The sequence below is a fragment of the Carcharodon carcharias genome, chromosome 20, assembly GCF_017639515.1.
Source record: "Carcharodon carcharias isolate sCarCar2 chromosome 20, sCarCar2.pri, whole genome shotgun sequence".
Lineage (NCBI taxonomy): Eukaryota > Metazoa > Chordata > Chondrichthyes > Lamniformes > Lamnidae > Carcharodon > Carcharodon carcharias.
Genome location: NC_054486.1, coordinates 12,741,540 through 13,318,255, shown reverse-complemented (window position 1 = coordinate 13,318,255; position 576,716 = coordinate 12,741,540). Strand labels below are relative to the sequence as shown.

The 576,716-nt window shown below is 42.1% G+C and overlaps 1 protein-coding gene across 8 annotated transcripts; it reads left to right on the top strand.

Moving 5' to 3' along the window:
• The first annotated feature begins 124,049 nt into the window (after positions 1-124,049).
• Positions 124,050-556,984, top strand: gphnb (gephyrin b). Of its 8 annotated transcripts, none has more exons than XM_041214786.1 (24): positions 124,063-124,190; positions 171,234-171,334; positions 289,383-289,461; positions 339,124-339,181; positions 366,726-366,818; positions 382,047-382,141; positions 383,541-383,607; positions 385,624-385,896; positions 385,997-386,152; positions 388,033-388,167; positions 442,186-442,228; positions 480,135-480,272; positions 496,873-496,965; positions 497,068-497,123; positions 499,209-499,361; positions 500,111-500,169; positions 508,996-509,149; positions 513,980-514,101; positions 525,842-525,929; positions 537,156-537,229; positions 543,125-543,189; positions 551,173-551,276; positions 554,537-554,633; positions 556,032-556,984. In XM_041214786.1, coding segments are annotated over exons 2-24 (2,337 nt in total). In that variant the 5' UTR covers positions 124,063-124,190; positions 171,234-171,333; the 3' UTR covers positions 556,166-556,984. The 8 variants fall into 8 exon arrangements, with proteins under 8 accessions (XP_041070724.1, XP_041070719.1, XP_041070720.1 ...); XM_041214784.1 differs by lacking the exon at positions 171,234-171,334 and adding an exon at positions 216,605-216,867 and having other exon boundaries at positions 124,085-124,190; positions 499,242-499,361; XM_041214783.1 differs by lacking the exon at positions 171,234-171,334 and adding an exon at positions 216,605-216,867 and having other exon boundaries at positions 124,085-124,190.
• Positions 556,985-576,716: the final 19,732 nt, after the last annotated feature.

Below are 576,716 nucleotides of genomic sequence, written 5' to 3'. Positions count from 1 at the left end.
ATGTCGTGAAGAGAATATAAGGAGGTTGCAGACGGATATAGGTAGACTGAGTGAGTGGGCAAAAATATGGCAGATGGAGTTTGATGTGGGAAAATGTGAAGTGAAGTTGTTCACTTTGGCAGGGAAAATAAAAAAGCAGAGTATTACTTAAACGGAGAATGGCTGCAGAATTCCGAGGTACAGAGGGATCTAAGTGTTCTAGTGCATGAGTCACAAAAAGTTAGTATGTAGGTACAGCAAATAATTAAGAAGACTAATGGAATGCTATCCTTTATTATGAGAGGAATTGAACATAAAAGTAAGGATGTTATGCTTCAGTTATACAGGGCATTGCTGAGGCCACATCTTGAATACTGGGCGCAGTTTTGGTCCTTATTGAAGGAAGGAAGTAAATGCATTGAAGGTGGTTCAGAGGAGGTTTATTAGATTGATACCTGGAATGAGTGGGTTGTCTTATGAGGAAAGGTTAGACAGACTGACTTTATTCCACTGGAGTTTAGAAGAGCGAGGGGTGACTTGATTGAAGTATATAAGATCCTGAACGGTATTGACAAGGTGGACGTGGAAAGGATGTTTCCTCTTGTGTATGAGTCCAGAATTAGGGGGGGCAGTGTTTTAAAATTAGGAGTTGCCCTTTTAGGTCAGAGATGAGGAGAATTTTTTTCTCTCAGAGGGTTGTGTGACTTTGGAACTCTGCCTCAGAAGGCAGTGGAGACTGAATATTTTTAAGACAGAGATAAGATAGATTCTTGTTAGGCAAGGGAATCTGAGGGGGTAAATGGGAATGTGGAATTTGAAGCACAAACAGATCAGTCATGATCTTCGTGAATGGAAGAGCAAGCTCGAGGGGTCAAATGGCTTATTTCTGCTCCTATTTCGTAGGTTCGTATGTTCTTTCTATGATAGCTTGTAATGTTTTAAAATCCAAGCCATTTGGCTACTAATTTTTACCTTATCTCTTCTTTTTCTTTATACTTGCTAGACAAAAAAAAACCATAGCGTTATTTAAATGATTATTTGTTACATTACAGTTGGTGAGGGTCTCAATGTGTGCATAATATGCAAATGGTTACTTTGTTCCATAGGTGGACTATGTTTAATTCTTTGAAAATTACAGTTTAATAACTTTTAAGACATATCTTAATTAAAACATCAAGAAGATGAAGGATGTAGAATGGATAACACAGAGATAGGGACGTAAGTCTTCCACCTTGGCCATTGGGCTTCTATCCAATTCTGAATGGAGGGATGAGTCCCTACAAGAAGATGTTTTGAGTTCTCGAAGGTAGATGGGGCGAGCAGTGATTTGTGTATCAGTTCTGGTCATCGAGTAGAACTGCATGATGACCTGTATGTTGGCAATAAGGGGCATATGAAATGAGTTTGGAGAAGGCTGAACATGAGGATGCAAAGTAAACCACAGAACTAAAAATAATGCCACATCATTGCACAATAAATGGACATTCTTAAATCAGAGATGCTATAAAGATTACCAGTGCAGAAAGGAGATTGAAAATGACACACTAACGCAAAAGGAGGCATTCCTCAGCAGTTCAGGTTAAGGCATCATTTTAATCAGTGCAGGAAGATCTTTATCCTGTATTAAACATTATTATTATTATTTTCCACAACCTCCAACCATAAATACAAAATTCACCAAAATATTATGAAAAGGAGGCATAAACTGCATTTTAACTGCACATGTAAAATCTAATTCACCAGCCTCTAATTGTAGGAGAAAATATCCTTTTTTTTCTACTGTCTTGAGCTGTATTCCCACAGTGACATGTTTCTGCCCTCACAATTGATTCTGAATTACTTTCCTCATTGAACCATGTTGTGTATGCACCCATGCTCCACTGGCTATCACACTGATACAGCTAAAGAGGTTAACAAGATTAAAAATAGCCCTCCTCTGAGATTTAGCAACCTTTCGCATTCAAGTAGGAAGTTTGCGACCATGGGAAAACCGATAATGAATGAATTCAGTTCAATATTAAGGGACAAGCTGAATCTGATGAAATATCATGGGAAGAATTGAAAGTGATGTTTGCAATGGAAGTCCAATTTTCTTAGGCATTTTTCATTGAGGGCTTTCTCTGGCTGAAACACTCCCTCCTCCCTCTGCCGCCACTTCCCATTAAACGAGTTCTCTCCAGGACATATGGTATCCCTCTCTCCTTTGCGTCCCAATTTCCTACATCTTTGTGTGTGTAACATAACCCTCATTCCAATTAACTTAATTTTAAAAACGTTGCACAAGGCAGACAAAAAAAATGTCATGCCACTTTGATGCTCACCCCTTTCAGTCAAAATTTAAGTGCATCAAATGCTTTGCTTAATTTTTTTTCTCAAAAATAGTCCTCCCTAGCTTTTAAGTGAAATACAACGGGCATAGCATCATTGAGGTGAAAAATACGATCCTACACAGGAATCTGGCAGTCAGCAACAACAAAATTGCCGTTTCTATGTTAAAAGTTCTGTGCTTCGCTTGTGCAACCTGTAAGTGTCACATTGGCTTTCTGTAACACACCTCTCACCATGCTTTGTTGAAAACACCATCTCGTGTAACACTAGGTTTGTTCCTCGGACTGAAAAGCAAAAAAATTTTTAAGACAAGTGGGTGTGGTTGAATGAAAATGTACAAAAGAAGGACAAGAAAAGACTCATTAGTCCAACCAGTCTGCATATGTCTCATCATTCTGGCCTTAAATTCACTGTCCTTAAAAAAGAAAGCATCCTAACAACTTATTTCATTGGTTTCCCTTTGCTGAAATAAAACATGCTTACAGATATCAGTCTGTTGCTGCGTTGATCTAATGCCATTTGTCTTGTTCCTCACTTTGCTAAGAGGGTTTCTTTAAAAGTTAGCCCTTGTGTCATACTAAGGCTCAACCTCATCTCTGAATGTCTCTGCTGCCTTTTGGCACTAGCTGGCATACAAAATTAGAAAGACAGATTAAAAACAAAGTGACCTGTAATTTATAAATAGCTGTAACATCCATGCCTGCAATACAGAATAACATATAATTCAAGTTTTCTGGTTTCACCTCAGATAGTCACTGTCAAAAATGTCTTTGTTCCAGTCCTACTCCCTCATCTCTTAGATAAAAACAAAAAAACTGCGGATGCTGGAAATCCAAAACAAAAACAGAATTACCTAGAAAAACTCAGCAGGTCTGGCAGCATCGGCGGAGAAGAAAAGAGTTGACGTTTCGAGTCCTCATGACCCTTCAACAGAACTTGAGTTCGAGTCCAAGAAAGAGTTGAAATATAAGCTGGTTTAAGGTGTGTGTGGGGGGGGGGGGGGGGGGGGGGGGGGGGGGGGGAGCGGAGAGAGAGAGAGAGACCAGTACATTGACGATGGTATTGGTGCCATTTCCCGCTCTCAACCTGATTTCATGTTTGAAAATCTTACAAAGCAGTCACCATGACAAGCACTGGACCTAGCAACTATCCACGGATAGTAGCTGTAATTCTCATCAGTTATGTTGAAAATACTTTTACTGAAGTCACGTCATTCAGCTCATATCCTACAATGGACACTTGAGAACTTGTAGAACCGTAAAAAAAATGACCTGTCTCCCCCATCCCAGTACTCCTGTGTGTTCAGGAGGAGGGCCAATTCTGATCATTCTTTCATGGGATGTGGGCATCACTGTCAAGAACAGCATTTGTTGCCAATCCCTAATTTCCCTTGAACTGTGTAGCTTACTAGGTTATGTCAGAGGGCAGTTAAGAGTCAATCATATTATTATGGGTCTGGAGTCACATGTAGGCCAGACCAGGTAAGGATGACAGATTTCCATCTCTAAAGGGCATGAGTGAGAAATGGGTTTTTGCAATAACTGATGATAGCTTCCCAGTCACCGTTATTGAGACAAGCTTTCAATTCCGCACATGCAAACTGAAAACGAATTCCACCAGATGCTATGGCTGGATTTGAACCATTGTTCCCAAAGCGTTAGCTGGCTCTAAATTACTATTCCAACAACATTACCACTATGCCACCATCTCCCCAGTCTCAATAATAGTGACTGCAACAACTGTCATCAACTGTCGTAATAATCCATCCAGTTCACTGATCTGTCTAAAGGATAGAAAGAACAAGAACGACAAAGGAAATAGGGTTTTGGAGGGAACAAAAATGCAATCATGCAGAGCAATCTATGGGAGGCTTTTGAAGGTGGGGATAGAGAGGACAAGCCAAAGGTGTTGCGGAAGGGAGTTCCAAGGGGTGGGGATACAATGGTTAACTGACTGTCGATGGTGATGCAAAGTGAAAACTTGGCCAATGTTGGTGAAATGCAGCTCTATCAAAGGCACGGAGTGGGGGATGCTGGGTGGGGGGTGCAGTGAGTGGGGAGGGTGATGGCGGTTTGTGGATAATTAGCAGAACCTTAAAATGTCATTTTGGCACAACTTGCAGTGAAGAATGATGTGACACAGAAATCAACACAAAATATTCCTTAGCACACACAGCACCAGAGACAATTTGACTTATGAATACTAACAAAAGTATTTATAGTCACGCACACACGCACACACGCACACGCACACATGCACATGCATGCATGTACACGCACATGCGTGCACATGCACATGCACACGCACACACACGCACATGCACACACACACACGCACACATCTACATGCACGCACACACACGCACATGCACACACACGCACATGCACACACACACACGCACACATCTACATGCACGCACACACACGCACATGCACGCACACGCACGCACACGCACATGCACACACACACACGGAACCTGGAACAAAAGCAGAAAATTCAGGAAACACTCAAAAGGACAGACAACATCTGTGGAGAAAAAGGCAGGTTGATGTTTTAGGTGTGGATTCATCATCAAAATATGTCTATTCTCTGCATGGGTGCAACCTGACCTGCCGAGTATTTTTTGCATTTTCGTCTGAGGAACATACCTAGTTTTAGTTGCTTGGTAGTAAAACAGAACTTGAGCATTGCCGAGAAAAGACATTCTGTTGAAGCTTTTCATCATGCATTCATCAATCTCTCCAAATCCAGAGTCTGCTGCTCAAACTGGCTGAGAATGACTAACTGCGCCTGGCCACTGCCAGTCCTACACACTCTGCCGTATTATGAGCATTCTTCTCCTGAAAATGAGAGAAGAGCATTGACTTGTGTAAATTGCACATGGACTCTGTTCGCGCACAGCCCACCCCAACCAGAGTGGGACATTGCAGGGCTCCAGTGCCTCCTCACCCCACTGCTGCTGAACACTCACACAAAGATGCTGGACCTGCTCCCCACACGCCCCCACCCCCCCCCCCCCCCCCCACCCCCCCCCCCCCCCCCCCCCCCCCCCCCCCCCCCCCCCCCCCCCCCCCCCCCCCCCCCCCCACCCCGCAAAACCCGGAAACATCACATTAGGCACCACGCGGTATACCCTTCCATAGCAAGGAGGCGCAAGCATGTGGAGCGCAGAGGACGGCAGATGGTTTATTGCTACGCCACCTTGAAGCTCCCCTCCCAGCATCTCATCACCCTGACTTGGACATGTCCTGGAGTTCCAGCACTGCGCCCAGGTACAGCTCCTCCAGGTTGCCCCCAAACCAGTCATGTGGGTCTCAGTGTACCACATGCTGCGGGCGCAGAACCCATCTCTTCACCACCCTCTCAGGGTGACCTCGGCATGGGCAATATCTGCTGGCCCACCTAGCAAGGGACACAGGCCATCAATGATTCGATGCAGTCACTACACTCAGAATTGGGGTGGGGGGTGCAGCAGGGGGGGAAAGCTGACCTGCTGGGTTAAGTAACCTCACCCTTCCAGAGCGCAACAAGTCATTGAAGCGCTTGTGACACTGGATCCAGGTGCACCGCACCACATCGCAGAAGCTCAGCACCTCCACCGTCTCCTCCACCTCCTCCCAGGCATGTTTAGCTATGGGGGGGCGGGCGGCCTCCTCCTCCCGCCCTGGGGAACCAGCACCTCCCGCCGTGTTGCCAACTCCTCGAGGAAGGCAGCAAGGCAATCATCAGAAAAACAAGGGGCACAGTGCCCCCCCTGCCCTACCCTCCGGCCTGCCCTGCCCCAATGGCCTACCCTCCGTCCTGGCCCACCCTGATGGCCTACCCTCCGGCCTGGCCTGCCCCAATGGCCTACCCTCTGGACTTCCCTCTGCAGAGCCCTTCACCCAGCCACTGCGAGCAGCCTTTCTAAGACTGCCAGGCCTTCCTTTATACAGGCCGCCCAGCCGCCATTGGTACCGGCGAGCTGAGTGCGCCTACCCACTCCCACTTTGCACGGGAATTGTGAAGTACGCTGAGTGGGCCTTAATTAGCCCACCCGTGTAAAATGGCGGTGCAGACCCGATTGCCAGTGGCTGGGAGGAGGAGCAGCAGAGGCCCCCTCTCACACCTGAGGAGTCTGAAGTCTCACCAGCGTCACAGCATCTCTGCCAGGCAGGCACCAGCGCAAATACTAGCACCTCGGTGGGAGCTAGAACATCGGCTAGTGTCCCGGCGCACAACAGTGAGGGCACTTCACAGTTGCTGGAGGAGCTGGCAGATACAGAGAGTGCCCATGGTGCCAGCAGTTGGAGGACTGCATGGGACAAGGCACATGCTCAGTCGGTGCCTGATGATGTGCTCTGGAGTCGTTCGCAACACAGCAGGGGCATGAAATGCGGCCAGGTGTGTGGAAGCGTCTGGTGGAGATACATGAGGCTATACTTGGCTTGGTGTCCATGGTGGAGGAGTCTACGTGGACCATAACCAAAGCAGTGAGCCACATGTCCAAGTGCCATGCGTCCTCCATGGATAGAATGGCGACTCTTGTGGACAGGCTCCTCCAGGAGACCCGCCAGGGCTTCCTGGGGATGTGCTCGGACCAGCAAGACCTCACATCACTATTGACCTCAGCTGGTCAGTGCCAGTGTGGGAGATGGTGTGGCCACGAACTTTCCCAGCTCGGTGCCCATCCATCCATGGTGAGCAGGGAGGACGAAGCGACCTCATGTCGGTACAGCAGCTGCCTGTCATCTCTGCGGGCACCTCTCGGGCGCTCTAAATGAGGGCAGAAGCTCCTCCTCCCTTCACCCAGTGACCGTAGCATCTGGTGAGGCTGCGATGACTGGGGAGATGCCAGCTGTGGAACTGGCAGCTGTCTCCCAGGTGGGGCCAGCACAGGCTCCACGGGCCAGAGGACGTCCGCCAAGGTCATCAAGGCCAACAGGACAGCAGAGTGAGCAGGTTGTCTCAGATGCCACTCCCAGCGAGGGGTCAGCACCAAGACGTAGCACCTGGAAATGTAAACATAAGGCACCTTAGGCACACCACGGGTTTATCACTGGTGCTTTTGTGTTGGCCCGAGATGAGGTCTTTATGATTTGGTTTGAATTGGAACACCATTTTCATTTTGTTTCATTAAGTTTCTTTGCCTGTGATATTAAATTCAGACATGTGACCATGGCTGAGGGTGCCTCTTTTCTTCTGCATGTGCATGGTTTCCAAAAATGTTAGGAGTGCTTTGTTGGACATTCAGCTTTATTAACAAGGCCCTTAGTTACTGTTCCTAACCTGGAGGATTTGGCACTTAGGTATTGAGTATGGAGTCTACAGCCCAGGCTTGTCCTGGAGGTCGATCTGTGTTGTGCGAGCTGAAGATTCATTGGATTAAAGCCTCCCAGTCGTCCCTGCCTCCCTGGAGTATGCCCGGGTCAGTGTCTACCCCTCAGCATTTCCCTGTGTGTGCTCATCCTCGGACTCACTGCTGGACTCATCGTGTGCAGCCACAGGCACTGCATGGATGTCTTCATCGTCCACTGTGTCCCCCCTTTCCAGCGCAAGACTGTGCAGAGTGCAGTGTGCAACCACTAACAGCGACACATGATCTGGGGCATACTGGAGTGCGCCCCCTGAGCGGTCCGTGCATTGGAAGCGCTTCTTGAGAAGACCGATGGTTCTCTCCACCACAGCCCTTGTGGGGGCGCGGCTCCTATTGTACCGCTGCTCAGCTTCTGTTCTTGGATGGCGGAGAGGCATCATGAGCCACCTTCTGAGGGGATAGCCCTTGTCACCCAGCAGCCATCCATCCAGCCGGGCTGGAGCACTGAAGAGCCCCGGCACCTGGGAGTGTCTGAGGATGTAGGTGTCGTGGGAGCTGCCTGGGTACCCGGCACAGACTTGTAGAATCAGCATCCTGTGGTCACACACTATCTGCACATTCATGGAGTGGAAGCCCTTCCTGTTGGTGAAGGCACCGGGTTCACCTGCTGGCGCCTTGATGGCCACATGTGTACAGTCTATTGCACCCTGGACACGGGGGAAGTCAGCAATGGCCGTGAAGCCTCTGGTTCACTCTGTCTGGCTTGCCTGGTCCCAACAGAAGTGGATGAAGGTCAATGCCCGTCTGAACAGAGCATCTGTAACCTGCTTGACACAAGTGTGGACAGCTGATTGGGAGACACCGCAAAGATCACCCACCGAGCCCTGGAAGGAGCCAGAGGCATAGAAGTTGTGGGCAGCTGTGACCTTTAGAGCCACTGGCATGGGGTGTCCACCCATACAGTTTGCAGAGATCTCAGGGCCCATCATCTGACAAATATAGTTGATTGTCTCCCTTGAGAGATGGAGCCTCCTTCGGCACTGCATCTCAGACATATAGAGGTAGCTGCTTTGCCGCCTGTAAACCCTGGCAGCAGGATAGTGGCGTCTTCTGCCTTGTTCTACCTCTTGGCTCTGCGTCCCTTGTGCCTGCACCTGACCTCCCAAAGGTGGCTCCTGGAGGCTGAATGTGCGTTCCTGGCCTCCTCCCCCTTCTAGCCCTTCCTTCCTCCTCAGTGGAGCTGCCTCCAGTGGAGAGTTCAGCTCCCATTCCCAAGCTATGGGAAGGCTTCCTGAAATCTGCAGGCCCGAAAAAGATTCCGCACTGCAGAGTGCTGACCTGAAGGTTGAAAGTCCAGACAAAGCAGCTGGGATATGTTTTGAAGTATTGCAGATCACACAGGCAAGTTTCAAAAACTTTGAAAAATCAATACTTGAGAGAGCACACTCGTGACCCCACTGAGCCCTCTTATCCCGGCCATGGATGAGGTTTATACAAATATGTCCCACCCACCTGCCTGTTGTGCCCGTCCGCCAACCCGAAGATTGCACAGGCGCCGAAAAATCGGTTTTGATTGGTGAGTCAAGAGCCTTAAGTGGCCCGATAAGTAATGGCGGGTGCGCAGTGGATATCACCCCGTGCTCGCTGAATGAAATACCGCGATGTCGCGCAGTGACTTCGGAACGCTCGCCCAACGTCACCGTGTGTCACTTCACGGGTGGACATGCGGGGCCTGGCCCCGCATGCCACTGGGAAAATTCTGTCCATACCGTATGTGAAGAGACTGCTGATTAGTTGGCAAGTGGACTCTGGTGAAGGCATTGCCATGGAGAATGCACCAGTGCCACCAATCAGCGGTCTCTTCACAATGCAGTGTAGATTCTTGTTTTCCCCCTTATATTAGTATTCTTGTGAAGTGTCCTGATGAGTACAAGATGAAAAGCTTTGACGCCTCTCTTTTTTCAACAATATTATTGAATCGCCTCTCACCAGCGCAAAGTGCTAGATTTACTGTTTACATTGAGGCTGAAGGATCTTCCCAATTTAGATTAACCGCAAGCCTGTTTATTGGTTACTTATCCTACATTAAGGAATACTTTCAGCAATCTGAACAGCTCTGATTCTCATCCACACTGATGTTTCAAAACAGCAGCATCCAACAATACAGAAATAAATTATGTTGCCAACTAATCGCATAGCAAATCTAACTCACAACATTTAGCCAGTCCCCTGTGCACCTGTCTATTCAGCCCACAAAGCAAATGTCATTTCTAATATTTCAATCTCCCCAAAAAGTTATATCCATTAATCTGTAATTTTAAGGAACTGCTATTTTCTCTGCATACTTGTTGTGGAGAATTGGTTTCAGAATTATTAAGTATTGCTGCCATCTGCAGGGTTTATCTTTTGAAAGATAAATCCTTAGAACTTTGTGGCAAAACCTGGAAACCTCTCATAGGCAGGTTATGCATAAGTCACTCATTATTTTGATTCTCATCCTCAATTTCTGTCATTTGCACTTGTCACCACAGGTCATCTTCAGGCAAAGAGACAGGATGGGCTCGGGTTAATGGTGTCTCTGCAATTATCATCCCTGTTGCACTGTGATCATTCAGTAAAAGATGTGACTCAAGCACATTGATTTCGATCATACTAGCTTTCCCTTTCCACACATCCATCCTCTATTCTTTCCCATATGGATCTCTTGCAGCTCCATTAGTGAAATAATTCCCCAAGCTTAGGCAGGTGGGATTTAATAAGAGGCAGGCCTGTCACTCAAGCACACCGACTTCTGGTTAGAAGCCAAGTAAATCACCACTTGAGCAACTGGTGCAAGTCATAGTTGGGATCATTTTCAAATCCAGCTAGAAGAATCAATCGAAAACAGTAGGCACTTTCCATTACTGGTGTTCGTGCTGTCACTACATGTGTCCAACACTCAGAAAACTAAGACTTTCTTATTAAGAGGCATGGAGTGAAAGGAAGTTAGCAAGAAACATTATAAAAATTCACTGCACACTCCGAACTTTGATTGTAGGCATGATTACAGTAGACTTTTTAAGCAAAACTATCTGAAATAATACAATGGAAAGCAGCAATTTCATCATAATTTAAGGAACCACTGGAGGAAAACAAAATGATTTCCTGGTTTATGTAATCATGACTTCTTTAGAATATAACAATACAGTTCAGTAGTGGTTCATTCCTTTGAACAGGTAGTAAAGGCATATTGGAGACAAAGGAGGAAACCATTATCTAAACTAAAAGGTTCAGCTATTTGCATTTTCAAACATTAGAACAGAGTGAAAATCTATTATTTTGTGTTGTCTCTTAAGCTGGAACATAGAATTACTAAATCTGATAGCAGACAAGTAGAGATCAGATAGATGAAAGGCAGTCTTAAAGAATACCCTTGTACGTTAAGTACAGAGAACCATGAAATGTATGTTTATGTATGCTCAGTATTGTGAGATCTCACTGTTTTAATAAGCACATTATCACTGAATAAATAGTTTCTATTTTCCATTATCTAAACTCTTCTAGCCTCAGAAGTGACATGTGTTGAAAGAACAGCAGAGATTCAATAACTGTATGATGTATTTGTGCCTAAGATAGGATTGAAAACATTATCTGTCAGCACCATGTATCACTTCATAGATTATAGTATTTAAACATTTGAAGCATTTCTGTTTGACTTTTCTATATGACATTAGTGCAGGTGGACCAGCCTCTAAGCTCTCCAGGGCAAAGTTGTCTTATCCAATATGAAAGACACCATGCATTGAATTAATGGGAAGATCAAAGTCCATCAAATATGGTTCCTTTGATGCTGTTTCTATCCTCCTACCTAACTTCTCATTTAAACAGAACAAATACATGTTAAATCTTGGCGTCCCGTTTGACCATGGGTTGTCCTTTATACCCCAAACTCTCTCCATCACCAAAATTGTTTACATAGAATTATAGAATGATACACCTCAGAAGGAGGTCATTTGGCTCCTCATAAAAGAGCCATCGAATTAGTCCCACTGCCCTGCCCTTTCCCCATAACCTTGCAAATTAATCCCTTTCAAGTATTTATCCAATTTTCTTTTGAAAGTTATTATCAAACCTGCTTCCACCATCCTTTAAAGCAGCGTATTCCAGATCATAACAACTTGCTGTATTAAAGAAAATGGTTTCCTCATGTCATGCATGGTTCTTCTGCCAATTACCCTAAATTTACTCTTTTCTGTTGTCTATTGAACTGGAACTTACAGTTACCAAACAAGTAGAGCTCATATAGGTCGGATCCTCTGGTCACCAACTTTTCTGCCACTGAAAACAGTTTCTCTTTATTTACTCCATTAAAGCCGTTCATGATTTTGATTACCTCATTCAAATCTTTCCTTAACTCTAAGCAAACTGTGTTACAATCTAGGTTGAGTAAACCCTTATTTAAAAAATATATGAAATCTGAAAACCCAGTTATTTACTAAAAGAATAAAGCCATAAGATTCCATGGCTTAAAATAGAAAAATTTTTACTATACAAGAGTCAACAAAGCAAATACTAAATATTATCTATCCTATACACCAACATCCAGAAATTAACGTAAGTTAAATATGAATTAATAGGCAAATTGTTGTTGATTGGAACCTATAAATTGCACATTAAATGGCAGATACAATTAAGGCATATCTTATGAATTGACTCAACAGTTCACTCAAATTTTAGTGATCACAGTCAGTCACAAAATTCTGTCTTCCTCACAAAGAATTTCAGCCGCTCTCCTTCTAGGAGCTAGTCTGATCTCCAGCCAACAGCAGCGCACAGCCAACCCATGTTCCACAGCTACAGTCTTCATCACAAATCGCACACGTCTGCAATCCCTGCTGAACTCAGTCTGGATGGGATAGATCCCCCAATGTTTTCTTCAAGTAATAAAAACAGCTGCAGCAACTATATTTTTGCTTATTCTCAGCTTCTGGGTCTAGCCTCTGTCTTCTTCTGTCTGTTTCAGTTTGCTTGTACAGCACCAGTGGACACATCAGCTTCTACTGCTAAGCTTGGACTTATCTGTGTCCTTTTATATCTTTCAACAAGGATCAGTTTGCCCAGGAGTTTTGGTTTCTAAACCTTAGTTTCATTTAGTTTCCTTAGAAACTGGGATCATCAGTTTCTTTTCTATGTATACCTGTTCTGTTTCCCTTTCTGTTCCTTTTTCAGTTCAGTTTTCTGTTTTGGTCTGCATTAAAAATTCCAAATTAAATTTAAAGACACAGATTTCCTGACAAGTGTCATAGAGTCATAGAAGTCTACAGCACAGAAAAAGGCCCTTCAGCCCGTCGAGTCTGCGCTGGTCAAACAATTACCTAACTAACTGGAAATCTGAAATTAAAACAGAGAATGTTGGGAATACTCAGCAAGTCTGGGAGTATCTATTTTTTAATATGTTCTTGGGATATGAGCATCACTGACAAGACTAGCGTTTATTGCCCATCCCTAATTGCCCTTAAGAAGGCAGTGGTGAGCCACCTTCTTGAGCCACTGCAGGCCATGTGCCATAGATACACCCACAGTGCTGTGATGAAGGGAGTACCAGGATTTTGAACCAACGACAAGCAACAGCAATATGGTTCCAAGCCAAGGTACTGTGAGACTTACAGGTGGTGGTGTTCTGATGTGTTTGTTGCCCTTGTCCTGCTAGACGGTGCAGTTTTGGATGGTGCTGTGGAAGAAACCTTGGAAAGTTTTTGCTGTGCATCTTGTAAATGGTAAACACTGCTATCAATTGGCGCCAGTGGTGGGGGGAGTGAAAGTTTAAGGTAACGGATGGGATGCCGAGCAAGTCAAGTTTCTTAAGAGTTGTAATAATAGCTTCTAACATTTTCCCTACGGCAGATGTTAAACTAACTGGCCTGTAGTTTCCCGCTTTCTGTCTCAATCCCTTTTTGAATGATGGACTTACATTTGCTATCTTCCAATCTAATGGGGCCTTTCCCGAATCTAGGGAATTTTAGAAAATTAAAACCACTGCATCAACTATCTCACTAGCCACTTCTTTTAAGACTCCATGATGAAGTCCATCAGAACCCAAGCACTTGTCAGTCTGCAGCTCCAACAGTTTACTCAGTACCATTTCTCTGGTGATTGTAATCTTCCTGAGTACCTCCCTCCATTCCATTTTCTGATTTATAACTGCTTCTAGAATGTTACTTGCATTCTCTATAGTGAAAACTGATGCAAAATACCTGTTCAATTCATCTGCCATCTCCTTGATTTCCATTATCGATTCTGCAGACTCACTTTCTCTAGGACCAATGCTCACTTGGTTAACTTGTTTCTTTTTTAAATATTTATAGAAACTCTTACTATCTGCTTTTACATTTCTAGCTAGCTTTCTGTCATGCTCTAATTTTTCCCTCCTTATTAATATTTTAGTCATCCTTTGCTTTTCTTTATATCTTGTCTAACTTTCCACCTTGCTTTGCACAATTATATACTTTTTCTTTAAGTTTGATACTATCTTTAATTTTTCTAGTTAATCACAGATGGTGTGTCTGTCCTTTGGACTTTATCTTATTTGTTGGACTGTACCTATTCTGTGTATTCTGAAATATCCCCTTAAATGTTTGCCACTGCATCTCTATTGACATATCCCTCAACCTAATTTCCCAATTCACTTTAGTCAGTTCTGCTTTCATGCCCTCATAATTGCCCTTATTTAAATTTAAAAACATAGCCTCGGACCCACTCCTCTGTCCCTCAAACTGAATGTAAAATTCAAGCATATTATGGTCACTGCTACTTAGGCGGTCTTTCACTACAAGATCATTAATTAATCCCATCTCATTGCACAATAACAGGTCTAGTATAGTCTGCTCTCTGGTTGGCTCCAGAGCATGCTGTTCTAAGAAACTATCCTGGAAACATTCTATGATCTCCTCATCTAGGCTACTTTTGCCCATCTGACTTTTCCAGTCTCTTTGTAGATTAAAATCTCCCATGATTATTGCTGTGCCCTTTATTTCTTCCTTTATGCTCCATCCTACCATGTGGTCACTGTTAGGGAGCCTGTACACAACTCCCACAAGTGACTTCTTGCCTTTACCATTTCTCATCTCTACCCAAACCATTTCCATATTCTGGTTTCCTGAACTTAGATCTTCTCTCTTTCTTTATTGTGCTAAAACCGTCATTAACTAATAAGGCCAGCCCTCCACCTTTTCCTCGCTTCCTGTCTTTCCTAAATGTCCCTGACCCTTTAATATTCAGGCTCCAATCCATGTCCCCCTGCAGCCATGCCTCTATAATGGCTATCAACTCATACTTATTTATTTCTATGTGCACTCTCAGTTCATCAAGGGTGGACATGACATAGGTAGAGGGGAAATATAGGGGTGTAAAGATATGGAGGGGCATCCAATGGGCACAAGGAGCCCATAATGGAAGTACCACACCCTCTTGAACAGCCACCAGCCCAAGCAGTCGAACCTGCTGTGCTGCACACTTGGCATGGACCTATCCCAACATGAGTTAAATCCCAGCAGCAGCAGGAGGAGGCCCTTAAGATGCCATTAATTTGCCCACGGGTCTCAACTCCTCCATCATCCACTGGTAACATTGCAGGGTGTGGCGGGGGGGTGGGGGCAAGTATGTGTGAGGAACAGCACCCATGGCGTGGCATCCAATTTTACACTGCACAGCCCCCCACCCCCAACTCCACACCCACCACCCCGCCCCTGCCCGTCCACCCACGCCACCACCTTCCTTGCCTGCTGGGAGTCAGTAAAATCCAGCCCAAGGTTTCTGAGCACTGAAGAACTATTTATTTCCATTCCTCATTCTCTCTCCTATTCTTTTCATGGATATTTTTCTAAGTGTCTTATTTTTAACAATGATCAATTTGTTTTTTTTATATATATTATTATTATGTTCGATTGGCTCAGAGGATATAACAAAGACTTTGGACCTGTTCCTTGTTTTCAACAGGCGTGTCGGACAATAACCAACATGTTTGCCTACAGTTGGTGCATGATTGGATGCCCAATGAGGTTCCAAAAACTATTCACTGCAAGTTAATAGAGTGGAAATCAACAACTGATTACCTGGAATCAATGCATTCAGAACACATTGTAAAAATCCAACTCGGACTTGTCTTTCGATCTGCTCAACACTTAGAAAAGACTAGGTTGCAATCTTTCCCTTTCCTTAATTGATAATCTCTCCGAAGGGAATGAGGCTACTGCATAAATCATCCAAGAAAGCTGCAGAAATGAAGATAAATGAAAAAGCAATTAGGACAATTTATAACATATTTACCATATTATCTGTGCGTATTGAAGAAATTTACACATCTTTAGTTATTTAAATTAGGAGTCAATGTTGAGACTTCCCTTTGTAATTCACATTCGATTGAGACTCTCGTAGCACATTTCTGAAAGTAATACAAATGCAAAATATTGCAGATGTTGGAAATAAAAGCAGAGAATGCTGGAAGTACCCAGCTGGTCAAGCAGCATCTGTGAAGAGAGGAACAGAGTTAACGTTTCAGGTCAATGATCTTTTGTCAGAATTGGAAAATATAATAGGTTTTAAGCAAGCGAAATGAGGGAGGGTGGGATAAAGATCAAATGGAAATGTCAGTGATAGGGAGGAAGACAGGACAGATTAAAAGGAAAGGGGGTTGGTGGTGCCTAGCTAAAGGGACTGGTACTGGGACAAGAAAAGAAAAAAAAAGTCTAGAGGAGGTGCGAATGGCATTATAATGAACAGTTGTTGTCCAAAAGGGAAAAACAATCAAGAGAAAATTAGAGTTAAACCAAAACCTGCAAAGAAAATGAGGGCAGAGGTTATATTCCAAAGTTTCCTGCCATCAGACATCATGAACCTCATTGTAATACATCTGCATATCATTAAAAGGCCAGCCCACCAGAATCATACCCCCACCCACCACCCCCACCAGCTGGATCATCTACCCACTTCGGCATAATTGCACGCTGATGTGTTTCACAACAGCATATATAAGGTGTGCACTTGGCAGGCTGAAGTTTGAGGGGAACTCAGAAGTGAATGTATAGTAATGTCACGCAGCGAGCATCCAGGTCACCTGCTGAACTTCAAGGTTGAGGTGCGTTGGGGGGTGGTTGCAAGGGCTGCCCTGCTGTTGAAAGTAGTGCACAGGCACGTGCAGGGTTAGGGGAGGGAAACAGCCACGTGTAGGGAAACCTTGTATGAAGTGACCACTCTGCTACAACTGAGACAGTTCAGATGCAGGCACATTAACATGCGTGGAGTCGGGCCTCTAGCTTACCTGCCCACTCAAGCAACACAAAGGCATGAGAGTGCCACCAAGCGCTCCAGAGCTTTTCACTCCTTGGGCACAGACTGCAAACTAATGAGTGTTTTAGTGGACTACAGAGCAGTTGGACGACTGGATACATTGTACAATCTCCTTACTAAAGCTGGCCGTGGAGCAGTCACTGGTGGAGGCGCTCACAGCCCCTTGCAATGTCACCATCCCGGTTTGGACCAGTCTCCCCCATGGTTCAAGCTAACAGCGCAGCCTTGCAGTGTGGGTTAAGAGAATGTCTGCACCTGAGCTGAGAGCACAGCCTGCAGTCCAGTGGGTAAGACTGCCACCAATCAGTCAGGTGGAGTGAGACGGAGGTGGGTGGGGTTTCAGGCGGCCATGCAGCACGGCTAAACTCTGGCCATCCAAGTGGTGGCCAGCACCCTCTGGGATTCGTTAAGGGGCCTTAGTATATCCCAGCTAACTCATGCGTCGCTCTCTTTCATCCTGCAGGAGGGGTACATCAGGAGCATGGAGCCTGTTGAACTAGCTGTGTGCCTCATGGTGTACAGAGAGTGAAGACGATGGAGAAGAGAGTGACGGAGGTGCCTGGCTGCACAGAGGCAGGAGCAGCCCCCTCAGGAAGAAGTGGCAGCTGGGGTTCCTGCACATGCTGCTGAAGAGCCACAGTTACCTGTAGTTGGTCGTGCCTATCTAGACCCAGGGTCTATAGATCTCTCTTTTCATTCCTGCAGATGACCAACAGTCAGTGTCACTGAAGACTGCGAATGGTCCAGGGAATTGGTTGGTCACATCTGCCAGTTACTGCAGGATTTAGCACCACGGGGATACGGAGGGCATCCACTGCCAGTGGCCGTGGCACTCAATTTTTAAGCCAGTGGCTCATTTCTGGGCTCCACAGGCGATCTCTGTGGGATATCACAAGCCTCCACCCACAACTGCATTCATGAGGTCACAGATGCCATCTTTGCGAGGGCACACAGCTTTGTGCATTTCACCCACGACCAGGAGAGCCAGGATGCAAGAGCGATTTGGCATTGGCCAGATCTCAGGTTTCCCACAGGTGCAGGGTGCCATCGACCGCACTCATGTGGCGCTCAGGTCGCCGTCGCAACAAACGGTCAACTACATCAGCCGCAAGGACTTCCGTTCACTGAATGTGTAGCTGGTGTGTGACTACCACATACGCATCCTGCAGGTCTGCGCACGATTTCCAGGGATTGTCCAGGACTCCTACATTCTCAGTCGATCACAGATCCCTGACGTCTTCCAGGGTCCATACAGGCTGGAGGGTTGGCTCCTTGGGGACAAGGGCTACCCGCAGATGCCGTGGCTGATCACACCCCTGCGGCGGCCTCAGACTGCAGCAGAGCGACACTATCATGAGGCTCATGCTGCAGCTCGCAATTTGGTGGAGCAAACGGGATGCTAAAAATGAGGTTCCAGTACCTGGATCGGTCTGGTGAGCCCCTGCAATATAGTACCCAGCGAGTGTCACACATCTTCGTCACCTGCTGCACTCTTTACAACCTAGCGCTGGAACTGGGAGACAAAGTGGCTGAGGAGAAGAACTGGAGGTCTCGATGGACATCGAGGGCGATGAGGGTGAGGAGGTCCTGGAAAGTGGCAATGATGGGAAGAGGCCGTCACACTGGCCGGACAAGGCAGGTGCACTCAGGAGGCCCTCATAGCTGCTAGATTTGTGGAGGATGATGACAACATGCAATGAGGAGACACCATAGATCCTCACGTGCATCTATGAATGCTTTACTCCAGTCTGGCTTATGGAAGTGCACAAACCCTCTGAGAGAATGCTCCTCTCATGGAGACACATTGGAGGCCCTAATATTCGCTCGATTGCAGGAGAATGATGACAACATGCAGGGAGGACTCTCCATAGACTTTCACATAGACTCTGGGAATGTCTGACTCCTGTCTGGCTGGGAGCAGATTGCTTGCATTCTGTGATCAGGCTCATATCATGGAGAAGCAGCCATGAAACTTTAAAAGCACCTGATCCTTTGTCCACCTGCAGCACCTGAGCCCTTCAGGAGCTGGTGCACAGCGTCACTGATCACAGGTGATGAAGAGATGGGGGCCAGTCTCACCTTAAAGGTGCTGAGAGCACACAGAGAGAATGAGAGAACTCTATGGTGCCTTCCCACTACATCCTGGCAGCAATGACCAGCACCATCGATGTGCACGCATCACTAATGTTTCCAGGGAGTGTGAGGCTGGACCATCACTTTGGTCTGAAGGCTGCACAGACTATATTAGCATTTAACATCGTCACAACTTTGGAACATCCCAAAGCAATTTAAAGCCAATGAAATACTTTTGAAGTGTCATCACTGTTGTAATATAGGAAACATGGGAGCTAATAAGCACACAGCAAACTCCCACAAACAGCAATCTGATTGTTTTAGATAGTCCCGATGATCTGTGGACTCTTAGTGTTGTTCTTGGTTGTGGATTTATGTGACCTATCTTCCACAGACAGACTATAGCATTACTCTGGTACTTGCTTTAATCTAGTTTATTAACACTGTATCTAAACAGGTTGCAGCATAGATATGTTGCCCCTGATCACAGGTGTTCCATGAGAGTTTAGAACATGACTGACTGATGTCAATGGTACACCATCATCTACATCACTCAGTAGTATATCCATTCTATTAACTCATTACAGTACAGTGATGACGACCAAGTAATCTGTTTATGTGATTTTGATTGAAGATAAATACTGTTCAGGACACCAGGGATAACTCCCCTACTCTCCTCTAAAGTAATGTCACAGGACCCTTTAAGACCTCTTGGGAGGTGGTGGACTGGATGTTGGTTTAACAGCTGATCCAAAAGGCAGCAGCTCTGGCAGTGTCTGCCTTGATTTTGTACTCAACTCCCTGTAGCAGTTGTGAACCCAAAACCTGATGCGAGGCTGGGGTGCTACCCACTGCGCCGCAGTTGACACTAATCCACCGGCTAATCAGCATTTCCCTGCAGTTTCCTTTGATCCTGCAAATGTAGAGCGTAATTTGCAAATTTGCCCCTTTAACCCTATGCCCAAGTTATTGCTTGCAGAGAACAGAAGCTGGAACCTGGAACAACGCCCTGTATTGTTAGGCAGAAAAGGGCTATTAAACTGGAGCTGAGTGGTGAAATATTTTTCCGCGAGTAACAATGTGCTTATAATGGTTTTTGTGTTGTTGAATTCAAATGCAGACAAGTGCATTTATATGTAAATCATTCCAAGCATGTCGTAAAGAAATACTTACCATGACAACAACAGGAGGAATTTTAATTTATACAGTGTCTTTAATGTAGATAAACATGCCAAAGGGATTCATAAAGGGCTACAGAAAAAATGCATCCAACAAACCGAAGATAAATTAGGAAGGGTGACCAAAGACTTGCTGAAAGAAATTGTTTTTTAAGGAGCATCAGCAAATGATGCTGGATAATAGAGATTGAACAGTTGAAATCACAGCCACCAATGGTGGATAAAGCAAGAGTGAGGACAGAAGAAGCAGAATGGATAGTTCGGGAGTTGTAGCGATGAAGGACGTTACTCATTTAGGGAGGGTGAGACCACGAAGGGACCTCAATGCAACATTAAGGATTCTAATCTTGATAGGCTATGGAGAAAGTGCAGTGTAGTGGGACTAATTCGATAGGTCTTTCACAGGCCGGCACAGCCACAGTGGGCTGAAGAGCCTCCTTCTGTAATGTGTCATTCTGCGATCCCAAATTTGAAGAGTTGAACAACCAGGAGTCAACATAGCTCAGTGAGGTGATGATGTAGAGCAGAGAATACGGTGAACAAGGTTTAGGATGTGTGCGTGTTTAAGATGGCGGAAGATTGGGGGCTGGGGTGGGCTAACCAGGTGAGCATTGGAGTGATCGAGTCTGGAGGTGACAAAGGCATGAATGAAGATCTCAACAGTGAATGGGCTGAGCCGGGAATGAAGGCAGCTGATGTTATGAAGTGGGCAGACATTTTAATTGAAAATATATGGGGTCAGAAGCTTAGATGAGGTCACACAAGTCACTGAGGTTGCTAACCTTCTGGTTCAATCTGAGGCAGTGGCTGAGAAAGTGGTAAAGTTAAACATGGAGTTTGCACTAAGGGCTGAACTTGATGGTTTCAGACATCACAGAGATTTCCTGGAGGACTGCAGGTAATTTTGGTGTCAACTTGCACAATTGCCTTGAAGTAAAAGGATTGTGGGTTCAAGCCCTAGGCCTGTGTGTGAGGACATAGGACAACATTTTCTGAGACACTGCACTACCAGTGGGGCCTCAGATGTAATGGGATTCTTACTCGACAATAGTAGATGCATTAGCAGCAATTTTCAGCTGATTGATTCAGTGGACAAAAAATGCAAGGCAGTGCATCTGTACTTTTCCAATAAGCTGCCTGCTACATTTTGAGCCCTGCTAGTGCACAGAGTCCCAAACGGGTTTTTCTGCCCACGCTCGATTGCGCAAATATACATTGGCACTTGGTTGCTTTAATGAAGGTGCGAATGTAACCATTATGGAGTCCCGTATTGGTGAAGGGGCTATCTTTCAGATCAGAAAACAGAAGACCTGTTTGTTCGATGGATGTGGGAGAATCTATGGCACTACTTGAAGAGCAGGGTATGTCCTTTAGTTCCTAACAACATTTCTCCTACAATCAACACAAATTAACAAGTCATCTATCTTGTTTATATTGGTGGGATCCTGCTGATATTATAATAGCCGATACATTTGTCTGATTACAAATTATTAGTTATAAAAAGCTTCCTTGGGCATAAAGTGTTCTGAGAACTTACTTCATTATTTAAGAATTAGTTATAAAATAAGTTTTTTTTTTAATTATTTCTGTGATCCCTCTGGTTTCTGGCCTCAAACTTTTTTGGTTGAACAACACTTTTCGAATGGTTTTGTAATGACAAACCCCTAATCTAAATTATAATATTGTATCATATGAATTGCTTTATGTTAGGTGTGTTTGAATAATGCTTTTAGGGAAACAGGTCAGTACTTAGCTAAAACAGAAATACCTGGAAAAACTCAGCAGGTCTGGCAGCATCGGCGGAGAAGAACAAAGTTGACGTTTTGAGTCCTCATGACCTTTCAACAGAACTAAGTAAAAATAGGAGAGGGGTGAAATATAAGCTGGTTTAAGGGGGGGGGGGGGTAGTTGTAGGGACAAGCAAGCAGTGATAGGAGCAGATAATCAAAAGATGTCACTGACAAAAGAACAAAGAGGTGTTGAAGGTGGTGATATTATCTAAAAGATATTCTTTTTTTTATTCTTTTAGATAATAGCACCACCTTCAACACCTCTTTGTTCTTTTGTCTGTGACATGTTTTGATTATCTGCTCCTATCACTCCTTGCTTGTCCCTACAACCACCCAACCCCTCCACTTCTCTCCTTCCACCCCCCACCTTAAACCAGCTTATATTTCACCCCTCTTCTATTTTTACTTGGTTCTGTTGAAGGGTCATGAGGACTCGAAACGTCAACTTTGTTCTTCTCCGCCGATGCTGCCAGACCTGCTGAGTTTTTCCAGGTATTTCTGTTTTTGTTTTGGATTTCCAGCATCCGCAGCTTTTTGTTTTTAGGCCATTACTTAAACTAGCAGCTTGAGGATGATTTCACATGGTACTTAGTAAGGTTTCCCCTGTGCAACTGCAGAAGGGAAGATGTTAGTGATCACTGGTGCTTCGGCAACTCCGATCTTTGGAGATGGATCAATAGGACTCTGTGTCTTTTTCCTCTTACAGGTCCATACCTCAATGCTGCATGGCCAGTCTTCCACTAGGGAGTTTTCACAGGCGTGCTCAATGACTGCAGTTGATGGTCACATCCATTAAAAAAGTTCAACAGATTTTCCTTCAATTAATCCTTACAGGGCATGGAGATGAAGGATTGTGGGAGATTGTTCCGGTCTTTAATTGTTCTTGGGAAAAAAGGAGTTAGCAAAGGAAGTATGTTGGGCTGTATACAGTTGGAGCTGTTGGTTATTAGCTCTTTGAGTTTGGTTGCCTTTCGGCTTAATGTACTGCTGCACTGCTTAGAAATATATAATTGTTCATTCAAAATTTTATAGAGACGTGTCAAGCTGTGGGCTTTTCTTCAGTTCTGAAGACTGAGCCAGCCTAGTGACGTGACCAACTGGGAGGCGCTGACATCTCATGAGTAATAGTTTGTCATGAAACGAGCTGCCCATCATTGAACTTTCTCAAGGAAAGTAATGTTCTTAGCAGTACATGTTTCCCAAGTGGCTATGCCATACTATAAGTGTTGTCCAACCAATGTCTGGTACAGTATTTCTTATACTGTTGTTGAAGAGTGATAGGAGTTCTGTTTCACGAACCCAAGCATCTCGGATGCCTTGGGGGTTGCATATTAACTTTGTACACTCCACTTTAAATTATTTGGGGTGTGGATTCTCATGTAACAGCATTCTTTAGTAACTTCAAGGAAGGGATCATGCATTTTGTTGTTGGATACTGATGGACACCGAGGATTGCTGATTCACATGATATTACATTTCTCTACGCTGAATCTCATTCCCCACTTATTGGCCCATTTTACGAGATTATTTGGATCTTCTTGAAGGCTAACCTCATTTGCTGCTTCAGTTATGGCCCTGTAGACCAGGCAGTCATCCACAAAAGGTCTGATCTGTCTTGTCATTCTGTCCTGAATGTCATTTGAAAAGAGAAACAAATGTGAGCCCAGGCAGTACCACAGGCACACTGCTTAAGACGGGGAGTTTCCAGTTTGAGGCTTCCACATTCACTGTGACTCTTTGCTGCCGTTTGGCAAGAGATGTTCTTATCCATTGCTTAGTATTTCCTCAGACTCCACAATAATCTAGTTTGTCCAGTGGCTTCATGTGTAGTGCACAGCCGAAAGGCTCGGAAAAAATCAAAAATAGCTAGATCTGTGGTGATGCGATTATCAAGGTTATAGGTCAGGTCGTGAATTGTAAGGGTGAGCTGTGATTCTGCTGATCTGGCTTTATGAAAGGCGGTGCTGCTCATCAATAAGGATATTCTATCCTTCAAGTAGTTTGATTAGCAGACGATCAGTGGCGAGTTCTGGTCATTTACAGCAAAGACTGGCAAGTAGGGGGTCCTTTGTTGTAAACTGGAGAGAAGTTAGCTCACAGCCAGTCAACAGGTAGTTCTCCTGTGTTCATGGGTTGATGAAAAATGTGCTGTAACATTGGTGCCAGCTCACCTGCTAGTTTTAAGTGCATGGTTTGGGATGTCATCAGAACCACAAGATTTAGATGGATCGATGTCATGGAAGAGTTTCTCTAAACCCTTTGTTGTAATTACAACATCAAGCAAGTTTTTGTAAGGCTGCATAGACTACAGATTCGTATTCAGGTCTTACCTTGAGGACGCTCTGAAACTGCAAACTTAGAGATTCAGCTTTTTGCTTATCATCCGGTAGTAACTTATTCCCTCCATGCAGAGTTGGTATTCCAGCATTATTCTATTTTTGATTTAATATACCACCAAAATTTCATGCCTTTTTTGTGTCCTAGTCAGTTTCATTTTGTATTTACACTTGGTGCATTGAATCTCCCTATTAACTACAGTTTGGTCCTGTTCAAACTTATTCCAGGCTTTCTCTTTCTTCAAAGGGTCATTGTTCCACCAACAATGTTTAGCACGTGTATATAGTTTCTCCTTCTTGTAAACTTTCTTTCTGAGATAATCTGTAAACCTTGGAGTACTCCTATTTCCAGAGTAGATTTTGTGATTTATAAGATGATTTACATAAGAACATAAGAAATAGGAGTAAGAGTAGATCACATGGCTCATTGGGCCTGCTCCACCATTCAATATGATCATGGCTTCAACTCCATTTTCCCTCTCGCTCCCCATGTCCTTAATTTCCTGAGAGACCAAAAATCTGTCTATCCCAGCCTTAAATATATTCAGCGATGGAGCATCCACAATGCCCTGGGGTAGAGAATTCCAAAGATTCACATCCCTCATCTCAGCCTTAAATGGTCGACCCCATATCCTGAGACTACGCCCTTGTGGTTTAGGCTCCCCGACCAATGAGGCTCCACTAACATTCCTGTGAATGCCAAATCAACTGCTTCTAATGTGGTTAAAAATTACCTGTATAATTATCCAATCAGTTCACAGATCGTATTCAATACAAAGATCTATTGGCCCAAGCACCATCAACAGCAATCTCACCTGATTTAGATGTCTAGTGGACTTCAAAGCAGCTTAATATTTTGATTTTAAAAATAAAGAACTTTCCCTAAACATACAAGTATTCAATTGTGTTAGAGTATTCACTTTCACCTGACATTCTCAGGAGTATTTTACAGCTGCGTGCAAACCCAACTCCATTTCCCAGAGTTATTTAATCACGCAAGGGAGTTACATTATTGCAACATGGTGGAAGACTTAAATAAGTCAAACCGACAACTTTTTGATGATCCTCTCTCTCTCTCTCTCTCCCTTCAGGTATGATGCTCCAAGAGGGCATTGTCAACCATGGACCTCCATGTTAATCTTGCTCTAGAGGCATGGATCATCTTCATCAACATTCATCCAGTTCTCAAGACTTTTTAAAAAGATTGTTCTTTGTCAACCTCGATCTCTTTTCCCATCGACCTTTTCCATCAGCATCAGACTTTCTAAGTCTTGATTTCTTATTATCTACCCAAGAAATTCCAACTCTCTCTTCCTGATCTTGGTCAGCAGAGTTCTTTAAGTCTCAGGTTTTACTAGCACCTCTTCACTGGTAGTGCGATTTGTCCAAGATATCTTCATCATTCGCCTCAGAAACCACAAGGTTTTGTGGGACTAACGCTAACTTCCTTTAATTGATACAACGCGAGCAGCTTGAGTTTCGTTTCTTCCTTCAATTTCTCCCCCTTGTGTTTAACTTTCTTTCTCTTCCGGACCTTCTGGGAAAGTTCCTACGTATCCCCCAGTTAGCCCGCCGAGCTAAAAGTTTTGCTCGATGTGTTCCGCCCGAAAAGCATCTGCTGATCAACTCTAACTATAGTACCAACTCCACCACCACTTACAAGCAGCATGCAACGAGGATCCACGGGATCCAACAGTGGCCGAATTTCCTTCTGGGAATAATAAACAAGCACGGAATCTGCTAAGAACAGAAAGCAGCACCATCAGCAATAATAGGTCAACAAAAGGTTAATAGAGGAAGAAAATACAAAGCAGAAAAGAAAATGGAACAGAATTCGTCTTCAAGCATAGCAGCATAAGGGGACAGAACATCTCAGAAGTTTTCAAGGCTGCCTTCCAAAAAAAAAATAAAGCACCGGTAAAACTTTTTCAGCTGAAACACCTTAAATAGCATTTACCTTAGGGACCTGAAAACTTTAGGAAGGTATTAGGCTGTCAGCCAATGATTTCATAATAGCAGCAAGAAATGGAGGAGCAATTTAGAGTCTTTCTGAACTGACAGAGAGAGTTCAGAATTTAAAATGTTCATCTAATTGCAGGTGGCACATCCAAGTAATTCACAGTGGCAGATATTCAGGAGGGATTTTGAAAACTGCTAAGGCAAAAGGAGATGAAGATGCCTGCTGGGAAGCAGATGTGGAAGAAATTGACAGCTTTGCAAAAAAAAACATATAGAGTCAGACGGTAATTAATTAGTTTGGAAAAAAGAGTGAAATATTAATTAAAGAGCAAGACAGACAAACAGACAATATAAAACACAATTAAACAATAATGGTAGCACAGATCTTTGATAAGAGTGTGGAAAGGGAACAAATAGTTACATATTTCCCAGTACAAGAGACTCAAAAAGACAACCTCCAGTCCTGCTCTGGGTCATTAACCTAGAAATGTGCTTCTTTATAGTTCACTGTTTTAGGTCATCTTATTATTTTGCCTTTCAGTTTTAATTTGAAGCTATGTAATTTGCAAAATCCAATAAGATAATACAAGCTGCAAGCAAAGAAGATTAGCGCACTGGACATGAGGATGGGGTTTCCGGTAAAGCACACTGTCAAGCTGCAATTTGCTACTGTGGGATCTTTAACAGTCAACAAGAGAGAAGGCTAGACCTTTCTTGCACTTTGAGTTAAAGGAACAGCAGCTGAAAATGAAGTGACTGTCAACATTGGCAAGGGTATCATACACTATAAATATCCCTTGGCAGGTCTGGAACCCACTGTATTCAGTCCCAGAAGCTGTGAATCAAAAGATGTAAATCAATGAATGAAATTACTCCTTTCCAACCTCCAGTCTCTTGAGCTTTTACGATAGTGGCCAACTGTTAAAATCCTGCTAAGGCTCCAATGGTTTGCACTGAGGCCCAATTCTTCAATTCAATTCTGTCGCACATTATATAAATGCCAAACTGGGAAAGCACCTAACCCGGTACTTTTTTGTTCCCATTGGAAGCGCAGGAGCAAGCAATTGTGTTCTTCTGAAAGGAAGGATGATGGTTAACTATGGGGGAAAGGTGTTCACTTTTTGCAAGCAGGCCTGCAGTTTCCCTTCTCTGAGCATATGTACACCTATTTCCAGTCCTGTGCTTCAAGCTTTGTTGTTCTCTTTGCTTTCAGTCAGTAAAGCAAAATAATTTACAAATGGACTCCAGTCGACAGAGTGCAGTCAACATTCGAAAACAAATAACTCTCAAGTTTACAAACAGGGGGGAGTGGGGGTAGGTATTTTACTTGGATGTGTGCTGATTCTAACCTTCTTAGCACCTTGAAAATAGGGCAGTTTGTCCTATAACCTGGAAATGAGAACGTCTTTCTAAACAGCACTAGCTGATTTCCGATTGCATTGGTCAGGGTGAGTTGGAGGATGGGATGTTTTTTCACACCAAGTGTATTTATTGTCAGGTACAAAATAACAAGAGGGCTGCAGATTTATGGTGAATAATTGACATCATTTTTTCCCATGATTTTTATCGGTGCTCGCAGGTTTGAATCCCATAATATGATGCATTATCTTGAGAAAATTGTAAAGGAGTAGCAAGCGTGTAAACTGCATGTGTGACATATTCATCATGGGCAGAACATTGTGCTCGTTGGGCAGGCGTGCAGCCGACCTGAACAAGCATAGAATGACGAGCATCCCAACATCATCGCACACTCGCGCGATATTGGCTGGTGCACTCCCGGCCAATTTGTATTAGCCAATCTGCAGCAAGTTGCCACTCTTTAAATATGTCTAGGAATATATTTTGAAGCAACATTCAAAAAAATATTTCACCCCTTTCCTAAGATTCACTCAGTTCTGTTGAAGGGTCATGAGGACTCGAAACGTCAGCTCTTTTCTTATCCACCGATGCTGCCAGACCTGCTGAGTTTTTCCAGGTAATTCTGTTTTTGATTCAAAAAAAAATTGGGGTTTAAAACACTGCCCAAGTGTCCACGCTGCCTCGCGGGTTTGATTAGCCCGGTCAGCAAGCGAGTTTGAGCGGGAGCTCGTTTGAGGTCATTAAAGTGACAATTAAATGAAATTTTTGGCTGCCCGTCCGACCTTCCGGTTGGCAGGCGGGGGGGCAAGAAGGCCACACTGGGGCCCTGCGCCTCAGGGAGCTTTTGCTGCGCACACCCACATCCATGCGCAAACTTCAGCACTCGCGCTCCCATCCGTCCCCACCCCGGCAGCACTGCAGCGCGCGTTGCCCGCTGGCTGGCCGTTAATCGGCCGGCCAGCCTGAAATCGCGGTCGGAGCCCGATCGCGGGCGGCGATCGGCTTCCCGACCTCTCCCGGGCCCGACCGCCGAGCCCGCCTAATAACCGGAAAACCCTGGCCCATGAACATCCCTTCAGTGACATGCCGAATTTTTTTTTTATCCCCCCGTCATTTTATTAAAGTTGTAGCCACGTTGGAAGATTGTCCACAGGGCGCACCGATTGCAGTTCGATTTCTGGGAAGGGTAGAGTTCCTGCTTTGCAAGCGTTTTGTTTAAACGAGCTCCCGCTCAAACTCGCTTGCTGACCAGGCTAATCAAAACCAGCGAAGCAGCGTGGACACTCGGGCAGTAATTTAAACCCCAATTTATTTTTCTGAATGATGTTTCAAAATATATTCCTTGTTATATTCAAGAGTGGCAACTTGCTGCAGTTTGATTAATACAAATTGGATTTCATCACGAAAAGGAAGCATTTTCAATCACAGTCTCCACACGCCATATAAGAGGAACCCGATTTTAAATGACTTAAAATATATAGAGGACTGCTTGCCAGTTATGTTGACGTATAGTAGTCAGTTGCTTAGTATTTTTTTTCATCACATTCAAAAAATTTCACAATGTGCCCATCAGCATCCTAGCTCCCAGAAGGAGAAATCAGTTAAAACTGGGAAATAAAAGTACTGGTCCGAACTGGTCTTGTATACCGTAAAATGGAACACCAATAAAAACTGGGAAATAAGAGTACTGGTCCGAACTGGTCTCCTATACCTTAAAATGGAACACCAGTAAAAACTGGGAGATAAGAATACTGGTCCGAACTGGTCTCCTATACCTTAAAATGGAACACCAGTAAAAACTGGGAGATAAGAATACTGGTCCGAACTGGTCTCCTATACCTTAAAATTGAACACCAGTAAAAACTGGGAAATAAGAGTACTGGTCCGAACTGGACTTGTATACCTTAAAATGGAACACCAGGGGCAGGTTTTTCCCATCTGTGAGTGGGGGTGGGGGGGGGGGGGGGGTGGCGGCGGGACCCACTTGCCAACGTGTAAAATGATGCGTGATGTCGTCAGGCGGAACTCCCGCCGTCACCGCGCCCCATTTAAATTTTCAGGAAGACGGGGGTGCAGCAAAATCAGCTGCGCACCCACCGACCCATCGATGGCCAATTGAGGCCATTGACAGAGTAATTAAACTAGTTAGTGGACCTGCCCGTCCAAACTTAAGGTTGTCGGGCAGGCCGGGAACCCTGGCAGGCATTAGAAAAAGCATCAAACATCATCCACGGGGGCGGGATGAGGCTTCATATAGGTTTTTAAAAATTTTAATAAAGTTTTTGCAAAAATTATGGACATGTCCCAACTCATGTGACATTGTCACACGAAGGGACATGTTAGGGAAATTTTATTTTTCTATTTTTAGCTTTTTTACATTTAGAGCACTTAGCCTCAGGGAGGTGAGTGCGCTCTTTCGTGCGCTTGCGCGAGAGAGCACACTCTCGATTTTGGAATTCACCCCCGCCCCCACAGGGAGCGCATAGCGCTTCCGTGCAGACATCACACTGGGCGGGCCTTAATTGGCCCACCCACATAAAATGGCGCCACGCCCCCCAATCAGGGGCACCGATCGGAAGCACGCTTGTGCCCGCTCACCCCTCAACTTCGCCCCCAACGGGGGGGGAAATCCTGCCCCAGTAAAAACTGGGATATGAAAGTACTGGTCCAAACCGTTTCTTTCCTTCTGGGTCACAAGAAATAGTTATAGCTCTCTTGAAGGCCTGAAATGAACAGTAACTCCCATTGGCCTTGAGCTGTGTAGCCAGAGGATATGGCACAAATCTTGGAGCACTCTGAGTTAATCCAGCTTCATCTGAGCTGCTGTGCGTGGAATTGGGTCTCTGTTATAAAACATGGGGAGAGTGCAGTGGAAGATCACTAAACTGACAACTGGGATTAGGTACCTGAGTTTTGAGGAGATGCTTCAGAAACTAGGAATGTTTACATTGGATCAGAGAAGTTTCATTGCTGACCTTATTGCGGCATTCAGGATCTTAATGTGGATAGACAATATAAACAAGAAGGTGGCACCTCAAATTGTGAGGAGGGAGGGTGAGAATGCAGATTGAATAGTTTTTCAGGCAGAGGGTGATGACTGTTAGAAATTGAGGTAATCAACAGCGGCTGATTTATTAACAAATTTGAGAGTGTTGGATAAACTGGTGTTGGAAAATTTGACAGGGAGCAATGAGATGCATTATACAATGTATGTTTTAGACATTGGACAGTGGGATATGTGGGCCAGCATTTTATGTTCCCCCGCCAGCAGGTTTTTGGGCGGGGGGGTGGAGCGGGGAGTGAGAAATTGAAGGGACGGGATTCCCTGCAGGTTCCTGCCCCAACCACATGGCGATTTTACACTGGGCTGGCAGGGCCTCAGACGGCAAGCCTACCCTCGCATCAGTTGAAGCTCTTAAATGTCCAATTATTGGCCACTTAAAGGCCGTTTCCTGCCCAGCCTTATTTTTAGGCTGGTAGGAGGATTGGATTTGGCTGGGGCAAGGCCTAAAATCAACAGAGCTACATCTCGGGCGGGAATTTTTCGGATGGCGGGGTCTCGCTTCCTGCCAACCGAAGAGTTGGCGGAGGATACATCCCCACCAACTCCGAGTGCCCTGCAGCCATTTCACGCTCGAATGAGTGTTAAGTGGCGACAAGCGGGACTTCCGCCTCTCGCTCAGGAGGAAGTCCCGCCTTAGAAACTTCAAGAGGACTCAGGGCGGGGTGGGGTAGAAAGCCCTGGGGGGGTTGTGAAGGGCCCGATTGGAGTCTTGGGGCAGAGGCTGTGGGGGGAGGGTGGAGGTCTGGCGGTGGGGGTGGGTGGGGGGGGGGGGGGTGCGTCTGACTTCAGAAGGGGGCTTCCAATGATGGCCCTGCCCCCTTCCCACCCAAGAAGTAACTCTGTTGATGCTCAGTCTTCCCCCACATCAAGTTCAATCCTCCCACCAGCCCAAAAATTGAGGCTGGGTGGGAAAGAGCCTTTAAATGGCCAATAATTGGCAAGGTCCCTCTATATAAAATATTTCAGCCTGTTTCTGAAAATGATTTAAATACAAAATGGGTAATGAATTTGAATAGAACTTCAAAAGCCAATTTAAATGCTGTAGAAGTTAATCATTTTTTCCAGAATGCATTTCAAGCTGAGAAAGACGGTAAAAGATGTAGGGCAGGATTTTGCCCTTGGCCAGGGTGCTCAACGGGGGTGGGTGGGGGCACACGGGAAGGCGACTGCCGCCTGCGATCGGCTCCACGCCGTGATTTTACACGGGAGGGCCAATTAAGGCCCGCCCAGTGGGGAACGTGGGCAGCTCTCATTTCACTTTGGATCTTCCAAATGAATCGTTTGTTGGAAGCTTTTTAGGCAAATAGAGAGACCTTGATAACCTTCACCTGTGTTTTGCTGAAAGTTAGAAAATGCAAACTGGCTAATTACTGACATCTGTAAGAATGACAGTGCGGGTGAGAGAGATAGATAGATACACACACACACACACACACACACACACACACAAACACACAGAAAGAGGCTGAGACAGACAGAAGGAGATAAGATAAGATAGACCAACACAGACAAGTACATGTTCAGGAACTAAACACAAAAGCACTGATTTCAACATTCTATAAGGCTGTTTTAGCTAGACTAGGAGTTCTTCCCTGTAATAATGCCAAGCTCATTAATGAAAAGTTCCATGAAAGCACAAGGGAGCCAAACCCCATTTTACAAACATATAGAGTCATGATGATGTGACTTGTGCACGAGTGATATCAATCTGTAATTTCACTGGCTGACCAAACATATATTGAACTGTTAAAAAGGATTTTTTAAAGGCAAGAAAAGACACTGACTAAAATATGGCTGCCACAAGTCACCTGATGTCTGGTAATGCAAGTTGACCAGCTTCTGGAAAGTTCCAGTGTGAATTATAATTCAGCCAAGCCCAGATATCCTCATCAAACTTCACACCTGAGGATGTGAAGAGCCACTTCAGAAGGATTTACTAAAATGTACTGGGCACAATATTTGCATTTCTATAAAACAGTGGGGAGGCGATGGTGCAGTAGTATTGTCACTGGACTAGTAATCCAGAGACCCAGGGTAATGTTCTGGGGACCTGTGTATGAATCCCACCATGGCAGATGGTGGAATTTGAATTTAATAAAAATCTGGAATTAAAAGTCTAATGGTGACCAAGAAACCATTGTCGAATCTTGTAAAAACCCATCTGGTTCACTAATGTCCTTTATAGAAGGAAATCTGTCATCCTTATCTGGTCTGGTCTACATGTGTGATTGATTCTTAAATGCTCTCTGAACAAGGGCAATGAGGGATGGGTAATAAATGCTGGCCCGGCCAGCAATGCCCACATCCCATGAATGATTAAAAAAAAACTACCTCTCCAGCGGAGACAGAAGATCTGCTAGAACAATGGAAATTAGTACACAAATGGCTAAACACAGACCTTCAGTAAATACCTTCCTCCTTCTAAATCCTTCAAAAAAAAACCTGTAATGATCAGACTACAATAGGGGAGTCATATTTTACCCCTCCTCATGTGGCTCTTACAAGAGCAAGAATGGAAATTTTCAGGATCATGGCCTGAATTTTCGGATGGCAGGGTCTTGTTTCCCACCATCCGAAGAGTCGGCAGGGATATGCTCCCCGCTGACTCCAGGTTCCCTGCAGCCATTTCACGCTCCAATGAACGTTAGGTGACTGCAGAAAGGAAACCCACCCCTCACTCGGAGGATGTCCCGCCTTAGAGAGCTGGCTGCCAATCATATTTGCTGGAAGCTCTCCGGTCCCTGCAGCAATAGCACTGCAGTGGACAGAAGAAGAAATGCAGGAGGATGCCTGACATGAAGGGCAGATTCATCCCAGATTTGCACTAAGTTTGGTAGCTGGTGGGAAAATGGAAGTTTGACCCGTCAGCCCTAGTGGTGGGTTTTCGTGCCATAACATCCCACTCCCATCTCAATAATTATGCAGCCACAGGAAACACGCTGTCTCGCTGGTGGGCGGCTTCCAATTTGCCCAGCAAACTGTTACCTCACGCTTCCTCATGCTGGGCGCTATATTTAAACTGCAGCTGCACACACACTTCACAATGTTTGCAGCCCAGGAGGGTACCGGTGAAGACATTGTCCCAAAAGCCAAGAAGAGTGGAGCCCCCTGATTCAGTGACGCTTTCCTGGGGCACCTTCTAGACGCCCTGGGACACCTTCTGGATGCCGCGGAGGCCTGCTGTGATGTCCTCTGCCCCACTCTGGCTGCAGGAGGCCCATCAGTCTCACCATTCCAGCTTGGGAGGCAGTGGCAGTGGTGATCAGTGCCAATGCTGCACAGAAGAGGTCGGCCATCCAGTGTAGAAAACAGATGAATGATCTCATCCATCCTGCCAGGGTAAGGCAACCATCTCATCACTCTAAACTCACACGCTTACAAGCCCATCATACATTCACTGGCATCTCACTCACTGCCAGCTCAAAGGTCATCACCACTCACTCCCTCTCTCACACACCCTCACATCTCCATCTGGCCTCATCTGCTCTGGAGACTGCCTCCTCAGCCTTCACCATCTGGAGGCTACTTGCAGAGAGCAACATGTGCCCCCACACACACCCTGGCATGTTCCCCCCATCCCCACCTTGCAGCCTCTTCGCTTACCTGAGGCCATTTCTTCCCATTACCCAAGCAAGCCCTAGCCCTGCAGCCTTTGAAAAGCCACCCCCACCTTACGGTTGGTCTGGTCGGTAGAGACCCGCCCATGAGCCCCCCTAAAAGCCTGGCACTGATGACTGCGAGTGCTGCCTGAAGAAAGCTAGGCAAACAAACCACAAAGTCCCGATCGAAGTGCAGCTTGCCAGGTGCAAAGCGCTCATGTACAGTTCTGAAACAAGTTGGCATGAAATCACGCCAACATGCCTAAATGATCCAGCGTGGATGGGTGATTCCGGCAAGCAGGGCTTATAATGATATGAGGATGTATTAAAATGATGCTCCCAATGTCCGGCGGTGAGAAATGCAGCTCACCATTGATGGGTGGAGCAGACGATCGCAAACTGGTTTTGTGATGTCGTGAAACTGGGGGGGGGAGGGGGGTAGCGAAAGCCTGGGGGAGTGGCAATCAGGATCTCAGGGGAGAGGTCAGGTGGGGAGGGAGGTGCGATCAAACAGCCATCGAACCATTTGCAAGTCAAGTAAGCAGCCAAGGTAATAAAAAGCCAACCCTTGAAAGTTGAAGAAGGTCTCTCCCCAACCTGTTTCGATTTCAAGCTCACCTCAGAACCAACCTCCTTGAAATTCAACCACAGGGGGTTCGCAGCTTACTGAAATTCCTCTGCTTTACAAGGCCTTCACTTCAACTCATATAAGAATCCACAGACCTGCCACAAAAGAGACTGAGAAAATCATAAATTTTAATTGTATTTTGTTCTCTCGTCTGAACAAGACTATAAGGGGCATGGACAGGGTGGATAGGGAGCAGCTGTTCCCCTTCGTTGAAGGGTCAGTCACAAGGGGACATAAGTTCAAGGTGAGGGGCAGGAGGTTTAGGGGGGATGTGAGGAAAAACCTTTTTACTCAGAGGGTGGTGATGGTCTGGAATGCACTGCTTGGGAGGGTGGTGGAGGCAGGTTGCCTCACATCCTTTATAAAGTACCTGGATGAGCACTTGGCACGTCATAGCATTCAAGGCTATGGGCCAAGTGCTGGTAAATGGGATTAAGAAGGTAGGTCAGGTGTTTCTCACTTGTCGGTGCAGACTCGATGGGTCGAAGGGCCTCTTATGCACTGTGTGATTCTGAATCTAACCTTTGTGTGAGCGATAATGCTGGTGAGTCCAGTGAGTGAGACATCACATTTTTAAACCTCCGGGAGAAGTGTGTGATAATAAATAACTTTCTTTGTCTTTAATTTAACAAAAAGCTTGCTGCTAGAATTATTTAAATTGGGATAATCACTCTGAGGGTAAGGAGATACACATATCTCACATACAAACATACAGATGACGGGCAGTAAAAAATACTAACATTTTGAAATGATAAAAATAGTAGTAGAAAATCAAATGGTAAAGTGGAGGAAGGGACTTAAAAATATCATGATCACTGTAGAAAAAGTACTATGAAAATTAATGGGGCTAAAGGCTGACAAGTCCTCTGGACTGGATGAACTGCATCCTACAGAGTTAAAAGAAGTGGCCTTAGAGATATTGGACGCACTGGTTATAATCTTCCAAAATTCCCTAGATTCTGGACAGGTCCCAACGGATTGGAAAGCTACAAATGTAACACTACAATTTTATGCTGTGCTGAGGTCCCCACCTCCAGCAGCGTAAATGCAGGGGGTGGACCCGCCTCCTGTTGACAGACCATTAATTCACTCGAGCAGGTCCACCTGGATGTGAACTCCTGTCTCCAAGAGCTGCCGGCCAAATGAGCACCCCTGCAGGTCTCCGATTAGGCGGACTCCAGTGGACTAACTGCATTTATCCACGGATAAACCTAGCTAGGATTAAATATGTGACAGCATAATTCAGACCAAAATGCTTGAAACTTGTACTATTTCAAGAACCAACTCCCAGAGCTGCAGCTAGTCAGCAGCCACATGGCCTAGACAGGAAGTATCACTAGTGCATTGTGGAAAATTGGGACGAGGTCAGGGAGGCATTTTCTGCAGAAGCTGCACAGATTTATGTGAATTTGAGCTCTCTTATGCTGCAAACCTGATTGTACTGTGTCAATCGAATTAATTGGATAGAAAGGTCGAGGAGGCCAAACTCTGATGGAGAAAAATAAGGGACACTTTATTCCGGGGGTGCTGCTGACACTAGTGACCAGGGGGGCAGGATTTTCAGGGAACCAACCAGATGCCCGCACCCCATGGCCTGCATCCCAAGGCCCACCTGACCTCCCATGCCCATGGGCCTGTAGGATCCCCTCCCCCCCCACCCTCAAAGCCATCAGAGCCCCTGCACCCCCAGGCCTGCCAGACCTCCCAAACCCAAGGGCCCACCGGAGCCCCAGGACCATCAGGCTCACCAGAACACCCGCAAACCTGGGCCCACCAGAGACCCCACAGCACGATTAGGCCTGCTGGAGCCTCTGCATCCTCAGGCCTGCCAGACCTCCCACACCCCTGGGCCTGGCAGACAGCCAACACCCACTGGACTGCCCCATCCCCCACACCCCCATCCCGCATGGCCTCCGGAACCCCACAACCCCCAGATTCCGCCCCCCCCACCCCCACCCCTGTCCACTTGGGCCCGTGGGACTACCCACCCCCACCTGACACAACGCAACTTTTAGGATAATTGCGTGAAATACAGGATGGTTGGTCACTCTGGGTGGAGGCTAGAGAGCGTGCCTGGGCAAAACTGATAACGCAGAACTACCTGGCAAAATCTACTAACCAGCACCAACACATGGGCAAGGCTATACAAACTCTGTCCAATCTGACAACACTACAAGAATGGGGAACACTTGTCTGAGAACGTCATTCATAGACGATAATGTAAAACTATTGGCTCATCAGGCCAATATTATTGCAATTACAATGTTATTTCGCTTAACTGTTTCTTCAATATGTTTTTACTCAACTTATTTCTTAAATTGTTTCTCAATCACAAGCTCCCTGTAAATCTCTGCGAAGCAATTCAAAATGATCATCCTTTAAAAATATCATTAGCGGTTCTGTAATAAACTCTGTTCACTGAGCTTCAGATGTTTTTGTACATTTCGGGGCAGCCTATAAATAAATGACATTAAAGTTAACCCATCCAGAATGTCTTCCTCGATCGTCAGTATTCTTGCAGATTAATGGCTATTCTTGGCTTTAATGTTCATTAAAGTTTAACTCAATGCTTTTTGTAATCATTCACACGAGTAAGGGCTTGAAAACCGTGTGCCATTGTAATTTTTGCATAAATGACCACTGTTGTTATCTTGTGAGTTGAAGGCATCTCACATCTTAACCCATCCCAATAATTGAGTTAAATTTAAGACCCTGAAAGCAACATGTCTTTTCTGGTCAACTGTGGCCAATTATAGGTATCATAGCTGGGTTTCAATTACACGGCTGCGGCATTTTTAAAATATCCCGGCTAAATTTTGCTTCCTTTTCATCAAGAAAACTGCATGAAAGCTGCTGGGAATCACCAGGTTCCAATGAGTTGGGAAAACGTCAAAGGCAGGGGAGAGAGAAAGAGTGAGAAAAGAGTCTGACAATCAAGTTGGGACACAGGGACTTCCTAATTGTAGAATCAGACCCTTGAGACGTGATAATCTAAGATTTGCTGCCTATTTTTGTCGAATTGTGTATTGCTTTTCTTGGGGCTGAGTTTTCTGCCTGTTGGACAGGTGGGCCCAACCCAATCTCTGGCAGGCGGGGAGCCGATCCCCGCCAACGAAGTGGGTCGCACTGCCATTTTACATGGGTGGGGCAATTAAGGCTATGCCTTCCCTGTGCAGGCGTTGGGGGGGGGGGGGGGCGGGGGGGGGGGGATTCCCCAAAAGCAAGAATGCGCTCTTTTGCGCATGTGCACACTTGCCTGAGGCTAAGTGCAGCCTCAGGGAGATCGCTTCCACTTTGAAAAAGATTAAAAATAGAGAGAAAAAAAATCCCTAACATGTCCCCATCATGTGACAATGTCCATAATTTACATTATAACTTTATTAAACTTTTTAAAACCCTGCATGAAATCTTATCCCGCCGGTGGATGAGGCTTCATGTTTTTTTCCATTTGCCACCGGGGCTCCTGGCCTGTCCTCCAACCTTAATGTTGGATGGGCAGGTGCTTTAATTGTTTTAATGATCCTATAAATGCCCTCAATTGGCCATTGACAGGTTGGCGGGCCCACAGCTGATTTTTCTGCGCCCCCGCCTTTTTGAAAATTTAAATGGGGTGGGATGACGTTGGGGGTTCTGCCTGACATCAACCTACATCATTTTAAGCGACGGCAAGCGGGCCCCGCCCCCTGCTCACCAACGGCAAAATTCTGCCCTTGGAGTGGGATAACATTGCTCCTGACTCACAGTGGTCAGATGTGAGGCTCTCAAACACATACCCTAAAAAAAAGGTTGCAATGGTGACATGCTGTTAAAGAGCTGACAGCTTGATATGTTCCTTCCTGGTAGTATTTGTGGAATTGGGGTCACTGGGACTGAAAGCTATGCATTAAAATGTCACACACGCTGCCAAAAAATCACTTAAATCAAGGGCTTCTAACCTAAGAGTATTAAAAAAACATAAGAAATAGGAGCAGGAGTCAGCCATTCAGCCCCTCGAGCCTGTTCTGCCAGTCAATAAGATCTTGGCTTTAACTCCACTCTCCTGCCTGCCCCCCTTAACCCTTGACTCCCTCGTCAATTAAAAATCTATCTAACTCAGTCTTGAATATATTCAATGACCCGGCCTCCACTGGTCTCTGTGGAAGAGAATTCCAAAGACTAATGACCCTCTGAGAGAAGGAATTCTTGATCATCTCCGTCTTAAATGGGAGATCCCTTGTTTTTAAACTGTGCCCCCCAGTTTTAGATTCATCCATGAGGGGAAACATCTCCTCAGCATCTCCCTTGTCAATCCCCCTTAAAATCTTATGGGCAGGATCTTCCGGTCAACAAGCGGGGGCAGGGCTTGACGTGGGATGATGTCGGGCGGAACTCCTGACATCACCCCGCGTCATTTCCATTTTCAGGTCAGCTGGGACACAGCCAAGTCAGCTGTGTGCCCACCGACCTGTCAACAGCCTATTGAGGCCATTGAAAAAGTAATTAAAATCATTAACGGATCTGCCCATCCAACCTTAAGGTTAACGGGCAGGCCGGGAGCCTTGGCGGGCTTCAGAAAAAGCATGAAACCTCATCCATGGGCGGGATGAGGTTTCATGAGGCTATTTAAATTTTTAATAAAGGTTTCAGTTAAACTTATAGACATGTCCCAACTCATGTGACAGTGTCACGTGAGGGGACATGTCAGGGAAATGTTTCTATCATTTTTATTGCAAATTTTAATTCGGAGCCGATCTCCCTGAGGCAGCACTTAGCCTCAGGGAGATCAGTGGCTCTTTCATGCGCATGTGTGAAAGAACACGCTCCTGGCTGAGGGAATCCCCCCCTACCTCGCCTGCACAGGGAGTGCATAGCGCTTCCTGACAGACGTCACGTAATTGGGGGCGCCGATTGGAGGCGCACCCGCCTCTGCCCGCTCCCGTACTTCCCCCCCCCCCCAATGGGAGGAAAATTTTTCCCTACATGTTTCAATAAAATCACCTCTCATTCTTCTAAACTCCACTGAGTATAGGCCCAACCTTTCCTCATGAGGCAGGAACTTATCCCAGGAAACAGCCTAGTGAACCTTTTCTGAACAGCTTCCAATGCAAGTATATCCCTCCTTAAGTAAGGAGGGCAGGGCCCAGGTTTTTACACCTGAGGTGGGTGTGCTGAGTTGGGAAATTTCCCAACTTGCCGAACCTGCCTCGAGAGAAACTGTCCCAAATAATGGGATCATCATTCCGGGGGTTCGGGTTGGGATGCATGCCCACTATCCCTGGAAACAGTTCAGAGGCAACCATTGGGGCTGCAAAGTGCCAAGGCAGTCTTCTATTCGTCATCCTTATCCTCCCACAGCCATTATCCATGCCTTACCCATACCAATTCATGCCAACACATGCCCCACCCAAACCCCATGGCCCCTCATACCCTCCATGCCAACCCATGCTCCTCCACCTATCCCCATGGCCCCTCATGCTCTCCATGCCAACCATATCCACCTCTCACACCCACAGCTCCTTATAGCTTCTATGCCAACTTAGTGCCAACTTATGCTAACACATGCCCCTCCGCCCACCATCCTTTGACCTTACACCCTCCATGCCAACACATCCAGAGTCCACCCCGGGTAGACCTCGGGAGCCATAGTGAGATGAAATAAAATGAAGTTCTATTATGCACTTCAGTATATAGAAAAAAAACTTTCATTGGTAAAAGCCCTAGAATACATTTAAATTCCCTCAAATGCTTAATCGCTTACATAAACAAACAATATAGTGATGTGAGAAAAAACCTTTTCACACAGCAAGTGGTTCAAGTCTGGAATGCACTGCCTGGAAGTATGGTGGAGGTGGGTTCAATTGAGGCATTCAGGAGGGCATTAGATGATTATTTGAATAGAAACGAGGTGCAAGGGTACGAGGAAAAGTCAGGAGAGTGGTACTAAGTCATAATGCTCATTCGGAGAGCCAGTGCAGACATGATGGGCCGAATGACCTCCTTCTGTGCTGCAATATTCTCTGATTCTGTGATAGCCCTTCATCAAATCCAGCTAATCCCTTAAAAATCTCTTGGAGCTGTCAATCTAACTGTTAATTTACAGCCCTCCGCTCTATTAATGTTAGGATGTGGAAGCAGTCATGCAGTAATAATGCTATAGTGATAGCCCTGATGGTAATGTCAACTAGCAGCTATTGAAACTTTTGAAACAGCTATTTCAACTCCAAGACACAGCAGGCTGGTTTTCTTCAAAATTTATAGGGCAGGGGATTTAAATAACATGACAAATTGACAGTTCCACAGAACTTATCCAGCTTTTACAAGCATTCACACCTACTCTTAAAAATTGTAAGTCACAAATTGCAGAAAACAGACCTCACTTCAGCAAAAATGGGGTCTGTTTGAACCCAGCACTGAACTCAGCCCCCTTTCCCCTACCAGTGAAAACGGGATCTGTGGGAAATGGAGGCGAGACTTCCAGATACAGGATCCTAGCACCATTTTAGATAAGGGACCACGGCTTCATGAAAACCAAGGGGCAGAGCTGTACGCAGTGCTCCAGCTGAGTCTTACCAATGCCCTGTACAGTTGTTGGAAGACTTCCCTACTTTTATACTCCATCCCCTTTGCAATAAAGGCCAACATTCCATAAAACTTCCTAATTACTTGCTGTACTTACGCGCTAACTTTCTGTGGGCAGAATTGTTACGTTCCCCCACCGGCAGGGTTGTAGGCGGGTGATGACTGTGAAATTTCTTGGATGGCCTTCCCTTGGGTTCCTGCCCATCCTGACCTCTCTACAATTTTACTCTGGAACGGGCGAGGCCTAGGCCAACCCACCTACCCTTGCCCCAATTGAGGCCCTTAAGTGGCCAATTGTTGACCGCTTAAGGGCCATTTCCCACCCAGCCTGTTTTCAGGCTGGCGGGAGAAGTTCAGGGGAAGGGAGGGGGAGTACGAAAAGTAACCTTAGTCAGGCCTCAGTCAGGAGGGGGGGTGAACGCCTCCATCAGCAGCCTCGTTTTAACATCAGCCGCCCCTGCCCCCACCCCACAAAAGGACTAGCCCCTGCAGCTCCTCCCTGCCCTCCAACCTTCCTCCAAACCCCTTTCTTTCCACCACCCCCCTCCGCCCCCCCCTGCCGGGCCTCACCTCTCCAACCCGTCCTGAGACCCCCCAAAACTTACCTGGTCCTGGACTCCCAGGACTTAGGCAGTGGGGCCTTCTTGCAGTCCCAGCCCTGTCCACTGCAGCTTCTGGCACTGCAGAGACCAGAGAGCTGCCAGGCGATCAGGTTGGCCGGCAGCTCTCTGAGGCGGGACTTCCTCCTGAGTGATGGGGCAGAAGATCCGCCGCCAGTCAATTAACCCTTGTTGGAGCATTAAATGGCTGCAGGGCCATTAGTGGGGACATGTTTTCCGCTGACTCCTCTGAAGGTGGGAAGGCAAACTCCACCATCCCAAAATTCCTGGCATGTACAAGGACACCCAGATCCCTCTGTACTGCAGCATTCTGCACTATCTCTCCATTTAAATAATATTCTGCTTTTCTAATGTTCCTGCCAAAGTGGATAACCTCACATTTTCCCACTTTATTCTCCATCTGCCAAATTTTTTCCCACTCACTTAAACAGCAATATCCCTTCACAGGCTCTTTGTATCCTCCTCACAATTTAGTTTCCTACATGCCTTTGTATCGTCAGCAAATTTGGCTAAAATATATTCAGTCCTAAGTCATGAATATAGATTGTAAATAGTTGAGGCCCTAGAGCAGATCCCGGTGCCACTCCACTAAGTTACAGTTTGCCAAACTGAAAATGTCCCATTTATCCTGATTCTCTGTTCCCTATTAATTAGCCAATCCTCGAACCATGCTAATATATTACCCCCAATACCATGAGCTCTTATTTTGTGCAGTAAATCTTTTATGTTGCACCTTATTGAATGCCTTTTGAAGATCCAAATACACTAGATCTACTTGTTCCCCTTTGTCCACCCTGTTTGCTACATCCTTAGAGAACTCTAATAAACTTGTCAAACACAATTTCCCTTTCACAAAGCCATGTTGAACCTGCCTGAAGGTATAATGATTTTATAAATGCCCTGCTACTACCTCTTTAATAATGGATTCTACCATTTTCCCGATGACAGATGTTAGGCTAACTGAGCTATCATTCCCTGCTTTCTATCTCCCTCTTTTCTTGACTAGTGGTGTTATATATATTTTTCCAATCCACAGGATCCTTTCCAGAGTCTAGGGAATTTTGGAAGATTACAACTAGTGCATCCACTATCGTTGCAGCCCCCATCCTTTAAGACCCAAGGATGTAGGCCATCAGATTCAGGGGATTTGTTAGCGTTTAGCCCTATCAGTTTTCTAGTATTTTATCTCTCGTGATCATGATTGCTTTAAGCCCCTCCATCCCTTTTGGCCCCCTGCGTTTCTACTATTCTTGGGGATGATTTTCGTGTATCTACTGTGATTTTGTTGATCGACTGTGAGGACAGACACAAAATACTTGTTCAAAGTCTGTCAATTCCTTGCTTCCTATTAATAAATCCCCAGTTGCACCCTCTAAGCTCAATTTAGTTACTATATTCCTTTTTGTATACTTGTAAAGCTTTTAGCATCTTTTTTTTATATTTCTTACTAGATTTCTCTCATACTCCAGTTTCTCCCTCTTTTGTTTTAGTCATCATTTGCTGGTTTCGAAATTTTTTCTCAATCTACTGGCCTACCATTAGCCTTTGCAGTATTGAACATCTTTCTTTTCAATTTGATACCATCATTAACTTCCTTAGTTAGCCATGGATGGTGCATCTTTCTCATAGAGTCTTTCTTATGAATTATCTCCTTGAATGTCTGCCACAGCTTCTTTAATTTCATACCTGTTAACCTACTTTCCATTCCACTTTAGGCAACTCTAAGTTCATTTTTTTAATTAATTCATGGGATTTGGGCTTTGCTGGCTGGGCCAGCATTTATTGCCCATCCCTCACTACCCTTGAGAAGTTAGTGGTGAGCTGCCTTCTTGAACCACTGCAGTCCCTGTGGTGTGAGTACACCCACAGTGCTGTTAAGGAGGGAGTTCCAGGATTTTGACCCAGGAATAGTGAAGGAAAGGCTGATATATTTCCAAGTCAAGATGGTGAGTTGCTTGGAGGGGAATTTCCAGGTGGTCATGTTCCCATGTGTCTGCTGACCTTGTCCTTCTATATCGTAGTGGGCATGGGTTTGGAAGGTGCTATCTAAGGAGCTTTAGCGTGTTCCTGCAGTGCATCTTGTAGATGGTACACACTGCTGACACTGTGCTTCAGTGGTGGAGAAAGTGAATGTTTGTGGATGGGGTGCCAGTCAAGTGGGCTGCTTTGTCCTGGATGGTGTCAAGGTTTTTGAGTGTTGTTGGAGCTGCACTCATCCAAGTAAGTGGACAGTTTTCTATCCTGATTTGTGCCGAGTAGTTGGTGGACAGGCTTTGGGGAGTCAGCAGGTGAATTACTCACCACAGGATTCCTAGAATCTGACCTGCTCTTGCAGCCACAGTATTTATATGGCTGGTCCAGTTCAGTTTCTGGCCAATGGTGACTCCCAGGATGTTGATAGTGGGGGATTCAGTGATGGTAATGCCATTGAATGTCAAGGAGCGATAGTTAGATTCTGTCTTGTTGGAGATGGTCATTGCCTGGCACTTATGTGGTGCGAATGTCACTTGCCATTTGTCAGCCCAAGCCTGGATATTGTCCAGGTCTTGCTGCATTTGGGCATGGACTGCTTCAGTATCTGAGGAGTCGCGAATAGTGCTGAACATTGTGCAATCTTCTGCAAACATTCCCAAACTTCTGACCTTATGATGGAGAGAAGGTCATTGATGAAGCAGCTGAAGATGGTTGGGCCTAGGACACTACCCTGAGGAACTCCTGCAGTGATGTCCCAGAGCTGAGATGACTGACCTCCAACAACAACAACCATTTTCCATTGTGCTAGGCATGACTCCAACCAGCAGAGAGTTTTCCCCCTGATTCCCATTGACTCCAGTTTCTCCAGGGCTCTTTGATGCCACACTCGGTCAATTGCTGCCTGAATGTCAAGGACAGTCACTGTCATCTCAACTCTGGAGTTCAGCTCTTTTGTCCATGTTTGAACCAAAGCTGTAATGAGGTCAGGAGCAGGGTGACCCTGGTGGAACCCAAACTGAGCGTCAATGAGCAGGTTATTGCTAAGCAAGTGATGCTTGATAGCACTGCTGCTGACCCTTTCTATTCCTTTACTGATGATTGAGAGTAGATTGATGGGGGCGGTAATTGGCTGGGTTGGTTTTGTCCTGCTTTTTGTGTACAGAATATACCTGGGCAATTTTCCACATAGTCGGGTAGATGCCAGTGTTGTAGCTGTACTGGAACAGCTTGGCTACGGGTGTGGTAAATTCTGGATCACAAGTCTTCAGTACTATTGCTGGAATATTGTCAGGGCCCATAGCCTTTGCACTATCCAGTGCCTTTAGCTGTTTCTTGATATCAAATGGAATGAATCAAATTGGCTGAAGACTGGCATCTGTGATGCTGGGGACCTCTGGTGGAGGCCAAGATGGATCATCCACTCAGCACTTCTGGCAGAAGGTTGTTGCAAATGCTTCAGCCTTGTCTTTTGCACTGATGTACTGGGCTCCCTTATCATTGAGGATGGGGAAATTTATGGAGCCTCCTCCTCCAGTGAGTTATTTAATTGTCCACCACAATTTACAACTGGATGTGCAGGACTCTGCAAAGCTTAGATCTGATCAGTTGGCTGTGGAATCACTTAGCTCTGTCTGTCACTTGCTGCTTATGTTGCAGGGCATGCAAGTAGTCCTGTGTTATAGCTTCACCAGGTTGACACCTCATTTTTATTATGCCTGGTGCTGCTCCCAGCATGCCCTCCTGCACTCTTCATTGAACCAGGGTTGATCCCCTGGCTTGATGGTAATGGTAGAGTGGGGGATACGCTGGGCCATGAAGTTAAAGATTGTGTTCGAGTACAATTCTGCTGCTACTGATAGTCCACAGCACCTCGTGGTTGCCCAGTCCTGAGCTGCTAAATCCGTTCCAAATCTATCCCATTTAACATGGTGTTCGTGCCACACCACCCTTTTCATATCCTTTTAATTGTCTTTATTTAATTTTAAGGCACCATTTTGAGACCCAAATTTCCCACCCTCAGAATGTGAAATTCCATCATATTATTATCACTCGTGCCTAGTGAATTTTTACTATGAGGTCACTGCTTAATCCTACATTACCAGACCTAAAATAGCCTGTTCCTGGTTGGTTCCAGAAGATACTGTTTGAGGAAACCATACCAAATACATTCTATGGACTCATCTTCCAGGCCACTTTTGCCAATTTGATTCATCCAATGTGTATGAAGATTAAGATCTCCCACAATTATTGCAGCACCTTTCTTATAAGCCCTCATTATTTCTTGATCTATACTCTGTCCTACAGAGTAGCTCCTGCCAGGGGGATAATAAACCATTCCCATCAGTGATATATTTCCTTTGCTATTTCTTACTTCCACCCAAACTGATTCTACATTTTAATTCTCTGAACCAAGATCATTTCTCACTACTGATCTCATCCTTTATTAACAGAGCCACCCCACTTCCTTTTCCTTTCTTCCTGTCCTCACAAAATGTTGAATACCCTTGGCCTCAGCCTTGGTCACATTGCAACCATGACTCTGTAATGGCTATCATGTCATTCCCATTTCTTTCTACTGGTGCTATAAATTCACTATCTTGTTTCGAATGCTGCCAGCATTCAGATAAAGAGCTTTTAATTCTGTCTTTTTACCATTTTCCTTTACTTTTTCACTTGCTTTTCCTACTTTGCTTGCACACTCATCTGTTTGTATTCTCTGCCCCTTCTTGTCACATTCTGGTTATCATTACCTGTATCGCAACCATACACTATTGCCCTGTCCTTTCACTTTAACTTTCCAAGTCTCCCGTCACATGAAAGCCCTCTCTACACTTAAATGATTCACCAGGACACTGGTCCCACTGTGGTTCAGGTAAAGGCCATCCCAACGAAAGGCTCCCTTTTCCCACAGTACTGATGCCAGAGTCCCATGACTCAAAACCGATTTCCCCCATATCAATCTTTGAGCCATGCATTCAACTCTCCGCTCTTATTCACCCTATGCCATTTTGCTTGTGGCTCGAGTTGTAATCCAGAGATTATTAGCTTTGTGGTTGTGCTCTTTAATTTAGTCCCTAGCTGCTAATACACAAGAGACTCTTTCTCACCCCCACCTATGTAGTTGGTGCCCATCTGGACCACGGCAACTGGATCCTTCCCTTCCCACTCCAACCCAGAGGAGAAGTTCTTAATCCTGGCATTGGGCAGGCAACAAGACCTTCAGGACTCACGCACTCAGCTGCAGCGAACCATATATATCCCCCTAACTATGCTGTTCCCTTTTTATCTCCTCACTTGAATGCCGCCCTGTACCATAGTGCAATCAGTCAGTTGTCCATCCTCCCTGCAGCCCGTCTTCTTCAAACCACATGGCTTCCTTGAATACCTGTCACTATTGATGTGCGTATCACAGCCGAATGTCAGTGTTATTGGGAAACACTGAGTTGTGTCAATTTATGCTACTTCAAATAGAAAAGCCTACAAGGGGTCAAGCAGTATTAGACTGGTGCGCAGCAGTAAATCTCGTTTAATTGAATGCCAGGCATAACTCTGCTGCAGTTTAACTGGGTCCTAGGGAGATCAGAGTCAGAGCTTGGACCATTCAAATGGAGTCATTGGGAAGTTTCAAAGAATGCAAATCATCACGCAGCCTTTGAGATGCAGGTGGCCCCATTAAGCTAGTGACTGCATGTTGCTTTCTGATGAGGTGTTTTGTCCAGGAGCTGCAGAGGGCATTCTCATTTCAGAGCTGATGTGATCCACAGCTCCTGCGCTGGTGAGTTGCACTTCCAAAGAACAGAATTAATGCAAACATTTCCACTCCTTATATAAAAGGACAAAAAAGTTAAAGCTTCCTCAAGACATCTATTTTCAACACTTAAGGATGTGGTGGCACCATCACTGCAGCAGCAGTGTGACATAGTTTGACCAAGTACTACTGCTGCTTGAATGTGTATGTGACTGTCTTTTATTCCTTTTTTCCACAGTTTCAAATGGGATGTAAATTGGGAGCCAGAGACCAGGAGGTGAAATCAATAAATTAACAAATCAGCTACTTCCATCATTAATGTCCATTTCATTCTAAAAAAAACACTAGTTTAAAGAGCTTGATTTCACATTAAAGGTTATTTATTTCCCACCAGCGAAATTCAATGAGAAGTCCCAGAGTCTTTTTTTTCTCTTTGAAGAAAATTCCAAGGTACAATCTGAAAATGAACTGCTTCACATTATAAAGACAACAGCATTCAATTTGTTTACTTGCCTGCAAAAACATATTTTTTGAAAAAAATTAAGAACCGGGCACAACCAAAGACAACTGTGACCAAGTTCCGAGATTTCATGTTATTGATTCTGAAAACACAAAAAAAAACCCTAGAGAATTTGGGTCAGGTATCAAAGCTTCGCAGCATAATGGATGATCCAGCAAACTTGATTCACGAGGCAATCTTCCCCCCAACAAAAGTCCTTAGGGCGGTTTACCTTTCACGCAGCACTATTATTGTCATAGACATTAAGTGCAGGAGCACAGAAAGAACTTGCTTTTATATTATCACAATCTCAGGACATTGCAAAGTGCTTTGCAACCAACGAAGTACTCTGGAAAGCTTCCCTGTTCTTCTTTAAGACATCTGTTACTTCCACCTGAATGAACATAATGGTCTCAATATTAACCTCTCGATGAAGGGAGGGAGAGGGCCAGGGATGGGTCGTGTTAGAACATTAGGCAGCCCCTCAGGTTCGTGGATGATTTGCTTCCACTCCTGTTCCATGGGTTCTGAGATGGCTGATAATTCCAATACACAATCTGGCAGCTCTGCCACATGTGGGGCAAGTGGTGCTTCAAGGGTCGGGCAGATGAGTTGTTTGGAGGTTTGTGTGATCTCTCTGACACCTCGACTTCGCCTCTGCGTGTTCTCGATGAATTGTTCTGGAAACCACAGGCCACTAAGCTTAACATCCATTCTAGGGAAATTGTTAGAAGCTATTATTAAAGGCATTATAGCGGGGCACTTGGAAAAATTCAAGGTAATCAGGCATAGTCAATATGGTTTTGTAAAATGGAAATCATGTTTAACCAATTTATTGGAGTTTTTTGAAGAAATAACATGTGCTGCGAATAAAGGAGAACTGGTGGATGTACTATACTTAGATATCCAGAAGGCATTTGATAAGGTGCCACATCGAAGGTTATTGTTGAAATAAAAGCTCACGGTGTAGGGGGTAATATATTGGCATGAATGGAAGATTAGCTAGCTAACAGGAAGCAGAGAGTAGGCATAAATGGGTCATTTTCTGGTTGGCAGGATGTCACCTGTGGAGTGCCACAGGGACCAGCGCTGGGGCCTCAACTTTTTACATTTTATATCAATGACTTGGATGAAGGGAAGGAAGGTATGGTTGCTTAATTTGCTGATGACACAAAGATAGGTAGGAAAGTAAGTTGTGAAGAGGACATAAGGAAGTTACAAAGGGATACAGATAGGTTAAGTGAGTGGGCAAAGATCCAGGGCTGAATTTTACATCCCATGGGCGGGCGGCCGGGCGCCCAACCCTATCGGGCGTAAAATCATGCGAGAAGATGTTGGGCAAGCGCACAATATTTCGCTCGGCAGGCACACACAAAAGTCGGAAGCATGCCCGCCAACAATTAAGAGGGCCATTAAGCCCATTAACAGCGTAATTGTCTCTTATTTTTCATGGCCAGGGTGGGGGACTTTAGAACGGGGGGTGGTGGGGTGGGGGGTCACTGTTTAAAAATAAGGGGTCACCCATTTATTTGATGAGGAGGAATTTTTTCTCTCAGGGGTCATGAATCTTTGAAACTCTCTTCTTCAAACGGCAGTGGAAGCAGAGTCTTTGAATACTTTTAAAGCAGAGCTAGGTAGATTGTTGATTAACAAGGGAGCAAAAGTTTATTTGAGGTAGGCAGGAATGTGGGGTTGCGGTTACAATCAGATCAGCCATGATCTTATTGAATCACGGAGCAGGCTCGAGGGCCGAGTGGTCTACTCCTGCTCCTAATTTGTATGTTCGTATATTTGTTCAGATAGCCACAGCTGGGTGGGAAGCAAGTTTAAAAATGTTACTGAGTTTCTGACGTTAAGTTTGGCAGGACTACCACATCTGGTTCGATGGCTGTTTTTGGCTTCACCTGCACCCTCCTTGCCCTGTCTAAATAACAGGGCTAATAATTCAGCCACGCCACAGAGTTCCTATACTGACCGAGCCATCAAAGGAGCTGCACAAATTATTTTCCTGCACTCTGTGTGGCTATTTGCCCAGAAATAATTACAAACACACTGACCGCGAAACAGATTGCAAACTTGTTTAAATTACATTATTGATAATCAGCCAGGCTAGGAGATGACATTTCAGATTTCTTCTTTTTTATGTAAAAAGGGGCATATTCCTTGCCAGAACATATAGAAGTCCAAACTGAACTGCATTGCTGTCAAAGCCTAATATATTCAGCCTGCTGTGCATAACCACAAACACACAGTTCCATCATCCTCTATGCATCTTAATTGAAAAGTTGGAGGTATATTCCACTCCCTTTACAGGGGTTGATGATGTTGCTGTATGTGCCACATAACACCTTAATAAGAGTGAAATACAAAAAGTGCAACAAAATGGTGCAAGCTGATTATTGTGTTCGTTAGAGTAAATAGGCAAGTTAATACTAAACCGTAGTTGTAGCTGGTGTAAAAGATGCACATATATAATCAATAGGGAATTCGGTGAGGCAGTTAAAAACTGACTTTTCACCTCTGTGACCTCAAATAAAATTCATTTCTGACTGATAAGGTCAGAGAGACCACATGGGATGGCTGTTGGTGAAAATGGAAAAAAATGTCACACATCATCTGAAGGCAGGCAGGGCAGAGGAAGCTTTGACCTACAAGCTGTGTTAGACAAAATTGCTTCGTGCTGACCTGAAATGGAGAGAGTCCCATTCTTTCACTATTAGCATACTTAACCATGCTGAGCACAAAAAGGATCGTGAAATGAATATTTTGATCTTCCTCTCCTGCAAAAGCCGGAGACAGGATGTAAGTATAATCAGAAAGCCACCACATGGGAAAGTATTCTTAGTTTGAAGTCCTTTCCTCTTGAGTCGAAAGTTTTATGAAGCATTCTCAACCATTACCTACAACCATTTCACATCAGGTCAAAGTCCTGAGGCTTAGTCACAGTCAGTTCAAAAATCAGTGCCATTTCCTAATACAAATTTGCCGTTGTATGAATTCCTTCACATTCTTTGATGGAGCTCCAATATTTATAGGCTTTAACTCTAAATTTCAAATATTAGTTGAAGTGACACCTATGATTTGATTCAAGGAGGAGAGATTTCTCCTTATATTCAAAAGCAATGTCCAACCAATCAATAACAAGACCTCCGCAGCTTTCAGAATTCACCAGAACATTGCGTTAAACCTTCAAACTGCTTGTAATTTAAAATTGTTTGGTAACCCACAGAGGTCACTTTCAAAAGATAACATGGAGAAAGACCTGTTCTTTTCCAGAACGAGGACTGACAGGAGTGATTTGTGTAGCGTCTAGCCCTGGCTATCCACTTGATAGCACAGTGCGTTTTTGTGAATGAGTCTTTGAAATCATTGCTTTGTTTTATGATTAAATAGAACCCATGAAGCATGTTTCCTGTGCAAACTGCATAACAAAGACATCTGTGTACAGCCCTTCAAAGGACTCGTACTTGAGATGTTTGTCCAGGAGGGTGCTCCCCACATATCACATCAGCCTGAGACAAGCAGGTTTAATAAGGCAGTCCAATTTTATTGGAATGGTTTCTATTCCTGGGAGAGGTAACCAACAGGGGTCAACATCAAGCCAAGTGACTGTGGGAGCAGCTCAATTGGCTAGACCTTGGTACTGAAGGCTTGGGAAGTTCAAAAGTCACATCTCGACCTTTCTAAATGGTAGCCTTGGCCCAGTGGTAGCACTCTCACTTCTGAGTCAAAAGGGCTTGGTGCAAATCCCACTCCAAAAATCTTAAACATATAATTCTAGGCTGGTACTCCCATGCAATGCTGAGGGAAGTCTCAGAGGCCCTGTATCCCAAGATAGGTGAATACGTTTCATTCTCCCTTGCCAGAGATCAGCAGGTGGAGTGAGTATATGGTTTCATGCAGATTGTTGGCTTTCCCTATGGTACAGGCTGCCATTAAATGCTTACACATGTCAGAGCCGCATGCCAGTACAGGGATGTACAGTAACTGAAAGGGATTCCACACTCTCAATGTGCAGCTGGTGTGCAGCTATACACAACAAATTGTGCAAGTCAATCCAGTAACCTGACAGAGATCATGAAGTCTTAATTCTGCAGCAGTTCACTGTCCTATCTGTATGTGAGATGCCATAGCTCACCAAAGGGTGGTGATTGGACGATTAAGAGCTACCCGCTGACTACATGATTGAGGATTCCAGGGAACAACCCTCAGATATTGTGGGCAATATGTTGTTATGAAGATGCATTATATAAAATGTTCATTTATAATGCCATCAACAGACATGCATATGTATTGAACTTTTTTGAAAAGAATACTTTTTGCTAAGCAAAGGACTCTTGCTTACAGCAACTACTATGTTGCATTTGTGAAGGACATGAGCTGTTTTATGGAGACACAGCCAACAGAGCTCTCAGAGAGAGGTCACGTGATCCAGCTATTGGGTGAAAGGACACTGGATTTTGATATAGTCAGGGAGAGACTGCCACAAGGACAACAGCTGAGCTGTTTGTGATTTGAAAAACCCACCAGAAAACCTCATTGTTGCAAGCCGAGAGCCCTTAAAGGAGAATTTTGAATCAACCAGCAACAACTGCAGACCAACTGCTCTTTTGTGGAAAGGGACCCTTCAACTATGAACATGCCTCTGGACAATCAGTGATTTTTTTTTTTTCTGACTTTACTTGTTATTTGGCCTAGCTTTTTGAGATCTGCAAAACTTTGCATGCTTGGCGGGAATAGGAGGGGAGGAATGGGGGGAGCATTTTTTACATGTTGTTTTTGCATTAATGGGTCGTTGGATGTAATTGTACATTTTAAGCCTTTCATTAAGAATTTTTGCATCTTTACCTGGGTAAGTTGTGGCAATAAAACTAGTTCTTTACCTGTTAATTTAAGGAACCTGGCTGGCTTTTTTCTCCCACTGAGCTACATGCAGTTAAATATATATTATCGCCTCCCTTTTAAATTCAAACTCTGTTATGACCAATTAGCAGAACAAAAAGGGGAGTCAGTTCACCCCTGGTTGTAGGGTGTACTGGAACAATGGGGAGAACTTTCCCCATGTCGGGTGGGCCGGTCGGGAGTGGGCGCAGGCGGCCGCAGAGTCTGTCACCACCCACGATCAGCTCCACGCCGCCATTTTACATGGGCAGGCCAACTAAGGCCCGGCCAGCGTGACAAATGGCCGGTCGCGCTCAGCGCTACCTGTGTGGGCAGGGGGAAGAGGGAGAATCGGAGCCTGAATTCTTGCGCGCATGCGCACGAAAGAACGCAGAAATCTCCCTGAGGCACGGAGCTGCCTCAGGGAGATTAAATAAATGTTGAGAATTTTTAATAAAGAAAGTTAAAAATTATTTACACATGCCCCCACATGTGACAGTGTCACATGAGCTGGGACATGTTTACGAATTGAGCAACACTTATTTATTTATTTAATAAAAGCTTCAGGAATACTCATCCCGCCCGTGGTTGAGGCTTCCTGAACAACGCAAAGGCCGCTTGGGCTCTTCACCTGCCCCCCCCCGCCCAACCTTAAGGTTGGACGGGCAGCGATAATTACCTTAATGGTTTTTTTTAATGGCCTTAACAGGCCTTTGACAGTTCGGCAGGCATGCAGCCACCTTCGGCGGGCGCCCGCCAAGTGAAAGGCCTGAATGATGTGCGGTGATGTCAGGACGCACGCCCAACGTCACCGTGCGTCATTTTATGCGCCACCTGCTGGGCCCGGCCCCTGCACACCAACATTCCGGCCAATGTTCCTGTCGCCTGGGCTGATCCGGAAGAGCCCAGCATTACTCAGCAGAGCGTGTGCCAAGGGTTACAGTGGGCTGCTGTAAGGTGCACACACTTCACCATCATGAGCAGACAGTCAGCAGGTAGATGGCAAGCAGCAGGAGGAAGAGGGGGAGGAGGAAGAGGAAGGACAGCCTATACATCCCTTTCTAGCTGGGGTAATCTGTGAACAACTCATCTGACTGCAAAACCATTAACTCCAATTCCCCATTCGACAACAGCGCTATAACTTCCCTTCCCCGTGTAACCGATTATCACAGCGATCTCCTGGCCACAATGCAAACAAACACAATCCCACCCCGCCAGCCAAAGAGAACACATCCCCGCTGACCACAGCAGCCCCACAGTCATTTAACACTCTGAGGAACGTTAATTGGCTGGAGATGGGGCGCCCATCATTTGGGTGGAAGTCCCGCCTCAGAAAGCTGCTGGCCAATCTGATTGGAGCATGCACAGCCCCCCAGGGTAGGGAATTCCAAAGATTCACAAGCCTTTAATTGAAGGAATTTCTCCTCATCTCAATCGTAAATGATCAGCCCCTTGTCCTGAAACTGTGCCCCCACCCCCCTGCACCCCTCCGCTCCCCAGGCCCCCGCCCCCCCCACCACCCCCCTCCCCCCAACTCCCCCCTCCCCCATTTCCACAACTGCCCCCCCTCCCTCCATTTTAGATTCACCAGCATAGCAGGATTCAGTTATGGCATCAGCAGGGAATTCTCTTCATCGATTCCAATTGCCTGCTTTCCACCAGGCAGTCAGGGTGAAATCACACTGCATAAACAGCCCATTACTCCACTTACTTCCCCACTCCGCATCAGGGGCTGCCCAGCTCTTCTTTACGCAGCAGTGCCACCTGGGAGGCAGCACCAGCTGCCGGTACTGCACCCGCCCGAGACCTCAGATCGAGGAGGGTCCCAGGTACAGATGGTGAGGGGGTCAGCAGCAAGGGCAGGAGGATGGCATTCAGGTGGCCCGTCCCTTTCCAATGCTGGGTTACTCGACCAGTGACTGAGTGCCTTTGAACGAGCACCACCACCAACACCCCCCAGCCCCACCACCCACACCAGGAGATGGCAAGCTAACTCACCAAGGCTTCCGCGCATGGCAAGCTGCCCGCTCATGGAGGTGGAGCGAGGCCCTTGAGTGGGCATTAATTGGTCAGTTAAGGGCCTCAATTGGTGGTGGAGCAGGAAAGCTATCCATGGGCCCTCCCACCCCAGACTTAATTGGGGTGGAGGTGGGAAGGCCTTCCCACCCTTCTGCCCGATTAAATACCACCCGCCACCAAACCCGGCCCACATGTTTTGATATTTTTTACAACAGCAATGGATTATTCAGTTTTACAGATAACAGATGTTTGCTGATGAATGCACAATGTTCAACACTATTTGCAACTCCTCAGATCCTAAAGCAGCCCGTGTCCATTTGCAGCAAGGCCGGGACAACATTTAGACTTGGGCTGTTAAATAGCAAGTAACATTTATGCCACACAAGTGCCAGGCAATGATCATCTCCAACAAGAGAGAATCTAACCATGCCCCCTTTACATTCAATGGTATCACCAACGCTGAATCCCCACTATCAACATCCAGGTGATCACCATTGATGAGAAACTGAACTGGACCAGCCATATATAAACACTGTGGCTACAAGAGTAGGTCAGGGGTTGGGAATTTTGCAGCAAGTAACCCACCTCCTGATTCCCCAAAGCCTGTCCATCATCTACAAGGCACAAGTCAGTAGCGTGATGGAATACTCTCCATTTGCCTGGATGAGTGCAGCTCCAATGACATTCAAGACGTTTGACATCATCCAGGACAAAGCAGCCTACTTGATGGGCACCTCATCCAGCACCTTCAACATTCACTGTCTCCACCACTGATGCACGGTGGCAGCAGTGTGTACCATCTACAAGATACACTGCAGCAGCTCACCAAGGCTCTTTCGGCGGTACCATCCAAACCCACGATCTCTATCACCTAGAATGACAAGGGCAGCAGATGCATGGGAACACCACCACCTGGAAGTCCCCCTCCAAGTCACACACCATCCTGACTTGGAAATGTATCACCGTTCCTTCACTTGTCGCTGGGGCAAAATCCTGGAACTCCCTTCCTAACAGCACTGTGGGTGTACCTACACCATGTGGACTGCAGTGTTTCAAGAAGGCAGCTCACCACCACATTTGCAAGGACAATTAGGGATGGGCAATAAATGCTGGCTTAGCCAGCAGCACCCGTATCCTGTGAATGAGTGAGGAAAGGATAACGGAAGAAGCGTTGTCAAGCTTTCTGGCTGGGCCAATTCAGATGACTTTCCACATAAGATTTGACATGGGAAACAGTTTAAACAAAAACTGCTGCTGTAATTTTAATCATCGCAACAGATGCTTTTAAAAGCGGAGTATAAGAATGAATTTGAACATTGGCATACTTGAAAAGCACCAAATATTACATAATTGTTGACTTAAATAGATCCAATCAACTGTTATAACTTGGAAAAACTCAGCAGGTCTGGCAGCATCTGCGGAGAGGAACACAGTTAACGTTTCGAGTCCGTATGACTCTTCAACAGAACTAAGGAAAAATAGAAGAGAGGTGAAATATAAGCTGGTTTGGGGGGGGGGTGGTGGGACAAGTAGAGCTGGATAGAGGGCCAGTGATAGGTGGAGATAGCCAAAGGATGTCACCGACAAAAGGACAAAGAGGTGTTGAAGGTGGTGATATTATCTAAGGAATGTGCTAATTAAGGGTAGAAAGCAGGACAAGCAAGGTACAGATAGCCCTAGTGGGGGTGGGGTGGGGTGAAGGAATCGAGAAAGGGTAAAAGCTAGAGATAAAACAATGGATGGAAATACATTTAAAAATAATGGATATAGGTGGGAAAAGAAAAATCTATATAAATTATTGGGAAAAAAAGGGGGGATCGGAAAGGCGGTGGGGATGGAGGAGAGAGTTCATGATCTAAAATTGTTGAACTCAATATTCAGTCCGGAAGGCTGTAAAGTCCATAGCCCCCTTTTTTTCCCAATAATTTATACAGATTTTTCTTTTCCCACCTATTTCCATTATTTTTAGATGTGTTTCCATCCATTGTTTTATCTCTACCTTTTAGCCTTTTTCGATTCCTTCACCCCACCCCACCCCCACTAGGGCTATCTGTACCTTGCTTGTCCTACTTTCTACCCTTAATTAGCACATTCCTTAGATAATATCACCACCTTCAACACCTCTTTTTCCTTTTGTCTATGACATCTTTTGGTTATCTCCACCTATCACTGGCCCTCTATCCAGCTCTACTTGTCCCACCACCACCCCCCCCCGCCTCCTTAAAACCAGCTTATATTTCACCTTTCTTCTATTTTTACTTAGTTCTGTTGAAGAGTCATACGGACTCGAAAAGTTAACTGTGTTCCTCTCCGCAGATGCTGCCAGAACTGCTGAGTTTTTCCAGGTATTTTTATCTTTGTTTTGGATTTCCAGCATCAGTTTTTTGCTTTTACCTAATTGTTATTTGCCATGTAACTTATAATAAGCAATAAAACCTATTTGCCATGCTGTATTGATCACATGTGTTTATCAATTGCTTTTGGTGAATGTTTTCTTTTTTTGACTGACTTTTTTTAGGTATATTATCTCTAAGTCTAAACCTTAATGACATCCAGTGTTGATTATGTAGTCAGGAATTGTAGCACCTAAGCTTGTGGCTTGACAATTGCAACAATCACTGTCACAATTGTCGGATGATATGGATTTGATGCCCCACTCCATTAAGATAGCTATGACACTGGGAAGGTATTGAGTGACAGGCTAATGAATTGGCTGAGAAGGTCTCGATTACCAACTGACTCGATGTCTGGTAATTGGCTTAAGAAAGAAAGGTTGGGAGGGTAGACAATGGCAGGTCTCCATAATATCCCAAAGTTCAGTCCCATGCTAAGCAACAGCATTGTGTCAAAACAACTTCTGCGTGAGAGTTAACAAGTTTGAAAATGTGATACACAAGAAAAAGAAATGATGTTGTTCAACATAAAGAAGCTACGTATATTCATATGCAGGGACCTATCCTCTGCAGGTAAAAGGAATATGTCCAAACATTGCATTTTGTTTGAATAAACAAAAGCGTGGAGGAACAATAGCTCCCCCATGCATTCACCATGGCAATGTCTCAACCAATCAGTCAACTTGCCAACTAATCAGCACCCCTTTTCTCATGCAGTATAAATTGTTACTCCTTTGAAATTTGGCATTCGTGCATCTGTCCTGGTGAGTGCAAGATGAAGGGCTTTGACAGCTTGTCTCTTTTTTCAACAATACTCAAGAGATGTTCATGCCTGGAACAAGTTGCTAACTTGGGAAATAAGTATGGATTCACTACGGTATGTGGGAAGGAGCACCATTAGTCATGATGTTTGCTGCATTGACTGTTTGTGACAAACTTAATCTTGCAGCTAGTCTTCTCCTCTGTACCATGAAATTTTTAAAATATTTTTGGGAATATGGTGGTATTCTGTAAAGAAGGCTCTGTGTGTGGGTGTCCATGGGTAATTAAGCTGGGTGCAGCTTAGTAAACACAGCTTGTCTATGGGAACTGAGAGATGAAAGGTAAAGGTGTTAGATACATGCATTTGTATAGAAAGGCTATGGTAAAGTTGAAATTACAAGTAAATAAGTTGGGTTTTAAAATTTGCTTTAGGTGATAGGCAACGAGTTAACTTTTCAGCTGCTAAATTTCAAAGGGAGTTTAAAGGACTTTTACAAATTATAGATGTTTCATAAGTAAAGGTTATTAAATTTTATTTGACCTAAAAGTGGAGGGAATAAGATGACATGAAAGATCTTTATATTTTGGAAAAGCTGAGTTCAAAGAGGTGCTTAGGACAATGGAGTCTAGAAGGAAAGGGGAAAAATTATATTTAAGGGAGATGTTTAGTTGAGTTGAGAAGGCTATGTGGAGGTGGTGTCCTGAGACCAGCTCTGTGCTGAGAAAAGTTGTGAATTTGAAGCAACCATCCAGTTTCAAGACAGAAAAACCTTTGTTTTCAGAAAGCAGCCTGTTTCTGAACATCCTTAGGTTTTCCATAGCAGAGTGGTCTAGAAGTGAGAAGTCACGTGGTATACTTAATTAAAGTTGCAGCATTTTTGCCTTGGGTAATATTACTGGATTTCTATTGTTAAAAATTTATAAGGGAGCTGTTGCCAAGTAGTTTACTTATGTGTTCTGCCCAAGTGGGGTTTTTTTAGGGAATGTTTTGTAAGGCTATTTCAACTGTGTAATTTTAATCTTGTGTATTTAATTTTCTTTTTTCCTTGCTAATAAAAAGCTTTTCACTTCAAAATCCTGAAAGCATGTCTGGGATTCCATGCTTCTGGGATCAGTAGTTTTCCCCCCGTTTTCAAAATATAAAAAAAAGTTATGATCAGTAAGACAAGTTTCCATCTGGGATTTGTCTTGCTCAGTGAATAACATCAGCTGCAGTCATAACAGTATGTTTCATGTAAAATGTGTTGACTAATCCTAACCTTTAATTGAGAATTAAATGTGTACATCATGTAATCTAGAACTACTTAATTTTTTTGTCTGACTTCAAGAAACACTTAGTTAAAACATTATCCTCATGTTTGGACCTTGGATTGGAATCTAGCCCACACTGATAGGGTGAACGTCGGATAGCTGTAAGGGACTGAGCTATAATTAACTGTGGCTGTCTCAGTGTCGATTCTAGAGACCACTATTTTTCTTCAGCATTCCCCAGCACAGGGTTTGAGTTCTAATGATGGACACACAGATCAGGGCATATTTAAATTCCCTGCTCTGTGTCAGGAACGCTAAGGTGAAAATTTGCCCTCAACAGCTTAGCACATACCACTTCTAATTTGGCATTAATTGACAATCACATTCACAGGGCAGTATTTAGTTGTGGCAATGGGGGTCTCGGCTGTCAGCTGGAGAGCTGGCAAGACCCGTATCGCTTCCTTTGGGAAGACCCACCGTGTTAAGTGCCAAACAAGCAATTAAGTGGCCAGCACTGAGCCTTTCCCAGGATTAAGGATCCCATGGATGGAAATCCCACACCCCTGAGAGCTGCCAGTCCATCAGTTGCCAGCATCTGTACATTGCAGGCAGTGCCAGCAGGAGCAATGGCAGCTGCCGGTATGGCAGCCACCAGGGGCCCAGGATCGCTGAAGGACCTCAGGCCACTGGCGACAGAGAGTGGGATAGGGATTGTTGGGTGCGAAAGAGTTCAGCAACAAGGGTATGGGGGTGGCTTTCAGCAACCTCTACCCCCTTCCCTTGATTAAGCACTGAGTGCCTGACAATGAGGGACACCCACCTCACCTGGGAGCCTGCAGACAAACACGACAGGCAACTGTGTGACAACTGGCCAAACCTGGCACCAGTTGAATATCAGTGGCGATGGGATGCAGCCCATTAATTGCCCATTTAAGGGCCTCATTTGGCAGCGGGAGGGGAAGAAGTTCCATAAACCTTTCCCCCTACCCCGGATTCAATCTGTGCAGAGGAGGTTAGGTGGTGGGGTTCCCACCTGGCACCCTCCCACCTGATTAAAATGCTTCACCCCATCTCCCAACTCCTGTTGGGGGGAGACCATGAGGGCATTAGATTCCACCCACAGGGGCCAAATGGAACACTGACATAGGCGATGTCAATGTCTCAACGGTACAGTGTTGTTCTGTGACTGGGATCAAGATGGTCTATTGGGAGGTGCCAGAGTGACCGGAGATTTATATTGTATCTGGGTCATGTGATACCTGACACAGGTTAGCAAAAGCGGAAAACTGTTCCAATCCATTCCCCAGGACTGAAATCCCTGAACTTGATGAGTGTGAAAAAAAAATTAGAAGGAGGAAAAGCTGCTTATGTTCCCTTATCACAAAATTATATGATTTAGATTGTCATCCAGAAAAATTACCAGGTGCTAATAGTGGTACAATCAAACCCACAGTGACTTTCCCATTGATCAAAATGACGAAAATGCATCTAAAGCTTCCAGCAATGTGTTGCATTGTAGATAGCATTAAGTAATGTGTGACCTATAATGACGGATTACGGGCCCTCATTTGTTCTCAAGATATCTGTAGATAACACAACATGTATCTGCACATTCAGATTTTCATGGTAATTTAGTACAATTTGTTATTCCTGCTATGCCCTGGGGTTTGCATCTTCTGCTGCTTCATTACAAATTTTATTCACATGCTTCTGGACTCTGTCTGAATAATTGTAGGTATGGGAGGTACCTGTCAGCAAAATCAATTGTGATTCAGTCAGGAAATTCAAGAAACAAATACATTGCTAATTTGGCTCTAAAATGTTTCGCTTTCATTTGGTCCACATTCAAACTTATCGGGTAAACAGAAGGAATAGGAGAATGTTGACTGATTTAAATGTACAATGAAATGAATGTTTTACTTCTCCATTTTTATGCTCAAAGTCGTATCAGGAACTCTTTTATTTTCCAAGTGTTCAAGTGTTGGTGAAGGGCCAAGGGGGGATTTTTATGGAGGTGACATGGATCTCGGCTATCGGCTGGAGAGCCGGCGACAGACCCACTTTGCCTCCTTTGGGTAAGACAATCGGGCAATTAACAGGCCACCGGTGGGTCTTCCGCGGGATCAGGATCCTGGGAGGGAAGGAAGACCCCTGCTGAGAGCTGCTGGCCAATTAGAGGCGGGCAGGTCTTTTGCTCAGCAGCACCACCTGGAGGCGGTGGCTGCTGCTGGAATGACACCCACCGAAGGCCCAAGATCAAAGAGCGAACCAGGCAAAAGGTAAGTGATGGCGGGAGAGGTTTCATGGGGTGGGGTGTTGACAGGGGAAGGAAGTGTAGGGTGGTCAGCAACAAGGGCAGGGGGTGGCTCTCAGCGTGCCACCCCTTCCTGATCCTGGCACTGAGTGCCTTTGAATAAGGGATAACGCTGGGAGACCACAAGCAACTAGCACTGGTTTGCATGCCATGCTCCTCGTGTGGTGACAGGCCTGCCCACCACTGGGTTAACACCAGCGGCAATATGAAAAGACTCTTAGATGGGTATTAATTACCCCTTAAGGGCCTCAGTTAGCAATGGAGCAGGAAGGCCATTCATGGGCCTTCTGCCATTGACTTAATTGGGGCAAAAGCGGGAAATTGGCAGGATCCCTACCTGTCTCCCTCACGCCTGATTAAATGCGCCCCTGCCACCAAATGCGTCAAGGGGAGGGTATTAAATTCCACCCAATGTGACTACAAGTCTAATGAATGCCATCCTGCCTGGGGCAAGACTGATAATTATTTACTTCTCATACTCACATTATTTGTGAATACTTCTGAGATGTTTCTATAATGAATAATTTAATCTCAGTGATCGTTGGGTAAAATTAATCCTAATGGGCTAGCTGTATTCAGTTACATCTTACTTCCATTCATTATACCGGGAACACTGGACATCTGGGAGTGATTGTAGAACAGCAATGTTATGAGGAGTTCAGAACAGTAAGTGTGAAGGCATTTGAGTTGCTTATCATCAATACCTGAAAACAGAAATTACGTTGAGTCTCATTAGATTACTCTCATCCTGATTTGAAGTGCCAGGTGTGGCTCAGTTGGTTGCACTCTCATCTCTGAGTCATAAGCTTCAGGATTTAAGTCCCAATCCAAGACTTGAGCACAAAAATCAAGGCTGACACTTCAATGCAATAACGGCAGACTGCTGCACAGTTAGAGGTGTTATCTTGTAGGTGAGGTGTCAAATCAAAGCCCCCTCTGCCTTCTCAGGTGGATGCAAAAGATCCCATGGCTCTATTTCGAAGGTGAGTAGGTGGGGTTATCTCTGATGCGAGTGGTCAATATTTACCCCTCAATCAACATCACAAAAAACAGTTTATCTGATCATTGTCACCTTGCTGTTTGTCGGAGCTTACTGTGTTGTTATGGCCGCAGCTGGTGCTAATTGCTGCACAAACCAAGTTCCAGAGGGAAACTTGGCTTATGGGCTACAGCCATGTTTTTGTGTATTCTGCTAACGAGAAGGAGGCATACTGACCTCAGCAGTAAGAGGTCCTGTAACACTTTGGGGGTTTTAAAATTAAAAGTAAAAGTTTTATTAACAAAAAAAAAGAAAACTTAAGCACACAAAATTACAGTTACACAATTAATGTTAGCCTTACAGAGCATTCCCCTCAAAACTCTTTACTTGGTCAAACCCACAAGTAAAAACAGTCAAGGCAGCTCTCCCTTATAGATGTCTATTATGAAATCCAATAATATTAGCCAAAGCAAACTGTCGTAATTTCAATAAAGACATACCACTTGACCTCTACCCTCATTCATTCTGCAATGAATCCACTTCAGAATAAAACTGCTTGTTGCAGCCAAAGTCTTTTCTGGCTTGACTAGATGGGTGATTCAAACTGTATCCTCTCCCAGCCCAGCTCAAACAGCTCCAGCTATCTCCACCTGTCTCCATAGCTCCAGCTCAAAAGCAACTCTAAAATAACTTTTTTAACCCCCTTTCATCTCGGTTCCATTGTTCTCACACCTCTTTGGAACTCAAACCCTCCCAAATATAAGATCTTTCATGTTTCTACTTTGTCTTTGCTTTTGGGTCAATAAAATATAATATGCCCACTACTATTTACCAATGGAACTCCTGCAAGATGCAAACATGTTTCTTTACACCTCTGACTCCCCTTTGATTTTCAAACAAACCCTCAGCTTACCTAAAAATGTAAATGTTAGATTTAACCTACTTACTTGTACCTCAAACTTAACACCTCAGTACTTTTCATGTTTCCAACCCCTCAGACAACCATACTCCTAACAATCTCTTGCCCAGCTTAATTAAATATCACACACACACACACACACACACAAACAGACACACACACACATAAAGACACCCAACTTTCTTCATAGAATAATGCAATATTCCCCAAAATATTTAAAATAACATCCATTCTCATAGTGTGCAAATTGGTTTCAGTGCAACCTGCATTGTCAATGTTACTACACCCAAAAATATGGCATTGGCTATAAGGAGTTTTAGGATGTCCTGCAATCATGAAAGATACTATGTAAATGCAAATCTTTCTGTTTTGTTCATTCAAATTTCGGTTCCTGTCTGAATAGTTACATAGAAGGTACAGCGCAGAACCAGGCCATTTGGTCCATCAGATCCATGCCAGCTGTACTCCCTCTCTTGTTCTTTCCCCTGTGAATGATGAGCAGCTCAATGCAAAAACTCAATGGTATATCAAATCGCAGTTGTGGTAGAATATTCTCCAGACATTAAATAAGTGAGACTAAATAATTATATTTTTTAATAATATTTGGCTGTTGATTATTGGATGATAATTCAGCATTGTCAAGAAAAATGTTATTTGGTATAGAAAATTGACAATATTCTGCAGCACAAGTAGCAGCCACCTGACATTTGAGCGCTGCAGTGGAAACTCAGACTGCTGCCACCATGGGTGTGGATTATAGTGCGTGAAGGGGTTTGAAGGGTCTCACAGCAGCCTGGCAGTCAGTCCTCGAACATGTTACTGAACTGCCCAGGCACTGTACAGGGGAGTGCCAGTGGCCTCATGGAGCACGAACCTGCTGTCCTGTCTCTGGAAGAGAGCATTTGTCCTCCCACCATATGCCACTCCACTTGTACCACTGCTATCAACCAGTCAGCCCAGAAACCCGCCACCAATGGCAAGATGATGTACTCCAGCGCTTCCCAAAATACTAGACCAAAGTGACCCATTTTAATGCTTGAAATTTCTCATAACCCCAGACACCAAGAAAAACAAAATATCTGCATATTATCGAATGTTATTATTTTATTAATTACTAAAGTTTGCACATTAAAGGTAAATATATAACAATACCTCATATAAATAAAAAAAATCTGTGTTTTAAAGTACTTTGTAAAAATGTTATTTTATGTACTCACTGGGCCTAATGAGACACGTAGGTTTGCGAGTTGTGACACAATCTCTCAAGATCTGGCAATGTGGCTGATACTGCACATCAAATCCCCAATGTGACATCCAGGGTTGACTAATATCGAGATTCGATGCAGAATCCATGAAGAGTGTTGCATCCAGCTTCACACAAAATGAATGCTGGCAAATGGAACCATCACTCTCAAAGTGCACAATGAAATGTCAAGATAGTTAGTCTTCACACTGAACCAGAACTCTGACGGAGAAACTCAGGACCTTAAATTTCAATAAGCTGTGCAATTTCAGCTGCCATGTCATCAGACTGACATTGAAAGGGGTCCTGGACCCAATCAAATTTTGTCAGATCCAAATCGGGGAAAATGGATGCACCTCCAGGTGGCTGAGCTGTTTGGTCATCACGTGAATGGGACACATATTTCATTGCCAGGCAGAAATTTGGAAGTTACGGGAAAGAGTTCAGCATATTACTTTTCCAAAACACAATTTCCTTCATGAATACTGTGATTCAATCACTCCAGTTGAAAAATCCTTTCCTTGCATATTTGTATTCAGTTCATCTTGTTTCCCAACTATGTCTGTGACATAAGCAGTTGGAGGCAAATCTTGCTTTGGTCACGGAGAAAATCAAAAAATTCTAATTTTCTCCTTGGCAATCCATTACAAATGCATGCAGCTGATCCTTCAGTTCAAAAAGCTTTGGCAGTACTCTCCACAGCCAATGGACCTCAGTGTGAAACAATGACAAGTCATGATCAGGTGCCATGTCTTCACACAGTTTTGCAAATAGACACGCACAAAGTGGGTGAAGTTTAATATGATGTACGAATGATGTAACCTGCTGCAATACTCCACCTAGCTCTGTGCTCAGCTCTCTAGTTGCTCGTTGTTTCCTGTGAATCTTGCAGGAAGTCCAAACAATAGATGGAACAACTCCTTTCACCAAGGCACACAGGACCACCTTGTGATTTGCAATAAATGGAGCATCATCAGTACCAAATCTAACGAAGTGACCACTGGGAAAAATATTGTCATCCATGTACATCTGTAACACATTGAATATTCCCTGTGCTGTTCTGTGGTCAGGAAGTGGGAGACAGAACAGAATTTCTCCAAGACAAAAGAATGTCTGGTGCTCACATCAATTTGAAGGGAAAAAGTGGGTGTACGTTTCCACCAATGTGGTTTCCTGGTCAGCTGCCATTGGCTCAATTCATTGCTGCACAGTGTTGTTTGAGAGCCATATAGCTGCAAGTTTATTTGCTTCTGCTTCCCCAGACATTATTTTTAACTATATCTATTGCAGGAGTTAAATCAATGTTTCTGCAATCATGTGAGGGTTCTTTGCCTGTGAGATCTGATAGCTCACGTTAAAAGATGCTCTTTGAGTTTGTTCAGATGGATAATTAAGGCCCTCTTAAACTGAACGTGTTGCTGTGAAAGCTTCTCTTTTCAATGTTGGGAAAAAGAGTGTGGTTTTCCAACATCTTCCTTGTGAATGGTCTTTGTAGTGTTCAATTGTTTTGTGTTTGATTATGTCAGTCTGTTTACTATTCCGTAGGGATCGCTCCCTCTGGGACACCCTGGTCCACTCCTCCATCACCCCCTACTCCTCAACCCCCTCCTATGGCACCACCCCATGCCCACACAAAAGATGCAACACCTGCCCCTTCACTTCCTCTCTCCTCACCGTCCAAGGGCCCAAACACTCCTTTCAAGTGAAGCAGCATTTCACTTGCATTTCCCCCAACTTAGTCTACTGCATTCGTTGCTCCCAATGCGGTCTCCTCTACATTGGAGAGACCAAACGTAAACTGGGCGACCGCTTTGCAGAACACCTGCGGTCTGTCCACAAGAATGACCCAAACCTCCCTGTCGCTTGCCATTTTAACACTCCACCCTGCTCTCTTGCCCACATGTCTGTCCTTGGCTTGCTGCATTGTTCCAGTGAAGCCCAACGCAAACTGGAGGAACAAAACCTCATCTTCCGACTAGGCACTTTACAGCCTTCTGGACTGAATATTGAATTCAACAACTTTAGGTCTTGAGCTCCCTCCCCCATCCCCACCCCCTTTCTGCTTCCCCCTTCCTTTTGTTTTTTTCCAATAAATTATATAGATTTTTCTTTTCCCACCTATTTCCATTATTTTTAAATATTTTAAAATCTTTTATGCTCTCCCCACCCCCACTAGAGCTATACCTTGAGTGCCCTACCATCCATTCTTAATTAGCACATTCGTTTAGATAATATCACCAACTTTAACAGCTATGTGTTCTTTTGTTCTATTGTTGGTGACATCTTTTGATGATCTGCTTCTATCACTGCTTGTTTGTCCCTACAACCACACAAACCCCCTCCACTTCTCTCTCTCTCTCTCTCTCTCTCTCCGCCCCCCCACACACCTTAAACCAGCTTATATTTCAACTCTTTCTTGGACTCGAACTCAAGTTCTGTCGAAGGGTCATGAGGACTCGAAACGTCAACTCTTTTCTTCTCCGCCGATGCTGCCAGACCTGCTGAGTTTTTCCAGGTAATTCTGTTTTTGTTTTGGATTTCCAGCATCCGCAGTTTTTTTGTTTTTATTTATGTTTACTATTGATGTTCATTGTGCTTGATTGATTAAGCCTGGGTGTGGAGTGTGAACTTTATATTGTAGAGGTACATGTGCTAATGTTCAGAGGTGTAGATTCAGGATGGTGTTTTCCACTCTCCAGTAGAGTAAATGCAGCAAATTTCCAACAATGGGCATGATGTAGAAGCGATTGGTCATTCGCTTCCTTCAATGTACTGGGAGAGCACAGCTCCAATCATATTTCCTGACGCATGTTGTCACATATGTTTCCACATAGTTTCCGTGTGTGTAACAGTTTTATTCATTGTGTTTTAAAATGTCTGCTCCATGCTTCAGCTCTGGCCTCCAGCTCTTTCTACAGCTTTGTTTACTTGTCCCTGAACCCACACCCAGGCTTATCCAATCAAGCATAGTGAGCAGCAATAGTAAACAGAGTCACATAATCAAACGTGAACACTGGAACACCACAGTCTCCAAATGTCGCTTAAGATTATTTGGCTTCATGTTTTCGATAGACAGCAGCATGGAGATGAATGAGGCACTTTGGCTTTTCTTCAAATTTGACAAAAACACTTGTGAACGCCCAATCAAGGAAAGCCTTGTCGTATTTACAAACACGATTCTTACCTTCTTACTTCTCACTTGCAACAGAGTCAGAAGGCTTGCTGCTGGAGGTTGAAGCTCTTGCATAAATTTTATGTGTGACGTTAGAAGCAACTTGCTATTAATTGTCAAAATGACTCTCAGTTAGGCTGTTGAATGCAGATTAGAGAAATACAAGGCGAATCAGGAGCTCTGGAACTTTCTACACTGTCTCTTCCCAGGCCCCTCCCCCACCCCAACCCTCCAATCACAGCCTCACTTCACCCCATAACCCACCCCCCCCCCACCACCACCACTCACTGGTCTCCAATCACAGTTCCCATCTTTCCCATCGATCAAGTTCATTGACGTGTCCCTGTCACATCTAAGGGACTTAAGGCCCTTTAGTGTTCACTCGACGCTGATTTTTTGGTGCCAGTGCGATCTTCGGGGCGGCACAACGGGCAGGCGGTTAAGAGACTTTTCTATTAACCTCATACACAGGCTGGATAAGAGGGCTCAGTGGGGTCGTGAATCTGCTCTGTGAAGTATTTATTTTTGAAAGTTTTTCAAACTTGCCTGTGTGATCTGCAGCACCTCAGGGCACATCCCAGCTGCTTTGTCTGGACTCTTAACCTTCAGGTCAGCACTCTGCAGTGAGGAATCTTTTCCGGGCCTGCAGCTTTCAGGAAGCCTTCCCTGAGTCTGGTTATGGGATCTGATCTGTCCACTGGAGGCAGCTCCTCTGAGGAGGAAGGAAGGGCTAGAAGGAGGAGGAGGCCAGATCGTGTCTCGGTGATAGTGGTTGCATGCTGCGCTCTCCACAATCTTGCACTGGAAAGGGGGGACGCAGTGGACGAGGAAGATGTGGACACAGTGGCTGTAGCTGCACGCGATGAGCCCAGCAGTGAGTCCGAGGATGAGCACACACAGGGAAATGCTGAGGGGGTAGAAACTGACCCGGGCATACTCCAGGGAGGTGGGACACCGGGAGGCTTTAATCCAACAAACCTTCAGCTGGCACATCACACATTGATCACCAGGACAAGCCTGGGCTGGCACCTCAATCCTCGAAACCTAAGCACAAAATCTGTCACGTCATCAGCAGAAGCTAAGGGTCTGGTACATAAAGCTGAATGTTCAACAAATCACTCATGACACTTTTCTTAAACATACACATGCAGAAGAAGCGAGCCACCCTCAGCCACGGTCACACAAATGGGATTTAATGTGTGAATCAGAAATTCTCACAAATATTAAACACTAGTGTAAACAATCAAAAATAAATCATAAGGACCTAATCTCAGGCCAACACAAAAGCACCAGTGAAAAAACCGTGGTGTGCCTAAGGTGCCTTATGCTTTCGTTTGTAGGTGCTACGTCTTGGTGCTGCCCCATCGCTCGGAGTGGTATCTGAGCCAGCCTGCTGACTCTGCTGTCCTGTTGGCCTCGATGACCTTGGCAGTCGTCCTCTGGCCTGTGGAGCCTGTGCTGGCCCCGCCTGGGAGGGAGCTGCCAGTTCCGCAGCTGGCATCTCCCCAATCGTCACAGCCTCACAGGGATGATACAGTCATTGAGACAGGGGTAGAGCAGCTGCCGCCCTCTTCCGGAGCGCCCTGCGAGGTGACCACAGGGACGACAGGCAGCTGCTGTGCCAACATGACGTCACTAAGGACCTCCCTGCTCATCATGGATGGATGGGCACCGAGCTGGGAAAGTTGGTGCCCAGACCATCTCCCACACTAGCTAAGGTCAATGCCGATGTGAGGTCTTGCTGGTCAGACCATATTCCCAGAAAGCCCTGGCGGGTCTCCTGGAGGTGCCTCTCCACGAGAATCGTCACTTTCTCCATGGAGGACGCCTGGTGCTCGGACATGAGGCTCATTGCTTTGGCGAGCGTCCGCATAGACTCCTCCACTATGGAGACCAAGCCAAGCGTAGCCTCATGTATCTCCCCCAGATTCTTCCACACACCCAGCCGCATTTCCTGCAGCTGCTGCGTTGCGGACAAATCTAGAGGCACATCATCAGGCACCGACTGAACATGTGCCTGGTCCCCTGTAGTCCTCCAACTGCTGGTGCCATGGGCACTCTCTGTCTCTGCCAGCTCCTCCAGCAACTGTGAATTGCCCTCACCACTGTGCCCTGGGATACCAGCCAATGTACTAATTCCCACCGAGGTGCCAGTATCTGCGCTGGTGCCCACCTCGCAGAAATGGTGTGACGCTCATGAGGCTTCAGGTCCCTCTGGTGTGGGAGGGGGCCTCTGCTGCTCCTCCTCTCGGCCCTGCTCTGATGATGCTGAAAGGAAGAACAAGGGCAGTGGATCAGTTGGCGTGCACACACTGACAAACTTCATCCCTGTCCCCCTGGCTCATTATGCGCTCAACCTTCCATTACCAATTAACACAAAAATTGGTGGGGTGGTAAATAGTGAGGAGGATAGCCTTATATTACAGGAGGAGACAGTCTGGCCAGATGGGCTGATCAGTGGCAAATAGAATTTAATCCGGATAAGTGTGAGGTGATGCACTTGGCCAGGAAAAACAAGGCATGCAAATACACAATGAATGGTAGAGCCCTGGGAAGTAACAAGGATCAGAGGGACCTTGGTGTGCATGTCCACAGTCCCCCTTAAGGTAGCGGGACAGGTAGATAAGGTGGTTAAGAAAGCATATTGGATACTTGCCTTTATTAGCCGAGGCATAGGATATGAGAGCAGGGAGGTTATGCTGGAACTGTATAAAATGCTGGTTAGGCCACAGCTAGAGTATTGCATGCAGTTCTAGAATCCACATTATAGGAAGGATGTGATTGCACCAGAGAGAGTGCAGAGGAGATTTACCAGGATGTTGCCTGGGCTGGAGAGTTTTAGTTATAAAGAGAGATCCGATAGACTGGGGTTATTATCCCTGGAGCAGAAGAGATTGAGGGAGGACATAATTGAGGTGTATAAAATTATGAGGGGCATAGATAGCGTAGACAGAAAGAAACTTTCCCCTTGGTGGAGGGATCAATAACCAGGGGGCATAGCTTTAAGGTGAGGGGCAGGAGGTTTAGAGGGGATGTGAGGAAGAATTTTTTCACCCAGAGGGTGATGGGAATCTGGAACTCACTGCCTGAAAGGGTGGTAGAGGCAGAAACCCTCATAACATTAAAGAAGTATTTGGATGTGCACTTGCGATGCCATGGCATACAAGGCTATGGGCCTAGTGCTGGAAAATGGGAATAGAATAGTTAGGTACTTGTTTGACTAGCACAGACTCGATGGGCGGGAAGGACTTTTTCTGTGCTGTAGGCCTCTATGACTGTATGACTCTATGACCCAGCAATGTTGCAACAATAACTAATTTAACAATCTTCAGTGCTATGGCTGTTGGGAGGACAATGCGGACCTCACTGTTGGCCTTAAATACCTGACCATGGCACCCCAGCCTCACCGACACCAGTAGACCTGGGTGCATGGTGTCTCTCCAGCTCAAGGGCCTCCTGTTTGAAACGGTTTAATATGCAAAGCTGTGCCTGGCCGGCTCCAGTCCTCACACGCTCGGCCACGTTATGAGTATTCTTCTCCTGAAAACAAGAGAAGACCCTTCGCTAGGGCAAATTGCACATGGACTCTGCTCACGCACACCACACGCCAACCAGAGTAGGACGTGTCAGATCTCCAGTGCCTCCTCTCCCCACTGCTGCTGATCACTCAGACCAAGATGCTAGGCCTGCTCCCCACCCCCACCAATGCCCCCTTGGACACATGATGTGTACATCACATTAGGAACCACACGGTATTTCCTCCCACAGCTAGGAGGCGCAAGCACGTGCAGCGTCGAGGGCAGCAGATGGTTCGTTGCCACGCCAGCTTGAGGCTCCCCTTCCACCATCTCATCACCCTGAATAGGACATGTCCTGGAGCTCTGAGTCTGCACCGAGCTGCAGCTCCTCCAGGTTGCCCCCAAGCTGGTCGTGTAGGACTCAGATCAACAGATGCTGAGGGGGAAAAATCATCTCCTCGTGACCCACTCAGGCTGACCTCAGCATGGGCACTATCTGCTTGGCCCAGCAAAGGGAAAATGCGGGGAATGATTCAATGCAGCCACGACAGTAAGACTTGGGAGGGGGGCGGTGGGCAGAGGCTAAGGCTACCTGCTGGGTTAAATCCCCAATGCCAATATGGTACTCACCCTGCCAGAATGCGACAAATCGTTGAAGCACTTGTGACACTGGATCTTCCTTTAAACAGGATGCCAGGTCGCCATTGGACCCGGCAGTCTGTGCACGCCCCTCCCCCGCCACCCGCCCATTCCTGCTAACCACAGGAGTCGGCAAATACGCTGGATGGGCCTTAATTGGCCCGTCGGCGTAAAATGTCGGAGCGGACCCAATCGGGTCCATGCCCACTCCTGCTCCCCATCCCCGGACAAACGGAAAATCCTGGCCCTGTACTTCAGTGCATTCCAGCTGGTCTCCCACATTCTAACCTCTGTAAACTTGAGGTCATCCAAAACTCTGTCCCCCACGTCTTAACCCACAGCAAGTCCCATTCCTCCATCACCCCTGTGCTCCCGGTCAAGCACCGTCTTGAATTTAAAATTCTCATCCTTGTCGGCAAAAATATAGACGGGTTTGTTAATACAATGTACACATTTGCAAATTAGGAGAGCAGATCCTTTGTTGGTTCTACTCTGTAGCCTCTTCAGGTTTTGCCTGCCTCTTTGTAGGGTATGATTGTGAAGAATGCAGTGTGCATGAATGACCTTTGAAACCTTGGCTAAGCATGGCTTTCCCAGACCTATCTAAGCACCCGAACTGCTTCTGCCATACTCCAAAGGTAAACTCAACGATCACTCAGGAATCATTAAACCAGCTGGTTGGTATCCCAGGGAAACTGCAACGAGCATCAAGATCCATCAGTCCAGAAGGACTGTCCTCAAGCTGCTTGTGAAACGTACATTTTTGGGCCATTAACATTAACATGAAGACATTGTGACAATTGGCTGAAAAATGAGCATTTGACTGCATGATCCAGGCCTTACTGCCACAAACAAGCTGAACATTGAGAGAGAGAAGAATCCTTTCCTATTCATACATTAGGGGGCAGGTTCAGCCATGTGGGTGCAAGCTCAGGAATCATATAACTTAACGAAATTGAAAAACCCTGTCCTGTTAGTATCATAGAATCACAGAATGGTTACAGCACAGAAGGAGGCCATTCAGCCTGTCATGTCTGTGCCAGTACTCTGCAAGAACTAACTTGGTCCCCCTCCCCTGCCTTTCCCCCATCGCCCTGCAAATGTTTTCTCTTTGGATAATTATCAAATTCTCTTTTGAAGGCGTAGATTGAGCCTGCCTCCTCCACACTCCTGGGCAGAGCATTCCCAAATCTAACTATTTGCTGTATAAAGATGTTTTTGCTCATGTCATCGTTGCTTCTTTTGCCAGTAACCTTAATTTGGTGCCCTCTGGTTCTCGGTCCTTCCTGATTTTGAACACTCTATCAGACCTCCTCTCAACCTTCTCTTCTCCAAGGATTACTGCCCTCGCTTCTCCAACCTACCCAGTAACTGAAATTTCCCATCCCTCAAACCATTCTCAGGAATCCTTTGTGCACCCTCTCTATTGCCTTGACATCCTTCCTAAAGCGCAATGCCCAGAGCTGGACACAATACTCCATTCGAGGCCAAACCAGTGTTTCATACAGGTTCAACATAATTTCCTAGCTTTTGTATACTGTGGCCTTATTCATAAAGCCTCAGATCCTATATGCTTTATTGACAACATTCTCAACCTGTTCTGCCACTTTCAATGATTTGTGCACATGTACCCCCAGGTGTCTCTGCTCCTGCCGCCGGTTTAGAATGATACCCTTTATTTTATATTGTCTCTCTGTGTTGTTCTAACTTCACATTTCTCTGTATTAACTTTAGTCTGCCATGTATCTGCCAAACCAACAGCCTGACCATGTCCTTTTGAAGCCTATCACTATCCATTCTGGTCCCAGCACCACAGATTCGGCAGCACCCTTGCACCACCCAGCCCCCATTTTCAGTGGCTCCGCTTTAATGTCAGTCATCTAATGGGGCCGTATTCCCGTTTAGCGGTAGGAGTTTCATTTTTCATTTCATTTTATTCGCCAGACCTGATGTAAGGTCATATGGCTCAATCAACGCCATTTTGGAGTGGCCTCTGCCAATCCCTGATGTTCCCTCTCTCTGCCAACCCTCCCAATTTCTGCGGAGCCTTCCTCTCACCAACCCTCCACCTCACGGCCTCTGCCACTCCCTGATGTTCCCTCTTGCTGCCAACCCTCTGCTTGGCTGACATCCTCAGTATCTGCAGAGCCTTCCTCTTACTGAGGGGAGGTGCTGGCATTGTGGGTACTGTCTCTACACTAGTATTCTAGCGACCCAGGGTTATGCCTTAGGGGACTCTGGGTTCAAATCCCACTACAACAGATAGTGCAAACTGAATTCAATAAAAATCTGGAATTAAGAGCCTGATGATGACACTAAACCATTTTCGATTGCTGTAAAAACCCATCTGGTTCTCTAGGGAAGGAAATCTGCCACCCTTACCTGGTCTGGCCTACATGTGACTCCAGACCCAGTGGTTAACTCTTAAATTCCCTCTGAACAATGGGCAATTAGGGATGGGCAATAAATGCTGGCCTAGCCAGCGATGCCCACATCCCATGAACGAATTTTTAAAAACCTCCTGTTCACGGCCGCTGCCACTCCCTGACCCTCCCTCTTGCTGTCGACCCCCCCCAATTCTTGGCTTACCTCCAGCAAGGCCAAGCTGTTCTTCCTGCCTCTCGCGGCTCATTCCCTGAACCCTTGACCATACCAAGGATTCAGGGGAGGTTGAGCAGCGGGAGGTTTGGCAAGAGGAAGCATCTGCAGATACTGGGAGTAAGATGTGTGGTGAACAGGAGGATGGGCGAGCAGCATCAGCAGTGACCAGGAGAAGCAGCGAGCGGTAGGTAGGTAGAAATGTTAGCATATTTCTTTTATATTTTTAAATTTATTTTATTTTAAAAGTTATTTCATTTACCGATATAGGAATTTAGCAATGTACAGTTTTTCAACTTAGAATTTTTAATGCTTTATTTCTGATGAGAAAGGTCCTACATCTAACTACAGCTTTTACATTGGTTGTAATGGGAAACTCTGATTCACTTCAAGTTGTTTCACTTAAAGTTGCACTTTTCAGGATCAGAACTGCAACTACAAAGTGAGGACTTACTGTAGTAGTTGCAGTACTTTTAAAAATGAGACCCAAAGAGTTCCTTACTAATTTGTCTTGATCTTGCTGTCTGGAGGATAATCTCTTACATTTTTCTCCCTCTTCTATTTTGATAGGCCTCCTCATATTATACATTATCCCTAGGCTGAGTTTGAGCATGTCACCTGTTACCAGCTTCCTGTCAGTGCCAGTCTTTTCCAAACTGCTGGAAGATGTTATCCCATTTTCTGTTGCCTTGTTATCCCATTTTCTGACAGCATCTGTTGGGAGAGAGACAGAGATAACGTTTCGAGGCCAAATGACTCTTCAGATCTGAAGTAGAGTCATAGGCACTCAGAACGTTATCTCTGTCTTTCTCTCCACAGATGCTGTCAGACCTGTTGAGTTTTTCCAGCATTTTTTGTTTTCGTTTCAGATTTCCAGCATCTGCAGTATTTTGCCTTTATCCTATTTTCCCTCCGTTCCTTTGAGAGACAAAGGCCACCTGTTCATTGACTCCATACGACAGGACAAGTGGGGTTAGAAGCTCACTACATGTGAATTCACATGAGCCTGTGTTCTACCATAGGGTTGCCAACCCTCCAGAACAGACCTGGAGTCTCCAGGAATTGAACAACTATCTCCAGGACACTGCTGTGTGCAGCCCTGGAGAAAAATCATGCGGACGTTAAAAAAGATTGTTCTTTTTTGTCGTTTTCTTTGAACATTTTTCATTTCCCCACATACAATATTTTTTTTCCCAGTAAAAAGGCTGTTTTCAAGCAACATCCAGTTGGTTAATGAATCTATTTGCTTTCCAATTGGCATAGGAAGGCAGTGCATCACAAGGATGGATGTGTTGGCCGACTAATGGCCAGAGCCTGGGGGTAAGTCATGTGATGAAACCTCCAGAAATACATTTAATCACCGTTGGCAAGCCTATTCGACCAGTATGCCACTGTTACTGCTATGAGAAATATCCCTTTCTTAAAAATAATCTTTCAACAGAATGTAGGATGGTATTAACAGTTCGATAAGCCCATTTATATTTTGTGCAGTTTTCCTAAAATTAAACAGCTATTCTGTACTATCAATATATTCTCAAATTAATAAATCTCATGTTCTGTGTAAACCAACCAGCAGCATAAACCTTGTAATAACTTTGTCTGAAGATAAAAGGCTGCTGGGGGATCACCCAGAAGCACAATGCTAATATCAGGTGCACTTAAACCATAAGTTGAAAAGTTTGCTGAGTGGGTAGAATTATAGAAAGGCAGTCACAGTGCCACTGATCTTGGAAGATATCTTGTGTGCTCTGTTAGAGCCCAAGGCTATCTCCTCATTATTTAAATTTATCTCGACAAAATAAATGAATTGGCTGTGAAAAATTACAATGTTAAAAGCGCCTATTGTCTGATAATGGCAGGGAATTTTTATATGGAGGATAACGGAGTCCTGAAAGAAGCATTTGCATTTATATAGTGCCTTTTATGACCTTGGGGCATCTCGAGTGGATACAGCCCAAAATTAAGTCATTTTGAATTGTAAATGTTGGTGTAATGTAGGAAACACAGCTGTCAATTTGCACACAGCAAGCTCCCACAAACAGAAATGTGATAATGAGCAGACAATCTGTTTTATAAATGTTGGTTGAGGGATAGATATTGAACAAGATACTGAGGGAAACTACACTGCTCTTCCTAGAAAAGTGCCATGGAATATTTTATGTTCACCTGAGAAGACAGATGTGGCCTCATTTCAGCATCTCACCCCAAAAGGTAGAACCTCCGACAGTTGAGAACTCCCTTAGCACCACACCAGGAGGGTCAGCCTGGATTTTGTGACCAAGTCTCTGGTTGGTACTCAGACCCACAACCTTCTGTCTCAGATGCAAGGTCCTGGGACCGATTGCCAGTGAAGGTTTCATACTCTATTAGAAATCATGCATACCCTCCGTGGTTTACAATTATCAATTTATGGTCAAAGCACTGGAAATTACTTCAATCTGCCTATAATTTTTAGATTCAGTAGGATATTCCCTCTGTCAGTCTGCAATTTAAATGGTAGCACCTGGGCGAGCAGGGATATGACATTGAACAGCGCCCCCTCACAGCATTTTTGGAGCTACACCGGGATCACTTCCTGCAGAATTATTATGTCACAGAAGGAGGCCATTTGGCCCATCGTGTCTGTGCTGGTTCTCCGAATGAGCAACTCACCTAGTGCCATTCTCCCGTCTTCTCCCCCGACCATGCACATTCTCCCTTTTCAGATAGCAGCCTTACTCCCTTTTGAATGTTTCAATTGAACCTGCTTCCACTGTGCACTCGAGCAGAGCGCTCCACATCCTAACCAGTCACTGATATTAATTTTGCTTCTTTTACTGATTAATTTAAAACTGTGACCCCCCCCCCCCCCACCCCCCCCCCCCCCCCTCATTCTTGATCCTCCCATGAGCAGGAACAGTTTCTCCCTATCTACTCTGTCCAGGCCCCTCATGGTTTCAAATACCTCTATCAAATCTCCTCTCAGCCTTCTCTTCCCCAAGGAAAGCAGCTCTAATTTCTTCAATCTATCTTCATAACTGAAGTTCCTCATCCCCGGAGCTATTCTCATGCATAACGAGCAGATCAATGGGGCGATAATGAAAAAGTGGTATCGTTATCTCCTCAACAAATGTTGAGCACCAGGCAGGCCAAGGCACAGTGGGTACACGACACAGTTGAGAGAGCAATGGATGAAAAGCTTTAAAGGACAAATATCGGACCGGCAATTTTTGGATGTTCAAGTCTCACCCCAGGACTTGATGGCTAAGGAAGGTGCATTCATAATGCTGCCAAACAGTTTGAGTACAGTAAAGTCCCACCATTCGCAAGGGTTACGTTCCTGCAAAATCTCACAAACGGCAAAATCGCAAATGGGGATCATGCTTTTGAATGGGACTCAATTAAACAGGTTCCAGCCATGCGAGGGCAGTACTGGTCTGGGCAGGTACTCTCTGGCAAAATTGTGGTGCAGTACCTGTATAGGACAGACAGGGGAGCCTCTGAGCAACACATCGATGACGATTTAAAATTGAGTAGAGCCATTACTGCAGCTCTGGACCCAGCAATTCAGATATTTCCGGGTCAACCCCTTTGTTCAGGCTGCACTTCAGCTGAAACCATTCCAGTTTCTGCTCCATCATGGCTGCTGTCTCCCCGGGGAAAGAAGAGAAGGGGAGAAGAAACTGCGGATAAGCGAACATTGCTTGTTCAATGGGCGATGCTGTGTACAAAGTGCAATGCCTGGGGGATTGAAAACATGAATAAGGGAGTCGCAAATGGCGGGGCTTTATGGTATCAACCTGTAAATCCCTCCACCATTGGCCGCCAGAGCAGGAGAGATTCCTGGTCAGCCATGTGGTGGAAATAAAGTTCACTATCCATAGCTCCAGGCTATAATGTGCATGTAAAAGTGCATGTTCCACCATAACTCTGACTCCTTGGGGGTGCTGGTTGACTCAGTTGGCTGGACAGCTGGCAAGTGGGTCAGGGTGATGTCAACACCACGGGGGGGTGTTGATCCTCATTCCAGAGGGGGTGGATTCGAGACCTACTCCCTTGCCTACCCACGATGCAGTTTGCAGCATTGTGGTTTAGACCTGCCTTCAGGCAGAGAACAGGAGAATTGTTGGGCGGGAAAATGAATTGCATGCTCAGCGTCATTAATCATGTGGGTTTTCTAGGAGGATGCAATGCTTTTCCTCCTTTGCGACTGGTTGATCGCTTTAACTTTCTCCAGGCGTCTGAGCCTCGCTGCAGCAGAAGCCATTTTCCACTCTCGCACCTGTGACAAATTTCCAAACACAGGTTGGGAATCCCACCAGCGCCGCTCTGCAAAACATTAAGATAAGGTTGACCACGGAAACTTGGCCAAGGTCAGTCAGGCACACGAAAGTCCCAACCTGCCGTACTTCCTCCAAAGATCATGCCAGAGAGAAAAACCTGATTAAAGGCATACTGACAGGTCTCACACAGCTTGTTTATGGTAGGTTGAATTATAATCTGCTAACAATGAAAATGTAAGGATTTATGCCATGGAACACACAATGGATCATTTAGCTGCTAGTGTACAGCCGTGTTTAACCTGGCTTTTCGTTTGTGGCAACGCTGGCTGGCTGTTGTAACTAATAACATCGGATGTCAATTAGAGGTGAACGGCTTCTGGTCTAGGAGTTTGCTTGCAAATTTCTGACTTCAAGACAGAAGAAATCAATATGAAATGATTGTCTTTTTTTTAACACAGTTAAGTGTGATGGATGCATCCTCAAGGCAAGACTTTTTTTTAAGAAAAAAGACGACTCTCATTTACACTTTTCTCAACCATCACATGTCTCAAAGCGTTTTCCAAACAATGAAGTACTCTTTTGACATGTTAGTCACTGTTGTGGGAAATGCAGCAGCCAACATGTGCACAGCAAATTCCCACAATCAGCAACGTGATAATGACCAGATAATCCGTTCTTGCGATGTTGACTGAGGGATAAATATTGGCCAGGGCACCATGGATATCTCCCCTGCTCTTCTTCAAAATGGTGCCACAGGTGTTTTATGTCCTCCCAAGCAAGCAGGTGGAGCCTTGCTTTAGCATCTCATCTGAAAGACGGCACCTCCAACAGTGAATCTCTCCCTCAGTACTGCACTGGAGTGTCAGCATGGCTCCAGCCCTGAAATGAGACTGGAACTTGGAACCTTGTATCTCAGAGGCAAGAGTGCCACCAGCAGAGGCACAGCTAACACAATGCATGATGTCTACATTTTGTAGGCTAACTGGTGTCTTGCTGTGTTCCTCAAACAAATTGGAGGTTTTATCAGGCCACAGTTAAAAACTTATTACCTCCTGGTACTGGGAAGCAATAAGAAAGGGGAGACACAAGGTGGCAGTAGTGGGAGTGGGGCCCTGAGTTATTTGCAGACTTCAATTTTAAAGCATTGGCACAGTTTCTGATTGACTAGAATCACTGGGAGAGAGCTCTGAGTACAGGAGGTAGATCTGGAGGGGTAAGCACAGGGAGGGGAATCTTGGGACCTGGAAGTGTTGGGTGGAAGAAAAACCCTGGAAAAGGGAGCCTTAGGCCACCTGGACATCTATAGGAGCCACAGAGTGGCAGCATTCAGGATTTCTGGCTTCAGGCAATATTTGGCGTGCCTCGCCAATTTGATTTCCAGCTTGCTTTTGAAAAAGTAAAGAAACTGACAAATAGGATGAGGACAGGTGAATAACTTCTGCTTGAACCGAGGAAAACCAACTGACCCATTCTGGAAAATTCCACAAACTGTGGATTCTTAGAATGCAGAGATCCAGGAAACTTCCTTTAACTGTGCTTGTGAAGAAAATATCCAGTTTAAGCCTAAGCTGTCGAGACATTGAAATAGAATCTTTACTGAGGGGATTGAAAATATACAGTGACAAAGTGAAGAGAAACTAAATCATATGATTGAGAAATATGAAACGTGCTGATTTTTCGATTATTTGAAACCTTATTTTGGACATGAATATTTCAGTAACTGGAAAAAAGGAACATTAAGCTTTATTCAAAGAGGTATTTGGAGTGCTTCAATTGCCATCTTCTTTGGTTTATTGGTAACTCCTGCTTCGTCATTCAGGAGTGCAAGTTTTCACAAGTTATGTCTCACTGGCAGTCCCTATACTATTTTCCTCACTATTGACAGGTATCTTTCCTAACTCTGGTCCTCATTTGTTGTTCTTTTTTTTACTTTGAACTAATCACCAAAGTATGACAGGAAAAAGTAATTGCAAAAGCGTGAGAGTTACATGAAGCAATTGTTATAGCAAAGGTGCTTCATGCAGATACAATACTTCCACAGGGGGCAACTCCTGTATGTTCCAAAGAAACCCTAAGGAGACCAAGAAGGGATCTCGAGCTGAAATGCTCGTTTAGGGAAGATGCAATTTTGGTAAAAGATTTATAGCTTGTGCTAGGAAAGGCCTCCCAGCGGTTCATGAAGGGGTTGATTGCCACTTAGGTTGTCAGATCGTGCTTATGGATGAGGCTGCACAGCATCTCAGTGGTGAGTGCTTGACCCAGCGTTCTCTCCCATCAGCGACCAGCTGAACAGGAGTCAACAAGTCAGCGCTGGCCATTTCGAGCACCACTTAAAGGAACACTCACCTTTTCCTGTCCACTTGCTGCTGGAGGTTTGATGGGGAACTTTGAAACACACGGGGAAACATTTTAAGACACTTTGTCAAGGTTTCATCAAAACTCAATTACCATGAATTCCAAAAATTCTCCAAGAACCACATCAGCCAGTGCCATGCTTGTAATGAACATCAAGCTAAGCAAGCAAACAAGCTGCTCATCATCCATGACATACCAGAACAGACAAAATTGTGACAGACTATAAAGAACAAACAGTTCTTGGTTCAGGCATACTCATAAGTGTATGTGGGTATTTTGCAAATGATAGTGCACGTAATTCTTTTTCAGTTTTTTAAGTAAGGAGGATATTTGAAGAAATACCTTTGTACACAGTGGCTTGTCATACTCACTTGACTTCTGATATCATCTTTTGTAAATAAAAGTTTTGGGACAGTAGCCATTTTACACACCACATGGAACATCCTGTAAGTTAGGGCAACACAGCACTTACTCTTCTTAGGCCTTAGAGAAGAGTAAGTGCTGTGTTACCCTAACATACAGGATGTTCCATGTGGTGTGTAAAATGGCTACTGTCCCAAAACCTTTATTTACAAAAGGTGATATCAGAGGTCAAGTGAGTAGGACAAGCCACTGTGTACAAAGTTATTTCGCCAAATATCTCCCTTACTTAAAAAATTGGAAAAGAATTACGTGCACTATCATTTGCAAGCTACCCACATACACTTATGAGTATGCCTGAACCAAGAACTGTTTGTTCTTTATAGTCTGTCACAATTTTGTCTGTTCTGGGATGTCATGGATGATGAGCAGCTTGTTTTCTTGCTTAGCTTGATGTACATTACAAGCATGGCATTGGTTGATTTTGTCCTTAATCTCATTGTTCATGTTTGGCCAGTGGAGTACTTCTCTTGCCTTCATCAGAGTCAACTCTATTCCTTGATGGCTCTCATTGGCGCGCTTCATCTTTTGGGAAGAGTATCAAAGCAAACAGCATGAAATAGTCAATTATCTTCCAGGAGTGGAAGTGATCATGGATGATCTGCTAGTCTATAGATGTGGAGATATGATGGAGGAGGTCACCACAGACCAGTTGCTGCAGGTGAGAGGAGCAGCAGGGTGAGGTAGACTTCTTCTGACCCATGTATACAGGATATCCAGCTTCTTCTGGACTTCCTCCACCAGGATCTCCAGTCCTGCATCCAAGAACCTATGCACCCTCCTATGTGGTTCCTAGGCATCCTGAAACCTGCTGCTGTGTGTCAGCCAGCCCACTCCACATCATCAGTGGAAATGAGTGAGTGGAGCCCACATAGGCTGCTCCAGGTCAAGAGCCTCTGGCCAGCGCTTGAGGGCTAATCATCCGGGCGTTTCTGCTTTATCTCCCCTAGGCAAATGCAAACAATGGTAATTAGCAATTTGGACCAAAATTGTATGCAAAATAAGAACTTCACATGGGCATGTCTTATGAGAACAGCATCCATTTAGTGCCTGTTTTCACCCTTTCACCAAAATAACCACCCTTATGTATAATAGAAGCCCATCGAATTTTTTTATGGTTTTGCATACGGTGAGTCAAAACCAAATGAAATCTTCAGATTAAATGGGGTTATTGGGTGGGGATAATTGTAGCAAATATGCACTAGTAGTTTGGTCTCCTATTTTTAAAGACAGGCAATCTGTCATTTTTATGTTTCCTTTATCCAGTGTCCATATTTATAATGCCATCGTAAACTTGTCATGCTGTCCTTAAACTCTCTTGCTTACAATTACAATGTGGCAACTTCACATTGGCAGACCAAGAATTTATAATGGAAAAGTTGACAAGAAAGGCATACAGAGCTATGATATGCAAATATTATGAGTCCATCACTCGTGGTATTGAGAATGAGAAATCGTTTCCCTTCTGCCTGCAGCCCTGAGCCACCTTCCTGGGTTGGGGTTCATCATCTGGGCAGGGTGGGCTCCCAATGGGATCTCTGTCGCAAAGAGGGAGCCGGTCATTGCTGAGTGGAGGTGTGGCACAACAGCTCCTGTGGAACTAAAAGAGAAGAGGCTGATTAAAGTGAACTCCTGCCATCCTTCTGCTGAGGTTGGCACTGCCAGCGGTGAAAGACCAGGGAATTAGGCACTGTTGCTTCCTCACCATCAGGCAGCAAAGGGCTGGATATCAGCCTTCCTCACGCAAAGGGAAAACATCCGGAGGGACAAGGATGTGGGCAGGACCTTTTCCCAGTTTTCCATGGTTTCCTTTAGCTATGCCGCCCAATTTTGGAGGAAAATGCAGCCGCATACCTGTTTTAATAAAGACCAGAAGATTAGAGGGCACAATGGATACTGTTCAATTGTAGAGCAATATAGACAGAATTTTTAAATAAAAAAAGTAAAAATGAACATAAGCACCAGAAAATCGGGTTAAGATGGCATGTCAGATTTTTATACAATTGCAGTAAAAAATAAATGTGGAAGATATAAGTTATGTCATAAATGTATACATCAGTATCATTATATACAGTACATACACATATACACAGCCATGTGTAAAGGCTTGTAGCATGATAATGTGTATTGTTTTACATAGTATTTTCCATATAAATGAAACAACAGAAGTCGGAATAGAATTTTACGTTTGTGTCTGTTTTTTTTTCTGTTGTTTTCGATACCAGTGGGAAGTTGAAAAAGTGATGGCTGCAGGTGGGAGTTGGAGAGATCTGAAACAGGAAGGAAAGAGGATCTTTCCCGAGAGGTTGGTGGTAATGAATGGAAAAAAAAACTTTTGGTGGTGATTGGGTGGTAGCATTTGAAAGATGGGTGAGTGGTGACCATTAAAGTGGTGCATTAAGCCAGTCCCTGTGACTGCAGGTTGTTTAACAGGTGGATATCCATTTACTGACTCAGGTAGCAAAAGACGTTCTGGGAATCACAGCTGTTTCATTGTTAAACTATAGTTCAGACAAATACCCAGTTTCAACTCTTCCCTTCTGGATCCTTTCCCTGTCCAGAGGCAAAAGAAAAACCCTTACTAGGGCAAAATGTACCTCTTAAGTGCAGGCGTCGATGAGCATCACCTGCTCTCAACTCACTCTGACGCTTGCCCTGGTTTACTCTTAAAGGGACCTGCATTTCTAACATTGTCACAGGTGAACGGTTGGTTCCTTGCGAAATTCTTGCACAACTGTGATATGCTCATTTATATTTGTTCTATTTAATGATTCTTTCGGTGATTACAAGATAGCAAGACTAGCCAATAGTATGCCCAGTAGCATATTTGTAATTACAGCTAGCACTTACATTGTACCTTTAATGTAGGCAAGTGTTCTTTACAGCTTTTAAAATGTGTAGTTTTTCAGTCATTTAGCAGTTTCAAAAAGAATGTTGTTTTGCAAAAATACCATTCAGTGAATGGGGTGACGATTGAGACTTCTTTCATGTAAGGGGGGCGCAGGGGCTATAATATTGGTTTATTGCTCCCACATTGGTGACCTTCGGTTAAGTGATCGAAAGAAATTATGAGCACTATTCTACCAACCCTACTAAATATATTCAACCTCGTATTATATGAAGTAAACAAAATTTGGCACTTCTGTGAGAGAAAATGGACCCTGTTCCCAGTAATGTTAATCCTCCACTGCTGGGATGATTCCGGAATCCACAGTTATGGAATGTGACACGCAATTTCAAAGGAATTCTACAGGGCCAGATTTTGCTGAAATGTGTGAGCAACATATGCCACTATTAGTACACAAATTGGTCAGGAGCTTGCAGCAAGGAAACGATACCTCGTGAATTGCGAATCGGGGGTTGCTAGATGATTTGTGTCCCTCTGCCTTTAGCTTCACAAAAATGGCATTTTTTCCCCTCACCTCCCTGTGATTTTTATGAAGCCATTTCATTTGCACATTAATTGTCCATTAAACTCATCAGAGAAATGTAAGACTAATAATTAATAGCGTAATTACCCATTTAACTACATGATAACTGCTAATGACTGCCAATCAACTTCTCTTGCCCAGAAAGAACAGTGTGTCTCCTGCCAACACAAAATGACCGCACAGTGTCACTAGAGATTCCCGTCTGCACTTGTGCAGTGATATCACACAACACGTACCAGTACCCTCTGAGCATGCGTCAACGATGTCACAATGCGCAAACATCATCTGCCTGTTTGTGTGCCGTTTCTGGGAATAAAAAGTCTTTTACTCGTTCACAGGATGGGGATATGTTAGTTATTTCTCCTAATTAATTTTGCATAAGCTGTATTTACACGCAGCAATGCTCTTTTTTATGCTATTTAACCTGGATGGGCTTCACCCTTCCTTGAGGCAGCTACGTCCCGAATGGAAATGATCTACGCAGATCAGGAGCTGGTCCCTGCCAGCTATTCAAATCTTTAAGTCAAATCTGTAAATTGAATTAATTAATTCAGTTACAGAGATAGCCAGTGAAAAAAAAAGCAGGGCCGATGAGATATATCAAGCTGCCTAAAGCATGGCCGCGATGATTTGAACAGCCCCATCTTTGCACCTGGCCGCTGCCTACTCTATCGCTCGTAATGATGTAACAGAAAAAAAGAGGGCGAATTAAGCTGCGCATGCACGGCGTTGGCACCAAACACAGCCAAGAAAGAAAGCAACTGTAAGTGTGAAGTCTCATTCCTTCAAGCTGTGAATTGTATCTGAAGATTTTCAAAATGTTATGCATTTTCAGTTTCCCTTCTGTCTCTTTTTTCTCTCTATCTTAATCCAATCTGATTTTCACAAACATAGTTTCTCTTTCTGTGCCTAATTTAATTCACCTTCTTTCTCAATCCTTCCATGGCTCGTTTCTCAATCCTTAAATCTCTTTCGGTTGCTCACTCAGGTCCCAGATCCCATTCCAGCTTGTACTTCCAGCACCTTTGCGGGCAAGTGATTTTAAACCCTATACTTGCATGAATAAGTCTAACAGGGCAAACAACAATAATGATAATAATAATAATAATAATAATAAAAACAAAAAACTGCAGATGCTGGAAATCCAAAACAAAAACAGAATTACCTGGAAAAACTCAGCAGGTCTGGCAGCATCGGCGGAGAAGAAAAGAGTTGACGTTTCAACTCCTCATGACCCTTCGACAGAACTAAGTAGAAATAGGAAAGGAGTGAAATATAAGCTGGTTTAAGGTGTGTGTGTGTGTGGTTGGGGGGGGGGGGGGGCGATTTGGGTGGGGGGAGAGAAGTGGAGGGGGGTGTGGTTGTAGGGACAAGCAAGCAGTGATAGAAGCAGATCATCAAAAGATGTCACAGACAATAGAACAAAAGAACACCTGCGGTCTGTCCGCAAGAATGACCCAAACCTCCCTGTCGCTTGCCATTTCAACACTCCACCCTGCTCGCTTGCCCACATGTCTGTCCTTGGCTTGCTGCATTGTTCCAGTGAAGCCCAACGCAAACTGGAGGAACAACACCTCATCTTCCGACTAGGCACTTTACAGCCTTCCGGACTGAATATTGAATTCAACAACTTTAGGTCTTGACCTCCCTCCTCCATCCGCACCCCCTTTCTGTTTCTTCCCCCTTCCTTTTTTTTTCCCCAATAAATTATATAGATTTTTCTTTTTCCCACCTATTTCCGTTATTTGTAAATATTTTTAAATCTTTTATGCTCCCCCCACCCCCACTAGAGCTATACCTTGAGTGCCCTACCATCCATTCTTAATTAGCACATTCGTTTAGATATATATCACCAACTTCAACACCTCTGTGTTCTTTTGTTCTGTTGTCTGTGACATCTTTTGATGATCTGCTTCTATCACTGCTTGCTTGTTCCTGCAACCACACCCCCCCTCCACTTCTCTCCCCCCACCCAACCCATCCCCCCCTCCCCGCCCCCACCCCCACCCCCCCCGCCATACACACACGCACACCTTAAATGTCAACTCTTTTCTTCTCCGCCGATGCTGCCAGACCTGCTGCGTTTTTCCAGGGCAAACAACAAGATGGCTCATGCCAGTAAAACCTGACCCTGTAAATTCTTGGCATCGCAGAAGTTTCAGTAAAGTGCTATTTCTGATGGTTTTAGTGGGAATGTTTCAGGAATACTTTTCTCTCCAACAAGAGAAAATCTAACTGTCTGCCGTTGACAGTCAATGGCATGACTATTGCTGGATCCCCAACTATCAACATCCTGGTGGTTACCATTGACTAGAAAATGAACTGGACTAGCCATATAAATACTGGGGCTACAAGAGCAGGTCAAAGGCTGGGAATTCTACAGTGAGTCACCTCCTGACTCCCCAAAGCCTGTTCATCATCGACAGGGCACAAGTCAGGAGTGTGTTGGAAAACTCTCCACTTGCCTGGATGAGTGCACCTCAAACAACACTCTAGTAGCTGAACACCATCCAGGACAAAGCAGCCCACTTGCTTGGCACTCCATCCACCACTTTCAACATTCACTTCCTCCACCACCAATGCAGTGGCAGCAGTGTGTACCATCTACAAGATGCACTGGAGCAACTCACCAAGTCTTCCTTCCAATAGCACCTTCCAAACCCATGACTACAACCACCTAGAAGGGCGAGGGCAGCAGACACATGGGAACACCACCACCTGGAAGTTCCCCTCTAAGCCACACATCACCTTGACTTGGAACTTCACTGTCACTGGGTCAAAATCCTGGAACTCCCTCCCTAACAGCACTGTGGGTGTACCTACGCCACATGGACTGCAGCGGTTCAAGAAAGCAGCTCACCACCACCTTCTCAAGGGCAATTAGGGATGGGCAGCAAATGCTGGCCTAGCCAGCCATGCCCACCCCCATGAAAGAATTTTAAAAATTGCCCCTTTTTTGTTATAGATGTAACAAAACTGGCATTAACAGGGCATCAAGGGCCTAACAATGGAGTTAGTAGTTTTAGCGCTCTGTTAAACCTAATGTTCAGCCAGTTGTAACTTTCACAAGGGTGGTCTGCTAGGCAGCCAAAATAATACAAGGGCTGCACCTCTTTACGATGCAAATTGGGGTCCTAATGAGGTAGTTAGGGTGATATTTTAAGGGACATCTAGATGGAACTTTTTAGGTCAATATGTAGAGGGTCCAACAAGAGACAATGTATTGCTGGACCTAATTCTGGGGAATGAAGCCGGACAGGTGGCTGAGGTGGTGGTGGGGGAGCATTTTAGCTATAGCGACCACAACATGGTACAGTTTAAGATTGAGATTAAGAAATCGACAAGTTGCGAAAAAATGTTTTGGATTGGGGGTGAGTGGATTTTAGTAAAATAAGGCAGGATCTGGCCAAGGTAGACTGGGAACAGCAACTTGTGGGGAAATCTACAGAGGAACAGTGGGGGGTATTCAAAAAGGAAATGGGGAGGGTACAGGCTCAGCATGTTCCCTCTAGGGTGATAGGAAGGACTAATAAGCCCAGAGAACCATGGATGACCAGAGATATTCAGGTTATGATGAGAAGGAAAAGAGAGGCTTTTAGCAGGTACAAGGGCAGCAAAGCAGCAGAGGCATTAGTGGAGTACAGACAGTGCAGGGTGGAGCTTAAGAAAGCAATTAGGAGAGCAAAGAGGGGATATGAGAAGGCTCTGGCTGGTAAAAGTAGGGAAAATCCCAAGATATTCTATAAGTATATCAATGGGAAGAGGAAAACCAGGGAAAGAGTAGGGCCCATAAGGGACCAAGGGGGCAATCTATGGGTGGAGCCAGAGGACATCGCTAGAGTGGTGAATGAATACTTCATGTCCGTCTTCACCCAAGAGAATGAGGATGAAGGTATCAAACTTGGGGAGAGAGACTGCGAATTGATATCGGGAGTGACAAGGTATTGGAGGTGTTGGCAGGCTTAAAAGTGGACAAATCTCCAGGTCCGGATGATTTGTGTCCCAGACTGCTGAGGGAGGCAAGGGAGGAGATCGCAGGGGCTCTGAGCCAAATTTTTAATTCCTCTCTGGCCATGGGGGAGGTGCCAGAGAACTGGAGAGCAGCTAATGTGGTTCCGCTATTTAAGAAGGGTTGTAGAGATAAGCCAGGGAACTACAGGCCAGTGAGTTTCATGTCAGTGGTAGGGAAACGATTGCAGAAATTTCTGAAGGACAGTATCTGTCTCCACTTGGAGAGGCAAGTTTGATCAGGGATAGTCAGCATGGCTTTGTCAGAGGGAGGTCATACCTAACAAATTTGATTGAATTTTTTGAGGAGGAGACCAGGTGTGTGGATGAGGGTAGTGCAGTTGATGTAGTTTATATGGATTTCAGCAAAGCCTTTGACAAGGTCCCACATGTGAGACTTATAAAGAAAGCAAATGCACATGGGATACAGGGTAATTTGATAAGGTGGATTCAAAATTGACTTAGTTGTAGGAGACAGAGGGTGATGACAAAAGGATGCTTTAGTGACTGGAAGCCAGTGTCCAGTGGTGTACCACAGGGATCTGTGCTCAGTCCCCTATTATTTATCATTTATATAAATGACATAGATGACTATGTGGGGGGTCGAATTAGTAAGTTTGCGGATGACACAAAGATTGGCCAGGTGGTTAACAGTGAGGTTGAGTGTCTTGGGCTACAGGAAGATATAGACGGGATGGTCAAATGGGCAGATAAGTGGCAGATGGAATTTAACCCTGAAAAGTGTGAGGTGATACACTTTGGAAGGAGTAATTTGACAAGAAAGTATTCAATGAACGGCATGATATCAGGATGTTCTGAGGAACAAAGGGACCTTGGCGTGTGTGTCCATAGATGTTTGAAGGCAGAGGGGCATGTTATTGAGGTGGTGAAAAAGGCATATGGGACACTTGCCTTTATCAGTCAATCATAGATTACAAAAGTAGGGAAGTCATGTTGGATTTGTATAGAACCTTGGTGAGGCCACAGCTGGAGTACTGTGTGCAGTTCTGGTTGCCAAATTGTAGGAAGGATGTGATTACACTAGAGGGGGTGCAGACAAGATTCACCAGGATGTTGCCTGGGATTAAACATTTAAGTTATGAAGAGAGGTTGGATAGACTTGGGTTGTTTTCATTGGAGCAGAGAAGACTGAGGGGCGACCTGATCAAGGTATACAAGATTTTAAGGACATGGACAGGGTGGATAGGGAGCAGCTGTTCCCCTTAGTTGAAAGGTCAGTCACAAGGGGGCATAAATTCAAGGTGAGGCGCAGGAGGTTTAGGGGGGATGTGAAGAAAAGCTTTTTTACCCAGAGGGTGGTGACGGTCTGGAATGCAATGCTTGGGAGGGTGGTGGAAGTGGGTTACCTCACATCCTTTAAAAAGTACCTGGATGAGACTTGGCACGTCATAACATTCAAGGTTATGGGCCAAGTGCTGGTAAATGGGTTTAGGTTGGTAGGTCAGGTGTTTCCCACATGTCAATGCAGACTCGTTGGGCCGAAGGGCCTCTTCTGTTCTGTGATTCTGTGATTCTGGAGCCTGGGATGCAGAATCTCTATCCTTGTGCATCACTGTTCAAATCAGTCAGAATTCAGGCGTCACCTGGTCAAATAGTATAAAGTCTCGCCGGTGTTTCAACTACATGTCTGTTGTGAGAAGGGTTATGTTTTGCTTGTAACAGTGCAGTGCCAGTTGTGCCAGCCGATATGTTGTAGGCACGGTTTGCTCTCCAATAGATAGGACCAAAAAGGTCAACCTGAGTCTGCAGAAAATGGAAAACGCAAAAGTTTCTCTGTAGCTTCCTCAAATGCTTATCGGAAAGGTTAAGTATGAGAGTGTGACCAGAACGTGTCCAGTAGTGAGTAATCCTGGCTAGCATGATCAGGACTTCTTCCTTTATAAAAAATATCTTGTTCAGGAGCTCGTCCTGGTCAGGAGCTAAAGTCAGTTGCATAATACAAACAGAAAATGCTGGAGATACTCAGAAGGTCAGGCTGGCAGGCAGGCCAGGAGCCCCAAGGGGTTTCTGATAATACATGAAACCACATCGACTGGCAGGATGAGGTTTCATGTCTGTTTTAAAAAAAGTTTAATGAAGTTTTTGTAATATTTATTAACATGTCCCGTCTCGTGTGACATCGTCACATGAGGGGGAATTGTTAATAATTTTTTTATTATTCTATTTTTGAAGTTTGAAACACTGTCAGTGATCTCTCTGAGGCAGCACTTAGTCTCAGGGAGATGTGCGCTACACGCTTCCTGTCGGGCGGCCCGCCCACTTAAAATGGCGGCGGGGCCCGTTTCGGCGGCAGCGATCGGCTGCCCACTCACTGCCAAGCCAGTGGGGCCCGCCCGCCCATCAAGGGCAAAATTCTGCCCAATGTTTCAGGTTGATGACCTTTCATCAGAACTCGGAAAAGTTAGAGATGTGATAGGTTTTGAGCAAGGGGTGGGCGGGATGTGGATAAAAGAAGGTCTGTGATAGGGTGGAAGATAGGAGCGATCAAATGGCAAAGGAGTTATTCTTATAGGGCAAAGGGAGTGGAGATGGGGCAAGTACAGAAACAAAAGATGTGCCTAAAGCAGATATGCTATTGTCTGAAAGTGAAAATGAGAGAAATAACGAAAGATGCAAAAAGGAAACAAATTTGGTGGGACAGAGTTTACAGTCTGAAATTGTTGAATTTAGTGTTGCGTTTGGATAGCTGTAAAGTGCCGAAGCGAAGGATGAGGTGCTGTTCCTCAAGCTTATACGTTTGGTCTTCAGTGGAGTGCAACAGGCCAAGGACAGAGATGTCGGTCTGAGAACAAGATGGAGAATTAGAGATGTAATCAGAATCTTGGGGTCATGCTTCCAGACTGAATGGAGGTGTTCCACAAAGTGGTCACCCAATCTGCGTTTGGTCTCTCTAATGTAGAGAAAATCACTTTGTGAACAATGAAAACCGGAGACTAAATTGAAAGGTGTACTTGGAAATCACTGCTTCACCTGGAATGAGTGTCTGTGGCCTTGGACAGTGAGGAGGGAGAAGGTAAAAGGGCAGTTGTTACATCTTCTGCGTTTGCCAGAAAGGGACCATGGGAAAGGGACGGCGTGTTGGGGATGATTGGGGAACAGACCAGGCCATCACAGAGATAACAGTCCCTTCGGAATGCTGAAAGGAGAGGAGAAGATGGGTTTGGTGGTGGCATCGTGCTGCAAGTGGCAGAAATGGTAGAAAATGATCCATTGAATATGGAGGCTGATGGGGGTGGAAGGGGCACCCTATTGTGATTCTCGGAGGGAAGGGGAGGGCTGAGAGCAGGCGTGTGGGAAATGTGGCCGACACAGTCGAGGGTCCTTAAGCAAAGTGGGTGGGAGGTGTTGGGAGGTGGAATCCTCGGTTGGGGTGAAAAGAAGACATCTCAGAAACCATGGATCGGAGATGGAGGAACTGGGAGAATGGAATGGAGTCCTTACAGGGTGTAACATGTGAGGAAGTGTAGTTGAGGTAGCTGTGGGAGTCAGGGTGAGAAAGTATAGTTGAGGTAGCTGTGGGAGTCAGTTTATTTCTCTTTTTATTTGTTTTTCAGTCAGTCACCTAATGATATATGTGCTTGTGTGGGGGACAGGGGACTGATTCTATGACTATCCTCCCCTACGTGTGAATCCTTTTAACCGTTGCATTTATTGTTGTGCATATCAGAAAGAGTTTGACTGAACAAAGTAAATTTCTGAAGTAAAAACGTCCATTGCAGTACATTTATCTGCAAAATTCATCTATGTTTGTAATCAATAAAAGCCGGTAAAATAACTTTCTGTGGTTGCTTAAATAAAACTTACCAAACAGATGGATAAGGGCATGAGAAATGTCGGTGAAATTGCAATTTATTTTATTGTGTAAAAAAAATTAAATGTGTACTGTTTATGTAGAAAAGATGGATCATTCTTGTGCAACCTCCCACATCAAATAGATTTTGCTTCACTTCTGTGATTTGCAAGACCTATTGGCTCACAAGAGCCATTCGTTCACTGTCACTGGGTCAAAATTCTGGAATGACCTTCCTAACAACACTATGGGCGTATCCTCCCTTACAAATTCTCCAGTACTGGTAAAGGTTGTTGTAATTTCTATGAATTAAGATTTAATGTTCTATGTTAGATTTGAAATGGTATTCCCATAATACTGCCACTTAAATTTTACAGAATGCAATGAGTGTAACAGGACCAGTTTTTGACTTTTTTAATCCCATTTTTTAAAGCGTTCTTCTTCCAGAGCTATACAAGTTTACCTGCTAAGAGAACAAGACTTACATTACAGTGAAATACAAGTGAAGCCAAGCGAAATATTTCTGCTTATACAAGTTTGAGGCCATCTGAACTATTTCCTGATACTGCACAGAGAAGCAGCCGAGTTAATTAAAGGTGCCAATTCAACCTCACTCTTGTGAGCCAATAGGTCTTCCAAATCACAGAAGTGAAGCAAACTCTATTTGATGTGGGAGGTTGCACAAGAATGATCCATCTTTTCTACAAAAACAATACACATTGAACTTTTTTTACACAATAAAATAAATTGCAATTTCACCAACATTTCTCATGCCCTTATCCTTCTGTTTGTTAAGTTTTATTTAAGCAGCCACAGAAAGTTACTTTACCTGCTTTTATTGATTACAAACACAGATGAATGTAGCAGATAAAGGTACTGCAATGGACACTTTTCCTTCAGAAATTTACTTTGTTCAGTCAAACTCTTTCTGATATGCACAACAACAAATGCAACGTTCAAAAGGATTCACACTATGCCAGATACGGAACAGGCAGAATGATTAATTGAACCTAAATCATCGCAAATAGAAGTCAGTGTACATTATTTTCAAAATAAAGTCAGTGATGGGGATATTACAATACTCTGTTAAAACAGTCACTGTACAAGCATACTATTTTCTAAAGTTATTTTTGCTGCATGGCCCCACTCCAAATGGCATCACTCAATAATCGAGTTGACCTGCTCCCAAACCTGGACACTAAAATGTATTGATTTGCCCACCGCTCTTTTCCTCCACTCATTTCCACCCTTCAAGAGACCTTATGAGAGTTACAGGGTTGAACCTGTAACCTGTATCTCTACAACATAAACACTCTATATCATTCTGCCAAAAGAGCTTTTTCTCTTTGACCATAAAACATTGATTCTTAACTTCTAGGGTATTGACAGACATGAAGTTGGTTACAAATATGAGCCGTTAAATGGTACTCAAAAATATTTGTATTGATTAAATAAGATAACTCATCAAGGTCCAACTGTAAACTCCCAGGTCTGCTTGACACCAAAAGTCATGTTACCGCAACTCACCAAGGCTCCTTCAATAGCACCTTCCAAACTCTACCTCTACCGACCTCTACCACCCAGAAGGACAAAGGTAGCAGATGCATGGGAACACCAGCACTAGTATGTTCCCATCCAAGCCACACACCATCCTGACTTGGAAATATATCGCTGTTTCTTCACTGTCATTGGGTCAAAATCCTGGAATTCCCTTCCAAATAACACTATGGGTGTACCTACACCACATGGACTACAGCAGTTCAAGAAGACAGCTCACCACCACTTTTCAAGGGCAATTAGGGATGGGCAATAAATGTTGGCTTAGCCACTGATGCCCACATTCCATGAAATAATAAATAAATAAATATGTTACTCAGTTTTATGAAAAGTTGAGGAGTTTTCTTTGGAAACCAAGAATATAGAATAATGTTACATTTTTGACACCAAAGTCCCCAGGTTTTATCCCATAGTTCTTAGTTCAGTTTTAGTATGTTTAGTAGTTCTTGTAGTAGAGGTATAGAAGTACTGTGTATAGCATCTGGAGAAAGGTGGATCTAGTCAATCAGAAGTGTGTTTTCAACAAAAAAAGTTAAGATTATCAGGCTACACCAGTCACATATGGGTAGATGTCACTTAGATGACCAAGTTTTCTTGGGGTCGGAGATATATGCCAGCTCATCTAAATAGAGCTGCAAGTGCAGAAAGTGAACTTACTCAGATGCAGAGGACCCATCAGGGTAGAGATAGAACCACTAGGGATGAACGTTAATCACACTGATTTTTCAAAAAGCAAACATTAGCATCCTGGAAGAAGATGAACCAAATTTAAGCCTTATTAACTTCTTGACAAAGACTGGGTGGTAAATTCCTGACGGTTCCTTGATGGGTAGTTTGATGATTCTATACCTTTGATGAATATTTTTGTTGGGCTATCTATCCTAATGTTTGTGCACACCTTTAATGACATCCATAACTGCATAACAATGTCTCTCAGCTCCTCTGCTGCATTTAAAATGCTACCATGTAAGATGAATTTCATATTCCTGCTTTCGGAACATATTATGTCACATTTCTTTATACTTTGGCAGGCAAACCTTCTCCTCTTCCTTCCCAGGCTGATGTGCGAAGTCTGCCAAAGGCTACACTTGCTTTGGCAATTCTTACATGTGTATCAGCATCAATATAGACAGCTCAAGAGAGTGTACTGCTGAGATAAGTGAACTTTCCATTGACAGGTTCTGATCATGGACTAAAACCTTGGGCTCAAGATAGGGCTTTCCTGGGGCAGGCTGGTAAATTACTTCAGTTTTCTTCATGCTGAAGAAAGCCAAAGTTGTCGTATACATTAGAGTTTTGAAGAGGACATAAGGGGACTACAAAGGGATATAGATAGGTTAGGTGAGTGGGCAAAGACCTGGCAAATGGAGCATTATGTGGGAAAATGTGAAATTGTCCATTTTGGCAGGAAGAATAAAAAAAGAAGCATATTATCTAAATGGTGAGAGATTGCAGAGTTCTGAGATGCAGAGGGATCTGCATCTGAGTGCATGAATCGCAAAAGGTTAGTATGCAGGTACAGCAATTAATTAGGAAAGCTAATAGAATGTTATTGTTTATTGTGAGGGGAATTGAATACCAAAGTAAGGAGGTTATGCTTCAGTTGTACAGGGCATTGGTGAGACCACATCTGGAGTACTGTGCACAGTATTGGTCTCATTATTTATGGAAGGATGTAAATGCATTGAAAGTAGTTCAAAGAAAGTTTACTAGACTAATACCCGGAATGAACAGGTTGTCTTATGAGGAAATGTTGGCTTGTATCCACTGGAGTTTAGAAGAGTAAGAGGTGACTGAAACATTTAAGATCCTGAGGGGTCTTGACAGGGTGGATGTCGAAAGGATTTTTCCTCTTGTTGGAGAACATGGAAGTAGGGGTCACTGTTTAAAAATAAGGGGTTGACCATTTAAGACAGAGATGAGGAGAATTTTTTTTCTCTCAGAGGGTCATAAGTCCTCAGAACTCTCTTCCTCAAAAGCAGTGGAAGCAAAGCCTTTGAATATTTTTAAGGCAGCAGTAGATAGATTCTTGATAATCAAGGGGGTGAAAGGTTATCAGGGGTAAGCGGGACTGTGGAGTTGAGGTTACAATCAGATCACCCATGATCTTATTGAATGGTGGAGCAGGCTCAAGAGGCTGAATGGCCTACTCCAGCTCCTAATTGGTATGCTTGTATGTTCATATGACAGTACAAAGTCTAGGGGGACACAGATTTAAGGTTTTGGGCAAGAGGCGCAGGATGGATTTGAGCAAGAACGGTTTTATGCACCGAGTGATAATGACCTGGAACTCGATACCTGTGTGGGCGGTAGAGGCGGAGATGATGAATAATTTCAAAAAGAAATTGGTTGGGCATTTATTGGAAATAGATTTGCAGGCTATGGGTATAGATTTGGGCCATGAGATTGACTGATTTGCTCTACAGGGAGCTAGCATGGATCTGATGGGCCAAATGGCCTCCATAATGACTGGATGGTCTTACCTGTTGTGTAAAGTAAGACAAAATACTTCTTCAGTATCACTGCTATCTAGGCTCATTGGCACCTAGCTTTTTCATCCCATAGCAGCCTTCCCTTAACTTGACTCCTCTTTCCCCTAATGCCCTGATTGACATTTATGTTTTTTTTAAAATAAGCATTTCTCATTCTCTCATTTTGCCTTCCTATTCTGCTCTTTTGTAGCTTTTCTGCATTCTTCATTATGTTCTGTTTTTTTCTCACAATGTTCCCCAGCAGAGCCAATGTTTTGTTTTTGTTTCGTTTTACATGTATTCCCATCTCTATTTATCTGTGAGTTCCCGCAAACCTTGAATACACTTTAATTTTATCAATGACAGTATAACTGATGTGTACCTTTTCTATCTCCCGTTTAAATATTTATCATTGCTGATCAACAATGCAGGCTAGGATCCAATTTTCTCTGATGGTCAAGGTTGTCAATTGGGGAAGCAAATGACTCTTTATTGACCTTCCAGTCAAGGTTGGCAGCACAATTAATACGAACAGGAAAAATAAGAGCCAGGCTCAGGTGTCACAAACCTTTAATATTGCTGAAAGCTTTTCGTTGGTGAAGCTTTTCATCTTTGCACGCATCAGGACAAATGCAAGAATGCCAAATTTCAAATGATCACAACAATTTATGCCAGTGTAGGAAAGACCCTTTTCTCCTATAGTATAAATTGATGTGATCGTTTGAAATTTGGCATTCTTGTGTTTGTCCTGATGAGTGCAAAGATGAAAAGCTTCAGCAACATGTCTCTAATTTCAGCAATATTAAAATCCTGTACTACCAAGCCTTTGCTTGTGCACCCTAATTCTAGAGTCCTCACAGGCTCAGTGTGCTAGTATCTTCACTATTTCAAGGAGCTCCTCCAGAAAACAATTACCCACGTCAGGAAACAGCTAATTATTTCAGACCTTTACTGGAATGGGAACTCACTTGGCAGAAAAGGGATAATAATCAAAATACATTTTTTTTAAAAAATATAGCAATAATTGTTGAAACCCAGTGGCAAAAGGTTGAGTTTTGGCAAAGATAGAGCAAGGCAAATATTGTCAGTGGGATTACTGATCATTTCTGATCAATGTGAAGCTGTTGCCGAGCAAAAGAAGTCTTTGTGTATTGACATTGATGAGGGTATCAGATTGTGACACACTTACAGATTGTTAAATTTACATGAATCCTGTTGTAATTGCTCATTCCCAGACATTGAAATGGGCAGCTGTATACTGGCAAAGCCAAAGGTACATAGCCAAAGGAGCACCTTTCTATCTTATTGTGGAACAGCAGTGTTTAAGCAGGTGCCAGTATCCTTCAAACTACTGCCTACTCCTTTTTACAGCTGCTGGAAAACCAATTAAAAAAAACACTTTTCTTCTGCCCTTTCAGTTGGGTATTTTAATCTCTTTCACAATGATTTGCATGACTCCTGTACCGTGCAGTGGAATTTTTATTAAGTTTCATACATGTGCCACAGCGGTAGCTTACAGTACAGAATGAGGTTTGTATCATGCGTCTCATTCTGGGGCACATTCATGCCCATTTGTTAGGGTCATGAACGTTAACCTCAGCTGAGAGTATCCACTATTCAGTAGCCATTAGCTCAACTCCGCTTGGGGTTTCCTCTACTTGGATTCAGGTCCTCTTCTTTTGTGCTTGCAGCTGCCTGGTTATCATCCAGGGTCAGCTCTTGCCCCTGTTTTTTCTATAATTTGACTATGCAACTATTCTCTCTTTTATGTCACTTTTGACAGTGGGTGTAGTGGGTGATATTGATTTTTTAATTCTTTGAAGGGATGCGTCGCTGGCAAGGCCCATCCCTAGCTGCCCTTGAAATGAGTGGCTTGCTAGGACATTTCAGAGGGCGGTTAAGAGTCAACCACATTGCTGTGGATCTGGAATCACAGGTAGGCCAGACTGGGTAATGACAGCAGATTTCCTTTCCGAATGCACCACATGGGTTTTTACAACCATCGATAATAGTTAATTTCATGGTCGCCATAACTGAGACCAGCTTACAATTCCAGATTTTCTTTTTATTAATTGAATTCAAATTCCACTAGCTGCCATGGTGGGATTTGAACCCATGCCCCTGTAAGCATTAGCCTTGGTCCCTAGATTACTAGTCCAGTGACATTACCGTGACTCTGCCATCTCCTCCCAAAATGCAGCTGTTTGCCCTACTGCGGCCCTTCCAAAGGGTGGGGTGGCCAATGAAGTATTGAGTCCCTACTAGACAAAGGAAGAACCATCCTTTTTGTCCAACCTTTCAGGGCAAAGGGAAGGAATTGAGTGGCCTTCAGGAAGCGTTATCCCTTTGGTTGGTCAGTCATAAGCCTGTGACAATGTGAAGGGACTGTTCCCACCTAAACTTCTTAAGCTCCTTTCAAGGGTCGAGTCAACCAACTTGGGCTACTATCTTACATTCCCACTTTGTTCTCAGGCTACACATTCTAAAGGCCACATGGTAAGAAGAGAAGGGAGGCAGATGGGACCCGAAAATTACAAGGCTGACCAGCAGGTGGCAGCGTCCTGACCACACCCCCAAGGCTGGTCATTTTCGCTGACCAGGTCTCACAGGCAGGGAAGGCTGCCTGCTCCTACAAGGGAGGACAGGCAATCAGGCACATCAAGAGCCTTGTTAAAGGTAGGTAATGGAAGCTGACTGAGATTTTCCAGTTGGCCTCCAGTTTAATGCAATGCGGAGGGTAGATCAACTGCCTGGAGGTGGGTACCAAGGTGCAGGCTGGAGTACTGGCCCTCCTGCAGAATGCTCCTTTTACAGTTTTGCAAAGCTTGAAAAGTTTTTTGGTTATATGGGGCTGAATCTTTGCTTTGGAGGTGGGGAACAGGAGCCGGGACTGTTTCTGGGTCTCAGAAGGTGACGTAGGGGGCAGGGGTGGAAAACAGTCACTCTTTGCGATTTTCAGAGGCACCCTCCCAATTGGCATGCAGATAGGTTCTTTGTCCAAGTAAGGGTGGTGGAGAGGCTCTCAAAGCTAGAGGGCAAACAGAAGCCTTCCAGCTTGACAGGACCAGCGATGCTTATGTCCCAGTTTAATCACCCAAACCTGTCAGAATAACCTCCTATTCCTTTCTCCCTCATATACATATCTGGCTTTCCCTTAAATGCATCAATGCTACTCGCCCCAACCAATTATATGGTCATTTGCTTCACATTCTAACCACTCTCTGAATGGCTTGGCTCCAAAGCTCCCTGTTGTTGATGAGTTAGGAGTTCAACCTGCCCCTTTCCTGCCCAGTTCCTGGCTTAGTGTCTTCTATATATTGAGGGCAGTTATTGGCACCATTTTCAACACCAATGAGACTCCTGCTTTAGGTAGGGGGAAGGGAAATTGCTTTTTGGTTGGATGCTCATTCCAGCAGAAGATTTGGAAAAATTCAAATAAACTCCAATTTTTAAATTGTCACACTTTACAGGGCAGTCTCTGGTTGTATCCACCCAACCAGGCAGGCAGGAAGGGCTTATAGGCCTGCCAGGCGGGCAGACACCCAAGTCTGCACCTTGGTGCCCACCTCCAGGCAGTTGATCTACCACCCCCAACATTGCATCAGGAAACTGAAGGCCAACTGGAAAAATCTCAGTCAGCTTCCATTACCTACCTTTAACAAGGCTCTTGATGTGCCTGATTGCCTGTCCATCCTTGTGGGAGCAGGCAGCCTTCCCTGCCTGTGAACACTGGTCAGCCAAAATGACCAGACTCGGGGGTGTGGTCAGGACGCTGCCACCTACTGGCCAGCCTTGTAGTTTTTGGGTCCCATCTGCGCAACCCCCTTCTCACTGTCAGTGAGGCCAGAAGATTCAGCGCAGAGGGACATCTACTCAGAGAGGGGAGGAAGCCAAAAGGACAGTTTGTCTCTAGACAATTGTGCACTTCCTCATCATGGTGTGTTCATGGTGGGATTAGTCAAGGAGTAGGGAGCCACTTGCAGCCCTTTGAGCATAGATTATGCACAGCTCAAAGACAAAGGGGAACTTTGTGATAAACAAAGAGATTGGCCCTCTTCAAAGAAATAGATGGATTAACATTGAAATGAACAAAAGCAATAAATGTATTTCCTAAAATGAATCACTAAAATGGCACTTCTTTCTCATTATGAAGGTGGAAAAGTAAAGCAGCAAATTGGTATTGTATGAAAGCTAATGGCTTCCGGGGCCTAAACATCCCTGTATTATTTTTTTATAATCTTAATGTATGCTTTTTGCTTGCGCTCGACAACTGAACATTAAGTTACTTCAGTCAGGAATTCTGTGCACTGCTGCACCCACTTTTGTACGATCAGCTCAGGAATCTTTCACCCATATACATAAATATACTATATAAAAAGGATCTTCAACCTTCCAAAACGATATCTTTCAGAGCTCAGCACAAGCCCGAGGCATTTTTTGTGTTGATGTATATAGAGCATATCAGTATCATGGTTTCTACAGAAATTATGTACATAATCTTGCATGAATGCTGAAGTGTCAGACCATTTATGTATGTTTACACCCATGGCACAGGATATTACATTTCATTACAAGAGGATTCGAGTACAGGAGCAAGGATGTCTTATTATAGCTGCACAGGGCCCTGATGAGACCATACCTGGAGTATTGTGTGCAGTTTTGGTCTCCTTATCTAAGAAAGGATATACTTGCTATAGACGGACTGCAGCAAAGGTTCACCAGACTGATTCCTGGGATAACAAGATTGTCATTTGAGGAGAGGTTGGATCAACTAAGCCTATATTCACTGGAGTTCAGAAGAACAAGAGGGGATCTCATTGAAACATACAAAATTCTGACAGGGCTGGACAGAATCGATGCAGGTGTGATGTTTCCCCTGGCTGGAGGGTCTAGAACAAGGGGTCACAGTCTGAGGATATGGGATAGGGCAATTAAAGCTGAAATGTAGAGAAATTTCTTCACTCGGAGGATGGTGAACCTGTGGAATTCTCTACCACAGAAGGTTGTGGAGGCCAAGTCACTGAATATATTTAAGAAGGAAAAAGATTTCTAGACATTAAAAGCATCAAGGGGTCTGGGGAGAGAGCAGGAGCATGGCATTGAGATAGAGATCAGCCATGATCATATTGAATGGTGGAACAGACTCAAAGGGCCGAATGATCTATTCCAGTTTTTATTTTTTATGTTTCTGTTTAAAGCATTCAACCCATTCCAAAGCTTAGGAGAACTGGTACGCATATAATACTAATATTCCTAATATGCCAGGACAAGTTTATGCCCAATGTGGTGGAAAATGGAATGGTAGGACCAGTGTTTCTGCCGCTCATTCAGAATATGGTATGCAACCTTTGGTGCCCTTCTCGCCAGTAATACCTTCACTTTCTCCCATCATTGTTGATTCCTCCTGATTTTGCATCCAACCTCATTCCCACATGTCCAAGGCATACAGACTTAAGCATTCCCAACTGGTTAAGCCATTCACCACTCGACCTGGTTACATCACAGAGCTAATGGGCATCACTCTCCTCTGCCAAAACTGTTCACTATTATAAAAAAGAAAGGCTTGCATTTATATAACATTTTTCATAACCACCAGACGTCACAAAGCACTCAACAGTCAATATGATACAGTCACTGTTGTACAGTATCTTTGTGGAATGCAACAGCTCCAACTTATAATGCTCATTCTTGTATTTAAACCCCTTCCTGACATTACCTCTTCTAGTCACTGTAAACTCCTCCATCCCCAACAGCTCTATGTTTTACTCTGCCCTCTTGTACAACCGCAAACTCCACCAATACCACCTATTCCTTCATGGAATCCTCTTCACTCTCCTCAAAACCTAACTCTTTCACAAGCTTTTTGCTCGCCCTTCCTCATGTCTTCTTCTCTGCCTCAGCATCAATTTTCAGCTGATTATACTCTGTGAGATGCTTTGGGATTTTTTTGTTGCATTTTAGGCACTACAATATAAATGGATGTTATTGTTGTTGTTTGTTTATTAAAAGCTTGCTGAGCACAGCCATTGAGCTTGGATATTACCCGGAGCAAAGAGAGATGAAGGGAATTTGTGCTGAGCTTTCAAAAGTCAAGACACTTTTCTATAAGTTTAAAATTTCCGTAGGAACCGTGATACAACTAGGTTACAGTTAAATCTGTGTTTGAACTTCTGAAATGAGTGTTTGATAACATTGTTCTGCAATGTTGGTAGAGGAAGAACACAAGGAAACAAGAAATAGGAGCAGGAGTAGGCCATATGGCCTGTCTAGTCTGCTCCGCTATTCAATATGATCATGGCTGATCTTGGGCTTTAACCCCCACCTCCCTGCCTGTTCTCCATTTCCCTCAATTCCCTGAGAGACCAAAAGCCTATCTATCCCAGTGATGTTCAAACTCTGTGACTGGTATGTAAACTTCTTGAATGGATGCTGGCTGCAGGTGCAGAAACTCTGCCTTCATAGTATAAACATAAAGGACCAACTTAATGTACCATGGCATTCTATCCAAGAGATAGAGTCAGGAATGGACTAGGCTATACCCATTAAGGTATTTGGTATCAGTAGCTGTACTGATGTAAATGTTTCGGTTAATTGTATGGATTTAAAAAAAAAAATCTCCTCTGGCAAGAGCCAGATATTCAAGGAAACCCTTTGCTACAATTGACAGGTTCCAAACCTAATAGAGTTTGTTTGGCCAGTTTTGAATGTGTTTGCTCCCCCATCACACACACAGACATGCAGACACAGCCAAACAAAGACACAAACACACACACACACACACACACACAAGTTAGTGTGAGTGGACAAAGACCTGGCAAATGGAGTATAATGTAGGAAAATGTGAAACTGTCCATTTTGGCAGGAAGAATAAAAAATAAGCATATTATCTAAATGGTGAGAAGCTGCAGGCCTCTGAGATTCAGAGGGATCTGGGTGTCCTGGTGCATAAATCACAAAACGTTAGTATGCAGGTACAACAAATAATTAGGAAAGCTTATTGTTTATTGTGAGGAGAATTGAATAGAAAAAGTAAGGAGGTTATGCTTCAGTTGTACAGGACACTGGTGAGGCCACATCTGGAGTACTGTGTACAGTATTGGTCCCCTTATTTAAGGAAAGATCTAAATGTATTAGAACCAGTTCAGAGAGGGTTTGCTAGGCTAATATCAGAAATGGATGGGTTGTCTTATGAGGAAAGGCTGGTATCCACTGGAATTTAGAAGAGTAAGAGGCGATTTGATAGAAACCTTTAAGATCCTGATGGGTCTTGACAGATTGGATGTGGAGGGGATATTTCTTCTTGTGGGAGAATCTAGAGCTAGAAGTCACAGTTCCTCATTTCAGACGAGATGAGAAAAATTGTTTGCTCTTAGAGGGTCGTGAGCCTTTGGAATTCTCTTCCTCAAAAGGCAGTGGAAGCAGAATCTTTGGGTATTTTTAAGGCAGAGGTAGATAGGTTCTTGATAAACAAAAGGTCGAAAGGTTATCAGGGGTAGGCGGGAGGTTACAGTCAGATTGGCCATGATCTTTTTGAATGGCAGAGCAGGCTTGAAGGGCCGAGTGACTACTCCTGCAACTAGTTCATACGTTCGTATGTACAGACTCACACACAGACACACACACACACACATGAACTGAGCTCACTTATAGGTTGGCAAGGGCCAAGGCTTACGGACCCTTATATGTAACTGAACTGCTAGAGTTTAGCCCGCAAAACCTACACAGCATCTTAGGCAGAATACCAATGAGCTTCCTGCTCCTTGGCAGCCAGGGTCAACTTTACATTATGGTATTGGCTTGCAGAGTAATCCAGCCAAGTGGAACAATTTGAAGTGTGGATCTGTGCTCATGTTTGGCAGACTTACAACAATACAACGCTTTTGGAGATTCCACCCAAAACATGTTTAACCTATTGTTTTAGGATATTTTGGCCCATATCTTTTTCTTTCCATATGATCTTCCCATATTGCACAGTTCTCGCTGGACAAGGATGAGTGGAAAATCCTCTTCCAGACGTCCATCAGCACTGCCTCCATTCACTCACCAGGAGATCAACCACAAAGATAGTTCTCCTTCTGATTTCCTTTCCTCCCTGTGGAGAGGCTCCTGCCCTCTCTTTGCCACCTCCCTATAGCAATGTGGCTGAGATTGGTAAGTGGAGCTATCATATAAACAGAATACAGGCAGATTATGTTTTTCTTAATTCTGTCATGGGATGTGGGCATCACTGGCAAGGCCAGCATTTGTTGCCCATCCCTAATTACCCTTGAACTGAATGGCTTGCCTATAATGTTTGCGCACACGCAGATGGGTATCGGCCAGCCATATTGCGTTGGCAGGGGACACAGTCGACCATATTGCTATGTGTCTGGAGTCACATTTAGGCCAGGCTGGGTAAAGACAGCAGATTTCCTTCCCTAAAGGGCATTTGTGAACCAGATGTTAGGGTCACCATTACTGAGACTAGCTTTATATTCATTATTGATAGCTGCTATGGTGGGATTTGAGCCTGGGTTCCCAGGGCATTATCCTGGGCCTCTGCAGTATTAATCTAGTGACATTACCAGTACACCACCATCTCCCCAATATTCATGACATAAAGTTTGCATGCTAAGTAAATTCGACTGACACTTGTGAACATGCCATTCAACTGCATTAGCCATGGTGGGAGGAGCAATACAGATGAGCCCAAACCTAAGCTGCCCAATGTTAACACATGCTAACTTTCCAGCAATGTTCACTGGATGATGATCTAGGACTAGTTGGTGATATTTGTCCATCTCCTCTAATGCAGGGTTGAAGAGGCCAATTGTAATGTTTTTATCACTGGTCCAGCTGAAGTGACCTTACTCAACATCAATCTTATTTATTCCAAACATGCTAAATAACACAAAAATGACTTACCTCTCACATTTTTGATGCAATGTACATTCATATACCACTTTACAACTTTTTTAGCAATGTTCTCAACTGAACTTGGAGATAGGGCATGGCCAGGGACAGTAATTAGCCCAACTAGGTGTGGTAAATGAAAATATTAAGAGAAGAAAAGTTAGGTGGAACTGAACAATACCGCTCTGGGAGCACAAGGAGTATTGAAAATGTGCACTGGTGTACATTTAAGCAAAATCAAAGTCTTCTGAAGGCTAGTCATGGATGATTGGCGAGTCAAGGCATGAATAGTCACATACAAGAGCAAGATGGGAAATATTAAAGTGCTTTGAACTTTTATAACCCACAGCCAAAATTAAATTTAAAATTTTCATAACATTTGCACCACACAAAGGCCAGGCCATGACCATCTCTGAAAATAGATAATCTTACCAACCCACTCTGACTGTTGCTAAATCCTGCGCCATCAACACTGGGGGGTTTGGTGGTGGTGGTCGCCAGTGACCAACAAGCTTGATTCAGCAAGTGATAATTCACATCATATTAGGACTTCTGTGAATAGTTTAAGACTGAGTTGGAAATTGCTGATCTCCGTAGTGAAAATGTAATTTGTACTCTGTCTCCTGTTTGGGATCTATGCAGAATTAAGTAGAGTCAAGAGAAGGCACACTCATCATGGAGCCCAGTCTATTGTGGTGGCATTCAGTCAGAAATATGAGAAGTATAAATAGAAGGTTTTTTTCTGACTGATTACAGAGGCATAACTACATATAAAAGTATTGGTAAGAGACATGCACTTGCACTTGACCAGGCTGTCACTTCAATGGTATTAATAGTTCATGAAGCAGAACCAACAGGACATTCCATCCATTGCCATGCTTGAGGGACAGATGTTGCAAGCTGAAAAACATTTTGGTGGAGGATAACATGTCTATGGCTGAAAGTGCATGTGCAAGTAGTGATGCTTTCCAGCTGCAGTGCATTAGAGCCATTCTGGATATGTACAGAGACCAATCATGTGCATCGGACACAGCAATATAAACGGAAGTAATGCATTGCACCATACCCTCATCTCATAATGCAAGTTCAGCTAATTTGCATCTGAGTATGACACCACCACCACCCCCCCACACCCCCTGCCCCCCCACCACGCCCCCCACCCGCCCAACTCCAATACATTGTCCTTGAAGCCCTGGGAGTGCTGAGGACTTGGCGTGGAATATTGGGTTGTTCTTAAAGGTAGGTTTCCCTAAAAACTATGAGTTGTAGTTCATCTCCGCTGTATGGCAGTGATGCAGTGCACAGTCATGATATTAGAATTTTTTAGAAAAATGGTTTTGAAGGTCACGTTGACTAAGTTTAAAGATTGTTTCCAAAATGGATTCTGAGGCTCACCTGACTTTCTCCTTGTGGATTTTGGCTAGAACACCTTTAGCCAGACAGAGGAGAGACATCCTCAGACATACACAGTTAAAATCCAATGAGTCTTCTAATAGATTGACTTGATGGCTTTTCCTCTGAACACAAAGACACAAGCTGATAAGCCACTGTAAGGTACGAACAACCTTGACCTTTTTGATAACTACAGAGGGTAAGGAGACTTCGGATAACTGTAATGGAATTACTACTTGCCTTATATGGAAAGTGACTTGGCCTTCTTGTACAGGTCACATGACAACAGTAGCTATCTTGCCTTGCCTACAAAAAAATTTGAAAGGGGCAGGAAGCTGGCAAGTCCACAGAGAACCATGTTGAAGAAGTTCAACCCAGGAAGAGACAGAGAATGGCATTTAGAAACAGCCACAGATTCTGCTGTAAGTAACTAGGCAGTTTAAAAGTGCCATGCCTGCAGAACCAGAAGAAAGGAACCTTCAATCCCCCCTCTAAACTTGATTTCACCCACTAAGCTCACCTGTTAAAGCAACTTCTGGAAATTCGACAGTGGAAGCCATCACAACCACAAAGCCAAACTTCAAAACCTTCACTTCAGACAATGCAACATCTCGACTTCAAAACCAGACCTGCACTGAATGTGTACTAAACTGATCCAATTTTTATAAGTGTCATTTTATCTTCATTTGTAACTAATCTTAGTGCATATGTTAGTAACTTTAGCTTTTCTTAAGTAACTTCCAGAGTAATAGTGTGAAATAAACTAGGCTTTTCTTTTTTAAGTGAAAAGGCTTTGCTGCTGGGTTATTTTAAATTGATTTTCTCACTCCACAAATAAGAAAAGACACACACGCACATATGCACACACACATATATACACACACACACACACACACACACACACATACACACACACAAGTATATTGTTCATGGACGACTTTGAGGAAACACCTTTTAAAGCATCTGTTGCAACAGTGGCATTCCACTTGTTGTCTCATGTGCAGAACTGAGCAGCTGTGTGGATTCGTACTATCTTTCAGTGTCATTTCCCATTGTATATTTGTCCTTAGTTTTAAGCCTGCTAAATGGGGCACACAGAGGGCTTAAAATGGAGGCAGAGAATCTTCCTTTCTGGTCATTCTATGCTCCCGCCAGCCAACAGTTGAACATGAGGTACCAGGAGGCATAAGGGATGCTTGCTGCTGCGAGGCAAGAGACTCATAAGGTCCACATACAATTTTAATTTACTGTTGCGTGAATCTTGATCATTGCCAGAGCTGCCAGGGAAACCCGGCTGAAGTGTTCAATTGTTCTGTTTTCGATTTTGTGAGTCAGGTAAATGATCTACGCTCACTGCGCTTGATTGATAAAGCCTGGGTGTGGATTCAGAGCAAAGTAATCAGATATCACGGAAGCTACACAAAACTGGTTGCAGAGCTATTTTAAAACTCTTGCAAATAAACCTGCTGCACACTTAGAAACTAGTGTCATCTCTGCATTGCTGTGAGAGATATAAAATATACAACACTGGCAGCAAACATGATCAGGCCCAGGAAGGTGAGCAAGAAAGTGCCACTGTGCACCAAAAGGAAACACTGGAACTAAAACAGAGAATTCTGAAAGTACTCAGCAGATCCAGTAGCATCTGAAGAGGGAGAAGCAGAGTAAATGGGCAGAACCTTCTCCACTTAGTGTCTGTCGGAACAGCAGGACAATTTTCAGGTAGGGAACCTGACGAACTGATTTGTGCTTCTTCTGGTTGCTCTTTCCCAGGGCAATGGGCAATTGTCTTCAATCCCGTCTTCAGATTCCCGGCTCATCAGGGTGGGTGTGTGCGATGACACACCTAACGTGGAAATGGAGGATCTGTAAATAAGGGACCCTGGCAAGATTCAAATTGGCAGCAGTGATTGTGGGAAACAATCCCGAGTGAGGGAGCAAAGACCTGCAGCATGGATGGAAGATGTGGAAGGGCTATCTCCCCACCCCACCCCGGTTCACAGACTCATCCCTGGAGACGATGATACAAGCAACGAGGGCAGGGAGAGAAATCCTCTTCCTTGAGGATGGGGAGGAAGTCAGCCAGCCTCACCAAGCATGCATGGCTTCAAGTGGCTAAGGCTGCCAGTAGTCGCAGTGTGGTGCCCAGGGCTAGGAAACCCCAGGAGAGGTTCAGCAAGGTGAGCATCTTACAACAGTCAGCTGGTAGCTTTCTGAGCTTGACCGGCCTAACTCATCTCAAAGTCGTTATATTTGGAAGCCCTCACAAACAAAGCTTCAGTAACCTGGCTAATGCGGTAGTGGGTTGCGGATTGGGAATGCTGCAGAGTCACCAACAGGTGAGGACCTGGAAATCAGTGATTTTAGGCTGAAGGAACTATTTGGTCAGCACAAGGCTTTCACATGGCTGACCCTGGGCTTGCCATTTTCACCCTTTGTGATATTGATATCATGTCAGTTTCACTCCATGGGTTGCCATTGTACACTTTCCTTCTCTATCCAGGTGAGTTGTAGTCACAGTGTGCAAACGTACACTGGATTTCATGATTAAAAAGATTCTGATTTGCTTTTTTAAGTGCATCAATTGCTTTCCTACCAGACTCCTGGGATTCCCCATTGGGCTTGAAACTAACCTCAGGGAAAACCGAAAGAGGGTGGGATCACGTTGGGATCCTGACCTGACATCAATTCCCAGGGCTTTCCCACCCTGCACGCCCCAGAACCCATTTCCACCTGGCTCGGAAAATTCTACTCAATGTTCCAGGTCAGTGACCTTTCAATCTGAAGGAAATTCTGGACTTGGTATTACCCTGGGCTTCCTTCCTCACCCACCCTTCCTCCTGCCTTAGTGCTGGGGCCATTCGATGACGGTCTCTGACATCTGAAAGGCCACATCGCCCCAGATTCAGGCAGGAGCCTTGACTTCAAATGTGGAAATGAATTAAAATCTCTCCAGGCCTCATGTGGTGTCATAGTGCAATTTTCACCCTCAATCCCAGCCTCAATGCACCTCAGTTAAAATAGGGGTTTTAAAGTTCAGTAAAAACAGCAGTGATGCTTTTCTAAAAAGAGCTGTTATCTGTTAAGGAGGCGGGGTGAGGGGGGGGGTGTGGAATGACAGATTAGGTCTTCTTACTGCCAGCCTGACCCATGATATCATGGCCAGGACTATTGAAAGCTACAGGAGTGGTGACACTGGACCAGCCCAGCCAGCTTGGCGTGTTTAATGCTTTCCAATTGGCTTCAAGAAGTGAGGCAGCTTCAGGTCATCTCTTGGATTGGTCCAAAGTTGCAAACTCCATTGCACTGGCACACCCCTGGCCGAGACATTTGTGCAACCTAGCAGCTAGGTAGAGGCCATGTTGTAGGGTGGCCGTGTTGTGCTATTAATGATAGACTTGATCTGCAGACACATCTTGGGTGGAAACTTTAAGTTTATTTACAATATATATATTTTTTTGAAAAATATACTTTATTCATAAAATATCTGGACAAACATTCCAAAACATTTCAAAATCACAATCACAAAAGTACAATCGGATTCAACTTTTACACATAGATCACAAGGTGCATCAATACAATCAATAAATATTACAATCATTTCAATCTGGTCAATGCAGACAATCAGACAATGGTATTGGAGTTATCAACATACATAATGTTGCTCTCTGAGGTGCTTCAGTACAATTATAATACAATTAGTATTCACTGCAGACATTAATTTTGAGCTGTACAGCCCAAGGGGCTCTCAACAGTTCCCAGTCCCTCGGTGCGCTGTGGCAGAAAGGTCTTAGACAGCGACCTTTCCCCATTGTGCCTTTGCGGCAGCTGCCCCAAGCTTTAGTCCTGGACCTTGGAAAGTGCCAGTCTGCAACACTCGGTCGGGGACAACACTTTGCACTGGAAGACCAACAAGTTTCAGGCAGACCAAAGAGCATCTTTCACCGGGTTGATAATCCTCCAGCTGTTTATTTACAATATACTCAGCAGCAACTACATGTGTGCTTTCAACTCCAACTCCTTCTCTACACTGACTGCTGAGGTAGCCCATGCTACTCTCCTATCGGTTACTACAGATCATGTGATCTTGCCAAATAAGTATTATTCTTAAAGGCACACTACACGATAAATAAAAACATAATCACTACAGGCCTAATCTAGCAGGGCTCAATTCAGGTTAAGATATATGAGCCGCTTTTCTTGAACTATGCCCTCAGAGAAAGCCAATCAAATGCCTTTACCTCGTCCTAGGATATTTGAGCTTTACCAGAGGGACGGAGCACAAGAACTGTAAGCCCAATGTACTTGGATGAATGAGGAAGAGAACAATATCAACCATTTCCTTTTGTTTTGCTTGGCCACTAGGATTGCAAACTCAAGTTGGATGTGTAACTTGAGCTTTCATCACATGACCTCCTGCCTCCAACAACCCACGCCCACCCTTCCATCACTGATCACCCAACATACCGTCCTCACATGCCCTACTTTCCCATGCCAACTGGAGAAGGATAATCCTATTCATTACCTGATTGGATGATTCTTGACTCTCAGTCAAACAGCCTTTTCCCCATCTTCAATCATTTTATAATCAATAAGTGAAAGTGTTCAGAGAAAATAACTTTTATTCCTGGTTGCTCTCATCAGTGTCCTGGAGATTAACTTTCAATTCCTGGAATCTCCATGTCAATCCTGGAGGGTTGGTAACCCTCTAGGCCCTGAGAGGCAACAACGCACAATTAAATTAACAATAACGTTCTGCCCTTGGCTTCCTTGAAGTCTCTGAGGGGAAAAGCAGCAATGTCAGTGTATAACTCTTTTTGATTACAAACAGGGACAGAGTAAAAGGCGCCCCTTAAAGGGAAACTTCAAAAACAAAGACAAAATTAGGTGTACACCTTTTTCACAGGATAAGAATGGGTTTGGAGTTAAGAGGTTTGCTAATTGATTACTACCCTGCAGTTGCGTTCCTCTTTCTGCCCTTATTGGCAGCACTAAGTACTGCCAGGGTACAGGTCTGCTCTGGGATTGTGGACCTCAATCAAACATAAACCTTGGTCATGTTGCGTATGCTCAGTGCTGAGGAAGAAAAGGCTAAGGAGATCATTCTTTGATCATTTTGAAATAATATATTTTCTGAATATGGTTTCTCCATATAGAGTAGAAATTTATTTTGAATAGAAACCCTTAGGCTGTCCTTCCCTTTAAGTTCTGCTTTGGGAATTTTTAAACATAGTCACATCTGACAGCAAGATGGCAAATATTAACATACTTTTAAATTTTATAATCTTTAACTGAAATTAATTTAAAATTTAAGTAGCATTCACACCACACAAGTGCCAATAAGAGAGAATCTAATGATTTAATGGCATTACCATCAATGAATCCACCACCATCAGCATCCTGGGGTTCACCGATGGCCAGAAACTTAACTGAACTGGCCACATAAATACTGTGACTAAAAGAGCAGGTCAAAGGCTGGGAATTCTGTAGTGAATGACTCACCTTCTGACTTTCCAAAGCCTGTCAACCATCTACAAGGCACAAGTCAGAGTGTGTTGGAAAACCCTCCACTTGTCTGGATGAGTACAACTCCAACAACACCCAAGAAGCTCAACACTATCCCAGACAAAGCAACCTGCCTTACTGGCATCCATCCAACAAGTTATAAATTCCCTCCCTCCATCACAGGTGTACCATGCCAGTAGTGTGAACCATCTAAAAGACACACTATAACAACTCGTTAAGGCTCCTTCAGCAACACCTTCCAAACTCATGACATCTACGACCTAGAAGAACAAGAGCAGCAGGCACATGGGAACACCATCAACTGCAAGTTCCCCTCCTAGTTATACACCATCCTGACTTTTTCTTTTATTTATCCATGGGATGTGGGCATTGCTGGCTAGGCCAGCATTTATTGTCCATCCCTAATGGCCCTCGTTCAGAGGCCATTTTTTTGAGAGTCAACCACATTGCTCTGAGTTTGGAGTCGCATGTAGGCCAGATTTCCTTCCCTAAAGGACTTTATTGAACCAGATGGGTTTTTACAACAATCAGCAAAAACTAGGAACTATATAGCTGTTCTGTCACTGTCACTTGGTGAAAATCCTGGAACTCCCTTCCTAACAGCACTGTGGGTGTATCTAGAAAATTGGCACTGGTGCAGATCGAGAAGGCAGCTCACCACCACTTTTCAGGGGCAATAATGGATGGAAATAAATGCTGACTTTGCCAGTGACCCTCACACCCCATGAATGAATAAAAAAAATTTAAGTCAAGTCATAAATGATAATGATTTGTTGATTCTTTTTCATTTAGGTTTTTTACGATAAGAAGTGTACGCAGAGAACAAGTAGAGTGAGACTGGCAATGACACTCATGCTTTCATGACGAATCTAACACTTGGCAATGTTTCGTGTTTTCATTTAAAACAACACTCTCATTTGGTAAATTGTACTGCTCATAAATTAAAAAGCATGGGGAAAAGAATTTGCCATATGGATAACGTTGGTATAATTAGCAGCACAGTTTATGGAAATGGACATTTCATGGCAAAATGAAAATAAATCACATTGTGAAAATGACCGCACTACAATCTGTCTCACTGACATGATAAATAAGATTTAAACCATTTATTTTGATCCATTTCGTGGGTGTTGTTTGCCGGCGACAATCAGATAGGGATGCCCTGTTTCCCGGCTGCCCCATTCAAAATTCCGCACAGTGTCTCGGCCTCAGGATTGGAAGCTTTAGACACCGGCAAAGGATGACCAAACATTGATAAAGAGGGGAAAAAATAGAATACAAGTGAAAGTAAATGTGCATCCCTCAGAAGCCAGAACAGGAAAAACTATAATGGGGAATGAAGAAATGGCAGAGACATTAAACAAAAAATGGGCAGAAGTTTTGGGCCCCACTGGGGGCGGGAACAGAGATGGACCGGGCCCAAAGTTTCCAGCGGTGACTGGCATGTCAGTTAAACAATGCTATTTGGTGCTGGTCGTTTTAGCGGAACTGTGTTTCGGGCCAGGAGAGCTAGCCACCCCCCTGCCGTGGGTATTTGGCTAGGAACTTTGGCAAAGACAATTAAAGGAGGTGGCCGGGGATTTTCCAGATGGCCTCCAGCTTCCCACTCCAGAGGGAGCCAGTTTAGATGGAGGCAAGCGCCTGGCAACAGGCTAAGTGGCCGCATTCGGGGCAGTCCTAGAGGTCCGCCCTGTCTGCCTGGGTGCACGGGCAGCCATAGGTCGCTCTGTTGGGGGGCATTCGTCCATCACCCCACAGTGGTGGCCTGGCTGCTGTATCTGCTTTTTAAATTTAGGATTGAAGGCCAGTGATTGGCTCTCCAGCTTTGAGAGTCTGCCCACTGCACTTAATTGGACAGGGAACCTGTCTCCATCCCAATTAAGGGGGCACTTCCACGAAAATTCCAGTGTGTGACTGTTCGTCCGGGGATGGGTTTGAGAGCCGAAAACAGTCCTGACTTCTGTTCCCCGTCTTTAGGGAAAATCCAGCTCTTTGTGTCTATTATGATACAGGAGCAGAGGGAGTGCTTAAGCCATTGAAGGTGGCAGGACAGGTTGAGAGTTTGGTGAATAAAGCTTAATGTATCATAGCCTTTATTAATAGGGACATGGAGTAAAAGGGCAAGGAGGTTATGTTGAACTTGTATAAGTTGCTAATTCAGCCTCAGCTGGAGTATTGTGTCCAGTTCTGGGCACCTGACTTTAGGAAGGGTGTGAAGGCATTGCAGGAAGTGCAAAAAAGATTCACGAGAATGGTTCCAAGGATGAGGAACATCAGTTACCATGATAGATTGGAGAATTTAGAACTGTTTCCCTTGGAGAAGAGAAAGCTGAGAGAAGATTTGATAGAGGGTATTCAAAACCATGAAGGGTCTGGGAAGAGTAGTTAGGGAGAAACGGGTTCCCACTTGTGAAAGGATCGAGAACTGGGGGGCACAGATTTAAATTAATGAGTAAAAGAAGCAAAAGCAATATGAGAAAATGTTTTTTCACACAGCAAATGGTTGAGGTCTAGAATGCACTGTCCTGAGAGTCTGGTGGAGGCAGGTTCAATCAAGTAATTCAAAAGGGAATTAGACTTTTATCTGAAAAGGGAAAATGTGCAGGGTTATGGGGAGAAGGCAGGAGATTAACACTAAGTGTATTGCTCATTCGGAGAGCTAATGCAGACGCGATGTGACAAATTGTCTCTTGCACTGTAACAATTCTGTACAGGCACAGGTTGCCATGTGGAAAAAAAAATGATGGCATTTCTGCTTTCAAAGTTTTTATTTTTTTTTGAGTTAGCCCCATAACTGAAAACAGAAAATGAAAGGGGAAACAGAAAAGGGAAACTGAGAAAGGAAACTGACCCTCCCAGTTCCTAAGTAAACAAAAACACACTGAGATTTGGAAACTAAAACCTCTGAGCAGACTGAAACTGGTTGAGACCACATGAAGGGATGCAGAACCACCCAAAGTTGGTTGTAGAAGTTGTGTCCAGTGCTGCAGTATAAGCAGGCTGGAGAAGACAAGAGTCCAGATCTAGAAACTGAGAATATGTTTCTGCAGCTGTTTCTGTTACTTGAAGATAACATTGATGGATCTTTGCCATCCAGACTGGGTTGACAAAGTTCTGAAAACATGTAACATTTTTGATGAAAATCGTGTCCATGGAATTTGGGTTTGTTGTGTACCTCTGTCGGCTGGGGATCAGTCTAATTCCTAGAAGGAGAGCTGAAATTCTTTGTGAGGAAGACAGAGTTCTGAAGGACTTTGTGACTGAAATTGATGACTTATATGTTGTGTGGACTGCTGAGCCAATTCTTAAGATCTTTCATAGTTGTATCTGCCATTTAAAGTGTAATTTACAGTCTGTAATTGACTGTAATTTGTCAGTTAATTCATGTTCAAGTTATGTTTATTTTGAATGTTAGAGTATAGGAGGTGTATTTTTTTCTGATTTGAACTGTGGAATCTTGTGGATTTTAGATTTCTTCTTTTTTAAAAAAATGTTACTGGTCTCCACCAAGATCGTAACTCCATCTTCACAGTAGAAGGCATAAAAGGCATTACAGAAATAGTGGGGAATCAAAGGTTCAATGAGAATGTAGAATTAAAATAATTAATATAAGTAGCAATAAAGTACTGGAGAAATTAATGGGACTGAAAGCTGGCAAACCTCCTGGACCTCACAGCCTATTTCCTCAGATTCCAAAACAAATGATGACAGAGATAGTGGGTGTACTGGTTTCATTCTCCAAAAATTCCCTAAATTCTGGAATGGTCCCAGTTGATGAAATGGTAGTATTCAAGAAAGGAGGGAGAGAGGAAACAGGAAGCAACAGGTCAGTTAGCCTGACACAAGTCAATGGGAAAGTGCTAGAATCCATTAATAAGGGAGTGGTAACACAACACTTGGAAAATCATAATGGGCCGTAACTTCCTTAGAGTGGCAATCAGCATCGGATTGCCACTCCATGCCCACTTACCAACGCCAAATTACTTCCGTGTTGTCTCGCCCAACCTTCCAACTCAGGCCGAGCAAGATCAAGGCAGCGCAGTCCAGTGTTGAAGTTCAGCACCGTCGAACTGAAGGACACGGCCCCTTTTTTGCCACATTAGCTGCCATAAAACAAGTAAGTTTAAAGGTCACATTGAAATTGACAGGCCAGGGAGAAGGTAATTGCCTCAGGTGGGTGAAAAGGATTTAGGGGGGGTGGAGGTGTTTGGAGATCAGGTCCAGATGCGGGGTGGGGGGGGTTGGACATCGGGGTTGGTGTCGGGGGAGTCGGACATCGGGAGTGGGTGCAGTGGGCAGAGCACTCAGGGGGGTTGGGGTGTCGGACATTTGGCGTTTAGGGGGTCGGGGATTGGACATTGGAGGGAGGCTGGGGAGTGTCAGACATCGGGGGGGGCTGCAATGGGTTGGACATTCATTAAGGTGGGGGTGTCAGACATCGGGTGTGGGTGCAGTGGGTCTGACGTTCATGGGGGTCAGACATCAGGAAGGCTGGGGGTGTTGGACTTTGGGAGGTTTTGGGGATGTTGGACATTGGGATGGGGTAGGGGGATCGAACATTTTGGGGGGCTGAAGGGGTCAGACATCTAGAGGGGTTGGGGGGGTTGGAGGGCCATGGGGGTCGGACATCGGGGTGGTTGAGGACATTGTATATCCCAAGAGGGAGGAGGGTTGGACATTGGTGGGGCTGGGAGTTTTGGACATTGGGAGGGGGTGGAGTTGGCGGGATATTCAGGGGGCGGGGGACTGGGGGGTTGGTGATTAGGATGGGGTGAAGGGTCAGACATTTGGGGGACTGCAGGCATTGAAATTTTGGGAGGTGCGGGCCGGACATGTGGAGAGTAGGGAGTCGGATCGTGGGGTAAGAGTCTGGCCCATGAACTCCAAGGAGGGGTTCAGCGGATGGGGAATACAATGGGGTGGGGTTGTTAGTCATGGGTGGGGGAGTATCCTGGGAGAGGCTGGGGCTGTGGGGGGAGTCTCGTGAGAGGAGTTGGTTTGGGTCTTTACAATAGTTACCTAGAAGTTAGAAGAGGTTTTATTTCTTCTAACTTCTTCTGGGTAACTATTGGTATAACACTGGTGGTATCATTCGAAGTTTGTGATTTAAATTGCATTTTTGGATGGTTCCAGTGCTGCACAATTGTCCAGAGGAAGTGTGCACTTCTGGGTAATTGCCATGCAAACCTTTACCAGGGAACTTCCCAGAGGGGTTCCCCAGCGCATCTTTGGGGTACCCCCCAACCAAATCCAATGCTGGGGAGCTCAAAGTTTATGGTCCAATATGATTAGACAGAATCAATATGGTTTTATGAAAGGGAAACTGTGTTTGACAAATCTGAGTTTTTATGAGGATGTACCTAGTAGGGTAGATAAAGGGTAACCAGTAGATGTGGTATATTTGGATTTTCAAGATGGCTTTTGATAAGGTGCCATATAAAAGTTTATGCACAAGATAAGGGTTCATGATGTTCGTGACTATGTATTAGCATGGTTGAAAGATTGGTTAAAGGACTAAAATAGAACGTAGGAATGAGGGGACATTTTCAGATTGACAGGCTGTTACTAATGGAATGCCATAAAGATCAATCCTGAGACATCAGCTATTTACATTCTACATTAATGACTTAGATGAAGGGCAAACTGATGGAGTGCCACAGGAATCAGTATTTGGGCCTCAACTATTTAAAATCTATATTAATGATGTGGGATGAAAGGACTGAATGTATTGTAGCCAAATTTGCTCATGATACAAAAATAGATAGGAAAGCAAATTGTTATGAGGATGCAAAGAGCTTGCAAAGGGTTAAGTAAATGGGCAAACATTTGGCAAATGGAGTATAATGTGTGAAAATGTGAGATTGTCCACTTTGGCAGGAAGAATAGAAACAAAAGCAATCTGAGAGAAAACATTTTCACACAGTGAGTGGTTAAGGTCTGGAATGCACTGCCTGAGAGAGTGGTGGAGGCAGGTTCAATCGAGATGTTCAAAAGGGAATTAAACTGTTATCTGAAAAGAAAGAATGTGCAGCGTTACAGGGTGAAGGCGGAAGAATGGCGCTAAGGGAATTGTTCATTCAGAGAGCCAGTGCAGACATGATGGACTGAATGGCCTCCTTCTGCACCTTAACAATTCTGTGATTCTGAGTGGGTGTATTGTATCTAAATTTACCGACTGTGCAAAACTAGATGCAAAAGCAAGCTGTGAAGAGGACACAAGGAGTCTGTAAAGAATATAGGTAAGTTAAGCAAGTGGGTAAGAAGAAGGCAGATGGAATATAATAGGGAAATGTGAAATTATTCAGTTTGGTAATAAGAATAGAAAAACAAAATTATTTTCAAATGGTGGGAGACTATTAAATGTTGATGTTCAGAGGGATATGGGTGTCCTAGCACAAGAACCATTGAAAGTTAATATAGCAAGCAATTCAAAAGGCAAATGATGTGTTTGCCTTTATTGCAAGGGGTTAGAGTACAAGAATATGGAAAACTTGCTGCAATTGTTGAGGTCCTTGGAGTACAGTGTACAGTTTTCGTCACCATACCTAAGGAAGGATATAATTGCCTTAGAGGAGATGTAACAAAAATTCACTAGACTGATTCTTGAAATGAGAGCATTGTTCTATGAGGAGAGATTGAGTAGAATGGGCCTATACTATCTGCAGTTTAGAAGAATGAAGAGTGATTGCATTGAAACATATATATTCCTGAGAGAGCTTGACAGAATTGGTTCTGAGAGGCTGTTCTACTGGCTAGAGGGTCTAGAACTAAGGATAAAAATCTCTGAATAAGAGGTCGGTTATTTAGGTTTGAAATGAGAGATATTTCTTCACCCAAAGAGTTGTGAATCTTTGGAGCTCTCTTTCCCAGAAGGCAGTGGATACTCAGCAGTTGAGTAAGCTCAAGGCCGAGATCAATGGGTTCGTGGGTGTTAAGAGACTCAAGGGGTAATCGGATGAGATGGGAAAATGGAGTTGAGTTCAATGAACAGCCATGATCTTATCAAATGACAGAGTAGGCTCAAGGGGCATTATGGTCCACTGCAGTTCTTAGTTATTTTATTCTCATAAGCTGAAACGGAAATTAATTTATAGTTCAGTAAAATCATAACAGAATTGAGAAATAACAAATTGTCATGTAGAAAATGGCAGTGATGTTATATTTTTTAAATTATGTTTCCACTATAAAAGTGAACGTGGTGAACAAGTAAAATAATATGAGTTTGGCAATGGCTCTTATTTTCATGATCAACCTGACACTTAGCAGTGTTTAGTGGTTTTCATTTAAAGTAACATACTCATTTGGTAAATGGTAAAATGAATATATGCGGCTCCAAAAAATGTGGGAAGAAAAATTTGCCATGTGTATATAAATAAATAAGATCTTCCTTCGTGGGATGTGGGCATCCCTGGCTAGGCCAACATTTATTGCCCATCCCTAATTGCCCTTGAGAAAGTGATTGTGAGCCGCCACCCTCAACTGCTGCAGTTTCTGTGATGTAGGTACACCCACAATGCTGCTAGGGAGGCAGTTCCAGGAATTTGACCCGGCGACAGTGAAGGAACAGCGATATATTTCTAAGTCAGGATGGTGTGTGGCTTGGAGGGGAACTTGCAGTTGGTGGTGTTCCCATGTATCTGCTGCCCTTGTCCTTCCAGGTGGTAGAGGTCGTGGGTTTGGAAAGTACTGTCAAAGGAGCCTTGATGAATTACTCCAGTGCATTTGTAGATGGTACATACTGCAACCACTGTGAGTTGGTGGTGGAGGGAGTGAATGTTTAAGGTGGTGAATTGGTTGCCAATCAAGTGGACTGCTTTGTCCTGGATGATGTTAAGCTTCTCGAGTGTCGTTGGACTGCACTCACCCAGGCAAGTGGAGAGTATTCCATCACACTCCTGGCTTGTGCCTTGTAGATGGTGGGCAGGTTTTGGGGAGTCAGAAGGTGAGTAACTCACTCCAGAATTCCCAGTTTCTGTCCTTTACTTTTGATCCATCTCATAGGTCTGTTTGGCAGCATCGGCGGAGAAGAAAAGAGTTGATGTTTCAAGTCCACATGACCCTTCAACAGAAGTTGAAGTTCTCAGTTCTGTTGAAGGGTCATGAGGACTCAAAACGTCAACTCTTTTCTTCTCCACCAATGCTGCCAGACCTGCTGAGTTTTTCCAGGTAATTCTGTTTTTGTTTTGGATTTCCAGCATCCGCAGTTTTTTGTTTTTATCATAGGTCTGTTTGCCTGGTACAATTCAAGTATAAATGCTCTGTTTCTTGGATGCCCATTTGTGCCAACACCCAACTTTCCAACCTGTATATGGGCATCAGATTCCATGCAGCAGCCTCCCAGCTTTGCCCCTGAAGTTCTCTCACACCCATGCAGCTTTCAAACAGTAGTTGAAAATACTGCTTGGGATGTAGCTACTGATATTGTAGTCAAGGCTTAGGCCTAACCCACACCCTGGCCTGAGGACTCCATGCCAAATCACTTTTCCCCTTCCTAGGATCCAGGACTTCACTATCTCTTCCACAGACCAAGGGAGCTTCAATCATTTCTGTCAGAGTTGTAACCCCAAGTCTGGTTCCAGGTGCATGTGAAAGGGGGAAAAACTAGAAACAAAATGCAGAGACCAATTTTAAGTGAAAGAAAAAAGTGCTCACAGAAAGAGGAAGGAAGTATGTTACTTGTAGTGAAACGAAGGAAAGGCTTTCAGAAAGAGCGTAATTCCAGGTAAAGTGCTAGCTTAGATTGTCATTGTCTCCTTTCAGCGACATGAAATTCAAAAAGAAACACTGTACATAGCTTGATAGTTATCCTTTAAGAATAATCGAACCGTGAGTATCAGAGAAAGGAGTCGAGCAGAGAAGCAGTCATAGTAAAGAGATTTTTTGAGCAATGCCGTGGAGGCTCAAATAATGACACAAATCGGCAGTCGGGGGTTCCACTGTACGTTCTATTTATTACAGGGGAGATTCCGATCTCGCAACTAAATACCCCGCCAAAAGTGACCTCAGTCTTTGTCCCATTCAATGAATTGGGGAAGCTCCAGTTTCATTGCACCAAAAGCAATAATCTCGCCAGGTAGTGAAATTAATATTCAATATCCTGCACAAATTAAACACGCAAAACACACAGACTCCTGCTCTCAGATCGGTGCGCTCGGCGCTCGGCTTGTTTCACGGGGCTGGGGAATACACATGAAAAACGAAATCGAAGCAGTGAAATACGTGACAGAGAGAAGGGAATCTCTTTAAATGAAGGGGAGAAATATGCAATAAAGCAAGTGTTAATACAGATCGCAGCAAAACAAATAAATAAATTAAGAGACAGAGGAATGAAAGTTGCAGTGTAGGACCAATTTTTTTAATGCGGTTGTGTGTGTGGCTGTGTAATTCGAATTGCAGCTCCCAATGAGTGTACACGATGGTCAATGCCCAGTGATGCTCCAGCTGTCTGTGAATGTGTTCAGGTACTTGGTGGAGGTGCAGTACCCGCTCCCTGTGAGTGAGAGCCCACATCTGTTGCCAGTGCAATGCCAGTTTCCAGTTGCACCTCCCTGTGTATGTATGTTCCAGCCTTAGCGCCCAGTGAGTGGCAGTGCGAAGTGAGTGAGTGCCTGGTGCACTATTCCAGCTCCCAGTGAGTGCCCAGTGCTGTATCAGCTCCAGGCACAATTCCCAGTGAGTGCAAATGATTGTAATATTCATTTATTGTATTGACGCACCTCGTGATACATGTTGTAAAAGTTGAACCTGATTGTACCTTTGTGATGGTGATTTTGAAATGGTTTGGTATGTTCTTCCAGATATTTTATGAATAAAGTATCTTTTTCCAAAAAAAATGATAGGGGGAGTTTCCGATGCAGTGCCAGCTCCAGCCCCCAATGAGTGTAAATGAGTACCCAGTACAGTATCAGCTCCGGCTCCCAATGAGTGTCCAGTGCGATATTAGCTCTCAGTAAGTGCCCAGTGAATGCCTTGTATAGTATCAACACCCCGTGAGTGAGCGCTCAGTGCAGCTCCCAGTGAATATCCAGTGCAATATCAGCTCCCAGTGAGTGTGCCCAGTACAGTGTCAGCTCCAGCTCCCAGTGAGTGTGCCCAGTACAGTGTCATCTCCAGCTCCCACTGAGTGTGCCCAGTACAGTGTCAGCTCCAGCTCCCAGTGAGTGTGCCCAGTACAGTGTCATCTCCAGCTCCCAGTGAGTGTGCCCAGCACAGTGTTTTCTCCAGCTCCCAGTGAGTGTGCCCAGTACAGTGTCATCTCCAGCTTCCAGTGAGTGTGCCCAGTACAGCGTCATCTCCAGCTCCCACTGAGTGTGCCCAGTACAGTGTCAGCTCCAGCTCCCAGTGAGTGTGCCCAGTACAGTGTCATCTCCAGCTCCCAGTGAGTGTGCCCAGCACAGTGTTTTCTCCAGCTCCCAGTGAGTGTGCCCAGCACAGTGTTTTCTCCAGCTCCCAGTGAGTGTGCCCAGTACAGTGTCATCTCCAGCTCCCAGTGAGTGTGCCCAGCACAGTGTTTTCTCCAGCTCCCAGTGAGTGTGCCCAGTACAGTGTCATCTCCAGCTCCCAGTGAGTGTGCCCAGCACAGTGTTTTCTCCAGCTCCCAGTGAGTGTGCCCAGTACAGTGTCATCTCCAGCTCTCAGTGAGTGAGTGCTCAGTGCTGCTCCATGCAGTGAGCGGCAGTGCTGAGTGTGTGAGCGAGTGAGTAAGTGAGTGACTTCCAGCTCCCCAGGTGCAGTTCCCAGCCTGGTGCAGCTCTAGCTCCAGCTCCAGGTTTGTTCTCCGTGGGTGAGCGGCAGTGCGGGGCGGAGTCAGTGAGTGAGCTGCCGGTGCAGCTCCTGCTGAACGCCCGGTTCCCGCCCGCCCGCCCGCTCGGTTCCCGCCCACCCCCCCCCCCCCCCCCCCCGCTCGATGCTGTCTGCGCTCCGCTGCTGCCGCCTCCGGACTCGAGCTGTGCGGCTGCTGCCGCTCGGAGGATTTCGCCGGATCCCGGAGCTGCTGTAAACATGGCGACCGAGGGGCTGCTCCTCACCAACCACGAGCACCAGATCCGAGTGGGAGTGCTGACAGGTAAAACCCGGGGGCTGGGGGAGGGGGAACCCGGGCACAGGGGTGGGGTGGGGGGGCAGATCCCCCCCTTGCCCCGCCGGCCGCTGCCCTTTCCTTGTCACTCTCCTCGGGCTTGTGCCGCGCCGCTGCCCGGGGTAGGCCCCGCGCCGAGCCGCGGTCTTTCCTGACGCCGCTTCCCCGGGGGAGGGAGCAGGGTGGTCAGAGTGAGTGGTCGGGCGGGCGGGGAAATGGGGAGAGGGGGAGGGAAGCTCAGTCCCCGGCCTCGCTGGCTCGGGGGTTCAGGTTCTCTGAGGGAAGGGGACAGAGGGTGGAGGGAGCCCCGCTGGATACCCCAGTGAAGGCAGACACTTCCCGGGCTGTGTGTTTACCAGGAGGAGCTGGCAGAACACAAGACGGCTCCCGGGCTCTCGGATTCAGAGAGGGCAGTGTAAAGGTCGGCCATGGGCAAAGCAGCCCCCACCACTGGCAGGGACACTGGCCTCAGCCCACTGGCAGGGACCCTGACATCAGCCCGCTGGCAGGGACACTGGCCTCAGCCCACTGGCAGGGATCCTGACCTCAGGTCACTGGCAGGGACCCTGACATCAGCCCGCTGGCAGGGACACTGGCCTCAGCCCACTGGCAGGGACCCTGACATCAGCCCGCTGGCAGGGACACTGGCCTCAGCCCACTGGCAGGGATCCTGACCTCAGGTCACTGGCAGGGACCCTGGCCTCAGCCCGCTGGCAGGGACACTGGCCTCACCCCGCTGGCAGGGACCCTGACCTCAGGCCACTGGCAGGGACCCTGGCCTCACCCCGCTGGCAGGGACCCTGGCCTCAGCCCGCTGGCAGGGACCCTGGCCTCATCCCGCTGGCAGGGACCCTAGCATCAGCCCCTTGCCACCTTCAACATCAGAACACCCAGAGGGAGATAGTCGTCACTTAACGGGGCTGGTTTGAGGCAGAGAGACCATTGTTGAACCTCTCCCCATTCTCTCTCCCAACACTTATTCATTTTTGTTGCAACTTTTATTGTCGAAAGATCTCCCTGTGGCGAGTTAGTTGGGGAGAGAGGCCTGTTTTTTAAAAAAAAATTCTGAATTTCAATATGGGGGCTATCAATTTGCAACGTGCATTTCAGTGAGGGGCGGAGTGAAGGGCTGTGATTGTAATGTTGGGCATGAGTTACCTGTCGTTCGTTTTTGCATGTGTACTTTGAGCTGGCCTTACAGCATCGACGTTTAATAAGCGCACGTGTGTTTATACACATATATATATGTATACATACACACACATTTTAAATTGGGAGCTTGCTTGTGATTGGAATGGGGCACCAAAAGATTGGTGCGCTGTTCAGAGCGGTGGTGCTGAAACATAGGACGTGCTCGAGTGAGATTTATGCACAGAGCCGGAGGGATTTGTGATGGAAAGAATCGAAATGCATGTTTTATTTTAGTTTTTTTTTCTGTAGTGTACATTCCCTACCCTGTTCTGATATTACCGTCGGAAGAGGGGAGGAAGATTTTAAAAAACTAATAAATGATGGATGTATCTTAATAAAATTCACACCGGGAGATTTGGCATGCCGCGCAGGGTGAATGGCATCAGTGACAGACTGAAGCTGACGAGGTGAGAGTAGGGGATTACAGCACCTTATGTCCTCTCGCTTACTTATTTTGTGAGGAAAATAATATGAAATATGCCCCTGTGTTGGAAGAGGTGTTGTACCTCAGTACGTTTTGACCACAAAGTACCTGTTCCAGCATTGATAGAAAGCAAATGCAACAGATTTTACTTAAAAAAAACACCAGCGAAAATTCCGCTTACTGCTTGCTTCCTCAGCAGATATATATAAAAAGAAAACCTCCTAGAAAGTCAACACCAACTGAGAGGTACTGCGTTTTAATAAACGAGTAGCAACCAGCCAGCACCCACATAGTCTCAAAGCATCACATCAGCTTCCCCGGCGAGATCATCAGCACAGCAAGCTCCACAGCATGGCCCATACCTGAGAGAGTTCCCAGTGAATTATATCCAGCCACTTTTCTCAGACTTCTAAACGAACAATGCGTTCACCTCGGTGAAACTGAAAGGCAATTTATATTCATATGCTACAATTGCCAGGATAGTTTCTTCACTCCCCCCCCCCCCCTCCATTTAAATAAAAATTGTAGCTTCCTAAGTGCGCTGAAATGTTTTAGAAGTTTGAATGAGTTGTTTTCAAAAGCACACTACGGGTCTTTCTATCAAGCACTATCAGGGCTGCCTTAACTACCCGCCTTACGACTGCGCCCCTCGCCCCCCAACCACCACCAAAAAAAACTCTCACAGGTGAAATTTGATCTGAATGTTTCTTTTCGTGAATCATGTTAGTTAGTTATCTCCAGTTCTGTGCAGGGACTTGGACCTCTGTACGGGGAATAAACCCCGCACAATATTGCTGTCCAGAACAGCTTGACATTACTTGGTATCAGTTCTGGCATCTTCATTACAGTCGCCACTTGGCACACGGCGGGTTTTGCGTTGGTCCCACAGCCACATGTTATTATTGAACAGATGGACGAAGCATCGTTTTTCTTTTCAGCGTTCGTGTATTTTTTTTAAAAAGGCTTTTGGCATTTAACTATCAATATTTTGGCGGCTCGAATGAAATTAAAACTTTGCAATGTCTTGCAGTCGATGAGGAAGCGTTAACTGTGGTTAGTTTTTGATTTTCTGTGTGTGTGTATGAGAGAGAGAGAGACGGCTTGTAAATGTCGGCTCTTTACACCAAAGCAGGAGATGTGTCCTCCGAAATGGGGCATGGAGACAGGACGAGGGAAATTTATTCTACTTGTGCTGTGTCCGAGTGTTTGAAGGGGCTATAATTGACCCAGTGTGGTTACCCAGCACTGACACTCCTTAGATTAGGTGAGCGCGTAAAGGCTCTGTTGAAACAAAACTTAATGGTCCCTTAAATCTTGGAATTCCCTCCCTCAGCCTCTCTCCTTAAAACCTACCTGTCCGAGTACCTGTTTTGTGGCTGCCTGCCTGATAACGCCCCTGTGAAACGCCTCCGGGGAGCTTAATACAACATTAATGGCGCTGTATTAAATGCACGTTATCGTTGAGTGAGCTGGAGGTCAACCTTACCCAGTGAATAAACTACAAAATAACCATCGTCGTGTTTACACAGTTCTGTCAGTTTACTGGAAGCGCCTGGGATCTGTTTTTTTTGTACACGAGTTAAGCCCTGGTCCTAAGCTTCCTCTCCATCTCAGCGCCACAGAGCTGAATGAATGTTAATTCAAGTTGTGGAATTTGTCTGCGTGTAAGTTAAATGACGGTGGATCTGAAACCCTTTCTTCCCTCTAGTAGCAGCAGCAACGGTGGTAACTCACCAACAACGCGTAAGGCCCTCAGTTTTGAAGCTGTGTGTGAACGAACACAACGTGCTGTGGGATGGGACATACCTCACTGAGCAAATGATACATGCTAAAAGTTGCAAATAAATGGCCATAGTTTGGCGAGGGTTTATTTGGCTATGGTTTTGCAATAAGCTGGGAATATTTATCCTCGAGCTTCTCGAGGCCAATGATAAGGTCAATGAGGAGAGGATAGGGGTTGAAGGAATGTAGTTTTGAGTTTGTTATTGGGGTGTTGATCTTGAAGAATGGTGTTTGACTCTCTATTGACCAGACAGCGTTTGGATAATCTTCCAGGCTGTTAGAAGGTTTGTATTTGGAGGATCAGCTTAATACCGTTGATTTTTTTGTTCTATTTTTGTGGTGCTTACACTCGAATGCTTAAGGGAGTTGCCGTGGTTACAGCTGACGCTTCCCTATAGTGGGAGTGAGTACACGCCCATTGATAAGTTGCTGGTGCCTTGCCCGGGAGTATTTATAGTTTCCCTCATTTCACTGTGCCTTGTTGCCTGGGTCAGGTCGCCTGCACATGTTAGGCGCTGCTGCATCTACTTAATGTACATCGAGCATCTGCTTTTTTTGGCGACTTGCTAATTCTTCTGTTAAAGGCCGTTTCTCCTCTTTTCTAAATGGTTATTCGCGACTCGCCCATTAGCTGGCACAGACCCTGAAGCTGCAAGCACAGTGCGAACAGCAGATAGTGCCCTTTCTCCCAGCCACAGCCCTGTAGTTGAGCGTCTCGCCCGGTCCACACCCAGTGTCCGAGTTCTCGCCCATCTCTCCCTCCCTTTCCCGTCCCTCACCCCCTGCAGGCCTCCCCGGTCGCTGCTTCTTGCCCTCATCGCTTTCCAGCCCATTCCCCTCACGATCGAGCTGTTCTGAGATGCAGTGGGAGGCATCCTGGCTCGGTTTCAGGCTCCCATCTCACTGCGCCCTGTGTTAAGGGGAATGGACACTCTTTGCAGATCATTGAAAAAAAAGGGATGGGAGCAGCAATGATTCTTGGTGTGACAAAACAAGACAGCTTCAGCACAGACAGACAGAGAGAGAGAGAGAGAAGGGGTTACTAACAGGAGCATAGGACCACAGTAATCGAGGGAAATGAAACAGACGGGTGAGCGAGGAGATTAAAAAGGAGAAAGGAGATTAAGTGGGATATATAAGGGGACCACAAAGCAGCCTTTTTCAGCAAATCCCCAAACCCTTACCCATCCACACCAGCTGCACCTGGGGAGACCCCCCAATTCGCAAACATTCACTGTCCACAGAAAAATATATTCGCAGATAACGGGACCCACCCTGCACCAGTATTCAATCCACCAGGTCTGGCCAAAGGAGCATTAGAGACAACTGCAATAAATGTGAACAAAACAATATGAACGAACCTTCTCTTTCCCTCCTCTCCCTCTCACTCTGCTCCCCTCTAACTTGTAGCACATCACCATGTTTCACGGCCCAGGTTAGCCCTGAGCAGTGCTCTGGGAGATCAGATTATATACAAACATATGAACAAAAAGCAGGTGTAGGTCATTCAGCCCCTCGAATCTGCTCCGCCATTTAATATGATCATGGCTGATCTGATAGTAACCTCAAATCTGCATCCCGCCTACCCCAGATAACCTATCACCCCCTTGCTTACCCAGAATCTATCCACCCCGCCTTAAAAATATTTAAACGTTCTGCTTCCACCACCTTTTCAGGAAGAGAGTTCCAAAGACTCATCACCCAATGAGAAAAAATTTCGCCTCATCTCCGTTTTAAATGGGCGACCCCTTATTTTTAAACAGTGGCCCCTAGTTCTAGATTCTCCCGCAAGAGGAAACATTCTCTCCACGTCCACCTTGTCAAGACCCCTCAGGATCTTATATGTTTCAATCAAGTCGCCACTCCAGCGGTACAAGCCTAGCCTGTCCAGCCTTTCCTCATAAGACAACCCGCCCATTCCAGGTATTAGTCTGGTAAATCTTCTCTGAGCTGCTTCCAGTGCATTTACATCCATCGTTTAATAAGGTGCCTGATACTCTACACAGCACTCCAGTTGTGGTCTCACCGGTGCCTTGTACAACTGAAGCATAACCTCCCTACTTCTGTGGAGAGAAAGACAGAGTTAACGTTTCAAGTCCATATGACTCTTCAGAGCTCTGAAGAAGAGTCATACGGATTCGAAATGTTAACTCTGTCTTTCTCCGCACAGATGCTGTAAGACCTGCTGAGTTTTTCCAGCATTTTTTGGTTTAGTTTCAGATTTCCAGCATCCGCAGTATTTTGCCTTTATCTCCCTACTTTTGTATCCAATTCCCCTCGCAATAAACAATAACATTTCATTAGCTTTCCTAATTATTTGTTGTAGCTGCACACTAGCCTTTTGTAGTTCATGCACTAAGACACCCAGATCCCTCTGCATTTCAGAGCTCTGCAATCTCTCACCATTTAGATAATATGCTTCTTTTATTCTTCCTGCCAAAATGGACAATTTCACATTTTCCCACATTATACTTAATTTTCCAGATCTTTGCCCACTCACTTAACCTATCAATATTTTTGTAGCCCCCTTTTGTCCTCACCACAACTTACTTCCCCACCTTTTACCCTGGCTATAAAATCCCTGTGCTTTTTTGTCAGGGTTATTTTACAACATGACCACCCAGTTCAATTTTTCTCACATTCTGTTCTGATGAAGGGTCATTTCTCCCTGAAACACTAACTCTGTTTATCTGTCCACAGATGCTGTCAGACCTGCCGAGTGTTTTCAGCATTTTCTGTTATTATTTCAGTATTTTGCTTTTTTGTCAAGTGTTTGACTCTTCCCTTCATATGAGTTGTTTCCACACTTCATTCGTATTGCACACAACATTCCACCAAGTCACTGTTAATGTTGCAAATCTGTTCCAATGAAGTGCATACTCTAGTTGTAAATGAGAGCAGCTGTTACTAACTGGGGAAAGGTTAGGGCATTATTCTTAAGTATATATAAGAATTGGTTTCCACCAGTGTGGAGAGGTGGAAGAGGTAGCATGTATTCATTGGGTTTGTGAATAAACCTGTGTGATTGCTGAAAAAAGAGATATGCTTTCTAAGCTTTCCGTCTGGCATTGATCAGGATAGCTTGCAATAAATTATCAAATTGTAATGTGGGAACAACAATTTATACTGCATGAGAAGAGAGTTCTGATTGGTTGGCAAGTGGACTCTGGTGGAGAATGGAGCAGTTAGCTGCCCAGCTTTGTTCAAATTCAAACCAGGCAGGTTGACTTGAAGGAAATAAAGTAGCTGCAGTACACTTTTGATGGTCATGCTTCAGACCTCACTGTTGCTGGAGCCTTGGCCTCCTCATCTGTTTATCTCAGCGCACTGACTGACCTTGAACACCAGTGCATGCATTAAAACCAGCACTACTCATTCACGGCTCCTAAGCAGCTGGGAGTTGGTCACTGTAATTCACTGTGCAGTATCCACCCCCATCTTCAACTATGCAGCAATAGGCACTAAATGTCCAACTTGAACCCCAGAGGCAGCATCAGAAACACTACTGTCAGGTCACATGGACTACTCTGCTATTACATCTTTGGGGTTCATAAGGGTTGAATATGTTTTTAAAAATTGGGCTATTGTGTGAATTGTAACTCTTTCGAGTACAAATCCGTTTCCATCTGTTTCAGATGAAGTTACATTGTTTCATGGTTTGCCATTGTGAGATTTGAACTCTTGATAATCTTTTAAATCTTTTAAATAAACACCCCAGTCCCCGCGGTGCCCACCGAGCACGGAAGGTTGAACTCTTGATCTTGGGGTTACAAGCCCAGTACCATAACCACTTGGCTATTTAGGCCAAACCCAGTGATTTGCTTTGTAACTCTTTCGAGTACAAACACGTTTCCATCTGTTTCAGATGAAATTACATTGTTTCATAGTTTGCCATTGTGAGATTTGAACTCTTGATTCATAGTTTGCCATTGTGAGATTTGAACTCTTGATCTTGGGGTTACAAACCCAGTACCATAACCACTTGGCTATTTAGGCCAAGCATTGTGTGAATTGTATTGTGGCAGGAACACAGTGCCCACTAATGAGTCAATTGTAATTTTAAACAAAAGGTGAAGTCCAACTTGGCAGCCTCGTGGGTTTTATTTATTTATGGGATGTGGGTGTCACTGGCTAGGACAGCATTTACTGCCCATCCGTAATTGTTCTTGAGAAGATGGTGGTGAGCTGCCTTCTTGAACCGCTGCAGTCCATATGGTGTAATTACGCTCTTGCAGTTAGGGAGGGATTTCCAGGATTTTGATCCAGCGACAATGAAGGAATGGTGATATATTTCCAAGTCAGAAAGGTGTGTGTTTTGCAGGGGATTTTGCAGTTGGTGGTGTTCCCATGAGCTCACTGGCTTTGTTTTTCTAGGTTGTAGTGTCTTGGTTTTGGAAGGTGCTGCTGAGAAAGCTTTGGCGAGTGCTGTAGTGCATCTTGTAGATGGTACACATTGCTGCCACTGTGGCGTCTTTGGTGGAGAGAGTGAATGTTTAAGTTGATGGATGGGATGCTAATCAAGCTGGTTTATTTGTCCTGGATGGTATTGGGCTTCTTGAATGTTGTTGGAGTTGCACTCATACAGGCAAGCGGAGAATATTGCATCACACTCCTGACTTGTGCATTGCAGATGGTGGTTAGGCTTTGGGAAGTCAGGAGTTGAGTTACTCGCTATAGAATTCCCTCCTATGACCTGCTCTTGTAGTCACAGTATTTATATAGCTGGCCCTGTTAAATTTCTGGTCATTGGTGACACCCAGGATGTTGATGGTGGGGAATTCAGCGGCGGTAATGCCATTGAATATCAATGGGAGATGGTTTGATTCTCTGTTGTTGGAGATAGTCATTGTGCACAGCATGAATGTTATTTATCACTTATCAGCCCAAACCTGAATGTTGTCCAGGTATTGCTGCATATAGACAGGGACTGCTTCCTTATCTGAGGAGTCACAAATGGAACTGAATACTGTGTACTCATCAGCAAGGACCTCATTTCTGATCTTATGACAAATAGAAAGTGATTGATGAAACAGCTGAAGATGGTTGGGCCTAGGACACATCCCTGAGGATCTCCTGCATTGATGTCCTGGGGCTAAGATGATTGACTTCAGTTTTACTAGGGCTTCTTGAGACCCCACTCCATCTTGATGCCACGGGTAGTTACTCTCACCTAAACTCTGCAAGGCTATAATGACATGAGAAACTCAGTGGTCCTGGCAGCTTAAACTGAGTATCAGTGAGCAGGTTATTGTTGAGTAAGTGCTGCTTGATAGTACTACCAGTGACACTTTCCTCCATCACTTTGCTGATGATTGAAAGTAAACTGATGGGGTAATAATTGGCCAGATTGGCTTTTGAGCTATTTCCTGCTCTTATTGGGTTAAGTGCCAATGTTGTAGCTGCCCTGGAACAGCTTGGCTAGAGATGCAGCTAATTTTGGAGTACAAGTCTTCAGTACTACAGTTGGGAAGTTGCCAGGGCCCATTGCCTTTGGTATATTCAATGCACTCAGCCATTTCTTGATATTATGTAAAGAGGCCGAGATGGATCGTCCACCTGGCACTTCTGGCTGAAGATGGATGCTGATGTTTCAGCTTTTTATTTTGCACCTGTGCTGAGCTCCATCATCAATGAGGAGGGGATGTCCATGGAACCTCCTCCTCCAGTTATTTAATTGTCCAGCACCATTTATGACTGGATGTGGCAGGACTGCAGAGCTTCGATCTGATCTATTGGTTATGAGATCGCTTAGCTCTGTCTGTAACATGCTGTTTCCGCTGTTTAGCATGCACTAGTCCTGTGTTGTAGTTTCACCAGGTTCATACCTCATATTTAGGTATGCCTGGTGTTACTCCTGGTGCATGTCCCGCCTGTACTCCTCATTGAGTCTATGTTGGTCCCTTCGTCTGATGGTAATGGTAGAATGAGTGATATGCTGGGCCATGAAGTTACAATCTGCTGTAAAATATAATTCTGCTGCTGGTGGCTCAGCTTTGTGCTGCTAGACTGTTCTTAACCCATTTAGCTCGGTGGTAGTGCCACACAATAAAATGGAGGGTATCCTTAGTGTGAAGATGGTACTTTGCTTCTTCAAGGACTGTGCAGTGGTCACTCCTACCAATACTGCTGTGGACAGATGCATCTGCGGCTGGTAGGTTTGTGAGAACGAGGTCAGATAGGTTTTCTTTTGTGCTGGTTCTCCTCAGCCTCAGTTCCAGTCTGGCAGCCACATTCTTCAGATCTTGGCCAGCCTTGTAAGTGGTGGTGCTACTGAGCCAATGTTAGTGATATTTATTGAAGCCCCCCCAGCAGAGTACATTCAGTATCCTTGCTGGCCTCAGTGCTTCCCCCAAGTGATGTTCAACATGGAGGAGCACTGATTCATCAGTTGAGGGAGGGCAGGAGATGCAGGAGGGTTTCTTGCCCATGTTTGACCTGATGCCATGAGACTTTATGGGGTCCGGAGTGAATATTGAGGGTTCCCAGGGCCACTCCCTCCCATGTGTACACCATTGTGCTGCCACCTCTGGTGAGTACATCCTGTCTCACTGGCAGGACAAACCCAGGGATGGTGATAGAGGAGTTTGGGACATTGTAAGAATGACAAAATTGAGGTGTTGCTTGATTAGTCTGTGAAACACCTTTTCCAATTTTGGCACAAGTCCCCAGATATTAGCGAGGTGGACTTTTAGGATTAACTGGGTTGGTTGTGCCTTTGTCGTGTGGCCTCGGTCCAATTGTGTAAGGAATATTTATTCCACACTTGATACCCCATCCAGTTTTCTTTCCAAATTTCCAGCATCTGCAGTATTTTACTTTTGTATTTGCCGTGTCAGTTCACAGGTGTAACAATTGGGGGACAAAGTAATTCAATAGCAAGGCTACAGGACCCATTCTGCAACCCATGCTACAGTTTTGTTTTAACTGATGTCCCACTTCTGGCATTTATCAAAAGTCGCAATAAGCTGGTTGGTACCAAGGAAGTGTAGGGTATAGTTGATATTCCATTCAAATCTGATCACATTCATGGTGCTGACTGGTCGGGAGGGAAATCCTGAGTTAACATCGAGGTCAACCCACTGAAAGAATCTGAAACACGTTGCACAATACACGATTTGTCACTCGGACTTGGTGGGCACAACTGAGGGATCCAGTATCAGAACACCTTGGTGAGGAGCTACTTCGAGGGACGGAGTCGACAAAGTGCACCCAGGATCTACATTACACTGGACTCATTTTGCCGAGGTGAAGTCATGCAAATTCATTAGCGCAAAGATAAACACAATCTCCCATGAATCAACTCAATCGAGCAGCATGAACAAAACCTAGAAACAATGGCGGTCCAAAGAAACTTGGGGGTTCCAGGTACACAGATCATTAAAATGTCATTAACAGGCACAGGAAATCAAAAAGGATAATGGAATGCTGGCCTTTGTATCCAGAGCACTGGAATACAAGAGGGTAGAAGTTATGCCTTAGTTAGACTAAATCTGGAGAGCAGTGAGTGGTTCTGGGCACCACACTTTAGGAAGGATCCCCTGGCCTTGCAGAGAATGCAGCACCATCATGACAGCCGGACTCCATGGGTTAAATTACATGGCAAGATTACACTAATTAGCCTTGTATTCCCTGGAACTTGGAAGGTTCAAGGTTCATTTGAAGTTTTTAAGATATTAAGGAAACAGGTGGATAAATGGAGAACAACTATTTCTGCTGGTTGGGAAGTCTTGGACTAGGAAACATAGAGTAAAAATTAGAGCCAGACCGTTCAGGAGTGAAATTAGGAAATGAAACTACACAGAGTGGTAGAAGTTTAAAACTCTCTTCCACAAATGGCAATTGATGGAATCCAGAGGATGGTTATAGCATAGAAGGAGACTATTCAGCCCATCCTGTCTGTGCTGGCTCTCTGTAAGAACCGTTCACTTAGAGATGTGCCCCCACTGTGTAACCCCCCTTACTCGTTCGCCCCGCGTAACCCCCCTCACTCATTCGCCCCGCGTAACCCCCCTCACTCATTCGCCCCGCGTGACCCCCCTCACTCGTTCTCCCCGCGTGACCCCCCTCACTCGTTCTCCCCGTGTCACCCCCCTCGCTCGTTCTCCCCGTGTGACCCCCTCGCTCGTTCTCCCCGTGTGACCCCCTCGCTCGTTCTCCCCGTGTGACCCCCTCGCTCGTTCTCCCCGTGTGACCCCCTCGCTCGTTCTCCCCGTGTCACCCCCCTCGCTCGTTCTCCCGTGTGACCCCCCTCGCTCGTTCTCCCCGCGTGACCCCCCTCGCTCGTTCTCCCCGCGTGACCCCACCTCGCTCGTTCTCCCCGCGTGACCCCACCTCGCTCGTTCTCCCCGCGTGACCCCCCTTGCTCGTTCTCCCCGCGTGACCCCCCTCAGTCATTCTCCCCGCGTGACCCCCCTCAGTCATTCTCCCTGCGTGACCCCCCCCCTCAGTCATTCTCCCCGCGTGACCCCCCTCAGTCATTCTCCCCGCGTGACCCCCCCTCAGTCGTTCTCCCCACGTGACCCCCCCTCAGTCGTTCTCCCCGCGTGACCCCCCCTCAGTCGTTCTCCCCACGTGACCCCCCCTCCGTCGTTCTCCCCGCGTGACCCCCCTCACTTGTTCTCCCCGTGTGACCCCCCTCACTTGTTCTCCCCATGTGACCCCCCTCACTCTTTCTCCCCCCCCACCGTGTAACCCCCTCACATTGATACTAGATCAACACCACCTCAAGGGCAATCAGTGATGGACAATAAATGCTGGCCTTGCTAGTGACACCCACATCCCCAAAACAAATTTTTAAAAATGTTTATTTTGAATTTGAGAGATTTTTGGTATTAAGGGATACGAGGCAAACGTGAGTGATATTAAGTTATGTACAGATCATTTATGAACTTGCTGAATGGTGATAGGCTCGAGAGGCGAAATATCCTACCCCTGTTCCTATGTTGTTGACAGAAACAGAGCATTCTCCGCATTGCAAAGAGGAATGGGATTGCCAGGAAATGAGCTAATCTTGAACTGACTGATTTAATATTATTTGTCTTGCTTTTAAATTGGCATCATTTGACAGCTATGATCCAAGCTTGGTACGTCAGACCGGTGACCAGCAGTCAATTGAAGCCGCACAGATATGTCCTGATCTACTGTAATTGAGTGAACTTGGACCAAATTAAATTGAGTTTACAGCAATTGAAGTAGCAGCAGGAGAAACAAGACCTGAGTTAGGCTTCAATTGACTGCTGGTCCCTGCAAGCACAGGTAATTAATGCTGGGCCACAGGTGCCTGTGCTGCTGGGTGCAGTGTGAGGAAATCCCCTAAACAGACGCAAATGGCAGAAACTCAGCATTGCAGCCAGTTTTGTGTGTGGGGACTGCATTGGGTGAATGGACTTTTAAACTTGCAGAAAAGATCGCAGATGCCCCAGTGTAAAGTTATGGGCGCAACACACTTACCTTTATAATTCTGCAAGTTTTAGCACTATTTCGTCTTGAGGCCACCCAGGCCGTGCTGATGTTTAAGTGGAAATCATGCAGAAACTCCACGCCCTTATGCATTTCTTTCCATATATCTTCAGGTAGGGTAGTCTTGAGTTATCACAGCCTTCATATTTCACTTCCAACTCAATACTTTTAAGAAATGCTCGACGTTTGTATTGAAGTTTAAAAAAAGAACTTGCAATTATATAACACCTTTCACAAGCTTAGGGCAGCCCAAAGATTTTTTACAACCAATGAGGTACTTTTTTTGAAGTATAGTCAGTGCTGTAAAGTAGGAAATGCACAGCCAAATTGATTGCAGGAAGTTCACACTAACAGCAATGGAATAATGAGCAAATCATCTATTTTAGGTGTTAATTGAGGAATAAGTATTGGCTCAGATGCTGGAGGGCTCCCCTGCTCTTCTTTGAATAGGGCAATGGGATCTTCTATATCCAAGAGAGAGAGCAGACATGACTTCAACACTTCCTCAATCGTACACTGAGGTGTCAGTCTTGATTATGTGACCAAACCTTTGGGGGTGGGGCTCGAATGAATAACCTTCTGACTGACAGTGCTGCTCACTGAGCCAAGGCTGACACCCAGGCAAAGTAGGAACGTAACTTGCTTTCAAACATGGAATTACAGAAATAATTCCATTGATTTTTCAGCTAAAGTTGCATTAGGACAACTTTCCAAGGAGTGGTACAAAGCTGACACACAATCACTCAATGTGTTGGTTGGTAATTTCAACCTCGATCCAAAATAAACTGATTATTTGGTAGGGTCTTTCATCACAACCTTTCGTCAGTGCACCAAAGGAAATGGTTTAAAAGAAACTTGGAGGAACACTGGATGTCTGGAAATGAATCCTGGGTTTCAGCTAAACTCCTCCCTCAATCTGATCATTGCCTTGTCATCTGTTGCTCACCCTCCAGTGTCCTCTATGTAACATCTGTTTCATACATGCCTTACTTGACATTTTCCCTCCAGTATAATGTTTTCTAATTTAGTGGGATGGCTCTTTACTGTGCTGTGGAGATTGAGACAGCTAACATAATTTATCTGAAGTGATCCATGTAACATTTCTTTCAATCACCTCTTCTGTAGAAGTCTTTATTCATTGGAATACCTGTGACAAATGTCCTTTTGGGTTACATATATTAGCAGTCATGCTGGTTGTTTGGTTAAGGTCACATAGTTGCTTCGTGCCAAATTAATGCCAGTACAGCAAACAAATGTTCAAAACAAATCATTCCTTTCACAGCACTTTGATTGATGAAAGAGTCTGTGTTTTCTTGATAGGTTTTTTTTTACTATTTTTGCATTGAATACTTTTAAGTGCAGTTTTATAAATGTCAAACTGCAAGAATCGAACTGTTTTAAAAACAAAATCTGTGTCTGATAGGACTAAGTTGTCTGAAATTAGCATAAAATGAAGAATATATTTGGATTAAAGGATAGGCATTTGACATAGAGGTACCGTTTAATAAGTTGGCCATGTATCATGCCAGGGTGAAAGCTATAGTTTGCAATCTTGGGTTCTATCTGTAGGTCTGTGGTAGTTGCTTTTAACTGTACTAATTGCCTTCTATTGATCTAAAATTTAAAATCAAGCGATTTTTAAAAAATTTAATGTTCTTCATTTGTCCAAAGTAAGAAAGATATTTAAGCAGGTAGCTTCTGAAAAATCTCCATATGTTCACAAGGATAAAGATGTTATTAAACCTTTGGGGTTTCATTAAATATTGGATATCACAGTCCAGTGCACCTATTTTAGTGTCAACCTCTACTGGTCCAGCTATCATTCCCGGTGCCAAGGGGCAGAAACAACAAGAGCCGCCTTTAGGAAGGCACCACTAAAAATAATCTCACTAAGGTCCAGTCGAACTGAAAGAAGTTTAACTAAATTGGCCTTTTGCAATTATGATCAATCATACAATTAATGTCCTGTGGTGCTCGCCTGTCTCAGAAGGCCTTGGATATGTACTGTTGGGCACCGCAGGGTCCTTCTCCGTGGCCATCTGGTGAGTGATAGACAGCCAGAATGACCCTTCCGATGAGTTCCATGCATCTTAGACATCTGAATAAGTGGTGTAGCCAGGTCCAGGAGTATTTCCACAACTAGATCCTGTAACCTACCCGTGCCGCTCGCCCTCCACCCCTCCAACCTCATCCCACCCACCAGCCATGTGCCAGGTGACCTGTGCTACACCCCCTCCAGCCCCCAACCTCATTCCGCCCACCAGCCATGTGCCAGGTGGCTGATGATCATAAGTGTGGAATGAAAGAGGAGCTAGAAGCCAAGGAGCAACCTCCAATTCAAATTTTGTTTGACAGCACTCCCGTGAAGCAACTTCAGTCTTGTTACTACATTAATGATATAGTTGCTGTTGTTATGCAGCAAGATACAGGCGGCAACCTCTTGTACTCCATGAAACTGTGCAATACTGTTTCTTCCAGGCTGCAGAAATTGCATATGGCCTCAGTGCCACATTAGCTGTGATAGGTCCATGCAATACTCTCCATGTCAGGTCCCTAGTGGTGCAGGGAACAATCCCCAAGTGCAGAGGCTTGCTTCCAGACAGCAAGACGATACACCTGGCTCTGCCCGGACAGAAAACATGAGCAAGGAATTGGAGTGTTTGCAGGCGGTACAGATACAGGCAATTCCCTCTATGCAAAGTAGAAATGGCAAAGAGGGAATCTCTTGAGTTGCAAGGCAGAGGCTCCCCTCAGTGGTTTAGGGCCCATGTTCTGAGGAGCACACAGCGAGTAGTTAGGGTTTGGAATGCGCTGCCTGGAAGTGTGGTGGAGGCAGGTACAATTGAGGCATTCCAGAGGGCATTGGATAATTGTTTCTATTTAAGTAATGTGCAGGGTTACGGGGAAAAGGCAGAAGATTGGCACAAAGATAAAATGCTCACAGAGCCGGTGCAGACATGATGGGCCAATAGCCTCCTCCTACAAAATAACAATTCTGTGATTCTGTGAATGAGGCTCCATCCAAACAGGGGCTAAGATCAGACCAAATCGCTTCACTCCTTTGAACCCCCCGCAGCACAGTTCCGTCCAGCCAGGGTCGTGTGTGGCTCTCAGCATCTGATCTCTCGTGCTGCAGGGCAGATGTAACACTAGGATCTCCAGTCTGCTGACACCTCCTCCGACACTGCTGGTCCACGTTGCTGCAACCTACTGCATCCCGGATTCCAGTTGACCAAAGCCAGAATGCTCCGAGCCCCCAGTCACATGTCGCCGAAGCCAACAAACCAGAAGGGTGGATTGTGGAATGAGTAGTGGCTTCAACAGAATGGCGGTTATCCCTGACAAGACAGAGCTCCTGCTGGAAATAACCGCGTTCCGGACTCTGATCACCTCCTGATTAAAAAGGCAGGCAGCTTCTGCCAAGGTTCATGTATTCATTGCAACAGTTTGAGAAAGAGCTGCCTGCCATAATTCAGGCCAGGCATCTAGCAGAAAAAAAGCTTCGCCAGTGGGACCTGTTCGCGAAGAGCCTCTACGCCCAGGTACCTTTGCAAAGTCTGAAGTCAGAGATCCAGTGTTTCCTCTTGTCCCAGAAAATGCCCAAGAGCTTCCTCTGTACCTTCGCAACAAAATTGGGACGAGATTGATCAAAGCCACCAGTTAGTTCGTGTCCAGTGCTCGACCGCTGTAGGAGCGCCCACGAGCAGTGCATATGGTCTCTAACCCCGGGTTCAGGTTTACGAACCAACTTTTCCTCTCTGTTTTGATGACACTTGTTTATTTTGACCCAAATTTGGCAATGTTCATTTCTGCACAGAGTAGAATGAATCCTTTATATCGCATGATGTTTCATAGGATGCAGACTTCATTTTAAAAGTTGGAATGCCCTTTGCGGGTTTCAATTTTGTGGTGAGTCAGAAATTTTGAAACACTTGGAGTGGAGCGGATTGCATCAGGCAATCCCTAACTTCTTACCCTGTTATGAATAGTGGCTGTTTTGGTGGACTTTCACTTCAGTGACTATTTGTCTTTTGAGAGCCCTTAAAATAAAGAGGGGGAAAATTATTCGGCTGATATGAAAGTTGCTGGTTTTGCCTCATTCCGGAAAATAGCCAACAAACCATTGAGCAAGTAATGCTCCCAACTGATTCAATTTCAAGATGGTGAAATGAAAAACTTCAGCCACATATCACTACCAGTGAAGTGCTCTGTATTGGTTGTTTGAATTTATCTTATTTAACTTTTCACGTCTGCAGATGTTGATGACATTTTATATATTGGGCATTCCTTTGTGCTGGAGCTTTTTGTCCATTTAGCTGCTTTTGTATCTTTCTCAGTCTTGACGGTCACTGAAAGTGTAAGTGTATTTGTGTTGGATTACTAAGAAAATGTTTCAGATAGACAATGTCACTAGTGTTTTGCAGTAAAGGATTTTTATTGCAATGGGTGGTTGATGTTCTGAGCTATATTTTTGACTGTGGAATATTTGCATTACTTTGATATATCACTGGCAAAAACTTAGAAAATGACAATCAAGGACACAGGATAATGGACGGGTAGTGGTGCATTACTTGTCATGTTTTCTAAGTGAAAAGCGTCAATAATTCATGAGTGTCACGGCTAACAGTGAATTGTTTAGCTCCAGATAAAAGTCCTTGGAAAACTAACAATAGATCACCACTGGTCCAATATCCTATTATGTGTCCATTATAGTAGAAAGGAGTTAAAGAGTAAAATGAAGTGTAAGAGCAAAATTCTCCCTGCTTTTTCATGCCACCTAAGCCTTGAGATTGCTGAGTTTGTTGACTTCCTGGGGCATGCTTTAATTCGACTTATTGTTGATGTGTCCCATTTTCATGCCCCCATTGAGTATCATGCATTATACTCTTGTGTTTAAATCAAGTGTGTGTTAAATCAAGACCTATTCAACTACTTATTGCAAAGAAATGATGTCTGATAAATGATCTATTGTTCTTAAGTATCCTGATATTGTTTATTGTTTAATTTTATATAGTTTTGTGATGAACACATGCCACTGTCCATTATAGAACTGGCATCAAGCTTAAGGTGTTAACTACTGTTACTTTCTTATCTGATTGGATTCAATACATAGCAACAAATCACATCTGAAGAGTTTGGGAATGTCCCAATAAACAAGTTACAGGCAGGAATAAAAACTACTTATTCAGCAGATTCAATAATCTATCATTTTGACGTGGACAATTATCAAGAGGTTACCATTGTTACCGGACTGAAGGAGATCTATTGAGATCAGTCTAATTATGTTTGGGACTTAGTTATGGTCACTATTTTGTTTTCTCACTAAGCTCAAGATTTTATACTGGAAATAAGACTTGTAAAATAATGAAGGCAAAAATGGCAACATCTGCAGAAAAATGATTAAAGTTGCCAGTGCAACTGTCTTTTCTGTGTTGCAGATGCTAACTATGTTTTCATTGAAGCCTGAAGCTCGAATTCATGGGGCTTACCAGACCTATCACTGTCAGTTGAGTGAAAGCATTACAACCCCTAAAATGCTTCAGTATCACTCTCTGCAGCTATGCACTGGAACTATCAAAATGCAGCTAACTGTGCACTGGAACTATCAGAATGCAGCTAACTGTGCACTGGAACTATCAGAATGCAGCTAACTGTGCACTGGAACTATCAGAATGCAGCTAACTGTGCACTGGAACTATCAAAATGCAGCTAACTGTGCACTGGAACTATCAGAATGCAGCTAACTGTGTACTGGAACTATCAGAATGCAGCTAACTGTGCACTGGAACTATCAGAGTGCAGCTAACTGCACTGGAGCTATCAGAATGCAGCTAACTGTGCACTGGAACTATCGGAATGCAGCTAACTGTGCACTGGAGCTATCAGAATACAGCTTTGCATTCTCCTCGTTTACGTCTCATTGACACATTGTAGGGAGGAAAGGATGATAACACACCAGGACTTTTCTCCCCAGCAAATTGCAGAAAAACTGCCCCTTCATAGAGTTTGCTGCGAGTTGATAATCTGCAGGGAATAATACTCTCTCTGCACGTTGATTTAAAAAAAAATGAACCAGTGTCAGTGGGCTGGATCTTGCTGGAGTGGAGCAGTTTGCGGCCTGTCCCATATTGCTCAGCTTTATTATGCACGCTTCAGCTCAAAATCTATTTGCACTGTAACTTGCTGGAAGCTAATTATGGCATGATGAGGACAGTGGGGCATCTGGAATCTTGGTGAATGGAGGGAATCAGCAGTGTATCTCTTTAACCAATGAGATTTAAGGGTTGACGAAGAAATGGAAGGAAGGTGATTAGAATGGGTGTATTAGAGTTACATCATGTACAGAAAGAGAAATTAGAGAGGGAAAGAAAGATTAGGTTGAGACAGATGCAAAGTAAGATAAATATTGCATTTTAAATTTGATACTTTAAAAATCTCTAACAATTTATCAGTTGAAGGAATGAGAAAAAAAATTAAAAAATTGTTCTCTTATGGAGCCAGAGAGGTTTATTGACATTGCGTAAACAATTATCATGTCATTAAAAAAGGTGCTTATGCTGTTTCTTAGCTGACTTAACTTTCTGTGGTGAGCTTAATGGAGAATTGATGTGTAAATCCAGCAAGTTTGTACATTAATCACAATGTGTGTTGCTTACAGACTATTTTCTGTCTATCAATGTCCAACCCAAATGTCAGATCAGCAATTGAGCTCTTTGCCACTTTTCTCCCATCCATACAACATGTCACAGGGCAAGAGAATTGTGCGATCACGTTCCTAAGCTGCCCTTTATTCTCCCTGATCTTTCCTCCTCCAACTTCATTTGTGTGTGTGTGATAATCAAGAGAGGAAGAAAATTACTTGCAGTGGGTAAGAAAAATGTACTTTTCAGGCACCAATTAAATATTTACTTTCCTGTATGTGAACACATCTATCACCGGCTTCTTTCCAAACCCTTTCACTACCACGTGAAACATGTTTGCTGAAATCATGAACTAACTGGCACATTGAGCTTTTACATCTAAGGCTGAACGTTTAGGCCCCAATGGGGGTGGCTGGATAAATTTGCAATGTCGGCTGATGTGTGTTTCCTTGGCTCCATCGCTCTCCTGGGCCGTTTCCCCGGAGGTGGGATGGTGGTGGGGCTGTTGCAGCAGGGCTACCTGCCCCACAAGTGGCAGGTATCAGTTGACCTTGTTAAAGGCTTATAAAGGCCTATCTTTGGAGGTGGGGGCCAGTGCTCCAGGTGGGTTTCGAGGCCCTCCTTGCCCGCCTGCCATCAACTGCAGCCATAGGCCACCCTCCGGAAAGCTGGTGGCCCGGCAGCTAAGGCCACTTTTTTCTGTTCGTCAAAGAAGTTGGAGAGGCGGCACCTCCTATTGGGCCCCCCAGCTTTCAGAACCTGTCTGATGCCCTTAATTTGTTTGCCACTTGAAGGAAAATCACAGCTGAGTGACTATTTGCCACACAGTTTCTGACCCCCATTTGGCCATGACAGCGGGGTGCTGAAGCCCACGGGGAAAATCCTGCCCCTGACGCCTGGGTTGAAATTTGGCCAAAATCAATGAGATGAATGCTTTCTCCTTTCATTGGTTGGCAGGTTGCTCTCCTTTTGTGATTGCTTCTATGTGCCGGCACCCTAAGTTCTAGTGGCCCATTGTGTCAAAATGATTTTCTCGCGGAGAAGCTGTAGGGTGACTTATGTATGAATCAGAAGTTGCATGTTCATATAGTAGGAAATTCCCTCTCAAGGATGGGATTAAATGCGTTATTGTAGCAAATTAACAAAAACAATTACGCTCTATTTATTGATCGATGTTGACAGTGGATCCAAGAGCTAGCAACTGGCATGAATATCTCTTGTCATATCAGTACAAAAGAGCCAATAACAAACACTTGCCCTGAAAATGGATAAGATATTGTCGCTACAGTGCAATTTTTTCTGTGTTGCCTTCTGATATGGTTCTTCAGATGAGATTTCTTTTGGAAGAGCTGTATATTCCTGCAGTAAAATTTTCCTAGCACACTGTGCATTGGTTTAACATCGAGGTTAGGGAGTTCAAATTCTGTGTTGAGCACTGTGAATTCACACTACATCATTCAGGAACCAGCAACATCACAGCAATTAATCTAATTCGACAGGTCTCAAATATCTTAACAAGTGGAACAGATTAAAATAGAGAGCCAAATATGCCTGGCTAAATCTGAGATTAAATATTTTCCGTTTCGAGAAATTCCTTATAAAATCCGATCCCTGGAATATTTCTTAAACGTTCTCCCGCCATCTGTTGGTTCTTGTAAATTGTGCCGAGGTAGTTCAAATAATTTTAAATTATTGTAACAATGTTGTTGGAGAGCTTCATTAAACTAACTCAGAATGATGATCTGCAGCCTATTATCTGCTAATAATTTTAGTTTGTGATAATTGCAACTTTTATAAAGCTGCAAGATTTCTTGCATTTTTGCTATGTAGTGAAGGATGATGTCTGGTTGGTTAGGTTATCTTATTGATTTTGGAATGTCATTAGAAGATAGCTTAATGTTGATCTGTTGGAGCATTGTGTTAAAGGATTGACCTTTAGTTTGCAATCCGCCGGAGTTTAGAAGAGTAAAAGGCGGCTTGATTGAAACATATAAGACCCTGAGGGGTCTTGACAGGGTGGATGTGGAGAGGATGTTTCCTCTTGTGGGAGAATCTAGAACTAGGGGTTGCTGTTTAAAAATAAGAGGTCGCCCATTTAAAATGGGTTGAGGTGAAATTTTTCCTCTCAGAGAATCATGATTCTTTGGAACTCTCTTCCTGAAAAGGTGGTGGAAGCAGAACTTTTGGATATTTTTAAGGCAGAGGTGGATAGGTTCTTGGTAAGCAAGGGGCGTTAGGTTATCAGGGGTAGGCAGAATGCAGATTTGAGGTTACTATCAGATCAGCCATGATCTTGTTAAACGGTGGGGCAGGCTCGAGGGGCTGAATGGCCTGCTCCTGCTCCTTGTTTGTATGCACCTGACCCAGGTGCATTTTTCCTATCTCATACAGGGTAGCTTCTATACACTTAATGACCTGTACAAGAATAACCTATTACACAAATAATATAATTGAGGGATCAAAGGTAGTGGATGAAAACCTTAATGTCAGTTAACCATCATTCAAACCCTACTTTGAGTAGGAAAATATGAAAAATAACATTTCACATGACTGAGAAGTGTGGTGACTTGCAAAGGAGCTACAAAGCTCTCGTTCACTGGAATACAGTCTCTCTGTCTCATCACCTGGGCTGTATTATTATTAAAACCCATGCTGAAATGATGCAGCCCGTTGTGTGTTATGCACTGGTGGTATGTGAACTGACCGTTATAATCGCCCACACACTATATGAGCAACTATATGAAATTTTGAGTAGAGGACAGGGCTTTCCCACAATAGCACAAGCATTGAGGGACTGCTGATCCCTGGCACCGTCTAAATGTCTCTTTGCAACTGGTTTCAGAATGGTCTTGATAGATTCCTGAAAAGGGTTTTGAGTTAAGGACAGGGTGTGAAAGATACCTTGAGGGAGTGCTTTCTTTTGAAGTATTATTGTGAAACTTAGCATTTCTTATGCTACAGTTGAATCTATAACAATTGTATTACATGATGGGAATGATAATCAACACGGTTCATAATTTAACAGTCATGTGATTTGAAGATAAAGCTGAGATTGCTTGTATAATTTTTCTTTATAAAGTCAAATGTTTATATTTATGATCAAAAACAAGATAACTGGGGAAAGAAAGTGGTACCTGGATTATATAACAGGCATCATATACCCTATTTTTTAAAAACACAGTGAATCCATTTTAAGAGTGTAGTAGTGACTTTTATTTAGGCTCATAGCACATATCTCTCCTGCATCAGTAGCACCACACAAACATAAAATGAATGACCAGTTGAACCTTCTTAATTTGCTGGTCTTGGAGTAATGAGGAATGTTGTCTGCGACTCCATGAGAATAACAAATTATGCTGTAGATTTTTAAATATTCTCTGAAACTGATGTCCATTCTGCCTATTAACATCTCAACCTAAAAGCAAGCATCCCAGACAATGCATTATTCCCTCCCGATTGCCCTGGAGTGTCAGCTCAGTTTGAGTTCAAGTTCTAGTATGAAGGTCAATCCCATAAACTTTCGATCTAGAGATAGATAGCTACCAAATGAGCCCAGATGCACAGAATATCTCAAATAAATAAGTGTCATAATTATAGTTTTATTTAGTGTGTAATGTACCTTTAAGAATAATAAGGTCACATGATCTGTAGTAACCAATAGGAGAGTAGCACGGGCTACCTCAGTATTCAGTGTAGAGATAGAGTTTGAGTTGAAAGCACATGTGTAATTGCTGCTGAGTATATTGTAATTAAACTTAATGTTTCGACCCAGGAAGTGTCTGCAGATCAACTCTATCATTAATAGCACAACCCGGCCACCCTACAACACACAGCAAAGTGGGACTTTAGGGATCAAAACATATTTTATATATCAGATCATTCAAATTTAGTAACTTTGAATTATGAGAGGTACACAAATACATTATTGTGCAAGAAGTAAATAATGAACGCGCATTTTTGTTTTCCCGAGGTTACTTGTAAATTTCCATTTTCTAAAGATTAATCCATGTAGAGTGCAATGGATTTTAGGCCTGTGCAGTATTCTGAGAGAAAACAATTTTCCAAATCAGAACTGAAGGCATGAAGTTCAGGTGGTGCACACCACTTAACTCTTCAATGATTTAAATTTCCATCTGACTCCTCATGCAATCTCAACATGGTCTAAGTGATGGAGGAAAAATAGTGGATGCAAAGCAGGAGACAGGAAGAAGTTTAAGGGCTTATGCTGAGAATATGGCCAAAAACAAAATTTTTAAAAAATCAAAAGATGAAAAGGAGAGAGTTTGGAGGACAGGGACATAACGGTTGAAATGATGGCTATGGATGGTGAAATAGAGAAAGCAAGGCCCGAGAAATATCCATTTCAACTTGGATATCCATGTACTGAGAGAACCCTGAGCAGGCTTTCTTTTTCTTCAAAGACAAGTACCAGAAGCTAAATGTACAAGCAGAAAAAGGAGCATGCAAGTTAAATTTTGGTTTGTGTTGCTTTAGCGACAATTTAATCTGTGATTACGAACCTGTTAACAGCCGCATTGTCAATCAGTCATGCTAATAATGCTCCTTTTCAAATTGCACTTCTGCCTGCTTGTCAATAAATCATTAACAACTTATCGTTTGAAATAAAAATATAGCGCTTTGTCTCCTGCAAGTGAATAACTTTGCTTTGAGACTGTGTCAGCATTGTCCTGTTACAAGCTAGCTCTCATCAAGATTTTTGATTTTATTCTAGTGTAAAGATGTTTGATGGCAAAGATTAGAGTGTAAACAGTGATTACAGAACATGTTTATTTTCAGTATGTCAGACATGCAAACAATGTAGAGTGTGACCAACCAGTGGGCCAGTTTTTGTTAGTGTATCTTCACATACGCTTTTTTCCCTTTGGGGAATAGTGAGGAGGCGATGGAAGGACTCGCAGGCTGATTATCAGCCCGCTGAACTGCGTCATGAACGCTCCTTCCGTGACCAACGAGTCCTTGCGTGGGACCTCAACCTGGAGCTTCTGGTGGACTAGTTGACCAATTTGATTAGTCAACAAATGATGGTATGTGGGTTTGTGCTGCTCAACAGAAAGTTCCTGATATTAGCTTGGATGATTTCGGGTAAGACAAGCCAATTATGAAGATAAGCAAGGTTATCTTGCTGCCTTGGTTGGGTGATGATGGGAAACAATTTTAAAGGCGAAGAAAATGATGATTTAAAAAAAACACAAAGCTCTTGGCTACGATGATGCTCATGGTTCATCTCATTCACGTTTCTTTTTAACTGCAATCAAATCTGCATAATGTTATAATTTTGTCTGATCTGACAATACAATGAAAATGGGTGACACTTTCCCTATAAAGTTTTGCAAACACATCCAGATCGTTCAGAAGACATTTACAATTTCAAGAATAAAAAAATGGTTTGCAAAAACAATATTTTACTTTAATTTCATTCCAGTAAGCCTTTAGCTTTTAAGAAAATCAGACATTTTGGTCTGTTTATTTTTTTGAAATGATATTCATGGCATCCAGCAAACCAGTCCAGAATTCATTAGAAGCAAATCTATTTTATGAGGAAAAAACGTCAAAATCACAGAAGAGATGGAAAAAAAATCATGCCATAACTCAGAAGAAATTGGCCAGAGAAGCCAATGAAGTGACTCCCAAAATGACAAACCAGTGGCTCTTGTTAATTGCGCTGGCTGAACTTTGATAAAACTGAATTTGTCAGGAATCTTCTGCCAATGGGACTCTCATTATTTGCAACAGGATGCATAATGTGGAAATCTGTTTTTAGCTGTTTTATTAGGGAGCCTTGAAGATAGTGATAATTCTGGCGTCCATTGGCTGGCCCTTAAAAGTGGTACTTTTTGGAAGATGCACAGGTTTCACATTTGTTGGTCCAGATATTTCAGGATCCATAATGAATCACACCCTTCCACTGTGAGCTTGATATTTTCTGGCTGGAGATGGCATGTACTGCTCAAAAATTGTAGAAGCGACGCAACGTCACTGATTAAAACATTGAATGATGAGTCCAAAGAGGCATCAAACATTTTTGAAACATCCTGACCTCTCAAATTTATTGATGACTTTGTTAAAGGCACTTAATAAATGCAAGTTGTTATTATCGATGAACAGAAGAAGCAGCTTCTCAGAACCATCCATTTCAGCACCCAGAAAAAGCCATGCACTGCTGGCTTCATTTCCCACAGTGTGCACTTTGTTGCAAATAGTGTGAGTCCCTTTGGCAGAAGATTCCTGACAAACTCAGTTTTATCGAAGTTCAGCCAGCACAATTAACGAGAGCCACTGGTTTGTCATTTTGGCAGTCACTTCATTGGCTTCTCTGGCCATTTTCCTCTGAGTTATGGCTTGATTTTTTTTTCCATCTCTTGGCCCATCTTAATTTGACGTCAGAGTAATTGCTAAACCAAATTTCTTCTGTGAATTTGATGGGTTTTTTTTCATAAAGTGTTCTATGAAATTTCCAGGGAAATTTTCATCTCACGCTGCCTTGAGCCATTCAAGGAGTTTTGTTTTTACATCATTGAGTTTGGAATTACATAACCCCCATGACACTTCTAAAATCACGACTTGCAATCCGTTCAAGGCAGAATCCTGTGGGTCTTGGTAAATTTTGTTAATAGCTCTCTGAATGACAACATATTCTTTTGCTGGCTTAGTCTGCGACTTTGACCTTTGTTTGGAGAAGTGAAATTCAAACCTGTGTGTTAGTTGTATTTATTTGCATGCAGTTGGTGGACATTACAGAGGAATCACTTTTGCTCCTAAAATAGGAACAGGCCAAAACTGACGGTGATGAGCGAGGAGGGGTATGTTTTGAATGCCAATCAGAGTCAATTTGCCAACCAATCAGGATCTTTTTCGCCTGTAGTATAAATTGTTGTGATTGTTTAAAATTTGACATTCTTGTGTTTGTCCTGATGAGTGCGAGTCATAAAGCTTCAGCAACACTCCTCTCTTTTCACCAAAAATAAAAGTCTCCATGGGCCCCAAGATACTAGTAACAACTTCTCTTAAATACTGCCCTTTGTTGGAAGACCCCCACCCTTATAAGCAGATGAAGCAATTCTGAGCAGACAATCCTGTCAGTTCAACCTACTGGCATTAGAAAGTCACAAAGACTTTTGAGGATATAGCATTATTAGATCCTTTGTTAATCAGGATCATAAATTTGCATATCACGAGATGAATTCTAACAAAACATAATCAAATCAGTACAAAACATACAAAGCAAACCAGGATGTGATATATGGATTATAACAATAGACAGCTCAACATGGTGAAAATTCACCAGTAGTGAAATAATGTTTTGATGTCAGAGGTACTATATATTCTAGGTAAACCCTTGACACATGTCATATTTACAGTCTTTTTACCTAGCCAATTCTTTTGACTGGAGCAATAGCAAGATTATGGAAAATGTATTTTACATATTGTTAGTATTTGTACATATTTTTCTTGCAGGTAATCTCTATGACGTTGCAGCAGTAAATTAATCATTCCTGCAAAAGGAAATTTTCACACATTGCAAATCATCCACCAAGAATCCATGCTTGTCCCTCTGTTCATTTCAGCAACACGGTCCACAGACAACTTGTCAGCTGCCACGTGCCTGCTGAGAATGCTCAGTTTTACTTCCCCACCATGTTTACCGGAGCCTCCCATTCCTGTGCTGTCGGATTGCTTATCTGACATCTAGTCTTGGATGTTGGGCAAGTAGTTTGACAACTGAGAGACATAATATCGTCCAGGCAAATATTGGGGAGAGTGAAGTGATTGGCCTTGACCTCACTATAGATGTTGTGCTTTTGCTACCAATTACGTTCCTCTCCCTGGCTATTGTCTCGGGGAAGGCAAACTGTTCATAACTTTGCATCCTGTTTGACTCCATCTCCTCACCAGCACAAAGGCAACTTATTTCCACTTCTGTAATATAATCTGCCTTTACCCCTACCTCAACCCATCTGATCCTGGAACTATATAGCACATATATACATACACATAAACAAAATTAAGAAGGTGCAAATGAAATGTACCAGAATAGCTCCAGGGATAGGGGATTTGGAGAAGCTGGGGTTGTTCTCCTTGGAACAAAAGCAAAAAAAATGCTGGAAAAACTCAGCAGGTCTGACAGCACCTGTGGAGAGAAAGACAGAGTTAATGTTTCGAGTCCGTATGACTTCTTCAGAGCCGTACGGACTCGAAATGTTAACTCTGTCTTTCTCTCCACAGATGCTGTCAGACCTGCTGAGGTTTTCCAGTATTTTTTATTTTTGTTTCAGATTTCCAGTATCCGCAGTATTTTGACTTATTCTCCTTGGATCTGGGCATACGAAAGAAATAAACTTGCAAGGCTGTGGGATATGGGACTGACTGGATTGTTCCATGGAGAGCCAACAGAGACTCGATAGGCCAAATGGCCACCTCCTGTGCAGTAAATGGCTGTGTGATTCTAAGATCTACTCACCTGTCTATCTGCTTGTGTTTAAATTCTTTTTCGATCTTGCCCTTTCCAATCCTGTTATATTCCTCAATCCTACCATACTGCCCCCCCCCCATCTCCTCCCTGAACTTTCTGTTCCTCTGACTCTTGTCTTTTGTTCATTCCACACCCCTCTGACCCAATTATTGGTGTCAGTGCCTTCATCTGCATAGACCCCATACTCTGAAATTTCTTGCCTGAGCCCTGTTGCTTTGCAACTTCCCTCTGCTCTCTGAAGACCTTCCTTAAAATCAGACACTTCAACAAAGCTTTTATGACCCCTCCTAATATTTCCTTTTTTTTCCAACGTCAGATTTTACTGACTACATCCCCTTGAAGTGACATAGTGTTTTTCTACGCTAAATCATTAAGTACACATTTGTTTGACTTCTTTTGTGCTTACGTAGTTTTCAGTTGAGCCTCACTTTTATCACGCTGAGTGGAGAGCTATTTCTCAATTGGCCCAGTCACTGCCCCACATCTCTGAGCAACCAAGTAGATGGCACTGGATGAATTTGGCTCAAAGCATTTGTGAGCCACAAATTGCTGGAAGTGTAACTTGATAACAGCAGTGAGAGCAACAGGGCATCTGGAGCCCTGGTGGGTGACAGGACCAGCAGCCTCTCTTCTTAACCAATGAAATTTGAGGATGGCAAAAGACACCGAGGAATGAGAGAGAAGGAAATTGGGTGAATTAGAGTCAAATCAAATATAAAAAGAAATAGAGAAGAATAGAAAGATTGGATTGAGAGAGAGAAAGAGACAACTGAACTGTAATGAACAAAAAAGTAAAAATGTTGCATTTAAAAAAACCCCCTCTGAGAATACCTTACTAACTGCAGGAATGAGGCTTCATCTTCAGTTGTTCCCTTTTTGGACCAGAGGTTGAGCGAAATCATAGAATAGTTACAGCACAGAAGGAGGCTGTTCAGCACGTCTGACCCTAGTAAGCGCAATTTACCTAGTGCCATTTCCCCGCCTTTTCCTTGTAGCCCTGCAAATTTTTCAGATAATGATCCAATTCCCTTTTGAGCGCCAATCTGCCTCCTCCATCACACTCTTGAGATAGGTGCTGTCCAGATCCTAACCACTCACTGTGGGAAAATGCTTTTCCTTATGTCATCATTGCTGGAACGTGAAGCTCATCATTAAAAGGATCCTAAACAAAAATAAAAATACCTGGAAAAACTCAATCTGCGGTGGGTCTAATTTGTGTTTTTTGCGCAAATGCAGCAATTTCTTAATAGTTATGAGGAGGTCAAGAGTGAGCTTGCCTTTAGGCTGATGGTGATGTTGTGCAAATCGTCCAGCAGTTTGTGGGGATTGGTAACTGGTGGCTTATCTCTTCCTCACCACAAATTGCTGGGTTATTTGCATACAAATACCTGTGAATTAAACTCTTTGATTATTCCCCTGCACATTCTAGGCCATGGTTTAGACACAGAGTGCCGGTTCATTGTGTTTACTTGATGATGCTGATGATGCAGAGACAACCAGGAAATGCTTGAGACTGTTTATGAAACTATTCCCCATTTGTTGTGGAATTAATCACTCACTATTAGTAGAATGGGGGCGGGAGGGGGGTAACAAGCTGTGACTCCTTAGCTTAGATTTAAGCTAATTTTGTTGTGTGAATTTCACACAAAATGCTCTCAGCTTGTTGTGTGGAACACGTTGCTTCCAGAAATGCATAGACCTTGGAAATAACACGCAAGAGAAAGAAACTGATTAGGCAGGCAAAAATAAAACTGGGTGAACATTGTGGTGCTTTAGGTTTATTTATCTTCATCAGACAGGACAGAACTTTGCCAGCCCTTTCTTGAGGAAAGGTATCTGGTTGGATATAAATACTGGTGATGGTGGACCAAATGACCGGTTCTTGTGTTTCACTGTTGCTTTTTAAGAGTAAATATTAGCATTTCTTTGCTCAACAGTGTTGTTCGAATGCAGCACATTCTCTCAGAAGCCATTTGTTTTGGGAAATGTTTTCATAGTGGAGATCATGTTCCTGGAAGGTCATTACATGGCTTCTCTATTAATGAAGTCATAAAGGAGCAGATGTCAAATCTGAAATCATGGCAGTGCACACTGTATATGCCGGATGCTGCTGCAGTACCTTGTGTTTTGTGGAAGAACAAGGGAATGGGTTTCTATCAAGTTTAAGTCTTATTTTTCAGAAGTTTATAGATTAAGCAAAAATACCATATAATCGAAACGTCAGGGGCCTGTATGTACTTTCAGTTTAACGGTGACATTTATATCTCGTAATTGGAACATAGGAACAGCAGTAGGCCATTCAGCCCTTCAAGCGTGTTCCATCATTCAATTAGATTATGACTGATCTGTATCTTAACTCCATTTACCTCTCTTAGTTCAATAACTCTTAATACCTGAACCAAAGACTGTCCATTTGTTTTGACTCCCCCCAAAACATTTACCCATCATTTGCAATTGAATCCTATTTATGTTGGAGAGAATTTTTTTTGTTGTTGTAGGTCTTTGTTTTTTTAAAAAAAATTAATTTTTCCAAGTGGTCTGCACATCGCTGGCTAGGCCAGCATTTGTTGCCCATCCCTAATTGCTCTTGAGAAGGTGGTGTTGAGCTGCCTTCTTGAACCTCTGTGGTGTCGGTACACCCACAGTGCGGTTAGGAAGAGGGTTCCAGGATGTTGACCCAGTGACAGTGAAGGAACGGGGATATAGTATCAAGTCAGGATGGTGAGTGGCTTAGAGAGGAACTTGCAGGTGCTGGTCTACCCTTGCATTTGCTGCCCTTGTCCTTCTGTGTGGTACAGTTTGTGGGTTTGGAAGGTGCTGTCAAAGGAGCCTTGGGTTGCTTCAGTGCATCATGTAGAAGGTACACACTGCTGCTACTGTGTGTTGGTAGTGGAGGGAGTGAATGTTTGTGGATGGGGTGCCACTCAAGCTGATTACTTTGGCCTGGATGGTGTCGAGCTTCTTGAGTGTTGTTGGAGCTGCACTCATTCAGGCAAGTGGAGAGTATTCCATCACATTCCTGTCTTGTGCCTTCTTGATGGTGGACAGGCTATGGGGAGTTAGGAAGTGAGTTACCCGCTGTAGAATTCCCAGCCTCTGACCTGGTCTTGTAACCACAGTATTTATAGGCTGGTCCAATTAAGTTCCTGGCCAATGGAATTCCAAAGATGTTGACAGTGGGGGTGCAGCGATGGTAATGCCATTGAATGTGAAGGGGCGATGGTTAGATTCTCTCTTGTTGGAGATGGTCATTGCCTGGCACTTGTGTGGCACAAATGTTACTCTGCACTTCACAACTCATTTTGTCCAGGTCTTGCATTTGAACGTGGGCTGCTTCAGTATCTGAGGAGTCGCGAATGGTGCTGAACATTGTGCAATCATCAGCAAACATCGCCACTTCTGACATCATGATGGAAGGAAGGTCATTGAAAGTAACTGAAGATGGTTGAGCTAGGACACTACCCTGACGAACTCCTGGAGTGATGTCCTGGCACTGAGGTGTTTGACCTCCAACAACCACAACAACCTTCCTTTGTGCTAAACATGATTCCAACCAGTGGTGAGTTTCCACCCTGATTCCCATCGACTGCAGTTTTTCTAGGACTGCTTGAAGCCACACTCAGTCACATGCTGCCCTGATATCAAGGACAGTTAGTCTCACATCTTGAGTTCAGTTATGTTGTCCATGTTTGAACCAAGACTGTAATGAGGAGAGGATCCGAGCGTCCCTAGCAGAACCCAAACTGGGCATCAGTGAGCAGGTTATTGCTGTGTAAGTGCCGCTTGATAGCACTGTCGATGACCCCTTCCATCACTTTGCTGACAATCGAGAGTAGACTGATGGGGCAGTAATTGACCAGGGTGGACTTGTTCTGCTTTTTGTGGACAGGCATACCTGGGCAATTTTCCACATTGCTGGGTAGATGCCAATGCTGTAGCTGTATTGGAACAACTTGGCTATGGGCATTGCAAGTTTTGGAGCACAATCCTTCAGTACTATTGCTGGAATGTTGTCAGGGCCACAGCCTTTGTAATATCCAGTGCCTCCAACCGTTTCTTGATATCAGGTGGAGTGATTCGAATTGGCTGAAAACTGGCACCTGTGATGCTGGGGACATCAGGAAGAGGCCAAAAGACTCAATGTTGATTTACTCCAAAGCACAAGTGGCTCTGGATCATGTACGGTACTTACAGCCATGGATTATATATTTTGGAGGTGTTTTGTATTGATTGTAAAGATCTTTATTGAAGACCTTCAGATAAGGAAGTGTAATGGGACATCTCTCAGGAAAATTGTCTGAAAAAAGTGCTCTTAAAAAATGATGAGGTTACACAATCCTCAATTTCCTGTGCACTTTTTGTTGAACATAAATCTTTTAATTTCACAATTCAACAGTTTTAATCTTCAGTTTCTTTTCCCCATTATTATTCTTTTCCTTGAGTGTTGTGGCCTCCCTTAATTTATTTTAGTGCAAATCTGAATTTTTTTTCCAAAAATACACTTTATTCATAAAATTTATAAAAGTGCATTCAAAAACATTTCAAATTGGACTTCACCGTGCTATACAATTCAACTTTTCTCCTTACAGCATTTTGCTCTCTGAGGTGCCTTGATACAGTTGCACTACATGTGATATTTACTGTCTACATTCCATGTCAAACATACAGCCCAAGGGGTTCTACAGCTCCTTGGTGCATTATGGCTGAAAGGACTTAGATGATGGCCTTTTCCCATTGCACCTTTGCAGTGGCTGCCCCAAGCTTTAGTGTGTTGCTCAGCATGTAGCCCTGGACCTTGGAATGGGCCAGTCTGCAACACTCAGCCTAGGACAACTCTTTGCACTGGAAGACCAGCAAGTTTCAGGCAGGCCAAAGAGCGTCTTTCACTGAGTTGATAGTTCTCCAGCAGGAGTTGATGTTTGCCTCTGTGTGTGTCCCTGGGAACAGCCGAAGATCGCGGAGTCTTGCGCCACAGAGCTGCTCGGGATGAACCTCGACAAAAAACAGAATCTTAGAATTATTAGAGTGCAGAAGACGGCCATTCAGCCCATTGTGTCTGCACTGGCCCTCTGAGCATTTTAACTTAGTGCCAATCTCCTGCCTTTTCCCCATAACCCTGCACATTGTTTCTATTTAAATAATCACCCAATGCTCTCTTGAATGCCTCAATCAAACCTGCCTCCACCATACTTCAGGCAGTGCGTTCCAAAGCCTGACTAATCGCTGTGTCATAAAGTTTTTCCTCACCTCATATTTGCTTCTTTTGCAAAACACTTTGAAGCTGTGCCTTCTGGTTCTTGATCTGTTTACGAGCGGGAACAGTTTCTCCCTATCTACTCTGTCCACACCCGTGCATCCAAACACTGCATCTCTTTCAGACCTTCTTCGAAAAGGCACATTCCAGATGAAGGTGTGCGATGGTCTCTTCCCCTACTGCAGCTGCACTTTCGTGCATTTACAAATGCACACTGTAAACATAATTTAGACTTCCTTAGTCTGATCCTACCTAATACTATTACTATTTACCATTAATTAATTTACTAAATTACTATTTATTATATTCAACTCATTTTTGGCTTGAAACATTAACTCTCTTTTTCTCTCCACAGATGCTGCCAGGCCTGTTGAGTATTTTTAGCACTTTGTTTTTATTTCAGCATTTCCAGCATCTGCAGTATTTTGCTTTTATTTACCTTCATGTTTCTTGCTATCTGTCTCTCTCATTCCCTTATGTACCTTATTTCCTTTCTAATGCCACACCTTGGTTCCTAAACTCACTCACTAGCTAACTACTTACCTCAGGAAAGATGTTTTGCCCTTGGCGGAGGTGAAAAGCAGATTGCGTTAGATTATGACGGCAGGTTGTATACACTTGGTTTGTAAGCCCTTGAGTTGGGGAAGTTTAGGGTTGTTCAGAGCAAGGCATTTCAAATGATAAAGGAATTTGACATGTGAGATACAAAGAAGCAACTTTTTCTGGTGGGTGGCTGGGATCCAGGACAAAGGGACTTCATTGTATAATTAGGAGTGAAATCAAGAAGCATTCTTTTTCACATGAAGGATTGTGGAAATTTAGAGGCCTTCCCCACCCAAAAGAATGTGGATGTTGAAATATGCAAGACTAGGCAGGTAGACTTTTGTTAGGTAAGGGGTATGGAAAAATGATGGGTAAATAGAGTTGACGTACAGATTAACCCTACTAAAATAGATGAACACTTTTAGGAACTGAGTGGCCTAGTCATATTCCTTTGTTCCAATAAGATTATTAAGCCTGTGTATGACCTAAATCCATTCACACCTGCACTGATACCATGAAAAACAAACGCCTCTTTAAAAAGAGATGATTGGAGTACAGGAACTGCTCAGCATGGTAGAAACTATTTGGGATGACCACAAACCTTTTCAATGAGGTGATGTGACTTGTGAAACGATTTGGCTCTCCCCTTGTTGATTATCAAATTAATATCGTTTAAACATTTTCAAAATTGGTGCTTTTTTGGGGAGTAAAAGAATAAACTTTCCTCAATATCTTCATAAGCCACAGTGTACTTTGAACTATTCAAAACTAAAAGAATTAAGATTCAAAATATAGTAAGGAAAATTCCCAAATGATGATGACAGTTGTGACCACAGAGCATCCAGATATTGGCAATACCATCATGAAATTATTTCATTAAAAGACAGAGGCCTATAAATTGGATCACAGAGTGCCCATTTTTCAGATGCTACTTAGTCCCTAAATTGGCACGCAGGAAGTGTTCCTTCTGATTCTACATTAAACCATCCTCCTGATTGCCGTTGATACTAGGTGTTAGTAGACCCAAGTCAGTTGGTGAAGTAAAAACCAAGACACAAAGTTTTTCTTTACTGAGAGAGTTTATTGACTTTGTTCAGCCTCATAGCTCTCTCCTCTCATACCCAGTGTTCCAGCTGTCCCCTATTTATACACTTTTTAGTACCGATAAATAAACAAATTAAATTGACAGCCCTAAAGGGGGCACTGTAACAAAAAGACAAAACTTTTAAAGTGAATGTAACAAAGTAAATTAAAATGTTGTTTCGGAGCTAATGATGCTTCCAGTTCCTGCAGAACCCACCGGCTGCGGAAGGCCTCAAGCAATACCGGTGGACAGCGCATTCTCCCTCTCCAGGGATACCTGGGCGCAAACGTAGACACGGAAAAGGGGCAGACAATCTGACCGAACGACCCCCTCAACCACATGTCCCCCATTGTTTTTATTCGTTCAGGAGATATGGACATCAATGGCTAGGCCAGCATTTATTGCCCATCCATAATTTCCCTTGTTCAGAGGGCAGTTAAGAATCAACCACATTGCTGTGGGTCTGGAGATACATGTAGGCCAGACCAGGTAAGGATGGCAGGTTTCATTCCCTAAAGGACATTAGTGAACCAGGTGGGTTTTTACAACAATCAGCAATGGTTTCGCGATCATCATCATCATCAGACTTTTAATTCCAAATTTTTAATGAATTCAAATTTCACCATCTGCCGTATTGGGATTCAAACCCGAGCATTACCCTGGGTCTCTGGAATACTAGTCCAGTGACAAAACCACAATGCCATCACCTCCCCTTTTGGAAATGAACTTAAAACAAATGAGCAAATTAACAAATCAAATTAAAGTAATAACCTCTTAAAAGAGAACTGTAACAGAAACAAAATTCCAAAGGAAGCTTACTACCTGAATTAAAATGTCATTTTGTGGGGCGAGGAAGCACTTCTGCCTCTTATTTATATGTGCTCAAAGTACTGAATTAAACAATGCCCTTCATCTGTGCATCCTAACAATATAATTAACGAACCATTAACACTGGACACTGAGATCCCGGATTTACAGCCACCCCTGCCCCAAAGCCTGATCACGTCGCCAGTCTCAACTCACGACCTCACTGCTTCCCCCAGTCACCGAGCTCTTCAACTACCATCTCCAAGCTCCCGGCCGCAGGATCTTCCATTTCCTGCCCGAGAGATCTCAGACCCCTGACCTCCAGGTTCTGTCACTGTAACCCATACTCTCCTAGCATAGGGAAGATCTAAGCCATAGGCCAGGATTTTCTGGCCCCGTCACGGGCGGGACCCACCCTGGGCGAGGTGGCACCCCAGCCAGAAGTCCATTGACTTACGGCCGGGACTGGAAGATCATGGCGGCAGATGGGTGGAGAAAATCCCGCCCACGGTCATTCCAAAATTAGCAAGTCAGCTTCTTCAAGAAAGGGATGAAGAAAAATGTGCTTGGATATATATACTTTTTTAAACTATATTCATTCATGGGATGTGGGCTTCACTGGCTGGGCCCATCCCTAATTGCCCCTTGAGAAGGTGGTGGTGAACTGCCTTCTTGAACCTCTGCAGTTCATGTGGTGTAGGCACACCCACAGTGCTGTTAGGGAGGGAGTTCCAGGATTTTCACCCAGCGACATTGAAGGAACAGCGATATATTTCCAGGTCAGGATGGTGAGTGACTTGGAGGGGAACTTCCAGGTGGTGGAGTTCTCATCTATCTGCTACCCTTGTCCTTCTGAGTGGTAGTGGTCGTGGGTTTGGAAGGTGCTGTCTAAGGAGCCTTGGTGAATTTTCTATGTCCGCTTTTTGTAGGATCAAAAAAAAAATAGAATAATTCAGGCTGGAGCCAATCTGGGTTTCACAACCCGCACGGGTCATAGTTTATTCCAAAGTCCCATTGCTACGTAGTGATCCATTTGAGAAGATTGTGGTGGGCTCTTTCCTGCCACCTTCATTTGCATCTCCTTGTTGGAACCCGTGGTTGCAATTTCCCTTTAGCATCAGTAACAGCATTATTCACTTCAAATACAGTTGGTAGCTGTACATATACAGCCATCAAAATGGGTGAAAACATTCACCTGAGTGATACTGTGCTGAACTATAATTCCCCACATAGCCACTGCAAAGTATCCAAAAGGCGAACATGATTGATCGGAACAGTCAATCAAAAAAAGCCTATCGAGAATGTTGTTGCATTTACTGCAGTAAAGGGAAGAGTGGTAAATTGATTAATAGTCAGGGAAAATTCTCGGTAGTAAAATGTGAGTAATGTGCTTGCGGGCCAGCACTGCTGTTTCTTCCAATGAATGGCTGGGAAGTACTTTAATGTCTGCTTTCCTGCTGTTCTCCTTAATGTCATGGCTGAGGATTAGGGATCCCTAACTTGGCATTACAGCCACCCAGGCTTCTTTCGTAAGTTTAAGCAAAGGATACATTCCCCCAGACTAGCTGCATCAACAAAATCTATTTCAGTACCTAACTCAGGGACTCCTCAGGGAAGCCTCACTAGTCAGACTTGTGCAGCCCATTTGTAAAATTTGCCATGAAATATTGATATTCGAGAAATAAAAAATTCATACTTTAATTAAGGGTGCGGCAAGGCAGAACAATGCTCTAGCTTGATTTGAAACCCATTAACATCGTATTGGATTAAAATATTTAAAATGTCGTGTTTCATTGATTATCTTCCAAATATATTTACAAGTCAGCGCATAACATTTAAAATTGCTCAATGTAATTAGCATTTTCTTTAAACATTTTTTAAGTAAATGCTATAAAAATCACTCTTAATTATGTTTTCTGTGGAATAGGTGATGTTAGTACTGAGAAATGGAACACTTCTTTTCTGGATGCCTAATATGAACATTGAGCATTCGGTCATTTAAATGCAGAGTTAAGCTTCTTCTCTTTCATCCCAACAACTCAACTCAATCCTAAGCTCAAAAGCGTTCATTGCTGCATTAGTGTGACACCTTTCCCCCTTTTTTATGCCAGTCTTCCTGTGACCCACCCCCACTACAGACTGAACTGAGACCCATTAAAATTGTGTTACCACTAATGGGTTGAGGGAGTTTTTCATCACGTCCTTCCGGGTAGAAGTTAAACATGATTCCGTCTACACCAGTCAGTCCACTACTGTAAAAGTAGTTCATGGCAAATACTTTTCCATTATTTAGAAGGAAAGGACCAAATTGCACATGCTCTTTGCTAAATTTAGTCTGTTAAAATTGATCAAGGGGTTTGGTTTGCTGAGGGGAAGAAATCTGCAGTGTTAGAAGTTTCAAAAGAGTGATACCCTTTAATTTTATTTTGGTATCTTTATATTATCCTGTGTGGTTGCGCACGTGCAGCACCTTAAAGGGGACAACCTGTGTGTGTGGCCTGCACGGTAATGTCTGGGTTGCTGTGCAGCCATACAGCTTAGAGGGAACATTGGTGCTGGGTAAATAATTGGCAGACAGTGCTTTCCAAGAATGGCAGAGATAAATTGGAGTATGAAGTTTGATATTGGTAGATATAGAAACTTCATTGCCAGTTTAGCCCCCTCCAGTTTCTCATCTCATGTCCCTTGGTGACATCATCCAACAATACAGCATTAGTCCTGTCATGTATGCTGATGACACCCATCTCTACTCACCATCAAGACTCATGACTTCTCCATTGTCGCTAAATTATCAGACTGCTTTTCGACTTCCAGTACTGGATGAGCAGAAATTTCCTCCAGCTAAATATTGAGAAGAGCAAAGCTATTGTTTCCAGACCTTGTGGGTTCCGTTGTCACCAACTCCATCCATATCCCTGGCAACTGTTCAAGGCTCAACCAGACTGTTCACTACCTTGGTGTCACGTTTGACCGCAAGATGACCTTCTGACCTCATATCCACACCAGCACTAAGCCTGCCTAGTTCCACCTTCGTAATATCATCTTACTTTCACCCCTGTTTCAGTTCATCTGCTGCTGAAACCCTCATTCAATTCTTTTTTGCCTCTGGACTTGACTGTATCGACTTACTCCTGGCTGGTTCTCCCATATTTAACCCTCCATAAGCCTGAGGTCATTCAAAACTCTGCAGCCTGTGTACTTGCCCACATCAAGTCCTGTTCACCCATCGCCCCTGTTCCCGCTGACTTACATTAGCTCCTGGTCAAGTAATATCTCAGATTTTTTAAATTCTGAGCCTTGTTTTCAAGACCCTCCATGGCTCCCCCAATACTCTCTCTGTTTCTAATAAATCGGGGACAAGCGGTGGGAATGGCAAAGTAGGTCTAGTTATGTATTGTAATCTCCAGCCCCACAAACTTCCGAGATATCTGTGTTCATTCTAATTCTGGGACCTTGAGCATCCCTGATTTTATTTGCTCTAGTTGCCCCTGTGCCTTCAGTTGTCTAGGGCCCTAAGCTCTGGAAGTCCCTCCCTAAACCTCTGCGCTTCTCTACCTCTCTTTCCTCCTTTAAGGCTCTCCTTAAAACCTACCTCTTTGACCAAGCTTTTGATCATCTGCCCTAATATCTCCTTATGTGCCTAAATGTCAAATTTTGCTTTCTTGAGATCAATTTTCCCTTTAAAATGTATTTATTGTGTGCGGCCCTTTTAATTTTTCATTACACAGCCACAGGCACGAGTTATTTATCACAGAACAAGGCTTGCGTGGCATCTCTCGGGCAGCTGCATGGTCATCCACCTGCGTAGCTTTACAGGAACACAGCCTGGGACGCTTGGTCCTGTCAAAGGTGGCTAAATAAATACATATTGTTCGGTAGGGCTCTATATTTCTAATAAATTTGAGACGAGGTGGGAATGGCAAAGCAGGCCTAGTTATGTATCATAATTAATCATAGTTTCTCTGAAATTACTTTATCCCCTTAGGGAGTGGAGGAGATTTTTTTTCTGAAATAGATATTTAGCTGTGTTGGTGTAGATGAAATACACTATTGATAATTAAATTTCAAAGGATGCACAGGCAAATACAGAAACATGTTTGAAAATTGGCTTAATAACATTTTTCCCTGCCTCTCCATTTTTTGTTGCATGCGGGTTATGCCTGTGATTCCCCATGTGGGGGCTATTCCCCCCCTGCTTCATTTAGTAGAGACACAGTTCGCGCCCACAGGAAAAAGGATTTTACAAACGAAAGCTGCTCTCGTTCACTGTCACCTCTTTTATTGAATGTTCCTGTTCACGCTAAGGGACTGAAATTGAGGGGGGAAAGAATATGACTTAAAAGCAACTTAATTTACACAAGGTTGTTTGTTATTCCAATGCTTTCGCTTGTTTTCCAGGCACTGGTTTGTGATTTTCCTGAAAATAATTGTCAGAATTGCTTATTGTACTTACCAAGACATCAGAATTAGCTCCATGGGCCATTGACACTAATTATAAACACATCATATCAAAGCACAGTCCTCAAAAATAAGGAAGAATTCTTGGTTGGGGATAAAACAGAACAAAAAATGTTTTGGTCTATTTCATAAACCTGTGACCCTCTCGCATCCAATCCTTGTTGCTATTGCTCTTAATGTAAATACAATTGGTATCTGAAATCATCAGCAATTCAACTGAAATTCACTGTGACCGGATGGATGCCATAGTAATTGGTTTTACTTTCCTCCGATGCCAGTTTCATTAACCGTTAAAATTTTCTGCAAATGTCACCACTTTATTTTACGTTGTAAGTCCCTTCTATTGCGTCGATGCTAAATAGCATGTTTGAAGATAAACATTGCTGACTTTTTGCAGTCAGTTCAACAAACAGTAATTAGAAACAAACCTATAAATATTAGTGTTGATAGTTGATATTTTCAATGATGACATACAATCATGTCTGGTAGAAATTCAGACTAAATAGAACCTGTTCATTTGACCACAACAGTAGAACTATAAAATTAACCCAATAAAGGTAGGACATACCTGGATCCTAACAGAAAAAAAATGGCCTACCCAATCATTTCAGCAAACATATGAAATTTATAAACCATAATCCTTTACACATTAATAACTTAATTTGTACATTTGACGCTGGCCATCTTCCCCCTTCTGTTGTCTTCTGGAACAAAAAAGAATAACATTTGCTGATTTCTGCCTATCAAGTCCTCAAGTTTCGAATGCTTTGATAGGAAAGAGAAACAAGGAAACCTCCTGTATTCTGTTTGTCTCAAATCACTGTTGATCATTTTTGAAAGGTGATAGCAGACATGTATGCAGAGTAGCAGCGCAAAATGCTAACCTTGTCGAAATTTGTTGGGGAGAGAGTGAGTATTCCTGAGAAGAGGATCATATTCAGCCTCTAGAAAAGCAATTGGCAACCTGATGATGGAAAGCAGTTGCATGTAAAAAGAAGTAACTCATATTTATATCATGCCTTTTAGGGCCTCAGGCCATCCCAGAGCAGACTACAACCAATCAGATATTTTTGAAGTGCATTCACGGTTATACTTTAAAGGACTACAGGTAGCAAATTGTTTATATTCATTCATGGGATGTGGGCAATGCTGGCTAAGCCAGCATTTATTGCCCATTCCTAATTGCCCTTGAGAAGTTGCTGGTGAGCCGCCACCTTGAATCACTGGCAGTCCGTGTGGAGTAGGTACACCCATTGTGTTGTTAGGAAAAGAGTTCCAGGATTTTGACCCATCAACAGTGAAGGAGCGGTAATATAGTTCCAAGTCAGAATGGTATGTGACTTGGAGGGGAACTTGCAGTTAGTGGTGTTCCCATGCATCTGCTGCCCTGATCCTTCTGGGTGGTACAGTGTGCGGGTTTGGAAGGTGCTATCGAAGGAGACTTGGTGAGTTGCTTCAGTGCATCTTGTAGGTAGCCCGTACTTCTGCCACTGTGTGTCGGTGGTTGAGGGAGTGAATGTTTATGGTGATAGATCAGGTGTCAATCAAACAGGCTGTTTTGGCATGGATGGTGTTGGCTTCTTGAGTGTTGTTGGAGCTGCACTCATCCAGGCAAGTGGAGAGTATTCCACCAGACTCCTGATTGTGTCTTGTAGATGACGGACAGGCTTTGGGTAGTCAGGAGGTGAGTTACTTATCACAGAAGTCCCAGCCTCTGACCTGCTCTTGCAGCCACAGTATTTATATGGCTGGTCTAGTTCAGTCTCTGGTCAATGGTAAACCACAAGATGTTGATAATGGGGGATTCAGCTATGGTAATGCCACTGAAGGTCATGGGGAGATGGTTACATTCTCTTTTGTTGGAGATGGTTGTTGCCTGGCACTTGCATAGTACAAACGTTACTTGCCATTTAGCAGCCCAAATTTGCACACAGTAAGATTCCACAAACAACACTTAGATAATCACCAGACTATTTGTTATTGGTGTAGATTGAAGGATAAATGTTGGTCAGGACAGCAGGTATCAGAAATATTTTATGTTTACCTGATTGTGCAAATTTGGTTTATTATTATTTATTGAAAAAATGCTACTTCTGATAGTGTAGCACTCCGTCAGTACTGCACTGAAACGCCCACCTGAAATATGTGTTCAAGTCTCTACAGCAGGGCTCAATCCCATGAAATTCTGACTCAGAGGAGAGAGTGCTGCCATTGAGCCAAGGATTGTAACAGAGCTAGATGTGAGAGGGTTTCTAAACCACAGTCTGGTGAGTTTAGGACAAATCTTTCTCTTGCAGCAAGCAGGTACAGTTGTATTTGTCATACTACAATCAAAAAAAAATCAACAAGGTAGCTTTTCTTCAGACGTAACTTCTATTCTCGCAAGGTTTAAAAGAATGTAGTTTTAGTTTTCATATTTTAAAAAGTATCATCAAATTGCCAGCAGTTGGCATTGATCTATTTATACAAAAGGGAATAGAAATATGTATGTGCTGCATTGGAACCCATTAGAAATACTTGTCAGGTTTTAGTATGGCATTATAATTTTCAGCAAGAGTTTTCATGTGTTCTTTTTTCGCCAAAGAAGAGTCACTCAGTCGATCAACCATGCCAAAAGTCCCATCTTGATGGAATCCATTCTGCCTCTCAAAGCTCATTTGGACAAATTGGCAGTGAATGTGGCTCTGAGGAAGTAAGTGATTTAGGCTGTCCTGTGATCGAGCCTGAGGGTGGAGCTTGGAAAAGTTGTTGGGATTTGTGGAAGGAGTGGATTGAACACACCCTCTTGTTTTCAATAGTTTGAATGCTGCCGGTAGAAAATGGCTCCTCTTGACTAAGGCTCCGAGGTTGTAGATTCTTAAACAACTTGGGCATCATGACCATTCAATTTGCATGCAAAGCACCACAAAAACTTTTAATTTGACACCTAGTCTGATTCATAGCTTCCGACATCTTATCAATCACTGAACTTTTGTGAGTCTATGAAAAGTGATCTCTACATTGCATTGCAGACTAAGGGTGAATGCATGTGCAAACAGAAGGGCATTGTGACACTGGGTTTCTATTTAAGAACATAAAAATCAAAGATGAAAAAGCTGTGTAAAGGTCAATGGAACCCAGCCAACAGACTGTCTCCATACTCCGACCCAACTGAAAAAAGTTAATTGCTGTTAATCAAACAGCAGTTTATCATTGTTAAAAGAACTTTGCACTTTGCAATGGTATAATTCCAATACGTTTTTTAATATATGTTCGCATATGGAGAAGTGCAAGCACCAATACATTTAGGGCTGAGCAAAGTTCAATTGTGACAAAGTTGAAGCGCACTGGTGAGAGCTTTATGTGGGTTGTATTTGGTAAGGGTCCAAAAACCTTTTGGACAATAGGTACATATAGTTTGTTAAAGTACGAGAGCAAATTATCTTGATTCTTGGAATATCCTAAAATGCTTCATATACGACAACAGTATGCATTCATATCACAGCAAGATGTCCCAGGCTACTTTATACTCAGTGGTCTGAATTACATGCAAGCCAGACTCAGGGAATGTGGGAGAAGGTAGTGCTTAAAAGCTGGGGGAATATGTCATGGGAAGGGGAGGGGGTTTAATGATGGAGCCCAGAGTGTTGAGGGAAGGTGACTGAAAACAGTTCCAAATTGTTCGAGTGGAGGGAGACAATGTTTAGCATTGGAAGACTGAAGTATGCTTGAGAAGTAGAAGAGCTGGAGGAGGTTGATTAGGGAAGAAAGGGGGAGGCTATGAAGGAAAAGATGATTTTAGTGATCACGAGCAGTTCAGGAAGCCATTGGGAAAATTGACAAAGTGACATAAGCAGCGGGGGTGGAGGAGGGTAGGAGATGGGCAGTGGTTTAGGGCTGGAAGTTGGCAGTCTTGATAATGGCCTGGTTGTGGGATTGACACGTAGCAGGAGCTGAGGAAGGTACGTTAGTTTACAACTGAAGCTGATGCAAGAAGAAGCTGTTACGGAAGGAATGCTGTCAACCTTGGAAGAAGTGGAAATAGAATCACAAGAGGGCAATGTTGTGGAAGAGGATGGTGAGGTTGACTGAATTAAAAGATGCAGGTTCAGAGAAATTAAGGCGGTTGAGGAGTGTTAGTGTACCACAGTCACACACAAGGTTGTTGGAAACTTTGCCAGCATCACCTTAGAGCTATGGAAAGATGAAAGCCGGATTACAGGGAATGGTGAAAAAGATGCCACAGAATTGGGTGACGATGATGTGTTTTTTTCATTTGTTCATGGGATGTGAATGTCACTGGTAAGGCCAGCATTTATTGCCCATTCCTAATTGCCCTTGAGAAGACAATGGTGTCACCATCATGAACCACTGCAGTCAGTATGAAGTGAGTACACCCACAGTGCTGTTGGGAAGGGAATTCAAAGTTGCTGACTGAGGAATAGCGATCTATTTCCAAGTCAGGATGGTGTGTGACTTGGAGGGGAACTTGCAGATGATGGTGTTCCCATGTGCCTGCTGCCCTTGTTCTTCTAGGCAGCAGAGGAGGTGCTTTCAAAGGAACCCCGGCGAGTTGCTGCACTGCATATTGTGGATGATACACACTAGAGCCAAAGTATGTGGGGGGTGCAGGGAGTGAATGTTTAATGTAGGGGATGGGGTGTCAATCAAATGAACTGCTTTAGCATTGAGCTTCTTGAGGGTTGTTGGAGCTGCACTCACCCAGGCAAGTGGAGAGTATCCATCACACCCCTGACTTGTGTCTTCTAGATAGTGGACAGGCTTTGGGGGAGTCAGGAGCTGAATCACTTGCTGCAGGATATCCAACTTCTGACCTGCTCTTGTCGCCACAGTATTTATGTGGCTAATCCAGTTAAGTTTCTGGTCAGCACTGACCTCCTCTCCCCACCCTCAGGCTGTTGATGGTGTGCACTGAGAGTGCATGAAGCATGGGATGACTCGAGGTGGCTGAGGCTGCTGAATAGTTTTTTTGCTTCGGTGAAATGAAGCAATTCATGAGCTCCTGTCAGTTGGCAGAGTTTAAAAGACTGATTTAATAAAATAGCAAGGAAGTTCCAAAACATCAGCGGGAGGCTTGGGTGGGCAGTGAATGTGTACCTTGAAGCAGGGCTGGGAAAGGTGAGAGTACATACAATGAGTTAATTGGAAGTGCAGAAAATATTGTATGATTTCTTACTGAGCTGCAAAGAAAGTGAAGCATCAGTTTATGCAGCACTTTGGCGTTAGGAGGAAAGACTATCTACATTTTGTGTAAGATGTTGATGGAAGATGTCGGCGGTGGTGGGGGTTTGCTCAGGGAAATAGATTCTGAGATTTCAAATTTTTAGCTTAATGAAACATTTCATTAACTGTTTAAAGAGATTTACAACCCATAACTTGCTGTGCAGAGAGTTTAGATAGTAAATCTTCAGCCACATGATCTTTTGCAGTATAATTAGGAATCTACATAAACTGGACTAAAGCCTTAGGCAGGGAAAGGTGAAAGTGCCGCAAGACAAAAACCAAATGATCAGTCTTAACCAATGCATTAAAAAAAATGGTGGAAAGATTAACGCATATGCTGGCAAGCGTATGGCAAAATGCTGAGGCATTTATCATAAACCTGCTTTCTCGAAGACTGCAAATTAAATCTGGAGAGATCTTTGATTATTGTGCACAAATGGCATGGGGCAGCAAGTGTGTACTGTACTGTGGATGAGAAATGCTTTGTTTTGTACAAAAGACAGAAGCCACCTGTTTCACAAGGAATAAATCTGAGTGGAACTCATGACATTTGAAGGGATTTGGTCCAAATATGTGGGTATGCAATGGTCTGGCCACTAAGTTTTAATGTGGAAAAATAAAAGGGTATTCACATTGGAACAAGGACCATGAAGTGCCCCCAAAAGTAAAGGTTAGGGTGATAACCACCCACTGCAAATAAATAGTCAATGTGAAGCTGTATCAAAAAGGTTAATAATGCTGGACTGAATGCTGAGGGCACTTGATTACTGCTTGAAATAGATCATTTGAGGTCAGTTTTGCAATATTGTATGCAATTTTTAATACTGTACATTTGAAAGAACATTTGTGGTCTTTGTACTCTTCACAATTCAAGAATGATTTTGAAATAACTATTTTCTCATTGCATATATATAGTATGTATATAAAATATACACACACATATGGACACATATATAAGCCATGTATTTTGCACAGTTACTTAGAGGTGACTGAAATAGATACTGAATCTTGCTGCCTCCTGTCTTCTTTTATTGTGCAATCAATAATAATTTTAAATAACATAATTCCTGTATAAAAGCATTGTATATTTGTTGAGACAGATGATTGGAATTAAGCTAATGGCCTATGAGCGGGGCCCTGTTAGTTCAGTTGGCTAGATGGCTAGCGTGTGGTTCAGATTAATGCCAACAGCATGGGTTCGATTCCCATTCCAGCTGAGGTAAACTGGGACCTGACTCTTTGCCCTACCCCTGAGAGGGGAAGGCATTGCAAGCCACCACTGACAAAGAACTGCCAAGCAAACAGTGAGCGAAGGACCTGCCTTCGGGCAGAGCACACATGAATGAATGAAGTGAATGCATAAGAATATGATCTGAGCCGCACCAATTTTAATTTGAGACTTTTCCTTTGTAATTCTCTACTGAGATGAGCAGGAAAGCTTTGATATGCAGAGAAAAGGTGGATAGTCTTTGGATACAGTCAAACAAGTCCTTGATTGCAACAAGTAAATAGGGTTGTCCATTGATGCCTTCCATCTCAAATTTCTGTCCTATTTATTTATTTTGTATGGTTATCCTACTAGAGGAGTTGTGACCTGCTACCAAGCTTCAGTAACCTAGTGGTCTATGCTAAGTAGCTGCAGGATCCTCCTAATATTTATTTCTTTTCTTTAAGCTACTTTTATGCAGCCGGTAAGATTATTCCTGGAGCGGTGAGTGTATGACTCCATGATACATTATCTTCTACATTGACACCAGCAAGCGAAGATCATAAAAGTAAGCTTGGGTTTGCTGCTGTCTAGGTGGATAATCATGTAAAATCTTATGTCTGGCCAACTGCTTTTCACATAGTAATGTACCAGTTACTGACCGGGGCGCTTACTGCAGATCTTAGGAATGTTTTACAGCATGCGAACACCTGGAGGTTAAGATTTTTTTTATTATCAGTTCCATGAATTTAATTGCGGGCAGCAAATCATAGTTGGCTCTTTCAGGCCCTGTTCATCACAAGTTCACCAAAACCTGAGCCACTGGTGCCAACTAGGTCTGTTGCAGATTGATCGAGAATGGTTGTGACTTGTGATCATTGAACTAATACTGGGCAGCCGGTTGCACAGCATAGGGAAACTGAGAACAGCTAAATCAATCAAACAAGCTGCTGCCTCAGTTCTTTGCTGCAATGCATTATCGCTCTTCGATCACTTTCAGTTACTCTTGGAATCACCTTTTTGCCCTTCTGGTTGATTGCTGTTTCTGAAATTGGTTGCACAGGTTCAAACAGAAGTTATTTGTAACTTTCGTCACAACTGGAGAGGTGTTAGTATGTAATTTGAGGGTATTATCAGAACTGCCTTCCCTTCACTGAGCTTTCAATTGTGGAGCATTGTGCGACAACAAATTCTCCATGCATTTTATAATATTCTTCAACATTTTACTTCTACAATTCCAAAATGACTTCTTTTTAAAAAAAGTTTGGTGGTTAGAGGGAAACATTTGAGGATAACTTGGTCCGTGCAGCACTCCTGGGCTGCAAATGACTTTGCAGTATCTACATTGAGCGTAATGCATTGATAACAAAGATAATCCAGAGATACGTAAGCGATTTTACTCATGAGTCAATTTATATAGGTGCTCAATCTGCGTCAAAATTAATTATTATTCTGACTGTGCTGTAAATTAGAAAATTATTTCTGCATTTATTCAGGATGTCTTTCATAATCAGCCATTTAAGTGTACAGACTAAAATATTTTTTAGGGGGTGCTAGGTCAACCGTGAGATTAAATCAAAGCTGCAAATTAAGACATGTATCCACATTTACAGTTTTTTCTTTGTTGAACAATAGCTCAATCTTGGGAATTATTCACTTCAACTCAGGAATTTACTTGAGTGCTTTATTGTTGCATTCTTATTCACAAAATTGTGGAAGATTGGTTATGTAAATATATCTTGCTGTTACTTGGGGTTTAGGATTTTTCTTTAGCATCTTGTAAGCTGCTCACCAGGTGGTGATTTTATCTGCATTCAGCTTGTGACCAAAATAATTATAGATCACAGATATTCTTCAACTCCTTTCCTGAAAATGTGATGCTAGTTTTCATCTCTTCTTTGTTTAGAAATAACTGTTTATAGTACTTAGCATTTAGAAAACCGAATTAAGGAGTTGTACAGTGAAATCAGGGATTACTACAAAAGGCTTTTTTTTATGATAGCGCAGCAGCTGTACTACATACTGGAACTCCAATATGCTTCATCCTCTGCTAAAAGGATATGAATTTGTGGCACTCCAATTGAGTCTCAATTTCTATTGTACTGTTTTGGGAGGCAAAGAATAGAGGCCAGCTTCACCTTGGGGAGGAAGTCCCAACTCTCTGCTCTTCTTTACCAGAGCTCCGTGATTGAATTCCTCCAATCAGGTTTCTGCCCCAGCCACAGTTCTGAAATGTCTTATCAGAGTCACAAATGACATTGTATGAGGTTGTGACAAAGGTAATCTATCTCTGGGCAGAAGCAGAGTTAAAGTTTCAGATCCGTGATCTCTCCAGTTCTGAATTGAAACATTAACTCTTGCTTCTCTCTCCACAGATGCTGCCTGACCTGCTGAGTATTTCCAGTATTTTTTGCTTTTATTTCAGATTTCCACATTGGGAGCTGAGATATTGGCAATGAAAATTGCATCATGTTTTGTCAAGTAGCGTGCTGGAGAGGATGGACCCTAAGCTCTGTGCAAAGCTGTGTGAAAACCTGGTGCTGGATTCCTCCGTCCTCCTTGACATTGCACACAGGCTTTCTGGCAGCTCTGCAATATGCATCAAGTATCTAATTGTGCCTGCCCATCGGAATTCTTTTATAGGCTGCCCCATCAAGGTCCTTATCTGAGTCCTCTGAAGCAGAACCCGTGAGCAACCATGCCCTCTGGGGTGCTGGCACCTGCTTTACCCTTGCCCTTGCCCTGGCCGCAGGACACTTGTAGACACTTGTCACCTCGTAGTTATCCTGCAGGGTCAGTATCCCAGCTGGTGGCCACAAGTGCAATCAAGTGACAGCGTTTCTTCATCTTGGCTGTCTTTCTCCTTCATCTGTTGTTCTCCTGCCGCTAACTGACCAGATTTCAGTTGTTCGGTATCTGAAAGGAGAAAGGAACAAGGTTAGATTTATGTTGAGGGAGGGGAGGATATAAGATCTGTACACTCACACCGTGGGCAGCTTGGGAACCTGCCCTCCACCATTTAGCTCCTGTTGCCTCAGTTCTACGCGAACTTGTCCTGCAAGAGAGCAGGTAGTGTGTCAGTGAGTGTGGTGCAATGTGTTTGGGCGATGTGGCTGTCTTGGTTGAATAGATGGCAGTGCGCGTCACCTGTGAGATATAAGTGTGAGGCTGGCATCAGTGTGAACAGTGTGAGAGTGAGGTGAATCTAAGAGTTAAAAATGGAAAATACTGTAAATACTTAACAGGCCTGGCACATCTGTGCGGAGAGAAACAAAATTAACAGCTCAGGTTGCAATGGGAGTTTAATGTGTTAAGAATTGATCACAATCCACCTCCAAACTGTGCACTTCTGGTCTTAGTGGAGGGAGGATAGGGGAGCAGACAGTCAACCTGTGGCCAGGCACAGCGTTGGCAGTTTTATATTTATCTACCGTTTCAAATTTAACACTGGCCATCCTCGGGACCCAGTAGCTAATGGAAGGCAAGGACTCTTGGATCACGGAGGTAAATGCTTTTCCACTTAGCAATTGGATTCAAGGCACCTACCTTGCCAACACCTACCTCTGCAATTGGCATACACCCACCCTTCTAATCTGCCCCTAGCCCAGACCCCTCCCACACGACCCTGCCGTCATCTGTTCGCTCATGCCTCCAATCGCATCCCCACAACCCCGGCTACAAGCCTCACCCCTGCACCAGCCTACAGCCTCTTCCCCAGCATTCCCTGCTGACTGGAAGTCGATTCTGTCCATTTTTTTGTTATCTCCATGGCTTTGCAAACGTTTGTAAGTAAATTGCTTGTTACTTTGTCCTGCTGAATATCAGCTATCGTAGTTCTTAGCTTTGTTCTTTACTTGTGAAACTTGTTCAATTGCATGAAATTAAACCTGTTTATAGTTATGAAATTATCACATGGTTGGATTGTTACAGATCAGCCATAATCTAATTGAATGGTGGAACAGACTCGAGGAGCTTATTCGACTGTTCTTCTTTCTATGCTTGCATGTTTTGAAATGTAGTAGTGAGATCTTTACAGTGCAGATGCCTTTTAGAAAACCTAGGACTTATGGAATGTTACTTTTGCTTTTGTCATCTTACTTTGGCATTACTTAATAGTGCAGCTTCCCTAACCCCCCATCTAAGTTTAGAGAGCTGCTGTCTCTTTGCTGGACATGTTGCATGCGTTTGCACCACCTGTAAGTGTTTGCCAAATCCTTATTTATATTTGCAAATGTTAATCTAATGAATACCGTCCTTTTTATTCACATAGGATATTTTTTACAGCTCTCAACCCTTAGATTGCTGTTCCAGTGCCATAACCAGTATATTACTTTGCCCATATCACTTTTAATAATATGCTGTAACACTTGGCAAATGATGAATCAAGGGATAAGAATAATGTTACCTCGTGACTCTTTTCCTTTGCTAACCTGGTGAATTTTGACTGCTCTGCTGAACACTCCTAGACACACATATCAAGAGACACATTAACAACTACATGGCTTTGTGCTGATAGATGCAAGTTGTGTTCTATTTTATTATCCTCAAACTACCTAGCATGGATATAAGTAGTAATTCATGTAGCATAATATGGCTTGACAAGCATCTTGTAGGAGACAGCTGTATGCTCTCTAATTTCTATCAACATTTTCTGTGTCAGCAGGATTAGATAGGTTATGGTTACTGTATAAGCTTATTTCTTTATCAGGGAACTCAAAAAGTAAAGAGAAAACTTAAGGCAAATATTGAAATGAGCACTTTGATGTGAAGTGCAGTATGAATCAAAGACACGTTAAAATGGCAAAGTCCCAATAGCATGTCCTTATCTCAAGCTCAGAAAATGATAAAAATGTCAGCACAGAAGGCCATTCAGCCGAATGGTATTTGTGGTTGCTGCTGGCTCCACATCAGTGCTATCTACCCTGATCCCAGATCCCCGCTCTTCCCTAATACACTTGAATAATTTTCTTCTTTAACCATTCCATCTTTAAATGTTGTGGTTGACCAAGCTTCAGTTGACGCTCGTGGCCATTGTATGTATTATTCTGACACACCTTAGTTAATCTCCATCTATATGCTTCCATTATTAAAGCTAAAAGTGCCTCCTAATTCACCAAACTACAGAAATAATCTTCTACTCATAGCCGTCTCAAACTCTGTTAACACTTCTCTAGATTCCCCCATTTATCTGATCTGCCCTGGCACATGCAGTTGCAGTTTATCAGTGTATGATCCAAATGATTCGATGCGGAGCTTTGCCTTGGCTTCAATATCCTTTATATAATAGGGGGCCAAAAATTTGACAGCCAATCTGAGTGCAACACATTGCCTTTAAATAATAAAGGATTTGTATCTATCTAGTACCTTCCATGTTCTATGGAAGTTCCAATGTAGTTCACAGCCAGTTAAGTATTTTTGAACTTATGTCACTGTTGTAATACAGGAGAACACAGCACAGCCCCACTAACAGGAGTGAAGTAGATAACTGGTTAATTTTTTTTCAGTGGTCTTGGCTGCGCAATAAATGTTGGCCAGGACACTGGGAGACTTGACCCTCTGTTCAATGGATAGCTCCATGGAATCTTTTACACTTAGTTGAGAAGACTGATATGGCCTAAGTTTATTGTCTTATTCAGAAGATGGTGACCTAGAAATTGGGTTGTGTTGCCTCTGTTTTTCAGGTGCTTTGATGACTCCTGAGTGCCCAAAATGACTTACAGGAAGCTGGTGTGCACTTCTGACTGGAAGTGTGCTGCTCAGGCAGCACTTACCCAAGCCTGAAGCAGGAGTTAAGTTCTTTTACACATTCAGATATGCTGTCTAGCACTTGCTTCAAGTACCCGTGGCAATATCGGTTTGCCTTGCGACAGACTTCACTGGCTGCACCCTGGGCAACCAGCCCCGCAGAATGGCTGCAATAAAGTCACCTGTAAAACATCATCCTGATCTTTGCCACACCTGGTCCCCAGATGACTGACCTCCAGGCTCTGATCCAGTCCTGGACCTATGACCTCTCTATCCACACCACCACTGCCGCACACCGCCTCCACCACCACCACCACCACCACCACCACCACCCCAAGACACCAGCTGCGAATTTTTTACCTATGTCGCACTAGCAGTGACCCAAACTTTCATTATTTATCTTTCTGGCCCCCTCCCAAATTATTACCTCTATATAAATGAGGTTCAGAGTCCAAGATCTGGGACTTCTTGGACCCTGCCATTCTTGAGCAGGCCAGTTACCCTACAGCAAGGTGGTGACTGTTCCCATAATGCCAGGCTGGCACCAGTGCAGGATGCCCTCAGCATTGCATTATGGGGCTGGATGTTACACTCACCCGCCAGCAGACTTGAAGGCAGATTGGGAAGGCACATAAAATCCAGTGGGTGACCTTCCTGCTGCCAACGTGCCCACCCCCATCCTTACTGAAATTTTACGGGGCGCTGGTGAGGTATTGGGCAGGCCACCTGTCCCTTGGGCCTATTGGGGCTCTTAAGTGTCCAATTAATGGCCTCTTAACGGCCTTGGCGGCCATCACTGGTACTTTACCTACAGTGTGGGAGAGGCACACGCCATATGGGAAGCCCATCAGCTTTAGCTGTGCAGCCTGCTGTTGGGCAAGGGGAGGGGGAAACTCCTTTGTAGGCCCATTGGGCCCATCGGACGCTCCCCACCACCAGGTCTTTCCACTTCCCTTTAAAGCTCCCACTTAGCCTCTTGAACAGGGCCACCCTCACCATCTCCCGGCTCCCCTCACCCTGCCTCCATCTCAGAGCCCCCCGAATCCCAAAACTTAGCTGGGCTCCCCGGTGCGGTGGGACTGCATGTGGTTCCAGCTGTGACCACCGTGGACATCTGGTGCCGCTGGGTGTGCAGAGCTGCCTCTAGCAGCTCTCTAAGGTGGAACTTCCTCCTGAGATAGGGGCGGATGACTCACCTTAAAGCAGGTAAAGCTGCTCCCAGCATTAAATTGCTGGGAGTTCCAGGATTTTGACGCAGAGACAGTGAAGAAATGGAGATATAGTTCCAAGTTAGGATGGTAAGTGGCTTGGAGGGGAACTTCCAGGTGGTGGTGTTCCGCTTTCCCTGTTGGCCTTGTCCTTCTAGATGGTAGAGGTTGTGGGTTTGGAAGGAGCCTTGGTAAGTTCCTGCAGTGCATCTTGTAGATGATACACACTGCTGCCACTGTGCCTCAGTGGTGGAGGGAATGAATGTTGAAGGGGGATGCCAATCAAGTGGGCTGCTTTGCCCTGGATGGTGTCATTGGAGCTGTACTCATCCAGGCAAGTGGAGAGTATTCCATCACACTGTCTGAACTACTGCAGTTCTTCCGTCACTATATTTGTTAGCGTCTCTGATATTCCTTTATTCTGTACTATAAGTTGGCTTTCTTTGTTCATTTTTGGCCTGCTTCATCTTAGATTTCCTTTTGCTCTTTATGTGCCAAAACAGGCATTTGCCTGTTACTCTTGACAACTGGTCTTTTGGTACACATTCTAAGCCCACTTTGTTGGTCCTTTTGCATGCTTTGGGTACTTCTCTTGTTTTCCAAGACAGAATTTTTTAGTGTGCCTCCACCTCAGACTTTATTTTAGATCTAATTTTTTTTATTTATTAAAGGATTCAGGTCTTAGCAGCAACCACTTTACTCCTGGTTGAGCACTGTCTTCTGAGTGGATTTGCCACTTAATCAGTCATCCTGATTATCACTGAGAGAGGCTGCCAATGTTGTCATAATTTAACGAGGAGCATAAACTGTCCTGAAATTTATTGTGTGAACTGCTGCACATTATGAATGGATAATTTAATTATCTCGAGGCAGATTTTACAATAGACTAGTGGAAATAATATGGAATGCAGCATGAGAAACAGCTGGGCTTTGTTCAAAATTCCGTGAGCAGAATTTCAGAGGTAGACTGATTTTTTTTTACTTTTTGTTGTGAAAGTGTGTGAAACACTATGAGATACTGCATAAGCATGTCACTTTTTCATTTAATGTATGGCTCTGAAAATGCTGTATGGCATTCCTTCTAACAACTCATGCAGTGCTTGTTATAGAAAAGCCAAGAGCTGTGTTTTCCTCTGATGGCTGACGAATTCCAATATTGAGGAGCATGAGACAAATTGCCAGTTTAATTGTCTTTGGTTGGCTTTTACCTGTTACATTTTTTTTCATTGCTAGTTAATATATTCCTGTTAGATTTTCCTGCACTTATTTGGGGGAACAATTGGGTAAGGCAATGGGGTTCGTGAAGTGCAACAGGCTAGGTTTAAATCATGCTACCCTCTCACAATTTTGCGTCCTCTACTAAGGCGCGCGGCTGCTCAACAACGTGCTAACAACAACGTGAACATGCCTGTTCCTTCTGATGCAGGCAACATGTAAATACATGTAAATACTGCCTGCTCATTGATATGGTTGCAGCCAGTGATTAGCACGTTGTTGAGCAGCCGCGCGCCTTAGTAGAGGACGCAAACTTGTGAGAGGGTAGCACGATTTAAACCTAGCCTGTGCTACTTAAAGGAAGCCTCTGCCCCTTAAAGGCAAGGTGCACTTTGAATGCAGCAGGTGCCAGAACTCATCGTGCTTAATCCATTGACTTTGACCTGGGAAAGACACAGGAATGGCACATGGCTTTGTGCGAGCTTTAGCATTCTCTGATGCAGCACTGGGGTCCTTGATGACAGGAGGAGAGAGATCCTCTATCCACAGAGGAGGCAACGGGAGCAACTAACTTGTGCAGGTCAATGCCAGCAGTGTAGCCCTCAGTACCTGGATGCAGTGTCAAAAGCAGTTTAATGACCTCATACGAGTGGTCAAAGTCAGTCAATGTATGTCAGCCAATTCAGGTGCCACTTGCCACTGACTGCATCGTTAGCCTCAGTGCAACATACTCCCATCACTCAAGATTTTCTCATTCATCCTATCTGCTGAAACACCAGTGAGTTCACAGTGGGGAGAGGACCACTGTAATGTCTGTGGAAAGGGATTCACTCAGTCATCACACCTGTGGGTTCACAAGCAACTGCAAGGTTTGGATTCTACTCCTAGTGATATCCAGGACCGAACAATGTTCATTATGATTGTTCTGAACTGTTGATGGGGTTCAGTATTCTGAATAAATGTGAAATAAATTTTAAAAAAATACTCCCATCACTCACCCAACAACAGTCTCCAATAATCACAACTCATACCTAATATTCATCGCTTCACTTCACGCCCCCATGCTTAGTACTGCTGCAAGCCTCACACACACCTTACAGCTTGCACACACTGCCGGCTATTCAACCATGAAAGCCACATCACCCAAACACATTGCATCACATGCACTGACACAATTCCCTCTCTCTCTTGCAGGAGAGATGATGCACAAACAGAAGCGGCAGGAGCTAACCAGAGGGGGACAGGCTCGTCTGCATGTCCTCACTCCAATGGGGGGAGACAGTGCTTGCCACCATTTCAGTGACCGTTACTGAGGCTGTGGCCAGTCACGATATTGAAGATGAAAAAACACTCAAACCAAATCGTCCTCTTTGCGTTCCACTCCCCCCTCATCATACAGTTTCTTCTGATTTCTAAGCTGTACATGGTGTTAAACATAGGCCTCTTTTGCAGCACACACCCCCCCCCCCCCGGGCCAACCCAAACCCCAGTCCTCGAAGTCGAAGGAGAAGGAGAAAGACACTGATGAAGGAACACTTCCGACTCGCAGCCACCAGCTCTCTCTGCTGTACATACTTTAGAGGGTTTTGTTTAGCAGTGGAAACTGATAGTAATGAGTCATCAGGCATGAGTGGTCTGTAACCAGGGCAGGGGGAAAGGATATCTCGAGTGCCAGTCTGCTCGAGGATCAAGTCACACATGAGTTCTGCTGCAGAGAACTCATATGAGGTCTTTGATGGGGGAGCATACAAGAAAAGGTTGTCAGGTTTACCCACAGAAATGTTTGGTGCATTGGCAGGCCTGCTAGAAAGCTTTCAGTCACTGAAAAGAATCATGGAGGAATGTGGCATTCTACGACACAGGGCCTTGTGTGGAGCTTGGACTCCATTCTTCCCAGCACGGTGGCCCACTCCAGCAATGGACCCAGTCATGCAGTGGTGTCCGATGGATCTCAGTTTCCATTGTAGCACAAACTGAAACCACCCAATTATTGAGTGCCACACTGCAAAGCTCAGACTGAAGTCAGAAAATGCAGGTCTGGCAGTATTGGTGGAGAGAGAAACAGTTAATGTATCGGGTCCATATGACCCTTCTTCAAAGCGAAATATACAGCTTAGAAATCAGAGGAAATTGTATGATTAGGGGGAAATGGGAAGCAAGGGGGACCTGAAACGTTAACTCTGTTTCTCTCTCCACAGATGCTGCCAGACCTGCTGAGTTTTTCCAGCATTTCCTGGTTTTGTTTCAGATTTCCAGCATCCGCAGTATTTTGCTTTCATCAGACTGAAGTCAAGCAAGTTCAGACTGCTGTCGTCATGGCTCCAGATACCAGTGCTGTAGCAGCTTGTATCTATCCTCATTGCTGGGATTGCTGAGGCACCACTCCAGGGGGTGGCTGGCAGTAGCTCCATGGAGCACAAAGCCTCCCTCAGGATGACAGCATTTACCGCCCACCACTGCCGTTGCGCCAGTGCTCTTTCTGTTGCTTGTCAGCCGACCAGTCCAGACTGCTGCCACCCATACTGAGCTCCCATTGTCTGAAACCTGGCCTTCTACATTCAGAAGTGCTTGAAGTTGTCCCACAAGACTGTCTGCAGTCTCTCCCATGTAAAGTCAGCAGCCTTCCATCAACCATGCTACAGCCATTAAATGGACAGGCAAAGGAAGACAGGCACTAAGGGTGATTTATTGACTTTTATATGGAATATTGAAAGGTTTGTTTGTTAAAATTGGTTTGGAATGTTTGTTTAATGGTGGCTTTTATTTCTGATGGTCAGTTAACAGATGGTAGGTAAGGTGTAGGACTGTTGGCACATGGGGACTTAGAGCTGTGTTCACTGGTACTGCAGTCACAGACAGCCCGACCAAAAAGGGGATGTGTTAGTTGCCTCCTACTTTCCTCCCTGCTGCTCCTCCTCCTCTGCTGGTCACTGTATACCTGATGGTAAGGTCTCATGATGGTGAGGTTGTGCAGAATGCAGTAGACCATGACAAATTGTGGATCACACTCTGACGAGTACCTGTAGGACTTCCCCAGAGCCTTTCAGGCAGCTCATTACATTTTTTGTGGCAAAATGGCTGTTGTTACACGCATGCTGCCCCAGTGTTCTTGGGTTGCGTACCAGAGTCAAGAGTCAGATGGTCAGTGGGAAACCCTTATCACTCAGTTGCTACCCTCTGGTTTGTCCTGGTGATTCAAATATTTATTTGACACATACTATAGTGGACTGATGCAGAATGCTGTCAGGATGCCAGGATATCTGCACATGATGTGCTGCACAGAGAGTCTAATCCTTGCAGTTGTAATACTTCCCTGCAGCTAGATGTAGTGCCTGCAAAGTAACACCTGGCCTCCTGCACCATGGGTGAACTCCTATCCTGGCAAAGTCACGTGCATGCTCCAACTGCCTCTCTCTAGAAAGGGAGAATCCTGTGTATTTCCTCTCCCGGCCAACATTGCATCAGTCACCTCCCTTTTAGAGCTGTGAACACAAACTGCAAGGTGCTGAAGATCGCCTACTCCAACCTTTCCAGCTACAGGCAGTGCCATCTCCAGCCTGTTCTGAAGCTGCAGGTCTGCCTGCAGACAGTGGCAGATGCGGAGACATTGCACATATTGTTCGCTGCTGAGGTTAAAATAGGAGGATTACTCCCTCAAGACCCTGGGTGCATATGCCCTCCTGCTAAGAGCCCTTCTCCCTCTCCTCCTCCCTCTTTGAGCAGCTCTGTTTTGCCATGTCAGAGATCAAGTGGTCTGAGCAGAACCATTGGAACATAGGACTTAGGAACAGGAGTAGGTTATTAGGTCCTTCAAGCCTGCTGTGCCATTTGATAAGATCATGGTTGATCTGGTTGTGGTCTCACTTCACTTTCCTCTCTGACCCCCATAACCTTGACTTGCTTGTCTATTAAAAATCTATCTAACTCAGCCTTGAATCAATTCAACGACCCAGCCTCCACTGCTTCCTGGGGACGAGAATTCCACATAGTAACTACTCTGTAAAAGAAAAAATTCTCCTCAGCTCCATCTTAAAATGGAGAACTCTCATTCTTAGATTGTGTCCGCTAGTTCCAGTCTCCCCCACAAGAGGAAATATTCCCCCGACATCTACTCCATCACGTCCTTTTAGGATCTTATGTGTTTTAATAAGGTAAACTCTCATTCTTCTAAACTCCAATGGGTATAAGCCCAATGTGTTCAACCTTTCTTCATAAGATAGGTCCTTCATCCCAAGAATGATTCCAGTGAACCTTCTCTGAACTGCCTCTAGTGCAATGATATCCTTTTTCAAATAAAGAAACCAAAAGCGTACACAGTACTCCAGATGTGGTCTTACCAAGGCCCTGTACAGCTGCAGTGAAACTTCCCTACTTTTGTACTCTATTCCCCTTCTGATAAACACCAATATTCCATTTGCCCTCCTAAACACTTGCTATACCTGCATACTAACCTCTTGTGATTGATGTACCAGGACACCCAGATCCCTCCGCACCACCAAGTTCTGCGATCTCTGTTCATTTAACTAGTATACTGCTTTTCAGTTCTCCCTGCCAAAATGGACAAGTTCCCATTTTCCTACATTATACTCCATCTGCCACATTTTTGCCTGTTCACTTAACCAGTCTATGTCCCTTTGCAGACTTTCTGCCTCCTCTTGACAACTCACATCCCTACCTATCTTGGTGTCATCAGCCAATATAGCAACCATACATTTGGTCTGTACTTTCAAGTCATTGATGTAAATTGTAAATAGTTGAGGCCCCAGCAATGATCCCTTTAGCACTCCAATAGTTACAGCTTGCCAACCTGAAAAAGACCTATTTACCCCTACTCTCCACTCCCTGTTAGCCAACCAATCCTTTATCCATATATATTTTACCCTCTACACCAAACAGTCTTATCTAGAGTAGTAATCTTTGATGTGGCAACCCCTGAAGTGAGGACCAAGGCCTTCATTAGATGCAACATCACTTTTTGTAGACCTTACCTTCTTTGAATAAGAGTGTAAACCACCAAACACTTTTACTAATTAATCAACAGCCATAGAAATCAAACAGCAACGACCCTGAGAGTCCTTGATGGTTTCTTTGAGTAGCACTGCTGAACACATGTTCAGCTGTGTGATGTTAAGAGAGAGCATTAGCTGCGGTTTTGAGGTTGAAAATGGCACCTCCGCAGTCGGATCAGTATTATACGCTGACTGATGTCATGAGCCCACTCTGCATACTCTTGGTGTGTGTTCCTAACGTCCTCACCAAAATGGCGCCTGGTGTGACTTACACCAACAGTGTACTTGCAAGGCTGCTGTGTGTACATCATTTCACACACAAAAAATGCACCTGTGCTGAGAAATGGGCCAAACTATGTGGCCACTATCTCTTGCCTGTTTATTTCCCTGCCCAGTTTTTGCAGGTTCCTGGCCTTTCTTTCAAGTCTCATGGTAAGCACCTGCTATGACTCCTTTCCAGAGGAGTCTATTGTCACAAATTGTCAAGCAATGAGTTGGAGGCAGGCAGGACTCACCTCAGTCCACAGCAGACAAAGCCTATTTCCTCAGCAGAGACTGTTTAAACAGGGCAGTGCAGGAAACAGTCTACAGAGTCTATTTTAAAAAAGAACCTCAACAAGATTGAGCAAACAGAACCCGCGACTGACACCACAGTAACATCTCCTGATAGCAGCTGAGTGATTTCTCCAGCAAAAGGCAGTGAGGATAGTTATGTGTATAAAATCAATCCCAGTTACCATAATAGTGTGATCTCCAGGCATTTTTGACAGGAGAAATACTGAGTCATCTCCCTTCTGCCCAGGAATAGTGATGTCACCCACCATTTACAGCCACATATTTTGTTTCCCCAGTGCAAAGAAGGGCTAAGTTCTATATTTTGTTGCCCAGTGCAAAAACCACATCCCACAGATCCCACCTGCAAACTAATGCTGCAGACTTGTTTGACTTAACCAAGAGCAGAATGCTGGCAGTGCAGTTTTCTTGGCATTGCATCCCAGGTTGAGTAATGAAATTCATTGTGTGGCACTGATTGACTTTACAGCCAGAGGGAAAATTGAAATTTCTTCTTACCTGGTAGCGGTTTACTTACTTAAGCTGCGCATCAGTCATCTATGGAAATTTTTCAGATTTGTGTTGATGCACTGTCATGTAGTACACACCAAAACGTACATCTGTTCATCTTCACTTAGATTATGTCTTTTTTCAATTCAATGTGTTTGACTTAATTTTAGCTATGATCATTTCTTACGTGATGGAAGCTGGTTCTGCATGATCAGACAAGTTTTTGTTTAAAGAAAGAAGTTTGTTTTTAATTTTCTGCCTTTTAAACATTTTATATAGTATTTTGCATTTTTACTTATTGCAAAGAAACTCCTGGTCAGGTTTGCTACAAATACATTATTCATTTTTAGGCATCAAAGATAGTTGGTTTGAAACCATATCACACGGCTTTCAGTGCTTTGGACCCCAGACGTCTTGGTGAATGAGGGTAGTTTATTGTTTCAATCTGAAAGAAAGTTCAGGGAACAATTGTGGCTTTAGAAAAACAGTGATATCTCAATCAACTAACTCCTCTGTAAAATTGGAAAGTTCTATTTAACCTCTGCTGAATTCAAATGTTAGGTTTAACATTGTGAAAGCATTGTGGAGTATTTTAATTCCTGTCCAGTTTCAAAGGTAGAAAGTTAACCAATGTAAGCTTAAAACTAGATAAAGCACAATACTATTGCACTGCTACAGGTTAGAAATTGGAATTTGGTTTTGGGTGATGCACAGCCAGCAGATTGAATTTATACCACCGTCACGCTGGTTCGTGAAAGTAGACCCTGAACACACATGATGACACTAGCATCCAATGCCTATTAAATTTTTAATGTTCATAAGGAACAGGGTTCTCTTCAATGAAACAAAGAAATTGAAGTATGAAGTTGGGTTGCCTGGAGCTTCCAAAATTTCACTTGAGTGATTAAAGTAATACAGTAGCAGTTGTGAAACTTTCCCTTTGAGATAGTCCTGCACTACTTGTCAGTGTTCATTCCTCAACCCCAATGTGACATTTTAAGTTTTGTATTGATGTAACAAAAAAAAGCACCATGCTGCAGTGCACCTGGACCATTAGCCATTCCCAAGTATTGTGTATTAAGTGGCAAAACCACTTTGTTAAAAAAGGTAATGACCTTTTAGACTGCATAGTGCCAATTGATGAAATCACAATAGGGGAAAAATTCCAGGAGCCTCATGTTTTGAAATGGATATTCAGGTTCAAATTATGTTATACTATACTGAAATATTACCCATGTCGACATTTCAGAAATTGCTTGCGTGTGTTTTGTTTATCTATTAGCTTAAGTGGCTTAGTGTCAAATTTGATAATGCTCCTGGACCATAATAGGGCATGTTATGATATTAACGGTGCTTAATAATTACATGGTGGTGGTGTTTTATTTTTGTTGAATGAAGAACAAGAATTGAGTGGAAGAATAACAGTGGCTTTGTACAAGGAAATATTGACCTCAAGGAAATATGGAAATATTTGACGGATTCACTAGATACAAAGGAGTACTGGAGAAATGCAAACGTAGTTCCATTGTTTAAAAAAAGGATCAAAGGAAATTCCAAACAATTATAGGCCAGTTAGTCTTACATTGGTGGTGAGCAAATTAGTAGAATCAATCCTGAGAGATAGGATTAACTGTCATGTGGAAAGGCATGGACTAGTCAGGGATGGTCAGCATGGATTTGTTAAAGGAAGGTCTTGCCTCACAATTTTGATTGAATTCTTTGAGGAAGTGACAAGAAGGGTTGATGAAGGTAGTGCAGTGGATGTTGTGTACATGGATTTTAGCAAGGCATTTGACAAGGTCCCACATGGCAGATTGGTCACGAAAGCAAAAGCCCATGGGATTCAGGGTAATGTGGCAAACTGGATAAAAGGTTGGCTTTGTAACAGGAAACAAAGGGTAATGGTCGATGAATGCCTTTGCGAATGGAAAGTTGCCTCAAGTGGTGTTCCACAAGGCTCGGTGTTGGGACCCTTGCTGTTTGTGTTATATATTAACGATTTGGACGTGAACATGGGGGGCATAATTGGGAAATTTGCAGATGACACAAAGATTGGCCGAGTAGTGGATAGTGTAGAGGATAGCCATAATCTCCAAAATGATATAGATGGGTTGGTAGAGTGGGCGGTAAAGTGGCAGATGGATTTTAACATAGAGAAGTATGAGGTCATACACTTAGGGAGGTCAAACAGTTACAGGGATTACACAATAAATGGGAATATACTAAGAGGGGTAGATGAACTGAGAGATCTTGGCTTACAAGTACACAGGTCCCTGAAGGCAGCAGTTCAAGTAGACAAGGTTGTAAAAGAAGGCATATGGAATGCTCTCCTTCATTGACAGAGGCATAGAATATAAAAGTAAGGATATAATGTTGGAATTGTATAAAACACTGGTGAGGCCACAACTGGAGTATTGTGTGCAGTTCTGGTCACCACATTACAGGAAGGATGTAATAGCTCTGGAGAGAGTGCAGAGGTAGTTTACAAGAATGTTGCCAGGATTAGAAATGTGTAGCTACGAGGAGAGATTGGTAGGTTGGGGTTATTTTCCTTAGAACAAAGAAGGCTGAGAGGTGACTTGATTGAGGTGTACAAAATTATGAGGGGAATAGATAGAGTGGACAGGATAAAATTGTTTCCCTTGATGGAGAATTCTAGAACCAGGGGACATAGATTCAAGATAAGTGGCAGAAGGTGTAGGGGGGACATGAGGAAGAACTTTTTTACGCAGGGGGCAGTGGGTTCCTGGAATTCACTGTCCAAGTTGGTGGTAGAGGCAGAAACTCTAAACTCTTTTAGAAAGTACCTGGATCTGTACCTTAAGTGCTGTAAGCTGCAGGGCTATGGGCCGGGTGCAGGAAGGTGGGATTAGAAAGGGCACCTAGGTGTCCTTAGGTTGGCTTGGACAAGATGGGCCGAATCGCCTCCTTCTGTGCTGTAACCTTTCTATGGTTCTATGATAGTGATGTTGTGAACTATACTGCAAGCTGGTCAGATGAGGAACATTTCATTATGCTGTTGTTTGCACCTGTACAATATTTGATTAAATTTTTTCCTACTAAAGTGAGTTGTAATTAAAATGGCTTTTATCACCAGCCTCTATTGTCTTCAGGTCACCTTCTTGGTATTTTTTCAAGAGAAAAGAGCCCCAGCCTTTTCCCCTGATAGTTGTAATCTCTCAGTCCTGTTATTGCCCATGTAAATCCTTTTTTGCACTTTCTCCAGTCCTTCTTTATTATTTTTGTAATTTGGACGCCAGAGCTGTGCACTGTCTTCTTTAAGTGTGGTCTAACCAATGTTTTATATAAGCTTAATATACCTTTCAATACAACCTCAATGCTTTGTCTGTGTTTTTCTTGCTCTATTAACCTGTATTGCTACTTTCAATAATTTGTATATCTGTACTACTATATCCCACTATCCTATATAGTATCTTATTTTCTCAGGAGTATGTGACTTCTTTATACCTTCTATCAAAATGCACCACCTCACACTTACCAATATTGAAATGTATTTCTATTCCTATATTCATTCTGCAATGTCTTTCTCAGTATTAGCTATTGTGCACCTCAGTTAGGTCACTCCTCAGCCTCCTCTGTTTTAAGGAAAACAACCCTAGCCTATCCAATCTCATTTCATAGCTGCAAATTTCAAGCCCTGGCAACATTCTTGTAAATCTCCTCTGCATTCCTTCCAGAGCAATTATGTCCTTCCTGTAATGTGACCAAAACTGTACACAAAATTCCAGCTGTGGCCTAACCAAAGTTTTATACAGTTCCAGCATTACATCCCTGCTTTCGTATTCAATACCTCGTCCAATAAAAGAAGGCATTCCATATGCTTTCTTTACCAACTTATCTACCTGTCCCACTACCTTCACGGACCTGTGGACATGCACTCCAAGATCTCTCATTTCCTCAACCCCTCTCAATACCCTCCCTTTTAGTGAGTATTCCCTTGCTTTGTTTGCCCTCCCCAAATGCATCACCTCACACTTCTCTGGTTTGAATTCCATTTGCCACTCTTCTGCCCACTTAACCAAACCATTGATATCATTCTGGGGGCGACAGCTACCCTCTTCACTATCAACTACACTACCAATTTTTGTGTCGTCTGCAAATTTCCCAATCATGCCTCCCACATTTAAATCCAAATCATTAACACGACAAATAGCAAGGGCCCTAATACTGAGCCCTGCGGAACGTCAATATCATCTTCAAGTGTTGATATTGTATTTCTGTTTTCCGAGTTCAGTCATTTCTGTAAATGGTGAACAATAGCGATCCCACAACCAGACCCTATGGAATGCCGTTTGCCACCTGCCAGCATTGTGGGGAACGACTTTTAACCCCTACTCCCTGTTTTCTGTTTTGAAACCAATTTGCTTTCCATTCTGCTACTTGTTCCTAAACTCCACATGCTCTGACCTTAATCATGAGTTTACAGTGTGGTATCTTATTGAAAAGCCTTTGAAAGTCCATGTGTATTGCATCCATTGCATTTCCCTTGTCTATTGTTTCTGTTACTCAATAGGGTTGGTCAAGAATGCCCTTCCCTTTTGAAATCCATGATGAGTTCTCTTTATTATGTTTTTTCTGATACACCTTTGAGTAAAGATTCCAGTATCTTCTCCACTGTCAACATTAAGCTAATTGATTTATAGCTCCTCGATTTGTTCAATCTCTCTTTTTGAATATAGGAATAAACTAGCAGTCCACCAGGCCTCTGGCACTGCTCCCTTTTCTAGAGTCTCTCTATGTCCAAAGATGACAACTCAGTATCAGGAAGAATTATGCTTTGTGTGAGAAAGATGGACCATGTTTGAGAAAAGAGGAAGAGTGTAGTTGGAGGATCTAAACAAAATGTTAGATTGACATAGAGTATAATATAAGTACTGTAAAATGTCTGTAATTTACAAATTTTACTGAGCTGACAACACACAACATGGTTCAAGAATTAGTTTGTTGGTTTATATGCCCACTGCATTAAATGTGAAAACTGTGCAGAACTGACTTAAAAATAGCTCTTGATAGACTTCACTGAAACATGTCATTTGAAAACGAAAGATAAACAGTAAGTTAATTGCTTAGAGTGACAAGTTTGATTATTGCATGTACAGTAACATTAGATATTTATGATATCTTCATTTGAGTACACTACGAAACTACTTCATTGGCTGTCAAGTGCTTTGGGTAAATCCTGAGTAAAAAAAAAATTTTGCTCACCGAAATAACTTCAGGTTTCCTCCTTCAGCCTCTGTACTGAGTGGCTTCTTACCCTCCATGATTTCAACTTCCAGCTCAATTCATCATGATTTCTCTCCCCTTTCAGTTCACTGCCCTTCCATCTATTGTCTAAACTCTGCACCCTTATTCACAACCGCATCCTTGAATTTGCCATCTCATGTGGCCGCGTTTGAAAAGGCCATCTCTGATCACTTGCTTATATTGCTTTCTGCCCACATCCCTCTTCCCCCTCCCAAACCGACACCCTTCTATGCTCTCCCCCCTGGAAAAATCTCTCCAAATTCACTTGGAACTGCACTTTCAAAATCCCAACTTGCCAATCTTTGGCCTTACCCTCACCACCATATTTCTGCAGCTACTGATCTGCTCGACCAAACCCTCACTTGCACCTCTGATGTCCTAGCCCCCATTAAAATCTTTACACTCTTTTTCTCTCTCTCTCTCTCTCTCTCTCTCTATCTCTCCCTCATCCTAGCCGTTCCCCCGGCACTGCCCTCATCTCTGCTCCCTTAATTCCAAGTGATGCAGACTGTTGTCACCTCCTAAATCTGTGCCCATCTTTCCTGGAATTCCATTTTTGAATCTCTCCAATCAGGTGTCCGTCCCTGCCACTCTACAGAAACAGCTCTTATCAAAGTCACGAATGACATCCTATGAGACTGTGATATAATTAATCTATCCCTCCTCGTCCTTCTCGACCTGCCTGCAGCCTTTGAAACTGTTGACCACACCATCCTCCTCCAACGCCTCTCCACCATCATCCAGCTGGGAGGGACTACCCTCTATTGGTTCCAATCTTCTCTATCTAGTCACAGTCAGAGAACCACCTGCGATTGTTTCTCTTTCTGTCCCTGCATTGTAACCTCATGTTCCCTGAGGATCTATTCTTGCCCCCCCCCGCCCCCCACCCTATTTCTTATCAACATGCTGCCCTTGGGACCATCACCCAAAAACACAGCATCAGTTTGCATAACAAACTCTGCTGACACCATCCTTCTCCCTGGTAATTGTCTGATGCAGAGCCAGATTTTTTGTAACATTGGTGTCATCTTTGATGCCAAATGGACATCTGACCACATATCAGTGCCATTAAGAAGACTGCCTATTTCTACCTCTGTAATTTCACCTGACTCTGCCCCTGCCTTCGCTCATTTGCTCCTGAAACCCTTTTCCATGCTTTTGGTGCCTTTAGACTGGACTATTCCAATGCCCTCCTCCATGGCCACCTATGTTCCACCTTCCTTAAACATAAATCATCCAAAACCTTGTTTCCTGTTCCCTATCCTGTTTTCTAGCAGCCTTGTGCTTGCTGAGCTACATCAGCTCTCATTTCAGCATTGCTTTATTTTAAAAATTCTCGTCTTTTTTTTTCAAAGCTCTCCATGGCCTCGCCCCTCCCTATCTCTGTAACCTCCTACAGCCCCACAACCTTCCGAGATATCTGCACTTCATCAATTCTGTCTTCTTGAGCATCCCCTGATTTTAATTTCTCCACGATTGGTGGCTGTTCCTTCAGCTGCCTAGGCTTTAAGCTCTGGATTTTCCTCCCTAAACCTCTCTGCTTCTTTATCTCACTTTCCTTCTTAAAATACTCCATAAACCCTACCTCCTTGATCAAGCTTTTGGTTGTCTGTCCGAGTATCTCCTTTTGTAGTTCGGTATCAGCATTTTTTGATAACACCCCTGTGAAGCAGCCTGCAATGTTTTACTACATTAAAGCTGATATGTAAACACAAGGTGTTGCTGAGAACGTACAGTATGTCAAATTGTGATATGCAAGTTCTTTACAAATATAATCCTTCCTACAAGGCAAGATGTATTAAAATGTTATCAACTACAGTTTGCTCAGCTTGACAAAACCCACTGTTCAGATAATGTGCTATGACATCCTGATAAGGCATATAATCTCTCAATGATGATAGCTTGACACCACAACCTTCACACTTTTGTTTAGGACCAAGTATCTTTCTCTGCTTGCTGCTTATTGAACTGCATATTCAGTAAGTAAAACCTTTTGAGTTTCAATAAATACCAATTTCTAGTCTTAGGACAGTTTGTAAGGTCTCACTTGGTTTCTTGTCTTGTTTCCAAAACATATGCTGTGAGGCAGTGAGTACTTCCTGTAGATTTGTTTGCATAGATTCCTAAGATCCCTTTGTTCAAACCTTCCTTGACTGCGCCAAGTACCTTCATCACCACCCCATGCACTGTTTTCAGTTTGTAGACTAATTGTTGGTATTATTGATGCAATCTTTGCTTTAACTAAATTCACGTGCATTTTTGCAGCAAAATTCAAGTATAAACCTGTGCAAAAAGCTGACACGTCTTCTGATGTTAAATTCTTCTGTGTAAATTTGAAAATCCAGCCAGAATATTATTTCAAATCCTAAGTACTAGCTACTAGTTGGCAAGCTAGTGGTGTTTTTGTTCTTGCTTGCTGGGCTAGCAGGCTTGTGTACCTCCTTTATAATAAAAGCAAAATGCTGCGGATGCTCGAGGTATGAAATAAAAACCGAAAGTGCTAGAAAAACTCAGCAAGTCTGGCAGCAACTGTGGAGAGAGAAACAGAGTTAATGTTTCAAGTCCAATATGACACTTCTCCTTCTGAAGAAGAGTCATATTGGACTCGGAACGTTAACACTGTTTCTCTCTCCACAGATGCTGCCAGACCTGCTGAGTTTTTCCAGCACTTTGTGTTTTTTTTTAACGGTTTACCACCTCCTTGTTTTCACTGCTTTTTGAATAATTGGCGTAAGTACATCAGTCAGCATTTCTTTGCATTTCTAACTTCCTGTTGAAACCTGGCGCGATTTCTGCCCCGATATTTACGGGAAGGCGTGGAGAGATCAGGGGCAACAGTCAGCAGCCGGGAAACTCGCAAATGGCAGGAATGTGGCGGTCCTGCCAAATTTCAAATCTTTTACTCCTCTTCGTGACTGAACAGTGCTGGAATTGAAGCCTGGCCGCTGTTGTGGATGGGGAAGCTTGCGGTGCAAGGTAGCAGCCCAGAATGGCCCCCAGCGATCAAGAATATTGCAGGTAAGCCGTTGTAAGTATACTTAAATTTTATAGCAGTTAAGCACGCACAAAGTAGCCTTTGGTGTTTGCAGAGCTCCAAAGATCAGACGGATTTTGAGTATTTTGGCATGATTGGAATTTTCATCCATGAGAAATGGGAAAGGGGCAATTGTCGTTTGTCTAAACTCTGGTTCAGTTGACTGATATCTAGAGTTGTATGTTTTGGAAACAAATAATAGAAGTTTTAAGAAGCTCCCTATTTGAGATTGACACCCACTTCTGCCCAATAAATAGGGGAGTGAGGCAGGGTTTCTTTTCAGAATCGAAGCATAGGATTTGTCAATTTTGAAGGAGGCCATTCTAATTGTCCTGCCTCTTTGAAAAAAGCTGCCCACTTCAGTCCCGCAGTCCAGCTTTTCCCCATAATCATGGAAAATAGTCTTCTTCAAGTACATGTCCATTTGCCTTGTATACATTCCCATGAAATGTGATTCCACTACCCTTTTAGCTAGTGCATTCAAGGCCTTAACCTTCTGGAGGGGAAAAAAAACTTGCGATTATATAAAGCTTTTCATGACCACCAATTAAGTATTTTTGAAGTGTAGTTAGTGTTTTAATGTAGGAAACATGGCAGCCAATTTGCGCACAACAAACTCCCACAAACAGCAGTGTAATAATTATCAGATAACCTATTCTTTTTTTCTGATGTTGATTGCAGGATAGATATTGACAAAGACACCAGGGATAGCTTCCTTGCCCCTCTTCAGAATAGTGCCACGGGATCTTTTGCATCCACCCAAGAAGGCAGATAGGAATCGGTTTAACATTTTGTTCAAAACATGGCACCTCTGACAGTGCAGCATTCCCTCACTACTGCACTGGAGTACTAGCCTTGATTTTTGTACTCAAGTCCTGGAGTGAGACTTGAACCGGGAACTTGGTCGTTTCTCCCTACTGGCTCATATTTTTAAATACTTCTATTAGGTCTCCTCTTAACCTACTCTAATCTAAGAAGATCTCAGCTTTTCCTGTGATGTCCCTCATTCCTGGAATCATTCTGTATTCTCTCCGAGGCTTGAACACCATTGTTAAAATGTGGTGCCCAGAATTGTACACGGTGCTCCAACTGAGCCTAACCAGATATTTGTAAGGATGCAATGTGACTTCCTTGCTTAGGTTTTCGGTGTCCCTATTTACAAAGCCAGGTATCTCGTATGTGTTCTCAATTGCATGGTCAACTCTGTTCCCACCACCAGCAAGTACTACGATGTTGATTATACTGCCTCTCCATGTTGTTTCTCCTAAAGTGCATCACTTCGCACTTATCCATATTTTCTGCCATGAGTCTGTCAGTTCACCAGGCTCTCTACGTCCTCCTGAAGTCTGCTGCTATCCTGTTCACCATTTACTGCATTAATAAGCATTGCGTTGTCTGCAGCCTTCAAAATTGTACTCCTGTATCCAAGTCCAGGGCATTTATAAATGACAAGAAAAGCAATGGTTCTAATTGCTACCCCTGGGGAACCCATTGCATACTTCTCTCCAGTCAGAAAAACATCAGTTCACTACTCTGAAAAAGAGTCATACGGACTCAAAACATTAACTCTGTTTCTCCCTCCACAGATGCTGTTAGATCTGCTGAGCTTTTCCAGCATTTTCTGTTTTAGTTTCAGATTTCCAGCATTCGCAGCATTTTGCTTTTATCAGTTCGCCACTATTCTCTATCTCCTATCCCTTAGCCAATTTCATATCCAATTTGCTACAGCCTTCTTATTAATTTATGCTTGTATTTTCCAAATATGTCTGTTAGGCGGTACTTTATCAATTGCCTTTTGGATGCCGTATAAACGATTTCTACTGCACCGCCGTAATTATCAAAGAACTCAACTGGGTTAATCAGACATGATTTGGTTTGGGTAAGTCTGTGCCCTCTGACCTTGTTAACCCATGCTCCTTCATTTGAGAATTAATTTTGTCCTTGATGATCCTGTCTAGTGGTTTTCCCACTTCTGATTTTAGACTAATTGACTGTACGGTTGTGTATCCTTGATCCAAACTCCTGGGGCCGAATCCGTTTTCGGTTTCCGATAATTATAGTTTTCGGATACTGCATATAAACCTGGATTACAATGGCCTAAGCCTAGGCTAGCTATAGTCTAAAAGTAAGTGGGAAAGCTGTGGCACCACAGCAAATTAGAATTCAATAAAAATCTGGAATTAAAAGTTCCATGAAACCTTTGTCAATTGTCATAAAAACTGACCTGGTTCACTTTAGGGGAGGAAATCTGCTGTCCTGGCCTGGTCTGGCCTACATGTGACTCCAGATCCATGGCATTGTGGTTGACTCTTAACTACCCTCTGGCATCGACCTAGGCACCAGAAACCACAAAGGCAAACTCAGCCCTGTCACCCCTGCAAAGTCCTCCTGGATAACATATGGGGTCTAGTGCCAAAATTGGGAGAGCTGTCTCATAAACTAGCCAAGCAACAGCCTGATATAGTCATACTCATGGAGTAGTAACTTACAATGTCCCACACACCACCATCACCATCCCTGGGTATGCCCGTCCCAGCAGCAGTACAGGCCCAGCAGAGGTGGCAGCACAGTGGTATTGGGAGGGAGTTGCCCTGGGAGTCCTCAACGTTGACTCCGGACCCAATGAAGTCTTGTGGCATCAGGTCAAACATAGGCAATGAAACCTCCTGCTGATTACCACGTACCGCCCTCCCTCAGCTCATGAATCAATGCTCCTCCTTGGTGAATGCAGAATGTACTCTGGGTGGGAGACTTCAATGTCCATCGCCAAGTGTGCCTCAGTAGCACCACTACTGACCGAGCTGGCTGAGTCCTAAAGGACATGGCTGCTAGACTGGGTCTGTGGCATGTGGTGAGGGAACCAACAAGAAGGAGAAACATACTCAACCTCACCCTCACCAGCCTGCCTGCCACAGATGCATCTGTCCTTGACAGTATTGGTAAGAGTGACCACTGCACAGTCCTTGTGGAGACAAAGTCCAGTCTTCACATTGAGGATAACCTGTATCGGGTTGTGTGGCACTACCGCTATGTTAAATGGGATAGATTTCGAACAAATCTAGCAGCTCAAGACTGGACAAGCATGAGGTGCTGTGGCTGTCAATTGTACTCAACCGCAATCTATAACCTCATGGCCCAGCATATTCCCCACTCTACCATGCAACCAAACCAGGGGATCAACCCTGGTTCAATGAAGAGTGCAGGAGGGCATGCCAGGAGCAGCACCAGGCATACCTAAATGTGAGGTGTCAACCTGGTGAAGCTACAACATAGGACTACTTGTGTGCCAAACAGCATAAGCAGAAAGTTTAGAGCTAAGTGATTCCACAAACAGCAGATCAGACCTAAGCTCTGCAGTCCTGCCACATCCAGTCGTGAATGGCGGTGGACAATTAAACATCTCACTGAAGGAGCATGCTCCACGAAATATCCCCATCCTCAATGATGGGCGAACCCAGCACACCAGTGCAAAAGGTGAAACTGAAGCATTTGCAACAGTCGTCAGCCAGATGTGCTGAGTGGATGATCCATCTCGGCCTCCTCTGGAGGTTCCCAGCATAGCAAATGCCAGTCTTCAGCCAGTTCAATTTGCTCCATGAGACATCAAGAAACGGCTGAAGGCACTGGATACTGCAAAGGTTATGGGCCTGACAATATTCCAGCAACAGGACTTGTGTTCCAGACCTTAATGCACCCCTAGCCAATCTGTTCCAGTACAGCTACAACACTGGCATCTGCCCGGCAATGTGGAAAATTGCCCAGGTGTATCCTGTCCACAAAGAGCAGGATAAATCCAACCGGCCAATTACCACCCCATTAGCCTACTCTCGATCATCAGTAAAGTGATGGAAAGGATCATCAGCAGTGCCATCAAGCGGCACTTGCTTAGCAATAACCTGCTTACTGATACTCAGTTTTGGCTCCACCATGGCCACTCAGCTCCTGACCTCGTTACAGCCTTGGCTGAAACATGGACAAAAGAACTGAACTCTGGAGGTGAGGTCAGAGTGACTGCCATTGACATCAAGGCCACATTTGACTGAGTGTGGCATCAAGGAGCCCTAGCAAAACTGGAGTCACTCGGAATCGGGGGGGAAACTCTTCACTGGCTGGAGTCATACTTACCACAATGGAAGATGGTTATGGTTGTTGGAGGTCAATCATCTCAATTCCAGTACATCACTGCAGGGGCTCCTATGCCCAACCATCTTCAGCTGCTTCATCAATGACCTTTCTTCCATCATAACGTTAGAAGTGGGGATGTTTGCTGATGATTGCACAATGTTCAGCACCATTTGCGACTCCTCAGATAGTGAAGCAGTCCATGCCCAAATGCAGCAAGACCTGGACAATATCCAGGCTTGGTCTGACAAGTGGCAAGTAATATTTTCGCCACACAAGTGCTAGGCAAGGACCATCTCCAACAAGAGAGAATCTAGCCATCTACTAACATTCAATGGCATTACCATCGCTGAATCCCCCATTATCAGCATCAGCATTCCATTGACCAGAAGCTGAATTGGACTAGCCATATAAATACCATGGCTGCAAGAGCCGGTCAGAGGCTAGGAATCCTGTGGTGAGTAACTCACCCCCTGACTCCCCAAAGCCTGTCCACCAACTACAAGGCGCAAGTCATGAGTGTGATGGAATACTTTCCACTTGCCTGGATGAGTGCAGCTCCAACAACACTCAAGGAGCTTGACACCATCTAGGACAAAGCAGCCCGCTTGATTGGCACCCCATCCATGAACATTTACTTCCTCCACCACCGATGCAAGTAGCGGCAGTGTGTACCATCTACAAGATGTACTGCAGGAACTCACCAAGCCTCTTTAAACAGCACCTTCCAAACCCAGGCATCTACCATCTAGAAGGACAAGGGTGTCCAGGAACACCATCACCTGGAAGCTCCCCTCCAAGCCACTCACCATCCTGACTTGGAAACCTGTCGCTGTTCCTTCACTGTCGCTGCGTCAAAATCCTAGAACTCCCTCCCTAACAACACTGTGGGCGTACCTACATGAAGGCTTCAAGAAGGCAACTCACCACCACCTCCTCAAGGGTAATTAAGGATGGGCAATAAATGCTGGCCTAATCAGTGATGCCCACATCCCATGAACGAATAAAAAAAAGTAAATAAAATGGCTAGAAAAGTAAAACCTATCACCGAAAAATAAATACAGGGTACCTGAAAAAGTTTCGCTTTGACATTTTCACCACAGAAATCGCAAGGTAAATAGTGCAGACAAACACTAGATTTCCTATGCTAAAGGTCGATGAGGTTCAAAAAAACATGATGCTTTTGGATGTGCTGGGTTTTCAGGTTTATGGATAAAGGATATTCGACATGTGGTTACCTGGTTTGTTCTGCTCTCCTTTTCATCATGAGAAATGAGAGGAGCTGCCACACTTTGTTTTTGTGAATTAGTTTCTTTTTCAGGGTATTAAACTCAACTGATTATTGGGGAAAAGCTCAGAATTAAGTGATACATTTTTGGACCTCTCTGCATTCACGCAATGAATGACTAATGCAAATAAACACACGAGGGTTATGGTTGTCAGGCCAAACAAGTACCTTATTAATAGATAGGCATGGTTAATTTTCATTAAACAGCTAATCCATTAACAATGAGTCAAAACTGGCATTAACTCACCAGGTTTTTACAGCAAAATGTCAATAAGTAAACTTGCTTGGATTTAATGGAAACATTCTATGAATTTAGGAATTCAGTTATGTCTTTTCTCTCACCATAGTAGTCGTGAAGCCTGGTAAATGCTTGCGGTGGAGAAGCATTGACTGTAGAGTGGTTTTGAGACGTATGTTCCTGCATAAACAGGGAATATATAAATTCAGTATCGATCAGGAGAGACGAGGGAGTGTTTTACAAGCAGAGTGGATATTTTCTCAGCAACTTTGGTTTAATGCTTAGCTCAGGGTAAGGCTTGACAATTTCTGCATTCCAAGCCTTTTTTTGAACACTTGAATCATGGCAATCCTAATTCTAATTTTGATTGTTTTTAAAATAATTTTTATGTGCAGATTGCACAATGGTATTGAATACAAAAATAAACCCTCCACTCATTGACCTCCTTGCTTTTTGTTTCCCTTTAGGTTTGAGGTGTTAATTGCTTGTTTTTAGTTTTTGTCTGTTTAACTTTTTACACTGTTCATACCAGGCATCACCTTGGGTCAAAAACCAAAACGTATTTGAGAAAATCCTCACATAACTGAGACCTTGTACCTTCTCCAAAAATGCTCCAGCATTGTGTGAATTTCTTAAAGGGACAATGTCTCCACGTGATCTATTTTTAAAATCCTCATGGAAATCAGTGTTTATCTATGCACAGCGATTGAATTACATTGCAAGAATGGGGAAAGCCTTTGTTATCTACAAATTTTGCCCCTTTTTTATCAGTTGAGTAATTAGTTCTTAAGTTAAAATTGTGAAGGATTATGGATTTAGTTAAGCATTTCTGTGAAGCAGGTCACTCCGTATTTTGAAAATGGCTTCAACAAGGAATTAAGTATATTTTTTGTTTAAATGGGAAATCTTTTCCGATTCAGTTTGTGTGAAGATGTGATGGATTAGTCATACAGAAGTGGAGCTTGTCTAATTCACTCATCCATTTGATGATATTCTGCATTTTAACATTCTAACAGCATAATGTAATTCTACAAAATGGATGGCAATCCTAATTGTTGAAGTTGCTCCTTCTGGTTTTAAGTAATGAATATGTTTTCATTATGCAACTGACGCTACAGAAATAGATGAACTAATAATAAAAACATCACTTCTCCACTTGTGTCTTATCACATGATTGCATTTCATTCAATGACATTTGAGATATTAGCCTTGGGCTGTAATGAAAAAAAGTTATTGTGCATGTTTTATTAATTTATCTCAAATGTAATTCAGTTGTCAGATGCCAAGATAAAAATAGAAGTCGCTACTTGATATTTTAGGGAATTCTGAAAGTATTTATTTTAATCTGCTGAGGACTTATACTCTATAAGATGTGGGCTGTCAAATCTAGTATTTAAACGAAGACCTGAGTTGACAAAGTATTGAAGGATAGTGGCATTCTACATATTATTCGTATAATAGTTTAATGTAAGGCTTCCTTTTTTGAAACTCAATGGTCAAGGTTGGAGAAAATTAGATCATGTATTTTGGAGTAGAAGTATCCATGTCCAGTTCGTGGGCCAAAATTGATTTTGCAGTTGTTTAAAGAAATGTGCAGTTCTGAATGTCTGTTTAGATAAAATTTAATTTCTGTTTTCCTCGCACTAGACTTAGTGAGCACAGACATATGATCATGTCGGCTGTGTCTTGGAGTGGGTGGAAGGCAACAGCTCTGCTAGCAAAGCTGGGAAAATTTTATTTCCAGTTTGTAGAAATTTGACTTCTATTCTTAAGCTAGTGGAAAGCAATACCAACCATCTGCATGGGAAGGATAATGGAACCTCAGTTTGCCTGCAGCAAATTGCTCGGTGATGACGAAGTGTCTATATTTGCCCTTGATATTTTCTCAGTTCATTGATTCTTCAGTCTTTAATGGATGGGAATTGCCGCTCAGAAAACTGTGCTTCGTAAAATTCAGAAACATTTGTATTCCACATTTAATTCCAACCTTGTGAGGCAATGCTGAGATAATGGCTTGGGTTTTGTGGTCGTAATAGAGGCAACATTGTCAGTGTTTTGTCGTTACTACTCTTCGAAACTGACAGCAACTTATGGCATCCACACATGCGCAGTGAAATATATTATACAAATCCAGAGGTTGCTAATACTGAGATTCTCTTCTCCTCCACTTTGTGAGCTATTGCAGTCCCTGCAGTTAATTATCAATTCTGTGATTTCTGAAGATAAAAACTTCTCCTTTTAGGCTGTAATGTCACTACGGATTCCTGGAGGCTAGAAAAACTAAATCTGGGAGGTAGGTGACTTCACTGCACTGCTTGTGGGCCAGGAGTAGAAGGACCGTTCACCCCAGCCCACAGACTTATCTCCATGTGCTCGGTCAATACCATCCATCTCTCACGGTAACTGTTTGCTTCCACCTCCCATCCCACCCATGATGTCAGACTCATCTGGAGTTGCCCTCTGACAGTTCCCATCCTGGCAGGCAGAGGCAGCCTCTCGAATCTGGCTGACTGTCCAGCAGGAAACCTGTGAAAAATATTTAAGTGATGTCGTTTTGTTAACTTTTTTCACAACATGCAGGATACTTCTAGATTTCCTGCCTGGAACACATCCCTTCACCCTCTTTCTGTCTCTGGGTAAATATTGGGGCCCTAGTTTTAGTATTCAATAAGATTGAGCTGGATTCCACCATTTGAAATTTGTTTTTCTATTGAGCAAATAAGGTGGCCATTTAGCAGTAGAGTCAAAATTACATCAGATTTGTTTACTGTTACATAATTTCTGAACAATCTCCAAATTTGAACCTAAATTGTGAGGGTTCCCCACCTGTCCCATTCCTTTTCGTGTTGATAGTCACTAAGTTGCAGTTCCCCCCACTGATGACTGTCCACAAGTACTTTGTTAACGTAACCATTATTCATGTGTGAGCTTTTCCTTAGATTCAGTAGGTGAGTTGACCATGGAGTTACCATGACCACACCTAATTTCATTGCTAATCAGCAGCACCCTTGCTCATTTCCAGCCCAGCCAACTCAGGTCAGTGGTCAAGCTGTGGTCCTTCCTGGTTTTCCATGATTCGGTAAGCTGCTGAGTCATCAGAGGAACGTCATTGGGAGATGATTCTTTCTTGTTTTGTTGAGGAATTTGTTTGTATTGCGAACAGTTGATTCATAATACCTGACTGTCTAGAAGGCAGACTGTGTGGAGCGATGGCGTTAAAAGAAATAATTTCAGGCCTGGGACCTAGATTTGTAGACAGCCCAAATTGGTGAGGTGAAAACGCTTTCTCTGCCTCTGAGGCATCTAAGTTGACTGATTCATCTCTGATGAGTACAAGGGTACAAGGCCACAGCACAGATAATTTGAGAAGTGTAATGGAGCCATTTTGTGTACATGTGTCATAGAGGTCTAGAGTCATAGAGGTCTACAGCACAGAAAAAGGCCCTTCGGCCCATCGAGTCTGTGCTGGTGTTCAAATAATGGGTAAGAATAGGAGAGATCAATGCTTTCTGCTATATGAAAGCTGCTTTATTAATGTATAGTATTTGGCCTAACTGTTTTACCTAATGTCTTTGCAATTTCATAAGCACTGAGGCAGTCAGACAGTTGAATGTTGCACAGAGCATTTTTTGATGCAATTTATGGAAGAAATTTATGGAAATGAATGAACTAAGGCTGAACAAAATGAAGGTGTAGGGTAGAAAGGAGTTTCAAATTTTGCATGATGACCTCTGGGAGGTCAGATAGATGCAGCACTCTCCATTGGAAGATGCAAGTGGTAAAGTGCATGTTACATTGGAATGTGGGGGCTTGGCCTAAATGGCCAAGTGGTTATGGTACTGGGTTTGTAACCCCAAGATCAAGAGGTCAAATCTCACAATGGTAAACTATGAAACAGTGTAATTTCATCTGAAACAGATGGTAACGTGGTTGTACTCGAAAGAGTTACAGTTTACTCGAAAGAGTTACATTGGATTGTGCCTGCATATCCTTTTTTCGTTGTATATTTTCCTATAAACTTAAGAATCAGAGAAGCCAAACAGAGGCAGGTATGGAAAATGGTAAATAGCACACCGGCAGTGGGTTGATGGACCGTATACCTAAAGTACCATCCTGTTTCTATGCTATGATTGATTTTAACATTGGATATGCGGGTGCCAAGAATGGGAAATAACCTATTTCCTAGCAATTTGCTGAGCACAAAATGTCCCCTCGGCTTCTCTCCACACAAAAAAAAATAATTCTCATAAGTTAAATGATCCTTTGGCTGCGGTCTGTGTTCATAACAGTCACAGGGCAGTAGGTTTTGGGAAATCAGTGGTATAAATTATTTATTCAGATCGCTCGGTTGTTTTCCGGTGTTCAGTCACTTTGTGGCATTGATGTAGTTTCGTTTGTGGAGTTTCAGGTCTCTTCCGGACTTTTTTGTAGTGCATTTTCACTTTCAGCTAGATTTCCACGATTAATTCCAGTGTTTAATTTGTTACGATGGCGATCAACCTCCGGAGAATGAAATGGATACAACATGAAGTGTTCTGTCGAAGGGTCATGAGGACTCGAAACGTCAACTCTTTTCTTCTCCGCCGATGCTGCCAGACCTGCTGAGTTTTTCCAGGTAATTCTGTTTTTGTTTTGAACTGAAACAAAACTCGATTCGTCCTATCGGCTTGAAGCGTGATTCCTTTTTTCTTTGAAGGCGTTTATTTGATTTGACAGAATTTTAGAGTTCGGTATATTGGTTTTGTCCATCCCCCCACCTCCCCACCCCCCTAATTCTGTGTTCAATCCGTAAGTGATTAAGTTATGACATTTAGGATATTGACTTGAAAGTGCCACTGAACCTGATCGCGGGAAGGAGCTGAATCAATATAGACACTAAATACTGCATCATATCTGGTTTAAAACCTCTGTCTCTACCAATGGCGATATTTCAGCTCCCTCACATCAGTAGCACCTCCAAGGCCCGATGATTGCAACAATCCCCGTTTAAACAAAACAAAAAAGTCACGTAATGGTCACAGAAAAATAAACTACTTTATTGATGATTTTTCAAAGGTTTGATATTGGTACAAAACTGATCTTTACAGTGAGATCATCTTTTTAACAGTTGGTACTGCCGAGCACATTCCTGCTCTTGCACCATTCTTTTTGGATTGAAGGATAGGCAGGTGATCTTGTGGAGCTCTGCCAATGCTCATCCAAAGGTGGTTGGGAGAAGTTGTGTGGTTGTGGCCTGGGATGAATTAAACAGGAAGGCAGCAATCTGGCAATACAGACACCACCTCCTTAATGCCACAGTCAAGATTCAGCAGTTTATTGCCCCCGGGGAATTAGAAGCGTTAAGCTTCATCAGATCTGAGTGATAAGATTTTCTTAATGTGAGAACTTAATACACTATTTGTTGTGTGGTGTGTGGCAGATACCCTTAAACAGAATCTGCTGCCAAGGTTAATTTGTTTGATAATAATTGTGCTTCAAACAGGTTTGAATCATTCCAGAGATCCTGAAGAATTAGCCTCAAGACTTGTTCAGCCACAGTGGAGCAGGGGATTAAGGAAGTGTTAGATCCTCAAGGTCGAGATTTAATCTGTAACTAGCAGTTTAAAAGTACACCTTAGTCTTTTCTACCAGTCCTGGAGTGTAGCAGTACGGAGGGGCGAGTATGGAATTTTGTGTACTCCTTCGTTAATGGGGCCTTAATTGTCCATCACAATAATAATGAGGTTAATGGCACCTTTAAATACAAAAATCCAAAAGATGCTGTCCTCTCCAACCTATCTAGCCATCAAAATTAGTCCAAGGGATCACTCTGGCCCTGAATTTTCCAAAGTATCCATCTTTTGTGCATGAAATGGAGTGAAGTTACTGTATTTATGTTGTAAATATAAACTAAACTTGCCACAAGTTATGCACTTGTATCCTTTTCAATCTAAATTATCCTTTGGTAAGTGTTAATACTGTTAAATAACCCCTCTGGCACTGTAAAACAGTATTACATGTGTGGAGTCTCATTTCTCGGGAATTACTTGTGACTGGGAGATTTTAACAACAGTAACATTTAAAATAAAAAATATATACTTTTCCTTTCTGTCTCTTTTTCTCTCTCTCTATCCAATCTTTCCTTCTTTCTTCTTATTTCTCTTTCTGTACCTGATTTGACAATGAATTCACCCACTCTAATTTACACTTCTTTCCCAGTCTTTGCACTTTTGATTGCCCAATCCTTCAATCTGATTTTTCAAAGATTTACTAAGTTATTTGTCCTGTTCACTCAAGCCCCAGAAGCCCTGTTTCCCACTCTCTGTGTAGTAATCAGTTCGCACTTCTGCAATTTGTGCAGAATATCACCGTACTTAGACAAGCAAGTCTAATTAGCGGGGATGCTGCTCACTGTCCCACTGGCGCTGCATACTGTTACGTCAATAAGACGTGAAAAGAAATCAAAACTACAAATATCAAAACTTCATTCTTTTTTGCTATTTTAAAATGGACTTCTGCTGAACCACAAAATGGCTGCTACCAGGTCACATGACTCATAAGATTCGCCATCTGTTCTGGGAGATACCAATAGAGATTACAAGAACAAAAGACTTCCATTTTCATCCTTGTAGAGTCTCACACCCCATTGTAAGGCCACATTATAATCATGAAACTAGACGACTAACAGAAGAGTTGGCTCCGCCCCTGCCACCCCTCACCTCCCCCAGCTGGGATGGTAACAAAGTCAGAGGCATCAAAACTCGTTATACATGAAGATCTGTTAACAGCCACCATTTCACTGCTAAGTGACACAATGGATTTTGGCCAAAAGCACAGAAACTGCTTGCGAGGCTGCAATTAACTCAACAATGGGCCACGTCATATGACCCCATGCTTCTAGCCTTTTGGACCATTTTAATATTATGTTTCCAGCCTCACAGCTCAGACTGCTGCTATAATATCAACCAGAAAGATCTCCAGCAGCTCACAGCTGATCAAGCAGCCGACCACCATCTCTCAACTCTTCAAATCCTGTTTGATTTTAAAAGTCTCTGACCATGCCTGCCAAGTCCTCTAAGCACAGAAACCCCCATCATGCTGCAGCATAATTCATTTCAAGGATTTTTGTGTTGTCTCCAACCAGAAACTTATCTGGACTGAACTCCACCATGAAGGAAACACCCTCTGGTCTTTGACTTCTCGGACTCTAGAAATCCTGAACTAATATTCATTTCTATGGTTCTTTTACTGTTGCTATCCATAGTTATAAATCTCCCTCTTTTCTATGCCCCTTTACTGTGTTCATAAGTGTGTGTGAGGTTGTGAACACTTTCCACCCCCACCCTCCTTCCCTGGGGCTTTAATGTGAATAAACTAACCCTTTGAATTAATCATAATGCGAGTTTGCTGTGAGTTATTTTTAAAATGGATCACACAAACTGAGGGTTTGGGGGAACATGCCGCAGCCTACTTTAAAAATACTTCAAAAACACCTCTGCTTATTCACAGATGGGGAGAGGATAAAGAAGTTCAGTTTCTCTCTCCCCTGTCCGTAACAATATTCTGTAATGGGTTTTTTTGCAATTGGCACATTTGACGGTTCTCTTCTTCTGGTGTAGGATTTCCTTTTGTTGTTTTTATCTTCTTGGAAGTGCAAGAACAGGTGCCAAGCAGAAAGGCATTCGGTGATCCTTCAGATCAGACAGCAAAACATTGACCAGCTGCAGGTGACGGGCATCATATCACACAAGTCACAAGCCTTAACCCTTGTTTGATCATAGCTGAGCAAATGTTTGTTTGAAGTTGATCAGCAATTGTTTTCTTCAGTTTAGATTTTCTATTTCTTTGACCTACCAATATTTTCTGTAGCTTGTGCTATGGTGCAACTAAAACTGCTTCCTGCATTTCTGCCAGGTAGGGTTTGTATAATTCTTGTGTCAATTCCCAGTATGACTCTGGAGCACAGCTATATAAGAATCCATCATGCAGATTATGTCAGACCATTTGGGATTGACGCAGCATGGAGTATAACTCCAGTGCTGTATTAAACTTGAGTGAACAAGTACTCAAGGGTTCATTGTTTCTCACAGACGCTTGATAAACCTAAGCACATTAAAAAAAGTTTTTCATTGTAGATGTTTGTGTCTACATTCTCAAAACATCCAGTAATTACCTGCCATAGTGCGCAGGTTGACCATGAGTTTGTGCTTTCCTCCATGTAATGCATACCTTGAATTGATTATGTAATAATATGTAACTGCAACATAGCTGAAGTGCGACTGCAGAAATGGCAGTGACCAATAGCAGTGTGATTTACTGTACTAAAACAAACCTCTCAGTAAATTTTTGGTTTCTGTTTTTCTGCAATTCCCTTTGGTATTTGTTTTTGACGGAACATATTGATTTTGAATTTGCAAACCATAAAAATCAGCTTCAAGTTTGTCACTTCATTAGCTTTTCCATTAAATTCCTGTGTCATGCTTAGTTTGATCATAATTTGGCACAATAATTTGGATTCCCTTCATATTTTTATTATGAAAATTCATAGAATCATACAGTACAAAGGTTGACCATTCCACCCATCACATGAGAGCCACTTCTTTGAAAGAGTTGTCCAATTGGTGCTACCCACCTGCTCTTTCTGTAGTAGTCTGGCAAATATCTCCTTTTGGCTTTCATCATGTATCTTTTAAAGTTGCATGCTCCTATCGATATCCAGGGGGTTACCATTGACCAGAAACTGAACTGATCCAGCCATATAAATGCTGTGGCTGCAAGAGCAGGTCAGAGCCTGGGAATTCTGCATCGAGCAACTCACTTTCTGACACCCCAAAACCTGTCCACCGTCCACAAGGCACAAGTCAGGAGTGTGATGGAAAAGTCTCCACTTGCCTGGATGAGTGCAGCTCCAATTACATTCAAGAAGCTTGACACCATCCAGAACAAAACAGCCTGCTTGATTGGCACCCCATTCACCATCTTAAACATTCGTTCCCTCCACCACCGAGGCATAGTGGCAGCACTGTGTACCATCTACAAGATGCATTGCAGGAACTCACCAGCTCCTTCAACAGCACCTTCCAAACCCCTGACCTCTACCATTTCAAAAGACATAAGGGCAACAGATGCGTGTGAACAGCGCCACCTACAAATTCCCCTCCAAGCCACTCACCATCCTGACCTGGAAATATATTGCTGTTCCTTCACTGTCACTGGGTCAAAATCCTGGAACTGCCTTCCTAACAGTACCTACAACACATGGACTGCAGCGGCTCAAGAAGGTGGCTCGCCACCATGTTCTTAAGAGCAATTAGGGATGGGCAATAAATGCTGACCTAGCTGGTGACACCTAAATCCCATGTAAGAATAAGTATTTTAAAAATCTAATCGTTGTAGTGAAAGGTGTGTTGAGGCACAGAAAGATGTTAAGATATATTGTCGCATAGTGAATTAGCATTCTGTGATACAAATGTAAATATCTTATTACCTGCTACTTAAGTAGACTTGCATTCTCTTTTGAATACAAGAGTCTGCTGACTGCATTGCTTTTCAACTAGAGTTTTTGAAGGCGACTATCTATAATGATTCCTCCCATTTTCTTTTCCTCCACATAATTTTTTATTTTAAAAAAACTATAGAAGCAGCTCTTCAAAAGCAGTAGTTTCTTCCCCAGCCTTGAGAAATAGTCCAACATTGCAATTTTATACTTTGATTAGGTCACTCGCTCTAAAGATAGACACACTCCCATAACTACAAGATCTGCCAGCACTCACCTTTTTTCTGGATAAGTGTTTTGAGGAACATTTGTGGTGACATATACAGAAACTGAAAATTTTTATCTTGAAATGATAAACTGAAGAGCTGTAAATCTGATGTTTTTTGGCAATTGTTAACTCTGCATTGGAAATTTGCCTCAAACTAATTTATTGGTTTACAGCGCATGCTTTGCCCCATTATATCAAATGGGCGTTATTTATGGGAACCATTAATATGTTCCATGTTTGTTTATTAGTAACATGGCTGATGTTTTGCCAGTCTTATCTCTGATTCTTAAACTGGAATTAGCTCCTTACAAATTTGTCTTGTGCTCTGTAATAAGCTGTTGAGTTTCAGAATGTGGAAGCAGGTACAGAAACCTGAGGTAAACCTTTGGGCTAATACTTTCATCCCTAAATTTTTTTTGCCAATAGTTAGAAACAAACCATTTATATCTAAAATCATGACATGGGCGTGGATATGTTTAAAAGCAGGAATTTTGTTTTCTTTTAATCAAAGTCAAGTTAATCTTTTTAAAATTTTTTTTGGAGAAAATAGAAAACGCATAGATATAATGCATTTGATGAGAGTATTTTTTTGACTGTGTTCTTGTCGAGCCGGTGTTGTACATATGCTGATTTCAGATTTCACAGTTGTGCTCCCCAAAAAACTTTACTTTTGCATCCAGATCCTATAGATGGTTGACATTAGTGTATTTACTGAATATCCTGCTCCCACCTCCGAGAAGGGGCTAACCTTGTTCAAATGACTGATTACTTGTCTTTCCACCTTTTCCCCCATCCCCCTTCCTCCTTTTACCACTTCCTTCCTTTCCCCTTTAACTTTGAGGTATCTCAGTTGGTAGCAGTCTCACCTCTGAGCTAAAGGCTTCGGGTTCAAGCCCCACTTCAGGGCTTGAGCACAAAAGTCAAGGTTCATAATCCAGTGTAGTACTGAGGGAACACTGCACTGCCAGAGGTGCCGTCCTTCGGATGAAGCATTAAACCGAGGCCCCATCCACCCTCTCAGGTGGATGTAGAAGATCCTATGGCACTATTTCAAAGAAGAGTTGAGGGAGTTCTCCCCAATGCCCTGGCCAATATTCAACACCCAGCCAGTATCACAGAAACGGATTCTCTGGTCATTATCACATTGCTGTTTCTTGCTGCTGTGTTTCCCACATTACAACAGTGACTACAGTTCAGAAGTATTTCATTGGCTGTAAAGCACAGTGGTCATGAAAAACACTATAAAAACGCAAGGCTATCTACCTTCCTTTTACCTTTTACTGGCCTCTCATAAACAGGTAATGTAGTCCAAGTGAACCCTATTGCTCCCCACATTCCCATCCCACTCCCCTATACTTTGCCTTCTTCTTTATCTATTCCCCACCCCACAACAAAAGCAGGCTTGCTATTTTTTATTAAAGTCTAGGCCCTGATTCTCGTTTGCATTACAGATTCTTTCAGCTGCAGCTGTGGAATTGTAGAACTGGTTTCAATTTTTAAAAAAATCTCCTCAGGATTTCCCTGTAAATTTTTTATGCCATTAACTATTCACCAACTGATGATTTTTCAATGAATGTCTGCCCAAGTGGAAAAATGGTGCAGTATTTTTGCATTAATACAGCACACTATTTTTTTGTATACAGACAGAAATTCGATTTCCAGAAAGGAAGTAGACTAATTTCTTAATTGCCTGCAGCTTTTTCAAATGTAACGCTGCACTGGTGAAGTCGGATTTGCTGCAGTTTTGTACATTCTAAAACTCTGTACTAACAGCGATCATGCTGAACAAGTTCAGTGATGGACTGTGAATTTTAAATGTGTTTCACCTTGGAAAATGCCGCTTGGAGGATATCTAGAAAGGAGAAAATAAAACATTTGGCTAATTGGTTATGTGTATTCATCTGGCATTGTATGAATTATTCATGGACCGTAGACATCAGAGAACATGCGAGGAGAGGTGTTACAAGATGCGTCATTGTGTTTTAATAAATCTCGTCTTGCTTCAGGGACAGCTGATGGTTGCAGTGCTTGAGAGCAGGCCCTTTTATAATGGTGTAGCTAGGAACGTGCTGCGAGGATAGATTCTGATTGAGTCAGTGAGATAACTAAGAGGATTCTCCCAAAATCTGGAAAAAAAATAACAAATTGAATAAATGTATATTATCGCATTTTAATGTTTATCAGAAAGCACTGACAACGTTAAATATGTTTTCAAACATGCGTCGTCCTAGTGCCCTACTGGATATGTGCAACTAATTGCAAAAAAGAAATCTTTTTGTGAGGATTGCGATACCTTGTACTGTAAAGCTGACACTTGAGCTGACTGTGATTGTTGGGTGCACCCTGAGATTAGATTGCAGCCTTAAATCATTTCCTCTGATCTGATCTAGTTATAATCTAAATGGTTTGAGTTTTACAAGAGGGCATTTGAGCTGGCCGTGGCTGTTGCTATGCATCTGACTGTTACTCCATGAACTTGATTTAGGATGGCATTCACCCATAATAATTGCTGATTTTGACACCATTGTTGCAAGTTGTTTATCCAGAAATAATCATCCAATCTATGGTTGTATGTTGAGGTGGGTGAGGTGTTAATTATATCGTGGTTCCTGAAATGCACTTAGGAATGCGCATTGTTATAAATAGCACCACACTGCTATCTGTTACTTGTTAAGAACTCTTGGTTTTCTCTTGCATTATTACAGAAAACTTTGTTATCAGCAAGTTAACTAAGTAGATGAGTTGTCTTAAGTAACACATTTGACATGATTTTACTGCCAATGCATAGGGTCTCACATTACTGATAAATTTGGATATCATTTATTCCTGCTCATTATCTAAAAAAAAATTTCCTAAAATTATTTTGCAATCCTGATGAACCAACTGCAACAGCTGTTTAACAAAAACAAGTAGCTAAGCAAACTGTAAATTTGGAAAGTATAACAGTGGTGATATTGAAGGACTGAGGAAGGTTATAATTGTTTTGAACAAAGTGTGTGTACAATTGGACTGGTTGCACATAGTATCATGTAAAACTGTAGTCAGGCACAGTACACTATTTTAAGCGAATACAGCTGAGCATGCAGTTAGACTTGGGCATTGATGAAAAAGATACGAGTTGTGCTTCAGTGTAAGGGTGGCAACACAACTCAGGAGACCAACTTAATGAGCTGAGCCGGTCAGATATTTCAAAAACCTCCTCCAAGAAACGAACTCCCATGAATTTGAATCCACATTAAGTGTTGAGTAACACCATCTTAAATTTAACATATACTGCAACTTCTGCTCCCTGCTGATATCATTATTCTCTTCACAATAGCTTATGCTCTGACTTTCTTCTCTCTCCTTCCTTACCTTTAGTCATAAATTTGTCTTTATTAAGTAGTAAGCCAGTTCGAATCAAAGAAAGGCGTTTGTCGCAGTGACAGTTAAGACTTAATACAATGAGCTGATGACTTGAGGTGTCAACATTTTCTTCCTGAAATATGAGCTCAGAAAGCTGAGAATTTAGTTGCATTTCTGAGCACACTAAATTGAAGTAATTTCTTCCTCTACATTCTGTATTCACTTAATTCACTTGTCTTCTCAATTAAACTGCAATTGAAAGTATACAGAATCTGCACATGTGACTGAACAATGATAAATGTCATTGTACACACAGTGAAAACCCCAGATATATAGTCATTGTCAGCACTGAAAGAAATGCCTTGTTTGCTGAAAAAAAGATTTAAAATTGAAATTGGAAAGTTGGCAAATACTTTAACTATCTGAAGGGTTTGGTGGAATCTGAACACATGCTCAGTGTGGTGCTATTTATAACAACATCAGTTTGCATTTATATAGCACCTTTAATGGTAGGTAAGCATTCCAAGGATTTTTTTATTCACCCATTGGATGTGGGCATCTCTGGCTAGGCCAATATTTATTGTTCATCTCTATTTGTCCTTGAGAAGGTGGTGGTGAGCTGCCTTCCTGAACTGCTACAGTACATGTGGTGTAGGTACACCCACAATGCTGTTAGGGAGTGAGTTCCAGGATTTTGACCCAGCGACAGTGAAGGAATGTCAATATATTTCCAGGTCAGGATGGTGAGTGGCTTGGAGGGGAACTTCCAGGTGGTGGTGTTCCCATGTATCTGCTGCCCTTCTTCTAGCTGGTTGTGGTCGTGGGTTTGGAAGGTGTTGTCGAAGGAGCCTTGGTGAGTTGCTCCACTGCATCTTGTAGGTGGTACACACAACTGCTACTGTGCGTCGGTGGTGGAGCGAATGAATGTTTGTGGAAGGGATGCCAATCAAGCGCGCTGCTTTGTCCTGGATGATGTCAGTCTTTTTGAGTGTTCTTCGAGCTGCACTCATCTAGGCAAGCGGGGAGTATTCCATCACACTCCTGACTTGTACTTCGTAGATGGTGGACAGGCTTTGGTGAATCAGGACATGAGTTCCTTGCCACAGGATTCCCAGCCTCTCACCTCTTGTAGCCACAGTATTTATATGGCTGTTCCAGTCCAATTTCTAGCCAATGGTAACCCCCAGGAAGTTTATAGTTGGAGATTCAGTGATGGAAATGCCATTGAATGTCAAGGGGCAATAGTTATATTCTGTCTTGTTGGAGATGGTCATTGCCTGGCACTTGTGTGGCGCGAATGTTACTTGCCACTTGTCAGCCCAAGCCTGGATATTGTCCAGAACTTGCTGCATTTGGACATGGACTGCTTCAGTATCTGAGGAGTCGCAAATGGTGCTGAATATTGTGCAATCATTAGCAAACATCCCCACCTCTGACCTTATGATAGAAGGAAGTTCATTGATAAAGCAGCTAAAGATGGTTGGACCTAGAATGCTATCCTGATGAGCTCCTGCAGTAATGTCCTGGAGTTGAGATGCCTGACCTCCAACAACCACAACCATCTTCCTTTGTGCGAGGTATAACTCCAGCCAACGGAGAGTTTTCCCACTGATTCCCATTGACCCCAGTTTTGCTGGGTCTCCTTGATGCTGCACTCGGTCAAATGCGGCCTTGATGTCAAGGGCAGTCACAATCACCTCACCTCTGGAGTTCAGTACTTTTGTCCATGTTTAAACCAAATCTGTAATGCAGTCAGGAGCTGAGTGGCCCTGGTGGAACCCAAACTAAGCATCAGTGAGCAGGTTGTTGCTAAGCAAGTGCCACTTGATAGCACTGTTGATGACCCCTTCCATCACTTTACTGATGATTGAGAGTGGACTAATGTGGCGATAATTGGCCAGGTTGGATATACCCTGCTTTTTGTTCACAGGACATACCTGGGCATTTTTCCACATTACATGGTCGATACCAGAGCTGTAGCAGTACTGGAACAGCTTTTAGGAGCGCGGCAAGTTCTGGAGCACAAGTCTTTAGTACTATTGCCGGAAAATTGTCAGGGCCCATTGCCTTTGCGCTACCCAGTCCCTTCAGCTGTTTCTTGACATCAGGTGGAGTGAATCTGTGATGCTGAGGACCCTCTGGAGGAGACTGAGATGGATCCCCCACTCAGCACTTCTAGCTGCAGGCTGCTGCAAATACTTCAGCCTTATCTTTTGCAATGATGTGCTAGGCTCCTCTGTTGTTGAGGATGGGGATATTTGTGGAGCCTCCTCCCCCAGTAAGTTGTTTAATTGTCCACCACCATTCATTCCTAGATGTTGTTTGGACTGCAGAGCTTAAGATCTGATCCGTTGGTTGTGGGATTGCTTAGCTCTGTATGTCACTTGCTGCTTATACTGTTTGGCGTGCAACTAATCCTGAGTTGGAGCTTCACCAGGTTGCACCTCATTTTTAGGCATGCCTGATGCTGCTCCTGGCATGCCCTCCTGCACTCTTCATTGAACCAGGGTTAATCCCCTGGCTTGGTGCTAATGATAGAGTGGTGGATATGCTGGGCCATGAGGTTGCAGATTGTGAGTACAATTCTGCTGCTGCTGATGGCCCACAGCGCCTCAGGATGCCCAGTCTTGAATTGCTTGATCTGTTTGAAATCTGCCCCATTTAGCACGGTGGAAGTTCCACACAACACGATGGAGGGTTTCCTCAACGTGAAGATGGGACTTCGAGTCCACAATTACTGTGCAATGCTCCTACCAATGCTGATGTGGACAAATGCATCTGTGGCAGGCAGATTGGTAAGGATGAGGTCAAGTAGTTTTTCCCTCTTGTTGGTTCCTTATTACCTGCTGCAGACCCAGTCTAGTAGCTATGTCCTCAGCTAGCTCGATCAGTCGGTAGTCGGCTACCAAGCCGCTGTTGGTGATGGACATTATTGAAGCCCCCCGCCCACCCCCAACCCACCCAGAGTACATTCTGCATCCTTGCCACCCTCAGTGCTTCCTCCAACTGGTCTTCAATGTGGAGGAGTACTGATTCATCAGCTGGTGGGGTGGTATGTGAGCAGGAGATTTCCTTGCCCATTTTTGACCTGGTGCCATGAGACATCATGGGGTCCGGAGTCGATGTTGAGGTCCCCCTGGGCAACTCCCTCCCCACTCTATACCACTGTGCTGCCACCTCTGCTAGGTCTGTCCCGCTGGTGGGACAGGACACACTCAGGTTTGGTGATGGTGGGTGGCTGGGACATTGTAAGGCATGATTCCATGAGTATGACTATGTCAGGCTGTTGCTCGACTAGTCTGTGAGACATCTCTCCCAATTTTGGCACAAGCCCCCAGATGTTAGTAAGGAGGACTTTGCAGGGCTGAGTTTCATGTTGTTGTTTCCCATGCCTAATTCGGTGCTGAGTGGCCTGTTCGCTTTCACTCCTTATAGGCTTTGTAGAGATTTATACCACTCAGTGGCTTGCTGGGCCAACCACATTGCTTTGGGCCTGGAATCACATGTTTGCCAGACCAGGTAAGGACAGCAGAATTCCTTCCCTAAGGGGGCATAAGTGAACCAACTGGGGTTTTTTTTACAACAATCGACATTAGATTTTTAATTCCAGATGTTTCATTGAATTCAAATTCCACCACCTGCCATGATGGGATTCAAACCCGGGTCCCCAGAGCACTACCCTGGGTCTCTGGATTACTAGTCCAGTGATAATACCACTGCCGCTATGCTAATGCCTCCCCATTGTAATAAAAGCAAAATACTGCGGATGCTGGAGATCTGACATAAAAACAGAAAATGCTGGAAAAGCCCAGCAGGTCTGGCAGCAACTGTGGAGAGAGAAACAGAGTTAACGTTTCGAGTCCAACATGACTTCTTTGGAACTTAGCTTGACTGTTGTGATATCACACCTGGATTTTTGTGTGCACTCATTTCAGTGAGGTTGCTCATTCCTTGTTGTAGGCTTCCTTGTTACCTTTTGGCTTGACCTCTAACTAAAGATTCTGTAGGTTTAGAGGCAATCATTAGATTTCAGTAGTTGTAACACATTTTGAATTGATTTTAGTACAAAGTTTTTGTATTGATTACTATAAACAAACATAAATTGGGGGGTAATCCCCTGATGCCCAATTGTAGTTAAATATATTTCTGGTTGTGTGCTTTTTTTTTAGTTGGAGTGGTTTTGACTGTTATGGGCTGTGTTTGTACCGCATTATAGTTTGCAGTCATCAGTTTTGACTCCACTTTTTATTATTTATTTAGTCATCGTGGCGGCTACATTCTACAGCTGTTTTGTCACTGTCTTTCTGGTTCATGTGTCGGTCAGAGGGTTTATATGAATTCCTCTGCGTAGTCACTCCTTCCTATATCAGACTTCTGCTATGGAACAGCACCCCTAACTGCACTGCTGCATATTCCAAGCTTTCTTTGCTTTTCTCTTTGATGAGTAACCCCTCAAATGGTTTGTCAAGTCCAGCAGAAGCCGCTCAACCTCATGTTTCATGAAAAGACGCCTCCCAGTATTTCATTGTAAGCGCCCAGACTAGCTTCTCCTCTTTTTCAGATTGGCAAAGAGAAATGAGAGAGAGGTCTCTTATTTTTAACTAGAACCTGGGAGATCAACCAAGCATCGAGAGACACTGAGCTGAAGGGATATTGTGGATGAATAAGAAAACTAGTAAAATGAAGAGAGGCCTATGCTTCAGCAATGCGAGGCCATCATAAGGACAACCAAAATAACTCACAAAAATACAGTGCAACTTCACAGAGCATATGGATGGTGTGAGCGTGCAATTGCTACACTGCAAGAACCAACTTCTATTTACTGTAGGTATTCATGGTTGGTTTAAAACAGTTATTGGATGCCCCACAATTTTGGACCAACCCTGGTCCTCTCAGTTCAGGTGCCTGTTGCCAACGCAGAGCCAAATTTGGATTTGAAAACTGGCCCAGTGCAATTTCTGTCCCTGTCTCTCCTTATCCTCCACTATTTCTTTGACCCTGTGACCACATCATCCTATACCAACATTTTTTTCTCCATTGCCCAACTCCATCAGACTGGCCTCGCTTGGTTCCACTCCGCTTGCAATTGTAGCCAGAGCATTTCCAGCAATGGTTTCCCTTCCCAACTGCACTGTTTTCATCAGAATCCCAAGGATCTGTTCTTGTCCCCTGTCTCTTTCTCATTTACATGCTGTCCTTTGAACAACACCAAGATCACCTCCTTCCACTCCTATAACATTACCTGCTTCTGCCTCAGCCCATCTGCTGTTAAAATCCTTAAGCATGCCTTTTACACCCCCTCACTCAACTATTCCAATGCCGTATTGGCCAGCTTTCTATCCTTCACCTCGATAAACTTCTTGTGTAACTCTGCTGCCTGTATCTTATTCTTCCTCAACCATCAACTCTGTTTCCACTCACCTAATTTAGCTCTTGGTCTCCACCGGCCTCAGATTTAAAATTCTAAATATTTGTGTTTAAATCCTTCATGGCCTCTCTCCGCTCTTTCCCCGTAACCTCCTCCAGTCCAACAACCCACAACAAAAACTCTGCGTTCTTCCATTTCTAGCCTCCTGTGAATCTCCATCCCATTCTTACCTCAACTGGCAGTTGCACCTTTGGATAGCTAGGTCCTATGCTCTGAAATTCCCTCCCCAAACCTCTCTGCCTTTCCACCAACCATCCCTAATAGCCACCTTTTTTGCTAGGCTTTTATTCACCTAATAGTATCCACCCCAAGATCTCTCCCTATGGTACAGTACCCATTTCTGTCAGAATACATCTGTGGACATATTTTATGTTAAAGGTACTATATAAATGTAAGTTTGATTTTTTGTTGTTGTTGGATGAGGATAGTCTGATATTAATTCAATTTTCCTCTTCATTTCTGTAACATGAGGCTGTGGCTTCAATGTGAACAATGAAACACTTTGAAATAAGGCACATTTTTCAGGAGAATGTTCTGCGTTAGCAAGTGGCAACCTTTCTTGCTGATGTTGTCAGAAAGAACTGATGACCATTATTAAGCCGAAAGTGGCCAGTTAATGATGAATCAAGTGCTTTTTCAGTTAATTAGACTGGCGAGAGGGGCACCTGGGACCTGACTCGGAATTCCATGCTTTCTTTTGGGCTTTTTAATTCCCTTCTTTGAGACGTGTTAAATTTAAGGTAACAGCTTTGTGGCCAGTTTCTTTTGCATTGACAAGACAGATAGCAGGTTCCTCCACAAGCTCCTAATTAATAAGCAGATTTAAGTTTTTCGTTAGAACAGAACTGCTGAACTGAACAGTTCACCAAGCCATCTTCACATTAATGTTGTCGACAGCCGATGGAAACTTGCTTCCATACCAAGTCTGCTTTTAGCTATAAGCTGTTTGAAAAAATACACTTTTTAACAAAATGATGAAGTATCATTTTTGAGTTGGTCTTTTCATATTTCATTCACCGCGTGTTACAGTAAGATGAGGGATGTGAAGAAATAAGTGCCAGGAGTTACTGGGGAATGGTAACTCATCCATTGTACATGGTGCAATGTATCTGTGCTTTCAGAATTGTAGTAATTGCTGTACCATCATCTGCTCCCTCACAATTAGTGAACCGAGCTGTGCAGGATCTAATTGTGCTTTTCCGATTGACAGTTTGTATTGTGGCAAGTTGTCAATATTGACATGAGATGCCAAGGAGTTTTCAGAGAACTAAAATGCTTTCCTGCTGCTCGGTATGATTGATCAGGTCTTGAAAAACTGAAAAAGGGAATGGATTTGTCCAGTTAGATGTGTGAATGCATTTGTCAGGATTAACATTTGGGTATAGTGCAATGCCCAACTGCAAACAAGTGTTGCACTGCTTGTAGATACTTGGAGATGCTCGAGGAATATTGGCTCGGGCAATTTGTGTTCAATTATTAGCACTGTGGATGATACAAAATAGAAATGTACTTAACAATTTGTATTTATATAGCACTTTTAAGACAATGAAAACATCCCAAGGTTCACAGAGGCATTATAAAGCAAAATATAGCACCAAGTCACATAAGGAGATATTAGGGCAAATGACCAAAAGCTTAGTCAAAGGTTTTAAGGAGCATCTTAAAATAGGAAAGAGCGGTAGAGAGAGACAAAGATTTAGGGAGGGAACTCCTGAAACTACGGATCTACATAACTGAAGGCACTGCCACCAATTAAAATCAAGGAGGCCAGAGGCCAGAATTGGAGGAGTGAATTGTGGGGCTGGAGGAGAAAACAGAGATGGAGAGGGGCAAGTCTGTGGAGGGATTTGAAAACAAGGAAAAGAATTTTAAAATCAAGCCACTGCTTAACTGGGTGCCAGTGTAGGACAGCAAGCACAGGGTTAATGGATGAATGGGATTTGGGATGAGTTAGGACACAGGCAGTAGAGGTTTGGATGACCTCAAGTTTACAGAGGGTAGAATGTGGGAGGCCAAACAGTGGTGAATTGGAATAGTCAAGCCTTGCGGTAACGAGGTACAGAATAGGATTTCAGCAGATGAGCTGAGGCAAGGTGGAATCCAGTGATGTTAGAGGTAGAAATATCTAGTCTTAGCCATGGCACCAATCTATGGTCAGGTGCCTTCATCAGAGTCAAGTATGGCACGAAGGCTGTGCACAGTCTGGTTCTGCATCAGGTAAGTTGCCAGGGAAGGGATGGACTAGTGGCAAGGGAGTGGCGCTTGTGGTGATGATCAGAGGCAATGGCTTTATTCTTCCCAATATTTGATTGGAAGAAATTTCTGCTCATCCAGTACTGGATGTTGGACAAACAGTCCAACAATTAGGAGACAGTGGAAGGGCTGAGAGAAATGATAATGAGATAAACTGGGTGTCACCAGGGTAATGTGGATGATGTTGCCAAGTGGCAACATGTAGATGAGAAATAGGATGAGGCCAAGGATGGACCCTTCCAGGACACCAGGCATAATTGAACAGGAGTGAGAAGAGAGACCATTGCTGGTGAATCTCTGGCTAAGGTTGGACAGATAGGACTGGAGAGAAAAAAAACAAAGTTAACCTTTCAAGTCCTTATGACTCTTCTTCAGAGCTCTGAAGAAGAGTCTTGAGGACTCAGATTGTTAATTCTTTTTTTCTCTCTACAGATGCTGTTAGATCTGCTGAGTTTTTCCAGCGTTTTCTGTTTTTGTTTCAGATGTTCAGCATCCGCAGTATTTTGCCTTTATCTCTGGATGAGACTGGAACCAGGCAAGTGTCGTTCCACTCAACTGGACAAAGCGGAGAGGTATTGGAGGAGGATGACGCAATCAGCTGTGTCAAAAACATTGGTCAAGAAGGATGAGGAGGGAAAGTTTACTTTGTCACAGTCACATAGGATGCCATTTATGACTTTAATAAGAGCTGTTCCAGTATCGTGGCAGGGGGTGGAAAACTGATTGGAGGAATTCAAGCATGGAGCTCCAGGAAAGATGGGCATGGGTTTGGGAGGTGACAACACATTCAAAAACTTTGGAGAGGAAAGGGAGGTTGGAGATGAGGTGGTAATTTGCAAAGGCAGAAGGGTTATTGGTTGGCTTTTTGAGGAGAGGGATGATAATGGTAGTTTTGAAGGTGAGACGGATAGAACCCAAGGAGAGCCAACATTGACATCATCAGCTAATGTGGGGAACCAGGCAAGGAATTTGAGCAACCTGCATTTTAATGGGAATAGGATCAAGAGAGGAGGAGGTGGGTCTCTTGGAGAAGATGAGTGGGAGCGAGGGCAGATATGAGAGAAACTGGAGCAAGATTAAAGTTCAGGGCTAGGGCTTCAAAGGAAATTTGGCCGATTGGGCAGCAGCTGATCAAAGGTATCAATCTTGATGATAAAGAAATCCATGAGCTCCTTGTACGGTGTTGGAAGTGTGTGTAGAGGGGAGGGGGTTTTAAGATGGCTTCCAGTAGAGAAAAGAAGCCAAGGGTTAACCTTGCATTCCAGAGCGATCCTGGAATAGTGAGCAGCTTTAGCAGGTGAGAGCAGAGCCCCAAGTGCTTTATATGGTCCAGCCAGATCTCTATTGCCACCTTAATGTTTCTGTTCTCATCACATAACGTTGCATTAATCCTTGCAATCCTGGTTGGCCATCTTGACTGAGTTATATATTTTCATAGCTCAGGATTCAGTTAATATTTTTGTGTTTTATAAGTTCAGTTGATTGGCACAAATAGATATATTTTCCAGGCTATAAATCTGCACAACAGTGCATCTTTACTAACCCAGCTGGTAATGAATGTGATCCAAGTCCAATGCTGCCTGTCAGCCACTATCAGTGCCCTGCTATGTCTGTCAATGATCTGTTCATTAAGTATGACTTGCAGACTGATTGTTCTTGACCCGCGTCGAAAGAGGTGTTGTAACAAATAGCTTTCCAGCCAAGAATCATTTGTGCTGTGTGATGGAGCCACTTACTGTATCTAAGCAAGATAGGTATTTCATTAATGGTTTCTGCTTAATAAGCTTAACTCTCCTCGGTTATAAACGAAGATAAATGTTGCATTACTGGTGAGGGATCCAGTGCATGGGATATCTTAACAGTGGGATGGTTATTATTGCCCAAGCGTACTTAACTGTTGGGAACCAGGAATACTGACAGACCTTGTGGTTGGAAGATCTGCAGCATGACAATAATGAGTGGGTGTTATGATGCACTGAACAACTCAGCTTATCATTAGGGTTGCTAAGATACAGAGATATTCTATTGAGTTATTATTTGTTGCAGACTATATTTCAGTAATATTGTCTGCTAAGCTTGTCTTCCCCTCTTTTTCACCACCTCCCATCACCACCCCACCCCCTTCGTCCCCACCCCCTTCGTCCCCAGCCCCGCACCCCCATCGTTGCCAGTCTTTGGTTCCTGCATTCTAAGCTCTAGCTCATACTATGTGCAATCCAACAAATAGGATGTATAGCAAGGGATATTTTATAATGTGTTTTTATAGTTTTCCTCTTTTTTTCAAGACAGCTGGAAATAATGTTTTTCATTCATATTTTCAGGATTGTTGTTTATTACCATGCCTTCATTAGGTTTTATGTGGCTTCTGCCTGTTATTAGCAAGGGGAGCCAGTGATAAGTTGTGTTAAACAGCTAAGCCACGCTGAGCTGTATAGACAAGAGTGGATATAGCTTTGACTTCTAGACTTCTGAGTTGGCGAATTTGATTTGAAGGGACAGTAAAGCTACAGTGAGCTGCAAAGTTCCTGGGGCCAAGGGGTGAAACATCAACCAGTGTTCCTGCCAGGGATGATAAACCACTTTCCTGCATGAGGACAGGGTGGGCATGACTGCCTTATTATCTGGTCTCATTGTCTGAGCTCCTTGAGAATAGCACCCACTGGGTTAAGGAAATAGCTTTCATCCGTCCAATCAGAGTTGACCACAAATTCCCACCTTCAATAGAGAAGGCGGAATGGTTACAAAAGAGAAAAAAAGGTTATGAATCATCTGTATTGCAGCAATAATTTACTATATTTTGCAGCTGTAGGTACAAAAGCAGAAATTTGGTGTGTGTGCATTTTATACTGACTGAAATTCAGTGGGAATTTATGAAGGGTTTACGAGCTTCAATTGAGATGTTAGAGGTCACTGTGTTAGCAAAGAGTAGAATAAACTGCAGTACACACGATCACTTATTTGATTGCCCTTTTAAAACAATTTTTGTATTATTTTATCATCTATCCTCATTCTCAGTATAGTTTTAATTTGGGTTTAGGATGTCTCCCAGCATTCTGTACTGCCTACACTGGTAAATGTGACTGAGAAAAATTTTTGTTGCCTTACTTCCCCCCTCTCCAAAAAGAAATGGCCCCCGCTTGAAGATTTTCTTTTAAGTTATCTACTCTCCCCATAACATTTTTTTTGGTGCTTACTTTCCATTTGTGTCCAGATCTTCAACTGTTGAAAATGTGCGTAACTCTGCTAATGTCTCCTTCAGCCAGCTAAGTAGCAAGTGTGCTTTGGTAATCTATCTGATTCAGCCCCTTGCCTGCAAGCAGGTTCAGTGGCCTCTGGCCTGCAAGTTTCCAACTGATAGTAAATCAGGAAATTAGCTTGCATTGTTACCTCTGGAGGCCCCAAGGACCTTTCCTTAGCCCCCTACTCTTCCCCATCTATGTGTTGCAACTTGGCGACATCGTACATCTCATCTGCTGCTGAAACCCTCATCCGTGCATTTATTACTTCTAGACTTGACTATTCCAATCCCCTTCTAGTCTGCCTCCCACCTTGCACTGCCTGTAATCTTGAGTTCATCCAAAACTCTATTTGCTGTATCCTAACTTGCACCAAGTTCCATTTGCCATCACCCCTGTGCTCACTGACTTAACATTGAATACTGGCCAGGCAAAATCTCACTTTTAAAATTGTCATCCTTGTTTTTAGATCCTTGCATGGTCTCACTCCTCCCTTTCTCTGTAATCTCTCCAGTCCCACAACCACCTGAGATATCCACACTCATTTAATTCTGGTCTCCTGAGCATGTCCATCTTTAATCACTCCACTACTGGTAGCTGTGCCTTCAGCTGTCTTGGCCTTAAGCTCTGAAATTCCCTCCCTAAACCTCTCTGTGTCTCTCTCTTTCTCCTTTCAAATGCTCCTTAAAACCTATGTCTTCGACTAACTCTTCCCTAGCATCTCTTCATGTGGCTCAGTATCAAATATTGTTTGGTAGTATTCCTGTGAAGACTTGGGTGTTCTACTATGTTAGGGGGCCATAGTCTTTGTTGTTGCATCCCAATCCATCTGTAACACTAGTATTACATACACAGCACTAATGTGCTCCTAATTTTTATCTTGGTACATTTTGAAGAATCCTACTGCTGTTACCATGATATATTGTGTTATTGCTACCCTTGAAGGATATTGCTTGGACACAATGGACCAGTCTTGTATAAATTACAAGGAAGTCTTTATTAACAATACTGAACTCTCTACATATTTACAGTAGATCTGGAGAGGACTCCATACTAGGTCCTTACACATTGCTACTCATCTCTAGACTGGCCCCAGCTCCAGGTCATATTCCTTCTTACATCACCATGTGGGCAGTGCTGTACTCAGTCTTATGTTAACCCTTTAGGTACCAGATCCCTCTACTGTACATTTGATGTCACTGCAGTCAAAATCTTAAAACGTTGGTAAGATATGCTCTCTTTCCTACCATTTAACCTGATTAACACTTCAAGATCATAAATAATCATTTTGAATATAAATATCAAAATGTTCAATATTGATCAATATAACACTGAAGGAAATCCAGCAAGGCCTGACACAAGTTTTGTATCAGTTTTCAAACTTTGGGTTCATTCCAGGTGCACAGAGTTGCTACTTTTCGTTCTTCCATCCAAGTTAGCTGCTTTGTTGTGAATCCATTCCAAATTAATCATCTGTATGTGGGAGACTTGACGATACGAGACAAGACGAAATGCTCTTCTGCAGATTGGATGCAAGTGTGTGCAGAGCTGGGATTCAAGCTGGATCATGTGGTATAGAAGGTGGCATCCCGGAATGTCAGGTTAATATGCTAGACAAGATTCCTGGTATTTTGACACATGCATTACATGGAAATACTGGGATTTGTTTCTGTACAGCTAGAATAATTATTTAGCATGGATTTTTGGCCCATATGTTTTTATCTACATTGAGTACAGTAATTATGCACCAAAATACTTCCTCTTGAATTAAAAATATTGCTCGAATCCAAATGTGAGACTAAATGTAAATTGCAAATATCACAAATGTAATTAATATTGTAGATAGAGGATAATAATGAAAAATAAATTATGTATATTTTCAAGAGTATAAATACCCTAAAATAGTAGTGATTGCCTTTCTTATAGTGTCCCACACTAAGGGGATACTCCACTGTGGTTCTGGGGTCAGAAGGCATTCTAAGGGGCCTGACATCTCTGGTTGTACTGAGAGAAGTTCGAGATTCTACGAACACTGTGAGGGTGGTTGAGACATTTGAGAGTTCTGGCAGAGAGATTATCAGCATCTGAGCAGCAAATCCTGAGGAGGGCACATTAGAGGATGTGGAGCCATGGAGTTACCAAGTTGAACAGAAGTAGGGTTTCTTGGCATTGAGGGGGAATGGGGCTTAGGAGAAAGAGATTCAATCCACCTGAGGCTCCATATATGGTGTTAGTTTCTCCCTGCTAAACACTAGGATGACCACTCCTGCCACAAATTCCATTCCCTTGCCATCAATTTAATTCCCTTCCCTGGGCACTGTCTTAGGTTGAGTCATCAAACTGCTTACAATCTCTGATTTGTATTGAACTCCCACCTAAGCCTCTGACCCCACAACCCCCTCCATCACAAAGGTTGCTAACTTCCACCTGAAAAGCTGCCTCATTCAGAACACTACTGGGTGCCATTCACCTGTTCTCACTGACCTCACTGAATGCCTCTAGCCAAAAATTTTCATCCTAATTGTTTAAATTCTTTCATGGACTTGCTACCTGCTATTTGTAACCACTTCCAGCCCCCAAAATTCTTCAATCACCCAGTTCTGGTCTCCCTGCAGTTCTCGCTCCTTTCACCCCACTTTTTGGCAACCATGCGTTCGCCCATGGGGCCACATGCACTGCTATCTCTGCTCCCCGCCATTAAACCATTACAGCTCTTCCCTTTCCTCTCCTTTAAGACATTCCTTAAAAACCACCCCTTTGACCAAGCTTTTGGCCACTGTTATGGCACAGCCGATGGTAAATGCTGAGCTACTCAAATCCCAAAGGGAAACTTGAAACAACTGCCACAACTGTTTTGAGATGCTTGCCTTCAATTCAGTAGTAATAAGACCACCAAGTCTTATAGGTTTCTTAACAAAACTAAATTAAACCTTTATTAAATTTAAAAAAAATTTAAGCACACACATTGGTTTACAAATCACTACTATGATAACTCCTAGCTCCCCTAATTAATCTAACTCCCTGTTACACCTCTGTTAAGGCAACAGTACAACAACATAGATTTAAACAGATCCAGGCAAAACAACACGATACTCTGGGCAGTTGAATTCAAAGTGAGTTTTCTTAACTTCAGTTCTTGCAGACAGCAGTTTGAAGCTTAGAGCCTAGAGGTTTTTCACACTTGTTAGATCTTAGAATTCCTTCCCTTACACACAGCCTTCTTTGCTTTATATTATATTTTCCCCTTAAAAGTACAAATGTTCCCATTACACCTCACATTCTAAAACCTCCTCCATGTTTACTTACTTAGCATTTCAAACCTAATTTCCCATCTGATACATCAAAACACTCAGACCAGCTGTCTGTAATTCACTTAAAACCCACACACTCTTGACACAGACCCCATTATTACTCTACAATAAATTCCAATAACATTATGAAAATTATTATATCTTCCTGACACCACCCTTCCCAATAATTCTTATGTTTGGTGCTGGTTTTTGTCTCTTTATGCCTTTGTGAAATATCTTAGAATGTTTTTCAACATTGAAGGTGCTATGTAAATATAAGTTGCTGTTGATGTCACGCACTCCTCCCCCCCCATCACTTACTGTTATCACCTAGTTTCTGTTTTCATATTCCTGCCTTAAAGCATTTGTTGCCTTCATCATCTTATACAGTCTTTAATCCACATGAAGATCCATGAATCCTCATTGTTTAAAAACAAAGTTTATTCCATTTTCACATTTTTGTATTAAAATGAAAATTACTATTCAGGCCCCAAAAAATTGTTTGCTGTCTTCCTCAGGAAAGGACATTTTTTAAAACTAAATTCAGAACAAAAATGAAACGGGGAGCTAGTATTGGTTGGTTACTGCCCTTAAATATCAGGATGTACTCGACAATTCAAATTCACCTTAAGCTAATTCTGAAACTGATCCATTCCCTCATTGAAACAAAAAAAAATTCTCAATAAACTCCGCAAAATATTACCAAAGGAACCACAAGTAAGAGATTTTTTTTCTGTTTTTTTTTAAATCATGCAATAATATTTGCAGTGTTTTTATTTAAACCTTCTGGATTGCTTATTTCCAGTTCAATTGTTTTGAGATTTGGAATAGATGTGATCTTCAGTGCACTCTAAAATGTTCAGTCATTTTAAGTGGCTTTCTTTGCATTTAATCTTAATAAACATTGGCTCAATCTAATGGAAACTTGTATCATTGAGACAGTGCAATTGCTTATTGCTTAGGCTCTGTTAAGAAGGAACAAGGAAATTAGGTGCTCTGGTTACTCAGAATGTTTGGCAGAGGCGGAATGCTGAAACGTGAAATTGGTTTCAATTTCTCAGCAAGTATGTTCATTATTTCTCAAGTTGCTGAAATTTAATGCAGAGATTTAGCTGCATAATCTAATGGCTACCAGACACAGTAACAAAAAATTGGATTCTTGGTGGAATGCCTAGTGTGGCAGCATCAGTTCTAATCAACCATTAAGAAGGAAAATATTATGCAAAATCTACATTGAAACAGAGCTCTGTAGGAAATGTCCAGTTAGATTCAAATTGAGATACAAGTATTCAATAGCAGAATAATGAAAAGACACAGAAACCAATTGGTCATTGATGTTACAGTTAATTTGCTTTGCTTCTTGAGTTGTCAAGTATTGAAGCAACAGGGTTTTTCTAACATTTCAAATTAGCCTCAAAATTTTGTCTGTGAGGGGAAGAAATTCCTTGTTTTGTGATCTGCCATTTGTATTTTGAGGTAATTTGTATTCTGATTTGGAAACGCCCAATTTGGAAATTTGGTTTTTCATTGTAGTTACCTGCTGTTCCCTGTACCTGTTTTTCATTGTAGTTACCTGCTGTTCCCTGTACCTGTTTTAGTTGCTCAGTGAGACTTGCTTGTCAGACATGAACAATTTGGAACCGAGAAATGTGGGATGATGTATGGTGTGGTGTGTGTTAAAAGACAGAAATGGGTCATGCATACTATCCTGCCTTAAAGCAATATCACAGGACCTTTACAGTGCAGAAGGAGGCCATTCGGCCCATCAAGTCTGCACTGGCTCTCTGAAAGAGCATTCCACCAAGTCCCACTCCCCTGCCTTATCTCTGTAACCTTGCACAAACCTTATTTTCAGGTAGCAATCCAATTCCCTTTTGAATACCTCGATCAAACCTGTCTCCACTACCCTTTCAGGAAGTTTATTCCAGATTCCAACCACCCTCTGGGTGAAAATATTTTTCCTCAAATCACATTTACCCCTTTTGCCAATTATTTTGAATCTGTGCCCTCTAGTTCTTGATGTTCTCTTGAGTGGGAACAGTTTCTCACTATTTACCTGTCCATACCCCTCAGAATCTTGAATATCTCCATCAAGTCTCTTCTCAGCCTTCTTTTCTTCAAAGAAAAGAGTCCCAACCTCTCCAATCTATCCTCATAGCTACAGTTCTTTATCGTTTCCTCTGTTATCATTTTGAGATTGATGACCTTTTGTGAGATGTTGAAGATGACCATGAAGGCCTTATCATCTCCCCTGCATCAAAGCGTGAGGAGAACTGCGCTCATATCGCCTTGTCTTCACCTTATTCCCCCTGGAACCATGTAGCTATGAGGTTGTCATGGGCATGTCTTCCACATTGTGCCCGTGGAATGGCATCCTCGTGGCTTGTCTGAATCCTCGCCCTCTACAAATTCATCACCTTCAATATCCTCCTTATCTGAGGAGATGTGTAGTTCTTCCATGTCCTCCCTTTGCAGCACTAGTTTGTGCAGGGTGCAGCAAACAACAATGATGCGGGACACCCTCTGAGTATTGGAGAACCCCGCCTGATCGGTCCAAACATCTGAAATGCACCCTTAAGAGGCCAATAGTCTGTTCTATTAAGGACCTTGTGGTTGAATGCGCAGTATTGTATCTCTCCTGAGATGCACTCTGTGGACAACGAACAGGCTTCATTAGCCACATCTTTAGGGTTTATCCTAATCACTGAAGAGCCATCCCTCTATGTGCCCAGGGCCCTCAAAGATCTCTGGCACCTGCGAGTGACTCAAGATGAATGAGTCATTTTGAATGAATGCAAAATGTTTGACAAGTTATCGCTGAGCTCTAAATATCAATACATTAATGATTGGAAATAGCCAAATATAGCAATATTTGTAGGTTTAGTTATTTATCCTTTTCATATTAAATAAATAATGGGATGAATTAAGAGCAGCTTTCAAATGATGGATTGTTTCAAAAGATTTGACCATGGTTCAGCAGCAAATGATAAATAGTGGAATGGTAAGAGTTTTGTTTCTCTGTGTATAAAAGGGGCATTGTATACCCAGTAGATATTGGTAATCATTGCTTATCTCCTGGTGGGTGTCTCTCAAAAAATTGCCTTATGGCTTGAAGTGTCAAATGGCCTACTCCAGCTCCTATTCCTTATGTTCCTGTATCTTAGCTTCTTTTCCACTCTAATCCTTTGTGTGCCTCTCCATTTGTCTTTCTGCATTTGCATGTCCCTTCCCCATGCTGCTCACCGACTTTTTCAGCTTTATTTTCGTTCTACAGCATTCTTTGTCTAGTTCTTAATTTATCTCACTATTTATTTAATTTGATCATCAACTGTATGCCACAATTTGGTTGATGTGAGGTACATGGACTTCCAAAAGGCTTTTACTGAAGTGGCCCATAAACGACTTGTCATCAAAGTCAAAGCCCATAGAATAAAAGGGACAGTGGGAGCATGGATACAAAGTTGACTGAGTGACAGGGAACAGACAGTAGTGGTGACCGTTTGTTTTTTGGATTGATGGAGGTAAGCAAGACTAGTTTTGGTCTCCATGCTGTAAAAAGGATAGAGAAACACTGGAGAAAGTGTAGCAAAGATTTACAGCAATTGGGAAAGTTTTAACAGGTTGGGGCACTTTACAGAAGTGAAGACTTAAAGGGGACTTGATAAAGGTCGTTAAAGTTATAAATGGGTTGGACAAGGTATGTGTGGAGAAAATTTTTTCACTTATGGGAAAATTCAAAACCAGTGGCCATAAGTACAAGCTGTTGGCGATGATTCTGCTTTTTCACATTTACCCCTCCTTTCAACCCACCTATTGTTGCTTTACTTGCCCCATTACCATCACCTTTTGCCTTGCACCATAATTCCTTTTGTCATTTAATCGCTCCTACCTTCCACCCTATCACAGGCATTTCCTTTTGCTTTTTTCTCCCCGACTCAGCCCTTTTCCCTGCCTCTGCATTGGCATAGAACCTGTTACAACTGTTTTGCCAATTCTCATGAAAGGCCATCAAACTGGTTTCCACCTCCACAGATGCTGCCAGACCTGCTGAGTATTTCCAGCATTCTCTTTATCTTTCAGATCTCCAGCATGTGTGTTTTTGCCTTAATTCCTTCAGGGCCTGCCTTAAAAAAGAAAGATTATTGAATCGAAAATTAATTTTGCTGAGTACAGGACGGAGGGGGAGATATGATACTTGCATCCAAATTAATAGATTAGATAGAAAAGATTGACATTAGCAACCTATGTAATTGGAACAACGAGGATAGCACATGAGGAAGTTTAGAGATTTCAAACGACAGGTTAATTGCCATGTAGTCAAGAGTTCCAGCAGAGCAAGTTAATTCTGGTCAGTTAGCTCTTTAAAAGGGAGCTGGATTAATTGTCCGCAAATTGGGGGTTTAGAGATATAAATAGTACTTCTTCATAGTTTTCAGGGTAAATAGAGGCACATAATGTTTTTTTTTAAATCTGTTAACAAGTGATTGTGAAATCTCGGACAGAATGCTTGCACATGGATTCTGCATGGACTTAGTTTGATGATCCAGACTGTAAAAAGCATATCTTTGGAAAAAAGACAATTAGTGATTCCAGCATTTGTATCATTTATGTGGCATTAGTATTCACATAGCTGCTTTTTCTCCGCATACGTGACCTCATGACGTATCACAGATATATAACAAACCACAGGGTAGTTAGTGCAACATTACGAATGCTTGAGGCAGCTGACATCTTAATTGAAACGAGCAGTTATTTTTTTTTTCTTCTTCAGTCAGTTATGGCTAAAAATAATCCATGTATAATGAGATGACTGTAACCACTGCCCAGATCTGTTACAGTGGTATGTCGGGAAATGATCAGCATATAAAGATGTGTTCAGTGTTTGAGGCTTGGCAGCAGGGACATACGAACATATGAATTAGAGGAACAGGAGTAGGCCATTTGGTCCCTCGAGCCTGCTTCGCCATTTGATAAGATCATTTAAACAGTGTTTAAATGCCGGCTTTGCCAGTGATGTCCTTCTCCCAAGAATGAATTTTTAAAAATTTAATTTGCTCCATTTTATTTCTGCTGTATCTGATACTTCCTACTCTACCTAAGCTGTATGTTTTTCCTTTTTCATATTATTTGGCTTTTCAATTAGCAATACATAAAAATTTCTGGGTAGCATTGTGACTTGTGCAGCCAAGCAGTCCCACTGTTTTCATATTTCCCTATTTGTTCTTTTCCCTGTTTTGTACTTTCCTGACTGTGAAGCTGCACGGATATTCTGTTCTAATGTCACTGACATGGAACAATGGAATTCATCCCACTCACCTTTCTATACCTGTTTGGGGAAAAAGATGGGAAAACAAAATTTAAGGCTCTCATTGGTGCTTCCTTTGTGATAGCACACTTCAGAGCAGGACCACTGACAGGGGGAAAAGGAATGTGGACAAAATTTCATCATAAATCCAAGAGCAAAAGAGGTCTTCCAAGATTTGTCATTTGTCTCTTGATGGAGGTCTCTTGTGATCTCCATCTATCCCTATTTTAAGGCAAAAGTTTGCATTGTTCCATCACTCCTTGCTTCCCGTCCCCGTCCTCTTTATCGCCTACTTCCATCCCCAAAAAGGTAAGTAAAGGCAAAGAACTCAACAATAACTTCAGACAATGGTCCAAAATTGCTAGCTTTATCATCATTTATCATTATAAAACCCTGCCATGCTCTGAATAGTTAGATATAAAAGTTTGTTCTTAATTCAATGCTTTGATTGTAATTTTATTTAATGAAAAATTAATATTTATCACTAAAATGGATGTTTTAAGCAGTTAAGGAGCATGCAAGTTCCCCACCTTGTATTGCTTCAAGATAAAAATGTATTCGTTGTGAAGTCAGCCAGAAAGTCCCAGGAGTACTCCCACTTTGATCACATTTTTTAGAAATGGCATTAACCTTATTGTATGCAACAGTTTGATTTATGCCAGTGCACCACCTACATTACTTGTTTAGTTCTATTTATCAGTATTAACATGTTCATGGGGAACACATGAAGTCATCATTAACAGTCTCCACACCTTCACCTTTGTATAGATTACTAATTCTCAGAGGCAGTGTTAACTTGTTTAGCCACAGTGTTGTATTAATGTCAAAGAAATGCTGTGATTTAACATCATGTCAGAACAAAGAGATATAATGAGGTGTTAGAATTACTTTCTACAGTAGATGATTGTTGTTATATTTTTATAGATAAGTTTGGAAAGCAAGTGTGATGTACTTAGACAAAGAATAAGGATATAACATTTCTGGCTCTAGCCCTATGTGTGTACCCCTCTTCTCTCCCCCACTCCTCACTCACCTTTTTTCTGGTACACCAAAGGACATAACAAGGGTGATTTTATTTCTGCTTTCTGGTGTGGCTTGTTTCCTTCCCCCATTCCAGCATCTCCCAGCAAAGATCAAATTCTTCAGTATTGCATGACCCAGTGTTTTGCTTGTTTGGAGTACAGTGTATTAAAGGTACTGTGTACTAGCATTCACTAAATTCATTCTTGGGTTGGAGGGCATGTCCTCTGAGGAAAGCTTAAATAGACTGGGTCTTTATTCTGTGGAGTTTAGAAGAATGAGAGGTGATCTCTGTCAAACATACAAAATTCTTACAGGGCCTGACAGAGTAGACGCAAGAAAAATGTTTCCCTTGGCTGGGGTTTTGGTGTCTAGAACCAGGTAACAGTCTCAAAATAAAAGACAGGCCATTCAGAATTAAGATGAGGAGGAATTTCTTCACTCAAGAGGGTGGTGAATCTTTGGAATTCTCTGCCCCAGAGGGCTGCGAAGGCTCAATCATTGAGAATGTTCAAGTCTGAGATCAATGGATTTCTACATATTAAAAATATTAATGGATATGAGGCTAGTGCAAGAAAATTGTGTTGAAGTAGGAGATCAGCCATGACCTCGTTGAATGGCAGAATGGGCTCGAAGGGCTGAATGGCCGATTCCACTTATCTCTTATATTCATATGCCTCACTCAAGTTTTTTTCTTTCTTTTTAATTGTCATTTTTTTGTTTGCTATGGAATGGTTTTTTTCCTCTAATTCAAAACATTTCAGAACACCTAGGCCAGACTGGCAGTTTGAGATTAAATGGGTGTCTCACGTCAATGGTAGGGTAAATTGTAGGTGGTATATTGAAGCAGTAGCTGTGAGAGAGTGAACTGCCATTTCAATTCCATGCTTATGTGAGAGGTTTTGTGATTATCAGTTCAAGTACACTAAATGCTTTTGTCTTTTTTTTTGCTCCATACTTGTGAAGTACATTTTGCAATTTCCTTGTCTGCAAACATATTGCAATTTTAAGAGTTAATAAGACCATGTCCTTGTCCACAGTTCACTATTTATTTTGCATAGCTTAATTCTCATATAAGGTTATTGCAATGATATCATTCTCTTCAAGTAACTTCTGATCAATCTCATCAAGTAATGAGAATTCTATAAAGAATTCCTAGTGGTGACGCAGTCAAATTACCAGGATCCTTGGCTTATGATGACTGACTTATTATATGGGGTTCTGGGGCTTTTTCAGTTGTTGTGGATGAAATTCAACAATCTTGGACATTTTTTTTGTGAAAACTCACAAACGTGTAGCCTTATGAATCATTCTTTTGACTTTTGCATATCATTTGCAAAAATTATTTTTCACACACCTGGGAACTTGTGGGATTATTCGAAGATAAGTTGTGTTTAAATTAAGGACAACAAGAACATTTTGTTAAAGGCAAGTTATGTTTGAGATATATACAGGTTTGTTTTTGAAGAAATTATTGATTAGATAAAGGGAACGCAGCGAATATGGATCATCTAAGCTCTAAAGAAGAGTCATTCAGACTCGAAACGGTAACTCTGTTTCTCTCTCCACAGATGCTGCCAGACCTGCTGAGCTTTTCCACCATTTTCTGTTTTTATTATGATAGAGGAAGGAGTTGGATGGGCTAAAAATTGATAAAGAGGAGATACTGGAAAGGCTGGTTCTACATAAAGTTGATATGTCACCAAGACTGGATCAGATGCATCTGAGGGTAATGAGTGAAGTAAGGAGTGAAGTATGGGGCACTTGCCTAATCTTGCATTCTTCCTTAGCTACAGGGATGGGGCCGGGGGATTGGAGAATTGCAAATGGTGCATCCCTGTTCAAAGAAATATGGAAGGATAAGCCCAGCAACTACAGGCCAGTCTGTTTCACCTCGGTGGTGGGAAAGCTTTTAGAAACAATAATCCAGGACAAAATTAGCAGCCACTGGACAAATGTTGAATTTCCGTATTAATTACGGAAAGCCAGCACAGATTTGTTAAGGGAAAATAGTGTTTAACTAATTTGATCGAGTTTTTTGTTGGGGTACCAGTGAGAGTTAATGAGGGAAGCACAGTTTATGTGGTGTACATGGGCTTCCAAAAGGCATTTAATAAAGTACCGCATCAGACTTGTCAGCTAAGTTCAAGCCCATGGAGTAAAAGGGACAGTAGCAGCATGAATGTGAAGTTAGCTGAGTGACAAATCACAGAAAGTAGTGGTGAACAGTTGTTTTCTTGGACTGGAGGAATTTATGTAGTGTGGCTCCTCAGAGGTCGGTATTAGAATCACTGAATCTTTATAGTGCAGAAGGAGGCCATTCAGCCCGCTGTTTTTCTTGATCTATATTAATAACCTTGGGTGTACAGTGCAAAATTTGCAGATGACACAAAACTTTGAAATATTGTGAACTGTGAGGAGGATAGTGATGGATTTCAAGAGGACATAGGCTAGTGAAATGGGCAGACACGTGACAGATTAAATTTATTGCAGATAAGTGTGAAGTCATGCGTTTTCGCAGCAAAAACGAGGAGAAGCAATATAAAATGAAAGATTCAATTCTAAAAGGGGTGCAGGAGCAGAGGAACCTGGGCACCACCACTTTAGGAAGGATGTGAAGGCATGGGAAAGGATGCAGGAAAGACTTCTGGAATGATTCCAGGAATGAGAGACATGTTACACAGATGGATTGGTAAAGTTGAGGCTGTTCTCCTTGAAGAAGAGAAGGTTGAGAGGAGATTTGATAGAGGGTTCAAAGTCATGAGGAGTCTGGATGGAATCGAAACAGGGAAATTGTCCCCATTGGTGGAAGGACCCATTCGAGGACCAGAGGACTCCAAGTTAAGGTGATTGGCAAAGGAAGCAGAAGTGACATGAGAAAAGGTATTTTCTTAAAGCTACAATTGATGAGGGTCAGGAATGCACTGCTTGAGAATGTGTTGGACCAGATACAACTGTGGCTTTCAAAAGGGATTTGAATGATCATCTGAGGAGAAAAAAAATCTGCAGCGTTATGGGGAAAAGGCAGGGGAATGGAACAAGCTGGTGTGGACCCAATGGGCTGTATGGCCACCTTCTATGCTATAATCATTCTATAATAAATGAAGGCATAAAAAAACAGCAGTTTAAATTTTATTAATGGGGCATGGATTACCTGAGTAATGAATTTGGACAAAATATTGAATAGGCCACTGTTAGAGTATTGTGTACAGTTTTGAGGGTCCCATTATAGAATGGACATTAATGCCATAGAGTACACAGGCACACAGAGAAGACACATCTAGGATGGGAATTGATGGTTGTGAGGAGGGACCTGAGATGTGCTAATTGACTTTTTCCTGCACTGTAAACATCCCTGGAAAAATATACAATAAAAAATACTTTAAATGAAGTTGAGGGGGTGGGGGTTGGGGGCGGGGGGGCGGTGTGGAGTGCTGTGAAACAATAAGTAATGCTTCAGAATTAGTTTGGAGATAACTTTCCAATTTGAGAGGTCAACCATTGTAATTAAAGTTGTCAAAACCCACCTGTTTTAATTAATGGAGAGTTGTTTGCAATGATCATAATCCCGACCTGCAGCATTTCTGCAGAGTATTAATTCAAAGAGATCTTGGGAGTACAGTGTAGCAATTAAGAAGGCCATTGGTGGTTTCCATATTCGTTAATTAAAATGAATATTATTTCATGTGAGAATTGGAGTGACTGTTACTCATGATTTTGTAAAATGTTTTATGTTAGATTTAGATCTTATTCTTTAAAATGAAGTTTAATGTCTGTCTCAGATCTTCCTAATTTCTGATCCTTTAAAGTTTTAATGAGGGTTTTATTACCATTTGAAAGAGCCCACGAGATCTCCCTGAAGCTCAGGATGGCCCAGAATTTGCTAGAGTGGAGCATCTTGCATAATTGTCGCAAGGTAGAATTTATCCTCTCACCTTTCAGTTTCAATTCTTTTTGCACTATTGCTTGATTGAAGTGCAGATGACCAAGAACCATGTGGGACTTTGGTGAATTAATGAAAAGAACATGCGGCAGGATTTTCTGCATCCGCCCACTGCCGTGATCTCCCAGTCCCACCGCAAGTCAATGGGCTTCTGGCTGAGGTGCCGCCTCACCCATGGCGGGTCCCACCCGCAAAGTGGCCGGAAAATCCCGGCCATGAAATTGACCAATGAATTTAAGGATTGAGAAAGATACAATGGAGTAAGGAAAAAAAAATTGGAATTGATTAGTTACAGGAAGAAAAAAGAAAGAATGAAAGAAAGATTGGGTTAAGATAGTCAGAAAGCAGAAGTGTGGTTTTTTTTAAATTTACATTTGAAAAATCTCTAGGAACAATTTATTGCCTGCAGGAATGAACGAGACTCCAGGGTTTCGGTTGCTCCCTTTCTGAGCCAGAGAGGCTGAGTGGCATTGCAGGAGCATAAATCACCCCATTAACAGAGCCCTTGGGGTGTACTATAATAGCTCTAACTTTTTGCTGCAAGTTCAATTTGTATTTATGGCGCAAATTGAGCAATTTTTTGATACTCCTGTTTTTGCAAGGCTAACAGCGCAAATTGTCCAGCAATTTGTGACAATTCTCAACTCGCACCCGAATGGTGTTATGGGATCATTTATGTCTATCTAAACAGGCATGTCTTTTCAAATGCCCCCGTGTTTATAATTGTGGTGTATTATCTAAATTAAAATGGAAATTATAATCCTTGTTTTCCATCTGATGCAAATGAGTTAAATGTTGAATTTCAGTGTTAGTTAAGGCTGACAAGGAGACTATTCTTTGAAGAGAGGAGGGGTGACGGAGTTGTTTGAAAACCTGTTTAGCTGTGCCGTCCAGAGGCTAATTGCATTTGAGGGTTCTTAGAAAATTATGAATATCAATACCGAAGTGGGAGATTAAGTGTCTTAACACTGTCATCTTAAACTGGATCAGCCGTGATCTCATTGAATGGTGGAGCAGACTCAATGGGCCGAATGACCTACTTCTGCTCATCTTATGGTCTAGCATGTCAAGGATAGGGAAAATTAATCAAAATTTTGTGTTGAAAATTTTAAGAATTGTCTTGGTGAACTTGCCTCTCTGCCCTGGTGGTAAATGGTAGATTTAATTGAGAGGAACATTGTCCCTGTGATAAACTATAGCATATCAGTACATGAATTAACATTTTTGCTTCATAGTATCCAAAGACATTTTATTTTGCCTTTTGAGGTTTCTCAGGATATTGGCTAACCCACACCTCGAATAGATTTTCTTTTCCACAGCCCTCATATATTATGTTTGAATGTAATAAACTATATCTTTAGGATAATGTATCAATTCCTTCCTGAAGATGTGACTATTTGGTGTGGTAGAAGGTCCTCAATTTTTATGCTAAAGCTGTGTGACTATTATTAACAAAACATGTTTATTTTGCCCAATTATATGTTTGGTAGAATTTGTAGGTTCCTCAAATTTGCTGACAAAATCAATCTGCCCCCTCACATTAATGGGAGGATTGTTTTTCTGTTCTCTTCTCCTGAAGGTCTTGATTCTTTGCTGGACTACCCCCTGGTTTGTGTGCAAGCCTTATGGTGAGGCTGTTTGACCAAGTTGGTATTGTCAGATCATTACTTCACCTTCCAGTTGCTTCCAGTTTTACCCAGGCATTCCCAGCAGGCGGTGGTGCACTCAATCAGGAAAGAAAACAATAGCTACTTTAACCTTATCCCCAACTCCCTGATGCAGCAACCACCACCGCCCGCCCTCGCCAGCAGAAAAAACTGCTTGCGAGAAATTGGTACTCTATACCAAGTCATTCTTGCTGAAGCTGATAGAGCTTTTAAGTCAGTGACATTATATTTACACGAAATAGGATTTCAAAGGTAATTTTCAAAGAATCAAATCAGTGAGTCACATCTGCCTGAATTGGTGCATAATGGGACCTGTAATGTTTTGATCATGTTTGTGTCACTTTGTAAAATGAACAATTACCAGTAATTGTGTCTGGTGGTTTCTAAGAAGTTGCTTATGGGATAGGTTCTAAAAACCCTACCTTGCGATTTCATGGTCAAAATGAACTATGTAAGAACATAAGAAATAGGAGAAGGTGTAGGCCCTCTAACTTGTTCTGACATTCAGTAAGATCATGACATTTATGATCTTGGCCTCAACTCCAATTTCCTGCTGTTCCCCATTACCCTTGACTCCCTGATAGTCAAAACCCTCTGTCTCAAATGGATGACCCCTTGTTTTGAAACTGTGTGCCCTAGTTCTAGCTTCCCCCATGAGGGGAAACATCTATTTTGTCAAGTCTCCTCAGGTTCTTAGATGTTTCAATAAGATCATCTCTCATTCTTCGAAACTCTGATGAAACTACTTCAAAACTGCTCAACTTTTCCTCAAAAGACAACCCCCCTCAGGAATAATGAACATGGTCTAAACTGCCTCCAAAAGTATATCCTTCCTTTAATAAGGAGACCAAAACTGTACATCGTACTCTAGGTGTGGTTTCACCCTGTGTAGTTGTAGCAAGACTTCCTTACTTTTATATTCCATTCCCCTTACAACAAAGGCCAACATTCCATTTGCCTTCCTTACTTGCTGTACTTGCAAGCTAACTTTTTGTGATTCATGTACAAGGATACCGAGTCCTCTGTACCTCAGCATTATGTAGTCTCTCTCCATTTAAATAATACTTTGCTTTTCTATTCTTCCTACCAAAATGGATAAGCTAACATTTTCCTGCATTATACCCCATTTTTCCCCCACATACTTAAACTATTTATATCCCTTTGAAGACTCTGTGTCCTCCTCACAACTTGCTCTCACCTATCTTTGTATCATCAGCAAATTTAGCTACAATATATTCAGCCTCTTTATCTGAGTCATTAATATAGATTGTAAATAGTTGAGGGCCCAGCACTGATCCCTGCAGCACCCCACTAGTTACAGTTAGCCAACTTGAAATGACCCATTTGTCCCTATTCTCTGTTTTCTGTTAGCACAGAGAGTGGATTGGCAAACTAATATATAACCTACAGTATAATAAACTCATATTTCGTGCAGTAATCTTTTATATGGCACCTTATCAAATGCTTTTGGGAAGTCCGAATACACAATTTCTACAAGTTCCCCCTTTATCCACCCAGCTCATTACCTCCTCAAAGAACTCTAAAAAAAATTTGTCAAACATGATTTCCCTTTTACAAAATCATGTTAACTCTGCTTGATTGTGTTATTATTTTTGAAATATCCTACTAATTCTTTAATAATGATTGCAACATTTCCCAATGGCAGATGTTAGGCTATAATTTCCTGTTTTCTGTTTCCCTCCTTTCTCTAATAAGGACGTTTCAATCCACTAGGAACTTTGCAGAATCTAGGGAACTTTGGAAGATTACAACCAATGCAGCCTCTAACTCTGGAGGCACTTATTTTAAGAGCCTAGGATGCAAGCCATCAGATCCAGTGGTCTTGTCAGCCTTTAGCCCCACTAGTTTTCTAATTACTTTTGTTCAAGTGATATTTGCTTTAACTCCCCCCCCCACCCCCCGATTTTCTAGTGTTATTGGGATGTTTTCCTGCGTCTTCTATTGTGAAGACACAAACACTTGTTCAAAGTCTCTGCCATGTTCTTGTTTCCCATTATTAATTCCCAGTCTTGCCCGCTAAGGGACCTACATTTACATTAGCTACTCTCTTCCTTTTTATATATTTGTAAAAGCTCTTGCTGCCTGTTTTTATATGTCGGTTAGTTAATTCTCATTCTATTTTCTCCCTCTTTTTTACTGATCTCTTGCTTGCTTCTAAAACAGTTCCCAAATTTCTGGCCTACAAACATCTTGTATGTCTTTTCTTTCAATTTGACACCATTCTTAACTTCCTTAGTTTGCCACAGATGATTTATCTTTCTTGTAGTCTGTCTTTCTCAATGGAATATATCTTTATTGAGAGTTATGAAATATCTCCTCCTACCTTGCCCCACTCTCCCACCTTCCCCTCTCCCCCTCCCCCCTCCCCCTTCCCCTCCTCCGCCCCTCCCCCTTCCCCTTTCTCCTCCCCTTCCCCTCCTCTTCCTGTCCTCTTCCCCTTCTCCTCCTCCCCTCCCACCTTCCTCTCCCCTCCCCTCCCCTCCCCTCCCCTCCCCTCCCTTCCATCCTTTCTCTTCTCCTCCATCCTCTCCCATCTCTTTGCTCTCCCATCCCCTCCTTCCTCGCTGCTCTTCCCAGCCCTTCTTTCTTCTCCTCCTTCCTCTCCCTCCATTCACCCTGAGGAGTGGTGATGGTTGATGGTGACTCCCATCATGGTTTGGTGACTGGGTGCTGGTGGTGCGGGGTGGTGGTGTGAGCAGCATTGAGGAAGCAGGCAGCATCAGAACGCCTGATTTCCTTTTTTAGCTGAACTGAGAAAGGAATGCACTTTCATCAGCTGTAATTTTAACCCACGTCATCCACCACGTTTTGCTTAATGAGATAATACTAGTCAGCTACATAAATGTACATTTATAATGTGTTCATTTTTTTTTCTTTTCTGCCACTTTAAACTAGAGCTAAATTTGGCTATGCTCAGTACCAAGAAAACTCAGAGTTAACACCTTACTTTATATTATCTTGGAATACTTTGCCTAACTTTTTCATTATCAGAAAGGCCCGTATTCCTGTGAACTTATTTTGATGCCTTTTCAGATTAAACAGTTGTGCAATAGATTAACTCAGTTTTTTGTTTGTTTACTGATAAAGGTAATTGAACAACTTTCAATTTGGAAGGATGGTGCTGTCAGGTTCCGTGTCAGGTGCTGGATCAGACATGGGTGTAATGGGTAAATCTCAACTGAAGCATATGTGGCACAGATTACAAAGTAATTCGCAAAATTCCAGTTTTGGCAGAAAGTAAGGGATTCTTCATGGAAGCTCCCTGACCATGCAGCATTTTCATCACTATTTCTGATATTGTGGAGATAGAGTGATGAAAATGTTTCACATTTATGCAGGGAGAACAGAGTACGTCTCTCTGACTTACAGATAGCGGATTGTGTTCAATCTTGTAAAGCTAGAATCTGCTTGAAGGTAAATCAGGCTGACACTTTTGCAATCCTGCAGTGTTGAATGAATACTGTACCACAGGATATACACTGTGTTGTGTAGCATTAATATGCAAAAGAAAAGCTGCAGTACTGCTCTTGCAGTTTTCATCAAAGAGGAAGACATGATTCATAAATGCTTCTACAGATATCTTGACAGTTCAATAGTATAACAGAACAAATATGAAAGATATATTTATTGCTGCATCTTGAAGCACAACAAGGAAATAAACTGATTCTCTGTTTTATAATTTAGCATTAAAAAGAAATTTTGTGCATCAAATGTATTTGGAATCCAGTGGAATGAAATGAGTTTAAAAAGAGATAGAATGTACACTCCTGCACAGTGATATTAGCTGAAAGCTTGGCAGTTGCTGCCAAGTCCATGAGTTATTGTTAGGGAAGAGAGAGTTACAAAACACGGGTACTAGAGCTGCAAGATTATTTGCAAGCGGACAGAAATGGACACAGCGTCTTCCCCCTCGTTAGTGATTGGCCTCTAACCTGACTGTCCAAAACAAATGCAATCGTGAGTGCAAGATTAAAATTAAGTTTGTTTCATAAAAACACAGCACGAGTCCAGTGCCATGAGTCAGTCACTTGTACATTGTGCCATAAACTGGTCTTCAAGTTGAGCTGCTAAGCAAGCTTATGAGGCTTTTTGATAAATGCAGCCCAGGCCAGTTCATTTTCATAATGGTGGAGCTCGCAGCATTGTAACTTAAAACCTGCTTTTCATGAAACATTTCCCCCCTAGCGAATTGCAGTCAGGAGCACCTCATTATAATTACTATACATTGCTGGTTATTATTTTTAGAATACTAAATTGCTAATTGCTATAATTCATTGAACAACTCTTATTGTAATAGAGGCAATTTTATAAAAAAAAATCAGTGCATTAATGTCTGCCGACCCTTTGATGTTGTTTGTAGTCCTGTTTCTTCTAATCGCTGATGAAGTATGAATAACAATTCAGCTGTTTTTAATGATATTGGTCAATACGCTGCATGCGACATTATGAAAAGAAACTGAACTGTAGATAAGTGAGTCCCACATGAGTCTCTCAAGCATGCTGAATTTGGGTTCACAAAATTGACTGTATAGTTAAAATAAGGAGAATCAAGGACTTAAAGTTTATCAGACTTCCTGTGTGTAGAATGGTATCAGTAGAGCGATTGACCTGTTGAGTTACATAGTCTTAACTGAGATAACAGCAGCAGTGCTCAGCTGGCACCTCAGTTTAGGGAGAGAAATATCAATCTGTGCTCATGCTTTCAATCCAACCGTCGCTGACTCCTGCTAGAAAATGGCCCATTGAATGGCAAACTCAGTAGTGATGACTTAATTCAGGGCAGCTCTTTTCCAATTTATGGCAATGATTGTTTATGCTAAATAACTATTTCTCAAAAAGGCAGCTTAGATTTTGAATTGAGATCTGTTTAAAAAGTTGACTGCTCTGCTGCTTGGGAAGAAATTCTAAGACCAGAATGAGTTCTGTTACAGTTACATAAACTGGCCTTGAGGCAATAAGTCGACATGTTGTATTGACCTATAGCTGTCATTCTAAAGCAAATTTGATGCTGGATTAATAACCAAACCAGTCTCAACTGCTGTAAGAGAACAAGGGGTCAAAAATTAACGATAGAATAGTTTCCATTTTATTATTTTTGGTGGCATGTGCAATAAAGAGGACCCTGTGACACATTCAGTACTCTACAGTGTAATAACTGAAGCTGATCATATGAGTGAACTCAGGCCAGCCAAGGCTGTAACTAGATTTGCATAGAAATTGAGTGGTTCTGGGTGCACTCTGATATAAAAGTAGCTATGTCAAGAAGGCAATGAGAAATTACAAAATCAGATTATCTAGAAATATACAAGAAAGTAGTAAAGTGGTGTATTGATGCATACATAACAAAATGAAAATTAAAGTAGGGATAAGGTCAGTAAAGGATGAGCAAGATAAACTCACAGGTAATGACAGACAATGGCCAAAGACTTGAATAGCTACTTGGACTCAGTTTTTACAGAAGAAGATAAAGAAACAGATACTTCAATAAAGGATGAGCTTAACAGGAATAATACCTTTGGGGAGAAAATAATTGACAAACCAGCAAAACTCAAAGAGGATAAAAGCTCAAGATCTTGATTGTGTGCACCCGAGCGTACTTAGGGAATCCAGACAGGAGATAAAAGAAGCGCTAGTTCCATTGAAGAGGGATCATGTCAGAGGACAGATGTTCCCATACACATAAAAGGAGATAGAACAAAACTTAGGAACAGTAGACCAATCAGCTCAATGCCAGTGATAGAAAAATACTGGAATCTATACCAACAAAAATCAATAGGGACATAATAGGTCAGGTGCGAGTGACTACCTTTGACATCAAGGCAGCATTTGACAGAGTGTGGCATCAAGGAGCCCTAGCAAAACTGGAGTCATTGGGAATCGGGGAAAACTCTCCACTGGTTGGAGTCATACCTAGCACAGAGGAAGATGGCTGTGGTTGTTGGAGGTTAGTCATCTCAGCTCTAGGACATCACTGCAGGAGTTCCTCAGGGTAGTGTCCTAGGCCCAACCATCTTCAGCTGCTTCATCAATGACCTTCCTTCCATCATAAGTTCAGAAGTGGGGATGTTCGCTGATGATTGCACAATGTTCAGCACCATTTGCGACTCCTCAGATACGGAAGTAGTCCATGTCCAAATGCAGCAAGACCTGGACAATATCCAGGCTTGGGCTGACAAGTGGCAAGTAACATTTGCGCCACACAAATGTCAGGCAATGACCATCTCCAACAAGAGAGAATCCAGCCATTGCCCCTTGATGTTCAATGGCATTACCATCCCTGAATCCCCCACTATTAACATCCCGGGAGTTACCATTGACCAGAAACTGAACTGGACTAGCCATATAAATACTGTGGCTTCAAGAGCAGGTCAGAGGCAAGGAATTGTTTGACGAGTAACCCGCCTCCTGACTCCCCAAAACCTGTCCACCATCTACAAGGCACAACTCAGGAGTGTGATGGAATACTCCCCACTTGCCTGGATGAGTGCAGCTCCCACAACACTCAAGAACCTTGACGCCATCCAGGACAAAGCAGCCCACTTGATTGGCACCCCATCCACAAACACGCACTCCCTCTACCACTGACACACAGTGGCAGCAGCATGTACCATCTACAAGATGCACTGCAGGAACTCACCAAGGCTCCTTAGACAGCACCTTCCAAACCCATGACCACTACCATCTAGAAGGACAAGGGCAGCAGATACATGGGAACACCACCACCTGAAAGTTCCCCTCCAAGTCACTCACCATCCTGACTTGGAAAATATCACCGTTCCTTCACTGCTGCTGGGTGAAAATCCTGGAACTCCCTTCCTAACAGCACCGTGGATGTACCTACATCACATGGACTGCAACGCTTCAAGAAGGCAGCTTACCACCACCTTCTCAAGGGCAACTAGGGATGGGCAATAAATGCTGGCCCAGCCAGGGAATCCCACATCCCATGAATTAATAAAAGAAATATAAACTAAAAAAGCGGGTATAGATTCCAAAAAGCTAAGTAATGCTTAACCAACCTGATTGAATGTTTTGAAGAGATAATGGAAAGTATAGACAAGGGTGATGCAGTCGATGTTTTACACTTGGATTTTCAGAAGGCCCTCGATAAGATACCACACAGTGGGCTCATGATAATAGGTTCATGTCAAAGATTAGGGCACATGGAGTCAGGAGACCAATAGCTGAATGGATAGCAAATTGACTGAAAAATTGAAAGCACAGAGTAATGGTAAAGTAGTTATTCAGATTGGAGGAAGGCAGTAAGTGGTATTAGGAACAAGTAAATCATTGTCACAGTTTGCCGATGATACCAAACCGGGGTCCAGAGCTAACACTGAGGAAGAATGTAACATAACACTAGAAGACATTGGAAAAGTGGCAAACATTTACGTAGCTAAATGGTGAGGTGATGCACTGTGGTGGGAAAAATAAAAGCATCACCCATGCCTTAGGAAATGAGGAGCTGAATGCGGTAGAGGGATGAAGAGATGTAGGTGAACAAATCGTGAAAAGCAGCATCAGAGGTCAGTAAAGCAATTATAAATGCTAAAAAAAGTACTGGGATTTATTTCTAGGGGTATAGAATTGAAAACTAATGAAGTTATGTTGAACTTGTATGGAACCCTAGTTAGGCGGTATTTAGAGTACCTTCCGCAGCTCTGACCTTGATACTGAAGGACAACATAGAAGCAGCAGAGAATGCTCAAAAAGAGTCACAATGATTTCCTGAGGCCCGGGGAACCCTGCCAGACAGCATTAGAGCGGAACAGAGGAAGAAATCTGAGGCATGAAGCATTAGTAAAATATTTAAATGAGCAGCCAACCCCCCTGGAAGTGGGTTGGTTGGCCACTCCCAGTTACAACAGGAAGGGTGGTGGGTTCAAGACAGGTTGGCTTTAGGTTAAGCTGTTTTACATTTTTACTTCCCACCTACCCCAAATGCACCTGATTTGGGGTGTGCTAAAATTGCATCCAATATTTCCACTTGTAGGAGAAACCGCAATTAGGGGCCATAATTACTAGATAGTTACTAATATATCCAGCAAGGAAATAGGAAGAAATACCTTTACACGGACACACGGTTAGAACATGTAATTGGCTACCACAGGAAGTGGTTGAGGCAAATAGCTTCGATGCTTTCAAAAGAAAACTAGACAAAACATGAGAGAGAAGGGAGTAGAATGATATGCTGAAAGGTTAGGATGGGGTAGATAGAATTGAAGGAGACTCATGAATTTAAACATCAGCACAGTCTATTTGGATTGAAAGGCCTGTTCCTGTGCTGGGTAGTTGATATGTAATAACTCAGGAGCCCTGCGTTAATTTGGCTTGGCAGTGATATGGAGGGAGCATAACTCTAGTCTGATATGAAACCACATTTGACAAGTGTTCAGCTGGGCCGTTGGCCACCCAAGGCACTTCAGCAACTTAGGGTTGTGTCCCTTTAATACTTATGTGAGAAAGTGAACACTGTTTCCTGCATTGTCTTCAAAAAAACTACTGGGAGTTCACTGTTGGTGGGCTGAGTACAAGTTGTAGACCACAGTATCGTTTGTATCCTTGCACTTCAAACTCACTAGCTACCAATCTTCAGACAAGTCATGCAGTATAACTGATTCCTAATTCCCACCAGGGATCCAAAATGATGGGTTCTCCATGAATATAGCCAATGATGAAAGTATTAACGTACTCAGAACTTTCTTTTGGCCAAAACCAAGAAAGGGGACTTCTGTCACATTGCCATGAGGACAGAGATTTCCTAGATATTATATATTTTTAAAAAAACATTTTTTTCATCTCCAACTGAAAACACACAATAGTGTCACGATATATGTGCATATATTTTTTATTGAACCGAGGTAATCGGTAAAATGTATTTTTGCAAACATCTGGATGACCAGCATGCAAATACCACTCCAGTACCGGTTAATAATGTTTTTCTTAATAAACTGATGTAACAATATAAGAAAAAGTAGAATATTGCATGTAATTTATTTAAGATTCAATTTTGTGTCATTTTTCCTTAGGGATTTTGCAAAAGAAAATTACTTTGGAAGATTCAAGTAGGGGTCATTTTGAAGTGCTAATTTAACCCAAAGTAAAAAGGTACAAGACCAATTCATATTTAAAAATGTATAATTACATTTTATAAGCTCAACTTAAATGCAAACAAGAAAAATACAGTAACAACAGGAAACTTTTAATTATGTTTGTTCTTTTCAAGCCTGGCAGAAATGAGGTCTACATTGGAACCAGTGAAAGGTAGCAATTTTTTTAATTAAATAAGTTTCCCTGAGGAGAGCTTCAAGAGCAATTCTGAAATCTTCATTGATTCAGTTTGCCCAATAAAATGCCATTGCACTATTCAATTGCACTTTTAATCAATATTTTGCACGACTCATTGAAATGCCAGTACTGTTGATGGGAGCATGTTGTTTCTGGCCGTGATTCGTTATGTGGTGAGGATTTTTATCTACGTAGCTTTCAGAAAGTAGTTGCCCACATAGAAGCACCCAAACTCATAGGGACAATCACCATCTTATTGCTAGCATTGTTGGAGACCTGGGATCAGATCACTTAACTGTGCACAATTTGGGGAGACTTAAAGGCCTCTTAAAAGTATTTTTTTAGTTTAACCTTTAACACCCTTTTCTATTTTTTCTTATTTTTCCTTATGATTTGTATTGATTGTGTCATGAACATTGTAACATGAAATATGCTTTATATAAATTAAACGAGCTGCAGTTTTATGTTTTAGATTAATGGAAAGCTAACCTCAAAAGCTTCCCTGTTGAGAACTAGCATAATTAAAAGTTTCCTGTTGTTACTGCATTTTCCCCATTTAATTTGGATTGATGAAATGTAATTATATCGTTTATTAATATGGATGTCTTTTTGCTTTGGGTCAAATCACCATTTAAAATGACCCTTGCTTGAATCTTCCAAAATGTCTTGACACCCCCCAATTTCACTCTGACAGGTTTTGATTCTGCTTTTCTTTAATGGTACAAGTAAGTATTGGGAAATGCTGTTGAAGTAAGTTAATGCCTGTATCCCATACTTAGTAAAGTGATCTGCTTACAGCACTAGGAATGCTATGCATTTATTGACATAGTTTTTTCACAAAGAAGTTTTCAGGCAGCGGATCATAGAGGCTACGTCAAATTGTTGTGTATATAGAAGTGAGTTGTAGTATAAAGGTTCAAGAACTTGAAACATTGTCTTGTGGAGCTGTGAATTACAATAAGTGATTTGGTGATTTGACTAGTATACTGGAGGTAAAGAGTCCTGCTTTGTGCTCAATGAAAAGGCTACAAAAGAGAGTGGCTAATACAGGATGGACCTTTAAGGTTCATGTGTTCTGTTGAAGTAATTCAGCTTTAGCATTACATGAGTGTTTGTACATATAATGTTTGGTGCTTATGATGGCCGAGTGATGGTGTTTATGTGGCACTCAAGTGTGATAATTTCTCCATCATTGTTTATTTTCCCTAATGGATTTATATATTTTCTGCTTTGTAATTGATTAGTTTATAAAATCCTTTCTTCCCATATTTGGACCAAACAGAATGTAAAGGAGAATTTATTTCCATATTTGTTCAGGGGATGTGAATGTTAAGGCTAGTATTTATTGTCCATCTCTAATTGCCCTTGAGAAGGTGGTGGGTGCTGAGTCGCCTTCTTGAACCACTGCTGTCATGTGACGTCGGTACACCAAAGTGCTATTAAGTAGTTTAGGTAGCTTTTCACCCAGCAACCATGAAGGAATGACAATATGTTTCCAAAATAGTGCATGATGTGGAGGGAACCTTGCCGGTGCTGGTGTTTCCATGCTGCTGCTGTCCTTGTTCTTCTAGGTGGTCTTGGGTTTGGAAGGTGTTGCTGAAGAAGTCTTGTTGAGTTGCACCTTGTAAATGGTGCACACTGTTGCCACTGTGCACCTGTGATGGAGGGAGTGAATGTTCAAGGTGGTAAGTAGGGTAAAATAATTATACTGTGACTCTAATGACCAAGTGTAACTCAAAGGTAGAAAATACTATTGTGCAAGTGTATCCATGATGGATACAAGCAGTGCCACCATGAAGCCTTTGTCATTTTTACTTATAGATTATGCAATCATTTGTGCAGTAATTTACTTTCAATGTTCAGCACCATTCATAACTCCTCAGATACAGAAGCAGTCCATGTCCACATGAAGCAGGACCTGGACAACATTCAGGGTTGGGCTGATAAGTGGCAAGTAACATTTGCACCAGGCAATGACCATCTCCAACAAAAAAGATTCTAACCATCTCCCCTTGACATTCAACGGCATTACTATCACTGAATTCCACCCCCCCCCCCCCCCGATCAACATTGTGGGAGTTACCATTGATCAGAAATTGAACTGGGCTAGCCATATAAATACTGTGGCTACAAGAGGAGGTCAGAGGCTGGGAATTCTGCAGTATAGAACCCACCTCCTGACTCCCCAAAGTCTGTCCACCATCTGCAAGGCTCAAGCCAGGAGTGTGATGGAATACTCTTCATTTGCCAGGATGAGTGAAGAACCAACAATACTCAAGAAGCTTGACACCATCAGGGACAAAGCAGCCCGTTTGATCATCACTCCATCCAGCATTTTAAACATTCACTCCCTACACCACCAATGCACAGAGGAAGCAGCGTTTCCCATCTGCAAGATGAGTAATAATATGTATATTAATAAGTCACCCAAACAACAGAGGTTTAGGCAATAAATCTACTGTGTTTGGCACAGTTTTACAAAATTAAGAGGCTCTGATAGCATCTTCAACCATAAAAACAAGCCTCCAATGGCTTCTTGCATGCATCAACAAGAGTTTCAATTTGTACCACAACTTAGAAGATGTGCTGCAAATACTATTTTCAGTTTTGTTTCTTTTTCCCATTGTAATGAGTACACTCAGTCCAGTTGAGCAGGAATAGTGCAGGTAATAAATCTGATAGCAATGTTTAATTTAATGTACATCACGTGGTGCATGTTGCTGTGATATATTTAAGTTTTTCCACCAATTAATAATTATGGAATACAATAACACAATTTGTTATTACACTTTGCTCCTGCAAGAAACGTAGGTTTATATTATCTGTGTGATGTTTGTCAACATGAAACAGGAAAAAAAATGATGTTCTTAACCTTTAAGGAGTTTCCCATTACTTTTAGGTTTAAGGATAATTTGGCTTCACTTTACTGCAGTAGCACTTCAAAAATGTGTAATCATTTTTGTGAAACACTTAAACATTTGTTCCTATCTTAAAAGACACTGGTTAAAATAAATGCTTAACATGATTATGAAAATGAAATGGTTGTTGCCCATAAGAACATAACATAAGAAATAGCAGCAGGATACGGCCCTTTGAGCCTGCTCCATCATTCAGCAAGATTATGGCTGATCTGAGCTTGGCCTCAAATCCACCTTCCTGCCTGTTCCCCATAACCCTCGACTCTCTTGTAGTTCAAGAATCTGTCAATTTCAGTCTTGAATATATTCAATGACAGCCTACCCGCTCCCTGGGGCAAAGCATTCCAAAGGATCACGACCCTTTGAGAGAAGGAATTCCTCCTCACCTCCATCTTAAATGGGCGATCTGTTTTTCTGAATCTGTGCCCCCCGGTTCTAGATTCCCCCATGAGGGGAAACATTCTCTCTGCATCTCATTACAATCCCTGTGTAGGCCGATGATTTGCAGAAAGATATTTGAATTTCTAGTGACTGACTGGAAAGGATCACATGACAAGATTTCAAGTTTTAAGACTTTTACTGTAACAAACAAACTAAAAGGCACATCAACTAAAACATTTTTTAGGCAATTTTTACTCTAAACTACTGAAAAATTTCCCCATGTGACTTTTAACATGACCAACAATCCCACGCCATGATTATACTTTACTCTTTCCCTTAAGTGATGACTTTATTCTCCTGGAACCACACCAAAGCTATTCCCCATTCTCAATGACCTTCCTTTTTCCTTTCCCAGCCAAGTAACTTTTAATCCCAGAACTGACTTTCATTGTGAGGATTACACTGGTGTGTTCCTTCCCTCTAGCCAAAGCTGGGTGAATCTTCCAGCCTTGTTTAAATCCCACAAACTTGCTCTTGCATTTATCCCGTTTCCTACAGTTAAACCTTAAACTTCCCAGAACTAAACTTGACCTCTGAAATATTAACATGAAATATGAACTAGATATTTGTCACATATGTAATTCACATGGTATCAATACAGTCACAGGAGTTTTTGTTTCATTTATTCTTTCATGGGATGTGGGCGTCACTGACAAGGCCAGCAATTGTTACCCATCCCTAATTGCCCTTGAACTGAGTGGCTTGCCAGACCATTTCAGAGGGCAATTAAGAGTCAACAGCATTGCTGTGGATCTGGAGTCACATGTAGGCCAGACTGCATAAGGACGGTAGGTTTCATCTAAAGGACATTAGCGAACCAGATGGGTTTTTACAACAATCGGCAAAGATTTCATGGTCACCATTACTGGGGCTAGTTTTTAATTCCAGGTTTTATTAATTGAATTTAAATTCCATCAGCTGTCATGGTGTCAGTTTTGTCTCTCTTGTTGCAAATAAGTTAAATCCTGATCTGGACTTTTTGCTACACTACGTTTAATGAATCAAGTGTTGCATTGGTTGTCCGCCTTACTGTTGAGGTGCATTTCTTTCTGTTAGATCATGCCAAGTTAAAGAAAGGCCATTCATCTTTTCGGTAAAATTAATATGCGTAATAAAATGACTATTAATTTCGATCTGAAGCCTCTCAGTTTTTATTTCTTTGAATCCAACAATTTATTTTTTTAAGGTTTTTAGTTGGTAATGAGAACTCCCACAACATGTTAACTTGAAAATATTGCATGTTTTAATCATGCAACAAAATACAAAATGTCCTTGTTTTAATTTGAAAGTATTGAGGATGATGTGTTAGTACTAAGGAGCTTTTATTTGTACAGCACAGAAGATGATCATATGTGCATGGGCTCATTTTTCCAAAAGGCCAGCCAAATTCATTTCTGCTTGTGGTACCCTTAATTTTAAGTTATTCCTAAAATTGAAGCTGCTTCTAAAACACATGAATTTATTCTGGCCATCGAGTCTGTGCAGGCTCTTTGCTAGTGCTTGAGCTTTTGAAATATTTCAACAATAGGTGAACAGTTAATGGTCAGCTGTGGTTCGGTGGGTAGCACGCTCACCTCAGAATCATAAGATCCCAGGCTCAAGTCCCCATCCAGGGCTCGAGTGCAAAAGATCAAGGCTGATATTCTGGTGCAGTACTGAGGGAGCACTGCACTATCAGAGATGTTGTCTTTCAGTGAGGTGTTAAACTGAGGCCCCATCTGCCTGCTTGGGTGAATGTAAAAGATCCCATGGCACTACTTCGAAGAAGAGCAGGGGAGTTTCCTCCCCCCACCCCCCAAGTCCTGGCCAATGTTTATCAAGAAGGTGGCTCACCAGCACCTTCTCACGGGATGGGTAACAAATACTGGCCTTGCTAACATCATAGGAAAGAATTTTAAAAACCTCTCTCAATCAAGATCACAACAAACAGATTATCTGGCCATTTTTACGTTGCAGGAGTTTGATGGGCACATGTTGGCTGCTGTGTTTCCCACAATACAACAGTGACCACTCTACAGAAAGTACTTCCTTGGCTTTAAAGTGCTTTCAGGTGTACAGCGGCTGTGAAAAGCGCTAAATAAATTTAAGACTTTCTTTTTTCAATTCAGGCTACTTTGTTTTATTATTTTCCCCTTCCTGCCTCCTTGAGCACAATTCTTCTGCTAATTTTGCCTTGTAGCCAGCTTTGAGGAAGGCATACAGCAGATCTAGTGATGATGTTAGACAGATTTTCAATCAATAAGGGAATCAGGGGGGTGCCAGGCAGGAAAGTGGATTTAAGGCCACAACAGATTCAGTTATATTTGCTGAGTTTACAGTAAAAATGTAATTAAGCTGAATAAAACAGTGATCATCTTAACCTGAATGTGGTATTTGTTATGGATTCATTCTAAACACCAGAGAAAGAACATGTGAGCGAGGTTACCACTGAAACGTGTGTGAAAGTTCAAGGTCAGTCAGCATTGTTTCTGAAAAACTGCAAAACGTTTTGAATTGTGGCAAAGTAGGATTCAAACAAAGTTCGTAACCTAAAATAAGGACATCAGTGATTGAGCCCTGGGAACACTTCTTTTTTAAGTTGCATAGAGAAATAGTTCAAGGAAGGAGCCAGATTTTGTTGAAGTTTTGTTTCGCACCAAACAGCTTTGAAAAAATTCTCTTTTTGCTGAACAGCTCGTTTTTTTTTTTAAAATGGTAATTTATTTTCACAGTTTTGGCAATAAGTACTCGACATTTTTCCACTCAGCTGCAAACAGGTTTGAAGCAAATGGCCCAACATTCACGTGCTTTTTTTCTCCCTTCAGTGACTGGTTTTAGATGGAAGCTTGCTTTGTAGGGTGTTGCAGTCATGATGCCAGAATCATTAACTCCTTAATACAGCATGTTGTTACTCCACTTACTGCTTGATGTTCTGAAGGCCATGTTTCCCTTAATTGTATTTTCTCAGCTGGAACACGTCATGGGGGAATGTCCTTGATGTTGCAATGTGGAACAGAGCTCTATGTAGAATATAACAAAATGTTAACTTATTTTCAAGCTCTTTTTTGGTCAGAAAGAATAATTTTACGTAGCCTGGTAGCATGCTCACCTCTGAGTCATAAGATTCCATAAACTACCATAAACACTTCAAACATTTGGCACGTTAAAGTATACTGTTTGGATTCATGAGTCTACATTTAGTCAGGAATATGTACTGTCTACTCTGTACGCTTCATTTACTAACTCATGAAGCTGTTTTCCGAATTGGATGCCTCTTCTATTTATTAAATGCGCGAAGGTGTCAAGCTGCTGATCCATGTGATTATGAAACCAGTTCTTTCAATAAGTCATGTTATTGCATATTTTTGGTGATGTGTTGTCAAACATTAGACCTGGTCCTTTGTTTAATTTTTTTTTAAATTGGCACAGTGGTTATTTGCAAATGTTTAAAATCTGTTGATTCAAGAGATCTTTGGAAAAGGTGCAACTAAATAGCATAACTCAGATACAGTATCACAGCTCATTGTATCGTATCAAGGTGCAAAATGTTACAGTAGAAACATTCGCTCCTCTCATCACTCAAATGCCTACCAAGACATGGGCACTCTTGAAGGAAAAAAACAGTTCAAAATTATCAAAAAACAGTACCATTGGCATCAGTACTATTGGAGTTCCATGTTCAGGTTTGCAAGACCTGTTTGGCCAGAATCAGTCGTTTCTGAGTTTTATTGATTTTTTTTGTTTGCTTCTAGTGCCATGCATGGGATCTTTTACATCCGCTTGACCAGGCAGATGGGGCCTCGGTTTAATATCAGTCCGAAAGATGGATTTGTGATGTTTGTTTCTGCCACAGTGGCCATTTTAACTTAGGGTAAAATCCTTATGTACCAACTCACCCAAATGAATGCGAAACCAAGGGCCTAATCAGAAGATTTGGTGGGGAGAGTAACCAATATTGCCATCTCCAAGTAACTGGATGATTGTGACAATTAACCATTGAGACAAGCATTATTCAATTCACTGTATCAATTACTTTTTCTGTTACCCAAACATAGATATAAATGTGTTCATACCTTTGAGGGATGAATATAAAACATGACAGGTTCTCCATAAAAATAGAAAATAGTTTGATCATGTTGGTAAATTAACATCGCTGCTCGTTGCATTCTTGTTTCTCATGTTGACATTTAGGCAGACTATTGTGCTATTCAGAAAAATATTTCTATTAGTCTGGAAATCCAGTTACATTTCCAGGAAAGATTTGTTTAATTATGGTATGAAAGTAAGGTTACTCAATTGGATCAAAAAGAGGAGATTATTAGAGAGTGTTAGTGAACAGAAAAAAAAGCCAGAAGCAATAGGGACATTGGGCTTAAAACAGTCCGTTTTAGTAAATCAAGCAATGGCAGAGGTATTCTCATTGTGGGGGGCTTAAGTGCATGTCGCAGAACTTTGGACCACAGATAAAGTTCAATCAATGTTCGCACTGATTTGCATGAATTCCAAGTTGCTACCATGAGCTGATGTTGGTGTTCATATTTAGTATTGCAAAATGAAGCAACCATGGTGAAACAAACTGTCCCAAAACTCTAGGTCTACAAAACTCAGCAGGAGAAACTGGTAAATAACTGGAAGCACAGATAGGACTGTGTCACCTTGACTAGGGATGGCGGAGGGAAAAAACAGTTTGATATAAGGCTCTGTTAACCATTCAGCTCAGGTTTGTTTCTGAGAAGACACTGTTATGTGGTAGACCTTTTGCACTTCTGGGATGAAATTATATATCGTTTTTTTCTGACTCAAATGCTTGCTTTGATGGGAATAAAAATAATAGGTAGGTCAATGCACAGTGCACAACTGGTGATTACAGTTTTGGCAGAACATGGAACAAGAATATTATATTCATTTTTTTTTCTTTAACCTACTAGCTTTGAGGCCACTGGGGGTTTTGAAACAACTAATTCTTCACAGTAGCCTTGCACTGATTGAAAAGGTACACAAAGTATAAAAATGACAGTCATATGATCAGATATTTGTTGAATATCAATGCAGAGATTGAGTGTCTAGGATCCAAGTGACAATAGATCTAAATAAGGCACAGAATTTGAGATTGGGTGGGGTAATTAAAGTCTTGTTGATTTTGTTCATATATCACCTCTGTGAACATTGGTCTAAGTTGGCTCCTGGTCAAACAATATCTTGATATTAAAATTCTCATCCTTGTTTTCAAATCCCTCCATGGTCTCACTCCTCCAGCCTCCATACCCTCCAAGATATCTGCTGCTGTAATTCTGGCTTCATGAACATCCCTGATTTTAGTTACTTCACCATTGGTGACTGTGCCTTCAGTTGCCAAGGTCCTAAGCTCTGGAATTCCCTCCCAACAGCTCTCTGCCTCTCTACCTTGCCCATCTCTTTGACCAAGCTTTGGGCCATTTCACATTATGTGACGGTGTCATATTTTGCTGAAAAATGCTCCTTTGGAACGTTTTCAATGTTTTATTATGTTAAAGACATGATATAAGTATGATTTGTTGTTTGATGACTGGGCAGATAATTTTGGGAGCCTTCACCCTGGATTTCATCTCCCGGTTTTGGTATGACTGTGCCTGTGCCCCACTTCCCTGTGTTGTTTGCATTAAAGTAGAGCTAGCCTTCATCTTGACCAGTACAAAGAAGAAACCTGATTGTTACACACATGAATGAGGTCAATTCTGCTAACTTTGAGCTGTGCATGTGCGGGTGAGTGTTTTAACCCTAACCACTCAGTAGAAACCTGGTAGCTGGGTAGTTACAATGCCCCAGGTTATTCACCTGCCATTAAGCCACCAGCAGATTCAGATTCGAACAGCCGTCTGCTCAAAGCTAATCTGATCCTGATTGACACATGGTCATTGTGGTCCAGTGGTGTCATTGGACCCCAGCAAGATTTATTTAATCACTGAGGATGTGGGTGTTGCTAGCAAGACCAGTATTTATTGTCCATCCCTAATTGCCTCTGCAAAGATGCTGGTAACAACTGAGTGGCTTGGAGGACCATTTCAGAGGTCAGTTAAGAGTCAATAATGTTGCTGTGAATCTGGAGTCACTTATAGGCCACATTAGTTGAGGGCAGGTTTCCTTCCCTAAAGGTCTTGGGTGAACCAGTTGCATTTTTAAGGCAATCTGGTAGTTTCATGTTCACTTAATTTGACTTAAACCTTAGACAGGCTCTTCAAACCGCGCAGTCAGTAGAGGGTACAGGAGGAGACAGGCAAGTACGCTGGAGTGAGACAGAGGTTGCGTGAGGAGCAAATGAGGCTCACATGGTAATTCAGTGCACAGGGAAAAGAGGTGTGGCATACATAAGAATTATTCTAAGTTAATTAAGCGAGTAATTAAATTAACTAAATAACAGAAATAACGATGGCAGGACAGGTGTTATGTTGCAGCTGTTAAATGAGGGAGCTTTTGGACACCAACGTGACCTATGACAAACACATCTGCAGAAAGTGTAAGCAGCTAGAGGAATTCCGGATCAGGATTACTGACCTGGAAGCTGAACTGCAGACACTGCGGATGTGACCGTGAATGAGGCAGGTAATGGGAGCGAGCAGATAATACTGGGAGCCTCAGAGTTTGCAATTGTCAAACAGGTTTGAAGTGCTCACAACCTGTGTGGTCAAAAGTGAGGTCTGCAAGGTGGATGAGCAGGCTGGCCATGGCACCATGGTACAGGAAATCATTCAAGCGGGAGGAGCAATCAGGAATGTAATGGTAGTAGGGGATCGTATAGTGAAGGGAATTGACGTGGTTCCCTGCAACAAAGAGCAAGAATCCAGAAGGCTGTGTTGCCTGCCAGGTGCTAGGATTCAGAACATCTGCTCAGGGTTAGAGAGGAACTTGCAGTGGAAGGGAGAGGATCTAGTCGTCGTGGTCCATGTAGGTATCAACAACATAGGCAGGACAAGGAAGGAGATTCTGCATATCTCTCTGTCCCTTCCTGCTATTATATGACCCTCATTTCCCGTATTACTATTTTGATGATCTGCTTTTGATCTACCCCTTGATTTGCCAAATCCACCCAAGCTTGATCCCTCGACCCCCTTGTTTAGTTTAAAGCCCTCTCTACTTCCCTAGTTATGCGATTCTAAGTACCAAATTAAGAAGCAGAACCTCAAAGGTAATAATTTCTGGATTATTACCTGAGCCACATGCAAATTGGCATAGAGCAAGCAAGATTAGAGAGATGAATGCATGGCTCAAAGAATGGTGGGGGAGAAGTGGGTTCCGCTTCGAGGGGCATTGGCACCATTACCGAGGAAAGCGAGGGCTGTTCGGATGGTCTACACCTGAACCATTCTGGAACGTGTCTTCTTGCGAATTGCATAATTAGGGAAGTAGAGAGGGCTTTAAACCAAACAAGGGGGTTGAGGGATCAAGCTTGGGTGGATGTGGCAAATCAAGGGGTAGATCAAAAGCAGAAGATCATAATAGTAATATGGGAAATGAGGGTCATAGAATAACAGGAAGGGACAGAGAGATAAAACCTAAGAACGCACCAAGATTGGATGTTGCAAAGATAACAAAAAGACAAAACTAAAGGCTTTGTATCTGAATGTGCATAGCAGTCATAACAAAGTAAATAAATTGTTAGTGCACATTAAAGTAAATAAGTATGATCTGATAGCCATTACGGAGATGTGGCTGCAGGATATTGAGGGCTATATGACATTCAAGAAGAATAGGAAGCTAGGTAAAGCTGGTGGGGTAGCAATGTTGATCAAGGATGACACTGGTGCAATAGTTAGAGATGACCTTGGTTCAGGAGATCAGGATGTAGAATCGGTTTGGGTGGAGATGACGAATAGCAGGGGAAAGATGTCACTAGTGGGAGTCATCTACAGGCCCCCTAACTGTAACCATAATGTAGGACAAAGCATACAAGAAGAAATATTGTGTTTGTGATAAAGGGCCGGCAATAATCATGGATGATTTTAATCTACATGTAAACTGGAAAAATCAGACTGGCAGTAGTAGCCTGGATGAGGAGTTCATAGAATGCTTTCGAGAGAGTTTTTGTAGAGCAGCACATTCTGTTGTTGTGTAATGTGGCAAGAGTAATTAATGACCTCAGAGTGAAGGCACCCACAATATAATTGAATTTTACATCCAGTCCAAGCGTGGGTCTAAGACTAGTGGATTAAATTTAAATAAGGTCAACTATGTGGGCATGAAAGCTGACTAGCTGAAGTGAACTGGGATACTAAGCTAGGGGATAGATCAATAGAGAAGCAGTGGCGGACATTTAAGGGGACATTCAGAATAAGTATATTCCTGCTACAAAGAAAAATTCTAAAGGGAGGACCCACCATCCATGGTTAACTAAAGTTAAGGAAAGCATCAAACTTAAGGAAAAAGCATATAACTGCGCAAAGATGAGTGGCAGGTCAGATGATTAGTCAGAATATAAAGAACAGCTGAGAATGACTAAAAGATTAAGCGGGAGAGAGAAATTAGAGTATGAAAGGAAGCTAGCTAGAAATGTAAAAATGGAGAGGTAATAGATAATAAGGAAATGGCAGATGAAATGAACAAATATTTTGCTGCTTTGTTCATTATAGAGGATACAAAAAACATTCCAATAATAGCTATAAATCAGGAGGTGGAAGGGAGAGGGGAACCTTGGTGTAATTGCAATCACTAAGGAAGCAGTACTGAGCAAACTGGTGGAGCTGCAAGCTGTCAAGACTCCGGACCCTGATGGACTTCACCTAGGCCCTTAAAGTAGGCGGCTAATGAGGTAGTAGTTGGTGTTAATTTTCCAAAATTCCCTAGATGCTGGAAATGTTCCATCAGACTGGAAAGTAGCAAATATAACTCCTCTATTCAAGAAAGGAGGAAGGCCGGAAACTATAGACCAGTTAGCTTGATGTCTGTTGTGGGGAAGGTGTTAGAATTGATCATTAAGAAGATTATAGCTAGGAATTTAGAGAAACTCAAGGTAACAGGGAATAGTCAGCATGGTTTTGTGAAGGGGAAATCGTGTTTAATCAATTTATTGGAGATCTTTGAAGGAGTAGCATGCGTTGTGGATAAAGCAGAGCCTGTACATGTGCTGTACTTGGATTTCCAGAAGGCATTTGATAAAGTGCCACATCAAAGGTTATTGTGGAAAATAAAAGCTCATGGTTTAGGTGGTAACATATTAGCATGGATAGAAGATTGGCTGGCTGGCAGAAAACAGAGAGTTTGCATAAATGGGTCTTTTTCTGATTGGCAGGATATGACAAGTGGAGTCCCCTGGGGGTCTGTGCTGGGGCCTCAACTTTTTACAATTTATATCAATGACTTAGATAAGGGGAATGAAGGCGTTGTAGCTAGATTTGCAGATGACACAAAGATATGTAGGAAAGTATGTTGTGAAGAGGATATAAGGAGGCTTATATAGATAGGTGTGAGCGAGCAAAGATCTGGCAGATGGAGTATAATGCAGCAAAATGTGAAGTTGTTCATTTTGGCAGGGAGAATAAAAAAGCAGAGTATTACTTAAATGGAGAACAGCTGCAGAATTCTGAGGTGTAGAACAATCTAGGTGTTCTAGTGCATGAGTCACAATAAGTTAGTATGCAGGTACATCAAGTAATTAAGAAGGCTAATGGAACGCTATCCTTTATTACAAGAAGAATTGAACACAAAAGGATGTTATGCTTCAGTTATACAGGGCACTGGTAAGACCACATATTGAATATTGTGTGCAGTTTTGGTCTCCTTGTTTACGGAAGGATGTAAATGCATTGGAGGCAGTTTGGGGAGGTTTACTAGATTGACACCTGGAATGAGTGGGTTTTCTTACGAGGAAAGGCTAGACAGACTGGGCTTGTTTCTACTGGAGTTTAGAAGAGTGAGGGGTGTTTCCTCTTGTGGGTGAGCTTTGTTTTAAAATTAGGTATTGCCCTTTTAGGGCAGAGATGAGGAGAATTTTTTTTTTCTTAGAGGGATTGTGAGCCTTTGGAACTGTATGCCTCCAAAGGCAGTGGAGGCGGGATCATTGAATATTTTTAAGGCAGAGGTAGATAGATTCTTGTTAGGCAAGGGAATCAAAGGTTATCAAGGGTTGATGGGACTGTGGAATTCGAAACGCAAACAGATCAGCCATGCTCTTATTGAATGGTGGAGCAGGCTTGAGTTGCTGACTGGCCCACTTCTCCTATTTCGCATGCTCGTATGTACCACAGTCTTTCTGCCGGGCGAATGCCAGCTTAAAGAAGATGGGGAAACCAAAGAGATCTTGAAGGTAAATGTTTTTACTTTGGTTACTGCAGGCTCCGCAAATTGCCACTCTGCCCCCAAGGTAAGTTGAAATCTCCCCTGCCCATAATATGTACCATTACTACAGATCCGCTGCAAACACCTTCCACACACTTCGCTAAGTGCCAGAGGGCATCCAATTCAAGGCCATTGATTTTCTGGAAACTGCTTTCCGCCCACTTCCCACATTTCTCATGTTAATGAAGCTTGGTGGTTGAAATCGTCACAGCTTGTGGGAAACAAACTGAAATCAGCGGCTTCCCATTGGCAATTACGATTCCCCTTTGCCCCCTCCCCTACCCCCTAATGTGTGCGTGAGATTTTGTGCCTGAGAGAGCGAGTGAGTTTGTGCCTGTGGGTGTGTGCATGAGAGTTTTGTGGATGTGTGTATATCTGTGTGTGTGTGTGTCTGTGTGAGTGTGTGTGTACATGAGAGTCTGTGTCTCTATATCTTTGTGTGTGTGTGTGTATCTGTGAGATTGTGTCTGTATATCTGCGTGTGTGTTTCTGTGTGTGTTTGTGTAAGTATGAGTGTGTAACACTGTGACTGTGTGTGAGCAGATCCGTCTGGAAATTTGACACTGAGCCACTTCCATGTTTCAATGAACTTGCATCATGATGCTGCTTGTCTTATCACACTGCAGATAAATTGGTTCAGCAGGTTTACAAGCCATCAGGGAACTCCGAGCAGTACCAGTGGTTTTGGAAACCCAGGAATAACTGGGCCCTCACAATTGTTATGGATAAGCGCCTCTGAATAATAGCTGGTTACTTACTGTCCATTTGATTATCGCAGCTTGGTAAACTAATAATTATTTTTATCCCATTTACATTTAAATATTTATTTTACTTGAAGGTGCTTTTTTAATGCACAATATGTGGCAGGCAGACATGTCAATAGCAAACAAATATTATGAGTAAAATTTGTATTCAAAAAGGGTGAGACACATTTCAAATCTGTCAAAATGGTATCAAGCTGTATCTATTTTTAAAACTGAGATCGATCAAAATAAGTAATGTATTTTGAATCAAAATGTGTGAATAGCACTTAAGATGAGTGAGACATAACAGACCTGCTGTGAGTGTGATTGTTTTAAAAAGTCAGATGTCGCTGCAGTTAATTTGATTGCTGTGTTAAGTGCATCGCTTTATTTAGTCATATAAAGCCAACTGCATTTTTTTTGTGTTCCATGCATTAATGAACAAGCTGATGCAGTTAGAAGAATACCTGACAATTTGTTGCTATGCACTAATGCATATACAGCATATCTGCATGTCTGCACTTGCACAGGCTGGAATGCATTAGAGGCACTGAATATGGATGGGACCTGCCCCAATTCAAATGCTTATGTGTTCTTAGTATGTTGACGAGATGTAAAAGGTCATCTCAAATTTGGTTAGTTTGCTTTCCCAGTGGCCAGAGAAGATCATGCTGCTGTCCAATGTGCATAATGTTGTTTTAAAAGTGTTTTTGTTGGGAAAATATGCATTGGTTGAGGCACAAATAGCAGTCACTTACTGTAGCCTGCCAGCTTTGTCTGGGCATCATCAAATTAAAATAAACTGTATAGTAATGTGCAACCTCTACTACCTAGAATAACAAGGGTAGCAGGTGCATGGGAAAACCCTCCAAGTCACTCACTGTCCTGACTTGGAACTATATCGCCATTCCTTCACTGTCACTGGGTCACAATCCTAGAACTCCCTTCCTAACAGCACTGTGGGTGTTCCTACACTGGATAGATTGCAACAGTTCAAAAAGGGGGTTCATAGCCCCCTTCTCAAGGGCAATTAGCCCCTTTGCCTCTTGGTACTGCTCATCTGTTAATTTTAATAAACTCATTCTGTGGATTCTATCCAACACCTCTCTTCTGGTGGATTATTTATTCTACAACTACCTGAAATCTGGGAGACCCTGGGAGAGAGAGCTCATATTTTATCCAGCAGGTTAAATACAGTAACAAGATGCCACCATCTGCAAGTTCCCCTCCAAGCCACTCACCATCCTGACTTGGAACTATATCACTGTCGCTGGACCAAGATCCTAGAACTCCCTTTCAAAACACTGTGGGTGTCCCTACACCAGATAGATAGGAACAGTTCAAAAAAGGGGCTCCTCGCCACCTTCTCAAAGGCAATTAGGGATGGTCAAGAAATACTATGCATCCCATGTCAGAATAAAATAAAATCTGGGCTGGTATCTCTTTTTGATCCCTGGGCCAACACCTCTATATTGCCAGATATTGGGAGTGTTCATTGGAGCAGAGCAAGAGACAACTTTATGGCTAAAGCTTAAATGTGCTGCAAGTGTTCCTTTTCATACAAGTTATTACACTGTAGCAATTATGCAATTGATTTCAATGAAATTAGCCATATTTGCCTTTTCCTACTTTAGCTGATTTTTCGAAACAAATTTGTAATTTTAGCAGCACAAGTGAAAAAACAATTTTGCTAAACAGAACAATGCTCATCACATAGAAATTCAGGCAACAATAAATAATCGTATGAATTAGAGGAAAATATGGACTACAGGGAAAGTGATTAGTTTTCAATTTGATATAGCTAGGAGCCAACACAACCATGATCAACTGTACTGAAAACTGTTCTGATGAAGAGTCATATTCGAAACGTTAACTGTATTCCTCGCCGCAGATGCTGTCAGATCTGCTGAGTTTTTCCAGCTATTTTTGTTTTTGTACTGAAAACTCGTGGTTTTATGGAGCCTATCCACTTGCTACATATTCATTATTAGGTTTCATTCCTGTTCAATAATATTTCAGGCATTTACACTATTCTGATGTCATTGTTTTTATGAATTTATGTGAGCTAATGAGATGAGTGCGCTATTAACGCTGGCTGTTTGCAACTTGAAAGAACTTTGCAAACTCTGTACATGTGACACCATGAAGTGTGACGGTCATACACTAGATGCAACACTTAGTTATGCAGTAAGTGGATCATCAATTCAGCTTCAGCTCATCGTTCAAAAGAAACAGAAATATTCTTAGTACTGGTCAGCGATGCAAAATGAATCTGAGGCAAAGGAAGAGGATGTTAAATTGCAGTAATCACATAGTCACTCAGAATTGGAGTTCAATTGACTGATTTCACCCTTCAGGTCATTGAATCCCTCGACTAGATTTCTACCTGCCATCCCATCTTCTGCAGTGGGTTATATATTATGGTAATTTCATTTTTAAGGTATGTTTTAGTTTTGTTGATCTGAAACACAAACATGGTTCTTTTAAATGCATAAAATATGTTGCTTAGTACTTTATGTGGTTGTCTGAGCAACTTCATACTGTAAGGGTTATTAAGTTAAGTATTATTGATGGATTTTCACAGATGTAGCTAATGGTTAGCTTTTTCTCTTTAATATTTCTGGAAAAGTGGTAAAATATGATTTTCATGAGACTACAGAGTGAAATGCTAATTCCTGAGATATGATTTTGTACATAATTTGATGGAGTTTCCCACTCATGGTAGCTGGGTCATACTCGCTCCTTTGAATCATTATGGAATGCAGCAAGCTAAATGATTGGCTTGACATACAACAGAACTGGAAATTACAATGTGTTGGAATTAACAGACTGCATCAGGAATGATAATAGATGAATTAGATGCTTGTTCTTTGGATTTCTTAACATATTTTTGCTTCAGCATATTTTTGTACAGGGACACATAAAATGTAAAGCACATTGTGTTATATTCTATTTCATCTGTGGGAACTGAATTCTAATATTAAAATTGGAACAGGTGTCGACTGTAGACATAGTACTGTGGATTCAAAAATCTAATTGCTGCAGTATACTGCTGGAGTCTCTATTATTTCAGTTCATTTGAATGCAGTTTAGATCTGTTATACCTTTTCTAGCCTATTGGAAAACAATATGTTGTGTCGTACCGATATAATGACTTGCCTTTTGTGCCTTGACATTTCAGAAGCTTGATCACAAAGGGAGTTGTACAGTAATATTACAATAAGGACACATCTAAGCTGCTGTAGTTGAGGTTACACGAGCAAAATGGCTGCTGCCTCATTCTTGAGCCTCTCTGCATTTTTATCCATTTTCTCTCAACTTTCCTTCCTTATTTTGCGGTCCCCTCCTCCTCCCCATACCTTTTAACTCCTTGCAAATTTTTTCTGTCTTTTTGCTCCCTGGTCTCATTTGCCATTGCTGTCCACATCACACTCCTCTCCCTCCACCAACTCAGCCATTCCTTTTTCCCAGAAATGTTTATGGGCTCCCTCGAATCTCAACTGAGCCATTCTTCACGGAATCCAGTGTGGAATTCAATCTCAGTTCCTTTCTAGCCTTTTACCGAACTTTGTGATTCTCTTTCCCCAGCGTTCTGCCAACCTGAAATACTTCTGGCCATAAACCTTTCAAACCATCTCTTCACCTACCAACCCCACCCCCCATCCCATCCACACCATAGGAATCATTGGTTATAACGCAAAAGGTGGCCATTGTCTCTGTGCCAGCTCTTTGCAAGAGCAATTCACCTAGTGCCACTCACCCTGCCATTTCCCTGTAGCCCTGCAAATCTTTCTTCTTCATAATGATCCACCTCTCTTTTCAAAGCCACAGTTGAATCTACCTCCAGTGCCACTTTCAAGCAGTTCATTCAAGATCCTAACCACTTGCTGCAGAAAATAGTTGTCCTCATATCACCATCGTTTCTTCTGCCAATCATCTTAAATCGGTATCCTCTGGTTTTCAATCCCTCCACAAATGGGAACAGTCTCTTCCCTATCTACTCTGCCCAGACCCCTCCTGATTTTTGGACACCATTCTTTTACCTATAGCTTAAACATTGTCCTCCAAATATTCAGTGTTTTCCCATCCTTGATCCAACTCAGGAAGTATATTTACATCATTTTTGCCTTTTTAACCCCTCCCCTTGCTTTTTGAATCCTCCTTGAGACTGTTTTGATGGGTGCTTTCATGATCTGAAGCCTCTTCTTTCCGTCCTCCCCTTCCAACTTGATTTCTTCTCCATAGGAAGCATAGGAACAAGAGTAGGCTATTTGACCCCTTCAGCATGCACCATCATTCAGTTAGTTTATAGTTTCCCTGCTCCTCAGTTCCATGAACCTATCATTACTGAATCCCTTAATACCATTACCTAACAAAAATCTCTCAATCACGGTCTCGAATATTTCAAATGCCCAGAAATCCACAGCCGTTTTGGGGTGTGAGTTCCAGATTCCCTCTACTCTTTGTCTGAAAATGTGTTTCCTGATTTTGCCTTAAGTGACTTAACTCCACTTTTAAAATTGTGGATTTTTCCCAGCAGAGGAGATTGTTTTTCTGTATGTATTCTGTCAAATCACATCATCATTTTAAAGAACTCAATTAGATCACCCGTCAACCTTCTAAGCTTAAGGAAGTACAACCAGGTGCATGCAACCTATTCTCGTAATTTAACTCTTTAAACTCTGATACTCTGGTGAATCTGTACAAAACTCCATGCAAGACTATGGCAAGTAAAAAGCCAAGATGAATATTAAAATTAAAAGGTTAGTTCCCTATCCTGTAGCGGGGGCACTTAAGATGTGTAACTGCATGTGGGAGCACTACCAAAATGTAAGTTAGGCACATTATGGCGGTGCCTTACCCTACATGTATAACGTGGACAGAGAGTTATCCACTGGGGAGATCACCCATGGCCACTTCAGTATTTGATCAAAAGTGTATAATTCAGGAAAGTTAAGGGAAAAGAACATAGGAGCAGGAGTAGGCCATTTGGCCCCTCAAGCCTGATCTGACACTTAACTAGACCGTGGCTGGTCTTCTCCCTCAATGCCATCTTCTTGCACTATTCCTGATCCCACAATGTCACTGGCATCTAGAAATCTATCAGGCTATGTCACTGGCATCTAGAAATCTATCAAGCCATGCTTTGAACATACTCAATGACTGAGCCTGCACAGCCTTCTGGGGTAGAGAATTCCAAAGATTCACCACACTCTGAAGAAATTCCCTCTTTATCTCAGTCCTAAATGGCCTCTTATACTTAGACTGTGTCCCCTGGTTTTAGACCCCCCCCCCCACCCACCACCAGGGGAAACATTCTGCCTGCATCGACACCGTTGAGCCCTGTGAGAATTTTGTACATTTCAGTGAGGTCAGCTCTCGTTCTACTAAACTCTAGCGAATACAGGCCCAGTTTCCTCAATCTTTCTTCATAGGACAATCCCAGGGAACCCCAGGAAAGTTGATGAAACGCGTGTATTTCCTTTCCTGTGCCCAAGCACTTTTCTCTCTTTTTATATCTTTTATCATTCAATTCTTTCTTCCAGCCATTATTTGAAAGTAAGGCCTCATTAGATAAGTTTAAATGTTAGGGTGATTGTTTCAAATTAATTACACTAATATTGGTGGCATACTGCAGATGGCATTTAAATTGTACTAACTGGAGTGATCAGCAAGAAAACTAATGAAAGCAGAAGTGTTTTGTTTTCTTGAGCACATGTCTGAGGACTTGAAGATGTAAACACAAGAAGATTAGATACATCACCGAATGTGTTGACTATAATTTCCATTAGCCGTCCATCCAGAGCAAAATGGATTTGTTCTTTCGGCTCTTGTGATTCACAGTTTGGGTCTCAGTGAAATTATGCTATAAAAACTAATGTTTTCTGTTACGGAAAGGCTTGGTGAAAAGCTCATCTGGACGAAGTGAAATTGGTAGCTAAAATTTCTTGGACATGCGTGTGCTAGCTGATCTTATCTTTGAATATAATTGAAAATACATTGCTTGTTGTGAATGGTAGATTGCCTGGTTTTGGGTCAATTGTAATTAAGGGGGAGACTAAAATCAGGGACGTAGTTTAAAAATAAGAGGTCTCCTTTTTAAGATAGAGATGAGGAGAATTTTTTTCTCCCAAAAGGTCATTGGTGTGTGGAATTCTCTACCCCAGTAAGTAGTGGAAGCTGGGTCACTGAATTTATTCAAGACGTAGTTAGGCGGATTTTTGTTAGGCAAGAGATTCAAGGGTTATAGGGGGGGCAGACAGGAAAGTGGAGCTGAGACCACAACCAGATCAGCCATGATCTTAGTGAATGGTGGAGCAGGCTCAAAGAGCCAAATGACCTACTCCTGCCCTTATGTTCCCATGAGATATTTAATATTGAACATTGTTTATCCAAATTAGAAAATTGTTGCAGAAGGGAATATTTTTGACTCTTTTTGAATAGAATGCGCATTTTGAGAAATGGCCTGTGAAAAATAAAAAATAAAATTGCCATTCAAGAAGATTACAAAAACCGACTTGATGGAATGAAATCAAAAACAACTGAATTCTTCCACAGTTCATCTAATCTTCCACGTAGTAAAATGAATTGTATTTGAAAGTTTAAGTTACACATTGAAAATATGCAGGTACTTGTTTGAACTCTGCCAAGTACAAGCCACAGCCTTGAAAATTATTCTTCAGTGTTATGTTCTTTGAATCTACCACATTGCTGTGGTATGCTTTAGATTTTATTGATAAATATCTTAAGAAGGTAAAGTTACTGATTCAGAGCATTAAAATAAATTGTCAACTGCTGTGTTACAGATGTAAAATCATGTTGTTAGCAAGTTTATGTCTTTGAACTCCTCCCAAGTGTGTTCAGGGTTTGCAGTGCTACATTATAGTCATGTTAACCAGTTCCTGTTGCAGTTTCATCATTTATTGAGTTGGTTTATCTGATACAACTTTAAAGCCAAACAGCATATAAAACCGAGGACATAAACTATAAATCCTGATTCAATAGTTTTTGCTCGCAGGTTTTGGCTTTACATTTTCCTACAATTCCCGAATGATTATAAATCTTTGTGGTGTTATTGCTGTGCACAGGGTATATGCAATAGTGGGATGGAGTTATGAAGAATTTTAGGAGAAGTTTATGAGGAAAGGTTGGACAGACTGGGCTTGTCTCCACTGGAGTTTAGAAGAGCGAGGGGTGATTTGATTGAAATGTACAAGATCCTGAACGGCCTTGACAAGGTGGACGTCGAAAGGATGTTTCCTCTTGTGGGTGAGTCCAGAACTAGGGGGCACTGTTTTAAAATGAGGGGTCGCCCTTTTAGGACCGAGATGAGGAGAAAATTTTTTCTCTGAGGGTTGTGCGTCTTTGGAACTCTCTGCCTCGGAAGATGGTGGAGGCAGGGTCATTGAATATTTTTAAGGCAGGAGTAGATAGATTCCTGTTAGGCAAGGGAATCAAAGGTTATTGGGGATAGATGGGAACATGGAAATCAAAACACAAGAAGATCAGCCGTGATCTTATTGAATGGCGGAGCAGGCTCGAGGGGCTGAATGGTCTACTCCTGTTCCTATTTCTCATGTTCTTATGATTGCTTCCTCACTTGTAGACGTAACGCATATTGCCCATCACTTCATTGCCTTTTGAGTTTTTGAGAAACAAAAACCAAAAATTCCTGAAACAAATATTAGAGAAAGCATGAATTGTTGGTTCTATTTTACTCAGATCATGTCAATTTATGAAGCTCAAAGCTAATTTGAAACAGGGTCTCAAATTTCTTCTGTGCACAAAAAATTCGATAGTTAGACCTGAAAATGCGTCCGTGCTGCGACTGTCAAGTTATGCTCAAATTCCCTGCAGATCTTATTAGAATATGGATACATGGAAAATAGATATAAATCATTGTAAACAGCTGAGGTTTAAGGAACTTACTGAACTTGCATCCTAAATTTGTTGAAAATTGAACGTTTCTACTCATTCAGCTTTCATTCATGCAGATTAGATGCACATGTTTTAGAACTTGCAGTCGGAGAGGTTTTTCAGCTTTTAATGCCACTTATACTCACGACATTAAAACGTATTTAAAAAAAACCCTAAAAAATAGGGATTTCAGTGAAGTTTTGAAAAAAATGTCGAAAATTGCAATAAAAGACCAGAAAAGCGACTTTGCGCCTGCTGTGCCGAAAATGTGATTTTAAATGAGATTCTACTGATTCATTGTTGGCAGTAGATCAAAGATCTTGTACACTAGTCACTTTTTTTCTTTGTTTTTCCGCTACTTTGTTCAGGGCTGAGAAGCGGCAGGAGGTATTCCTGGTTTCCGACTAGCTCAGGTCAGATTGTCCGTAGGGTTAAAGTGGCTTTGGTAAATAGTCACCAGGAGCCTCACCAATTTGTCAGCACATTTACCAGCGTATTACATGACTCTGGCATATCTTTTGTTGCATCACTAATCTTCTTCCACCCATTTTTTCCTTTACAATTGGCTTCTGATTTTCTTATCCTCCTCCCCTGTTCCAAAACATCCCTATTTTCTCCCAGAACGAAGAAATAGTTAAAAACTGGGAAATGAGAGTACTGGTCTGAACTGGTCTTGTATACCTTAAAATGGAACACCAGTAAAAACTGGGAAATAAGAGTACAGGTCCAAACTATTCTTTCCTTCTGGGCGCGATGCTACTTTTCACATTCCCCTCTCCAATTTCTTTAATTCTCTGTCCTCCTTCATTCCTTTCAATTGCTGTCATTCTTTTTTTTAATGTTTTTCTTTGCTTATTTAACTCTGTGGCTTCTGTTTTGCCTTTTGCTCATTTTTTTCTTCTCTATTTCACTGGACTGTCCTATCCCCTGCCCCTCGAAATCTCCGCTGCCTCTCCTTTCTCTGGATGCTGCACGCTCCTTTAATGTTGTTTGGCTTTCGTGTTTGTTTCCCATTCATCTTTTTAAAAAACCGTTCTCCAATTTTCTTCTGTGGGAAGGATCAGGGATGGTGCTGCTGCACAAGGAGCTTGCAAGAGAGTGAATATGGCAGCTGGAATGATTACCTACCTCATCCGCCAGTATCTGCCCAATGCATATGTGCCTTCACAACTAAAACACTATATGTCCTGCTGCTAATTACAGCAGGGTAAGGATGCAGAATTTGGCGCATCAGCTTATATTGGTAGGGCATCTGTCACTGACAAGCAGTTGAACATGCACTTTGGCTTAAGAGACAAAAAGACACGTTTTCCACAAACCATGCACAAAAGACATAATTGGAGAGCACAAGAAAAAAGTCCAAAAGGAAATGCAGCCAAGCTGATAAATAGCAAAAGGTTCAATTGTAATTATACTTGAAAACACTTTAAGCACGCCGCCCTGGTCAATAAAGTGAAAGGGGTTAACTTTTTAACCAAAGTCTGGCCTACATGTGACTCCAGGTTGACTCTTGATTAGGGCAGCAAATGCTGGCCTTGCCAAGAATGAATAAAAAAAACATTCTTAACTGTCTCACTTTCCAATTGCATGTAAACCCCAGATTATATAACTGGAAAACTGACTGACAAAACTTTCCCTTTTGTTCCATGACATCTTTGTCACTTAATCTCTCCCGCCCTGCACCCTAGCCCAGACCACCTCTTTTGTTCTCCCTCCAGCCCCTTCTCCTTTCGATGGTGTATAACCCATCACATTTCTACCCTTCTTTAGTTCTGAAGAAAAGTCCTATTTGACCTAAGGCGAATTATTCTGCCATTCCACACTCACTCAGGATCAGTGCTTTGGTTCTTTACTACAACCATAACCAGTCCCACAGATGCTGCCAGACCTACTGAGTATTTCCAGCATCTGCAGTATGTTGCTTTTATTTTAAGTTCAAAATCTTGGCTATAATGGAATATCATTGGTAATTTTGGCTTTGACACAAATGCTGTTAGTTTTGTCAGTCGGTTTTCCAGTTATGTAATCTGGGGTTTACATGCAATTGGAAAGTGAGACATTAAGAATGTTTTTTTTATTCATTCTTGGCAAGGCCAGCATTTGCTGCCCTAATCAAGAGTCAACCTGGAGTCACATGTAGGCCAGACCGGGTAAGGACAGCAGATTTCCTTCCCTAAAGGGCATTAGTGAACATTCTGACATTAGTGAACCGGGTGGTTTTTACAACAATTGACAATGGTTTCATTAGACTTTTATTTCCAGATTTTTATTGAATTCAAATTCCACCATCCGCCATGGCGGGATTCAAACCCGGGTCCCCTGAGCGTTAGTAGTATAGTGACAGTACCACTACGTCATCGCCTCTCCTTGGAAGCACATAGGTCCTGGATATAACATAGTACAAACCCAGCTAAGCACCACTGTCTGTAATTTCCCCTCCAAGCCGTACACCATCTGACTTGGAACTGTATCGGTGTTTCTCCAGTGCCGCTGTGTCAGAATCCTGGAATTGCCTTCCTAACAGCACTGTGGGTACCTACACTACATGTCCTGCAAAGGTTCAGGAAGGTGGCTCGCCACCACCTCCCCAAGGGCAATTAGGGATGGGTAATTAATGCTGGCCCAGCCAGCAAAGCCCACCCTGTGAAAGAATAAAAAAATTGGACAGTCCTCTGGAGACCAAAAGGAAGATATTATCAGAATACTTTTAGCTGTTACTTTTGGAAAGGAAAATGGTGTTAAAAATTGATGCCCTCAAGGAACTCAATATTGACTATAACAAAAACAGAATTACCTGGAAAAAACTCAGCAGGTCTGGCAGCATCGGCGGAGAAGAAAAGAGTTGACGTTTCGAGTCCTCATGACCCTTCGACAGAACTTGCGTTCGAGTCCAAGAAAGAGTTGAAATATAAGCTGGTTTAAGGTGTGTGTGTGGGGGGCGGAGAGATAGAGAGACAAAGAGGTGGAGGGGGGGGTGGGGGTGTGTGGTTGTAGGGACAAACAAGCAGTGATAGAAGCAGATCATCAAAAGATGTCAACGACAATAGTACAATAGAACACATAGGTGTTAAAATTAAAGTTGGTGATATTATCTAAACGAATGTGCTAATTAAGAATGGATGGTAGGGCACTCAAGGTATAGCTCTAGTGGGTTTTTTTTTTAATTTTAATATTGACTATGTTCTTACAAATCATGGAATATTGGTTTCAATAAACTGTAGAAATATGTTTTCAACTGAGGAAGTGACAATGCTATGGCATCTTGTTTTTATCTCTAAGGTAGAGAGTTGCTTTATATCATGGTGCTTTACACCTTATTTTTGAACAGCATACTTCAGTTCAATGAACAAAAACAGAATTACCTGGAAAAACTCAGCAGGTCTGGCAGCATCAGCGGAGAAGAAAAGAGTTGACGTTTCGAGTCCTCATGACCCTTCGACAGAACTTGCGTTCGAGTCCAAGAAAGAGTTGAAATATAAGCTGGTTTAAGGTGTGTGTGAGGGGGGCGGAGAGATAGAGAGACAAGAGGTGGAGGGGGGGGGGGGGTGTGTGGTTGTAGGGACAAACAAGCAGTGATAGAAGCAGATCATCAAAAGATGTCAACGACAATAGTACAATAGAACACATAGGTGTTAAAGTTAAAGTTGGTGATATTATCTAAACGAATGTGCTAATTAAGAATGGATGGTAGGGCACTCAAGTATAGCTCTAGTGGGGGTGGGGAGAGCATAAAAGATTTTTTCTTAAAAATTTTTTTTTTAAATTTTTAAAAAAATTTTTTTTTAAAAAATAATGGAAATAGGTGGGAAAAGGAAAATCTTTATACTTTATTGGAAAGAAAAGGAAGGGGGAAACAGAAAGGGGGTGGGGATGGGGGAGGGAGCTCACGACCTAAAGTTGTTGAATTCAGTATTCAATCCGGAAGGCTGTAAAGTGCCTAGTCGGAAGATGAGGTGTTGTTCCTCCAGTTTGCGTTGGGCTTCACTGGAACAATGCAGCAAGCCAAGGACAGACATGTGGGCAAGAGAGCAGGGTGGAGTGTTAAAATGGCAAGCGACAGGGAGGTTTGGGTCATTCTTGCGGACAGACTGCAGGCGTTCTGCAAAGCGGTCGCCCAGTTTACGTTTGGTCTCTCCAATGTAGAGGAGACCACATTGGGAGCAACGAATGCAGTAGACTAAGTTGGGGGAAATGCAAGTGAAATGCTGCTTCATTTGAAAGGAGTGTTTGGGTCCTTGGACGGTGAGGAGAGAGGAAGTGAAGGGGCAGGTATTGCATCTTTTGCGTGGGCATGGGGTGGTGCCATAGGAGGGGGTTGAGGAGTAGGGGGTGATGGAGGAGTGGACCAGGGTGTCCCGGAGGGAGCGATCCCTACGGAATGCCAATGGGGGGGTGAAAGGAAGACGTGTTTGGTGGTGGCATCATGCTGGAGTTGGCGGAAATGGCAGAGGATGATCCTTTGAATGCGGAGGCTGGTGGGGTGATAAGTGAGGACAAGGGGGACCCTATCATGTTTCTGGGAGGGAGGAGAAGGCGTGAGGACGGAGGCGCGGGAGATGGGCCGGACACGGTTGAGGGCCCTGTCAACGACCGTGGGTGGAAAACCTCGGTTAAGGAAGAAGGAGGACATGTCAGAGGAACTGTTTTTGAAGGTAGCATCATCGGAACAGATGCGACGGAGGCGAAGGAACTGAGAGAATGGGATGGAGTCCTTACAGGAAGCGGGGTGTGAGGAGCTGTGGTCGAGATAGCTGTGGGAGTCGGTGGGTTTGAAATAGATATTGGTGGACAGTCTATCACCAGAGATTGAGACAGAGAGGTCAAGGAAGGGAAGGGAAGTGTCAGAGATGGACCACGTGAAAATGATGGAGGGGGTGGAGATTGGAAGCAAAATTAATAAATTTTTCCAAGTCCCGACGAGAGCATGAAGCGGCACCGAAGTAATCATCGATGTACCAGAGAAAGAGTTGTGGAAGGGGGCCGGAGTAGGACTGGAACAAGGAATGTTCCACACACCCCATAAAGAGACAGGCATAGCTGGGGCCCATGCGGGTACCCATAGCCACACCTTTTATTTGGAGGAAGTGAGAGGAGTTGAAGGAGAAATTTTTCAGCGTGAGAACAGGTTCAGCCAGACGGAGGAGAGTAGTGGTGGATGGGGATTGTTCGGGCCTCTGTTCAAGGAAGAAGCTAAGGGCCCTCAGACCATCCTGGTGGGGGATGGAGGTGTAGAGGGATTGGACGTCCATGGTGAAGAGGAAGCGGTTGGGGCCAGGGAACTGGAAATTGTTGATGTGACGTAAGGTGTCAGAGGAATCACGGATGTAGCTGCGAAGGGACTGGACAAGGGGAGAGAGAAGGGAGTCAAGATAACGAGAAATGATCTTCACCATGGACGTCCAATCCCTCTACACCTCCATCCCCCACCAGGATGGTCTGAGGGCCCTTAGCTTCTTCCTCGAACAGAGGCCCGAACAATCCCCATCCACCACTACTCTCCTCCGTCTGGCTGAACTTGTTCTCACACTGAACAATTTCTCCTTCAACTCCTCTCACTTCCTCCAAATAAAAGGTGTGGCTATGGGTACCCACATGGGCCCCAGCTATGCCTGTCTCTTTATGGGGTATGTGGAACATTCCTTGTTGCAGTCCTACTCCGGCCCCCTTCCACAACTCTTTCTCCGGTACATCGATGATTACTTCGGTGCCGCTTCATGCTCTCGTCGGGACTTGGAAAAATTTATTAATTTTGCTTCCAATCTCCACCCCTCCATCATTTTCACGTGGTCCATCTCTGACACTTCCCTTCCCTTCCTTGACCTCTCTGTCTCAATCTCTGGTGATAGACTGTCCACCAATATCCATTACAAACCCACCGACTCCCACAGCTATCTCGACTACAGCTCCTCACACCCCGCTTCCTGTAAAGACTCCATCCCATTCTCTCAGTTCCTTCGCCTCCGTCGCATCTGTTCCGATGATGCTACCTTCAAAAACAGTTCCTCTGACATGTCCTCCTTCTTCCTTAACCGAGGTTTTCCACCCACGGTCGTTGACAGGGCCCTCAACCGTGTCCGGCCCATCTCCCGCGCATCCGCCCTCACGCCTTCTCCTCCCTCCCAGAAACATGATAGGGTCCCCCTTGTCCTCACTTATCACCCCACCAGCCTCCGCATTCAAAGGATCATCCTCTGCCATTTCCGCCAACTCCAGCATGATGCCACCACCAAACACGTCTTCCCTTCACCCCCCCTATCGGCATTCCGTAGGGATCGCTCCCTCCGGGACACCCTGGTCCACTCCTCCATCACCCCCTACTCCTCAACCCCCTCCTATGGCACCACCCCATGCCCACGCAAAAGATGCAACACCTGCCCCTTCACTTCCTCTCTCCTCACCGTCCAAGGACCCAAACACTCCTTTCAAATGAAGCAGCATTTCACTTGCATTTCCCCCAACTTAGTCTACTGCATTCGTTGCTCCCAATGTGGTCTCCTCTACATTGGAGAGACCAAACGTAAACTGGGCGACCGCTTTGCAGAACGCCTGCAGTCTGTCCGCAAGAATGACCCAAACCTCCCTGTCGCTTGCCATTTTAACACTCCACCCTGCTCTCTTGCCCACATGTCTGTCCTTGGCTTGCTGCATTCTTCCAGTGAAGCCCAATGCAAACTGGAGGAACAGCACCTCATCTTCCGACTAGGCACTTTACAGCCTTCTGGACTGAATAATGAATTCAACAACTTTAGGTCGTGAGCTCCCTCCCCCATCCCCACCCCCTTTCTGTTTCCCCCTTCCTTTTTTTCCAATAAATTTATAAAGATTTTCCTTTTCCCACCTATTTCCATTATTCTTTAAAAATTTTTTTTTTTTTTTAAATATTTTATGGTCTCCCCGCCCCCACTGGAGCAATACCTTGAGTGCCCTACCATCCATTCTTAATTAGCACATTCGTTTAGATAATATCACCAACTTTAACTTTAACACCTATGTGTTCTTTTGTACTATTGTTGTTGACATCTTTTGATGATCTGCTTCTTTCACTGCTTGTTTGTCCCTACAACCACACCCCCACTCCACTTCTCTCTCTCTCTCTCCGCCCCCCACACACACACCTTAAACCAGCTTATATTTCAACTCTTTCTTGGACTCGAACTCAAGTTCTGTTGAAGGGTCATGAGGACTTGAAACGTCAACTCTTTTCTTCTCCGCCGATGCTGCCAGACCTGCTGAGTTTTTCCAGGTAATTCTGTTTTTGTTTTTGTTTTAGATAAGCATAGGGCTGCTTTGCTTGCTGTCATGTCAAAAGTCATTGTATTTCATACTAATTCATTGTGTGTGAAATACTTGGACACAAATCTGAGAGATGTGATCAGGTCCTATCTAAATGTAAGGCTTTCCTCTATCTTTATTCTAACCTACTACTCTAACAATGTATCTGAGACATTATATTTCAGATATTTTTGGCATCTATATTCTTACTTCGTGTTTCGGGCTCATTAAATCATTGTTACTTTAGGGAGATGCATTTACGATAACTGTGAGAATTATTTTCTGCCTGGCTCTGACCCTTCCATAGTTTTCTAATAGCTTTTCTGCAGTACAGTGTTCCATCCTTCTCATTTGTTGTATCACTTTTGTCATTTATATTACTTCCCTGGGCATATAAATTTGCTAATGCACTCCAATTTGACACAATTCAACTTCTGGTTTCTATTTGTTTTCACTTTCATCAGTACCTTTCTATTGTTGTACTTCAGTATTATCTTTTGAACCTAACAGCCCTTCCTTGCCACTCTCTGGGGTCATGCAAAATACTTTCACTTGGAATTAGACCTGTGGTAATTCATTGCCATAATTCAGATTATTGATGCCTCCACCATTCAGTTACTTCATTCCAGTTGTTTAAAAAAGCTGTTTTATTATTATATGGATTATTTGGGTGTCTCTATGCAAGAGCAAAAGAGGTAAAACAACCGTGCTAATGGACCTTCAGTTGGTAACCATCCAAGCTATGCTCAATTCACAGCTACATCATTTTGTGTTTAATTGTATCTTTTAAACTAATTTCATATTTATTGAGAAAAGGCTCCGTCGAACCTATCAAGTTCATTGACCAATATAATTATGCACACACTGGAGTTTCTTGAAGTATTAAGATGTATGTAAGTTTAATAACTCAAAGCAATCTGTAAAGCCACTGTTTTTTATTTGCTTAACCTTTTCCAAAACTCCCTATCATCATTACAAGTATTTTTAAAATTGCACAAATCTGATTGGTGCATGTTGATTCCAAGTTGAAACTTTTTTGAAAAAAATACCGACCTTATGCACTTTACATATCTCCTATGTAACTGCTTCTTAATTCAATTGAATTGTCAACAGTTTGAAAGAAGCAAGGCGGAAGCTACAAACTGATTTTCAATCCATCCAGTTTGCTTTGATGAGTAACATGGTTTATTCTGGAACCTCATAGGGATGAATCTGCTTAGAGCGATGTTTGTTCCTGTGTACATGTTAGAGACCTAAAGAGATGGGTATTCAGAGTGGTTGACATACCAACACCTTCATTTTTTAAATATTTATATAGAGAGGTTTGGAGATGTATACATGTGATTCCTTTTCTCTACAGGTGTCTTGCAAGTTGTATTATGGTCAGGAAACAGTACTCTGTCCAGTTAGAGCAACTGCATAAGTTGAATGCTTTACTAGATATTCTTTTGGTTCAGCTTCAGCAGTCTCACTTGTAATTGCATTTCACACCCCCCAAAATCAGAAGTCTACATTTGCTGCCCATTATCTAGAGCACTATGATAGCGTGACCTGGTGCCATAACCCCTCGTTTTATGATTTTGCATGTGCCTCCCCAATCTTCCAAGAAGCAGTGTGAATGAGCCAAAGCTAATTATAAATCTACAGACCAATTTATTTTACAAACTGATTGCTCAGATAGGATAACATTTTATGATAAATCTTAAGTTTCTTGAATTATATTTTGTAACACTATTTCCAAATTCTCAAGAGCATTTAGGGATGGGCAATTCATGCTGGTCTCACCAGCAATGCCTGCATCCCATGAACAAATAAATTAAAAAGAACTTCGAAAATCCGGAAGTCCCTGTTGTGACCAGATGACACTCTGAAACTACTTGGCCTTCTACTTAAGAGATTGTTCTCTTTTTAGACCTGGTCCCCTTACCAGGTCGTGCAGGTACTCTTCGAATGTGTGCTCCTTCATTCACTTATTTCTTAGATGCACAGAAAGTCAGAGGCTTGACCCCATTCCTCTTCGTCATGCCAGAAGATTGGCCATTTGAACTGCCAATCAAATTTGGCTTTTACAATGGCTTCGCTTCCCACCGCTCCCACCCCACCACACCTAACATGTCAGGAATTCACCAAGGATCTATCCCTGGCCCTTGTCTTTCTCATTTACAGCAACAGCAACTTGCATTTATAAAGTGATTTTAACATAGTAAAAATGTCCCAGGACACTTCACGGGAGTATTATCAAACAAAATTTGAACTCCAAGTCACATAAAGATATATTTGGATGGATGACCAAAAGCTTAATATAAGAGCTAGGGTCAGAAGTGAGTTAAATGAGGAGGGAGAGGTTTATTGAAGAAATTTCTGAGCTTCCGTTGACACTGGGGTCAGCTGGGTCAAAATCCAGGAACTCCCTCCCTAGGAGTACTGTGGATGTACCTACACCACATGGACTGCAGTGGTTCAAGAAGGTAGCTCACCACCACCTTCTCAAGGGCAATTAGGGATGGGCAATAAATGCTGACAAAGCCAGCAATGCCCACATCCCATAAATGAATTTTTAAAAAGTATACACTAACAATACCCAGTTCAATCTCTCCACCATCTCTCTTGACCCTCCCACATTCTGTATCCAACCTCAGATGAGCTGCAGTTTCCTCCAGGCAAATATTGGAAAGATGAAAGCCATTATCTTCAGCACAGCCACTCCCTCACCCCCAACTCAAATTTCAGACCCTTGTCATCAGTTCCACTCTGCCCACTATCTCGGAGTCAAGCAGATTGTTGGTAGTGTTAATGTCCTTTTCAACCTTGAACTGAGCTCCCGACTGCATAACCTCTCCGTCACAAAGTCTGCCCATGTCCACTCCTGTAACACCACCTGTCTCCACATCACCTCAACTCATCGACTATTGAAACCCTCATCTACGCCTTTCTCTTTCTATCATGCTGGTCTCTTCTACATTCCCCTACAATTTTCTCACGATTGGTGGCTGTGTCTTCAGAAACAGGCCCTCACCCTGGAATCCTGTCCCAAAACCACTAGATACTTCCACTTCCATCTCTCCCTTTTAAGTCCCATCTTTATTATCCAACATTTTGGTCACCTTTCCTTCTTTGCCTCGGAATCTATTAATGTTTGTTTCTGTTTCTTTGACGTGCTCTGTGATATTTTTCTGCATTAATAGTGCTGTGTAGATGCAAATTGCTGTTGACATCTCTGTGTATACTGAGCAAGTGCTCTTTTGTTGAAGAATCAGTCTTTCAGGTCAGATGTAAAACTAAAGCCTTATTATCTGTTAGTGTGGATGCTAAAGGCCACGTGGCATGATTTGAAGAACACAGGTTATCCTGGTGTTCTGCTCAGCATGATTCCTTCACCATCACCATCACCACAAAAGACAAATGAACTTTTCATCTGAAGAATGTAAAAGCTGCTATACTTTTTCTTATTTTCTTCTATATTTGTTCTTAGCCATAAGAAATAAATCAAATGGCATTTTATCTGTTCACATTAAAAATTTCAGTTAGGAATCATAGAATAATCAAATAGTACAGCTAGAAGGAGGACATTTAGTCCATCGGCTGCATGCTGGCTCTTCTGAAGAACGATCCAGTTAGTCCCAGTCTTTTGCTCTGCCCTCATTTCTTTGTAACTTTTTACCCCCTCAAGTACTTATCCAATTCCCCTTTTGAAGGGGATCTGTATCTATCACCCTATCTGACAATGCCTTGTAAATCCTAACCACTTATTGCATAGAAAAGTTTATCCTGATGCACCTCTAATTCTTATGCCAATCACCTTAATGTGGTTATCAACTCATTATCCATTGGAAACAATTATTCTTTATTTACTCTATCTAAACACTTAAACACCTCGCCCTTGGGGGGAGATGGTGGGGTAATGATAATGTCACTGGACGAGTAATCAAGAGGTCCAGGCTAATACTATGGGGACTCAGGCTCGAATCCCAGCATAGGAGCTGGTGGAATTTAAATTCAATTAATAAATCTGGAATATAAAGCTAATCTCAGTAATGGTGACCATGACAACTATCATTGATTGTTGTTGAAAACCCGGCTGATTCACTAATGCCATTTAGGGGAGGAAATCTGCCTGCCTTACCTGTCCTGGCCTGTGTGTGACTCTGGACGCACAGCAATATGGTTGACTCTTAACTGCCCTCTGAAATGGCCTAGCAAGCCACAGAGTTCAAGGGCAGTTAGGGATGGGCACCAAATACTGGCCTTGCCAGTGGCGCCCACATCCCATTAAAGAATAAAGTAATCAAATCTCCTCTTAGCTTTCTTTGATCCAAGGAGAACAACCTCAGCTTTTACAGTCTACCCACGTAGCTGTAATCCTTCATTCCTGGAACCATTCTAGTAAATCTCTTCTGTACCATTTCCAAAGCTTTCACGTCCTTCCTAAAGAAGAAAACTTATTTAACTACATTTCTGCTACATTACCTATGCTGTTGCAATTTTTTTAAAAAAACAAATACATGTAGCATTATAGAGTAACTAAAAGCAATTTTGTGTTAGCTTGTTCACTGTTGAATGTTATGGGTTAAGGATGGTGTGATATGCCTGCATTTTTGACTTTCTCTTTTCAAATTGAAGCATGTCAGAAAATCTGTTACCCATGGGTCGCCACAGCAGACAGAAACGGCAATTACAGTGTTATGTTTGACAGCACTTTTCTCCTGGTTTATTCATTCCCTCTTTTGCCTAAAAATTGCTCAAACTAAAAGAATGAAGATTTTCTTTGTGATCTTTGAATAATTTCTGAAGAGCAGCCTGCTTGATTGGCACCCTATCCACCAACGACGCACAATGGCAGTGGTGTGTACCATCTGCCAGGTCCACTGCAGTGACTCACCAGGGCTCCTTTGACAGCACCTTCCAAACCCGCGACCTTTACCACTTAGAAGGACAAGGGCAGCAGATACATGGGAACACCACCACCTGCAAGTTCCCCTCCAAACCATATACCATCCTGACTTGGAAATATATCGGCCGTTCCTTCACTGTTGCTGGGTCAGAATCCTCTAACAGCACTGTGGGTGTACCTACACCTCACGGTCTGCAGCGTTTCAGGAAGGCTGCTCACCACCTTCTCAAGGGCAATTAGAGATAGGCAATAAATGTGGCGGTGGGTGAGCGGCTGAAATTGGCAGCCTTCCCGCCAAATTGAAGTGAATGATACGCTGCCCACGCCATAAAACATTTGGTGTGGGCAGCAGGGTGAGAGCGGGAAGCCTGTTTTTTAAACTTAAATGTTTAAAGGGCAGGGGAAGAAGGGTGGGGGTCACTCCTTGGAGGCTAACCTTGGCTGATCACGGCCAACATCTATATCCCAAGAATGAATAAATAAAAAAAGAGTTACCTATGCTTTGAAACTAATATTTTATAATGGTAGAACTGAATAAAGTTGATGTGTGTGCACCATTGAGCTTTTCATGGAAAGCTTTCTTGGTCACTTTGCCCTTCAGGGCACATTATTATATTTCCTGTAGTACCACCTATACTTGTGGGTGGTGCAGTGATAGTTTTCAAATTCACCTTGCTTGTTACTTGTGTGTCACGCAAAACGTAATTAATTCTAATACTGTGGTTTAAAATTAATATTATAGCCCTGAGAAAAAAGAACAAAAATGAAAGCAAAATTGTTAAATCATCTGCCCCTCCAGCCACCTAAAAATGACAAATGAACTTGCAGTTACCTAGTGCTTTTCAAGATGTTGGGAAACCTCAAAAAAACTTAACATACAATCAGATACTTTTGAAGTGTTATCATTGTTGTAATATAGGGAATGTGGCAGCCAATTTGAGCACAGCAAGTTCGCACAAACAGAAATATGATGACATCTAGATACGCTAACCTGTTTCTTAGTGATGTTGGTTGAGGGTTAAATATTGGCCGGGACACCAAGGAGAATTTCCCTGCTCTTCCCTGAAATGCGCCTTGGGATCTTTTACATCCACCTGTGAGGACAAGTGGGATCTATATTTAATGTCTCAGCTGAAAAACAACACCTCAAACAGTGCAGCACACCCTCGATCCAATGCTGAAGAAAGAAAGGAAGGCAGGCTGACTTGCATTTATGTAGCGCCTTTCATGACCTCAGGATGTCTCACAGTACTTAATGGCCAATGAAGTTCTTCTGAAGTGTAGTCACCGTTGTAATGTAGGCCACCTCCCTATCTCATACAAACCTTTGCCTGAAACTAAATACAGATCTCTTTTTTTCATTCCAAGATTGATGCTGTGCTGTACAGTGATGACTTGTCGCTCCTCAACTGATGAAGCAGGGAGGGTAGGGGTGGTGGGTAGACCAATAAATAATTATTTAATCCACTTTGGTGCCAAACATACAGTAATAATTCAGCTTGCGGTCAAATTTGGCCCACAGCTCATCCAGTACAAATTATGACAGGCTGTGTTGGTGGTACTAGAAAATCAAAGGTGATTTCAGTTTAACATTGGTACAACCCACTCAGCCATTCCATGCTGTATTACAGTTCAACTTTTCAGTGTAAAAACTACTGCAGAGAATAATGATCTTAACGCTGCAGTATCTATTTTTTGATTCACACTGGTTGCCATGATTGGCATCTCCTATCTTGTCACCATGCTCAGTGTATTATTGATAATAATTTGCTTTTAATTGTTGGTTGAACTGCAAAACCATAAAGCAACTTTGGGGTTTAGGTAACGTTTGCATTTGAACTTTGCTTTTGTCATTCTCCCTGTATCATTCCACTGAAGCTCTTTTCAGTTATCTTATTATTTTATGTATTTCTGAATTTCTCAGGGGAGGCAGTGACATTGTGGTATCGTCACTGGACTAATAATCCAGACACCCAGGGTAATGCTCTGGGAGACCTGGGTTCGAATCCCACCATGGCAAATGGTGGAAGTTGAATTCAATAAATATCTGGAATTTAAGTCTGATGATTACCATGAAACCATTGTCGATTGTCATAAAAACCCACCTTTTTTAATGTTCTTTAGGAAAGGAAATCAACCATCCTTACCTGGCCTGGCCTACATGTGACTCCAGACCCACAGCAATGTGGTTGATTCTTAAATGCCCTCTGAACATGGGAAATTAGAGATGGGCAATAAATGCGTTGACACTCAAATCCCATAAGTGGATAAAAAGAAATTCCTCCCAGAATTCCTTTGATTCTAGGAGACTTCCAGGGATTGGGAGGTAGCAAACATAACCTCGCTATTTAAGAAAGGAGGTTGTCATATAGCCCAGTTTGCCTTGTATCAATAATAGGCAAAATGCTGGAATTATTATTAAGGATGCGGTAATTTGAAAATCACTATCTAATTAAACAGCAGAGGATGGCCAGGATGGTGTGGGTAGGCTAGGTAAAGGGTCAGGGTGTGGGTTTAAGGCCAGGAGCGGGTAGGAAGGAGGGGTGGGTGCTGCCCTGCAGTCGCCCAAGGACAGCCCCCAAGGAGTGACCCCCGCCCTTCCTTCCCGTCCTTTAAACATTTTAAGTTTAAAAAACAGGCTTCCCGCTCCCACCCTGCTGCCCACAAACGTTTAATTATTAAATTTCAATATGGCGGGAAGGCTGCCGATTTTAGCCACCCGCCCACCATTGTATTATGGGGGAGAGTTTGGGGATGGGTGGGAAGGAGGTGGGTTGGGCAGCCGCCCCATTTTACTTGGCCCTTCCCCCTGCAGGAAACACGGTCGGCGGGGACAGGTAAAATTCAGCCCAGCGAGTGAGCAAGAATGTAGCAGATGGAATACAAAGTAACTAAGTGTGAAGTTATCCACTTTGGTAGGAAAGATTTTAAAAAGCGGAATATTTTTTGAATGGCAAGAGACTGGCTGCACTCAAAGGGACTTGGGGGTCCTTGCACAGAAAGCACAGAGCAAGCAGTTAGCAAGGCAAATGGTATGTTAGCTTTTGTTAAAAAAGGACTTTAGTCATAGAGCAAAGAAGTCTTACTACAGTTATACTGGGTATTGGTGAAGCCACACCTGGAGCAGTGTGTGCAGTTTTGGTCTCCAACTTAAGGAAGGCCATACATGTTCCAGAGGCAGTATAACAAAGGTTCGCTGGACTGGTGCCTGGGATGAGGGGATTGTGTATGAGGAGCGATTGAGTCGACTAGGCCTATATTCCCCGGAGTTTAGAAGGATGAGAGATGATCGCAGTTAAACATATCAAATATTAAAGGGGGCTTGACGGTTAGGTGCTGAGAGAATGATTCCCCTGACTGGGGAATGTTGAACACAGGGGTCGCTGTCTCAGGTTAAAGTAGTGGCCATTTATAGGACTGAGATGAGAAATTCCTTCACTCGAAGGTCGGTGAATCTTTTTTTAATTCTCTACTCCCAGAGAGCTGTGGATGCTCAGTGATTGAGTGAAAGCAAGACAAAGGTTGACAGATTTTGGAATATTAAGGGATATGGGGATACTTTGGGAAGGTGAAGTTGAGGTAGAAGATCAACCATGATCTTGCTCAAAAGTAGAGCAGGTTCAAAGAACCCAATGACCGACTCCAAACTCCTATATCTTATGTTCTAATGTCAGCCTTTTAAGGCAATTGCAAAACATGGTACTTTGTCAGAAAGACTATTTTTGTGGTGTGCTTATTTTCTACCTGTGTAGTTCCCATGCCCTTCTCCGAGAGAGGACAGGCAGGGAAGTAGTAATGTTTCCATCAGTGTGACTCTATCTATCTAACTGGAGCTATGTGAGAGTTTACCATTTGAAGCATTTTGTATATTTTTAAATGGGGTTTGACACTGAAATAGAGTTAATAGTAGACTACTTACTATTTATTAACATCACCATTTGGCTGCATTACATTGAAGAGTTGGATCGTCTTGGAATCCTGAATCTCATGTCCACCCTTAGGTTGATGTGCATCAGAGGCAACTTCATGTTGATTTGAAAGGGGTAGTATAACACCACTGTGAAATAGATGGAACATTGCCAAAAGTATTTGAGCGCAACAGTCCTTGAAAGACTACTGAACTTGAAACAACAAAATTAGTTTCTCAATTTAGACATATTTGTCCTGCTTTGTCTGCAGCGTCCTTCCATCTACGAACGCTGATGTGCAGCAAACAATTCCATTTCTGATGGGGTGTTTTCATACCTTTGCTGATGATTAGAGGCCAATCCTTGAGAGGCAGGTTCTACCACAAGTGCCACACACGAAGCTACCAAGTGTGGTTTTGCGTTGCTGTTTTTGGCGTTAGGGTCTGTTGCCAAGCCGCTGTAGCCACTGGTGGTACGCACCCAGCCCGCCGGAGGTGTCGCTATTTTCCTCCGTCACCAGCTAATGACTCCCAGGCGAGTTGATCGATGTCTCAGTGCGTTGCTTCATGCTGGCAAGCATCCTTAAAGCGAAGCTTTGTGGTTCGGGCTGCCTCATCTTGCAGAAGGTTCTCGGGTGTGTGGCCATCCTGCAGATGTGCTCGAGCCAGCGCAGCCCCCTCTGTTTAACGATTACAAACAAACTCGGGAGCTCTGCCTTTGGGAAGCATTTTGCCCTCAGCATTACAATTAAGGTAGATAGGATAAAGTGAGAATGATAGTTAAGTGGTGCTTCACAGAATAATGTTCAAAAATTTCAGAAGCCAAATGCAGCAGTTTTCTTAAAAAAAAATTAGAATAGTACAGAAACAAAACTGAGGCTGCATAGTTAGATGTAGCAGAGCCCCAGTGGGATATTACTGACCTAGAAGAGAAATGCTTAGCATTACAAAAAAATGTTAAATGCAGTCTTATGCAGCACTTCCTCCAGAGATTCCTGGCCAGCTGTCTATCTACGTGCAAGAAAGTTTGTAGCTGAACTGCAACCATGAAATTAATTTTATCGGGTATATTACCCGGAATCCAGCACGAATCTTCTGAAGCAGCTGAAAAAATTAAAGATGGCCGAAAGCCTACTGTGGGCGTCCATCTTTGATTGAAACATTTGGGGTAAAGGGAATTGTTTTGCTTCAAAGTGGCCCCCCATGGATAAAGTTTTTGTTGGTGTTCACTGATCTGACTTTCTTAATATTTCTTTGTGTAGGTGTAAGTGTTAAATGCATGCTTGAACACCCAAGCAGTTCAGGAGCAGCTTGTACAGTATCCTGTTAAATATGTGGCAACAGCTGTGAAATGAGGTTCGAAAGCACAAATTTCATCCCCAAATCATCAACAATATCATAGCTGTGGACCCAATATTTGGTTCATTTATTTTTATTGGAGCAAAGTAACTAATCTAAACGTACAAGATTATTGTACAGAACATGGTTAAATAAGGTGTAAATAGCAGTTCAAATGATATTGCCACTATTGCAGAAAAACATCCCAAAGGCATTTCACAAAACTATGCCAAGAAAATAGACCCTGAATCAAAGAAAGAGATACTGGATGAGGTGACCAAAAGCTTGGTCAAAGTTGGCTTTTAAAGAGGGTGAGATTTGGGCAGACAAATGGGCTTGTGGTGGGAATTCTAGAAGGTAGGATCACGGGGACTGAAAAGTGAAGAGAGAATTATGCAGAAGAGACCAGAGCTTGTGGAAAGGGTGGGGCGTGATGTCGTACTGGAGGAAATTACAGAAATAGTGACGTCCAGGGGAAAAAAAGAAACACCCAAAAAAGTAAATGTCAGTATTTCAGCCATTTGACTAGAGCCGAAACGCTGCCGAGATCTCTTCTAGAGGGTAAAGCGGACTAGAAAGAACACCAGACAGAAAGAAGGGTCAACCTGGGTGTAGTTGGATGATGGACGTCACAGAGCGGTTGCAGACGAGCTACAGTGGATGTGTGAAGATGACACAAGACAGACAAATGTGACATACCATGACAGCAGATCTCCTGTAAGAGTAGCTGCAAGCAGCAGCAGCAGCAATGTGGAAGGATTTTAAGTGCAAGAATGAGAATTTTTAATTTAAGCCCTAGTCCCCTATGTAGGTCAGTGAAAAAGGGTGTGACAGCCAAGTGAGATATTGTTGTGGGACAGGATAAAGGAAGCAAAATTCTGGAAGGTCTGGAATTTGCAGAGCATAGAGATAAGGGGCTGCCCTGGAAAGTATTGGAATAGTTGAGTGAGAAAGGCACGGAGGAGTGTTTCATCAGGATATAGGTTGAGGTAGAGACAGACATTAGCGATATTACAAAAGTGGAAGTCGCTGTTGAAGAGAATATAGAGTAGGAAGTGCAGCTCAGGAGTTGAATAGGATGCCTATGTTGTGAGCGATTCTGGTTCAGCCTGAGATTGTAGCCGGAAGGTGTTGTTCATGGCAAGGATTCTTCAATGTTGAAGCCTGAGGAAAATGCAGTTCATCTATTATGCCAGATGCTGGACAAGCAACTTTGACAGCACAGAGGCAATAGAGAATTCAAGAGAGGTGATGGGGAGGTGGAACTGGGTGGTATGAGTCTGGAAGTGGAAAATGGCCTCGTTTCTACGACTGATGTCGCCAAGGAACATCAACTACATGAGGAAGGGACAGGGGTCTCAGGATAGATCCTTGTGACCACTTGAGACACAGGGACAACAAGAGAAGCTATTGTTGGACAGTCTTTAGTTACAATTGGATAGGTAAAGATGAAACCAACTCCTCCGGGCAGTTCCATGGACCTGGACAGCTGAGGAAAGATGTTTAAGGAGGATGGTGTCGACGTCCATATCAAAGCTGGCAAAGAGAACAAGCAGAAATCATGTGCATTCACAGTCACATTTGCATTGTGTGATTCATGACTTTGGTTCAATCCATTTTGGTACTGTAGAGGTAGCAAAAGCAAGGCCATAGGAACTACAGTAAGCTATTCAACCTCTTGAGCGTGTACTGCAATTCACTTAGATTTTGCCTGACCTGTAGCTCAACTCCATTTGCCTGGCATTGGTGCATTTGTTTTTCAGTCGACCTACATTCATTATTCAAGATTTCCCTGATAGCTTATCTAGTTAAGCCAGTGAGCTGCTAATGCTGGAACAGGGTAGGTGGTAGGACCCACTACAGTTTTGTTTCAGCACTACTGGAGTTCCCTGACTAAAACTGGAAGTGCATGTAAATATATATGGCCCTCACTGTAAAATTTCTTGAGGTTGAACACCCGGTCGAAGCTCACCGGCCAAGGTCAAATATGAAGACCATGGTGATTTGGCGAGGAGCTGGAGGCCAACTGGTGGTCAGGAGACTGTACTCCAGAAGAAATCATTGTGTTCAGGGGAGGGGAAGCAAAACGTTGACAGAAAAGAGGAAGGCAAAGAATCTTGGCCTAAAGGCAATCTTTTGAAATTTCATTGTGATTTTCCGTTCATCTTTTACAGTGAGTGATAGCTGCTTCAGAAACCTTGCAGAAGATAGAAGTGGGATAAACCTTAAAGACCTGGTCCAAGATCCTTCACTGTAAGTATAACAGAGCCAAGATAGAATTCCATGTGCAACTTAATCATTTAGATATCAAGCTTTGAATAATGATTATCTTCTTCAGAATAATGCAAGTTTAATGCAATATAATATCAGCTATTCTGTGATATAAAAGTAGGGAAGTTTTACTGCAACTGTACAGGGTCTGGAGTCTGCTTATTTGAAAAAAGCTACAGTTGTGTTAGAAGTAGTTTAGAGAAGGTTCACTCAACTCATTCCTGGGAAGAGGGATTTATCTTATGAAGAAACAGCCTATACCCACTGGAGTTTTGAACAATGACAGTTGATCTTATTGAAATATGTAAGATCCTGAGGGTATTTGATAAGACAGATAGCAGGAGGATGTTTCCACTTGTGGGAGAGACGAGAACCAGGGGACTAGAATAGTTTAAGAATGAGGTCTACCGTGTAAGACAGAGATGAGGAGAAATGTTTTCTCTCAGAGGGTTGTTAGTCTGTGGAATTCTGTTCCCCAGAAAGAAGTGGAAGCTGAGTCATTGAATTTATTCAAGGAAGAGTTAGACAGATTTTTTATAGTCAAGGGTTATGGGGAGCAGACAGCAAAGTGGAGTTGAGACCACAATCAGATCAGCTATGATCTTATTGAATGGTGAGCAGGTTTGAAGGGCTGAATGGCCTACTCCTGTTCCTAAGTCCTATGTTCCTATGAAATGCTACTCTACTGAATACTCTCTACCCTTTCCAAGTAGTTGCTTTGTATTTAGAAACTTGGAAAGGTGACCTCAATTTTTCTGTAGCATCATTCTCTAAGGACACAAAAAGAAACTGTTCAGACTGTAATTAACTTCAGGAATGTTGGAAAAGTGAATGTGTCATTTATCTTCATCGTGATGTGAACAATGTCAGAGCCATTGAAAGTATTTGCAGTATTAAACTTCCTATTTGGATTAAGTGTCACCAAATCTAAGAGAAAATAAATGTGCTAAAAATATGCTGAAAGCTTGTGAATAGATCATTAAATGAAACTTTGTTTGCAATTTCATTTTAAGTGGCACTTTTGCTGCTACTACTCTTGTATAAATTGCATTGCAATTAGTAGAGTTGGAAAAAAATCAGCCCAAGATTCTCTGAGTTCCTACCAACTTTATCTTAAATTCAGTCATTGGAAGATTGCTGGGGGTCAGGTGAACAGATTATTTGCCATGATTTTAAGAACATTATTTTACTAAGCTATTTATTTAATCAATTGAATGCTCATCAATAACATATTATTGATAATATTTTAAATGTTAGATGGATCACAACATTCTGTTTCAAAATGCATTGAAACTCTTAATTTCAACTGTCTTTGTGGCATTTACCTGTTCAGCTTCTGAAGGATTTAGCTCACATTTGTAATACCCAAACTGCATTAGCATCCTAGCTGCTGGAACACAGGGGATGATTTTCCTTTGGACGTGGATCTGGTGGGCGGGTCACCTGTTCTGCTCTGCCCGCCCGATGTACATCAGTGGCGACCCTGATCGATATTCATGGTTGGACCTCATTAACCTTAATTCTTTTTATTCTTTCATGAAAAGTGGGTGTCACTGGCAAGGCCAGCATTTGTTGCCCATCCCTAATTGCTCTTGAACAGCGTGGCTTGCTAGGCCATTTCAGAGGGCAGTTAAGAACCAACCCCATTGCTGTGGGCCTAGAGTTACATGTAGGCCAGACTGGGTCAGGATGAAAGATTTCCTTCCCGGAAGGACATTACTGAACCAGATGGAATTTTATGGCAATCAATGATAGTTTCACGGCCACTGCTGGCTTTCAACTCCAGATTTTTTAAAATAATTTAATTTAATTAATTTAGTTAAACTAAATTCACTTCATTAGTTGAATTTAAATTCCCCCAACTTCTATGGTGGGATTTGAACCCACGTTCACAGAACATTTGCCTGGGCCTCTGGATTACTTGCCCAGTGACATTACCACTACACTCCTGCCTTCCCTAAGTAGGCAAGCTGTCAGTACTAATTGTGCTCCTCATAGACGGCTAGTCAATGAGGAGGGCGAGCAATCCAAAAGGGTGGCTGCTACTTAAAAGCAGTCTGCATCTTCTTAAAAGGGGATGCACTTTCTAGTTATGGAGGATGAGTTATTAAAAGAGCACCATGTAGCTCGCACATAGGACTCATCCACCCCTCTGATACAACCACGTACAGGCTTGTAGAGCAAGTGAGCAACAAAAAAAAGTACCACTTCACCTCTAATGGCTGACTGCTACCCCATCAAATTAGACGACAGGATTGGAGAGAGATCAATTCCAGCAGCATTGTCGTAAGGACCTAGCTACAATGCAGGAAAAAATGTCATGACCTCATCAGGATTACCCTGATGATACACCCTTTTATTTATGCCCTGATCAGGATCACCCGATTTTAAGCCCGACACCCAAGAGTCTTGCCCTTCTCCACATCCCATGTCTCTTCTCCAATCATAACAGGACCTTTTCCTATCACTGCTCCATCTCCTTAACCTCACTTGGGCTTTCCGTAATTGTGGTAAAAGCTGCTACCTTGCCTCCGGCTAAATCATTTCCCAAGAGTGAGTCAACTCTGTCTAAGGGAAACTTCTGGACAACCCCTACCATCACTGTCCCAGACATTAGATCACATTCCAAATGACCCAGTATAAAGGTACTCCCCACCAGTACCATTTTTAAAAACTTTGGCTTTTAAAGTGCTTTCTGGGGGAAAAGTTACACCTTTCCCCAGCAAAAGGGTTTGAGTGCCTCCCCTACCTCTTAGTATATTATAGGTTCAGCTCTCTTATTTGAGGGATAACAGGTTACTTTTCCTCTCGATAAGAATTCTTTATAACTCTCATGTATCTTATTCACCTCCCCTGAACCCACAGCAGTGTTCACACTCGGTTTCACAGCTATAGTTAACAATACACCTTGACCTGTTGTATCTTCAGTCAGGGCTCCTTTTTCTCAATCACCTTTACGTACCCCATTAAGTCCCATGGATTTTCCGTGCTTCATTAATGTCCTTTAGGGAAGGAAATCTGCTAACCCTACCTGGTCTGGCTTACTTGTGTCTCCAGACCCACAGCAATGTAGTTGACTCTTAAATGCCCTTTGAATAAGGGCAATTTGGTTGGGCAATAAATGCTGGGCTCGCCAGCGACGCCCACATCACATGAAAGAAAGAAAAAATCTGCTCGTACCTTGTTTCAATGGAAACACCTAGACCTTTGTATATCACTCCCACCCTCAGTACCTTCCTTTCAGGTCTGAGGTGGAATTTCTGGGGCTTTCACAGCTGCCCCTTCTCTTTCCTAGCTACTTGCCTTACTTTTACCTTTCCACCTTCCACCCTTCTCGGGTTTGTGGGGAAGACGGAAAAATGGTTTGGATTCGTGGACCAGCTCATAATCGTCAGCCATCTCCGCTGCCTGTCTAACTGTTGCAACTCTCTAGTCTTCGACATGTGTTCTAACTACTGCAGGAAATTAATTTTAAACTCTTCCAGAAGAACTATTTTCCTAAGGGCTTCATATGTTGCATCTGTGTTGGACCCTTTGGCTTGTAGGGGCTAAAGGATCCAGGTTGCACACTTATTTCAGGGTGACCAAGTTGGTACAGAGACAAAGAACATCAGGAGATCGTTGTTAGAATAAACACATTCTGTATATTTGCAAACTAAGCTCAGCAGCTACACTTGCGTGCTCACAACTCAAAACTCTGTCTTCACTCTTCAGTGTCTAACTCAAGACTCTCTCACAGAGGTAGCCCGCGTTACTCTGCTGTTGGGTATTAAGATCATGGGATCTTATATTTCAGCACTTGCCTTAAAGGTATATTACATATCAGATTACTACAATCTGCCTTTAATGCCCTTATCCAACTGTCAAACCTACTTTGCTTTACCCCCTCAAATTCAATATAGGTATGCCCAGCTGCTTCCTTATTTTTGAAATTTCTGCCTGTACCCCTCGGGGACCAACTCATATGCACTAAGAATAGCCCTTTTTGCTGCATAATAATCCGCAGAAAACTCTTCTGAAAGTGATGCATAAACCGCATGAGCTCTACCCATCAACCTACTCTGTAGTAGCAATGTCTAGTTTTATTTTTGTCACTTCATTTGCTTAGCTACCTTCTCAAACGAAATAAAGAATGCCTCTACATCTCTTTCCTCAAACTTTGGAAAGGCTTGTACAAATTTAAACATCTCCCTACTGAGCTTTGAGTTGGAGGTGGTTTTTTTCATCATCAGAACTTTCCCCAGTATCTGAGGCTTCATTTTTTAATTCCAGCCTTTTAATCTGGCATTCCCTTTCTCATTCTGTCTCTCTCTGGAGGTCAAGTTCAAGCTTTTTCATTTCCATTTCCTCTGCTCTTGCTTTTTCCCACATTTCTCTTTCTTTTCTTTCTAATTCAAGTTTTCTCCTTTCCAATTAATGTTTTCTCAGTTCCTTTTCTTTTTCATGTTTAAGTTTCTCTTTTTTTTTCGTGTTCAAGCTGCTTCAATTGAAACTGAATCCTAGTTATTTCAACTGGCTCACCCCCTGGAGAACATGGCCTCTCTTGTATCCCTTCCAATTTCAAACGCTGCACTTTTACCTCAATTGTGTCTGCTTCCCTTGCCCCTACGGGTAATTCTAACTGCATCTTATCTGCCACTTCTATTAGCTTAGCTTGGTTACTTTTTGTAGAACAGTCAGGTTTAAACCTCCATCTCTGGAAAAGTCTTAACAGCTTCAAAAGCCCATTTTAGTTTACTAATGTATAGGAAACCTAGCATCTGTCCTTTTATCCTTTACCAATTATTATTTTGCATCCAGTTCACCCATCGTCCATATTTCAAATATCCTGGATGAGCCCCAATCTGTGTTATGACTGGGATGGGAGTAGTGGGGCTAGATAAACGGCACAATTCTCCCATCCAGTCATAACAGTAGTCACATACTCAGCACCTGTTGCTGCCCCACATCCACTCTTCTTTCTGGACACACATACTGCTGCTGCGGCTCATCATGTATGCTGTTTAAAACAGATTCATACACCTTTAAACCCCTTCAACAGGGCACACAGAAAACCACTGCTATCCTTGAAGAAGAACCTGGCTTACAACCAAAGAGGGACTTCAAGAACAGGAGGTGGTCCTGGTACATTTCCACATTATTGATTAAATGGTTTAAAAATGCAACATTGAGGGTGGGAGGGAAATGTAAAGGGTGACCTTTTAATCAATTATAGTGATGAAGATACTAAACAATTTAAATTAGTGCTACCCATTTGCGCCATCATCTGATAACATCAGTTTCCACATGTATGTTGAAGACACCCAACTCTACCTCACTGCCAAATCTCTTGACCCCTGCACTATCTAAATGTTGGAGCAGGCTTGAAGGGCGAATGGACTACTTCTGCTCCTATTTTCTATGTTTCTCTGTGTTTCTGGAGTTATTTGTTCGTAGGATTGACAGGAATCAAAGATCTGTGTCATTTTTAAACAGAAACAAGTGACTGAGCTTCTGTCTTAGATGAGTGAAATTAAATGGATTAATTCTGTCCATCACTCTCTGCTGGCAGGCCCCACTCTCTCCCCAATGTCAACTGTTCTCTCCCTTTGCAAGTCTTGTTATGTCCCCAATGTTTGATATACCCTTATGTTGAGTATGCTCTGCTACCATCACTCCTCTCCTCAAGAAAACAACCCTTGACCTCTCTGTCCTTAAATAGCTACCGATCTATCTCCAACCTTCCTTTCCTCTCCAAAGTCCATGAGTGCGTTGTTGTCTCCCAATTCCGTGCCCATCTTTTCCGAAACTCCATGTTCCTCCAAACAGGTTCCCTCCCATCACAGTACTGAAACGCTCAATTTGATGTCTTAAATGGCATCCTATATGACTGCGACAAAGGTAAGCTATTTCTCCTCATCCTTCTTGATCTATCTGAAACCTTTGACCTCATTGACCACACCATCCTACTGGTCCAACTGAGTAGGATTGCACATGTTGGTTCCATTCTAATGAACCTAATCGCAGCCACAAAATCACCTGCAATGGCTTCTCTTCCTGCCTCACACTGTTAGCTCTAGAGCCTCCTAGGGATCAATCCTTAGTTCCATCCTATTTCTCAAATAAATGCTAACCTTTTGCGCCATCATCTGACAACATAGTTTCTATCTGTACGCTAAAGACACCCAACTCTACCTCACCGCCAAATCTCCTGACCCCTATGCTATCTAAATTGTCAGACATCTTGTCTGACATCTAGTACCAGCTGAACAAGTATTTCCTCCAATTAACTATTGGGTAGGCTGAAGCCATCGTCTTCGTACCCCACTCTGCTTCCTAGTTACCGACTCCATTTGTCTCTCTATCACTGTCTGAGGCTGAACTCGATTGACTGTAGGGAGTCAAGGGTTAAGGGAGGGCAGACGGCAAAGTGGAGTTGAGGCAAATCAGACCAGCCATCATCTTACTGAATGACAGAGCAGGCTTGAAGGGCTGAATGGCCTATTACTGCTTCTAAGTCCTCTGTTCGTATGGAAGCAGTTGTGGTAAATCTCTGATCCAAGGACAGTGACAAACCTGTCACATGACACCATGCGTGAGCTTAACCACAATGACTCGTGATATCTGGTATATATTAAACTCAGTACTTGGGCTGAATTTGCAGGAAAACTCAACTTGCATTTGTATAGCACCTTTAATGCAATAAAATATCCCAGGACCCTTCACAGGAGGGTTGTCAAACAAAATTTGGTACCGAGCCACAAAAGGATATGCTATAACAAACAATCAAATGTTTAACGAAAGGCATTAAAGATTTGTAGTGATAATAGCAGCTTTCACAACCTCAGGATGTCCCAAAGGAATTTACAACCAATAGCCTTTTGAGGATTGGTCACCGTTGGAGGAAAAGCATCAACCAATCTGTACACAGCAAGCTCCCACAAACAGCAGTGTAATAATGACCAAATAACCTCTTTTGGTGATGTTGGTTGAGGTGTAAATGTTGGACAGGGCATCTTTTATAATGATTTACAAGTCTTCACATCTCTTCTACATCAAATGCGAAAAACAACATTCATCTCTGGGAGATACCACGGACACTTCTTCCTTGTTAATCATCCTTGAACCCTCTACCTTGTGAGCATTCAAATATTCATGGAAATTATTTCTACATCACCATGATATAGTGAAGCCGTGCAAATATCTAGGGTTTCCTATTGGTAAATAGGCTAGCAATGTCAAACAAGCACATGGACACGGCATTGCTATTGATATGCAAATCCTGCATGGTCTTTGCAAAGATGCTAGAGGTCCTTCACCATGTATATGAGAAACATGTTCAGCACTGAATTCATTTGGCCAATTCATGTTGTGCAGAACTGGTCATAGATAAGAGAGGGCATAACGGGGAATCACTTTTGTGTGTCTTGGGCAGCCGATTTATACACGGATGCAGTAGGCCATGAGGATGAACCCTATCATATTTCCTACCCAGCAACCCATTACTCTTACACAAAACCAACAAGCATCCCTATAACAAAAACAGAAACTGCTGGAAAAACTCAGCAGGTCTAACAGCATCTGTGGAGAGAAAGACAGAGTTAACGTTTCGAGTCCTTATGACTCACTTTCCAGCCTTCCAGACTTAACACTGAGTCCAACAACTTCAGAGCATGAACTCTCTCCTCCGTCCTCACTCCTTTTTTATCCCCTTTTTTCAATATTTATTTTTAATTTTTATTTTTCATCCACTTATTTTTAGTTTTATTATTTTTTATATTTATTTTCATTTTTATTCATTGCTTTATCCCCACCTTTTATCCGATTTTCAATCTTTTTTCCCATCACCGCCCCTTCCCCCCACCCCACCTCCACTAGAGCCATCAGTCACTTCTTCATGTTGTTCTTTCCAGAGTGCTTACCCTTGTCTGGCTATTACATTCTGCTTTCTTACCTTAATGCCACCATCAGCACCTCCTTTATCCAGTACCACCACCATTAACGCCTCTTTGTCCTTTTGTTCATGACATCTCTCCCTTGCCTCCACCTATTGCTGGCCTTCTATCCAGCTTCACCTGCCCCATCCACCTTAAACAGTATAAATTTCATCACATTTTTACTTCTCTTTAGCTCTGAAGAAGAGTCACACGGACCCGAAACGTTAACTCTGTCTATCTCTCCACAGATGCTGTTAGACCTGCTGAGTTTTTCCAGCATTTTCTGTTTTTGTTTCAGATTTCCAGCATCCGCAGTATTTTGCTTTTATCTTAACGTTTCTGTAATTTGCTTCCAAATAGGGCTATCCAGTCATGCTTAGTGGCTGGTTCAATGGATACAAATTTGCACAGTTAAACATTTGCCCCACATCATGGTGATCTAGACATACCACTAATTTTTTTTTTATATTTATTCTTAGAATTCAGAAATTATCTCCAGTTCCCCAAATGAGAAAACAAATATTGGCCTGTTGATATCTTTATTCCTACTACACCCTTCCTCATGCAAGCAAGTTGGCAGCTTCTGTAAAAGCAGATCAACTGCGACAAAATGAAATGTGTCCTTATTCTTTATTGCTCTGATGTAGCGTAGCCTCGGTTATAACAATTAACCTTGCTTTTTTACTGGTGGATGTATTAAATGGCTGCTGCATCTCCTGTCAGTTAAGGCCAAGGAAAATATCAAAAAGCACTTGCTAAAAGTGAAAAACCACAGTTCAGATTCATTTACCACAGAATGATTCCCAGAATTAAAACATAGCTTTTGGAGCACATTTTACCCTACATACAAACTGTGCTGCCTGTTTAAAAACATCCTAACTTTTTTACAGATTATCATAGCACATTCTTGCTAAGACACCCTCTGATGATAAGCACATAGGTACTGCCTACTATGTTCCAAACATTTTCTGTATATATGATTTCAATTGCTTTCTCCTTTTGGGCAACACTGGCCCATATGTGTTGCCTATTCCCAGTTGCCCTAGCGTTGGCCTTCTCCCTGAATGACTCCAGTCCCTGTACTGATGGGGCTCCCACATTGATAGTAGATTATGAATTCCAATTGGTCGATCAGGTGGTGATGATGGAATGGCGAGTGAATGATGATATATGTCCAAGTCAGGATGGTGAGGAATTTTAGGTGATGTTGTTCTGACAGCATTGTTGCTATTGTCCTTATCAAGAGTAGACGTTGCAGGACTGTGAAAGTTATCTTAATGAATTGATGCAAAAGTACTGCAGCAGGGAATGTGTTGGTAATGCAATGGCAGAGGGTGTCAGTGAATTGAACTTTTTGACTGTTGCTGCAGCTGTAACCATTTGAGTAAATGATGATTATCCAAGCACGCTATTGATTTGAGCCTTGCTGATGATGGAAAGTATTTGAAGGATCAGGAGATGAGCCACTTGTCACGGAGTACTTAGAATACATAGAATTATGTGGAATTTACAGCACAGAAGCAGGCCGTTCTACCTATCTGGTTTGTATTAATACTTATGTTCCACGGGAATCTCTTCTCTCCCATCTCCAACCACCCAACCCTAACCTATTCTTTTAGCCATACAGTTGTTACGGCTGGTCTAGTGACAGATTTTCAGTCTTCAGTAAAGCTCTTTTATTTAAGTGGGACTTGATTTGCTTGAGCGGTAAGTGTTAAATAATTGTTGAAATGAGAGTTCAGAAAATCTATAATTTTTTAAATGTCTACTGGGCCAGTTATAGACCAATGAATTTCTTCAGTTAATTGAGACAGTAAATTTGAGTCACTTGATGAGCCATGAATAATATGCCATGAGATGATATTTTTAAATCTTTTGTCATGTATAATACTATATCTGAAAGATTACTGAACAAAATACCCAAAGCTTAAAGCATTTTAATGTAGCATGGACTGGTGAAAATGATTTGAAAAGAGGTTTATTTTCCTTTCTACAACAAACGCAAAATACTGCAGGTGTTGGAAATCTGAAATAAAAAACAAAAATTGCTGGAAAAACTCATCAGCTCAGGTAGCATCCGTCAGGAGAGAAACAGAGTTAGTGTTTCAGGGTGAGCGACCTTTCATCAGAACTTCTTCAAGGTAGGCGTTCCTGGATGAGAAGTCCTGCTTTTCTTTGCAGTGGGATTTCCGTTTGTCTCTTCTACCGTGTTCACCTCCTTTGCTTTCTATTTTCCTTCTCGCGTTTGATCAGATATCGAGAAAAAAACTTGCTTCCAAAGCCACATTTCCTTCCTCAGCAACTGTAACTGGCTTCAACTTATTCCTCATGGATTCCAACTTAAATTCCACCCTCCATGTTATGATTATGGATATCTCCAAGGCATCCAAAACTCCTCAAACTGCTGTTTTTGCCACATCCTAAGATGCACTCTCAATGCCATGCGCCTCCCATATGCACACTTGCTCTCTCCCTTAAGCAACACCGACTCACCTTATCTTTTTTTCTATTCATTCACGGGATGTGGGCTTCACTGGCTGGGCCAGCATTTATTACCCATCCCTAGTTGCCCTTGAGGAGGTGGTGGTGAGCTGCCTCCTTGAACCGCTGCAGTTCATGTGGTGCAGGTACACCCACAGGGCTGTTAGGAAGAGAGTTCCAGGATTTTGACCCAGCGACAGTGAAGGAACGGCGATATATTTCCAAGCCAGGATGGTGAATGACTTTGAGGGGAACTTCCAGGTGGTGGTGTTCCCATCTATCTGCTGCCCTTGCCCTTCTAGGTGGTAGTGGCTGCAGGTTTGGAAGGTGCTGTTTAAGGAGCCTTGGTGAATTCCTGCAGTGCATCTTGTAGCTGGTACACACTGCTGCTACTGTGCGTCGGTGGTGGTGGGAGTGAACGTTTGTGGATGTAGTGCCAATCAAGCAGACTGCTTTGTCCTGGATGGTGCCCAGCTTCTTCAGTGTTGTATAGCTGCACTCATCCAGACAAGTGGGGAGTATTCCATCACACTCCTGACTTGTGCCTTGTAGATGGTGGACAGGCTTTGGGGAGTCAGAAGATGAGTTACTTGTCGCACGATTCCTAGCCTCTGACCTGCTGTTGTAGCCACAGTATTTTTATGGCTAGTCCAGTTCAATTTCTGATCAAGGATGTTGACAGTGGGGGATTGAGTGATGGTAATGCCATTGAACACCAAGGGGCGATGGTTGGATTCTCTCTTGTTGGAGATGGTCATTGCCTGATACTCGTGTGCTGCGAATGTTACTTGCCACTTGTCAGCCCAAACCTGGATATTGGCCAGGTATTGCTGCATTTGGACATAGACTGCTTCAATATCTGAGGAGTCGCGAACGGTGCTGAACTTTGTGCAATCATCAGCAAACATCCCCACTTCTGACCTTATGATGGAAGGAAGGTCACTGGTGAAAGCAGCTGAAGATGGTTGGGCCGAGGACACTACTGCAGTGATGTCCTGGAGCTGAGATGATTGACCTCCAACAACCACAACCATCTTCCTTTGTGCTAGGTATGACTTCAGCCAGTGAAGAGTTTCCCCATTGACTCCAGTTTTGCTAGGGCTCCTTGATGTCACACTTGGTCAAATGTGGCCTTGATGTCAAGGGCAGTCACTGTCACCTCACCCCTGGAGTTCAGTTCTTTTGTCCATGTTTGAATCAAATTTGTAATAAGGTCAGGAGCTGAAAGGCCCTGGTGGAACCCAAACTAAGTGTCAGTGAGCAGGTTATTGCTAAGCAAGTGCCACTTGATAGCACTGTTGCCATTACTTTATTGATGATCGAGAGTAGTCTAATGGGGCGGTAATTGGCCGAGTTGGATTTGTCCTGCTTTTTACGTACAGGACATACTTGGGCAATTTTCCACGTAGCCGGAACAGCTTGGCTAGGGGCGCGGCAAGTTCTGGAGCACAAGTCTTCAGTACTATTGCTGGAACATTGCCAGGGCCCATATCACATGTAGTATCCCGTGCCTTCAGCCGTTTCTTGATATCCTGTGGAGTGAATTGAATTGGCTGAAGGCTGGCATCTGTGGTGCTGTGGACCTTCATAGGAGGCCAAGATGGATCATCCACTCAGCACTTCTGGCTGAAGATTGTTGTGCATGCCTTATTTTTTGCACTGCTGTGCTAGGCTCCTCCATCATTGAGGATGGGGATACTTGTGGACCCTCCTCCTCCAGTGAGTTGTTTAATTGTCCACTACTATTCATGACTGGATGTGGCAGGACTGCAGAGCTTAGATCTGATCCGTTGGTGTGGAATCACTTAGCTCTGTCTATCACTTGTTGCTTGTGCTGTTTGGCGCGCAAGTAGTCCTGTTTTATAGCTTCACCAGGTTGACATCTCATTTTTAGGTATGCTTGGTGCTGCTCCTGGTATGCCCTCCTGCACTCTTCATTGAACCAGGGTTGATTCCCTGGCTTGATGATAATATGGGGGATATGCTGGGCCATGAGGTTCCAGATTGTGTTCGAGTACAATTCTGCTGCTGTTGATCGCCCACAGCGCCGCATGGATGCCCAGTCTTGAATTGCTAGATCTGTTCGAAATCTATCCCATTTAGTAAAGTGGTAGTGCCACACAAGACGATGGAGGGTATCCTCAATGTGAAGGCGGGACTTCGTCTCCACATATTGTCATGGACAGATGCATCTACGACAGACAGGTTGGTGAGGATAAGGTCAAGTATGTTTTTCCCTCTTGTTGGTTCCCTCACCACCTGCTGCAGACCCAGTCTATGTCATTTAGGACTTGGCCAGCTCGGTCAGTAGTGGTGCTACCGAGCCAGAGAACATTCTGCGCCCTTGCCTTCCTCAGTGCTTCCTCTAAGTGATGTTCAACATGGAGGAGCACTGATTTATCAGCTGAGGGAGGGCAGTATGTGGAGGAGGTTTCCTTTCCCCTGTTTGACCTGAGGCCATGAGACTTCATGGGGTCTGGAGTCGATGTTATGGACTCCTCGGGTAACTCCCTCCCAACTGTATACCACTGTGCTGCCACCTCTGCTGGGTCTGTCCTGCCAGTGGGACAGGGTTGATGGTGGTGTCTCCTGGTGGCATCTGCGAGGATGACTATATCATGCTGTTGTTTGACTAGCCTGTGAGACAGCTCTCTCAATTTTTGGCACTAGGTAAGGAGGACTTTGCAGGGTCGATAGGGCTGCGATTGTCATTTCTGGTGCCTAGGTTGATTACAACTGACTGGCTTGCATTTCAGAGGGCACTTAAGAGTCAACCAGTAGGCCAGATCGCAGATTTCCTTTTAGTGAACCAGATGGATTTTTACAACAATTGACAATGGTTCCATGGTCATCATTGGGCTTCTAATTCCTGATTTTTAAAATTAAATTCAAATACTACCATCTGCCATGGCGGGATTCGAACCCAGTCCCCAGAGCATTACCTTGGATCTCTGGTCTAGCGACAATACCACTACGCCATCGCCTCCCCCATCTCAAAGGTTGTCCCGGTCCACAGTTTCATGTCATCCTCTTCCTTTCTACTCTTCCCTGATAACTAACCCACTGCAAAAGCTTAAAACTGCAGATTATTGTTTACGAAAAAAACTGCAACCTGTTTCTCTAAAACTCAAACAGAATTTTGAATGCTTAATATTCATTAATTATGCTACATTCCTCTACATTCACTAATTATGACAAAACAAGTATAAAGCAGGAAATATTGCTGTGTGCTGTATATCTTTCTGCTCAAGTTTGCATGTTTCTCAGAGATTGGGGGTGAAATTTTCCTTGGGCAATGGAGCAAAATGGTCAATAATGTGTCAGCAGCCCAGATTTGCCTGAATTTCCTTTTCATTGATGTTGATGGAGAAGATAATCGAGGACAATTGGGTGGAGAGTAACACAGGCTGCTGATAAGCACCCTCCCCCTCAACACCACACCCACCCCCCCCCCCCCCCCCCCCCCCCCCCCCCCCCCTCCTCCTCTCCCTCCCTCCCTCTCCCGCAAGCCTGTTGAATGATAAGTAATGATCAGAGACTGTTGAATGCAGAGATTCATGTCTGGCCTACATGTAACTCCAGACCCACCACAATGTGGTTGACTCTGAAATGGCCTAGCAAGCCACTTAGTTGTATCAAACCGCTACAAAGACACGAAAAAGGAATGAAACCGGAGGGACCACCCAGCAGTGACATAGGCACTAGGCACCGGAAACGACAGTGGCAATTGCAGCCCTGTCGACCCCGCAAAGTCCTCCTTTCTAATATCGGAGGGCTAGTGCCAAAATTGGGAGAGTTGTCTCACAGACTAAGCAAGCATCAGCCTGACATAGTCACCCTTACGGAATCATACCTTACAGATAATGTCCCAGACACCACCATCACCATCCCTTGGTATGTCCTGTCCCACTGACAGGACAGAGATTTAATCACTCCTCTGATTTAATTGCTGGATAGGTGTGGTGCTGGTTATGACTGAAATGAATTCTCCATCTTCCCAGTGCTGGGGAACTTTTCTTTTTGAAATTCACTTCTCTCTGCATCCAATTTATCCATGTGTTGTTGAATCCTCACAAGGCTGAAAGCTATGTTGTGGCCCTTTTGGTAATAAAGCGAGAACCAGATTTTTGAGAAGCAATCAGATCAGCTGGTGGGGAGAGTTACCACCAGTCGGCTTTAATTATTCATTTACTTTTTAAAAATGTTTTTCTTGGTGGAAATAGTACTGATGTCAAAGGGGAAGTATTTGAAGAGCACTTTGTCACCAGGCACTGTAATGATGCAGTTTTCATCTATGCATTTTGTGAAAGCATTGCATCATTTTTTATGTGTTGTCTTCTAATAGAAATGATGTGGCTGTTCCATCAGCTCTCCCTCTTTACCGGTGCACAGTGTCTTTACAAGAGTTGCTGCACTCATTAACTGAAATATCTTGTATTAAGGTTTGTGCAATGTTAACACTCCTGTATGTCTCTCGCAGCAGCGCCAGTCATGTTGTACAGCACTGGGCCGGCATGCTGGAATTGTTCGAGTGATTAAGGAAACTAGATTATTGTTCAGTGTGGCTGACAAAAGCTGTGCGAGACTCAATTGCATGCTTAAACATTTCTGTCCTTCTGTTATAAGAAAGAAATATGGTGTTAGATTGAGCTCACTGTTTTGTGAGCTTCTGTGTCTAAGGGAAATACAGGGAGAGAAAGCCAAGGGCAATAAAATGTATTTCGAGCCCATTTCCTGACAGACAAATTGGGAGTCATTTTAATTTTTATTGGCAGAAGTAAAATGGGTGCTAGCAAATTGGCCCCGCCATTTTACATCCTGCCTGATTTTATTTTCCATTGAAGTCAACCACTTGCTGATTTTATTTTTTTTTAAATCAAATTGTGCCTATTAACTTCAAGGTCTAACATTAACTCTGCAACTTTTGAAAAATAAATTGAGAGGAGCACTGAACTTTAAAAGCAATCCCTTTGAACCCAGCCCAGACTGATGGCGGGGTGGGGGAGGTAAAATTCAACTTCAGTACAGTTGCAAAAGAGATGTAACAGATTGTCTGCATGTTGCACACCCAGCCCAATTTTATTATCTATTGAAGTTATTACAATGGGAAATCAGGCTGGCTATGTAACGTGTGGGTATCTGCTACTGCCCATCTTGCAACCCTGCCAAACTTGAATGTTACTCTCACATGATCTAGGCTGAAATTCCCAATGCGGCACTGAGGCAGTGCTGCATTGTTGGAGGCACTGTCTTTTGGATGAAATGTTAAACCAAGGCACCCCACTTTAGACATGTAAAGAAATTTCATGGCACTATTTTCCCTCAACTAAAATCATCACAGCATGTTATCCATTAATTTATGTCATTACTGTTTACAGGAGATTGCTCCACATGCCCTAAATCCCCTCAAACCGCACTCACGCTCCAATTTTAAATCAGGGCTTAAATGATTGTAATGCATTGTTTTTAAACTTCAGTTTCTCGGGATTTATTAGCTGATGAAGAGTATAAGCCCTAGTTGGTAATGCAATGCACGCTGCCAGATCACGAATAAGCAGCCCAGATTTAGAAGCTACAATGTACCAAATGCTATTCTTCCTAGCACGGAATAATAGACACCTAGAAGAATCTATTATAACATTTCTGCATGTTTAAAGACGATAAGTATCACTGTGTCATATTTGCGCCTAAAGTTCCCCATGCAGTTTGTTTTTAGCCTTAGCTCAGTTCCTGTGGGAGTGTAGTTACAGCCCTTCCACAGCACGAGGATGTAAGGGTTAAATCATGGAGCAAAGAAAAGTCAACAAGTCATTTGCCAACTTCCCAATTGGAAACTTGAAAGAAAGAAAGAGTTGCATTGACATAATACCTTTCATGCTTTACATCCAGTGAAGTACTTTTGAAGTGTTCTCACTGTTGTAATGTAGGAAACATGTCAGTCAAATTGTGCACAGCAAGCTGCCACAAACAGCAATGTGATAATGATCGGGTAATCTGTTTTTAAAGATGTTGATTGAGGGACAAAGATTGGCCAAGACACCGGGGTAACCCCCCTTGCTTCGCTTCAAAATAACGCCTTGGGATCTCCTACCTGAGAGAGCAGCCGGGGCCTCAGTTTTTAACGTCTCGTGCATAAGATAGCACCTCTGTCAATACAGCACTCCCCCAGTACTGCAACAGAGTTTCTGCCTAGAAGTTTTTGCTCAAGTTTCTGAACTGGAATCATACCCACAACTTAGCAGAGGCAAGATTGCTGCCAACAGATCCATTCCTGTACACTTGAGGGAAGGATGAGGGAAAAGGAAGACCTTTGAAGAGGGAATAAAAAGTGACGGCATTGAAAAAATGAAGGGAAAAATGGAAATAATGCTGGCCATGTTTTTATCATTTTTCTACAGCTTTGTGAAGGTTTAAAAGTTTAAATTTTTAGCTAAAGCCATTAGGATTGTGTTTGGGGGTGCTTGAAGAGTGGACCAGGGTTTTGCAGGTCAAATGCTGAAAGGGCAGAGGAAAGTGGTGGTATCAAGCCGGAACTGACAGAATGTTGGAGGATGATCCGTTGAATGTGAAGCTGGTGTGGGTCGGAGGGGAGGACAATAGGAACCTACCGTGGTTCAGGGAGGGAGGGGAAGGAGTGAGAGCAGCTGCGTGGGAACAGGGATGGACACGGTTGGAAGGCCTATTGACCACAGTGAAGGAAAATCCTCAGTTGAGGAGCAGGGAAGACATGTGGGAAGGTTCCATTGCCAGAACAGGTGCAACAAAGAGGAACAACTGGGGAAATGGAATAAAGTCCTTAAAGGAGACAAAGTGAGAGGAAGTGGAATCAAGGTGGCTGTGCCAGTCAATGGGTTTATGGTAGATATTGGTTGATAGCCTATTCATAGAGCTGGAGATAGAGAAGTCGAGTAAGAGATGGGTTGGAGATGAACCATGTGAAGTTGGGAGATGAACCATGTGAAGGTGGGAGAGGGGTGATTAAATTTCCCATTCAAGGGCAGGCATAGGAAGCGGCACAGATACAGTCTTCAATGTACTGAGGGAAAAGAGGTGAGATGGAACCTGAGTATATTGGAACAAAGAATGTTCCACGTATGCCACTTGAACTTTAATGTGTTCTCTAGAGTGAATTTCTGCAGTATAATATGTGAATTACATTAACGAGTCTAAAATGAATTTCCAGAGCAAAACAAAATTGTGCTTGAAAATTATTTGCTTCCAGGGAACAGCTTAAAGAAAACGTGGTCATTTACTTATTGTTTTTTGTACTCCTTATTGAAAGATAGGAGAAGAAAATGTGCTGTAATCAGTAAGTGTAATTACACAAGAACATCTCCCTTGATCACAGTAAATGCTGCACAAGGGTGGGGCTTCTCGTTTGCCTTTAATATACAGCTGTTTGTAATAAAAGCAAAATACTGCAGTTGCTGGAAACCTGAAATAAAAAGCAGGAAATACTGGAGAAACCCAGCTGGTCTGGCGGCATCTGTGCAGAGGGAAACAGTTCATGTTTCGAGTCCGTATGACTCCTCTTCACAGCTTGTTCTTTACATCTTTGAAGTCCAGACAACACGAAATGCATTGCCTAAAGGGGAGCAAATTTAATAGTAACTTTTAAAAAGAAATTAGATAGACAATAGCATTTATATAATGCACTTAACACAGCAAAACATCCCAAAGAGCATCAAAGGGCGATTGTTATACAGAATTCAAGGCAGAAGTGGAGATATAAGGACAGATGGTGGTCAAAGGGATGAATTTCAAGGAGCATCTGAAAGGGGAGGCAGTGATGCGTTGAGGTTCAAGGAGGGAATTCCAGAGTTTGGCAGCCGCCAGTGATGAAGTGATTAAAATCAATGATTCACAAAAGGCCAGAATTGGACAAGTGCAGAGATTTCAGAGAGTTGTTGGGCTGGAGGAGGTTACATTTTCAGGAGGGTGATGCCGTGGAGGAATTTGAAAATGAGGATGAGAATTTTCAAAATGGCATGTTGCCTGGCCGGGAGACAGTGTCGGTCTGGAAGCAGAGGGTGATGCTGATGGGTTCCCTGTACTTTAAACCAGAGCAGTGAGTTCCGATCGCGTGTTCAATGTAATCAGCAGAGGTCAGGAGTCAACCAGATGGTTATTTACATTATTCATCTTGGTGCCACTCTTGGTGCTCCTCCATGCATGCCCCCTTCCTCACATTTAACTGTCACACTCCTTGTACCAATTCTTCTTATGCTTGTTCACTTACATGAGACCACTTTCTATGGTCATTCATTAGGTCCACAGATACAAGCAGGTAAGCTGAAATCCTTGATGCACCCTATTTACTTTGAAAGTCTTCTCTTCTTAAAGTCTCCGACTCTTAAGATTATTTCACAGACCCTCTCTGGTAAGTCTCAAAGGACCAAGTTTGAGAACCAGTGAAATACAATGCCCAAAGTTGCAAGTAGTCTGATTTAGCCCCAGACAGTTACCAGGGAGAGGGATGCATCCCTGAAGGTGAAAAAGTACTTGTCTATAGGGGAAAAGCAGGGTAATGGGACCAGTTGAATAGTTCTGTTGGCACAGGCACGATTGACCAAATGGTCTCCTTTTGCGCTTTATGACCCTATAAGTGGTTAATTCCTTTCTCAGGGTCAATTGGACAATGACTGTTTCTCTATTTTAGTAGCAACAGAAAATGACTGATTTTATGTATAACATCGTTTATATTTGTGCTTATTGTGTTATGTAGTATATTAGCTGTTGGAGTAATTCCTGGATCTAAAAACTGAACAGGTTTGTTATCCGTTTCCCTAAAAATGATGGTGAGAAGTGATAGAGTGGCTGCTATAAAAAGGTAGAATCTCTCCATTGTGTTGATCAGTGATGTGCTGAAAGCATTTTGAGGTGAATTTGCAAATGATCAATTTGTAGTTGGTGGATAAAACTTGTCATTACCATTGTAGTCAGTGTACGCTTATTAGAAGTGCAGATACAGTGATGTAGATTACATAGATGCTGATGATACACTAAGTGTACAGTAATTGTGTGTATAATTATGTATTTAGCAATAACATGCACCATTGCCTGATAGTTATAATTTATTTTAATTTGTATTTTTTAACTTAAGTGAACCTGGTTACTTCAATATGTACCTTGCAGCTTGTTTTTAAAAAAAATCAAAGCTTTATTAACATTTTTTTGTCAGTCTCTTTAAGAATGTTTATGTGAAAATACAGGTTTCAGTGCTGTTACAATGGAATAACAGGCAAATTCGTTTCAGCCCTGGATTCCCAAGTTGATTTCCTGGCTATTTTTGTGAATGGCGTTGTGCTTTCACAAAATGGCACTTTCAAGTTTATTATATTAACTGGATTCGTGACTTACAGTAATGTTTCTGGATTTGATTTTAAATGCAAGTTGCAGAGTGATGTTAAGGGCTCTCGGCATTGCTAATTTAACGGCAGTTTTTTTCTGAACACGATTTCTGAGCTTAACAAACAAGTATGATTGATCTTGTGATATGCACTTTCTGTGACACTTCAAAGTTTGATGTGTGCGCACAAACTGCATGACTTACATTAATGTTTGTATATTTGATTTGCAGCAAGATTCCAGTTGAAATAATTGGCTTACAATCATTAAGCTCAGGAATGTGTATATCATAGCTTAACAATGAATTTTATTGCTCTATCCATTTTTTTGGCAGCCTGTCAACTGACCCTTTAAGGGCATTTCAAGTGCAAAGGAATGTTCAAAAGTTGTGTCCACTGGGATCCAACAGCATAGTAGAATATATCTAGATTATCTGCTCAAGGCACTATGGTTATTTATATTTGTTCTTTGTTCCTGTAGTTTAAAAATACACATTCGTGAGTGTAATGGCTGTGAGCTAATTATTTGAATTGAAAATTTGCTGCATTGTAGGAACATCCCTATGGTTTGCTTTTTCTCATGTGCGGAAATTCATGACTTTCCAGATTGTGCATTTGAGTGTACCAGCAAATACCATCAATAAAATTGTACCCCTACCCAGACGTGAGAATGGTGACCCTCGGGATAATTGCAGCTCATCTTTAGCTTCAAAAGTTTAACTGAGAATAAATTAGGTTTGACAGTCCCTTTGTATTTATTAGTAAAGGTGGTTAATTTTATAGCTTCAGTCAATGCCTATAAATCCTTTCTGTTGCTATTAGGTGCAAGTTATTATTCAAGGATTACTCTGTTTAATCATTCTGTTCCTAAAGATAAGAATGCAGAGGGTAATTTAAATCTAAAGATAGACTCTAATTGCAGCTCCGTCTCATTTTGTAATTGGATGAGAGACAATTAAATTCTGCAATAATGGAGAAATTCAGCTTGTAATTTTTATGAAGGTGGCTTAAACTGTGGTGCAGCACTATTGTTCTGGGTTTATTATGACAGATCTGAATTGACAGCATTTGCCATATTGTCTTGACAGGAAAATGTCATCAATACCAACTAGCTTCAGTGGCTCTCCTTTTTTTACTTAAATGTTCCAAATAAGAATTGCAGACTGGGAGATGGCATGTAGCATATTTAACAGGTTAAAAATATAAATCTGCTTAAAAGAGGGATTTGCTGTCATCTTAAGGTGTTCCTCGCCACCAAGCACCTTCCTGTTTTTCTTCGGTGACTTTCAAGCTCAGAGTGATTCTTATACGACTTTATGTCATGCCTAGGAGATGAGCATTGCCTTAACTGGAAGTAGATGTGCTACGTTCCTGTCAGGTGGAGGAATCCTTTTGGAACACGTCTCCTTGCTGACATTGATCGTCGCATACATTTTTAAAAAGAGAACACAGATTGTATGAGAGCCATTTTAAGCATTTGAACAAAGTCCCTGCTGAGTTGTGCTGTGTCCATCAAAAGGAACATCAATTTACTTTTCAGTTTGGTATATGGCTATTTCTCTTCTCAGCTTGCTGCAGCAGGCAAGGATAGGCCATAAATATTTGTGTGGGTTTTACTTGATGCAAAATGTTTGGAGTGCACAGAACTAAATTCATTTGCGGCTTTGTGTCTGTAAATATTGCAGGTACAAAGTAGGTCCCACTGCTTTAAAATTCTGCCCAATCCCAAAAAGCCAGTTACTTGTTGAAGGTGACCTTTATTTTAAAACGTTCCTATCCTTTTGTGATACAAATTGTGGTTACTGCCAAAATCTTCTCAGCTTCAGTAGCATTGATCACTCCACTGAGCAGTTTTCATTTCATCAGTCTGGATTCACACTGCTTTACATTTACTTGTACAATACCATGGCTTAGAGGTATAATGATAGTATCCCCTCGCGATCCAAACTGGATATTTGCATCTTGAACATGTTCTTCCTCAATCTCTCTGAAGACGGACTGAGTTATTATTTGGTGAGTTGAGGCTTGATATGAGCCTTAAGCAGTTCAGCTGTCCAGTTATCATACGATTGACATAATTCAATCAGTGTAAGGCATCGTCACATAATTATGCAAAGTGATGAATACACCATACTTAACCACACAAGTGAATCATGTTTCTTACTTAAACAAGATGGCAGCTAACTATCCTCCAGCATTCCTGTCATCTTCACCTCAGCCAAAGCTCTCACAGCTTTTCCTTCAACAAAGCTGAATGTTTTCACTGCCATTCTGCTCCAAAGCCTCTGATCAGCTTATCTCTGGCAGAGGCTTCCCCATTCTCTTTCTCTCTCTCTCTCTCTCCCTCCACTGACAGAAACCTGAGTTTTTCAACAAAATGAATCTGAGGGTTTCTTTTTAAATTACCCAGACAGCCTAATAAATTGCCAGTTGTTCAACCGCTGAATAAAAAGACTTCCTTTTAGTGTATTAATCACTTTTCAGCCAGTCTTTTTCTTTAAGCACACTTCGCTTAAGAAAAAACATTAAGAGCATCTTGCTGAAGGAAAATAAAAGGTCAAAAGATCCTGATGCTTGGCAGTGCGCCTGCAGCATTTATTATTACCTTAAGCATAAATGTGCCTATAATATAGAGTTCATCTGTTCACAGAACTGTTACAGCACAGAAGGAAGCCATTCAGCCCATCGGCCCTCTGGAGGAGCAGTTCACACTACCAATCCCCAGCCTTCTCCCCGTAACCCTGCACGTTCTTCCTTTTCAGATAATAATCCAAGCCCCTCTCAAATGCCTCAATTGAACCTGTCTCCACCATGCTCTCAGGCAGCGCATTCCTGGTCTTAACCACTCGCTGCATGAAAAAGTTTCTCCTCATGTCTCCATTGCCTCTTCTGCCAATTACTTTAAATCTATGCCCTTGTTCTTGATCTTTCCACCAGTAGGAACAGTGCCCAGACCCCTCATGATTTTGAATGCCTCTATCAAATCTCTTCTCAGCCTCCAAGGAAAATGGTCCTAACTTCTCCAATCTATCTTCCTACCTGAACTTCCTCATCCCTGGAACCATTCCAGTTACTGACAGTACCTTTCTTCTGCTCATAGAACTACAGAAAGGTACTACACAGGGAGCCATATGCCCCATTGTGCCTGTGCCAGCTCTTTAAAAGAGCTATCTAAGTAGTTCCACTCCCCGGCTCTTTCCTCATTACCAATGTTCCCTCTAACTCCCATTTGCTGTGTATGGCCAGCTTAGTGCAACAAGCACAAATCTTAAAAGGAACATTGCCTGTGCACAACCTGTTTGCTCTCTGTGTGGCACATATTTACGCAGCTTAGAGGGGAACATTGTCCATAACTGTGCAGGTGTTGATCCAATTCCCTTTTGAAAATTATAATTGAAATCTGCTTCCACCACCCTTTAAGGTATCATATTGCAGATCATACTGGAACCCTCTGAGTAAAAATAATTCTTTGCATCTCGCTTCTGATTCCGTGTCTTCTGGTCGCCAATCCTTCTGCCACTGAAAACAAGATCTCCTTATTTACTCTATCAGAATCCTTTTTGACTTTGAATGCCTTCAATAAATCTTCCATTAACATTCTCTGCTCTAAGCAGAACAGCTCCAGCTTCCTCTGTCCACAAAGCTGAAGTCCCGAACTCTTGTATCATTCTTGTAGCTCTCTACAGCCTTGATAAGGCCTTGACATCTTTCCTAAAGTGATGCCCATAATTGAACACTCTACCCTGATCGAGAACTAACGCTGATAGTTTGACCATCATTGCAGCTGCAAATTCCAGACCAATAATATTATGTTGTAAAAATAAAAACAAAAAAACTGCGGATGCTGGAAATCCAAAAACAAAAACAAAAACAGAATTACCTGGAAAAACTCAGCAGGTCTGGCAGCATTGGCGGAGAAGAAAAGAGTTGACGTTTCGAGTCCTCATGACCCTTTGACAGGACTTGAGTTCGAGTTATGTTGTACACTCAACACTTATTGTTAAAATGCATTTCTGAAAACAAGAATTAGTAGTGCAGTTGTGGTCACCACATTATAGGAAGGATATGATTGCACTGGAGGGGCTGCCGTGGAGATTCACCAGGATGTTGCCTGGGATGAAACATTTAAGTTATGAAGAGAGGTTGGATAGACTTGAGTTGTTTTCATCGGAGCAAAGATGACTGAGGGGCGACCTGATCGAGGTGTACAAGATTATGAGGGGCATGGACAGGGTGGATAGGGAGCAGCTGTTCCCCTTAGTTGAAGGGTCAGTCACAAGGGGACATAATTTCAAGGTGAGGGGCTGGAGGTTTAGGGGGGATGTGAGGAAAAACCTTTTTACCCAGAGGGTGGTGACAGTCTGGAATGCACTGCCTGGGAGGGTGGTGGAGGCGGGTTGCCTCACATCCTTTAAAAAGTACCTGGATGAGCACTTGGCACGTCATAACATTCAAGGCTATGGGCCAAGTGCTGGTAAATGGGATTAGGTGGGTAGGTCAGGTGTTTCTCACATGTCGGTGCAGACTCAATGGGCCGAAGGGCCTCTTCTGCACTGCGTGATTCTGTGAAGAATTTAACCTTGAACTTCAGCCTTCAGAACTAACCAATGTCCTCCAGTATTGTAGCTTTAACATAGGATTAATATATGGTAGCAACAACTTGCATTTACATAGCACCTTCAATGTAATAAAATATCACAAGGTGCTTTATGGGACTTAGCAAACAAAATTTGACACCAAGCTGTATAAGGAGATATTAGGCCAGATCACTAAAAGGTTGGTCAAAGAGGTAAGTTTCAAGGAACATCAGAGAGGAGGGATGAGAGACAGAGAGGCGGAAAGACTGAAGGCACCGATACTAAGGGTGAAGCATCAGGAGCATTGGAGATGCCAGAATTGGCGGAGCGCAGATCTGTGTGGCGGTTGTGAGACAGGAAATATTGGTGGATGAAATGTTAATGTTAATATGGTATGTGATGTTGTCATAGCATTCCAGATACCCGGGCAGAAATCCAGTTTTTGATGCACTTCAGAAATTGAGATGGTTTCCCTGTTTAGCTTCAGTCACCAGATGTCCCGCAGCGTAATCTTAGAGAAAACATGGAATGCTTATACACTTGCACCCCTTTCTCTGCTCTATAACTCACCTAGTGAAAAATCAGTTCCTCCTATAGATGGGCCACATCTAGGCAAATAATACAAGTTTTTTCTTTGAGGTGCCAAGCTTCCATTAGCTTTAGGATGTTTTTTTACCAAATCTTTCCCTTTGTCCTTTCTTTTCTTCTTGCAGAGAGAACCCTAAGGTTCCTGGGCACCCTCTAGGACCACTCTCAAAAAACCCAGAACTTTTTCCTATGCTTAAGGACTGTGATGTGTTTGCGCTGTTTCACAGAAGAAGAAAGGAATATTATTTAAAGTTAATGTAAAATTCCCAGCAGAGCCCAGTGGGAAAAAAAGCATTCATATCAATTTCTCCATTTTGTGGCAATTTTCAAAAATTGCCTTTGGTTTTGATGTAAGACCTAAAGCTTCAATGTCTTGTCGAAGTAGAAAATGTTCAGAATTATATTCATTCCTCAGTTGAAATCACAAAATAAATATTAATTTATCTCCATTAAATGCGAAGTTACTTCCTCAACCTTTTACTTCTGCTTGATAACCTTTGATTTAAGAGTGTTTCAAATCATTCTTGTGCAAGTATGTCATTACTTAATTTAGACAAACACATCATGTGCTTCATTTTTGAAATGGCTGTGACTCTGAAATCACCTCAGTTTCTGTTCAGATTTTGTCATACAGCAAAATAAAGCATAAATTTGCAGTATTAGGGTGTTCAGGGCTGAAATGGTTGATGTGTGGGACTGGAGAAATGATACTGCCCACATGATGATGTAAGAGTCACATGACTAAGTTGCAAAGGAGAAAGCTCATGGCTTGGGAGAAGGCGGGAGAATGGGGTTGAGCAGACTCGATGGGCTAAATGGCCTAATGTCTGCTCCTATGTCTTATGGCTTAGACTGAATAACACCTGTAGTCCTGTATATCTGTAAATAGTTACATTCACACAATAAACTGTTGTTGCTCAGGCAGATCTATATCTCTGCAATTGTTGCTTATAGCCAATCACAACCAACATACAAATTGCATCAATGGTGGGATCTTACCAACATGGCCACCATGGTGGTGGTAGCTGTGAAAATCCCTGAAATCCCGAAAAATCACATTTTAAAAAAGTTTGCAAGCCTGACCTGAAAAAATGGTGCCAAAACTTAAGACTTTGGTAAGACAATTGAAAATCTCCAAAAGAGCTCCATAGAAGACATGGAGGCTTAGAGGCAGAGAAAAAAAAATCAACTGTTTGGCTTACTAAGGCTACGCCATAGCAGGTGATGGCCCGTGAAAAATCCCGATCCAGCAGCAGAGCCAAAGAACCTGATGATGTGCGAGGAAAGGTGAGCAAACATTGACAAAGGCTCGAAACCTTCAAGTTAATGGTGCAGTAAGCAGGCACACTGGAAGAAACTCCATTTCATCAAACCGGGTTCCACTTGGCCATGAGGCAGCAATTGCAAACAAAATTCGATTGCTTAAACACAATTCCTCAATGGGAGGAAAACAGTGAAGAGAGTTTAATACTAACCTCCAGTGATTAGTTTAAAAATTCTATGAAGTTTAGGAACGATTACCAAAAAGGATCAGCGACTGCAGCAAGTATCAGTAAAAACCTGATCCATTTCATTTGCATATGAATCTAAATGAAAGGCAGCTCTTGGAATGAATGCCTGGACCCTTGATTGGGAACAATGACATATTTAACCTGAGCGAGTTGCTGATGTTATGTAAAACTACTTTGAAAAGGTATTTTGTACCGCACATCAGACTAAACTTCAAGCATTAATTAAGGGCTTATCTCAAATAAAGTTATCATTTTGATTGGATCAATTAAAAAAAAAGAAGCATCTGTTGGGTAACATGAAACCACTTGAGCAATCCCAGGTGCATTGTGTTTATTTCTGTAATTGTTGGATGGCAGCAGATGTTTACCATAATTCTACCTTCATGTGGTGATACTTCAGAGTACGTGCAGGATAATGTGTGCTGTGGAACATAATCTAGGATTTGGTCAACAGGGAGACAATTTTCATTGATAATGGATGTTAGAAAACCTCATTGGTCCACATTGTTAATTATTGTGCAGATGAAAGATCAGAATTATTGTGGGACTTACTCAACAGTAGAAAGTGGCTGAATCCTTGTTTTCAGAAATGCATTTCAACCATAAATGTGGAGCATATAACTTAATATTGATCCAGAATTTGCAGCTGTAATGATGGTGAAACCGTCAGCGTTTGCCACCTTTACTCTGTGATGCTGATTGTAACTCCTGGTGCTGCACATGCGCAATTAAGGGCGGCAGAACCAAAGGTGATATGAGGAAAAATCTTTTTACACAGTGAGTGGTTAGGATCTGCAATGTGCTGCTTGAGGGTGGAGTGGAGACAGATTCAATCATGGCTTTTGAAAGGGAATTGGATAAGCATCTGATGAAAAATGATTCGCAGCGAAATGTGGAAAATACGGGGGAGTGGGATATTCTCCTTCCTGTCAACTGTTGTACTGTCAGTGATTTAAAGCCCCTTCACAGGGTGTGCTTTTAAACCTCAAATTGGAATTAATTAGAAATCACTGATGTGACCTGAGTTTCCACTTGTTCCACTATTAGTATTACTGTAAAAATCATTGAAAAAGTTACACCTTGTTGGATGAGGTGTAACTGGGTCATAATTACTATTGAACAGCTCCTCTGGCCCTGAAAAAATAATTTTATATGTAAAGGAAATTTCATTTTTTAACTAATATTACTGTGGGATACTGAAATAGGTTTGTGGGGACTGTGTGTGTATGTGTGCATTGTGTATGTGACTAATTTAATTTAACAGAAGACAGTCAGGCTGCAAGGTTTAAATCATCAAAGGAATTAGGTGTAAAAGTAGGCATTTTGAAATGGAAATGGGTCGGCATTTACAGATAAAGTAAGAGGTTGTTTTAATTTCAAAGGGATATTAGAAGGTAACAAGGAAAATGTTTGCATCTTGCAAGGGTTCATAGGTGAACAAATGATGGGGATATCATTTTTTTATTGACCCAAAAGCAAAGACAAGGTGGAAAGATGAAAGATCTTATATTTGGAAGAGTTTGAGTTTCAAAGAAAGTTCAGAACAATGGGTTTAGAGATAAAAGAGGAAAAGTATATTTAAGGAAAGATTGAAAGCTGTATGGGGAGTGGCCATGTGAGATCTTGAAAAGTGGGCTTGCGAAGACAGACTTGTGAAAAGCAGCCTCTAGCCACCCCAGAGAAGTGCTTACTTGTTCCAGAAAGTAAGGTTTTGTTATAAGCCTTGGAATTCCATTGGTGAGTGAGAGGAAGAGAGAAGCTGTGAAATACCTTCCTATAACAATAGTGGATGCCTTATGATAATATTACTAGAGGTTTTATAGATTAAGGATCTATTTGGACTGTTGCCTGGGGAAAGGGTCCTTATTTGGGAGTCTAGCTAAATAGAAATCCTTTGGGAAAGGCTGCAGGACTAAATTTAACTGTGTAACTGTAATCTGGTATGTCTAAGTTTTCTTTTGTTAATAAGTGTTTTAATTTAATATTTAAAATCTCCAGAAGTTGTGGTGGACTCTTTACTTCAGACTTCAGTGCACTACCTTCCAGTAATAAAAATACAAATTGCAAATTGTTGTGACAGCTTGGCCAAGTTTCCCTTTGGGATTTGGTCAGCACAGCAATTACCAGCTGCCAGATCATAACATATATTTCTGGAATGTCAAATTTCTCTGTGATGATAAAAATTCCATAGGCTTTTAAATATTTTAGCTCCTACCATTTCTTGAAGTCATGGCTAAATAAACTTATAAAGGATAATATGTCACCAGGCGCTATGAATTGAGTCCTTGTTATTGCACGAGTATGGTTTAGATTGAGATCTTTCCCTGAGGTTCAAATTATTCAATCCTGACAGTAATACAGGCGATGCTAGAAAGATGAATAAATGTTGCACACTTCATTGGCGGCTTTATCCCAGCTGGTCCAGCAGAAAACCGAGAAGGTGACCAGTTAAAATCACCCAGGTTACTTACCCTCTGTGTTGCTAGGACCTCAGTGCTTACCATTTTAACCTTTTCTCCTGAGCAGGTAGCAAGAAGGCCTGCCCAAAGTGGGCAGGGTCCTTCCTTACATATACAGGTATGGCCTTGATGATGTCATTGTGACTGAGCTACAATTTTAACTTGGGACTGAGTGGAGAAGCAGCTGCATTGTTCCCTTCAGAGTGAACTGGGTCCAAAAAGGATAAGCCCCAATTTTGGGCCCCACAAGGAAAGTCTAAGCCTCTCCAGCCTGGACACTTCATCAGCGTACCACCATGGGATATCTCTCCATGGTTCCCCCAGAACGTGATCCTATCAACTTGCTTTTGTTGTGTGGTAGGGTGTGCTGGTGGGCTCTTCCTGGCAGGATTTAATGAGACATGAGAGTTAAAATAGTCTTAAGCCTCATATTTGGAACCTCTCAATTGCTGGAAACCCATCCCAAATTATACTCGGGCTCTACTCAATAATTTAAATAGTATGATTCTTCGATTAAAGTCATCACATGGAACAATTTGAAGTGCTTGTGTGAGAGAAAGAAGAATTAACATGGATATATTTGCTTCACAAATATTGTCAAAAGAAGAGGCCCTTTGCCCTTATTTCCCATATTTATTTTCATAGAACTTGAGGGGTTTTTGCATTATAATACTGCTTTTTTAAAACAAAATAAGCTGACAATTCCCTCAGTCAGGGTGATCATAAATTATTTCAGAATGACTATAAATTGTATTTTTTTCCAGTTATCAGTTTATTTGATTTAGTTACTTAAATTAAACACATGCAATAGTGTGTGTGTATGTGAATTTGCAAAAGGAATGTTCTAAAATAAGATTTTATTTATAGAAGTATTTCCTTTGTTTCAGAAAACAAAAATTTTTGATATGTGTTCTATGACTATCTTTACTGCAACCAAATTGTTTGCAGCTGAATATGCTTCATTTTTCTTTTGGCCCACACTGTGTTGTGTTTATTTTATGACAGAAGGGAGGTTTATTGGTCAAAACATTTTCTAAGTCCTCAGCTGTGAAACAGCTGTCTCGATAGGAATGATTAGTATGCAGATAACCACTGATTATAAAATTTCAAAAGTGCAAACATTTACAGTTAACATGCCCATATTACACCAACTTGACATTCATACTGCAGCTAGAACTAGTTTTCTGAATATACACAAAGGATCTGTTCAACATGAGGTATAACAACAAAATATCACGTGGAAATACAAAGAATACAAAATGATCTGTTCCTGTGGATCTCCTACCCATCAATATTGTTTACCATCACTCAACTGAGAAGGCAGAATATCAGGAAGACCTCCGTTGATACCAAGCTCAAACTAGCTGCATGATAGCTGTTTTCAAAGAAAATGTATGACCCTTTGAGAGTTACCATTTATTTTAAATCATATTCAGTTAAGTTTTCTAAAGATAATGCAATATTGTTTTACAGCCTTACCCAAATTGTCCAAACTCTGCTGATAACTTAGCAGCTTTATCCAGTCATTACTTAAATTACATAGACCAGGAAGGTGCCAGGCACAAATCCCTGTCTGTGCTGAGTCAGCTGATGTGGTGGGCATAAGGCTGTTGCCTTATGGTAGAGCCACTGCGGATGGCTCCAGTGCTTGTGGGCTCAAGAAGGTTTGCGATCTTGGTTATTACCAGCATCCCTGTTGCGTTTAGATTTGTGTGGATTTTTTTTTAATTTGTTCATGGGATGTTAGCGTTGCTGGCAAGACCAGCATTTGGTGACCATCCTTAATAGCCCCTGAGAAGGCTTCTGGAATGGTTGCAGCCCATATAGTAAAGGTGCTCCCACAGTGCTGATTAAAAGGGAGGGTTTTTGACCCAGGAACGGTTATAAGGTTCAAAGTCAGGATGGTGTGTGGCTTGAAGGGGGCTTGCAGGTGCTTGTGCTCCCATGTATCTGCCGCCCTATGTGGTAAAGTTCATATGTTTGGAAAGTACTGTTGAAGGAGCCTTGCTGAGTTTCTGCATTGCATCTTGTATCAGGCACACACTGCTGCTACTATGCATCAGTGGTGGAGGGAGTGAATGTGTAAGGTGGTGAATGGAATGCCACTCAAGCAGGCTGCTTTGTCCTGGATGGCATTGAGCTACTTGAGTGTTGTTGGAGCTGCACTCATCCAGACAAATAGAAAGTATTCCATCACTTTCCTGACTTGTGCCTTATAGATGGTGGTGAGATTTTGGACAGTCAGAAGGTGAGTTACTGCAGAAGTCTAACCTGCTCTTGTAGCCACAGTATTTATATAGCTAGTTCAGTTAACTTCCTGAACAATGGTAACCTCCAGGATGTTGGTGGGTACAGCTATAGTAATGCCATTGAACATCAAGGGAAGGTGGGTAGATTGCCTCTTGTTGGGGATAGCACTTATATGATGCAAATGTGACTTGCAACTTTTACAAGCCTGAATGCTGTCCAGGTCTTGCTGTATGCAGGCATTGACTGCTTAAGTATCTGACAAGTTGCAAATGGTATGGAACTCTTGACAATAGTCAATGAACATCCCCACTTCTGACCTTATGGTGGAGAGAAGGTCATTGATGAAGCAGCTGAAGATGGTTGGGCTGAGCCACAACACTACCCTGAGGAATTCCTGCAGCGATTTCCTGGGACTGAGATGATCAGTCCCCAACAACCGTACCTATTTCTCCTTGTGCTGGTATGACTCCAGCCAGTGGAATATTTTCCCCCTAATTCTCATTGACTTAGTTTTGCTAGGGCTCCATGTTACCACTCAGTCAAATGCTGCCTTGATGTCAAGGGCAGTCACCCTCACCTCACCTCTGGAATTCACTCTTTTGTCCTTATTTGGACCAAGGTTGCAATGAGGTCAGGAGCCCAGTGACCCTGCCAGAACTCAAACTCAAACAGCAATGGTGAGCAGATTATTGCTGAGTAAGTACCATTTGATAGCACTGTCTCCATCACTTCGTTGATGATTGAGAATAGACTGAAGGGGCAGTAACTAGCCAGGTTGGATTTGTTCTGCTTTTTGTGGACAGGACATAACCTGGGCAATTTTCCATATTGTTGGATAGATGCCAGTGTTTCAGCTATACTGGAACAACTTGGCCAGGGGCATGGTTCTGGAGCACAAGTCTTCAGTGCTACAGCCAGGATTCAGAGCCCATAGCCTTTTCTGTATCCAGCACAATAAGCCATTCTTGATATAACATTGAGTGAATCACCTGAAGATTAGTATCTGTGATGCTGGGAACTTCAGTGAGAAGCAGAGATGGTTCATCCACTTGGCACTTCTGGCTGAAGATGGTTGCAAATCCTTCAGGCTTGTCTTTTGCACTGGCATGCTGGGCTGTCCTATCATTGTGGAAGGGGATGTTTGTGGAGCCGCCTCCTCTGGTTAGTTGTTAAATTGTCCAACGCCATTCACAACTGGATGTGGCAGGACTCCAGAGCTTTGATCTGATCCACTGGTTTTGGGATTGCTTTATCACATGCTGCTTCTGCTGTTCAGCGTGCATGTAGTCCTGTGTTGTAGCTTCACCAGATTAGCATGTCATTTCTCAGGATGCCTGATGCTGCTCCTGGCATGCCCTCCTACACTCCTCATTGAACCAGAGTTGATCCCTAGGCATGATGGTAATGGCACAGTGGGGGATATGCCAGGTCATGAGATTGCAGATTATGGTTGAATACAATTCTGCTGCTGCTGCTGCTGATGGCCCAAACCACCTCATAGATGCCTAGTTTTGAGCTGCTAGATCTGTTCTAAACCTGACCCACTTAGCGGAAGCATCACACAACACAATGGAGGGTATCCTCATGTGAAGGCAGGACCTCATCTCCAAAAGGACTGTGTATTTGTCACTCCTAACAATAGTGTCAGACTGATACATCTGCAACAGGTAGATTAGTGAGGTCCATGTCAAGTAGGTTTTTCCCTTTTGTTGGTTCCCTCACTACCTGCCATAGGCTCAGTCTAGCAGAAATGGGATAGAATTAACAGTCAGTTGGGTAGAATGGATTAATTAAAGAAAACCTGCACGGATTTGTTAAGAGAAAATTGTGTTTAACTAATTTTATCAAGTGTTTTGATGGGGCGAGAAAGGGTTGATACAGGTAATGCAGTTGATATCGTATACGTGGGTTTCTAAAAGATGTTTGACAAAGTATTGCATAACAGGCATGTCAGCAAAGTTAAAGCCCACAGAATATGAAGTTGGCTGCGTGAAAGGAAATAGAGAGTATTAGTGAACAGTTGATTTTCAGACTGGTAGATGGTATGTTGTAGAGTTTGTTATGATCCGTTAAGAGACCATTAATTTGTAAAAAGATATTTGAATTTCCAGTGACCGACTAGAAGAATCACATTACAAGATTTCAAGTTTTAAGACTTTTACTGTAATAAACAAATGAAAAGCAACATTATCTACACACTATTCAGTGGGCAACTTATATCCAAACTACAGAAATGATCCTCCACTTAACTTTTAAAATGACCAAAAATCCTCCTTCATGATTATACTTTACACTGTCCCTTAAGTGGATACTTCATTCTCAAGGAAACAGTCCAAAGTTATTCTCAGCACCCAATGACTTGCTTCCATTTTCCTTTTCCAGCTGGGTAACTTCTAATCCCCAAATTGACTTTTACAGTGATGGTTACCCTGAAGATTCCTTTCTCTAGCCAAAGCTATGTGAATCTTCCAGCCTCTCTTAAACCCTCATAAACTTGGTCGCTTCAATCTGAGCGTGAGCTCCCATCCGCATTCTCGTGGTGAAAAATAGAGACTGGCTGCCTCTATCTCTCTGTTGTCTCTCTAAGCTCCTTGCAGACTGACTGAGAGGTTCAGGAATATCTTTGGAAAACCTGCAGCCCAATCCTACAATAGCTTTCTATGGACTATTCCCTTCTAAAGCCAATCACCATGGCAGTGTGAATCACATGGACCTTGTATCGAAGTAGAAATGCTAATTAGCTATTCTTTAGACTCCCAACTCCATTCTTTCTTGACATCAAATAGACAATTTAAAATTAAGTATTCATAAAGCCTGACATTCCTAACACTACCCCCCCCCCCCCCCGCCCCCCCCCAAATCCCCTGTGAGACTTAGAGACTAACAGACTACCCAAAGTCAGTATAGATGCTATGGCTCCAACAAAAACAAAAAATCCTGGAAAACTCAGCAGGTCTGGCAGCATCTGTGGAGAGCGAAGCAGAGTTGACATTTCCAGTCTATATGATTCTTCAGAGCTAAAGAACAGTAGAAATGTGATGGAATTTATACTGTTTAAGGGGGGTAGAGCAGGTGAAGCAAGATAGAAGGCCAGCAATAGGTGGGGGCTAAGGAGAGATTGACAAAGATGTCATGGACACAAGACAAAAGGAGTGTAGATGATAGTGGTGAAGGCTAAAGAAGGTGCTGATAGTCACATAAAGGTAAGAAAGCAGAATGTGTTAATGACAGAACAAGGGTCAATACTCTGAAAGCATAACATAGAACAAGTGACAGATAACCCTGTGAGGAGGGGAGGTGGTTGGGGATAAGAATAAATAAATAAATGGAAAAAAATAAATGAATGAAAATCTGGATAAAGGATTTAAAAAGGGGTAGAGGAGAGAGTTCATGGTCTGAAGTTGTTGAACTCAATGTTAAGTCCAGAAGGCTGTAAAGTGCCTAATTGGAAGATGAGGTGCTATTCCTCCAGTTTTCATTGGGTTTTACTGGAACATTGCAGCAGGCCAAGGACAGAAATGTGGGCATGAGAGCAGGATAGTGTGTTAAAATGGCAAGTGACAGGTAGGTCTGGGTCATGCTTGCAGACTGAGCGAAGGTGTTCCACAAGGCGGTCACCCAGTCTGCATTTGGTGTCTCCAATGTAGAGGAGACCTCATTGGGAGCAACAAATGCAGTGGACCAAATTGAAGGATGTGCAAGTGAAATGCTGCTTCACCTGAAAGGAATGTTTGGGCTCTTGGACAGTGAGGAGGGAGGAAGTAAAGGGGCAGGTGTTGCACCTTCTGCGACTGCATGGGAAGGTGACGTGGGAGGGGGGTTGAGGTGTTGGGGGTAATGGAGGAGTGAACCAGGGTGTCCTGGAGGGAACGGTCCCTACGGAATGCTGACGGGGGGTGAGGGGAAGTTGTGATTGGTGGTGGCATCATGTTGGAGTTAGCAGAAATGGCGGAGGATGATCCTTTGAATGCGGAGGCTGGTGGGGTGATAAGTGAGGACCCTATCATGGTTCTGGGAGGGAGAGTAAGGTGTGAGGGCGGATGCGCGGGAGATGGGTCGGACACGATTGAGGGCCCTGTCAACCACCGTGGGTGGGAAACCTCGGTTATGGAAGAAGGAGGACATGTCAGAGGAACTGTCTTTGAAAGTGGCATCATCAGAACAGATGCAACGGAGGCGAAGGATCTGAGAGAATGGGATGGAGTCCTTACAGGAAGCAGGGTGTGAGGAGCTGCAGTCGAGGTAGCTGTGGGAGTTGGTGAGCTTGTAATAAATATTGGTGGACAGTCTATCACCAGAAGTTGAGACTAAGAGGTCTCCTCCATCCTCACCCCTTTTTTATCCCCTTTTTTCAATACTCATTTTTATTTTTTTAAATTTTTTTTCCACATGTTATTATTATCTTTTAAATTTATTTTCATTTTTATTCATTGTTTTATCCCAACCTTTTAGCCCATTTTCAATCTTTTTTCCCACCACCATCCCCTCCCCCCACCACACCCCCACTAGGGCCATCTGTCACTTGTTCATGTTGTTCTTTGCAGAGTGCTTACCCTGGTCTGGCTATTATCACATTTTGCTTTCTATCCTTAATGTCACCATTAGCACCTCCTTTAGCCAGCACCACCATCATCAACATCCCTTTGACCTTTTGTTTATGACATCTTTGATAATCTCTTCTTTGCCTCCACCTATTGCTGGCCTTCTATTCAGCTTCACCAGCTCCATTCCCCTTAAACAGTATAAATTTCACCACGTTTTTATTTCTCTTAGCTCTGAAGAAGAGTCATACAGACTCGAAAATTTAACTGGGCCTTTCCCTCCACAGATGCTGTCAACTGTTTTTCTCTCCACAGATGCTGTCAGACCTGCTACGTTTTTCCAGCATTTTTTGTTTTTCTCCTAGATATGACTCCACCCAGTGGAGAGTTTTCCCCTGATTTCCATTGACTCCAGTTTTTGCTAGGGCTCTTTGATACCACACGCGGTCAAATATGGCCTTGATGTCAAGGACAGTCACTGTCACCTCACCTCAGGAGTTAAGCTGTTTTGCGCATGTTTGAACAAAGGCTGTAATGAGGTCAGGAGCTGAATGGCCCTGGCGGATCCCACACTGTGCGTCAGTGAGCAGGTTATTGCTAAGCAAATGCCGTGTGATAGCACTGTTGAAGACCCCTTCCATTATTTTACTGACAATTGAAAGTACACTGATGGGGCGGTAATTGGCTGGATTGGAGTTGTCCTGCTTTTTGTGTACAGGACATATCTGGGCAATTTTCATCATAGCTGGGTAGATGCCAGAGTTGGAGCTGTACTGGAAGAGCTTGGATAGGGGTGCAGCAAGTTCTGGAGCACAAGCCTTCAGTACTATTGCCAGAATATTGTCAGGGCCCATAGCCTTTGCAGTATCCAGTGCCTTCAGCCGTTTCTTGATATCACGTGGAATGAATCAAATTGGCTGAAGACAGGCACCTGTGATGCTGGGGACCTCCATAGGAGGCCGAGATGGATCATCCACTCGACACTTCTGGCTGAAGATTGTAGCAAATGCTTCAGCCTTATCCTTTGCACTGTTGTGCTGAGCTCCTCCATCATTGAGGATGGGGATATTTGTAGAGCCTCTTCCTCCAGTGAGTTATTTAATTGTCCACTGCTATTCACGACTGGATTTGGCAGGACTACATCTGATCCGTTGGTTGTAGGATCACTTCGCTCTATCACTTGCTGCTTATGCAGTTTGGCACGCAAGTAGCTCTGTGTTGTAGCTTCACCAGGCTGACACCTCATTTTTAGGTATCCCTGGTGCTGCTCCCAGCATGCCCTCCTACACTCTTCATTGAACCAGGATTGATCCCCTGGCTTGATGGTAATGGTATGGAGTGGGGGATATGCTGGACCATGAGGTTACAGATTGTGTTCGAGTACAGTTCTGCTGCTGCTGATGGCCCACAGCGCCTCATGGATGCCCAGTCTTGAGTTGCTAGATCTGCTTAAAATCTATCCCATTTAGCACAGTGGTAGTGCCACACAAGACGATGAAGGGTATCCTCAATGTGAAGGCTGGACTTCATCTCCATAACAACTATGCAGTGGACACTCCTACCGATACTGTCATGGACAGATGCAGATGCGGCAGGCAGGTTGGTGAGGACAAGGCCAAGTATGTTTTTCCCTCTTGTTGGTTCCCTCACCACCGGCCGCAGACCCAGTCTAGCTGCTATGTGCTTTAGAGCTCGGTCAGTAGTGGCGCTATCGAGCCATTTTTGGTGATGGTCATTAAAGTCCCCCACCCAGAGTATGTTCTGCACCCTTGCCACCCTCAATGCTTCTTCCAAGTGGTGTTGAACATGGAGGAGCACTGATTCATCAGCTGAGGGAGGGCACTATGTAATAATCAGCAGGAGGTTTCCTTGCCCATGTTTTAACTGATGCCATGAGAACTCTCAGGGCAACTCCCTCCCGATTGTATACCTCTGTGCCTCCACCTCTGCTTGGGCTGTCCTGCTGGTGGGACAGGACCTACCCAGGGACGGTGATAGTGGTGTCTGGGATATTATCTGTAAGCTATTATTCCATGAGGATGACTATATCAGGCTGTTGTTTGACTAGCCTGTGAGACAGCCCTCCCAGTTTTGACACTAGCCCCCAGATGTTAGTAAGGAGGGCTTTGTGTGGATGCACGAGCTAATGGAAATGAAACTATATTGTTGCTGGAGAGCGGGGCAAGTCTGAGAACCTCACATACACGTACAACCATCCAAAACCAGAAATCATGACCTTGAGAAAGACATTTGCTGTATCTGAAGTTCTGAGATTGTCGTTTCGGGTGCCTAGGTCGATGCCGGGTGGTCCGTCCAGTTTCATTCATTTTCAGACTTTGTAGCGGTTTGATGCAACTGACTGGCTTGCTAGGCCATCTCAGAGGGCATTTTAAGAGTCAATCACATTGCCCTGGAGTCACATGTAGGCAGGTAAGGACAGCAGATTTCCTTTCCCTAAAGGACATTATTGAATTACAACAATCGGCAATGGTTTCATTCATCATCCAGATTTTTATTGAATTCAAGTTCCACCATCTTCTGTGGTGGGATTCGAACCCGGTCCCCAGAGCATTCCCCTGGGTCTCTGAATTGTTAGTCTAGCGACAATACCACTATCCCATCGCTGGGAGGCAATTGGTGCACAGGCTAATGGAAATGAAACTACATTGTTGCTGGAGACCGGGCAAGTCTGAGACCCTCACGCATACAACCACCCAAAACCAGAAATCATGACCTTGAGAAAGATGTTTGCTGTTTCTGAAGACTACACTGTTGCAGGACATTCAGAAAAACACTTTCTTGTTAAACCACCTCCAAGACTAACATCATCTCCTTTGCTATCGATCATTGAGGCTGCCAGTAACTCTATTTACTTAACTGTAGCATGAATAATAGCTCCCTGCTTTTTTTTGTACTGAAGTCTTCTCTTTATAAAAGATTTTGTGTCTTGTGTTTCTCACTTCTGAGTTTGCAGGCTCCTGAACACTTGGCCAATCATTTACATCCTATCCTGTTACTCATCTAAGGTTGCCCATGCCTGTTGCGTGCTCTTAACTCTTGTTTTGCTCCTTACTTACTGGAACAGATGACGGTTTTCTCTCCTGGGCTGATTTGTTAACAATTACGGCAATGTTGTCATTCAGTACATGCGTGCTGATGTATGAAAACATTGCAGTTCCACAGGTTAGATTTTAACTGATGGTAAGGGAAGAATTGTTCTATAAGCAATGCTTGGGGCAGTCACTTACTCTGATCTTTCTTGCACATGTTGTCATTAATGAGGCTTTGAAACATACGTGCTCTTACAAATTACAAGAAAGATGCTAGAAATGCCAAGCCGAGCATTGGTGGCCCCATGGGAATATTTCCGAGGTACTGAACATGTTTTTCCCTCAGCTGCTTTGACATTCCTGTCTGCTTGATGTGATTTGATTTATGAAACTCAGACCTCACCTACCAATTGCAAGTGAGCAGACTCCAAATGAGCATAATAAACAAGTAGCTACATCAGAAATTGATTAGTAAACATATTTGAAGCTATTATGCCTCTTCCGTTGCCTCAAGTAAGCTACTTATTAAAGTTTAAGTTTCAAAAAGAAGTATTCTCCAAGCACATACCCTGCAAAGGGCTTTCTCTACTTTTTCTATCTGCTCTTTCTTTCAGAAGTGGAATTGTGGAGATTCAGCCTGTGTGAGATAAACATAGTTATTTGACATGGCCACCTTTAGTCTCGTGTAGTTGCCATACATCTTGGCTACAAGACAGCTATTGCAGTGCATTGTGCAGTTGATGTTCACCTCCCTGTCAACTATTGTACTGTATAGCATATTCACAATGTTAAACTAAACCAGTGCTGAAAAGATCCTGGTTTTCATGCGGGGTAAGCAGATACTCATTGGGCTGATAGCTGTCTGAGATGAGCGCAGAAGCAGAAGCAATGACTTATGTTGACACTTAACACTTTTATCTATGTATTTTGGAGACAATTGTTTTTTGCTGATGCTGTGTTCTGCTAACTTTCTGTCACTTACACGTATGTTTTTGTCCATTCAATTAGCTTAAGTTGCTTAATAAAAAGCATACCAAGAAATGCTGTATATGTACTGCATGTGATGATGGTTTACCAGTGAAATGTGCAGCAACATTTCACATTTGTCCTCAAAATAACTGCTTTGTCAATAGCCCTCTCAAAATGCCATTAAACAGTTCAATTGCATTCAGTATACAAACACCAGCAATGTTAGAACCTATTTTTCAAAAGGAACATTTAATTGAATATTTTAATGCAGCTTTAAACAGTAAGATAGCCTGTATCTAATAGCTGCAAGGTGACCATTTATATGCATTTGCCCAAATCATCCAATGGCTCTTGCTACAAATGCATGTGCATATAGACCTTGGCTGGAAATAGACCCAAATCTGGTTGGAATATTTCCTGTAATTGAATAACCCATTGAACTGACTGCCTAGGTTTACATGTGATGACTTCCATGTGGGTGGGTTATTGGTGGTTTCTGCTGCCTTAGGCGGAGGAGAAAATTATTGAGTTAAAAAAGCAAAAAGCACAACTGAAAAGAGAAATTTATTCAAACTGAGACATTTTAGACCTGAAAAATGTTTAGCCCATTTGTACAGTTTGCAACGCAGCAAGAAACACTTCAGTTCAGATAACGATATTTATTCTCAGGAGGTGGGCATCAGTGGTAAGGCCAACATTCATTGCTCTGGTTTGATACAACAGGGAGACTTGCAAGGCCACTTGAAAGGGCAGTTAAGAGTCAACCACATTGGTGTAGGACTGAAGCCAGATGAGGATGGGAGGTTTCCTTCCCTAAAGGATAGCGATGAAGCATTTTGACAGCGATCCAACAGCTTCAGGCTCTCTTTTACTGGTATCAGTTTAAAAAAACCCAGAATTCAAATTCTCACACTACTAGTGTAGCCTCTGAGCCCTCGTTCTCAGGATTAATAGTTCGGGCCTCCAGTTTTACTGGTTCAGTAACATAACCACTCCACTACCATACCCTGTTGCAGTGTGTTGCTTTAGGACTGAAACTGTATTAAAATAAAATGCTATATTTGCAAGGAATGCTTACATTACAGCAGAAAATGCTCGTAATTTTATGGTACAGAAACCTGAGCTTTATGCATTTGTTAGTGATAGAACAAAAAAGTATTCTATTTAAAAATATACATCCTTTTAAAAAATGTGAAGCAAAACCATTGCCTATGAAACCATTGTAAGGCACAAAAATATGGATTCAGTCCTATGTGAAAGGAAAACCCCTTACTTTTCAACAGTAATTGATAACGACAAGGATAAAGACAATTGATAAAGGTAACATTCACATGCAGCACATTCACGGATCCTTTTAATTATGTATTAATAGACATCAAAAAAATTGCAGCAATGTTTTGATGCACAGGAACCAAGTATGATACAGTTTATAAACTGTAGCGTTAACTAAAATAAAACATGAGAACCTAGGGTAAGGATCTATTCAGACACTATAAAATAGTCCTGCTTTCTAAGGACAGTGAGGTATTTTGTGGCATTCCAACAAAGGAAATAGGGTTGGTTAGAACATTATGTTCTCAGTGTTGGAGATCAAGATTGAAAGATAGTGAAGGAATCCATTTTGTACAAAAAGAACCCATTTATGTTATGTTCCATTTCATCTTAGCTCTGTGGCCAAAGGCATAGAATTAAAAGACTGAATATAGCTGACAGTACATCATGGGTGGCTCAGCTGTGCAGTGGAGAGGAGGAAGGACAGAGAAGCAACAGTGACAGGGGCTTCAATAGTTAGAGAGAAAAGACAGGCATTTCTGTGGCCACACATCATTCCTTTGTTCCAGGGTCAGTGATCTCGCTGGGTGGCTGCACTCTGAGGAGGAAGGATGAACAGTCATATATCGGTACCAATGCAAGAGGTAGAAAGGGGGATGAGATCCTGCAGGAAAACTTTAGGGAGCTAGGAAAGAATTTAATAAGTCGGACCTCAAAAACTGTAATGTCTGGATAACTCCTGGTGCCATGCACCTGTGAGTACGGAAATGGGTGAATAGTGCAGATGAATATCTGGCTGGAGGGATGGTGCAGGAGGGCAGACTTAAGATTCCTAGAACATCGAGATGGGTTCTGAAGGAGATGGAACTTGTATAAGCAAGGAGGGTTGCACCTCAACAGGGCCAGGAAAAACCTACTTGAGCCTGCCCTTACCTGCCTACCTGTCACACAAGCAAATGTCCATGACAGTATTGATCACCATAGTCCTTGTGGAGACTAAGTCCCATCTTCATATTGAAGACACCGTCCATCATGTTATAGAGCAGCACCACCGTGTAAAATGCAATTGATTCAGAAAAGATCTAGCAGTTCAAAACTAATCACCCATGAGGCACTGTGGGCCACCATCAACAGCAAAATTGTATTCAATCACAATCTGTAACTTTTGGCCTGGCATATCCCTCATTCTACCATTACCATCAAGCCAGGAGACCACACTGGTTCAATGTGTATAAAAGAGCATTTCAGCTGCAGTACCAGGCATAACTAAAAATGAGGTGCCAACCTTGTGAAGCATGCTAAACAGCAGAAACATCGTGTAATAGAGGTAAGTGATCCCATAACCAATGGGTCAGATCAAAGCTCTGCAGTCCTGTCACGTCCAATCTTGAATGTTGGTGGACAGTTAAACAGCTAACCAGAGGAGGAGGCTCCAAGTATTCCCAATCTCAGTGATGCCAGAACCAGTGCAAAAGACAAGGCTGAAACATTTGCAGCGATCTTCAGCCAGAAGTGCCAAGGGGATGAGCCATCTCAGCCTCTTCTTGAGGTCCCTGTCATTGCAGATGCAGGCCTTCAGCCAATTCGATTTTGCCCCACATAATATCAAGAAAAGGCTGAACACTGTGAGCCCCAGCAACACCTCAGTTATAGTACTTAAGACTTGTGCTGCAAAATTAGCCACGCTTTGAGCCAAGCTGTTCCAGTACAGCTACAACACTGTCCTCTACCTGACAATGTGGAAGATTGCCCAGGTATGTCCCTCTCACAAAAGGCAGGACAAATCCAATCCATTCAATATTGACCCATCAGGCTACTATTTAATCATCAGCAAAGTGATGAAAGATGTCATCGACAATGCTATTAAGCAGCATTTAACTCAGCAATAACTGCTCACCGATGCTCAGTTTGAGTCCCCCAGGACCACTCTGGCCCTGACCTCATTATAGCCTTGGTCCAAACATGGACAAAAGAGCTGAATTCCAGAGTTGAAGTGAGAGTGGCTGCATTTGTCATAATGACAGCATTTGACCAAGCATGGCATGAAGTCAATGGAAATTGGTGAAAATTTTCCACTGGCTGGAATCACAAGCAAAGATGGTTGTGATTGTTCGATCAAACATGTCAGCCTAGGACATTGCTGCAGGAGTTCCTCAGGGTCGTGTCCAAAGTCAAACCAACTTCAACTGCTTCACCAATGACTCCCCCTCCATCATAAGGGCAGAACTGGGGATGTTTGTTGAAGATCTATTTATAAAGCCCAGTATCCTGTATGCCTCTTTAACCACATTCTCAAACTTCCCTGCCACCTTCAGCAATTTGTGCACGTGTTCCCAGATTCCCCTGCTCCCGTTTCCTCTTTAGAACTGTAACCTTTACTTGATATCACCTTTTCTTGTTCTTCCTAACAAAATGACGCAACTTCTGACCCTCCTTCAAAGCCTTTCCATCACCTCCAAGGCACAAGTCATGTGAACGAATACGCTCCACTTTTTGGATGAATGCAGTTTCAACAACACTCAAGAAGCTTGAAACCATCCATCTGCTTGATTGGTACCCTATACACCACCCTAAACATTTGCTCCCTCCACTACCAGCGCACTATGGCAGCAGTGTGTGTCATATACGAAATGCACTGCAGGTACTTGCCAAGGCTCCTCAACATCACCTTCCAAACCCACAACCTCTACCACCTAGAAAGAAGGAGGCAACAATGCATGGCAGCACCATCACCTGCAAGTTCCCCTCCAAGCCACACATCATCCTGACCTGAAAATATAATGTTGCTCCTTCAGTGCTACTGAGTGAAAATTCTGGAACTCGATTCATAACAGCACTGGGGGTGTACCTTCACAATACAGACTACAGAAGTCAAGAAGGCAGCTCACCACCACCTTCTCAAGGGCATTTAGGGATGAGCAATAAATGATGGTCTTGCCAGCGAGGCCAACATCCCATGAATAAATTAAAAAATAAAGTTAGATCGTGTTCCTTGGCATATATCCTCCACATCAGCAGGAGGACAGGGTTGTGATAGTAGATTTTATTTCTTCGCTTGTGAACAACTGATATTCTGGGCCTTCTCTAATCATGCAGTTAATCAGCAATGCCATGCAAATCATACTACCTATCTAGAATCAAATTATACATCAGTGACAAATTCCCTTTATTTCTTGTGGAGTAGCATTTGAACTTGAGGTTAATATGTGCCAACAACAGATAAATTGTTTTCTTCGTTTTGTAATATTTCGGTGTTAACACCATCATAGGGATCAACTTTCCCACAGGAGCATCTTTAATATTTAGTTGTTTGCTACACTTCAATATTGTAGTGTCTCCATTCTCATGCAGAAGTAATTTTGCAACCATCTCATTTTCAATCATTTGATTTCATGCATCCTAACATCCTGATCAACACAATTGCCATAAACTCGAAGCGATATTTGGTGAAAAAAGTATAGACAACGTGAATGTCTCAATAATTAATTCAGCGTGTACTTATTCCTCTATCCAGCTCTACCTGTAGCCCCCCCCACCCCCCCTTAAACCAGCTTATATTTCACCTCTTTTCTATTTTTACTTAGTTCTGTTGAAGAGTCATACGGACTCGAAACGTTAACTGTGTTCCTCTCCGCAGATGCTATCAGACCTGCTGAGTTTTTCCAGGTATTTTTATATTTATTTTTGTTGTGTACTTATTTCTGATGCATTGCTGCATTGTAAGAAGTAAAACTGCTTTAACACTTTGCCAGGTGTGTGGAGAATGCGAGGCCAGCCAAGAGATAATTTGGAAGAATCAAGTCTAGAAATGACGTAGGAGTGAATAAGTTTGCAGCAGCAAATGCTGGCATTGGCTGAAAGAGATGATGTGTATGTTGAGCGTACAGTAGTATAGTGGTTATGTTACTAGGCTCGCAATCCAGAGGGCTATTAACCTGGAGACATGAGTTCAACTCTGACCATGATTTTGAAATCAATTAAAATAAATCTGAAATTAAAAGCTAGTATCAGTAGTGATTTAAAAAAAAGTGGTGACTGTGAAGCGATCAGATTGTTGTAAAAACCCAAACAGTTCGCTAGTTTATTTTAATGAAGGAAGGTTCATCTTTGGTAGTGCTGAAAAAGAGAGACATGTTGCCAAACCTTTTTTTCTTGCACTCACCAGTCAAATACAAGAATGCCGCATTTCAAACACTCACAACAACTTATGCTACAGGAGAAAAGGGTTCTGATTGTTTGGCAAGTTGACTCTGATTGACTGAGGCATTGTCATGGAGAAATCAATGAAGATGAACCTGTGACAGGTAGATTGTGAGGTCAAGGTAAGAGGACGAAGTAAGACCTTCTGTAATTACCCAGTCTAGCCTATATGTGACTCCAGTCCCACAAAAATGTGGTTGACTTTGAGCTGCCCTCTGGAATGGCCTGGCAAGCCACTCCGTTGTGTCAAACCAATACAAAAAGGTATAAGAATGAAACCAGGTGGACCACCTAACATCAAACTAGGCATCGGATTCAGGCATGAGAAAGGCACACCCTGCCAAGTCAACCCTACAAAGTCCTGCTCACAAACATCAAAGAACTTGTGCCAAATTTGGGAGAACTGTTCCACAGACGTAGGCATACACACAGGATCATACTTATCAACACTCAAATCCCAGACTTTTCCATCACCATCCCATCAGAGTATACAGTGGTACATCGTCAGGAGGGAGTCCTCAACATTGATTCCGTATGCTATATCATCTCTGACCATCAAGTACGTATGCAAAGAAACCTTGTACTAATTACCATTTCCACTCCCTCAGCTAATGAAACTGCTTCATGTTGAACACCACTTGGAAGAAATTCTGAACCTAGCAAAGGCACAAATTAAGTGGTATGTTAGCTCCATTAATGACCGAGTTATCTGAGTCCTGAAGGACGTATCTGCCAGACTAGGCTTGCAGTAAATGGTGAGGGAACCAACATGAGGCCAAAAAGCTACTGATCTGGTCCTCACCAATCTACCTGTAGCACATGCTGCTGTCCATGACAGCATTGGTGGGAGGCAAAGTTCGACCCCAACCCTGCTTCAGTTCATCTGCTAAAATCCTCATCCATGCCTTTGTTATCTCTAGGCTTGACTAATCCAATCCCTTCCTAGTGGGCCTCCCATCTTCCACCCTATGTGAACTTGTGCTCATGCAAAACACTGCTGCTTGGATCTTAACTCACTTGAAATCTCATTCCTCCATCAGCAATATTTCTTCTAAGCAACCCAAATGTTGCTGTGCAGGCTATGCACAAGTTGTCCTTTTAAATTACTGCACATGTTCGACGTGCAAATATATTTAAAGGAGCTACGTATTTAAACAAATTGCCTGTGCATTCCAAAACAAGTTTGAGGGTATCTTCCTCTTCCCCCCCTTTGTCGCTGACTTTCATTGGCTACCCATCCAATAACGCCTCAACTTTAAAATCCTCATTCTTGTTCCATACTGAGGACACCCTCCATCGTGTTGTGTGCCACTACTGCTATGCCAAGTGGGATAGGTTCAGAACATATTCTAGCATCTCAAGGCTGGGCATCCATCAACAGCAGCAGAACTGTATTCCACTACAATCTGAAAGCTGATGCCATAACACATCTCACACTCTACCATCAAGCCAGATGACCATCCTGGTCAAATAAGGCATGTAGGAGAGCATGCCAGAAGCAAGACCAGGTGGATCTAAAAATGAGATACCAAACTGGTGAAGCTACAACACAGAACTATGTGCATGTTAACCAGTGGAAGCAGCATGCCAAAGACAGAGCTAAGTAATCCCATAACAAATGGACCATATCAAAACTCTACAGTCGTTTCATATCTAGGCATGAACGGTGAATAATGGAACAATTAATGGGAGGAGGCGGCTCCATGAACATCCCCATCCTCATCAATGATGGAGCCCAGCATCCCAATGCAAAAGGCAAAACTGAAGCATTTGCATCCAGACGTTGTTGTTGATCCACCTCCGCTTCCTCCTGAGAGCCTCATCATCACCGATGCCAATCTTCAACCAATTCAATTCACTTTGTGTGATATCACATGATAGCCGCACTTCTAGCCAATCTCTTTCAGTGCAGCTACAACACTGGTATCTTCCAGACAAAGTGGAAAATTGCCAGGCTCTCCATTGTGGCACTCTGTTAAAAGAGATTTGGTCCTGACTCTCCCATGCTTTTTTGTCGTGTTACTGGACATTTAATTTACTGTTAAAATCACTATAACTTACTAAGTGACTGCTTGCCAGTGAACATGTTTTAATGGCTATGGTTAGTTTCCTTTCGAAATATCATAAAATTTGGTTAAATGCATGGAACTGTCATCAAATGTTATGTGCTGCAGTGCGTGAGGTCACATAAAGTATGCCCAGAAATAATTAGTTCTGAACTTGTGCATTCTTGATCAGTAATTTCAAAGAGCGAATAGTAGTGAATTAATTTTGCCCAGAACAGTTATAGACCACTTCATGTTTTGATATAACATAAGAGGTAAAATGGTGCCAGTGAGTGGTCTTGACAGCACTCATTTTGTTAAAATTACTTGGAAGTAATTATAACAGAATAATCTAATTGAAAAGGATTTTGATAGTGGCATAAACCATTAAAGCGATGCACGAGCAGTTTATAACTGTTGTCTGAAGCTTTCACTTCGATTACAGCAGTAAAATCACTCCCTGGTATATGTATTGTCCCAGCGCAACATGTTTTTCCCTGGTTTTGCTGTATTTTTGTGATGGCAACTGCTGCTTTATCCTTGACAAAGGATAATCTTAACAGGAGTAGAGTAACTTATTCTATGTATATCAGAATTAAATCCAATTAAATATTGGAAAGACTGAAGCAGTTGTCTTTGCCTTGCCACGATCTGAATTCCCTGTCCACCATTCCCATCCTTGGTAACAGTCTTAAGCTCAGCAAAACAATTTGCAACCTCAGTGTTGTGTTTGACCCCAAGTTGAGTTTCTGACCACATCTCTGCACCATCACCAAGGCTGCCTACTGCTACCTCTGTAACATTGCTCAACCCCAACCGTGCCTCAGCTCATCTGTTGAAATCCTCATCCGTGCCTTTGTTATCTCTAAACTTGACTAGTCCAATCCTCTCCTAGTGGGCTTCCCATCTTCCACCCTACTTGAACTTGTGCTCGTGCAAAACACTGCTGCTCGGATTTTAACTCACTTGAAATATCATTCCTGCATCAACCTGAATGTTGCTGTGCAGGCTATGCACAAGTTGGCCCTCTTAAATTACCCCGCATGTGCAGCCGTGCAAGTATATTTAAAGGGGCCACATACTTAAATTGCCCATGCACTATAAAAAAAAAACTTGAGTGCACCTTGTTCTTCACCCCTATTCTCGCCGACCTTCACTGGCTACCTGTCTAACAACGCCTCAATTTTAAAATCCTCATCCTTGTTTTCAAATCTCTCCATGTCTCCAGCTCCCCCGCACCCAACTGCCTCTGTAATCTTCACTGGACTCTCAGATCCTGAGATACCAGCACTCCTCCAATTCCTGTCTCTTGTGCATCCCCAATTATAATCACTCCATTCTTAGTGGCTGTGTTTTCAACCACCAAGGCCCAAAACTCTGGGATTCCCATCCTAAACCTCTCCCCTCTAACTCTGTCCCCTCCTTTAAGATGCTCCTTAAAATGCACCTCCTTGATCAAACTTTTGGGGCTCTTTCTTGATCGGTCCTTCTGTGGCTTGCTGTCAAACAGTGCCACAAATGATTTAATTCATATTGCTTTTGTTCAGTGCCTTGGGACATTTTACTACATAAAAGATGCTGTTTTAATGTAACTTGTTATATGCAGTTGATTATCCTGATCTTCAGTAATTATTTATAAATGGATAAATAAGAAAAATATTTCTGTACTAATGTAACAAATGATTTAGCTATCCTATCCTTATTGGACACTTGGGAAAACATTGCCACCAGAATGATTTCACCCTCCTACAATTTTTACTAATCAGTTAGTGTTGTGTCCTACTGTGGCATTGAGGCACTTTACAATCCAAGTGTTGCTTTTTACTTCAAAAAACATCTTTCTTCCTGCTTTGATCATTGTCCTAGACCTGTTAGGCCCCAGCATTAGGTAAAATCAGTCCTCAATGCTTTGCTTTGTTTTTCAGTGCCTTAGAATGTTATTTTCTTGCTAACTCATTATCACCCCCCCTCCCCCCCCCCCCCCCCCCCCCCACCCTTTTGCCCAACTCTTGAGGTTTTCTCTCCTTCCCCATCCTCAGTTGCAACATCACACGCCATTCTTCAGCTGAGTGTAAGCTACTACACTTCTGTCAGTGTCTGTCAATATCACAATTGACCCCCTGTGTTTAATCTCATCTCATCTATTGATACTTCAACATGTTAATGCATCAATGTGTGTTGGCACAGTTCAATCCTGACCTTGAGAAGCACCTGATCCAGGCTGGCATGCCCAAAGAGAATTGAAGGGGGAAGTTAAGCACCCACAACTTGACAGATAATTTGAAATAAAATTTGTATTTATCCAAAGCCCTGGAAGCACATTACTGTACTCGGAAGATCGCCACAGTCAGCAAAGCACTATAGTGGCTAATCTCTGTAGTGAAACTGAATGGTGAAAAAGCAAAATGAACTAAAATCTCCATGTCTTTCTTTTGTAGGTTGGGAGGAACAGTATCTGCGTACAAGATAGTACCCGATGAGGTTGATGAAATCAAGGTAATTGCCCAGTTTTCCTAGTTTCTGAAGGCTTGCAACTGAGCTGACTTTGGTTGCTTTCTGTGAATCCAGGCTTGGCAGCTTTCAAAAGAGTATAAAACTTGTCAAGTTTACATTATTAGTCATTTTAGTGCAAACTGAACAGTACTTCACAAAAATGACCTGCTTTTTAGTTACGAAGCTGAGTAACAACTCTTTTCTGCTCCTCTTTGCTTTGTTAATGAAGATCTTGATGATTGGTTACACTCACTGAAGATGTTAAAAAGATGTATGGCTGTACAGATAGAAATCCACGCAATTGTTGAGTTGGACTGTTTTCTATGTGTGATGACCATTGTCTTTTACTTAATGAAATGTGGCAGCATTGAGGTGTGTCCCTCAACTTCGCAACGTGGCAATTCTACACCCACATGGACAGTTTGGTAGTCATCATTCTGATGCTTACACTTTAGTGTTTGACAGCAATTGGTGAAGTATTGGCAGGGATAACATCTGACTTTAAGGTAGATAGTGTATACTTTGTCCTGTGTGTCATATGTGTTTTTTCTAATCCTCCAGCATTGCAGTAATGGTGTGCCTATGGCTCCCTCACATCAGTGAAGAGCACAGCTCCAATTCTTTGGTGAAATCATTGAGATTTTGCTTACCAATGAAGCGAATTTTTTTACACTAACTTTGGATATGGAGCAAAGCTGAATTTTGAATGATCTGAATCCAGAGTCCAGATTAACCAGATCATTCACCCCTCATGATGTGCACATGCAGGATTAAACTAAATGTACAATATTAACTATTTTTCAAAAGTTAACAGGAGAAATAGGGATGTGTTCTGCTTGAATAGAAGTTAAACATGTTACTCCGATTTTGTAAGATACCATGAACCTAGTTAATTGCATGATGGCAAATTGAGAATGCATAATTCACGTTTGAACAGTCCAAAATTAGCTGCAACAGTGGGTGTTGATGATTGTAAACTTCATAGAATCATATGGCAAAGAAAGATACTATTCGACCCATTGTACTTGTGCTTTATGAAAGAGCTTTCCAGTTAGCCCCACTCTGCTACAAATTTTTCTCTTTCAAGTATTTATCCAATTCCTTTTTGAAAGTTATTGTTAAATCTGATTTCATCACCCTTTCAGGCAGTGGATTCCAGATTGTAATGATTTGCTATGTGATAGGCTTCCTCATGTTACCTCTGGTCCTTTGTCAATTATTTTAAGTTTATGTCTCCTGGTTACTGAACCAACTGCCAGTGAAAACACTATCTCCTTATTTACTCTGTCAAAAACCTTCATTGTTTTGATCAACTCTGTAAAGTTTCCTGTCAACCTATCCTGCACCAAGGTGAGCAACCCCATCTTCTCCAGTCTCTCCACATAACTCCAGTCCCTCATTGCCGGTACCATTCCAGCAAATCTTCTCTCCACCATCTCCAAAGCCTTGACATCCTTCCTAAAGAGCGGTGCCTAGAATCAGACACAACAGGCTGGATTTTCACTGAGATGGGAAGACTCAGGAGCCCTTCAAGCAGGCGGGCAAGTCCTGATTCCAGAATTCTTGATCCATTCCCTCGGTTTCCAATTTTCAGGAGTACCTTTTAAGGGTGCAGGCTGGTTTGGATTGCAAGCCCATACCCTGCATTCCTGACCTGGCCAACTCCATTGCTGGGATAGGCATGTCTTAATTTTCCGCAAGTTTCATGGAGTCAGGCCAGCTTTTCAAAGAGACACGTCAGAGGTATCATGAATGATAAGCTGCATGAGGGAACCTTTTGAAAGATAAGTTCAAAAGGTCCTCTTCATGCCCTCCGTGCCAAGCTATGGCACTTCTATACCCATTCACCCACTATACACTTTATAGAACCAATGAACTGTATAGTGACGTAGGATGTGTAAAAATAAACTTTAAAAACAGTTATTCATTGATAACTTTCCACTTTCCTAAAAAAAACCTTTTACTGCAGCCCAATAAAGGTATCAATCATCCAAACCCTTTAAAGTGTCAATGGCTGAAATGATAAAAACTTGAAACCGCTTTAGCTTGTGTAACTAAACAGAGCCCAGCAATCCTTTAGCCTGTTGAAACACCTGAGCTGCAGGGAAAACATTGCTTGATTAACAGCTCTGGCTCCCTGATTCATGCTGCCAATCAGATGGCATGGATAGGGCATGGGCAGTGTGTGTGTGGGGGCTGGGGGGATGTGAGGGCTGGGGGCTGGCGGGACTTTCTGTTTTTATTATAACAGGGACAGAGTTCCACAGCACCAAGACAGGCCTTTTAAACGGCCAGCCCCCCCCGCACCCGGCAGCCCCTATGGCTGCCTGTGAACTTCTCCTGGGTCAGCTGCAGCTGGGCACTTTCTCCCGAGACGGGTAGGCTGAGCTGGGAATTTCCCCAACTCCGGGTATCTGCCTCGAGGATAAAGACCCAGCCCAATATTCCAGCTGCAGAATGTTCTACTTTTTCTCTGTCTTTGGACAGGTATTAAATTCATTTAGTGCTTATGTGCAGGAGAAGAGAGCATTATTTAAGTGGTCACATTTTTGACCTTCAGTTTTCAGAACAAACAATTAGCAGCCAACACACAATTGTCATGGTTCACAGTTTGGGATGGTTTATCAAAAAATCTGCATAAGTAATTGCACTTTTTGTGACAGGAAGGGACAGAGTGTACAAACATAAAAAAAATAGCAAATAGGGTCAAAGGGGGAAATAAGGTTAAAAAAAAAGCAAAATTAATGGCTCTTAAACGCATGCAGTATATGTAACAAAATGAATTAATGACACAACTAAGGGTTAATGGGTATGATCTTATAGCCTTTACAGAGACATGGTTACAAGAGATCAAAGCTGGGAACTAAATATTCAGGGGAATGTGACTTTTCAAAAGGACAGGTAGGAAGGAAAGGGTGGTGGGGTAGCTTTGTTAGTACGAGATGGAATAAGTACGATAGCAAGAAATGACCTTGGATTGTAAGATGTAGAATCCATTAAGGTTGGAGGTAAGAAATAGCAAGAGGAAGAAGACACTGGTCGGATAATCTATAGGCTCCCAGCAGTAGCTATACTGTAGGACAGAGATAAATCAGGAGATAGTGAGGGCATCAGTGCTAAAAATACTGGACTATTTAATTTTCTAGAGGCATGGCAAACCAAGAGATCAACAATGGCTGAGAATGGGGTGAATTGCGTGAGCAGCAGGATGCTAAGACCTGGCAGTGGGAAAGCTCAAGCAGCTCCTGAATTCCAACAGTGGAATATTAGGAAACAGATTGAAGAGCAGAATTTCAAGGATGATAATCTCTGGATTACTCCCCCAGCAACGTGTTAGAATGGGAAATGATAGGACGAGTGGGGAACTCAACACATAGCCAAAGGGGTGGTGTCAAGAAGCAAGCTGCTGTTTTATGGGACCTTGATACTAGTTCGGCAGATGATGCTAACCATTCAATATGGATGGGCTAGAAGCTGAGCAAGAAGGGGCCTAATGAATGGGCAAAACAGATAATTAGATAAATGAAAATTTGTTTAAACTAGGGTGACAGGGGACATTGAAAATAAAAATAACCTCAAAGAACAACAGTAGTTAGAAATGGGAATTGGTGTCTCTCGAATTATTTTCTGGGATTCCTTCCATTCACTGTGTGCAACAATGACAAATAATATGGCCAGAGGGAGTGCAGTTTTGCAGAGAATGTTAAATAAGGAATCAGAAATCAACTGTGCAGAAATGCAGAGTTGTGCTGTCTTTTCTACTGAAATTTGCACCAAAATAAGCCTGCTTTATGCTAGAACTCCATCGGACATGCATATCTTCTTGATTCTTTTCCTGTCACTTCCTATGTATGTTTCATTAACATAATTAACATAGCTCCACCATCCATGCAAAAGACCAAAGAATGCAATGTTCTTGCATTTACGCAAATAATACGCTGGTGCTGATTTCTGTCCAAAGACTGATCAAAGTAGGCCACCTGATATCAACATAATTCAGCTGTTTCAGCCTTAGAAGGGGCCCTAAGATGTGCAGTTTTATTTCTGCAACATTACAGCAATTTTTCTTGTGATTATTTTTGTCACGGGGGCTTGGATTAAACTTAACCAAAGAGCTGTCAGTTTCTGAACCAGAGATTTTTCAGACCGCCTGACACATCTCCTCTGGCACACTCCCCTCCCTCTCCCCTCTGCCCGCAAAGGGAGAGATTCGTGCCCTTCTATGAGCTCACTCACTTTTCCTAATGCCTCATTTTCCTTTTGTGAAAAAGGAAATTATGTGAAACGCTGAATAAAGGAATGTTTTGAAATAAAATATAAAAAGTAAGCAGTCTGTCACATAACTTCTACTCCTCAGCCTCACCCTGTAGAATCATAGAATGTTGCAGCGTGAGAAGAGGCCAATCGGCCTGTCATGTCTGTATTAGATCTTTGAAAGAGTGATCCAGCTAGTGCTGTATATCTCCGTAGCGCTGCAATTTTCTGCACTTCATGTTTATCAAATTCTCTTTTGAAAGTTATCATTGAATCTGCTTCCTCTTTAAAGGCAGTGTTCGAAATCATAACAACTTGCTGCACAAAATAGTTGCCTTAAATGTGTATTTTCTGCCAATGGAAACAGTTTCTCCTCATTTGTTCTCTGGAAACCCTTAATGATTTTGAATGCCTCAATTGAAGCTCCATTAACCTTCCTTGCCCCAAGGAGAACAATCCCAGCTCTCTCGTCTTTCTCAGTGCCTGAAGTCCCTTGTCATGGGTACCATTCCAGTAAACCCCCTCTGCACTGGCTCCAAGCTCTTGGTGTCCTTCCTAAAGCGTGATGCCCAGAACTTGACACAGTATTCCAGTTGAAGCTATAAATGTTTGACGTATTTGCTGTGCTTTTGTGCTCGTTTTGTCTTTTTTTTAATATTCATTCATGGGATGTGGGCTTCGCTGGTTGATCCAGCATTTATTTCCCATCCTAAAGATCCTATGTCCTTTTTTAACATCCTTATTAATTTGTCCTGCCTTCTTCAAAGAATTCTGTATGTAACCCCCCTACCCCCCAGGTCTTTTGATTCCTGCACCTCCTTTAAAATTATTCCTCATACCTCAAGTGGATAAGGCCATAAAAAAAAGTGTTGGAACACTGAGATTTATGGCAAAACGTACAAAGTATATAAGGTCACCAAGTAATGAAGAATTTATATAAAACCTTGATGTCGCAAATCTCATATTCTTGTAATCGACCTGTCCCTGACCCCTCTCTGCTGCACCACCCTGCATGGTTCGTAATAAGGCTCAAGGCCACCCTCCCAAGTTGCTATCACTTTCGACTTCATACTTATCCAATTAACTCCAATAATTTGGGGGTTTTCTGTATCGGTTCATCCTGCCTCTCTCTGCTATTCCTGTGGATGGTCACTTCCTTCACTGTGTTTATATTCTGAACTGCCTAGTACTGCCTATCGGTGACTACATTCTAGAGATCCTTCATCTACTCTGATGCTGCAGAATGGCGTCAGTTGCTTCTGAAGCCCAGTTCTCTGACACTTAATACAAATGTACCTCTCCCTAATAGTCCACAGATTATGCACACTTGAGGGTTTGTTAGTATTTTAATTGGTTGGAACTGAGTAACCCAGTCTCCAGTAACTGAAGGAGAGAGAGGAGCCACAAGCCACAGTTCCCTGGCAGACCATCTCAGCCAGTGGGAGAGGTGGAATTCATTATTGCATAATGTGTTTTAGCACAGGAGGCAGACAACTTCACTGCTCATCCCTGAGTACTAAACCTCACCTGCTTAAAAGCTGGGTTTCTGTGGTGGAGTGTAGGTGCCAGTGAATTAAATTACCTTTATTTTGGTTTTATTTTTATAATTTGCTGTGTGTTGAAACAAGTCATAAAATGCACAAAATCTGCAGTTGCAAGTTGCTTCTATTGCTGTTTTCTGTACAATTGGTGGAATATACTTTCTGTTTCTCATTGCATTTGATTATGTAGAAATCTCACAGGAGTTTTTTTTTTATTTAAACATAGTTATCCTTAAATATTTCTATTCTTATGCGTTCTTTGATTTCTAAATTAATTTGTATTCTGTAAACCAAGATCATTCAAAAATCTTGAGACGTTCCAAGCCCCCATTTCATAAATTGAAATACACTCTTTAAAATGAATAGATTTAGTATAAAAAGTTGTAAATTGCCTTTTTTCCCCCAAACATATACCAATATAGCTTGACAGCTTGTGTTTGAACCTCATTAGTGGTTTATTTAATTTTTTAACAGATCAGAGCTCTTTACAATAACTATATTAATTCATCTGAAAATGTAGACTTATTAAAAAAAATCTTTTAAAAATCCTATTATCCCTGCGTGTGCTAAAGAAGGATCCCCGTTCACATCACAGTCATTATTGGCTGAAACAGCTGCTCACTTATAGCAAGATAATCCACGTGCCCCATCTTAATGTATTGATACATTAAAAATGCATTTACCTACAGTAGAGTAACAATTATCACCTCCAAATTTAAGTTATTCAGAAACATGATAGTGGCATTTGAGTGAACACAAACATAAGAATAATAACTAATAGTCATTTGTGAGTACAGAACTTGAATATTGCTGAAGAGACACACATGTTGCTGAAGCTTTTCATCTCGCACTCATCAGGACAAATACAAGAATACCTAATTTCGAATAGTCACAGCAATTTATGCTACGGGAGAAAAAGGTGCTGATTGGTTGGCAATTACTGTGTGATCAAACATCACATGATTTAACATCCTATGATCCTCCCTCCCAGGAATATGTCCAACAAGAATTGGCAACCCGACAGCTAAAGATTACTGGATTCTTACAAATTAGTTCAAATTTATACAACAACCCAAGTACCACAGAAAAGGATAGCCAAGCAAATAGCAGCTACTCACAGTTCCATCGTAGGACATTAAAGGAAATAGCTGCAGAGATAATGGATGCGCTTGTAGTAATCTTCCAAGAATCCTTAAATTCTGGAAAAGTCCCAGAGGATTGGAAAACTGACAATGTAACACCCTTATTCAAAAAGGGAGGGAGACAAAATAGCAGGTAACTATAGACCAGTTAGCTTAACACATTGGGAAAATATTGGAGTCTATTGTAAAGAATGTAATAGCAGAGCATTTAGAAATGCATAATATAATCAAGCAGAGTCAGCATGGCTTCATGAAGGAGAAATCATGCCTGAGAAGTTTATTAGAATTCTTTGAGGAGGTAACAAGCAGGATAGATAAAGGGGAACCAGAAGATGTAATATATTTGGATTTTCAAAAGGTGGTCAATAATGTGCCATACATAAGGCTACTTAATAAGGTAAGAGCCCATGGTGTTGGTGATGTTAGCATGGATAGAGGACTGGCTAACCAATAGAAGACAGCTTGTTGTGTTTCGGGGGGCATTTTCAGGATGGCAACCTGTAACTAGTGGAGTGTCACAAAGGATCAGTGCTGGGGCCACAATTATTTGCAATGTATATTAATGACTTGGATGAGGGAAATGAATATACTATCGCCAAGTTTGTGGATGACACAAAAATAGGTAGGAAGGCAAGTGATGAGGATGAAACAAAGAATCTACAGAGGGATATAGACAGGTTAAGAGAGTGGGCAAGAATGTGGCAGATGGAATATAATGTCGGAAAGTGTGAGGTTATGCACTTTGGCAGGAAGAATGGAGGAGCTGAATATTATTTAAATGGAGAAAGACTGTAGAAAGCTGCAGCACAGAGGGATTTGGGGGTCCTCATGCATGAATCCCAGAAAGCTAACATACAAGTTCAGCAGTGATAGGGAAGGCAGATGGAATGTTAGCCTTTATTTCAAAGGGAATGGAGTATAAAAATCGGGAAGTCTTGCTAAAACTATTCAAGGCACTAGTTAGACCACACCTAGAATACTATGAACAGTTTTGGTCCCCTTATCTAAGGAAAGAAATACTGGCATTGGAGGCAGTCCATGGAAGGTTCACTAGGTTGATCCCTGAACTGTCTGTCGTGTCTGCACAGCTTCCCTATGCCTGTGACCAGAATTGGACACTACTCAAGGTGTGCAGTGCACTATACAGTGTTAATATGACTCCCTCTGACTTGTACTCTATTGTAAATCAGTAGTCTGATTTGTTGCCCGGTGCTCTGCATTGGTTGGGCATATCTACAAAAACTTCTTGACCTCTTTCAACTTTATCCTCTGCTAATTTAGTGACAGTCATTAAGTGATTATGCAGCCTATTGCTGAAGTTCAATTATATAACCTATTTTGTGATTTTATGAACTATTTCAACTTTTATAGTTCATTAATCAAAAACATAAAGGTCTGTGCTGCTTTTTATAAAAGAATACTGTGTCTGCATTATTCACCCAAGATATAAGTAAGGTATAAGTAAGTTATATAATGATACAGGACATGAAATATTAAATCCTAAAGCATAAAAGCTGCAACTGAAAAAGAGTGTTCTGTGTGTTACAACACAGTTCTTGTAATTAAGGATAAGTCCTTCTTCAAAATGTTCATTTTTTTACAGGAGAGAAAGAATGTTAACCTCAGGAGAATTTTAATTTTTTAAGGCAATGTTTTTACAAGCATGGCAACCCTCAAGTTGGGCCTCTCCCATTTCTAAATAAGCCAATAAAGTAATCAGCAGATAACATTTCTATACGAAAGCAACCCCATAACACTGGATTCTTAGAAATTAGCTCAAATTTATACTCTAACCCAAGTACCACAGTAAAGAATAGCCAAACAAATAGCAGCTATTCACACCCTTTTCATAACCAATTAACTTCCTATTACTGCCTCAAAGAACATTCAGTTAAGGCACTACATAAATGACCCTTAGGATCATGACTCAACACTACCACACCCTACCATAGGAAACGGTTTTCTAGCCTAGAGGCTGCAATTTCTTAGCCTGTTGCATGCTTCTCCCTGTTGGGCAGTTTTGTAGCAGCACTCAAGCTGGTTTAAAAGTGTGAGAAGTACAGTTTTCCTTTTTGCCCCCCCAGTGCCCCTGTTCCAAAATGCTTAACACATTGGTGATAAATCCCTCTGTGTGCTATTTATTAATACAGGTATTAAACAATTCAATAACTGGATGTGTACCTGCATTGAAGAGCATACAGTTAATACAAGTGCATATAGTAGCAGTGTCAACCTGAAAATATACTCCATGATACTTTTAGTCCAATTAGCTTCTGCAATGAAAATAAGATTGGGAGTTACCTTTTGCCAATAACCCCTTCAGCTACAACAGTACCCAACGCTCGAAGTGTATGGAATTAAATTTTTCTGAAGTGTTAATATTTTATTATTGTACATTGAGCATAAATATAAATTACATTTTACTCCACAATACAGCATGTGTGAAATCAAAAGTTGCTGCACATAGCCTTTTTAATAAAATAACATGAAATGTATTGAACAAATTGTTCAATTTTCTCGCAGCTTAGGTGATGATCCTCATCAATAAATCATGTCTCTTCAGTTTAGAAATGTCATCAAACTATGTGCTGCATTGAAACATATATTTGTTGGCTCATGTCCCTGACTACACTGAACTACTAATCACAAGTTGCTGCAGTACATCAATACACCTGATACCTAACCAGCGCTGGCACCTGCAAATTTAACAGTTCAAGAAAAAGCCTCATCCATGTTCCAACAGCCAGAGTTTGAGAATCTGAACACACCTGATCTGTTGAAGGGAATTCCGAAATTCCTGGATTCATGCTGTAAAGAGATTTGGCCACTTTTTGGAATGTGGGTCACTTTCATCATTCTACTAAGAATAATGATTGCAGAGTGCAGAAAGGGGTTGGCAGAGTTAACAATCTCATTTTTTTTTCTCCCACAATTGAAGCTTGGGGAGAACAGGTTTCAAATGCTGTATTTAAAATTTGTTTCCTTTGTTCTTTTGTGGGATGTGGGCATCGCTGGCAAGGCCAGCATTTGTTACTGATCCCTAGTTGCCCTTGAACTGAATGGCTTGCTAGGTTATTTCAGGGGACAGATAAGAGCCAACTACATTGACCATCAGCCACAAGAGAGGGTAAGGGATGGCTGATTTCCTTCCCTAAAGGATATTAATGAACCGGATGAGTTTTTACAACAGTCGTGGTTGCTGTTATTGAGACTAGCTTTATATTCCAAATTTAATTAATGGAATTTAAATTCCACTACCTGGCCATGGTGGGATTTGAACCCATGTCCCCAGAGCAACGGTCCAGTGACATTATGCTACCATCTCCTCCAATTGTGATGGTGAACACGGAGATCATTCTGAGGAACAACGAGAAAATAATTGGAGACATTACTGTAAGCTTATAACATGGTCAAGATTCCGGATTTTTTTGAGTGACTTTGCACGGAAAGGATTTGGGGGGAGAAAAGGGGTGTGTTTAAAAATTGTTTTGAAGCAAAGTGTATTTACTATTTGTTTGGGGAAAAAAGGCACAGAGGCAAAATATTGTTGAAATGCTAATGGGTTTGTAAATAAATAATTAATTAGCTCCCTCCATATTCACTGAACATCTCCAACCTTGGCCCCAAGTGCTCAGAAGAATGTGCCTGGCACAGACCAATGCAGAGGTCTCAGTTTTTCACTACGTCTATACATGGCATGGCTGAAAGAATTGCAAAGTTTGCAGATAGTGCTAGATCAGGAGGCACATTAAATTGTACAATGTTACAAAGGGCCATAAACTAAGTGTCTGGTGAACCTATGGCAAAAGGTGCTCAATATAAGGGCAAGGTCATCCACTTAAGGTAATCCAAAACCCTTCTGCCCACGTCTCAACCCACAGAGCAAGGCCTGTTCCCCTATTACCCTATGCCCTCTGACATACATCAGCTGCTGGGCAAGCAACAACTTGTTTTTAAAATTCTCATCCTTGTTTTCAAATATCTTCCAATGTCTCATCCATTTCTATTCTGTAGCCTCTTCCAGCCCACATCCCTCTGAGATATCTGTGCTCCTCCAGTTCTGGCCTCGTATGACTTTTCAATTTTATTTTCCCTACCATTGGTGACCGTGTCTTCAGTTTCCTCAGTCCCAAGTTCTGGAATTCCTTCCCTACATCTCTCTGCCTCTCTAACTCATTTTCCTCCATTAAGACACTTCTTAAAACCCACCTCTTTGACCAAGCTTTTGGTCATCTAACCTAATATCTCCTTATGTGGCTTGGTGTCATATGTGCTCCTGTGAAGTGCTGGAGACGTTTCATTACATTAAAGGCAAGTCACTCACCATCCTGACTTGGAAATATATCGTTGTTCCTTCACTGTCGCTGGGTCAAAATCCTGGAACTCCCTCCCTAACAGCACTGTGGGTGTACCTACACCACATGGACTGCAGCGGTTCAAGAAGGCAGCTCACCACCACCTTCTCAAGGGCAACTAGGGATGGGTAATAAATGCTGGCCCAGCCAGTGATGCCCACATCCCATGAATGAATTTAAAAAAATAAATATCAGTTGTTATTGTTGATCCATGGAAAACAAATCAGAATTTTTTTTAATGGTGAGGAGTCATGAAGGAGTAAAAGAATACAGCACAAAAGGAGAAGAAATGATGTTTCAGTTGTACAGAGCCTTGTCAGACTTCATCTGGAGTGAGTCTATTCTGGGACTTAGCAGAATGGCCTTTCAAAATGGAGAGATATGCTTGATGATCCTCGATGATCTTAGGGTTCACTTAGTAGGGGAGAGGGGGGTGGTGGTGATTGATTCCACAAATGAGGAAAATACCTATGCCATCCCTGAATTTATAACGTGATACGCATATAACAAATTAAGATCTGTAGAGCAAAGTTGAGCTTTGTAGAGCAAAATCTGTAGATCAAACTGCAGCAAAGTGTAAAGATTCAAGAAGGCAGTTCACCACCAACTTCTCAAGGGCAACTAGGAATGGGCAATAAATGCTGGCCCAGCCAGCGATGCCCACATCCCGTGAATGAATTTTTTAAAAATTAAATAGAGTAGAAGTGTGTTAAATAGAGATTGTTTTTAATCATTGGGAACAATTGAAAATCTGTGATTTCAGCAGAATAATAGAAAAAGTAGTATGGAAAGAAAATAACTGGTGTACTCTGTATTTTTAAAGCATACAAAAGAGGTTCTTTTTCCTTTTCACCTTATCCTAAATACATTCTTTTTTCACTCATATTCTTCCATTATTCTTCTTTTGGAAGATATTTGCGGTTGCGCCACATCACTCTGGCAGGGAGAAAGGAGCCACTGATTCTTTCAGGCCATTCATTCATTCATGTTCTGTCATCTCACCCCTGTTGGCGCAATTTAAGCAGTGCTGGCCTGACGTTAAGTATTTTTCCTTACTCTCTCCTGCACACAGCCCCTCCCCAAAGATGGGAAAAAAGGTTGCAACCCTTTAATGCATAAGGTGTCATGTTGAGACTCCCAAATGAGTTTTGAGTTGCTGTGATCAGCAACTATGTAAGACAAGCTTACAGCTACATGGTTGGAAACGTGTACTCCTGCTTGCATATTCTAAACAGATTTTGAGAAATGACTTGTATCAGCACGCTTGCATCATCAAAAAAAATTAAATTATGCTTATAAATATCATTGTGCTTGCGATGTCGTCTGGTTCACCTCTCCTCTGTGAGAAGCCACTCTGTTAAAATATTAATCCTGGCAGTATTTTTTGACATTTTGCTGCCTTGTAATTTTTTTTCCTCAATATTTTTTAACAGTAGAGTAGTTATTGAATTTTCGTGAAGTGGGTAACATTGCTGTAATTTATGCCTGTGTAACTGCAGATAATGTTTGGATCAGGTATTGAATATGTTCTACTGGGTGCAAAGTAAAATATACGAGATGGTTGACCTTTAAAATGCTGTGTTAATGCTGCCCAAAAATAGCAAGAGTGACGGTTAAAATATCGTGTGACGTTTGCACAGTCATAATTGATCTTGTTTACTCAACATTAACCTTTTCAGTAAACTTCAATGGTTTCCAAATAATTTTTGTGCATGTTTCCATATATCCCTTATATCAAGTGATATAAAATATCCTTTGAGCTCTACTCTGCAAAATACATGTGGGAGTGACATATAAAAGATGTATTCGTGGTACTTTGAAAGCAAAGGTGATTTTGGTCTGGTGTTTTAACCTCAAACTAGCGCGTTTGTGTTGGCCTTCATCCTGCAGAGATAGAAATACCTTCAAATTTATGAGACTTTTGATGAATACCAAAGAAGCTCAATTGCATCTTGGAGGATTTGGCAGAGAGAATAATTCACTTAAGCTAGTTGTCCAGAATTTTGGAGGGAAGAAACAGTTCTTGTTTGAATTTCAGCTTTTCAAGTCTGAAACCTTAATTGGATACCCATAAACACCTAGATTAATGGTTGAATAGAATTATTATCAATCTAAATGCTAGAAATAGCATTACATCAATGGGCAACTAAAATAGATTAACTGGTTGCTCACTTTATAGCTGCTTATATGAAGTGTAATGGATTGGAGATGCGCCTAGTTTCAAATCATGAAAGTCTCTTTCCTGGAACTTCCCTGGGGTTCTCCCAATCTATGGTTATGTTTTCAGCATACGATTAGTGAAACTCTGGAGCAGCAGCAAAAATGAATATTTACTAAATTTCTCCAGTGTTTTTGCTGATCGTTCCCTGAAATTAAGGCAGAAATTCAGGCCAATCTCGTAGAAATCCTCCCCTGTGTGTTCTAATGTTCCCAAATTTGCAAGCTACATATATTGTTGTACAAAGCCTTTGAAAGGCCATCAGATGCACTGGCCTATCCACAGGGGATGGGGTTTAATTATAAGCTGAACAGTCCAGAGTAGTTCTTGAAATGAATGAAGGGCTGGAAATGTAAAGGACACCGCTCTGGTACCATTGGAAGTCTCATTGTAGGTAACTCTCTGTAACCGTGGTTGCGCACAGGTTTTTTTTTGTCTTATTGCGAAACAAGATGAGGCAAGTGGAGGACTCCTTAAGTTTGTCTTTCTCATGTCGTAGCATTTCAGCGAGGAAGCAGTTTACTTAAATTGCTACAGAGAACTGCTCAATCTTAATGACCTATTTTAGAAGAGACGCCAGGAGATTTCTTAAGATTATAATCTTGTGAAAACTGTTGTGCCTTGCTTTTGTTGAACTTTACATGATAAACCCAATTCATTGTTTTCAGCCTGAGGTACACGGTCTATCAGAGACTTTTGCAGGTTAGTTGGAAGGTACCATATTAATTTCTAGTGAATTTATCAGCAGTCATTTTTCACTCTGAGCACACTATATCTCACATAACTTTCTGCATAAGGCCATAGTCACATTTCAGTTTATACAAACTATGGGAATGCCTGGGCAAGTGATCCTTATATTGGGTACAAAAATAAATATCTAGTGTGCGCACAAATTGAAACAAGAAATTGAGGGTGTAGAATGTTACTCAAAGCAGCAATCATTTCAAAATAAAATTAATTATGTGAAGCATTTTGAGGTATTTCTGTGATAAGGCATTACATAAATGAATGTCTTTTGTCTCTTTTAAGGACTTAAGGAGATCGAGATAGGGCACATGTGACTATCTCAATCATTCAGCCTTAACATTTAGGCAGGCTGATGATATTAAGGGCATGTATTAGCTGACTCCTATAAATATTTTCTGACATGCCAATTAAGACCTTTAGAGCCTGATTCCTTCTTCCAATTTTAAGGATATACCTCATTAGCTCCTAATTGAAAGTCAGTTTGCACACTGCTGATCCAAAAAACGTACTTGCATACTCTAGCCAGTGATAACTTAAGCCTGTCTAGATGGGGGTGTGGGATTGGAGGGGGCGGAAGGGGTGGTTTGGTGGACAATCACTACTTATCTGGAATTGTATGGCATTCCCTATGGGATTTGGCCAGATTTCGAAGTTTGTGGGAAACTATCCTGACACATTTAGTCAGCCATTCTTTGGGATTGGGTCAGGGACGGTTGCAGCTAAGGTTGACATACAGAGAGACAGATAATGGCAGCTCATAGCAGTTTGAGGTGAGTTGACGGAAAGGTACAAAGTTATATTAGTCCAGAATTTGGTGGCAAAATAGCAGCAAGGCTAATGGCATTCGCCATTATTTATAGGTGATTTATATAACTTCAGGTGAGGCGCAGCTGTAAGTGTGAATGTGAATATCAAAATGTTGTGGTTTGAGTTGCTTTATCTTTACCTTTGCTAAAATTGCATCACCCCTTTCTTTAGGAAATTGCTTTATCTTGTTTTTAACTTATTCATGTACAGGATGTGTGCATCGCTAGCTAGGCCAGCATTTACTGCCATCTCTAATTGCCCTTAAGGTGGTGCTGAGCCTCCTTCTTGAACTGCTGCAGCCCATGTGGTGTAGGTACACGCACAGTGCCGTTAGGGTGGGAGTAGCCAAGATTTTGACCCAGCGACAGTGAAGGAACGGTGGCGATATATTTCCAAGTCAGGATGGCAAGTGACTTGGAGGGGAACTTCCAGGTGGTGGTGTTTCCATGCATCTGCTGTCCTTGTCCTTATAGATTGGAGTGTTCACAGTTTGGAAGTTGCTGTCGAAGGAGCCTTGGTGAGTTGCTGCAGTGGATCTTGTAGTTGGTACACGCCGCTGACGCTGTGTGCCAGTGGTGGAGGGAGTTAACGTGCTTTGCCCTGGATGGAGTCAAGCTTCTTGAGGTTGTTGGAGCTGCACTCATCCAGGCAAGTGGAGAGTGTTTCATCACACTCCTGACATGTGCCTTGTAGATGGTGGACAGGCTTTGATGAGTCAGGAAGTGAGTTGTTCACTGTTCACTGCAGAATTCCCAGCCTCTATATCAGCTGTTGTTACCTGGCCTTGTGGCCACCTGTCCATTAATTGCCCATTAAATTTGTCACAAAAAGTTAAATCTTGTCATTAAGCATCCTTTTAATAGCATAATAATTGTTAATAGCCAATAAGTGTCTCCTGCACTGAAAATTAACCATTTCGAGTATGGAGCGTCATTCCTTCAGGTTTTAAATTTTTCGGAGAGATTTTCTTCAAATTAATGTGGTTTTTCTTATTTTTCCTTCCTTACTCTCTTTTCCTCTCTCTTAATCCAATCTTTCTTTCCCTCCTTTTATTTCTCTTTCTGTATCCGATCTGATATTGAATTTGTCCAATCCAGTTCACCCTCCCCCCCGTCTTTATTTCCCAATCCTTCAATCTCACTGGGTAAGGAGGTATACCATTGGTTTACCTGTTTCCCTCGCTGCCATGGTTAAAGCGTGAGCCAAAAATAACTGTGGGCAAAACTCTTTTGAGTTGCGAGGATTGGAGGCAAGACTTGGTGTTCAATGCCCTGTTACAGGAAATTCTGATTCAAGACTTGCCTTCTAGGGTCCACGCACTTCAGAGGGAAGCATTCTGGATCCTCCCAAGTAGCAAGGTTTGTTTGGTCTAGATACTTGAACGTAACTTTACATCAAGTAGGTGGCAGCATATTTGCAAACGTGCCATTTGCTCCTTCAACGTCAGAATAAATCTGATCTAAAAGTAAATCTTAAATAAATTCTGGTGAAGAGCCTAAACCCATAGTGTTATTTCTGATTCGACATATTGAAAGAAAATTGTTTCTATAGCATTTTTTAAAACAAATTTGATCAGTTTCCCACAACTGCTCCAACACTGCTCACAAACTAAAAGGTCCTGTCTATGCTACTACCACCCCCCACCACCCCCCCCAGGAAAGCAGGGTTGTGGATAAATCTGTGAAGTTGTTTGACATTTGCGTACATATTTTTGTTAAAATTAGCAAGGCCGAAATTTCACCTTTCAGGCTACAGGCAGCCTGTGTCATAATGCCACGGTTCCAAAGTTCAGAATTACTTTTGCCCTTTATGAAATTCCATGTAACAAATTTGTTTTTTTGCTGCCAAAGGAAAGAAACACTGTATTAAAAAAAAATTAACACTTTACTTTTATTCTTTGTGCAAAATATTAAAATCTGTTGTTTTCCAAGAAAAAGTTGCATTACTTCAGGGCAGTCTTTTTGCGGGACCATTTTTTTTAAAGACCCCTGCTAAATGGGTTCCAAGCCTCTTCTGGATGCTCCTCTTGGCCCATGTGCAGGAAGGTACATGAAAGCAGAAAGGTGCGGTGCCCACCCTGAAGTTTTCCATTTAGCCCCTAATTGTACATGGTGCTACTTTGTTGACAATTATAGATTTCCATCTGCAGTTGATCATCTTAAACTGCACAGGAAAGATCACCGAGGATATTTGTGGGCCCACTGCAAGTGCTGTTCTGGATTGTCTGGACTTTAATATTCAAGGATTAAAGGAACCTGTTACCATAGGCGTGACCAAAGGTTCACTATCACATATAAAATGGTGCACTCTGCTGCATTTCCCTACTCAATTTATTTATGTTCCATGATACATAAGTTTCCAATTAAATCTACTTACCTCATCATCAATCTTAGCAAGGTCTGAATACAGCTGTATCTCGATTTCAATTTTAAAGGCTTCAGTAGTAAAATTCCTCTCTCCTTATTTTTCCACTTCTTCCTTTTTCCCTCTATCTCTGTCCTCTCCCTGGGTTCAAGCTCCTATTCTCACAAGCTTTAACAAGTTAAATTTGAAATGACGTTTGCTTAATCAAAGACAAATTTTTAGCCTTTGCTTTCATATTTCAACCATTCCTTTGCCTTTTTCTCGTGCATACCTTCATTACTCTTCTGCCTGTTTCATCTTCTGTCTCTCTCTCTCTGATTGTTTTTCTTACTCTCCCTTTTTCTCAGCATTTTGCTGTCTGCTATTCTTTCCCCGTGTTGTAATGTTTCTTGTTCTCTGTTTGATTCTGATTACTCCCGATGGGTCTCTCTATTGCTGTGTGCTGTCTGAACTATATTCTTTTTCTGTCGTGATCTCCAATTGCTGCCTGTTCCTCAGGGACCTCTCCCAATTCCACACCTCCTGAGCAGCTGATCTATCTGTATGTCACATGAGCTGCCAAGCTCTAGTGCTCCTAACTCCCCACTGACCGGCATGCTGTATAATCTCTTTCTCTGTTCAGTGAGGCTCCAAGCAGCTGATTGCCATGCGCTTAGAAACTTGGCAAGATAGAAAAGATAAATTGGAGCCATGTAAGACTTGTGTCACACTCAAGCATTCTCCAACCGCAAAATTTGTGGGTGCTTCAAGCCAGCTCGGCTGCCAGTTGATTTTTTGGCACCAAAGATGTGTCATCAATGGAAACTGTGACATAAATGTTACTGAAATGAAGTTCAAAATGCCAAGGTGATTATTGTCTGCGATCTCATATGCTGTGTTCTTGGATTAATTTCCCTGATGCAATACCTTGCAATCACGGGATTTGTTTACATTTTACCCAAGTTACTACGGGAGAAAATAGATTTGAATTTTATACATCTTTTTTAAATCAAACGTTTCTAATACTCTTATCCTGTGACTGTTTGTGATCTCCAAAATTGATAGGCTAATTATTTTATGTCCCAGTGAATGCAGAATTACAAAGCATCAGGATCTTACAATGGTTACAAAATAAATGGATTACAAGCTGAATGGTTCAGTAATTTATGGAAACACATTTTATTTACAGCAGCGCTTTCTAAAGTTCACTTAAAGGCCACAGCTTCTTTATTTGTATTCAGATTCCTCATGGTAAGCAAGCCAACTGCGCTCAGTGGAAGCCAATAATTAACTGCCTGTCCTCTTACAAATTACAGCTCTCTTTACTGGTGCACTATTTAGAAATGTACAGGATTATCACTCACTGCTTTTACCTTGACTCGTAATTTTGAGCTTCGATAAATAAAAATACCAAAATCGTTGCAGAATTTTTGTTCAAGGCCTCTTAATATTACATGGTATTTGGTTGTGATGATGAAACAAGAATAGTTTTCCTACTTTTGCTGTTAATGAGATATCGATCTTGGAAGCACAACTTGCTGTGATTTTTCAAATTAAATAGTTATAGCAATTTGCACTGCAAAATAAAAGCAGGATGATGAAAGCTACTTCAATCGCCACACTGCACTTTACCTGGAATTTCTCCTTTGTGGAGGAAAATTGAAGGTTTTGTTTTATTTCATTAACAAATATTAAATCATTTTTTGGCATGGAAAAATAAAGTAAGGTACATTTGAAGATTGACAATCTTTCTTTGGTCATTTGCGAATAGGAACTGTTATTTCTCAACAAATAAACTTATAGAAAGCCAAGGTGACTCATTACAAACTAAGAATATATTATGTTTTTATCTGACTATTTTGTTTCTTGCGGGTGGTTATGATCCTCCTTACAAGTGGATATTTTTTGTTTGTTTCTCCCTTTCTCAACACCATGTGATTTGGGGCATTTCTGATGTCTACAATGATGAGGTGAACTCTCCTTCCCAGTTTTGAAGCTGGCCTCTCAAGCAAACTAGTTCTTATTTATTAATAATACATCTGTCACTGTAGGCCATGGCCTGCTTCCTAGACCTTATTTCAGCCTTATGTTCCCAATAATTAATTCTGAGAGCATTCCTTCATTTTACCACCCGCCTCCTGAATGGTATGCTTTCACAGATTCACGATTTTACTTTGTAAACGGCAGTTGATGTGTAGTATTCAGTTCTGGATCCTAATGGCCACCGAAGAATTCCTTTGTCTGCAGCAGATTAGTATTCTACAGAGATATGTCTCAGTGTTAGTATTGCTAACTCTGACTTGCAAGGTTATTGGTCAGAATCATATTCCAACAGTCCTGGAAATGGATTCCCTCATGTGCCGCTAGGCTCAGGAAATAAGAGTCTCTGAATGCTAGATTGACATCCAGAAGGGTAATTGCATCCAATGAAAGTGGAATGCTCCACCCCATTTTGAACCAGCAGATAATGAGAGTCGCAGCCTCTGAATACTCGGTTGACTCTGTCTGTTGGTAGTGAGTACTGATCCATAGTCGGATCTAGTTGGTTCTCCTGGCAGGGATTTGAGAGTCAGGTAATGACCAACCCTCATAAAAAGACGTTTTGATATGGAAGCAACCTGGAGCATGATCTACTGGATGTAAACCAATGGAAGAAATGGGTATGGAAGAAATGGATTCCCTCATGTGCCACTAGGCTCAGGAAACAAGAAGAAGGATCACACTAAAAGCAGTGAATCCAAGAACGAATGGAAGGAAGACAGCTTTCTCTTTTGAAAGCCTTCATTGGACCAATATGTTGAATGACTTAAATGTCTATTTCAATTGAGGTGGACTGTTGTATAGGATCTGTGAAGCCGCGTGAGAAACTTTGTACAATACACTAGCCAAGTTGTAACGCCTAATACAACAAACAAAGCAAATAAATTAAGTTTTGTGCAAAGCTTTCCATCCCTACCTTTCCTGGAGTGAGCTGAAACACCTGATTTTGTGGATGTGGAGGATGCTACAATGGAATATTTCGAAAATAATTTTAAACCACTACCTTATTCACTGGACAAAATTCTCATGCATAAGATACTATAGGTTGTGTGGAGCTAGGTTATGTATTCATTGATCTATTCATTTTCTCCTAAGAAAATACAAAATAGCAGTTTAGTAAATTCAAGCAGTGTGTCAAAGTTTCATTCCCCCCCCCCCCCACCACTTTTCTATGCAGTCTCAATTGGAGGATTTGTAGAGCCTTCTTTAACATAGACACCCTAGTTTAGACAAATCTAGAAACAGTTCCAAAACTGACAGGTATGTATCTTATCTCAGGTTTTTGGCTAAATGTAGCCACAAAAAGGTGCTATGAAAGCTCCCTAAGTTATCCTTTCAAAATAATTACAGACTGACAAGATCATTGTGGATCAGAAAGGCCATTCGATCCATTGTAGTTCATCTTCTCAAAAGATCCTAAAGACTCAGGTTTCTAGCATCCAGTTGTTTTTTTACTACACTTCCTGGAAGTTTACTGCATACACTGGCCACTTACTTTCTATTCCATACATAAGAACATAAGAAATAGGAACAAGAGTAGACCATTCAGCCCCTCGAGCCTGCTCCGCCTTTCAGTAAGATCATGGCTGATGATCTTGTGTTTCAATTTCCACATTCCCATCTAACCCCAATAACTTTTGATTCCCAAGCCTAACAAGAATCTATCTACCTCTGCCTTAAAAATATTCAATGACCCCGCCTCCACTGTCTTCTGAGGCAAAGAATTCCAAAGTTGCACAACCCTCTGAGAGAAAAGATTTCTCCTCATCTCTGTCCTAAAAGATCGACCCCTAATTTTAAAAGAGATATTGGCCATTTTCTGCCTATCCCATACCTTGGCCACTCTTTATTTTACACCTGAAATTTGTTCTGCATGATAAGTTGCCTTCTTATTGACCCCCAACTTTCCAGAAAAAATGGCTTCTAAAATCTTTCCCAAATCCTTCAGTTGGGAGTATAGACACGGCAAGTAGAAACTTCAGGTGGATGTGTGATGATGTCAGATACACTTGACGTATATTTAGAAAAAAAATTAATGCTTTGTTGAATGAGCTGTGCGCGGGAAATTCATGTTGATTATATAATATTTTTGATAATTGTCCAACTGTGGATTTTGGTTGCATGAGCCAGAACTTCATTATAGCTGCTGCAAGCATCATTTTATTAGTAGTCATAGACTATATTTCAAAGGGAGAATGGAAATTACTTCAGATGAAAGCAAAAATGGGTTCATTAAAATAAAAGCGTAAAATAAAATTTGGACCAACCAAATGTTACTTTTTGGATGGATTGACACAGCGGTATAGTAACTGTCCTTCTAATTAATTATATAGAAAGCATGGTCCTGTTCCAGGTTTCATATGTGCCTGTTGATGGACTGTCCACAAAGATATGTGTGCCTTTATTGATATTCCAGTATGAATAAATGTACTGAAAGTATTTTGTTGCTTCTGTTAAATGTTCCCAGTGTTTTAGAAGCAGGATCATGTAAGGCATTAATTTCACAATGAGGGTAATACCTTCATTTCCAAGTGAACATGCCCTGCTCACCACCCAAACATGTTGACACATGACAGTCCAGCTGAGATGTTTAGAATATGAGCATGTACGGTGAAATTGTTTTTCTGTGCAGTGAGGAATTGGTCCATGACTGTGATTAGAATTTACTCTTATCAGTACTTTTGGAAACTCTTTCAGCATGTTGACTCACTTCCAATATTTTTTCAAACTCTGACTGATCAAATAAAACTGCCATCTTCAGTTAGACATTTAATAATCTCTCAACATGCATTAGTATTCCTGATTGTGAGGTATTCATTTTGTTGCAGATCTGGGGCATTTATAATCATTTATGGATAAATTCATTGATCCTATGTTTCCTAAGGGTTGGAAGTTTTTTTTATTCTTTCACAGGTTTTGGGAGTCACTGGCTATGCTATCATTTTTATTACCCAACCCCTAATTGCCTTTGTGAGGGTGGTGATGAGCTGCCTTCTTGAACCGTTGCACTCCCTGTGGCATAGGTACCCCCACAGTGCTGCTGGGAAGGGAGTTCCAGGATTTTGACCCAGCGACAGTGAAGGAACAGTGATATAGTTCCAAACCAGAATGGCATGTGCTTGGAAGGGAACTTGCAGGTGATGGTGTTCCCATGCATCTGCTGCCCTTGTCCTTCTAGGTGGTAGAGGTTGTGAGTTTGGCAGGTACTGCCCAAGAAACCTTGGTGACATACTGCAGTGCATCTTGTAGATGGTATACACTGCTGCCACTCTGCATTAGTGGTGAAGGGAATGGATGTTGGAGGTGGTGGATAGGGTGCCAATCAAGTGGGCTGCTTTGTCCTGGATGATGTCAAGCTTCACGAGTGTTGATGGAGCTGCACTCATCCAGGCAAGTGGAGAGCATTCCATCACACTCTGATTGCACTTTATAGATGGTGAACAGGCTTTAGGGAGTCAGGAGGTAAGTTACTTGCCACAGAATTCCTAGTCTCTGACCTGCTTTTGTAGCCACAATATTTATATGGCTAGCCTAGTTCAGTTTCTGGTCAATGGTAACTCTCAGGATGTTGATAGAATCAGCATCAGCTGATGCCTATCTGGACCACGCTAAATGGTTAAGGTTAGTGCATGAAGCTTCTATGTTCTACCACTTGGACTTAAACAACTAGACTGAGTAGCAAATGACCTAAGAGAAAATGTTAGATGTGACCTATATCACACAGAATCGCACAATTGTAGACCAATTTAAATATGAGTTACTTACTTTCTAGGATTAGTACCAATCAAATTAGGGTACTATGTTAAAGCAAAACGATTGATCGATCGTTAACCTTAAGGGGCGCTTCGCAAATGTAGGACTAGAATTTTTCTAACATTTTACTTCTCATGTCCATGAACGTTTATGTGGTTCATGGGATAATTTTTTTTGTTGTGAAGCGGAGTTATAGATCTCGATTTTGGAGTTATAACGATGGAGAAACAGTCTGTGTTTGCCATCGTTACCCTGTGAAGCATGTTCGGTGTCCGCATATGGCGCAGTTAAATATGGGAATCCAGAAGTTGCTATCAGTGATTAAGTGCTCCTTCATAGGATGGACTATTGAAGTCCTGACAGTCATTATTTTTAGAAATCGCTGAACTAACGAAAACTTCCTCTTTTATGCTATAATATGGGTGGTTTAAAAACACCCAAAGTGTTAAATGTCAATGAGTGTAATTGGGTTTTTAATTGTGTACTAATTGTGTACAAATCTAGAGCTGAACAACCTCTTTTCTCCAAAAACTAATTTTATATTTGTGTAAAGTCGGATTTTTCCATTATGATAAAAATAAATTATGAATATAAAAATATAAATTTTCAAGTTTGTTTTTGCTATTTCAGCTTCTAATATGCACATCTCAATCTTATTTCACCCTCTGTAAAATTATTAAATAGTGAAACATGCATTTTGCTACCTGGTTTGCTGTCTATGAGAAGTCTTCAATATGATTGGCTGCTTATCCTGCTTGATGACATCATTGCTGCAGGATGCCAAGAGATCAACTTGACTTGGTGCCACATTCAAATTAACATGAGGAAAACTGAAACCCATACCACAGAGATTGGTAGATCTTTGTCGACAGTTGAGGTCAACAGTGAGCACCATCACTTAGCTGCAGACTGCAAAATTCGAACGATTGTGGATTTTCTTCAAAACCAACCAACTTGAAAGCTGCAAACCAAAAAATAAACCAAATACAATCCCTTAAATTTCTACTATGCCATCCTTGCTGGAAATAGATTTGAACTGGAATGTTCTGCATTGAGATGTTTTTTTTCCAAAGCACATTGCATGGACAGTAAATTCCTTACTACAGTTGGAAGCAATGCCAAAGCAAGCAAATGCATATCTATAATTGAACAATTTTAGTTGTATGGAATAACGGAAGTGAAAGAATAACTGTCGTAATTATTCTTTTCAGCTTCAGTTACCTACTGTAAACGAGTTCCCATGTTTGCAAAAGCAGTAATATTTTTTGCCAGATTTATTGGCTTTCAATCCGAAGTACTTGACAGTTTGCCTCACAAATGTTATAAAGGTTTTCTGGCCAAATCACTGAATTATAAACTTAAGTGAATTCAGAATTAGAACTTTAAGCATTTTGAAAATTATAACATTTAGTGCTGTAAAATACAATTGTCTCATATTGCTGTATTTCAGCAGGTGCTACAGTACTACTTGCCACTGTTAGTATTGAACAATCAAGAGGCTTCTTTGCATGTTTACATGAAAGCGGAAATAGTCTGTATTTCCAAATATTTTGCCTTGCTAAAAATGGGTTTTTTTTTGTTTGAAACTATTAGTAATTGTTATGAACAATTTATAATGGATAAAAGTTATGTGAAACATGCATACATTTAGCATGTCTTTTCAAACTGAATTATTAATAGGAATTCTATTTTTCCTTTCTTTTATTCATGTCCTTAACACTTTAGAATATGCTTGAATTTATGTATGGATACAGGAGAAATTTTCCATCTCTGCAAGTGGACAGACTGATAATCTATAAGTAATGGTGTCATGAGTAATTAATAGTTACAGCTAGATTGTATCTTGATGTGTAATGTTAATAGCATGCATTTGGTAAGTGATTGCATCTAACATAAATCATTTTCATTTGGAACCTAAATTGATCTGCAGTGTCCTGGTGATAACAAATTCAGGAGTAGATTATCATTCCATCTCATCTACCCATCCAATTCCCAACTCCCCACCATAGTTGCTCTGTCACCCACCCGTTTTTCTCCATTCTGCTTAAAAGAAAAAGTCCTTAACCTGATTTTTCTTTTGTCATCCTTAATTTGAAACTACAGCCTCTTGTTTTTCAACTTCGTACATGGCAGAAAAGCTTCATCTGGGTTCAAATGTTTCAAACCCACAACGAAACACACTTTTTCCTTCATGAAATCTATTCCGACTCAAGTCATCATCTTTGCGAAATATGAAAAATATTTCATAGATCTTATGTCGCCATATGTAATTACCTTCAATAAGCACTTAACCCATATCCATCACTGCCCCAGTTATGGAAAAATGGACAAAGGGCTACTTTTGAAAAGAGAGATGCATTTGAGCTGAAGTGGACTGCTTTGATTTATATCTTAAGATGGAAGCATGCTCGCGTTCAGCTGGATAAGTCTGTAATGAGGGCAGATGCCTCGAGTTCAGAATGAAAGGTTTTAAGGTTTCAATGGTAAATTCAGAGATTTATCACTGCCTAATAGGTAAATCCTTCAACCGCTATTCAGAAAGTGCTGATGAACCCTGGAATTAATTTTTAACACACATGGGACCAGATCTTAAGCAAGAACAGGCTGGCGGAGGGGTGCATGAAACATTGCACTGGTATTCTGTGCAGATCCTTTAACCAGTGTTGAGGTTTAGCAGCAGCAGCTGTCTCTTCATGACAAAAGTGTTAGGTCCATGATTAAATGCAAGTGACTGCTGTGGTGCTGCTGAAGTCATGATCCTCCTGGCCACATGCCCACGTTACCAAAAAGAAAGTGGATCAATTATAGGAGAAGGCCATTGTCATTCATTCCAATGTTCTTGATAGTATAAACTCATGAGCAAGAAATATTATCATTCTTTTTCCTTTATCCTGACAAGCAGAACAACAAATAATGCTTTTCCTTTTTGCATGCTGTTCTCTGGGAGGTTTTTTTTTTCGGTTTCTTGGGGGTAAGGCAGTCATTGTGCTTGGATGTATGAATGTCGGGTGTAGGATCACAGATCTGAAAAATAAAGAAGGACATGAATAAAGAGCAAATGGCATGTCATTTTTTTCACAGCATCTGCTAACATTTCAATCCTTCACAGAGTTGGGTCTTTTACTCTATCTTTGCTACATCCTAACAAGATACATAGTTCAGTTTGAATCAGGATGATCCAAACTGAGTGCTAGCTTCACAAAATTTATATATTGAGTTATCCGGGGATAATGTCCTACCAATCCCATTTGGGTATTAATTCTTTTATCCCCAAAGTGTCTCCTATCCTGGGGATCAATGACTGGGACCCTTATTTTTAAATTTGGAATTGCAGTATTGTAATGATAATTACTAAAGAGCGTACAGAAATTGTGATGTATAGTGCAACTTCAAACATTCAACTTTTTTTAAAAAAACTACTGACCTTATTTACTGTCAGCATAGTTAGCATAGTTTTAGCTACCAGAAGCTTGGTTTCTTGCAAAACGCTGTTGGCTATTTGTATCGGCTACTTATCTCAGACTAAAGCACATCTCTATTCATAAAATTTCTGCATCTAATTGCTAATTTCTTTATTCTTTCTTGGGATGTGGGTGTTGCTAACAAAGCCAACATTTGTTGTCCGTCCCTAATTCCCTTGAACTGATTTGCTTGCTAGGCCATTTCAGAGCCAGCCACATTGCTGTGGATCTGGGGTCACATGCAGGCCAGGCCATGGGAATGTTGGCAGATTTCCTTCCCTAAATAGATTAGTGAACTAAATGGGTTTTGACCACAATCAATGATAGTTTCATGGTCACCATTACTGAGACTAACTTTATATCCCAGGTTTACTAATTGAATTTAAATTCTACCACCTGCCATGATGGGATTTGAACTCATGTCCCCAGCACATTGGTCTGGGCCTTGGGATTACTTGATATTACCACACCGCCACCAACTTCCCCCAACTACAGTTGAAAAAATAGAAACAAGTCCACGATACTTATACTTAACCACTCAATGCACCTCAGCTCCAAATTTCCAGACAGTGGGTATTTGAAGACCTGGCATAATGTGGCACTGTACTGTGAGTGATGTTTCACGGACCTACACCTGGGAGTTACAACATGAGACAAACCTGTGAAACCCTTAATTGTATTTCTCATCAACAACTGATGAGAAAAGAATTTGTTTGCCTTCCATGGACTGTGTTTAAACTTGGATTTACAGAGGTACCAGATCCTGTTTGAGCTTCTAAGTAAACCTATGTGTGTGTGGAAGTATACAGAATTTATGTATTCTTGTTTTCGTGTCTATATTTTATTCCTGATGCATTAACCTGCATTACTGTGTGTTCTGTTCCAGGAGACTCTCATAGAATGGTGCGATGATAAGGAATTGAATCTTATTTTAACTACTGGGGGTACTGGGTTTGCTCCAAGAGATGTAACTCCAGAGGTGAGTGTCCCAGCATAGATATGCCAAGTAAAAACACTTGCCAAAGTTGTTCATTGCTGTGAGTCTCTTGCGTAATGTAACACTTCAAAGCAGCAGCTTTCATGTATTTTCTGGGTCTTGCTAATCTTTTGACATTATCACGTCACAAACACTTGAACAAAATATAGGCTCATCAAGACCAGTCAGCATGGATTTCTTAAAGACAGTTTGTACTTGACTGACTGTGTGAAGTTCTTCATAGAATTAACAAGATGTAGATAAAGGAAATACCATATACATGGGTTAAACCAATTTTTTTTAAAAGCATTTAATAAGGCACCATATAAGAGACTAATGGCAAAGGTAAATGATACATGAAATTATGAGATGAATAAAGAGATGATTGGAGGGCAAAATCTCACAAAGGAAAGGTATGGTAAGTGGTGTTTCGAAGAGGTCTACTTTAGACAGACTCTCTTATGTCACATCTACGTATTATTAAAAAGCTGTGCACGTCATGCATGGTTTATGTTTATAACCCTTACTTTCTGTTGTCAAAGTTTTTTAATAATGCTATCATGTCATAGAATGTAAGATGACTGTGTGAACATTTATAATTGGAAAACCCAATCTGTCTGTTATACTGCAGTTATAGAAAGGCCATCAATGGTGATGCTGCGGCCTGGTTTGCCCCAACTTCTTATTTGTTTTTAATGATAAAATTTCAATTTTTACTTGGCCTCCTGGCCCCTCAGTTTATAGTTTCTTTCCAGTTGATATTTAATACAAACACTGCCTTATTCCTGGCTCAGACCATCATTTGCCAGCTTTCCGCTTCGAATTAGATTGTGATCCTAATGTATTTCCACTATCCTTTCTTCCTATCTACAAACCCTGACCTGCCTGTCTTGACCCTCCTGCTCAGTAGTCAGATATCAGACCAGGGACTGCAGCCCACTGTTTGCCTCTCTTGATCTCCGAGTCACATCTTCCTTGATAACTTCCATGATTCTCTGCCATTTCCCCTGTGACTGTCTCTCTGAATTTTAATGGTAAACCTCTAACTTCCACAACCCCTTTGTTAACTGCCTCATTTACTTATCTCCCATGAGTCCACCACCCACAGCCAGTCTAATTTTTGACCTCTATTCTTCCAAACTTGCTCTCAAATTCTTTACAAATGCATTCTCCTCTGTTTTCCTACAATCCTTCGATTAACCCTATTAGAATATTTTTTCTTTCCCAACTCCTTTCCTAAACAGGAAATAACCATTTGGATATAACCTGAGTTTCTTGAAAACACCCTTCCCTCAACTTACCAAGATCAACAATTAACATGAATGCTAAGGTCATGTGCAAATTTAACATTACCCAAATGCAAAGCACTGTGAATGCTGGAAATCTGAAATAAAAACAGAAAATGCTCAAAATACTCAGAAGATCTGACAGCATCCATGGCAAGAGAAACAGAGTTGATATTTCAGATCAATGACCTTTTGCCAGTCCTGATGAGTGCTGTCAGCATTTTCTGTTTCTCTTTAACATTAACCCTTTGTACTTGTGTTCTAGATATAAAACCAAAGATTCAGTTGCCCTTTTTTATAGCTTTATTTCCTTGCACTGCCACCTTTAATTACCTGTGTAACTACGTACTTGGAGGCCCAATTGTTCCTCTACACTATTTAAAATAATGCTGGAAAGAGAGACGTGTTACTGAAGCTTTCCAACTTGCACTCATTAGGACAAATGCAAGAATGCCAAATTTCAAATAATCATAATCATTTATACCAGGAAAAAAGGGTGCTGATTGGTTGGCAGGTTGACTCTGGATAAGGCATTGCCTCTGAGAAAGCAACTGGGAACTATAGGCTCCCCAAGCTCCTGGGTAATTCAAAAAAGGTGCAAGACTTGAACATATTCATTTTGCTTGCAGAGAGCAAGTCCCTGCGTATGAACGTATGTCACTTCTAGCAAGCGTAGCTGAGTCATGTTATGAGCTTGACTGATTATCTCAGATTGGTTGTTGGTATAGCTTGTAGAGCACTCAGAATTATTCAGAAGTGCTCCCAATTGTAAAATCATAACTAACATCAATTTTTTTGAACTATCTGGGAGCTTGGGGAGCCTATAGTCCCCTGTTGCTTTCTCTATGGCAACAACTCAGCCAATCAGAGTCAACTCGCCAACCAGTCATAAGTATCCTTCTCTCCTGCAGCATACATCATTGTGATAGTTCAAAATTTGGCATTCTTGCATTTGTCCTGAGTGCAAGACAAAAAGTTTCAGTATCTTGTATGTCTCATCAGCAGTATTCAAGTTCTGTAACTACCAAGCGACTGTTTAAAATCTCATCATAAACAGTCTTGGCATCAGAATTGAGGGAACAGCAAAATTTCAGTTGACACCAACTTGATGTTATGGCAAATGGATTGTGACTAATGTTGTGCAAAACTGTGGGAGTGAATGGATTAGTCAAAAGGATGGGAAGACGGGGGGAAATATAATTCAATGTCAAAAATGTAAAGAAATATGTGTTGGGAGGTGGTGGTGGCATGTTGCAGTTCACTCTGGGATTCCAAGTTGCTGTGGCAACATGCATTTTTACATGCATGTTGTTGCTTGGAGCTATGGATAGTGATGGTAGAGGCTCCAATGTTCTTTCCATCACATGATTGATCAGGAATCTCTCCCACTCTTACCACCTGCCTTCAGCATGTGCTAGAAGGATTTGCAGGTTGATATTCAACCTGTTTGGTCACATTATGAACACACCTTCCATCAAGTCCTGGAGTGAGGCTTGAACCTGGAGCTTTTGACTTAAAGACAGGAATGCTACCTACTGCACCACAAGACCTCCGCAGGGAAGGGTATTCACTTTGAATGATGGAGTATGCAAATCAGTCATCAGCAACGTGTTTAATTGCATTATCCAGTTTCAAGTTTTAACTTTTAACCATAAATTAGATAATTGCGTTATCCATTTTTGGAGTTTTATGTTATGGGTCTATATTGCAATCCTCAGGGGGCTACAAAGTACATGGTTCTCCATGACTAGTTATTGAGGTTTGTAATTGTACTTTATGTACAAAATGTACATCTTGACGATAGCACAAAATATACTGTTACACTGTATGTGGCTGTGCTGCCACATTGCAGTGCTGTTGTTGTAAAGAATCTTTTTCCATGTTCAACAGAGAGATGCAGCCCATTTCTCAACCTGAATATTTTTTTTAAATTTTTAAACACTTAATACTTTGATCTGAAGCATAATCATTTCTTCCTATTAAGTTAGATGATTACATTTGTCAGTTTTTTACTTTCAAAGAATACATTTATGGAGAGGCGCATTATGTGTGTATCTAGAACAATGTTATGGACAGCAAGGACAGTGGTGGCACATAGGTTCGATCCACATGCATCTGTCAATGTATTATCAATTATATTGTTACAGTTTGTTAATGTCAATGACATTGTCATGGTTAAGAGAAACAGATGAAGGGCATTAATTGTCTTTGAGCACTTACGACCCGACTGTCTTCCCTCTACCACGGCTATGTTCCTGGCTGTGTGGCCGTGGAGAGGGAGCATGTGATGTCCACTGGTACACTTGAGGCCTTCCACGACTGGTGGGCATTGGGGTTGCACCCCTGGGAGTGACATTTTGTTTTAGTTAAGTTTATTTTTATATTCATTCATGGGATGTGGACATTAGCTGGCTATGCCAGCGTTCATTGCTCATCCCTAATTGCCCTTGCCGTAGGCCTGGAGTCACCTGTAGGCCAGGCCAGGTAAGGACAGCAGATTCCCTTCCCTAAAGGGCATTACTGAACCAGATGGGTTTTTACGATAATTGGCACTGGGGTTTCATGGTCGCCATCAGATTTTGAATTCCAGATTTTTGTTGAATTCAGATTTCACCATCTGCCATGACGAGATTCGAACCTGGGTCCCCAGAGTCTCTAGAAACTAGTCAGTGACAATACCATTATGCCACCACCTCATTGACATTGACATTTTGATTTTTGTTACAGTGCCCCACCAGGGGCTGTCATTTCCTCCCATTTATTGATTTTTGTTTAATTTTTTTTTTGCCTAACTAAAAGAGTATATGTAGGGGACAGCTGGGACATTGGTTGAGGAGAGCTGTGAGACTAAACAAGTCAATAAACTCTCTTAATAAAGAAAAGCTCTGTGTCCTGGTTTCAGCTTCACCAACTGGCTTGGATCCTGTTAACAATCTCCATCTTGGATTTGTTGGTGAGGCACGGAGCCAGAGACAAGACACTTAATCGCTTGGGAGAGATTAAATAGAAGATACAGGGGCAGGAATTTTATGCCCCCCCCCCCCCCGCCCCTGGAGGGTTTCCCCACAGCAGGGCCAGCGAGCCATTGAAATCTCAGTTCACATTGACAGAAGATCCCGCTGGCATGAGGGGCCGGATAATTCCGGCGAGCATTTTGGTGGCTCTCCTTACTCAGAGTAGAATTGTCAAAGGCTAGATAGGCAGTTAGTCTGCACGGACGTCTTGGGTGAAAACTAAGTTTCCTCTCAAATATCTCTTAAAACTGTGATTTGTAAGACCATTCACAATTGCTCAGAGAATTAACCCCTGTGCATCCTATAAATGAACTTCCAAATGGTCTTTTTAAGTCTTGATTAAGTTGGTGACCCACTGATGGCATAATGATGGTCATTAACCCAGATTAAACCATAAATTGGATCGCGTTCTATTGGCAATGGGATTAATGGTGCAAGAAAAATGGAGATGTCTGATTAAATCTGTTATCTGAAACAGATTTTGATTAGCATTGATTTAGAGCTCTTCTGCCACAGTAGAGCTTTTATTTTTTACATTGATCATTTCATTGTAGTCTTAGTAAGAAATCCTCCCAGTGATTGGCCTCAAGTTCATAAAGATTTTAATCTGATACTGAAAGAGATGACACTCCATTGGAAGACAGAGAATGCAGTAACCTGACCTTTCCCATCATTACTGATAAAGAACAGCACTCCATAATGCCACAACAAATTAAGAGCTTCAGCCGATTACCACCTTTGATTGTGTACCTACATGAGTAGGTAATCATTTTAATCTTTTGAGACATTTAGTGTTCTTAACAATTGATTAATGCATAAAACCAAATAGCTACTGCATTTTACAGCTTGCTAATTCTAGTTACAATCTCTAGGCATTTTTAGCAGTGTGCTGTTATTTCTGTTTTTACACCTTTATCTTATACATTTGGAGAAGAATACTCCACCTCAGCTATTTGTTATAGTGCAAAAATAGCTCTTTAACTGTGTTAAACAGTCAGCTCAAAACATATTTAGTAACACATGCAGTTTGTAATTCTATTGAAGAAAACTGTATGCAATGTTAATTTGCTAGAGGATTGTACTTGATTCCAGATAATTATTACAATCTGCTTATTTGTACATAAATTACTTGACATTACTAGAAAGCTGAACATTATACTTCAGGAGACTTAAGTGCATAGACTTGAGTTGGCCTTAGATTCTCACCCTGGAGAAACTCCTGGTACCTGGTCATCCAAAGCCAGGCTACAGACAGGGACCCTGTAGAATCAAACATATGAACCTATACACTACAGCTCTCTTGAACAACATGATACAGATATGAGGATAAGGCAGGAACATGGAGTTGAAGTAGAAGATTAGACATGATCTGATTGAATAGCTAAGCAAGCTTGAGGCCTGTATGACCTCTTCCTGCTCCTGTTCTTTACTTCTTTATCACACTTGAAAAGAGATGCCAAGTCCTTAGAGAAAGTACAGAGGAGATTGGTACCAGAGACATGGAGCTTCAGTTATATCAAGGGACTAGTAAAGCTAGGGATTGTTCTTCTCAGAAAAGAGAAGGTGGAGGAGAGGATTATTAGAAATGATCAAAATCATGAAGGGCTTTGGCGCAAAAAATGAATAGCAGTATCTAGTGGCGGAATTGTAGATGAGCAGAGGATGCGGATTGAAGATAATTGGCAAAAGAACTGGAGATGAGGTGAGAAATTTTTTGACACAACAGATTGTTATGATCTTAAACCCACTGCCTGAAAAGATAGCGGAATCAGATTCAACCATAACTTTCAAAACGAAATTGGATAAATACTTGAATGGGAAATATTTTCAGGTTTGTGGGGCACTGGCAGGAGACTGAGCCTATTGGATAGCTTTTAAAAGAGTCGGCATGGACACGATGGGCTGAGTGACCTCCTGTGCGGTATCATGCTGTGATTCTGATTTGCTGTACTGACATTCTGCCTTTTTTAAAAAATGAACATTATTGATGTTCACATCAGGAATGTAATCTGCTTAGCAAAAGACTGATTGGAAGCAAGAAAAAGTTTAATTGGCAATATTCAAAAGCAGTGTATATTGACTCAGAATTAAATCAATATAAAAAGAAAAAAACATTGCGGCTTTAATTCAGGCAGAAAAAGGAATTTGAACAGACTGTGTTACGAAGCTTTTCTTGATCTTGAAAGACCTTCAACTCTGTCAACATTGTGGCTGCTGGACAACTGTGATTTAGCAGCAGGATATCTGCAAATGTTTGAATTATTATTCAAGAATGCTACTAATTATATTTTTTGTTGGAAACCAATTGATGATTGCTCATTGCAATAAGTCAAATGTTCATCGAGTGTGCATAATATGCCCGGGACTCCTCAACGCAGTTAGTGACAGAATGATTATTCGTGATGCCAGGTTATTGATTAAATTTTACATCAGTGACATTCTTAGCACAGATCCGTGCAATGCTGATGATACAGTTACTTTAGCTGAAAATTGACCATTTCTGTTAGAGGCTATCCAGAGATTCACCATACTGCCAAGTTTGGAAGCAGTGACCTCCGATACAAGAAGTGCAGTAACATCATCAGCCTATGTCAGCTGCTCATCTGCATGTTGCAAACTGATTCCTGCTTTTCGCCTCCCTTGATAGTCACACCCATTTTGACCATGGTATTACCGTAAGCGTGGCCACACCCAGTCTGCAAAAGGACCTGTGTTGAACTCCAATGGTGCACCTCCAGACTACATTTTGAATCTATCATGCTGCTGTTCTGCTGATACCATAGTGTGACCCTGACTTTAGGGCCAAGACTGTACTGGCAACCCTGGATGCGCCAATGACAACTCCCATTTAGCTGATGGAAGCACCACACACTTCACTCATTTCATTATGTGCCTCTAGACTGCTGCTATTTCATTACCAATATTGCTGGCCAACTGACCATTAAGCAACAGGCCACTCAATCGCTCCTGCGTTTGGCGGTTAACCAGATCCATCTCGTCAGCCTGCAGCCACCAGAGTGGTAGGAAGCATGGCGACTGAAGTTGATCAGATACTGGATGAGATCCATTTCGCAAACCACATGCTCAGCAGTGGCACACAAAATAGAAACAAATGATGCCACTCCAGGTCCAAGTGCGTTGCAGCCTTATCTGCCATGTAGAATTGATTGATGTGCACTAATTGCCCAAACAAGTTTTAAATGAAACTGTAAAGAAATAGTCCATTTGTGGACCCTTTATGGTGGAGAAGGAGCTGCGACATAAACTTTTTAATGAAACCATGATCGCCAACTATTCCAGAAATAGTTTCTCCAATGCTGTCGTTAGGCCATCCATTTTTTTCTGTATCCGACTAGAATCAATTGTGATCATCAAGAAAACAATTTCTTATCAAGGGATAACTGAGGTAAAAAGGTAAAGGTGATTGATTTGTGCATCAAGAACTACGTGGGAGATCAGAAGACTTTTTTTCACCAAAGAGTTGTCGAAATATGAAATGCTTCGTTCGGCACAGGTGGTGACCGACCTTGAATTTATTACAGCCTTCAAAAAGTGCTGAATAATTGCTTGAAATAAATGTGAGGGAAATAAATGAGAGGGTGTGAAAATGGGACTGAATTGCCTAAAATCAGCCTGAGGTGGGCCCAAGTTCATCACGGTGAGGACATTGCTGAATGGTCTTGCCATGTCTTAAGTATTGAAATATAACAAACCACTTTCCCACAGAAACAGTGGGGAGGTCAATAAATGCATTATAATAATAGAAAGAGCTGTGATTTAGCCATGTTTTCTCTACAAACCAATTGATTCCCATGGTTAACAGGCTTCATATGGACCTCTTGCATTTCAAAGCACAGAATTAATACGTTTATCTGACATTAAGGTAGAAAATGCTGAAATATAACAAGTCAGGCAGCAGCAATGGAGAGAGAAACAGTTGGACATTTCAGGTCGCCAGAACTGAAAAATGTTTAAAAAGAGAGAAACAGATTATAAGCAAGATTAGCAAGAACATCCAGAGTGTTGAGAGGGTGGATGTGTAGTAGATGCATTGGTGATCATCTTCCAAAATTCCACAGATTCTGGAACGATTCCTGCAGATTGGAAGATTGCAAAGGTCACCCTACTATTTAAGAAGGGAGACGGAGAGAAAATGGGCAATTGCAGACCTGTTAGCCTTATGTCAGTAATAGGGCAAATGCTAGAATCTATATTAAAAGATGTGATAAATGGGCAGTTGGATAATGATGACCTGATTGGACATAGTCAACATGGATTTACGAATGGGTAATCATGTTTAACGAACCTGTTGAGTTCTGACAGAATTGATAAAGGAGAGGTGGTGGACGTAGTACACTTTGATTTTCAGAAGGCTTCTGATAAAGCCCCCCCATAGGAGGCTGGTTAGCAAAATTAAAGCACATGGGATAGGAGGTAATATACTGGCATGGATAAGGATTGGCTAACAGGCAGAAAACAGAATCTTGGAATAAACGGCTCATTCTCGTGTTGGTGGACTGTGAGTAGTGGGGTACTGGAAGGATCGGAATGTGGCCCCCAGCTGTTCACAATATATACCAATGATTTGGATGTGGGGACCAAATGTAATATTTCCAAGTTTGTGGATGACACAAAGTTAGGCGGGAATGTGTGTTGTAAGAAAGATGCAAGGAGGCTTCAAGGGGATTTGGAGAAACTTAGTGGGTGGGTAAGAATATGATAGTTTTTTTTATTGATTCATGGGATGTGGGCGTTGCTAGCTAGGCCAGCATTTATTCCCCATCCTTAATTGCCCTTGAGAAGGTGATATTGAGCTGCCTTCTTGAGCTCTGCTGCAGCCCATGTGGCGTAGATACACTCACAGTGCTGTTAAGGAGGGAGTTCCAGGATTTTGACCCAGCGATAGTGAAGGAACAACAGTTTGGTTCCAGCCAGGATGGTGTGTAGCTTGGAGGAGAGCTTCCAGGTGGTGGCGTTCCCATGTGTCTTCTGCCCTTGTCCTTCTAGATGGTAGCAGTCGTGGGTTTGGAAAGTGCTGTCTAAGAAGCCTTGGTGAGTTCCTGCAGTGCACCTTGTAGCAGGTGCACACTGCTGCTACTATGTGTCAGTGGTGGAGGGAGTCAGTGTTTGTAGATGGGATGCAAATCAAGCGGGTTGCTTTGTCCTGGATGGTGTCAAGCTTCTTGAGTGCTGTTGGAGCTACACTCATCCAGGCAAGTGGAGCGTATTCCATTACACTCCTGACCTGTGCCTCGTAGATGGTGAACAGGCTTTGGAGAGTCAGGAGGTGAGTTACTCATCGCTGGATTCCTAGCCCCTGACCTCTCTTGTAGCCACAGTATTTATATAGCTTGTCCAGTTCAGTTTCTGGTCAATGGTAACCCCCCAGGATGTTGATAATGAGGGATTCAGCGATAGTAATGCTATTGAATGTCATGGGCCGATGGTTAGGTTCTCTCTTGTTGAAGAGTAATGGTATGTTAGCCTTTATTGCAAAAGGATTTGAGTACAGAAGTAGCAAAGTCTTGATTCAATTGGATACTACCTTGGTAAGACCGCACTTGGAGTACTGTGTGCAGCCTTGATCCCCCTTACCTTAGGAAGGATATTATTGCCATAGAAGGAGTGTAACAAAGGTTCACTAGATTTGTCCCTGGGCTGGCAGTGCCTTCCTATGAAGAGAGATTGGGAAAATTGGGCCTGTATTCTCTTGAGTTTTGAAGAATGAGAGGTGATCTCATTGAAAGCCACAAAATACTTAAAGGGATGAATAGGGTAGATGCAGGTAAGATGTTTCCCCTAGTTGGGGAGTCTAGAATCAGGGGACACAAGCCACTTAGGACTGAGATAAGGAGAAATTTTTCTTCTTAGAGGGTTGTGAATCTTTTGCATTCTCTACCCCAGAGGCTGCGGAAGCTCAGTCACTGAGTATGTTTAAAGTAGAGATTGACAGCTTTCTAAATAACAATGATGTAAAGGGATATGAGGTTAGTGTTGGGAAAAAGACATTGAAATGGATGATCGTATTGAATGATGGTGCAGGCTCGATGGGCAGAATGGCCTACTCTTGTTCCTGTGTTCCTTCCTATGTTCCTAATTGAATCCAGTTCCAAAGATAGCCCGGTTAAGCCTAAGACATTGCTTACATAAGAGTTTACAGAAGACTTTAGATTGGGAATCAGACTTAGGACCTTTAAGATCCAAAGAGTCTTTGTATCATTGAGAATTACTGAATGTAGCTCCACACACATGCTTAATGCAAATATGTTCAAATATTTTCTTAACTAAGGCTGCATTCCAGTAGTTGTTTTGATACATGGGCCAGAATTTTAAATTTTCTTCCCCCCCCCCCCACCCCACCCCTCCACCCCACCCATAAGAACACAAGAATTAGCAGCAGGAGTAGGCCATTTGGCCCCTCCACCATTTGATAAGATCATAGCTGATTTGGTTGTGGTCTCAGCTGCACTTTCCTGTCTGCCCTCCATAACCATTGACTCCTTTGTTGATCAAAAATCTGTCCAACTCAGCCTTGGGCATATTCCATGACCAAGTGTGCACTACTTTCTGGGGGAAAGAATTCTACATACCGGCCTCAACTGGTCTAACGGTGGGCAGGCCAAGATGGGAAGGTGGTAGGCATGGCTGTCCCTCCATCATCCTACCTGGTTTTACATCCATTGTGCCCCTCAGCCCACTCTTGGGGGTTTTCCCTTGTGGGGGAGTCTAGGATTAGAGGATGTTTAAAAATTAGGGATCTCCCATTTAAGACTCAGATAAGGATAATTTTTTTCTCTCCAAAGGAACTGAAGAGCTGCCCTTTCTGACATCAATCCTCACCACCACCTTCTCAAGGGCAATTAGGGATTGGCATTAAATGCTGGCCAACCAGTGATACCCACATTCTGTGAAAGAATACAAAAAGAACTTTGTGGACCAGCATTAATTATTGTTGAAAGATGGCGAACGAACTTTGCCCAGAAAGAATTATTCGCCCACATTAGTTTCTACATTGTGCCTTTTGAGCAAATCATAGCTCCATCCTGGTTTTTGCCTGAGAGCACTAACCTGTGTGCACCTTGTATTAAAGTTGAAAATGTCTAGCATCTCCTGGATTTTGCAAAATGCAATTTAGACTGGCTGAGTGTGGCCGGCAAGCAGAGACCAAAAGGGTGATCAGGTGCAGCCATTAAATTTGGCAGGACTTGCAGGAAACCCTTTCTTTCAGGTTTCTCACCCTTTAGGGGGAGTCAGTGGCACAATGGTGATGTCACTGGACTAGTAATCCAGAGGCCTAGGCTCATGCTTTGGGGACACATTCAAATCCCACCACAGCAGCTGGTGGAATTTAAATTAAATTTATAAATCTGGAACATAAAGCTGTTCTCAGTAATGGTGACCATGAAACTATCAACGATTGTCATAAAAACACATCTTGTTCACTCATGTCCTTTGGGGAAGGAGATCTGCCAGCCTTACCTGCATGTGACTCCAGACCCATAGCTCTTAACTGGCCTCTGAAATGGCCTAGCAAGCCACTCAGCTCAAGGGCAGTAAGCAATGGACACCAGGTGCTTGCCTAGCCAGTGACAGCCACATCCCATGAAAGAATAAATTTTTTAAAACTGCACCCAGTATAGGGACTATGAAAGATAGTTAAATGGTCCGAAATTTGGTGGGAATCAAGGAGGCATGATATGGGAAGCGTAGGTGGAGGGTTAGCTGATTAACAGGAAGCAAAGAGCGTAGGAGGCGCCAGGGAGACTTGATATATTATTTAATTGTGCAACTTGCAAAAAATTGTCAAGCTCCAGGATTTTTGCACTGCATTTCAAATTTTCAAAAGCTTTGAGTAAGATTGAGAGATTTATTTATGGTGAAGTCTGCATCTTTGTGACTTTGCTGAATCTGAATTATGGTTCAAGTGTTTCACAGAACTCACCGAGCTCGGTTGACTCTATTCACTTGTGATGGTCTATGCTTTTTTCTTCCGCTTTAGTTTTACCATGTACATCACTGACAGCACCTTTCCTGAACCAGCACGAAATGTGCATAAGAGCAACATAGCATAAGTCAAGCCTCCATTATTTTTAATTCCCACCTCCTTTATCTCTGTGACATATTGACCGGGTGGCATGTCAGATACTTGGAACTCAACAGGTACAAAGTAACAGGAGAGGGCATACACATTACCACACCACAGGTCAAACATTGATACATGTAGTTTGTAAATTTTGTAGACTTTGTATGATAGAAGCTGGTGTTGTGTGATACAAATCATGATTAGGATTTGTAAAAATAAAGGGGAAATCTGATTTCTGTGTATTGGTCTCTTGAACACCGGAACATATTTGCTCCTTTTTTTTAATTAACATCTTTAAATAACTTGTCAAATTCACACTGTGTATGGACCTGCGAGCACAGCCAAACTTACTTATTTCATTCCTCTCAAATGAACTAGACAACCAGCACAGTTACAAAACAAGGAAGAGAACATCTTGCCCTGTATTTGCAAACAAAGGTTCAGCTTTTACAGGTACAATTTACACATATTTGGGAAAAAAGTGCAGTTTTTTTTTAACAAAGTCATATAAATAGCAAAATTCCTTTTGACGCATCAGCTCACTCCAGTTTCCACACTCCATTTTGCAAAATACTTTTTTTCTTTGATTCTCTTCAAGAACATTGCATTTGTTTCCTTTGGAGTATGAAGAATATGGTTTAAATGTTTAACAAAAGCACAATATTCTACATAGTGATGTGTTTAGCTTTTGAATGTTGTTTCCTTTCTTTAAATCTGATTTTTTTTCTTTGAAGCAGTCTTTGAGTGGCATTCAGCTTGAGGGCTAAAGCAGACTTTCACATTATAGTCCATTTTAATTTTTAATCTTTTGAAGAATCACACCCTTGCCTGCAACCTGGAGCCTGCAACCCATTTCTGGATCTCTTATTGTGATGGAGGACATGTGCATGTTGTCAAATGAGAACTTTTCTGTAAAGTTTACGGATCTAAGATTCATTTTTAAGCCACCCCATGGCAAAGAAATTACTCCTTAAAATACATTGGATGTTAACAGCTGCAAACCACAATAAGCATCCATTCTACAATCTGACTGTAATTATGTGTTTGATTCTGCTGTTTCATAGAATTTTACAGCACAGAAACAGGCCTTTCTGCCTAATAATGTTTATGTTCCACATGAGCCTCCTTACTTCATCGCAGCCTATTAACATATCTTTCTATTCCTTTCTCCCTCATGCGGTATCTATCTTACCCTTAAGTCATCTGTGCTATTCACCTCAACTTCTCCATGTGATAGCGAGTTCCACATTCTCGCCACTCTCTAAAGTAAATAATCTCTCTTTAATTCCTTTTTGGATTTATTACTGACTTTTTTTTATGGCCCCTAGTTTTGGACTCCCTCACATATGTGGAAATGTCTTCTCTCCATGCCTATGCCTTTTACATTTCAGTGTAAAAATGTGCTGCCATTGCAGATCAACTGTTTTGCAAGGAAGCATTTCTACTCCAGAGTTTAGTTTGGAGGGTTCCATACGAAGCTGTGTATCTGCTTTCGAAATTCTGTGTTCATTAGAAGCAGTTTTTTTTTCTGTAAATGATTAACAGCCTCTTCCACTTTAAGGATACAGTGTCCCTGTTGCTACAGATATATGTTATGATATTAGTACCTAGATGCTAAAACCCTTTTTCTGCCATTATTGTAAACACTATTTACTTTGCTCTATATGCATGTAAGAACTTTTTGGGCTCACCAAGTTGATGGACCTTGGTAATTTTCCATTTGGGACACTTGGTGATAGCATTCCTGGTCTTGTATAGCATGATTAGATACAGCATATTCTACCTCAACCTAAGCATCAGACCTTGCTGCACTCAAATGACATATTTCTCTTTCGTGCACCACACGTGAGTTCTGGATTAGGACAATTTTGTATTGCGCACCTAATTGTGCACCCATTATTTGAGATTCATCAAACTGTTAGGGCAGGATTGCATCAGTCTGACCTGGATTTGAACCCAGAGTTGAGCTACAGTTAGATGGTTGCTATCTAAGCCACTACACCTGCCAGTTCCTGATAACAAGCTCCCTTGATGCTAACAAACAGCAGTGATAGACAAATCCAGGAAACGCTGGAAATACTCAACTCCAAATCTGTGTGGGCCCTTTGGCTCTGCATGCCTTTTTTCATTTGTGCATCTTTTTGACACAAGACATCTGCCATTACTTACATCCGTAGAGTGAACAGACAAGTTGATGGTTCAAGTGTGCACAGTGCCCCACCCCCCCCCCCACCCCTGCTCTTTGTTAGATTCAAAAGCTATCACCAGTGAACTGGGGGATGCATGGAAAATTGCAACCTGATATCAAATTTAGATGTTTAATTTTTTTAATTTCTATGATAGAAAGAGGGAGGCTCATGGGTTGGCTCTGGCTATGATGATGGATTTGTTGATTGGCATTCATTTGGGCATGCTGGCTTCCCCTTGTTCCTGTTGCTTTTTAAAATCTTTATCATCGGCAACCCCCTCTCTGCTTGTCTGTTCTCTCCACAGATGCTCCCTGACTTGCTGAGTGTTTCCATCCTTTTCTTTTTCAGATTCCCCGCATCTGCAGTATTTTGCCTTTTTGAGATGAGCAAGTTTTTCACTTTGCACAATAGACAGCATTTTTACGCCAGGAAATGCACTTATTGTATCATATTTGCCAGATTGTATTTTGCTATTTGTTTTCCTTCCATTAGATACAATATCTTATTATTGCAGCCTTCCTGCCTGAAATTAATCAGCTGTTTCTAAGGTTTGCTATGCACTAACTCTCGTTACAAAATATTGAGGGGATTCTTTACAATGACGATCTTAATCTGATATCAATTTTAGAAGCTTACATTTTTGTTGATTGTAATTCTAGGCCACAAAGGAGGTGATAGAAAGGGAGGCTCCCGGGATGGCACTGGCTATGCTGATGGGTTCATTGAACGTCACTCCACTGGGGATGTTGTCTCGGTAAGCAATGGTTATTTCCAAAATATGAATCTCAGTAATCAAATTCAGGAGAGTAAGCAAATGTAAATAGCAGCAGTCTGTCACACAGCATCCTTGGAGACGCAAATTTGACATTCTTGTGGCTTTGTGTGCCCCACAATAACAACATAGTAAAAATGTTTGTGTAAAAGACTGGAGACAATTTTATTCATTCACAGGACGTGGGCATTGCTGGCTGGTTCAGCATTTCTTGCCCATCCCTAATTGCCCTGGAGAAGGTGGTGGTGAGCCGCTTTCTTGAACCACTGCAGCCCATGTGATGTGAGTGCACCTATAGTGCTGTTAGGGAGGGAGTTCCTACATAGAGGATCAAGTTTAGGACCCTTTACATACGACTTAGATGTTATGGAATCAGGCTTGTGTGCAGTGTCTGACCTTTCCTAACAAAACAAATGAAGAAGCATGAATCTTATCTTCTGATAAATTTAAATTTTAATAAAGCAGCTGAACTGCAGCAATCATATTCTTTGCGCTATTAGTTGAAGCTGAAGGTCAGAGCTTTTGGCTCTTAAATATTAGCCACGTAGTTGCAGATGTAGACATAAATTAACCTCATTAAGTGTTTCTGTAATAATACACTTCTCTTTGCTTGATATCTTTTCACCACGTACATGGCTTGCTTAAGCGGACAGTCAGAAGACCACCCCCTCGGCTTCAATCTGTTCTTCTCTGAAAGTGGCTGCTTGGAGGTGTGTGACAAAGCAGCTGGTTTGATATTGCCTTTGAGCCACCCCTTTATTTCCTATGTTTAAGCGCCTGTTGTCCATTATGACACCTTCCAACCACAGCACAGTTGTGGCTGCATTCATGTGAAGAATTACAGAAGAGCCTATGCCACCTTTATTCAGTGATGCAGTGCTTGGGCCTTCAACACTCTATGTTACCCTCCATATACACAGAAGGTCAAGTAACCACTGCAGAAAAATACTTTTTTTCACTTCCTTCGCATAAACAACACCGCTAAAACAGTTTACCTGGTTATTATCACTTGCTATTTGTAGAAATTTGCCACATGCTAATTAGCTGCCATGTTTCCTACCTAAACACAATGACTACACTTCAAAAGTACTTCATTGGCTGTGAAGTGCCTTCAGAAGTCCTGAGATTATGAAAGGTGCTACATAAATGCAAGCCTTTCATTCTTCAATTTCTTTATTAGGTATAACAACAATGTAGATTTATATAACTCCTTTAACATGAAGAACACCCTATGCTCCTAGACAAATAGGTGATAAAAGAGAAATCAAGTTTATTTTTAGGGGCACTTATGAAGCAGAGCACCTGTTTTTCAAGGTAATGTCATTGTATATTGTATATAAAATACACACCTACTTATTGTTATTTTATTTTTTATTGTCAGACCTGTATGTGGAATAAGGGGCAAAACTCTGATTATTAACCTGCCTGGTAGCAAGAAAGGTTCACAGGTAGGAGTCACCATTACGTCTGCTGTTTCTGTGCTGGAGATTGTGGTCCTGTTTACATAATATACACGTAGGAACATAGAACTTAGGAGCAGGAGTAGGCCATGCAACCTTTCAAGCCTGCTTCACCATTCGATAAGATCATGGCTGATTTGATTGTGATCTCAACTTCATTTTCCTGTCTGTCCCCCATAACCCTTGACCCCCTTGTCAATCGAAAACCTGTCTTACTCAGCCTTGAATAAATTTAATGACCCAGCCTCAACTGCTTTCAGGGGAAAAGAATTCCACAGACTAACAACCTTCTGAGAAAGAAAATTTCTCCTCACCTCCATCTTAAAAACAAGACCCCCTTATTCTTAAACTGTGTCCCCTAGTTCTAGTCTCCCCCACAAGAGGAAACACCCTCCTGGTAACCACATATCAAGTTCTCTCAAGATCTTATTTGTTTCAATAAGATCAACTCCCATTCTTCTAAATGCCAGTGGGTATAGGCCCAACTGTTCAACTTCTCTTCATAAGATAAGTCCTTCATCCCAGGAATGAGTCACGTGAGCCTTCTCTGCACTGCTTCTAACACAATTGTATCCTTTTTAAAGGAGACCGTGATCATGTGAGCATGATTAATTGACTCTGCTTCATTCTCTCTTATCCCACCTTCTGTTTCCATTCTAACCACCTTCCCTAACCATGTAAAATACAATGTATATATAAGTATCCCAGTTGTATCTGCACAATGTTAGCTGCTTCATTACACGTCTGTTTTACTATGTCAAGGTGTACCCCAAAACCCTTACTTTTAATGCACCACATTGTTCAGATCAGAAGATGAGACATGGCATCAATAAGTTTTTATGGAAATATTTCCATTGTTTATTTGGCCCAGAAAAAATGTATTGAATATTTAAATTATAAAACCAATTTCCATATTATCCATAGTGCCGTAGAATATTGTTCTGATCTTGGTTGAGAGTATTAATTTTTTTTAAGAAGAAATCTGAAATCCCAGTTATTTACTGAAAGAATGAAACCACAAGATTCCACAGTTTAAAACAAAAGACTTTTTTCTATACAAGAGTCAAACAAAGTACTATCTTGGGTAACCACCTATACTCAAAAACCCAGAATCTATATAAGGTAAACATTAATTAACAGCCAAATTGCAGTCAATTAAAAACAATAAATTACACACTAAATGGAAGATATAACTAAGACAGACCTTATGAATGGGCTTAGCAGCCCACTCAGCATTGATGTCAGTCACAAAGTCCTTCAAAACTCTGTCTTCCTCAGAAGGAATTTCATCTCCTCTCTTTCTAAGGTGTAGCCTGATCCCCAGCTGACAGCGGCACAGAACCAATCCGAGTTCCATGGGCATGGTCTTCACCACGGCGCACATCTGCAGAGCCTCCTCAACTCTGCTTACAATGGCCTGGATGGCATAGATCAATCAATGTTACCTTCAAGTAATAGAAACAGCTGCAGAAATAGCATATTTGCCTAATCTCAGCTTCTGGATCTCTCCTCAGTCTTCTGCAGCCTGTACTGCACCACTGGAATCATAATCTGAGCTCTAATGGCTCTGTGCCCTTTTATATGTTTCAACCAGTTTCAGAATCCCCAGAAATTTTGGTTTCCAATCTCACTTTCAGTCTTCATTTCCTTGGAAACTGAGAAGGTTTCCCTTTTCAATTGTGGCCTTCCTCAAAAAATACAAACTTTGAAACCACAAATTCCATCACAATCTTTTAATAAACCACAACCATTAACTTAGCAGTGATATGGCATCAATGAACAAAAAAGCCATGAAATAACACCTGAGGTTGCAACATTACAAATAGGTCAGAAATACATTTTTGCAATGGTATTGCATGACTTATGATGTACACAGAGGACGGTAATGTCTCTTATTTTGAGCAGTTTCTCTTGTTTTTATGAATCTCTTGAATTGGATTCGCAGAACAATAAATGCTATTAGCAAAACATGTTAACTGATAGCATCTTTTAAATTATATGCAGGAATGCTTCCAGTTTATACTACCTGCCCTACCTCACGCTATCGACTTGTTGCGGGATGCAATTGTGAAAGTGAAAGAAGTTCACGATGAGCTGGAGGACCTCCCATCACCTCCACCACCATTGTCTCCTCCTCCAACCACCAGCCCACACAAACAGACGGAAGATAAAGGTGTTCAGTGTGAAGATGAGGAGGAAGAGAAGAAAGACAGTGGAGTGGCTTCAACTGAAGAGAGTTCGTCCTCACACATTACTGCAGCAGCCATTGCAGCCAAGGTAAGAAACTGCCCACTGAATAGGGGTATTCATACATGTAGAATCAAACCTACCTATTTCATTGTTACCCATCAAATCATTTTTGCTTGTTTTTCTCCAGTTGCCTGTATTTTCCTGTCATAGTGCTGATAGTTGTGTTGTACATCAGAGCTTCCAACTTGTACACAGTCCCGCTCCTGTCATGGCTAAAGGTGGTAAACCTGTCCCTGGTCTCATTGGTCATCACTCTCATACTGCCATCAGTGCAGGAGAGCCGGTAAGAGACAGCAAAGAGGCATTAAAAGTAAACACCTGGCACTACCTTGTGCTACTGTAAGGAAATGAACCACTTGCACTGATTTTATTGTTTCAATTAGACTTTAGCCATTTAGGTTATCCTTTTCAACATGTTCATCCTGTTAAATGGTCATCAAATTATGTATCTTCATAATTGTCATTGTTTTTCCATTGTTCTCATTGACTTCATGTGGCTCATTCACCAATTTCTTTCTCATTTGTCACTGAGCACTCGACATAAAAATGTCGTTGTACATAAAAGGTGCACTTTTTTCACTGCTTGACTAAATGATTAAATGCCTTCCCTTTAGGACAGCCTGCGGGATTAAATATTGAGTGCTAGTAATGTTAAACTAGATTGAGGTAGACGGTAGAAAAACAGAAATAGCCCTAATGAGGGAATCCAGTGACCGCAAGCAATTTCTAAGCACTGCAGTCGTTGCCACAGACAGGCCCTATTAACGTAAACATTGTTTGAAAACCTAAGGCACAATATTGCTTTCGAATTCTAATCGTTGTAAGTGTACCAGGATACAAATTTAAAAAGGTCGTAGAATTGTAAAAAAACAGTTTTGTTGTTATAAAAACTGCAGGAATGAATAGGATTTTGGCCTGCCTCAGTGTATACCTCACACAGGGGTTGTTGTAAGCCATCAGTTGCCTTTCATTTTTGTTTTAAAATTGCTGTTAGAGAATTTGGTTCACAATCATGAAGGACAAGGAAAACCCGACTGACCGATTCTCAAAAACCTGTCGTTTTTTGTAGATGTGCTTCAAATTTGCTTTGAAAACTGCAGCATAACTTCATCAGAAGACAGTAAACAAGTTGGCAGCACCCTCTTCAAAAATGGGCTCGCTTTTCCAATTTAGTTCAAGAAAATGTAAACAATGTAACACTAAGACAATCTGGAAGAGATCGGAGGGTATTTTGTATTGTTGATTCTTGCCGGTGTTAAATCTAGTGAGCCCCACTAATCGCAGTTTTCTTTTAATATCTATATCATTATTGCATTGATCGTCGTCACAGACATTCGTAAACTTTTCAAACAAACTCCTAATGGATACCTAATATTAAAAAAAATTAATTCCAATTTGCACTGCATGCTTACTTTGCCTTTTTAATTTATATGAAAGGTATTTAATCAGTGAATCCCAATTCAAAAAATGGTGTCCGCCACTCCACAAAACTATGATGTTTGGGAAACCATGCTTTGCAGAAGTGATCGCTGCTGCCATATTAGTGCAAGTGATCAATTTCCAGAAGTATAATGATACAAATGAAATGTTTGGTACAATTTATGAAGTTTAATGAATACATTTCATGGTTGATGTTATGTACGAAATGATTGAGCTTGTTTGTGTTACAATGTTGCAGCAATAGAATATAACATATATTAGACCTGTTAGTGAGACTAAAAATTATCCCAATCAGTATGTAAAATAGTACTAGAATTTATCGGTAGGATGGTTATTCGTATAGATGAGTTTAGGATTGTAACATAAAGCATTACTTAGAAATAAATGTACTGCCTTTTAATGGCTTTTATTGCTTTAATTCTTGTCAACTTGACAGTTTAAGAATTGGGCAAATCTTACTATGAGCGTAACAAGAAGCATTGCATTTGAAAAACAGAGAATGATAAATTAAGAATTATTACAGTTATTATAGTTTTAGTTTACAGTTTGCCACTTGTGACTCTGTATATGAAAGTAAAGTGAAATACCGTCTGATTTAGGCTGTGTACTAAAACTAGGTGAAAGCCCAGTTTCAGTTTTCTAGTGTACAAATATGAAAATGAACTGAGCAATAAGTGAATACTTGTTGTAATTTATTATCTTCAGCATTTGTTATGCTTTCAGATCCCAGACTCGATCATTTCTCGTGGTGTTCAAGTGCTTCCACGAGACAACGCATCACTGAGCACAACTCCGTCTGAATCACCGCGAGCTCAAGCTACATCACGCCTGTCCACAGCTTCCTGCCCCACACCAAAAGTAAGTCATCCAAGTGCACCCTGTAAAGACTTTGCATTTCATTGTGTAATTGGGGATTGATCAATTTATCCTTGAACAAAACAATGGTTGAGGATTGCCTCGAAAGCAGGAATACAATGCTTTATAACTAAATTGCAATGATTTCTTTATTAATAATAATACAAAATCCAATTTATCTGAATTCAACACCCTAGCATGGGAGCAAAAAGTCATCTGTATTTGTTTTTAATTAAGGGGAGTCATTTGGTACTTGAGAATGATCATTACTTTTATAATAAATATCGGTAAGTCACCAGCAAGCAGTTCTGGTGAGCAGCAGTGACAACCTTATTTTTTCCTATCTAACTTAACATACGCTTAGCTGTATTTTTTATATTACCCAGTTTGATGTCCAACGAATGATACAGTGCTGGTAAATCAATGCTCCTGGATTCCACTAAATCAAGTTTTGAACTAATGTATTGAGATTATACAGACTTTATTCCCATCTAACATCACAGATGCACCGTGTGCTGCTGTTTCAGCTGGTTTATCTTACAACTTGATAAAATTGTGGCATGCAAGGAAATAATTTGCAAAAATAACTCTAAAACCTTAGCTTGCTAGAGTCGAAAATATATCTGACAAACGTATATGACACAGAACCCCATGGAGTTCAAATCTGCAGTATCTAGAATTATTAATGAGGAGATGTGAGAAGTCCAAACGTTGCCAGAACAGTTCTGTGGGAAAATTAGCATGAAGCAATTTGACCTGATGTTGCTCAGTTCAAATCTTGAGGGCAGAGGATCCCTCAGGGCTGTGTTTGCCGATTTGAACTCTGTTTTCATATCCTCTTCTTACTTTAGTTCTAAACTATATTTGCTTCTTTACAGTCAAGTGTTCTGATCGGAGTCAAAGAGCTATTTTGAGAGCAGAGATTTTGCATATTTTTCCGCTCTGTACTTGGCTAACATACTATTGTTTCAAGAGGTCTTTTACTCAGTTATGTACTTAGGTGCTTTTTCTCCTGGACAATCAATACAGATGCTGGAATCAGATTCATATTTCATAAGGAGAGTTGTGATTTTTTAATGCTCAGCCCTTTGCTTTCTATTACATATTTCACTTTTGAGGGAGGAAGATGGTTGACAGGAAAAAAATATTAAACACCATCAAAGAATGGTTTCTTCACTTAAACTGCATTGAGAATGTTGGTTCACAACTCACTATTTTGAATGTAGATAAGATACATCTTAGTGGGTTTTGGATTACAAGTTGTTTTCTATTTGTCAAACTGCTCACACAAATGTTTCCTTTCTCCATACCCCCAAAACCCCAAATTCTACCGCTGTAGATCTGCAACCTGATATTGATTGTTTGAGGGAGGCTTGCATACATTGGTGAACTTTGTCAAGGATTATCACAATTAGCCACCTTGGCTGTACTGTGTAAATGTGCGTCACTGGAAAAAGTTGAAAGGCCAGACACCATTGCCATTGGCTGTCCTTCTTTAAAAAAATATCATGAGCAGTTGATTCAATTGGCTAGATTTAGTGTCACACTAATATCTAACTGCAAGTTAATTCTGTTCAACGTACGCACTCAAATCTGTGACAGAGAAATGCAAGGCAAGACTTACTGTTGACTCATCGAATCATTTTCTAACTATTCACACTGGGCAATAAAAATATCTCAATATTCTCTCTCAGTTTCGCAAAATAACAATTTCATTGGTTTTTATTTATATGTTTTGACTTTCAGTTTGCAATAGTGTCAGTAATGAGCTACCCTGTTCTCAAATCTGACTTGGAGCATCGCCTGATTCAACAGCCTGGCTCATTGTTGCACTTTATTTATTGTGTTGCACTTGTATTTTTAGTTACAGTGTAGAAAGATTAATTCGGGTGGCACATTCTTCAGGCAGAATGCACTAACATTAATCTGAACTCACAGGAGCTCTCAGCAGCATCTTATTAAATGTGCCACCCTTCATGATATGAACATGAAATGTCTTTCCTTGCACATGGATGCAAGACGAGTTTAAACTTTCACATGTCACTCAGTGTAATGAAAGAGGTTATGAAAAGTACTTACGTGCAAGGATGATTCTTAAATAAGCAGCAATGTTTGCTGGTTGCTATTATTAAAACATGTGGTAAATTCAGTCTCTGGATCGTACTTGTGGAGAGTCACTCTATTTATAGTTACTGTTTCAATAAATCCCTATCAGTCACGTCATCGTATAAATGTTGAAGCCATGTTTTAGAAATACAAAATTGCGCATCGAGGTGCGGGCTGTACGTTAGGTTTTATTGTAACTCTTAATTAAAGTTGCTGGTATAAACATTACTAATGTAAAGTTGCCATGGTGTAATCCTTCCAGACAGTTCAGGAGGGACCGAATCAAATATTGAATCAGCTTGCAACTGAAATTGCCAGTGCCTCAAGCTTTTTTGCTTCATGATCGCTTTAATTTGCACAAGAGTCAGATCTAGTGAGCTGAGCTAGCCTTGTGTCAATGAAGCATAAACCAGAGCAAATAAAAACAAAGTGCTGCAAATACTCTGCAGTTCTGGTATCATCTGTTGAGAGAGAAACAGAGGGTGGATCTTATGGCCCTCTCATTGGACATGTTTTCGGCAGGCTTCATGTGACATATGTTGGGTAGCTAGCTCACCATGTTCCTGCCCACCCCTGACCTGGTCTCCATAATACGGTGGGGGGGGGGGTGGGTGGGGTGGATGAGGCTTCTGCTAGGCACCTGCTCTTAGGCCTATTGAGGCCCTTAACTGCCCAATTAAGGGCCTCAATCCGTCTCCACTGCCATAAAATACTGGGCAGCAGCAGGTGGCCAAAGCCTGTATTTAAAACAACTTTTTTGAAAAGGCGGGAAGGAAGTGGGGGTACATCAAATGGGGGGAGTGCCCTGTGTGCATTGGGGACACTCCTCCCCAAGATGTCACCACCCCCTCCCCACCAACCCCCCCACTGCCTTTGTTCATCCCCACTTGGTCTCCAAAACCTGCCACCCCATCCCCCTCAGCCCCCCTCCCCTGGGTAACCGATCCCTTCCCACCCTAAAACCCCTGGACTTACCTCACTCCGGTGGTCATCACTCTACTTGGCGGAGATGCTTGGAGACCCAGTGCTCCCACTACTGAGTTCTGGTGCTGCTGGGACTGCTAGAGCTGCCTGCCAATCAGATTGGCCGACATCTCTTGAAGGTAGGACTTCCTATCCACTGGCGGGATGGGAGTTCAACCCTCAGCCTGTTTGTGCTGCCCTCATTGTGTTATCCCTGCAGTGCTGGCGTTTTAAAAGTCAGCCCATTCAGGGCCAGCTTCTGTTCTGGGAAGGGTTGAGGAGGTGTGCACAAGCAGTACAGCACCCCAACCACCGCTCTAAAATCCAGTCCACAGTTAACATTTCTGGTCAGTGACTCTTCATCAGAATTGCCGGTCGTGGCAAAAGGTCATCAACTTGAAATGTCCACAGCTGCTACCAGACCTGTTGAGTATATGCAGCGTTTTCAGTTTTTATTTCATATTTCCAACATCCATAGTACTTTGCTCTACTAAATTGGATCAGATGATAATTGCAAATCCCAAGAGGGCAGCATCACTTATCACTCATGTTAAGAGGACCTGAATTTGATTGTCTTCCAGAATTTGCAGAGACCAATACATGTGGTGCAGCCCACATCATTTTGGTGACAACAGTTAGTTATTGATTGATTACATACTGTGATCACTCTTTCTTTTGAATAAAACGAAAACCAAAAGGAGCTTAAATGTTCAATGTAACCTTAATCCTTTAAGTATCTTAATAAACCTTTATATATCGCACATGCTGATTATTGCACAGTTTAGCAAGAAGTTTAATCTCAAAGGCAGTTTTAAGTCTAAAAAGGGGTTATTTTAAAATTGTGAATTGCAGAGTCTCAAACCTGCTGTCTTAACTTTGTCTCTAGATTGGCCAAAGTGCACATGTTTTGCAGTGCAGGACGCACTTCGCAATCTGTACAAGGGAGCGGATTGGTTTCCGAGCAGTGGGGTCCAGGAAATAATCTGTGGGCCAATGCAACTTGTGACCAATTTTAATCTAGCTCCTAAGTTCCTGCCAGTCCCCTTCTTTGGGTTTGTGTACAAAGGCCTGGATATTCAGCTCGGCGTGCGGACACACGCCCGACACACACAAACGTGAAATAGTGCGCAATGACGTTGGGTGGGCATCCCGACATCATCACGCACTCGCGCGATATTTCAGTTAGCAGGCGCACGCGGGAGTCAGCAGCGCGCCCGCCGACAATTTAGAGGGCTGTTAGGCCCATTCATTCATTAATTTAATTGAATTTTTCCCCGCCCGTCTAACTTTACAGTTGGCTGGCGGGCGAACAGGCCTAACGGCCTTTGCATTTTTTGCAAAACCCCTCATCCCGGGCAGGATGAGGTTTCGACCGGTGATTTAAAAAAAATGAAAACTTTGAGAACTCATTTTTAACATTGCTCATGTGACAGTCACACGAGAGGACACGTTTTCCTTATTTTTCAATTCTTAATTTATAATGTTAAAAATCTTCAGCTCCCTGAGGCAGCTCTGTGCCTTCAGAGAGCTTTCACTGAGCTCTCACCACCGCCCCCCCCCACCGCCGGCGTATGCACACCCTTCAGCGCTCGTGCTCCTCCCACCCCCATCCCCACCCCAGCAGTGCTGAGGCTCTGAGCGCACCTTTCATGCCGGCTGGCTGTTAACTGGCCAGCCAGCGTGAAATCGCAGGCGGCAGTTGGTTTCGCGGCCACTCCCGGGCCTACCCTTCACGCCCGCCCAACGAGGTAAAAATCCTGCCCGACGTCAATTTCCACACCTTCAAGCTGCTTGAGTCTAAGTGGCGGAATTTTACCGCCCTGTTGCAGTGGGGGCATGTATCACATGAACCCCGCCAAAAACACGTCCATTGAGAGGACCATAAGATCCACCCTCAGCTTCTCTCTCAAAAGGTGCTACCAGACCTGCGGAGTATTTGCTGAAAAGGGGATTGTGAAAGAGAAGAGGGAGAGAGTAAAAGAGAAGGGGAGGCAGAGAGAGAAGACAACAGGTAGAAGACAAGAAGAGAGAGAGAGAGAATGCAGAGGAAAGAATGGACTAGCGATGAAAGGGACAGAACAAAGAGAACAGATATTCTTATATTCTATCTTCTTAGGCCAGGCTACATGTGTATTTTAACAGACCAGAACTTCAAACTGTGTTAGCATTGTGTACCACAGAAATGAATTATACAAGTTCACACATCTACAATTATGCCTTAAGTGCTAAAAAACGTCACTCACACCGTTTGTGGAGGTGCCAAAAGACTCTTAGACACTTCTGCACAGGTTATCAACCCTCCAGAATTGACCTGTAAGTTTCCAGGAATTGAAGATTTAATCTCTAAGAGAACATCATTTGAGCATTAAAAAGGTGTTTTCTTTTTATTAGTTAAAATACAATTGGAGATGGGAGAGAAGTCTGTTTGATTAACAGTCAGGCGTCCTCCAACTTGGGCAACGAAGAATCTTTTTGCTTTCCAAATGACGGTGCACCATGCAGGTGGACATGTTGGGCCACCAATCATGAGTCATAATGGTGGGTCAGGAATACATTCAACTAGAGTTAGCAACTCCCAAATGAATGGGCTTGGAGAGGCATAGAGAATGCCCACACAACCTTTCAGTCCAGGAGGTGAATGCCACTGAGAGGGAAAAATAACTTTCTAACACATTGACTGGCTTTTTTTCTCTCTCTCTCTGAATGCAATTTTCCAATGTATAAATGAGCTTCAAAGTCAAGCCAAGTAATTAGTTGTTTTCCTTCCATTTGAAGTGAGTTGCAGATTTTTTTTCATTGAACTGAATAAAAAGGTCTTGTAATTGTGTGAAAAAAATCTATGCTATTTCTGGCAAGTTATAATGAATCCTTAAGTATTCTGGAAATTACTGACAATGTGAAAAATAAACCCTAAAATAAGTGTGCTATTTTGACACTATTGCCAAGGCTTTTTTTGACTGTTATATGAAAATTGTACACTGAGTCAGTGTTGGCAGGCGAGTGCTGTGTGGATAGCTGGCAACCTAAAAGTAAGCAGCAAAAATGTACCAACCTGGAGAAATGTGCTGCTGAACATTTATCCAAGTTTACAGAGTTGGTCGTCACCTTACCCTGGAAAAGGATATCATTGCCTATGGGATGGTATAAACCAAAACAGTTCCAAACATCAGAAATTGGAATTCTGAGGGAAGGTTAAGGCTTGCTTTATTAAGAAGAAACTTTGATGTATCATTGTTGAAGTTACAAAGTTATACAAAGGAGTCAAAAAATTGATTCAGGCAAGTTGTTATTGAAAATACCAGGGAAGACAAGTTAAAAAGATTAAGAAATGAAATCGGACATCAGTCTTTTCCACCACACCACCGCCCCCCCCTCCCCGCCAAGATCTTGGGAGTCTCATTAAAACAGAGTAAATGAGTTCAAAAGACAGTGAGATGAGCTTCTGGAGAAAGAATGGCTTGGTGAGCCTTGAGAAAGCAGCTTTGGATGGGACTGATCTATTAGAAGGAAACAAACTTCATGGGCCTGAATGCCTTTTCTTGCAATGAAAGTTTCCTGTGTTGCAAATATGTCCTTATCATTGGAAGAATTATTATTTCTTTGCATCAAGCTACCCAGCGCTCCCTCCTCTGCAGATGTTAGTTGGAAAATCTGTGGAGGACCATGTCCAGTTCTCTCTCTCTTCCTAGTGTCCTGTGCTCTCTACTGCAATGGAGGAAAGAGTAAATCTTTGAGTGCTTTTAATGGCATGTGTTCAGCTGATGCATGGAGTCCACTTGATGGGGGCAACTATCAGGGAGAAGTGTGAATTTGAATAAGTGTGAGGTTGAGTGGCAGTGGTGAATAGATAGAAGGTAGGGTTGCCAACCCTCCAGGATTGGCCTGGAGTTTCCAGGGATTGATTAATCTCCAGGACATTGCTGTGTGCAACTCTGGAACAAAATCATCAGGACGTTAAAAAATATTGTGGGGTCTTTTCTTGTCATTTTCTTTGAGATTTCCTTTTTACCAAATATAAAATTATTGAAGATGGGAGAAAAAAAGCTGTTTGGCTGACAGTCAAGCAATGTGTCTTTTTGCTTTCCAATTGATGTAGGAAGCAGTGTGTCACAAGGATGGATGTGTTGGTCAACAAATGGCAGGAGCGTAGGGGCAAGTCATGTGATGAAACCTCCAGGAATCCATTTAATCACAGTTGGCAACCCTAATAGAAGGGGATGTGAGGTAGTGCACAGAGTAAAGGGAGAATGATGCAGACAGCAAGATGAATGTGCAACTACACTCACCGTTCCTGACCTTATTGTTATATTAAAGTGCTTCCTGGATTGAATCTAGGAGCACAGCACAGCACTGTGCTCCTGCTGCCGAACCCCTGGATCACTTGGAAAGAAATCAGAGGAAGTGACTTCTGGAGGGGCGAGAGCGTAGCAGTTGATGTTTCTTTTCAATGCGTTGGTGTTTGGGGGCTACAATTGTGGATTTACATCAGTTATAAGGAGACGTAAAGATGCCACAAGGTGTTCCAGACACCAGGTGTGTTGGTAGAATTTTTTTCACGAGAGGCTGCAAAATGACAGCAGTGATTGAATAAAGCAATAATAGATCTGACACATGAGCTCGAATAAGGTATGAAACATTCCCACGCCAGCTAGAATAACCTCACTTATTTCAGCCGCACAGACGGAAAGGTCAGAAAAATAAAATCAGCAATTGGACTATAAAATGCTGATAGTAAATTGGCTAACCTATAAGATCAAACCAGACACGCTGCTTTACAGAGTCCATTCTGCCGCTGCGTTCTCTGCAATGCTGCTTTCTCTGTGCATGACTGATATGAGGCAATGGGTCACAGAAAGTGAACTTCCTCTTCAGTCTTAAGCAAGCAATATGCGTGGCTTGGGGTTTTGTCCTGATGAAGCAACTTTACACACTGCAGCTAATGGATCCCAGAGGCCCAAAAGGACTGGTGACCATACCGCAAAGTGATGTTTAAAATACAGTCCACTTCATTAGGAACAGCCCTTTTAGAACATTCGAGCACAAATGGATCAGGCAGTAGGGAAGGACACACATGTGGAAGTGAGATTCAAAAGGATGATTGTGTGAGAGAGACGGAGGAAGAATGATTATTCTTTTTTAAAAAGTGAAGAAAATAACTCAAAATTGTAAGCTTTTCAGTAAAACCATGGAGTAAAATTCAGCTAAAGCTACCTAAAGCAATTTTTAAAAATCCAAAGAAAGCACGCCCTCACTCTCTCCGACAGTGTCTAAAAAGCAGAATTCAGCAGTTATTTCAGGGCAAATGTCAGAGGACAAAAACTCACCCAGCCTTACAAAATTTAGTTGAGGATATTTTTCACTTTCATTTGTATTTTGATTGTGAAGCCCACATGTTGTTGAAGTGCAAACTTCAAACATTCCTTCAGTACTTGCATGGGCATGAAGTACTTTAACAACAACTTATGTTTAAATAGTGCCTTTGTTAAGATCCCAGCTGATGTTACTACTGGACAGGCCAGCCCAGCTTGATAGATCCTAAATTTTATTTTTTGTCTAGAAACATGGAGGGCGGCTACTGAACAGAGTCACAGGAGTCAACTGATGAACTTTTAACAAAAGAATAAAGCGTTTATTAAATAAGAAAAGATGAACTATATTACAATACTCCTTCACCCACAATTATACCTTTTCAGATATATACAGGTTCGCAAGGATAACTCATGTTACAAAGGTTATCTTATACTTTAAGGTTCACAGTAAGCACATTGTCCATGTAAACCAATAGGTGACCTGTGATCAGATACACCACACTCTGAAACCAAGTGGCAGACGCCACACCAAACGGACGCCCTGGATCCCTCTTCAGCACCACCCCCCCCACCCCCCACACCCCCCACCCCCCAAAGACACTTGTCACACCGTGAGCCAACTAGTCTCATTGAATTCCATCTTCCATTAGAATTTCCAATCTCCACTCTCGAATAACTGGCTTTGAAACCTTCTCCCAAATGATACTTTCTCTTGGACATCTTCCACAAGGGTCCACCTCCAAGGTTTCGATCTCTCCTTCCAATGTTCCTCTCCCCTGGATCACCACGTGCATTCAAGCTTCCTTCCATGCACTCTCAGGCACTCAGCCATGGCAACAGAACACCACTGCTTCACATGCCCATAGTAAGGAGTCACCAACCCCTCCTCAGACCTTCTGGCTTCTCACAAGCCTTCTTCCTGCAGCTTTCTCTCTCTAAACTTTGAACCTTCCTGTCTGTTCCTTGCTTTCACTTCCACTGAACAGGATCTTGTTCCAGATTCCCGTCCTTGTCCTTTGACTTAACTTAAAGGACTTCTTGGGACCCTTCTCTTTTTCCTTTAGCATCTTCTCCCTGCAGTTCCATTTCCCAGTAGACTGCTGGCAACTTGCTCTCTCCCTTGAGATCCAAAACTCACTCGACATTCACTGTTGCTTTAACTTTAGAGCAAGTCATCTAAGATTCTTGGATTTATTTTTCTCAGCTTTCTGCTTGTATGTCCAGCTAGAGAAAGACTTAAACTGCTTCCCTTACCTTAGAGCATAATGACCAACTGAACTCAAACTGCTTTTCTGTTTCTCAATGTGGGCCTCCCATTGCTAGGCAACAGCCCAGTTTTTCTACCTTGTGATTGTTTTAGCTTCCCTTCAAGAGTCGTAAAACCTCATTAAAATGCAGGCACCTTTTAAAGTGAAACCAAAGCTCAAGTTCCCTCCTTTCTTAACACACAACACAGAAACATAAATTAAACTTAAAGTTGAAACTCATTCCTGACACCCACAAATGCAGATTTACTTCAATTATCTCTAGTTCCTAAGACCTTTAATATAACAAAATGTCCTGAGGCATTTCACAGGAATATTATAAAACAAAATACGAACTGGGCCACTTAGGAGATGTGAGGTCAGATGACCAAAAGCTTGGTTACAGAGGGAGGTTTAAGGAGTTTGTTAATGAAGAAAAGCGAGGTAGAGAGGCAGTGAGGTGGATGGAGGGAATTCCAGAGCTTAGGGCCTAGGCAACTGAAGGCATGTTCACTAATAGTGAACGATTAAAATCGGGGATACACAGGAGACCTGAATTAGATGAGCTTAGGTATCTCGCAGGGTTATGGGGCTGGAGGAGATTGCAGAGATGGGGAGGGGCAAGGCCATAGAAGGATTTGAAAACAAGGCTGAGAATTTTAAAATCAAGACGTTGCTCAAACAAGAGCCAGGGGTGATAGGTGAACAGGACTTGGTGCGGGTTAGGACACAGGCTGCAATGTTTTAGATGACCTCAAGTTTATCAAGGGTAGAGTGTCTGAGGCTGGCCAGCAGTGCGTTGGAATAATCAAGACTAGAGGAAACATGTTTCAGCAGCAACTAAGCTGAGGCAGAGACAAAGCCAGGCAATGTTTCAGAGGGGTAGTAGGTACTCTTGCTTCTTGACAGGGCCCTCAACCGTGTCTGGCCCATCTCCCGCGCATGTGCCCTCACACCTCTCCCTCCCAGAACCATGATAGGGTCCCCCTTGTCCTCACTTATCACCCCACCAGATTGCGCGTTCAAAGGATCATTTCTGCCAACTTCAGCATGATTCCACTACCAAACACATCTTCCCTTCACCACCCCGGTGGCTTTCCGCAGGGATCATTTCCTCCGGCACACCCTGGTTCACTCCTCCATCACCCCCTACATCTTCAACCCCATCCCACGACACCCTCCCATGCAACCACAGAAGATGCAACACCTGCCCCTTTACTTCCCCCCTCCTTACAGTCCAAGGGCCCACACACTGTTTTCAAGTGAAGCAGCATTTCACTTGCACCTCAATTTAGTCTACTGCATTTGCTGTTCCCAATGCAGTCCCCTTTACATCGGAGAGACCAAACGCGGACTGGGTGACCGCTTTGCGGAACACCTTCGGTCTGTCCGCAAGCATGACCCAGACCTCCCTGTCACTTGCCATTTCAACACTCCACTCTGCTCTCATGCCCACATGTCCGTCCTTAGCCTGCTGCAATGTTCCAGTGAAGCTTAATGCAAACTGGAGGAACAGCACCTCATCTTCTGACTAGGCACTTTACAGCCTTCTGGACTTAATATTGAGTTCAACAATTTCAGATCATGAACTCTCTCCTCCATCCCCACCCCCTTTCCGATCCCCCTTTTTCCAATAATTTATAATTTTTTTACACTATATTTTTTTTCTTTTCCCTCCTATTTTAAAATTTCTTTCAATCTATTGTTTCATCTCCACCTTTTAGCCCATTTCGATCCCTTCCCCCCACCCACACTAGGGCCATCTGCCACTAGCTTGCTTCCCTTAATGTCCCCATTAGCACATGCTTTAGATAATATCACCACCGTCAACACCCCTTTGTCCTTTTGTCTTACATCTTTGGCAGTCTCTTCTTGGCCTCCACCTATCACTGGCCCCCTATCGAGCTTTCCTGTCCCACCCACTTCTACCAGCTTATATTTCATCTCATTTTTATATGTCTTAGTTCTGATGAAGGGTCATACGGACTCGAAACATCAACTGTATCCCTCTCCGCAGATGCTGACAGACCTGCTGAGTTTTTCCAGGTATTTTTGTTTTTGTTCTAGATTTCCAGCATCCGCAGTATTTTGCTTTTACTCTTGCTTCGGTGTTGGCAGAGTGTGAGGGCTTTTTGCCATTTCAAGGTGTTTTCACTGTCCTTTTTATAAACGTTGCATTTAATTATTCCTTGACTAAAAATGAAACCTCTAGCTTGGCAGTGTTTCTGTAAAGCCAGTTCTTAGGATTGTGCAGAAGCAACCTCCCTGCAGCGCTTTACCCTTCCTCCCTCAAAGGAAATAGTGTGGATCACTTTGGAAAATTGGCTCACAATTACAAGTATCTGTCATGTCCATCTGTGGTGCATGTTGTCAAAAAGCAGCAAGCCTCCCAGAGAATGAGGGAGTGGGAAAGGTTGTATGCATATGTATGTGTTGCTGTCGTGCAAAACTTTAACAATTTCAGCACCAAACCGGTTTAAGCCATTTTGCCGACATTATGCCATTATGAGCCGCTTGGTCTAATCCGCTTTTCAGGAAATTTTTCATCTACTGTCATTTATATTTGACCCTTGTGCTTCATGTGAACCTTCAAATGCAACAGAAGTAACACTTAATAATGTGCACAGCACACAACATTTAACAGAGCTGTAACACCCTCAACTATTAAAAATTAAATTGTTTTATCACACTGTTGCAAATAATTAAACGTATCCACATAATTTCCGAGCCTTACTGTGATTTTCTAAAGAGCTAGTTCATTGATGTTTTGGTTATGCTGCTGGTTAAAGTGGATTGCTATTGCTTTCAATGATCTTGTTTGAAAGCTTCTCAGTGAAGCTTTGTTTGATCATACTCCTATGGCTTCTTTTGATTATTCGAAGTTTCAGGCTGTGACAGTGATCTTTTGGATGATTTTGAACTTTAGTTTAGCAGGAAGCAAAGGAAGAAAAAATGCTTCACAACAGAACACAACCATCATAAAGCAGATGGACTCAGTTAAACACTTGGAGGCTTACAATCATATATTAGGAGAATTCCGCAACTATATATAACATATTCAACCATTTTGTTGCTCACTTCTTGCATAAGACCAGGACTTTTCTAATAGGCTGTGTTTGTTGCCAACACCATGCATGCACAGTCCAGTGCTTTGCTCTGGGCGGGGTTTAGGAACATGTAGTGGGATTATGGTCCAGAAACCAGGAAGCATGGATTTCTTTGACTGCCTCTGAACTTTAACTCCTGCTAGTATGAAACAACTTCTTGAATAAAATTAGGAAAGGGAAATAATAAATTGGGCATTTAATGTAATATTAACGGTTATAGGAATGTTGATCTATAATAATCTTCCCTCCAGCTGCAACGTTAATCTCACCGCTTCTCAGCTGGGACCTTACCTGCCCGACCTCTGTGTGTTGGTTGGTTGGTTTGGGGGGGTGGGGGGGGGGTGTTTTCCCAGGCAAAGGGGAGGGGGTTTTGTGCCCATATAGGGAAATAAATTCCCTGAAATTGATGTTGGCTCTGGATCCCTGTTGCATTGTCCCGCCAGCCCAACAGGTGTCACACTGTAATTGGATTTCTGCACAGGCAGAGTTGGGTGTCGGCTGCCGTCTTGCGTGGCCATGTTCCGTTGGCAGGAGACGCAGTGTTCGCAACATCCTGTGGTTTCATTAGGGCATTGAGTCTGGGAAAAATGTAGTCATTTGGCCTTGTGTACAAGTCAGCACTGTCCAGGAGCAGGCATTTTAACTATTTTCCCATTCCACTTATTGGCGCTTTTAGAGCAAAATCTGAGGTGTAAACATGGATCTGTTGAAATAGAATTGAAAACGTCAGGAGAACTGATAACACTAATACTGACGCTGGATATAGTTATTTACAATTTATAACAGATTGCCACAATATAATCAAGCTAGAGATGAAACTCCTTCAATTAAAATAAATTTAAAATATATCATTGTTGGGGCATCTGCTGCCAATAAATGTTTAGCTTGATCCATGCCATAGGATTTGTGAGCTTGAAGAGCACAGTGCAGTGGGAAGGGGGTTTGGCCGACTGTCCAAATGGTCCCTACTATCGACTGGTCATTATTGGCAACCCCCACACTGAGCAACACTGCTCTACAGTCGCCAGCTCTTCAAAGCAAATTATTAAGTAGGCCTGGCCGCATCTGTGGAGAGAGAGAAACAGAGTTCACATTTCAAGTCGAATCACATTTGACCCAAAACGTTAATTTTGTTTTTTTTCTCTCTCCACAGACGCTGGCAGACCTACTGAGCATTTCCAGCACTTTCTTTTTTTTCAGATTTCCAGAATCTGCAGTATTTTGCTTTTTCAATCGTTAAGTAGCTTCTCCGCTCAGCCTTTCCTCTCAATACCTGCGTTTTTGTTGGGGGTTTTTTGTAATGTTGCATTCATTCAGTCCTAAACTGGCACTCTGAACAAAATGTCTCTCAGTGCACTTCAAACAGCTGCTAAATGAATGTATCAAAAATATGATCCTCAAGAGTGGCTGGTTTTGAGAGGAGAGCCTGAATAACTCATGAATTATTGGGGAATTTTGTGCAGTACTGCTCACCTGTTTGTTAACGCTGCTCATTATCAGAAGTTATGAAACATTGGAAACTGGCAGTGGAGATTCAAGCTCAAACTGATCACTGTAATGTGTGGAAAATTAAGTGAGACTAAATACAACTGATTTTAGGAAATTAGAGTTTGCACACCACACCTGCAAGATGGTGGCAAGCCATCACTTTACTTCCCTGGAAATGTAAAAAGGTCAGTTGGTTTAAGAGTTTAGGAAAACTAAATAAATTACAGTTGTTTGGTAGTACAGGACTTGAGTATTGCTGAAAAAACAGAAATGCTGTTGAAGCTTTTCATCTTGCACTCATCAGGGCTATTTGCAAGAATGCCAAATTGTAAAGGGGGCAACAATTTATACTCCATGAGGAGAGAGTGCTGATTGGTTGGCAGGTGGACTCTGATTGTTTCTGATTGGCCCATTTGCCAACCAATCAGAGTCCATCTGCCAACCAATCAGCACTCTCTCCTCATGCAGTATAAATAGTTGTTCCCGTTACAATTTGGTATTCTTGTGTCTGTCCTGATGAGTACCATATGAAAAGCTTTGACAGCATGTCTCTCTTTTCAGCAATACAGAAAAAATGGGTTGAGCAAGATAAATCAACATTTGACATCAATAGCAAATCTTCTTTTGCTCATTTTCAGCTTAAAACTCGATGTGGCTTCCACATCTGACTATTATCCCCATTTTAATGTGTGCATACATGCAATTGGTGTTCCAAATCTCTCGATTGACATGATTGTGAATGCCGTATAACTCTCAAATAAAGAATGGTCAGTTGGATAAGTTACTGGGGTGAAGCTCTGATGACTGAAAAGGTACACCAAAGGATTCATTATATTTGGAAGAGAAGTAAGGAGTGAAAATTGAAGGAATTAAGAAAATAAACTTGCATCACTATAAGGCTTACTGAGTACTAACTTGTTAGTTGTCAGAAAATAGGATTATCTGTTTGAAAGAATTACAATATTCTAAAACAAAAGAACTTGTCTCACCAGTCGATGCAGGTACATTAGAAAATGGGCACTTACTGAGGGTATGCTTCACTGTCAGAAATCGTGGGCGAGAGACTCATTCACATGGATTATGTAGACTCGTGTCGAGGGCAGGCAGCCGCATGGCCCACATGGTGTTGCTTAGTGTCCCTGTCCCTGAGGAATCAACATCAGTCTGCACACGTGAATGAATTCCACCCCCATGCTCACCACCCCCCCCAAACCCACTGTTTGTCTTCTGGATGAAACATTAAGCCAGTAAATTGGATGTCTAAAATCCCATGGGTCTAATCAAAGAAGAACATGGGAGCTCACCTGTTCACCCTGGCCCAATGTCTTCCCCACCTCTCAACCAGCATCACCAAAAAGCAGCATGTCTGGTCATTGTCATTTTCATTTCATGGGATCTTACTTTGCAAAAATTGGCTGCTGTGTTTTCCCACAGTACAGCAGTGGCTACACTTCAGAAGCACTTAATTGGCTGTGAAGTGCTTTAGAAGATCCTGAGACTGTGCAAGGAACTATATAAATGCTTTTTGATTTTCTTCGTCCCGAGAGATAAAAACAAATTCTGAGGAAGAAATTAAATTCTGTTTTGTTTTAACCGTTTTTGTTGGAGTTAAATGAAAGGCAAGGGATGAATTTCAAGTGACAGGGTTGCTGACCCTCCAGGATTGGCCTGGATTCTCCAGGAATTAAAGATCAATCTCCAGGACACTGCTGTGTGCAACCCTGGAGGAAAATCATCAGGACGTTAAAAATGATTTTTTTTTTTCTTCATTTTCTTTGAGCATTTCCTTTTACCAGATACGTAAATATTGAAAATGTGAGAAAAAGGCTGTTTGGCTGACAGTCAAGTATCATCCGAATGGGTGATGAGCCTTTTTTCCAAATGGCATAGGAAGGCAGTACATCACAAGGATGGATGTGGTGCCCAACTAATGGCAGGAGCATGGGGGCAGGTCATGTGATGAAACCTCCAGGGATATGTTTAATCACAGTTGGCAACCCTAAGTGACAACCTCCTACTTACGATCTACCCTAAAGTTCCCCACTCCTCATATTGAAACCAGCACCTTTTAATGCATCCGCTTGAAACAGGAGTCAGACTCTTTGCATACCCAAAGAAAAGAAGGCAGACTTGCATTCATACAGCACCTTGCATGATGTCAGGAATCACCATAAACACTTCATAGCTAGTGAAGTGCTTTTTGAGGTGTAGTTTCTATTGTAAAGTAGAAATGTAGTAATGTGGATAGTGAGAGGACTGAGTGTAATGTATCCAGGTTTACTGATGATGCAAAGTTAGATAGGGAAGTAAGTGCAGAGGAGGATGCAAAGAGGCAGCAGAGGGATTTTGGCAGGTTGGGGGAGTTCTGGCCGTACAAGAACATTGCAGTTGAAATACAATGTGGCAAAATGTGAAGTTATCCACTTTAGTGGGAAAGAAAATGCAGAATATTCCTTGAATGATGAGAAATGTTTGCATTCAGAAAGATCCAGCTGACCTTGTACATGAATCACAGAAAGTTAACATGAAGGTTCTTCAAGCAATTAGAAAGGCAAATGAGATTTTAACTTCTGTTACAAAGGGATTAGAGTATAAGAGTAAAGCAGTCTTATTACAGTTATATAGGGCATTGGAGTACTGTGCGTGCTGTTTTGGTCTCCTTATCTAAAGAGGGACATACTTACCCTGGAGGGAGTGTAAAATAGAGGCTCACTAGACTGGTTCCTGGGATGAGCTAGTTGTGCTATGTGAAGAGTTTGAATAGGCTATGCCTTTATTCCCTGAAGTTTGGAAGCATGAGAGGTAATCTAATTGAAACATAAAGCTAATAAGGGGCTTGACAGAGTAAGCGCTGAAAAAATGTTTCCCCTGACTGGGGAATCTAGAACTTGGGATTTCAGTCTCAGAATAGGGGGTCAGCCATTTAAGACTGAGATAAGGAGAAATTTATTTTTCTCAAAAGATTTGGAATTCTCTACCCAGAGAGCATGAATACTCAGCTGTTGAGTATATTCAAGACAGCGATGGATAGATTTTTAGTACTAAGGGATGTAGAGATAGTCGAGTTAAGGTCGAAGATCAGCCATGACCTTATTGAATGGTGGAGAAGGCTCGGAAGGCCAGATGACCTACTCCAGCTCCTATTTCTTACCGTTTAAAAGCACAGCAACCAGTTTTATGCACAGCAAGATCCCACAAACAGCAACATAATAATGACCAGATAATCTATTTTAGTGATGTGCGGGGGGGTGGGGGGTGTTAAATGTAGACCGGGACATCAGGGAGAACTACCCAGTTCTTCTTTGAAATAATGCCATGGCATTAGGCATTCTCTAAGTAAATCGATCCAAAATAAAGACAGGCGTTGGATTCGTCCTTCACCTATCTGGAGTATAACAAGGGTCTCAGTTTAACCTCTCATCAAAAAGGTGGGCATCTCCAACAATGCAGCACTCCTTATTTATAGGAGTCTCTGCATTTGGAATTGAATCCATGATTCTCTAAATCAGACGTAAACTACTGTAGGTACCCAAAGCAAAATTTAAGGAGGTGGCGTGCAAGCTCTGCCTATTTGTACCAGATTTGTGAGCAGCTGAAGCACAACTGTTAAGGAGACTGCTGCTGCTATTCAAAAAATTGTTACCAAGCTTTGTAAAAGCTACATTTCAATGGAGCCAAAAGAAGCAGAACTATTCCTTCTTGTTTCGTAAATAAACTGCAAGTTGCAGCTAGCTTGAACATACCCCTTGCACTCATCTCCTCTTTGCCACTAAAGGCCTACCTGTGGTCTGGTTAGTGCCAAAGCTAGCCAGGGTTCATCCAGAGAGAATGGGCAGGCTGAATCGGGATGTCCGGTTGGTGCTTGCAACTCCCCAGTTTCATTCAACTAGTACCCACTGCTGTGTTTAGCATGGGCAAGAAGCCGGTGGATTTGGGTCGAAATCCAATTTGTCCTTCTCTGTTTTTAAAATGCAGTATTCTACAAAGCTATTGAACATTGCTTCAATCCAGCTAGCACAGCCTCTTCAAATATTTGCATTTTGGATCCAGTTCTAAGTTCAAACCAGCGACAAAATGACTTGTTCCTGAAATTTGACATTTGTTAAAAGTAGACATTTTTTTAGTTTCCTCCAGTTTTTAACAACAACTAATGCATTCTAAATATAAAATACATACTGTATATATCACAGATAAATGGTAATGCATTTTCATTCATATACTGCAGAAGAAAACACTCTTGCCTTGAAACATTTTTACTTTCCTATCTCCTTCTCCCTGCATGAATGGCCCACCATTGAGTATACTGGTAAATCACCTTGGGGCTAATTTTGTTCAACGTTCCTTCACCTTTGGGACTGGAATTCAATTACACCAGAATGATGGAATGGAGATTGTCCGTCTCTCCTGGCAGTAATGTTTTACTTAAAATTGCTACTTGGCTCCTGCCATCCAGTGCCCTGTGTCTGCAAGTCTATAGCACAAAATTTCAATAATAATCTGGCAGAGGATGGCATTTTCACTCAAAGTGGCTGTGAAGGTGGCTGTTGAAAGAAGAGGAAAATCTTAAACTGGAACAGGGGAGGTGCTTTCCTTGGTTTAAGCCACATTCTTGGGAGAGAGCAGAAGAAGCCCAACCTTGCTGCTGGCCTCTGCTATTTGTGAACAAGGACTGCTTGATGCTAGCATTGGCTCCAGAAATGGAAGCTTGTTACATTCCTGAACAATTCGTTTCCCTTCCCACCGGCAATGTCCATTAACAAATCAAAATTGTAAAATTTGTGCTTCAATTTCTTGAGGCCTGCTTTACAAATTGTACACAGATGGTTTTGCTTTGAAACACCTAACAGTATTTTCTGAATCTTACAACGTACCTGTGTAGTTTTCCTTAAAATCATGCTGCAGCCTACCTTACCAAAGGACGGATGAATCATATCAGTTGTCGTCTTTTAGGCTGAGATTTTATGGGCGGCAGTGACCCCAGTCAGGGGCAACGCCACCCCAGCTGTTTGTGGAAGTCACAACCAGATCTTACATCCATCAGGCAGCACATTAGCTGCCAATAGGGACCCGGGCCCTTTGAGGAACAATATCCTGCACCATACCATGCCCCCCACCTTTGCAAGGGCTGCCGGCCATTCATAGCGGTGGCCTAGAGCAGCATCATGGGCGCCGACCTGGAACCAAGGTAAGTGAGGCCGGGGTCGCCGGGGCCAGTCAGGCAGGCAGATCTCTGCAAGGTGGGGGGTGGGCGTGGTCAGTGAGGGCTCTTGCCACTGGGGGGACATGATCAGGAGACTCCACCCTTCCTCGCACCCCCCACCCACCGAAGCCTGCGAGGAGACTGCTCTTCCCACATGGCATATAAACTGATAATTGATTTGAACGTGAAGAGATTTTCTACTTTTTATTTCCCCAGAGCAGAATAATTTCTTTGGTAGGGGAAGAAATTAAAAACAATAATTCTAAACTGGTGTACATTCACAATGCATACGCAACATTTATTTTAACTCTTAGGATATTTCTATTACTTGCATAATCTCCCGTGTTGGTATTTTACTTTGGTTCAGAATGTGGAGTGGGCTGCCATTCGAAGTGACAAAATACCTGGTGCATGCAGCATTTCAATGATAGCAATAGAATGAAATGGAGCCAATTAAAGTATTGTTCCTTAAATCTTAGCATCTTTACAAGCTGGAAGTTCAATCCCCAATCTCCATAAGAAAAAATAATAAAAATCCCCACATCATCTTCATTTCATTCTCTTACCCACCTCCCCACCAACCATTACTCCACTGCCCCCACCCAACCACACTTCCCCATTAGTGTCCCACATCTCCTGCAATATTCCCTAATGGGACTGCAAGGAAAGCCATCTGGAGACAGATCCCTCTCCATGGTCTTTTTGGCCATTGACTTATTCGCCCACTTCTCCATCTAATGTAATGCAGTTTTTTTTTCTCAAATGTTACAGTGCATCTTTACAAGATGGAAGTCGGTATAGACGTAGTGCTGTCTTTTCTGCCAAATGATTTAAAATAAAGTATTATTATCTTTGTTTAAAGATTTCTCACTAAGTTATCCTCTCTTTCTTCCCTCATTTTCCTACCTCATTTTCTGCATTGAGCGACTCCTCATCCTTGGTGATTTCAATCTCTATCGCAACTCACCTTGTCCTTTCTCTTCTGTTTTCATTGTCCTCTGTTGTCCCTTAACCTCACCTTTCCTATAAAAACTGCTCCCCATGTATGTGGCCAAAGTTTGCCATTTCATGTGGCCTCTCCACACCCAATGGCTCGATCATAGATGAGGCCGTCAGTAATCACTTACTTGAATTCCTCGTCCCCTTTTCCTTTTCCAGCATCATGCCTTTCTGCTTCCACCCCTTGGAAAAACTTTCCCCAGCTCACTCACCATAGCAATTTAAAAGTTCTAATAGTTTAGCCCTCTGTTCACCACAAATTTTTTTTTTAATCTTCGTTCATGGAACATGGGCGGCGCTGGATAGGCCAGCATTTTTTGTCCATCCCTGGTTGCCCTTGCTCAGAGAGCATTTTAAGAGTTAACTACATTACTGCGGCTGTAGAGTCATATGTAGGCCAGACCAGGTGAAGATGGCAGGATTTCCTTCCCTAAAGGATATTAGTGAACCAGGTGGGTTTTTTTTACAACAATCAACAGCAGTTTTCGTTGATTTTTATTCAATTCATATTCCACCATCTGCAGTGGTGGGATTTGAACCCAGGCCCCTAAAGCATTACCCTGGGACTCTAGATTACCAGTCCACTATGCCACCACTTCCCCACACATTTCTGATATCGTCAATCTGTTTAATCACTCATTCATCTCCATCTTCGAAATTCATTTCATATGGAATCGAAATTATCTGAATGTACACCACTTAGCTCTCAGAAATATCGCCTCGACTAGATGTCATCATCAGAGTATCTTAAAAAAATCCAGTAGTTACAATTAAGAGGTGGATGTGGTCAGTTTTTTGTGTTGGAGAGGACACAAGTTGGGGTCAAGCTAGACAATGAGATTTGGAACAGTCGGCTTCAATCTGAGACAGGAGTTTGGGACTGAGAAGGAACCTTCCTAATGTTAAACGGGAGGAAACTGTGGGTAATCCACTGCTGGATGACAGAGTAAGTTAATAACATAGGGACATTGAAAGGGTTGAGAGAGATGGTGCTGTGACAACTTGACTGGAGAGATTTAACTAAGTGGTTAAACCCCTCTGCCTACCCCTCCATCTTCACCACCAACAACAAAATGCAAGAAGCTCATGGACTCCCTTGTCACTAAGATTGATACCACCCTCTGTCGCATACCCCTTCTCCCTGCTCATCAAGCCAGACTTCCTCCAAGTTTCCCCCTGCCCTCGCCCTGAACCAGTGTTGTCCTTCCGTTTCTCTGCTCCTTCCTTCTCCAAGCTCATCACCTTTGAGACCCACCTCCGCTCTCTTTACTCCATTTGCTCTTAACTCCCTTTTGGGGTCCTCATGTTAGCTGGCATTATGATGGTTCCCCCTCCTCAGGTACTGTTTCTCTCCCTTTCACCCATTCCTCAAAAAGCTCAGCCAAGATTCTTCTTTCCTTGCAAACTCCTCTCCATCTTCAACCTCCCTTTCCTCTCCTAAGTCCTTGAACATGTTGCCAAATTTGTGTCCATCCTTCCTGCAACCACTTGGTTAAATCTCTCCAGTCAAGTTGTCACAGCACCATCTCTCTCAACCCTTTCAATGTCCCTATGTTATTAACTTACTCTGTCATCCAGCAGTGGATTACCCACAGTTTCCTCCTGTTTAACATTAGGAAGGTTCCTTCTCAGTCCCAAACTCCTGTCTCAGATTGAAGCCGATTGTTCCAAACCTCATTGTCCAGCTTGACCCCAACTTGTGTCCTCTCCAACACAAAAACTGACCACATCCACCTCTTAAATGTAACTACTGGATTTTTTTTTAAGAGGCTCTGATGATGACATCTAGTCGAGGCAATATTTCTGAGAGCTAAGTGGTGTACATTCAGATGATTTTGATTCCATATGAAATCAATTTCCTACATTGCAAAACTAAAGATAGCATTGTACTTCTAACAATTTACAGTTATGAACATGCTCAACAGCTAAACCATATTGCAAACTCAGATTTGGATACACATTATATGTTAACCATTGCAACTCCAAGTTGTACTTCCTATACGTTATGGGAGTATTTGTTTCCGTTGTAAATCAGCATTTCTGGTTTTTTTTAATTCTATTTGATAATTTTGCCAAATAGGACATCAGACTGTTTTGTGGCAAGTATATTTTGGAAACATATGGTGTATGCACAGGTTTTCCTTTTGGTGCTACATCTGTTCCAATTTTGCACATACCTGGCAAATCTTGGAAGGTGGTAGGATTCATTGACCGATATTGCAAAGGGCCAAGTAAGCAGCCTTGGTGGTGGAGAGGATAAGAGATTTAAAATTTAGCTCAGGGTGAGAAAGGATCCCAAAGTTTCAAACAGTCTGATTCAGGCTCACTTGCCAGAAAGAGTGATGTATGTCTAGAGAACAGAATTTGTGGAGGGGACCAAAGGCAGTGAAGGTCTTCCCAAATCTAGTTGGAGGGAATTTCTGCTCTCTTGATACTGAATGTTAGACGAGTTACGAGACAAATTTGAGTTAGTGAAGGGAGCGAGAGAGGTAGTAGTAAGGTATGGCTGGGCGGTATCAGCGAACGTGTGGAAGCTGACATGTTTTCAGATCATGTTGCTGATGGACAGCAAATAAATGAGAAATAGGAAGGGGCCATGGAAAAATCCTTGGATGATTCCAGAGGAATTGGTGCGGGAGCAAAAAGAGAAGTCATTGCAGGATTCTCTGGCTCCAACTGAATAGGTAGGAATGGAACCAGGCAAGGGCACTCCCACTTAGCTGGACAATAGAAAAGAGGTGTTGAAGGAAGATGAGGGAAAGGGCAGAATACGACCACCTGCAAATTCAGCTCCAAGCCGCACACATTCTTGGCTTGAAAATATATTGCCATTCCTCCATCTTTTCCCAGAACTCGATCCCTAACAGCACAGTGGGAGTGAGTTTGGTTGTTTCCTATCTTCACACACGTTTTTCCTTTGGGGAAACAGTGGGGAAGTGTTGGAAGGTTTAGCAGTTCATGAAGGTGTCTCAGCACCAGCACCTTCTCCAGAACAGGGAAATGATTGGCAATAAATGCTGGCCTTGCCACCGATGTCCACATCCCGTGACTGAATAAAAAAATAAGTCCCACATTTTTAGGTTACTGCCAGTGTGGCACAATTTCACATTGCAGATCTATGCCAATAGTTTTCCTAAGAGAAACACTTATTGAGAAACCTCTTTAAATTTAAAACCTTTTCTGTTTTCTTTAGCAAGCACTTGATTGAGTGTCTATCAAAGTCTGCCATGATTAGTGCTATTGCAAAATAACAAATAGCTGTTCCGTTCAGGGTGAGCACTAATAGTCTATTTTGGCTCTCTGAAAAGCCAACGTATTTAGCCACAGTTGTCATTTCTTGGGATGATAGAAGGGAGGAAGGTAAGGAATGATCCAAGATAAAATTAGATTGACCAAATTCAGATTATGATTTCTATTTGGACTGCTTTGCAGTTTCTTGTTCCACAGTCCAATGTGCTTGTTTGTTCACAGTTCATTTTATAAAATTATACTAGAGATTTGCTTTCTTACAAGGATTTGATCTTCTGTTTCCTTGCTTTGCATAAAACTTCATTTTTTCAAAACCACAAAATAAGATGGAATATTTTCTTGATGGCTACAATCGCTGTGAAAAAGCTGTGTCATTCATATTGACTAAGAATGTCCTTGAAGCTGCTTCCACTCCACCACTGTAACTTTACTGAAAGTGCAGTAGAGGATCACTATAATATAGGTTATCAGAATTATGCTGATGGAGTATGAGCATCTGCAAGGAAACTTCTAGCCACATAGCTGAAATTGAGACCATCAAAGATCTTCAACAGTCAACATGAGATTTGGGAAACAGCATGAAAAATGTCACTCTGATCCTGTTACTGAAAATACACACCCAATTCTACAGTGTTTTGGAGAACACGTCAGAAGTCACTGTCGTCGTTCAACCTGATATTGTTGTTATCCTGGAGTTTGTTCAAAAACATAGTAGCATTTCTAATTCTTGCAATGAGCCCATTGATTTCAGTTCCAGAATTGAAATTCTTAGCAAAATTCTAAGAAGTCAGTCCAAGGTGTTAACCACATACCCAAATTTATGGACTGTTCATGATGAGAGATATTGAAATTTGATCCACCTATTTCAGTGCAGTTAGAATCCTGTATCACTTACATCCAACAAGTCATTGCTTGGCTTTATTCAAATTGTGTTTGGTAGCATGAGCTTGCGTATTAAAAACAAATTCAACTCCCCTCCCCAAGAAGCACGACATAGAAATAATTATATTCATTTAGGTTTCTAAGTTTGTATTCTTGTTTTCAAATATAAAGACTAAAAATTTTTTTAAAAAATCTTTTTTCACCATGGTTTTCTTCAGGATCAACCTATTCATTACTAAACCAAGGCGGCTTTCACAGACAATCAGTTCTACTTTGTGTCCTTTAATTTCAGTTAATTTGATATCACAAGAAAACCTTTGAAATATGGCCTAACACCAAATGTTCTTAGATGTTTAGTTAAGAAATATGAAGTGCTTATATATTTGTGTTAGCTTTCAACAATACTTCAGTGGTTAATGGCTTCAATGGCTACTTTTGCTAAAAAGGATTTGGAGCATTAACTTGCAGGTCAAACTGAGACACGTGATGTTAATTAAAACTAATATAATAACAGGAGTGATTTAATACGTTTGGTACATTTAATGAGCTGCACCGCCACAGTGTTGCCAAGTTTAAGTTTTTTCATCTTTTTATTAAAATTCATGGTAGGATTGTTTTACTTGGACAGTTCTACAAGATAAATTAAGTACACTTTTTTGCAATAAAAATCTGTTAGTGGGTATTTGCATGACAAATCCTTGTCATTTTGTTGATGATACTCTGTTTAAAAAAATAAACACCAAATTGGCCTGTCATTTAAAATTGCCTTGTCTGTCATAAAGTATTGTTTAAATGGTTGGCAACCCTGTATGGTAATCATATGGAATAATAGCTGGAATTTTGAAATATTGCATGAGATGTCTTGCATATTTTGAACAGTCACCTAATTTGTTTTTTAAGTTCACATTTCTTCGTTCTTCTGTCTTTAACACTTCTCCTCCCCCCTCCCCCCCACCCCCATTGTAGCAGCTTCGAAGGGCGGATGAAGCGAAAGGAGTTGCTAGTAGAGGCGGATCTCTCAAAGTAAATATGTTCACAAACTTTCTGCAAGTTTGTTTACACAGTTCTCTCAAATTATGCTTTAGCATTTCGTACTTGCTTTCTCTACTGCCTCCCATTTTCCCCAAACTTGCAGTCTTTGGCTTCATTGCTTTTCATACTTTGCCGTTGTCCCTATATAAAGTTTATTTTCACACTGAGTTTAATGTTACTTATTTGTGTTTGGAAATTGAAGAAAATGTGGTGTTCCTACTTCTATGTTATGTCTTCTCTACCTTTCTGGTTTATCTGCTGTTTGATAATTTGTATCACAAGCTCTTTCCCTTTTTTTCTGATATTCTCATGCAGCTTGTTTACTAAGTGAATGTGAAGAAAGTTATTTTAAGGTATATCTGTTTCAAGTTAAAAAAAAGTCAATAGATTATTTCTTAGAGACAAAAGAAATGCACAGCTCCTTACTCTTTATTTGTCAGCACTAGGTTTAGCAACTTGACATCATGTTCCTCACTCCCTAAACTTGAAGCTTATTAAAACTTAAAGCTGCAATTTATTATAGATAATTTTTACGATCGTTCTTCAGACAGTTTCATTCATTGGTCTCTATTTTTTGCCTGTAACCAAAATATTTTGGTGACCAAATGAAAATAACAGCTTGGTGTTTTTAAATAACAACCCCTCTTGCCGGATGCGCTGGTTTATGATAATATTTGAATGAAAATGCTCAAAAATGTTATCACCATCCGCATTTTTTTTTAAATTGCAGAAATCCGCTTTCTGATTGCTGTTTCACAAATGAACATTTGGGCAAATTATGTTAGCTCCAGAAGGCATTGCAGAATCATAGCTGCCTGGTTTATTGTGGTGGGCACTCCTGGTCCTCCTGCACTAACCCCCACCCCCAAACACATTCCTTCCAAAGGGTCACTTCAGTTGTATCGCCAGTAAAGTTAGTTGGTGAGTGCACAGCAGATTCTGTGACCGTTGGCATTCAGGGTGTTAGGCACTTCATAGTGCCCTAATTTGCACATTAAAATATGTGGGCGCTACAGGTCATTTAGTAGTAGGTCCCTGTTAAAGTGACAGTGGCCGCTTGGTAGCATTGACAGAGCAGTAAGTCTACCAGCCCCTTTTGTGATGCTGTTGACGCTGACCTTGACCTTGACAAGTTAAAATTGGCCTCATTGTAATTCTAATTTATCCATTGTATTTAATAACAGGATGCCACTCTGGGCTTTTTTCTCTCCGCCCTAAAATATCTTGTTGAAATTAAATTGATTTGACCTCCTGATGGCTCCGTGAATCATTGCACCACTTGGTGTGGCATGGTATTATACAGACAAACAAGTTTCTAGCTTCAGTCCTGACCTGTGAGTTCACTGGTATCAGTCAGGGCTGTGGTGTGGATGTTCATCTTGACCTCAGTTGTGCGCAAGCACAGGGGAAGGGAGAAACCTATCAATCAGGGTTTTTGCTGCTTGTTACTGTACATCTACGGAGAAAAGGTTATCCCGCAAAATAAAATTTAATGCACGGCACAGTGAACCACACAGCGAATAAAGGGGATGCTTCAGGGACCATTTGACTATAGATTTTATCCACAAATATTTGCCAAAATAATGTGCAATCTTGGTTATAAGCAAGCAGGTTTTGAAATGTTAGAAAATGTTCATAAAAAATAATAGAACTCAGGGAGAACCCCAAGGATTAAGATAATGCAGCACACAGTGGTCCCAAGGCTTCAGAGGAGATATCTTTACAAAATATCGAAAGATTGTCGGGTTGGTGCCATGGGAAGAGAACCCAGGCACACAATTAATTGGTTGGTTGAGGTCGTTATTTGTCGGCAGTGCAATTACATGAGGAATGTGTGTTCGACAGAATTTTCTGTAGCACTTAATTGAAGAGAATGTAGCTGCTTGTAGTTGAAAACCTTTTTGTCCATTTACAGAATGGAAGTAGTCCTCTGAAAGTTGTGCCTGCTGAATGCTACCTCATAGACTGAACAATGTAACCTGCGATGCAGAGAAAGTGGAATATCAATTATAAACTAACTTTATCTTACGCACACAAAGCCAACAAATGGTACGAATGAATTTTTAATCACAACTGTTACATATTTCTATACTATGAGAAAGAAAACTCAGTTAAGAATAACTAACGTAAAATGGAACTAGATGAAGCTGGGGTTGTATTCTTTACAGCAGAGTTGATGATAAAGGAATTTGATTGAAGTGTTCAAGATCATGAACAGTTTTGATAGAGTAAATAATGAGAAACTTTTTCCAGAGGCAGAGTCAGTAATTAGAAGACAAAGATGTAAGGTAATGGGTAAAAGAACCAGAGGTGACATGAGGTAACATTTTTTTGCACAGCGGGTTATTGTGATCTGAATGCACTGCCTGAAATGGTCGTGGAAGCAGATTCAGTTATGAGTTTCTAAAGGGAACTGGTTGAATACTTGAAGAGAAAAAAAAATCCAGGGCTATAGGGAAAGAGCAGGCACGTGGGACTAGAAAGACAGCTCCACCAAAAAGCTGGTGCAGGCACGATGGACCAGACGGACTTTTTTTGTGCTATATCTTTCCATGGTTCTCAATTTCGATTGAGTTCAAAATGCAAAAAAACTTGAGTAGAAGTGTCCAAAGTTATAGTTAGTGTCACTTTTTCAGTTGACAGAAATCGAGAATGCAATTTCTGCCCCTATCTGTGTTTATGCGATTTGGAATTTTCAACATTGTTGGTGTGCCAATTATCAGAAAGAGGTGTGTTGAGGACACAAATAAGAGTTCGCTGCTCTGCCATTCATATTTTTTGAGGTTACTTCTAAAATTGAACCCAGTACATAAACTAAGCTGTCATTTAGAAAAACATTTTATTTTGCTGATTTAATTACAGAATCCGTGTATAATTTGCTGACTGTGTCTGTTTCCATTAGTTGTCTTGAGACATCCCTGAATAAACTTTGGTGTGATTGTTCACCACAGTCTTCCCACAGTTCAGTTGCACAGAATGCCCTGACCACTAGCACATGACATCACAACAGTTGCTTCCCAAAAAAAAGCATGAAAAGCTAAGAGTTGCCAGAAAGCTATCCCGCATATATTTTTAAAAGCTTTGAAAAACGGAAGTGGCTTGAATGCACTAATCTGATCAAGAGGTCACATAATTAATCTGCACAAGTTTGCACTTTGTATTGTCATTAGAAATCTTAAAATATACTGGCGCCTTGTAATCATTCCTGGATTCCTGCTCTCTAACATCTTATTCATACAGCTATTAGCATTTTAAACATATTAATTTTGATTGTGGTTTAGAATTCTAGCTCACCTATCAGCTTGGGTGCCTATAAATTTACAGTGAAATTAGGGTCTACTTGGTTCTTTCTCCAATATATATTTTTTTTAACAGACGTGCTGTGAAGTTATTTCCAAACTGTTAATGTGCTTTTTGGCACCCAGCATCACATGAGCTACTTTGGCCAGAGGGCATGATCAATGTGAACACCAGTGTTTTTCCCCCTCACTAGAACTTTTCATTTCAGATGGGCAGCACAGTTTAATTTCTATCAATAGAATTGTTGATTGTATGATTCTATCACAATCTGCCAAGCTGTTGATAAAGGAAATGGTCTGATGGGGCAATGAATGCCCAGTTTTTCTAAAAGTTGCAGAGTATCATTGCTGATGTTATCTCACCAGTGGTCCCATTCTATGTGAGCTTAACCTGAAAGCAAACTATTGTCACACGTGAATGCCTGAGTCTTAGCCTCTGGTAGCATATTGGACCAGCATATGTAATGGGATCACCGCCTTAATTGTCACTGCATGTGGTTTGGAAATAGGTAGGGGGGGGCGCTAAATTAGGATTAGAACATGGTTGGAATGTCCCATAGTGTACAAAAGATCAGTTAGTAATCTCAGCTACGCTGTCCAGAAAGACCAGCCTCAGTACAGGAAGAAGTAGTTGTGGAGGAAGCAGTGGAAACCTATTGAGAAAGGAAGCACTTTTGATCATTGGAAAATTATAAAAGAAACCAGGTGCAAGTTGAAGATTGTCACGCTGTCAAGTTAAGTAGCTGAAACACAACTTGATCCAAAGGCTCATCAGATTTATTTTAAACTCATTAGGAACTATACAGGAGAGTTAATTGTGCAAAAGCCCTTCCCAGAAAAGCCTTTGCAAATGTACACCTGGAATGTTATATTTCTGTCTGTATGAACGTTTGAGTTTGGTATATATCTGCTGAGGTTGATGGCATCTGCTAGTGAACCTTGAACACCCAGTGGCCTTATGATTGATATAATGCACGAGAATAAAGGGCAGAATCTATCTGAAGAATCAGCTGAATCTTCCTTATATTTTTGAAAAGAGACAAAAATGCCTTTTTACAAATAGCTGCGCAAAATGACTAAACTGTACCAAGTGTACACTGTAATTCATTGCAGCTTTAAGCATTGGTCCAGAAAATTCCTTAGTGAACAACAGTTTGAAATGCAAGTGATACAGGTTTTCAAGTTTAATTTCTTCCAAACGTGGTGAGGAATGTAGTATTAAATGAAAGGACAGGCTGTTTAAATCATTTTCTGATGTTTACATGTAGCTCCATCGAAAACTGGAGGAGCTCAGAGATCAGCTAGAAGGAAATGTGAAAGGAGGCTCTCTCAAAGTAAATATATAATTTTACCTGGTGATGTTACTCTTCTGCTGGCCGATAACACCAGCTCAAATTTTTTGCTTTCATTCTTTTTCTCCTCTTTCCCTTCTCTTCCTCCTCCTCCACAACAGGGGTTTCATTAGGATTGAGGCTGGAGACTGAGGATTAGTCCTTGCTATGAATCATCAATTTCAGTTCCCCTGTCTTGAAAGAAATGGTATCCGTTTTGTTACTCTATATTGGCAAAATTGGACAACTACCTCAACATGAAATCTGCATTACAGAAGTCTTAGTATCAATGCCAATTTCCATAAGACCATTTTTTTATTCCACTTTTGCATCTTTGGTGATCAGTATTGAAGCATTTGCACCATCATCCTTTTCAGGTTTGTAAAGAATACTCAAGATCTCTTCATAACAAAGTGAGGCAACTGTGATACAGATTTGATTGTTGGTACCTCTGGTAGTACTGGGTTTCTCCTGGCCTTTGTTGAAGTTAACCCCTTTTCAGCACCTTCAGTTGAGCAGAAATCAAGTCAATAAATTTTTACTTGATTTCAAAAATTTCCTGAAATAAGATCTTAACGAAACTACGGTGAAAAATAATCTGAACCACATACTGTAAAAATGCTGCAGGATTAGAAAGTCCCTACCTAGAATATAGGAAACAAAAAGGATACAGACTCTTCTGTGTTGGCATCAGCTCATACTATTTAAAACTCAGAGCTCATGTAGTTTACCTTAGCCGTCAACTTGAAGAGAGCAAATATTAATGAAACCCCTGCCTTCTGCCTCAGAGCTGGAACCACCTATGCAGAGAACCTCTTCAGACCCTTACTCGACACCCCTTCCTCATTAATGGTGTTTTCTTTTCCCTTGCTGCACAACCAGGCTGAGCTCTCTTCATGCACACCTTCTTATTGTGCTACAGAGGTACACTGCACGTGTTCTTGCATCATAATGCACTACTGTGTTGCTTTGCATCCTGCTCCTGTGAACACAGTATTTGCAATTCTGCATGTGACCTTTGATGATGTTTTTTTTTCTGATCTGGAATAAAATAAGCAGTGTGGTAAGAATGTAAGAAGGGTGGGGAGGAAGAGAGTGGAGAGGTTTTTTTGCCCACCCCCCCCCCCCCCCCCCCCCTTCCCCTCCCCCAGACATTTAAAATTCTTTGACAGAACTAAATCAGTCTTAAAATGGCATCATTAATGTTTAAACGCTGTTAGGGAACAAATCAACAACAGGATGGTGCTATCTTTAAACATAAGCCTGGTAAGTACCCAAAAGACAAGGAGGGATTTATTTTATTTACTGCTGGCATTGCACTGGCTTCATAATTCTTTTTCTGTGTTTTTTGGTTAGGGGGGAAGAATATGTGTAAAATTTCATTATCTTTTCAAGTCATGCAGGAAGAGTATGGGTAAAAGAATTCCCTCTCACTTTCTTCTCTTTGTTTTAGATATAATATTTTTCAAAATTGACACCCCACTTCTAAAGACACAAGATTCAAAGAATGATGTGTCGAAACCAAGTTCAACATTATTCACTTTGCTGAATTCGGTTTATAAGAGCACTGGAAAGACTTTGCCAGCTCCATAATAAAAATGCATGTACATCTAGCTTTCAGGTTGCATACCTCCAAGGTTATTTTCTGCACCATTCTCATGGATTTTGCCAGTGTAGAACTAAAGAGTTGAACACTTTTTTTAACCCCAGTCTTTCAAATTGAAATGCTCAAAGGCCACCGACAGCTATTGGAAATATCATTTGTTTCTGATGCAAAACTCAGTAAGCCTTTATACCGTACCAAAGTCTTTATCTGTGCTCAACATAAACACTTAGTGGTTCTTGTGTAGAGATGGAATGATATTTTAAAGTATTCTGCGAATTCATTAAAAATTCCTAATCTTGTTCTGATTAAAATTCGGATCATAGCCCTCGATAATTAATTAAGGCGGTACTTACTGGACAGTGCATCTAGCCAACATTATATTTGAGGCCTTGCCAGGCTATAGCTATTATTTTTGCCATTGCCTTTGCTATAGCTTCAGAGCACAAATAAGGTTGGCTTGTTGCACTACCTTAATCTAGTTAACAGAAGGGATTGTATACAGGAATGGGCACAAAGTTAAAGTGACTTTGAGATTGTCAGTGGACGACTATCATTTACCACAAGTTGTCTTCACAGGAAAGGATTCTATTTGAAACTGTTGAAACAATTTATCAGGATAGTTTAATACCAGTTAGTACTGAGCTGTTTGATAATGATGCTGTTCTTGTTGGGCTTTACTGAAATTCAGATGGGAAATATTGAAATCATGTATGTTGTATCAAAACTGAAGTGTTGACAAAAACTACAAATAACACTATAAGAATACCTTTATTCATCATTTTCCACATGGTATAAGGAAGATAACTACAAGAATACCTGAAGGCTACCCAACATGATCATAAATTTTAGGCTAGAACCTACCAATCTCTCACCTTCCCAATAAACAGTCACCTTCAATTCTCTAATTTGCTTTGCACTGTTTCCAGCAGTCATGCTGCTAAGGGCTCCACTTTACAGTGCATTTTCTGCACCATAGCATATTGTTGTAGTTTGTCTAAAATGTATTTTACCAACATATGAATTAGGAGCAAGAGTAGGCCATTCGACCCCTCAAGCCTGCTCTGCCATTTGATTAAATCATGGCTTAAATTTATGCATGGTCCATTAATGACAGTTCACCAAAAATAGATGCGTTCACTTTTGGCAAGAATGCTCATAGCCCAAAACCTCAACACACTGACAACAAAAAACTTTCCTTGAGATCTGAAGGTGTTGTTTGTACTTCGTCCATAACCCCATCTCCTCATCTACATTTCCATACAGCTTATAGGCATCCATGAAGAGTTGGCCTGGTTGTTCTTTTTGTCACCTGGAACTATCCAGTTTATGATTATTGAATGGAGCTGGTTGAAGTTGAACCTTCTCCCGCTTGGAACTTGCAAAAATGCCAGTGGAAAGCAACTGCCCTCTGGTTTTGGCCAAAAGCCTCAACCTGCCTGCTCTTTCCGTGTGTGCTGACTTAGCGTTTTGTATGTTTCAACGTTTTCTGCTTTTGTTTCAGTTGCCCTTCTTTCCACTTTTGCTTGTCCTTTGTGCATGTGCCCTGTGTCTCTGTGAATAACAGAAAGTAAACTAGATATTGCTTGAACTTTAGACAGATCCACACAAATATATAGTCTTCACGGAAGAATGCAGAAAATAGTTATTCACACAGCACACAATGTTTGCGTTTTTCACTAACTCATTGAACAGATTTTACTTTTATTCCTCTGCCTTAACCAAACTGGGACTTCAGCGGGCTTATGGCTGAATCCTTGAATGAATTGTTATTGTTACAAGAACTAAATATAGTGCTTTCAAGACACTGAATGGCTAAGTTGTCTGGATCATAACCCAAGCTTTGCAAAAAGACATTAGCCTTCCTGCATTTCTTGATTCATTAGCCTGCTACGTAGACTATAACTACATTCAGAGAATGATTGCTGCATCTGAAGGACTTACCTTTTGGTCAACATTAATGCAGGTCTTAGATTTTTAAAAACTCCATTACCATAGAATGATCCAAAACGTCAGTGCTGCATAACCCGAAATGTTTTAATGTAGTTTGTCTCAGAAATGCTTAAAACAAGGAAGTAATACAGTTTTGTCACAGAAGCAAACATTAAACTTAAAATTTAGAAGTGAATGTTTAGCGGATGTGAATTGTTTAACTTGCTTGCCCATCACATAAGTTTAAATTGTCTTTATTAATACGCCACAGCAAGGTGAACCTCAGGGGATACAGCTGGCAAACCTCATTGTGTACAGGCCTCAGTGTAGAGGCTGCAGTTGATTCCTGAATTCAAACCTACCGGCTGAAAATCCAGTAATATTACATGGTAATCAGAAAAGAAAATGTTAGAGATACTTGGCAGGTCAGGCAGCCTTCTGTGGAAACAGAAGCAACAACAGCTTGCATTTATACAGCACCTTTAAAGTGGTAAAACATCCCAAACGTCATCAAACCACCTTTGGGACGGGTGAAGAGATTGGTTTTAAGGAGCTGCTGGAAGATGGTGAGAGAGGCGGAGGGGCTTAGGGAAGGAATTTTACTGAGCTTAGGGCTTAGGCAGCTGAAGACTTGGCCCCATTGGTGGAGCGATTAAAATCGGGATGTGCAGAAGATCAGAATTAGAGGAGTGCAGAGATCTTGGCAGGCTGTAGAGCTGGTAGAAGTTAGAGATAAGGAAGGGTGAAGACATGGAGGGATTTGAAAACAAGGTTGAGAATTTTAAAGCAAAGCATTGCTTAACCAGAAGCCGTTTGTAGGTCAATGATGGGTAAGCGGGACTTGGTGCAAGTTAGGATATGGGCAGCAGGGTTTTAGAGGCATTCAAGTTTATAGAGGGTGAAAAGTAAGACGTCAGCCAGGAGAGCATTGAGCTAGCCAAGTCAAAAGGTAACAAAGGCATGGATAAGGATTTTCAGCCATAGATAAACTTGAGGCTGAGAGGAGCGGTGTTACATATATGGAGGAAGGTGAGCTTGGGAGTGGATATGTGATTAAAAGCTCATCTCAGGGTCAAATAGGATACCAAAATTGCAAATGGTCAAGTTTAGTCTGAGGCACTGACATAAAAGAGGGATGACATTGGGGGCTCAAGAATGGAGTTTGTGGCAAGAGTAAAAGACAATAGCTTCAGCTTCTAAATATTTAATAGGAAGACATTAATGTTCGTCCAATACTAGATTTTGGGCAAGCAGTGTTAACAGATCAGAGGCAGTGGAGAATTGAGAGAGATGGCAGTGAAGTTAAGCTGAGTATCATCAGCCTAAATTTGGAAGCTGACCTGTTAGAAATAGAAGGGGCTAAGAATAGATCTTTGGGGGATATCAGAAGTAATAGTATAGGATTGGGAAGAGAAGCCTTTGCACGCGATATGACTGGATAGATAAGAGTGAAAACCCACAGTCCCAAGGGCAGTCCCACCCAGCTGGATAGCAGAGGGAGAGGTATTGGACAAAGCTAGTGTGGTCAACTGTGTCAAATGCTGCAGCCAGGTTGTGAAGGGTGAGGAGGGATAATTTAGTTTGATCATAGTCACGTAGGGTGGCATTTGTGACTTTGACATGGGCCATTGCAGTGCTGTGAAATGGTGGTAACCTGGTTGCAGGGGATCAGATATGGAGTTGTGAGAAAGATGGGTATGGATTGGGGAAACGACAAGACATTCGAGGACTTTGGAAAAGTAAGGATGGTTGGAGATTGGGCACTAGTTTCCATAGACAGAGAGTTCAAGGATTTTTTTATGAGAAGAGGGTGATGATGGTAGATTTGAAGGGAAGTGGGTAGCACCTAAGGAGAGAAAACCATTGGCAGTATCAGCTGACATGGGGGCCAGGAAGGCAGGTTGGTGGCCAGCAGTTTGGTGGGAATAGGGTTAAAGGAGGATGAGATGTGTCTCATGGACAAGTTGAGCTTGAAGAGGGCATAAGGGGAGATATGTTTCATTGACCTGAAACATTAATTCTGCTTCTCACTCCACAGATCCTGTCTGATCTGACCTGCCGAGTTTTTCCGCCACTTTGTTTAGAGTTCAGATTTCCAGCATCTGCAGTATTTTGCTTTTTCTGTTGCAATTTAATCTATTTGTAGACTAGCAAAATGTTTAACAAGATGCACTCGCTAACTTTCTCCAACTACTACTGACTCGATCTTGCTCTGAATAATCGGTCACAGAAAACAGAAATGAAAGCATGATCCATTCAGTAGAATTAACTATATTTATTGAGCAAAATGATGCTTTTCCAGCGCAGTTTTACTACCAGTGAATGTTCTACACACTTTCTGTGTCATCCATTTTTGTTTTTAGTTTGGTCACCGCCTACTAACACCCTGGTGACATCCTGGCCCAGACCCTCCGAGGAGCGGCAATCATCGTCGGATTGCCGCTTTGCTCAAAAATTCCCCCAACTCGACACTGTTTCGTATTTCTTACGGGACCTTCCAAGCCCGGCTCTGAGAAATGCAGAGCGCAGTGTCCATTAGGGAGTACCATTCAAGCGGAGTAGAGGCGGTGGAAGAAAGGACATGTCCAATTTTATGGCACTAGCTGCCGTATGGTAAGTTTAAATGTCTGGTTGAATGCTAGTGAATGGTCGAGTGGATGGGTGAGTGAATGGACAGGGGGGTTGGATGCTAAGTAGGTGGGTAAGTAGATGGGTAGGGAAGTAGGGGGTAGGTGGGTAGTGGGGTGAGGGGGAGGGTGGGTAAATGGGAAGGTGAGTAAATGGGGTACATGGGTGGGTAGTGGGGTGGGTAAATGGGTAAGTGAGTGGGTGAGGTGGATAAATGGATCAGGAGGTGGTCGGGTTGGGCGGGGTAGTCAAGTCGGGGCTAGTGAAGTATGGTCAAGGGGGTAGTTGGGTGGTCAGATGCAGGTGGGGTCAGGGCGAGTGATTTGGAGTTGTCAGTTCTGGAGTTGTCCAGGAGTTAGACTAGGTTTTAATCTGTCTAACATTTCCTGGGTAACAATTCAGGTAAGTAGTGCGGAACTGTCCCAAATCTCTGATTCTAACGCAGGGTCAGACGATCTGGAGACCAGAAAATTTGACCCAGTATTCCCTCGTGTACGAGTTATTGGTAAAGAATGTCCAAGTATCACATTGGTGCGTAAGAGGGAAGATTTTCAGAGATTGGATTGAGGCTTATTTTTGGAGAAATGAAGGAGGTGGTTTTCTCTGATTTCAACCCATGTGTTGTTAGTCTAGGAGAGCTTGAAATTGACCAGATGTAAGTATGCTGTATTAGCTAATTCAACCATATTCAATTTACCTGCTGCAAATTAAAATATGGACAATGCTCTTTCCTAGATTTTCTGCATATAGCTGTTGCTGAAATCTTTCCTCATTTTGGTGTGTGCTTGTTGTCTCAGCCCTCATTACATTCCTTTGTGGCTTCTATGTATTTATTTGTTATGTTTTTTAAAATTGTGGTTGAGATTTCGATAACCATGTTTCCATAGATTAAGTCTAAACAAAGTGGTTTACCCAAGTGAAGGGAGGGATTCAAACCTGGGTCTCCTAATTAAGAGTCAGGTGCTCTACTGCTTCAACCAGCAAAGTGCCTGATTCAAGGTGACATTCAAAACGAATAAGCAATCTTAACACGCGACTCGTTTTTAAGATACCATGCCCTGTTTATTCATATTCAGTGGCACCCTGCTGAAAGTTTCGTAAGACTACAGAGGATTTTGTTACGCTTGTATGAAAAATTTATCTTTACTTTCTATCATGGTCTGTGATAAACATTGTTGAGAATTTGTTAAAAAGCGTAAGTTTGATATGTTATATCCCCATAAATTCCATGTATTTTAAATGAGTTGGTGTCTTTTTATGGTGACTATGGGCTAATTCTATAGTTATTGCCGTGTACAAACTATTTCCTTCAGCAAATTTATCACAAAGTTCACATTATTAAAATATATTGCGAAGCAGTCACAGGAGTACAGCAAAATCTTTTATGCGTGGAACTGCAAAAAATGTTGTGGTCATCTGTATTAAACCGAGCGGAATACTTGGAAAAAGTACGTTGAGGTGGTTGAGAGATGTATACAAAAGATGTGTAATTTTCGCAATCTTTACTGAACAAACCAACTCAGAGCCGACATACCGCAGCAAATCGTCTGAACAGTCTGATGTTCAAAATCTGGCTATTGGATGTGTTCAGATGATACAGTGGCTATGGTGATGCATTGCTAACTCAGATCATGAGGTGAAATCACACTCTGGCAAATTGGGAAATTGAATTAATTAAATCGTGTAATTTGTGGACTGGTTCCACGAATGCAGTTGCCATTGGAAAAACCCCAACTAGATCACTAATGTCCTTCCGGGAAGGGACTTGGCACCCTTACCCACAATACCCTCACAACATGATAGGACGGGCAATAAGTGCTACTTGGTCACCATCACCCATACAACAGCAACAAATATTTTTAAAACCCATAGTCCGGTTTCCGCATTGTCTAATTTGAGTCATGAGCTATATCCTGCACTTGAGCTGAAAGTTTGGAATGTTGTAGCATATTGTAGTCATAGGCTAGCAAGTGAGACTAATTTTTACAAGTTATTTAACATCTCATCTGTGTAATTCTGATGGCTCAAATGATAAAGAGCTGCTCCATTGTAATTGTATAGAGCAAAGATGACTGAATAATTAACTTGTTTGAAACTTGCGTCTATGCTTATAATACAAACGCTGAACGTTTCTGAAATGAGTATTTGCCAAGAAAATAATCTGTTTATCTTTCCAAGTATTTTGCAAAAATATTTTGCAGTAACAGTTGATTCTGATTCATTTGATTATGAATATCGACTGTTCAAACACGGTCAAATGTACAGATTAAAATTTGTCCAATCTACCTATGTAACTGAAGTTCCTCATCCCTGAAACTATTCCTGTGAATCTTTTCTGCAACTGCTCCAACACCTTCACATCCTTCCTAAAGACTGGTACCCAGAACTGGACACAATACTCCAGTTGAGGCAAACCAGAGCTGCATATTTGTAAGTAAATGCACACACAATTGATTTTAACCACTCAACAGTTAATGTGGTCAGATATTGGGTAAGTTGCCCATTTTTGTTTGTGAAATTGGCTTTGAAAATGGAAAAGAGTACAAAAGGTGAGGTAAACTCGTTTATGTTGTAATTTGATTACACCAAACTTGGCTTTTCAAAGGATGACGATCATAGGAGGAAAGAAAGGCAACAGGAATTAAAGACTCCATCAGTTTTGAATTCCTGGGGTTGAGGAAGTAGACTATTTGATGTCTTGATATCAATGCAGCAGGATATAGGAAGGATAAAGTACATGTAGAATCGTAGAATAGTTATAACACAGAAGAAGGCCATTTGGCCCAACATGCCTGTCCTAGCTCTCTGAAGGAGCAATTAACCTAGTGCCACTCCCCCACCTTCTCCCTATAGTCTTGCACATTCCAATTTCCTCTTGAATGCCTTGATTGAACCTGCCTCACCACATTCTCAAGTGTTGTATTCCAGATTCCAACCATTCGTTGTGTGAAAAAGCTTTTCCTCATGTCGCCGTTGCTTCTTTTGCCAATTACTTTGCCTTTATGGTTCTTGATCCTTCCATCTATGGGAACAGTTTCTCCCTATCTATTCTGCCCAGACCCATCATGATTTTGAACACCTCTATCAAATCTCCTCCTGACCTTTTCTTCTCCAAGGAAAACAGTCACAATTTGTCCAATCTACCTATGTAACTGAAGTTCCTCATCCCTGGAACTATTCCTGTGAATCTTTTCTGCATCCTCTCCAGTGTCTTCACATCCTTCCTAAAGACTGGTACCCAGAACTGGACACAATAATCCGGTTGAGGCCAAACCAGTGCTTTACACAAGTTTAAAATAACCTCCTTGCTTTTGTACTACATGCCCCTATGATAAAAGCCTAGGATGCTGTATGCTTTATTAACCACTCTCTCAACTTGCCTTGCCACTTGCACACATACACCCAGGTCCCTCTGCTCCTACACCCCCTTTAGAATTGTACCCTTCATTTTATATGGTCTCTCCATGTTCTTTCTACCAAAATGAATCACTTCACACTTTTCTGCATTAAATTTCATCTGCCACTTGTCCGCCCATTCTACCAACTTGTCTATGTCCTTTTGAAGTTCTACACTATCCCCCTCACAGTTCACAATACTTCCAAGTTTTGTATCTTGTGCAAATTTTGAAGTTATGCCCTGTACACCAAGGTTATTAATATATATCAAGAAGAGTAGGGGTCTAACACTGACTTCTGGGGAGCTTCCCCAGAAGCTCCTTCAGTCCAAAAAACCACCATTAATGACTACTTTGTTACCTTTCAGTTAGCCAATTTCATATCCATGTTGCCACTGTCCCTTTTATTCCATGAGCTCTAACTTTGCTCACAAGTCTGTTGTACAGTACTGTATCAAATGCTTTTTGAAACCATGTACATTACATTACCCTCATCAACCCTCTCTGTTACTTCATCAAAAAGCTCAAGCAAGTTAGTTAAACACGATTTTCCCTTAAAAAATTGATGCTGGCTTTCCTTAGTTAATCTACATTTGTTCAAGTGGCTGTTAATTTTGTCCTGAAATATCATTTCTGAAAGCTCTCCTACCACTGAGGTTAAACTGACTGTCCTGTAGTTGCTGGGCTTACCCTGCCACTTCTTTTTTTGTACAATCGTGTAACATTTGAAATTATCCAATTCTCTGGCACCACCCCTGTATCCAGGGCCGTTATAATTTCCACCCTTACTTCCCTCAGCATTCTTGGATACATTTCATCCAGTCCTGGTTATGTATCAACTTTAAATACAGGCAGTCTGTCTAAAACCTCTATATCAATTTTTAGTCTGTCCATTGTCTCAACTACCTCCTCTTTCAGCGCAACAGGCAGCAGTTTCTTCCTTTATAAAGACAGATGTAAAGTACATATTTATTACCTCAGTCATATCTCCGCCTCCATGTTTAAATCCCCTTTTAGGTCCCCATTTGGCCCCATTCCTCCATTTACCACCCTTTTATTAGTTATATGCCTAGAGAATGCTTCTGAATTCCCTTTTATGTTAGCTGACAGTCTCTCCTCATACTCTCTCTTTGCTTCTCTTATTTATATTCTTCATTTCCACTCTGAACCTTCTATATTCAGCCTGGTTCTCAGTTGTATTATCCACCTGCTGACATCTGTCACATACACCCTTTTTCTGCTTCGTCTTACTGTCTATCTCCTCTGTCATCCAGGGAGCTCGGAGAAGCAGATATTTTTTATTGATAAAGTATTTTGTTTCTTTCTTCTTTCCAGACATTTATAGACTTCATCTGATTGACCCCTTCAAAGTACATCCATCTCAAGGTAGCCATTAAAAAGGAAATGGTCTGTCCTGACCTCCCTTAGCAAAATAATGCTTTGGCATATTTAGTTTTGGTAATAGGTGTTCCAATTCTAAAGAAAATTCATCAAAGGAAATATGATTGCTTAAGAAGCCTTAAGACTGACTGAATCAAACCTTTCCGTATTGGTATTAGAATTTGGCAAGCTTTTCCATGGTTATGTGTTTGAATTGACTTCACCTGCTGCATATTAAAATCCTAAATCAGATGTACATTGCCGCAATTTAGCCCAGCACCATAAAGAGTATAAATTTGTGCTCTGTTAAATGGACTGGGTCAAAACATTCCGTTTTTCCAGAGTTTGGATGAACCTTGCACAGTTAGATTTCTGGAGTTGCCTGTTAATGTCCATGCTTCCGAATACATGGTAGATGCTCTAATATAGAACCATTTGACCTGAGATAAGAAGATTAGTAGAACACAGGTCCAAATGATTGCCATTCTTATCGATGCTTTGTCGAGTAGAACTTTGACTGGGCCATGGAGAGTGCAGAAGAGAAAATCACACACGAGTTATAGGAGCAACAGGTAGAGCTTTATAAATATGCATCATTCATAACTGTACCACAAAGTCAACAGCACCTGCTATTGATTTTCAGGATAGGTAACCCAGCTTCATAAGCTCAGTTCACACATGTGAGGTACTTATCCTGGACACATACAATGTGGGACAAAATCCTTTCCCTAGAATATGAGGACCTAGTGGCCTGCAGATTTACTCCCTCCAGCGTACTATTTATGCTTCTCTGTAATAAAAGAGCATATAATTATGGTCAGCTGAGGAAATGTGTGAAAATCTCTTAAACATTAAATTACATTTCCTTTTGATAATGCTAAGCACCCAAAATCCTCTTGTCAGTTGAAATGTAGCACCATGCACCCAGTTTGGCTTATTTATATCGGATGGTTACTTTGTACCATATCAAATTAAGGTGCTTATTTTCGTTCGTGCACCCAATCTGTTTTCAGCACATTCTTTTTGTAATTGAAAAATTCCTATAATCCTCTGTAGGAAGAAAAGTATTAATAACAAAAGTAGTAGCGGTGGGGGAAAAGGGCAGCACATTTCAGATTCACAGGAAATTCAAGTTTCTCATTGTTCAAAGGGAGCATTATGTCTTTTAGATGCACAGCTTTAGTTTGTTGAATTCCCAGTCTTAATTCCATTCTTGAATAAAGTGGAATCATATGTGAGCAAAATTAAAGTGTTATACCTTTTATAAGTTTACAAGCAGCCTTTCTACCTGTGTGGTGCGATCTAACATTTCAAAATTTCATAAAATTTTTAAAAGTTAGATAATACCTTTATTCAGTTTAACTCAGAGGTGTTTTCCTTAGAGGTATTTTCCTTCAAGGTGAGTATATGCCAATAGGATAATGACGACTGTTGTTAACATCATGAAATTGTTGGTAACTGCAAGCATTTTCATACCTGGAACTATGCTGCTTTTTTGGTTAAATGAAATGGAATCGAAAGTAGAAGACCTACTGGTATTTTTCTTTCCCCTTTCTCAAAAGGCACCATATCTCCTTTTAATTATTGCTATGCTTCGTGATCCAATTCAAAATTGAACACTTCTTCAGCCTCGATGATAACTTAGGAACAGAGAAAATAGGAGCAGAAGTAGGCCATTCGGCTCATCGAGTCTGCCCCATCATTCAAACAGATCATGACTGATCACCTACCTCTCACTCCATTTTTCACACTATCCTCATGCCCCTTGATGTCATTAATATCCAAAAATCTATCAATTCCTGCCTTCAACATGCTCAATGTCTGAGTTTCCACAGCCCTTGTATCCAGATTTCTCAATTTTGAAACCAAGTTATCAACTTTATCATGCACATATACATGTTGAAATAGGTTACATGTTCTCAATCATATGTTACTGTGCTTCTCTAGAAATACTTAAACTCGCATAAGATCTCTAAAAAAAATGCAATTCCTGCTATTCAAAAATGTATGTTTTCTCTCCATTGGATTTATTACTTCCACCTTATTTCTGATCCTGCTGTTCATAAAGCAATGCCAAAAAATGAAAAAGCATTGCCTCAGACCACAGAAAAATTCTCTTTTTTTTCCCTTTCAAATACTATTTTGAAATCTGACAACGTTACACACCAATCATTCAAGATGCCCCTTCTCAGACTATGTGAGGGAAGAGATTTCACTGCTGAGGGAAAGTAGTGTAGAGACTTTTCACTGCATTTATCATACTCAATAGGCAGCTTTAAGTTCTTCCAAGGTTCGTTGTAGCTTGTTCAGAGACAAATGGTCAATGTCAGAGATGCATTAAAATGCTAATATTGATTTCATGTAAATGACTTCTGTCATCGTTTTTGGACTACATTGGATTATAATTTTGCAGGTGTATATAATTCCTCTTGCCATATCACAGCTGCAAATCACAGTCTAAGAAGACCATGATGTAGTTGAGCATTTTCTGTCTACATTGATTCTATTTCAAAAAAAGGTAAAGGATAAAGTACAATACAATTCACGAACCACTGAATGTGGAAGAAATTTTACTTGAGTTCAGTGGCCTTTCTCTGGGAAATCAACGAAGACATGGATTAAGACAATGAAAAGTGTACAATGTCCCCTTGAGAAAATGTGGCCCACATGGTCATTTTCCCTTTTGAAACATTCTTACCTTGTTATGAAGTAAAATTATTCACTGAGAATTTACAGTCCTACAAGATTTGGCTCTTTACTACAAACACCTACAGTCAGATGTGAGTTTTCTAACCAACCAATAGCAAGTGAAAGTGCCAGTGTCAATACTTGGCTGAACAAATTGACCTTGATGGTAGAAGTTGTCATAACATACTGCTCTCTGGAATCCTAGCAGATTCTGAAGTTGAATTTATTTAGAAAATCATCCATACGTCCTGAACCATCAGAACTCTCGATCATTCAAGACTCAAGTCCAAATGTGTAGACTTTCCAACTTCAAAATGTTGAAGCACAGAATAAGGAACTCCTATGTAAATCATGGAATATGTTTATTCTCCACTTCCTTTCGTAAGTACTATCATTTCAATGTATAAGGCCTACTAATACACTAATAGGCATTGTTGTACTTGCTTAAATCTGCTCTTTAAGCTTCCACCAAGTGAAGAAGGTCAGCCATTAATTGAAATTGCAATCTGATAAATTGCCAGCTCTGTTGTTCATTCACACCAATCGGTAAAAAATAATGAAGATTGTATTGTCCTTTCTTGACTACCTGTCATTTTATCTTCTAAACCTCACAGTAGATAGTTTTTGCCCTTACAGCGCAAATTAAACAGGACTTTTTTAAACAGGAAAAGTCGATTACACCTAACGAGCTAGTGCCTTTTTGATCAACCCCACTACAAGCTGAAATAAAAGTAGGAAACTCTGGCAACATGTTGTCAGCACCTGAAGAGAGAAAAAAATCAAATTAATGTTTGAGCTGTACACCCTTGATCAGACACTTCATCAGAGATTGTTTTGACAAAAGGGCTGCACCCAAAACATTTCTTGTGTTTTCAGATGTTGACTGATCTATATATTTTCAGTATTTTTAACTTATATTTCAGATTACCAGTATTTTTATTTTTTCCCACCTCATTATTTCATTCAATCCCTTCCATCTCCAGAACTGTGTCTAATTGTATCTTGAACACCTTTTATGTTCTGTTTCAAAGACTTACCCTTGTAGCTGGGGGAAAAATTTCCATCTGATTTACTTCCTTGCTACCTAATCTTTAACTCATGTCCTCTGGAATTTGAACCTTTCATCACAGTAAATCATTTAAATTAACTTATGCCCTTCATAACTTGAAATATATTTAATCAGCAGTACATCTAAAGTATATTTGGGATAAAAAAAAATGGCCAAAAATGAACAGGAATGTGGTAGTGAGAGGTGGAAGATGATGATGCTGGTCTCCCAGCTAATGTCCCATGAGGATGGCATTGTTTTGCCAAGCAACTCACCAAGTCTCCTTCGACAGCATCTTCCAAGCCCATGACCTCTACCATGTAGAAGGACAAGGGCAGCAAATGCTGGGAAAACCAGCACCTGCAAGTTCCCCTCCAAGCCACACACCATCCCAATTTGGAACAATATCGCTGTTCCTTCACTGTTGCTGGGTCAAAATCCTGGAACTCCCTTCTTAACTGCACTGTGGGTGTACCGACACCACATGGACTACAACAGTTCAAGAAGGCAACTCACCATCACCACTACCTCGAGCATAATTAGGGCTGGGCAATAAATGCTGGCCGAGCCAGCCCACATCCCATGAAAAAATTTAAAAACAGAGATAAGGTGAGGTTCACAATAATTTGCCTAAGGACCTCTAACCATGAACTCCCAAAAGAAATATTCAATATAGTGTTACGATCCTGTTAGGGACCGTTAATGTTTAAAGAAGGACTCTAAATACCCAGCAATTAGCCAACAGAACTACGCCACAAGATTTCACATTTTGAAACAAAACCAAACATTATTGTATATCAAAAAGAATTAAACAAAGTAAGTACTATTAGCTTAACACTATTGTTTGCAACGTTATGATCCCCAGCTGAGGTTACCACTGGACAAGCCTGATTCTGGGTTGGAGCCCAGCCTGATAGATCCTAACTTTTATTTGTTTGTTTAGATATGTAGAGAGGGGCTACTGAACAGAGTCACAGGAGTCAGCTCATGAAATTCTAACAAAAGCATAAAACATTTTAAACAAAAAAAATGAACTATATTACAATACTTCTTCACCCACAACAATACTTTTACAGATGAAAACAGATTTGTAAGGATAACACAAGTTACAAAAGCTATCTTATACTTTAGTGTTCACAGTAAATACACAGTCCATGTAAACTAATTGGGGGCCTGTAGTCAGGCCTAATTCCTGCCTGGTAGAAGTTGCGGTCAAGGGGGAACAGCCCTGCTGCAGTGCCAGAGGTGGCAGATTTTAATAATGCCAGGTAGAAGTTGCCTTGCTTTTGGTGTAAATAAAAGTAACATTTTGGTTTTGATGCCACCTGGTCCCAAAGCTTCCTACCCAGTAGATGGCACCAGAGCCTTGTCTAGTTCTGCAACAAGCATTTATAATGTCAGGGGTTGGATTTTAAAGGAAATTTACACTTTGGGGGAATTAAAAGCCGAGGAGATCAATTATAGCTTTTGCCACAATTAATGCATGTTGCGGCCAATGAAATTACTTATATTGAAATGAATTGCATTTTATGATGGAAATTCAATAATTAACATTATATGATTATGGGCAGCATGGAAAATATTTTCCTGACAATTTGTCAATGGAATTGATTTGAGCTACATCACTTAAAAAGTACCTTCTGCATTGCATGAATTTGCAATTTCTAAAATGCTTTTGAACAGAGGAAGAGAGTAGTTGAAGAACTTGTGCAAGTTTTTAAAAGCCAAGAACACTGCTTCACATCTCCACTGAATGGCAGACAGCTTTGTTGCTTCAAATCCCAACCTCATTTTCAGAGATTCAGAGAGCCTGCATGACTGAAGCTGATGTCCTTGGCAATCTCCCTTATGCATTGTCGGAGATTTGTAGATAGGACTTTCAAAGCAAATTTTTGACATTCCTCACACTTGACTTCGATTCTTGCTTCAGGATGACTCCCAGCTTGGGCTTATTTTACACGCTGGTGGTTAGAAGTTGGTTTTCACTATGATGGGTGAGACCAGATCATCGTATAATTAGTTTACGTCCTGAGTCTATTAAAAATAGAGCATAGTTCACAGTCCAGAATTGTATGCTTTCATCATATGCTGTAGAGCTTTGGAATTTAATTGGCAGCTTTTTGATTTTACTGTACCACCAGTATTATCCACTTGATCATATCCATCTCTAATTCAGATTAATTGCCAACTGCTTCACCATCTGTAATGCTGCATTGTTTTGACTTTTTAATGTCTTTTATTGCTGCCATGCTTCATGGAAATTTCACAATACAACTAGGATGTTTTCCGAAGTATCATGTTTCAACTGTTGTTTTCTGCACGGGCTTCTTGAACAAGATCGTTTCCTTTTCAAAACAAAAACAGAATTACCTGGAAAAACTCAGCAGGTCTGGCAGCATCGACGGAGAAGAAAAGAGTTGACGTTTCAAGTCCTCATGACCCTTCAACAGAACGGTCATGAGGACTCGAAACGTCAACTCTTTTCTTCTCCGCCGATGCTGCCAGACCTGCTGAGTTTTTCCAGGTAATTCTGTTTTTGTTTTGGATTTCCAGCATCCGCAGTTTTTTGTTTTTATCGTTTCCTTTTCAGTTGGACAGGTATGCAGCCCCAGTGTTCCCTTACCTCCCTCACCCACTGTGAGTACAATTGGCTTCCCTTTCAGCATCCCAACCTACAATGATGAACTGAAGATAGCCTTCCCAACACGTACTTTTGTCAACGAAAGCAAAGCTTTAAAACTTGCTTTGGATCACCTAAGAAATAAAGTGCTTTACATGGGTAGCCTCTTGCTCCTACTCATCTATTCTTAATCTATGTGCGTAACATTCAGCCTTCCTTAATTAAAATGGTTGTAAAGCAGCATGTGTGTGCCTTAATACCCTTTGGGAACAGTTGCTGAATTGGGAACTTATGCTTGCCAGATCATTAAGATTGTATGCAATTGAAGCTAAATGCGAACCACATTGGATGTGATGTTGGCTCAATTCTTCTTGACTTTGCTCCGAATTATTACAAAACTCCACGCAAATGAAATGAATAAGAACATAATTTCAATACTACACGGTTCAGGCTATCAAAACTGCTGACAATTGCAGATGAGAAGATGTTGAAGATCAGGTTGTTGGTATTTAATTTTTTGCTCATGAGTCCCTTTTACTGATGTTCATGTTTATGTGAAATCAGATGTCAAAACTGTCTAAATGCCTTGAAATTATTCTGATGTCAACTTCAGTTGTGCCTGAATTGCTTTAAATAGTTAAATGTCGTGAACTCTAGCAGTTTTCATTCTGCTACTTGTTAATGATGATAGGTCCTTCATGCCATGCAGCACTTTTAATGCTAAGAGGAGATAAAAAGGCACATCTTCCAAATGGCAAATTTCACATATTAATGCTTCTCATATGCATACTGCATCCTTTTGTGAGCTATTTTTAATCTTGAAATATTCATGCATAAATTGAACCAATCAGAATATCTACCCTGTTAATATGCTGTTTCATATTGTGGTAGGACAGTTCATGCCCACCATGTGCCACAATGTCACGGACTAACACATTGTGGTGTGAAGGGACAAGCAGAGGCCAAGTATTTTGTGTGGTGGGAAAATAGGAAAAGAACCATTCTTGTGCACCTACATTATGACCAATCTGAGAGCAGCATTGGTTAAGGTCCTGGCGTGGATTGCTTACCCTGCAAACCCAGGCTGGTCCAGGGCGCAGGGAGCTGCAAGAAATGGCCCTGAATATCTTGCCTCAAAGAATGGTCTTATTTAATTACGGCAAGCAAGAACCACAGGTTTTCATCCCTTCCACTGAGTGAGAATGGGATGGCAACATACTGAAAATCACAGTGCACCACTTATCACTCTGTCCCCATGACATCCAGCCCTTCACTAGCTCAGTGGGGTCCTTCATATTGGGCGTCGCAGGCTGACCCCTCAACAGTTCATGCAGATCAGGTTCCTATGAGATACCTAGGATCCCGATGAAATTTTGGGCTTACAGTGGACGGAACACATGATATGAAAGCACCAGTGTTCTATAACCAGCTGTCTTTAGACAAATGTTACCCAATGGAAATCAGTGACTGACTACAGGTGTGGCAGCAATTTGAGCCAGATGCACTAATTTTAGTATGAAATTCTTTACACACACGACACAATACAGGTAAATGTATTTCACCAGTGTCTTGACGTAACACACATCTACACTACCACCACTTAATTGATAGTCTTCGATCTTTTTCTTTCGGCAAAGCTTGCAATTCTGGTATAAAATTGTCAGACATAGCTCATTTTAGTGCAGTTTCTATTGTCCAGCATATGCAATCGGTACTTTAGCTCCAATAGTGTTCACCTGAGAATTTTGATTCGCACACAACCAAGCTGAGTCAAATCTGGAACATGTCTTGGCAGCAGTAATTCTCATGACCAGATCTTCTCAGTCAGGGTATTTCTGCACAGCTTCAGCACAGAGTTGGCCTAAGTCATGTTCCCACTTTTGCAGCGAAGGCAGATCTATCCCCATTACAGGTATATGTCCACACAGAGCAGCTCCACTGGTTTCTGCATGTCCCCAAACGTCAAAGCGGAAAGTAGAACGAATTTCTCTTGATCTAAGTGGCAAAATTGAAACTATTGAAATCAGCCAGTCTCATAAAGTATGTATATGCACATGCACATGCAAACACCTGTAAAGTAGTTTATGTGGAATCAGGAAATAGATAAAAACTGATAATGACATGAGACCATAGAATGCATAATGAGCGAAATCAAATAATTAAAATACATATTTGGGATGAATAGCACGTGCAAACAGAAAAGAGGGGAATGAAGCTAGTGCAAAGAGTTGCTGGACGCCAAGGATGATGGCTACCTCAAAACTGTGGCATTCTGCTGGAGTATTCCCACCCCAAGCACTGATCAGGTCCTCCATTTCACATTGAAGCACACAACTGACAGAAAGGAGACGTGAATGCCATCAGTCTGTGTGAATTCAAAGCCAGGCCCATAAAGTAAAATGACAATTTCTCACCTGCTTCCTGTCCATTTTATTAGTTCTGTGAAATATCTGTAACAATTAGTCTTTCACCACAACATTAACAAAAAATGTCACTTAACTTTTATGGAGAAATGCTGAACTCATTGACTGTTCTTGAGTTTTATTAAGTCTTGGTAATGTTTTTGTGATTAAGTGGATTAATGTGGCTGGATCATTCCTCATCGAATTAATTTTTAGAAAGCTAGATGGTTGTGGCAAAGGCACCAACACAGCACCCAATAGAATTTGTAGCAAATCTTCCCATTGAGAAGTACATGGAACAGGCAGGCTGCAACCACTTGTAAGTACCAGTAATCTCAGGGATGGCTTTAAATAAAAGCAGAATGGAGGTAGATTGTTGATTTTCAGCAATGTGAGCCAACTGTATTTGATAGCCTGCAGGATCAGTAGGGAGAAACTATTCCAATTGGTAGAAGAATCAAGAACCAGAGGACGCCAATTTAAGGTGATCAACAAAAGAAGCATGAGGAAAAGCATTTTAGTGCAGCAAATGGTTATGAAGTGGAATGCACTGCCTGAGAGTGTGGTGGAGGCAGGTTCAAACATGGCTTTTAAAAGGGGATTGAATCATTACCTGAAAAGGAAAAATTGGCAGAGCTGTGCGGAAAAGCAGGGGAGTGGCACTAGGTGAATTGCTCTTGCATAGCGCAGGCACTGCCATGATGGGCCAAGTAGCCTCCCCCTGTGCTGTAACCGTTTATGATTCTATGATCATCTAATAAATCCTGTAAAGAATCCAGGAGAAACCTCTTCATGCAGAGAGTGGTCAGAATGTGGAATTTGTTACCACAGGCAGCACTTCGGGTGAATGTGACAGATGCCTTTTAAGGGGAAGCTAGTTAAGTACATGAGGGAGAAAGGAGTGGAAAGTTATGCAGATGGTTTAATGTTAAATAGTGTGAGAGGAGGCTTGTGTGGAGCATGAATGCTGGCTCAGAGCAGTTGGGCCAAATTATCCCTTTCTGTGTTACAAGTGAAATGCAATTTTTACATACTTGGTAAAATTAGTGATTTCCTTGAAGTATGTTTTACATTAAAACTGCCACCATATTTTTGAGAAGGTGAGAAGGAATGTGTTTTGTTTTTGCCATTTGAAACTTAAATTGGTGCTTTTTTTTTGCCTGATCCAATCTTACTGTATAAAATGCATTTAATTAAAATCGTCATGTCTCCAGAAATTCTTCTGTTATTATACCATCCATCATTTAGAGAGTGAATATAATAATTATTTAAAATATTAGCAGCCTCCATAGGTTCAATCACCTTTGGTACCTGCTAATTCATATAAATTAACAATCCTTTCAAATTTTGACAAATCAGAATTAATTATACTGCTGCAGTTGGATCTCTGAACTAACTTGACATTAGTTGGATTAGTTACACCTCTTTTTGAGATAAATTAATATTGAAGTAGTCAGCTGGGGCACCATTTTGTTCTGACTGAATTCAGGTTCCTCCTGCTCTGTTTCAGGTGGATATGGCTTTTGCCATATTTAACAGGAGCTAACATATGCCACATGCATTTAAAGCAAGCGGTAAGCCCAGTTGCAGTATGGTATCTGGGCATTCATCTGCTCAGCTTCTGAATAAACCAACCTTTGCAAAAACCTGGCATTCCTCTAAAGTTATGCCCATTTGATGTACGAACCAATAGCAAATATTTACATGTGGAAGGTCTTCAACAATAACTTAGGTAAATAAAGATGTACAGGCAGCAAAGAGAAGCAGGCACACAGTGAAAAAATAGGAAACGATATAATCATGCATACAGTCATAGCTGAAGAAAACATTTAATGGTGCATTTTGAAACTACATTTTTCTCTTTATTGCTTTGCTATTTTTGTGAATGTACATGTGTGTGGACATACAGGACAAAGGAATGCAAAAGAAGCCCGATCTTTATTTAGGAACGCTTGTAACTAAAGTCACAGATTTACCCCCTTCTCTGTCCACCCCAAATAAGAATAGGTCAGACATTGTTACTGTTGTTCAAAGTTTAACTTTGAACTGATCAAGGTTGTGGCTTAATTAGCATACAATACTTTGCACTCTCACCAGTCCGAGCAGCCTGATGCTGGTGCCACCTCAACTAATATGACAGTGGTGTGATCTGAAAAGCATTGTTCAGTCTATATTAATAGTACTGATACAGATGACTGTTAACTGAGGGTGAATATACTGGTGAAGTCAGGGATATAAATATACACTCAACATAGCATCATATCTAAACAAATAAATTGAGACAGATGTTGCTCTAGTATTTGAGATGAACTGTACATTTTTCTCCATTTTCACTTTTCATGTCTCACTACCTTTATATTGCACTTCCGTTGTTTTTCTTAACGCCATTAATCTTCTCTTGCCTAAGTTTCTTCTTTGATTTTCATTATCAAGCACACGGGTGGGTGCACTAAATAATGCTGTCAAGGGTAGCACTGACAGATAAATGGAAGGGTAAACAAAAAAGTTGCAAATTCAGTACATCAGTCTTCACCATCAGTGCATTATTAAGCTTATGCTTTCTTTGTCTTGTGAACCAGTTGTGCGGACGTCCATCCATCCCACCCTAGCTCGATAGCAACACCAGATTACAAAGCAATTCAATGGCATTCATTTTTCATTCAATGTCAGCATTCTTTATTCTTTATTCTTGTTTTCATGTAAGTGAAAGAATCTTCCATAGTATGATTTTAGCCTTTCAAAAATGTATAGTTCTGGCAACTCGGTCAATCCCAACCATGCTCCTAAAGGCTTCTTATTGTTATTTTTTGAAGGAGACTTCAGCTTTGATTCATTCCAACCTGCGCAGAAAGTACTGTGCAGATCTGTCAATTACTTTACACTGAGGGGTCAGAAGTTAGGGGCTGTGCAAAAGTAAAAAGCCGCCCATCTAAAGAAAGTGAGAGGGACGCTGGTCTGTGGGACTAGGCATGTTCATGTTTATTTAATTAAAAAGAAATTATCATTGTGCAAAAATATAACAATGTAGGATTATAGCAGGGAACGTAGCATGCAGCAAAACTGATACTTGTTTTACGTTCTTTTAATTTCATTTCTGTGCTTTACGGCCCTTTTTTTGCTGGAATCAGCAAGCACTTCCTGCCTGTTTTCCCAGTCTTGTGTGTGGGTTAATGCTGGTGGTTCCACAATTTGCATGTTTTCTCGTGTGTTAGTAGCAAGTGTGTTTGAAAACTGTAAAAGGCCAAACCTATAATAAACCTCTCATTAGTTCTTTTGTTTACGTATTTCATTTCTTAAAGAAACTTATTAGATTTCTAAGCTTCTCTGTTCATTATAAATCTTTTGTTTTTGTTTACGCATTAGCTCCACCATAGGTTGGAAGGGCTTAAAGATGAACTCAGAAGGCATAGAGGATACAACTCGCGAGTAACTATTACTGATCAAAGGAACTTCTACCATTCGCAAACTTTGCTTTGCGCTATGAGTTCGAGCTCCTTGCTATTCTATCTATGTGAAGATTCTTGACTGTCTGTTCTTCCCACCTTAACACTGTCCACTAGTCTACGCCTTTAACATTTGTCTTAGAATCTTTCAATTATCATTTTCACATTTAGAGCCTCCTAATTCATATATGGTGTAATCCTTGTTGTTTTGTGTCTGTGTGTGTGTGTGTGTATGTGTGTGCGTGTGTACACGTATGTGTTTATTTCTAAAGAGTATTGCTAGCTCCAGCACACACAAGCCCTTCTACATGGATTAGTTTTATTGCAACATGCCACGTTCATTTCTGACAAACCTTTCTTCCTTCATGCAGTTTTCATGGCTATTTATGCTTAGCGGATCTGATGCAACTTTTCTTTGAGCTATGATGTTCTGTCTAATAACTTTTGCCTCCATTTTGATGGGTTTTCCAGATTTCACGCATTTGCATTTTAATATTCTAGGACGAGGAATCATAAGCTTCCCCATTGTAGCATCCTCGCACAAACGTCATTTCATCGTGGTGATCCAGCTTTGTTCATCATGATTATTCTGTACAACTCACTGCATGTCTGTACGTTTGCACCTACCTGTACACAATATCGACTTTAAAAATAATGTCCGTTCTCTTTGCAGGTCCAGTCACGATGCAGCAGCAAGGAAAATATCCTGAGAGCCAGTAAGTACTTATCTAATTTTTGATCACCACACAATATTTGATAAGAGTATTAAAAACATTCAGCCATAAGGCAGCATTTCTTTGACATTAGGTATCTGTCTAAATAGAAGTATTTTGATTTTTGAGTATTGCTAAAAAAAAGAGACATGCTGTTGAAGCTTTTCATCTTGCACTCATCAGGACAGACACAAGAATGCCAAATTTCAAAGGGAGCAACAATCTATACTGCATGATAAAAGGGTGCTGATTGGTTGACAAGTTGACTCTGATTGGTTGAGGCATTGCCGTGGAGAATGTCCTTGCTTTACTCGTATAGAAGAGTGATCCTAACAGTAATCATGAACAATCACACAACATGGCTGCATCAGCACAAATAAGGCAAAATGCATAGAAATGCGAACTGCCTTCATCTGCATGGCACCAGCAGAGCTACCTTTGTTTTTTTTCCCTCCTCTAATTGTTCTATTTTCTAAAATCACAAGGGATCTGAATAAAGTAAACATAGGGAGAAACTATTCCCACTGGTGGGAGGATCAAGAACCAATTTAAGGTGATTTGCAAGAGAAGCAACATCAACATGAGGAAATCCTTTTTTCACGCAGTGAGTGGTTAGGATCCAGAATTCGCTGCCTGAGAGTGTGCTGGAGGCAGATTCAACCATGGCTTTCAAACAGAGAATTAGATCATTATCTGAAGAGGAAATTTTGCAGGGCTACAGGGAAAAGGTTGGGGAAGTGGGACTAGGTGAGTTGCTCTTACAGAGAGCCAGCAAGGACACAGTAGGTTGAATGGCCTCCTTCTGTGCTGTAACCATTCAATGATTCCGTACCTCCCTTGATCTTTTTCTTTTTCTCACTCTCACTGTCCTTTTGCTTTCTTTTCTGTTCTCTCAGGCAGCCCTGCACTTCTGCCTCCCCCTCTCTCTCTGCCTCCCCCTCTCTCGCCCTGCCTTCCCCTCCCCCTCACTTTCCCTCTGCCTCCCCCTCTCTCTTTGCCTCCCTCTTTCTGCTTCCCTCTTCTCTCTCTGCCTTCGCCCCCCTCTCTCTCTCTCTGTGCCTCCCCCCTCTCTCTCTCTCTGCCTCCCCCTCTCTCTGTGCCTCCCTCTTTTCTATCTCTCTGCCACCTTTTCCCCGCTCTCTGCCGCTCTGGCCTCCTCCATCTCTCCTCTGACTCTCTCTCTCTCTCCCTCTCCCTCTCCCTCTGCCTCTCTCGCTCCCTCTCTCCCCCTGTGCCCCTCTCCTCTCTCTCTCTGCCACCTTCCCCCCTCTCTCTGCCTCCTTCCCTCTCTCTCATTTTTCACTTTCTTCTGTCTTCTCCTCTCTGTTTTCCCTTCAACTTTTATCTCTCTTCCCGTACCACACTTCCTACTTTCCCCACTCTTTTCCTCCCTCTTGCTCTGCCTTTCCCCTCCTTCTTTCACTCCTCTGTCCTTCTTCTCCTGTATCATTTTCTTCAATTTTTCTTCCCCTTTCTCGCTCTTTCCCATCTCTTGACCTTCCAATATGACATTCAGCCTGAACAAAAACTGAAGGATCAGTTAGCTTGTTGGGAATCCAGAAAGGATAGCTTGCCAATATGGATTTTCAGTTATTGGTGCTCCAGAACATTCATTCAAATTTTTATTAATATTTTAAAAGGTGGTAGATGGATGTTATATGATATAATGAAAAACATTTCAAATGCTTGAAAACCTATGTCTCCACTCCCAAGTATAGGAAACAAGGCCTCGTCCTAATTTTGCTATCCAGTTCATACCTTAGCATGTTTTAAGAAGCCAAGGGGAAGCCAAGTTCAGTTTGGTGACTCTTATCCACTGAGAGGCTCAAACTGGCCTCTTGATAAACTTGCAATTTGCTGATTACCAGCTTCTAGTTCAGGGGAATCCAAAAGGAGTTCAGGTAGCCACAAGTGGAAAGGAACCAATAAGTAGCCATGGGAGAGCACCTACAGAGGAGTAATCACGATGGCCCATATTTCGCTTGAGCAGGGCACCTTGTAGCATGTGCTGTTAGTTGCATTTGCTTGTGCGCATTCAGGTTAAAAATAAATTTATTAAAAATAACAAAGATGCTGGAAGTACACACTGGAAATGGGGGGAGGGCATCTGGGACCTTTGTGAACAAACAGTATATCATAGATGTCAGTGTAAGTGTTGACCTTGCAAGCCTTGAAAAATCCCTCCAAAAACAGGGATCAACTTGTACGCCGAGTATAAAAGGGAACCATTGATCAGTGGTTCCCATTTTGAAATGTCATCAGTATCCGATACAAAGAGTGGCCGTGTCTTAGACTCTCACGCATCTTCGCAACACAGCCTGTATTGTCTGCTTGACCCCTTAGCACCCAGTTATCAGGCACCATGCATTTGTGGGCAGAAAAATTAAAGCTGACTACGAATGCAAACATAGCATGTCATGGTTGAAAAGCAGGGGTCAACTTATATGCCATGTATATAGGCAAAAATGTCACTCTTGGGGCTGGAAAAATTGGGTCATCTTATATGCTGATTCAACTTTCACACTGCGATTTGTGGTATCTCATGAACAAATGCAATTGATGGATTGTGGAAATAAGCAGAGGAAGGGTGAGAAGGAGTCAAATAAGGTGCAGAAAAAGAAATAGAGAGGAAAGTAATAATTTGATTAAGAGACAGAAAAGAAGTGAAATGACAATGCATTAGTTTAAAACTTGATATTTTTAAAATTTGTAACACGATTCTCAACCTGAAGGAGTAAGATCCCACACACTTAATTGTTCACTTGCTGGGAGAGAAAGGCTGACTGGTCATCAAGAACAATTAATATATTATAAGGATACTTACACTGTTAATTACTAGACTTAACTTTCGTGAGTATAATGGACGATTAATGTGTAAGATTTTGTTTTATTTCATTCATGGGATGTGTGCCTCGCTGGCAAAGCCAGCATTTATTGCCCATCCCCAGTTGCTCTTGGGAGGGTGGTGCTGACCCATCTACGTGAACGACTGCACTCCATGTGGTCAAGGTAATTCCTTGTGCTGTTAAGGAGGAAGTTCAACAATGAACAGCAACAATGGAGGAATGGCAATATAGTCCCAAGTGTGTGATATGAAGGGGGACTGTTACCATGCGCCTTCTGCTACTTGTCCTTCTAGGAAGTAGAGGTCGCAGGTTTGGAAGGTGATGTTGAAGGAGCCTTGACGAGTTGCTGCAGTGCATCTTGTAAATGGTATACACTGCAGTCACAGTGAGCCTGCGGTGGAGGACTGAATGTTTAAGGTGGTAGATGGGGTGGCAGTCATGTGGGCTGTCTTGTCCTGGATGGTGTCAAACTTCTTGTGTGTTGTTGGAGCTGCATTCATCCAGGCACTTGGAGAGTGTTCCATCGCACTCGTGACTTGTGCCTTTTGGATGGTAGGCAGGCTTTGAGGGTTCACTGGGTGAGTCACTTGTCACAGAATACCTAGCCTCTGACCTCCTTTTATAGCCATGGTATTTATGAGACTTGTCTAACAGTTAAGTTTCTGGTCATTGGTAACCTGCAGGATGTGGATGGTAGGGGATTCAGCAATAATAATACTGCTGAATATCAAGGGGAAGTGGTTAGATTCTCCCTTGTTGGAGATGGTCATTGCCTGGCATTTGTATGGCATGAATGTTACTTGCCACTTATCAGTTTAAGCCTGAAAGTTGTCTAGGTCTTGCTGCATGTAGACGTGGAATGCTTCATTATCTGCGGAGTTGCAAATGGAACTGAGCACTGTACAATCATCAGCAAACATCCACACTTCTGGCCTAATGATGGAGGGAAGGCCTTTGATGAAGCAGCTGAAGATGACATGGCCTAGGACACTACCCTGAGGAACTCCTGCAGTGACATCCTGGGCCTAGAATATTAGCTTCCAAAAACAGCAAATATCTTCCTTTGTACTCCAGCCAGTGGAGGGCCTTCCCACTGATTCCCATTAACTTAAATTTTACTAGAGCTCCTGGAAGGTGCACTCAGCACATGCTGCCTTGTAGTCAGGGCAATTAGTCTCACTTATCCTCCTGAATTCAGCTCATTTGTCCGTGCTTGGACCAAGGCTGCAATGATTTCTGGAGCTGAATGGTTCTGGCAGAATTGAAACTAAGCATCAGTGAGCAGGTTATTGTTGAGTAAGTGCCCTTGATAGCACTGTTGATGACACTTTTCATCACTTGGCTGATGATGGAGAGTAGGCTGGTGGGGCATTAATTAGCCAGATTGGATTTGTCCTGCTTTTTGTGAGTGATTTTCTACTTTGTCAGGTGGATGCTAGTGTTGTAAGTGCACTGGAACAGTTTGGCTAGAGTCATGGCTTGTTACAGACCTAAGTCTTAATTGCTACAGCTGGGAGTTGTAAGAGTTTATAGCCTTTGCAGAATCCAGTGCATTTAGCTGCTTCTTTATATCATATGGAGTGAATCTAATTGGTTGAAGACTAGTTTCTGGAGAACTCAGGAGGAGGCTGAGATGGATCATCCCTCAGCATTTCTGGCTGAAGGTGGTTGTAAATGCTTCAGCCTTGTCTTTTGTACTCACACGCTGGACTCTATCATCATTGTTAGTTGTCTAATTGTTCACCAACATTCACAACTGATTGTGGCAAGACTGTAGAACTTTGATCTGATTTGTTGATTGTGGGATTGCTTAACTGAGTCGGTAGCAAGCTGTCTCCCATGTTGTAGCTTCGTCAGGTTAGCACCTCATTTTTAGGTACACCTGGTGCTGTTCCTCTTCTACATTAGTCATTGAACCAGGGTTGGGCCTTTGGCTTGATGGTACTGGCAGAGTGATGAACATGCCAAGTCATGGGTTTACAGTTTGTGAAGGTAAACAGCTGCGCTGCTGCTGATGGCTCAGATCACCACATGATGTCCAGTTCTGAGCTGCTAGATGTGTTCTGAGTTTATCCCATTTAGCACAGCGCTAGTGTCACACAACATGTCCTCAGTGTGAAGACAGTACTTTGTCTCCACAAGAACTGTGCAGTGGTCACTTCTGCCAGTACTGTCATGGACAGATTTATTGGTGAGGGTAAGGTGAAGTGCATTTTTCCCTTATGCTGGTTCTCTCACAGCCTGCTGTGAGCCTAGTCTTGCATTTGTGACCTTCAGGACTCAGCTAATGCAGTCAGTGATGGGGATACCAAAGCACCCTTGGCGATGGACCAACTTCATGAAAACCACAGGGTGATTAAAGACAAGAAGCCCATTTTTGTGAAACTAACAGCCAAGCTGCAGAAATCCAACAAACTGTAACAATCTGCAATTCACATGGTAACGCTTCCACACCAGAAGTTCCTGGTTAATTGGTGCAATAATAACGTCATGCATTGTTTAGACACAGTTATGTTTTCATGAAAACCTGGGCATTTAGAATAAACTTTAAGATAATGATAGAGAGAGATACTGATAGTACAAATAGCAAGATAATAGACTGGAGGGAAAAGATAACTAAGGAAGTGAGGACATTGTTAAAGAAGGTAAACTGGGAAAAAATATTGACAGCAGTGGGTATTGGATGGGGAGAGCAATAGAGTTCAGGAGAAATATATTTCAGTAAGAAATAAGAACAGCTAGCCAAGAATGAGATGCCATGGATAAATAGAGAGAGGTGCAACGAGATTGTGGAACTTGCTACAACATAAAGCAGTTAAGGCAGACAGCATTGATATATTTAAGGGGCAATTTAGTGCATACACAAGGGAGAAGAGATCAAAGAGATATAGAGTCAGGGTGGAAGGAAGTAATTAAGAGTGGGAGGAGGCTCGGCACGGGCTTGTTGGTCTGAATGCCCTATTTCTGTGCTGTAGCTCATATAAAATTCTGTCTAAGTAGTCAGTATATCTTGACAAACATACTTGCTGGCATGGTGGTCTATGGGCTTCAGTGGCAGTGAGAGTAACTGGTCTATAATCAATGGAAAAGTGTATTATATTTTGAATATTCACTTTGGCCATGCTCAGGCTTCCACTATAGTGTGGTGAGAAGAATGGGCTGTTGAAATTTAAATTGGACAACTATAAGCCTTTAAATCAATACTACATTGCAAAAACAAAGGGACATTTTACTGTGTTTCTCTGCATTCCTTTCGTAGGAAGTTTATTCTAACAGCATTATTATTTCTGATGGTACATCTTTTAACTTGATTTCGTCAAAGACTATTTTGTTTTGCTTGATCAGCTTCTTACCAAAATTGATTCGGAAGTAATAGCTGCCCAAAAAAAAAATAGAATCATACCAAATTAGTACGTTTAAATAATTCAGGGCTTTCTTTTTGTTAAAAATTCTGTTAGATAATTTTATTGTTTGCGGTTCTGGTGGTTGAAGGAATGGAAAAGCCACATCTATTTACTGGCGCTCCAGATTTAGACTACAAATTTCAACTATTCCAAAACATATAAAAAAAAAACAAACCCCTGCGAAAAGCATTGTGAGTGTCTGTACTTTTGCCCATAAATACTGAATTAATCATTTGGAAAAATCATTAATTGTGATTTTGCCAAGCCTGATTAAGTGACTTCCTATCATGAAACTCTGTTACCTTACTAATGTCAGTCTGTTGGAAACTGTACAAGCATTTGTTAATGTGGTGAAAATCACTAAATTGTATCTAAATAACATTGAGTTTTCACCTCGTTTACTGATTTTGGTCATCAGCTTCCCAGTGCTCTTTTAAAAATAAAATAAACATGCCAAGAGTTTGTCTGTACATCCATGAATTAAATCCTAATGACTGTATAGAAGTACTCTTTTAGAAATGCACAGTAATAATTACAAAATCTATATATACTGGGCCAAGATGAGATTAGTTGATGAAGGGCCTTGCATTTAAAGAAGGGACCAAATGTTAATTAAGTAAAAACAGAAAATGCTGGAAATGCTTGGCAGGTCAGCCAGCATCTGTGGAGAGGTGCTGCCACAGATGCTGCCTGGCCTGCTGAGTATTTCCAGCATTTTTGGATTTTATTTCACGTTTCTAGCACCTGCAGTTTTGCTTTTACGAGTTACTTGATTGCTGTTGAAATTTGCAAAACTGTCTCGGTATACTATACTGTTGCTTGTGGGCTGTAATCAGATCACTTAACTACTAAAGACTCAAGTCAAATCTAATTAAAAACAGTTTAGTCATTTCACTTCAGATTTGTAAAACACACTTACCGTTTTCCAAGATACATATATTTTTAGAATCAATCAGCTTGGCTAATTTTTAAGTCTTGTATTTTCCTGTTGAAACAATATTGTAAGTCCCTTCCAGCTTGCTATGGCCTGTGCTGGAGATACCCAGAAGTTTACTGTGTCAAGTATATGATGTTGCTTTGTTAACATTCATTTCAGCATCAGGCTCATGCTCACCAATGAGCTGCCTCCCCTTCACCTCAGCAGAGCTGCTCCTGCTCCTCGTGTTTGTGAACATGAAGACAGACATTGTCAGCTTTGTTCCAGATAAAAAGAGATTTTTTTTTTTAAAAAAAGCAGGTCAAATAAATGTGATTGATTTGCAGTAGGTCTGAGAGCAGAGCAATTGGGCAAGTCCATGATGAGGATTGTGGTTCCTAACAGAAAGTTAGTGGTGTCACAATTCTTAGTTTTAAAGGCAAATGCTTTTCTGATTGTCAAAATATTATCTAAATCTGAGGAGAACTCCCTTTATTGCTTTTTGTTTTGATATCTTCTCGTCCCACATCAGGCAGAACTTTAACACCAAAAGAATAATTAGATAAGCGAAATAAGTTACATAGGCAGGGCATTGAAACAGACAATAGGTGTTCAAGGGGCAATTAGATCCACTCGTGGGGAGAGGGAGATTTGATGGAGATGATGTGGAGGAAGACCAGTGAGGGTTGATGAATTTCTGGGGAATGTTTCCTGAGCCCTTCGCAGATTCCTAGTTCAGGGGCATTTGCATAACGTTAAGACCATAAGACATAGGAGCAGAAGTAGGTCATTCGTCCCATCGAGTCTGGTCTGCCATTCAATAAGATCATGGCTGATCTGATAACCCTCAACTCCACTTTCCTGCCTTTTTCCCATAACCCTTGATTTCATTACTGATTAAAAATTTGTCTATCTCCGCCTTGAATATACTTAATGACCCAGCCTTTACAGCTTTCTGCAGTAAAGATTCACTACCCTCTGAGAGAAGAAATTCCTCCTCATCTCTGTCTTACATGGGTGACCCCTTACTCTGAGATTATGCCCTCTGGTCCTAGACTCTCCCACAAGGGGAAACAACCTCTCAGCATCTACCCTGTCAAGCACCCTAAATATCTTATATGTTTCAATAAGTTCGTCTCTCCTTCTTCTAAACTCCAATGAATACAGGCCCAAGCTACTCAACCTCTCCTCACAAGAAAATCCCTCCATACCCAGAATCAGCCTAGTGAATCTTCTCTTGTCTGCCTCCAATGCCAGCATATCTCCCCTTAGACAAGGGGACCAAAACTGTTCATAGTATCCTAGGTGTGGCCTAACTAGTGCCTTGTATAGTTTTAGCAAGACTTCCCTATTTTTATACCCCATTCCCTTTGAAACAAAGGCCAACATTCCATTTGCCTTCCCTATTACCTGCTGAACTTGTATGTTGTCTTTTTGGGATTCATGCATGAGGACTCCCAAAACCCTCTATGCTATAGCTTTCTGCAGTCTTTCTCCATTTATATAATGTTCAGCTCCTCTATTCTTCCTGCCAAAATGCATAACCTCACATTTTCCTACATTATATTCCACCTGCCAAGTTTTTGCCCACTCACTTAACCTATCTATATCCCCCTGTAGGCTCTTTGCATTGGCAGGCACCTGTGCCATTTAGACTGGGATACTGGCCTCAGGGAACTGACAGCAGGGTCTCTGGCCTGGTCGGATCAGAAGTGGACCAAATGTGCACCTAAAGATTGCAACAAAAAAAGAAACTTGTCCAATTCTTTTAAAAGGGCAGGTTCCCTACTTGATTTTATAACATTTAAATATGCCTGAACAACACTGGCTATTAGAGGTGCACCAACTCAGTGTTGCAAAGGGTGGAAACGGGGTTAAATGTCCTATGACATTATCACTGAACATTCAGGCAATGCCCCAGAAAGGCCAGATATTTTGGTAGGAAGGGAGCCATCACGGTTTTCCTCATCTCAACCAGAATTCGGTGTTTTGACACCGAAATGATCAAGGAAATTTAGGACCACTATATCAATGAGAGAGAGGTTTTAAATATTTGACATCTGAGGCATCTTTCTATCTTATCAGAAACCAAATTATTTTACTTTTAAATATTACATTGTATGAAGTTAATTTGGATACCTTTCGATTATTGCGTTCTTTGCTGGAATATTCGTGTTACAGAATTATGGTATTTCAATGGAAGTTTGACAGCAGGTACCTAGTAGGGTGACTGATTTTAATACTATAAACAAAAATAAAGCAGTGTCCTGCATTAGTAACCTGACCCGGAGCAAAGTATGTCAGATTTCAAATGAGTTAATGCTCTAGTGAGTCAAGTGAATTAAATATGAAAGTAAGAAACTGAGGCCTGGTCACCTTATACCTCCTTTTATCATTCACTCATCTTTGGTCTCAATTTCATTGTGCAACTGACATAAATACTGTGGCGACAAGAGCAGGTCAGAGGCTGGGAATCCTGAGGAGTGTAACTCACCTCCTGACTCCCCAAAGCCCATCACCATCTACATGGCACAAATCAGGAGTGTGATGGAATACTCTCCACTCGCCTGGGTGAGTACGACTCCACCGACACTCGAAGCTCAACACCATCCAGGACAAAGCTGTCCACTTGATCGGCTCCCCCTCCATCAAATGAAACATTCACTCCCTCCACTGCCGCCGCCCGGAGGCAGCAGAGTGAGCTATATGCAAGATCCACAGCAGCAACCTTTCAAGCCTCCTTTAACAGCACCTTCCAAACTCGCAACCTCAAACACCTAGTAGGACAAGGGCAGCAGATGCATGGGAACACCACCACCTGCAGGTTCCCCTCCAAACCACTCACCATCCTCACTGTTTCTTCTCTGTTGGGATCAAAGTCCTGGAATTCCCTTCCTTACAGCACTCTGGGTATACCTACAGCCGATGGACTAAAGCAGGTCAAGAAGGCAGCTCACCACCACCTTCTCAAGGACAATTAGGGATGGACAATAAATGCTGGCCCAGCCAGTGACACCCGCATCCATGAAAGAGAGAAAAAAAATTCTTTCTTGTCCTCCAACATTCCATATGCATGATAGGGGCATTCTTGATGCTCATGAATTCTGACCATGTTGATATAAAAACTCCTCACACCCCATTCTGCCAGAACTTTGACTTTTCTTAGGCTCCCCATTAGAAAAGAAAGTGTAATGATTGTGCCACATCTGAGTGCTTTATAAATGAGAGCAGGGAGCAACAATTAAGAATGCTATGAATGAATTGTGCTGGTCATCTTAGCATTGATTAATGGTAAATGGCCGAGAAAATTAAGGGAGCCTTTTTCAGCTGGGCTTTGATTTCCCTTGTTAATGCTGCCCCCTAATGCCATAAGTCAGTAATGCTGTCACTAACCACAAAAAAGGTCAAGCTTCTTTGCTGTACCTTTTTCTTTCTGTCGGCTGTATTCCGTTTATTAATGTAAGTGTGAGTAATTTGTTTTGATACAACGCGAGCAAACAGTGACAAAAAGGCAGCAGTGCCAGTGTTGACAAATTTCATATTGAATATGTATAAAGGGTTATACTGGGTAATGAATATGTATGAAGCGTTTTTTCATTAATAATTGGTCCTGCATTGTTATTATTGCTTGCTACTGAATTCTGACTGGTACCGTAGTTAAGATGTTAGGAAAGTAGGTGTTGCTCTGCTGTGTACAGATCCACTAAAAAGCAATTAGACAAAAGTGGGATGTCAACGTGAAATGCAGTTTCCTGTTTTGTACCTTCGTCAAAGAAGAATAAAAAGCATTCTGAGACCATTGTTAAGTACACATCCCACTGCATTCAAATGTAAAATGTGTCACTTAGTAGAGCATTTTCAGGGAAGGATTGTAAGCTTTCTTAACCACTGCTGCGTTGTCAGTCTGAGGCAAACACTAGGTTTCTGGCATAGTTCTGAATTTAGTTCGAGTTTAGTTTAGAATTTGCAGACAGGAAGAGGTATTAATGTGTTGTATGGGTGTTAATCTCTTAACCCTTGGAGTGCCGCCAACAAGATAACTGGCTCCAGCAAGTCTGCTTACTCATAGGTAAGTGACCTTGCTCAACACTCTGCATTTGCACTTCCAGGGTCATAATGAGAAATGGGTGAAAAATTTGCCCTGTCACCATAAACATGCAGTCAGGTTAAAACTCCAATCATCCATCTCCTAATTGGCTGCAAAATACAACAGATTTTGGAGCTGTTTCTCAGCCAATCAGAGAAACATTTTATCGTATTTGGTCCTAGTTCAAAAAATTGACAGAGGATGAGAAGGCACAGAAAATCCGGTAGGTTTTCTGAATTAAAGCAACAAATTCAATATACATCAATATACATCAACAATAATTGAACGTTTAAGAGAAAAATATGCAAGCTTAAGAAAACGGCAGAGTAGTAAAGGATTTTCCAACTTTTTAAAATTTTTTATGATATTAATAGTAATAGAATAACTTCTCGTTGGTGTTGTTTCTGTAACAGCAAGGTAATTCTTCAGTTACGTAAAAATGCACTGGCTGTCCTGGAGGTGCTGAGTTTGTAATGGTTAATTCTATTCTTAAGTGTCTCTTGTAATGCAGTTTAAAATTATTGAAGCCCACATGTGAAATTGTACCACTCTTATCAAGATTAGCATTTGTGTGCTCCCTTAGTTTTAGCTATTTGAATGTTTGGTGTTGTGTCTGTTTGTGTCATCTTTGCTGAATTGGACTTAAAACTCTGCAGCATTAAGCTTGTTATGGTCATTATGTAGGGACTTCTCACTGGCAGCAGCGTTATCACTGATGTCCGTGTTCTAGTTACATAAGAGAGCAACTAAGAAAAAGGGTATGTCACCCCATCCTACCCAGGTTTTTAAGCCATAAAAATATGCACAAAGGTGGGAACTCAGTATTGAATTGGCCAGTACATAGAAAAGGAGCAGGCAATCTCGGGCAAACTAACGCAATTTAAAATCTTCAGGTTTTTCTTGCAATACGTAGGCTAGGGGAGATTTAGATGCAGTACTTCGGAGCTGCACCATTAGTTGATGGTAAACTGATTTGGGGGAACTGGACTGCATTCATCTCATGCTTCTTGAAGTTTAAGCAGTGGCTTGGAAACAGTACTCATTTAACATGGGTGCATTTATATGATTAATTCCCATCATCGCAGATGTCAGTCTTCAGCCAATTTGATTCACTCTATGTGATAGGCATTGGATAAGGCAAAGGTCATGAGCCCCAACAACATGCCCGCTGTCATGCCAAGAATTTGTACTTCAGGACGAGCCAAGTATCTCCAATCAGCGGCAAGACTTGCACCTACCCGACATTTTGGAAAATTGCCTAAGTACGTCCTGTCACACAGGAAAGCAGGAAAATCTGATCCAGCCAATTATCGCTCCATCAGCCTACTTCAATTATCAGCAACGTGATGGAAGGTGTCATCGACAGTGCTCTCAATCAGCACTTACTCAGCAATAGCCTGCTCACTGCTGCACAGTTTGGGCTCTGCTGGGACCACTCAGCTCCTGACCTCACTCCAGCCTTACAAACATGGACAAAAGAGCTGAACTCAAAACATGAGGTGAGAGTGACTGCCCTTGACATCAAGGTATTGTTTGACTGAGTGTTGCGTCAAGGAGTTTGAGTAAAATTGAAGACAATGGAAAATAAATAGTCGTCTGGCAGTACAGAACTTGAGTATTGCTGAAAGAAGAGACATTTTTCTGTCAAAGCTTTTCATCTTGCACTCATCAGGACAATTTGCAAGAAAGTACCAAAGTCAGGGGAAATAACATATTTAAACTGTATGAAAAGAGAGGTCATTGATGCAGGAGGACCTCAGGCAAGTGTCCTGGGTCAGCCACCTTCAGTTGCTTCATAAATGACCTTCCCTCCAACATAAGGTCAGAGGTAGGGATGTTTGCTAAAGATTGCACAGTGTTCAGTTCCATTCGCAACTCCTTATATAATGAAGTAGTAAGTGCCTACATGCAGCAAGACATTGACAATCCACTGGTTTGAGCTGATAAATGGTAAGTAACATTGATGGCTCACAAGTGCCAGGCAATGACAATCTCAACTAGAGAGAATGTAACAATCTCCCTTGACATTCAGTGGCATTACCATTGCTGAGACCCCCCACCATCAATATCCTGAGGGTCCCATTGAGCAGAAACTTAACTGGATCAGTCATGTAAGTACAGTGACGACAAGAGCAGAAGTTGGGAATTCAGGAGTGTGATGGAATGCTCTCTACTTAACTGGATGAGTACAGCTTTAACAACATTCAAGAAGCTTAACACCATCCAGGACAAAACAGCCCACTGGACTGGCCCCTCATCCACCGCCTTAAATATTCACTTCCTTCACCACCCCTGTGTACCTTGCCTGCAGTGTGTTCCAATTACAAAATGCACCTCAGTATCTCACCGACCCTCATCGACAGCACCTTCTAACACACGACCTCTATCACCTACAAGAACAAGGACAGCAGCAGCATGGAAAAACCACCATCTGCAAGTTCCCCTCCACGTTACACACCATCCTGTCTTGGAACTATATCACCATTACTTCACTGTCACTGGGTCAAAAGGCTGGAAATTCCTTCCTAACAGCACTGTGCGTGCACCTACACCACATGGACTGCAGCGGTTCAAGAAGGCAGCTCACCACCACCTTCTCAAGGGCAGTTAGGGAGGGACACATCGCACAAATGAATTTCAGAAATCTTGTTGCTGATTAAAATCAGCAGTATTTAGTGTTACTTAATGAGGAGCTGGTGGAATCTGGAATTATTGCCACTTAATCTTAAGAGATGTTTCCATCACAACCACAGCAATTTGTTTCTCACGGTAAAGTGGTTTACCAGAGAAAGAGTTTCCTGCTAGTTTAGGTGAACTGAAATCTGCATCACTTTCTCCTGGGAAAGTTGACGCTCACGCCACAAGAAAATTACTTCCTCCCATGCGCATGTCTCAAAGAAAAAGCTGCATCGTGTTGGTAAACTCACGATATTGACATGCAGATGTTCAGAAAATAAGATGTAGGCCCGGAAGACCATGCAGTTTGATAGCCTTCCTGTCCTCAAAATAGTAATTACCTTCCCCAGAGAACGCTTTAGGGGCGTATTAAGTTGAAGATATGGAGTAGATTTTCTTCTCTGCTTCAGATAGTGCAGTTCCATCCTTCACATGTAGCAATCCTGTTCTGCCAAGTGTTTACTTTTCCCTCTTCCAATCTGTAAAGAAGGAAGACTTGCATTGGTACAGCAGCCTTCATGGCCATAAGACATTCCAAAACTCTTTACAGCCTACTTTTGAAGTGTGGCCAATGTTGTAATGTGGGAAACGCAGTAACCAATTTGCTACTTTAGTTGATATCACATCATGATGTTATGTTGATGTTTACTAAAGTTCACAATTAGCTTGACATCGATTTCTGGTTAAGCTTTGTTGGCAACTACTTGTTGCCATTAAACTTCTATAAAAGGGGAAGGGTATGATAAGCATATGTACAAATGTTGGCAAGTGTAATCCAGGTTAGTTCTCAGAATAGTAAGTCATTTGGAGAGTGGGTTGTGCTAAAATCACTCACAATTGCTCCTGGTAATGGTAAATAAACGGGGCTTTAGTTTTATGGCTTTGCCTACTCCTACTATATGGAAGGAGCTGTACACAGAAATTTGAATAACTGAATAACAGTCGTTACCTGCCTGTCTTTCCTCATTTCAAATGTAAAACATTGCTCTCTGTCAAATCGTTTTTCACAGGCTAATTGTTAATCTCTTTTCAATTGCATTGACAAGTTTGTCAATTATATTGTTAAGGTTTATCAATTAGATTGTTATGACTAGGAGAAACAGATAATGGGTGTTAATTGTCTCCGAGCACATATAAATAGGGGGTAGCTGGGACACTGGGTTGAGTGGGAGGAGAGCCGAGAGACTGAACAAGTCAATCACAGAATCACAGAATTTTAACAGCACCGAAAGAGGCCATTCGGCCCATCGTGTCTGCACCTGCTCTCCAAATGAGCATTGTGACTTAGTGCCATTGCTGCCTTTTCCTCATGCCCCCATACATTGTTTCTATTCAAATAATCATTCTTAAATGCCTCCATTGAACCTACCTCCACTACACTTCCAGGCAGTGCATTCCAGACCTGGACCACTTGTTGTGTGAAAAAGTTTTTTCTCATGTCACATTTGCTTCTCTTACAAATCACTTTAAATCTGTGCCCTCTCGTTCTAGATCCTTTTACAAGCAGGAACAGCTTCTCCCTATCTACTCTGTCCAGCCCCATCATGACTTTGAACGTCTCTATCAAATCTACTCTTAACCGCCTTCTCTCTAAGGAGAGCAGTTCCAACCTCTCCAATCTATCTTCTTAACTCTCATTCCTGGAACCATTCTTGTAAACCTCTTCCACACTCTCTCCAATGTGTTCACATCCTCCCTATAATGTGGCACCCAAAACTGCACACAATATTCCAGCTGAGGTCTAACGAGTGAGTTATATAAATTCAGCATAATCTCCTTGCTCTTGCACTCTGTGCCCCTATTAATAAAGCCCATGATACTATGTGCTTTATTAACTGCTCTCTCCACCTGTCCTGCCACCTTCAATGATCTATGCATGTATACACCCAGGTCATTCTGCTCCTGCAACCCCTTCAAAATTTCACCCCTTATTTTATATTGGCTGTCCATTTTCTTCCTACCATAATACATCACCTCACACTTCTCCATATTGAACTTCATCTGCCACCTATCTGTCCACTCCACCAACTGGCCCTTGAAGTTCTACACTGTCCTCCCCACAGTTTACAACACTCTCAAGCTTCGTATCATCCGCAGACTTTGAAGTTGTCACCACACCAAGAACTAGAGCATTAATCTACATATCTGGAAAAGCAAGGGTCCCAATACTGACCACTGGGGAACTCTACTACAAACCTTCCTCCAGCCCGAACAATATCCATTGATCATTACTCTCTGCTTCCTATTTTTCAGCCAATTTTGTATCCACGTTGCTACTGTCCCTTTTATTCCATGAGCAATAACTTTTCTCACAAGTCTGTTGTGTGGCACTGTATCAAATGCTTTTTGAAAGTCCATGTACACCACATCAACAGCATTACCCTCATCGACCTTTCCTGTTACCTCTTCAAAAAAACTCGAGCAAGTCAGTTAAACATGATTTCCACTTTAGAAATCCATGCTAGCTCTTCCTTATCAGCCCATATTTTGCCATGTGACTACTAATTCTATCCCAAATAATTGTTTCTGTAATCTTGCCCACCACTGAAGTTAAACTGACTGCTCTGTAATTTCTGGGCTTATCCTCAAGAAAGAAAAGCTCTGTATCTTGGCTTTGTCTTCACCAACCAGCTTGGATCCTATCAACACCGATTACTTCCAAGAAGGATCATACTTTTAGCTGTATTTAAATTTAGGTTCAGTGATGTAATTGGGTGGAGGTATGAATTACAAGAATGTATTTTTTTTTAACCAGCAGTGCTTGTAATTGGGTTTCAAGCATAACATTTCTTGACAAACCAGTGATACATTGATCTGCATTCAGCTGTAATGCATTCTGAATAGCATCTTCAAGGAGATTTTAGCTTCATGATGGGGACCATTGTTTTTTATTGTGGTCTTTGTCAAAACTCTTAAACATTTTCTTATCTGAGTATGTTTTAATGGTCATAAAGTAATGTGCTTTTAAATTGACCTTTTACACGAACAAATGGTGCTAATTTATAGATACATCTGTCAAGCCACTGCCCAAGCATATCATAACTTGGCCTTGCCAGCGACACCTACATTCCATGAAAGAATGAAGAAAGAAAACATTTCTTCTGTTCACATTTATTATGGAACCTTCCTGTGTAAACTAATCACACTGTAATTACATCCTCCCACCAGTGGTGACACTGTAATGCATCAGTTTTATGTCTCCCAGCTCCTTAGCCTGTATTGTGTAGGAAATTGCATTGGAAACATAGTGCAGGATTTTTCCCTCGGTGTGCGGGAGTGTGCCCGACATGCTCGAGCGTGAAATAAAGCGCGTTGACGTTGGCAGAGCGTGCCGACGTCAACGTGCACTCTCACGATAGTTCAGTCGACAGGCACGCGCCGGAGCAGGCTGCGCACCCACTGACAATTAAAAGGCCTATTAAGGCCATTAAGTTAACAATTGAGCTGAATTTTTCACTGCCTGTTCAACGTAATGGGTGACGGGCAGGCGAAAAGGCCAAGCGGCCTTTGCGTTTTTTAGGAAACTTCATCCACAGGCGGGCTGAGGTTTCCTAAAGCAAATAAACATAATATAACATTTTTACACTTGCATTAAAAACACGTCCCTGCTCATGTGACAGAGTGTGCCCCTTAGGGAGATTGAAGTGCCCTTTCACGCGCATGCGCAAAGTCCGCGCTAGGCCCACTCACCCTCTCCGCCCCCCCCCCCCCCCCCACCACCCCTGCACAGGCAGCGCTGAGCGCTGATGCTCGCGTTCCATGGTAGGCAGCCCTTAATTGGCCCGCCCGCCTAAAAACGCGGTGCGGTGCCAATCGTGGGCGGCAGTCAGTTGTCAGTTTCCCGACCGACCCAGCCCCCCCCCCCCCCCCCCCCCCCCCCCCCCCCCCCCACTGAGCACCCCCGCCAAGGGCAAAATTCTGCCCATAGAAACAGTAAAGAGTAGGCATTCAGCCTCTTGAGCCTGTTTCCCCATTCAATTTGATTTTCCTTTACTCATTCACATAACATTGATGTCACTTGCAAGGCCAATGTTTATTATCCATCCCTAATTGCCCTTAACTGTGTACCTTGATGCGGGTCTAAAAACACATATAGGCCAGTCTGGCTAAGTAAGGCACATTTCCTTTCCAAAAGAGAAGAAGATAGGTTGTTATAACAATCCAACAGTACAGCAGTTTCATATTTCAGCCTTTTATTCCAGATTTAATTATTGACTGAATTTACATTCCCTACCTACAGTTGTGGAATTTGAACTTACATCTGAGGATCATTACTCCAGGTTTATGGATTACTAGTCCAGTAACATAACCACAATGCTGTCATTCCTTAATTCAGTTAGATCATGCTGATTTATATCTTAACTCCAGCTATATGCCTTGGTTCTGTAACTTTTAATAGCCTTGCCAAACAGAAATCTATCAATCTTAGTCTTAAAGTTTCCAAGTCACCTAGTCTCAACAGCTATTAGGAGAAAACAGATGCAGATTTCCACCACCCTTTGTGTGAAGTAGTGCTTTCTGACATCATCCTGAACAGCCTGGCTCTAATATTAAATGATGTTCTTTAAATCTTAATTAAGTCTTGTTTTGGATAATTTTTTAAAACAGCTTTTTAAAACAATTCTACTTCTTGCTGTTCAAATCGCCATAGCCTTTGCTCTTTAATTAATAACTGGTCGATCTCACAAAAGCTGACATTTGAGGATTGTTTTGAATTCAAGAAAATTATTTCCAGTTGGATAGATGAAAAAAGGTTGAAATTGGGAAACTGTGGACAAGCTTGTGGTTAGGTGATTGGAGAGTGAGTATTTGGTGAGATAATGAGGGTGGAAGGCGCATGGAGTAATTGGCTGTGAGGTGAAGGAAACATTAATAAAGATACTGAAAGCCAGAAGAGTTGTATAGATGAGGCTCAGTGTAATAGTCTGGAATTTTTTTTTACTCTTTTATGATGTGAGGAACTTTCATTCCAAGTATTACATATTTGAGTGTGTGAGAAAGATGTTATCAATCATATTTTAAAAGTATAACTGAAAAGAGAGACATATTGTCGAAGAGTTTTGTCTTGCACTCATCAGGACAAACACTAGAATGCCAAATTTAAAACTATCACAACAATTTATACCACAGGAGAAAAGGGTGCTGATTGGTCGGCAAGTTGACTCTGATTGGCTAAGGTGCTGCTATGGAGAAAGCTACAGGGAACTATAGCTCCCGGGTAATCAAAAAAAGGTGCAAGGCTTGAACATATTCCTTTTGTTTGTAGAGAACAGATCCCTGAGGACAGATGGATGTCGCTTCTAGCAAGCATAAATGAGCCATGTTATGAACTCAACTGATTATCTTACATTGGTGTAGCGATTAGCTACTTTTCAAAATAATAATTCAGCTCGAATTTAGAACTGCAATCTGAAAGGGAATTAAATTCTAATCCATCTCTCGTATTTATTAAATAGCAATTAGACTTCGTAACTTTGAAGTGACTTAGACCATAAGACATAGGAGCAGAAATTAGGCCATTCGGCCCATCGAGTCTGCTGCGCCATTCAGTCATGACTGATAAGTTTCTCGACCCCATTCTCCCGCCTTCTCCCCGTAACCTTAGATCCCCTTACCAGTCAAGAACCTATCTATCTCGGTCTTAAATACACTTAATGACCTGGCCTCCACAGCCTTCCATAGATTCACCACTCTCTGGCTAAAGAAGTTTCTCCTCATTTAACCCCAATATAGCAACAGAATAATATATTCTACAACACAAGGTGCAATACCACTACCCCTATAAACCACTGCCTTACTGTGAATAATACCACAGTGCCAGTTCTGGGCCTCTTGTTTCTGATCTGCATAAGTGCACAAATCAGAACCTAGATTTAAATTGTGCAAAATGGAAGACAGCATTAAACCAGAGAGCATTGAGGAGCTAAAGAATTTGAAAAAGGTCAAAACAAAAGCACAGAAATTGCTGGAAAAATAACAGTGAATTAGCAGAACCTGCTATTATTAGTTTGCAAGGAACCCAGTAATTTGTGGCAGAGAGATATGACATGAGTTCTGATTCTGTTGAATGATCTGCGGCACCATGCCATTAACCTCGACAAAACCGAAAAAAATTACAACCTGGTCCTGAGTTGCTCCATTTAAATTGATGACATGTTGCAGAATTGCTGTATTTGTGGCCCTAAATCTATTTAGGGCTGACAATTCATGTCATAAAGCTCTGTTAATGACGTAATTTATGATCCTGACCTGACACTCAACCTTAGAAGCCTAGAAGGGGAACAAACATCGAGCCTTCCTCCCACAAATCGTCAATTGTTCTGAGTGTATTTTTTAAAATCCTTTTTGTCTGTCTTGGAAGTATTTTTATGCAAGTCTTTCCATCCGCATTCCTGTTAGTGTCGGAAGTCGATCGTTTTCAGGGTGCAAAGCTGTTTTGACACTCATGACTGCAAATTGGATAGAATTCTTTCAGAAGATAGATTTGGGATACAGTAGATCAGCAATGATGTTGGTGAATTTCACACACCTATTTGCTCTTCTGGTCTGTAACCACAAACTAGTGCCAAAAGAACAAGGCCAGAGGGGCAACCTGATCCCAGTCTTCCCCCCACTGCCACTCAGCCAGGCTGAAGGAAATGCATGAGACAGTCATGAACTCATGGTGAGAGCAATTCAGTCTGTGCCCCAGAACTACTGTGGAGATGTGTATAGTAAATTAATGCAGTGTGCCATATAATGTGCAATTCAGCAAATTTTAATGTCAACAATTTGCAGCCACATTTTAATTCAATTTTTCTTAAATCGTTTTGACATTCATAATACGCATATTCTTTCCAGATGACTAGGTACAATCACGTTAGTTGTTATCTACTTGTCAAAGGCCATCTGTCCATCTGTCTTCATATGTCCTTGTAACCACCAATTTTGGTAAAGAATTATGCAGAAACAGTTTATTTCTATGGATTCAAGCACAAAGTAGGAATTATATTTGCCACCTGAGGTTATTTCTGTTGCCGTTCTAATCCGTTTATTGATTTCTGAAAAGTGGTAATCTCTGGTTTACTGCTAGTGCCACATGCTAATGGGTGCACAAACAGGAAGATAGTGCAATGGAGAAGTGGCACAGGAGAGAGGGTTACAGAGTCCTAAGGCATTGGGACCAATTGGAAGGCAGGAAGGACCTGTGCAAGCTGAGCAAGTTGCTCTTGAGCAGGATGCGACGAATGACCTCTTGGGCAGGTTAACTAGTGCTGTGGGGGAGAGTTTAAACTAATTTAGACTGGAAGATTGTAAAAATTATGCCCTTATGCATAAAAAGGAGAGGGTTAAACCTGATAATGATAGGCCAAACAGTCTTAACATCAGTGAGGAGAAACTCACTAGAGACCATCGTCAAGGACAAAATTAATTCTCACTTGGAGAAGCATGAGTTAATAAGGAACAGCCAGCAAGGACTTGTTAAAGGCAAATTGTGTCTGACTAATCTGATTCAGTTCTTAGATGAAGTAACAGAGACGGCTGCTGAAATTATTGCATTTGATAAAGTACCAAATAACACATTTACTGAGAAACTAGAAACACATGAGATCAAACTGACTGTGGCAGCTTGGGCACATAATTGGTGCAGGGATCAGAGGCAGATTGTAGTGGTGAATGGATGTATTTCTGACTGGAAAGAAATATGCAATGGAGTTTCCCCAAGTGTCTGGTTAGCTTATTGATTTTCTTGTCATAAATAAATGATCTGGACTTTGGTAAAGGAGGAAAGTTTTTAATCTTGCAGATGATGTAATGCTTGGCAAAGTAGTAAATAGGATGAAAGTAGCCAACTTTGTGAGGACTTAGGCAGGTAAATTGGACAGAGAGATAGCAGATGCAATATAATGTGAGTAAGTGGGTAAGTGTGAAATGCATTTGGGAAGAACAACATAAGAGAGGCACTATAATCTAAATGGTACCATTTTGAGGGGACTGCAAGAACAGCGATCTGGAGGTAAATATTCCCAAATCCTTGAGGTGTTAGGGCAAGTTTTTTTATGCTCTGGGATGTGAACACCACTGCTAAGGTCATTAAATTGCTAATTGCCCTTGAGAAGGTGGTAGTGAGCCGCCTTCCTGAACCACTACAGTCCATGTGATGTAGGTACGCATAGTGCTGTGAGAAAGGAAGTTGCAGGTTTTTAACCCAGTGACAGTGAAGGAATGACAATAGAGTTCCAAGTCAAGATGGGGTGTTGCTTCGAGGGAGCTTGCAGGCTCTGGTGTTCGCTTGTGTCTGTTGACCTTGTCCTTCTAATTGATAATGTAGTTTTGTGGAATACTTGACTTGGTAAAAAGGGGCATTGTATACATAAACAAGGAAGTTGTGCTAAACCTTTATAAAACATGACTTAGGCCTTAACTGGGGTGTGGTGCACAATTCTTGACCCCATACTCTAGGAAGGATGTCAAAACCTTGGAGAGAGGGCAGGGGAAGTTTAACAGGATGGTACCAAGAATGAGGGTTTTCCGTTTTGTGGAGAGATCGTAGAAGCTGGGATTGTTCTCCTTAGAGTAGAGAAGGTTAACGGGAGAGCTACTAGAGACAATCGAAGTTATGAAGGATATTGGTGAAGTAGGTAAGGAGAGAGGGGGTCTTGTGGCGCAGTGGTTGCATCCCTACCTCTAGAAGCTACAGGTTCAAGTCCCAGTTCAAGTCTTTATGGCATTCATGGAAGGCGCATTCATAATGTGGTCAAACAGTTTGATTATCAGCCTGGAAGTCCTTCTAATATGCCTGATGGTGGGTGGTAAGAACGGGAGGGTTCCCTGGTCAGCCATATTGCAGAAGGCAACAGCAAACTGCTGCAGTATTTGGCCAGGTATAAGCGTGGACCAATCCGATGGAAGTCCATGGTTACCAATGCTCTCTTTTTGGGCATGGTATCTGGAGGAGGAGAAGAAACAGTTTCATCTAGCAAGTGGGTTGGTATCCAGTGGGCATAGATTTAAAATAAAGTCAAAAGAACTCCAAGGGAAATTTGGAGAATCTTTTTCCATGAAGAGGATTATTGTGATCTGGAATGCGCTGCCTTAAAGGGTGGTGCAAGCAGATTCCTCGGGGACTTTCGAAAGACAATTGGTATTGATGTCACTGAGGCATCTATGGCAGCTCTGAGTTTGTAACAAATAGGTAAATACAAGGTGGGAGTTTAAACTAAACTTCAAGTTAAATGTTACTTCATGAATCAGGAAAGTACGTATCTGAACTTTGCTATGTTTACATTTGATTTAGTAGGTCATTTAAGATATCACCTTTTTATTATCCAATCATCATTAAGTAGCATGACGGTGTTACCTGTAATCACAGATGCAAATTTGGTCCAATTCAAAAATTTAGAATTAACAAGAGGAATTTTTAAATCCTGGCCATCTGAGTGATCTCTGGAAACCTATTCCAACACTAACCTCGCCCCATAAAAATTGTATTCTTTTATCATTTACATTCCATTAAACTGTGCGAATCAGATCTAGTAACATGGTGAAAAGCTTCAACAACATTATTTTAACCTAAAATAGTCAGCTAAAAAAGATAAGTGTAGGATTAAAGGCCAAATCCTGGGACAGATTTGCAATGATTACAACTATGATCTCTAAAAAGGATCAATATTTTGGGGACTGACATTTGTGTAAAGCTTTCCCATTCAAATGGCAAATGGAAAGTATATTTGCTTCATTGTGCTGGAACTCATGGGGTGATTTCATTGGAAACTTACTTTCGATATCTTGTGGGCAAACTATCATAATCTGTTTGATTCTTTTTTTACTCTGGTTCCCTCTGTGTGCTGTATTTGAGTAAATATTCGCAAGAAACTGAAAGAAAGAAAAAACATGAATAGAACTTGGCTCTTTGATATAAGTGAGAATCAAAATCATGAGGGGTCTAGACAGAGTGGATAGAGAGAGAATGTTCCCATGGGTGGAAGGATCAACAACCTGAGGCCATTGATTCCTGGCGATTGACAAACGAAGCAACGGCAACATGAGGAAAAAAAACTTTTTTACGGCAGAGTGGTTATGAGAGGTTAGGATCTGGAATGCACTGCCTGAGAAGTGTGGTAGAAGCAGATTCAATCATGGCTTTCAAAAGAAAATGGAATAAGAAGAAGGGACCTAAAAAGAAAAAAGAATATGCAGGGTTGCAAGGAAAAAGTAGGGTTGTGAGACTAGTTGAGTGGCTTTTACAGAGAGCTGGCATGGATCTGATGGACTAAATGGCGTCCTTCTGTGCTGTAACCATTCTATAATTCCATGAATATATTCACTGGGGAATTTCCATGGAGTTTAAATGGAAGAATATATTTCTAAAGTGATACTTCAAAGATATGGAAATGTTGTGCAGACTGACTGGATTTTTTTTATCTGAATGTGTTATGGCACAGCTGATGGTAAATGCTGAGCTGCTCAAATCCAAAATGAAAACTTGAAACAACTGCCGCAACTTGTTTTGCAATTTGTATAAATTTTGAGACGCGTGCCTTGAATTCAGTAGTAATAAGACCACCAAGTCTTATAGGTTTCTTACAAAACTAAATTAAATCTTTATTAATAGAAGAAAAGATTTTAAGTACACACATTGATGTACAAATTACTACTATGCTAATTTCTAAATCCCCTAGTTAATCTAACTCCCAGTTACACTTTCATTCAGGTCACAGTAAGACACATAGATTTTAAAAGACCCAGGCAAAGAAACACAACACCCTGAACAATCAATTTCAAAGTGAGTTTTCTTAACTTCAGTTCTTTATAGACAGCATCTTGAGGCTTAGATGCTGAAGACTTTTCACACTTGTTAGATCTTAGAATTCTTACCCTTACATACTTGCCTTTGCACCTTTATACAAATTTTCCCCATTGTTTCACTATGTCTTTGGACTTTACCTTTCTAATAATAAAAATCCTTCACAGTACCAATTTTACCAGTAAAATAACACACTGTTTCTTAACTTCCCCTGGCTAGGTATAGTATTTCACTCCCTCCTTTTGAAATCAATTTGGCCTGGTTTATTTAAAAATGCAAATGTTCCCTTGACACCTATGTTTACCTACTTAACATTTCAAACCTGGCTTACCTTCAGATATAAAAACAAAAAAACTGCGGATGCTGGAAATCCAAAACAAAAACAGAATTACCTGGAAAAACTCAGCAGGTCTGGCAGCATCGGCGGAGAAGAAAAGAGTTGACGTTTCGAGTCCTCATGACCCTTCGACAGAACTTGCGTTCGAGTCCAAGAAAGAGTTGAAATATAAGCTGGTTTAAGGTGTGTGTGTGGGGGGCGGAGAGATAGAGAGACAGAGAGGTGGACGGGGGGGGTGGTGTGGTTGTAGGGACAAACAAGCAGTGATAGAAGCAGATCTATTGTACTATTGTTGTTGCCATCTTTTGATGATCTGCTTCTATCACTGTTTGTTTGTCCCTACAACCACACCACCCCCCCTCCACCTCTCTGTCTCTCTATCTCTCCGCCCCCCACACACACACCTTAAACCAGCTTATATTTCAACTCTTTCTTGGACTCGAACGCAAGTTCTGTCGAAGGGTCATGAGGACTCGAAACGTCAACTCTTTTCTTCTCCGCCGATGCTGCCAGACCTGCTGAGTTTTTCCAGGTAATTCTGTTTTTGTTCTGGCTTACCTTCTATTACATCAAAGCCTTTAAACCAGCCATCTTTAATTCAATTAACACACATGCACAAACACATTGACACAGACCCACTATTACTCTACTTCATAATAAATTCAAATAACATTTTGAAAACTATTGTATTTTCCTGACAGAAACAGAATACATTGTTAAATTTGCCTTTGTTTGAAACATAAGCTAGTCAAATAAATAGGAAAGTAGTTGAAACAAGATACATTTTTATAAACTTTTTTTTGTCTTTATCTGCTCCTCTGTATTTCATTAAATTGGAACACAAGTTTCAAAGTTGAACATTTGTTTGTGTTGTACTTCTACATAATAAAATATAAAGTTATATAATATTGTAAATAGTCAGGAAAGTCAGGTAATTGCAGATTTACTCAATAGCTACATTGTATTGGTCTTCACAATAGAGATCTGTGATCCTGTGAGGAACACACCTTCAGTGGCCATCAAGTCCTTTAGTAGGACTTGAATCTGGAGCTTCTTGTCTGTAGGTAGAGACACTGGATGGAATTTTCCATGCCTGCTGGCATTGGGCATGTTCGGCAACGTGAGCGGACAATATGGCGAGAAGGCCAAAAATCAGTTTCACAACATTGTGAAACCAGTTTGCGATCGTCCACTCAGCCCATCAATGGTGGGCCGCATTTCCTGCCATCAGACAGCGGGAACCTCATTATAATACATTTGCATGTCATTATAATGCCAGCCTGTCGGAATCAACCCCCATTGGATTGTCCACCAAATCATGCCTATGTGTTTCACAACAGCTTATATAAGGTGTGCTCTTGGCAGGCTGCACTTCGAGGGGAACTCAGAGGTGAGTGCATAGTAATGTTGCATAGCACTTGCTAGGGTCACCTGTTGGACTTCAAGGTTGAGACGACTCGTTTGGGGGTGATGGAGGGTGCAAGGGCTGCCCTGCAGTTGAAGGTAGTGCACAGACGCGTGCCGGGGGAGGGAAGCGGCCACGCATTAGGGAAACCTTGTATGAAATGACCATTCCTCTGCAGCTGAGACAGTTTAGACGCAGCCACATTGACATGCGTGGAGTCTGGTCCCTAGTTTATCTGCCTAGTCAAGCAACCCAGAGGCATGAAAGTGCCACCAAATGCTCCAGAGCTTTTTATCCCTTGGGCACAGACTGCAAACTAATGAATGTTTTAGTGGACTGCAGAGCAGTTGGACGACTGGGCACGTTGTACAATCTCCTTGCTAAAGCTGGCTGTGGAACAGTCACTGGTGGAGGCGCTCACAGCCCCTTGCAATGTTATCATCCCAGTTTGGACCAGTCTCCCCCATGGTTCAAGCTAACAGTGCAGCCTTGCAGTGCAGGTTAAGAAAATGCCTGAGCTGAGAGCACAGCATGCAGTCCAATGGGTAAGACTGCCACCAATCAGTCAGGTGGAGTGGGGCAGAGGTGGGTGGGGTTTTGGGCAGCCATTCAGCACGGATAAACTCTGGCAGTCCAAGTGGTGGCCTGCACCCTCTGGGATGCATTAAGGGGCCTTCAGACTTAACCAAGAGAGATTCTTAGTATATCCCAGCTAACCCATGCGTCTCTCTCATACATCCTGCAGGAGGAGTACATCAGGAGCATGGAGCCTGGTGAACTAGCTGTGTGCCTTATGGCGTACAGAGAGCGAAGACGATGGAGAAGAGAGCGATGGAGGCACCTGGCTGCACAGAGGGTGGAGCAGCCCCCGCTGGAAGAAGGCACGGCTGGGGCTCCTGCACACGTCACCAAAGAGCCACAGCGAGCCTTCACTGTTCAGCACCTAGCAAGCCCCAGGGTCTATAGATGCCACCTTTCATTCCTGCCGATGACCGAGGATCAGTGTTGCCGAAGACTGCACATGTCTAGGGAACTGGTCAGTCACATCTGGCAGCTCATGCAGGATTTGGCACCAAGGGTACATGGAGTGAAAGTGACCTTGGAACTCAATTTTTATGCCAGTTGCTCCTTTCAGTGCTCCACGGGTAACTTCTGTGGGATAACACAAGCCTCCACCCACAAGCGCATCCATAAGGTCACGGATGCCATCTTCGTGAGGGTGCACAACTTTGTAAACTTCGCCGAGGACCAGGAGAACCAGGATGCAAGAGCGATTGGATCTGCCCAGATCTTGGGTTTCCCACGGGTGCAGGGTGCCATCGACTGCACTCACGTGGCGCTCAGATCTCGATCACAACAAGTGGTCAACTATGTCAGCTGCAAGGACTTCTGTTCGCTGAATGTGTAACTGGTGTGTGATTACCACATACGCATCCTGCAGGTCTGCGCACGGTTTCCAGGGAGTGTCCACGACTCCTACATTTTCAGTTGGTCACAGATCCCTGACATCTTCCAGGATCCATAGAGGCTGCAGGGTTGACTCCTCAGAAACAAGGGTTACCCGCAGAGGACGTGGTTGATGACATGGCCTCAGAGTGCAGCAGAGCGAAGCTGTAACGAGGTTCATGCTACAGCTTGCAACTTGGTGGAGCAAACCATCGGGATGCTGAAAATGAGGTTCCAGTGCCTGAACCGGTCTGGTGGAGCCCTGCAATACAGTCCGCCTACTGTGCCCTTTACAACCTGGCGCTGCAACTGGGAGAAGAGCTGGCTGAGAAGGAGCTGGAGGTCTCTTCCGATGAGGAGAACATCAACGGGGATGAGGGTAAGGAGGTCCTCGAAGACATCGATGAGGCGAACTTCGACAGGGATGAGGGTAAGGAGGTCCTTGAAGGCGTCGATGAGGCCCTCGCACTGGTCAGATAAGGCACGCAGACTCGGGAGGCCTTCTTGGATTTGTGGAGGATGATGATGACATACAGTGAGGAGGCACCATAGGTCCTCACATTGCTTCTATGAACATTTGACTCCAATCTGGCTTCTGGCGGCGCACGTACCCTCTGTGAGAATGCTCCTGTCATGGAGACATAGTGGAGGCCCTAATAGTCACCCGATTGCAGAAGGATGATAACGACATGCAGTGAGGACTCTCCATAGATTTTCACATTGCCTTTGAGAATGTCTGATACCTGTCTGGCCGAGGGCAGCTTGCTTATGCTCTGTGATCAGGGACATGTCATAGAGACGCACCCATGAAACTTTAGAAGCATCTGATCCTTTGTTCACCATCAGCACCTGAGCCCTTCAGGAGCTGGAGCACAGCGTCATTGGTCACAGATGCTGAAGTGATGGGGGGGCCAGCCCCACTGTAAAGGTGCTGAGAACCTGTAAAGGTACAGAGAGTATGAGAGAATTCTGTGACACCTGCCCACAACATTCTGGCAGCAATGACCAGCTCCATCGCAGTGCAGGCATCAGTAACGTGTCCAGGGAGTGTGAAGCCGGACCATCACCGTGGTCTGAAGGCTGCACAAAGCACAGGGAAGAGGCCCTGGACTGAGACACCTGCCTTTATCTTGTGCAGAAACGTTTCACATCTGAGTGACAAGAACACTGCTCGTCAGAACAAAGAGCCATAGGCAGGGAGACATTGTTAAGAGTTTATTGACAATAGTGAGTATTATGTAAAAGTGATTAACACCCGTGCCCAGGCTGTGCAACTGCTTGGCCTAAATAGCCAAGTGGTTATGGTACTGGGTTTGTAACCCCAAGATCAAGAGTTCAAATCTTACAATAGCAAACTGTGAAACAACGTAACTTCATCTGAAACAGATGGAAACGGGTTTGTACTCGAAAGAGTTACATCTTCTTAATCTTCCTAACCCTGCCGCTACGTCTTGGACATCCACAGCAGAGTTGGAGGCAGCCTGCAGACCGTTACGCCCTGTCTGTGATGACCTTGACAGGCATCCTCTGGAGGGCCAAGACCTGGAGGGCCCCAGCCTGCTTTCAGGGCCCTGCTGTATGGCAGTGGCACCCTCCTTGACTTATGGAGCTGGAGCTACTGGGGTCAGAAGAAGATGGGATTTGGATGGGCCAGACACTCCTGGAGTCACCTGGGTGGATGGCCCTGGTGTGTGCACTTGCTGATCCTCCTCCCTATGGGTGCCTGAGGGTCCCTGGCAGACTCCTTGAGGAGAAGGGGAAGCTGGAGTGAAATCGAGCTGCCTCACACCCCTCTCACATACACTCTGTTAGAGGCCAACTGTGACATCAACGATGGAGTTCAGTGCGCTTAGCAGTGCAGGAGCAACATCCTGTACCAAGGTCTCCATGGTGGCCTTCAACCTACCAATGTTGACCTCGGTGCGTTGACATGCCGGCACTATCACCTCAGCCTGAAGGCGGACGGACTCCTCCACCATGCCTTGCAATCTGATGAGTGCAGCGGGCATCCCTTCCTGATGTTCCCGAGCTTGCCTTTGCATATCCAGCAACTGAGACATGACCGAGTCCAGAGACTCGTCAACTGACTCGGACTGAGCAAAGTTCTGGCCTCCAGCACTCCAAGTACCGGACACCTGGGAAGTCCTTCCCATCGCCTGCTGTGGATCACCCGATGGGTGATTTCGCTGCCCATCCTGCAGCCAGAGCAGAGGTAGAGGACATCACGGTGGGTCTCCACGGCGTTCAAAAGGCAGTCAAGGGACGCTTCATTGAACCTGGGGCTGCAGCCTTTTTGCCTTTCGGGGCCATGTCTTCCATGCAACAATAGTGAGCTGGAAGCACTTTAAATATGGCACCCAGCGTGAATAAGCAGCGAGGTGATGATGTGGTGGATGATTGAGAGCCCGTCCACCATCAAAATTGGAATGCATAATGAATGCGGCGGGATTTGGAAGCCGCCATTGCGGCAATGGGAAAAACATTTTTCCCGCCCACGATTGCACTTAGTGGAAATCAGGGACGATTCTGCCCACTATCACTGCACCTCAAGTCCCCCTTAGGTATTAGTATCGATTTTATATATTATAGGATTTTTATAGGTGGCAGCCATGGCTCAATTGGTAGCACACTGGCCTCTGAATCAGGGATTTGTGGGTTCAGTTCCCGCTTCAGAACTTGAGGGCGAAAATCTAGGCTGATCCTCCATTGCAATAATAAAGGGGTGCTGCACTTTCAGAGGTGACATCTTTTGAATGCAGCATTAAACCATGGCCTCATCTGCCCCCTCAAATGCATGTGAAAAGTCATATGATACTGTTTTGAAAAGGTGCGGGGAATGTACTGGCCAATATCCATCCCTCAGTCATCATGTCAAAAACGGATCATCTGGTCATTATAACACTGCTGTTTTTGAGAGCTTCCTGTTCGCAAATTGGCTGCCATTATTCTTACATTGCAACAGCGACTACACTTCAGAAGTACTTCATTGGCTATAACGCACTTTGGGATGTCCAGTGGTCGTGCAAGGTGCTTTTTAAATGCCACACTGTCTTTCTTCTTTCTTTATATGGACTTCCAGAAGACATTTGACAAGTTAATAAAAATGCAAGTACATGGAATGGAAGGCAACTTATTGACTTGGAAAGGGATTGGTCCAGAGATAGGATGTGACTCATGGTGTCCTCCAGGGATCTGTGCTAGGGCTTCAGCTGTTCACAATACTTATAAATGACTTGTAAGAAGGAATAGAGAGCTGTATATGTAAGTTTTGCTGACAGGTGGCACAGTAAGTAGTGCAGATGGAAACAGAAAGTTGAAAAGGAATATTGATAGTTGAGTAGGCAAAATTGGCAGGTAGAGTTCAATATAGGAAAGTGTGAGGTCATCCACTTAAGAAAGATAGATCATGGAAGGCAAGGATGAAGGTCTCAACAGGTGGTGAACTGAAGCAGAGAAGTAAATTTGGCAAGGTTACAATGCTACAGAACCTCTTCTGGGAAACCAGCAGTGGTAATTCAGGAAAACAATTTTTTAAAATCCTTGTGTATTTATTTTCACCACCTTCCTCTCAGTGTTTAGGGGGAGAATCTTCTCCCTGTTGGGTGGGCCGGTCGGGAGCGGGCGCAGAGCCGATCGCCACCCGCGATCGGCTTCGTGCCGCTATTTTATGTGGGCAGGCCTTAATTGGCCCGCCCAGCGTGACACATGCCCGGTAGCGCTCGGCGCAACCTGTGTGGGTGGTGGTGGGGGTGGGGGTGGAGGAGGGAGAGCCGGGGCCTGTGCTCTTCACGCATGTGCGCGAAAGATCGCAGAAATCTCCCTGAGGCACGCAGCTGCCTCAGGGAGATTAAGTTGATAGTGAAAGTTCAAAATAAAAACAGTTAAAAATCACTTACACGTGTCCCCTCATGTGACAGTGTCAAATGTTTGAAAATTTTTATTAATGTAATAAACCCTTCATGAAACCTCACCGCGCCCGTGGACGAGGCTTCATGAAAAATGCGCAGGCCACCTGGGCTCTTTGCCTGCCCCCCGCCAACCTTAATGTTGGACGGGCAGCCCTGTCAGATTGGTTAATTACTTTATTAATGGCCTTAACAGGCCTTTGACAGTTTGGCGAGTACGCAGCCACCTCCGGTGCACGCCTGCTGAACTAAAGATCAGAATGACGTACAGTGACATCGGGACGCGCACCCGACATCACCTCGCACCGGCATGTGGGGCCCACCCCCATACGCCAAACAGGAGATTCTGCCCTAGACCTCTGTTTTTCTAATCTACAGGAAAGACTTGCCGACAAGGCAGAAGTACAAAGAGTGGCAAAGGCTGTGCAAAAGCCTTTAGATCATTTTATACAATCATGCAGCTGATAAAATTAGTCCAAAAATGTTGAATATAAGCATAGATTGAAAAGCAATTGAAAGTGCCAATGGACACCTAGGAGATCATAGACAATGGGACAAAGCAACTTCAAACAAAAGGTAGGGCATTAGGGTGTATATATATATATATATATATATATATATATATAGCCTGAGAAAAGATTCACAAGTCCACAAATAGGCTCGTGCTTCTCACTGCACTCGGCGGGTCAAACTTCTTGTGCGATACTTGGTTTTGACCATCATGCTGTTAAGAAGTTTACAGACATTACAAAAAGAGCAATGATACTTATCTAAAGCATAAACAGAGTTAAAAAGGGTGAGGAAAAATTCAAGGAACTTAAATTCAAAAGAGAAGATAAAAGTTCACTTGGCACTTTGTCAGTGGATTCCTGTTTAGAAATAAGCCAGTTAAGAACATAATAAATAGGAGCAGGAGTAGGCCATTCAGCCCCTCAAGCCTGCCTTGTCATTCAATAAGATCATGGCTAATCTGCCCTAGGCCTCAACTCCTCATTTGTGCCAGCTCTTCATAACCCTTAACTCCCTGATATTTCAAAAATCTGTCCATCTGCTCTTTAAATACTTTCTGTGATCTAGCCTCCACAACTCTCTTGGGTAGAGAATTCCAGCCATTCACTACCCTCTGAGAGGAGAAATTCCTTCGCATCTCAGTTTTAAAAGAGTGTCCCCTTATTCTATAACTCTGTCCCCTAGTTTGAGATTTCCCCCACTAGTAGAAACATCTTCTCAACATCTACTCTGTCAAGACCTCTCAGAATCTTGTACATTGCATTATGATCACCCCTCCTTCTGCTAAACTCTAATGAATAAAGGCCTAACCTGTTTAGCCATTCTTGATAAGTCAAACCCTTCATTCCAGGAATCAGCCTAGTGAATCTCTTTTGAACTGCTTCCAATGCCAGTGTATCCTTTCTTAAATATGGGGACCAAAACCGTACACAGTACTCCAGGTGCAGCCTCACCAACACCCTGTACAATTGTAACAAGACTTTTAAACCCCAAACCCCTAGCAATACATGCCAAAATTAAGGAGAAATATATAAAATATTAAATGTTATAAAGGAAATTACAGTAAACTAAATCCAGATGACAGATGGATACTGACGATTAATACATTTGGAAAGATATAGGGGAAACTTTTTTTAAACTCGTGATAGATGCCTGAATAATCTACAAAGTAAGGCAGTGAAGGTACATTGGAGTTATTTAAAAAATAATCAGAGAGTCCAATGGTAGAATTAATGTCCTTCAATGGGTCGATATGTCTTTTCCCCTGTCTGACTTTCCTTATGTACTTACTGCAGACAGTGCTACAAAAATGTCAAGTAGCTAACCTCTTGATCAGCGTTTTGGGACTTAATAATTGAACTTACAGTTAGCAGAAATAGCTCCCTGAAGCTAGAAGCATAGAAGTACAGCAAAAAAGGCTAGTCTGCCGAGAGGAATTTTAACGTGTCATGGGGGGGGTGGGGATCAGACGAAATGGGAAATGATGAAGGTTTGAAGAATGAACATGATAGTGCTGTTTACAAACTGCTAAATTACTCTTGTTTGATTTAATTTCAATTCACCAAAACTGGAAGCTAACTTGCCCCAGGCTGGTTGGCAATTGAAAATGTTCCAAGCTTTCACTCAGGCAGTTTATTCGTTAAGGGCAGGCTTGGAGACTCCAGAAATTTGTGCTTTTATTCCTGCTAATTTGGGCAAGTGTATGAGCTTGTGCATTTGGAAAATACATATCCACTCTCTTGATTGGACACCCATATTATCACGATGGACAGCTCTGAGAGTCAAGGAAAAGCGGAATAAAAGTAACTGCATACAATCTCCTCAACAGTGTGGTTGTGCATTTGAATGTTACATGAAAACAACACAAGAATTTTGCAGAAAATTAGTTGAGTATTTAGAACACATTCTCCCAAGGCTTGGAGTGATGCAGCGAGTAATTCACCTCCTGATTTTCCAAATCCTGTCCCAAAACCTTTCCCCTATTTACAAGGCACAAGTCAGGAGTGTGATGGAATACTCTCCACTTGCCTGGATGAGTGCAGCTGCAACATTACTCGAGAAACTCAATACCATCCAAGACTAGGCAGCCCGCTTGATGGCCACGTCATCCACCACCTTAAGCATTCACTCCCTCTGTTGCCAACACACAGACATCACACACTGCTGCTACTACAAGATGCACTGCAACAATTTGCCAAGGCTCTTTTGACAGCACTTTCCAAACTCACGATCTCTACCACCTGGAAGAGCAAGAGCAGCAGACACATAGAAACACCATCACCTGCAAGGTTCCCTCCAGGTCTGACTGATTGCTCCAACAGGAGCTGGCATGGACTCAATGGGCCAAATAGCCTCTTCCTGTGCTGTATATGACTCTGTAAGCTCACACACTATCTTGACTTAGAACAATATTGGCGTTCCTTCACTGTCACAGGGGCAAAATCCAGGAATTCCCTCCCTCATAGCTCTGTGGGTATAGCCACACCTCATGGACTGCAGAGGTTCAAGAAGGCAACTCACCACTACCTTCTCAAAGGCAAATGATATGGACAATAAACAGTCATGTCACACAAGTGCCAGGCAATGACCATCTCCAACAAGAGAGAATCTAACCATCACCCCTTGACACTCAATGGTATTACCATCACAGAATCCCCACTATCAACTATCAACTGAACCGGACTAGCCATATAAATCAAAAACAGAATTACCTGGAAAAACTCAGCAGGTCTGGCAGCATCGGCGGAGAAGAAAAGAGTTGACGTATCGAGTCCTCATGACCCTTCGACAAAACTAGGCGAATCCCAGGAAGGGGTGAAATAACCCCTTGCTGGGATTCGCCTAGTACTGTCGAAGGGTCATGAGGACTCGAAATGTCAACTCTTTTCTTCTCCGCCGATGCTGCCAGACCTGCTGAGTTTTTCCAGGTAATTCTGTTTTTGTTTTTTGTTTTTGTTTTTGTTTTTTGTTTTTTTTTGTTTTTTGTTTTTGTTTTTTGTTTTTTTGTTTGTTGTAGCCATATAAATGCTGTGGCTACAAGAGCAGGTCAGAGGCTAGGAATCCTGCGACAAATAATTCACCTGACTCTCCAAAGCCTGTCCACCATCTACAAGGTACAAGCCAGGAGTGTGGTGGAATACTCTCCATTTGCCTGGGTTAGTGAAACTCCAACAATACTCAAGAAGCTTGACACCATCCAGGGCAAAGCGGCCTGTTTGTTTGGCATCCCATCCACAAACATCCACCCCCTCTACCACTGGCACACAGTGTGTACCATCTGTAAGATGCACTGCAGGAACTCACCAAGGATCTTTAGATGGTGCCTTCCAAACCCACGATGACTACTACCTAGAAGGACAAGGGCAGCATATACATGGGAACACCACCACCTGGAAGTTCCCCTCCAAGTCACTCGCCATTCTGACTTGGAAATAAATCACTGTTTCTTCACTGTGGCTGGATCAAAATCCTAGAACTCCCTCCCCAATAGCACTGTGAGTGTACCTACACTACATGCACTGCAGCAGTTTAAGAAAGCAGCTCTCCACCACCTTTTCAAGAGCAATTATGGATGGGCAATAAATGCTGTCCTAGTCAGTGGCGCCCACATCCCGTGAATGAGTTAAAAAAGACACTGACCTTGCCAGCGATGTTCATATCCCAAGAACAAAAAAAAAATTACATCCGTTTAATTCCCATCTGAGGGTATTACCTACATGCTTTATTTTTATTACTGTATTTGGGTAAACGCAATGTTGCATTAAGTTTCATGTTTAGTGCACTCATGTTCTTTTCTCCTCCAATTTTCTCTCAGTCTTTCAAGGAGCTACTGAGTCATGAAGGACATAATTATTTTAGCTTCCATTGCCCTCCAGTGCAGCACCTAAGTAACTGTTCCTAATGTGTTAGTTGGGACAGTGAATATTGGTGGACGTTTCAAGCATAGGAGTAACATCATAGGAAGGATATTCCAAGATTCAACCATGTGCAAACCCCACCAGGGATTGGCGAATATTTGATGCTGTGCAATGATTTTTTTTTAGCTTTTCCTTCTTGCCAGCTAAGCACTGGAGTATTCTTTCACTACTGGCTCCCTCTACAAATGGAAAAAAAATGTGCATTTATGTAGCATGTTTCATCTCCCAAGGTGCCTCACAGCCAACTTTTAAACTGTAGTCACTGTTGTTACATAAGCAAATGCAGCAACTAATTTGCTCCCAGCAAGATCTCACAAACAGCAAAATGAGATAAATAACTAGATTCTCTGCTTTTGTTGTGTTATTTGGGGGATAAACATTGGGAGAATTCTCCGGCAAAGAATACCATAGGATCTTATAGATCCACTTAAACAGGCAGGTGGGATCTTGGTTTCTGATCTCATTCGGAACATCAGACCTTGAGGTTGTGGTCTGTATGATCCATCAGGACAAGGAATTGTGTATGTACCGACTGAGTTATGGGGAGAGTCCTCCAAATCAAACTTTAAAAGTTGGACAACAGAGGTAAAGTGGAGAACAAAGAGGAAAAGCAACATGTTCTCCCTGACACACAGCTCCAAGTGAGCTGTATGTAAGCTAGGACCGAATCGCCTGTATTCTCAAATCCTCAGGACTTAAAATGCAGTCACTGTTGTTTTCTTGGCAGTCATGGCTGTCAGTTTACATACAGCAAGGTCTCACACTTTTTCTGCTGCTGGTTGTGAGTAGCACCTCATCTGAAAGACAGTTCCTTTGACAATGTAGCACTAACACTCCCTCGTTCCTGTGCTGTGGCACCCAAGCCTGGGTTATGTGCTCAGGCCTGTAGTGAAGCTTGAAATCAGAACTTTCTAATTCCAGGAAACAGTACAATCACTGCACCAAGGTAAGGCATGTGATTGTCATTTACAACATGCGTGATATTTCTCTTTTAGCTACCCATCCCAGGTTGCTGAGGCCAGTCATAATTCCCCTCTGCAGCCTCAGCTGAGACTGGTAAACTTGCACATGTCAGCAGTTGAACCCAAAGCTTTCCTCGTTTATGTTGGCTCATGTCGTATCATGGTATCATGCATTCATAAGTTATCTTTACTTACTGAGCCACAGGGGGAGCAGTTTCCCCGTTGCTTTTTAAACATCATTTTCTTCCTCCTACATGCTGCATTGCCCTTCAACTTAAATGAGTAGAGCTGTCGAGGCCATAGAAAATAGCTTCAGTGGGGAGCCCTCCAAATCTCTCTTCATATCACATTAGATTTTGATCCAAAAGATAATAAATAATTAGCTTGTTTTTGTTGAAATTTTTGCTTACTGCACACAGTTCCTCCTTCTTCCTTTCTTCCTCTATATCACCAAAGTAAAAACATGTTGTAAACAGGATTTAAAGAAGTTGTGATTGTCCAGTACAGGTACCAGATTCTCAAATATGGAATTTATTGATCGTAACTTTCAAACCATACAATCCCAAAGGATGAAATTTGCTGATTGTTGGCTTGGCTTCTGAGGTGGTTGAGGAGAATGGTCCAGTTGTTCGACAGCACTCAGTACCTAGCCTTAATTTATCAACGCACAAACGGCAGAAGTAATGACCCTACCAATTTTTTCTGCATCTAGGCCACAGTGCAGTTGACATCAGCAAGGTAGCACGACGGCACCGCATGTCTCCATTCCCTTTAACCTCGATGGACAAGGCCTTCATCACCGTGCTGGAGATGACCCCAGTTCTCGGCACCGAAATAATCAACTATCGAGGTAGGATTGAAAATTGTGGATTACAGTTTGTCTTTCAGATCTGTAAGTGGCTTCATTATCGAGCGGTTGTCTGAAGTTAAATTTGTACCGTAATTTCTTTAGGGCTGAGTGAGGAGAGAAGATTAAATCTAATTTATTTTATTGCAATTTTTTTTTTAAATCCAGAAATGATGCCCAGGTGCTTGATGATATGAATAATGCGAATACAAGTGAACTTCTTAAACTTCTGTCTTCTCTTGGTTACCTGTGGCTACTTGCATTAGACTTCAGCCATCTTACTGTAGAGTTTCAATACAACAGTATTTTAATGAGTAGTGAGTCATGCTTCTGCTCAGTAACACCACTGGCAAATGCATTATTCAAACCTTTGTACTGTTTCCATGCCCTCAATGACTTTTAGCAACCAAGAACAGCTCTTTTGGTTCTTAAAAGCCAAGTAAGAGTCTGGTGGGTTGGTAACTTCACAAAAGTTAAGAGGACCTGTTGGGGAGCTTTCAGCTTCTACTACGTGTTCCGATTATGTTATGTCCTTGTACCATCCTTTCGATTATAGTGTGCCCAATATACAATGTGACTTCAACTGAGGAAGAGGCCTACAATTAAAATACTTTTCCTTTGTTAATTTAGCCTTAGCACAATAGACAGGTAGAATGAATGATGTGTATAATTCACAGCCTTTATTATTTGAAATACAGGTCTTGGTAAAGGCATCCTAACCTGCAGTAGGTTAAAAGAAGTAAGGTTGTCGGAAGCAATGTTTATTGATTAACCTACTCATTTGTCGTACCCAATATAAGATCTGTTTTGAAAAAATATCATTCTCTGCATTCTAGAATTTATACTCCTCATGTAAGCGCACTGGGTATTCCAATTACTTTATAGTACCCGTTATAAGCTGGTGCATACTAAGAAAAATCTGTTCCTCATTTTTGACTATTCAGCATGAACTGTGAGCAAAGAAAAATAAGTAGATCCCATACACCAAGTAACAATTTCCATTGGCAAAATTTTAATTAAAGTTTAAAGAAGTTGCAATATAACAAGAGTTGTAAGAATCATATGTTTGTACTTCTCGAGGTTATGAATTACTCTGATATTTGTTGCATACGGGGGTGTAGAGGACATAAAATTGGTATCTTAATACAGCTTGTCAGTGACTTTCATGTTAATGTGATGTGCAACAACTAGAAAAATAGTTGATTATATCTATTTTGCGCTTATGATGAGTATTACCTAACGCTCTGTCTTCTTCATGGTTCCGTGTCCCTCCAATGTTAACTATGTAGTTTACCAGGTCTTCAATCTTATCCTGCAAGTTCTCCAAATGTGTTGAACACCTTTGAGCCATTGGTCCACCACCGCCCCCCTCCCCCACAAAAATGTCTCTAACATGTTGATTTTTTTTTTCCCCAATCATTATTTTAATCCAGAAAATCCCCTGGTATCATTTAGTCTTTTGTCTCAACCCTAATTCACTTCATTTGCTTGGGCACCAGAGGTGGTAAGGGATTTGTAGGTGAACGCAAGGTCATATTCAACTTGGTTCATTGAACCTGTGTCCTTTGCTAAAAGCCAGAAATCAGTGACAAGTGTAAAACATTATGGCATTTTTGAAAATGAGAACTAATTTATATTTGTTCTGATTTTATTTCATGTTTTCGGTGCAAAATACATAAACCACAGCTTTCACGTCTGACTACTTTGTAATTCTGTTTCAGTAATGTCAATGAGCATTCATCCAATGAGTGGCTTAGTTCTAATTTGTCCTCTCTACCCTATATAGGAAAAGATGACAACTTAGGTTATATTTGCTAAGTCCTCAATTCTGGCATGTTACTGCACCTGCTGCCAATATGTAAAGGAAAGACTAAAACTAATTATTGCTGAGCGCGCAATTGCAGTTTTATTGATCCCTCGTTATGTTTATGTTCATTTGTTTTTGTCTGAATTACTTAATCTAACAGCCTAGGAAACAATGGACTTGCTGCTACGGTATTCTTCGGGAATCTGACAAAGAACTGAGCAGCTAAAGGAAAGTCACTAGTGCCCTGCACCCAATCTTTTTTTATTGTTATATTGAAGTCAGTGGTCAAATTGAAAGGCAGAACAGACTTGAGATGAATGACCTACTTCAGTTCCTATGGACAAGGATGACGAAAATTGACCATTATTTTAATTGCAATGTCATCAACTAATGACTCCAAATGAAGAATGAAAATAAAGACTAAATAGAGATTCTCTGTGCATTAAATATTCTTCAATCTGCATTCTGCGTGTAGTATAGGAGTATAATCTACTTCCATCACTCTGGGATAACCATATGTCAAGCCTGTACATGATATTGCACATATATGGTTCTGCATGCTCTAAACCTGCATTAAATAAATCATGGGTCTTAAGCCATTACACTAGTTTCCTCCCCTACCGCAGATAAAGGTTCTTTGTTCTTTGCTGTCTCGTTGCCAGAAGTGTGGAACTGAGTCTCCAGTTTTGCCACAGGATCAGTAAAAATCCCTCGGGAATTTTTGTTGCTCAGTTGACCTGTCCTTTGTCAGGTTTCCGAGGAGCCTGATGTAACAGTCACAATTGGCACTGGGCAACAAACTTCAGAATAGGCTAAAAGAAAAAACAGCTATGTGCTTCTCAGTTTATGAGATGACTAGCAGCAAGTCCATTGTTTCCTCAGGCGTTATATAAAGGAATTCAAACAAAAGCAGATGAACGTGAACATGACAAGGGATTAATAAAACTGCAGTTGTGCACTTAGCATAAGTCTGCCCAGATCACACAATTACAGAATCATTACGGTGCAGAAGGAGGCCACTCAGCCCATCATGTCTGCACCAGCTGTCCAGGATCGGGGAGGGATGCGACAGGATTGGGGAGCGGGAGGGAGGCGACATCGACCCAAGGGTCAGGAAGGGATGCGACAAACGGCAGGGTCGGGGACTGGGAGGGAGGTGGCGATGTTTCTGTTTCAGGCACCCCTACCGCATTTGATTTATTATGCACTTATATGTGGAGCAAGACAGCGTGCATGCTCTGAGGTACCATCCTTTGTCAAAAATATCCACTCCGTAGCTCAGTTAGTATAGAAAACTTACTGTACTACTGGACCAGAAATGATTTTAACACTGCTGCTTTAGACCAACCCTCGCACATGACAGGCAAATTTTGATCATGTGAATGCCCCTGCTGAAAGCAGTTCAACTGTAGCTAGACTGCTGATAGGGGTCACCGTGTGAGGGATAGGAGGCTCATGTCCAAGTTAGCACAGTCAGGAGAGGCAGAATTGTTTTAGCAATGCATCTGATTTCTCAGAGTTTGAACAGCAGCACAGTGCATCACATGAAGCCTTTACAGGACTAGGGTCACATCACTTGCAATCAATCTGACAGCAAAGCAAGTTAGACAGATCTCCCGCTCTCACAACTCTCAGCAACCCTCCTCACTCCCCCCCGCCCCCCCTCCACCGCTCTCATAATGGGGTCACGTCAACTTAAAAGCATTAAAATGGGGTCACAGTTGGAAAATATTTGGGCAGTACAGTTGTAGATAGTACACACTTGAAGCCATAGTGTGTCATCCTTTGCTATTTTAGCCATTTACTTGAGGATAAATCTTCAGGGAGCAATGAAAGAAAAAGAATCAGTTGCTGTATTTGAAATGTTAAAGAAAAATGTCAGTTGATTTTGGACTACACTGAGTGTTGGCTTGAGTTTGTAAGCTTAAAGGCAAAGAGTTGATGGATTACTGTAAATAGAAGCTTACTGCATTATGGTTTTAACCTCAGCTATGATCACTGTGGGGTAGTGAGCCTTTGGTGAAGAACACAGATACAGAAAGAAAATCAGTGGGCACCATCCTTGATAACCTCGTGGTCCCACTGGTGCAAATCTGAAATTATGGCAGTCCCATCTGGTGTCCAGTCACTGGAGAAAGTTTAAGGAGAAAATTGCCATTGAGTAACACTTGAATATAACGATCGATAACAATACTTGGCATATCACCGGTAGGAAAATATAAGGATTAGTTTCAAACCCTGTAGCTTCTCATGGCATAAAAAGGCTGCCCTCATTGCTTAGCTCATTCGGTCCTTAATTTAAATAATTTTATTGCAAAACAAATCACTGACGGTCTCAAAAGCTTTTGAGCTATTCATACATGCTGCTGTAAGAAGTACATTAATCATTTTACTAATCATTGTCTTATTGTTTTTGAGCACTAACTGGCCCATGAAGATAGGCAATATTCATCATTTAGTAATTAATGGCTTCTGATAAGGTGACCTATGAGTCTGTGCGCTTCCACTTTGTTACAAAGATGAAAAAGAAATGTTTTATTATTCAGAGCTCATATTGATTCTTGAGATTTCTTGAGGCTTTGGTCCAATTTGCCATTTAACTGACATCAAAACCATTTAGTGGGGAAACCCTTTTGTTTTGACAACAACGAAGTTCTGGTGAGATGTCAACTAAATAGCTATGTTGCCAGGTACTTCTGTATTGATAACAAAAATTATATTATTTCACCACATAGTGGTTGTATAAATCACAGAGATTAACACATTTTTAATACATCTGCAGAATTAATAGGCTACATTAATGCGTTGATTGTTTTTAAAATATTTTTGGAACAAATGTATTAAAATGTCAGGAAGGTTATTCTTCATTAGTCCTATAGAATATTAAAAAGGGCAACATAAAAAGGTAATTTTAACAGAATTTCGTGCTGACTTTTTAATTAAAGCAATGTGCTATATATCACGTATTTTTTTAAAAATGATCTAAACAAATCAAATTATCTCTGTTCAACAAAAGCTTGATTGCTACAGTTCAAGATTTTTGTAGCCATTCTCTTTCAGAGAGCAACTGTTGGGCTTCATGTTCTTAAATACAATTGTTCTTTGTTTTACAATAACACTGGACTGGAATTTCCATTGGATTCTATTACTTGCTCTGATATTCTTAAGATCCAGTCGTTACATGATAAATCGCTGCATTGTTGATTTAAATTTAAACCTAAACCAAAACTTGACAATATATAAGCTCACAGTAACATTGTTAGATATACGTTGTTTAAAGTCCACAGAACCAGCTATAGAATCATAGAGTTACAGAATGTTTACAACCACAGAAAGAAGCCATTTAGCCCCTGTCAATCCATGCCAATTCCCTGCAAGAGCAACCCAGTTCCACTCCCCTGTCCTTTCTGAATAGTCCTTTGTTTTTTTTCCCTTCATGAACTTATTCCTTTTTGAAAGCCTTGATTGAATCTGCCTTGACTACCCTTTTAGGCAGTGCACTCCAAATCCTAACTACTTGCTATGTCAAAAAGATTTTCCTCATGATGCATTTGGCTAAATTGGCGTCCTCTGGTTCTGGACCCTTTTGTTCATGGGAACAGTTTCTTTCCATCCACCCTGTCCAGAACCTTCATGATTTTGAACACCTCCATACAATCCCCTCTCAACTTTCCCTGCTCTAAAAATAACAACCCCAGTTTCTCCTATCTATCCTTGTAATTGCAAACTCCATCACAAGAACTATCCTTGTAAATCTTTTGTACATCTTCTCTAAGGCCTTGAAGCTCTTAAAATGTGGCGCCCAGAATTGGACACACTATTCCAGCTGAGGCCGAACTAATGTTGTGTAAGGATTTCCTTGCTTTTGTATTCTGTGTCTCCATTTATAAAACCCAAGATCCCATATGCCTTTTTAACCACTTCCTCAATCTGACCTGTCACTTTCGATGAGTTATGCAAATATGCCACCAGATCTCCTTGTGCTTCCTATTTCCATTGAATTTCATCCATCAAGCATCCTCCAATCCATCAGCTTGTCCAGGTCCTTTTGAAGTCTTATCACTATTCTCCTCACAGTTCACTATAATTCTAAGTTTTGTCACCTGCAAATTTTCAAAGATATCCAAATCCAAGTCACTAATATATCACAAAAAGCAGTGGTCCAGGTACTAACCCCCGAGGAACCCCACTGTACACCTTCTTCCAATCCAAAAAACAACCAATCAACACTACTGGTTCCTGTCACTCAGCCACACACTGGGGTCATGGTGGCATAATGTCACTGAGCCAGTAATCCAGAGGCTCAGGCCAAAGCTCTAGGAACATGGGTTCAGATCCCACCACAGCACCTGGTGGAACTTGCTTTCAATTTTAGATTTTATGAATTGAATTTAAGTCTCAGTAATGGTGGCCTTGAAACTATCACTGATTATCATAAAAACCCATCTGGTTCACTAATGTCCTTTAAGGAAGGAAGTCTGTCATCCTTATCTGGTCTGGCCTACATGTGACTCCCAATCCACAGTAATATGGTTGACTCTCAACTGCCCTCTGAAAAAGTCTAACAAGCCACTCAGTTCAAGGGCAATTATGAATGGGCAACAAATGCTGGCCTTGCCAACAACGCCCATATTCCATGAAAGAATTAAAAAAAGCCAACTTTGTATCCATGCTGCCACTATGCCCATTATTCCATTGGCTTCAAGTTTGCTAAAAAGCCTGTTATGTGGCACATTATCAAAAGCCTTTTGGCAGTCCAGGTGAACCTCATCAACCCTCTGTTACCTCATCAACAAACTCATCACGTTGGTTCAGTTATCTCTGAACTTTCTACATTCAGCCTGGTTCTCACCTATATGATCAACCTGGCATCTGTCATGTCTGCTTTATTAGCTTCTTCTTATTCTCTCTCATGATCCAGGGAACTCTGGTTCTGGTTGCCCTACCTTTTCTCTTCGGGGGAATGTACATAGATTGATGCCAAACCATCTCCTCTTTAAAGGGCGCCCATTGCTTGATATACTTCTGCCTGCCCATCTCGATTCCAATTTGCCTGGATCAGATCTGTCCTTGACGTGCTGAGGTTGGCTCTCGTCCAATTAAGTATTTTTAGTCTAGATTGCTTTTCCATAGCTAATCTGAACCTCGTGATACTATAATCTCTGGTCCCTAAATGCTCCCCTACCGACACTTGCTCCACTTGACCCACCTGGTTCCCCAGAACCAGATCCAGCAATGCTTCAACCAGTTGGAAACATGAACACACTTCAGAACTTCTTTTCCTTACTCTGCCCATTAGATTTTCACTACCCCAATCCTGTATCCGGACAATTGAAGAATTGGCTGCTCTGATTGCTTTTCTCTTAGAAGTTTAAGTCCTCCGCAGTCCAGTTATAAATAGTTCAATAAGCTCCAAACTGACAATGACTTGCAGTTCTATGAGATCACCTTCATGGGAAGTTATGTAATGTACGCAGGCTTTCTGATGTACTCACTCACATAAAGAGGAACCGTAGAGCTGCCGTGACTGCCCTTTGAAGATAGGATTGCCTGTTAAGTTTCATTAAATCCCATATCAAAGTAATAGTACCAATTTTGCCCTTTCTCAGTTGCTGACATCTTGCAGTATTTATTTGCATTTTTATCAAACTTCCGCCCCCCCCCCCCCCCCCCCCCCCCCCCACCCCCCCATCCTTCACTCATGAATCAAAGAATATCTTTATCTTCATCAATTATTGATCAAAAGAATCCCCAACCCCCATTGAAGGGCCACCTCCAATCCATCATTTAAAACTTAAGGAAGGAAAAGCCTCCATTTTTAGTTGAAAAGCTTTTCCAAAGAAAATATACATCTTTATACCTACCAAGACAAAAATCTTTTTTTTGGGGGTCACAAGTGTATTCAATTATAACTCATCTGATGAAGGGAACAGTTAGGATTTTGTTCACTGAGGTTTTTTTTTTCAGCATGAACAACCTTTTATTGCTCGGGTCCTCGCATTCATATTTTCTCACAGGTTAGGATTGAATGCTTCAATGCTTGCAATATGGGCCACAAGATCGTTACAGAAATGAATGTGATAATTGGGACTGCGAATCCACTGCTAGTCTTTTAAAACAGCGTGATCTGAACTTGTGAATGCTCAGCGTGAGAACAGTGGACACTGAGGGCCGTCCTGCAGACCTGCACTGCAACATGTATTGGTCATACACAAAATATAAGACACTCGAGGTTAAAGCACTAAGATAAAAGCAAAATACTGCGGATGCCGGAAATCTGAAACAAAAACAGAAAATGCTGGAAAAACTCAGCAGGTCTAACAGCATCTGTGGAGAGAGAATAAGAGTTAACGTTTCAAGTCCGTATGACACTTCTTCAGAGCTCTGAAGAAGAGTCAGACAGACTCGAAACCTTAATTCTGTTTCTCTCTCCACAGATGCTGCTAGGCCTGCTGAGACACTCGAGGTTGTTTGGGAATATTGGAAGGGAAGGAGGCTTCAACATAGTTAACCCTTGTCTCTCCGTTAGTTGGCTGTAAAGTTAGTGACTAAAACCCTCTGGATTGTTACTGAGAGAAATGACCATTTGCAAGTCGTGAGTGCAAATTAAGTGAGTTGCTATATTCAGACATATTTCTTCAAATGATCATAAAAAATGGAATATAATACCAACATTAAGTAGAACATCTTTAACATCAAAGCTAAAAGTGCCTGCTTTTTCATGGAAATGTAGTTATCAAGCTGAAAATCTCTTCTCAACTCTGCTGTCAGAAATGTACCTGGTGGACCTGAAATAACATAAATGTGGGGAGAGATGGTGGTGTAGCAATAAAGTCACTGAGCCCGTAATCCAGAGGCCCAGGCTAATACTCTGAGGACATGGGTTCAAATCCCACTATAGCAGCCATTGAATTTAAATTCACTTAAAAAATCTGGAACTGAAAGTGTGTCTCAGTAATGGTGAAACAACATATCGATTGTTGTTTAAAAGCCACTTGGTTCACTAATGTCCTTGAGGGAAGGAAATCTGCCGTCCTTACCTGGTCTGGCCTGCATATAACTTCAGACCCACACAGCAATGTGGTTGACTCTTAACTGCCCCCTGAAATGGCCTAGCAAGCCACTCAGTTCAAGGACAATTAGGGATGGGCAACAAATGCTGGTCCACATCCCATGAAAGAATAAAGAAAAAAAAAGTAGAAGAGTTATGCCTCCACTTCCTGCAACAGCACAGAATTACTTTGGTCCTTCCAAACCTGCTCATTGCTTTCTTAGCCAACTCACCAGGGCTTTCTTTGATGCTGATCTGAACCATTCTGCACAGGGTTTCCCACTGGCACAGTTGGACTTGCCTACTCACTGTGGTCTGTTTTCTCGATAATGCCCCTGTGCTGCATGCTGTCTCACTCTGCAAAAGTCCTTTTCTTTAGAGCATAGCGTAAGAATCTATGCTTCACATATTTTGGCTTGTCCCTAACTTCGCATTAAGGTGCACGAGTTTCAGACTGAATAAGTGCTTGTACTCTTCCATGAGGGTGTCCACAAGCCTTTGATGATTTTAATACTGGCCCAGTTTAATTTCAGGCTACCAAGCCAATCTCAGCCCATCAATGAGGGACTTCAGCGACTTTTTCCCTAAATTACTATTACAGACAAGTGGTCTGATCTTCATATATTACTTGGACCTTTATTTTCCAAGGACTGGCAACAGTTGTCCGGAGTAACATTTCAGTATGTTATTTTGTAGAGGCATTTTCCAGATCTCCTTATACTTTTGATGATAAAATAGCTGCCCCAGCTCCAGTGTCCAATTCAGATTCACATTTAAGGTGTTCTATTTGAATAGAGGCCACAATTTCATATTGCTCCTTTTCTTTTAAGGAGTATACAGGAAATTGTGTCTCCGTTTCATCAGCCTCACCTCGTGGTGCAGTTTCTTCCTTGGATTCGTCATTGAAATTAAAATAAAAGGCTCTGGATTTTTGTCTTTTCTTCTGTTGAACTACGCACTCATGGCAAACATTTTAAATTAGACAAAATGGTTTACTTATTTGAAACACCTTGATTATTTAATGGACAGGTTCTACCACTCAGATTAGTGGTTAGTAACAATCTGCATGTTCGTCGAACTCGTACACAATGGCATAATAGTTATCGGATGATACAAGGAGGCTTTTTAATATTCCCTGCCACATCGTCACCATTCTCTCTTTTGGAATCATTTTCAGGTTTGAATATTACTGAGTGAAAATCTTTTGAGCTCAGTGGGAAGTCGCTCATTGGCAAATTTAATTTGATAGCAAATGCATGACTGATAAACAGAAATCCCATGTGAACTCTGAAACCGCTTGATGTATGGATTCAGTCCACTAGAGAAAATTAATATTACATTTGGAACTGAATGAAAATGACTATAAATAAATTTCTCGGAATCTTAACACTGCAAGGAATGCTTTTTATTGTAAGCAGCAATCTCTCTGGAATTGTCTGCTGAGTTTATATTGCAGCTACAATAGAGATCCTGATAGTTTGATTGGGTGTGAAATGCTGTCTAGCTACATTTACTCTTGGACAGGTTTATTGGTTCACCAAGCTAACACACATGCTGAACTTTGCCTCTCCTGAGGACAAATACTGAATAAACCCATCAGATGTCTATACCCAACAAGCTTTAAAGATACAAGATTGAAGAAATTGCCTTTATAAATACGTCTGTTTGATATTGCAGTTAATAAAATATCTGAAGCTGATGTATAACTCTGGGAGATGCTCCACTTTTTCCTGTCTTTTAATGCACAGTAGCAGGTACTGGCCATTATCCCATAACCAGTGAAGAGAGAGAAGAAAACGAGAAGCCTGAATTTCTGGAAACCTGCCATAAAACCAGAGCTTCAGAAAATTTACATCAAGTCCATCAACATCTGTAAAGAGAAAAATACCTTTGCATTTCATGATCAAGTCACAGTTGAAGTGGTTTGAGAATAGATGGGTGACCTACAGGTCCCACAAGGGTTGTTTAGGCCTTCCCATGAATTATCATCTTGCCAGCGAGCCTTCCTTTGATACCGACCAGTGGCCTTCTGTTGCTCAGACTCCTGCTCCCTCCAGCGCATTCAAATCACCGGGCCTCACAATGCCAGGCTTGGGCATGTGCGCACTCTCCCGCCCAAATCCAGCTCCCAGTTAAAATACCCAGCAGATCCCATTAGAATATAATTGATAAACAGGCACACCCTCTCTGGGATGATTTACCTCTTTAATTGGTAGCTTGGCTTGTACTTCCACTGAGAAGCAAGTGTAAAATACTTTGTATAGCAGTTGAAACTGTCAATTTAGTTGAGTTCTGTTTTACAGAAATTTTATCGTTATAAAGTTAGGAGTAAGAAGGCAAGTCAGCCAGAAAGTTTTCATGTGAAGTATAATATACTTGTGGAATAACAACAACTCATACTTATATAGCGCCTTTAACTTAATGAAACCATCTCAAGGTGTATCGCAGGTGCATTATAAAGCAAAATATGACAGCGAGCCACATAAGGAGATGGCGAGGAAGAGAAATCGAGGGCGGGTAGTCCAGAGCTTAGGGCCTAGGCAACCAAAGGTACAGCCACCAATGGTGGAGCAATTAAAATTGGGGATGCTCAAGAGGCCAGAGTTGGAGGAGTGCAGAGATCTTGGAGGGTTGTGGGGTTGGAGGAGATTACAGAGCTAGGGAGGGGCAAAGCCATGGATGAGAATTTTAAAATCAAGATATTGATTGACCGTGGTCCAGTGGAGTTCAGCGAGCACAGTGATGATGGGGGAATGGGACTCCCTGTGAGTTAAGATAAGGACAGCAGAGTTTTGGATGACCTCAAGTTTATGGAGGGTAGAATGAGGGAGACCAGGCAGGAATGTGTTGGAATAGTCAAGTCTAGAGGTAGCGAAGGCATGGATGAGGGTTTAAAGCAGTAGATGAACTGAGACAGGGTGGAGGTCGGGCACTGTTACACAGATAGGCAATCTTAGTGATGGCATAAGTATGAGGTTGGAAGCTTATCTCAGGATCAGATGGGATACCAAGGTTGTGAACAGACTGGCCTAATCTCTGACTGTTACCAGGGATGAAGATTGGAGTTGTTAGCGGGGGAATGGAGTTTGGAGCAGGGACTGAAAACAATGGCTTTGGTCCTTTTAATATTTAACTGGAGGAAATTTCATCTCATCCAGTACTGCATATTGGATACGCAGTTTGATAATTAAACAACAGTGGAAGAGTCAAAAGAGTTGGCGGTGAAGTAAAGCTGGGTATCCTCAGAATACATGTGATTGACGTCATGCCTTTGAATGACATAGCCAAGAGGCAGCATGTAGATGAGAAATAGTAGGAGGGGGGCCAAGGATAGATACTTGGAGGACACAGAAGGAAACAATGCGGGAGTGGGAAGAGAAGCCATTACAAATGATTCTCTGTCTACAGTTCAATAGATAAGAATGGAACCAGGTGAGTATAACCCCACCCAGCTGGACTACAGCAGAAGGATGTGGAAGGGGATGGTGAGGTCAACTATATCAAAGGCTGTAGGCAGGTTAAGAACCATGAGGGGGGAAAGTTTACCTTTGTCACAGTCACATAGGATGTCATTTGTGACATTAATAAGAGCCATTTTGGTACTGTGGTAAGGACGGAAACCTGATTGATGGGATTCAAACATGGAGTTCCTGGAAAGATGGGAGGCAACAACACATACAAGACTTTGGAGATGGGATGTTTGTTTACAAGGACAATGGGGCCAAGGGTTGTTTTTTGGAGGAGAGGGGTGATGATTGCAGATTTAAAGGAGAGAGGGAAAACACTGGAAGAAAGAGAACTATTTACAATGTCAGCTAACATGAGGGCCAGAAGGGGAAGTTGGGTGATCGGTAGTTTAGTGGGAATAATATCAACGGAGGAGGTGTGGGTCTTGTAGAGAAAATGAGCTTGGAGAGCACGTGAGGGGAGATAGACGAGAAAGAATACGAGTTCGAGGCTAGGACGGGGGGAGAATTAAAGGAAGTTTGGCCAGGAAGGGCTATTGGAAGGGAAGAACATGGCAGAGGCAGCTGATTGGATTGTCTCAACCTTAGTGACAGAGTAACCCATGATCCCCTTACACTTGTTGTTGGAGGTGAGGGTGGAGGGAACAGGAGAGAGAGTTTTAAGGAGACTGCAGTAGAAAAAAAAAAGCCGGGGGTTATCTTGCCATTTCAGGATGATCCTGGAATAGTGAGCCGTTTTAGCAGACGAGAGAAGGATAGTGTTTTAAGTAGTCCAGCCAGATCTAGCGGTGAATGGCTCAACCAGTTGTCCGCCATATCCTTTTAAGTCAGAGTCCCTCAGGCCTAAGGGGGTTAAAGTGAGGGCTGTACCAAGGTAAATGTCCAGAGTGAGAGAGAGTAATGATTTTATTAGGGGTTAGGACGTCAAAGGTGAGGGTAAGGATGCAGCTGAGTGAATCAGTAGCTGCAGAAAAGTTGTGGCAAACAGGATCAAAGGCCAGACAGTTAGGATTTTGAAAGTGTAGTTGTGAGCGAATAAAAGGGAATAAATTTGGAGGCGTGATTGCATGCATGGATTAAAGAAACAACAGTATATGATGCTCTAGGATGAAGGACTGAGAAAGGGTATGAAAAGGATTGCCCCAACCAAAAATTAGTGAATTTGTTGAACCCCATGACTGCCTTCTGTTTCCAAAAATTGAGAGGTTTTCTTCCTGCTTTGCAGTTTTGGATCAATGAGTCTAGTGCGCTTCAGTAGCAGTTTTATTTTAATGTATTGCACGAGCAGAATTATAGTATTCATGGTTCTTTAGAAGCCTTTTATTTAGAAAATTTTCATTTTGATCATGCACAGGAATTAAATCATCCATAACCATAGCAATTCCAAGTGTAGAGAATTTGGACTATACAGTAAATTGAACAGAGGCAACTAATTTTTTACTTGCATTTTTATTAGATTTCCAGCCAGTTAACATTGCATTCTATCAGACTGCCATAATTCATTTGGCTCTTTGCCTGAAGCCAGTGTACTCGATATCCCTCAGGAATTATTTTGCAAGGAAAACGGATTAATGGCAAAACTTGGGGGAAAGATTTCATTAATCAGAAAATCTCATTTTCTGCTGCCACTACAGAAGAATCGGTAGCAAGTTTAACAACTATTTCCATCTCAGCCTTGTTTGGGCTACTGAAGCCCATTGCTCTATACTTTAACTTATATCAGTAACCATGTACAGGTCTAGCATAGTTCTGCCTGGACAGCTGTTTGCTTTTTGGAATAATAAATATAGTCGTGTTATACATATCCAGCATAGGAAGATCAACAAATATGTTTAAAGACATATACTTCAAAACTGTCACCTCAACCCTGGTTAGCTGAGGATTCAGATACTTCATTGGCAGTACTAGTGTGAAGTAGATATTAGGGTTTTGAGCATTTAGTTGTCAGTTTTACTGTAGACTAGATTTTTTAAAAAAGAGAAAATGCTGGCATTGCCTTCATCGATTTTTTTGGATGGTAAACACAATTTGTCAACACATGATGTACTGTACTTAACTCTTTCCCCTGAAATAAAGTAATTTTGGGGGGGGGATTGGAATGAGTGATGAGGTTAGTTGGTCAGCTGAGTGGTTTTTTTCCCTTCGTTTAATTTTGGGCCCCTCGCTCTTTGAATCCAAGTGTCATGAAAAAGATCAATAAACATTGAGCTCACTTTAAGCATTAACAGAAGACTTTAGATTGCTGTCACTGGTAGCCAGTGTTGCTCATAAGGTACGGAAACTGCTGTGCAACTCTATTACTGTGTCTCTTTTTAAAGTTCCGACTGGTCAGTTAAGTGTCTTAAGTTTTTTTAATTAAAATGATGTCAGGTACAAAGAAACTGAAATCTGCCCTTATTCCCATGTGGTTCATAACACAAACTCCATTTCAGCCATGACAATCCTATCACTTCTGTTTGCGGTGTGAAATCAGTCTGAGAGAGATGACTCTGATAAGAGTATTCTAACGTGCAGTCTCATGTCAGACACATGGGGTGGAGTTTTACAGCCCCCCCCCACCCCGTTGCAACGGGGGCGGGGCCTTAAAATTCCAGCCAGGAACTCCTTAAAAATGGCTCAGTCCAGACAGTTTCAATATTCTTCTTTTAATTTGTTGCTCCTTATTGACAAACGTATTGACAACACTTCTTATTGACAAAAGATAATGCCTCTCCTCAATCTTATTGTGACAGCTTTAACTTGATGAACACCACCCCTCCCCCGTCATTGACTCCTGACCAGAGGCAGTGGTTTTCTCTGTTCGTTATATCAATAATTTAAAAACCTCTACTAAATTTCATTTTAGCCTTTTCTGCTCCACTGAGGCAGTTCCAGTGTCTCGGGCTTCTCCTCAAAACTGTAGTTTCCTATCTGTGGTCACATCCTCCATAGGCTTCATTACTTTTTCTATAAATAATACAAAATACTCTTAACCAGTGCTCTGAAAAATGTATTCTTACTTCTTGACTCTAGTACTGTGCTGTCCTATTTATTAAACCCAAAATGTTGTTGGTCGTCTTTACAGAAGACTTCTGCACACTTGCTCTTTAGGGAATTATGTATTTGAACTCTTAAGGTCTCACTGTTCATTTACCTTCTTCAGCTTTTTCAATTAAGTTTAACCTCCCATTTATTGTTCTTACTCCAGAAATGTATTATCTCCCTCCAAATTCCACCCCACGCGTGGTGGAAACCAATTCATGTTGGGGTGCTATTCCGTAGCTGTTAGCAATCTTTTGATGCCTCCACAGTTGGTCATTCTTTGTGCGTGACCTCAGACACCAATGGTTGGGCATTGCTTGGTTTGTCCTTAACAGGTTTGGGTGGGCTTCTACCTGTTGCTGTGGTTCAGGCCCAGCTTTCTGGGCCATTTAAGGAGCAGTGGTGGCGTGGTGGTAATGTCACTGCACTAGTAATCCAGAGGCCCAGATTACTGTCCTGGGGACATGGGTTCAAATCCCACTGTGGCAGCTGGTGCAATTTAAATCCAGTTAATAAAATCTGGAATTGAAAGCTAAAGCTAGTGTCAGTTATCATCGATTGTCATAAAAACCCATCTGGTTCACTAATGTCCTTCATGGGAGAAAATCTGCCATTCTTACCTGGTCTGGCCTATATGTGACTCCAGACCCACTCCTGCCCTCTGAAATGACCTAGCAAGCCACCCAGTTCAAGGACAGTTAGAGATGGGCAACAAATGCTGGCTTTGCCAGCAACACCCACATCCCATGAAGGACCAAAGGAAAAAAAAGTCATTCATCACAGGATTCCTGTGGTCCCAGGGAGGTGGTGGTAAGAGGAGCAGACAGCAGGATAGACAGCCAGTGTTCACCAGCATGAGGTGGGTGGAGAAGGAGTGACCAACTGCAGTCCTGGTAGAGGGAGGAAAGCTCACATTGGGGTAGGGCGTTTCATCGTCATTTTTTCTTTCCCCCAGTTCTCCTGCTTGATTTTGGGCGGGATAGCAAAGTAAAATCCAGGACCCAAAAGGCATTGTGGCCAAGTCCGATCCTGTCCTGCTGTAAGAAGCATTTCCCAGCAGTAATCACTGAACAACCACCACAAGTAGGAGACCCTGCCCCCAATTAGTCCATGGTGCCTAGACCAGTTGTAGCGCCTGTAGTGCCAACTCCGCTATCACGGGTTAGCTAACACAAAATAGGGATTGAATTTCTGAACTTCTCACTGGTCGAACTTTCTGAGGCATCGTTGATGGAATTTGGTTTCTTTGTGTTGCAGATGGCATGGGCCGAGTTCTAGCACAGGACGTGTTTGCTAAAGACAACCTGCCACCTTTTCCAGCATCAGTGAAGGATGGGTATGCTGTACGAGGTAACCAGCTTAATATAGTCTTCCATATTACAGCTGTTAAAGTTACATATCCTATCTGAACAGTTTTCATTGGACACGCCCTGTATTTTTAACTCTTTACAGCTGCTGATGGCCCTGGTGATAGATTCATTATTGGTGAATCACAGGCTGGTGAGCAGGTGAGCATTGATGCTTTTATTTTCATAAAATTGAATGTTGGACACTGTGGTTACTATCAGATCAGCCACGATCTTATTAAATGGCGGAGCAGGCTCGAGGAGCTGAATAGTCTACTCCTGCCCCTTGTTCGTATGTAACTCCTGAAGGACAAATAAACAGGAACTTTTCTGGTAAATGACTGAAATTGCCTTGTATAAACATTTAAAAGTGAGAGTAGGGTACACAAGTTCAGGTTTATGGGTCATAAGAACATAAGAAATAGGAGCATGAATTGGCCATTTGGCCCCTCCTGCTCTGCCATTTGGTAAGATCATAGCTGACAGATTGTGGTCTCAACTCCACTTTCCTTCAGGCTTCTCAGAACCCTTTGACTCCTTTTGTAGATCAAAAAACCTGAGACAAGAAAAAATGACAACACAAACTAAAAGAGAAACACTGGGCGGGATGTTCCACACCCGCCCACCTCCGGCATCTTCCGGTCCCGCCGCAAGTCAATGGACTTCTGGCTGGGGCACCGCCTCACCCTCGGTGGATCCCACCCCGGATGGGGCAGGAAAATCCCGGCCACTGTGACAGGTTAAAACTTTGGCTTTTGTCTCATGTCTTGACACGTATTTCTATCTTGACTGAAAGCTGGAAAATACTATTCTCAATTTATTTCTCTCAGTTCTCGAAAGAAAATTAAAGTTGCATATTCCTTAATGAATATGATCTCTCAAAAATGTTTTTAAATTAATAGAAACTTACCTGTACTTCAATTGCATTATAGAACTCTGGTATAGTTAAGAAGAGTATGAAATGAGAGGTTTACCAACTCGCTGGACTTGAAGATGGGCTCTTCCGCAAAACTGCGAAGTCAATTGTTTCAATTCAGCTATTTTAAGGCCTTTTGTAATGGTTTCTTTTTGGGATGTGGGCATTGCAGGCAAGGCCTCATTTACTGCATATCTGTAGTTGCCTTTGAGAAGATGATGGTTGAATCACTTCAGCGCTTGATGCAAAGGTCTTGCTATTTTCTGTAGCAGTCCAATGCAATGGAGTGGCTTGCTGGGACACTTCAGAGGGGGGTTAGCAGTCAACCACGTTGATATGGATTGTAGTCAGGTATAAGGAAGGACATTTCTTTCCTCAAAGTCATCAGCGAGCGCCATCACTTCACACTGGCCACAAAATCTGGGCCTTTGAAAATCTACAGATTCCACAGGGAACAAAATCCCTCTATCACCATTCTCAAGATTTCTTTTGCCATTATTTGGGAGTGTAGAGTGGATTTGGGAGAAAAAGGAAAGAACAGTGTCCAAAATTATGTGGCTTTGCTTCTTGTCAATTTTTAAACAAATTCCAAAGGAAGTTATACAGGACTGGATTTTGCGCTGATAATGATGGTGATACCGTCTGCATTTGCTGCTGCACACGTGCAATTAAACTTGAAAATCCAGAAGTTGCTATCGGTATTTGTGTTCTCCAGAGGGTGCGTTATTGAATACATTCCAGACTGCAATTAATGGGAAATTTAGGAATCCACTGTTAGGCTGTCAAAATTCTTGAATAAGTTAGACCTTATTGAATGAACTATAACTAGGATTTTAAAAGTGTACTAGGATCATAATAAACAGCCTCACTAGCCCTCAAAAAATGTCCCATTTCTCCATTATGATAAGAAATTCCACATATTTTATTTTATTAAAGTTTGTTTATTATATCTTAGTTTCTACCTTAATCTCATGTGTATGTCCCGATCATTCATTACACTGTCTGTAAAAGATAAAATTTAGAAGATTAGGGATTTAGTGATTTTTATTTTCTGATTTACCGTCTGTGAAAATACTTCAGTGTGATTGGTTGCTTACCCCACTCGATGCTAGACACTTGGGGAGCCACTCAACTTAGCATCAGGTCAAACTGGCATCGGGAAAGGGGAGATCCGCAATGCAGAGATTGCTAAATCCTTATAGACAATGTTCTTCGAGGTCGGTGGCAAGCGCTGTTCCTTCACTGCTGATTATAAAAATCTAGCCCTTCGTCTTGTTCACCTTAGATTTAGTTCACTGTAAGCTTTTGAAGTTTGACTAATAATCTCAAAGATGATTTTCTTTTATTCCTACATATTTTTGCAGCCCACCCAGACAGTGATGCCTGGTCAGGTGATGCGGGTAACAACAGGGGCTCCAATACCTTGTGGCGCAGATGCAGTTGTGCAGGTTGAAGATACAGAGCTCATCAGGGAGTCGGATGATGTAAGTATATTTTGAAGATTTCACTCCTGTTCAGTCTGTGGAACTGGTAGAAAATTAGTGTGAAGTGATTCAAGGATTCATACATAGATTTGTAAAAAAAACAGACTGTTTGGTTGAGAACTAGGATAGACTTTAAATATTGCCATGTTCATTTCATATTGATATTCTTTATGTATGCAGCATGATGTACTTCTAATCATGGTAAGTTGATAGATAGATGTTAAGCTTTTTTTTAAGGCAACATAAACAGTGCTTACATTTTAGTAGCCAGTCAAGCTTATGATTCCTTTTTTCTCTTAGGACACATACGCACATGGCTACAAATATATTTTCTTTTTCTATGTGTTGTAGTTTGTTCCATTTAGTAAATTTCATAAGATATATGTTTCAAATTTTTTGTGTCCATTCGTTTCATTTTAATGTAACAATATATGACAGCAAAAAAGAATGCCGCATGTTAATTTCTGACATAGAGATCAATTTCATGGTACTATCTCATATTTATTCTCTGGACATCGCTACCAACTTTTACAATGCGATAATGCATCTGATAATTCATTGCAGTGAAATCAAAAGCCATAACTTATGGCTGAGAGTTATAGCTCATTGTGAGTTCCACATGCTGCATTCCAGAATGTCATTGAGTGCTCATCAATAATGCTTTTAGATTAACAAATCAGTTACTTGTGGCTTCTCTAGCAGAGTGTTCTCGTTTTCCTTTTAGCTCATGTTACAGTTTAATTTTGCAGGGCACGGAAGAGCTGGAGGTGCGGATTCTGACACAGGCCCGTCCAGGTCAGGACATCAGGTCAGTGTCTGTATTTTGCACGACAGTTCTTTCCTCCGTATTTAGTAAAGGCAGTACATAATCGGGAAAAACTGACTGTAAATGAGGGGGGAGCTCAAGGAATTAAGGGATACGGGGAGTGGGCAGGAGTTTGGATTTGAGGCCCAAGATCAGCCATGATGGTATTGAATGGCGAAGCAGGCCCGATGGGCCATGTGGTCTACTCCTGTTCCTTTTTCTTGTCGTCTTGCGTGTTCTTGTTCTAGACGCAAGTAATAAACAAATTCTGTTTCTTTTTAACTGCCCGCTACAAGTACAAAATAGGGAGCAGAGTGAAGAGAAGCTGACAATCGGCTCAACATGTCAAGGCATCAACATTACAAACCCATGCTACAAGTGTTCAATTTAATGTACCCTTCCCTGGAACCTAATATGTAAAACAGAAGCATTGTTAGTAGTTTCCTTGTTAGGGGATGAAATGCCATCTGTAACTTTGGAATTTAAGGGCTCACAGCACCTTAAAGAGACAGTCACCCAATTAAATGGCATGGTGAGACATCAGCCAGTCACTGGAAAAATAACAACTGTCATAGCTGCAAAAGATCAGTTCACTGCAACAGTTTTGTAAGAGGGAATCTGGAAGAAGAATGGAATACTCTTTGGAATAAGGCAATATGGATATTGGAAGGATGCATCTAGAGCAAGAACACACTAGAACACAAGAAATAGGAGCAGGAGTAAAGCATGCTCCACAATTCAATACGATCATGGCTGATCTTGGGCTTCAACTCCACTTTCCCACCCACTCCTCATATCCCTTGATTCCCTGAGAGACAAAAAATCTGTCTATCCCAGTTTTAAATGTATTCAACAATGCAGCATCCACAACCCTGTGGAATGGAGAATTCAAAAGATTCACGGCCTTTTGAGTGAAGTCATCTCCCCTCATCTCAGTCCTAAATGATCAGCCCCTTATCCTGAGACTGTGCCCACGTATTTCAGATCCCCTGATCAGTGGAAACAATCTCTCAATGTTCAGCATATCAAGCCCCTTCAGAATTTTATAGGTTTCAATGAGATCACCCCTCATTTTTCTGAACTCCAGAGAATATAGGCCCAATTTACTCAACCTCTCATCCCAGGGACCAATTTAGTGAATCTTTGCTATACTGCCTACAGTGCAATCAGTGAGAATGCCCCCATCAGTGACAGGCAGAGTTCAACAAGCTTCCAACATCATAAGAAGGTTTAGAAGACTCAGCTGAACCTTTCTAGAATATGCGACACTAAATATGTCTGTTATCATATGATATCAAACAAGAATAGCTTTCACTTATTATTGGTTTGAATCATCCCAGACACTTCACAAACAGACATGTGGAAAATGCATAACAAGCCTAAGAAGAGGTGACCAAAATTTGATCAAACATTTAGGTGTTGAGATTTTTCAACACACTCACCTTGCATACAATCACCGGACTAAAAGGCTCATGTGGAATCTAATTTCTTGGCTCATGCACCTATCATCGTACCTGTAGTATATTGAAAATTGCATTGTACATTTTGTCCTTTTGAGGCTACCATACACAGCTGTACCAGCAGAAGGAGTCTGCTAGGAAGAGATAATAAAGGATCCATATTTAACAGCTCATGCAGTTCTAATTCTAAATCTCTCTGGCTGAATATATAATTGTTTCTGACCCAAGAACTTCACAGCACTCATCTTGGGTTGTTTGCTGGTAATGTAGTTTCGGTTTTCTCATTGTTTTTCAAAGAGACAGCCTTTGATAGAGAGAAGTGCAACAGCGGGGGACACTCTTCTTAACCCCCAAAAGGAGGAAGTTATCCAAATCCTCGGGAGATAGGCAATATTGGGTGTCAAGAGAAATGGAAATACAAGGTCAGGTGCCAGTGCAGGGTTACAATGACATCCTGCTTCTCTTTGATCTTATCCTACTCTACCCATATTAACTGCCTGCAAACGGTTTCACGAATCCCTCATATCACTCCTGCTGAAAGTGATGTTTTTCCGCAACCCATTCAAATTGCTTTTCCTCTTTTCCCCTTAATATGAGCTGGAAGAAGTATAACTAGGCACTATTGGATCTGGCCCTGTCAGAACTTCAGATCACCCACTGTAGCCTTTACAGGCACTAATTTAGAGACATCCATCCCAGAAGGATTAAAGATTGAGTCAGAGGGGGGATTGATAGACAGTGCACAGGTGAGCAAGGATATGATATTGTTAGCTGGAAGACCAGATATGTTTTCCCTTGGACAAAGAGCCAAGGGGTCCAGATGAGAAATGTCATGCTGTTGGAGAAGCATGTTTGTAGAGCATCTGACATAGGTGTTGATACTGAGTGTTGTATCAGCCAGCTGATCAGATGGAGGAATCCACTACCCATGTATTCATATTTGCAGTATTACAGCCCATTCTGGAGCAGTAGTGGGACAGATGGCTGAAAATACACAGTGCCAGGCTGCCATTGCAGCAGCACAAGACACAAGGCCACCTCAGACCCAGGAGATTCCTGTTGGAGTGCAGCATTCGGTGACCATTCTAACTACACAGTTTGCAGCAAGCACAGGGCTGGATACTGACACTGAAAAGAAAGACTTACATTTATATAGTGGCTTTTATGACCTTGGCATGACCCAAAAGGCTTTACACCTAATTAAGTACTTTCAAAAGTGTGGTCACTATTTTAATGTCAGAATTGCAGCAACAAATTAAGGCACAGTGAAGTCCCACAACAGCAATGTGATTCTGACAAGTTAATCTGTGATCTGGTGACATTGACTGAGGAATAAATACTAGCCAGGACACTAAGACAAAGCACTATGTTCAGAAGCACAAGGCAAATGTACAGTAAGGATACTCAACACATTTATAGATGGGCCAAGGTTTCTGCCTATGAATTATTTCTTGCAGATTTTAGAAGTTAATGTCATCACGTGGCATGAATGAGAACTGTGCTTGAGGCATCCAGAGAAGCGATTAATGATGACACCTTATTATCAGTGGGAAGGAGGAAGATGTACATAAGAATGTAAATGCTGTGGCTTGTTGACATCCAGAGGCCTTCCTTATTTGGTATAAATGTGCATTCTAGGTGGCAGCAATTTTTTTAAGGCTATTGTTGCTGCTGTTCCTCTTGCCCTGCTACCCACAGGTGTTAATGTTGCAGTCCTGTCACAATGAAGTGCACGCTTTAGCTGTAAGTAATTGGGGAAAGGTTAGGGCATTATTCTTAGGTATATATAAGAACCGGTTTCCACCTGTGAGTGGAGAGGAAAAGGGAGTTTGTGCCTGTGTTGTTTGGGTTTTATGAATAAAACTATGTCCAGGAAAGACTGGCTCCAGATTCCTCCTTTAATCAGTAAATGAGCAGCAAATTATAACATAGAGGTCCTCATTCTCTATAAAGACAGAATTGTGTGACACACAGGACACCGCCATGATCTTTGAGACTTTAGCCAGCCAGTTTTGGAGCACAACCGCTGATCAAGCCAGATGCCTGCAGCATCACTCCAAACTGCCAATAGTGTGCTCATTGATGACTTTGATGGATGAATGTTCCTCATGCGATATGTGATTCCTTGAACACATGAGACTCCGACCACTCTGCAATATACAGTGCCCTGTCCTCTTGCCCATGGGGAAGACTAGACTTTAAGCTTGACAGAACAGTACTTTTCCGTCAATTGCTTGCTGCTTTGGTGCACAGCTGTTAAGCTAATATTAAATATGTTCTTAAAACAGCCTAGATTAGCAAAATAGAATGGAAACTAAGGGCATTGCTGACAACAACAACCACCAGCAGAAGAGTGCCTATGATGGAGAGAGGTGCAGATCTACTTATGATGCATGTAACGGCTCAGAGTTGGATAGCATTGGAAAACACAACCTCCACAGATGCTGCAATTTGTTAAAATGCACTTTGAGCATCTCGACCTGTAAAATCTGGTATGAGGGATACCAAGCGGTGGGTTCCGTGCAGCCCACACCTTACCAGTCCAGTGTCCCTCAGTTGCTGCTGTTGCTCCTTCTCTTCCATGAAGCAAAAGTAGAGGAACATTGGCAATGGTACAGATGCTGTGCGCTGTTGGATGTGCCCTCAGCAAACAGCACAAAAGTAAAAACCAAATTAGTCAACAACAGTAGTATTTAAGAGAAATGTTGAAAATATATTTTAATGCACTTGTTATGGTCAGTTTAGACTCTTAACGTGATGTTCTGCCATCTCTATTGTAATTCGCAATTCTGGACAACTGGTTTGTTTATCAAGGCATGCAAGCAAAATTGCATTGGAAAAAAGGATGAACGCTAAAATGGGCTGAGATATGCTATTATTGATTTCCAAGGCTTTTGCTGTTGCTGTCTATCTGATTATTACCATGAAAGTGGGGGTTGGTCAGCAGAAGATCTTGCTTGTGGCATCCATTCATGCTCCTGAGTACAGTTTTCACAAGTCAAAAATGAAAGTCAAAAAGCCAATGTGGGGAAAAGTTATCAGCGCACCTATTCTGCAGTTTGGACTTCCATCAGTCATGCTCACACAGCATGCTGTTGTATTTACTCGTATTCTCGTGTCAGTAAGGTGGCACATTCTTTAATAAGAGGGTCAAGAATTTGCAGAGAGAAAGAGTGATATTTGAACAGGAATCCCCACAGAAGAAATATTACTTTTGAGGGGAAAAATTATAATGGCTGGAATGCAACAATTCAAGACATATAAAGAGTGGTTTTCACTGTAATTTCTACCAGATGTGCTAAGTGAAGCTACAGTGCAGATCTGCTGATTGATATTCTTGGCACTTGAGGTTAAGCACATTGGACGTGATTATTTTCTGCTCCGCACTGACCTCTTGTAAACAAAGCCTTTTTATTATATTAATAAGCTATATAATGTGGACATCTTGGATCCTTGCTATGATGTCTAACTAGAATATCAATCATATGCTGAATTCGTGGCCTGGCCTCGTCGATGTAAAGACACTGAACAGTTTCTGCAGTGCAAACAGTAAACGTTGAATGAACCTGGATTGCACTGTTCCCTTGGTTGAATCAACTTTTCTGGGTTGATTGGCTTAGAGTTTAAAAGAAGCTTGGGGGCAGGGGAGATTTTAGCCGAACGAAATGAATGAGGGGTATGGACAGGGTAAATAGTGAGGAACTGTTCCCACTCAGGAGAACATCAAAAACTGGAGGGCACAGATTCAAAATAATTGGCAAAAGGATTAAATGTAATGTGAGGAACCATTTTTTCACCCAGAGGGTGTTTGGAGTCTAGGACAAACTTCCTGAAAGGGTAGTGGAGACAGGTTCGATCGAGGTATTCAAAAGGGAATTGGATTGCTACCTTAACAGAGAGAAGTGCAAGGTTACAGGGATAAGGCAGGGTTGTAGGATTAGGTGGAATGCTCTTTCAGAGACCCATTGCAGACTCAATGAGCTGAGTGGCTTTCTTCTGCCCTGTAAAGATACTATGATACTGCGAGTTTGGGAGTGGGCAAGTGGTTATAAGAGCTGAAATTGACAGCATGTCAGGAATCCAGCAGGAAGCCCCCAGCTCCCGCTTGTAAATGCAGTTTCTATGGCTACTTAGAAGACTTGGTAGATATTGCGCTTTTGAGATTAATTGCTATACCAGTTGATGAGTCACGAAATACAGAGGATGTTGCAGACTGAACAGTTTTATAAAGAAAGGAAGAATTGCCTTTCTGTAGCGCTTTTCACAACCATTGAATATCTCAAAACGGTTTACAGCCAATAAAGTGCTTTTTGAAGTGTAATGTAGGAAATGCAGCAGCTAGTTTGAGCTCAAGCAGCATTGTGATAATGACCAGATAATCCATTTTTTGTGATGTTGATTGAGGGATAAATATTGGCCAGGGCACCGGGGATAATTCTCTTACTGTTCTTCAAAATAGTGCCATGGGATCTTTCACATCTACCCGAGCAGCCAGGCGAGGCCGCGGTTAAATTTCTCATTGGAAAGACTGCACCTCCGTCAGTGTAGTGATCCCTCAGCACTGCACTGGAGCATGCTGTCCTCAAACTTATTTTCTTGAACTGAATGCCAGTGTTATATAACACGAGGTTAGTTTTAAAATTGGTTTTGAATCTGAAATACTTTTTGCAATTATAAAACCATTATTAGCCAATATTGTTCCATCAATATTCATAGCATCATTATTCCTGTTTGACTAAAACTGTCAATGGTAATAGATTTCAAGGTTTCAGCCTATTCTGTGAAGATTCTCATTTGCATCCCTTCATGAAATTGTTGATCATTCAACTGTAACCAAAGCAGGTGTGGAAAAAATCTACAACTTGTGGAAGTGGCCACGGAAAAACTTGTTGAGGAAGTGACCTTGAAAATTAAAAGATATTATTTGCACTCTTACTTTTCCCAGTGTTCTTGAACATCTTATTTTAAAGATGGCCAATAAACAAAATAGCTATCATAAATACTTTTCCTAGAATTTTACTAGATGTTTATCACCAAACTGTCTCATTATAACTTTCACATGGAATAAATTTTCTGCTGTTAACATTGCAAGGAGCATGGGCTCTATAAGAATAGTATTTAACACATTAGATCTGCATACACTTTTAGTATCAGCTCTGTTATCATTGTGGTTCTTAGATGGAGTTGTTCATGATTTTAACTTATAGGTACTGCTGGAGGCAAGACTGTTGGTAAACTCTACCTTCTATTGAGCATAATACTATCTACTATAGAGGCTTAGCACAAGGCTCTACATGGCACTATCTCTCTCCATGCTCTTTTGTCATGTGATCTTACATCACTGATGATGTAGACTATATATTTGCATATTTAACATTAATCATTTATCCCACATCAGCTTGTTCCATGATAATTTCCAATATCCACATTTATAATGCAAACCGACCTGAAATTATATCATCTCCCCATTAGTGTTTCAGTTTTACTCAGCTCTACAGCCTGTAGTGCAGAGAAAAATGCAGTGCTTCTCTACTTCCCAAAATCCCAGAACACTTGCTGCAACTCATGAAAGGACCAAGAACCAGAGAGCACAGATTTAAAGTAATTGGCAAAAGAAGCAAAAGCAACATGACAAAAAACTTTTTCATACAGTGAGTGGTTAGGGTCTGGAAAGCACTGCCTGTGAGTGTGGTGGAGGCAGGTTGAATCAAGGCATTCAAAAGGGAATCAGATGGTTATCTGAAAAGGAAGAATGTGCAGGACTACAGGGAGAAAGTGGGAGAATGGCACTAGGTGAATTGCTTATTTGGAGAGCCGGCGCAAACATGATTGGCTGAATGACCTTTGTCTACACTGTAACAATTCTGTCATTCCTTAATTATAAATAACAGTGTAAAACTACCTTTAAGATGCTCCTTAAAACATCCAACTTTGGTCACCTGTCCTATTATCCACAATTGTAGCTCAATGTCAAATTTGTTTGATAAAGCACTTGCAAAGCGCTTTCGAGCGTTCTACAGACCTACATCGTGGGAAGACAATTCTTTCAATCCCTAGCCTCACTTGAGGCACGTCACTTTTGTACATACTCTCTGCTCATGGCCTTTTGAATAATCAGTTTATGGTTGTGTTATCCACATTGCTTGACATTTTGAATCATTTTCCTTTCAGTCATCTTTTCTCCACAGTAATAAGTTAACTTCTGTGAATCTCTCCTCGAGACTTAAATCCTGTAATTATCCTTGTTGCTCTTCATTGAAATATCGTCTCCATCACTCACACCGTCCCTGTTTATCCCCGACAGCTCTCTATATCTGACAAATGGCACTGACGGCTTGCCATCCCCAGTAGCATTAATTTTGTAAGGGTGCTGCTTAAGTCATATTAAACGAACCGGCCGTTTTGGATACTCAAGTAGCCATCCATGCTCATCGTCCACTGCTGTTCACGCTGTAGACCTGGCTTAATGTATCTGAATCACCTCCTCATTGAAAGTTAATTTCGGAAAATATTCATAAATGTGACAGCAGTTCAGGAAATTTGGAATTGGCCAGGGCACTTCAAAGGCAACAGCTGCCACAGTCTAACTGTTATAAAGAAAAGCAGATGATATTACAAACAAAGGAACAAATGAATCAAAAAAAGTCATCAGCGCCAGGATTCACAGGCAGCACCACATCAATTTTAGGGGGGCTCACGGGCAGGTCTCTACCTACCAGTTCAGCCATATGTGGGCGACCTTTCAATTGCTGCAGGGCTAGGGCTTGCTTGGGGATGGGGGAGAAGTGGCCTCAGGCAAGGGAAGAGGTTGCAGGGTGAGGGCTGTACTGGGGAAGGAGTGTATCCCAGGGTGTGTGTGAGGGCACGTGTTGATCAGTGCAAGTAGCAATTTAGCTGTTTAGATTTATATAAATCCAAATGCGTGTGTCCTGCAGTATTGTAATGCATTTGAATCAGCTCCTTGTTATGTGTTAATTCCTGAGAACATTAGAAGTTCTGAAGAAGAGTCATACTGGACTTGAAATGTTAACTCAGTTTCTCTCTCCACAGATGCTGCCAGACCTGCTGAGTTTTTCCAGCATTTTCTGTTCAATTTCGCCATACCTTTCTTTGCTAATAAGATACAACATTATTGAATGTGGGAACAGTGATGATAATATGTAGGGGAAAACATAAAATTTCGTCTTGAATAAAATTCAGGATTGATGAATAAGTTGGGACAATGATTGGTTGAATACTTTGATGAGGTGCTTTGGTAACCCAACAGTAATTCAGATTAGTGTCAGTCACGTTTTTGTGTTTTTTTTTTAAATTCAGAATCACTATTGGAATTTGATGATTGTTTTCCTTTCCCCCTTTTATCTCTTAGACCAATAGGCCACGACATCAAAAGAGGCGAATGTGTCCTGGCAAAAGGTACCCACATGGGGCCTTCCGAGATCGGCCTTCTAGCAACGGTTGGGGTGACTGAAGTCGAAGTTCACAAGTTTCCTGTGGTGGCAGTGATGTCCACAGGAAATGAAGTAAGCTTTATTACCTCTGAGTTTGTGGGCGGGGAGGGTGATCTAACCGCTTGCGTGTACATGCGTTTAAATTCAGAACACACAGAACCCTCTTAATTTTAACCAAAACGATCAGTCAAGTTAGACCAGTTGATTTAGTGAGCAGTGATATCAATCTAGAGAGTTATCAAATAAAAATACAATCAGAGTAGAGTTTACAATGTAAGGAGAGGGGGGGTGGAAACAATCTCTGTTTCTTACACTGCTGGTTTCCTGCTTATTCTATTTTTTTTAAAACCGGTGAACAGTTTAAGCTAGGTTTGTTTTAAAAAGTGACAGTGATTTCACAATTTTTCAGGAACCGCCCAATTTTTTTTTGAGCTAGCAATTAAATACAGTGAGATAAAAGCAAAATACTGCAAATGCTGGAGATCTGAAAGAAAAACAGTAAGTAAAACTAATGTTTCCATTAGTAGGAGAGACTAGGACCCGAGGACACAGCCTCAGAGTAAAGGGAAGACCTTTTAGAACAGAGATGAGGAGAAACTTCTTTAGCCAGAGAGTGGTGAATCTATGGAATTCATTGCCACAGAAGGCTGTAGAGGCCAGGTCATTGAGTGTATTTAAGACCGAGATAGATAGGTTCTTGATTGGTAAGGGGATCAAAGGTTACAGAGAGAAGGCAGGAGAATGGGTTGAGAAACTTATCAGCCATGATTGAATGGCGGAGCAGACTCGATGGGCCAAATGGCCTAATTTCTGCTCCTATGTCTTGTGGTCTTATGCTGTAAAAACTCAGCAGGTCTGGCAGCATCTGTGGAGTGAGAAAAACATAGTTAACGCTTCAAGTTCTTCTTCGAATAATTGTCACATTGGACTCGAAACGTTAACTCTGTTTCTCTCTCCACAGACACTGCCAGACCTGCTGAGCTTTTCCAGCACTTTGTGTTTTTATTTTATTTGAGTACAGTGGACTTGCTTTAACGGGCAGTTCACTTTTGTTTTAAATATTGATGCAACACAAAAGCTGTCATTTCTATTTAACTTTGAGGAAATTTCATTTTTAATTGCTTAAAATTCTACTGGCGTGATTTATGTTTTGTTTCTGTCCATGATCACAAAACTGTTAGTGCAGTAGGAGGCCATTCGGCCCATTGTGTCTGCATCAGCTCTTCGAATGAGCATTATGACTTAGTGCAATTCTCTTGCCTTTTCCCCATAACCCTGCACATTCAAATAATCATCTCGAATGCCTCGATTGAACCTGCCTCCACCACACTTTCAGGCAGTGCATTCCAGACCTGAACCACTCACTGTGTGATAAAGTTTTTTCTTACCCCCCATTTGCTTCTTTTGCAAATCACTTTAAATCTGTGTCCTGTCATTCTCGATCCTTTTGCGAGCAGGGACAGCTTCTCCCTATCTTCTCTGTCCAGCCCCCTCATGATTTTGAACTATCAAATCTCCTTTTAGCCTTCTCTCCTCCAAGGAGAACAATCCCAACCTCTCCAATAAACAAAACCTCATCATCTCAATTTAATAACATCCCAGTTTATAATGTTTTGGAGCAAGGCAGTGATGAAGTAGAAAACACTGAAGCAGACAGAACAATAAGATGGAATTAGACTCGCAGTTTCATCCACGGGCCGAGAGGGAAGTGAAAATGGATGTTCCTAGTAATCAAGAACAGAGGAGACCTCTGTAATCATCTCCATTCAGCGGGAGGAGAACTTGGAAATAATTGAGAAATGATGCATGCCTAAAAAATTGAAATAAACATTTTCTAAGATCAGAAATCCTTTCCTCAAACACTAGGTTCCTGGGTTCCAACTGTATTTCCAATCTGTAAATATTCAATTTTACAGCTTAAACATTTCAATTATGTTTTTTTTTGCAGGTTAGATTTTAACTTTCCCATATGATTCATTTATTTTTAAAGTTACTGATAAGGAAATTTTTGCAGAGCTAATAACACTGGATAAAGAGTTAACAAGGGTGGCTGAGCTCAGTTTTCATTTAGTCAGCAAATTAAAAAGCAAATTTGGACCGTTTTTTACTGCGATCACGGTACACATTAACGATAAATCATCCACAGGTGACACAGTATTTTGCTCTCCCCATCTTTTGTACTGCTGAGTGATAGAATGCAAGTTCATCCAAACAATTGTTCATAACTTAGTTTCCTATTTCATTTCTTGCAATCAGAGGAGAGGTACTTTGAAGTTTCTTGTAAGCGAGATAGGTCTGAGTCCTTGATCTGTGCACGTGCACTTTCCAACAAGCTATAAAAGAATACCCAAGACAATGCATTTTTCATGAACTAAAACTAAGCTCAACCCACAACTCATACATTTTCAGCTGCGAGTCACATTTCTTCTTTATCCCACATTAACCCACATGACACTAGAATACAGGTATCACAAGATAACTAGATTAGGAATAGCCTTTGGCCCATCCTAATGTATGCATCCAGATGCACCCCCTACCACCCATCCCATTTCCACATTCATTTATTTCTTAAATAATGCCAAGGTTTTCACTTCCATTCTTCCATCTGCAAGTCCAATCCACGTATTGAAAATGTTGTGTAAAGAAGAAATTCCTGGTATCAGTACCAAATGTTACTGGTTTTAACCCTTACCACCTTATTTCTCCATCCAGCCTTTCCCCATAACAAAATGGTCAGTGTGGTGATGTTTCTCTGCATTGCTTCCAACGCCTGAATGTCTCTCTGATGTTTTGTCAACCAGAATTGGATGTGGACCTCAAGTTTTTTTAAAATTGTTTCATGGGATGTGGACGTCGCTGGCAAGGCCAGCATTCATTGCCCATCACTAATTGTCTTTGAACTGAGTGGGTGGCCACACCATTTCAGAGGGTTCTTAAAAGTCAACCGCATTTGCTCTGGAGTCACAAACCGGGTAAGGATGGCAGATTTCCTTCCCTAAAGGACATCAGTGAACCAGATGGGTTTTTACAACAATCAACAATGGTTTCATGGTCACCATTACTGAAACTAGCTTTTAAATTCCAGATTATTTATAGAGTTTAAATTCCACCAGCTGCCATGGTGGGATTTTTGATTCCTTGTCCCCAGGGTATTAGCCTGGGCTTCTGGATTTACTAGTCCAGTGACATTACTACTACACCATTGTCTTTCCCAAAGTCTAGCCAGAGTCAACAGTAGTCTAGCCAGAGCACTATAATCTAGCCAGAGCACCCTACAGTTTAATGATGAATTGTAATCTATTATTTTGGCTATTACAGTTCAATACTGTCTTGGCCTTAATATTGCTGAAATGAGAGACATGTTGCCAAAGCTTTTTGTCTTGCACTCATCAGGACAAACACAAGAATGCCAAATTTAAAACGATCACAACAATTTATACTACAGTTGAAAAGGTTGCTGATCGGTTGACAAGTGAACTGATTGGCCAGACCATTGCCTTGGAGAAAGCAACAGGGAACTATAAGCTCCCCAAGCTCCCAGGTAATTTTTAAAAAGGCACAAGACTTGAACATATTCCTTTTGTTTGCAGAGAATGAGTCCTCATGTATGAATGTATGTCGCTTCTAGCAAGTATAAATGAGCCACATTATGAGCTCCACCAGTTATCTTAAATTGTTTGTTAGTGTGCCTATTAGCACACTCGGGATTGTTCAACAGGTGCTGCCCAATCATGGAGTCACATCTAACAGTTGATGTTTTGTTTTGGATTTTGCAAACATGGGCTGGTTGTCCACAGGCTATACTCTGCCCGTTACGAACAACTAAAGGAGCATGCTGTTTGATTTGATCATCCAGTCATTGTGATGTACAGCCAACATCAGAGTACAGATCATGATAGGCAGTTCATTGAGTTATGGGATTGTGTATTCTTTGTAATTATTGCCATCTTATTCATTACGGTACATTGCTTGGCTTCTTGGGGAAGTGCCCTCCATCTAAGACCTGGAATGGGAGAGAAACTTGTCTGATGCCTTGGTGTCTAAAGTTTCTGCAAGTGATCTTGCCTTCATTAGTCAAGTGCCTTAGGCTCATTATTTGTGGGGATAATATTTATAAGATAGGTAATTTGACCCAAAACATAAAATGCTGGAAAAACTCAGCAGGTCTGATAGCATATGTGGAGAGAGAAAGACAAAGTTAAGGTTTTGAGTCCGTATAATCCTTCAGAGCTGAGGAGAAGTGGAAATGTGATGAAATTTATACTGTTTAAGGCAGGTGGGGCAGGTGGTTTCTTCCCCCATCATAGCCCCCTCCCCCCACCCCATCTCCTACAGGGCCAGCTGTCACTTGTTCCATGTTGTTCTCCCACACAATGCTACCCTTGTTCTACTATAATCACATTCTGCTTTCTTACCTTTACGCCACTATTAGCACCTTTTTTTAGCACTAACCACCACCATTGACAATCCCTTTGTCCTTTAGTTCTTGACATCTTTGTCAATCCCTCCTTTGTCCCCACCTATCACTTGGCCTTCTATCCAGCTCCACCTGCCTCACCCCCCTTAAACAGTATAAATTTAATCACACTTCGCTTCAGCTCTGAAGAAGGGTCATACGGACTCGAAACGTTAACTTTGTTTTTCCCTCTCCACGATGCTGTCAGACCTGCTGAGTTTTTCCAGCATTTTCTGTTTTTGATTCAGATTTCCAGCATCCGCAGTATTTTGGTTTTATCTTAGTAGGTAATTTGACCATTCTGATAACCCTCCTTAGTTTTGTGTTTGTTTCCTTTTCTAGAAAAAAAATGGTTTATCCAGCAATGTGCGACCAGTTTATCAGCTCACAACAGTAAATCAAGAGTGATCGATTGATATTTTAATCTGCATGGTTTGCTCCTACAGCTCCTGAATCCTGAGGACGAACTAACACCAGGAAAGATTCGGGACAGCAATCGTTCAACCCTTCTGGCAACAATTCAGGAACATGGATACCCAACCATCAACCTGGGAATTGTTGGAGATAAGTAAGCCCTGTTATATATTATCATGCAACTTTTAAAATCTAAATGTGATTGTTAATTGTAGCTCCTTCCAGGTTTACAAGACATCAGCTTTTCTCACCTCTTTAAGAATTGACCAATGCCACATTTGAGATTATTTGTCACAAATTATGCTGCTAATTTCCTCTTTGTGCTATTTTCAACCTGATCAGTGAATTTGTTCATATACATTTCCATCTACTATTTTAAAACATTTTTAAGAGGTTAGTCAATACTTCAAAATAGTGCAAGTATGAATTTGGACCTGTGAATTCAACAGTGCGTGAACAAGTATGTACAGCGCATAAGCAGTTCCATCTTTCTTGCTCCTTTGTGGTCTGAAGGATAAAATAGGTATACAGTGAAGTTTACGGTTTATAAATTTACATTTTTTAATAGAAACCTGATTAAATGGATTGAATAAGGGAATATTTGCTGATTAGTCTTGTTGTCATTGACCAACCATAAACTCTTCAAGGTGGCAATCTGCATTTCAACCCGTAGATCAGCTTCAGAGGAATGTCAGCCAATCAGGTGATTTGGAGGTCAGCATTGGAAGCTCTCAGAAATAATTATATTTGCCGGTTACTCTGAAAGGGTTAATATCTCTAGTAAGGTCCTGGATTGAGGAATGCCATTACAATGCATTATATGTTCATTATTCATGCCAACTGTAATTTCTAGCCTATTCACAGCTAACTAAAAATACACAGCAGGTTCAAACATATTAGCTAGTGTTTGGATGGGAGACTTCATCAAAATCCAGTTCTAAGGTTTTGTTTCAATGATACTAACTTAACCAGATAATTTGAAGCTGCTCAAAAGTTAAAGTTTAAAATAGTTAAATCAACATGCGTATATAATTATTCATACAGCAATCCAGATGTCCTCCAGCTCCCCCATTTCATATCCGATTACCATTTAAGTGTTTCAATGGAATATGCCTTCCCTGTGGAGGGGGGGGCATGTAAAACGGGGTGGGTGCCCATCCCATCACCTTCCCACTCACCCAGGGGAGGGGAGGAGGGGCGGGCACCAATTTTGGCAGCCTGCCCGCCATATTTAAATGAACAATTAAGGGTCAATTAGGCCTGTTATCAAGCCAATTGGCCCTGGTAACATGCTGCCCACGCCATAAAACATTTGGCATGGGCAGCAGGGTGGGAGTGGGAAGCCTGATTTTTTCAACTGAAATGTTTAAAGGGCAGGAAGGAGGGGGAGGGGTCTCTCTTTGGGGTCTGCCCTTTGCCAATGATGGGATGCCCCCCACCCTTATTTTGAACCCCCCTCCCCACCACCTTGCTTCCTACCTGTTCCCTCCTTTAAACCCACCCTCTTCCCTCCACCCCACCCCCGCAAGCTGCCCCTTTCCCTAACCTTCACAAACCCTCCTGGCCAAAGACCCCAGCCTTGGGGCCCTCTCTTCACCAGCAATTCCAACAGTGGCCACTGACATCTTTCTGATGGCTAAGTTCCAGAGGGCAGGACGTCCACGCCTCATTGTGGTGGAAGTCCCACTCAGCTCTCATTAATGAGCCCCACAGTGCTTTATGGCTGAGGGGTGGGTCAGTCTGGAGCATGTTGGCCAGTGTGGTCTCTGGGTGCGGGGGGGAGGAGAGCTGTCCTCTTCACCACCACCACCACCACCCTCTCCCTCCCCCACCACCCCCAAATTATTTTGACCTTTGTGTGAGGAAGAAGTTCCTGAGACAATCCTTCAATTAGCTTGGCCCTGTGTCCCTTCATCCTATTCTAAACAGTTTAATTTCAAGCAATATTCTGGAGTTGCATTTTCCATGCCATTTACCATCTTTTATACCTCCTTAAGATCATATCCTAAACATCTTCCTTCCAGATTGGAAAGTCCAAATCCCCAGCTTTTCCTCATAACTCAGACTTCTAACACTAGGCATCAGCCATGTGCTTCCTCTCTACATTGCCTCCACTTGGAAGTTTCCCTTTTAGTCTCATCAATCAGAGTACTAAAGATGTTGCCTAACGCTGCACATATTATGTGTTTAATCATGACTTGATCTGAGATACGTCCTGCCATTTTGGCTGTGCAGTTCAACAGGAATCCGGAGCTGCAAAGTTGCACTGAAGTCCGTGCAACTGTTTTTATTTCCACACTTAAAACATCTGTAACCTTTTGAAGAATATTTGTGCTCAGAAGGTAGAATCGAGATTGGTTAAAAAATGCTAAAAGGTATTCCAGACAAAACCATAAGCTAAACTTTCCTCACCGTACATACCTCCAGAGCCCTTCAGAAAATTAATTGCATGCCTTCAGCACTTGCACTCCTGCATTAATTTTTAAATCTATTGTGGTTGTAAATGATAGCAGGATGCTTGAGCCTGTATTGCCCTTCGACTAAAGTGATTGATTATTGGGTACATCTGCAGCTTAAGTTACGATAAATTCTTTAAAGTATTTAAGCAGGACTTGTTCTTATCTGACGGGCTCTTGGTTTAATTAACAAGTGCAGTTGAGGTTTCTAAAATCTATAGCCTTTGACCACAGTGATGAAAATCAAGTCTCCCTTTGCCACATAACGATCCCACTCGTCATTCTGTCTCGAGATTCAGTATCATTCAGACCTCACCTACGAGTGGAAAAGCATCTCAAAAGGGTTGGCAAGTGAAGCAATTTTTGGCTTGCTGTGCTCAAATAATGCTTGCCCTGATCTCAGGGATAAATGATTGTTTCCATGAATTTCAGGGCAATAGGTGATTACTGGAGAGAAGCAACTCTCATCAAGGACAGAAGGAATATTTCCATTCATTATTATCCCTCTTCTGGATTTTGAATGTGGGTTTCCAGTGTTCAAATGGAATGCAAAAGCAAAGAACTGCAGATGCTGGAAATCCAAAACAGAAACAGAAATACCTGGAAAAACTCAGCAGGTCTGGCAGCATCAGCGGAGAAGAGCACAGTTGACGTTTCGAGTCCTCATGACCCTTCAACAGAACTAAGTAAAAATAGGAAAGGGGTGAAATATAAGCTGGTTGTGGGGGGGAGGTTGTTGGGACAAGAAGCCAGTAATAGGTCGAGATAACCAAAAGATGTCACAGACAAAAAGACAAAGTTGTCGACCTTTTAGCCCTTTTAGTATTCCTTCCCCCACCCCACCCCCACTAGGTCTATCTGTACTTTGTTTGTCCTGCTTTCTATCCTTAATTAGCACATTCCTTTAGATAATATCACCACCTTCAACACCTCTTTGTCTTTTTGTCTGTGACATCTTTTGGTTATCTCCACCTATTATTGGCTTCTTATCCCAACAAACCCCCCCCCCCACCCCTTAAACCAGCTAATATTTCACCCCTTTCCTATTTTTACTTAGTTCTGTTGAAGGGTCATGAGGACTCAAAACTTCAGCTGTGCTCTTCTCCGCCAATGCTGCCAGACCTGCTGAGTTTTTCCAGGTACTTCTGTTTCTGTTTTTGTTTCAAATGAAATGTGCTTCCCCCACAATTGTCAATGCACTGTGCTATCCTCTAGTTATTAAAATAAACTGGCAATGAATTAATAGTGTACTTTTTCACCCTGACACCTGGACAACTTCTTAGTTTTAAAGTTGTCTCTTCCTGGATAGCGTACGTGATCAAAAACTAAGAAGATTTAAAATTGCTGTTTTGTTCTCAGTTAATTGTTACATTAATTAACTTCATTTTGCTTTAAGATAAACTCAGGAACATGATAGCTTTTGTTTCTTTTGAAGTGATATTCACAGCCAAGAAAAGATAGATCATGCTGAGCTGGAATTTCACTATAATTCACTGAGCATTGCATGCAGTGTTATATATCGTTCATTTGCTGCTTCATTTAAAATGAATAAGTTATTTACTTTTTATCTGTTGAAAACCTATCATTCACGGCTGCAAAATTAATCTCTAACAAGATGCAAAATGAACAGAATATTTACGGTTTGGCTTTTAAATAATTTCCTGGTTTTGTACATCGGAGATGTAAATCAAGCACCTGAAAGGTACACAAGGGGGAAAGGAATAAAAGGTTATGTTAATAGGGTGAGATGAAGTAAGTTTGTTGGAGGCTCAAGTGGAGCATAAACACTGGCACAGACCTGATGGGCTGAATTGCCCTGTTTCTGTGCCATAGAGGTTCACATACTTTAAAGCCTTAAAGATTATTTCTTCAAGTTTTAAGAAATATCTTAATTTTTCAAAAGGCTTTTCATTCAGGTTGTGAGTCTTCCCTCAGTTCTTACTATGGCAGGCGGATGGTAAATGCCAAGCTGCCCAAATCCCAGATGGAAACTTGAAGCAGCTGCCAGAACTGTTTTGCAATGTGTACTTATTTCAAGATGTGGGCTTTGAATTCAGTAAAAAGGTCACCAAGTCTTATAGGTTTTTTACAAAACTAAATTAAATCTTTATTAATAGAAGAAATGATTTTAAGCATTTACATTGATCTACAAATTACTACTATGATAACTTCTAAATCCTCTAATTAATCTAAACCCCAGTTACACCTCAGTTAAGGCGACAGTGAGAGACACAATACTCTGAACAGTTGAATTCAAAGTGAGTTTTTCTCAGCTTCAGTTCCTTGTAAACAGCAGCTTGAGGCTTAGATGCTGGAGGCTTTTCATACTTGTTAGATCTTAGAATGCCTTCCTTGCCCACAGCCTTCTCTACTTTATACATATTTCCCATTTGAATGCGAATTCCCATTGTTTTTACATCTCTAATAATAAAAATCCATCAAAGTACCAATTTTACCAGCACTTTTTTTAATTATTCATTCACAGGATCTGGAATTCGCTGGCTGGGCCAGCATTTATTGCCCATCCTTAGTTGCCCTTGAAAAGGTGGTGGTGAGCTGCCTTCTTGAACGGCTGCAGTCCATGTGGTGTAGATTCACTCACAGTACCAATTTTACTGAATTGGACTAGCCATATAAATACTATAGCTACAAGAGCAGGTCAGAGGCTAGGAATCCTGTGGCAAATAATTCACCTCCTGACTCCCCAAAGCCTGTCCACCATTGAAAAGTCAGGAGTGTGATGGAATACTCCCCACTTGCCTGGATGAGTGCAGCTCCAACAACACTGAAGAAGCTTGACACCGTCCATGTCAAAGCAGCCTGCTTGATTGGCACCACATCCACAAACATTCATTCCCACCACCAACGCACAGTAGCAGTAGTGTGTATCATCTACAAAATACGCTGCAAGAATTCACCAAGGCTCTTTTGACAGCACTTTACAAACCCACGACCACTACCATCTAAAAGAACAAGGGCAGCAGATAGATGGGAACACCACCACTTAGAAGTTCCTCTCCAAGTCACTCACCATCCTGACTTGGAAATATATCGCCGTTCCTTCACGGTTGCTGGGTCAAATTCCTGGAACTCCTTCCTAACAGCACTGTGGGTGTACCTACACCATATGGACTGCAATGGTTCAAAAAGGCAGCTCACCACCACCACCTCAAGGGCAACTAGGGATGGGCAATACATGTTGACCCAGCCAGTGAAGCCCAAATCCCGTGAATTAATTTTTAAAAAATAATCTTTGGGGAAAATAAACAGTGTTTCTTAACTTCTCCTGGCTAAGTGAAACATTTCATCCCCTCTTTTGAATTCAAGCTAGTCTGGTTTATTTAAAATGCAAGTGTTCCCTTTACACCTCACATTCTAAAACTTATCCCATGTTTACCTACTTAACATTTCAAACCTAGATTATCTTCTGTTTTATCAAAGCCTTCAGACCAGCTTCCTTTAATTCAATTAAGTCCCAAACACACACACCCTGCCCACCCCCCACACCGCCCCCCCCCAACTACTACTCTGCAATAAATTCCAAAAACATTCCTGTCAGTTCTAAAAAGTCAACATCTCACGCTCTATCTCCATCATGTGATTCTTGTTTTTATCAAGCTTATCAGTAATAGTCTCCTCAGAACTTCACTGTCTTTTTGCTCGTAAACTTCAATCCTCTGCATTTTTCTCATCTCTGCTTTGTCACTGTATCCATCAAGACTCATTGCATCATTTGCTTTTCCAATACCACTCAACTCTCAGCCATCTTCAGCCTTCTCTTCCTCCTACAATCATTATGCTTCTAAACCCAAGCTTGTCTTTATCTGACCACTGTGGCTTATCTTATTTTGTCGTCTTTAACTCTTTCCAACCTTAGTAGAGCCCTGCACTTACAGCATTGGATGATTGGCCTTGGCCTATCATCTAAGTCTCAATTACAAAGGACCAATGGGTCATGTGCTTGTGAAGTGCTTGTGCACTAAACTAAGCAGTCCCAGGATGTAGATTCTTTTCCACAGTTCATAAATGAGAAGTGTTAAGCCTGGTTCTACCACTGAGCCAATACCTTCTACCCCTCCCTTTCAGCTGCTCAGCAGGCATTCTTTTCAATAAAGCAATTGGTCCTTGCCATTAATAATTCCTCCTTTCCTTTAACCACTCGGTGGTCCCCCTCCTCAGTTTCAACAGCTCATTCTTGCCAGTGAATATGCCTGGCCCCCGCCTGTTGGCTGGTTGGTGGCCACTCTTCTTACTTTGGCTGCCCATTCTGCACAGTGAATAGTCTGTTCTTGACTCTAGATAGCCTTAAGTGTAACCAATCAATTTTAAACCAAGCATATTTCAATTAATGATCCGTATATTTACAATAGGCTGAGAGAAAATAAATAATATTTAAAACTTTGCTTATTTGTACTGTGCAATGGAGTATCGTTAATTCTCAGACCCTGACCAAGCTAACAAAAGGCCAAGTTAAGCAGTTTTCTTCATTCCCGTTATCCTATCTTGCAGCCGATATTTGGACAAATGGCACATATTTTGGGGCTGAATACCTTCTCACTTGCCCAACTCCCCTCCCACCCCACCTCCTCTTATCCTTCCTTCCTCTCCCTTTTCCTACAGTGTTGCACACTGGGCTTTAAGACTATCAACTAATCTGTAAACTGAAATAAGCCAGAATTTAGAAAAAACTCCTGGAAAACAACAAAGGTTTTATCAAAAGTAAAACAAAAACTTACCTGCATGCCATCTGAAGAGACAGAGCTTTGGGGAGCCTTCGTGTCACTTTTCATTGGAATACCTGAAAGAAAAGTATATAAATCTATGTAAAGGAATCAACAATTCAGAAGCAATTCTAGCTATTACACCTAGGAGCGACCCTTGTCGTAATAGGCAGAGTACAGACTATATTCAACCAGCCTGTGCTTGCAAAACCCAAAACAAACAATCTCTGTTGGATGTGATTCTGTGATTGGGCAGCACTTGCTGAACAATCCTGAGTGCACTAATAACTACACTAACAACCAAATTAGGATAATAAGTTGAGCTCATAACATGGCTCATTTACGCTTGCTAGAAGCAATATACATTCATACACAGGGATCTGTTCTCTACAAAGAAAAGGAATATGTTCAATCCTTGCAACCTTTATCATTACCCGAGAGCTTGGAGCACCTGTAACTCCCCATTATTTTCTCCATGGCAACGTCACAACCAATCAGAGTAAATTTGGCATTTTTGTGTTTGTCCTGATGAGTGCAAAATGGAAAGCTTCGGCAGCATGTCTCATTTCAGCAATATTCAAAAGCAAGTGTCCTGACACCGAACCCTGGGGATTCCCACAATAATCCTTCCTCCAGACCATAAAACAAATGTTTACCACAGCTCTCCGTTTTCTGTCACTTAGCCAATTTTGTATCCATGCTGCTGCCATTCCTTTTATCCCTTGAGCTCTAACTTTGCTCACAAACCTGTTCTGCTGTACTTTATCAAATGCCTTGTGGAAGTCCACACGCTGCACATTAACCACATTACCCTCATCAACTCTCTCTGTTACCTCATCAAAACAACTCAAGCAAGTTAGTTAAACATGATTTGTCCTTAACAAATTGGTGCTAGCTTTCCTTAATGAACCTGCATTTGCCCAAGTGACTATTAATTTTGTCCCAAATTATCATTTCTAAGAACTTCCCCACCACCAAGGTTAAACTGACTGACCAATGGTTACTGGGTTTATTCTTACAGCCTTTTTTGTGTCTTGGTGTAAAATCTGCAATTCAGCACCAAGCCTGCATCAAAGGAGAATTGGAAAATTATGGCCAGTGCCTCGATCCACAATTTTCACCCTTACCTCCCTCAGTATCCTTGGATACATCTCATCCAGTTTGGCTGTCTAATACAGGCAGCCTATCTAATACCTCCCCATTATCAATTTTTAATTGAACTGACTCAGTCACATTAGTTTTAACTATTGTTGAAGATTTAAAAGAAATAAAAACACTTACATTTATTTCTTTACTTTTTCTTTCTCATTTATCTCTTTTCCCCCTTCATCCATTTTTATTTCCCTGTCTGTTTTGCTTTCTGTTCCTGATTTAACTTTGAATTCACTCTTAAACTTTTTGGTTCAGACTCTGCTGCTCATTAACGAGTCTTCATACTGGTAGGTTAAGGAGAGGCAGAGTTTGCCCTGTTTGTATAAATCTCTGTTGCCCCTAGAGGGACTGCACTTTTTCAATATTTGGCTGACAGGGACTTTAGTGTAAAAGCCCTTAGTATATGGACAAGTGCAAGAGTAACGAACCCCATTTACTGCTGACCACTACATTCTCCCTTTGTGCTTTCAGTTGGCAGTCTGCAGCAGAAAGATTGAGTGCCTGGAAAACTATGCTTAATTAAACATGAAATGAGATTGGGCAGTATAATTTATTTGTATACGAGATAATCTGTTTAAAAAATTTTTAAAGAGCTGCGAAAAATATTTGCACTATTAAACATCATTGCAATAGTTACTGCTATATAGAAATCGCCAGTCTCAGCAGGAAGGTGCAACCTCTGATGTAAGTTTAATTCAGCAATAAATGTCTCATGTTTACAAATTTAAAACACTAATGAAGCCAGCTATTCAGAATTAGATAGAACTATCATTAGTCATACTCTATGTCTGAGTATTTGTTTGGTGTACTTTGTCAGAGCTTTAAGTTACTCTTCGACTAGGTTCTTAACAACACTAACATGCTAAAATCTCAGTGTTGGGTGCCTTCTTCTGAAACGGGTATCCCCTTTAAAGTACAAGCCTCTCTCAGCTACAGAAGAACAGAAGATGTTATCCCCGTACACTACATCGATATGATTTCAGTTCACTCAAGGAAGCTCAAAATAGCAGCATCTCCAGAGCCACGTCTAGGAAAGTCACCAGTTGTAAACTGTTAAATTTTGCAGTTGGCAAAGCAAATTGGTTATCAAGCCAAGCTGTTCCACCAACTGCCAGTCTAATTTGTTGTTTAGTGCAAGGTGACTCTGTCGACGTGCAGTGTGTATGAGAAGCCTGCACAGCTTGAACTGTTTCACAAGTTCCTTAATTGTGTGCTGGGGCAGTGATGGAGAAATCTGAAAACCACCATCTACTACTGTTATTCTAGAACTTCTTGTCTCCCTGGGAATGAATCACGCGTGAAGTATCTGGGTTTGAGTGAAGGGTTCGATTTTGTCATCCTAATATCTTGATTAAGGCTTTTGTCAAAGTATAGAGATATCTGTTTATGACAGCTTTATACTTGCAAAATATAACTTCATAGATTTACTTCCGTAGTAAATTTATATTCAGAATTCAAACCATGTGCTCCACATAATTGAGCGAAATACATTTGCGTGTGTTGTATTTCCTTGTGGTAAATCAATTTAAATCTGCCACAAAAATAAGAAGTTTCCAAATATGTTGAATCCCTGCCCAACGAGAAGCATCGCAAAATCTGAAATAGCTCTGAGTATCTGAGTTTGAGCAAAGGGTCTTCCTGATACCCAGCAGAGCACAATATACACTCTAGTTCCTGTGGGGGAGCGTCTTTAGTGACTAATGTTGGGTTACTCTTGCTGGAAGAGTCTATGTTCTCATATGTCTCAGTCCTCATAGTACACAGGTATTATAGCTTTGTCCCAAGACTTCTAACATCTTTCTGATGTTTAGGGAATAGATTTTATACCAAAGGTGACCCATTTGTGTTTAAAGGTATTATAATAGTTAAGTAAAACAATGGTTGTCTTTTTCTCCCCTTGACTACTATCAATGCCTGACATCAAATTAGTTTGCATGCTGCTACGGTTGGTTGTAAATCTGAATCTTTTCGCTAATATATCTGGGTAAATTAGTATGAGTTGTTTCAGATTTTGCGATGCTTCTCGTTGGGCTGTGAATCAACATATTGGAAACTTCTCATTTTTGTGGCAGATTTAAAGTGATTTACCAGAAGGAAATACAACACACACAAATATATTTCACTCAGTTATGTGGAGCACATGGTTTGAACTCTGATTTTAAATTTACTATGGAAATAAATCTGTGAAGTTACATTTTGCAAGCTAAAGCTGTCAGAAACAGATATCTCTATACTTTGACAAAAGCCTTAATCAAGATATTCAGATGACAATTTCGAAGCCTTTCAATCATCTCAGTTATCCATTACTTTCATTTTTTTTAAATGCCTTCACAGCCTCGGAAAGTTGGAGTTCACAATGAAGAAAAGTTGTGCTTGTGTGGCAATATCTTATAGTCAGCTGCCTGTTACATCCTGTTCTAAATTGCAGGCAGTAACATGCAGAATAAAGAAATATTTCACCAGGTGGCAGTAGATTCCAGTTCATTCACTCTTGAGATAGTCTTGTGGAACTACTTTGTTTCTGCATCTTGAAATATTAGTAGTGGACTCTTACTGGTGTGATGTCCCATGTGAACACCTATTTAATGAGGTGACGAGAGAACAGTAAATCTTCACCATTTTTTTCAGTAAAGACATTTCATGCCAGCGTGATCATAATGTCATCATTTCACATTTACTTGTCTTTAATTATTTACCAGACATCAAATATTAACTATCCTAGATCCTGATCCCGTCACAAGACATACTAATGAAAAGGACTTATGGAGTAATACATAAATTCCAGCAGTTTAACTAACTGCATTAGAATCGTTAACACATTCAAGTCACTAACATGACTTGTCCCATATCCATTGTAGATTGTGTGCAGAATTACATATGTACCTTGGCATTGCCAACAAGAAAACGAAAATATTCAGCGCTTTGCAGATTACATTTGATCCAAATAAGTCTTAAATCTCAATAATACCAAAATTTCCACTTTGCTTTTGAGGAGTTTAGAAAATTTATTTGAAATAAAATTAAGGAATTAATATTTCATTAAATAGGTACCAGTTTTCTTTATCCTTTTGACAGCCTCAGTTACTGTTTCTCTGACATTTATCTTCCACTATATCAATTCAAGTGTGGAGAAGCCTATCTAGTAAGCAAGTATGTTCTTTTAAGTACTATTACTAGTTGAGCCTCAAGCTGCTAAGTATTTGAGCATTTTTTGCAACCAAGAGTGAAGAACGGCCAATGCTGGTAACAGAACAGGTCGGTGGGGGGAAGGACTGAGCTCATAGGCGAGCAATGCACCAAAATTCTGCACCTCTGGTTTTAGCCAGATATAGTAATGGAGTCAAGATCAGAGGCATGTAGGTGCTGCTGGACCCAAAGTGGGTGGCATTAGTTTAGTCAACAGGAACTGGAAAGAAATTGTGGCTCATTCAATATTCTTTCCTGTTGGATATGAGAGAATGATGCAAGCTTTGCTGTTTTCATAAACAATTATTCAAGTTTGGTTTCTCATAGTTTTTAAGTTTTTTCTATTAATATTTAATAAATATACTTGTTTGATTTGTAGCCCTGATGACCTGTTGAATGCTCTCAATGAAGGGATAAGTCGTGCTGATATCATCATTACTTCAGGAGGTGTATCCATGGGAGAAAAGGTAACCAGCTTGAAATATAGTCACATATCTATTAAAGGGTGGTGGAGACAGGTTCGATCGAGGTATTCAAAAGGGAATTGGATTGCTACCTGAAAAGAGAGAATGTGCAACGTTATGGGGATAAGGCAGGAGAGTGGGACTAGGTGGAATGCTCTTACAGAGAGCCAGTGGAGACTTGATGGGCCGAATGGCCTCCTGCACTGTAACGATACTGTGAATTTGAAGTTAGGTGAATTGTATTGGATATGTTTGGAATGGCCACTGTATGAAAGCATAGTCATGATTCCTCTTAAATCAGTAGATTTGGAATACTCCTACCTTGAGGCTCTTCCACCAGCCCATAGCATATTCCTTAAGGGATGAATGATAGAAGATTAAAGTATCAGGAAATGTAAATTCAGGAAACAAAAAGAAGAGAATATTAAAGAATGAAAGAAGAAACAAATGGACCAAATATGGGAACATTATATTTGAAATTTCATTCATGGGATGTGGGCGTCACTAGCAAAATCAACATTTATTGCTCATCCCTAATTGCACTTTAAAAGGTGGTGGCAATTCATTTTCTTGAACCATTGTAGTCCATGTGGTAAATGTACTTGCACCAGGAGAGTTCCAGAAATTTGACCCAGAGGCAATAATTTTTCAAATCAGGATGGGGGTGTGTGGCTGAGAGGGGAACTTGCAGGTGGTGCTGTTCCTGTACATCTGCTGCCCTTGCCCTTGCCCTTCCAGGTGGTAGAGGTCATGGGTTTGGAAGGTGCTGTCAAAGGAGCCTCAGTGGGTTTCTGCAGTGCATCTTGTAGGTGGTGCACACTTCTGCCAGTGGTGGAGGGAGTGAATGTTTAAGCTGGTGTATAGGGTCCCAATCAAAAGGACTGCATTACCCTGGATGGTGTCAAGCTTCTTGATTGTCATTGAAGCTACACTCATACAGGCTAGTGGAGAGTATTCTATCACACTCCAGACTTGTGCCACAGAGGTGATGGACAGGCTTTGGGGAGTCAGGAGATGAGTTACTTGTCACAGCCTTTGACCTGCTCTAGTAGCCAGTGTTTATATGGCTGGTCCAATTAAGTTTCTGGTCAATGGTGATCCCCAGGATGTGAATGAAGGGGGATTCGATGCTGGTAATGCCATTAAGTGTCAAGGGAGATGGTATAATCTTGTTGGAGATGGACATACCTGCCACTTACGTGCTGCAAATGTTACTTTCCAAGCCTGAGTGTTGTCCAGTTCTTGCTGCATGTGGGCAAAAACTGTTTCATTATCTTAAAAATTACAAGCGAAACTGAATACTGTGCAATCGTTAGTGAACATCCCCACTACCAACCTAACGATGGAGGAAAGTCATCAATGAAGCAGCTGAAGATGCTTGAACCTAGGACACCACCTGAGGGACACCTGCAGCAATGTCCTGGGACTGAAATGATTTTCCTTCAGAAGCATTAACCATCTTCCTTTGTGATATGCATGACTCCAGCAGTGGAGTTTTCTCTCTGATTCCCATTGGCTTCAATTTTACTGAGACTCCTTGGTACCGCGCTTGGTCAAATGCTGCCTTGAGGTTAAAGGTAATCACTCACACTTCACCTGATCTCTGGAATTCAGCCATTCTATCTATGTTTACCCCAAAAGTGTAATGAAATTTAGAGGCATGTGTCCTGGCAGAACCCAAAATAAACAGCAGTGAGCATGTGAGTAAATGGTTAAGTGTAGTTTGATAGCATTGTCATCGATATCTTCCATTACTCCACTGATAATTGAGAGTAGACTGCTGGGACGGTAATTGGCCACATTGGTTTCGTCCTGCTTTCCATGGACAGGACATACCTGGGCAATTTTCCACTCTGTCAAGTAGATTTCAGCCTTTTAGCTACATATCTTGGTTCAAGGCTTGGCTAATTCTGGAGTACCAGCTTTCAGCACTACAGCTGAAAAGTTGTCAGGGCCCGCAGCCTTTGCTGAATCCATTACACTCAGTTGTTTCTTGATATCATGTGGAGTGAATCAAATTGGTTGGACTGGCTTTTGTAATGCTGGGCATGTCAGAAGCAGGGCCAGTGGATCATCTACTTGGCCCTTGAATATTCCTACCAATACCATTGTGGATAGAAGCACCTGCGACAGGTAAGTTGAGGAGGACAGGGCCATGTAGATTTTTCCTTCAGTTGGTTCTCTCACCTTCTGCCACCAGTCCAATTTGGTAGCTGTCCCCGTCAGGACTTGGTCAATCAATCCAGCCTATGATTCCAAAAGCTACTGTCCCACTGCCCTTCTTTCTACAGTCTACTCTCCACTATCAATCTCATCCCATCAGCACCTGCCACAAAGTCAAAACCAAGATGAACATGGTTCACAAACTAAAACAGAATTACCTGGAAAAACTCAGCAGGTCAGGCAGCATCGGCGGAGAAGAAAAGAGTTGACGTTTCGAGTCCTCATGACCCTTCGACAGAACTTGACTCAAGTTCTGTCGAAGGGTCATGAGGACTCGAAACGTCAACTCTTTTCTTCTCCGCCGATGCTGCCTGACCTGCTGAGTTTTTCCAGGTAATTCTGTTTTTGTTTTGGATTTCCAGCATCCGCAGTTTTTTTGTTTTTATCTATGGTTCACAAACTCCCTGGAACATCATGGGGGAGCATATCTTGAACAGTTTGTGCCACAACAGTGCTCCTAATCTACTCTTCTACAGAATCCTATTCTGCCTCATGGTTCTGAAGCTGTCACACACAGATCATGGATGTGGAACTAAATGTTGCCATGAGGACAATGACAGGGCGCCTGAGTCCACTCCAGCTGAGTGGCTCCTACCTGCCATTCCTTATGACACCACCGTGCTCCGTGAGATGGGAAAAGTCATGAGCAACACAGACCTTTCCGTTCATGAGGATTTGAAAAACACAGTAAGAAAATACTTAAAACAGCACCAGCCATTCTGAGGAAAAAATTAGTTGCCATTTAAGCAGCTGGTATCAACCCACTACCTCGACGGACAGGATCAATGTACACTTGCATCTTGTCACTGATCTAGTAGCGAGGCTTTGACCTCTCTTGACGATGGTGAACAGCACTCAACCAAAACTGCACAGGACATGGGCGATGCAGCCACCTACTCCAGTGGAAGATGGGGACAACTCAAAATATGATTGTGGCTATGAGCCCCAGACCAATGGAACACTTGACATCAACCTGCCCAGTACAGCCTTTTGCAGGGAGGCATCTCATTTCTCCACTCAGCGTCTCAGGAGGCCGCTGAATGGAGGTCCAAACTAAAAAATCCCATTATAAGCTTTTCCCCACATACAAAAGGAGCAGTATTATCAGTGATTTAACTACAACGACGGGCTTTTTTATATTGCCTTTGTGGGCAAAAATCTGTTAATCCAGAGTCAAAATGTGGACTGAGTCAGAATAATTTTCAGATTACAATATAATAAATTCAAGTACATTTATTTATCTTAAATTACAGTATTGTCAAATTCAACACAAAGCCCTCTCTAAATTTTATTGGGAAAAAATACTGTCTTACAAACTGATCCATAAATGATATTTAACAACAGCGAAGCCCATGAATATAGAAACAGGTTTGAAGAATAGAATGTGACTAATCCGCTTTGCCTAGTATGACAAGTAGCCATCTTTTCACATCCATCCCACTCTTATGTCTGAGTGCATGGAGATAAACCTCACTAAAAGATTGTTGCTCTTTTTAGTCATTCCTGTCAACACACTATTGGTACAATGAGCATTTGCATCGCATTCGTATATTGATGACCACTGTTTGTGTATTGTTCCTGCCTATGGGTTTAAAGTAGCTCAAGACAGCTTTGTTGTGTAAAATTATCACCACCTTCTCATATATTTACACCATAAAATTTATGAGACCTATCAGCTGTTATTGAGTGGAAGGGTTATTTATCTCAATGCAATGGGTTATCTTTCTTCAGTATAAATGTTTTGAAAAAGCTCCTTTTTCCCTTTATATTTTAATCTTCCTCAGGCACTTGCTGCAGGTCAGAAGATAATCAAGTTGAAATATTACGTAAAGCAACCTTTTAAATATTGACAAACAAATCTGCTTTCTGTTGTGTTAAAAATGTGCCTGATTCAGGTGGATACCAATCAGGATGCTGCCTGACTTGTAAACTTCTACATGCAGCCATTTATATTGTAGAAAAAATGCTGAAATAACTAGCTCTCCAGACAGTAACAAGTTATATTTCTATAGTATTGCTCAGATAAAGAATTTAATTGCACACAGTACAGACAAGTTTATACCAAGGGGAAGAGGGAACTGGGATTGGGGGTGATGATAGAATAATCAAAATGAATGGGGAATTTTGAAAACGGGAAGAAAGATCACAAGATGAAGTTGTTGCCATTTTGGGGTAGACTTTAGCAGGATACCACCTCTGCCCCCCTCTTAAGATATATTAGATGTTATTGTTCTGCCGCCCACTTGACTTCTTCAGGACACCAGATCCACCAATAAAGCTGATTCATAACTGAATATCTTTAGATTGTATGAGTCAGCAACTCAAATAGTGGATATCAGGTTTCTGTAAAACCAGGAGACAGCACCATGCCATTGTTACTGGCCTCAGTTTGGATGAAGTCCGTCTTGAATCTGAAAGCAGACATGTTTCCCCAGCAACACACCTATCAGCAAAAGGTAGCAAATGAGTAATGCCACATGGACAAACACAAAGTTCAATTCAGTTCACAATTAAGGAGCTTTTGAGTGAGTGCCTAAGGGATGGAATCATTTCTATGACTTTAGCATCTTAACACCCACATCTTTGGAAACTAAACCCAATTTGGTTCAATGAGTTAATACTATTATTAAAATAAAACTCTAACCTTTGAGTGTCATCCTTCCCATCTGAGCACAATTTCTTGGATGAATATCAAAAACGTCCATGACTGCCACAAAGGTTAATCCTCTGTCATTCACAATCTGTCTTTACTGATCTGTCCATATAACCTGTTTGCTCCACCTTCCTAAACCTGAAGGAATGGAAAATACCATTTAGTTGTCATCTTAATGGTATGTGGAGGATGCAAATGATGCAGTCAACCTCCCTGCTTTCAATTTGTGGATTGTTGAAGACACATATTTTCCACAATTACCTTGAAAGTAATTGGCAAAAGAAACAATAGAGAGGTGAGGAAAAACTCTTTCATGCAACGAGTGGTTGGGATCTGGAATGCACTATCTGAGAGTGTAGTGGAGGCAGTTTCAGTCGAGGCATTCAAGAGGGAATTTGATTGTTATTTGGAAAGGAAGAATGTGCAAGGTTATGAGGACAAGGCGGGGGAGCGGCATTAGATAAGTTGCTACTTTGGAGAGCCGGTGCAAACTTGATGGGCCGAATGGCTTCCTTCTGTGCTGTAACCATTCTGTGATTCATATATTCCACCAATCCAACTGCCTATTTTTTCTTCAGCTTAAAAAGTAACTGGATAGTGTATTGTTGGTATTGTTCACATGATTTTGTTATAATTATGTATATGTTGCTTCACCTCCTAAGAAAAGGGTGACAGTTCCTGCAAATAATGTCATGCCATGAAAAAGGCAGACAGAGAGAATCACAAAACTAAGACCAGTATTGTGATATCTTCAGTATTCGCCTCGTTGCGATTTGTGGAGAATTTCTCTTAGTCGAAGAATAAATGCAGACCTGACTAGTTAGATAATGTCACTTTTTTTCTATTATGCTTTTGAGTTTCTAGAGTACCAGTTTCCACTTGAGCATTTCAGAGCAGCTCCCACTAATGGACTTGATTCATATGATCCAGAAACTGCAGTCTGGCTTTGCACAAAGTGTGTGATTAGCAGGATTAGTAATAAGTAACTGTAATCTGTGTCCTGGAATCTACATAGTCGCATGCCATGCTGTCAATCAGTTCAGTGTGGTATAATGACAAAAACAGACTAGAATTTTAACAAGCTAAATTAAGCTATTTATCTATGATTAAATAAAAACAAATTAAACTCGAACATATTTGACAAAACATCAGATGACACACTATTACACACATCTGATGAGCACTGCCATTAGGGATTAATTTACTTTTTTATTCTTTCATGGGATGTGGGTGTTGCTGCTTTTGTTGCCTATCCCTAATTGCCCTTGAGAAGGTGGTGATGAGCCACTGTCTTGAAATGCCATGTGTTGTAGGAACAATAACAGAGCTGTTAGGAAGGGAGTTCCTGGACTTTGATCCAGCAACAGGAATGGTGATATAATTCCAAGTCAGGATGGTGTGTGGCTTGGAGGCGAACTTGAATCATAATTTGCTACCTTGCCCTTCTAGGTGGTGGACATCGTGGGTTTGGAAGGTACTGTTGAAGGAGCCTTAATGAGCTGCTGCAGGGCACCTTGTCTATAGTACATACTGCTGCCACTATGCGTCGGTGGTAGAGAGTGAATCATTTAAGATGGTGGACGGGGTGCTAATCAGGTCAGCCTTTTTCATTCATTCATGGGATGCGGGCATCGCTGGCTGGGCCAGCATTTATTGCCCATCCCTAATTGTCCTTCAGAAGGTGGTGGTGAGCTGCCATCTTGAACCACTGCAGTCCATGTTGTGTAGGTAAATCCACAGAGCTGTTAGGAAGGGAGTTCCAGGATTTTGACCCAGCAACAGTGATATATTTCTGAGTCAGGATGGTGAGTGACTAGGAGGGGAACTTCCAGGTGGTGGTGTTCCCATGCATCTGCTGCCCTTGTCCTTCTAGATGGTAGCGGCCGTGGGTTTGGAAGGTGCTGTCTAAGGAGGCTTGGTGAGTTCCTGCAGTGCATCTTGTAGATGGTACATACTGCTGCCACTAAGCGTCGGTGGTGAAGATTGGATGTTTGTGGATGGGGTGCCAATCAAGTGGGCTGCTTTGTCCTGGATGGTGTCAAGCTTCTTGAGTGTTGTTGGAGCTGCACTCATCCAGGCAAGTGGAGCATATTCCATCACACTCCTGACTTGTGCCTTGTAGATGGTGGGCAGGCTTTGGGAAGTCAGGAGTTGAGGTTACTCACCTCAGAATTCCCAGCCTCTGACCTGCTCTTGTAGCCACAGTATTTAAATGGCTAGTCCAGCTCAGTTTCTGATCAATGGTAACCCCCTCCCGCCTCCCCCAGGACATTGATAGTGGAGGATTCAGCAATGGTATACCATTGAATTCAAGGGGCGATGGTTAGATTCTGTCTTGTTGGAGATGGTCACTGCCTGGTGTTTGTGTGGCATGAATGTTACTCTGCGCCTATCAGCCCAAGCCTGAATATTGTCCACGTCTTACTGCAAATTGGCATGGATAGCTTCAGTGTCTGAGGAGTTGCGAATGGTACTGAACGTTGTGCAATCATTAGCAAACAGTCCCACTTCTGAACTTAATTGTCACCAACTCTACTGCAGAACTTGAACCAAGTTCTTTTAGTCTTCAGCTGTAACATTCTTTCTCCAGCTTATGCTTCATCACGGTTAAGAACAACTTCTACTCTCAGAATTCAAACAAGACTCCTCAGCTGGAGAAATTCCCAGGTCTTTTTTTCATCTAATCCCTGTTACGGGAGAAGTTCGTTTTCTGAAATAGATTCAACAAGCGAAGCTGGCTGATACAAAGAGACAAAGAATTATTTGTCCATTTTCCCATCAAAATTATTTGGGGAAAAAAATGTTGCTTGACATTTTGTGTTTTTGAAAGATACAGTGTATTATAGCAAGTATGAAAAATGAGAGGGTAAATAAGTAAAATGCTCGAGCATGTCCTGTTAAACTATAGGCCTTTAGGTGGTTTGTCTCCATGATCCATAAATGGCTCACATATCAGAGGTCTTTTGATCTATTTTGGACTGTAAAAATCAGATATGAACCCAGAGTGTCAGACAACACAAACGTCTGTGTAGATTTTGCAAAAGAAACTGCAGCTAAGGCTGAAAGGTACCAAAAAAGGCAAAATAAAGGACCGTTTGTCTATTTAAGTCAAGCAAGACAAACCCACTAAAATAAGTTAGTGAATCATTTCTGTTTTCACGTTATTACACAGCGATGAGTTCTTTCAGGTGAACTCATTGAACCTGATCTCGACTATTGTTCTGTATGTTCATTTCACTAGAGTTAATTCATTCAATCCAGCCTTGCTTCGCCTAGTGTCATCTCAGTCTGCTTGCACAGAGATTGAAAAAAAAAATCTGCCTAAGGTCACAAGGGAGTTTTATTGCTATACTCTGCATCCTGTTATTGTACTGGTGTATATGTAAACAATTTGAGGCAATTCCAATAAAAGTAAGGTGGTCAGACTGCTTCTAGCAGTAATTCGTGTCCCTCAACCCATAACGGTATCTGTAACAGACCCAAATTGGTGACACTTGTCAAGTTCACATCTAGACATCCAGCCAAAAATACCTTACAATATTTGACTCCAAACATATGGTTTCCTATTAGAAACATTTAGAGACAACTACAGAAGCCTACAGAAGTGATCATAGCAATCCCACTGGAAGCTCAACAAAATTTTTATAGTGCCAGATCAACTTAAGGGGTAGCCAGCTGTCCTGTTCAGGAAAGGGACATGCTGTTTATATCTTGTACAAGCATTAGCAAGTTAAAGTTGTCAACCACAGGTCTGCTAGCTTTGGTGCTGCAACAACAACAACTTACTATTATTTCATGGGAGGTGGCAAGGCCAGCATTTGTTGCCCATCCCTAATTACCCTTGAACTGAGTGGCTTACTGGGCCATTTCAGAGGGCAGTTAAGAGTCAACCAGATTGCTGTGGATCTGGAGTCACATGTAGGCCAGACCAGGTAAAGATGGCAGATTTCCTTCCCTGCAAGACATTAGTGAACGAGATGGGTTTTTACAACCATCAGTGACAATTGTCATGGTCACCATTACTGAGACTAGCTATATATTCCAGATTTATTAATTGGATATAAATTCCTCCGTGGTGGATGGGATGGCGTGGTGGGATTTGAACCTGTGTCTGCAGAGCATTAGCCTGGACCTCTGCATTACTCATTCAATGACATTGCCACTATGTCACCATTCCCCATAAATTATTTATATAGTGCCTTTAACATAATAAAACACCCTAAGGTGCGTCACAGGAGCTTTATAAAACAAAATATGACACCAAGCAACATAAGGAGATATTAGTTCAGATGACCAAAAGTTTGTCAAAGTTAAGGGTTTTAAGGAGTGTCTTAAAGGAGGAAAACTGGTGAAAAGGTGTAGGGAGGGTATTCCAGACTTTAGGGCCCAGGCAACTGAAGGCCCAGCCAGCAATGGTGAAGCAATTAAAATCAGAGACGCTGAGGAGGCGATGTTAATTGTCGCTGCTAACAGAACTGTCACAGTTCAGGATTTTTCACAAACACCTCTTCGCATATAAATGTTTTCACAGCAGTTTCCATAAATAGACCAAGATATGTTACAAACTGAAACCTGCATCTTTTACACAGCTCTGGACTATCAATTAATTCCAATCTTGCTCGCTTGCTGGAAAATACACATGGGGCAGAATTTTCTGCCTACCGGGCGGGGAGCCGATCCCCGCCGGAGAAGCGAGCCGCACCGCCATTTTACGTGGGCGGGCCAATTAAGGCCCGCCCAGCGTGACACCCACCGGGAAGCACTTTGCCCTCCCTGTGCGGGCGGAGGGGGATTCCCCAAAAGCGAGAATGCGCTCTTTCGTGCATGCGCACGTCTCCCTGAAGCTAAGTGCAGCCTCAGGGAGATCGCTTCCACTTTGTAAAAGACTAGAAATAGAAAAAAAATTCCCTAACGTGATGCCCCTCATGTGACAATGTCGAGGGTCCCGCCCAACGTCATCCCGTTGTCATTTTAAGCGTCGGGGAGCAGGCCCCGTCCCCTGCTCACCGATGGCAAAATTCTGCCCTTGATCATCACCTTTCATGTTGTCTGAATGATGGAAAAATTACACACCATTTTATACAGGCTTAAGCATTGTTGGATTTATTTACAAATAAAAGAATACAAAGAAATAAAAAGACGTTTCTTTTTATTCTTCTCACGGGATGTGGGCGTCGCTGGCTAGGCTAGCATTTTTATTGCCCATCTCTAAAAGGTAGTGGTGCCTTCTTGAACTGCTGCATTCCAAGTGGTGTAGGGAAGCTGTTTAGGGAAGGTGAAATATTAACCAGCATCATATTTATGTAAGAGAACTGGAATAAGTCCACAAGGACATGTCTCCTTTTTTAGAAAGCTGGCGTTTATGGTTTCTTGAACCAGCTGAGTATTCACTTTCCTGGGTACACAGTCCATAGTTGAAGTGTACCTTTCAAGATGAGGTGTATCAGTAAGTCACAGGCATTATCAGATCTTGGTGGGGTTATTCACCACAATGCAAGGCTAGCAGTTAGAACTCATTTGATTTATAATCACCTCTTTGAAGTGAATAATTGTTCACACCGATGAGTTCCTGGGATGGCGGGGGAGGCATTATCTTCTGAGGAAAGGTTGGACAGGTCGGGCCTGTATCCATTGGAGTTTAGGAGAATGAGCAGCAAACATATTGAAATATATAAGATCCTGAGGGGACTTGACAGGGTGGGTGCTGAAAGGACGTTTGTTGGAGAGACTGGAACTAGGGGGCACGCTTTAAAAATAAGGGGTTTCCCATTTAAGACGGAGGTGAAGAGAATTTTTTTCTCTGAGGGTCGTGAGTCTGTGGATTTCTCATCCCCAGAGAGCATTGGAGGCTGGGTCATTGAATATTTTTAAGGCAAAGATAGATAGAATCTTGACTAACAAAGGAGTCAAAGGGTACCAGGGGTAGGCAGGAAAGTAGAGTTGAGGCCACAAGGGCCACAACCAGATCAGCCATGACCTTATGGAATGGCGGAGCAGGCTTGAAGGGCCGAATGGTCTACTCCTGCTCCCAATTCGTATGTAGAAAATGGGATATTGCTTGCAACAATGATGTCTGTCTCCTCTCTTTTACTTTGTATCCGTTGAACAGGGCAGCCTCCATTTTAACAATAGCTACTTGAAACCCTGAAAAACAGCAATCTTCAGCAACAGCAAGAGCAATCTTTATCATGGGGGACCACACTGTGATATGTTTTCCATAATGTGAAATGCCATAGTGTCATGGACATGGAGTAAAGTGCAGTTATGTAATGATAGTTGTATTCATTTCAAAATGGTGTCAACCAAATCATGTGCAAGCTTTTACTAGTATCATTACTATCACTGTCTGATAGGATTACCTGAAGCAGGTGTTGGACATTGACCTCCATGCCCAGATCCACTTCGGCAGAGTCTTCATGAAACCTGGGTAAGTGTCAATATAACACAAAAATGTAATCATTTTGTCACAAAATGTAATATTGAGTTTAAAGTATTAAAGAAGAACTCTAGCATGATTATAGTCAAGGATCTGATCCGATTGATTCCCACCCAAAAAGGAAAATTACATCTGGCACGACAGGTGGTCCTGAGGTGAAAATTCCAACAAAAACCTGTAAGTTTAGGCTGTTAGCTTGTTAAGTATTATTTACAAGTTTGATTTGCCGATTATTATTGAGAATCAGCTGACCTGCTATTTTCCATTGTATTGGGAGATAGAAAGTGAAAGAGTGACAAAAGGATGGTGTTATGGAACAGCATTTAATATTTGTGGTAAAGGGAGGTTAATTGTATTTCTCAGCTCTGTGACCTTACAACCAAAGAAGTCACTGTCTCTTTATGTATAAAGTAGTTCCTTCCCCAGGCAATAGCTTGAGAGAATGACACAAGATTGATTTTGAACTTTTTAGCACTCTCTGCTGAAGATTTCTGTGAAATAAAGAGGTGGTCTGTTGCCATAGCGCTCTGATATACTCAACATGTCATGTGACAAAGTGATAGGACTTTGGATCACCAGGTAATTATGGATGAGGGCTGCCATTTGATTAGGATTGCCCACCCTCCCAGAATGGGAGTCTCCTGGAATCAGTGCAGACACGATGGGCTGAATGGCCGCCTCCTTCTGTGCCATTAAGATCCTGTGAATCAGCATCAGTCTCCCAGTGGCCAAAGAAAGCAATCCGGGAGATTTTAAAACATTATTTTATGTTGACGTCATTGAGTGAGTTGGGCCTGTTTGCTCCACAAGTATCACCACCTACTCCCCCTGCTTCCTGTCTCGACACTGCTCCACATTTCTTACTGGATCTTCCGAGACTGGCTTCTCCAGAAATGCGGAGTGCAGTGTCCCTCGGAGAACTCCATCACAGTGCTGCAGCATTGAGGGGAAGACGAGACGCGGCCCCCTTTTTACGGCACTAGCTGTCGTAAGGTAAGTTTAAATGTCCAGTGTGAATGTTAGTGAATGGGTGCACAGGTGAATGAGTGAAGGGTAGGGTACCACGGTGGGTAGGTAGGCTGAGGTAAGTGGTTAGGGGGGTGAAGTAAGTGAATAGGGTGGCAGGTGGGTGGGATCGGAGGGGTAGTCAGGTCGGGGGCTAATCAGGTCAGCTCAGGGGAGCTAGTCGGATCCGGTTGAGAGGTAGTTGGAGGGTCAAGCAGGTGGTCAGGGGGTATTCAGGTCAAGTTGAGATGGTCAGGGGTTGTGGAGGGGGGGGGGGGGGCAGGTGGTTGGGATTCGAGGTGGGGGTTCACTGTGAGTGACTGGGGGTCAGTTCTGTAGTTACCCAGGAGTTAGACTAGGATTTTTCTGTCTAACATTTCCTGGTTAACTATCCAAATAAGTACTGCGGAACTGTCCGAAGTCTCTGACTCTAACTCAGAGTCAGACGCTTTTGCAGAGGGTCCCAGGGAGCAGGGGAGTTGCCCATTGGAAGTTGAAACTTCCAGGAAATTCCCATGGAGGTCCGCGGATCAGGACTTCCATGGGGTCCCAATGTGCATCTTGGATTGTACATGTGGTCTCCAATGATCCGGAGACCGGAAGATCTGGGCCCTGGAGTGTGTTCTGTTTATTGATCATTGTGTGTATGATGGAGAGCATTCTAGCATCGGTCCTGAGTTTGCCTTTCTGTTAAATTGAAACTGTGAATTATTATTCATATTGTCACGCTTTTAGAATAATCTCCAACATTTTCCATACCATTCACTATCTTGGACATTTCAATAAGATCACCTTTCAGACATCTCTGCGTAGTCTCACCACCATCTACAGGGCACAAGTCAGGAGTGTGATGGAATACTCTTCACTTGCCTGGATGAGTGCAGCTCCAACAACACTCAAGAAAGTCAACACCATCTAAGACAAAGCTACCTTCTTGATTGGCACCTCATTAAACACATCTTCACCCTCACCCCCCACCCACTTCCACCAGTAGTAGCAATGAATACCATTGACAAGATGCACTGCAGCAACTAACTGAGGATCCGTTGGCAGCACCTTCAAACCCATGAGCTGTACCACCAAGAAGGACAGGAGCGGCAAATGCATGGAAACATCACCACCTGCAAGTTTTCCTCCAAGCCACACACCATTCTAACTTGGAACTATATCGCCATTCTTTCGCTATCATCAAAGTCCTGGAACTCCCTCCCTGCCAGCACTCTGGCATTGTATTTAAGATAGTGCTGTAAAAAAGCACATTGCAGTGAGCTAAAGCTCTGCTTTTATGTTGCTTCTTTTGTTTAACTATGAGAAGCAGGATATGAGCGAAACTTTACACGGGAATGGCCTTTATGAAAGATTCACATTGTTTGCAGCCCTTTTCTCTTTCAATGCCTCTGAGGGATTGTTCCAAAATCTTTGTGAAATAGCTATCTTGATACATTGCTTGTCTCAAATGAATTGTTTGCTTTTTTTAATGCCACAAAAACAGTAGGACTCAGCTGTTTTCTTGGCGAGAATTCCAATGCCTGGGTCACACACTATAAATATTTCATGCAATTAGTGCAACATGGGTGAAGACCTTGAGGCTCATTATGATTAATTTGGTGAAATTATCTCCCCAATACAGTCGATTACCACAAAATGCACTTTATAAAAAAAAAGTCCAAACCCTTCATTATGTGAGTGTGAACATCCCATATTCTAAATTCTTCTCACAGAAACACAGAATCATTACTGTGCAGAAGGAGGCTGTTCAGCCCATTGAGTCTGCAATAGCTCTCTGAAAGAGCATTCTACCTAATCCCACTCCTGTAACCTTGCACATTCTCTCTTTTCAGGTAGCAATCCAATTCCCTTTTGAATACCTCATTCGAACCTGTCTCCACCACCTTCTCAGGAAGTTCATTCCAGACTCCAACCATCCTCTGGGTGAAGAAAATTTCCCTCACATCACTTTTATTCCTTTTGCCAATTATTTTCAATATGTGCCCTCAGTTCTTGATGATCTCTTGAGTGGGAAGCAACCCACTACCTTGAATATTTTGCCAGTTGTCTTAAATCTTTGCCCTCTGGTTACCAGCCCTCCTGCTAGGAAAAATAGTTTCTCCCTATTTACTCTATCTGCTTATGATACCTGCTGTCACCATCAAGGGCTCCTCAGCAAAGTATTGAATCGGTCAGATGCAGACTGAAGCTCCCTCCAATCTACCCCAGCTCCATCTTAGTGAATTTTAATTTCCAAATTGCCATTTTGCAAGCTGTTTTGCTCCAGACATGAGTCAACTAGAAACTGGATTGAGATTACGCAATTAATTTCACAAAAGGCATTTACACCCATCAGAGACAGGAGTCATTAATCCCATTAACCTAAAGTCAATTCAACTTCTGATCTTTTAAATGACGGATTAGCTTTCCTGTCCCAGAGAGACGATTAACAAATAAAACCATTAGTTATACGAAGAGGGACTTGATTTTATTTGTATTGAATGTTATCTATCATCACTCAGTACGCCAGATCATGAGACGTAACAGCTCACAATTTATCTTTGCTTATGAAACGACATTGTTCTGAAAATCTAAAAGTGAATGGAAGTTAGGGGTGATCTCCATAATAAGTTGAACCTCAAAAAAGCTGCAATTCTGGTTTCATTTCATTGAACAGTATCTTGACAAATCTACAATTTTATGTCATGTCATAACTACCCCATTCAGATGTCAGTTTGTTGTAAAGTACAGCACAATTCTGGAGTCAATATGGAGATGAGAAGGCCTAGTACCAGCTATGGAAGGCTATTTGAGTCTGTGAATGGATGAGAGATGTTGGAAGTAATCTGAGGCTCAGGCCGATGTGGAGCAGATTGAGGATCGATCTGATGTGGCAGCAAGAAAGAGTCGTGAATCAAATTGATTAATTTATAATGGATGAGAATGGGGTCCCTGTCGTTTTGAGCCCTCAGGTGAGACTTCTGCCCCCAGGGTCCTTTGCTCACAGTTGCCTGTTAAGTGCCTGACTGGCACAAGATGCAGTCGGCCTTCCCGAAAAGAGATGCTGCAGGGGGTGAGACCCCTGTCGCCTGCACAAGATACCGTCCACTGTTCCAGATTGCTGACCCTGCATCAGATTGTTTCCAGCATTTTCTGTTTTTATTTCAGATTTCCTGTATCTGCAGTATTTTGCTTTTGTAACTGAACAATTATCCTGTTTCCGGTGGTATTGGTTGAGGGCTATGCACTGGACAAAATACGAGGAGAATTAAAATAAAAACAAACTGCATTAATGTCAAGGGATCTTTCATATACATCTGAGCAGGGTGACAGGACCATGGTTTAATGCCTTAATAAAAAGCAGTAATGCCTTAATAAAAAGCAGTGACAATGTGATATTCCCTGTGTACTCCACTGAAGCCTCTTTCTAGATTCTGTGCTTAAGTTCTGGGGTGAGGCTTGGGTCCATAGCCCCCTGGCTCCAAAGAACAAGTGCTATCAGAGAGCTGAAGTTGACTCTTTTTTTGCCATTTGCACCACATAAAACATATAAAAAGTTAGGTTGTCACATATGTTAGTTCAAAACTAGAACACTTAGTTATGTTGGGAACCCTTGTCACAAACTGCAGGTATTGTTGGTGTGATTACAATGGATTTTGCTATGGATAGGAATTGACAGGGGAATGGAATTTTTAAGTGAATTATAAATGGATTGTTGCAAACCACTCAGCATTTTGGAGTTGGAATAGATGTAAATTGACTGGTTATTTTGATTTTATTTTTGAGCTTCAATCTTTTCTCTCCATTAGTTAGTCACTGGTCAGGAGGTTAGAAAATTCAGTTAAAGTCGCGATGGACCACTTGTTACTCCAATCTCCAACAACTGGCTTAAGAGAAATGTTCTTCCCTCCCTCGGGCTGCAGAATTATTATAATGTGAGATAACAAGAAGAAAATGAGAATTTTGACCTGTGTTTCCATTTACATTCATTGAATTCCATTTCTGGTGTTTACAGAAAATTACAAACACAAAAATATCAGTGTTTCTTGAAGACACCTTGAATGCATAGAATCTCTATTCTATGATTGTCGTTGCGTGTATCTAGCTCATAATTCAGATCTTTTAGAATATAACTTTTAGTCTTAGGAAGTAAAAAAAAAAAGTGTTAACTGTAGAAAATGGTGGCATCTGGTTGTGAAACTGGTAAAAACAACCCTGATGTAAATGCAACTCAAACAAGTCTGTGTTTATTACACTTGAAAGGTAGCCTGCATTTGCAAGATCAAGGTTGATAGTGAAAAACTTGAACAATTACTCTATCTCTAAGCCTGTAATTGAGCCAGGGAGTCTGGAGAGAGGGCAATTACATCCATTAGAAATATAAATTATTCCTATAGGGTACAGAATCAAAGAGTTGTGTTGAAGGTAAAATAATTTGTTTGCATTTCTGGTTGAATCATCCCAAAGCATGCCACACTACCATATAGATAGTATTAAGTCTTTTTAAACTACAGTGTTGTTAGTAACGCTTGCTTTGTTTATTTTTTTAAATATGCACAATAAAGTTTGTTTTTGTTTAAAAACTTGAAATCTTGAGGCTTGGTTCTGTCAGTTAATTATTGGTTGTTTGAAGTTCTTCTTTAAAATCAACCATCCCTAATAGGAACGTAACATTGTGCACATAGAAGGAGTTAAGATACAGATCAGCCATAAGCTAATTTAATGGCAAAGTAGACTCGAGGGGCAGAATAGTCTATCCTGTTCCTTTGTTTTATGGAATTGCAGTTTGCTTCAAACAATTGAAACTGAAAAGTAATGAAAATATGTTAAATTAACTGTTTGTGTGGCTTTCAGTCAAAGCAAGATATTAATTACCCATCCTTCCCTCCACAGTCTCCCAACAACTTTTGCAACTTTGGACATCGATGGCATCAGAAAAATCATCTTTGCGCTGCCAGGTAACAGACCTGCTAATCTCTTGGCAGAATAGCATGTAACTGTTAGAATTGTGACCAGCTTAAAATCTATTGTTAGTTGTTATGTCTAAGGTAAGACATGTTAATGACGTTCACTATAAATTTATTGACAGTTTAATTTAATATTTGCAACCGCGTGGGTGTTCCAATTCCACACATCAGTTTTGGACAGATGATTTATTTCAAAGGATGTTACTCTTTGTATGTAGATTATTTGTTGAATAAGCTTCAGTTCAATTGGAAGTATGATTTTTTTTTCCCCCTGTGTGACAGCTTCAGAAATCGAGAGCCCTGTACATCTGTGTACTCTGTACTACTTGTTGAAATGAATTGTAATCTTATTTAAAGGCTGTGGTTTCATTTCTATTTGTATAGGGTATAGAAAGATCTGGGATGTAAGCTTGAAATTCTGTTTTGTGGAAAGTTGTTTAATGACTGCGTGGTTGAGATTCCTATACTGGATCTGTACCAGCTAATGGGGCCTGTAGTGAAATGGCATCCCACTTCCCTGAAATGATCTCATTTCTATTTAGCAATATAGTACATGGATAACATAATACAAACTCATTGTATCCATCCTTGATGACTCACCAGCTTTTATTTTGCTGGTTAATAAATGCGCAGCTTAATTCACATCACAGTGACATGATCTGTATGTGAAAGCATAATTGTGCCATGTCATTATAATGACTCACCATTCTTCAAGTTGTGTTGTTTTACGCAGTGTTCATCTTCAAACTAACCAACAGTTTTGCTTTTGATTTCTGCTTCATCTTTTAAATATGGCTCCTTTAGTGACATGCTCTTAAGTGGAGCAAAATCTGCTCAATCATCGGTTTGCCTTCTTCACTTGGAAATGAAATCAGTCTTCACTCAGTTGTTGTTTTAAACTTTGTCAACCAAATGTCCAGCATTTTTAAGTATGGGCAATGGAGATGTAGCGCCAAGCATTTAGTATCGATTCAGGTTTTTCTAGAAAATTACCAACTAAATTGTGGGGGAACCATGAGTTCAAAATTTAATGTTACGTTTTATTCGCTATGTCATGGCATGATAGTAAAAAAAAAAAAATACTTTGGCCCTGGAATCACATTTTAATGTGCTCTGTGTATAGGATAATGCATAGCTGGCAATGAGTTACAAGGCTGCAATTCAGCTGAGCAGAGCTGATGCCATGAATTGCAACAATGAGCTGGAGTGGTTGAAGAACATCAGCAGAGCCCCTGATTTTGAATTGAAGCCTTAAAAGTCACCGCAAGCTATTTGTTGATTGATTGTAATATATATTGAATAGTTTATTTGAAAATAACATTCGTTTTTAACTTTTTTTTACCGTTATGCAGCGGGCGCGGTAGAGGCTGATGGTGACGTAGGATCTGAAGGTATATGGCATCACATGATGGGTATTACAGTATCACGAGCTTTTTTTTGTGGCAATGAGTTACCACTAAATAAACTATTCAGTATATATTATAGCCAGTACTTCATGTGCTTATACAACTAAGCAGATAATGTTGTAGTGTTTTGTATTCTAAGATCTGTTTCTTAGCCTAGTTCTCCCAGTTATCCCTCTTTTATCATCTCATTGAGATCCAGGTTGCCTGATGCTGTGCAACATACTTCCAAATCTCTGCCTGTTTTGCTTTGAGCCAGTCAGTGTGAAAGCAGTGTGAATTGACCTCTTCTTCAAATTTCCAACCCTCCCTTGGAGAACTTGTCTGCCCTCCATCTGCCAGTTTCCCAGTTGTCTCAAACCTGAGTCTGTAAATTCGCCAGGTATGCAGAATCTGAGCTGGAAGCCTGAATCCAACCATTCTGCGTTATGGATCATTAATATATGAATGCACTGTGCCATTGGGGCTGTTGCCAGATATAGCATTGCCAGGGATTGTGTAACAGTCTTCTGCCAACTTTGCACTTGTATTTCAGATTTTAAAAATCCATAGCAAGAACTCGATGTAATTATTTTCTACAGTAGTCTTGTATAATTAATATGGTGTGAAAAAGTATCATAGTTGTACTTCTGTGCAGTGTGGCAAATATTGTTCAAACATCATCTGCCTTCCAGGGATAGAATTTTATTTGGTCACCGTTTATTTGTTAAAACAGTTTCAACAGAAGTCTACCACTGGCCACCAAATTAATTTGTCCTTCTACAGCCCTTGGCAGCCCTCCTATATACCATGGCATGAGTTAACAAAAAAAAACCAGAAGTAGTTTGATGGCTGTTGCCAGACGTTGACTTCTTCATCTCAGTCAGTCTCGGACAAGATGCTCTAAATGGAGTCTAGACACTTCTTCAAAGGGAGAGAAGGAAAATGATTGGCAAGTCACCCTTTGACTCTTCCCAAACAACTTACAATAGATCAGTGAAAACCAGTAGAGAGGAAGGCCACAAAATTGAGCATCTGCCTAACCTGTCTGTAGGTGATTGGTGTTTGTGGCATAAGAGACCAAAAAGAGGATATTGAAAAAAGTAAATATGGAAAATTTTACATTTTAAAAAGTTGGGATTTAGTTGATTTTTTTTTTCCTGACTGAAAATTGGAAAGAATATCAACTGGAACTTGAATCGTGTACATGGAAAAATTCACTACTCAACCAGGTCCCTTATATCTGAAATGTAGTGGTTCTACCTTGGAATTACAGAACAACTTCTGAGTTTCAAACACTGATCCCTGTTGCCAGATCAGGCCAGGATGTTATGTAGTTTCCCCCATGTGTTCTAACATTTAACGTTACTAACTCAGAATACAAGGAGCCTACAACGATAATTGAGCTGTGTGCCCATCATTGAGTTTGTATTTTATTACTCTGTGGAAATGAACTGTTGTTCAGCCTTTGCAAGAAATAAAAATGTATAAAATGTGAAAGTGCTGTGACTCTGGAAGGCGTTCTGATATATATAAAAAAAAATTGGGCCTATTTTCTGAATGACTGAAACCCTTGTAGGACAAGACATTGTATCATAACATTTTGGTTGGTGGAAGTGCCAAATTTGAGTTGTTGGATGTTATTGGAAAGTAATCAACATTTTGCAATACTTTCAAGCAAGCCTGCTGAGCCCAGAATATAGCCTCTTTCACACAGCAATTGTTTCTTCAGTGTCTTGGGGTTGATATGGCAACTTGTCTCCAGGACATCAGTACGGACATAAAAATCTTGGTAAAATCATAGTGACTCTGTAAAATCTCTGCAAGTACAGCCATACTAATGTTAGGGAATTTTGCCAATATGAGTGTTTTACAAGATCTGTGCAATGATGAAGTATTGGACTGGTCCTTGCTGAAAAAATAACGGTGTGTGAACAACAGTCTCGGCAAGATGCTCTAAAAGGAGTCTAGACACTTCTTCAGAGGGAGAGAAGGAAAATGATTGGCAAGTCACCCTTTGACTCTTCCCAAACAACTTACAATAGATCAGTGAAAACCAGTAGAGAGGAAGGCCACAAAATTGAGCATCTGCCTAACCTGTCTATAGGTGATTGGTGTTTGTGGCATAAGAGACCAAAAAGAGGATATTGAAAAAAGTAAATATGGAAAGTTATTATTGCTTAAATCAGCCAGCAAGTCCAGAGGATTAAGAAATATGCTCTAGTGGTGAACTTCCAGATCCCACTGATCAATTAATGTTATTCGCCACTTGCTCCGCACAAACAGCATCTCGCCCCAAACCTTTCCTTTATTTTTAAGAACTTGCTAATTTCATACATTAATTACACATTAACCTCACCACTCAAAGTTATGTCTAGTAATAACGTATGTACCTTTTTAACTATGTGATATTGTTGATAAAGAGCCACTCAACCTCTCTGGCCTAGAAAATGAACTGTGGAGTCTCATGCCTTAGGTGGTAAATTGGTCTTGAAAATTTTAGAAATGTCAAATTTTACATTTTTAATTTTTTTCCTACTTTTCCTTTCTGTCTCTTCATCTCCTTCTCAATCCAGTCTATCTTTCACCCTCTCTCTTTTGCTTTCTGTACCTAATTTGTGTCTAATTCAACCTTAGTCATCTTCTGGTTCTTTCTCGATCTTTGAATTTCATTGGTTAAGGCAACAGACTGTTGGTCTCACTCCTCACTGAGGTCAGAGATGTCCCATTGACATCACTGCATCTTTATCAGCTCGCACTCCTAGCAAGTTACAGCGCAAAACATTTTTAAATTCAAGGGCACAGAGAAAAATCCAACTAATTGGGCATGACATGAGATACGCCTCTCCAACAAGACCCAGCCCAATGCATCCCTGGTGTTAGGTGCAAAAAAGTCCTTCCTTTTGCTCCTGGGCTCAGTATAGACCAATGGATGGGAATGGGGGCGGCTCCCCATAAGCAAGAACCCAATTTGTGCAATGCAGAATTGGCACCAAACCATCTGCAAGGTAATAACTGGAACAAAGTAACATTTATGTAAGCTTACACGTTAATGATACTCAGAATTCTGTATCCATTTTTTAAAAGTTTGCATGGCATACCAAGCACCTCTGCTTGTGAAACTCACCCTGGGACAGATTCACAACTTGGAGCTCTGGCTGGACAAATGTTGGTTAACATCTGCATTTGAACTTGGTTGCAGAAGAGATTGTACTCTTGGAATATACATTAGGCCATGGGGGAGCTCGATTTTGCCTCTTGGCACAAAAAAAAACCAAATTCACTGTGCCTTTCACGCTCCAAGCAAACACAAAGGTCAGTTTTGTGAAGACATCAGCATTGTCACACCCTGAGTTTCAAACATCCATGCGTGTTGGAAAGACTCAACTTAGCTGAAAGTGAGATACTATTATTAAAGACATTAAAAGATCATTATGTTTTGTTCTGCAGATTAATTAAGTGAAATTAAAAGTTTTACACAGCTTTTCAATATGTATTACTATGAGCCAGTGGTTGTTGGTTCATATGAGATGGAAGTATTAATCTTGGCTTGTAGCAGGGGTGGAGAACCTTTTTCTTCTCATGGGCCATTCACACATAGACAAAACATTCATGGGCCACACGCACCATAAAAATCAGTTTAGTTTTTTAGAGAGAGTACTGAACCGTTCAACTCACCTGCTGTTTTAATGCAATGACTGAATTTGCATATTACATTGTTAAATATTATCGTAGCAAATTCATAATGATAATGATAAGTGCTATTTTGAAGGTGTTACTGTCATACATCTATATTTTTAGAAATCTCGAAGCGGGCTGGATGAAATTGAGCAAAGGGCCAGATCCGGCCCATGGGCCATAAGTTCCCCACCCCTAGCTTATAGCATCAGTGAGGGGCACCAGTGAGGGAGTTTGGCCATTTCCAGTGGTTATGGAAGAAAAAATAGGGTTTTTAATTCTTTGATGGGATTTAAGCACTACTGAAAAGGCCAGTATTTGATGCTTATCCCTAATTGCCCTTGAGAAGGTGCTGGGGAGCTGCCTTCTTGAACCGTTGCAGTCCATGTGGTGTGGGTACACCCACAGTGCTGTTAATAGCAGGCTGGAATTTCCATCTGCACCACTTAGAGTTTGATTATAAAACAATGGTGGCATAGACTTGGCAACCCCAATATTTGCATGGAGAGAGCAGTGAAGAGGAGTTGTGGACATGAAACTTGGATGTACAGGTTTGTAGATGTTCAGACTGCCCGCAGGGCAGTAAAGCCTGTAGCATAAGGCCAAAACCAGAGGAACAAAGAGGAGGGAAGAAGAGATGATGGGGCAAGGGTGATTGTGGTTGGGCGTGGGAGAGATTGTGGTTCAGGGAAAGGAAAAGAGTAAAATAGTTGGGGGGGGGGGAGAAATCAGAGATTGTGGAGGTCGAAGGGGAGACTATTATGGTGGGAAGAGATGGGGGAATTGGAGATCACTGAGGTTGAGGGGAGTTCATGGAGGTGAGGGATGAGCTGATCACAGGGATGGAAGCAGGTAAGTTGGTTGAGCTTGGAGGAAACATTCTACTGCTCCTGGTCCACAAGCAAAAAGACATCCCGTGGAACTCGGCATTCACACCTCCTTTTACCCGCTGCATTTTCTGGCGCATGAAACCCCAGGCTGAAATGAGTACAGAATTAAAAGAAAAACTGTGAAAATGGAAGCATGCAACTCCTTAGAAGATTTTCTTAACCTACCTGCCTCCTCTACTGGCTCGTCCAGCCCACCCACCTCCATTAAAAACGGGTGGGTTGCAGTTGGGTTTGTGATTTTTATTAAATTTTTGCATCTCACTTGCACCCAGCCCACCCATTGTTGGGGGTTAAAATTATTCCCTTGGAGCTAACCCAGTAAACCAAGGGAAAGCATGTAAAATTAGGAAAAGGGGCAAGGGTCTTTTGAAGAAAGTAGAGAAAGATTAAAGCCAAGGAAATTAGTGATTTAAGTTTTGTTAATTGTTGGGGGGGGGGGGGGGGAAATCACAACAAATTGAAAAAAATGAAATTTCACGTGTTCTAAAAATATGTAGGTAATGTTCATGTGTCACCTGCCAATATTGGACAACTGCACTTGTTATTATTCCCACTGTCTTCGCTTACTCTGTCTGGAGACAAAGTATAATTTTATAACAGAAAAGCAATTGTTGTGTGAACAGAACTCTTAAGTGAAAATTCGATGTTGATGCATTGCCAAATATTTCAAAAACCAACCAGAGAGGGCAGCAAAAATCAGCCTTTTCCTGCTCTTCTGATGTGAGCTCAAAATTTCATTACACTAGTAAAACAAAATTGGAATTGTCAACATTAGCAGGTTGTAACTCTTCAGAATGGAGCAATTTCTCAAAATAAAATCAAATATGACAACATGTAAATTCAGTTTGATAATTCTAACAAATAATGTTTTATGAAATAGTCTTCTTACAATGAGCTTAGCCTGGAATTCCTCATTATTCATGTGATTTACTTAAAGAATTAAATGAGTATTGATATAATGTTTTGTTCTACATTGAAAGCATTGTCAGTTGTAGCCTGAATTATGTAAATCTTGTGTAGTTAAAATCACTATTGTAGACCAGTAGCAATTCTGAAACATGCATGTCCTACTGTTAAAAACTTAGTGTAATATTTAGCATATAAAGGCCTGTGTTGTTCAGTGAATGCTTTTGCTTTTGTGAACTTCACTATGGGTGGTGCTGAAGCTCGAATGATAATTTGAATATAAAGCAAATTAGTCCAATTTCATTTACAAAAACATCCTTCATAACCCATTCCCACTGTGGTGATTTCACAGTCATAGGCTTTATTATTTATGAAAGGAAATCTTGGGTGTTCTATTGTTCGTGTGATGCCCAAAGATTTCTTTTGGTTGTATTAATTATATCTAATTTGTGTAAGCAGTTACACAACAGACGGCTGCTGCAATGTAGCATAACTTGTAATGAAGTGCCTTGCAGCTGTCAGGTACAATGTATTCACCCAACCTTCTTGTTTTACTTTTTCCTTCTACCTCACTGAATTGAGGAAAACAGAAATGGTGGAGGCAGTTTTGAACCCAATTGAAGTTTTCTTTGGATCCAAGCAGAGGCTCTTGTATTAACTCCAAATCTGCCCATGCTCTGAACTTCAACCAATGCCGGTTCAGTAGATAAAACTGCTCTGAACTGGCCTTTTCAGCATGGGCTAAAGTAAAATTAAATTGGGATGTTACCTTCTGGACTGGAAGCTTCACAGTGCCATGCTGCTTTATCTCAATGATGCCTGCTCCTTTTGTCTCACAAACAGTAAGGGTAGTTCTGCCGCAAATAACGAGTCACGTGTTCAGTTGGCATTGCAGCAAGTGTTTCAGCTGCAGCCCCTGCAGCAAAAGAACAGGCTAACCATAAGAAAATACTTGGAAGTAAAGAACGGGGATGATTAGTTCTCCAACTGTGCCTTCAGTTGATTTTTGGAGTTGGAGCAGTTGCCTGCTTGGTTCCAGGCATGATTCTCTTTGCATGCCACAGTTAATTGTTCGTAATCTGGTGCTGTTATTTCATGCCAATCTGATTCTCCTCCAGGAAATCCGGTGTCAGCAGTCGTTACCTGCAATCTCTTTGTAATCCCTGCACTGAGGAAAATGCAAGGAATCCTTGATCCTCGACCCACCATCATCAAAGCCAGGGTAGGTCAAATAGTTTCATGAGGGCTCATTATGACTTGGTAAAAGTTGAAAAACGTTTACCAAAGCTTGCCAGCACAGTGAGCTAGTTGCTAGTCTTTCAACAGACGGACCTTGGGCTGAGTCCATCTTAGAATGAGGGAATGAAAGTCCGCTGGCTACAAAGGGCCCCTTTTTGTTTATTCAATTCCTGATGAACGTAGCCAAGCAGCAGAGAAGCTGCTCAGAATGTTGAACTAAATCTCACTCCAAAAGGTCACAGTACAGCAGGTCTGACAAATAGAAACACCACACACTTGCAACAGGGACAGAGGCACATTGTTAGAACACCACAGAAGATTCCCCAGCACTAATGTATCTTCCCTTCGTTATATCAACCAAGTAGAATATTCTACACTACACAGGTTCAGACACTCGCGATAATTCAACTTATTGGTTTTAGGACAAAAATACAAGCAAGCTTATACATCTATACAATTCCTGTAGTAGGATACCCACTAGGTCTGTGAACTACTAGCCATTCCAGGCAAGTTCTCAACACAAAATACCAAAGGAGTACAGAAAGTGACCTAATTTATACATCTTGATGGGCAATGTTAATTCATTTACTCTAAACCTTTCAGTGTTATGCAACTACACCAGTTGATGGCAATGTCAAACCACAAACACTTAATTCTCACTAGAGAACAAGATAGCACAATTTTGCACAATTATAAAAATCATACCGTAATAGAATGCTAACAACTAAAATGTAGACATGTTGGATCTAAATTAACTATAATTCTTCCTCTGATGATTCTTAAATTGTATTTATCTGACACCTCCTGCTTACTAGGAGTTCCCCTGTGCTATCCTAATGATCTAATCTAAACCATATGTACATCTAATCCATCGTAGAGAATATATTCTCATTGCACAGAGATATTAGTACTGATATATTAAGCTACACTTTCTATTATATTATACACTATATTCCAATCTTAGTAAAAAAAAATTGAAACTCAGTGCATTTATTTTCGTTTTATCCCCTCCCTCCTCTTCTGAAAGTGATGGTCAATTCTTGCCCCTTTTTAGTCAGCGTTATGAATGATTCCCTTTCCTCGCACACTGGTGCCTTCCTAAACCTAACCATAGTCTCAGCATTATTTGCTTTGTAGTTGTGGTGCAATATCTCTCCTCGCCCTCTTTGTACCCTTGGCCACAGTTGACCAGATCATTGTTAACCAACGCCTTTATGTTACAACTCGTTGTTCATTCACTGAATAACGGAGGAATCTGGAGCCAGTCTTTCCTTTCTTCCTTCACCAAATCTGGAGAAAACAGGCAGACTCCCTTTTCCTCCCCCCACACGGGTGGAAACTGATTCTTATATATACTTAAGAATAATGCTCTAATCTTTCCCCAATTAGTGACAACTGCTCTCACTTACAACTAGAGCATGCACTTCATTGTCCAGTTTGGATGGTACTGCCCTAACTTTGTGCTACTTTTACCAATCCGATCAGAGCCGAAGCATCTCCAGCAGTAACTTCTCTTCTCACTTCCGTAATATCATCTCAAGATCCTCAAGAATCTATCTTTGCACCCCCCCTTCCTCTTTCACGTTTGCCAACATCATTCAGAGTCATGAGGCGAGTTTCCACATCTATGCCAATGCCACCAAGTTTCATTTCTCCATCATCTTTCTCAACCCTGCATCTGTGTTATCCGTATTAGATAAACAGCAATCTCCAGTTAAACCTTTGGAAGACTGAACCCTTGTCTTTCTCTCTGTCTCCTGCCACAAACCCTGTAACAATGATGCTCATTCCACGTGACCAGGGTCTCTGGTGGAATCAGGTTGGTTGCACTCTCAGCATTCTATTCAACCTCAAACTGAGCTTCCAGTCTCATGCCCTTTTCTCATTTCAGCTTCATAACATCACCCGCCTCAATCACCACCTCAAGCCATCTGCTACTGAAACCCTCACCAATGCCTCTGTCACTTCCAAATGCAGTCGCCTTGACTGGATGCCCATCCATCCTCCATGTTCCATAAGCTTTCGGTCATCTAGAACTCAGCTGACCATATCTTATACTGCACCAATCCACCTTGCCCAACACCCTGCCTTCACTAATTTGCATTGACTCTTAGTCCCTCCATGCCTCAAAATTAAAATTCTTATTCTGGTGCTTGAATTCCTCCATGGCCTTATATATGTAACCTCCCATCCACCATTGGCACCCGTTCTTACAGCAGCCCCACCTCCTCACTCTGCAATTCCTTCCTTAACCTCTATCTCCTCTGGGGCCTTCCTTAAATGCACCTCCCCAAGCTTTTAGTCAGCCCTGGGCACCAATTTGAGCACCATTTTCTTTCCTCTGTGAACCATCTTGGGACATGTTAAAGTTGATGAACAAATGGAAGTTTCTGTGTCACTAGGATGTAGGCAGTGGTGAAAAAGGTAACCAATCCAAATCCTTTCTTCAACTGTAGTCCACGAATGTACATATGCAAAGTGATCATGAGGAGAAATCTTGGCAAACTCCCCACTGCCCCCTCCCCCCATTGTTAACTTCTACAATGCACAGTAATGCATTTTAAAAACAATAACAGTGAAATCATGGAATAATAAAAATTTAAGGGCCCGATTTACCTTGATATAAATCAATCTTTGATTTCAGTGTTGATGTTTCCTCTGGCTGGGGGGGGCGTCTAGAACAAGGGGTCACAGTCTCAGGATACGGGAAAGGCCATTTAGGACTGAGATGGGGAGAAATTTCTTCACTCAGAGGGTGATGAACCTGTGAAATTCTATATCACAGAGGCTGTGGTGGCCAAGTCACTGAATATATTAAAGAAGGAAATAGATTTCTAGACTCTAAAGGCGTCAAGGGGTATGGGGCGGTAGCGGGAGTATGGTATTGAGATAGAGGATCAGCTATGATCTTGAATGGCATATTGAATGGCGGAGCAGGCTCGAGGGGCCGAATGGCCTACGCCTGCTCCTATTTTCTATGTTTCAAAAAACCCTCAAGCGTATGCTATTTTTATCTTTTATATCAGTTTGTGTATTGTACTGGTTGATGTCCTACCTGTGACTTTTATTTAAACACACTGATGTGCAAGAGAACATCAGTGAATATGGTATTTAGGGGTCGTCCATTAGCAACCCTTGGATGACAAATGCCACAATTTAGGTAGGAAGGAGATGGATTAAATATGCAGCCACATTGTGTTGATGTGTTCGTGATCGTTTCATTTTAACACTATCATTCTATAGTTGTCCTGTGATGTGAAGCTCGATCCACGGCCTGAATACCATCGCTGTATTCTGACTTGGCACCACCAGGAACCATTGCCTTGGGCACAGAGTACAGGTGAGACTTTTGAGACAATTACTGAAGGATAACTTGGAATTATAATTTAGAAACTAGCAGTATACTCAAAAGAAAATGGATCACCAAGGCACCATGACAAAAATCTAAGGTCATGAGCTGGCTTGGAATTGATATGTTGTACAGCCTCCAGAAAGTGTTTGCCCAATTCAAATTTGAATTGTCCAGTAATTCAAATGACTTTCTTTTGGTCAGTCATACCCTGCACATCCCAGCCATTTTGGAGGAAGTTTCAGATTGATTTTTTTTTTCTGCCTATTGCTTCAATCGTACAAGTCTTTGGTGTTTTCTAAAGTTGTTTAAAGTTGCAAAAATCTAAAAGGCACGGCAAGCACTGAAGGAATTTGAGATTACAGTCAGATCAGCCATGATCCTATTGAATGGCGGAGCAGGCTCGAGGGGCCAAGGGGCCTACTCCTTCCCCTAGTTCGTATGAATTTTGGCTGATTTCAAGGTTTCTGCGCAATCCAGTTATTCCCAGACATGAGTGCTGTAGAAGACATTCCAGTTGGGATACAGCATGAGTTGGAGAATAAACAGAGGCCATGCAGAGCAGGACAAGCTGCTAGAAGAGGAAGGATAAGGAAAGCAGAGAAGGCCTGTCACCAGGAGGCTAAATCTGCCGAGGGTGCTCGGGGACCAATTGTCCGAGGATGTCCTCACTAAAATTTTCCACTTGCTGCAATCTCAGATTGGGGCAAGGACCACATTGATGAGCAGCCGTGAAGTTGACCATGGCAATGACCTTTTACGTGTCTGGCTTCTTTCAGGCTGGAGCAGGCGAAATTTGCAGCATCACATATTTTGCTGTAAACTGTTAAAGAAGGGAGGCTACTGAAGCTCTCTATTCAATGTGGATTAATGTTCATACATTGAGGAAAGGATGAATCTGAAGCTAGTCTTTTCCTTAATCCAGGTTTATTCCCAAGACTATAGAGTAAAGCCACAGATTCCTCTTGTTCCCCCATAACCAGTTTGAACTGGTTTTTATACACTTGCAATAATTCCCTAATTTTTCCCCAATGGTGGCAGCTACTCTCAATTACAAACTTAAAGCATGCATTCCATTGCAGCATGATTCCAACATGAACAGCTAACTACCTTGCATCCTCTTTTGCCAGAGAGATGCAAGCAGAGCTAAAAAGCTAAAAGGCAGCCTTGCTAGGATTGTAACCACCACCCCCCCCTTTCAACTGTATCCTATATCAGAAACAAAAAAGATTCCAACCCCTCAAAAGCCAATCATGCAGGTCAATGACTTGTATCCTGGCAGAAGTCATGGTGCCTTCATTCTGTGGCAATCCAATTAAGTAAACTGCTTTGTCATTACTCTCTCACTGCCAAAGAGGATTTTTAAACCATCTTGTTATTTTCCTTCAGGGAATCAGATGAGCAGTCGTCTGATGAGTATGCGTAGTGCCAATGGACTGTTGATGCTACCTCCAAAGACAGAGCAGTACGTGGAGCTCCATAAGGGTGAAGTGGTAGATGTCATGGTGATTGGAAGACTATGATGTCGCCACAATAGCAGCGTCGGTGCATGTCTACATTTAATTGACTGTATCCTGTAATATGGAACGGCACAGCTAGTTTTTAATGATTTGGATAAAATTGACCAGTGTTGTTGACATCTTGAAGTAATTTCAAAAAAAGAAATCAAATAAAGTAAGTGAAATGGGAGGGAGTAAAAAGAAATGCATTGAATCCATTCTGTATCATATCCAGAGCAAAGTTTCTCTTTCATTACAGTTGCTTTGTGTGTTTAATGCTAGGTCTAATAGCAGTAGCTTTTGATAGACAGCGGTAGGTGCCTGCTAAACTTGTGTTCTCTCATCTTCAGATACAGATACTTATGCTACTAGCAAGGCTGTCTGCTTACTTTATACCAGCTTAGATAAACACAGCTATTATCCTTATTAGTACGCAACATAATTGCTTCACAAAGAGCTTTGCTTGTTCTTTATCTTGTATCTTGTGTTCACGTGCTCAGTGCCAAAAGCAGAGTGGCTGGAGTGGACTGGTTTGGTATTTTGCCCTTGCAGTGCCATTGACTGGGAAACGTCAGAGCAGCCATCTGTCTCAGCTGACCAGCTAGTTGGACAGGAATTGGAAATCTCTCATTTGAACAAAGAAATTGCTCCCTTAAGTGCTGACATCCTTTTTACCAATTTAAAAAAAAAGTGTACAGTAATACAAAGATTGATATTGTACAGATAATAGTGTACCAGCAATCGTGGTAATTCCTAGCAATGAAAGACATTTAACAACACTGTACCATAACATTTTCTGTAATGATATTAAATATTAATAAAAATCCTTGATCATTATTAAAATTTATCTGCGAAGGTGGTCAACTTTTTTTTTAAATACTTTCTTTTGTGCTGTAGTTATGTTGTCATGATGCAATGTGGAAATAGATTTGGAATTTTACATATAATCCATTTTTTTAGTGTGCACTAAAATTAAGGAGCATCTTCACCAGTGGCACAAGGGGTTACAAGCACTTGGGCCACTGAACTGTCCCTCACTTTTCACGATTATGCTCTTTCTATTACTAGTCCACTGCTACTTACTACCTATTTCACTTCAGTGATCAGATTGATGGTTTCATATTTCTGGATTTCTTAAAAAAAGAGATTATACCAAAAATAGGAAAGAATGAATTGTATTTCGTAGATTCCTCTGTTTTGCCCGATCGTTGTCACAAAATCACTCACATAAATTACAGTTTCTCTCTCAGCCAGCTCATGCTTGTAATCCATCTGCACGCATTAATACTGATCGGTGTAAAAGTTTTTTTTAAATTATGTCCTTCAAGGTAAAGTCAACGTGGCACCTGGTTCACATTTGTTTAAATCTGGCGTGTACCAGTCGGTTTTGTATAGTTGTGTATAAGGTCAGCAGTTCTCCTTCTTTAACTCCATGGCACAAGAGAAGGGAGCTGGAGAATGGAGGCTCAGGACAGTGGTTTGGGGGTGGGTGGTGGTGGTGGTGTGGAGTGGGGTCGGGGGCATTGAGGAGTGGGGTGGGAAATGCCTGGTGTCCTGGGTGTGGTGGGAGAAGATAGGTACCGTCAGTCAAGAAAATTAAGGCCCGATAGGGCAGTGTACAAACATGTGTCTATGTCAGGGTATTGGCTGGCAGAGTCCTTACAGGGCTTTGTGTTCACCTGCAATATTTCAAGTAAGTGATTGTGGGTAATGCCCTTTACAATGCACAAAGGGAGGACCAGCAGAGCCTGCATGTTCTTTCATGGAATGTGGGTGTCGGTGGCACGGCCTGCATTTTTGCCCATCCCTAATTGCCCTTGAACTGAACACTTCAGAGGGCAGTTAAGAGTCAACCACATTGCTGTGGGTCTGGAGTCACATATAGGCCAGACCGGGTAAGGACGGCAGATTTCCTTCCCTAAAGGACATCAGTGAACCAGCTGGGTCTTTACAACAAACAATGATAGTTTTATGGTCACTATTACCGAGACTAGCTTTATATTCCAGATTTATTAATTGAATTTAAATTCCATCAGCTGCCGTGGTGGGATTTGAACCCATGCCCCCAGAGCATTAGCCTGGACATCTGGATTACTAGTTCAGTGACATTACCGCTATGTTGTCATCTCCCTGTGCTAAAAAAAGGAGTATGAAAAGAAACTTATATGGGGTATTTTTTTTTATAATTGTATTAGGGAAAAGAGGGAGCCCAGGGCAATGTGGGCCCCTTAAAAACTGATAATGGTGATATTGTCAAGGGAAGTATGGAAATGGCGAACATACTGAATAATTACTTCCTGTCAGTATTTACAGAAGAGGAAGAGGTTAGTTTGCCAGGTATCCCTTGGAACTAATATTGAACAAGAGTCAGAAACATGCCAAAATTAGCACGTTAAACAACAGAAATGCAAAAATAATGGCACTAAAGAGTCAAAAACCCCAGGACCAGATGGTTTCCATCCCAGGGTTTTAAAGGAAGCAGGTAAAGCAATGTAGACACCCTAAATAGAATCTTCCAAAGTTCTCTCAATTTAGGAACTGTAACTTTAGATTGGAGAATTGTGCATATCACTCTGCTATTTAAGAAAAGCGAAAGAGGGAAATCAGAGAATTACAAACCAGTTAGCCAAATATTTATTATTAGACAATTACTAGAGTTTATAATTTAGGATAAAGTGACTGAACACCTTGAAATTTTTCAGTCAATCAGCGAGCCAGCACAACTTTCTAAAGGATAGATCATACTTGCCGAATCTGATTGAACTTTTTGAAGAGGTGGCCGGAGTAGTGGATGGGAGAATGTCTATTGTTGTTATTTAGATGGACTTCCAGACGTTACCTATTAGAAATATAGAAGATAGCTATTAAGAGTTCCGCATAAGCGACTGTTAGCTAAAATTGAAAGTCATGGAAAAGAAGGCAAATTATTGACCTTGTTAGGAAATTGGTTAAGTGGCAGGAGACAGAGAGTAGGGATAATGGGCAGATACTCTAATTTGCAGATTGTGACTAGTGGTGTCACACAGGATCTGTGTTGGGGCCTCAACTAATCTCCATATTTACTAATGACTTAGATGACGGGATAGAATGCACATATTCATATTTGCCATTGATGCAAAGGGAAGCAACATTGTAAGCCAATGTAGATGAAAGTAACATTATGAAGGGATATTGATAGGTTAAGCAAATGGGCAAAATTGTGGCAAATAGGTTTCATCTTAGGCAAATGTGAGGTCATCCACTTTAAATCTAAAAGGGATACAGCAGGGTACTTTCTAAATGAAAAAAAGCTGGAAACAGTGGAGGCCCGGGATACACAGATCTTTAAAATGTCATGAATGGATACAGAAGATAATCAAAATGGCGGATGGAATGCTGGCCTTTATATCTAGAGGACCAGAATACAAAGGGGTAGAACTCATTCTCCAGCTATCTAAGGCCCTAGTTTTAATATTGATACTGCCGATAACTTTTTAAAGATTAATCAATGCTCAAGGAAACGTGGAGGTGACTGAACACTGCAGCTTTCGTTTATTCTACTGCAGTAACAGAACTAACAAAACAGCATGGATTCTGTGATCCCGTAGTGCAATGGTTTGCAAAGGATGGCAAGTTAAACAAAACAGTCAATACACTACATACTTCCCCACTTATTGGAAATATCAGTTTAATAAAACATTTTCTGATTGAGGGAAAGGGGGCGGACTGCCTCTATTCCCACTGAACCCATCTCAAGTCTCTGACTTTATAAATTCAGACGCTCAGGAGGTCTTCTCTCTCGGTATTGGGGCAGAATTTTGCCCTTGATGGGTGGGCGATCGCCATTGCCGAAACAGGCCCTGCTGCCATTTTGAGTGGGCAGGCCAATTAAGGCCCACCCAGCGGGCTGCCCAATGGGAAGTGCTATGCGTTTCCTGTGCCGGGGGTGGAGGCGGGGGGCTGGGGTGGGGGGTGCGGTGGAGGGAATCCCTAACTGTCAAAGTGCGCACATCTCCCTGAGACTAAGTGCTGTCTCAGGGAGAGCACTGAAAGTTTCATAAGCCTCAAAAATTGAATAATAAAAAAATTATTAACATGTCCCCCTCATGTGACAATGTCACACGAGATGGGACAAGTTAATAAATATGACAAAAACTTTATTAGAGATTTTTTAAACAGACATGAAACCTCATCCCACCAGTGGATGAGGTTTCATGTATTATCAGAAGCCCGCTGGGGCTCCTGGCCTGCCCGCCAGCCTTAAGGTTGGATGGGCAGATCCTTTAAGTGGCTTAATTATCCTGTCAACGGCCTCAATTGGCCATTGACAGGTCAGTGGGCGGACAGCTGATTTCGCTGTCCACCTGCCTTCCTGAAAATTTAAATGGAGCGGGATGATGTTGGGGGTTCCCGCCAATGTCATCCCACGTCATTTTCACCCCGGTGAGCAGGCTCCACCCCCAACTCGCCGACAGAAAAATTCTGGCCTTGGTTACGATGGACTTCTGGTGCTTTTACAGGGCAATGTTCATCAGAGACTGATGGCAATTTAGGACTTGTAGCCAAATCTGAAGTTGTGTCCAATGCAGGTGAAGGTGGGATGACTTCAATTTCAGTCACACTAGGCTGAGGAGGTGAGACTGGAGTCGGCGTTCCTTGACTTCGAAACGACTCTTACATAACAGGTGTATCCTTAGATGGTGCTTGACTTGGCAACAGTTGGACAACATGTCTCTGCCAGGTGAGATCATTCGCAATTTGGACTGTGCACGAAACAGGTCCTGTCTGAGCAATCATCGTAGCAGGAGCCCATAATTACGAGCTAGAACTTATTGTCCAGAACAGAAAATTCTTGGCTTTGATCTTTGTGCTCTTCTCTCCACTTGGTCGTGCCGTTGAACCTGGGTAATTTCTTGTATTTTTGTTGGTTTCAGCAGATCAAAGCAAGTGTGCAGTTACCATCCCATTAGTAGGAATGTTGGAGATGCTTTAGTCATAACATGTGGCGTGTGTTGGTATATGAGCAGAAATGTGTCCAGATGATTTTGAATGGAGGAATGTCCTTCTGCCAAACTTAATGCATGTTTCATGGTTTGAACAAATCTCTCAGCTAATCCATTGGTGGATGGGTGGTTTGGTGCTGAGGTGATGTGATGAATTCTATTATTTCTCAAAATTTCTTAAACTCCTACAAGACAAACTGAGATCCATTGTCCTTCACAAGTTGTTCTGGTAACCCGTAATGACTGAACATTTCTCTTAGCCTATGAATTATACTCTCAGCAGTAGTAGAGGACATCACTGAAACTTCTGGCCCTTTCGAATGAGCATCCATAGTCACTATGAACATTGTTCCTTCAAATGGACCAGCAAAATCGAAGTGGATGCACTCCCAAGGGTTTTCTGGCCAATCCCATGGATGGAGGGGTGCTAATTGAGGCATGTTTCTCACACTCTGACATGAAGGACAAGATCTTGTGCTGACTTCAATGTCTTGGTCCAGACCAGGCCACCAAAAGTAGCTTCTTGCAATCTCTTTCATGCAAACTATTCCACAGTGTCCAAAATGCAGTTGGTCCAACACTAGTTTCCTCAATGTTGGTGGAATAATAACCCGCATGCCCCCAAAGCAAACATCTTGAAATGACTGATAACCCATCCACCTGGAAACATAAGGATGAAGGTCAGGTGAGACTTGGAAGTTCGGGGAAGAGCTGTCATGCATCACAAGGTCCATGACTTTGGACAATGTTGAGTACACTCGAGTAGCCTTCTTGATTTGGACTGAAGTGATTGGGTGTGTTCTCCACATGTGCAAAGTAGAAAATGTCTTTCTGAGCACTGTCCACATGGCCGACTGGTACCGGCAGCCTCAAAAAGCCAACCGCATTGCCATGCAAGGTAGATTTTCCATATTTGATGTCATATGTATGAGCCCTCAACATCAATGCCCAATACTGCATTCTGCTTGCAGCTAAAGAAGGGATGCCTGTGCATGAACCAAATGTTGAGGTGAGCGGTCGATGATCAGTCAGCAGTGTGAATTTGCATCCAAACAGGTACTGGTGAAATTTCCAGATTCCAAAAATGATCCCAGTGCTTCACGTTCGATTCGAGCATCTTGGCTCTCTGCCTTGCTTAGAGTCCGTGAAGCGAACACTAAGGACCTCTCCACACCTGGGGGCATTATGTGAAACAACGGCCCCAACTCCATAAGGCGATGCATCACATGCAAGTTGTAGAGGTAAGGAGGGGTAAAAGCACATCAGTACTTTGGAATCTGTCAGCGCTGCTTTAGCCCTCTTGAATGCAGTGTCACAGGCTTCTGTCCATTTCCAGGCTTTGTTCTAACACAGAAGCTCATGCAAAGGTTTCAGCTGTGGAATAAATCTCCCGTAATAATTCAACAGACCTAAGAATGAGCAGAGCTAGCTGATATTCTGAGGAGCTGGAGCATCCACAATAGCCTTGACCTTGGATGTTGCTTTGTGAAGCCCAACAGCACCAATAACAGGCCCCAAATATTCCACAGAGGGCTGAAAAAACTTGCATTTTCTTTGCAAATCCATAAAGCATACTCCTTTAGCCTTTGTAGGGTGGCATCCAAGTTGTTGAGATGATCCTCATCAGTCCTGCCTGTTACCAAGATAGCACTGAGCTCCAGACAAGCCACTCAGGATCTGGTCCATGGCCCTTCTGAAACAAGGCTGGAGCTGATGTTATCCCAAAAAGCAAACAGCAACATCTGTACAGTCCCTTGTGTGTTGTGATGGTCAGATATTCTTGTGCCTTCTCATCAATGTGCATTTGTAAGTAGGCCGGGAATAGATCTAGTTTGCTGAATTTCAGTCCACCATCCAGGCTAGCAAAAAGGTCCTCAATGTGGGGAAGGGAATACTGTTCAGCACACAACACGGGGTAAACAGTAACCTAGAGATCTCCTCAGATGCATATGAAGCCGTCTTTCTTGAGCACTGGAACTATGGGTGTTTGTCCATTCGTTATGGGAGACAGGTACCAAGACTCCTATCTTAACCAGATGCTCCGGTGATCGTATGGCATAAGGCACGGCTCTGGCCTTCAGAAATTTTGATTCAGAGTCAGCTTTGATATTCAATTTTACATTAAATCCCTTCATGCTTCCCAAATCGCGTTCCAAAACAATTGCAGTTTTTTTAAACAGCTGTCAGACCAGTTTCTTCTTTTGCAATGCTGTGTACTTCTGTCCAGTTTAACCAGATCTTCTCAAGCTATAACCATCCAACTAAAGCTGGGTAGTTGCCATTCACCACAAACAGCGGTAGCTTAGCAGTCTGTCCATTTAGTTCCATTTTAACTTCCATTCTGCCCATAATTTACAGATTCCCCTGTACATGTTTTCAGAATGATTTTTGCAGGCGTCAAGATAAGATGTTTAAGTTCCTCATTAATGACAGCATCTGGGATCAGAGAAACTGCCACCCCTGTGTCCAGTTCCATACGTATTCATTGACCCTCCAGCAGTGGTGTTACCCAGTAGGTGGTGTGAACCACCTGCCACTGACAAGATGTGGCGTGGCTCTTATTCTTCAGACTCAGTGTCACTCTGGTCCACCCGTTCCTGCTGTACGCCATGCAGATTTTTCTTCTTGCTACACCAGATGGCAGATTCCTTTTTCCCTGGTTTGCTTTTCTGATTTACTGCTACATTTTTTTTGTTTTTTACAGGCATGCTCCATGTGCCCCTTCTTGCCACACTGATGGAATTCAAGGTCTCTGCACCAACATTCAGATGGACGATGACCAGGCTTTCCTCAATGGCAACAACCTCGGCTGCTTGCTATCATGTGTGCACGTTCAGCTGTCACGTTATGCACTCGAGTTGATGAGTTGATGCACTCAGCGGCTGTGCTCCTCTTGCAGCCAGTTCCATGGAGACTGCAATCTCTATGGCTTTCTGTAAAGTGAGGTTAGCCTCTGTCAGGAGGTGTTTCTGGATTGCTTCAGCACAAAGGCCATAGGCCATCCTGTCACAGAGGGTATCGTTCGGTACTTCCTTGAATTCATAATGTCCATTTTGCTTTTTAAGTACTACAGCATACTGTGCAATTGTTTCCCCTTCCTGGTTTCTTTTGTGAAACCTAAATCTTTCTGCTATGACAGGTGGCTTAGGAGAGAAATGCAGCTTCAGGACTTTTACAATGCCCTCGTACAATTTTGTGCCAGGTTTGTCAGGCTACACCAAGCTTCTTAATAAGCCAAAATTTTTAGCTCCCATCACACTTAAGAAAGTTGCCACCTTCTTAGCATTTTCAGTTCCATTTGCAAGGACAAAAAACTCAAAGCATTCAGTGTAGGAGCTCCACTGTTCAACAATTTCATTGAAATGTCCCATAGGTCTGGTAATTGTAGTCATTTTCCACCTTTTTATTTTCTCTTCTTTGTCAGTTACTTTTTGTTTACTGTTCTTTTCCTTTTTTTGTAGTTACCACTTTAAATGCTGTTACCACTTTAAGACAGTAACCGTTTTTTTAACTCAGGCTGTCAGTAGCTGCCGGTCATGTCTCTGTGGTTTTTCCTGCGCTTTTCAGGGTTTTGGCGAGCTCTGCAGCGATTTGTGGTCCTTCCTTTTCTGTAAGTTTGTAAAGTTTTTACTACTGCAGCTGACAGCCTTGTCGCTGTATTTTTCCTGCAAATTCTCAGGATCCCTGCGATCGTAAGTCTCTTTTTTTTTTGCAAATGTGGTTGCTTCGCTTTTTTTGTAAGCTTTTTTCTAAGCTTCTTTCCTGTTCAGAAAAGCACAGCAGTGATTTCTTGCCTTTTTGTATTTCTTATCTTCGGCTTGTAGATTCCTTTTGTCTGAACTTCAGTAGCGTTCTGGGAGAGTAGGTACACTTCTTTTTACTAGTAATTTCCTTTTACTAGCTGCTTCACTTTTCAAGTGGCCTTACGCAAAGGTCTATCGTCCTTGTTGCCAATTTGTTATGTTTTAATATTGGTATTACCGACAGCTTTTTAAAGACTAATCAATACTCACGGAGGTGTGGAGGTGACTGAACACTGCAGCTTTCGTTTATTCTACTGCAGGAACAGAACTAACAAAACAGCATGGATTCTACGATCCCATAATGCACTGGCTTGCAAAGTATGGTAAGCTAAACAAGACATTCAATACATAACACAGGTAAAATAAATTCTGGAACAGTCCCAGCAGATTGGAGGGTGGCAAACGTAACTTCACTATTCAAAAAAAGGAGGGAGGGAGAAAACAGGGAATTACAGGCCAGTTAGTCTAACATCAGTAGTAAGGAAAATGCTAGAGTCTACGATAAAGTATGTGATAACAGGACACTTACAAAATATCAACAGGATTAGCAAACTGGATTTATGAAAGGGAAATAATGTTTGCCAAACCAAATGGAGTTTTTCGAAGACTCTAGTAGAATAGATAAGGGAGAACCAATGGATGTGCTGTATTTGAATTTTCAGAAAGCTTTTGGTAAACCCATGTAAGAGAATTAGTGTACAAAATTAAAGCACATGGGATTGGGATAATATATTGTCATGGACTGAGAACTGGTTAACAGACAGGAAACAGAGAGTAGGAATAAATAGGTCTTTTTCAGAATGGCAGGCAGTGACTAGTGGGGTGCCACAGAGATCAGTGCTTGGGTTCCAGCTATTCACAATATATATCAATGATTTGGATGGGGAAACCATCCAATATATTTCCAAGTTTGCTAACCACGCAAAACTAGCTGGGAATGTGAATGGTGAGGTGGATGTAAAGAGGCTTCAAGGTGATTTAGATAAGTTGAGTGAAATAAATACATGGTAGATACAGTATAACATGGTTAAGTGTGAAGTTTTCCACTTTGGTAGGAAAAACAGAATGGCAGAGTATTATTTAAATGATGGAAGATTGGGAAATGTTGATGTACAAAGGGACCTGGGTGTCCTTGTACACCAGTCACTGAAAGCAAGCATGCAGGTGCAGCAAGCGGTTAGAATGCAAATGGTATGTTTGCCTTCATTACAACAGAATTTGAGTACAGGAGCAAGGATGTCTAACTGCAGCTGTACAGGGCCTTGGCGTGACCACACCTGGAGTAGTGTGTACAGTTTTGGTCTCCTTCCCTAAGAAAGAATAAACTTGCCATACAGGGAGTGCAGCGAAGGTTCACCTGATTCCTGGGATGGCAGGATTGTTGTATGAGGAGAGATTGAGTCGATTAGGCCTGTCTTCACCAGAGTTTAGAAGAATGAGAGGGGATCTCATTGAAATGTATAAAATTCTGACAAGCCTGGACAGACTGGATGCAGGGATGATGTTTCTTCTGGCTGGGGTGTCTAGAACAAAGGGTCATCGCCTCAGGATATGGAGTAGGCCATTTAGGACTGAGACGGGAGAAATTTCTTCACTCAGAGGGTGGTAAACCTGTGGAATTCTCTACCACAGAGGGCTGTGGAGGCCAAGTCACTGAATATATTTGAGAAGGAAATAGGTAGATTTCTAGACTCTAAAGGCATCAAGAGGTCTGGGGAGAGAGCAGGAGTATGGCATTGAGATAGAGATCAGCCATGATCATATTGAATGGCAGAGCAGACTCGAAGGGCTAAATGACCTACTCCTGCTCCTATTTCTATGTTTTTATGTAAAGGGTACAACTTGAAGTGGGGTGGAGGAGCAGAGGGACCCGGGTGTACATGTGCATAAATCAGTGAAGGTAGTAGGATGGATTGAGGGAGCTGTTAATTAAGTATACAGCATCCTGGGCATTATTAATAGGGGCATAGAGTACAAGAGCAAGGAGTTTATGTTGCATTTGTACCAGTCACTAGTTCGGCCTCAGCTCTAGTATTGCGTCCAGTTCTGGGCATCACACTTTAGCAAGGATGTGAATGCATTAGAGAGGATGCAGAAAAGATTCACAAGAACGGTTCCAGGCAATAGGAACTTCAGTTATGAAGATAGATTGGAGAAGTTAGGACTGTTTTCTCTGGAGAAAATAAGGTTGAGAGGAAATGGTCTGGACAGAGTAGACAGGGGGAAACTTCCCACTTATGAAAGGATCGAGAATAAGAGGCACAGATTTAAAGTAATTAGTAAAAGAAGTAAAAGTAATATGAGGAGAAACTTACTTACACGGCGAGTGATTAGGGTTTGGAAAACGCTGCCTGAGAGTATGGTGGAGGCAGGTTCAATTGAAGCATTCAAAAGGGAATTAGACTGTTATCTAAAAAGGAAGAATGTGCAGTGTTACAGGGAAAAGGCTTGAGAATAGCACCAGATGAATTGCTCATTCAGAGAGCCAGTGCAGACACCAATAGGCCAAATAGCCTCCTTCTGCAGCGTCACAATTCTGAGATTCTATACCTGGAGTACTGTGAGCAGTGAAGGGCACCAAACCTTAAGAAGGATATATAGGCCTTAGAGGGAGTGCAGCGAAGATTTACAGAATGATACCCAGGGTTAAATTATGAGGAGAGACTACACAAATGAGAATTTAGAAGGTTAAGAGGGGATTTGATCGAAGTTTTCAAGATACAAAGAGAAACTGACAGAGTAGATAGAGAGAAGCTATTTTTGGTGGTTGATAAGTCTAGGACTGGGAAACATGGTGCAAAAATTAGAGCCAGACTATCAGGAAACTAGGAAACCTGCTACAAGCAAAGGGTGTTAGAAGTTTGGAACTCTCTTCTGCCAAACAGCAATAGAAGTTAGATCAGTTGTTAATTTTAAAACTAAGATCTATAGATTTCTGTTAACCAAAGGTACTAAGACCATAAGACATAGGAGCAGAAATTAGGCTTTTCAGCCCATCGAGTCTGCTCCGCCATTCAATCATGGCTGATATTAATGGACTTGGAGCAAAGGCCAGTATATGGTGTTAGGTCACAGGTCAACCATGATCTCAGTGAATGGCAGGTGGAATAGGCTCGACAAACTAAATAGCCTACTCCTGCTCCCATGTTCCCAATCCCAAACTGTATGATTGACTTTTAATGCCCTCAGAGGCAATAGGGATGGGCACTAAATGCATCTGATGTTGCCCAAATCCTAAGAACAACAACAAAATGAATGAATTTATAATTAAAAGGTTGTTATGAATGACATGAAAGCATTGGCACTCAAAACAACTCGACAAAACATCAAAAGGGCTGCACGATGCTTGAAGTGAAAGGAACTGATTATTATTGCCTTCAGATCTTGGGCCTACAATGTCTCTGTATTTCTTCATTCCCTTTCACTCATTTGATTCATTGTTACAGGCCACACTGATTGCAGCACTCTTAAATATTGCCACTGCTATTGTATCACTTGATAATAGTCAGGCTTCAACAATTGTCTCCACAACACTGGATCGCCCTTTGTCAAACAAAAGACAATTAGCTAAATTTCCTATCAAGGATGGGTGCAGGCAGCAAATATAAAATTATAGACATTCCTTCCTAATGTTGCTGTCTGCCCCAGTCCTAAATGAGAGGCTGACCAGCCTCTATTGCCATTCAGGAAATGGATGTGAATTGGAATCCCATGATCATTTTAGCTCTGAGGGCATCTGACAATTCCCTTACCTCAGAACTCACATTTCACAAAATACTTCTGTCAAAATTCTAATCCCTCAATCTCCTTCGACAGCACCCAACAAACCTGCAACCTCTACCATGTAGAAGGACAAGGGCAGCAGACGCATGGGAACACCACCACCTGCAAGATCCCCTTCAAGCCACACACCATCCTAACTTGGAAATATATTGGCCGTTCCTCCACTGTCACTGGGTCAGAAACCTGGAACTCCCTCCCTAACAGCACTGTAGGTGGACCTACACCACAGGGACTGCAGCGGTTCAAGAAGGCAGCTCACCACCACCTTCTCAAGGGCAATTAGGGATGGGCAATAAAGGCTGGCCCAGCCAGTGATGCTCACATCTCATGAAATAATTTTAAAAATCAGAGTCTGGATGGGGAGAGGTGTGGTGTCTTGTAGTGTGATTGGATAAATATATTTTGAGGAAATTTTTGGAGACAAAGGCATTACTTAAAATGGATAGTAAATAACTAATAAAAAAAAGACTTGCATTTGTATAGCACCTTTCACAACCACCGGATGTCCCAAATCTCTTAATAACCAATGAAGCACTTTGTTGAAGTGCAGCCACTGCTGTTGGAAACACAGCCGCCAATTTTCACAGAATAAGCTCTCGCCAACAGCAATGTGATAATGCCCAGATCATCTGGGGGTTTTTTTGTGAAGTTAATTGAGGGATAAATATTGGCCAGGACATAAAGGGTAACTAAAAGCAAAATACTGTGGATGCGGAAGATCTAAAATAAAAACAGAAAGTGCTATAAAAACTCAGCAGGTCTGGCAGCATCCATAGAGAGAGAAACAGAGTTAGCATTTCGAGCCCAATGTGACTCTTCTTCGGAACTAAAAAAGTCATTTGGACTGGAAATGGTGACTCTGATTCTCTCTCCACAGATGCTGCCAGACTTGCTGAGTTGCTCCAGTACCTTTTGTTTTTATTTCACCAGGGGTATCTCCCCTGCTCCTCTTTGGAATCGTGTCATGACAGCTTTTATATCCACCCGAGAGGGGAGACAGGGCTTCAGTTTAATATCTTATCCGCAAGGTGGCACCTCCAACAGTGCAGTTTTCCCTCGGTACGGTGCTGGAGTGTCAGCCCGGATACTTGAAGTGGGACTGGAATGCACAATATTCAGAGGCGAGCGCGCTACCAATTGAGTCACGACTGAGACACAAGACAGGAGCCAATTAGAAAGTTGGAAATGCAGAAATATAACGAACTGAAGAAAAAAAACAGGCAGATTTAACAGTTATGCCCAACTTAGAAAATATTACAGAGGCGTACTTGGGCCACTGATCTCGTAAATGGGGGAAATTGAATATTGCAACGCATCAGTAATTCAGCCCCTTCCCGTGGTTCAATCGTGATCAACAAAATGAACCTGAGCAATTGTGTAGGTGTTTCGCATGAAAACGTCCGAGAATTGCAAAAGCCCACTCTGTGTGCGGATTACATCCTGTTAAAGATCTTCCAAAAACCTGTTGAACTTACTTTCAATTTTAAATGCGCAGATTTTGTTCAAGCTGCGATTGCCACAATGTAGTGAAATCAGCAGCTGATCTCCACGTGTTTCCGATTGTCCGCTGCCCCTCTTGAGATTCAGGGGAACAGGGCAGCTGCTTTTGGCTGCTTGGATTTTTGTCAAATAGAAACACCGCGGGATACTTTCCTACTTGATGGAAACCATTCCTTGTCGCAGAAGAAGATAACAGAGGAAATCTGATTAAGGGGCACCGAGCCTGAATTTTAAATGCTTTAAGAATGTTGGAGGAAGGGAAGATTGCAGACACGTTTTTAGGTGCAGGGAACACTGAGTTAAGAGTAGGGATCTTCACTTCAAACACGTTGACAAGGAAGTGTACGCAAGCCGACGTCTTTGAGTATAAGTAACAAAAGGGGAAATTCAGAGGAACTATTGGATCAGTCAAAAACAGAAAATGCCGTGAGAAACTCAGCAGGTCTAACAGCATCTTTTCTCTCCAGAGATGATTTTAGACCTGCTGAGATTTTTCAGCACTTCCTGCTTTTGTTCCAGATTTCCAGCTTCCGCGGTATTTTGCTTTTATATTGGAAAGTAAACATTTTCTAAAAAGGTGAGGGACTCGGCAAATTCGCAAGGGAACCCAGACTCCGTAATACTGCACGCAATTATTGCGCAGGTTCAGGACATAAGCAGATTGCATACTTTCAGTTTGAAAGAAAGATGTGAATTAAAGAGTTTTGTTTGGGTGCATTGTGAGTTGCCAAGAAACAGCATGTGGAATTTTAATAGCGCGTTAAAACAGGACCAAGGTAAGGAATTTGAAAGCTGTTCATTGAGGGAATGGAAATATCTCGTGTACACAGTATATTTGAGTTACATGTATATCTATTTGATATATGTTATCGAGGAAAATATTACCTCACTCCACTTCTGGTGCACAGTGTCTTGTAAAACTGCGTTTGGATTTCCGTGCGAATTTACTGAGTCCAAAACTCCGTTAGAAAACTTTCACTACTGCTTTTAATCGTTCGAAGTAAACTGATAGTTTAAAATTTCCCCAGTAAAACAATCATTCCCATTAATTATCTTCCTGCTCCAGAATGACCTAGCAGATTTTCAAAACTCAATCACATAGCACACATACAAGGAATAATCAAGATGAGATTAGATAAAGGCCACTGCTTTATTATTTATTTTCGATGACATGAACTACAGGATGGGGAAGAGTTATTTGACCTGTTAAGTTCATCACTCTCTCACGTCTCCTACAATTTCACTGCTCCTTCACAGATTTTCTCCTCTTCCTGTTCTCTGAACGAAGGCAGTTCTGACCCACAGATCTCCACCAGGCTTAGGACAAGACAGGTCCCAAATCCATCCCAGCTGGAGCAGGGATCAGAGCCCCATGCAGTTGGCACCAATCTGATCCACAGCAGCCAACTGGCCCTCCAAGGAGGAGCCTAAGTTGCTCCTTTTTCATGTGTTGTAGTGTGGAGGTAGGAATCGTGATGGTAGAGGCTCCAATTTCTTTCCATCACATGGCTGCACCAGGACTCTCTCCCACTTTTACCATCTGCCATTGGTGTGTGTTGGAAGGATTTACAAGTTACAAGTCCATCACGACTTGGAGTGGGACTTGAACCCAAAGCTGTCAGCTCGGAGGCTGGGATGCTACCCACCACTCCACTAGACCCTTCATAGATTTTACCTAATTTCTTGAATCTCCTGAGGGCAAGACAAACCAAAAATGAAATTTTGAACAAAATAAAGTGTTTTAATTGTTCTGATCATCCTAATGTAATGCATCAAAACAAACTTCCACTTGTATTTTATAACCGACATCATTCAACCACTGCCTACGTACACTCCATGAATGGCATTTCCATGATCCAAGCTGTAGAGGAGTATTCAACGCGGGACCAGATTCAAACAATGACTCATTCAGAAATTTTGTTTTCCAGGAGCATTAATTGCTTTGCCGAAAATCTGTTCCTCTTTGAAAGGTCAACTTCTTATAATTTCTGGCCCTCTTGCAGTTTGAACATTTATTGAATGCTAAATCACAGGTTAAGTCCTTAAAGCAGAGAAGTTTAAGAGGAGATTTGATAGAGGTATTCAAAATCAAGAAGGGTTTAACAGAGTAAATAAAGAGAAACTGTTTTGAATGGCTGAGCATCAATAACCAGAAGGCATGTATTTAAGGCGATTGGGAAAAGACCCAGAAACAATATGAGGAACTACATTTTTATATAACAAATGGTTACGATTTGAAATGGGCTGCCTGGTGCATATCACTTCAATAGCAGCCTTCACAAGGAAATAGGATAAGTATTTGAAGGACAAAACATTGCAGAATATAAAGAAGGGTAGGGAGTGGGAAAGAGCCAAGACAGACTTAATGGGACAAATGGCCTCCTTCTGTTTTATACCATTCTATGGTCCTATGATATTCAAAGATAAATAACACTGTAGCAAAATGGCTCTTATAAAGTCACAAATTACATCCTAAACAACTGTGACAAAGGTAAATTGTTAAAAGGATCCAAGCCAGTTGGTGAAGCTGAAACTGAGACACACAGCATTTCTTTATTGAGAGTGTTTATTGGCTTGTTCAGTCTCTCAGCTTCCCTTGCACACAACCGTGCCCCAGCCATCCCCTATTTATAGACTCTTTTTCAAAACAAAATCAATAAATTAAACTAAAATCAATAAACCAGAAAGGGAAAACAGCTCCTGGTGGGGCACTGTAACTAAAACAAGATGTCAAAGGAAACTTACAAAATCAAATCAAAATAACATTACTGGGGGTGATGATGCACCCCAGCCATCCCCTATTTATATGTGCTGAAAGACAATTAATACCAAGCACCTGTTTCTCTTAACCATAATCAATGTAATTGACATGACAGTAACAAACTTTAATTGTGTAATTGACAAGATATTAGCATAAACCTTTCCAATATTCCGAAGAAGAGTCATGTTGGACTTGAAACGTTAACTCTGTTTCTCTCTCCACAGATGCTTCCAGACCTGCTGAGTTTTTCCAGCATTTCTGTTTTTATTTCAGACCACTGCATAACAGTATTTTTCTTTAATGACATAAACCTACTCTCCTTGTCCTTCTTGAACTGTGTGTAGTCTTTGACATGGTTGACCTCACCGTCCCCCTCCAACACCTCTCCACTGTCATCCAGCTGGGAAGGACAGAGCTTGCCTGATTCCATTCGTATCTTTATAATTGTCACAGGATATCACTTACAGTGGCTTCTTTTCCAGTCCTGCATATTTATTTCTGGTGTCCCCAAAGCATCTATCCTTGCACCCCCCCTCCTAGTTCTGATCCAGGGACTGTCCCTCAGTGACATCATCTGAAAACACAACACCAGTTTTCACGTGTATGCTGCTGACACCCAGCTCTACCTGATTATCACCTCTCTTGACACCTCCCCACCCCCCCACTGTTATTAAACCATCAGACTGCTTGTCCAACAGCCAGTACTGGATGAGCAGAAATTTCCTCTGATTAAATATTGGGAAGACTGAAGTCGGTGTCTATAGTCCCTGCTACAAACTTGGTTCCCTAGGTACTAACTCCATCTTGTTTTCTGACAACTGTCTGAGGCTAATCCAGGCTGTTTGCATATGTGACCCTGAGATGAGCTTCCAACCACATATCTGTGCCCCCATTAAATTTGCTTATTGCCACCCCTGTAATGTACCCAACTCCACCCAGTCTCAGCTCATCTGCTGCTGAAACCCTTATCCATGCCTTTGTTACGTCTACACTTGACTGTTCTAATGTACTCCTGACTGGTATTCCACATTCCATCCTCTGTATACTTAAGGTCATCCAAAACTCTACTGCCTGTGTCTTATTGGACACCAAAACCCATTGTTCCATCACACCTGTGCTCACTGACTCCCTCACCCCTTCCTGTCTCTGAAGTCCCTCCAGCCCCACGACCCACTGAGGCATCTGCAGTCATCTAATTCTGGCCTTTTGAGTGTCTCCGATTTTAATTGTTCCACCATTGCTGACTATGCCATCAGCTACCTAGGCCCTATGCTCTGGAATTCCACCCTACACCTCTCTACTACTCTTTTCTCCTTTAAGGTATTCCTTAAATCCCTACCTCTTTGACCAAATGCTTGGCCTAATATGACCTTGTGTGGCTCAGTGCCAGATTTTATTTTATACTGTTACATTAAAGGTGCTATAAAAATACAAGTTGTTGTTGTCAATTCCAAGATTTTAAGATCATTAACCTTGGATTCTGTCCTTTTCAAAGTTCTACTCTTCAAAGAAAACAAATTCAATTCTTTGTGTCTCTTTTTAGAACTTTAAATCTTGAAGTCCGAGAATTGTCTTTCCCGAGCAGTTTCCATTATATCCATTCCATTGAGGGTTAGTCCATTTGTTTTATTCATTCTTAGGATGTGGGCATTGCTGGCTAGGCCAGCATTTATTGCCCATCCCTAGTTGCCCTTGAGAAGGTGGTGGTGAACTGCCCTCTTGAACCATTGCATCCAAGTGGTGTAGGTACATCCACCGTGCTGTTAGGGAGGGAGTTCCAGGATTTTGATTTAGCAAAGTGAAGGAACGGTGATATATTCCCAGGTCAGGATGGTGAGTGGCTTAGAGGGGAACTTCCAGGTGGTAGTGTTCCCATATGTGTCTTGCCCTTGTCCTTCTAGACGGTAGCGGTCATGAGTTTGGAAATGCTGCCTAAAGAGCCTCGGTGAGTTCCTGCAGTGCATCTTGTAGATGGTACACACTGCTGCCACTGTTCGTTAGTGGTGGAGGGAGTGAATGTTTGTGGAAGGATGCCAATGAAGTGGGCTGCTTTGTCCTGGAAGGTGTCAAGCTTCTTGAGTGTTGTTGGAGCTGCACTCATCCAGGCAAGTGGAGAGTATTCCATCACACTCCTGACTTGTGCCTTGTAGCTGGTGGACATGCTTTGGGGAGTCAGGAGGTGAGTTACTCACCATGGGATTCCTAGCCTTTGACCTGTTCTTATAGCCACAGTATTTATATAACTGAGTCAGTTCAGTTTCTAGTCAATGGAACCCCCAGGATGTTGATCATAGGGGATTCAGCAATGGTAATCCCATTGAATGTCAAGGGGCGATGGTCTTGTTGGAGATGGTCATTTGTGTGGCGTGAATGTTACTTGCTATTTTTAAGCCTAAGCCTGAATATTGTCCAGGTCTTGCTGCATTTGGACATGGACTGGATGATAATGAATAGACTTTTGACTTTTTTTTCCATTCGTTCATGGGATGTGGACATCACTGGCAAGGCCAATGTTTATTGCCCATCCCTAATTGCCCTTGTTCAGAGGGCATTTAAGAGTCAACCACATTGCAGTGGGTCTGCAGTCACATGTCGGCCAGACCAGGTAAGGACAGCAGATTTCCTTCCCTAAAGGACATTAGTGAACTAGATGGGGTTTTTTTATAACATTCAGCAATGGTTTCATGGTCATCATCTGACTTTTAATTCCAGATTTTGATTGAATTCAGATTTCACTATCTGACATGATAGGATTCGAACCCAGGTCCCCAGAGCATTCCCTGGACCCCCTGAATACTAGTCAGTGACAATGCCACTAACAAAAGTAATATATCTGATGGTTTAGGGCAGGGAATGGGAGTCTCTGCTTCCATTCCTAAAGGAACGCCATCCAATCACTTCTGAAGCAGACAGGAATTTGAAGAAAATTAAAACAGAAAATGCAGGAAAAACTCAGCACATCTGACAGCACCAGTGGCGACAGAAACAGAGTTAACATGTCAAGTCTGTATGACTCTTCTTCAGAGCTGAAGAGTAGTAGAAATGTGATGGGTTTTATACCTTTGAAGAAAGGGGGTGGAGCAGGTGGGCAAAATAGAATGTCAGGGATAGGTAGGAGCTCAGGAAAGATTTGACAAAGATGCCATGGAGTGGTAATGATAATGTTAAAGGCTAAAGCAGGTGTTAATAGTGGCATAAAGATCAGTTAGCAGAATGTGTTAATAGCAGATCAAGGATCAGCACTCTGAAGATGTGATTTCTACTTTCAAAGTGTTCTTTGCACCACTTGGCCAAACTTTGACATTGATAATGGTGACACCTTTAGTAATAAATGCAGGAAAATTATATGAGCTATTTCAAGTTGAATGCTAATGTAATAGCTGCTCTGGCTCTAACCCAGAGTTCCAGCCATCTGAATTCCCATTAAAGATTGCACAAGCTGGGAGAGGACCCTTTGATCTCCTGCTGCTCTACTAAAAGCTATTCCCACATCTGCAGCTCCAGACAAAAAGCCTGTCAGTTCTTTTGTTTAGGATCACTGGCTTAGAAATTCGAGCATTCCTATTTTTAGGTGCCTCTCATGCACAGTGATAACTGCCCACACTAAAATGGGGAGGACCAAAGAGCCTGGGCTTTGGGCCTCAGATCTCCTGACATGCAGATGGCCCAACAGGAGGAGTACACACAGACTAATGCCTCCAATTTCCAGCTTCCATACTTGCAATGGAGATTGTACAGCAAAGGTT

What these genes read in the sequence shown, in the direction of transcription:
- gphnb (XM_041214783.1), top strand. Translation starts at nt 216,738, where the DNA reads ATGCTTCAGCAATGCGAGGCCATCATAAGGACAACCAAAATAACTCAC. An exon ending in CGAAATAATCAACTATCGAG is followed by an intron (nt 480,273 to 496,872) that starts GTAGGATTGAAA and finishes TTTGTGTTGCAG; the next exon opens with ATGGCATGGGCCGAGTTCTA. An exon ending in GGATGGGTATGCTGTACGAG is followed by an intron (nt 496,966 to 497,067) that starts GTAACCAGCTTA and finishes AACTCTTTACAG; the next exon opens with CTGCTGATGGCCCTGGTGAT.